Source organism: Prionailurus bengalensis, chromosome C1 (genome assembly GCF_016509475.1).
Source record: "Prionailurus bengalensis isolate Pbe53 chromosome C1, Fcat_Pben_1.1_paternal_pri, whole genome shotgun sequence".
In the NCBI taxonomy this organism is placed as follows: domain Eukaryota; kingdom Metazoa; phylum Chordata; class Mammalia; order Carnivora; family Felidae; genus Prionailurus; species Prionailurus bengalensis.
Genome location: NC_057345.1, coordinates 50,049,107 through 50,625,822, shown reverse-complemented (window position 1 = coordinate 50,625,822; position 576,716 = coordinate 50,049,107). Strand labels below are relative to the sequence as shown.

At 40.7% G+C, this 576,716-nt stretch overlaps 1 protein-coding gene, 1 long non-coding RNA gene and 1 pseudogene across 12 annotated transcripts; 2 read left to right on the top strand and 1 right to left on the bottom strand.

Annotated features, from left to right (window-relative positions):
• Positions 1-84,050: 84,050 nt before the first annotated feature.
• Positions 84,051-87,930, top strand: LOC122479403 (annotated as a pseudogene).
• Positions 87,931-164,917: 76,987 nt separating this feature from the next.
• On the bottom strand, positions 164,918-541,556 carry NFIA (nuclear factor I A). Of its 11 annotated transcripts, none has more exons than XM_043575126.1 (12): positions 541,433-541,556; positions 530,204-530,735; positions 347,850-347,915; positions 294,622-294,696; positions 277,223-277,340; positions 270,022-270,149; positions 245,463-245,591; positions 243,129-243,182; positions 224,278-224,456; positions 221,819-221,984; positions 203,386-203,477; positions 164,918-172,476 (listed from the first exon to the last, which is right to left on the bottom strand). In XM_043575126.1, exons 1-12 carry the CDS (start codon positions 541,433-541,435, stop codon positions 172,459-172,461), a joined length of 1,560 nt encoding a protein of 519 aa, XP_043431061.1. In that variant the 5' UTR covers positions 541,436-541,556; the 3' UTR covers positions 164,918-172,458. The 11 variants fall into 11 exon arrangements, with proteins under 11 accessions (XP_043431061.1, XP_043431058.1, XP_043431060.1 ...); XM_043575123.1 differs by lacking the exon at positions 541,433-541,556 and adding an exon at positions 536,185-536,619; XM_043575125.1 differs by lacking the exon at positions 541,433-541,556 and adding an exon at positions 536,185-536,566 and having other exon boundaries at positions 224,293-224,456.
• Positions 536,731-538,620, top strand: LOC122480576. The gene is made up of 3 exons (XR_006296599.1): positions 536,731-536,957; positions 537,119-537,169; positions 538,379-538,620. It is a non-coding gene; the product is annotated as an uncharacterized LOC122480576 (long non-coding RNA).
• Positions 541,557-576,716: the final 35,160 nt, after the last annotated feature.

Here is a 576,716-nt window from a genome sequence, read left to right as displayed (position 1 = left end):
CTTATGCTGGAAGATAGTGGAAGCTAAGGTTAGAAACAAAGATTGGAATCATTAATTAATGAATTAATTAACCTATTCAATCATTATTTGTTGAGCACATTTTATCTACCAGGCACTGTACGAAGTGCTAGGAGTATGGTGATAAATGAAGAGCCAGATTTTGAAACAATTTGTATGTTAGACTAAAATATTTGTTCAGTTTTTGATCCTTTGTTTGAGAAATAGTAGACTCTTCCAGTTAGGACAACTGATTAGTTGAATTTCTGCCCTTAATTCAACTCAACCAATACTTAACTCATTTCAACCAACATTTAAACCTCTTCTCTGTTCAAGTTCCTCGCAGACACTGTCACTGTCCTCTCAAACTGTGAGACATGGCTGCACCTGATAATATTGGTCAGAGTAGAAATACTGAGTCACTTCTTTCCCTGGCAATTTTCTAGAATGTTTTGTGCTCACATTTTATTTTATGCCACGATGTTTTTCTTCAAAGCAAAGGTACTTATTTATCAGGCACTTAAGACAAACCACATACAGGTTGAATTACCTTAAATCCCCAGATTTTTGTTGAAACCGATGTCATTTCAGAGCTCTGTGCTAGTCAAGTGTAGCACAGCCTAACATCGTGCTCTTGCTTGGCATACATGATCTCATTGAATTCTCCCAAAGCCTTAAGAAGGTAGATACTATTAATTGGACCCATTTTGTGGAAGTAGAAAGCAAGACTTAATGAGATTAAGTAACTTTGCCAGGATTATGTAACTAGTAAGAGACTCAGCTAGGAATCCAGTCTTCCTAACCACTCCATAGTCAACAAATGAGCAGTTAACTACTTTATCATTTGGCGACTGGTGACTTTAAGAATCCTGCAGATGGGGGCGCCTGGGTGGCGCAGTCGGTTAAGCCTCCGACTTCAGCCAGGTCATGATCTCGCGGTCCGGGAGTTCGAGCCCCGCGTCGGGCTCTGGGCTGATGGCTCAGAGCCTGGAGCCTGTTTCCGATTCTGTGTCTCCCTCTCTCTCTGCCCCTCCCCCATTCATGCTCTGTCTCTCTCTGTCCCCAAAATAAATAAACATTGAAAAAAAAAATTAAAAAAAAAAAAAAAAGAATCCTGCAGATGACCAGGGGGAATATTTTATAGGCAGGATAGATGTCTAAGAAGAATTGCTTATAGTCTTAATAGATACAGGTTAAAAATAAAGTATCTGCGGATGCGAATCTGTAAAGAGCAAAGAGTGATCTTTGAGGACTTTCACTCCAATGGTTCACTCCATTGGTTCACTCCAATGGTTCAAGTTGGCCTATGAGCCTTTCCTCCAGATTCCAAGATGCAGGCATCTGCAAGTTAAACCCTTGTGATATAGGGACAGTTTTGAGGATTGTGTGGTGGGTGTGTTTTATTTTCACAACTCACCCCTGAACTTATTATTGGATAATGTGGATATGCTGCCATTTCTGCTAAATAAGCAATTATAATGAGGATCCCATTGCTCATTGTGTGTTGTGTGTGAGAAAGAGCACCGAATCTTTAGAGTCAGAACTGAATTAAAATAAAAAACAGGGGCGCCTGGGTGGCTCAGTTGGTTAAGTCTCTCTCTCTCTCTCTTTTTTTAATTCAAGTTTGTTTGTTTGTTTGTTTGTTTTGAAAGAGAGAGAGAGTACTAGCAGGGGAGGGGCAGAGAGAGAGGGAGAGAAAAGTCAGGGGGTTCAATCCCATGAACCGTGAGATCATGACCTAAGCCCAAATCAAGAGTTGGATGGTTAACCTACTGAACCACCCAGGAACCCCAAGCCCCCAACTCTTGATTTTGGCTCAGGTCATGATCTCACGGTTTGTGGGATTGAGCCCCACCCACATCAGGCTCTGTGCTGGCAGCATAGAGCCTATTTAGGATTCTCTCTCTCCCTCTCTTTCTGTCCCTTCCCTGCTCGTGTGTTCTTTCTCCCTCTTTCTCAAAATAAATAAACATTAACATAAAATAAAATAAAATAAAATAAAATAAAATAAAATAAAATAAACAATATTTGACCCTTGAAGGGTTTGCCACAAACTCAGAAGCATTTCCTTCCTTTCATTTCTATTTTACCACTTGCTGTTATCCCAGATCCTCACTGAAGTGTTTCTTTGTATCAGTTTGACACGCTGTACTCTTTGGTATGGAGCCCATTATCCTCACTTTGCTGTATCTAGTAATAGATTTCTTCATTACTTTGTGGTTTACCAAGCAGTGTTGCATTTAACTCTCATAACAGCTTAGTGAGGTAGAGAAGGCTGGTCCTACTCTCCATTGTACAGCTGAGCAAACTGAGGCCTGGAGAGAGGAAGAGACTTGCCCAGCTAGTTAATGGCAGAGCCAAAACTAGTCCTAGCCTTTTCTGCTCTGCCTTGTAAGTAATGTCAGTCCTGGGAAGGAGAGCACCATAGTTACAAGTCAGATTTTTAACTTGTTAATCATATTTTCACATGTTGACATTCTGTTTTCTTTTGGACCAATTCTAAATTAATTTTTGGATGTGGACTACATGAGGTGTTGTTGAGGGGGAGCGGGTGGACGGGAATCCAAAGAACACAGGTCTATGACCAATGAGCTGCTTTCTTTACAGCACAGGCGATCTAAACCAAATGTGACAAATGGGCAGAATCTCATAAGTATTCCAGCTCTTCACTTCCCTAGTTTGATTACATTGTACCGGATGGCATTTGGAACTCGGTTCAGGGTGCATGGAGCTGAATTATGCAATTCGCCAATATGCAATTAACTGGAGTAGCAACACATTCAATCTAATGGGGGCCAGACAGAGACTGCATAATTCTTGGGAGCACAAGTTGATTATGCAGTTAAGTGATATGCACTTAAGAGAAGTGCACCACATCTATCTGATCCCATTTCTTCCAATAGATTCTTCATGGCACTTTACTCCAGCCTTTCTGCTTTTATGGTCAAACATATTCTAACCTGTATCCACTTGAAATGAGAACCTTACAGTTCATATGTAGATTTGGGATTCATTTCTTTTAAGAACCAACCTTTAAAAATCTTAACTCTTGAATGCAAAAATGGATAGGCATGTGAGACGGGAAAGGGGCGAATCAGGGGGCTCAGTATGTCTGGGTCTTGAAGATAGGGAACAATACCTGAATTGTACAATTTAGGGTGCTTCGTTTTCAGTTTCTTTCTTTCCCCTTGGTTAGGAAGTTGTGTTTCAAATGCAAACGTGAGGTGCATGAAAAGATTTCTTTTTTAAAAGCAACGGGCTTTGCAGTATTTTTTTTTTTTTAACTTGAAAATGGATATTGTAGAAAGGGGGCCCTTTTACGAGAAACTCCAATTAAATGACAGTTCATTGAGTGTGGCTAGTTTTAAGTTACTCTGATGATGATGGATCGTTAATTTAATTTGGCAGGTTTTACTGGTTTACTGTATGCTTGCTGTATGCCCTGGATCGACCTAAATCCTTTGGGGGACCCCCAGAAGTATAAAATATGGCTGCCTGTCCTCAACCTTCTCAGTAGGTCATGAGTCATGCGTACAAAGTAATTGAGGAACAATAAAACACAGCATATGATTAGGTGTCCACTATGGTTGTTAAAGATGAAAAGAAATCAGAGAAGGGAGGAAAATAAACTGGGCTGGAGTTTTTCATCACTAGAGGGAGACAGAGGGAGAAGCAAGGGTCGGAGCTTCACATGTTAGGTCAATCAAAACTACTCTGCAAAGCTACTCCTGTCCCAAATTTACAGATGAAGAAACTGAGGCTCAGAGAGTTGAAGGAACTTGTTCATGATGCACAGGTAGTAGGAAATAAAGCTAGAATTTAGAATCAGGTCCACCTGTCTCCACGCTTCCTCCTTGGAGGTGTTCAAGTGGGAAGCCATGGCAGACAGGCTGTGGAGGATTCAGACACCTGTTGGGAGAATTAATTGTATGTTCATCACCATCTCTCCCAGCCCTGTGGTCCTATGGTCTGGAAAGATTTCAAGAAGCAGGTGGGAGCTGTGGTCTCAGTTTTAAAAGAACTCCTTCTTATCCCTTTAGCAGAAGAGATCCCAGTCTTATAGACACAAGTCTTCCTGAGTTAAATGCATTTCCACAAGTTTAGCAAAACCAAATGTGGTGACAGAGCAAAGAAGAGAGTGACTTAGTATTGGGACTGTTGTGGTAGGCGAGGAAGAGAGAATAACAAAGATTGTCATATTATCATCAAATCTCCTTTCCCTGGAGGAGAAGATGCTCCTGGCCCTGGAGTGGAGAGCCAGGTGTGGCTGGGCCCTGTTGGGACCAAATGGGTCCCTATGTTTTAGGTTTGTATCAAAAGCACTTCAGGGCTTTCTGCTACTCAGTAATTTACTCTTTACCCGTATTCATTATCTACTGCTGTGTAACAAACTTAGCCACTTGAAGCAACAACCTTTAGTTATGTCACAGTTTCTGTGGGTATGGAGTACATGCATGGGGTGGCTGGTTTCCTTGCTCAGAATCACCAAGACTCAATCAAGATGCCATCCAGGGGTACCTTCTCATCAGGAGGCTCAACAAGGGAAGAATCTACTTGGAAGCTCATTGAAGTTGTTAGTGGAATTCAGTTCCTTGCAGCTCTGGGACTTGTGGTTTCTGTCTTCAGTGGCACTTTGCTTTTGGAGAGCACTTTGTAGTTTGTAAATGCTTTTCCAGTCTAAAATTAACCACATGTATTTTCTGCCTATTCTCAGCTAAGGATTCTACCATTCAAACAGTTGTCTAAGCCAAAATCCTGAAAGTCACCCCTGATTTCTCAATTCATCAGCAAATCCTATGGGCTATACTTCCAAAATAACTCCTGCATCCAACAGCTAGTTTCCATTTCGTAGTCCCCACTGTTGTCTGAGCCAGTATCATCTCTCAGTCGACCTGCTATAACGAGTTTCTCACTGCTCTTCCTGTTTGCTTTTCCTTGAGTGCTCCTCAAACCCATTCTCCACTGAGCAGCCAGGGTGGTCTGTGAGAGATGGAAATAAGGTCATGTCACTTCCTTACTCAAAAATCTTCCCATGACTTGTCATTGCAGTTACAGTAAAATCCAAATTTCAATCCTCTGTGATCTGGTCCCTTCTTGCCTCTTTGATTTTACATCTTATCATTCTCCTTGGTCATCATGTTTTACCAACCATGGCTTCCTTCTATTCCTCAAATGTGCCATGACCTTGTCTGCCTTACAGTCTTTGCACTTGTTGTTCCCTTCACCTGGAGCTCACTGTCCTTGGACTTGCACATGGCTGGATCCTTTTCATTAATCAGGTCTCAGTTCAACATCTCACTTTACAGAGAACATCTCTCACCACCTTTTGCAAAGTAACAATTACTTCTCAATCTAAAATCCCGTATCCCATTACTTAATTTCCTTTTGCTCATGTCACTTATTGCTGTCCAAAATATCTTCCTTTTTCCTTCCTTCTTTCTTTCTTTCAATGGTTTATGTGTCAACTTTCCTGGGATACAAGGTGCCCAGATTAAACATTGTTTCTGGGTGTGTCTGTGATGGTACTTCCAGATAAGAGTAGCATTTGAATCAGTGGATTCAGTAAAGCACATTGCCCCACCTAGTGTGGGTGGGCCTCATCCAATCTGGTGAGAGCCTGAATGGAAGAAAAAGACAGAAAGAAGGAATTTGCTCTTTGCCTGACCGATTGAGCTGCAGACTTCGGTCTTCTACCCTCAACTGAGAGTTACACTGCTGGCTCTCTGATTCTCAGAATTACACCCTGGGTTTCCTGCATCTCTATCCTTGATAGCAGATCATGGGACTTGGCCTCCGTAATTATATGAACCAATTCCTTATTATCAATCTGATCTTTTTAATAATTAAATCCTTATGTATCTCCTATTGGTTCAGTTCTCTGGAGAACCCTGACTAGTACATTTTCTCCCTCCCTCCTTCCTTCTCCCTCTTTATCTCTTTCGCTCTCTTTACTTATATATCTATTTTATACATCATTATTGCCTTCTTTCTAGAATATAAACTCCATGAGGGAGTTTTAGCACTATGACTGGCACATACTAAATGTTTAATAAGAACGTATGCAATAAATAAGCGAACCTTTTGATGAGGGTAAGAGACAGGTTGTTAATTCCCATTTTTATCAGAAACATTAGGCCACTTGCCCAAAGTGAAAGTATCATCCAGTGTTTAGCCATGAGCTCTTCAAAGGGCTGGATTATGTTTTACGCATTTTTCTTGCCCAGCTGGTATACGGTTCCTGGGAACAGGATAGAGTAGTGGTTAGTTAGTTGGAGTCCCGACTCTGCCATTTACTGTGTGACCCTGGGCAGGGTATTTAACTTTTTTGAGGCACAATTTCGTCATGGAAATACATATTAAATAAATAAATATTCCTCAGTGCAAATAAAAATAGTACATACTTCGTAGGGTGATGAAGAGTAACACAATCAGGCCAAGCTCTTAGCTCACCACATGACACATATTGAAGGCAATACATTTTCATTTTCTTCTTTGTCTCTTTTTTCTCTTTGTAGGCTTTCAGTTAATTTTGAGCCAAATCATTCATTTTTCTGTAGCTTTCAAACTGTGTCAATGAATCAACTTATTTACTTTCAGTTTCTCTAACCCCAAGCAAGGATACTTTCTTGACTTCACACCAATGTGAGTGGCAACCACACCATGCAAACCAGCAACTCTGCCCAACTGGAAGATGCTCCCATTCCCCCTTCCAGCCTTCTGTGAGCTTCATGGCTGAGGGCCTGGTAAAGGGGGGGAGCTGCTATGGGTGGTTGAAGCTTTGCTTTGGGTGGAAATATTTCAGACCCTGAGCACTTGCAGGGAGTCCACCTCCATACTGGATTTTTAGAATCCCTCTTGTGGTGCTTTCTTTAGAGATGGAGAGAACGCTTCTCTCTCTCTTATCTTCTCCTATTTCCTTTCTCTTTTCTCCTTTGCCCAGTCACTGCCACCTTCCTATTTTGGCTTCCCCCATCTATGTGTCAACATATTAGCTCTACTCAAAACCTTCTGCCTTTGAATCTCTTTCTTTACCGAATCTGCCCGAAATGCAGCAATGACAGAGTTGTGGGATGTCAAACAGGAGTCAGATGGGCCTGTGTTGATGTTGAAGTGATTTGCTACTTGTTACCTTTGTGACCTTGTGCAAGTTCTTTAACTTCTTGGAGCCTCTATTTTCTCATTGGTAGAATAAGAATAATGTCTACCTCACAGTTTATCAATGAATATTTGATAAGTTACCTAGTAGATGTTTAAGCAGTATTAGTTTCATCTCCCATCTCCATGTCCCAACCAAATGGACAGATTTGAATCTCACTCCAAAAATCAGAGTCAAACTAATGTTCACCACTGCTCTATTTATAATAGTCATGGATTAGAAGCAACCAAAATGTCCTCTAATAGGTGAATGGATAAACTGTGGGTTTAGTGTAACCATACAGTGGAATACTACTCAGCAATAAAAAGGAATGACCTATGAATGCACACAGCAACATGATGAATCTCAAAAACATTATGCTAAGTGAAAGAAGACATACACAAAAGGGTGTATACTCTGTAATTCTGTTTATATGAAATGTTAGACGAGACAAATATAATCTACGGTAGAAGGCAGATCAGTGGTTGTCTGGGGAGAGGGGTGAGAGTGGGATCTGATTGGCACAAAGAAACGTTTTTGGATGATGGAATCCATGAAAGTGATTATGGTGGTGGTTGCATAAGTCTATGGCTTTGTCACAAGTCATGGGTATGTACAATTAAAATGAATGCCTTTTACTCTATGTAAATTCTACCTCCATAAAGTTGAGTTAGAGAAATAAGAATCAAGAGAAATCGACAACCTGGATAACTTGCTCTTCACGGTACCTGGCAATGTGATTTTTCCTTTAACACTCATCATCAGAAAAACAATTCCTTTGTTGTACAGATATTCCAGTAAGTGGTATTAGCCACTCCTTGGAGTGAGGAGGAGTTTGGGTGCAGAGTGTGGTGCTTTCATGGTTTGGGAAGGAGAACATCTGTTGTCTCCCACCAGCCTTGTTCCTTTGTTCCCCAAGGGTCTGGGGTGTGTTCTATTACTTTATTAAGCCTTCTCAAGTTCCGCCCATCTTCTTTCATCCCCCACTTTCCCCTTTCCTTTTCTTCCTTTCTTTGTATTTCTTTGCCTGCCAAGTTCTGTGAGGTTCTGAATCACAGAGAAACAGATCACTTCACATTAATCTGAAAAGCCAGGTTCAAACAGGAAAAGTAAGCAGGAAGTTTTCAGATGATTGTCTTGAGATAATCCAAGACAAAGTTCTGCTTTTTAGCCTTGTTCTCATAATAATCTGGGTTTCTTAGCCTGAATAATTAAGGCTAATTCTTCGTTACTCTCTTCATCTGTGCCAATGGAGCTCCCGGGTGTCTGGAATTTGTTGATGAGGAAAAATGTTATAGAAATACTTTGGAATCAATCGTAATGAGCAAATTTTTAAAAGAAATTATTAAAAAGTTATCATTGTAAAGTGCCCAGAAATTACCATGTTACTTCTTTGCTGAGTATCTTTCTCATTTATTTTTTATATTTTTATTTCTTACATTTTAACATCAATATGTACTGTTCTATAACTTGCTTTTTCTAATTACCAATACACTTATAAATTTTTCATGTCTATACATACATTAATTTGAACCATATAAAATTGCTGTTTCTATAGATCTATACAGGAAAGAATTGTTAACCTAATACATTTACTCCAGTATTTTAATGGATACATAGTATTGCATTATATGGTTATACCTTAATTTAAAAAAAACATTCCCCTATTGATGGACATTTAGTTTGTGTCTATTTCATTTTGCCAATACAAACAGAACCATAATGAATACACACACACACACACACACACACACACACTACACACAAATGTGTGTAGTGTGTGTGTGTGTGTGTGTGTGTGTATATATAATGTCTTTGCACATAAGTTTATATATGTCTTTGTGTTAATACAGTCATAAATATCTTTGTGTATGTGTATATCCTTGAATGTATATACATACACATGTACAAAATATTTGGGTATATTTATCAGTTTTTCTGTGGAATAGATTGGATTTCAATTTCATTTCAATTACTACCAGTGTATTTTATTTTAATTTTCTAATTTTTTAAATGTTTAAAATTTTTTTATTTTTTTAAATTTACTTATTTATTCTGAGAGAGAGTGGGAGGGGCAAAAAGAGAGGAAGAGAGAAAGAGTCCCAAGCTGGCTCTGTAGTGTCAGTGCAGAGCCCAATGTGGGGCTTGAACTTATGAGATCATGACCTGAGCTGAAACCAAGAGTCCGTCGCTTAACCGCCTGAGTCACCCAGGTGCCTCCCTACCAGTGTATTTTAGAAGGAAGATAAGAGGTAACACTGTAGATATTTTTAACCAGAATAGAATGGTGCAAAGTTAAGCCATGGAGATGTTTACTCATAATAGACAAATTTTCTGCAGTTATTATTAACGTTTCAGAAAATACTGTTTTCTTCCAGGTATGTAAATTTTGTGTTCACTGTGGTAGCATAAGCAGGTGGGTGGAAAAGTGCCCAGTCCGTTATGCATGACCATGAAAGTACCGTCGTCCCTAAACATACAGCTTCCTTCTCCAGTACATTTATTAAATCTGTTCCAATTAATTGCCTGTTCGATGCTCAGGTGGCTGCCGCAAAACTGATGCTCATTGGAAGCTGCAAGAAAAGATCAGAGAAATGTAAACGATTGACGATCCAACAAGAGGGCATTGTCCCCACTGGAAATTCATTAGGGGGAAGGACTTTGGTGCATATAAATAGAGTTTTGAAGGAGGCATCTCCATTAGTGGCTCAGGATACCCTGCCCATGTGGAGAGATCTGGATTGCTCAGTAGCAGTAAGGAGATGCTAAAATGCTGAGACCCTTCCAGGTCACTCAGACTTAAGGTTTTCTGTGTTGAGATCCATTGGCGTAATTATTAGTAATCAGTAAGTGGTTCATAGGCTACCTACAATAGGCTACCTGTTTCCTCTGAGGGTGCTAACCTAGTTAGGGTCATTGACTACCTGATGAAAGTGCTAGTCCCGCCTGATACTTAGAGGTTAAGTACTATATTATCCACCACATTGGATTCAAGCAAGCTCGTTTGAAGTGTAGGGTGTGTGTGAAGTGACCACGGACATTTTCAGTTGTGTGGAGACCTTCAAGCCCTGAGAGCTGTGCTTTTAATCTCAACCCTCATTTTCATGAGGAATATCCCATGTCGGGCAACAAAATGGAGAGGCCATAGTGATAAGAGCTTTCATTTCTGGTTTTCATTCTTAGGACACTGGTTTTCACTCTTAGGTTTGAAGAGGCCTAATTATGCCATGGACACAAGCAAAGACAGTGAAACAGATCCTTCTGAGTAGTGTGTTTTAGTATAATTGCCTCTTCCAGATTTTCTCAAGGAAAAAACATTTGCTTTTTGGCATTTGGTCTTAGTATTAGGACAACTTACAGACTGTGGGCAAAGGCTTTGTGAAAACAGGCATATTGATGCATAAGGTTAGGCTTTTTTTTTTTAAGGTGAAAATAAAATTTGGATTTAAAAATTACTTTAATGCATTTAGTGAATACTCTTTTTTAAAATTTTTAAAAATTTTTAAAATTTTTTAAAAAAATGTTTATTTATTTTTGAGAGAGAGAGAGACACAGAGAACAAGCTAGGAGGGGCAGAGAGAGACAGGGAGACACAGAATCCGAAGCAGGACCCAGGCTCTGAGCTGTCGGCACAGAGCCTGACATGGGGCTCGAACTCACAAACCGTGAGATCGTGACCCGAGCTGAAGTCAGACACTTAACCAACTGAGCCACCTAGGCGCCCCTACTCTTTTTTTATTTTTTATTTTTGAGAGAACAAGAAAGACAGACAGACAGAGCGTGTGAGCAGGCAAGGGGCAGAGAGAGAGGGAGACACAGAATCTGAAACAGGCTCCAGGCTCTGAGCTGTCAGCACAGAGCCCGATGCAGGGCTTGAACTCACAAACTGCGAGATCATGACCTGAGCCAAAGTTGGACGCTGAACCTACTGGGCCACCCAGGTGCCCCCATTTAGTGAATACTTTTAATGTTTTGGAAGAATGTTATACTGAGTTAGACGTCACAGGTACTTCTTGAGGACCTCCTGAGTTTAGTGCTACAGATGCAATCCCAGACCTTGAGGAGATCAAGTCCAGAAAAGAGGTTGTATCCTGATTTTTTTCAATCTTCATATTTATAATGTCAAAATAGGAGATTGTATTAAGAATTTATGTTTCTTTAAAGCTTTAAAGTGGAATGTTAGAAAGAAGAGTCGGAGCCCTGGAATCCTAGCATCTTTGACCTTTAAATTGTAGATCATGAACTTCCCAAAATAGTTTAAAGTTAACCTGCAATGGAGTCATACGAAGCACGGGGATGGCCATCGCACACCTTCAAAGTCTCTCTGACTCTTTCCCTGCCCTCTCGGTGAGAATTCCTACCATTTTCATTGCTTTCAGAAAGTCCTAGAAGTCTTCAAGGAGGTTCTCACGCATGCATACTCCACCTACCAGTCCTTGGTTACTTGTGGTGGCCTCCATTTTGTTCCTTACTTCTCTAGCTCCTTGTAATGAATCTCCTTTCATGCGCTCAGTCACCAGAGACCCTCTAGTTGCAGACCCACCCAAAGCCCCCAGTGGCCGCTGGTGCCGGCTGGCCTGTATGGCCATGCCTTTGTCGACACCTCCACCAATTCTAGTGCTGCCACCCACCCTCCTACAGATATGGTCAACACCTTTCCTCTCTTCCCCTGCCTGTGGCCAAAAGGCTCTAAAACAAAACCAGAGCAGACACCTGGATCCCGTTAGCGATCTGTTCAGGAGCCAAGTAAACAAGGAATTTCTGAGTCACAGCCTTTCAGTCCCCCACTTTATAGCTTTCTGCTTGCTACCTCATCAGGCAGGAGAGGCCTGACATAAGAAGCTCTATCTTTGAGTCAGATGCCCCAACCCGGGCCCCATTTCTGCTCTCATTTACCATCCCCCTGGGAAGAGCCGATTCCACTCCAGAGCGATTTGGAGAATCTATTGTGTAGGTGTGTTTGCAATAAGGCACATGCCTATGCTCCCCACACCCCTAAAATTAGCTCAGAGAAACATCCTTTTTTTTCCTACAGTCAGCTCTTACTGCCAAGGAGGAGCAGATTTCCTGAGGCTGTTTGTCCCAGACCTTCCCATTCCCAGTAGGGGGTCTGGGCTGCCTCATTTTATAGCCTGCCTTAGAAAAGAGAACAGTCTGCTTTGGTCAAGAGGCTAAGAATCCCAGCACACAGAGCAGTTAGGAGCAGAGGCTTTGGGGGCCAGACCCCGATTCTGCCACTTCCTAGCCAAGCTAACACCGTCCCTGTGTCTGTAAAGTGGGTAAATCCCTGCGATGGTACGTGAACCCTAAGGTAGGGTGTATAAACTGTGTTTAGCTTTGACTCACAATAATCACGCAGTTATTGGTTGCTACTAATAAGAACAAAAATAGCTAAGTGGTGTTTTTTTTTTAACAGTAGGATGTATGGCAGTAGTGTTCTATCTTCCTCTCTCCAGCTTCCTATTCTCTGCAGTCCATTTTTTTTTTACATTTATTTCTTTTTGAGAGACCGAGACGGAGCCCAAGTGGGGGGAGGGGCAGAGAGAGAAGGAGACACAGAATCTGAAGCAGGCTCTAGGCTCTGAGCTGTCAGCACACGGCCTGACGCGGGGCTCAAACTCACAAACCGTGAGATCATGACCTGAGCTGAAGTCGGACGGTCAACCGACTGAGCCACCCAGGTGCCCCTCTGCAATCCATTTTCATTCAGTTACCAGATTCATCTCCCCCAGAACATTTTATTTATTTATTTTGAGAGAGAGAGAGAGAGAGAATTAGCGTGTGTACGAATGGTGGAGGGGCAGAGAGAGAGAGAGACGGAGAGAGAGAGAATCCGGAAAGGCTCTGAGCTGTCAGCACAGAGCCCCAGGCAGGGCTCTATCTCATAAACCGAGAGATCATGACCTGAGTGGAAATCCAGAGTCAGACGCTTTACTGACTAAGACACCCAGGCGCCCCAGAACATTTTGATTATATTGGTCCTCTATGTGAAAACGTTAGATGTGCCTCCTAGTACTCACAAATAAAGTCTGAAGTCCTTCTCTCTGCTCAGAGCTTTGATCTGGCCCCAGCACAACATTACCTCCTTTTCTCCACTACTCCTCTTCACACATCCTCCGCTCCAATTAAAATCAGCCCACATTCTGGAAGTACACCCACACACCCTGCACACTGCTTGTTCTTTTATCTGGAATCCAGATCTCATCTCTTCTTTGCGCCTGGCTCAAGTATCACCTCCTCCGCCCAGCCCATAGTACACCCCATAGCTCATTATGGACTTTACAGACTTAGGTGCATTTACTCTGCCTCACCACACAGTTATCTCTGCAAACTTTGTGCTTCAAATTTACACATATATCTCATGCATCAGATGATTGATGATAGGATCTGTCTGATGATGCATCTTCATATTCCTAAACCCGGGTTTCTTGAACTCAGCACTATTGACATTTGGGGCAGAATAAAATTTTGTTGTGGGAGATGTCATGCGTATTGCAGACGATTCAGCAGCACCTGTGGTCTCTATTCACTAGATGCCAGCAGCATCCCCTCACCCGAGTTGTGACAACCAAAAAAGTTTTCAGACATTGTCAAATATCCCCCAGAAGGCAAAATCATCCCCGTTTGAGAACCAGTGTCCTAGACCGAGTTTGGAGGTCTGAACATGGATGGTTCATGGCAAATGCTTATGAGAAGAGGGAAGGAGGTTAGCTTAGGCCCTTTTAATTTTAAATAGCAGTGAAATATATAATTAATGATATTCTTTCAGTAATTGGAAATAAAGTATAGAGCTCCCATGAGAACTCAGAACTAGAGATAAAGATCTGAATGTCACTGGCATAGAAGCAGCCGATAGGTATTTATTGTACAGCGTAGTGCTTAGGAGTCTGGAGTGAGGTAGGATTTGGGTTCTGATACTGGTCTCACCACTGTGAGCTGTTACCATGGGTGAGTACTTAAACCTCTCTGAGCTTCAGATCTCCTTCTGTAAAATGGGGATAATTGTAACCTACATGGAGTTGTTATGAATTAGATCATGTACTTACAGGGCTTAGCAGAGAGCCTGGAATGTAGTAAGCACCAATAATAGTTTAAAGCTATTTTTTTAAAATGTTTATTTTTGAGAGAGAGAGAGAGAGAGCGAGCACGCGAATGTGAGCTGGGGAAGGTCAGAGAGAGTGGGAAACACAGAATCCAAAGCAGGCTCCGGGCTCTGAGCTATCAGCACAGAGCCCGACATGGGGCTCAAACTCACAAACTGCAAGATCATGACCTGAGCTGAAGTCGGACACTTAACTGACTGAGCCACCCAGGTGCCCCCAGTTCAAAGCTATTATTAATATTGTGATTATTGTAATAATGATTCATTTCTAATCCCTTCAGAGGTCATGACAGTATTACTTCCATTTTATAAATGGGTTGTGGTTAGAGTCTGGATCTTTTGATCTCCAACTTTCCCTGGATCATATTCATTTGACATAACGCAAATGAAGTCATTTACAAGAAGGATCTTCACTTTATTTGGAGACTGAGCGCTAACTGCCTACAGCAAAAATTCCTTTTCAATTGGTAAATACCAGCTTCATCTGTAACTATCACTGGGAAGCTCAAGAACTGCTTATTAAGCACTTTGGGTAAGTAGATGTGCTAGCTACTGGATAGAAGACACCTGTGTTGCTAAAACAAAGCACCTGCCTGTTTGTAGGTTACAAGCCCACAAGTGCAAAGATTCTATCCTTTAGGCTTGAAAAAATGAATTCATAAGTTTAGCAACGGGTTGGCATCAGCTCCAGGCAGCATTTGATATTTGGAGTAAAGCAACATGAGCAGCTGCCTTGGCCCAGAGCAGAAGCTGGGACAGAAGCTCAGGGACAGGACAACAGGTAGGCAGGGAAGCCAATTTCCTCCTGAGATAGCCAATCAGCTGAGCATATCCATGCTGGCCAATCTACAGTAAAGTAGAATAAGTCTCTTGCTTTAGAAACCAAACTCCAGAGAGGTTAGGAAAATTTAGCCCCAAACCATTTCTATCATCAACAAACTAGTTGACTGCGGAGGGGTGGGGGAAATCCTCTCCATGCCTCTGTTTACTCACCTGCAAAATAAGGGCGCCAGATGAAACAGGTGACCCTTACTTTGTGCTGCTCACCTTGGAGGTGGAACACAGTACTAACGTAGATAGTGGAGGATTTTTGTAGCAATTACTAGCCATTAACAAAATGCTTGACAACTCATAAATATACCTGAAAAAGGGGGGGGGGGTTGTTTTGATCACATTCGGTCTCTGTTGTTTGATAGAGTGGATTTGTTCATGTATTCAATAATTGAGCACATGCTATGCGTTCTGTCTGTAGTAGAACCGAATACTGCCTTGGGCCTTCAAATGGGGCTTACCTTTAACTAAGAACAGGTTGTCGGAGGGCATGATGTCTTTTCTCCCCCAAAAGCAAATCCCTGTACTGAATAGGGCTTGCCGCTCCTGATCGGTGTTGGAGATCCCTACTTCCCAACTCCCCCCACCCCCTCCTCTTACCCGGTGGGGAAGGGCTGGGACAGGCACCGGCGGAGGTCCGTCCCCGCCCCCACCCGGTTTCTGCGGAAGCGGGGCATCTAAGCGGTGTGCCTTCCGATTCCTGCAGGTGGAGCCAAAGCCCCTGGCTGCGCCGCGGAGGCCGGCTTGCCGGGCAGCCCCGGCCAAGGTTCTTTCGCTCCCTGCCTCGCTTCCTCCCTCTTCCCGTCTCTCTTGTGCGGTCTCCCTCGACATCCAAACCAACCGAGTGCGTCTGAGGTGAAGTCGTGCCAGACTTGGAGCCGGCTGCCAGCTCCCTCTCAAGTCTTGGCTTCACAAAGGAAAGCAAATTACAAAAATGGAAATTTTCAAACTAGCGTTCAGTGGTATTCAAATCGACGTTTGGGTAGCACGCAGGCACAGACCGCGTTCGTGCTATTTTGCGATTAAAATGATACCGAAAATACCTCCTTGTTGGTTTTCATCTGCTAAAACGACTTGTATCTTTCCCTCTTCGAATGTCCCCTCTGTTCGGGGAGCGGCAACCCCCTGACCACTCTCGAATTGCTAACATTGGGATCATCAGCGGCTGCTGAAATCTCGCCCCTGCTGACTTTCCTAGAGTTGAACTTTGAAAATGCCTGCGCTTTTCATCCTGGAGAAATAGAAATGAAGTTTCTAGGTACTTTGCCAGGAAGTTCTGTGTTTTGTGTCAGGAACCACGAGTTCTGCGATAGCGCATAAATCCTCTACGTGTCATCTGGATGCAAGGAGAAAACCTGAATGTGTGCCTTGCTGGAGATGCCTGTTACCTCGTTCTCCCCTCCGCTTGCATTGAGTGCTCTGTCTTCCCCTTTTCATAGATGGTTTTAAAGTGGCCGTTGAGCTGGGTCTTGAATGGCTTTACTTATTGTCAAGTTAAAAAAAAAAAAAAAAAAGGCCTTACCATGTCCTCCTTGCTAATTTTTTGCGGTTGCTAGACAGGCCCTGTCCCAAGTGGGTTTGTGAGAAAGGCGCTCCCATTGCCGGCTCCCCCCACCCCCTGGATTGTACCCTGTCTTTCCTTGGAAGCTTTGGCTGTCTCCTTACACAGCTGTGTTTGCAGTGCCTGGAGACAGGTGGGGGAGCAGCCTCCAGCTGAAGCTGCCAACTCCCTCTCTAAGGACTGTCTGAATAGCTATTAAAAACAAATGTAAAGATCACACACGTACACATGCACACACACATGCACACACATACTGTATTTATTTATTTTTTTGGTGGCGGTCATTCACTATGCCTGACTGCTGTACGAGGGCAGCTGCACCAGTTTGCCAGACTAAGTGTCAGGATCATCCTATTATCTGCACTCTCCAGGCCACATAAGCATTACCTTGGGCCACTACTGCCTCTTTCTAGGTATATTAAAAGCTGGGTCCTGTGGCCTTGGCCAAGCTGTTGGACTGATTTTGACTGTGGGAGGGAGGACCGCCCATTTCAATAGGTCAACCTCAAACTTGCATGAACACAGGCAATATTCAGGCAGTAGTCACATGAAGAGGTTTTTGCTGATTTGGGCCCACCCAAATTAGAATTCCCTGTCTGGCTCAAGTGACAGCAGGTAAGTCAGACTAGATTGGTAGTGTTTTTCAGACTTCAGAATGGAAGGGTGACTTTTCCAACTTGGACCAGACACCCTGAGGTCTCTAGTCCCGAGTACCCAGTGCTCTTTGGGACTCTCATATCTTGGCTTGTGCTGTTGTCTTCTCTTGGAATATCTCCCCCATCCTCTTCTTTGCTTAGCAAACTCTTGTCTATCCTTCAAGACTTATCTCAAATGCAACCTCTCTGAAGGCCTTCGTAGCCACGCCCATGTGCCTGTCCCCCACTCCCCCAGAAAATTAATAATCCTATCATCTGCTAAATATAACTCTATTACTTGATCTATATAACATGCTGCACTGTATTAGACATTTTTTTTTATGCCTCTTTCTCCCCTGATAGAATATACTCTTTGCAAAGGCAGGGAACACATCTTATTTACCTCATATGCTCCACACTAAAAACACTCAGGAAAATCTATTGAATGAATAAAGAAATAAACTTGGTTTTCAAATATTTTCAAAGGAGCAATTTTTTTCCCAGATTCTCCTAGTTCCACTGCCAGACATCTATGACCGTGTCTGTAGAGGTGAGAGTAAATATTTTAAGTTTATGTTAAAGTCTGATTTTCATATCTCAGAGACATTCTCCTGCTTATGGTAAGAAAAGTTTGGTGTGGGGGCGCCTGGGTGGCTCAACTGATTGAGTGTCCAACTTCCGCTCACGTCACGATCTCTCATCCCGTTTGTTCGAGCCCCGCGTAGCATTGGGCTTTGTGCTGACAGCTCAGAGCCTGGAGCCTGCTTCACTTTCTGTGCCTCCCTTTCTCTCTGCCCCTCCCCCCACCTCAAAAATAAATAAACATTAAAAAGTATTTTTTAAACAGTTTGATGTACATGTAGGTGGAAAATTTCTCTGTATCCCCACCATCTGATTAAGGCATCTGTTCCTTAAAATCTGATGAGAGCAGAGTATCACTACAGACATGGGAGCTTGTGAGAGTGATGTAGTTCTATCCCTGTGGGGTACTCTTATGAGTTATGCTAACAGGTTAGTATTTACTAGACTTTATTCATTAAGCTGCTGAAGCCACAAACCTGAAGATTTCCTTGGGCTTCCTCTCCTTCACTTCCCAGGTCCAGTTATCACTAAGTTATGTCACTTCTCCAAAATATAGCTCACAGGTGTCCACTGCTCTTCACCTCTGCCATTGCTCCATTCGAAGCCACTAGTATTTTTGATCTGGACAATAGTCAAGGTGTTCTAGTTAGCCTTTCTGCTTCTTGTCATGCTTGCCTCCCATTATGTCACTCCCTGACCTACCACCTTTGAATGGCTGAACAATCCTTCTATAATCTTAGCATAATCGTTTACATGGCAAAGTTTGATCTGTCTCTTGCCTATCTTTTTAGCTTCTTTTTCACTGAATATATTAGCCTTCAGATCCTTGAATTTGCCAAAGTCTTGTCTACTTCAAGGTTTATCTATATGCTTACTTCTCCTGGGAATATGTATCCACTCTCTTGGATTGCTTCTCATCTTTCAAGGATCAATTTCAATGGTCCTTTCTTGGAGATGTGTTCCCTGCTTCTCTTCCCCTCTCCATCTCTCCTGGATAAATCAGACCCCCATTTTTGTCCTTCCTGATGCTCTACTTTTTCTTTAAAAAAAATTTTTTTTAACATTTACTCATTCTTTGAGAGACAGAGAGAGAGAGAGAGAGAGAGACAGAGCATGAGTAGGGGAGGGGCAGAGAGAGAGGGAGACACAGAATCCGAAGCAGGCTCCAGGCTCTGAGCTGTCAGCACAGAGCCGGACACGGGGCTGGAACTCACGAACTGCAAGATCATGACCTTAGCCGAAGTTGGACGCTTAACCAACTGAGCCACCCAGGTGCCCCTCTACTTTTTCTTCATGTTAATTATCACAGGTTATAGTTATAAAACTATTGATGTTTTCATTATTTTATGCCTGTCTCTCCATCCACAGTTGATCACATGAAAGCAGGGATTATATCTCTTTATTTAAAAGAGTTAATCTATAGATCCAGTGTCTAACATATGGTAGGTAGTCAAAAAATACTCTTTAGATAATTCTGCAATGAGAAATGCTAGCAGGTCATGTGTAACAGTCCTGTGACATGAAAATAGTTTCATGCAAAAAAAAAAAAGGTAATCTGAAATATCTGAAATGAGACTCAAAGATGTTTATGTGCATGGAACAAGCAAGGGGAAGACTTGAGTTATGATATGATATCCCACGGCCTTTCTCCACTGCTATTTGAAAAATAAGAAGAGAACAAGAACAAAAATATTTGTTTTACAGCTCTACCAAGAGTCAGCCCTCCCCTTTCTCTCCCCCTTGCATCAAGTACATCCTGTACTTTTGGCAACATGTTGACTGGATATTTAAAAGCTGTGAACTGTTCTGAAAATTTCACATACTGGGTTATGGGCCATGTGTGTTTGATCAAAATTCAATTACTACACTGTACCATACTTGGAAACCTATCATCCCAAGTTATGAAGTATGACGAAATAGGCAAACCTAATTGGTTCAGTATGGGAACAGTATCAACCAACCTTGTTATGATAAATAGCTTCCTGTGTTAAAGGTTCTCTAGAGCTTATAAGTATCTTGGCTCACCTCCTTCAGTGGAATAAGAATATTGCTCCCAGGGACCCCCTCGATCACCGTCCCTCCGATGCAACAGCAGTTCAGAGTTTTCTTCAACTTGCTGCCCCTGAAAAAGAAAAATGCTGTGCAATTTCTCCTCTTCCTTTCCATTTCTTCAGTTAGAATTTGAGTACCTGGGAACTTCTTTAGCTTTATTTTTCTTGAGAAAAGCCATTAAAAAATTATGAAGCATTCCAAATACAGAAAACTAGACAAAACATCAGAAATACCTACCGCCTAGAAATAACAATAATTTTTTTCCTATTTCCATTGGCTTTTTTGTCTTTGTTTCTTATGTATTCTTTATTCTCTCTTTGGGAGCAATGATAGACTACCTCTCATTAAAGCACAGTTTTCATGAGCTTTATCAACTAAGTGCTGACATACTTTGATACACTTGAATCAGGAGGATGTACATATTGTTACAGAGAAGTACCTGTAAGTTGCAAGTCTTCTCATGTGTTGAGATGGACTCAATAAGGATTGCTCATCTATGTTGTAGATGAGATCACAAGGATTCATAGAGGAGTAAGGTTTCTGGAGGTGTGGGGAGAGAGATCAAGAAATTGTCTTAACAGTTTTGAAAGGATAGAAAAAAAGGAAAATATTTCTGTGCTTTGTGGTCATCATGGGCATACGAACACAATTTTTCTTTAGAAGTGACATTTTGGATTGGGTTGTAAGTATTTCCTTCTAATGTTCTTTTTTTTTTAATTTTTTTTTAATGTTTATTTATTTTTGAGAGACCGGCAGAGACAGAGTGTGAGCGGGAGAGGGGCAGAGAAAGAGGGAGACACAGAATCCGAAGCAGGCTCCAGGCTCTGAGCTATCAGCACAGAGCCCGAAGCAGGGCTCGAACTCATGAACTGTGAGATCATGACCTGAGCTAAAGCTGGACACTTAACCAACTGAGTCACCCAGGAGCCCCCTCCTTCTAATGTTCTAAGTAAAAGGCAAAACAATTGGGTGATAGCCATCTTAACTTCTGAAAAACAATCAGTAGCATTGGCTTTTTCCTCAGAAGACAGTTGTAAGTCCAGAAAGATGTTGCGATTGCTTTCTCAAGTTTGCTCTCATTCCCTGTTTCTATTAGACCATCCTCCTTAATCTCTTACCAAGAAAGCATGAAACCAAATCTACATTTCTCCCTCAGAAAAACATTTGTGTTCCGTAAAAAGTTCTTTTGGTAAAAAGCAAGGGCCTGAGTCTGTCTTTGACAACAATTCATCAATCATGAATGCTGCAATACATAACCAAGGCACAGAGAAAGATCCTTGGTGAGGGTTAATAGGCATCCCACACAAAGGAAAAGTGAATATACTGTGTGGCTTAGCAGTTTGAAATCACAATGCTGCCAAGATTAGATTAGAGACGTTCTTGCTCTCTGCAGTACCATTAGGTTTACTTTAGAAATTGCAATTAGCTTAAAAGTTGTGATTTCTAAAATGACCCACTTGCCTTTCTCGTTTTCCTCTATCAGGTAGATGCGAGTATCGTAATCCTTACGTAATTTCTAAATAGAACTTCCAGCAACACGCGCTCCCTGAGAGCTGTAAACCTCAAAAAATAGAATGTCACTGTAGGCACTTATGCTAATAAGTGCCTACATAATTTTTTTCACTTAACAAATGTCTGATTTTGGCAAATCAGCTTTTTTTTTTTTATTGAAACTTGCTTGATTGAATAGCACAGGATCTGCCAGAATACTACTACTGTCTTTGTACAGTAATTAAAGAAACAGTTCTTGTCATTCTAACAGGGACCAGGCTCTGCCTGCCTGTAATAAAGTTAAATGATAAAGAATACATAAAGCAAAAACTAAAGGGAAGTCAGTTACTAGCACATGGTTATTCCAGATGAATAGTAGACAAAATGCAGTGGTATGTTTTATAGAAAATGTTGAAAAAGTTAACAAAATTATATCAACATTTCCAATTTAATGAAATAATCATTTCAGGAAAAGAAATTCTTCCAGACTTCAAGCCGTATTACAAAGCTGTAATCATGAAGACAGTATGGTACTGGCACAAGAACAGACACTCAGATCAGTGGAACAGAATAGAGAACCCAGAAATGGATCCACAAACGTATGGCCAACTAATCTTTGACAAAGCAGGAAAGAATATCCAAAGGAATAAAGACAGTCTCTTCAGCAAGTGGTGCTGGGAAAACTGGACAGCAACATGCAGAAGAATAAATCTGGACCACTTTCTTACACCATACACAAAAATAAACTCAAAATGGATGAAAGACATCAATGTAAGACAGGAAGCCATCAAAATCCTTGAGGAAAAAGCAGACAAAAATCTCTTTGATCTTGGCCACAGCAACTTCTTACTCAACACGTCTCTGGAGGCAAGGGAAACAAAAGCAAAAATGAACTACTGGGACTTCATTAAAATAAAAAGCTTCTGTACAGCAAAGGAAACAATCAGCAAAACTAAAAGGCAACCGACAGAATGAGAGAAGATATTTGCAAACAACATATCAGATAAAGGTTAGTATCCAAAATCTATAAAGAACTTAGCAAACTCAACACCCAAAAAACAAATAATCCAGTGAAGAAATGGGCAAAACACATGAATAGACACTTCTACAAAGAAGACATCCAGATGGCAAACTGACACATGAAAAAATGCTCAACTTCACTCATCATCAGAAAATACAAATCCAAACCACAATGAGATACCACCTCACACCTGTCAGAATGGCTCACATTAACAACTCAGGCAACAACAGGTGTTGGCGAGGATGTGGAGAAAGAGGATCTCTTTTGCATTGTTGGTGGGAATGCAAGCTGGTACAGCCACTCTGGAAAACAGCATGGAGGTTCCTCAAAAAACTAAAAATAGAACTACCCTACGACCCAGAAATTGCACTACTAGGCATTTGTCCACGGGATACAGGTGTGCTGTTTCAAAGGAGCACATGCACCCCCATGTTTATAGCAGCACTATCAACAATAGCCAAAGTGTGGAAAGAACCCAAATGTCCATCGATGGATGAATGGATAAAGAAGATGTGATATATATATATATATATATATACACACACACACACACACACACACACACACACACAATGGAATATTACTCAGCAATCAAAAAGAATTAAATCTTGCCATTTGCAACTATGTGGATGGAACTAGAGGATATTATGCTAAGTGAAATTAGAGAAAGACAAATATCAAATGGCTTCACTCATATGAGGACTTTAAGAGACAAAACAGATGAACATAAGGGAAGGGAAACAAAAGTAATATAAAAACAGGGAGGGGGACAAAACAGAAGAGACTCTTACATATGGAGAACAAAGTGAGGGTTACTGGAGAGGTTATGGGAGGGGGGATGCGCTAAATGGGTAAGGGGCACTAAGGAATCTACTCCTGAAATCATTGTTGCACTATATGCTACCTAATTTGGATGTAAATTAAAAAATAAAATAAAATGAAATAAAATAAAATTCACAAAAAATTTTTAAATCTATTTCCTAGAAAGCCACAATAGTTTGAAAAAATTCTTGCATTTAAAGTTTAAAATTGGTTCTGCTCTAAAAATTGGAGTAATCTGTTCCAAATAGCATGTGAACTTTTTCAAATGATTGTGTCGTTGTTGTTTTTTTAAGCAAAAGCTTCAAAGCTGATGTCTTCATCAAATAAACAGTGCATGAATTGTGACTTTGAAGAAATTGATCATTTATTTTCTCTGTAATTACTGTATATGTAATATATTTTCACTCTGTAACTAACTTACCATTTCTGTATGCAAAATGTTAAAGGAAATTTAGAAAAATCTTATTTCTGAAGTTACTTTAACCTTGACTTTTTAGAAATAACACATGAGCACAACCTGTATCAAGTGCTAACAACCTATAATTATCCATTACAAATCTGAACTGGATACCATTGAAAAAGGTATAAAGGCTGAATTCCTAGAAAAATTAAAAAAATTTAAAATTAAAAAAATTAAAAAATAAAAAGAAATTCTTCAGTTTCTCTCCTTGGGAAAAGTTGATGTTTCCTTCATAAACTTCAGTGTCTTATTTTAAAACCTAGCTTCACCAAATACAGGTCAAACCCTATAGTAAACATCAGTTTTAAGACAACAATTTTCTCAATAATTACAATGAACACTTTACTGTAGTGAAAGTAGTTCCAAGCTTTGGGAAAGACCACATTACATTGTTTAAATGATGCTGACAGAAGTAAAATTTCCTTTATGGATTCAGTGTGCCAAAGTGTGGCCTCCCGCTTTTCCTCTGATGGTCTTTTTCTCCTACCTCTCTGTATCCATCTACCTTGGCTACTATATATCTTCTTGTTTCCAACATGGCAAAAAGGGCCTAAGGGTGTTGACAAGTCTCTCACTAAACCTCGCCCAGAAGCCATAATATAAAAAATACGGTTTGATATTTTTAGGTGGAGTTGAAGTGCAGGAGTAGTGCTCTGCAAAGGAAGGAGGCAGCACCATATTAACCATCTTAAAAATGGTTATGTTCTGTGCTTTGGAAGGTCTGGTGTAGGAGTTGGTGAGCTTTTCCTGTAAAGGGCTAGTGTTTTGTGCCAGTCACAGCCTATCAATAACCAATGTTGTGGCAGTACCAGCCCTTGTGGTTCTTGTTAAGAATGTAAGATACCCTTTGGCAACAACCATCAGGAAGCTTTGAAAAAATAACGGTTTATTACTTACAAGACCTAGAGATTGCATAGCAAACCAGGGCCACACAGAAAGGCCCTGGGTAGGGAGAGAAAGAGAGTGCATGGCTCTGAGGTTCTGTTTTAATTGAGATGGAGAGTGGGAGCCTACGGTTTCATGAGCTCACTCTCTTTATTGGCGAATGTATATATGTATGTATGTATGTATTTATTTAGGTAAAATTGGTATATGACATTATATTAGTTTTGGTTATGTGCACAACATAATTCAATATTTGTATACACTACAAAGTAATCACTACAATTAAGCCTAGCTCCATCTGTCACCATATAAATGACCCTCTTCAACCATTTCACCTATCCCACAAGCCCCTTTCACTCTGATAGCCACTAGCATATTCTCTGTGAGTTTTGCTTTGTTTTGCTTGTTTATTTTGTTTTTTAGATTCCACAAATAAAGAAAATCATACCATATTTGTCTTTATCTGACTTATTTCACTTAGTAAAATATTCTTAAGGTCCATCCATATTGTCATAAGCACAAAGATCGAATTCTTTTTAATGGCATATATATATGTCATATATAACATATATATATGCATAAAGATATCTATCTATAGATATAGATATAGATCTCACATCTTCTTTGCCCACTTGTCTACTGATGGACACTTAAGTTGTTTCCACAGTTTGGCCATTATAAACAATACTGCAATGAACACAGTGGTGCATATATCATTTAGAATTAGTGTTTTCATTTTCTTCAGCTAAGTACACACACACACACACAGAAGTCAAATAGCTGGATCATATGGTAATTCTATTTTTAAGTTTTTGAGGAAGGTCTATACTGTTTTTCATACTGGCTTCACCAGTTCACATCTCCACCAACTGTGTATGAAGATTCCCTTTTCCCACAACCTCTCCAACACTTGTTTCTTCTTTTTCTTTCTATACTAGCCATTCCGACAGGTATAAGGTGGTATCTCACTGTGGTTTTGAGTTGCATTTCCCTGATGATTGGTGATGGTGACGCATCTTTTCATGTGTCTGTTGGCCATCTGTATGTCTTTAGAAAAATGTCTGTTCAGATCCTCTGCCCATTTTTAATTGGATTGTGTCATGAAATATTATTATTCTTTTCATTTTTCATAACGCTTTAAAAATGTAAAAACTATTGTTAGTTCATAGGCCATAAAAATCTGTTGGCAGGCCAGATTTGGCCCACATGCTGTAGTTTCCTGAGTTCTGACCTAAAGGATCATATTTTGTTTTCCTTTAAATTTTTTTTTTTTCCAACGTTTATTTATTTTTGGGACAGAGAGAGACAGAGCATGAACGGGGGAGGGGCAGAGAGAGAGGGAGACACAGAATCGGAAACAGGCTCCAGGCTCCGAGCCATCAGCCCAGAGCCTGACGCGGGGCTGGAACTCGCAGACCGCGAGATCGTGACCTGGCTGAAGTCGGACGCTTAACCGACTGCACCACCCAGGCGCCCCTTGTTTTCCTTTAACAAATGTCTGTTAAGCACCTACTTTGACCAAAATATTTTCAAATCATTATGATAAGTATTAAAATGTAGAACACATTCAACAAACATTCAACATGTATCTGTTGAGCTCTGTTATGTCCCAGGCACAGTGCTAGGGTTGGAGATATGAGGGAGAGAGTGAAACAGATCCTGCCCTGCTCTCATGAGTTTTCATTATAAAGAAGCATGAGAAGTGCCACAGCGGGAGAATTATAGGGACTATGGTAGATCATGACAGATATAACCTAAACTCAAGTAGCTTTTGGGTTTTTTTAATGGTACATTTTACTTGGTCTTTCTATATCTAATCCCTCCCCTATATATCATTATCTGATTCTTCTTATTCTTTTTTTAAGTTTATTTATTTATTTTGAGAGAGACAGAGACAGTACTAGTGGGGGAAGGGCAGAGACAGTACAAGTGGGAGAGAGAGAATCCCAAGCAGGCTTGGAGCTGCCAGAGCAGATTCCAATTGGGGGGCTTGATCCCATGAACTGCAAGATCACCACCTGTGATGAAACCAGGAGTTGGATGCTCAACTGGCTGAGTCACCAGGTACCCCTGATTATTCTTCTTAAGAGAGAGTATAGTGATGATACTTCCCTGCAGACAAGAAAGGTAGAACTATATACATAGGACAGATTTCTGTTCCAGTGAGGACAAATCATTGCCCCTTCCATTGTGGGCATGGTCTAATTATTCTGCTGCCAGGTACCTATCTGGTCTCCCCAGGTATCAGATAGGGAGCTAAGCTGGGGTCCCTGCTGTTGGAAGAGTGAGCACTTAGCGGCGGTGCCATCCAGATCCAACATGGTGAGGAGAGAAATCTTACTCTGTTATTGAGTCTGTAAATAACAACCATTTCTGCCACTGTGGTCCCTTACTTTATTTGTGAACACACTGAGCCAGCTCTGGCATTATTAGGAAAGATGCGGACTGATATTCACAGATCATTTTCCTACTGTTATGGAGAGCCTACTCTGCAGCGGATGCCGTCCAATGAGCGTCCACACATGACACAAATATCCTCACGCTCTGGGGTCATTGTGTGAGATCCAACCTCACAACTCTCTTCCATTGATCCCTGTCCCCAACCCTTCAATCTAGTTCCTTCCAAGTCTATGGCCTTCTAGCTAAGCCATTTGGTACTACCCACATATCTCTGTAGATCTGTACCTTTTCTGTTTCCTTTCAGGAAGGGGACAGCATATGTACTGCTTGAGGCTCTGCCTACGGAAAGAATTACCTTTCTCTACGGTCCTTCAGGAGTCACCCTGAAGCAGGGCATACTGTTCCTGCCGTCTACTTTTAACCAGTGCCTATTTCTGCAGATATTTATTTATTTATTTATTTAGCTTCTTCAGGTCACTTTTGATAAGCAACTCCCTACAAAGCTATTAAAATGAGTGAAAGAAGAGGTGATGGTGCCATTGGAGTAGATGTACTGGGAACACAAATGACCTGCCTGTGTAGCCTTTGCCAGCTGTTTCAGTACAATCTCATATTTAACACTTCCGTTTGATTTTGGAGTGTTGCTACGCATACCCAATTTTATAGCTTGATGTGTTGGGTAACACACAGTGGATAATGGGCAGCTCAGGTCACATGATCCCTCGGTGTCCCGTGACTAAGCAATCAGTCTCTACCAGCCAGGAGATGTTTCTTAAAAAGAGACTATGTATTCATAGAAGAGTGCAGAGCTTTGCTCCACACCCCCAGGGCTTGTATCTTGATTCTTCTATTGGAGCTGTTTGTCCAGCATCCTCATCAGTCATACGCTGAGCACCATGATTCTGCTAGATCATATGTCCAAGTTGCTTGCTTTGCATCTTGGACCAGCTGGAGAATTGTTGCTGGCTCCAGGACCTAATCAAAGTTGACAGTCCTTAGGTGTTATTTGGTACATGTGTCCAGCAGTTTATCCCAATGTGGTATGAATTGCCTCCCAAACCCTAAGGGACCTTCTAAGCATCTCTGTACTGAGGTGGCAGAGCCTTGGGATTTTATGAGGTTTATCTCACACTCTTTTAGGCACATGTGTTTTATCAAGGAGTCTAAGACTACAGCTGCTTCTTATTTACTATGTCTTAAGAATACGATATCATCAATGTACTGAACTACCATGATATCCTGTGGAATGGTGAGGCAATCAGTGTCCTGTTGACTACATTTTTACAGTCAGAGCTGCCGCAGCCATGAGGTAAAAGAGTACAGGTGAATTGCTTTCCTGACAGATGAGAAAGCAAACTGTTCCAGTATTCTCTGCTTATTGGTGTGGAGAAACAAGTATTTATCAGATTGATAACTGCATACCAAGTGCCAGGGTCTGGGTTGATTTGCTGTAGTAAAGAGACCATATTTGAAAATGCAGTTGCAATTCAAGTGCTGTTTACATGACTAAATGTAAGAGAATCCACTGGCATTCTCCAAAGCCCATACATCTTCTGCCTTGGCCATAGTGGTGAATCGAATGGGACTATGTTAAAAATCACCGCCTTAGCATCTTTTTTTTTTTTTAAGTTTATTTTATTTTGAGAGAGGGAGTACAAGTGCAGGTGAGCACGAGTAGTGGAAGTGCAGAGAGAGAGGGAGAGAGAGAATCCTAAACAGGCTCCATACTGTCAGCACAAAGCCCAACTCAGGGCTCAAACTCACCAACCATGAGATCATGACCTGAGCCAAAACCAAGAGTCGAGTGCTTAACGGACAGAGCCACCCAGGTGCCTCAGCTCCTGAATCTTTTTGACATGACCCCAGTGGTCTTTGATAGCTTCCTTGATATCTGTTATGGGTTTTTTTTGTTTTTTGTTTTTTTTTAATTTTTTCAACGTTTTTTTAATTTATTTTTGGGACAGAGAGAGACAGAGCATGAATGGGGGAGGGGCAGAGAGAGAGGGAGACACAGAATCGGAAACAGGCTCCAGGCTCCAAGCCATCAGCATCAGCCCAGAGCCTGACGCGGGGCTCGAACTCACGGACCGCGAGATCGTGACCTGGCTGAAGTCGGACGCTTAACCGACTGCGCCACCCAGGCGCCCCGATATCTGTTATGTTAGGATGTTCCAGGAACGTCTTGTAAATCTTTACCTAGACCTAGATCCAGTCATTTCTCCAAAAATCCCTGTTTGTTTTTTTAAATGAGGAATATGGGCCCTAGGGGTACCTGTGATTACTGATCACGGGTTCTTGTTCATACTAACATTTCCAGTTTAAATTCAGCCTACAGGATTTTTTACTTGACCTCTTCTATATTACGTCTGTATCTTCTTTCTTCCACAGTGAGAATCTGGTTTGCAAGGACATGATAGAATTAGAATATCCCACAATTATTCGTTTGTTTTGTCCCTCATTACAATTACATTGGTCTCAGATTAACAGTGCAAATACCACCACCGATTATGATTATTCAAAGTATAATTTTAAAATATTTTTATTTTGCAAATCCATCTCCCCCATTTTTAATGGTTTTACTATATGTCAATTTTCAAATTATGCAGCTTTTGTATACTATCAGCCTTTTAATCCTCATTTAGTCTTTGCTATTCAATTAAGTATATATTAAAGACCATCAGTCTTTATGTTGGTGATTCTCCATTTGGTTCTCTGAAGCTCATTGGCTTAAGCCAGTACTATCCCATAGAATTTTCTGTGATGATGAAAATGTTCTATATCTGAACTATCCAGCATGATACCACTAGCTGCATTTGTTTTTGAGAACTTGAAATATAGCTAGTTTGATTAAAGAATTGAATTTTTAACTTTACTTAATTTAATTCATTAAAATTGAAATTTAAATGGCAACACGTAGCTAGTGACTACCATACTGGTCAGCTCAGCTCTAAGTAGATCTCTTGGGAAGGACTCATGGGAACAATACTCCTTGAATTCTTGTAGGTTGACAATAATTTGTCTGCAACTTTTATATTTGTAGGTCAGTTTTGCTGTGTATAAAATCTTTGGCTCACCTTTTCTTACTTCAAGCATTTTAAGTATGTTTCTTTATTTTCTCCTGGCATAAAATATGGCTGTTGAAAAATTGATGATAATATATATTTTTTTCCTTGTAAGTCACCTGTGCTTTTCAAGCCCCGAAGCCTGAAATATATTTTTCCTTAAAGCTCAGTAATTTTGCTAGAATATGTCTTGGTGCTTGTGTAGATACTTCATTATAATCAACCACAGATGATAATTTCATTAGCAGTGAATACCACTGCAGGCCATGGATTACCTAACATTTTCCATTGGCAAAGAGTTCTGCACTCTGTTCCAGAGTGAGGACATCACCAAATCAATCTTCGATTCAATCTTTGAGGGTCTATTTCCTGGGACCACTCCTGGTACCAATTTCTGGATCAGGGTCCGGTTAGGAGATAGAAAACATTCCAATAATTAGAATGGGGAGAATTTATTATAAAAGAGGGACAGTAACTTTATAAATAGCATGACCATTTTAGGTTTCTTTTCTCAAGCATACTGTGTATTCTTTCGATATGTAATTTCAAATATTTTTGGTTTTTATTTCAGGAAAGATTCTAGTATTTGGTCTGTTCCTCTGCTTTGGGTTTCTTCAGGGACTCCTATTATCCATATATTGGATTTTCTTTGCTTATGGTCAGTATTTATCCATTTCTCTTGACTTTTTTTTTCTCATTTCTTTTTGAATTTAAAAATTTTCCTTCTTTTTGCCCTCCATTTTTAAAGGTTTCACTTGTATTTATTTGCTCTTACTTTTCTCCAACAGTGATCTTTATTTAAAAAAAAATTTTTTTTGTTGCCCTTTATTGGTAATTCTTTCTTGAGTTCTGTCACATCACTTCTGGGTTTTCCTAATTCTGACTTTTGTTATTTTTCCTTATATTATGTTATTTTCTGAATATCTTTTACCTCATTTTGAAATGGTACATTAGAGTTTTGATTTGTCTTTGAGCATGGCTTTCAGGTGTTCTTTCATTGCCTGTAGGGATATCATTCTGCTCCTTTTCTTTTCTTTTTTTTTCATATAGTAACATTTTATGGTTCTTGATTTTGATACTTTTTCATTACTCATTTTAGTATAAATTGGTTTTTAATGCAGTTTTAGAAAGAGGCTTGTTTCAGAGAGGTCCTCTAACTTTACACAGCACCCTCTTCTGGTGTTTTCTTTTTTTTTAAGTTTATTTATTTTAAGAGAGAGAGAGAGAGAGAGAGAGAGAGAGAGAGAGAGAATCTGTCAGCAAAGAGCTCAACGTGGGGCTCGAACTCACAAACTGCGAGATCAGGACCTGAGCTGAAACCAACAGTTGGCCAGTTAACCCACTGAACTGCCCCTGTTGTTTTCACGTAATGTTTAAAAATGTGGTAGTCTGGTTTCTGAGAGTTTCTGGCTCTTTCGCCCTCCCACACTTTGACCTAGGCTTTCCTTTACCCTCATTTCTGTTGGTCCTAGCCTACTCAGATGTGACGCTATGGCAGCAATTTCTCCTGTGGAGGTCTGTCTTGAGTTCCAAGGGATTAGACAACTCCAGCCCCTTTTAGGACTTGTTCTTGGCCCTGTACACTCACCCACTATTGGAGTTTCTGCTCCTTTCTCAAACTGACCAGCTGTACTTTTTTGAGTTTCTGTGGCCTTCTTGACAGGTTTCTGTCAATCAGTTGCATTGTTTCATGTCTCTGATTTCTCAAACAGATGACATGAGTTCAAGTTACTGTTGTTTTTTCCTCCACCCATTTGTAGTTTGGGGTTTGTGGGGATAGCTTATCATCTAGTTTTATTATAAATATTGATCATATATAAATTGTTGTGTATATATATATTTTAATGTTTATTTATTTTTGAGAGAGAAAGCATGAGTTGTGGAGGTGCAGAGAGAGAGAGAAGAACAGAGGATCCGAAGCAGGCATGTGCTGACAGCAGAGAGCAGGATGTGGGGCTTGAACTCATGAACTGTGAGATCATGACCTGAGCTGAAGTCAGATGCTCAACCTACTGAGCCACTCAGGGCCCCCCTGTATATTTTTATGTGGGGATTCAACAAGATTCCAAACTATGCTGCCCCTGCCAGCACCATCTTCCTCTTTCAAGTTTTTTTTTTTTCTCCCTGAATTACCAGAATTGAGTTTTTTCAGGAATAGCAGAGGAGTTGCAGTTCAAGAAATCCAGAGTGTAGTGAGCTACAGGTGAGACCCTCAGGTCTTTGATGGTGATATTAGTGTGTAATTCCCCCACGGATATGATATTGTTTTTGATTCACTATTTGCCTCACTTCATTTGTCCCTTCCCTTCATGACAAGAGAATAAATGTGGATAATCTACTACTTGCTGAAATGTTATTACAACTTTGTCTTCTGGAATGGGAAAATAACCACAGAATGGGTTCATGGACATTCTTGGCCCATTGCAAAATGGATTCCAGCCAAAACTGCATGTATCACTTGACCCTCCTAAGTCCTTACTCTTACTAGTGGATCACAGCTGCCTTTTGTGTCCCTAAAGATTAATGCTAAGAACTGGTGTCCATTTATACCCCAAAGTCTGGGTATTTCCCTTTTCCCAGTTCACAGTTACTCTGGCAATTGGCTTTGGTTTATTTAAGGGGACAAAGGAGAAATTTGCAGTTGATGCTTCAGACAATGTCACAGGGTCCTTGCTCAGGGTTACCTTGCTTCTATATTCAATAAGCTCATCTGTGAACTGGATCCATCTCTGGGAATTGGGTAAGGTAATCTGACTTTTTGTTGAGGCAACTCAAATCAGGGCTAGAATTTCCCAAATTATTTTTCTTGACTTTTTCATTGTCCATTTGCTTCAATCCCAGGTATCCTGTCATAAATACTCTCATTCTTGAAGGTCAGACCATTCTGATTGCAGCCGTATCCCTGCTGCTTATATAGTAACCAGTTAGTACTACCACTTGACCTCTGCCACTCCAGAATCACATCATCACCACTGATCTCAGGAAACCTATTTCATGGATGTGAGATGCAAAAAACCTTCCATCCTCTTCCTCCACCTTGGCTCCTCCCTCAGGAAACCTATTTCAATAGCAGCATCTCCTACATAGGGCAGCCACTATAGTGTTTTAAAGGATATTGGTACTTTAACAAGATCTATTTCTCTGTGTTTTAGTTAAGGGAGCATTCTTTGGGCCCTCTTGGCAGACATAGTTAAATGGTGAATGAACAGGTCCTAAATAGTAATTTCATTTCAACACTGTTATCTCCCCTAAGTCTTTTATTTCCCCCTCCTCTACATTATGTCAAGGAATTGTGACATTTCAATCTCACTTGGGGTAGGTCTCTGTTGAAACCAGATTTAAATTGATCAGCTGAACAAACAGATGCATTCTCTTGAATTAGATTACTGAATTAAAAATCTCTAGTAAATGCATCCATGTTGATAATTACTTCTCATTGATCTAGTCCTTCCCCTGTCTGAATCCATTATCACACGTATTTCCCAGGTTTCTATAGATATAAGTAGGAAATCATAATATTAAATGGTAAACTCTCTACTTGTCTCCTTGAGGCATAATGGTATTTGACTTTTTTTAATAAGGCAAGAGACAATGAAAATGGTGGAACATGGCCCTGGCTATGGTGAAACATGGGATTTACTGGCATTTCCTTGAAGGTAGATACCTCTGTTAAGCACAGCACAGGCTGTCCAAAGAAGACAGAACTAGCGTTATCATGTGGGAAGGAAGGAATGCCTCTTCTACCAAGTAAGGCTCAGTGTATACTGAGGGCTCCAGAGACTCATATTCATCTGAATTAAAAAAAAGTTTTTAAACATTTATTCATTTTTGAGAGACAGAGTGCAAGTAGGGGAGGGGCAGAGAGAGAGGGAGACACAGAATCTGAAGCAGGCTCTAGACTCTGAGCTGTCAGCACAGAACCCAAAGCAGGGCTCAAACTCATGAACCGTGAGATCATGACCTGAGCCAAAGTCAGATGCCCAACCAGCTGAGCCACCCAGGTGCCCCCATATTCATCGGAGTTTATCCAAATGTTCTCATCTCAGTTCTCAGGGTTCCATTCTTTCCTAATCAAAATCTGTCTTGACCATAAAAGAGTGGGAGAGGCCACAAATTCAATTTCATTTGTGATTCAATAGTCACATGATCAGCTTACTTTTGGACATGTCCTTCATGTTGGCTTTAAGAGATTAGAGATTGTTGGGGTGCCTGGGTGGCTCAGTTGGTTAAGTGTCCAACTTTGGCTCAGGTCATGATCTTGCAGTCAGTGAGTTCGAGCCCTGCATTGGGCTCTGTGCTGACAGTCCAGAGCCTGGAGCCTGCTTCAGATTTTGTGTCTCTTTTTCCTTCTGCCCCTCCCCTCTCACACTGTCTCTCTCTCTCCTTCAAAAATAAATAAATATTAAAAAAATTAAATAGAAACTGTCCCTTTCCTCTGAATTCTTCTACTAATTACTATCGCATCTTTCTCCTCTTCATATACAAACTTTTTAAAAAGAGTATACTATTTTTCTTTTCATATAGCCTCATTTCCATGAACTCTTCACCTCACTGTAGTTTATCTCCCATTTTGTATGAAGCAACAGAAACTGACTTACATAAGCCAAAAAAAAAAAGTTTTGTTTTTCAATAAACTGGATAGCATCCATTCTTACCTTGAAGAGCCTAGAAAGTTAAAAATGGCATCTCCCAGACTCTTTTGCAGCTAGCATTCTATATGCAATTTAGGTTCTGCCAATTAAGACACTCACAAAAGCTTTGGATGGCAAATATGGAACAGACTATCTTCCTACTGCTAACAAGCAAGCTCATAAAAACAGAAGTGTCAAAAAGCAGTCAGGGGCAGTGATAAGCAGATCCAGTGCCTGGTTAACACCTCTATGGGTGTCAAGAGAGTTTCGATGGTGACAGAGGAAGTGGCTTCCTAACCCCAACAACCTGATCTCTGAGTGGCATCTATCATGAACATTGAACTTAATAGTACCAATGATCAATCAGGTGATCTCCTGATTGATGCTACTCTAACATTTCTAGCTGTTTCTTAAAGCATCCAATTTCTTATACAAAAGCCTTTAATGTTTAAAATACCTGGGATATTTTCCATCATCTACCTCCAGCCCTAATATATAGTTTGTGAAACCAGAAGTGTTTATAGACAACAGACTTTCAACAAGGATTTGGAAGTGGTTATCTGATTCGGTTGGATTTGAAGGCAGACATGACTGAGTTCCCACTGAAAAATGGGAACTGACAGTCCATGGCACAGTTGCAAATAGAGTTACTTAAATTATCACATTTTTTGGAGGACTTAAGTGCCTATTGAAGGCAAGTCTTTGATGGATTTGTATGGTAGGAACGAGGCAAAGACTACGGGGCAAGCTGAACACTTCTAAAGCCCTGGAGAGCTTATGAAAGGAGCCAACGTACATTTTTAAAAATGCTACACTCTAGGCAAATATAGAGGATTGGAAAGTTTCTGTAACTGCCATCAAACAATCTCTAATCTCTCTTTTTTTTAATGTTTATTTAGTTTTGAAAGAGAGAGAGAGAGAAAAAGCATGAGTGGAGGAGGGGCAGAGAGAGAGAGGGAGACACAGAATCTGAAGCAGGCTCCAGGCTCTGAGCCATCAGCACAGAGCCCAACATGGGGCTCGAACCCACCAGCGATGAGATCATGACCTGAGCCAAAGTCAAACTCCCAACTGACTGAGCCACTCAGGTGCCCCAACAGTTTCTATTTAGATATAAAAGATTTAAGCATTGTTATGGATTGAGGGGGAGCAAAGAGTAGAGAAGAGGTTGGTTGAGGACTTAGAATAGGGACCCGAGGGACAATTGATCATACAAGGTCTGTAGGAGGTGGGAAGATAGGAATCAAGGTTACAAGCATCAAGGTTGGCCTCAGACCAGAGATGCAAGGATCAGTTTTACTCTATGGAGCTTTACTCTGCCAGATGTGAGAAATCAGGGAGCATGATCACAGGCAAACTCATATCTACATCAGTCATACAAGAGTAGTTTGTGTATAAAGAGATGACTAGATGTGCATGCAGTTTTAGTTTTTTTTCAAATGAAGAACTTTTGGGGGACATTTCATCTTTCAAATACTTTAAATTGCTGGTTATTAGATATTTACATAGGACAGATTGAATCCAACCTGTATCAGGTTAAATGGAAACACTGTGAAGCAGCATTCTTCACTCTTGTGAATGTGTGAAACCAACCAACACTGGAGCAATGGATTGGTGGGGACTCTACCCCGCTCTGCTCAAGCCTGCACTCAAGCCTCCATTTCTGCCAGCCAGCCAGATCTCTAGAACTTAATTCTATCCATGGTTGATGTGGCTTTTTGCAAGGCCCTGAAACAAGCTTGCTTTGGTTCAGAAAAATAATGCAACAGTTAGGTTATATCCCCAGTAAAACTGTCTACCCTTAGAAATCAATGTGATAAGAACCTGGTTATGCAAAAAGAACAAAAGCAGGTGGTGAGGGCAGAATGAGACCTGCCTTCACATTTGCCTTTTGTTAGGGCTGTTAGTTTAAAACACCTGGGCAGGGGGGCTTTTGTGTGTAAGCACAGGTGGAAAACAGACGAGTCTGTTCTCTTGAGGTGCAGTGATTGGGTCTTTCCAGTGGCCAGTGGAGAGGTGAAAGTTGAGCGGATTGATTGAGAGGGGTGGTGATTTGGAGGGAAATTTCCAAAGGAGAGTGAGAGGATCCCCAATTTCCCTCTTCCTCTTCTTTGGTCAGCCTTGGGTCAAGAGGTCACTTGGCTCTAAACTGTCCCATATATTCTCCCCACCACCGCCCCATCCCACTTTCCCTACACATCCATCATCCTAAATAAACCTAGAATCCAATTAAGAGTGGTTTGTCCAAATGTTATGCAAATGTGCCCTGAAGACAGTTCCCACGCAACCTTTTTCCACCAGCAGTTACCCCAAGACCTTCCTGTATAGACAGTGTGGAGCTGCTACAGTCTTTCAACACACATGCATGTTCTAATGCTTTATTATGAAAACAAAGTTGAAAAAACACTTTCCTATATGTTAAAATTTTTGTCTGCAATTCTCCTTTCTCCCTGATACATCCACCACAGGCCTAATGCCTTGAACTACACTTCTATTTGCCAAGGGATCCTATTTCCTTACCCACCCAAATGTGGGGCCCTTCCTCCCATTTTTAAGATGAATCCTACCTGTGTGCCTTTTTCTCGGGGCTCTGCAAGGTGACTGGTTAGTAAATTTAATTAACTAATGCACAATAAAGCCCCATCAGTTTCATGCATCACTCTTTGAGGATAACATTTGCATTTTAAATGAAGCTTCTCAGACTGTCAATGTCAGCAAATAGCATATAGATCATCAGGACAAATGCTCTGATTTCACAGAGGAGGCCACCAAAGCTGCCAGGCCTCACAGGACTTGCTAGCGGTCTGAGGGCCAGTAGCAGGTAGAGCCAGAACTGAAACCGGTTTGCATTATTACCCATAAGCTCTCACATGATGATGAGTTAGAAAAGAACTGTCAGGTACTAAGGGAAAAGATATTTTGAATTGTGCATTTAATACTCAAGACACACAAAGTTATCACTCCTTACCTAGAATTCCTATTCTCATTTATCTTTGTGGCCACTTAGCACAGAAAACTACAATTGTTTCTTACTTGTATGTCTCTCCAACTGGACTCTGAGCTCCTAAGGACAGGGACTGGTCTTTGTTTGTCGCTGTGCCCCAGCATGCAGGCCAAGGTAGGGCGGAGTGGGGATTCAATATACACTGATGAAAGAATGATCAAACAAATGAATGATTGCCAGGCACAGGGGCTAAAGTCTCAGGTACCACACTTCCATGGTTCCAACTAAGTTATTCTATTGGTGAGGCATTTTTTGTAATATTTTTTAAATCATATCAGTTACTCACCTTCTTCCTCTGTTTCCTCGTAAGGCTGGTTGATGCCTTTAACTTTTACTTTTGTGTCATACATTGATGTTATTACCTCCCTAGCTTCTACTACTCCATAGGGTTTCTTTTCCTCGCCGAGTTATCATCTCTCTTTTGCAAGATTAAGAAATGACATACTTAAAGAATACCAGATTAATCTGTCCTGATTTTTTTTTTTCACAGCTAGGGCTAAAAAAAGAGCCTTTTGAAGAGCCTTCAAACCAACAGTAATTTCAAATTTTCACAACATAAAGAGGCAAAGTACAAAGTGAATTTGACACTTTGAAAAATGCTGTAAGCCTCCCAGTAGACGGATGAACATGCTTCCACTTCATGAACGCCTGTTTCATAAGTATTCCATAAATATCGATGTCAGGGTTGTTAAGTAATTAATATTAACCTATTGAGAAAGCATTTCTTTTCTAGGTGGTTGATTTCCAGTGGGGAGACTAATGAAATATTAAAAACCATGTGAGATGTATTCTATAATTACAGCTTCTAGCTGTATTTACAAATGATATGCCTACATGCAGTGAAATGATAACATGGTATTAATTTATTTTTATTGCCATACAGAATATATAGATTTTTTTTCAGTTTGAACCTTTTCTGCCCAAGCTTGTCTAGTTATTTATTAATTTTCACAGTTGCCCTGATAGATTCATTCTTGTTTCTATCATGATTTGAGAGGCTACCATTCCACATTTTTATGCTTCTCTGTTTTCTGGTTCTTCAAATCGTCTTGAGTTGTTTCCATCAATTCCTATTATGTTATTTATAGAATAAATTCATTTTGAGTCATCAATATGACCCATTCCCTAGTTAGTTGAGTGTTTAGACCTTGGGGTTTGGGGATAATCATATCATGTAAATGTTTGTATAATTTGAGTGTTATCTGGGGCACTCTTGCCTCTTAACATCTTCTTAGGATTCACCTGAACCATGTTCCACACCCTGTAGGGAGATCTAATGCCCTCTCTAGCATTTGCGTAGATTCTCAGGGAACTTAATTTCTTAATTTCTCATAGTCTTCTTTGAATCCAGTCTTGTATTTCTAGTCAATTCTTATTTTCCAGTCTGCCTTTTTGTGGTTGGCCATTTCTCTTCTTCACTTTGGCATTGACCCCAAAAGAACTCAAACACACTTCCTCCCCTTCACATGCACATATATATGCGTGTACATGTGTTTATACATAATACATATATGTGTGTGTATATAACACATATACCTGTGTGTCTTTTTTTTTTTTAATCAGACCAAAGGCCTCTGTATATTTGGCAAGCTGAGGTTTGGTTAGACAAATGGGAGATTCAGCAGTATGGTTAGATTAAAAGAAAACTTAGATACACCTGTTCTTGAAAGTTCTCCTAGTCTTCCAGCTGCTTGCCCATTATTTCCCTTCTCTATTCCCTTCTCTCCTCTGTGTCCTCTTCCTCTCAAGAACAAAAGGGCTTCCTCAAATTCTTCCCAATATCTATGCAAGGCAATCAAAGTCTCTCCACCCTATTCCAAATACCCACAACCCCTGGCTTTTCTTTGTAAATACAAGAATTCAGTCAAAGCTTAAGAATCACTGTGTGCAAGAACTCGTACCGCTTTGTTCTTTGATCATCCTCCTCATTCTCTGCTAGTTTTGCCTCTTCCATTACACTCAATTCTCAGGCAGAAACTATTAGATACCTTCAGATTTTCCTCGCACCTCAAGAGCCCATGAATAAGGCAGTTTTAATTTTTCCTTTTATTTTTCTTTATGCGTTTATCTTTTGCTGTAAAAATATATCACACTTACTGTGATTTTAGATTATTGACCTTAAGAAATAATTGAAAGGAAGAATTTCAGAAGCATCCTTGCTGACCTTGCTAAATATTTATATGACTTAAGTGGATTCAAGCAGGATTGTTTCTGATGCAAAGAACCTTGAATTGTTTTTAGTATATAAAATGCTATGACTTTCACGTGTATGTTGAAAGAGGATTAGATTTGCTGTGTTTGAAAAGGGAGAAATACATTTGAATAAGACATTTACCTTATACAGTATGGAGGAAATATTTCAAAAATCAAATAAAATGTGCTTATTAAAAGAAGAAAAAAACTTGCCTTTTATTCTCCAAAAACCAAGGAAGAGAATTAATCTACTAATGGTTTAGAAGCTCTACTTTCTTCCATTCAACACAGAGCCCTCGGTGGCTATGCACTTGAGGACTCACCCAATCAATACCTGTGAGAGGGAAAACCACTCCTCAGACTCGACCCCCACAGTCACAAGGCTCAAGCACACTTAAGTCAAGGCTCCTTTTACAAAGTTCAATGTCAGATGGAGAGTTCCTAAATCTCTTTGTTCAGTGAATTGGACCAGGCATGATGGCTTTTCTGATAAGAGCATTCTTAACTTTAGGTTCATTTAGTACTTTAAACTAGGAAACCAAGAGTACAAACTGGAATCTTTACAAGTGTTTACACATTAATGAACATTCTAGGCACTTGATAACTAGGCAAATATTGTTTAAGGAGAAACTGCATGTAGACACAGGTAGTGTAACCTCTGCATCAAGATGTGAGAAATGGGTACAGTGTTGATGAACAGCAGACACTAAACAGGTTTGGGGGTAGAGAGAATTCCCTTTATACAGAGATAACTACCAAACCTTTTGCCAAGTTACTTGTTCATCTATGTAACATTTTTTTTAATGTTTATTTTGAGAGAAAGAGAGAATGAGCACATGTGAGCAGGGGAGGAGCAAGAGAGAAAGAGAGAATCCCAAGTAGGCTCTGCACTGTCAGTGCACAGACCAATGAGGGGCTCAGTCCCATAAACCATGAGATCATGACCTGAACCAAGATCAAGAGCTGGACACTTAACCAACTGAGCCACTCAGGCGTCCCTGTAACATGTTTTGTTGGGTCCTATATTCCAGTTATTGTGATTCTGAGGGGACACAAAGTCCAAAGATATATATTAGTCAGAATTCTTGGTTGCAAGTAGCAGAATATAACTCAAATACCTTATGCACAAAAGGGAATTTATTGGCTTATACAACAGGGAAAGGCAGATGTACTTGTTTCTCATATACTGATCCAGGGGCTAAATTATTTAGGCTCCATTTCCATATTCTTTTTTTTTTTAATGTTTATTTATTTTTGAGAGAGAGAGAGAGACAGAGTGAGTGGAGGAGGGGCAGAGAGAGAAGGAGACACAGAATCCAAAGCAGGCTCCAGGCTTTGAGATACTAGCACAGAGCCCGATGTGAAGCTTGAACTCATGATCCGTGAGATCGTGATCTGAGCCACAGTTGGATGCCTAACTGACTGAGCCATCCAGGCGCCCCTTCATTTCCATATTCTAACTGTGCATCTTTCTCTAGGGCTAGCTTAACTTCATGGACATGCTCTGTCCATGAGATGGGAAAGGTGAGTGGTGGTGGTCTAAGACCTCTATCATGATAGCATTCAATCCAAAAGTGAAAGAGGGACCTTGTCTTTCCAAGATCTATATAGACATATCACGGAAAAGACTATTCAGTCATATGCCCATGCTTACATCAGCCATTGTTGTTGAGAGGATATGGTACCAGAATTTGCCAGGCCTGGCTTTATAGGCCCGAACCTACCGTAAGCAGGTAGACAGAGCACTATGATGGAATCACATGGAATGAAGGGATGGCACTTCCACAATGGAAGGAATGGTCCCCAGCAGATAAATAGAACAGATGCCCACAGCAAAAAACAGCTCCTTCCTCAAGAAACTCTGAGTATGGTGAGGGAGATGGATATATAATAGTCAGATGAAAGCTAATACAGTGCAGATAAGCACAGAGCACTATGTGAACATAGAGTTGGGACCTATAACTCAGATTTGGAACATCAGTGATGGTTCCTTGGTTGAATCTTTTTTTTTTTTTATGGACCATACCTTTTTTTTTTTTTTAGTTTACATCCAAATTAGGTAGCATATAGTGCAACAATGATTTCAGGAGTAGATTCCCTAATGTCCCCTACCCATTCAGCCCATCCCCCCTCCCACAATCCCTCCAGTAACCCTCTGTTTGTTCTCCATGTTTAAGAGTCTCTTATGTTTTGTCCCCCTCCCTATTTTTATATTATTTTTGCTTCCCTTCCCTTATGTTCATCTGTTTTGTATCTTAAATTCCACATATGAGTCAAGTCATATGATATTTGTCTTTCTCTGACTAATTTCACTTAGCATAATATCCTCTAGTTCCATCCACATAGTTGCAAATGGCAAGATTTAATTCTTTTTGATTGCTGAGTAATATTCCATTATATATGTATTACATATATATACACACACACACACACACGCACACACACCACATCTTCTTTATCCATTCATCCGTCGATGGATATTTGGGTTCTTTTCATACTTTGGCTATTGTTGATAGTGCTGCTATAAACATGGGGGTGCATGTGCCCCTTCAAAACAGCATACCTATATCCCTTGGATAAACACCTAGTAGTGCTATCCCTGGGTCGTAGGGTAATTCTATTTTTAATTTTTTGAGGAACCTCCATACTGTTTTCCAGAGTGGCTGCACCAGTTTGCATTCCTACCAACAATGCAAAAGAGATCCTCTTTCTCCACATCCTCACCAACACCTGTTGTTGCCTGAGTTGTTAATATGAGCCATTCTGACAGGTGTGAGGTGGTATCTCATTGTGGTTTGGATTTGTCTTTCCCTGATGATGAGTGATGTGGAGCATTTTTTAATGTGTTGGTTGGCCATCTGGATGTCTTCTTTGGAGAAGTGTCTATTCATGTGTTTTGCCCATTTCTTCACTGGATTATTTGTTTTTTGGGTGTTGAGTTTGCTAAGTTCTTTATAGATTTTGGATACTAACCTTTATCTGATATGTTGTTTGCAAATATCTTCTCCCATTCTGTTGATTGTCTTTTAGTTTTCTGATTGTTTCCTTTGCTGTACAGAAGCTTTTTATCTTGATGAGTCCTTGGTTGAATCTTGATGGACAAATAAATAGGGGATGTCAGTGAAGGGGGGTGCAGAATATATTTTTAGTATTAGAAATAGCACAAACAAAAACAGAGAGAGGAGAGAGCATAAAGCCCATTTGAGGATTTCTGTTTTGGGAAAGCTCCACTGCAGCTCGTTTTGGGGGATTTTCAGGAGAGAAGGCTAAGGAAGTATACAAGGCTAGACTATGAGGGAATCTATGTGACTCAAAAAGCATCTAAAGTCATTAAAATTGGACAGTTATTTGATCAAGCTTGTGCTTTATGGCAACAGATGAAGAATCGATTGGAAGGCACATGGACTAGAGGGAGAGAACTCATGTAGTAATCGGAGGGAGAAATAGTGAAGATGTAATTTAAGTAATGCAATTTAGGAGACATTATTTATTTTTTAAATGTTTATTTATTTTTGAAAGAGTGCAAGTGGGGGAGGGGCAGAGAGAGAGGGGGACAGAGGATCCCAAGTGGGCTCTGCACTGACAGCACTGAGCCCAATGTGGGGCTTGAATTCACAAACTGTGAGATCATGACCTGAGCTGAAGTTGGATGCCCAACTGACTGAGCCACCCAGGTGCCCCTTAGGAGACATTATTGACAGGACTTGACAACCGATTGCATGTTGTCAGTGAGAGAAAGCAAGAAGCCTGAGAAGACTATGTGTTTTCTAGCTTTGGTAACTTGGTAGGTGGTGTTGTAAATCACCAATATAAAGAATGAGGAGGTTTTTGGTAGATCCTGAATTTTGATTGGGAAATTCATCTTTATGATGCAAACCTGACGTGTCCCCAGAAGGTAAATGGACTCACCAGAGAGATTGCAGAGAACATGCTTGTCAGGAGGAGAAACAGGGACAAGGTGACTTCTCAGGATCCTTTATGCCCGCCCCAGTGAAGAGTCTGTCGCTAATTACTTTTAACCACATTTACCTTCCTACTGTCACAAGTTCCTGTGACCTTTGTTATATCTGACACAGCTCTGATACAGCTTGTTCTTATATGTATGGACCTTGTACAGGAGAGAATTTTAATACTATGCTTTATTGATTTAGTCTTCATAATTTAGGGATAGCAGCCTGGTGATAGAAAAAGTAGAGTGGTGCTTAATCATTCCATTCCACAGAATGGAATCAGAAGCTATCTTTAGTTTTCTCAAGCAAGCAGTTGCTACATTTATAGTTTCTCTTCATAATGATCACCTTTGACACTTCAGAGTATACAAGATAGATCTGAGCTCTCTTGTGTGACCTACAATGCCACGAACAACTTGATCAGACCCATCTTTCCAGCCCCATTTCATGTCACTCCCTCATGTAGATACGCAGCTCTGATCAAGGTGGTCTGACCTTCAAATGGCACTGTGACAAAGGGCCTGGCACATACTGGCACTTAAAGACTTACTGAATTTTTGAAAGGAAAATTAGAAAAAATCAAATGAATCTTTCCTTCTTTTTGAAATGATTTTTCTCTTCCTGATTAAATAAACTTTTCATGGTAAAAATTGAAACTCATAAATATAAAGAGTAAAATAAAAATTACTTATAATTTCATTGCTCACGATTAACTATTTTATAACTTTTAGGCGAATTTCTTTCCAATTTTCGCTATGTACGTAGAAGCATATGTGTGTGTATATATATACACACACACATATGTGCACACATACGCACACATGAATCTCATTATATAAAATGTTGAATTCTGTTCTTCTCACTTAGCATTTATCCTAAACTTTCTCCCAATCTTTGAGTACTTATGAAAAATATGCTTTTTAATTGCCTGTATAAATACCTATCAATTGAGTATGTAGTTTACTTACCATTCTCTTGTAGTAGATATTTAGGGTGTTTCTAGTTTTTGTAACTGATAAATATCTTATAAATATCCTCGTAGGCAAATTTTATCAGCATTTCTGGTTATTTCTTCAGATAAATTCTTAAAAGTAAAATTCTGGGTGTGCCTGGCTGGCTCAGTCGGTAGAGCATGTGGCTCTCAATCTTAGGGTTGTGAGTTCGAGCCCCATGTTGGGTGTGGAGATTACTTAAAAATAAAATCTTAAGGGGTACCTGGGTGGCTCAGTTGGTTGAACGTCTGACTCTTGCCTTTGCCTCAGGTCATGATCCTAGGGTTGTGGGATTGAACCCCATGTCAGGCTCCATGCTAAGGGTGGAGCCTGCTTAAGATTCTCTCTCTCCCTCTCTCTCTGCCCCTCCCCTGCTTGTGCTCTCTCTCTTTCAACTTAAAAAAATTTTCTTTAATTAAAAAATTAAAAAAATAAAATATTAAAAAATAAATAAATAAAAAATAAAAGTAAAATTCTGTATCAAAATATTGTGGACATTTATCTATTTTCTTTTACTCCTTAAAAATATTTTATTTTTTAAATATTCCAATTAAATTGTAGAGTTATTTTTTAATATGAAATTTATTTAAAACAATCTTTGAATTACCTAGCCAAATTGCTTCGAGAATAATTTTATCCACTTATTTCTCATTAAATTATATGAGAATGATTATCACCAAATTGCATGAGAATGATTAATTTTCAGGATATTTAAGCATATGTCGGGTTAAAAACTGTGCTGATAAAGCTTGTGTGTGTGTGTGTGTAACTTTATTAAACACTCAGATAAGTTGAAGAATAATTTATATTTTAACGATATTTAAGCTTCCAATAGACTATGTCTCTCCACTTATTCCAGTGCTATTTTTAGTACTTTAAATTTTTAAAGTTTTTGGAGCACTTGGGTGGCTCAGTTGGTTGAGTGTCTGACTTTGGCTCAGCCATGATCTCCCAGTTTGTGAGTTTGAGCCCCACACCGAGCCTCACATCAGTTTCACTGCTGTCAGCACAGAGCCTGTTTCAGATCCTCTGTCCCCACCCCCCCCATAGTAAATAAACATTTAAATTTTTAAAGTTTTCATCTATGGGTAAATGACACACATTTCCGTCAATGTTATTTCTAGGTATTTGTTTCTACTGATACTAACAATGGGATATTTTCCCATTGTATTTTTCAATTAGCTGCCTCTGCCACATAAGAAAGCAATTGATTTTAAAACATTTTTTTTAATCTCCTTCCCATCTTGTAAAGGAAAGGGGGAAAAAAAGGGAGGAGATGCTCTATCTTCCAAACATGCTTTGCAATTTATTCTCCTCTCAATTTCATTCATATGGTCTGACTGTCCTAGAAAGCCCTGCTAATGCTTTTCTGCCCAGGAAAATCTTAACAATGAAGAAGAGACTGTGGAGGTCTGCCTGAACTCCTCTGCATACAGAATGCAGGTTCTGGGACCCCAAGGGGCACCTGCCAGATGTGCTTGGCACCCTTGCCAGTGCTGTTTCTCACTCTTGTCAGGCTCTGTGGCATCTCTGTAACTGCCAATACCAGCCAACAAAGAGGAGAAGGAATGCTAGGTCATACCTCCCACCTGCTGGCTCCCTGTGTGGTACAAGAACTTATACTTCTTGGCCCTCCAGCCACTGTAAACCAGTCTTTTTGTGTAAGCCTGGAATAAGCCCCTCCAGCCATCCATTTCCTCTGATATGGCTGTGGTGTTTATTTACTTCTTGTCTGTCAGTTCCAAAACAACTCTTCTGTGTTGTGTTCTGTGACGCTGGGCTCAGGGTCTGCATACTGTAGTCTCAGAAACTCTTTCCAGTTGGCTCCCTATTAGCCTGCCTATTAGCCTCCCTATTAGACTGCCAACGAGAAGAACTGGAGGGGGACTGGGAGATGGAAGGAAGAAGAAGGGACTTTCTATTTCTAGTGTGAGTGTCGCTACAGCACAACAGCAACAAGGTGTGGCTGTGGCTCCCAGCCCCCAGCTTCATCTGGCACTCCCCAAACCAGCTGTGCTATTCCCTCTTACAAGTATCAGCACCAGCCAGCCTTACCCTTCCTAGAGGTCTGAGCATACTCTTCTCCCCTCCCCTTCCTTCCTTCCCTCCCCTTCCCTGCCCTCGCTCTCCTAGTTAACACTTAATCCTTCAGATTTCAGCTCTGAGCATTGACTTCTCAGATCATTATGCTTGTTCCAGGCACATCTGCTGAGGGCAAGCTTGCCCCTCTCGTGTAAAACCAACTAACAACTAATCAGGAGGTACTTTTTGGGCTTTATGAGTATGTGACTATAGGGCTTGGTATGGGCTTTTGGCTCTAATTGTACACATGTTTTTTATACTTCTTTTCTATTATCTCCAAATCTTAAGTAATATATACTAGCTGACTTCATTTCCTTTCCTATTATTTATTCCACACAACCTGGCTTTCTTTACTGTCCACGAGACTATGCATTTTCATGGGTGAAGAGATCATAACTATTTTATTCATCTATCAGCAGTAGATAACATACGCAATGAATATTTTTTAAAGGAATGAGTGAATTATTTGGCTAGAATTGCCATTTCTAAGGCCATTAGTTATACAGCACTTACCAAATGGATGATGGACACCTTCAGACCTCACTATTGTACTCTGCTAGTACTAATGCTTTAATCCCTTGCTTTCTGTGGTACTGCTCTTTCCTGGTTCTCTTCCTACCGCTCTATTACTCCTCAGTTGTCTCGGTAGTCTCTTCACAGAGGCCCCCCCATATCTTCACTTAATTCTCCAGTTGAGCCTCTGCAGAGACCAGATGTTTCCCAGGTGTTAACGATAGATTACTCAACTAATTTGTGCCATCCTTCCGGGATATGGTACTGTTTCTGATTTACTCTTCTGGTGGAGCTGGAGGTAGGGCATTTTCAGAGACCTCTACTTGACTTTACCCACTATGGTAGCTTTTGTCCTACAGGTAAAGGACTCAATATGGGAGTTGTACCAAGTATATCAAACCCAGTTAAACATTCAAGGATGGGGAAATGACCACTGGGTGGGTCCATGGATCCAGTGTAAACTAGACCTTGGCCAGGATTCCACCCATTACCTGGTCCCTGTAGTTCCCTACTCTAAGAGAGGGGCCATGATGATTGTTCCGAGCTCTTAGTATTCATGCCAACTGTGTCCAACAGTTCTTGAAATGTTTGAATATTTCCTTTTCCTAAGTGCATAGTTGCCCAAGTGTATGGCCATATGTCCCTTTGGAGAAGGAATAGGGAAATCATTACCATGTATATTTGCTTGGGCGTTGCAGGGTCCTTCCTCCTGGAGACCTGGCCTCCTGTTGAGTTAGTGAGTCTGAGTCTGAAAACAGATTGAAGTCTAGAAATTAGGGATTGTAACTTTTTATTAGGGTAACTGCCTTCAGTCTCTTATTGTCCATCCTTGATTACTTAGGAGATAAAAGGTGATTAAGACCCTTTTCAGCTGAGGAATGCCATGTTCTATTAGGTATCTTAATAAACCTTTGTGGGTCAAGCCCTTTTGGCTACCACACAACCATGGTCTCCTTAGGATAATTATGTTCTTTTGACTTCTGGTAATTAAGCACTGCACCCAACCTCTACTGTTTTGGTTTTTTTTTTGGGGGGGGGGAGGGAGGGTTATAATACCCATTGCTAGGTGAGTCTATTTCTGAAATGGCCTCTCCTACTAATAGCCGTGGCCTAGTGTGCAACTCTCTGGAACATTTTGGTGATGCCCAGAAGAATTGGGAGTCACTGAAGAGTTTTTAAACAGAGGGTAAGAAGGTCAGATGTGTGTTTTAGAGACATTAGTTTGGCAGCTTTATGACATTCTCACCACAACATTCTTTCTGGTCTTTGTAAATGGTGTATCTTGGCATTCTCATGGAGAACAATCATTTGGTGAGTCTTCTGGCCTTACTTATTATATCCATTCCAGCATGCCTACATCTGTGAACCTTTTAATCACTTTCTCAACCATCTGGCACAGCAATTCTGAAATTTTTAGTTTACTTAATGTGGTCCATTGCTTTTTCCAATACTTTTTGGAGCTATCCAAGAAGTGAGTTTGTATTTATCTCTTAGAGTCCTTGCTGAGGTGTTAAATCCTATATTTTGGCAGAGTGCTCCCAAATAAATAAGCCCATCCCTACCTAATTTCATGTTCTAGCCCCTGTGATCATGCACCTTCAGAATCCAGCCCACACCTACTCTCCAGCTCCTGCTGGTACATGTTGGTTATGTCTTATAACATTGGAGAATAGTGGGAATAGTCCCTTTCCTCCCTTATTAGTCCTAGTATATCTCCAGCTGGATTACATTGTGACCCACTTCTAGTTATAGCCTACTGGCAGGGGTGGGAAGGAGGGGGGCAAAGATACTGTGAAGGACACATGCTGTCTTTCAGGTCTGAGGTCTTTGCATTGTCTTCAAGAAAGGGGGATTCTCACTCTTACTGGAGAGGGTGGGACATTTCTGAAGGTTGAGAGAGTTCAGAGGAGTCTAAGAGTTCAAAACTTGAAGGGACATTTAACTAGGTAATTCTGTGTCAGGTCTCATTTTTTTCCCCCAAACATAACCTTGTCCCTATGTAACAGGTGTGGTTTGGTTGGTCATTTAACCTTTTCTAGAATTTAGCCACTTTGACTTCAGTCCTGGGTCTGGGCCTCAACTTTCTCTGCTCTCTCACTGAAGTAGATAGAATACTTGTTATATAAGCTACCAGAGAGTCCCTTCAGCTTTGCCACTTGGTTTTCAATTAGTTTTCTAATGTTTATTTACTTTTGAGAGAGACAGAAACAGAACACAAGGAGGGAAAGGGAGGGAGATACAGAATCTGCAGCAGGCTCCAGGCTTTGAGCTGTCAGCACAGAGCCTGATGTGGGGCTCGAATTCATGAACCATGAGATCATGACCTAAGCTGAAGTCAGATGCTTAACCAATGGAGCCACCCAGGTGTTCCTCCCACTTGGTTTTCAAATGCCTGTTGATCTCATATCACTCTTCATTATCTTTTTCTAAGTTACTAATGGCACTTATCAACAAGTACCCAGTCCTATTTTCCTTATAATTAGTAATTACCCTATACTTCTCAAATGCCTGATGTATTACACCAACTAGTACAATCTCCTCCTCTGATACACCTTTCCAATTCACCATACAGGAGTATGTTCACAACTAGATCACCACCTGCTGCCAAGGTCCATCTGTACTCCACCTGTCACTAGTGATGAAGTTCTTCTTGCCAGCTGGACAGTGAGTGATCCAGCTCCCAAATCCGAACCTATAGCCTGCTGTTTTGGTCCATTCCTGGTGCCAACTGTCACAGATTGGGTGCTTGGAAAGCAGATGTCGAGGCAGAATTGACATGCAGGATATTTATTAGTGGTCAACACCTGTGGAACGCAGGTGGGGTAGCAGGATCGGGCAGAGAGAGCAGTCCAACTGTGGTACAGGCCTGACTAAGACTCAGTCAACTCTACAGGGAGCTCCAGAGTGTATATGATCTGTTAGAATTATCCCATCATGGGCTGAGTAGCTAGGCCTTTAGACCCCTGTGGGATCACATATTGGACATGGTTTCTCTAGGTAGGGCATGACCTTGGGTAAGGTGGCTTTCGGCAGCTGAGGCAAACCCTGAAGGTACTGACATCTGGAGACTGTCTGCTGATAGTACTCCTGGCTGCTTGGGCAAAAAGTTCTACCTTGAAGCAGGATCTGGGTGGCATATTTTCATGTCTACCACAACATTCAGTAATGAACTCAACATCTGTATTAGAGTTCTCCAGAGAAAACAGAACATACATGTATATATTTATGTCTAGATAGATAGATAGATAGATATAGACATTTTATAAGGGATTGGCTCATGCAATTACAGAAGTTGAAAAGTCTCATGATCTGCTGTCTGCAAGCTGGAGAATCAGGAAAGCTGGTGGTGTAGCTTTAGACCAAATCCAAAGACCTGAGAACCAGGGGAGCTAATGAGACAAGTCCCAGTTTGAGTCCAAAAGCCCCAGAACAAGGAGCACTGATGTGTGAGGGCAGGAGAAGATGGATGTCCCAGCTCAAACAGAGAACATGGTCCCCTTTCCTGTACATTTTTGTCCCTCAGCAAACGTTGTTCATATACATTTTATTCAGGTCCTCAGCACATTGGATGGATGCCCACTCACACTGGTGAGGGCAATCTTTACTCTGTCTCTAGATTCAAATGCTAATCTCTTCTGAAATACCCAGAAGCAACGTTTTTACCAGCTATCTGGGAATCCCTTCAGTTGACACATAAAATTAAACATCACAACTTCTATTCTCTTTTTCCCTCCTTCACACCTCTTTCTTCCATGTTCTTCATCAATGTGGTGGAACTACTCCTCGCCCAAGCATCTGGAAGCAATTCTGTTTGTCATCCCTCACAATTATCACATCACCACATTTTAATAATTGGATATCTTGACTATTTCTCACATCTATCCCTTCATTTCCATACCTCCCACAAGAACTCAGAGCTTTGGCGTCTTTCCCCTGCACTGTCTCAGTAGGCTTCCAACTTGTCTCCTGGCCTTCAGTCCCCGTGCTCAATCCATCTTTCACGAAGCTGCCAGAGGGAGCTTTCTGAAATGTAAATCTGATCTTATCTGATCTTATTAAATCCTCATTCATTCATTCACTCAGTAATGAATTCATTCACCCAAAGAATTGCTCAGGTCAGAGACTTTGTAGTTGAAGAAGACTTTTTCTCTTACATGCATTAAGTCCTATGGGCACCAGCTTCAAAATATATTCTGAATTCAATCATTTCTCACCACTTCCACCTCTGTTGGTCTGGTCCAAGGCTTCCTTATACCTCATGGAGACCAGTTAAGTAGCCCTGCATTCGATCTTTCTGTTTTCTTTATTGCCTCTTTACTGTGATTTTTCCACAAGGTAGTCAGAATAATTTTTTTAAAATTTATTAATTAATTAATTTTTAAATTTACATCCAAGTTAGTTAGCACGTAGTGCAATAATGATTTCAAAAGTCGAATCCAGTGATTCATCCCCTACATATAACACCCAGTGCTCATCCCAGCAAGTGTCTTCCTTAATGCCTCTTGCCCTATTAGCCCATCCCTGTCTCCCCCAACAACCTCTCCAGTAATCCTCTGTTCTCTATATTTAAGAGTCTCTTATGTTTTGTTCCCTTCCCTGTTATTATATTATTTTTGCTTCTCTTCCCTTATGTTCATCTGTTTTGTATCTTAAATTCCACATATGAGTCAAGTCATATGATATTTGTCTTTCTCTGACTGACTAATTTCGCTTAGCATAATACCCTCTAGTTCCATCCACATAGTTGCAAATGGTAAGATTTCATTCTTTTTGATTGCCAAGAAATACACCATTGTGTGTGTGTGTGTGTGTGTGTGTGTGTGTGTTTATCACATCTTTATCCATTCATCTGTCAATGGACATTTGGGCTCTTTACATACTTTGGCTATTGTCAATAGTGCTGCTATAAACATTGGTGTGCATTTGCCTCTTCAAAACAGTGCACCTGTATCCTTTGGATAAATACCTAGTAGTGCAATTGCTGGGTCATAGGGTAGTTCTATTTTTAATTTTTTGAGGAACCTCCATACCATTTTTTTTTTTAATTTTTTTTTCCAACGTTTATTTATTTTTGGGACAGAGAGAGACAGAGCATGAACGGGGGAGGGGCAGAGAGAGAGGGAGACACAGAATCGGAAGCAGGCTCCAGGCTCCGAGCCATCAGCCCAGAGCCCGACGCGGGGCTCGAACTCATGGACCGCGAGATCGTGACCTGGCTGAAGTCGGACGCTTAACCGACTGCGCCACCCAGGCGCCCCTCCATACCATTTTCTAGAATGATTGCACTAGTTTCCATCCCCACCAGCAGTGCAAAAGGGTTCCTCTTTCTCTGCATCCTCACCAACATCTGTCGTTGCCTGAGTTAATTTTAGCCATTCTGACTGGTGTGAGGTGGTATCTCATTGTGGTTTTGATTTGTCTTTCCCTGATGATGAGTGATGTTGAGCATCTTTTCATGTGCATGTTAGCCATCTGGATGTCTTCTTTGGAGAAGTGTCTATTCATGTCTTTTGCCCAGTTCTTCACTGGATTGTTTGTTTTTTGGGTGTTGAGTTTGATACATTCTCTATAGATTTTGGATACTAACCCTTTATCTGATATGTCATTTGCAAATATCTTCCCCCATTCCGTTGGTTGCCTTCAGTTTTTCTGATTGTTTCCTTTGCTGTACAGAAGCTTTTTATATTGATGAGGTCCCAATAGTTTTTTTTTGTTTGTTTCCCTTGCCTCTGGAGACATATTGAGTAAGAACTTATGCAGCCGAGGTCAAAAAGGTTTTTCCCTGCTTTCTCCTCTAGGATTTTGATGGCTTCCTGTCTTACATTTAGGTCTTTCATCCATTTTGAGTTTATTTTTGTGTATGGTGTAAGAAAGCGGCCCAGATTCATTCTTCTGCATGTCACCGTCCAGTTTTCCCAACCATTTGCTGAAGAGACTGTCTTTATTCCATTGGATATTCTTTCCTGCTTTGCCAAAGATTTGTTGGCCGTATGTTTGTGGGTCCATTTCTGGGTTCTCTATTCTGTTCCATTGATCTGAGAGTCTGTTCTTGTGCCAGTACCATACTGTCTTGATGATTACAGCTTTGTAATACATCTTGAAGTCTGGAATTGTGATATCTCCAGCTTGGTTTTCTTTTTTAGGATTGCTTTGGCTATTTGGGGTCTTTTATGGTTCCGTACAAATTTTAGGATTGTTTGTTCTAGCTCTGTGAAAAAGATAGGAGTGTTATTTTGATAGGGATTGCATTGAATATGTAGATTGTTTTGGGTAGTATAGACATTTAGCAATATTTATTCTTCCAATCCATGAGCAGGGAGCATTTTTTTCCATTTTTTTATGTCTTCTTCAATTTCTTTCATAAGTTTTCTATAGGTTTCACTGTATAGATTTTTCACCTCTTTGGTTAGTTTTATTTCTAGGTATTTTATGGTTTTTAGTGCAATTGTAAACGGGATCGATTCCTTGATTTTTCTCTCTCTGCTGCTTCATTATTGGTGTATAGAAATGCAACCAATTTCTGGGCATTGATTTTATATCCTGTGACTTTGCTGAATTAATGGATCAGTTCTAGCAGTTTTTTGGTGGAATCTTCTGGGTTTTCCATATAGAGTATCATGTCATCTGCTAAGAGTGAAAGTTTGATTTCCTCCTGGACGATTTGCATGCCTTTAATTTCTTTGTGTTGTCTGATTCAGAATATTGTTTTAAATGTAAACAGATCATGTTTTTATAGAAAAGATAATCTGCCAACAATTTGATAATCTAGGGAAAGAATATTTCAGAAAGAAGGAACAGCAAGCACAAAGGCCATGGGGTGTGAGCAAATTTGGAGTGTTTGAGTTACAGAGGAAAGGTCAAAAGGGCTGTGTTACAGTGAGCAAGGGAGACTTTGGTGGGGATGGGGCTATGAAGCCTCACATATTTCTTCCTCCTGCCCTTCCCTTCTCCTACCCCTCAGCTTGCTCTCCAGTTCTGACTCCTACAGCGTGTGAGCAAGGGACAGCGGAGGACATAAAGGTCAGGAAAAACCTTATCTGAGTTGGTTCTATCTAGGCTGGCCTCATGTTCTTGGGCTGACAGATGTTTAAAGCTGTCTCTTTCTGCAGTGGAGTGCTTTCTAGGGCTCTTGTGGAGGTTCTGAGTCCAGCCCTCCAACTGCAACTTCAATGTGCATTTTCCTTTGACTTGACTGTTCTCCTTTCTGTAGACCCTAGCTTAAGAGAAGCCACACTCCATGGGCTCACACTTGGTGGAATGAATCCCCTTACCCAGAAGGTTCAGCTGGAAAAAATTTAACAGATCTGTGACTCGGCTCTCTCTATAGCATCGCCAGCTATGTTCCAGGGGAAATACTCACGCTTTGTCCTCCCAAACTAAGGGTGTACAGCACTTCGTCCAACTCAGCAGCCCTCTCCTGATTCTGCCTTCAAAGTAGCCAGTTATTCCATTGCTCAGCTTCTGGATATCCCAGTGGGAGTCAGACTATAGGCCACGGTTGTATCTGCCAACATGTGGCTTTCATCTTGTGGCCCAATGGAAGCCCTCTTCATCTGATTTGGAATGAAGGGGATGCATGTTTCCATCACCACCATCCCCTGTCTTTTACCCACTCACATGCATGCCCATTTACAGGAAGGTGTTGGAACTCAGAGCACTGTTCAAAAAATTCTAGATTATACATGCCAATTAGAAAAGGAGACAGCTTTTTAAGGTCACTGGGTATACTTTCTATTTAGTTGTTTCAAGGTTAGGAAGAGTCACTTATCCAATTAGAGGGACCATGAAACAGTGACTGCTCTTTCCCAAAATAAATGAAAAGGGTGATGCTGGTAAAATAATTCTGACCCTAAGTTAAGAAAGGGGCTATTAAAATAATGAGTCAGTATTTCAAATGACACATCTAATGAGATATACTAGCCAGTCATACAGCTTTTGTTCCTAAGAGTGGCCTCTTTTTTTTTTTAATTTTTTTTAACATTTATTCATTTTTGAGAGTGAGAGAGACAGAGCATGAGTGGGGCAGGGGTAGAGAGAAAGAGAGGGAGACATAGAATCCAAAGCAGGCTCCAGGCTCCAAACTGTCAGCACAGGGGGCTCAAACTCATGGACTGCGAGATCATGACCTGACCTAAAGTCGGGAGCTTAACCAACTGAGCCACCCAGGCACCCCTAGAGTGACCTCTTAAATTTTTTTTTTTTTTAACGTTTATTTATTTTTGGGACAGAGAGAGACAGAGCATGAACGGGGGAGGGGCAGAGAGAGAGGGAGACACAGAATCGGAAACAGGCTCCAGGCTCTGAGCCATCAGCCCAGAGCCTGACGCGGGGCTCGAACTCACAGACCGCGAGATCGTGACCTGGCTGAAGTCGGACGCTTAACCGACTGCGCCACCCAGGCGCCCCTAGAGTGACCTCTTTAAAACAGACCACCAGGAAGAGTAAAATGCAAGAATGGAGAGTTTCCCTTGCTCACAATCACTTCTATCTTAGAACTTCCTACTCACCAGGGAAACTTCTTTGTCAGAAAAGTGTTAGACAGAAGAATGGTGGAGGTTACTAAAGCAGTAGTACTTGTTTTTTCCCCTGTGTGAATAAAGAGCACTTACTTACTCAAAAAATATTTTTTGAGCAGCCCCATGTGTCAGGAGCTGAAAAGGGAATAGTAAAGAAGATTCTAAACAGGAGCTTATAATCCAGTAGTGGATAGAAAAGAATGCTGATTTTAATGTTACCTTGCCATTGGAATTAGCGAGGCCAGATGTTTAAAGAAATCTGTAGCATGATCTATATTATTTCTCAAGGAAATTTGCCTTGAGGAAGTGATTTTATATTTTACTACGTAATATACCAGACATTCTGAAGTCAAAAAAAAAATGGAAGGAGAAATAGAAAGAATAGTTAGGATTCATTAGAAACAAATATTAGATTTAGTAATAATGTCATAAGTTATAATCATCCTAATAATTTTTATAAGTGATGTTTTTTGGGCACTTACTATATGTCAGATCTTATGCCAAGCACTTTCATGGATTATATTATTTATTTTCATAACAACACTTTTAAATAAGTATATTATTATCCCCATTTTGTAGATGTGGAATTTGAGGCATAGCTTCGAGACAGAGCTCGATTTGAAAATGGTTGTCTTGGGGCACCTGGGTGGCTCAGTCAGTTAAGTGACTCTTGGTTTTGGCTCAGGTCATGTCTCATGGTTCATGGGATGAAGGCCTGTGACCAGCTCTGTGCTGAATCCCTTCTTGGGATTCTCTCTCTCCCTCTCTCTCTGCCCCTTCATTCCCCCCAGTAAATAAATAAATTTTTTAAAAAAGAAAGAAAATGGCTTCACTCCCTCCGATAAATAAATAAACTTAAAAAAAAAGAAAGAAAGAGGTCTTAACCACCGCGTCATGCAATCTAGGACGAAAACGCACAACACAAATTCCCTCCATTGTAAATTCTCCATTGGAGTCAGTTGTAAACGGATCCATGCTCAGGGGATTATTGCAGATAAACCCATAGTTTCTTAGTCCCAAGGGAAAGGCTTCTGGCATTCAACTCTATTTTGTGATTTGTCATGTGTGTAAATAATAAGAATCTGCTAGGTTTTCTCCTAAAACATATTTATTCCATTAATATTATCATCCTCGCCTTCTTTGTGTTTGAAAATCAGTAACTTCCTGTCATAAGCTTTCATCTTACTTGTCTTAAATGAAATCGTACCGAAGGAAGTAAGGCATTTGGAAGCAATGAGCTTCAAGGAATGACTAGGCATCTGAGAATATCAGAGCCTTCATGAAGTATTCTCATTACCTGTGGGATATGCGAGCCCAGAATGCTTGGCACTCTAAACAGTGATTCTCTCCCTTCCCCAGTAGAGCTGAGATCCTCTCTGAGAACACTTTGTCAACTCTGGCCGGCTGTCTCCTATCAGTGCTCTATGAGTGATACTGAAACCTTGTCTTTCAGAAGCAGAAAGAAGCCCACGTTCCAAGATGAGGTGCTGAGAACCCACTGCTGTGCTCTTGACCGCGTGGAGTTGGATTTTAAGACTAGCTGCTAGAAGAGAACAGGGCCTCGTGCTGAGAGAAAGTCTCCCAAGTTGAGTTGGCTTTCTGGGAAACAACTGGATTTGGTACTGGTCTTTATTATAGTTTCCACACACTAAAAAGAGAGAGAGAGAAAGAGAGAGAAAGTTGTTTATAAAACAAAAGCCGCATACAATTTGGTATGGTAACATTCTTTAGAATTTTGTTTTTGCACAGCGGAAACCAGGGCTGATGTGGTCATGGTGGACATGGAGCCAGTTCTGTTACCCCAAAGCACCTCTCCTAAAACACGAAACTGAGTAAGCCAGGCCTGGCCTTGCCAGGAACAGCCGGCATTGTTTGGCTTTTTGGAGAGACTTCCTGGACCCAGTGCTTCCAAAAGAACCGCAGCAGAGCCCCACACCACGCAGCAAAGTGCACGCGGCACACCCAGGCTCCCCGCGCTCACATGTGCAAGAGTGGAGCACATTTCCCCGGGTCCCTCCTTTCTTCCACGCCAGCGAGCGTGAACCACGGTGGCTGCTTCCTGGACAATATTGTGGGATGTGCGCTTCTCGCCTTTCCTCTCCACCGCTGAGACATCCGGGGCAAACGGAGACACCTCTCTTGTTTGCAGTTCTTCAGTTCTTGGTCAGCGAAAGATGCCAAACGAAACATCCAAGTTTCCTGATGCTTTGCGCCAGATCATGTGAAAACTAGAGAAAATCCATGTTTGCTGGCCTTGAGAACAGGGGTAACAAACTACTTTTTAAGCTCAAAGGAAGCGACTTGCAAAAGAGCCAGGCTCATGATGAGAAGGTAGAACGTGTAGGAATTCTATTAAAATTTGGGGAGTGAGAGATCCTCCTGCAGGGGCTGTGTCTTTACTTTCTGTACAACTAGAATAATTTATTTTCCCTCTTGCTGCCATTCTGTGGTTAAAAAAAAAAAATTAAACTTAGGGGCGCCTGGGTGGCTCAGTCGGTTGAGCGTCCGACTTCGGCTCAGGTCACGATCTCACAGTTCATGAGTTTGAGCCCCGAGTGGGGCTCTGTGGTGACAGCTCAGGGCCTGGAGCCTGCTTCAGATTCTGTGTCTCTCTCTCTCTGCTCCTTCCCTGCTCACACTCTGTCTCTCTCTCAAAAATAAATACAGATTTAAAAACTTTTAAAAAATATTTTTAAAAAATTAAATTTAGTGCTGCAAGCAAAGATTTGGGGAGGAAAGATTTCTTTCAGAAATTTTGGAAGCTACTGTACTACAGAAACTATTTGGATAGTTTTTATATGTATATTTTCCTAGGAAAATAAAAAACGGATACTTCATTTGTTTGATTCACTCAGTGTCATGGTGACTCAGGGCTGGACAGGAACAGACTAGGCTCCTGCCCTCAGGAGCTCACATGTGATAAGCAGGGGGAAATAGTAAATTTGTAAACTCAGAAATTTATCGTGTAATTTCTGACACTGATAATGCTTTGAGGAAAAATAAAGCAGGGTTAGGAGATAGAAAATGAAGAGGCAGGATGGTCAGAGAAGGCCCCTGTGAAGAGAATATATTTAAAGGACTGAAGGACTGGCAGGAGTGAGCCATGCACAGTTCTAGGGGAAGGGCATCGCAGGCAAGGCTGGAGGCTGAAGCTGAGTATAGGAGAGAAAGTGGTGGTGGCTGAGATTGGAAGGTAGGCAGAGCCCAGGGCACGTAGGCTCCTGTGTACCATGATAAGGCATACAGATTTCATTACAATAGTTACAAGAAGCCTTTGAGTGACTGTTTATTGTCAACTTTTTTCTCTACCCAGTTTCAAAAAGAGAAAGAATTTCATCCATTCATTTGATATTTATTAATTGAATACCAACCCTACATAAGGCTGGGTCCAATGCTTAAAAAGTTGTGATCTCCGGGGGTCAGGGGAGCCATGGTGACTCGTGACCTTTCCACCTGTGCGTGCTGGTGGCAGGCGGCCTTCGTGCCCCACCCAGGTCACACGCTGGCCATGGCCAAGCCACCCAGCACGACCCTGTGCCCTGGCCAGAGGAGACCAGGCCTCGCTGCCAGCCTCGGGGCTCACACAGGTTCTGGTAGAGTGACCCAATCATGCCTCCGTCACACTGATGCACCCCCTTTGATGTTAGCGGGGATCAATTACATGTTCTTTCCTCTTGAAACTGTGCAAGATCAACCCAAGAAGGCTTGGTAAATCCCCACCTTATGAAAGATGTGGGTTTAGACACTTGGATCAAGTGGAGATTATCATGGCCATGGAGGATGAATTTGGGTTTGAAATTCCTGATGGGGAAGTGGAGAAGCTAATATGTCCACAAGAAAATGTAGATTACATTGCAGATGAGAAGGATGCACATGAATAAACTATCAGTCCCCTTTCCTTCACTGAGAGAAGACTCAAGATCCTGGCGAGTGCCTGGGAGTGAGAACGTGCTTTTGGCATTATTGCTGACCTTGACGGTGTAATTCTGCGTAGACTTGGATTTGAATTGTCTGAGTGTTTTTGCCCTTAGAATATAAATCTATAAAACTGAAGGAAAAAAAATAAGGTTGGAGCCTCTGTCATCAAATGAGGGCATAAGAAAATGACGTGGACAACCTGAACAAAAGTAGAATGAAGAAAATTCCGGAAGAGAGACAAAAATACTACTACTACTACTAATGTAAAAAGAACACAAATTATAAATATTAATGCTGCTGAATATTAATGCTGTGCCCTGGGTGCTATTCATGTATTTTTTTTTTCACAAAGACACAATGTCTTATGCACTATTATTATTATTCTTTCCTGTAACTAAGGAAACTGAGGTCACAGAAGCAAAGCAATAGCGCAGGGCCGGAAATCAAAGAAACCTGAAGCTAGAATTCGAATTCATGTTTCTGTGATTCTAAAGCACAAGGTTTACTTACAGGAAGGAGCTACTGTGATAAGCCGTGTTTGGGTAACTCAGTATGTGTAGCTGTATATACTGGACTTGGGTCAGGTTGGTTTCAGATGTATATTCCAAATTTTACAAAGTATGGCACCATGAAGTTGGGTATGAAGATCTTTCAAACAATTCCAAGACTCTGCAAGGAAGACAGCCCACACATGACTTTTTCCTTCATAAGACATGTTACAATCCATCTGTAATAATAGTATTCTATTTGTTTGTTTCTCATTGTTTTCCTGTTTCCCCTGATGTGGGAAACAAAGGCAGAAGAAAAAATTAAATTGCCTTACAACTTAGAGCCCACTGACAAGTCCTTGATACAGGCAGTGACCTTCCTCTAGGAACGCAGTTGCCTCCGTGATGATGATGACACTTTGCTAAGGGCAAAAGGCAACCTTACTTTAACATTATCCTAACCCCCGGGATCCTGTAAATCTACTTTAACATATAAAAGTTCCTTTGGAAATTCCTTTATCTCTCCCCCCCAAGATATATGCTGGCAATCATACTCCAAGCTTATGGCCCCCTGAAATACATCTGAAGGGTCTCATTGGTGAGGGATCGTGGGGCAAGCTGAGGGCAAAGCACAGGCTAACTGCACCACCACCTCGGAGGTGGGGTTTGTGTGATAGTCCTCGGACACTCCTGGCTACCCAAGAACAAAGGAAAGGGGTTTAAGTGCTTGCCAGGGTGATGTGGGAAATAAAGGCAAATGAAAAATGAAATTCCCTTACTGCCTACAGCCCATTGGGAAGTTCTTGAAATAGGAAGAGTGACCTCTCTCTAGGAGCTCAGCTGCCTTGATGGTGACACTTTGCTAGGGGCAAAAGGGAATCTTGGCTTAACATTATCCTGACCCCCCATGATCCTGTAAGTCTACTTTAACATATAAAAATTCCTTTGGAAACTTCCTTATCTCAACTCCCCCAAGATATATCCTGGCAATCATACTCAAAGCTTATGGCCCCCTGATATACATCTGAAGGGTCTCATGACTGAGGTTTTACTAAACAGTGATAAATGGCTTGTTTTCCTAACAATACCTAGCCCCTCAAGGTCCTGAAATCTTGCTTCCAAAATACCTTAGAGACTTACTCTTTCCCTAACTCCCTCCCATCCTGAAGGTATATAATCAGTTACTGTCATAACCCCAGTGCAGCTCTTTCTGCCCCTGGGTCCTGTCCTCGTGCTTTAATAAAATCATCTTTTTGCACTAAAGACGTCTTCAAGAATTCTTTCTTGGCTGTTGGCCCCGGACCACCCCAAAACCCCACCATCATGACTGAGTTTTTACTAAACAGTAATAAATGACTTTTCCAACAGCAGCTAGCCCTTCAAGGTCCTGGAAACCTTGCTTCCAAAATGCCTTAGAGACTTGCTCTATCCTGAACCTGCTCCCAACCTGAAGGTAAATAATCTGTCACCCATAACAACCCCAGTGCAGCTCTTTCTCCCCACCGGTCCTGTCCCCATGCTTTAATGAAATCACCTTTCTGCACCAACGATGCCTCAGGAGTTCTTTCTTGGCCGCCGGCTCCGAACCCCAACATTTTCACATCATCCCCTGCTGCCTTGTAGCTGTCGTAAAGGCAAAAACCATGTCTGTTCACCATTTTATCTGCAGAGCCTAGCACAGCGCCTAGAACGCAGTAGGGGCTCAATTAATATTTGTTGAATGAATGAATTAATTAAACTTCATTTCATTTCTTTCCAGGGCCTGCCTTTACTGCCATGTACCACTCCAGACAGCATGCAGAGACAGCGGAGAGTATAATAAACATCAGAGGTATTTTGCAATTCATGGCTGACCCATGCTGACCCTTTATTTAATTAAATCTTTCACTTGTGAATGAATCATTTCTTCCATTAATTAAAATAGGATACACATATGTCTCTGTAAAGTATGTGTCAAAAGAAAGCATTCCACCTAAAATATACAGGAGTCGCTGACCACCGCGGCAAATCATCCATCATAATCTGCTAAAAAGATCGGCTCTGGAATTAGAACTAGCACAATCATCTCTTATGCCCTCAAAAATATTAGTTGCAGCTTTGCAACCAATCTGTCAGCTCCCGTGTTATAACATGTAAGGAGTAACGCATAGTATGAAGCTCGAAGAGAAGCGTTTATTTTGGAGGGCAGAGCATGTGGCCCCAGCCCTCTAGGAATGCCATCATCTCTAATAATTGTTTGGAGCCGTGCTCTCTGCAGACGTGGATCTTGATTGTTAGAGCTGGAAGGCAGCTGGGATTGCACTGTTACAAAACTCAACATTTGCTCCTTCGGTTCCTCCGGAAGCCAAAATGATAGCTGCGAGAAAACTGACGGTGCTTTTCAAGTGGCAAAAGCAAGTTTGTGTTTCCATTCACCCCGCGGTCTCCCGCTGGAAGAAATGGGATGCAAAAATCTTTTTGCAATCTTTAGCCCCAGGAAACAGGGAGCGTATCCGGCTATTGTTAAAGATATTTTGCCTCAGAGTAAACTCCTTGCTGCCCAAACCCCGAAGGAAGGCCTCGAAAGCCTCGATTAAGTACCTAAACATGTTTAAAAATCACCACTGGGGATTCTCCAGGCCAGATGAAAAGAAAGGAGGGATAAAGCAGGAACGCAGGTTAACAGTGCCTCTGGTCCTCTAAAACAAGTTTTCAATATTTTGTGAGATTTCAAATGCAACAGTTTTTGAAAGAGGAAGAAATAGTAAAGCCTATTCTCTTCGCGAAGTGTCAGTTTCTGCAGGAGCAGAAATGATAAACACTCTCCCTGCATAGTTAAGAGGTTGTTTCAGGGGCCAAGTGATTGCTAAACCAGTCGTAGTCATTGAATGTGTTTTATTACCATGCTTTTATGTTGAATATTAACCGTGCTTTTATGTTTCCTTCAAATGAATCCTGGAGACGGGCACAAAAATGTTGTAGGAATGGTAAGGACCTTTGTGATCACTGGGGCTATTTCTTATGGTGGGAAGTCCCCTTAAGGGGAAGTGACTTGTCCAAGGTCACAGGGCAGGTGAATGGCAGAGCCAGGACCCCAAAGTATGTCTCCCATCTCAGTCCTGGGCTCTCTCCCCTGCGTCTGTGCTAAGGGCCAAGTCACAGGTGATATATTCCCTAGCATGCTGCTGGGTACATTGGCAGTGCCTTGAAATGCATTGATTCCAATACAGTAAGAGGTTCAGGATTACCTGACAAATCTCTCAAGCACTCAGAAAGTATCAATAGCTTTTCTTAGACTTCAAGTCCAAGTTATTTGGATGATTTCAGAGGTTAGTCTTAGTCACAGTTATCTTTAAACTCTTTGGTACCTTCTCCTGTTTTCAACACTTCTCTGATACTCATTAGCTTATCTCCAGGATCAAGACACAGAAAACTGAAAAGAAGAGGGATGGAAGAGATTTAACATTGAGTAGAAATGGGGAATTAATTGTTTCTGTGGTGTAGAGTAGTGATTAAGAGCATAGACTCTGGACTCAAGTTGCCTAGGGTTCAAGTGCTACCTTTGACATTGTGAAGATGTATAGTCCAAGATCACTGATCTTGGGTTTTTTAAATTGCTGAGTCTCAGTTTTCTCCTCTGCAAAATGGGAATTACAGTACCTATTTTATAGGATTGTTGCAAGGATAAATTAAAAAATCTGAGGTTAGACAGCTCTTCCTGTCCAGGGGTCCTGTCCCCATGCTTTAATAAAATCACCTTTTTGCACCAACATAAATAAATAAATAATAAAAAAAACTAAAAATCTGAGGTTACTCTTGGAAGTCCCATTTATATGTGTAATTTAATGACATGTATACATATTCAAACAGTAATATTAGGACATGAGCAATGAAAAAATTAGACTATTGAATTTGCTTTATATGGATTGACACGATAATGATAGGTCATTTTTGAGAGAAGAGCATCCTTGTGCCGTGTGATGATGCTATTTCCTCTCCCTCTGCCCCATCCCATGCCACCTCAGTTCAGATGCCCTGTGTTTCTTGTCTACACGGCTGCAACAGGCTCTGTTGTCATGCCTCTTTCTCTTTTTTCCATTTCCAATCTAGTTCTTCTGGAGCAACTTCTTTCAAGCACATACGTGGCCATACCATGCTCTGGCTTCAAAGCCTTCAACAAGTCCCACGGCTTATAGGATAAAGCAATACAGTCTGGTCCCAACCCCTTGTGACAACTCATTTTTACCAGCACCAACCCCACACTCTGCGTTCTTCTTAAACAGGACTACTCACAATTCCTTTAACCCCCCACGTACTTACACATCTCTGTGCCTTTGCTCATGATGCATCCTTGGCCTGAAATCTTCCTTCCCCACTTCACCACCTACTAAATTCCTGGTTATCCATCCAAACCCCACTACAATTTCACCTCTTCAATTAAGCCTTTCCTTATTCCACTCCCCTTCTGGCAAAATTAATTACTCCTTGCTTTGTGTTTGATGCTACTTTGTTCTTATCTCCCAAATAGCGCTTACTGTATTAAATTATATTTTGTTGTGTTTTTTTTTCCTGTCCCCAGCTAAACCTGGACTTAGCAAGCATTCAAAACCATTCCTTCTTTCCATGCCTACAGCTCTTTTCCCTGCTAAGATCAATGCTGCTTACAATTGTGTTTAACCAGGGCTCCAGGCGGCCCCTCTACATCCGTGAGAGTTGACACCAATATGAAATATATTTGCCAGTCTGCAGCGAAACTATGACTGCCATGAGTGCAGCGCCATTGTCTTACTTATCTTCTACCTCTAGTCCTTGGTGCAATACCCAGTACTTAATACCTGTCTGTTAAGTACATGAAGGTGAAGTACGACAGCATTGAACTATTAGACGTGAACTCTAAGGAACAATTCTGGGCGCCCAGAGCGTAGAATGAGACCTAGTCTGTTAATACGTGACACCACACTTTCATATCCTGGACGCTGGGATATGGAAATGTAAATTCTTTATTGTGAAAGGAGCTCAGATGTGGGAGATTGTTGCAGAGTAATTCAAAACTGTTTTATATATGCATATACACACAGATCGTCTTGCTTCATAGAAAATACACCTCCCATACACAAGAAACTCTAATACCATATGGAACTTATTGGCCACGTGGTAAGATGTTTATCTCCTTCATCCTTCTTCACCAAATATTTCTAAATAAGTCTTTGTATCCAGTTTTATAGAAAAAATATATCAAGTTTTACAATATAAGTTACTAGAAAAGTGAGATTCATTTTATAGAAATTAAAATTATTATTATTGTTTTTTTTTTAATTTTTTTTTCAACGTTTATTTATTTTTGGGACAGAGAGAGACAGAGCATGAACAGGGGAGGGGCAGAGAGAGAGGGAGACACAGAATCGGAAACAGGCTCCAGGCTCTGAGCCATCAGCCCAGAGCCCGACGCGGGGCTCGAACTCACGGACCGCGAGATCGTGACCTGGCTGAAGCCGGACGCTTAACCGACTGTGCCACCCAGGCGCCCCAAAATTATTATTATTGTTAATAACACCAAGCATTTACTTGCTACATACCAGGCACAGTCTTAACTGCTTAATTCGTACTGTTTCATTTTGTCTAACAACATTGCTATGGGGTTGGTACCATGATTCTTTCTATTTTGCAGATAAGGAAACTGAGTCTCAGAGAGGCTAAGCAAATTGCATTAACATTTCACATAAAGTAAATAAGAGAAGTGAGATTCAAAACAAGATGTGCTAAATTTGAGAAACTGCACCCTTAACCATCATGTTATATCTCATGAGAGCACACATTTCACCCTGTATTGGCCAGCCTTTTCACAATAATGCTGTGTAACAACCACCTCAAAACTCAAGGGCTTAAGAATAGCAAGTATTTATCTCATGATCAAAGGTCTGTAGATCAACCATGATTCAGCTGAGTTAGACGGAGCTTAGCTGGAAGGCTCTGTGGGTCCAATTTACATTTGCTCCACATTTCTTATTTTGGAGTCAAGGCTAAAGGGACAGTCATGGGGCACCTGGGTGGTTCAGTCAGTTGAGCATCTGACTTCGGCTCAGGTCATGATCTTAAGGTTGTGAGTTCGAGCCCCACATTGAGCTCTATGCTGATAGCTCAGAGCCTGGAGCCTGCTTCGGATTCTGTGTCTCCTTTCTCTGCTCCTTCCCCACTCATGGTCTGTCTCTCTCTGTCTCTCAAAAATGAATAAACGTTAAAATTTTTTTTTTTAAAAAATGGGACAGTCGTTACTCAGGGCATCTGTGGCAGGTCACGAGGGCAAAAGACCAAAGCTAAACTGAGAAAGCACATCGAAGGTAAGTGTCATGTCCACAAACATTTCTTCTCCCAAAGCAAATTGCATGGCCAAACCCAGCACTAATGGAGGAGGAAGGTGAAGGCCCATGACAGGGTGAGGATTGGAGTAGATATTTACTGAATAATAATACAATGAATCACCCAGTTATTTTAGTTGTTTATTTTTATTTAAAAAAATTTTTTTTAACATTTTATTTATTTTTGAGACAGGGAGAGACAGAGCATGAACAGGGGAGGGTCAGAGAGAGGGAGACACAGAATCTGAAACAGGCTCCAGGCTCTGAGCTGTCAGCACAGAGCCCGATGAGGGGCTCGAACTCACGGACCACGAGATCATGACCTGAGCCGAAGTGAGACGCCTAACCGACGGAGCCACCCAGGCGCCCCTTATTTATTTTTAAAACCAAGTCTAGGGTACGTAATCCTTCGCATTTGGGCGGGTATGATTTCCTTCTTGTCCTCGTGCAAAGGTACAACATTGCAAAGCTGCCGCTGAACATTTTAGACCTTCTCGCCCTGATGCAATTCTGTGTTGAGCAGTAACATGCTGGCTACCGGCCTCCCTAGAAGGGCACCACTGCTGGCGGTGCACAAATCCACATGATTGTTCACCTGATTCTTTGCCATGTTCATAAAGGTGCTTCTATTTTTTTTTAAACTTGCAATAAAACTTTGCCTTTTCTCAAGAGCAGTGTATTTTCAGAAACCCAGAAATTCTCATGAACAGCATTTACAAAGGATCATAGAATAAGGTCAGAGAGTTTTAGAGCAGCCTTAGAGGGCACTTAGTTCAACCTCCTCATTTTACAGATGAGACAACAAATCGTTTTGGTTTCAAACGTCCAGTTATTGCATAGGGTGGGCTACATTTTTTTTTTTCTCATGTAAGAAAAGCAATGAGAGAAAAACTAGGGTACTTGTCTTACTACAACTGAGTTCTGTAGTGGGGACCTCCATTCAGCTTATCCTATGAGAACCCTCGTATGACCTACTAACTTTATCACTATAATCAACTTCCCTGATTGCCTGTGAAAAACAAAAATTAAGTCTTTCCTTTTCTGTTTATAATCTTTATAATCTCTGCTTTTAGAGCCAGCAGAACAAGCCAAGGGACACCTGGCCACCAGCTTCAGTGTCCTGAGGATATCTAGGCCTGTTTTCCACAAGGGAGAGAGGAAGAGAGGCACCAAGCCTAGTTTTCTAGAAAGGGAATTATGAGTATCTTTTCAGGCCAAACACATTTGATATTTAGCTAATATTCTCCCTGATTAAAACAGTAGATTTAGAATCGTGAGTATACTGGGGTGAGGGTGGGAGGAGACATTAGAAAAATCTAAAGTGAAAAGTGTAAGTGATTAAATAAACATCTTTTTTTTTTTTTTGAGAGAGAGAGAGTGAGAGACTGCAAGTGGGGGAGGGCAGAGAGAGAGAGAGAGAGACTCTCAAGCAGCCCCTATGCCCAGCACAGAACCCAGAGCTCAACGTGGGGCTGGATCCCATCACCATGAGATCATGACCTGAGAGAAAATCAAGAGTCAGAGGCTCAACCAACTGAGCCACACATGGGCCCCTAAATAAATATCTTTGAATACCTTCTAGGAGCCTAGCCTGCTGTTAGGTTCCTAGCCTGATGTGAACAAGACAGAAAAAGATCCTATGCTCCTAATGCTTCCATTCTAGCCTGGACATGTAACTAAAGTGTTAACAAAGCAAAAGAGCAGGATGTCAGGAGGGTACGTAAGGTAGAATTTAACCTAATGTCTATGGGGGAGGGGCTGAGAGGTGGTCAGAGAAGGTCTCTCTGGGAATAGGATGTTTTCCCCTTAGGGCTTTTGGGGTTCTGAGATAGAGAGCTTTCCAGGCAGAGGCAAGAACATGTGCAAAGACCTGAGGGAACTGACAAATAGTCAAGGAAGCCAAAGTTTAGCCAGAGAGAGGAAACTAATATGAGACGGGGCAGGTTGTCAGGGTCCAGACTGTGGGAGTCATATAAGACAAGAGTAGAGTGTGGGACTTTATTGCAAAAGTAAAGAGAAGGCATTGAAGCCTTTGAAGTAGGGGAATGACATAATAATAGGATTTTCATTTTTAAAAGGAACACTTTGGTGGTATTTTCAAGAATAAATTAGAGGGGACGGGGAGAGAGAACTAGGGAAATCTAAGAAAATTACACAAAGAACAAAATAAGAATCTAAAGCTAGTGAATCCAAATATCCAGCCCAGGTTGGCTGTAGACTGTGTGCAGCGTGGGTGGTTGGGATGACTGTGTACTTGAATGTGCACGTGCACGTGGTCACAGAGCCTCTCTTCTCCCTAAACTCACCCATAGCTTCCAGATAGCCCAGCCATAGGATCGCTCCTTAGGGATTTGAAACTATCTCCAGAACATGCTGGTTAGAGGACAAGAACAGCTTTAGAGTTAAAGCTGGCAAATGGGACACCTCTATTTAGCTTCCTTTCTCCTGGTAACCTAATGACACAAAAACAGAGAGAATAGAAAAGGGGCAAACAACAAAACCTGTGGACTGAAATGCTGTGAAGCTGGCAGCTGTCCTAGCAGACTGGTTCAGCAGAGCCACATGCTAAGCCTGCAATGGGGAGGCTCCAGAAGTGACTTGGTTGACAGTTTGGATCCTAGAACAAGTGCAGGAATTAGTGACACTTGGTATGTCTGGAAGTGAGCACGAAGGTGGAGGAGACACAAGAGGGTTAGTGGGGAGGGTTTGGGATCAGGTAGGTGTCCCCCGAAGCCCCCACCTCCTATGCCATGAAATCACTTGACTCCTTCTTCACTGCAATAAATGACAGGAAAGATTTATTTTCGAGAGACAGAAAGCAGGGGATTTCTGAGTGGAGATGCTAGGCCGAATTGAGGTATGAGAGGATGCTGTACTGAAAGCAGAGAGACTCAAGGAATATTGATGATCTGACTGAATTATTTGGGCTCCAGCCTTCTTCCCACATTCAGCTCCCGGAACATAGCAGCCAGGCATATACTCTCCAAGTAGGGACTGCAGAGTCTTCTCTGGAGCTCTGGTCCAAGAGGAAAGGCCTAAATTGAAGATTCCCTAGGCAACAGTCTGGTCATGTGACCTTCAGTGCCAGTTTGGAGAAGGTCAGAGGGCTCTGGAAGAGACTTCAAGAAGGTGAAATCAATAATTACTAATGTATTTGAATGTATTCAGAGGATTTTACACAACTGGGGCAGAATTGGGGTTTGATAAGTGATAATAAGTACATTAAAAAACAGCCAAGTGAAAACACAAGTCAATTATTCACTCCAGGTGGGAGAAGCTTTGTACAGGAAAGAAAAAGTACTCTTGGTATCCCCCACAACTTAGTTATCTATAGCATTTACATAGTCATGGTGATGGGAACATCGGCTAAATCTCACTGAGTCACAACACCACTATATTGGGCAGATAGAATACTAGAAGTGTGTGTGTGTGTGTGTGTGTGTGTGTGTGTGTTAGAGGTGGAGTGTACCTACAGAGAGCTGACTCCCCGTCTTCCATGTTAGGAAACTAGTAAATAATATCTATAATTGAAAAATCATGTAGCTACATAAATCTGTTGTTTGGAAATTTACAGTTAAATGTTAACAGAATCAGAAGAGCTGAAAGAGGTTGCCTTCAAGAGTATAAAACGGAGATGGAGAGCCTGGCTATGGCTTGTAGACTCCTATTTTTCATAATAAGCTTTATAAAACTACTTGACTCTTTCATATATGTGTATGTATAATGTTATGAAAATGTACAATAAATTTAAAAAGGAAAAGAAAAAAGTAGTCCCGTTAATATATCCCATCATTGGCTTTAAAAAAAACAAACCTCCCTCCTAGGTACTACTGCAATACCAAACATACACAGCTATTGCTTTACCTGGTATTATGGGCTGAATTGTGTTCCTCAAATGATGCTCAAGACCTAACCCACAGTACCTCAGAATGTGATCTTACTTGGAGACAGGGTCTTTATAGAGACGACCAAGTTAAAGTGAGGTCGTTAGAGTGGGACTTAATCTAGTATGACTGATGTCCCAAACTTCCCAAATTTGCCTTTTGGGAAATTTGGACACAGAGACAGACAGACAGACACACACACACACAGAGGGACAATGCCATACGAAGATGAAGGTGGAGATCAAGCGATGTGTCTACATGCCAGGGAACACCAAAAGCTGACAGCAAGCCATCGGAAGCTCGATGCCTTGATCTTGGACTTGCAGCTTCCGGAACCACGCGACAACACATTTCTGTTGTCTGAGCCATCCAGTGTGTGGTACATTGTTATGGCCGCCCTCAGAAACTCAGACACAGAGTATGCTATGGCTCACTTGCGTGCACTCCATAAAGAAAGACCTATGTCTCTGACTCTTCCCCTGAAGGAAGAAGAAAAGGAAGAGAGGAGAGAAAAGGAGGAAGGGAAGAAGAGAAGGGCCAAAATGTGCCTAGACTGATGTTGACTCCAGCTAGAAAAACTGCCTTTGAGCAAGAGGGGTTTCACTTCTGTCTTTAATTCTTTTATGACTGGAACATATGTATGTATCATGTTTACATTTGAAAAATAAGTAGATACAAACATATACAACCCCTCCCCCACCAAATGAAAAAACCTCTTCTTCCTCAATTCTTCAAAATCCCCACATGGGACAATAACGAATTGATGCTGATAAACGGTATTGGGGCTAATAAAGGATTTAAAATATTGTATTTTAATTTGTTTGTTCTTTTTCCCTAACAAAGTAGGATAACTGCATTTGGGCAGGCTGGGTTCTGTCCTACTTTTCCCTTGGAACTCACAGAGTCAGGGAGACACTGACCTGAGGCAGTCCTTCTTGGACTTTCTTGAGAACATTGAGAAAATTTTCCAAGATTGGCCCTTGATGGATATAGGAAGTAAGGTAAGAGCTACCCCGTCCACCCAGTTGTCCAGGTTTCAGTACGTGATACATAAACCACGCGCAGCCTCTCTGGTTCACAAGGTTAAAAGTTATTAACTGAAATCAATTAAAATAAAAAGAGTCACATCTGCCATGGTACACAATTCACTTCTCAGGACGGTTTTGGCCTGCACTACACACACACACACACACACACACACACTCACCCACTAACCCTGGGGGAGAGCAGAGGCAGCTGCAGAAGCCAAAAACCTCCCCAGTCCTAATTAAACTCTCCAAGTTTCCAGGCAACACAGCCAAGGAAAAAATCATTTCCAAGCCGAAGACCCCCAGCCCCAGCCCCCAGCCTCCACCCCAGCAAAGGAAACGGGTCATTTGGTTTAATCAGCCCACGTGCACATTCTCTCTCCCCAGGTTGCCAAGAAGGGGCCTGTACCTAGCAGAGGTATTTGTGTAATCAAAGCTTCTGGAACTTTCCCTGCCAAGGCTACCAATGTGAATAGGCTCCTGAGGTAAAAATGTTCCCCCTGCTGGGGACGGCGCCCTTGAAGTCTACATCAAAATCAAGCTAGGGTCACAGCTGTTGCGGCACCCCACAGTGGAAAACTTGCAAGAAATCCTAGCCTGTACTACTGTTTTGCCTCAGGTCTAGAGGAAACGGCCCGCAGTTGCAAGTGAGAAAGAGAGGGGGAATGAGAGAGGGAGGGAAGGGGAAAGAAAGGGAGAGTGAGGAGGAGGTGGGGGGGGGAAGACAGAAGAGAGAGAATCTGCTTTCGAAAAGTGAACACTTGTAACTAGTACTTTGGGGTGGAAAGACAAAGCCACTTGGGAACCTTGCCCCCTTCACCAAGGCAACCTCACCCCAGTCACCCTCGCTCATTCCTCTTCTGGGAGCTGGGGGTCGCAGGTTGGCTGAGAGCCACTAGGTGGCAGCAGATTAACTCTTCAAATGCCAGAATGGGCACCGAGGAGTCAGGAATTGGGTCTGAAAACTTTGCATCTGGTCATTTCCCTCAAAGGAAAGGAAAAACAAATGGCTTTTTCTGTACTTACAGATCCTTGGCTTGCAGTGTAGGCATCGGAGGAAATCCTATGAAGGGAAGATTGCTTCCTGGTCACCCATTCATGTGGTGGCTTGAGGCAGGGTGAAATGCAACTGTGTATGTGCCAGGTTTCATGACTTCAGTGACACTTGGTTCACACTTGGTTCAAAGGACTAAAAGAACCTTTGAGAAGTTTATGCTCACATTCAATTCACTTCAACGAATACTAAATACAATGAGAAATAAGGGCATTCTATTTTCCAGGGTTATTTTCCCAGCTAATGTCCAGGGCCCCTGCCCTTGGGGATTGTGGGGAAGAAGGGCACTAAGTGAATAGTATTCTCATAGTTAACCACCTTGGGTGGGTAAGGAATGGAGGCTCAAGTTTGTTACCAATAAAAGGGACATACGGGAAAATAGACTTATGAACATCATTTTACATCGACTTTCTCTGATAGGGGAAGCCTTATGTTTTTAGGGTGAGCAAGGCCTAAACTGTGGGCTCCATCAGAAAAAACTTAGGCAGCAGTGGCTAAAAACGCTTGCCGTTCAGATGATGAGGAAAACAAATCATTCTCTGGAGTATTCTAGCCTCTGCAAAGCATCCCCCAATTCTGCCTATTAAACTTTTGCCACAAATATAAAAATACTGTGGTGTTGATTGGAGAAAGGTGAAATTGATTTACTTCAGAAAAGGGAGAGAGCTACCAGCCACAGGAGAAATAAATCCAGAAAGGGGGAAGGGAGCTGGGGGTGAAGGATAAGTGCTCTTGCAGTTGGGTTTAAGAGAGCCTGGAGGAATACAGGGAGAAGGGGGAAAGAATGAGGAGGAGGGAACCATAAATGTATGATATATATGACTAGAGAGAGATGGGGAAAGGCAATTTTAAGATGTTTTGCTGTGCATTTGGGATTCTCTTTGATATGCTTCAAGAGAGCTCGGTGAAGATTAAAGTTGCCTTACGATTATTCTTATTTCTTGGACTGGAAGGCTGCCGAAGACACAAGGAAAGCACTGTCAGTGCTACCACCCTTTCCCTTTCTTTCCTGTCTAGGTGGTAGGACAGTACCCAGGTTGTAGTGCCTTTCGGGAAAAGTCATCCCAGGATCTCTAGTAGATTATATACAATGTAAGCATTTATTATGCTAATTCCAATATGCAATTCCTCATTCTCAAATGGGCAGCCTCAGCATTTTAAACTTCACTCTGCAATTTCACCAAAAGGACAGGAAGTAGCACAGTACGACAACACTCTGATCATCAGGTGATTTGGGGTGGTGATGTCTTGTCGTTGTCTTCAATCATCACCATACTTATGCTGGGTACACGGCAGGGCTAATGGGTGTTTGATGGAATTAGGGTTCACAGTGGTTTGCTAGCCTAGCTTCTCGTTTGGGACAAGAACTGCTACGTCTTTGAGAACTTTAAATTTTCGGTCCCAGAGCCCTAATCATGCTCCCATTTTTCCCTCCGCTGGATTCTCCTTACCTCTACCCATCCCTTTACCACCCAACTGTATCTGATCTGCTTAGCAAATTCCTTCTTTCAAGGGAAGACTGTTGAAATATCTTGGCCTTTATGAAAACTGCTCTGACCTTTCACCTATACCCTCTTGTACATAAGTCACTCCTCTGGTACTGCTACAATGTTTTCATATCTACCTTCCTCACTAGAGTGAAGGCATGAATTATCTTTATATCTTCAATGCCCAGAACAGTGCCTGGCACACAGCTGACACCGAGTAAGCCACCGGACAAAGAGTTGTCATATATCTTGTCATTCCATGCTGGAGAAAGCCCAGCTATTGAAAAGTTATCATTTTCAAGTACTTAACCTAGAACTCACACTGTGGTAGGTGCTAGGGGATTCAATTACTCATCCCTCTCGTAATAATGTGTATTTCCCATTCTTCGATTGGCAGTCTCGGAGCAAAGCTCACTCAGATTCACAGAAAGTAGAGGAAAACGTCTCAATAACACGACTTGCTGATCATCAGGGCTGTAGGAATATGGTTCTCAAAGCCATGAGTAGTGGCATGTTCTGTTCCTATACTTCTGTTTCTGACGTGAAACTCTTACTCTTTCAAAAAATGTTTACAATTTTGAATATAAAAGTAGTCCACGCTCACTGAAGGAAATTTGCAAAAGAGAGAAAAGCAGAAAAGAACAAAACAGTTTTCAATCAGTCTCACTATGTAAATAGTGAGTCTGTAACACTTTGGAGTATGAATTACTCTCTCACTTATGGAATTTAATAAAAACCAGATGATAGCTCATGCTGTCTGCTAAAATCAGAGCCGACCTCCACAGAAAACACATAGGTGGATTTCATAACTGGTTCCTGGAGCACCCAGGGAGGGAACGAGAGCTCACGGCATGCCCTGGTGAGTAGCACTATGTAGGGGGAGATGAGTTAATGGAAGGGGTGAATGAGCACATTTGGGTGCTTTGCTTGAGCCTATGGAGCTTTGTACATCGTCAACCACTTTTCTGCTCTCTTCAAAGAAAGCTGCAGTTCCTTCTAGCTTCCATTCGTGCAATTATTGGTCAATTCTTTCAGGTTGCAGTGATGGTCACGAGGGCACCCCCCAACAGCCCCATGACCTTCATTGCTGTTTCCTTGACCGAACTTGCCTTGAGCCGCCATGATACCTGAACTCTTGCATGCAGCATGACACTGTTCCTTGGACCCTTAGTGGTCAGCCCGGCACCACCCCTTGATAGTGTAATGGGACAACCAAGCAGCTCACCAGAATTGAAAGATCATGGTATAAAGATGACACCTTGTTGACGTAAATAAACTGATAGAGGCAGTTTTTAGACTGAGGACAGTAGACAATCTTGTCAGAGAACAGGCACTCCCTCATCTGTGTGGAATGACCAGCCCCTAGAAGAGCATATACTGATTCCTTGGGACAGGAATGGACTTTTGCATGTGCATGTATATTTGTTTTATTTAATGTAAAAAGCATCTCTGGGACCAGAGTAATGAATCAGTGCTGTCACTAAACAGAGTTAACCTGTTCACTTTGCCATGTCCTGAGTTAGTTGTTGGGGACACAAAGATATGCATGACAATCTAGCTAGGGAGAAAACCATGCAGCTGTATGGAAAGAAAGGAATTTAATATTTATTGAATATCTACTCTGTGCTTGGCATTGTGCTAGGTGTTTCTTTTTTTAAGTTTACTTATTTATTTTGAGAGAGAGAGAGGAGAGAGAGAGAGAGAGCAAGTGGAGAAGGGGCAGAGAGAGAGGAGAGAGAGAGTCCCAAGCAGGCTCTGTACTGTCAGTGCAGAGTGCAATGCGGGACTTGAACTCACAAACTGTGAGGTCATGACCTGAGCCGGAATCAAGAGTCAGAAGCTTAACCGACTGAACCATTCAGGCACCCCTGCTTTGTTTTGTTTCTAAATTAACACATATAATCTCAACAAAATGTGAATTGGATAGTATTTCTTCTCATTTTGTTTTAGAAGAAACTGAGGCTCAGGGAGCCATTTACTTCCCTAACTCAAGCCGCTGGAATTTTGAACAAAAACTCAGAACCCACGCCTAGGTGGGTTTGTTAGAGTGGCAAGAAGAAGAGGTCTAGAGAGGATGGTCAGAGCTTGGGGGTGTGACCGCCTCCCAGTCTGCTTACCTTGCTTTCTGAGTCAGCGGTGACTGGGGGTGAGACACTGTCCACAGAGAAGCTGTTCACGTCAGCCGCAGCAGGACTGCCTTGCAAGAAGAGGGTTGGGGACTATTGCTCTGCTTTGTAAACCTTAGTTTTAGGAGGAGGCATTAAATTCTCTCTGTCCTTCCAGCTAAGCTTCAGTCTTTCCCTTCTCCCCCCGTCCGCACCCCCCCCCCCCCGATAGTGCCAAGGAGGGACTGGCTGCCGAACTTGGATGTGTAGATAAGGATGGATTTGTGCTACTCCCAGTGGTGTGGCTTCAGGTCTGTGTCTTGACATTTCTGAGCTCTGGTTCCCCATCCATATGACGGCACAATATCTACCTTACCGGGTTATGATTATGTTTCTTCAGGTATAAGAAACGGTGGCCCATAGAGCACATGGAACATTTCAATGCTCAATAAGCATTAGCTTTTGTCCCTTTGCTGCTTTCCAAGCTTCACTAGCGTTGACCTCTGTGGTCAGCACTGTTTCATGTCCTAAAATACCTTCTATTTTTCCTCTATGTGTTGATCTTTGTCCCCCAACCCATTTCCCTCTTCTGCCAGTTGGCCTTAAGTTCTTTGAGGGAAAATACCATGTCACATATTAACACCTTTCTGGGTGGGTGACCCATAGCAAACATTTTTTAAAAAACTGATTGATTGATTGATTGATTGATTCTGTCTCGCTGACACTGTGTTCTAACTGCTAAGTGATACGTGAGCAGTGTCGTACTAGAGCCAGCTCATACCGGCCTGTGAGGGACATGTTACATTCTCAGGAAATTTGCCGGCCAGTTGTTAAACTGTGGCTACTTTATATTTTGCTATGGTAGGGATATTTACACCACAGAAATTGGCAAACGCTATGGCTCTGGACTTTGCTCCCTCCCCATCCCCTAAACACACACACAGAGAGGCAGCTACCATGTGTTAGATGTCTTCTTAGTTTAATTTCTGATGCACCATCATTTTTAGGAAGCTTCCAGATGGTATTTAGCTTGGTTTGACCAAAGCAGGAGCCTGTAGAGTATCTTAGAATGACTATACTGATAACAGGATTTCCAGCTTTAGAATTGGAAACTAAAAAAATGCCACTTACTTTAATCTCCCTTCCAATGTAGAAATATCTTCTTTAACATACCTGATGAATGCTCATTTGGCCTCTACAGAACAACACTCTTAGGAAAGGGAGCTACTTTATAATCTTCCAGGCAGCCTTTCCCATGGAGGGCTCCACAATTATTCAAAAATTCTCCTTTATAATGATCCGTTCCTACCTTTCCTGTAACATCCACCAATTGTTCTTTGGTCAGACTGTTTTCTGTAGCAAAGCAGAATGTCTACACTCTCCAAGTGATAACAATGATCACACTGTCAAGTGACATTCTCAGAGGTCTTCTTTGCCCGGCTGAATGGCTTTCCTGTTCTAGCTGTTAAGACACCCTCACCTGGGGCGTCTTGGTGGCTCATTCGGTTAAATGTCCGACCGACTTCGGCTCAGGTCACCATCTCGCGATCTGTGGGATGGAGCCTGGCAACAGGCTCTGTGCTGATAGCTTGGAGCCTGGAGTCTGCTTCAGATTCTGTATCTCCCCCTCGCTCTGCCCCTCCCCATGCACATTCTGTCTCCCTTTCTCTCAAAAATAAATAGACATTAAAAAAAATTTTTTTAATTAAAAAAAGGACACCCTTACCATGTGGTTATGTAGGAACTGAACAAAATATTCTAGATTTGGCCAGTTCAGCACAATAAAGTGAGACTTCTACACTCTATGATATTTTTCCACAGCATATTATACCTTTAGTTAGTGCTGTACTTAAAAAAGTTAATTCTTTGCATGTGTATTATCTTTAAGCTGGGCCACCTCAGTGATGTACCTAAACACAATTCATGTTATGAACTCAGCGCTTTACATTTATGGAAGTTATACATCACATTCCCATTATTGATGCATTATATTTTGAGTACTTATTTTGAGATTCATCATGTTCAATTAATTTTTTAGTTTTGTGGTCCCCCCAAGGCCTCTCTATAGATAGATTTTCAAGACTGAATACAAATATTCAACCAGTTGTAATTTTACTTAGTAGTTTCTTGTGATCATCTACTTGTGTCCTAATATACTTAAAAAAATTTTTTTAATGTTTATTTTCAACAGAGAGAGAGAGAAAGAGGGGCAGAAAGAGAGGAAAACACAGAATCCATAGCAGGCTTCAGGCCCTGAGCTGTCAGCGTAGAGCCCAACGTGGGGCTTGAACCCACGAACCACGAGGTCATGACCTGAGCTGAAGTCGCATGCTTAACTGGCTGAGCCACCCAGGCACCCCCTACTTATAACCTACTTATAAATGTTGTATTTAATAATTTATTCTAGAATTTTGTCCTGGGAAAAAGTTAACAATCAGTAGTTTCTATCTGATAGCCATCTTCTCCTACTAATTGAAATTCAGGGTATTTTCTTAACACTTCTTTCAATATCCATCCTATTCACTTTGATATCACATGGATGCCGTCACAGGAATCTTCCAATCCTAGTCATATCCTGTTAAATAATTTGTCTGGTTCTTTAGTGCACTGCTGTCCAATAGAAACATGATGAAAAACACAAAAGTGGGTGACTTATATGATTAAAAACTTTTCTAATAACGACATTGAAAAAGTGGGAAAAAAAGTGAAATTAATTTTAACCTTATATCTCCAAATTATCATTCCAACATCAAATCTGCATAAAATTCTTAGTGCTATATTTTCATTTTTTATACTGTCTCTTCCAAATCTAGTGTGTGGCTTCCTCACAGTAAATCTTAATATGTACTAGACATGTTTTCAGTGCTCACAGGCCCACAGGGCTAGCAGAGATCACACCGAATCACCCAGGTAGAGACGTATGCTCGTTTCAGGTGCCCGGACATTATTGTTGTTATCATTATCATGCATTATTTTATCTTGTATTTAATTCCCACTTTCATGATATTTATTCTACCCATTTCAGCATGAAGTTCTCATTCACAGTCAAGAAGGCAAGAGCTAAACAGGGATGGAGTGGCTGGTCTCACTTTCTCTTTGTCTGTGAATATTAACGAGGGTACCTTTTACAGTTAAAAAGCATAAAGAAAGCTCGTTAAGGGCAACAACATCCCCTAGCCCGCAACTCTCTCTAGAACCACAAAATGGGTATGTTACAGAGGCCTGGGAACTAATTCTCTCCAGATGTTTGCAAAGCGAGCAAGACCAAAAGGTGGAAACTGAAATTACTAAACACTTAATAAGGAGCTGATGGAACCGAGGCCCCAGGGTTGGCTCAGCAATAAGCGAAACACAGAGACCCTGTTTGTTCAGAGGAACTTCAAAGCGCCCTATAAACTCCTAGGAAAGGTGAGAGGCAAAAACGCTACAGAGAATCCAGCATTCCTGCAAAATCAAACTGGGGACTAACTTGAGATGCTTTTCCTGGTGCTTAAGAAGAAGACTGAGGGGCAGGTCTGGTAAGCAGATGTTTGACTTTTGTTTATGCCCATTCTTACATACAGTATGTGCATGTTGGGTATAGGCGTTTCTCTAGCTAGCCCAAAGGGGATAAACCAATTAAACATTAGTTTAAAAAAAAAATAGAAAGAGAAAATGCCTTTTCTGTACTAAGTATTCTCCACACTAAAACCATAAAATTGCTAATGAGACATAGTTGATCCAAATAAAGTTGGTTATATTTATCTTCATTTTTTTCTTTCTTCCCTCCCTTTAATAGTGGGAGAAACAACATGGAACTTTGGCTAAGATCATAATTAAAAGAGGAAGAAAAGAGACTAATTAATCAAAAGGGGTATCCGTTGCAAGTCTGACACATTATCTCTTTGGTCACTGGTTACCCAGCAAGAGAAAGGCTTCCAGGATCCCATCCTGTAGCTGGTTTTTTTGGTCTTGGTTTTGGGTGTTCATTGCCAAGCACTGTGACCTTCTAGGTATATGCTGTTCACCTTTTATATCTTTCTTTGGGGTTCAAAGAAAGAATGAAACAATGGTAGCTTAAAAGGAAGACAAGAAAAGTGATCAAAAGTGACCCATTGCCTTAGCAAAATAGCTGCCACGGAGGAGGGTGGAGAGTGGTGGAGAATGACTCTCATTGGAGAGTTACTAAGAGATAGAAAAACAGTTCTGGCAGTGTTAGAGACGGAGGCATCTTCTCCTTGAAGAATCAACAAAGTGGGTCCACCACCTTTTTGTTTTCTTTTTTTTTTAAGAACAGAATTATGTAACATTACATTCAGAATATAATAGTTAAATGCATAGTCTCTTTGGACTGAGGTAGACCTAGGTTGGATTCCCAGCTCAGCTGCTTACTAGGTAAGTAATCTTTGAAGTTTTTTTGTCTTCTTTTTTTTAAGATTTTTTTATTTTTTTATTTTTGAGGGAGGGAGAGAGAGAGAGAGAGCCAGAGAGTGAGAGCATGTGCATAAGCAGAGGGAGGGGCAAAGGGAGAAGGAGAGAAGGAGAGAGAGAATCTCACGCAGGCTCCATACCCCATGCAGAGCCCCACCCAGCACTCAATCTCATGACCGTGAGATCATGACCCGAGTCGAAATCAAGAGTCGGACACTCAACTGACTGAACTACCCAGGTGTCCCAGTAAACTTTTAGGTTTTTAACCTCTCTTGGGTCTCAATTTCTTTGTCTATAAACAGGGCATGAAAATAATACCTTTTTCTTAGGACTGTGGTGAGGACAAACTGAGATATGCATGCACCTTTGTAGCCCAGTTCCTGGTAGAAAGTGAAATAACTAATGACCTATCAGCCCAGCCTTTATTCAACTCTCTTCCTGCAGAAAGCTATTCTTTTGGTATTCATGATTTGGTAGATTCCACGATTTGCAGACCGATCATTTCCTTTCTTTTCTTTTTAAAACGTTTATTATTTTTTATTTGCTTTATTATTATTATTATTATTATTATTTTTTTTTTAGAAAGAGAGAGAGAGCATGAATGGGGAGAAAGGTAGAGGAGAGAGAGAGAGAGAATCCCACTCTGAGCATGGAGCCTGACGCTGGGCTCTATCCCATGACCCTGGGATCATGACCTGAGCTGAAATCAAGAGTTGGACACTCAACAAACTGAGCTACGCAGGAACCCCTCATTTACCTTCATAATCTCCAAAGGGTGGGTTCATCAAGTTTTGTTCCTTGTACTATATTTCTTCATACAGAAAAGGAACAGTCTCTGCTGAGTTTTGTACTTGCTGGATTTCTGAACTCCGAGCGTTTACTGGAAGTGTGGTTTTCCGAGATGGAGCACTGGCTAAGGATCCGCACGGCACCCTGCACCCATGTTTCCCTCAGCTCCCCCTTCTCAGTTCTTCTGTGCGAACGGTCAATCAGCGTAATAAAGCATTTCATAAAGTCATGATTTGACAAGAAAAAGATCAATGTAAATACTACACAGACAAATACTGTGAGGAGAAACATCTGGATGTCCACTGCTTGCTTCCTGTTGAGAGAGTTTGGGAATTTGGGGGTTTTAACAGTTGGACAGAGCTAATTTTGGAAACTACTTCACATTTCTACAAAAAAAAAAAGTGCACACATTTATTACACTTCACTCATCAGATGAGGGAAGCTGGCGGTCAACTTCCCAGGCCTCTCTGAGAACAAAAGAGATTTAATTGGACATGGAGCAGACGGTTTTCCTTCTCTTTCCACTCCTCACTGCTAGGGCATCCATTCTCCTTCGTCATGGCTCAGGTTTCCTTGATTTCTTCCTTTCCTGCTTATATTCAGTTCCTCCAAGTTTCCAGAAATCCCAACTTTAAATTCTGGATTTGCCACTGACTGGCTAGCTAATCTTAAGAAATCTCTTGCTCTGTCTATACCACAGTTTCCTCTTTTGAAAATAAAATTAATCTTTTAAATATGGAGAACAAACAGAGGGTTCCTGGAGGGGGGATGGGCTAAATGGGTAAGGGGCATTAAGGAATCTACCCCTGAAATCATTGTTGCACTATATGCTAACTAACTTGGATGTAACTTAAATAAATTTTAAAAAAAGAAAGAAAAGAAAATTAATAGTAATAATAGTTACACTTTACACTCAAATGTCACAGGGTTATATAGATCAAGACTCTTCCCTGTTCTTCCAGTTCCCAGACCATTCAATGTTCTTTCTTGCTTCTATTATCTTAATTTTTTTTTTCTTTTCTCAAGCAGGCACTGGGCTCAGCAAGGAGCCCGATGCAGGGCTCCATCCCATGACCCTGGGATCATGGCCTGAGCTGAAATCAAGAGTCAAATGCCTAACTGACCGAACCACCAAGGTGCCCCTCTATTATCTTTTCATGCAAGATATTCCTTTTCCCTAAAAAACTGTGATTCAGCCTTTTAGATGCAGCCCAGATATTACTGGTACTGTGAGAGATTCTTTCTCTCTCCTTCTCAGGTGATAGTGTTGTATGGGGACAGATGGTAGCTACACTTGTGGTGAGCATAGCGTAACGTGCAAACTTGTCGAATCACTATGTTATACACCTGAAACTGATGTCATATTGTGTGTTCACTGTACTCAGATTTAAAAAAAAAAACACTTCAAAGCACAATTAGTAGCATGGGAAATGCTACTACACATCTTTAGTAAGAAAAAGCAACTTATAAAATAATACAATCCAAATCTGGTAAAATATGATACGTATACATCATTTTTTTTTTTTTAATAGGATGATACCGGGGACTCTTCTTGTCTCGGACCCCAGGCTATCGCTGCAAAGCTGAAGGAACTCTCACATTCTAAAAAGGAGATGCTAGGTACATAACTGCAGGCGCTATTAAAAGGTAAACCAGATCGTCTTGTAACAACCCACCACCTCAATCAGCCTACAAAAGCAAAGACAAGAAACTCAAAGTCAGTTTGCTTCACTAGGAACTGCCAGTGAGCTATTAGTTGAATAAGAACTCTTCTGTGTTATCTTCATCTCCATTCCCCGTGAGTTACCCACCTTTCAGGCCAAATGAGAGTAGCCCTAAGAGAATAATTCGTAGAAATTAGGACTGCCTACAGGAGGGGAGCCTGGCTTCACACACCTTGCTGGATGCTGGCTGAATTATACACACTCCCAGGACCATGGCGGTGCTGCTTGCCATGTCAAGTAGACTGAGAAATTTCTTGGAGCTTGACACATACTCCCTTTCCTGGGGGGGGGGGGGTCACATGTGAACCCAGAGAGTTGTGCCTACTTCCTGTCTGAGCACCCTGAGGCCAGAGGAGCAGTTCACAACATCAGGGCAAGCAGAAGAAGCAGCAGAGGGGGTAGTGTGACACCACCATTCAGTGTGGAAGGGATGCCTCAGTTTTCCACAGCCCAAGAGAGTATTTTCGAAGGTAACCGGATTTAAAGCTCCTTAAAGGTCACCCCAGCAGAAAATGGTACAGGGTAACTGCAAAAGCTTGGTGTGGAAGATGGCAAGACATCAGCTGGAGTGTGCATCATTCCGACTAATGTCAGGGAGCTTCACATTGCATAGTCCTGGGGGTGCATCCCAATAACCCACACACCCAGTGCTCCAGAGACTGAGGGTGGGGAAGCCTCCAATTACAGACAGGCAGTCTTAGCCAGTGGAAACTTAAGACAGAAGCAGCAGCAGCTAGGAAAGGGTGTTTCTGTCTCTTCTCCTTCCCCTCCCATCCACCTCCCCTCCAGTGGCGGGAGGAGAACAGACCCAGACACACAACTCCCACTCCCTACTAAGGGTTCCCTGACCTTGACTCAGGTCTGTGTTGAGGATTACAAATTGGAGGATGTTGGGGAGAATAGAAGTTCTAATTGCAAGAGAGATTGAAACTTTGATTTAGACTCAATGAAACTTGCCATTATAATTGAAAATGACATTTTCCTTGGGGATCCATTTTGCTCTCAAGATCTCATTCTTGATGATGGAGGGAGAAAACTCAGATTTGCCAATGAAAAATAATGCAGGCTTTATTTTCATTCATTTCACTTCACATTGTCCAGACCCTTTGATGTCTTGCAAATGAAGAAGGAAGATATCCTTAAATTCCTTGCAGCAGGAACCTACTTAGGTGGCACCAACTCTGACTTCCAAATGGAACAGTACATCTACAAAAGTTAAAGTGATGGCATCTACATCATAAATCTGAAGGGGACCTGGAAGAAGCTTCCACTGATGGCTTGTGCCATTGTTACCATTGAAAACCCAGTTGGTGTCAGTGTCACGTCCTCCAGGAACACCGGCCAGTGGGCTGTCCTGAATTTTGCTGGTGCCACTGTAGCCACTCCTACTGCTGGGTACTTCACTCCCACAACTTCCAATAACCAGATCCAGGCAGACTTCCAAGAACCACATCTTCTGGTGGTTACTGAGCCCAGGGCTGACCACCAGCCTCCCGTGGAGGCATCTTATGTTAACCTGCCAACCACTGCTCTGTGTATCACAGACTCTCCCCCATGCTATGTGCACATCGCCATCCTGTGCAACAACAAGGGAGCTCAGTGGGGCTCGTGTGGTACATGATGGTGCGGGAAGTTCTGTGCACCTGTGCCACCATCCCTCATGCACACCCATGGGAGATCATGCCTGATCTATTTCTACAGAAATTCTAAAGAGATAGAAAAGAAAGAGCAGGCCACTGCTGAAAAGGCCATGACCAAGGAGGAATTTCAGGGTGAGTGGACATCTCTAGCCCAAGCAAACTGCTTGAGTTTACTGCTATCGAGCTCAGGTTGCAGACTGGCCTGAAGGCACGCAGGTGGCCTCTGTGCCCATCCGGCAGTTCCATACTGCAGACCAGAGCCCCTCGTCTGCCACTGAAGACTGGTCTGCAGCTCCCATTGCTCAGACCATTGAATGGGTAAGAATGACACTAAGTGGTGTTAAGTTGTTCTTCTACAGGTTCTTAAACTGAATGCGGAAAATAAGATTAATAGAAAATAAAGTTTCTTAAAAAAATAAAAGAAAGAAAGAAGAGAAGAGGAGAGGAGAGGAGAGGAGAGAAGAGAAGAGAAGAGAAGAGAAGAGAAGAGAAGAGAAGAGAAGAGAAGAGAAGAGAAAGGTGATATAGTCTCTAGGTTTAAAACTGTCCCAGGTAAATGTTCAGCAGATTCTGTTAGTAGGACTATCACGACTGTATCTCCTTCTCAAGTTGTTTCCTCTTCCCCTCCTTATTTCTGTAATGGTGTCTGAGCTTAGGCAGGACCTTACATATCCTCCTCAGAGTGGGAGGAGAAGCCTCTGATCCATGTACTGCGTCCTCATTTTACAGATGAGAAAATAGAGGTTGAGTAGCCTGTAAGGGTACATAGCAGCTAGTGAGGGGCAGAACTACCTCTGTGGTTGGGCGGAGGTTGATATACATACATGCAAGATCACCAGGTGAATGGATTAGGCAATTGACATGTCAGAAGAATGAGGAGCACACTGGCTGGGTTGGGTGGCTGAGGTGCCAGATCTTGATACGTTTGTCAGGACACTCTCAGACTCATACAAAACACACCAGCCTGACACAATTGAATCACGTCTATATTTCTGAAAGATGAACATGGTCCAATAAAGGACAAAGGATTTCACATGGTTCAAAGTATGCATTGCACTATTTGTTCCATTCACTTATTTCTCATTCATTTATTACATCTCTATTTTGTGGGTCTTACTAATAAGGTATCGTTCTAGGCACTAGGGATACAGAACATAAATAAGATAGCCTCTGCGCTTACAGAGCTTTTTTTCTAAAGAGGAAGGGAAAGAATAAAAACTAATTATACTATTCATGCCTTATTATAATTTTTGATAAGTGATATGATAAAGAAGTTTAGTGTCCCATGAGACCATAAAATAAGGACATGACCTATTTGGTGGATCAGAGAATCTTCTCTTGAGAGAATGGCATTTGAGCTAAGCTATAAAAGATAAATAGAAGCTAGCCAAGGGGAAGGGAAGTTATAAGAATGTTCCAGACCACATGTGTGCTATTCCTATTGAGACACAGCATGGCTCAGCCACAGACCTGAAAAAGAGCTGGGATGACTGGACAGTGATGAGGTCAGTTCTACAAGATTTTAGATTAAGTAGCTGTTGGATTCAGTCCATGGTCCAGGAAGCAGTGTATGGGGGAATACCCATGATCTTACTGGGAGTTTGCTGGGAGAATCTAGGAATTGGAAGAGGGATCATTTTGGCATGCCGTCCATATGATGAAACAGAAAATCCATCTAATAGTACTTAAAACTGAAGTTAGCAAACTTTTTCTGTAGATGGTCGGATAGTAAACATTTTAAGGCTTTGCAGGCCATGCTGTCTCTATTGCAATTATTCAGCTCTGCAGGGGTAGCACGAAAGTGGCCACAGACAATATATGAACAAAGGAGCACGGCTGTGTTCCAATAAAGCTTTATTTATTGGCCCACAGGTTGGAGTTTGTTGATCTTTGGGATATAATAGGATACTTACAGGTCACTTAGAAGAAGTCACTAGCAAGTGACCAACAGTGGTGGTTGCAGGGTTGATTCAGCAAACTTATAGGGTAAGGAAGCTGGAGAATCAGCCCCGGGATTCCTTTATGGTCATGTGAGCAAATAGAACAGAAACACCAGGTTACTCTTTTTAAAAACTTTTTTTTTTTACATTTGTTTATTTTTGAGAGACAGAGCACAAGTGGGGGAGGGGCAGAGAGACAATGAAACACAGAATCTGAAGCAGGCTCCAGGCTCTGAGCTGTCAGCACAGAGCTGGTTGCAGGGTTCGAACTCACAAACCATGAGATCACGACCTGAGCTGAAGTTGGTCGCTTAATCACCCAGGCACCCCCAATTTACTATTATCTAAAATACAGGTTTATTAAATTAAGAGTCAAGGAGACATGTATCAGTGAAGAAATTCACTGAGAACGTTTCTTGAGGGGGAAGAGTCAGGGGTTTTAAGTGCTAAATCTGAAGAAGTGATTTGTGGTAGTTAGGTTACCTAAGAACTGAAAACTAGTATTCTGGATAGAGCAGAGTAAATCTGTTAGTTTGTCCAGGATTTGTCAAAACCAGTCTCAATGTTCATCAGCCAGCAAAAGGTCTTCAGTTCGGTCCAGTGGGAATTTGATTCCTGGGGTCTTTCAAAGTTCATTGTCCTTCATCAAGTTCCACTGCTTAGAACTAGTGTGATGAAACACAACACAAAGCTTTGATCTCTCCAGGCAAGTGCTGATGTGAGTGATAATTTTACCTCATACATATCCAAGATGGCTACTGAAATTCCAGTCACCACTTGTTTAAAGGACAGTGTCCCATCAGAAGGCATAGCCAGAATAGCTTTTGCTCACAGCACTCCCCCTTGTATCAGGGAAGAACTCTTTCCCAGAAGTTTCCCATCCACTACTGCAGTCATACCCTTATTTCCCATTGGCTAAAACTAAGTCACGTGTCTACTAATACACCTTTCACTGGCAAAGAGTACTGGGACAATCACAGCCTTTCCCTGGGGCTGCCTGATACCTGAGCGGCACTGAACATCTATTAGCAAGGGGAAGGGCTTGCTGGTTATTGGGAAGGCCACCAACTGTGCCCTCAGCCGCCATCACTGGCCTTCCTTCCTGTTAACAGAAAATGAAGCGACAGTGGGAGCCGAGCACTGCTGAAGAAGCTGTCGATAGAGTAATCTACAACAGTTCTGTTAAAATTAGCTGGATCTTCGGAGCGTAGTCCCTGATAATAGGTTGAGTGCTCTGACTGGAGCTTCAGCGGTGCTGGCTGCTTATGAGAATAATCATATCTTATCTGTTTGGAGATCGGATTTTGTTTTTCATGAGAATGCTCAAAGGGAACACCCCTTCATGCAATCCCACTTCCTAGGGACACATAGAACCAATCTAAGGAAAAAGCTTGAGGACAGGAAACTCCGTTTATCTATAAAACAAACATACTTACAGTTTAAATAATCAGCCATAGGTTATTGGATTTCTTCTGTCTCTATATACACTACGTTTATGAGAAACTGGCAGAGCATACTTACACGCACCAACATTAGGGATTTAGTAAGAAAAGCCGTTTCCAGGGTGTGTTATAATTAAAGTCATACTAATTCAGCCTGATCCTTAAACACCTATTCCACCTCAGTCTGCACTGTGGGGTAATGATATAATTATAACCCTGAGGCTTTGTAGGACATGGGAGAAAGAATGAAGTCTTCTTTTCAAGTTTCTATGTTAATTGCACGTTACTGTTGTCTAATTATTTGTCAGGGAAAGGCAATGAATAATGCTGAGAAAAGCATGGGTTTTGCAACTGGCAGGCTGGGGATCAAATCCTGGCTCAGCCACTTACGAATGCCTCAGTTTCCTCATATTTGTTGATAAGAGTTTTGAGGTGTCTTTAGGACCAGTTTTAGTGCACAGAAAGATTAATCAGAAGCTTAGTTTGGTTTTATAAATTCTGCTTTTTACTGAAGTTACAAACTGAAAACTCGACTACTTCCTTAAGCTTTTAAGTCTGGTTTCAAATCATTAATCCATGTGTAAGTTTAACAATCACTTTTGACGGGGGCTATGACTAATGTTTGCTTTCATTTACAGACTTTGGTTAATTGAACATCTTCAAATATTTCAAAGTGCACTTACATGGTTCATGTATTTGCTTTCTTTCTCAAGGATTTCAATTCCCTGACAACAAATAAAACTTTCTTGGTATATATATATAAAAAAAAAAAACTTGTACGTCTCATAATTTAAACTTACAAATATGGGAAACTGTAGTTCTCTTAAGTAAACTTAGTGAGACTTCAAATTCAAAATCACAAATTAGGGGCACCTGGGTGGCTCAGTCAGTTAAGCATCTGAGTTCAGCTCAGGTCATGATCTCACAGTTCATGGGTTCAAGCCCCGTGTCGGGCTCTGTGCTGACAGCTCGGAGCCTAAAGCCTGCTTCAGATTCTGTGTTTCCCTCTCTGCCCCTCCCCACCTCATCTCTTTCTCTCTCTGTCAAAAATAAATAAACATTAAAAAATTATTTAAAAATTAAAATAAAATCACAAATTTAATTTGTGTATTCAATTACATAATTTTTTTTTTTTTTCAATTACATAATTTAAGTTGGAGTTACAAGACTGTGTCTCTACTGGTCAAATTCACATAAGCATCAGAAATATAAAACACTTGTATGAGAAAAAAACACTTGTATGGATTCCTTAGCCTGAAATATTTATATTAAACCTTTCTGTATTTGTCTATACAAATATCATTGAAAGTCCCCAAGATCGTTTAAACCAAGACGCCTGGAGCTTCAGCCACCTGCCGTGGTTCCTCTCACACCTCACTTAGAAAAACTATTGTGTCTCCCCGTGTAATACACGCATTGTCTTTCTGAGGTTGCTTCCTATGTTACCAGAGATTTCAGCCAGGACGCTGATTGGACTCTTGCTGTTGACACTGCTTGGATGTGCTGAACTTTATAGCTGCAGCTCAACTTCAAGTTGTAGCTGTTTATGTTGCTCTTGTCCCTGGAGTCCATTTGTACACATTTCTCTGAAGCCTGTAACTCCTGCCCCAGTTAGTCTCTTGGCTGAGTTTTGCGTTTGCTTGGCAAAGCCTTAAGATCAGTAAGTGCCTCCCTGCTTCTTCCATGTTCCTAGAGTCACATAACACTTGTTATCGGTACTGACTATATGCACTGTATGGTGGATACTGAAATGATAACTGATTGAATTTCAAATATCTCTCATGGCTTCACCCGTGGTCACAGTCTGTCAGGTCAGTCTGTTAGCAATCCATATATTTGGATTCTTAATACCTACCTTGTAGAGTTGTTGTGAATTAGTATTAATTGTGATTTAGCATTAATTAATGTGAAGCAGCTTCCCTAGCTGTGGTCCATTATAAGTACTCAGTCAGCCATAGTCACTGCTGGTTTTTTTTTTTTTTTTTTAATGTTTATTTATTTTGAAAGAGAGAGAGAGAGAGAGAGAGAGAATCCCAAGCAGGCTCCTTACTGTCAGCTCAATCTCACGAACCACGAGATCATGACCTGAGCCAGAATCCAGAGATCAATGCTTAACCGACTGAGCCCCCCAGGCGCCCCTCGCTGCTTACTGTTTTTAAAAGTCCTTGGATCCTCACGCAGTTCCTTACCTCAGCCTGCTCATTCCCCCACTTCCTTCATTGGCCAGCTCCAATTCTATCACTATGATAATTACCATATCATCGCACTTTTGCATAAACCCTTCACTGTCTTGCCCCTTTCCTTCCCATCCTACTACCTGGGCCCACCATCCGCGTAAACCATCTCTCCACCTGCTCCACGCCTGCTCCCACACAGCTGAATGTGGCCCGAGAAAACCACACTACCATGCTAATTGATCTTTTAAATTCTTGTTCACTCACTTTAATGCTGCCTGGATATCATGGTATATTTTCCTAATCCATTCACTTTCCCTCTCCCCAGTGACTGTTTCATACCTTCTCGTCTCTCCTCAAATTTCCACACTTACTCTGAGCCCATGAGCTTGGTTCCAGTGTCGCTTAAGAAAAAATAGGCACTCAGATGATAGCTTCCACACTCTCTTATCTCCATATACCACCAACTCCTACATCAATGCCTGTTTCTCTTGGATGAACCCCCAGCAAAGGCCAACTCCCCTATTTATGCACCAGGTTTTATCTCTTCTTGTCTATTTGAGGACACTGATCCAGCAATTTCCCCCTTCTCTCCAGCATTATCAAATTTTTCCTTTTTTTTTAAGTTTATCCATTTATTTTGAGGGGAAGGGGGTGGGGAGTTGCAGAGAGAGAGGGAGAGAGAGAATCCCAAGCAGACTCCGTGCTGCCAGTGCAGAGCCTAACGCAGGACCCAATCTCATGAACCTCGAGATCACCATCTGAGCCGAAACACAGTTGGATGCCTGACCGACTCAGTCATCCAGGCTCCCCTCAATTTTTTTCTTTCTAATGGATCTTTTCCATTTGCCTACAAACTAGCTATTAGTTGTCCCCTCTGTTTTCCTTTCTTCTCTTGGCTCCATTTTTTGCCCAGTTAAGCTCCATTTCTTTACTTCCTTTTACAACAAAACTTCTTAAATGAGTTTTCTCCATTTCTTTTCTCTCATTATCTCTTGAGCAAAGCTCCCTCATGCTGTTGGGACACGAAACTGTTCTTACCAAGGTTACAAGTGACCGTCATTTCCTAAATCTCATGCTCCATTCCAGGCCTCATTTTTCTTGACATATCTGCAGAACTTAACACTCTTCCTTCAACACATTTTCCTGTTTTTGTTTTGTTTTGTTTTCTGCTACCCCATTGGAAGCTTCTTCTCAGTCCACTTTGCTGTTTCTTTTTTTCTCTCTGATCTCTTAGCATTCAGCTAAGAAGCTCATTTCTTAGACCTGCATGCCTTTCTTTTTACACCTTTCCCCTTGGGGCATAGAGTCTCATGATTTCAAATACTATGGATATACCAATGGCTCCCAAATGTATGTTTGCATCATGGACCTGTCTGTCCACTTGGAAGTTGAATGGGCATCCCAAACTTAATATTGCTCAAAATTGAGGTCCTGTGCTTTCCCCAAGTTTTCCACAGTTTTCTCCATTTCAGGAAATAGCAGCTCCACCCTTCCATTTACCTAAGGCAAAAACCTTGTAGTTATCCTTGATTCCATTCTTTTTCTTCCAACCCATATCTGATCCACTAGGAAATCCTATCAGCTTCGTATAAAAATAACATATGGAAAATTCAAACACTTCTCACATCTCTGCTGTTACTGCCATGACTCAAGCAACTCTCCTCTCCCACCCGGATTTAGAACAAGAGCCTCCTTACAGTTCTCCCCGCTCCTCTCGTCCCCACCTCAGTTTATTCCCAGCAGCCAAGTGGAATGTTAAAAAGATTTAAGTCAGATAATGTGACTACTCTTCTAACGAATGGTATCTCGTCTAGACAAAAAGTCAAAGTCCTTACAAGGCGCACACAAGCTTACATGATCTGGAAGTCCATCACGGCTCAGATTGCACCTGTCATTACTGTTTTCCTCATCCATTTGACTCTAAAATGCCAAGCACACTCCCACTTCAAGGCCTTTGTACTATTACCCTTGCTGGGGGGGTGCTCCTCTCCCAATGTCCACACCTCTTACTCCCCGACTTCCTTCATATCTTCAATCAATTTTCACCGAATCAGATGGGATGGGCTAGGCTACCCTGCAGTAACAAGCAACCTCACCACCTCGGTAGCTTAAAACAAGTCACACTGCATCTCCCTTTTGGGTGGCTGGGCTCTCTCCAGGTTTCAAGCTGACAGAATAGTCACTACTGGAACATGGCTGGAGAAGGCAAAGAAAGAGCATGAAGAATCATAGACACCAAAGCAGCATACATAACTTTCACTCCCATTTCATCAGCAAAAGCAAGCCACTGGGCTTCTCTAATTCCAGTATAGCAAGGGAATTCAATCTTATCATGTGTCCAGAAGAAAAGCCAGAAATACTGATAAATAGTACTATCATCTAACTGAGACCTCCCCTGGCCATGCCTGGGGTGCCTGGGTGGCTCAGTCGGTTAAGTGTCCAACTTTGGTCATGATTTCATGGTTTGTGAGTGTGAGCCCCGCATCAGGATCATGTGGACAGTGCAGAGCCTGCTTGGGATTCTCTCACCCCCTCTCTCTGCCCCTCCCCAACTTGCACGTGCAAGCTCTCTCTCAAAATAAATTAATAAACTAAAAAAAAAAAATTACATGCCTTCCTAACCACTTTCTACTTCTCCTATTCCCCTTACCTACGTTATTGATCTCTTCAGTATCTTTCACTATCTGCACATACTCTATACATTACTCGTTCATCTGGTTTGTTTTATATCAGTCCCCATTAGAATGTCAACCCCAAGGAAAAAGAGATTTCTGTCTGTTTCATTCAATGTTGTGTTCCCAATGTCTAGAATAGTAACTGCTACATAGAGGCATTAGATAAAAATTTGTTGAATAAATGAACAAATGACAAGAAAGATACAAGTAGTGATCCATGTAAAATATACAATGATTTTCAGGTGCCCAGGCTTGGGATTTGGCTGAAACCAGGATTGAGTGTATAACAACTTCTGCAAGGCTCTATGCATGAAGAGAACATCCCCGTCCTCAAAAATGCCAGATACATGGAACTTATTACCTTTCTTATTTTATACTATTTGTGTCAGTGGAGGAGCAGGAGCAGCTTGCCTTTCATGGAAATGAAAGTAATAATCTCCCTTTTTCAAATAATATCTGGTTGAAATCAAGGTTCTTTTTGTTCAAAAACACGAGAAAGTCCCATAGGTGACAAGCACACCTCCTCATTTCTCCTTCCTGATGCGCTTGCGGTTCATCACGTGTGCAGCCCTTCCCCCACCCCGCCTGCCATAAACAAAGCTTATGCCAATAATGACACTCCCAGGATCTTAATTGGAAAAGTTTCATCAGCTTGAGGTCAGCCTCTTTGCATCATGATCTTCTTTAATGAATCAAATAATGCACTTCTTATTTGTAATTAAATAATACCTTAAATGGCTCTGCCTTCCTCAAAAGATTCATGTGGAATTCATTTTCACGTAGGGATAATTACACTCAGCACTGAGAGTAGACACTGTGGTGAGGGATATGGATATTCACCAGCTCCTTGAAGGCAAATTATAAAGGAACTTACTACAGAAGCTAGAAAAAGGTCTTAGTTGGTAGGAAGCAGTGTCGCAGGATGTAAATATTGAATCCAAGGCCAATTGGCTTCCCCACTTAGAGATATTATTGCTGAGTCAAATATTTCCACCAAGATTTTTTTTTTTTTTTTTTGCACAGACCACATCCAATTGTGTAAATATTTCAGGGAGCAGTAAGTACATTTGCATATGATATGTGTATCATTTGCATAAAGTGATACCATCTTCAGAAAAATTCTAGGTTAAAATGAAATTAGTGATATTTTCCTGAATTATGCTTTTGTGCCTCAGTCTTCATGGCTTCCCATTGCTTACAGGGAAAAATGCAATATCCTCTGCCTGGTGCATTACTGCCTTACTTATCCCGCCTGTCCTATTACTGCCATCTCTTTTCTGTTCCCTACAATGTACTTACTATGTAGTAGTCACACTGAACCACACTGTTTGCTAACATGCCATGAGAAGTCACTATCAGTTGACAGTCCATTAGGCACTTTCTCACTTTCTTCCTTCCTAACAGAATCATGATTTTCTTCCCTTCTGACATTTGTATACCATATGCTTCAGGGGACCTCACAAAACCCCAGGGTAGAAGTTTTGATTAATCTGGAGCGAATCTGGTGGATCCATTTCCTTGGTAAGTGATTGGTTCGGGCATTGGTATGTGATGTTATTCTGGCCAATGAGAAGTAAAGGGAAGGCTGCTAGGAGGTTTCTTGCAAAGTTCCCCGTGTCTTTTTGTTGTTGTTTTTCTAAACTGTTTATTTACTTATTTTGAGAGACAGAGAGATAGAGATCAAGTAGGGAAGGAGCAGAGAGAGGAGAACAGAGAATCCCAAGCAGGCTCCATGCTATCAGTGCAGAGCCTGATGAGGGGCTCCGACTCATTAACTGTGAGATCATGACCTGAGCTGAAACAAGACTCAGACGCTTAACCGACTCAGCTACCCAGGTGCCCCAAAGTTGCCTGTGTCTTAAAAGAGGACACACACAAAAAGGCAGAGACCCACCTCTCCTCTGCTTCTAGGCAGGGCTTTGAAGACAGTGATGCCTAGAACAGCTTCAGCATCATAGAACCATGAGACCAGGTGGCAACCCGGGATCTGGAAGGGGTCGTCGTACCGCTGGCTTAAGCCATCATCATAATAATTTTAATTGTGATTTCAGTGTTAGGCACTGTTATGAGCATTTTATATATGTTGACTCATTTAATCATTATACCTATCTTATAAAGTGGGAATTTTGTACATTTCCATTTTACAATGGAGTCAACTGAACCAGTGAGGGGTTCATGTGCCAAGGCCACTCTCCTTATTTATTTGTTTTTCCTGCTTTTTATTATAGAAAAATTTAAAGTATATACTAAAGTAGTGACTTGTGTAATGAACCCCCATGTAGCCGTCAGCCATCCAGTTTAAACAATTAGCAAATTACAGCCAGTCTTAACGCATTTGTGCCCCTGTCTACTTTTCCACTGCCCCACGTGATTTTGAAGGAAATCCCAGACTTCATGTTATTGTATTCTGGATTACATCATGCACGACAAAAACTAAAAGCTACTTTTATTTGGGTCTTCCGTTGTAACTAAAACTAGTGTCTAAATATTGATCTTTTCCTCATAAAAATTTGAAAATGTAGATAAGCTGAAGGCAAAATATAAAAATCACCAGCAATATGATCACCTAGCAACAACTAAGAATAATTTAGCTGTGTACTTCCTTTCAGTATTTTGTGTAAGTTTGTTTTGAAATATAAGATTGTATTTTTTCTGCTTTAAAATTTTTTTTAATTTAATATTTAATGTTTATTTATTTTTGAGAGAGAGTGTGTGTGCGCAAGCAGGGGAGGGGCAAAGAGAGAGGGAGACAGAGGATCTCAAGCAGACTCTGTGCCAACAACCGAGACCCCTACGCAGGCCTTGAACTCACAAACTGTGAGATAACCACCTGAGCCACCCAGATGCCCTGTATTTTTTCTGCTTTATCATGACCTGAACATTTTCCATCCTCCTTCCAGCTCCCGTGATGTTTGGGTGATGGGCTCCCTCTGTCCTTTCTTCTCCTAGAAACTTGTGGAAGTGCTCCCTTTGCACTTTATACCACACCTCCACCATGGTACTTTAATAACATGTGGCAATTGTCTGTTTACTTGTGTTCCTGACCAGATCAGGGCACACCAAGAGCAGGGACTGTTTCTGAGTTTGTTTGCTTTCTTTTAAATCTCTGGTGCCCATATTGTTATAAGAGACCATCTGACAAAACTCATTATAGGGATGATGTTGAACATGCATGATGTTGAACATACTGCATCGTATGTAGTGCCCTCTTTATGAGGATCCAGTGGGAGAAACTTTCCTCTCATCCCAGGGATAGATAACACCTTGTCACTCTTGAAAAACAGGTGTACTTTTATTTATTTATTTTGAGAGAGACAGAGAGTGTACAAGCAGGGGAGGGGCAGAGAGAGAAAGAGAGCAAATCCCAAGGAGGCTCTGCACTGTCAGCCCAGAGCCCGACGTGGGGCTCAAACTCACAAACCGTGAGATCATGACCTGAACTGAAATCAAGAGTCAGACGCTTAACTGACTGAGCCCCACCCCCACCCCTCCTACGCCTGCCAGGTGTCTCTTCTTTAGTGGAAACTAATATTAGTTCACGTGTCCATTTTTGCTTTAGTCACTAGATTGCTCAGTGCTTATGGTACTAACTTTGGAAAGGATTTAAAGTTTTCAAAACATGAACTCTCTCACTAGTTTTATTTTATTTTGTTTTCCCTTCACCATGACTTATTGATATTTGAAATAATCATATGGTATCATGACAGAACCATTTTTGACATGTTGAGCTGAGAGTTTTCTTCTCTTCCCTTTTCTGTGTAAGTGGCTTGCAGGTTCTGGGTCATCTGGCCTCATGGGTGGCAAAGTAATGGTTTGCTTCCCTTTTGGATTTGCTTAGAAAAGTCTAAAATCTTTAGGGAGAATGATCTAAGTGTCCTGCACGCAGAAAAAGGGCACCTGAGGGAAACACGGAAAGAAGAGGATTTCCCCAAGAATGACAAAGAGATTCCCAGAGTCTATTTGGATCTGGTTTAGAGAGAGCAGAGGGAAGCAGAGTCCACAGAGGTGGCAAGAACCCAAGTGGGAGGGGTGGCAGCCCACCTGCCCAGTAGAAGTGAACTTGAATTAGAAATGGAGTTTGAGATCTAGAAAACAAAGAAGTACAATATTTCTTGTATACCTAGATTTGCAGACCAGAATTCATATTCATGGCACCACTTAATGAATTTGTGAAGGTCATCCCAAATCTCTTTTGGAATGAGACAGTGTACAAACAAACCAACCAACAAACAGAAGAAAACCATCATTATCATGGAAAGAATGTGAGCTCTGGAGGCAGAGCTGTCATTATTCTACTTCAGGCCCTTAATTTTTTCCTCTTGGATCTGTCCAATTGATTCCCAACTGTTCCAGCAGCACCCAGTCTTGCCCACATCAATGCACCCTTCCCCCAGCTGTCAGACTTGTCTTCCACAAAGGCAGATTGGTTTGGGTCACTTCCCTGCTTTAAGTTCTCCATGAAATCCCATTTGCCCTCAGGATGAAGTTCAGGTCTACAACGGCATTCATCATTTGCTTCCTGTCTGCCTCTGTAAGGCTTGTCTTCCAAAAACATCTCCCATTTCAACGGACACTTGACCGTCAAGCAATCATGTGCGACTCGCTGTTGCGCAAATGCACTCTTCTGGCTTCTCCTGTGGTTCCTGCACATGCTTATCTTGTTGCTCACAGTGCGTTCCAGTGACTAACTTCTACTCCTCCAGAACTCTTCCCAGGTGTTTCTATCATCCAGGCAAACTTCTCCAACTCTTTCCTTGCCATGTAGGTTATGTGTGGTGTCTCCTCTGTGTTCTCAGAGCATCCTGAGGTTACTCCGATGTGACTCCAACTTCATGTGTCCTAGTAAGAAAGAACATGGAAACTTGTTTATAACTGGCATTCTAGTATCTACAGATATGTTTGATGCATGGGAAAATGGGAGCAGGGAGACATTGCAGGGAGGGTCACTGGGAGTCTGGAGGAAATCAGGAAGAAGTGGTGCTGTGGCCCATACTCGACAATAAGGCACAAAGGCAAAGTGGTTTGAAGTTCAATGTGAGGATGTACCCCAAAATGCCTGAGCGGGGATTGCTGAACTCTGCCCCCAAGTTTTCTGTTTATCTTTTAGTAATATCCATTGTCTGTTATCTTTTTTAAAAATATTTTTTAACGTTTTCATTCATTTTTGAGAGACAGAGAGAGACAGAACAATAGCGGAGGAAGGGCAGAGAGAGAGGGAGACACAGAATCTGAAGCAGGCTCCAGGCTCTGAGCTGTCAGCACCGAGCCCGACGTGGGGCTCAAACCCACAAACCACAAGATCGTGACCTGAGCCAAAGTCAGACACTTAGCCGACTGAGCCACCGAGGCGCCCCTTCGTTGTTTGCTTATCTTTTAGTAATAAAAACCCCTCCAGGATTTCAGGTAGTCATGTGGCCGTCTAGCCAAAGATTACATCTTCCCAGCCTCCTTTGCAACTAGGCATAGTCGTGTGACTAAGTTCAGGCCAACAGGATAGAAGTGGAATGACATCTGGAAACTTCCAAGTTATCATTTTAAAGAAAAAACTGCTCATGCTGACTTTCTCTTGCCCCTTCCCGCACGTGGGCTGAAATGCAGAAATAGATGAGGAAACCTGGATTCCTGAATGATCCTCTGGAGCAGAGCTTCCCATCCAGGTTGGAGAACTCACCTAGCTCAATTCTGTTCGTCACAATGAAACAACTTTTGCTATATTTGGTCAAGATGACATATAATGCTGAAGATATTTTCCACATATTCCATCCAGAAAAATGTTGTGGGGTTTACCAAAGGGAATGGGAATTCAGGGCGGGGTGGGGGGTTATGAGGAATCATGGCAGAGTGCATCTCCCACAACAGGCAGTGTGAGGATCTCAGTAGGGACTCACTGTGAGCTCATGAGAGATCCAGCATTTAGACTTCTGCTGTACATGGGCGTTGACTGCCAAGGAAGGAAGGACCAGACAACACTTAAATAGAAGAATTTTGCTTCCCCCTTCCCCACCCTTCCTTGAGGTCCCAAAACACTGGAGAAGAAAGAGGAGGAAGGAAGGAAAGTGAAAGAGAAAAGCACACTCCCTTCCACAGTAGACAATACCTCTCTTGAATTAGGCAGGAGATAATTAAGTTGGGCATGAGTTTGAGGCTTTGGGCTGGATCAGTGGTATTACATTGCATTTTTTAATATCCAAAACTGGTGAAAATTTTTACCCGAAATGTCATTTAGGGAAAGGAGAATGAGATTCAACAGAGCTTTTTTAGGAGCAATCACTGGAATAAATAATATTTTTCCTGTTTGATTCTACTGAATTTAGATCATTCAATAAACTGGTTACAAACTGAAAAAAAAATCAAAACAAAAATACTAGAAAAGCTCTAAATACTAGAAAAGCAGGCTTCTGCCCTAATTTGGCAGTGGCCCTCTTCCTTATGAAAAGAACAGGGGAAGGAGAGAGAGGTGAATGCCAGAGATCTAGCCTTAGGAACTTCAGTGGCATGAGAGGCCAAGGGCATTACCAGAATCACCCCATTACCAGTGGGGGCTCTCAGCCAACACCACAGGGCATTTGAAAGTAAATGCTTCTCTACCACTTCTGTGTTTCCTTCTTTGTGGAAGAGACCAATGAGAGTAACACTCCTGGCCTTTTTCTATTTCTTTATTCACTCCCTCTTAGGACAGTTGGAAAAAATTAACTGATTAGTAACTTGGGGAAGAATAAATGGCATAGTCAGCTGAATTCCCTTATTCTCTGAGAGTAAGCTTCCCCAAGGGCCAAGCATTCTATTCTGTTCTCTAGGCCAAAGTGACATAGGAAACCAACCCCACCTGGGGGAACCTCAGTGGTTCAGTGCTCCTTAGGAATGGGTAGCTGAGGAAGGGATTAGCATTCTCGGGCCCTCCCAATCCAACCCAGAGGACAACAATGTGGTTAAGGAGAAAAACAACACATGAGACAAGAGAAACAACAGTCAGAAGACTGGGAAGGGAGAGATGACTACAGAGTGGCTCCAATTATAGGTGAGACATTCCAACCTCACCTTGGAACTCCCAGAGAGATAAATTAAAAAAAAAAAAAATCTGAAGAAGCCATATGGCAGATGAGGACTGGTAATAGAGCAGATTTAGGGGCAAACTCTTCAAGTGACCTAACCCTGGTCCTATCGGGCTGCAATAATCAAAAGATACTTGATAGGTAAATAATACCAATAGGTAAATAATACTATTCCAGGTGTTTTATGGAACTTAGGGGAGAAGCAATCTAACATCTCTTAAGTTTATAGTCTAATACAATTTATTGAAATGTCAATGTTTATTTCTGCCATGGAAGGAAAAAAACCCACATTTTCCTCAGAGGTTTCCACTCAAATTCTTTCCAGTTCTGCCCCACCTTGTTTTATTGATTCTGCAGCTTGGTGGAGAAGGTACGAGATTAGATTAGTTTAAAGGAAGTAGCCAGTGAGATCCAACTGAACCACTCAAATCCCATTGAAGGCCTGAAGAGTTTCAGGATGCAGGGTTTTGAAGATGTTAATTTCATATCAAAACTTTTTTTTTTTTTTAATGTTTATTTGTTTTTGGTGGGGGCAGAGAGAGAGGGAGACAGAGGATCCCAAGCAGGCTCTGCACTGACAACAGTGAGCCTGACATGGGGCTCCAACTCATGAAATGTGAGATCATGACCTGAGCTGAAGTTGGGCGCTCAACAGACTGAGCCAACCAGGTGTCCCTCAAATCAATTTTTAAAAAGTAGGGAGGCAGTGGGGCACCTGGGTGGCTCAGTCGGTTAAGCATCCGACTTCAGCTCAGGTCATGATCTCACTGTTTGTGAGTTTGAGCCCCACGTCAGGTTCTGTGCTGACAGCTCAGAACCTGGAGCCTGCTTCAGATTCTGTCTCCCTCTGTCTCTGCCCCTCCCCCATTCACACTCTGTCTCTCTCTCTCAAAAATAAATAAACATTAAAAAAAAAAAAGTAGAGGGGTCGTTATGCTTCTCTATTCTGGACTGCTATTTTTTTTCCCCTTATAGGAGAACATTCCGAATTCAGCATAATTCTTGTCCTAAGCATTTCATAATGATATTCATACATGTTCTTGTTACAACGCAGCTAACAAGGGCCAGATTGGTTGTGGTTGAGTTATATTTGCCATTTTGTGGGCTACATCTTAGTAAATCAGCCAAATCATTGCCTTAATGAGGGTCATTTGGGGGTTTAGAGGGCCGTGCAACAAGGTCACTCCCTTTACTTCCACGGTCCTTCATTAGTCATTTTGTGTGCCAACGCACCTCACACGTGAAAGAGGCCAGATCTCACATTTGCTTTGGGAAAAGCAGCAGGCTTCCAAAGCAGGCAATGCTCTAGATGACGCAAGGTGTTGAAAACGATTTTCCTTAAACTCACTGTGGTTTTCTCTAAAAAATAGAGAGTATTCACTTCAGGATAGGTCTGTCTGGAAGAAAGAACACTGGTCTTGGAGTCAGGCAGTTCTACGCTCAGAGCACAGCTCAGCCACTTTACTTGCTCTAATGTTAGATAAATTCATTCACCTTTCTGAGCCTCAGATTTCTCCTCTGCAAAATGGGATTAGAATAATTTAACCACGGGGTTAATACTAGCATTAATGAGATTGCATATAGAAGGGCCTAAAGGGTATTAGGTGCTCAAAAATTGCTTTGATATCAGAGAGAAATAAAAGAAAATCTTAGAGTGATTTGCTAAATAGAGGCATGAGGAAATGAGCACTTCAGAAAAATACATAGTTTTGAAAATGTGACGTTAGTCGAGTAGGGATATTACTAGGAAGGAAGGAATTGAACAAAATCATTAACTATACATCCCATTTTGCACCAACTGATTAACAAACACCAAGTAGACATGGCTTCTTCCTGTGAGGCTCACTTGATCGTGTTGGAGAGTGGTTAATATACATAACCCCAAAACAGTAGGTTAACGACAGAGGTCAACCACCAGTGAAATCATTGCCTGCCATATAATTAATACTGTACAAATATTTGTCAGGTGAATGAATAGAGCTTATCTTTAACCAAGTGGTAGTGTGGATTCGAAACTTTCAGAATTGAGGAATAAGAAGTTGGGTAGACCCTCTCCCCAGAAAAAGAAGCTCACTGGTAAAAATTATAAGCAACCATCATCTAAAGTCTCCAAAAATTGTCCTAAGGGGATATAGGAAATGGAGAAAGATTCTAAATCTTAGTAAGAACAGAGAGAGTCTGGCATTTGAGCCAGTACTTTCTCCTTTACCCCTCCCTACAGCTTCCTGTTACAGAGCTATCCTCCAGGCATATGCAGCCAAGCAGACACCGGCTCTCTCTGCCCCCAGCCCCCAGATTGGGGTTAGTTTTGCCTGAGAAGGGACAGGCTGCCACCATTTATCTTTCCTAGCCCCATGTTGAGAAGCTCTATTCTAGGCAGGCATGGCCAAAGGGATTGAGTTTCCCTTCCTCACCCAGCTCTAAAACTCAGGCTGTCAGCTCTGTTTCAGGTGCAGAGGCTAAGAGCACTGGAGCTCTCTTGCCCCTCCTCCCAACTTGCTTGTAAGATGAGAGTTTCGTACCAGGAGAGACAAGCTAAGATCAGAGGCTGCCATCTCCTGCTGCCCCCACAGTGCTGACTCACCCAGTGGGGGTGGCACCCTCCTAAGAGCAGGTGTCTGCCCAAGCTCTGATGCAGTGGCACAGGGGTTCTGCCCAGGCCAAAGGCAGGCCCTAAGGACCGAAGGGCTCCGTAGCTCTGCCCAAGGGGTTCACTTCATTGGAAACAGTGTGGAAAACTCCAGACCTGAAGCCACTGTTGAAAACAATGGAGATCTTGGCGGAGGGCAATTAAGAGGAGACTTGCAGCCCTGTTATACAAGAAAAAAGGCAGAAGGGAAGTTTTGTAGGGAGAAACCGGAGGAAGAGATAGCTAAGAGGCCTCCAAGGATTACAGTCAATTCTGGACTTAGGAAGAATGTATGCATGTGCCAAGTTGCACCTACTCAGGAAAAATCAAGGTGTGATGGGGGGCTGACTTAAAAGTGTCACTCGTGCTGCACACAGAGCCCTTAACATAAGGCAGAGACTGCACTAGCACAAGGCAAACACCACCTCTGACCAAGCACTGACTGAGCAGTAAGTGCCTCTGAGCTAAGAGTGACTCCTAAGAAACCAGGTCTGAAAATAAAATCACACTCATCCCTGGCCATCTGGAAGGCTGCATGAACGCTCAAGGCTGCACCTTCTCAAGAATGACCAGAGAGGGAACCTCCACACTATAGTGTCTCATAGCATGTGGGACCAAAAAAATGTGATTCCCTGAATTGTGATAGAAAACTTCAAGTCACATACGTGTCCCTTGTTAGAGGAAAAACATCTAACTAGTGTCTTGGTTTTCTATTCCAGTGCTTTGTACCCCATTTTTACCTCTCTGGCCATGTTTGGGGATTGAGGTTTTATTGAGGGATTTTGTCCTTGGACACTCTCCTTGAGACCTTGCTGGGCTTCCCACTCTGTAAGTGCGGGCCAGTTTCATTCTCCCCATGGTGTCAGACAGTGAGGGTAAGCCCAGATGTTACTTCCTGCAATGGGACCTACATGAGGGGAATGCCTTCTACCCTCCAAGGAGCGTGCTTCCTTGTGAGAAGGGAGAGGAAGCTTGTCTTTGAGGTCCCTGGGGCTGTGATGGCATCAACCACTTCAGTTTGAAGTTTGCAATCAACCAGGAATGGGTGGTGGGAATGGGAACAAGCTAGGAGAGAGGCCAAAGCAAAACAGGACCACTGAAATGCCCAAGTCTTATTTGGAATGTCTCTAAGGGTGGCGAGCTGTCAGTGCCAAGCCACCAGGAGCAAAGCGTAGAGGAAGCTAGCATAACAGTGGTCTCTGAAGTTGCAAGATTCTGCCAATACAAACACGGTGATCAGCTCAGAAATAAACCCCTGGGTTCCCTCTGGGCCTAGGTGGTGCCCCCGGAGAGGATGGACACAGACAAGGATTGACAGGTGGGCATGGAGGGAGATGGGGGTGCATTACTTAGGCTAAAGAAACAATTCTAGTATGTATGGCTATTTTTGTTTTTTCAGTGAATAGCAGATTAGAAGTAAAAGAAGCAAAAAGAAAGAAAGAAAGAAAGAAAGAGAAAGAAGGAAAGAAAGAAAGAAAAAAAGAGATAGAGAGAGGAAGGAAGGAAAGAAGGAAGGAAGGAAGGAAGGAAGGAAGGAAGGAAGGAAGGAAGGAAAGAAAGAGAGGAAAGGGCAAGGGCAAGGGAAAGGAAGGGAAGGGAAGGAAGAAGGGAAGCTAGTTGAGGGTGGAGGGCTGTTAGAGGCAGATACACTGAAATCAGCACAAATGACATCTTACATCTAGACAGCCAGGAAGTTAAGAAAAACAGAAGAGTTCATTTATTCAACAAATATTTTTGGAGCACCTGTTGTATGCCAGGCTCTATTCCAGGTAACTAGGATATATCAATGAACAAATCAGAGATTTGTCCACATAAAGCTTACATTCTAGCAAGCTCCTAGTTGCTATGGGAAATCCATGGGTACAATTAGAATATTGGCATATCCCTGATGGACTTGGGCTTCATAACCTCGCAGCTCATCCAGCACAGTAATAGTGATGATAATAATGAATGACTATTCTGTGTGTACTGTGTGACAGTCACTGTTCATCTGCTTCCTGTACATTAGCTTCTTAATCCCTCACCAAAATTCTAGTGTTAATTTTTGGCTTGAACCAGTCAGTCACCGTGGCCAAATTGCATGGTGTGCTCTGATTGGTCAGGCCTGCTCTGGGCTGTCTGCCCTCCCCCTCCATCTCCCTCAGCCCCCTCACCTCCTTTGGGCTGAGACAAATGTCATCGATCCCATCAGAATCACGTAGATTGAGCAGGGTAACTGGAACGGGGTGAAGGCTGGCCCACCAAAGGAAGTGACACTGGACAGAAGAGCATATATTTATCAAATCACATAATAGGCCATTCTAGACAGACAATGGCTTCAGCATTCAAAGTCCAAATGTAGGAATGATGCAAGGCAAAGCAGAGTAGGACTAAATGCCCCATTTTATAAATGAGAAAGCCAAGGCACAGAGAAGGGAGGTAACTTGCTCTGGTTTACAAACCTAGAAAACACTGAGGACGGGAATTTGGTCTGACTCCAGAACCCATGTTTTATTACTGCATTATTCTGATAAAATCATAAAGGCAATTTTAGTTATCATAGTTCATGGATTCTAAGCCCGTATTTCCCATTTTAACATCTCTGCAGTTGAGATATGTCATGTAATAGATATAAATGTGGAATTTAAGAAACAAAACAAATGAACAAAAAAGAGAAAGAGAAAGAGACCAAAAACCCCTGGCTCTTAAATACAGAGAACAAACTGGTGGTTGTTAATGGGAAATGGTGGGGGGGGGGGGGGGGAATGGGCGAAATAGGTGAAGGAGATCAAGAGTACACTTATTTTGATGTTTATTTTCACGGGAGAGTGAGAGAGTGTTATTTGGGAGGGGCAGAGAGACAGGGAGATACAACTCAAAGCAGGCTGCAGGCTCTGAGCTGTCAGCCCAGAGCCCTACCCAGGGCTTGAACCCATGAACCATGAGATCATGACCTGAGCCGAAGTTGAATGCTTAACTGACTGAGCCACCCTGGTGCCCCAATAGTACACTTATTTTGATGAGAATTGAGTAATGTATAGAATTGTTGAATCACCACATTGTACACCTAAAACTAATGCAACACTGTATGCTAATTATACTTCAATAAAAATAGAAATAAAGGAAAAAGCATAAATATGGTAAGAATATGCAGGATCAGTTTCATTGGCAGCGTTTTATTTTCCTCAATGGTATGTAAAATAGTGCATCTTGCAAAAAATAAAAGTCATGTTAGGGTTAGTGAAGCAGTATATTCTTTTTCAAAAAATATTTATTTACTTTTGAGAGAGAGACTGAGAGAGAAAGAGAGAGCATGCATGTGCATGGTAAAAAAACAAAGGTTCAGCACACAAAAAGTTAAGTTCCAGTTGTTTAGATATTCTGTTTTATCTCTTTACTTGGCAAAACACATTCTTATGGCAAGACTAAACATCAGCCTAAGCATCACCATCTTTTTAAAACTTTCTTTGCCCCGTGGCTTTTCTTCTAAAGTTAAGTTTACCTTTCTTTGGACTCCCCTAAGGTCCTTGGGACGCTGCTATTAAAATATTTACCTCCTTGCATTGAATCTTCTCTGTTTTTTCAACTTGAACTGTTCCTGAGGACAGAGCTTTTGTATTATACCTTTCCATATCCTCAGATAGCTAACATCATGCATGGCATAGGGATAGGTTTGCAAGGAATGTTTGCTAATTGAAGGGGGGAAAGATGGAAGGAAGGGAAGGGAAGGAAGGAAGGAAGGAAAGAAGGGAGGAAGAAAGGAAGGAAGGAAAAGAGGGAGGATGGAGGGAGGAGGGAGAGAGGGAGCAAGGAAGGAAGGAAGGAATTATTCCTTATTTTACTAACATTTGACAAGTAAGGTGTTACTGCAGACAACATACTTCCTGCTCTCACTGAGCTTCCAGTTGGCTGCAAGGACAATCACACAAGGTTCATCTTCCCACTGTGTGCAGACCTTCTATTAAGATGTGTTGGCCACAGATGATGCAGACTTAACACCCCCCCGTAGCAACAGCAGGGCCTGGTGTCCCAATGCTTCCCAATCACACTAGTTCCTGGGAAGAAATGTAGATGTGTGCAGGGGAGCATCCCACGCACTTCCATCAAAGCTGAGCACAACATGAATGCCAGGTTCGGGCTTCCTGTGCCCATACCAATACTGCAAATCCCCTGGGAATTCCTTTACTATTCAACATCTTAATTTCTTCTTTTTATGTAATGGGATCTAGGAATGTTCAGAACATCCCCTTCAATCCCTGTGTTTCTAGAGACCTAATTTATATTAGTTCTTGCTATGTATTTATTTAGGAATAAAATCAACATTTGGAACCATGGCAGCATATGGTTAGTGTTTTGCGTGAGGGGTGCGGTATCCATTTCCCCATCATGTGGCAGGAGTGCAGCAGCTGTAACATCTCATTACAGGGCTTCACTGTATTTAATAAAAAAAAATAGTATTGCTCTACTTAGCAAAATTATCCTCATCCCTCCACCCATCCCCAAAAACCTGATCTGTGGTTTCAATGCCTCTTGCCATAATAGCTTTAGATGGTTTGCATGTGATATGAGTTAGCTCCAGAATCTGCTTTCAATTCAGTTGTTTCAGATTGTATTTTCACTGTGAGCCATTAGTCACCAAATGTTGACAAGCATTTGTAAGGATGCCATCTCCCCCTTTGTTTATATGCAAGTGCAGCAACCAAAATGATTTATTTATGCTTTAATTAAAATTTGTGGATAGACCAGTGATTTTTAGCAGTGGCTTTTCTAATTTGTGGGCTCCAGTAAGAAAAAAAAAATCAATAACCTGATACCATTTATGTTTTTATAGTTACCCCAGGCATTTATAATGCAGACCTGCCACTCACCTGCAGTCTTACTCTGAGCAGAGTGATCCTCGCCACATAAATCTTCCCCCGAGGCCAGGAGGGTCTATATTTCAGAGTCACTTCCCTTCTGCGTCAGCTGTAAGTGAGATGTTACATGCTTTCCATTCTCATGATTTTCATGGCAAGGCACAAGGCTAAAATTAATATTGAAAGTAAATTGATGGACTGTAAGTTTTATAATACCTGACCCAATCCGTAACGACTGCTTAGAATTTTAATAATTTAAGCCCATTGATTTTTGGTTCTTGCATATCCCTCAGCACATTGAAAATGTACCCCATAGGGTCTGTGAAAAGAACACACCCCAAATGCGGAGCTTTTAGGGGAACCTAATATATTTGGCATCGCAGGTGCATAAATCTCCATGAAATTGCACCAAGTTAACATATTTACTGGTGCACACAATTTAGTAAGTACTTTGTAAAAGTCTAAATAAAGATAGATAAGACAGGTAGATATGGAGAAATAATGAGTAAATGTTCCCATGTATATTAACAGGGTGAATTCATTGCCTTCGCAAGGCTAGCAGCCTAACTGGAAAAGAATTAATTAGTTTTCAAGGTGTTGAGGATGTTTTTAATTGCTGTTTTTCAAACTCTGGGGAAAATGAACTGTTTTTGCATTTTCTGCCAAACTCAAATCATCCTCTGCCCAGTAGTCAGGGTTGGGGGATGTGGAGAGAGTGATGATGGAGAGAACGGGAAGGGAAACGCTTGGTCTCAGGCACCATTTTGGCACCCGAGATAAAGGCACGAGGAGCAAGGAGAAGCTCGTTCACTCGTCCAGAAATTCCTAAGAAGGATCCCTTGTAAGTTTCCACATCTACTATTCTTGTAGAATAGAGATTTTCCAAGATCCCTGCAAGTGCTCATGCTCATGTGTATGACTTTTCCCCTTGCTCCCATGCCTCCCCCTCCCCTTAGTGTTTGCAATTCAGCTCTGGAAGGGTTCAAGTCGTCACTGCAGCACGTTGGAAACATCTGGCTGTCCTTCCAAGAAGACCCCCACCCCTGCTCACCTTTGGAGGATAGAGTCTGTGTCCTTTCCTCGGGGCAGATATTTTAGTTCAGGGAGATAACATTTTGCAGGGGGTGAGGACTATCTTACTCAAATATATCTCTATATATAACTTGGTGAAACCTTTTACAGAAGTTCATTTTATCAATCAAGTAAGCGTGGAACTGCTACTCTGGTTGGAATGGTGGTTCTAAAAAATAGATGCTGAAGGAGCAGGGCTTGTTCTACCTCCCACCCTCTTGGCAGTGTCCATGGGTGTCTCTACTCTCCAGACGACTTGGAACAGAGGTGGAAAAGTCACTGACAGGACACTACTTCAGTATCAGTCATATGGTTGATGTAAGTGATCAAGAAATAAAAGAGACAAACAGACCAACCTCCATGTGGCCCCCCTCCTTCCTAAGCTGGTCTCCCTTCCTCCACTCTCAGGACCACCTCCCCTGCCTCCTATTTCAGATATACTGAATGTCTTTTCAACCTTGGGGTACAAATGGTTCTCTCCTACCTCTAGGCCTCTAACATATTCTTTACTCTGCTTGGAAAACACTATGTCCCCTGCCCATCTCATCATCAAACAGCTTACTCCACTAACTCTTTAACTTAGAGCTCACGACCCGTGTGAGGCCTCCTCTGACTCTCAGAACCAGGCTGGGCTCATTCTCCTCTAATCCCGAGTTCTTTCACTGTTGGCACATGACACTCTGGATTTATAATCTCATTTGTTTTTTCTCTTGGCAATGAGCCTAAATGCAAAATTCTCAAATGAAATGTAAGCAAAACCAAAGTTGGATTTATTGCACTAAAAGTGGCGGTAAAATCCTATACCCATGTATGATAACAAACAACAAACAAAAACTCAGCAAATTAGAAATAAGAACATCCTCACACATATCAAAATTTTCTTTAAAACCCAAACATATTTATCCAAAGATACAAAAATGCTGATTTGAAGGGGAACAGGCACCCCAATGTTTATAGCAGTACTGTTAAAATAGCCCAAGTATGGAAAGAGCCCAAATGTCTATTGACTGATAAGTGGATAAAGAAGATGTGGTATATATACAATGGAATATTACTTGGTGATCAAAAAGAATGAAATCTTGCCATTTGCAACTACATGGATGGAACTAGAGTATATGATGCTAAGTGAAATAAGTTAGAGAAAGACAAATACATGATTTCACTCATATGTAGAATTTAAGAAACATAACAGATGAACATAGGGGAAGGGGAGGAAAAATTAGATAAAAACAGAGAGAGAGGCAAACCATAAGAGACTCTTAAATACAGAGAACAAATTGAGGGTTGCTAGAGGGGAGGTGGGTAGGAGATGGGCTAAATGGGTGATGGGCATTAAGGAGAGCACTTGTTGGGATGAGCACTGGGTCTAATATGTAAAGTGATGGATCACTAAATTCTACTCCTGAAACCATTATTATACTATATGTTAACTAACTTGGATTTAGATAAAATTAAAATAAAGTAAAATAAAATAAAATAGGTATACTTACAACTGAAATATTAAAAAAATTCTTCCTGAAACTGAGAATAAAAGACCTGCTATCAACAGCTTATTCAACATCACACTGGAGGTCCTAGTCAGTGCAATAAAACAAGAATAGAAGAGGATAAAGACTGTAAAGGAAAAAAACTGTCATTATTCACAGACAACCTGATTGTATCCACAGACAATATATCTTAGACAACAGCAAGTGTTGGCAAGAGTGTGGGGAAACTGGAAGCCTCATACACTGCTAGTGGGAATGCAAAATAAGCTAGCCCCTTCGGAAAATTGTTTAGCAATTCTTCAAGTTAAATAGTTATCATTGGACCCAGCAATTCTACTCTTAGGTATATACCAAGGTAATTGAAGGCATATGTTCACACAGAAATTTGTATATAAATAGTCCTAGGACTATTATTTATAAAGCCCCAAATTGGAAACAACCCAAATGTTCATCAACTGATGAATGACTAAAAGGTGGTATATCCTTAGAATGGAATATTACTTGACCATAAAAAGGAATGACATAATTCATGCTACAGCATGAATGAACATTGAAAACGTTATGTTAAGTAGAAGCCAGACACAAAAGGTCACATGTTGTATGATTCTTTTTATATGGAGACACATTTAGGATTGGCAAACCCGTACAGACAGGAGGCAAGTTAGTGGTTGCCAGAAATTGGGAAGAGAGGGAGTAGGGGAATGAATGGGAATATGTGTTTGTTTCTTTTTGAGGAGATAAAATGTTCTAAATTGAGGTAAGGGTGACGGGCGCTCAATTCGGTCAATGTACTAAAAGCCACTGAATTATACCCTTTAAAAGGGTGAATTTCATATGTGAATTATATCTCAATCAATCATACTTTCAACATCTCCCACTATGGTTATGTGTTTGTCTATTTCTCCTTTTTTGGTCAAGTTTTAAATGCAAGTATGTTATTAGGAACAAAAAAATTGAATTTTTATGTCTTCTTGGCAGAATGACACCTTTATTATTATGAGATCTCACTCTACATCTCTAGCAATACTTCTTGCCTTAAAATCTATTTTGTCTGATGGTGGAATAGCTACATCCTGTTTATTTTTATTAGGTTTGCATTGCATTTCTTCTACACTTTTATTTTCAACCCTCCTATATGCTTGTATTTATATTACATCTCTTGTAAGCAGCATACAGTATTTTCTTAATTTACCTAGTCTTTAATGTGAATTTAATTTGATTTATCCAGTCTTTGTATTTTGATGAGAATATTTAGTCCATTTAAATGTAATGGAATTACTAATTTATTTGGATTGAAATCTATTATGCTCTTTGTTTTTAATTTGTTCTAACTTTTTTCCTGTTTTTATTTTAGAAAGAGCAAGAGAGAGAGTGCAAGTGGGGGAGAGGGACAGAGGAAGAAAGAGAGAATCTCAAGCAGGCTCCATGCTCAGCGCAGAGCCCAATGTGAGGCTTGATCCCAGGACCCTGGGATCACGATCTCAGGCAAAATCAAGAGTCAGACACTCAACCGACTGAGCCACCCAGGTGCCCCTTTTCTATATTGCTTTTTCTCTCTTTTCTCTTCTTCTTTTGGGTTAAGATTTTTATTGTTTCATTTTATCCTCTATTATCTTATTTGTTATATATTCTCTTATTATTAATTTAATGTTTATCTTAGAGATTACAGTATGAATACTATATATTTGATATAATAAATATAAATCTATATTTTATAAATAATATAACATCTGACAACTACAATTATATGATATAAACATCTTATCATTATATATAAAAAATATAATGTAATATAATCCAAAAAATGCAAGAACATTAGAACATCTTTATACCATTTAATACCCTCACAACTTTTGTGCTTTGTTGTCATGTATTTGATTTATTTATTTATTTATTTATTTTTAATGTTTATTTATTTTTGAGAGAGAGAGAGAGGCGGGCTGCAAGCAGGGGGAGGAGCAGAGAGAGAGAGGAAGACACAGAATCGGAAGCAGGCTCCAGGCTCTGAGCTGTCAGCACAGAGCCCAATGCGGGGCTCGAAACCACGAATTGTGAGATCATGACCTGAGCCTAAGTCAGTCGCTTAACCGACTGAGCCACCCAGGCGTCCCTATTTTTTATTTTTTTTTAATTTTTAGTGTTTATTTTCAAGAGAGAGAGAGAGACAGAATGTGAGTGGGGGAGGGGTAGAGAGAGAGGGAGACACAGAGTCCAAATCAGGCTCCAGGCCCCAGGCTGTCAGCACAGAGCCTGATGTGGGGCTTGAACTCACAAAGTGTGAGATCATGACCTGAGCCAAAGTCAGACACTTAACTGAGCTGCCCAGGCACTCATGTTGTCATGTATTTTAATTTTCTATGTGTTTTATACCTCACAGGACAGTATTGTTATTATTTATACAGTCAACATTAATATAAGATATTCTAGAATTTATCTTTTCTGTTGCTCTTCTTGTCTTTCCTTATCTCCACACTTCGGTGTGGGATCATTTTCCCTTTGCCTGAAGAACATCTTTAGCATTGTCTTTAGTGCACATCTGTTGTCTCAAAATGTCCTTATTGTGCCTTTGTTATTGAAATGCATTTTTGATTCTAGGTTGCCAGTTATAGTTTCTATTATAATATATTTTATTTTAAAAGGCAGTATGTGACTCATTACATTGATTTCATGAACCATGACATTGAAGTGGCTTGAAGCCCACCACAAATGATTGCAAATCCACAGATTGAAAAATGCTGCTGTAGAATGTTCCCTCCGGTCATCCAGCTATTCCAAGCCACCCTGAGAAATAAGTGGTTCCCACAGTGAAGAATCTCCAACAAGTTTGCCAAAATACTAACCATTCATACAGGGGTTTGGAATAGTCATTCAGACCTCAGCTTCCCAGACTCCATAGCTGGAGCCAGCCTTGAAGAGTTACAGGACAGTTTCTATCCAGTAAAGGGACCAGACATCAGACAGCCAATGTTGCCAGTCCACGCCAAGATTGAAAGGGTGCATACTCAAGAAACAATAACTTGTAGAATCACTGGTCAACCTTAGCTCTCAGAACTTGAGTAGAACCTTCTGGAGGCAGGCTGGGGCAACTATAAAATTCTAGAATTCACTAATACTTTGGGTGTTTGTTGAGTGACTTCTCTATGCCAGGCACTCGAGATAAAAAGATAAGGTATTTATCTCCATAACTGACAAAACTCCCATCAAAGATGTGACTCTAACAGGCCTTGCTCTTCCCAAGCACTGTTGGGTAAACACCATTAACTTGGCCTCCATGCCTCTCCTGTTCTTCCATTGTCCACCAGTACCCCAAGCCACAGTCTGCATGACCTCATAAATTTTAGTTACTCTAATACTCTCAGTCAGCTTATAGTCAAGGTTTGGAGTATTGAGAGCCATTTTACCATTCATTCCATATTCTTCCATTCCATATTAATTGTGTGTTGGGTACTGTTCTAGGTTCTGGAGATCCTACCATTGTAGAACCCTGTGGAGTAAAGACGATAAATAACAAATATATAAACAAATAGATCTCTAATTTTATGTCATGTAGCAGTAAGGCTATGAATAAAGGTATCAGGAAAGAGAAACCGAATGATGGGAACATCTAAGAGAATGTGGTCAATGAAGTTCTCTCTTAGCAGGCAAGATCTGAACAAAGTCTCAATAAAGTGAGAAAACAAGTCATGAAAAAACTTGATGGACAAGCACTTCCAGACAAAGGAACAGCTAGTACAAAAACCTCACAATTGGACTCGCCTGAGAGAATAACAAAGAGGCCAGTGTGGCTGAAGCAAAGTGAGCAGGAGGGGGACTGCTAGGAAATTAGGTCAGACAGGTGGTCAGGAGTCTGAGCACGGTGCCAGGTGTCAATTCTATGTCTTTAAGGTGATTCAGATAAATGGATTATTCATTTCATGATTGTGAATAAATGTTTATCTTTCTTTTTATATAACCAACATAATTTTATTTCCAAGCATTTCTTAATCATCAGTTTACAAGTCTGAACATAAGCAAATTTAATTCAAACTGTAGCCCTGGGAGTAGCATGGGTGTGAAGGTCAAACTGGCTTAACTTTTTAGACCCATCTGTGAAATGAGGATACGTAGCTCTGTCCCACCTGGTTGCTGTGAGGATTAAAAGGCATAATATATGAAGCAAAAGCATTCAGCGCAGTGCCTAGCACACAGATGGCTCCCCAAGGTTAGTTTTGTGTCATTAGAACACCAGGTAGGGGAGAGGTGGGAGGTGAGGTCTCCAGGGATTAGCTCACACAGGGCACCAGCTATCAGGCTGAGTAGGTTAGATCTTACCCCTATGAGGAGGCCCGTTTGAGGGAGTATGGGATCACTCAGGACAGGATGGACTTGGGAGGTGACAGCAGTAGTGGGGAAGGTTATGGGAGGGTCAGGAGACAGCAGTACCAGCAAGAAGACCACTGCAGGATGCTAGCTAAGAAAGGGATAGAGATGAGGTGGAGTTGGGAGGGGAATGGATTCATGGATTGAAAAGATGCTTGAAGTTCCCAAAAGGTGTTCATGCATCGGTACCACTGAGAGAGCTTCTTCCTCCATCTAGATAGCTCTTCTCCTTTTGCCCTGCTCTCCCCTCCTCCTTCTCCTCCTCATCCTCTGCATCTTGAAATTCGTCAGCTCAGGGAAGCCCTTTCTTACCCTCAAGCTGGCTTTCGATGCCCTTCCCTATGCTCCCTTCATAGCTCCCTGACCCTCTGGAAAGAAGCTTTGCTTGTGTCTCTCTCCACTTCCCTTCCTGGGAGGATGGCACAGATTCTGACCCCCTTCTCTTTACCCTTCACACCTTTAAGGATTCTCAGTCAATGTTTGTTGTTCCCATTCACCCTGGCATTGTGATTTCAAAGCAGAAGTTAGTTAAGCCCTGGGAATGCATCTGTTTTCACTAAGAGCTATTCATTCCTTGTAATTACAAGGTCCCAGGTTTTAAGACCAACCTACATTCTTTTAATTTTAGAACAGTGTGTGCCCCATAACAAGGGTATGTCCTACTGCCCAGCCTTCTTGTTCAAGGATTAAGGTTTCTAAGGAGAAGCTGGCTTTGGTGCCCAGTAACCAGGGTACTGTTGTTTGCCCTTCATCCTTGAAAACTTGTAATTTATTGCTTCTGATATTTCCATTGTGTTCCATCATGAGATGCACAGATAACAGAGGCAGACCTGAGATAGTGAGTGGCCAGCAGAACCATGCTAATAATTAAATCATCTCCTTGCGTGGCACAGTGGGCCCATTTACACTGGGAGTCTATTGTGTATAAATATACTTTAACAAATTACCGAACAGGAGCACAATTCAGGTTGCTCCAAGAAGACAATCACTTGCAGCAAAGCCAGTGAGTGGGGGAGGAGACAGTACATCAAACCCGCAACAAAGGAAAATGTGAAGGCCAGCAAAGTGGGGCCCTGTCACCAGAGCTGGTGTGGCTATTCCCTTTCACTAGAGATACGCGGTCTCTGCTCAAGTTCTGGCGTCCTGAGAGCAAGATGAGCTGGAGAAATTTCGGAAAGAGGGTTCTCACATGGGGAAATTAGTAGACACAGAGCATGCACAAGCTTTGGAATCAAAAATACCAGTATTCATACCATTGCTACTAATAATACTAACATCAACTAGCAAACACTTCTGAAGGGCTCACTGTTTGTCAGTCACCGTTCTAAACATTTTATGTATAGTAAGTACCTCATTTCATTCTCACAGAAACTCCGTGAGAGGGGCATTATGATCGTCCTCATCTTACAGAGGAGGAAGCTGAAGCTTAGACAGATTCAGTAACATGCCCAAGGTAACGTACGTAGTAATGATGAAGGCAGGACTCATACCCAGGCAGCCTGACTCCAAAGTCAATTTTCTTGACGATTCTGCTTATCAGCTGTTCATCTTGGACAATTCATTTAAGATTTTTTGAGTTGAAGTTCCCTCCGTTGTAAAATGGGGATTTGAGAGGGTTATTCTGAGGAATCAAATAGCAGTTATGCAAGAAAATAATTAGAAAACTGTAGTGAAAAGAATCCTGAACTAAAATATATCATAACAGTTTTTTAAATTGAAGTAGGGTCGGCATATGATGTTATACTAGTTTCAAGTGTACAACATGGGATTTGGCAAATCTATACATTATGCAATGCTTACAATAATAAGTGTCGCCATCTGTCACCATACAAAATTATTACAGTGCTATTGACTATATTCCCTATGCCATAGCTTTCATCTTCACGACTATTTATTTTATCATTCGAAGTTTGTACTTCTTGATTCCCCTCACCTATTTCAGCCACCCCCCTAACTCCCTTCTCTCTGGCAACCACTAGTTTGTTCTTTATATTTATGAGTCTGTTTTGTTGTTGTTGTTTGTTTCTGTTCATTTGTCTCATAACAGTATTTGTTTTTAATTTTTTATTTAACTTATTCGTAACGGTATTTTTTAAAGTTTATTTATTTTGAGAGAGAGAAAGGGAGAGAGAGAGCAGGCGCAAGGGAGGGGCAGAGAGAAAGGGAGAGAGAGAATCCCAAGCAGGCTCCGTGCTGTCAGTACAGAGCCTGATGCGGGGCTTGATGCCACGAACTGTGAGATCATGACTAGAGCCGAAACCAAGAGTCAGATGCTTAACCGATTGAGCCACCCAGGTGCCCCAATAGTTTTTGATTGTAAGAAACAGAAACTTATGAACTCACTGAGGCAAAAATGGGATTTATTGAAGTGATATACAACATTTTGTGGAGCTCCCAGAAAACCATCTCTCAGATGGAGATGTTTCTGCAGGACATTCCCTGGAGAATGCTCTTGGCAACAAAGCCCACGAGGGAGTGAGCAAAGCAGGATTGGGCAGATGGAAAAGTTGAACTCAATCCCATAAGGATGGCCTTTCAGAACTATCCCAAGAGAGTCCACACCAGGGAGGGCGCATAACCTTGGGCGAGAACACCCATGAGCAATGGGCAATTCTTGGATGAGACTTATCTGTGGCTGCCAGTAAGCAACACTTCTGGGAGCTGAGGGAATGAGTGCTTCAGTCCTGAGGGGGTAGCTGGACATTGCACCAAAGTAGCCACTGTGGGAAGTAATGCACAGAATTGAAGTAAATCTAAACGCTCAGGCTTGAGAATGGAAGTGGCTCGGCTACACTGGGGAAGGAAGGTAGCAGGAATACAAGGACCGTCTTTCTGGAGTCATGATGCCACTCTGCTGGGTTCTTTCATGTGAATGTCACATTCCAGGCAGAGAGCACCTGGAGGGGTCTACTGCCTGGAGAGTTTACCTGCTGACCAGGATGGGTGGAGTCTTTGATGAAAAGTTCTAGCAAGACTGGATTCAGAGTAAATTGTAGTGGAATTAAAAGAAGAAGTGGAAATAGATGGTAGGGGGACAAATAGCAGGTATCTATAACACTGAAAATCAGGAGACTTGGGGAGAATTCTTGGTAGAGTTAGGGTTGGATAGTTGGCAAAAAAATCCCCATTATTTCCATCCTTGTAGTCTGACCCCTAGAAGTGTGACATTAAAGCTCCTCCCACTAGGAGACGGAGACATTCCCCGCTCCTTGAATCCATGCTAGCTTTGTCACTTGCTTTGACTAATAAATAGGATGCAGTGTTGTAGTACCAATTCTGATACTAGACCTAAGAGGTACTTCCGTTCTTCCATGGAATCCTACTCACCCTCCATGTAAATAAGCTCAGACTACTCTGCTGGAGGATGACAGATCACATGGAGCAGGGATGAACCATCTTAACTGAGGCCATCATGGGCCAGCCAATCCCTAGCACACCCTGCATCTAACTGCACATGCATGAATGAGCCCTGTCAAGACCACATGAGCCCAGCCCCCAAATCCTGATCCACAGAACAATGAGCTAAATATATGACCACTGCCACTAAGTTTTGGGGTGGTTGGTACTCGGCAAATGCTAACTGATGCATGTCACTAATATGTTGTGTGACATTAAATAAGGGGTTCCCTGCCTGAGGAATGAAGGGGTTGTACACACGAGGATCACATAGTTCATGAATCTGAGAAGGGTCACAAGTGGGGGTAGACTACCCAAAAGCAGAGCATGAAGCTAACATATACCTTGAGTTGCCACTTACCTAGTGGAGAGGGGCCTCTGAGCTGAGATCTCTTCAGGATCTTTGATGAGTCATGAAATATCATCATGTGAGGGTGGGAAAGTGACAGTGTGCTGATGTGGTTATTTTTGATGATCAGTGAAACATAGGCTAAAGACCACACCACAGTCCATAGAAGGCAAGGACACACAACCATCCCCCTCTTCCTGTGACCATGATAACCTTCTGCACCGCTCTGTTTGCTGGGGATGGGGATTATGAATGCTTTCTTCCAGCCCTGGTGTTGTCATTCAAATTGGTACCTCCTTTCCTGTACATCTGCTTTTCCTTAACTGAAGGCAAGGGTGCAGTTAATCTCAGATTCCTTGCCACATCCAAATCCAAACCAGCCGTTATTTTTCAGATGAAGCCTGTGGCCCAGCATGAGCTGGTATGTGTGCGTGCATGTGGCTTTTTAGTTAGTTAATTAGTTGACTTTTTCAGTTTTCCAAGTCTTAGTAATAATTTTTTAGTTCTTGCAACATTTATTGAAAGCATGTTATGCACCATGCATTATTATCAGTTGTTTTCATGCGTATTACCTTATGATGATCCCCATTTTCCAAATGAGGAGAAGGAGGCTCAGAGAAAGTATGTAACTTTTCCAAGGCCATAGAACTAGCCAGTGGCAGAGCTAGAACCAGCATGAAGGTTTTTGGTGTCTAATTTAAGTATTTTTTTGTCCTGTAATGGGCAATTGACGAAGCCAGGGGCTTCTGCCTGGGCTGTGGGACCACTCCTATTGAAAGATGTGGGTTTTGAGCCCACCAAGGAGAAACAAGGATCCCTAAAATGAGAGAGAGCTTATCTTTAAGCGAAATCTGAGATAATGACATTGTTATAGAATGGAAACATAACTTGTGTTTCACAATACATGTAGTTGATTTCATGTGACAAATAAAGCTTTGTATTTCATCAGGTCCCTAAACGTTACGTATACTGTTTTACTCATCTGATTCAGCCTCGAAGGGACATAGATTTCCTGAAGCCTGTTGCCAAATTCAAGTGAATTCAGGGCTAATGGTTAGGGGGCAGGTACCAGAATAGGTATATTGGTTGTCAAATGTGGCAATAATTCCATCCTTGGCAGAATGTTCCTGCTCTGAGCCTTCAGAATACTCTCACACCCCTCCCTGACTCAGCAATCCTGTTCCCTACCCTGGGACCCTTCACCCCACCTCCCCATGATCCAGCAACTAAAGGGTTAACAGCTGGCACAGTAGGGCCTCTGGTAGCTGACTCTCTTCCTGCTGTGGGGCACTCTCTGTTAGCCCTCCACCCTAAGTGCTTGTATTTCCCTGGTATCACTCTTCTCTGCTTGATAAAACTTGGCACTTTAGAAAGATCTCTGATGCGGCTAGAGTTGAGATCTCTGATGGGCTTGGGGTGGCAGAGATGGTGCAGCTGGAATTCTGTGTTCTGGAACTTCCCCCATCCTTTACCATGACCCTCAAAACCTATCTGTCTCATTCCTTATCCACTTAGGGCTCGTACTGTTCTTTCCATGGAGAAAGGACCCATCACCTTCAAAACATTAGTCTCCTGAAATGTCCTCTGAATAAGAAGGTTCTGCGGTCTTGGGAGTTGATGAATGCTTTGTACTATACCCTCATTTTAGAGCTTCACATATATACATAGTAAAGGCTCTGAAAATACCTTCAATAAAGAAATCTACCTTGTTTAATCCAGCATTTCCTAACCAGGGGCAGAGAAGCATCTGCCCCACCCCCATTAGCCCATTGAATTTCTACTTTACCGTAGGAGAGACCAGGGATGTATAATGGCCTTGAAGGAGGGCAAATGAGGGGTAAAGGGAGGGAAGGGAAGCTGGAAAAATGCTGCTGACATTGTACCTCATGAACCAGAAAGGGATAGGAGGGAAGGTAGGGAGGGTGGAGGTGGGAGAGAAAAGTGTGCAGGGGAGCATGTCACTGGCTCTCCTGCATCATAGGCATCACCCTGCTCTGAATCCTGGGCCAGCTCAGAGAAAGAAGAGGGCCAGCCAGCAGCTGGGAGTCTCCCCAGCAAATCTGGAAGAGCTCCAGGCAGATTCCAGTCTGCTGGTTGAGAGCTGGGTTCTTGTTCCAGCTCGGTAATTTTCCAGCTGTGTAACTTTGAGCATGTTATTTAAATTCCCTGGACCTCTCTTTCTCCAGTTCTAAAGATTAAATTAGACAAATACATGTAAAGGATCTCAAACTTGAACGTGCACGGGAATCAACTTGTTAATCAGACTTGTTAAAACACAGAATGCTGGCCTCCCCCCGCCCCACCCCACCCCAGGGTTTGATTAAGTAGGTCTGGAGTGGGCTGGTGAATTCACACTTCGGACTGGGACCACATTCTGCTGCTGGGACCAGCACTCTGTGCTGCTGGGACCACACTCTGAGAGGCATGGATAGAAGAAGTTGAAGTGCTTTGTAATTTGTAAGGTATACGTCTTAATTGATTTAAATTAATTCATCCATTCTGTGTTAACCTAATGATGTGTTCATGGGATAAGGTTTATCCCTTACTACCTCTGTGCTTTTGGGAGGAAACGCTTTTATTTCTCTGCCAGAGGAGCAGTTCCCATGATAGAAGTTTTAGGAAAGCATCTGGGCCCCCGGAAGCCTCTGTGACACTTCATGGGCAGGCATCTGCTCTGGCTATGTCAGTCCCCCAGACATTCCCCTGACAGGACAGAGGTCATCTGTCATCTCCAGAAAGCACATACTGATGGACACACCCCTTGGCGAGTGTATGTTGTGGAACTCTTGTCCCTTAAGATGTCCTATGGAAAAACTTTTCTATGATTATACCCCCTTGGATATGTTCTATTTCCTCTTTGTGCTTCACAATGCTTACTAATGCATAAAGGCTCTGTCAAGTCCTGCAGGAAAGAAAGCTAGTCAACTTTCCTACAGCGGGGTAGTGGTTAGAAGTACAGAGCCTGGATCTGGACAGTCCAAGACAGTTGCCACTAGCTACGTGTGGATATTTCAATTTAAGTAATTAAGTGTACATAAAATAAAAAATTCTGTTCCAGGGCACCTGGGTGGCTCAGTTGGTTAAGTATCCAACTTCAGCTCATGACCTCACGGCTTTCTGCTGTCAGCATGGAGCTGGGAGCCTGCTTTCAATTCTGTCTCCCTCTCTCCCTGCTCCTTCTCCGTTCATGCTGTCTCTCTCTTTCTCTCAAAAATAAACATTTAAAAAAATTTTATTTAAAAAAATTCAGTTCCATAGGCCTAGTAGCCACATTTCAAGTATCCAAAGGCCCCATGTGGTTAGTGTCTACCATTTGTATAGCACAGATACAGCATATTTTCTTCATTGCAGAAAGTTATATTGGGCCTAGAGGCAAGACTTTAAAACCCAGCTCCACTGCTTACCACCTGCATGAATTTGGACAAGTTCCTTAAATTTTTGGTCCCTTAGTTTTCTCATCTGTAAAATGGGCCTAGTAGATGGTATATACTTCAAAGTGTCATTGCCAGAATTAAACAACTTGGGGCTCTTGAGTGGCTCAGTCGGTTAGGCATCCAACTTCAGCTCAGGTCATGACCTCATGGTTCCCGGATTCAAGCTCTGCATCAGGCTCTCTCTGTTAGCACGGAGCTGGCTTCAGATCCTCTGTCTCTCTTGCCCCGCTAGTGCACTCTCTCTCAAAAATAAAAAAAAATAGAGGGGAAATTGGGTGTTGGGCATGGAGGAGGGCACCTGTTGGGATGAGCACTAGGAGTTGTATGAAAACCAATTTGCCAATAAATTACATATAAAAAAATAAATAAAAAATAAAAATAAATAAATAAACTTTTTAAAAGAAAGAATTAAACAACTTACATATGTAAAGTATTTAGAATAGTGTTTGGCACATAGCAAGCCCTCCGTAAATCGTGCCTATTATTATAATTTGTTTAATTTACTGTTCTTAAACCAATTTTGGAATCCTTTATCTATATAATACTATTCGTTTCATGGGACTAGTGTTCTATGGGAACACAATTTGGAAAACATTGCCCTGAATTTAAAAGCAGGTTTCAAGAAGAAAGGGAGGTTCTTTACACTGTAGTTCTAAACACAGTCACAAAAAATCCCAAGGAAGAAGAACATGGCTCCCTAAAAGCTAGTTGAGACTCTTAAGATGGCAAGAAAGAGAGCCCACTGAAACAGACTTCAAATAAAAAAGGAATTTTTTTGGAAGGACTCATTGGGATCTCATGGAGCCCAAGGAAAAGCTGAACACCTACAACTCATGCAGGGAAAGAATGGTAACTCTAGGATTATAACAGCAGGAATTGGAGGCCTTTTGTTCTAGAGTTCTTCCAATGACAATTCTCAGCCCAACTCCAGGTTCTGTCCTTCAGGTATATTTTCTATAGAAAGAATCTCCAACTCTAGTCCAGTCAACCATGGCTGAGGCTTAGTCTCATGACAGAAATAGGACTCCATCTATGTGATGGGGAGCAGGGATGTTTCCAGAGAAAGGGTGTCATCAAGCAACTCAGAGAAGTGACTTGCTCAAGACTTCCCAGCTCTCTCTGACACTAAAAGCCCTCACTCTTAATTCCTGGGAATACTCCCTGGACTAGAAGATTCACATCTGGGATTCATCCTGGCTTTCAAGCAGCATAATCCACAAACAATGAGCCTCTTTTATTGCTTTACAGGGTGCTCATCCATCTTTGGAATATCAAGCAAGGCCACAGAAATCAAAAGAGTATAAGCAGATTGGAGGGACCACAATAACCCTGCACAATGTTCCACGATTTATAGACCTTTAAAGTGAGACGTGTGCATTGCTTCATCAGAGCCTCGCACCAACTCTTAAGGTAAGTAAGATGGTAGTTGTGATTTCCATTCCACCCATGGACAAATTGAGGCACAGAAAGGATGGGTTCATTGGTAGAGAAACTCAAGTTTTTTAACATGCTTCAGCTCTCACAGACCTTCACCTCTCAAGGAATGATCATTGTTAACTTTTTCCATGAATATCTCAATAGTCTTGCATTGTAGGCATGATGGAGATTATTATCTCACTTTTCCTGATGTGATGGCATTTTGGAGCAGGAAGAGACCAAGTAGCCCAACCTTTTTATTTCACGGATAAGAAAATCAAAGTTCAGAAAGAAGGAGATTTCTCAAAATCACAGTCACCGTACATACGTTCATTCACTGGGAGAGAAAGTTTGCTTGAAATGTATGTCTAAAGCTGTAATTGTTATGAGGGTAAGTTCACTTGACAAATATTTATTGAAGAATAGCTATGTGCCAGGCACAGCAGATATAATACCACCCTACCTCTCATATTCCACTAGTCCCCACCCCTTGCTCTCTCTGTTAGCCTCTGCTATGCCTCAAACATCCCGTTGAGATCACACAGTGGGGCTTTACTCAGGTCCTCCTTTCTGTCTGGAAGACTTTTCCCAGATATTTGCTTGGTGCGCTCTCTCACCTTCTACACCTCTGCTCGGATTGGACCTTTTCAGTGAAACCAACCTTGACTGCCTTATTTATTATTGCAACGTAGACCACCTCCCCTTCTCTCTCCTGAGTTCTTCATCCCAACTTACTGTCCAGCTGAGCCCCTCTTAGCATATGTCCTGTGCTTTCTTAATATTTACTTGAAATGCTACCTTCTGTTATCCTACCTTTGATAAGAGCCAAGCATGGAGAAAGGGGTGAGCGTGTGCTAGAAAGGAGATAGGGATAGAAAAGAAAATAGCACACCCTGCCACATATTCTGCTCCTTCAGGCTGTTATAAGCCTGGCATATTGGAAGAATTCCGTGTGACCAGGGCATGGAGTACAGAAGACAAAGGGAAAGGGATGGGCTTGGAGGGGGAGATCATCAAGAGCCTTACAAACCATACCAGGAAACTTAGACTCACCTTGAGGAGACTGGGTGTCACTGGAGGGTGCTAACTGCACAAGGGCGTGGTTAGATCTACATTTTAGAAGAACATTCTTTGGTTGTGCTATGGAGACTAGATTTGGAGCTACAGGGAAATCTGCAAACTCTGGATTCAGGGAGGCCCATTAGGAGGCTGGGTAAGAAATGATGGTGGGTGCCAGTGGAGTCAGAGAGAAATGGACACATTTAAGAGCTACAAAAGAGATAACACTGTCAGGACTTGGGGCGTATTGGATGTTGAGGGTGCAAGAGTGGAAGATTTGGCAGGGGGGAGAGGGTTGTTAATATATTTTTTTAATAAATAGAAACCATGTCACTTCATTTGTTATAGCAAATAATAAATGGAGGGAAGTAATTCAAGAAGGATCGGAAAATTTTTCCATCCACAGAAGAACAGAAAGGATAAGCACCTTTACCACCCAAGTTTTGGGTTCATTGTTTTCTATTCTCTGCCCCCCACAGCAGCAGGCTGTTTCCAGAATGGAACTCTGCCTTCAAATTTTATACTAGCTGGGAGGCTGATCCATCATATGAGTCAAGAGAGGATGATGAGCTCAGTTTTGGGGCTGAGGGTCAGTGGGACATTCAATGGAAATATCCAGGAAGCAACTGGATATACAGGGCTTGATGTCCCAACACTGACTTCTCCATATTTTGTCATGGATGGGGTGGGGAAGAGTCAGAGAGTTTACAGTGGTTCTCATATATGTCCTCCTCCCACCAGGGGACACTTGACAGTGTCTGGAGACATTGGAGAAGGTCCAGTGGCTCTAGTGGTCAGGAATGCTTCTAAACACTTCTACAGTGCACAGAACAGGTTTCCACAGTAAAGAATTATCTGACCCAAAATGTCAGTGATGCTGAGGTTGAGAACCCCTGGAGTAGAAGTAGCTGGAGCCCCAGGAGGCAGCTGTGTAGTTGTCACAAAGAGCACAAGCTGGAGTCTAAGAGTCAAGGTTTGAACTCTGGCCCATATGGCTCACTAGCCACATAACCATTGGAGTTATGGAGCCTCAGTTTCCTCAATTATATGGTGGGGTGGTAATATCACACAGGTAGAGTAACCCAGTTCCTGGCTCATAGAGAGCATTTAGTTCATAATAACTACACTGCTCAGGGTAGACCAAGAATCCATTTATTCAGTAAAGAATTGTTGAGGCTGTGCTCTGTGCTATACATTGTGTCAAGCCCAGGGACACAATGGTGAATAAAGTGTAGTCATGGTCTTCATGGTTTCCACACTAAAAATTGCACACACACACACACACACACATCATCATCATCATCATCATCATCCCATCCTCTATCAGAAAACATAATAGCCCTTGCTTGGCTCCTTCTCCTGGATCCAGTTGACAAACAACATCGTCTCTTCATCCCTCTCTGCCAGCTGAGTGTTTGTTTTCAGGAAAGAGAGAACGATGTTGGTATTTTGGCCACAGGCAGCCTAGGACTTCAAGGCACTTTCTTTCCTGTGCCTCCACCTTTGTCCCATTCTCAGAGTCCCCATGGGCATTACTAGCTGGCACCTATCTTCCCTCTCATGACCTCTACTGGTTTAAGGGAGCTTGCTCAATTTTGAGACTTAACTGTGAAACTCTAAGGGGAAAGGAGCCTCAGACTTCTCCTTCTTGTGGGGATGTAACTGAGGGCTTCCTTGAGACAGGGCTTTCTACATGTGATCATTTAGCCATGGGGCCCAGAAACCTTCAAAGAGATCTAAACACTCACTGTATCCTTTAGTGGGAGCATTGAGTATCTACCAGCTGGGAAAATTCTTCAACCTCAGTCTCTGTGGCCTTACCTGAAAAAAAAAAAAAAGATAATATATACCTTATAGTGTTGTCATGAGATTAAATGGCATAGGGCACAGTGTCTAGAACATGGGATGTGCTCATTTATTAATTCAAATATTTATCAAGTTTCTTCTCAGTATCAGGCACTGCTCTAGCAACTGGAGATCAACAGTCTATAAACTGAACTAAAATCTCTCCCCTCATGGGGTTTATGTTTTATTGCTTAAGATTTGTGGCAGTTTGGTACTATTTAATAGGCTTTATACTCCAATTGTATCTATCTAACCATCTATCTACACACACACATTATGTGTGTGGTATATGGATATACTTATATTTATATCCTGTTAATTGCTACTATTCCCTTTTAATTAGATCAAGAAATTGAGATTCAGGGGAATGAAGTAAATTATTCGGATTCACAGAATCAGGAAGCGGGGGAGCTAGAACTGAAGTCCAAGTCTGTCTGCCTCTAAGCAGGCGCTCTTTCAGCTACGCTACAGTCAGATACAATCAGGCCCACTAAAACCTCAGACAGTGGCAGCAATGATCTGGAGACGAATGGTATTTTCCTTTTTCATTTCAGCGGCCCTTGCTGCACAAACTTTCTTTAAAAGGAGTATTAGAGACACTGACTTGAATGCTGCAATGATCGCTACAGAGCCCTACCGTGTGGGCCATAATTAATAGAGATGCCAAGTGCCAACTAACCAGAAAAACTCCAGCATCGTAAATCTGTCCCCTGGCTTCTCAAGAGAACTGATGGATGAGGAATTTAGCTTAAATATTTAACAATCAATAATTCAAATACCTATCCAACCATTTGCAAGTTGGCATGTTTATAAATATGAGGGCCATACTTTCTTGAATTTTACATGAAACTTACCTGGAGTTGAATGGAGGGGGTAGAAACCACCCCCTATTTTATGGGAAAGAATCTGGGAGAGGAGATGGAAATATCCTCCAGTCTTGGCTCCACTCGAATCTGCGAAAAACATCCAGCTACAATCTTGTACCATTGTTCACGCTCTCATGTTGCTGGTGAGCAAATCAACCACAAATAATGTGTTGGAAGGCCCAATTTTGCAGCTGGAGTAAGATGCCAGAGCCTGATTTCCTTTCCATCAGCAGCTCCTGGGATGAAACCTAACACACAGCCGACAGGACAATGAATTATTCACTTTGAACTTCCATGATCTCTCTGTCACTAGAATGGGTCATCTCTCAGGTTGTAATTCAACCTCTTACCTCTTTCCCCACTTCCCAGCAGAGGGCCAGGAATGAAGCCCGACTCTGGGAAGATATTCTAGCCCAGTGGGTGGGGGCTGTGAGCCGCGTGTGTCTGGATGCTGAAGAGGAGTATTGCTGTTTGAATTTAACTCTTTTGAATGAATAAAGTCTAAGTCAGCATTGACAGCTGTGATTTATCTGCACTTCACAATTATTGAATTTAGATGCTCCATCCACTTGCTGATTTATTAAACTGCTCTCCCCTTGGAGGGAGAATCAAAGCACCTCCTTTGGCCCTAATGGATAGACACTTGGGAGGCACTTAGGGAAGCCATTGTTGACAAGACTTACTACCTCAAAGAGTACCCTGTCTCATGTTGTCTCTGCATGGCAACAGCCTCCATTATTCCAACATTATTTCTTCACAGGCAATAACTCACCATTTCCAAAGAAGGGTGGGGCAATTGGCAAAGGCCTCTGATACTGTAGGGGTTGGAGTATCAGGCCTGAGCAATGAGCTGCCTGCCACATTTCATCCACATTTCCCGGTTGTGTCTCCTCCCAGCTGTGTAGCCCAAGGTCCCCCGGGGTTGAAGGAAGGTTTTGGGCACCAGCTGCCTATACTCCCTGGTCACAGTTTCTACCTTCCCTTGGCTGCTTCTAGAAATAATCCCAGCCAGTATCTGGACCATTATGAGCCCCTTTTCAAAACAGTGCAGATTTTGAAACCCAGAGGTGGAGATAGAAGAGAGGGGGACATGAGATGAATTCAGGCCTGGTAGGCTCACTGCCTTCAGAACTGGGAAGGACTGTGGCTTCTCTGCACCACCAGTAATTGATGATTCCTAGCGGTGGATGGCCTGTTAATGATATGAATCCCAAGCAGCAGCATATCTGGTGTGGAATTTTGGCTCTACCGTGGGAAAACAAAACTAGCTGGTAGGGGGAAAAGGACAGAGCAAAAAAAGCCAAATTCTCCTTGCAAAGACACCAGTTATAAGTCTGTCTTGATGTCGGTTTCAAGGGCTCTAGAGGAATAGATGAGGTGTAGGTCAGCTATGTTTGAAAGGAGGCGAAGGAAAAGCAAGGCTGGTCTAGGCCAATGATGAATGCATGTGAGAAAGTATGATATGTAGAATTTCTGGAAACTTGTATAAAGGACACAATAATAGTAACTAACTTGTGAACAGCATGTGAGAAATTCAGAGCATATTCACAATTGTTTTCATTGAGTCGGGGCAGGGCTGATCAGAAGGAGAATCTGGAGGACTCTGTTATGGGAGGAGGAGAAGACATAAAATGTACTTATTAGAGGCAAAGTACATTATTAATACATTTAGGAGAAAGTGGACTAGTCACTAAGCCCTTATGGAGAACATCTGGGGACTGTGGACCTGTGGTTTCTCTCACTGACAGGAAGAAGTCAGCCTGGATCATAAATCTTATGGCTGCACATCCAAGTTTTTGGTCTGTTTTTTCACCCATTGGTGTTGCTGCCTAGAAGGAGCCTCAGGCAGAAATTCCTTCTCACCTGTGTACCTTGGCTTGGGTTGAGAGCAGTTGTAATGGCTGCTCTTTTATTCTTGCCCAGGAAAATGAGCCTGCTTGGAGCAGAGTAATTGAAATACAACGAGGAGCCAGGCTTTTCCTGTGAGGCTCATAATCATTCCAGGAAGTAAATATTATTGGTTCTATCTTTAAAACAAGCAAACAGAGGCAAAGAGGGGTTGAGCACTCTTCTCGATGTCACACATTCATATCATTTCTTGCAGAGCAGAGTTTAGTCTATGTGTTTCAATCTCTCCCCCCCCCCCCATACCCTTCTCTTTTCTTCTACAAAGAAGAGAATCAGGAGCTGGGGTGGGGTGGGGGGAAGAAGGCCAGATAGGTGGGACCCAGGGCTCCTGCCTCTAAATTAACCAGAACATTCTTCTCTCTTTCACACATGACAGTCCACATGCAATCTTAGAGAAAAGACCTTGGGCCACTAAAAGACATTGAAGACCATTATAAAAGACAAGTTAATTTTCCTTTCACTGGCAACTGGATATAAAGATGACATGAAAAATCTGAATGCTAGCTGAAGACCTGGTTCTTTTATATTAGCCATTTTCCACGTAAATAATGCTTTTCACTAACCTAATACTACCATAAACCGGAACATCTGGCTGAAGCTGACTACTGAATTTCGTGCATGGTAGAGTTTCAAAAGTATTGAGTAAATTGAATTGAAAGTCTCAAATACATTGGCAAGTGTAGTTCACGAGTGAAGGCCTGCTTGCCTCTCTCAGGGTCAACAAAGGCCAGGCACTTACCTGGAATTCAAGATGAGACAACAAAGGGTCAGGTATAGACTGTTACTTCTCGAAGGACAAAAACCTTTCAGCATTTTGGCAATTATTGAGAAACCACCCAGGGAGAAGGTAGTTTTAAACACAATTAGGATTCTATTTTAAGGAGAAATTCAGAAACTGCCCACTTAACGCTAATGTTTGATCTTCTGTGAAAGGGAGAAGAGAGAAGCTATTACAAATTTGCTAATACCATCAAAACTTATAAAGTGATAAAATGAAGCTGCATGAAGAAAAGGCAGTCATCCCAAGCATGCATGAGGCATGCTAATAGCTGTGAATATATACGAGAGCAGAGAATTATTCTGAAAATCAGTGAATAGATCAGGCTGTTTTATGGGCACGCAGCATGGTGACCAGAGGAGACTCCTGGTTCTTGACCTGTTAGAATGATCTACAAAGTGGAGACATGTACAAGGATTAGAACTTCTATTTGCATTTATTTTTATTTCTTCTATTAAAAATGACTGTTTTTGTGTGATTTTTTTATAATGTCCATAATACCTTAGTACAGAAGTACATGAATATAATTTAAAATAAATAGATCTTTACTGTCTTTACTACCCAAACTCTTGCTATCTGAACACAAGAGTCGAATCAATTCAGCTAAATTTTAGGATGAATTTTCTGCTGTCCAAACTCAGACTACTTGCTGTTGGAAACTCAGGGACCCAAATAGATTTGGATAAGCTTGTATTCCTCACTATCCAAATATGGTATCCCAAGCCAGGAACCAAGATTTGGATAATGAAGGATAGTCGTGTGTAATCACAGAGCTGCCAGATTTTGATTTTAGACTAAGATTCACTATGAAAAGAGTTTAGGAGACCACCAGAGCAGAGGACCATGTCGATACGTTTGACTTTAAGTCACAGGGCTCACAAAATCCTGAGGTCATCTCTGCTAACCTCAGATGAGGCAAAATGCTCCTGTATAGAATGAAGCTGTATGTTTCTTGAAGACTAGGTTTGTTTTATTTTTAATTTTTTAATGTTTATTTGTATATTTTTGAGAAGAGAGAGTGGGTGTGTAAGCCTGTGAGAGTGCGGGGGAGGGGTAGAGAGAGGGAGACAGAACATCTGAAGGAGACTGCACTATCAATGCAGAGTCCAATGCAGGGCTGGAACTCACGAACCATGAGATCATGACCTAAGCCAAAATTTGAGGCTTAGTCAATTGAGCCACCCAGGCACCCCTCAAGGACTAGGTTCTGATATCAGTGTATAGTGTAAAAACTTCATATAATCCAAATATGTTTTGGAAGTTGATGTACCTTCTGTTAGTAAGTCTGATGTGGTCAGGTTTTGCTTCAGTTTGGGGGTGGGGAATCACTATTTCTTAACTGAATCCCAGTGAAGATGCTGAGTTACACTTTGTGACCATGTGGTACCAGAAAGTCCTATCTTTAAATACTAGAATCAAACTCAGTGCAGCTACACACTCTGTGAGAGGCTGTGGAGAAGAGAGGTCCTTGAGAATGAGCCAACTCCAGGCCCCCTTCCTACACTCCCCCCAGGGCTAGCTGTGTTGAGCACAATGACTAGAATCCCCTCTACTACTGCAATGGAAGTCAACTGAGTGTAGTGATGGTTGCCTAACTCTGTGACTACACTAAAAACCATTAAATTGTATACTTTCAATGAGTGAATTGCACATATGTAAATTATATCTCAATAAAGCTGTTAGTTCAAAAAAGGCATACATCCCTCATTTCTGAATGAGTGCCACACTTTAGAGGTCTCTTTCTTTGGCCTTCCTAGGGATGCATCCTCCCCACCAACTGAGTGTTCATAGGGCTAAAGGAACCTGCTCACCAGTCCCTCACTACCCCTTATAACTCATGTTATTGGTTCTAGGCTCTCTGGAATTCCTGCTCAACAGGCCCCAATATGCTTTCCTGGCTTGTATAGTCTATTCACCTGTCCATTTCCCAAAGGCACTGGCAGATTTTGTCACAGGTATGTATACTCTTAATTTTGAGGGGGTAGACTGGAGCTTCTCTTTGCATTTGGGTGAGAGTATAGACAGAGCTTAGCTATTCAGGTTGGGATGTTCAAGCGTGTGCACAGGGCTCCTCAGAGTGCAGGGCTGAGTTGAGGGTAGTAAAAAGAAAGGGGCTATCCTTGAGCCAGCAGCCCATCTATGTATGCTTGCTCCAGAACCCTCAAATATTGGAACATACCAGCCATGATGGAACAAGGCCTAAAATCAGAATAAGCATCAACCTACCCTGGTACTTTCTAATATAAACACATCTCTTCTTTATCAGAAATTCAAAAACAGTGATGGCTAACAGTATTAAATCTCCTAGGCTCTCTTTTATGAATTTAAATCTAACATTGAAGTGGATGCTGTTATCACCTCAACTTCTCCAATGAGAACACCAAAGCTTGCAGTGGTTAAGGAAATTGTTGAGTCAGAATTTGGTAACAGGACAATCTGACAAAATCCCACTGAGCCATACTGCCTCCCTGGGAATGCCTGGCTCAAAGATAAGATTGTGTTCGCAAGAAACAGGCTTCTTTTTAGCTTCTAACAATTCTGAGAGCGATTCGAAAGAAAAAAGAGAAAAAAAATGTGTGTCTTCCAACAGAATAATTGACTAAGTTCCTTTCATTTAGACAAGACCGGATAGCACAGAATGCGCATAAGCAGTGTAATATGAATCACCTTTGTAGAGGACACATTCATTTTCTCTGCAGCCTGAAGCAAAGGGTTGTCAGTTATTCCTTCTAAGATTAATCTTTCTGCATCAGAGATATAGAGATTAAGGGATCAGGGTGTGATGACTTATGCACACATGAATATGATTTTCTATATGTTACTAAAAATTTGGTTCACAAAGCATTCCCTCCCTCTGAAATCTCAGTTCCATGGTTGCTTGAAACTTATTGGTGTGCCTAGACGTGGTTTTCTCAAGGTTGCAAGCAGGACCTCCAAATGTACCATCCTAAACTGGTTTTATAACAGCTGACTCAATTCTAGCATGGATTCCTTTCAAACCAATTTATAATAAATGAATATTTGTGAGCATGTCCCATTATCAGGTGGCACTTCTATTCTACAAATGGGAAAATCAAGTCTCAAAGAAGTTGTGGAAATTGTCCAAAGTGGTAAGTAGGGTCAAATAATCAAATCAGTCTCAGGAGGCCACATGGCTTGTTGGAATGGGGCGTTTTTACAGGTATAAGGCACTGCCATTTTCATAATCTCATATGACTTTTAAATTAACCTAGACAGTTGTGTAGGAATAGGGGCCATTTGGTGTGTGCTTCCCCAGCCACCATTTTTCCACCTTTTTCTCCCAGAAAATGCACCTATGTCTTCATCTGGAGGGAAGTCCCTTCCTAGGCTTAGCTCCCTAATGTGGAGGGGATGCCATCTACTTCATCTCAGATGGGGGTTTGGTTGGCTTAGGTTGTTCAGCTCAGCCCACTCTGGGCCACAAGGGTTTCTCAGGATGGGTATGGGACCCAGTTTGGCTGCTGAGGTGTGACGAAATAGCTCTTGGGACTTCTAGGAAAGACATTTCCTCTTTCATCCACGGTAACTACTGGAGGAGGCAAGTCTTCTTCCTTTGGAACATAGACTGTATGGAAGAGGGGTCTGACTGTCATTTTTTGCTACCGTAAGTGGAAGCACACCTGAACATGTCATTTTGCTTAATTTTGATTGAGTTGATACAGTAGGGAATATCTTTCTCAATTTGGCACATAAGAAACTGAGGGTCAGTAGGTTAAAGAACTTCTCAGTCTCCCACAGCTAGAGAGCCACATCTAGGATGGAAATACATGTTCCTTCACTTCAAGCTTGGGGCTTCCTCAGTGTTTTCAAAGATGCCTTCCCCACACTTGGGTCAGAGCAATACTTTTTCTCTTTACCCAGGAAAAATAAGCAAACACCCACTCCATAGAAGATTTATGGAGACAAGGCCAGAGGAATTGAAAAGAACAATAAAGCCATTGTAACAGAAAAAGTTGTACCAAAGCCAATAGAACCAAGAGAATTGGAAATAGCCAATCTTGGGCATTCAGAACAAGCTCTATTAAAAATGTTGACTGATTTATGAGAAACCAGGGAGGCCATTAAAAATTTTTATAATTAGTAAGAACCTCAAAATAGTCCTATTAAGATGCCAAAATTTGTGGAGCAAATAAGAAATGTAATAAAAAATAAATTAAAGCATAAAATATTAACTTTAGAATAGACCTTATACATCATTTCATCCTACCTCCCACTAGTGGAGAATTGCTTTCTACTATATCTCTAACAGATAGTCATCCTACCTCTGTTTGATTACCTCCATTGATGGAGATCTCACTATCTCATAAGGCAGACAATTTTGTTTTTAAATTTTGTTTTTAATTTTTTTTTTCAACGTTTATTTATTTTTGGGACAGAGAGAGACAGAGCATGAATGGGGGAGGGGCAGAGAGAGAGGGAGACACAGAATCGGAAACAGGCTCCAGGCTCTGAGCCATCAGCCCAGAGCCCTACGCGGGGCTTGAACTCACGGACCGCAAGATCGTGACCTGGCTGAAGTTGGACGCTTAACCGACTGCGCCACCCAGGTGCCCCTTGTTTTTAAATTATACTGTAATCTGATCTAATTAATGAAAAAATAAAAAAGATAAGCACAGACAGTAATGTTGTAGAATATTTTATATTATTATCTTAACTTATTATTTATTGTTTTATTTTTATTTTTTTGCTTTTCAGTATTTCCTGTTATTCTAAAAACCTTCCCCTGATTTGGCAAACAGCTTGTATGTTCTGTATTTTCTGCCTTGGAAGAGGGAAGGTCAGACAGAATGCAGAGAAGAAAGGAAAGTCAGGGCATAAGTAATAGATTCAGGAATATAGATGTAAAGCCAGACCATCCAGTCTTTAGAACAAAACAACAACAACAACAACAACAACAACAAGAGATTCTCAGGTGAAGAGGTCAGAAAGTCACAGGAGAAGCATGGAGGGGTTGGACACAGTGGGGTGTTGAGAAATGTATCCTATGTCACACTCCACCTTCAGTCAAGTCCTGGGAGAAAGGAGACAGCAGATATTCCAGACAGGTTTGAGGAAGTCAAGAGTCCTCTTTCCTTTCCTAAGGGGAGTCTGTGAAAGGAGGAAATACACCAGAGTAGAAATAGCCACTTGTATTGTCTAGGAAAACAGATCCATCATGTCCCCTCAGACTTTCCCATAGCACCGCGTGATGGTGGGTGGAGGGATGTTTCCCAAACACAGAGAGAGAGGATGGGGCACAGAGCTCTTCTTGGTGGGAGGAGGTGGATTCCGTGGAACCTGCATGGACTCATGACATAACGTCACATACAAGTAGCAGCGTCTCTGTGAGTTGATGGAGGTGACTAATGACCAAGGATCAGGGTGTCCCTATCCCCCTGCCTCGCCCTGCCAATGTTATGCCATGTAACATCCCTGAAGAGAAGCCCCACCCCACAGCACTGATACTTTTTCATTTTTTGGCTTCTTAAAGCCAAACCCTTTCTGAGATTTTGGTAGAAGTCTTAAGTGAAGTATTCCCTCTTTCCATCACCTTCTTCCCCACTAGAGGGAGGGCATGTGACCTATGGTCACTAAGTGCTTCTACCCAGATGTTTGACTCTTGAGTGAGTGAAGCAAAGGCAGAGGAAAGAGGAGACCAACCACAGGGTGGCTGATGTAACTGGTTGTGACCACATCCTCGCCGATTTTTCTTGCTGCCTAGCCTTGCTTGGTTCCTGACAATTTTCCAGACCTGTGAGGGACCCAATACCTTCCAATGAATTCTTCTTTTGTGAAATGTAGTTAGAATCTGTTTCTGTTCCCTGAAATTTTCGGATACAGGAATGTGTATGTGCCACAGTCTCTTCAAGTCAGAAGAGCTGTAGGGTAGAAATCTGGGATTGATTATGTTGCCTCAATGGGGAGTTGATGACGATGATCACTTTTATCTTTTTTTTTTTAGGATTCAGAGATAGGAACCTGGAAGCCCATGGTTCACAGGAGCAAAGCATCTTAATCATTACCTGTGGTGATTTGTTTTTGAAGGGCTCATGAAAAGCAAGTTTCAAAATCCCCCTAACCATTGTCATGGGACATTATAAAAGACAGAAGGAGTTCGAAGACTGTGGGATGGGCTGGCTGCTTCTACTGGTCCTAGTTAGTCGATTAAAAGAGAATGATAGATTTAAATCCTGGAATTCTCAGTTTAAGGCATATATTAACATCCAGAAACTTACTATGACTGGGCCAAATGGATTTCCAACCTCTAAAAGCCACACAGCTGAGAGAATAGGGAAAAACTTTAAGTTGGATTCTGAGGTTTCTAGAATTATATCAGTTAAGTTCTCAGCCTTGTCATCCTCTTAGGAGAAAGTTAAAGCATGGATAGGATAAGACTTGAAATGAGGGTATATGGGACGGCCCAGAGAACTCACTAACCCTTCCATGCCAGCCAAAGCCTCCCTCCTCCCTTGACTGTTGACCCTTTTTATTTTTTGCCCAAAGGTACTATAACTTCCTTACCCTAAAGAGTTACACTGAAAGGAAGAGTCTCTTTTTAATGATCTGCAATGCAGCAACCTTCCTTTGTCTTCAGGATCAGACCAGAATACCCATGGGGGAGGTGGGTAGTAAAAAATCAAACCTGGGAGCAGAAGGCATATATAACAAGTAATTTGCAAAACTTTGCTAATTTACACCTTCAAAGATCTGGGGAATATGTGTGGGAATGAATCCTGTAGGCTCTTGACTAAAGATGAGAAGAATATCATTTAGACCAAGTTGAAGTCCTTGACATGGATTCACTTAGCATAGACCCCAGATTCTGATGCAAGTTCCAGCAGCTGGGAGTAGACACCGTTGTTTGTTCAGTTGGTTGACAGAAGTCTGGACTCAGTGGTGGCCAACACTAAACAGATTTGAGATGTCATAAATTCCTTGATATCAAGTAAAGGAAAGAATCCAAAGACTCTGAGAGATAGGAATGCTGGAGTGAATTTATCATGTGCAACTGACCCTATCACTCCCTGACTATGTCTCCCAGGAGAGTGCAGAGGACATCCTCCTTGCCAAAGTCTTGAGAAATACCTTGAGGAGGGGAACACCAATGTCTTCACCATGGCCACTGTTATCTGGAGGCTGGAGATTCTGATGGAAGCTGCAGTTGACATGGGGTTTCTGGGTTCAGTAGGGATGGGAGGAACCCGGGGCAGCCAAGGACACATCGTAGCTTTTCAAAGGCAGAGATGGGAACTGAAGGGGGATTCCTTCCTGTCCCCTCCCTGGGAACACGTGGCTTTAATTCAGCCACTGAGATTTTCCAACCCTCTGAATCTTTTATCAGGTGTTTCTTTTGCAAATATTTTCTCCCAGTCTATGGCTCACCTTCTCATTCTTTTGACATTGTCTTTTACAGAGCCGAAGTTTTTAATTTTAATGAAGCCCAGCTTATCAATTATTTCTTTCATGGATCATGACTTTGGTGGCTGTATTTAAAGAGTCATCATCAATACCAAGGTCACCTAGATTTTCTCCTATGTTATCTTCTGGGAGTTACATAGTTTTGCATTTTACACTGAAGTTTATGATTCACTTTGAGTTAATTTTTGTGAAGGGTGTGAGGTCTGTGTAGAGATTCATCTGTGTTTGCATGTAGATGTCCAGTTGTTCCCAAGCTATTTGTTGAAGAAACTATCTTTGCTCCATTGTTTTGCCTTTGAGCCTTTGTCAAAGGTCAGCTGACTATATTTATATGAGTCTATATCTGGGCTCTCTGTTCTGTTACATTTATATCTATTTGCCTACTCTTTTGCCAAGACCAGGCTGTCTTGGTTACTGTGACTTTATAGTTCTATCTTGAATTCAGGTGGTGCCAATCCTCCAACTTTGTTCTTCAAGAGTCAGCTTCTTGAGCAAGTAAAACAAAAATCCGGGTGGTGAGATTGTATTGGGGGACTTAAGGATATAGACCCAACCTAATCTGATACTCAACCCTACCTAATTTGACTTTTGATTTTTTACAAAGCTCACTATGAGCAAAGTCTTAACTTATCTTCCATTTTCACCTGCTCCATTCTCCCACTGGTCTCCAACCACATTGGCCTTCTTCCCGTTCCTTAAACTTGTCTGGACTTCCCTTTCCCTACATCTTTCACACATGCTGTTTCCTTTGCTCAAAATATTTTTCTTCCAACTCTGCCCTGGCTAACTTCACTCATCCTTGCAGCTACAGGTAAAATAGGTCTTTCTTAGTACACCTTTCCTCTTACATTCTCTTAGATATTTTCCTCTATTGCTCTTATCAGGATGTTAATTTTCTTTTAATTTGCATGCATTTTCTGTAATGTTTGTCTGTTCATGATCCTTTAGACCTGCTTTGTTCTTTGCTGTGTCTGTTGCTGCTAACTTCTAACAGTAGCCTAACAGAGATGGTGGTCAAAAATTATTTGCTAAATTGATGCTTTATCTATGCTGTCTTGATAATTTTTCCTCCATTGTGTAATGGGAACATCTCATGTCAATAAATATAGCCCATAAAGTCATTTTTAATGGAACCATAGTATTCTACAATAGGAATTATGATGATGATAATAGTAATAGCTATCTTTATTTATGATTACTGTCTGCCAGGCCCTTTTGTAAGGGCTGAACATATGTTAATAATTTAAGCTTCCCAAACTTATGGTGTAGACGCTTGTATTATTCCTATTTTATAAATGTGTACACTGAGGCATGGAAAAATTAAGTAACCTTTCTTAGCATCTCAGAAACAGTATTTTATGCAGCCAGGATTTGAACCTGGGCATTTTGACTGTGACTTCTGTGCTCTTAATCTTACTGTTGCGTTGCATATAAAATTCTATTTCATGGGGCACCTGGCTGGCTCAGTCAGTAGAGCATGCAGCTCTTCACCATGAATTTGAGCCCCATGTTGGGTGTAGAGCCTACTTAAAAACAATAAAATAATATAAAAAATTCCATTTCATTTAACCAATCCCCTTATTGGTATACATTTAAATTGTTTTTAACTTTGAGCCATTGCAAATATAAGAATTAATTCTCATTATCTTTGTACAGTTACCTAATTATGTTTGAAAATATTTGCTGAATTGTCCACCACATCGAACATATTTTCCATCAACAGCTTGAGCAGGCTCTTACTCCACATCCTTTGTGCTTTTTAGTACTGACAAATTTAACAGAAGACATAGGGCTACCTGATTTAGCAAATAAAAATACAGGATGCCAGTTAAATTTGGATTTCAGGTAAATAAAAAATAATTTTTTGTGTAAGTATGTCCCATAAAATATTTGAGACACATGCCATTTAGTGTAAGTGTGTCCCATGTAACATTTGGGATGTGTTTCCAAAATTTTTTTTGTTCTTAACTAAAATTCAAAATTAAATTCAAATTCCAATTTAGCTGGGTGTCCTGTGTCTATCTGATAATTGTAAGGAGGAAAGAAGTATTTAATTTAAAGTTGTCTACCTTTAGCAACCAATCACTACAAAATGTATTTATTACAATAGCCAAATTATAGAAGCAGCCCAAGTGAATGGATAAGAAGATATAGCATATATATAGATAAATGCATATGCAATGGAATATTATCCAGCCATAAAAAGAATGAAATCTTGCCATTTGCACTGACATGCACAGAGCTAGAAAGTATAATACTAAGTGAAATAAGTCAGAGACAGACAAATATCATATGATTTCACTCATGTGTGGAATTTAATAAACAAAACAAATGAGAAAGGGGGGGAAGGGAGAGGCAGACCAAGAAATAGACTTTTAACTATAAAGAAAAAAATTGATGGTCACTAGAGGGGAGGTGGGGGGGGATGGGTGAAATAGGTGATGGGAATTAAGGAGAGCACTTGTGATGAGCACTGGGTGATGTATGAAGTGTTGAATCACTATATTGTACACCTGCCACTAATAAAACACTGTATGTTACCTGTACTGGAATTACAATACAATACAATACATACAACAGTACAATACAATGAATGCATTTATAAAGCAGTAGCTAAGTGCTGGATGCTTTGACTATAAATAAGAATATTAGTGCACTGTCTAGTGAGGAAAAGACACATAGTTAAATCTAATACCAGGTCATAAGCATAGTGATAGAGATACAGACAGGGGTGTCCATGAGTGACACCTAAAACCAGATGGGGAGGCAGAAAAGAATTGCTAAAAGACTCTTGAAGGTTTAGCTACCCTAAGGGGTAGTGGAGTATTTTAGGCAGAGAGGAGTGTATAATCTAAAGCAAAAGCCAGCAAGCAGCAGGAGTGTGTAGGCGATACAGCAGTTGATGTTGCTGGAGCCAAAGGCGTGAGGCAGAGAGCGACAAGGAATGAGTGTGGGGATTGGAGTAGGAGGTGAATCGTGAATGTGGCTTATTGTATATACCATGTTACTGAATGGAACAAGATTTTAAGTAGGACAGTGGCAGGGACATCCTCTCTCTTTTCCTGACTAGCTGCTGCCTGCTTCTAAGGCTCATTTCTGGTACTAGCTTCTCCATGAACTTTTTCCACGAACCTTTTCTCCATGACCTTTTCCTTACAGCTTAGGGTCCTCTCCTCCAGGCTGTTCTGGGGATAGATACTAACCACATCGCGTCCCAAATGCCTATTCACTATCTTCCTTGTGGGACTTCCTGAGGGCAGGAATCATGGGGTTTTTTTTTGTTTGTTTGTTTAGTTTTTGGCACCTCTGTACCCTCATCCTCCAATTTCATGTTGGTTTTCCTGAATCCTAAATATTTGCCAGAGTGGGTGCCACATCAGTGACCTAGAGCTAAAGCACATTCTCTCTACTGCTAAATTGTATTCTGTCTGCCAATAGTCTCCAATGTCCTAACCCTGCTGTCAGTACTTTCCCAGTGCTGGGATCTCTCAGCCAATTCTACAGCTTGGAAATGAACTTCCTTTCCTACTTCTTTGTCATGGTCCCCACCAGTCTTCCTGCAACGCAATGACTTCTGCTTTAGAGAATGTCCAGTGAGAATGACTTCTGTTAGTGATGTCCCACGGCAGCTGCGGGTGGCCGACAGTGCCCTGCTCACCCCAAGGAAACTCTGGTTGGGATATCCCGTGACCACCAACTTTGATTTTCTATCACCCCTTATTGTCCTTCCAGAGGTTCGTCCTTTCTCAGAACATTAGGTCTCGGACATATATTTGTTAGACCTTTGAACTTGCTCCGATTTAAGTTGGGGCTGTTGCTGTGTTATAGTTTAACTCTCAAGGACCAGCCTTACTTGCCTCATTGTCAATTTGTGTGTGTGGGGGGGAGAGTACTTTTCTAACATTGCCATATGGCAGGGATATAGTAGTCCACCTTCAAGTATGCCTGACTGCTGATCTTGCTGTGACCTTTCTGTAGAAGGAATAAGTTCTCCAGCTTCGCTCCTGTCCCAGTCCAAGCCCTACCTTGCACCCTAATGGGGCCCACCCTCTGTTCCTTGCCTCCTAATCAGCTCTGGCTGCTTTGGCACACTGCCTTGACCTCTATGTCTCTCCAGGGTCTTGAGTTTCTATGGTTCAGTTATGAGAGCTCTGGAATCCGAGGAACCCAGCTTCGACTTTCATTTCATTATGCAATTTAACCTGCCCAAGAATACTACCATGACTGTATTATCATCTTCTGTTGACAGATAAAAAACAAAAACATATGGTATCTGTCTTTCTGTGTATGACTTATTTCACTTAGCATCACACTCTCCAGTTCCATCCACGTTGCTACAAAAGGCCGTATTTCATTCTTTCTCATTGCCACGTAATATTCCATTGTGTATATAAACCACAATTTCTTTATCCATTCATCAGTTGATGGACATTTAGGCTCTTTCCATAATTTGGCTATTGTTGACAGTGCTGCTATAAATATTGGGGTACAAGTGCCCCTGTGCCTCAGCACTCCTGTATCCCTTGGGTAAATTCCTAACGGTGCTATTGCTGGATCATAGGGTAGTTCTGTTTTTAATTTTTTGAGAAACCTCCACACTGTTTTCCAGAGCGGCTGCACCAGTTTGTATTCCCACCAACAGTGCAAAAGGGTTCCCATTTCTCCACATCCTCTCCAGCATCTATAGTCTCCTGATTTGTTCATTTTAGCCACTCTGACTGGCATGAGGTGGTATCTCAGTGTGGTTTGGATTTGTATTTCCCTGATGAGGAGCGACATTGAGCATCTTTTCATGTGTCTCTTCGCCATCTGGATGTCTTCTTTAGAGAAGTGTCTATTCCTGTTTTCTGCCCATTTCTTCACTGGATTATTTGTTTTTTGGGTGTGGAGTTTGGTGAGTGCTTTATAGATTTTGGATACTAGCTCTTTGTCTGATATGTCATTTGCAAATATCTTTTCCCATTCTGTTGTTGTCTTTTAGTTTTGTTGATTGTTTCCTTTGCAGTGCAGAAGCTTTTTATCTTCATGAGGTCTCAATAGTTCATTTTTGCTTTTAATTCCCTTGGTTTTGGAGATGTGTCAAGTAAGAAATTGCTGTGGCTCAGGTCAGAGAGGTTTTTTTCCCCTGCTTTCTCCTCGAGGGTTTGATGGTTTCCTGTCTCACATTCAGGTCCTTTATCCATTTTGAGTTTATTTTTGTGAATGGTGTAAGAAAGTGGTCTAGTTTCATTCTTCTGCATGTTGCTGTCCAGTTCTCCCAGCACCATTTGTTAAAGAGACTTTTTTCCATTGGATATTCTTTCCTCCCTTGTCAAAGATTAGTTGGCCAGACTTTTGTGGGTCCAATTCTGGAGTCTCTATTCTATTCCATTGGTCTATGTGTCTGTTTTTGTGTCAATACCATGCTGTCTTGATGATGATAGCTTTGTAGTAGAGGCTAAAATCTGGGATTGTGATGCCTCCCCCATTGGTCAGAGAAAGACAGATACTATATGTTTTCACTCTTATGTGGATCCTGAGAAACTTAACAGAAGACCATGGGGGAGGGGAAGAAAAAAAAGAGAGAGAGGGAGGGAACCAAACCATAAGAGACTCTTAAATACTGAGAACAAACTGAGGGTTGATGGGGGTTGGGGGAGAGGGGAAAGTGGGTGATGGGCATTGAGGAGGGCACCTGTTGGGATGAGCACTGTGTTGTATAGAAACCAATTTGCCAATAAATTTCATATTAAAAAAGATAAAGACAATTTATACAAAAATAAAAAAATAAAAAATAAATTAAGTAAAAATAATTACTGGCTCAAAGTAGTAGATTAATAGGTAGTTTAGTCTTTAAAATATATTTGAGAGGTACTGGGTAGCTTAGTTGGTTAAGCCTCTGACTTGAGCTCAGGTCATGGTCTCACAGTTCGTGGGTTCGAGCCCCGCATCAGGCTCTGTGCTGACAGCTCACAGCCTAGAGCTTGCCTCAGATTCTGTGTCTCCCTCTCTCTCTGCCTCTCCTGGACTCGTGCTCTGTCTCTCTCTATCTCTCTCAAAAATGAATAAACATTAAAAAATATACTCAAAATATATGTGATACTGTTTTATATTAGAAGAGAAGTTATAGTTTGAGAAAGAGCAAGGGACATAAAGAATTACATATTTAAAGCTGAATAAAAGAACCATAGCTTGGTTCTTCAGTTTCTTTGTGAGGGGAAAAAAAATGCTGATCTTGACGATAAATGTTAAAAGATTTTGGTCAGGGTGGCGCCTGGTGGCTCATTAAGTTAAGCGTCTGACTCTTGATTTCTGCTTGGGTCATTATCTCACAGTTTCTGGGATTGAGCCCACGTGCACTGTCAGTGCAGAGACTGCTTGGGATTCTCTCTCTCTCTTTCTCTCTGTCCCTCATTTGATCACACTCTATCTCAAAATAAATAAATATTAAAAAACAAACAAAAAACTGTGGGCGTAGAAAAGTTAAATTTTTTTTTTAAAGTTACCCAGATAGTGAGTGGCATACCTGGGGTTCAAATTCTCGCTCCACAACCCACATTCTCCCCGTCACATGGTCTCCATACAAGCAGAATGCACTGGCCCAGGGCAAGGCACTTCAGTTTATGAGTTTCGGCTTCCTCCTCTCCAAAACAGAGTTAATAATAGGTTAATGAGAACTACCTCTCAAGATTGGTGTAGAGATTAAAAGGAATTATGTAAATTAGGCACCCAGCCCAGAGCCTGACAACAACCGAGCGAGAAATATTTCCTTCCCTCCTTGCTGTGTCCATCTGGGTAGACTTTTCCATTGTCTTAGCAAGGGAGCAGCTCTGAGGAAATATCAACTTGTTAGCCAAGACGGCCCGGGAGGAGCTGCTTTCCAGAAACACAGGTGAATGAAGGCTCTGAAAACAAAACATGAGTAAGAGTCCCCATGGGCACCCAGAAAACACCCTGTCACTGATCAGGAGGCATTTGCATCCAGCGGGATGGCCTGGGACGTGCCCCCAGCATCTGGGAGGCCAAGTTTCCACCAACCTGTGGCATCCCAGAAAGAGGTGACTGATAATGGGCTCGGCAGTGTTTTGGGAGAAATGCTTTTTTGGATAAAGCTGCTTTTTGGTATTTCCTATCTCCCCACCCCATCTGAGCATGCCCACAGCCGTGCTCTGAGTTACGAGCACATAAATCTCCATCACAAATTTATTGCCATCATTTATCAGCTCCTATCGCTCAATGGCCAAGCAGTTAATTTTAAAATGAAGTGGGGCTGTTTTCATTAATACCCGTGCGCTAACTACCTATCAAAACACTCAAAGACAATTAATACCATGTTGCTGAAGTACTGAACCAATAAATATCTTCAGTCTTGGCGTGTCTCTGGCAGATAAAAGACATTAGACTCATCCCCTGTTTCAGTAATATTCTTCCATTCTCTTCCTCTCCATAGCATCAGAAACATTTACATTTAAGAATGGGATTAAATAGCCAGACCAGCCCATAACATGAATTTAAAAGGCTGTTGTTTCATGACATCTAAGTAATGCCTTCAGGGTATAATGGTAATGACAACGTGCCTGAAAAGAAGATGGAACATTTCTGAGGAAGATACATCATCAATACCAAAGCCTTCTGGCCTCAGAGGCTTTCTGGAAAGCAAATGCCTCGCCTCTGATGGGGGCTGGAATCCAGTTTGATCAGCAGTCTGAGCAGTGGGTGGGAGTTGGAATCCACACTCTCGCAGGCTCAAAACCTTTAGAGACAGAATATTCTAGATTTTGACAACTCTGGACTAACGGCATGTGGTCATTTGTTATTTACTAAGGCATGACTTTACACACCTCACATAGAGGCTGCTGTGCGAGTGATTTTCTCACTTGGGAGGCCTAGCAACCTTTTCTTCCACCAGCACCTTATTCGATAATTTTTCCTAACCGGTTATTTGTGGGTCCAATGTGTGCAAAATGCTGTCCTAGGGATGCTGCAGAGCATCTCAGTCTGCAGGGAGCACATTCCTATCTCCTTTATCATTTTCCATGAGTCAGCATCATTTACACAACAATGCTCAAGTAATAAAAATTGGTGTCTTTTTTAGAAAATAGTCCTGAAAAGAAATACAGGTGTTGCATTAAAATAAAACATTTTAGGGGTGCCTGAGTGGCTCAGTCGGTTAAGTGTCCGACTTCAGCTCAGGTCATGATCTCACAGTTCGTGGGTTCAAACCCCACATCGGGCTCTGTGCTGACAGCTCAGAGCCTGGAGCCCGCTTCAGATTCTGTGTCACCCTCTGTCTGCCCCTCCCCTGCTTGCACCCTGTCTCTCGCTCTGTCTCAAAAATAAGCATTTAAAAAATAAATAAATAAATAAATAAAATATTTTATTGCTCCCCCCTCTACCCCATATTACTTAACTAATGTGTTCCCCATGGCAAAAATTAGAAACTATAGGTGAGCAAAAAGAAAATAATTAGCTCCCTAAATCCTACCACCTGGAGATAACCATGGCTAACATTTGCCTCCCACACACAGGGGCTCTCTTTCCTCTTTTATATATCTACTGCCTTTTTAAAAGCATGATTATTCTTTGCATAATTGTCTGCCCCTCATCTCCTCATATAAGGCTATACTGTCCCCATTATTCTGTCTTAATAAGCACACTTGTATTAAGTAGGGGCTGCAGACACTCTGAGAGTCCTACTGTTGTGTGTGTTTCATTTTAAGAACGTACCCTAGGGGCGCCTGGGTGGCTCAGTCGGTTAAGCGACCGACTTCAGCTCAGGTCACAGTCTCACAGTCCGTGGGTTTGAGCCCTGCGTAGGGCTGTGGGCTGATGGCTCAGAGCCTGGAGCCTGCTTCTGATTCTGTGTCTCCCTCTCTCTCTGCCCCTCCCCCGTTCATGCTCTGTCTCTCTCTGTCTCAAAAATAAATAAACGTTAAAAAAATTAAAAAAAAAAAAAGAACGTACCCTAGTTTATCTATTCCTCCCTGTTTGGCTATTGAGGTCATTTTCTGCCCTTTTTGGGTTATAAACAACCCTGTGGTTCTGTTTGACTAGTCATTATTACTAGGTTGTGGTGCACACCCCGAATTATTTCCTTGGGATCAATTCATTAAATTGGAGTTTCTAGCTCAATTTATAGGCATATTTTTTTTTAATTTTTTTTTTTCAACGTTTATTTATTTTTGGGACAGAGACAGAGCATGAACGGGGGAGGGGCAGAGAGAGAGGGAGACACAGAATCGGAAGCAGGCTCCAGGCTCTGAGCCATCAGCCCAGAGCCCGAGGCGGGGCTCGAACTCACGGACCGCGAGATCGTGACCTGGCTGAAGTCGGACGCCTAACCGACTGCGCCACCCAGGCGCCCCTATAGGCATATTTTTAAGGCTTTTGACTTATGTGGCCAGACTGCCCTCAAAATGGTTCCAGTTTATGCTCCCAGACCTGCTTGTCCTCTGCCACGCCAGCACTCGCCAGTTTCTCCCAGTACAGTATGGGGGAGGCAGAGGTCTCCCTTTGCCCACAGCTCCTTTCACCCGGGCTCTGCTTCCTGTCCCTTTGTCGGCCTCAGGGCTTTTCCTCTATCAGTGGTAGTCTCTTTCTCTGAGCTCTTTCTACAGCACTTAAAAATACTGTCTCTTCTCTTAACGGCAGAGAACAAAGTGAGAGTTGCTGGAGGGGAGGTGGGCAGGGGTATGGGTTAAATGTGTGACACGCATTAAGGAGGGCACTTGTTGGGATGAGCACTGGGTGTCATATGTAAGAGATGAATCACTGGAAGCCATGACAACACTGTATGTTAACTAACTTGAACTTAAATTTTAAAAAAAAAAAGGAAAGAGTTTTATCACACACAAAATAATCCTGCTTCTTGTGTATTAGAAGAAAAAAAATGGGGCGCCTGGGTGGTGCAGTCGGTTAAGCGTCCGACTTCAGCCAGGTCACGATCTCGCAGTCCGGGAGTTCGAGCCCCGCGTCAGGCTCTGGGCTGATGGCTCAGAGCCTGGAGCCTGTTTCCGATTCTGTGTCTCCCTCTCTCTCTGCCCCTCCCCCGTTCATGCTCTGTCTCTCTCTGTCCCAAAAATAAATAAACGTTGAAAAAAAAAAAGAAGAAGAAAAAAAATGTCCCTGACCTCTGTCATGGGCTGAATTGTCCCCCCTCTCCTCCCCCCCAATTCATAGTTGAATCCATAACCCTCGGTACAGCAGAATGTGAGCACATTTGGAGACAGGGCCTTTAAAGAGGTGAGTCACTTAACATGAAGACTTTAAGGTAGACCACAATCCAGTCTGACTGGTGTCCTTATAAGAAGAGGAAATTCGGCTGTACGGTGCGTGAGGTATGTGGGCACACAGGAAAGACCATGTGGGGACGTAATGAGAAGGTCGTCATCAAGTCCAGGGGAGAGGCCACCAAAAACCCAAAACCTGCTGAGCCCTGATCTCAGACTTCTAGCCTATAGGACTGTGAGAAAACACATTTCCGTTACTTAAGCCCCCGGTCGGTGGTACTTTGTTACCCCCTAGCAAACCAATGCATCCTAGTTATAGAAAACCTTTCCTAGGGCTGCCCTTGTAAAACCAAATTCTTGAACAAATTTGCTCTTACCCTTTATTCTCTTGTCCCATCTCACCATCTGGTTTCTACCCCCAGTTTGAGAGACAGCTCCTACCAAAGTTATAGACCATCTCCACATTACCAACCCGATGAACACGATGCCTGGCATATATAGACAACTCACTCGTAGGAGTTGCTGTTCTAATTATTTGAGTAAGAGATGCCAGCTCAGCCTGCCAAATTAGAGTACAGGATAATAAATATGTCCATATTATTTCTTTACAAAATGTGCATTGGCCATTCCCCCTACCTAGCCCTAAAGGAGCCAGAAGCAGCAGGAAAAGGGTAGGGGAAAGGCCTTTTAATGCCTGAAAAGGAGTGGTAATTATGGAGAACATGTTCATAACAGGAAAGCTAAGGCATCTTTCCAAAATATCATAGAATATGTTTAAAGGGAGTTATCGGTCAAAAGTAAGCCATTTTCTTTTCGAACCCCATCAATTTCGGATTGTTCCATTAAAAAAGGAATCAATGGGGCGCCTGGGTGGCTCAGTCGGTTGAGCGTCCGGCTTCGGCTCAGGTCATGATCTCGCGGTCCGTGAGTTCGAGCCCCGCGTCGGGGTCTGGGCTGATGGCTCAGAGCCTGGAGCCTGCTTCCGATTCTGTGTCTCCCTCTCTCTCTGCCCCTCCCCTGTTCATGCTCTGTCTCTCTCTGTCTCAAAAATAAATAAATGTTAAAAAAAAATTAAAAAAAAAAAGGAATCAAAACACACACACACACACAAATGGACTTTTGTTTTCACTTAATACTATATCATGAATATTTCTCATGGCATTAAATATTCTTCTACATCAAAAGAAGTGTGCATTGGTAGTTTTCCAAATATGGGTAGCAGTATACCAGTTATAGACTTATTTGGAAAATAGAGTAGGCATACACATTCTAGACTATTTGGGACATACACTGTGCTATGTGGGTCAGTTTCCTCCAGATGTTTTTGTTGTTGTTGTTTGTTTGTTTGTTTGTTTTCTCTACACAGAGTTGTTTGCATGCTAGAGTCTGCCACATGTTATCCTGAGATTATTTTGATTGTTTTGTGTTCGCCTCTCTTCCTTTTTAGGTGACATTATAACTACACCTCCTCCAGCTATAGTCAGGTTATTAAAAAGGAGCATGTAGCTAGTTCAGGGATCCTCCTTGCCCTCCTCTCAGTTTCTAAGAGTCAGGATTGGGGAGGTTTCTGGTAGTGCTTTGGCCTCCACAAAAATTAAAAGCAAGTAGCTATCAAGAAGCAGCCTTAAGACTGTGAGCCTGGTGCATGCCTCTCTCCTCCCCGTCTGCTCCCAGATGTCTTGGTGTGTGACCGAGTGCTCCTCAGGATGGCCGAGTGCTCCTCAGGATCACTTGGCAATGATGCCAAATGCCTTTCAGAAAGAAGGGTGAGCCAGGCAAGGGCTCTTGTATCCGGCACCTGGCCTGGGCCAGGGCTTTGCTTGCCAGGGGGATGTTTCTTTCATCAGCCGGGCTGTTGTTCACCTCTGGAAGGAGAGACTTTAAGCGATCTTCCACAGACCCGGAGAGAGGTGGCTCAAAGCACTCGAAAGCACAGAATTTATGGCCTCATGGTACAGAGACTCCCTGGTTTGTGCCAGCAGAGTAGACCCAGTTCCGATGGGAAAAGAGGCAAGAATTTGGATCCTACCTTAGGGCACGGGTTGTTGACACCACATCCCCATGGGCACGCAGGGCCAGCGTGCAGGAGGCTGGGGTGGTAGGAGGTGGAGGGGTTTACCTAACCATCCGTCACTCAAACTGTGATGCAGAGAACCAGACCCCGGAAGTGAGAGGGCAGTCTTGGACCCCGTAACGCCAACCTCCTCTTCTCTGAATCCTCCCCTATGTTCCCAGTGTCACTCCTTCCTCATGCCTCTCTAGCTGGTTCCTTGGAGGGACATCTCTCCCTTAGCACATCCTGCCCACGTTCCCAGGCTCACCTGCTTTTCCATTGTGCCTTGAGCCCGAACAGATTCTTCCCTTGGCTTCCTGCCATTTGACACGGTCACCAATAGTTCAATAGCTTGTTTGCAGAATGTCTTTTCTAAGGATACAGAAATGTTCCCTGCCCTTAGAGGGGGAAAGACAGATATATACACTGAAAATGCCATTATTAATGGGGAGAGTGCTGCAGTGGAGGGAAGCACAGAGTTCTGTGGGGTTCAAGCCTCTGAAGACAGTCTTTAAACCCAACCAACATGCCAGAGTCCCCAGTTTCAGTCTCTAGCTTACTTGGTTTTCCCTCTGCTTCCAACGTTTAACAAGTAACTGCCTCCTAGACTTCAATGCCTCACATGCATCTGTGGCTTAAAATTGAGCTCCTAACACCCCCCCCCCGCCCCGACACACACCTTAAAGTAGCACGAGCAGTAATACCCAAGCCCCTGTTACTTGTACAGGCATGAAGATCTCCAACCTCTGCCTGCTGGGCTGCCTCAGATTATTAAATGCTTCCACTATCTTCTCAGTTTCTGCCGTGTTTCTAAAACTTGAGGATTTCTCTTTCTTCCTTGCAAGCTGGGCCATGCGATTCACTTTAAAAATTTTTGGATTGACCAGTATCTCTAGTTATAAAAGATGTGTCAATTTTTTACACAGGTAGGGTGCTCTGCCCTGAGGGCCTTCATTGTATTAATTTTTTAACTTATGAAATATACCACAAATACAGATAAGTGCACAAAATAAAGATCTATACTTCAGTGATTTATCCCAAGCAAACCTTCTCCTTTATTCTGTGGGTGTGGTAAAGGACGTTGAGTTTGGGATGCTAAGGTAACCTTGCATTACTGGAATAAAACCAAGCTGCGTGTACTGTATGGCCTTTAACCATCAGGCTGGATTCGGTGTTAACATTTTGTTCACAGTTTTTGCGCCTCTGTTCGTGAATAAGATTGGCCTGTAACTTTTTCCCCCTATAATATCCTTGTCAAGCGTCAGCATCAAGGTGAAGTAGATGGGTTTCTCTTCTTCTATTTTCTAAAAGAGTAACAAACTGTTAGCATCCTTCCTTCTTTATATGTTTGGTAGAAGTCCCTGTTGGAGATATTAGGGCCAGGAGTTTTCTTGGTGGGAAGGTTTGTAATTTCTTTCATTTTGATAAGACCGTTCAGATTTCGATTTTGTCTAGTGTTAGTATCTTTAAGGAATTTGTTCAACATCAATTTGGCCAATATCTTCTAGTTCATTGGGATAAAACTATTTTAAGAAACTTTTCTTATTATATTATTTTAACGACTACTTTAGCTACAGTTATATCCTTCTTCTCATTCCTGACATTGCTTAATGTGTATTTAAGCTGCACTTTTATGGGTCATTCTCCTCAAAGTATTCAATTTTACTGTTTGTTTCAAAGTGCCAATTTATGGCTTTGTTGACCTCTATTGTATGTTTGCTTTGTCTTTCATTATTTATCTTTCTGTTTATCTTTCTCTTCTTTCTACTTTCTTCAGGCATAATTTAGTGGTTAAAAAATATTCGTAAGTTGGATCCTTGGTCCACTGATTCATCCTTTTCTATTTGCTATAAAATGTTATGTGCATATGGTCTAGCTAAATCTCTTGAGTTTTTTTTAAATTTATTTTTAGTTTACTTATAGTAAAATTAACTGTTCTTTGCTGATGAAATGCCTGTTCAAATATTTTTCCTATTTTTAATTGGGTTGTTTGTTTTATTATTGTTGATTTTTGAAAGTTCTTTACATATTTTGGACATAAGTTCCTTGCCAGATATACTCTTTGAACATATTTTCCTCAGTCTGTGGTGTTTCTTTTCCTTCTCTTAACAGTGTCTTTTGACAAGCAAAATATTTTAATTTTAATAAAGGCAAATGTACTTTTTGAATGGATCGTGCTTTTTGCTGTTGTATCTAAGAACTCTTGGCCAAACTCAAGGTCACAAAGATTTTCTAGTATATTTTATTCTAGAAGTTTTATAAATTTAGGTTGCACATTTAGTTCTGTGTTTCATTTTGAGTTCAATTTTGTACAAAGTGTGAAGTATACGTTGAGGTTGTTCTCTCCCTCCTCCTTCTTTTTGGTGTGTGAATATTCAATTTTCTAGCATCATGTGTTGAAAAGACTATACTTTTTCATTGGGTTGCCTTTGCACCATTGCCAAAAATCAGGTTACTGTATTTGTATGAATCTATTTCTGGACTGTATTCTGTTCCATTGTATCTGTTCTTTTACCAGTAAGTCTTGAAATCAGATAGTGTGAAACCTCCCATTTGTTCCTCTCTTTCAAAATTGTTTTGCCTTTTCTACTCACTTTTCCTTTCCATAAAAAAATTTGAAATCAGATTGTTGATATCTATGACATTGTGCTGTGATTTTTGTTGAGATCAAATTGACTCTACAGATTAACATGAAGAGATTTAACACTTTACAACATTGAGGCTTTCGATCCAAGGGTGTGGTATACCTCTGCATTTATTAAGATGTTATCTAATCTATTCACCAGTGTTTTTTGGTTTTCAGTATAGACATTTTGAATGTATCTGATTAGATTTATACCTAAATATTTTGGGGGAGAAATAGTAAATGGTGTTTTTTTCATAAAAACTTTTTAAAAAATATTTATTTATTGTTGAGAGTGAGAAAGATAGACAGAACATGAGTGGGTTAGGGGCAGAGAGAGAGGGAGACACAGAATTCAAAGCAGGCTCCGGGCTCTGAGCTGTCAGCACAGTACAGCTCGAACCCACAGACTGTGAGATCATGACCTGAGCCGAAGTCAGCTGCTTAACCAACTGAGCCACCCAGGTGCCCCCGTAAATAGTGTTTTAAAAATCGAATTCCAATAGTCCATTACTATTACATAGAAATATAATTGATTTTTGTATATTGACCACGTATCCTGTGACTTTGTTGTTACGGACTGAATGTTTGTGTCCCCACCCTCCCCTGCCCAGTTCATATGTTGAAGCCTTAATACCCAATGTGATGGTATTTGGAGACGGGCCTTCATGGGCCTTCGGGTTAAATGAGGTCATGAGAGTGGGGCCCTCGTGATGATATTGGTGCCCTAATAGCAACAAGAGATACCAGACAGCTTCTTCTGTCTCAAGCCTGCAAAAGAGGAGGTCATGTGTGCACACAGAGAGAATGCAGCTGCCTTCAAGCCAAGAAGAGAGACCTCAGAATGAAACCCACTTTGCTGGAAACTTGGTCGTGGACTTCTTAGCCTCTAGAGTTGTGAGAACTAAACTTCTGCTATTTCAGCCCCCCAGTCTGTGGTATTTTGTTATAGCAGCCTGAGCGGATTAATATACTTGCTGATCTCATTTCTTAGAGAAAATTCTTAAATTTCTTTTTTTTTAAATTTTTTTAACGTTTTATTTATTTTTGAGACAGGGAGAGACAGAGCATGAACAGGGGAGGGTCAGAGAGGGAGACACAGAATCTGAAACAGGCTCCAGGCTCTGAGCTGTCAGCACAGAGCCCGACGCAGGGCTCGAACTCACGGACCACGAGATCATGACCTGAGCTGAAGTTGGCCACCTAACCGACTGAGCCACCCAGATGCCCCAAGAAAATTCTTAAATTTCTTAAAAAAATTTTTTTGTAGACTCTCTGGATTTACCTTATAGACAATAGTGCAGCCTGTGAATACAGATAATTTTCTTTCTCCTTTTTAAGATCAGTAACGGTGACATGCTAAGCCATACTGTAGCCTAGGACAAAAAGAAAAATCAGTAATATGGACTCTGTCTTTATTGAAAATTTTGATATTTTGTTCATCATGAATATCTTGCTTTCATTTATTTCTTTTTTCAAAATGAATTTTATTTATTTTGAGAGAAAGAAAGAGTGTGCCAGCAGGGGAGGGGCAGAGAGAAAGGGAGAGAGAGAGAATCCCAAGAAGGCTCTGTGCTGTCAGCAAAGAGCCCAACACAATCCTCTATCTCAGGAACTGCGAGATCATGACCTGAGCCGAAGTCGAGAATCGGATGCTTAACTGACTGAGCCATCCAGGCGCCCCTGCATTAATTTTTATTGAAAAAAATATTCACACCAAAATATTATCTTGATTACTGAGTTTTTTGGCATCCTCTTAAAGTTTGCACCTTAGCAAGTACCCAACTTGCCATGCCTGCGCCCTGACCCTTGGTCTACTCAGTCAATTAGGAGCCAGAGTGCAGGGGTCTGTTTGTCAGAAGGGCAGAGTGAGGAGATGGGGCCATCCTTACATTAGGAATCTCATACCCCCATGCCCCTGGTCTCCAGCCATGACCTTTGCTCTCTCTGTAGTTGATATGGACTCTGAGCTCTGGGCCCTTCCTAGGAAAGAACAATCGACTGGCACGATGTGTGCTCCCACCCACACCACACAGAACCACACCTCTGTTGTGATGCAGGCAGCCTTTGCACTGGTTCAATAAATAGCATTGGTAAATGACTGGCACACCGTTCTCCATTTTGGTAATCATACTTGTTATTATCTTTGTTGTTTTTACAGGACAGTTCACTCAGATATTATTCGTGGTTTGTCCTTGCTGTTACAGGAAAGTTGAGACCATGAGAAGTTTTTGTTTGTTTTTCTTTTCCCATCCCACGAAGTCAGTCCGCCTCTGAGTTCCGGCCCCGGCTCCCTGGACTCCTGCTCACCAGCAGCCCTGGACAGCCTGCGACTTCACAGTCCTCATTTAGGCATGGAAAACATGTAATTGTCTTTCCCTTCTGATTCTTAACTTCTAAGCTTTCAGCAGGCAACTCAATTTAGACACCTTGGGGTAAATTCAGGCACATCAGTGATTTCTGTCAACTTTAGAGTGATCAGAGCCACAACCAGTTTAAAATCATTTCTGGTTTCTTCTCTGCCATGCTCTGGTGTCTGTTCCAATGCCAGGGGCACTGGGGCAACCACAGCTGGGTAAAAGTGGAAAAAAGGGAGGGGCATCATGTTCCAGTCTCTCTTGTGTCTCGTTTGTATGTTGCCAGAGATGCTGCCGTCCCCACAGTCTCACCTCTCGTCACAGATACTGCCTCGGGGTTGCTGTGTCCAGGGCACCTTTGGTTCCCTGGTCCGAGTGATTCCCATGGAGGACACCTCTTCCTCCCTCACTCCCACGACCCATTGATGGGCATCTCTGTTGTGCATCCTTTCTGCCCCAGCAGGTAGTTTCCTGTAGATGGCACACAGGACCACTCTCCCAGGGTCCATGTCTCCAACAGGGCAGCCTGGGGTGGCCGCTCTCAAATTATGTCCCCTCTTCCATTAGGACTTTCTTGTATTCATTTCCCTTCTTCCCCTCCCTCTCCAACAGCCTCTCCCCCTACCTTGCAAGACGAAGGGGGACATGAGATGGGCAAATGCTCATCACTGCTTGTCTCTCTTCTAAAACTGTTTCTACCTCCCCTTTTCCAGAGCCCATTTACCATTTCTTCCCTGCACAAGGGAAGAAGATAGTTTGGGTCTCTTCAGAAGGGTGTATAAATTAGTTAAGTCAGACAATGGGGACGGTGCCCTTTGAGTTTTATGTATAAAAGACCAGGTCTTGGCTTTGGTCACGGGTTCTGTTCATAGCAATCAATTCACTTCCAGCAGAACAAATGGATGTTTCTTTGGGTGTTGGTGGGGAGTGGGGAGTGACAAGCAACGAGTGGCCCCAAGGGAGCCGATGGGAGCACGTATCATTAATATTTCTGTGGCATCTCTTAGGAGGCACGGGTTATTTTATTATCTTCAATTCAAATGAGATAATACTTGCAAAGGAAGCCCTTAGCACACCACTTGGCATTTGGTCTTCATGAATGGGGCTAATTTACAGAAATAGTAAGTTGAAGTTTACTCTCGTTACTATGTCAGGTCTGGAAATAAGGAAGATATTTTTGGTTCTCTCATTCCAAGAAGCTAGCAGACCCTCCATGATTTGAGCTCCTTTCCCTCAGAGAGTCATTACTCTCTTTTACACTTCAAGGCCAAGTAACACAGTTGCTAGGGATCTGGAAAAAGCCCTTCACTCGACTAATTATTGGGAATCTGGCCTTAATAAGATATGATAAGGCAGGAAGTTGAGGAGGTGGAAGGGGCAAGGTAACTTTTTGTTCTATTACACTTGGGTCTTTTGCACAGAGCTGGTAAGATGGGGAACTAAAGGGGGCTGGACCCCACATCACAGCTCTGAAGCTTAAGCGAAAAAGCCCCAGGCCCAGGCTGGCTTAGAAACAACAGAGCTAACAACTACTTTCTGGAGGGACTCTCGGGCTTGGCCAGTTCATATCTCAGTAGAAGTGAGCCAGATATACCAAAGGGCAGGGGACCCTTTCTTGGGTTTTCTGGACTGAGTGAGCCGTGTCATTAGATGGGAGTGGGGAGCGAGGACCCTAATGACATCTTTCCCCTTGGCAGAGCCTGATCCAGGGATGCCATCTTTTTGCTTCATTTCTCACAGCCCTTAAAATCCATTCGTCAACTTCTTATGGCCTTCCTTTGTTTACCAAAGACTTTTCACGCCTTCGAGAAGGCTTTATTTCACAAAGGAGGGGTGCTGCGATTCAGAGATGCGGTGGCCAAGATGAGTGAGCCTCTGAGAGCATCAGAGGAGACATTCACCCCCAGGCCTCCTGAGCCGGGTGGTAGCTGTTGACTACCCCTCAGCTCTGAACTGGAACTTAGGTTCAGATCCTGTGTGTTTTCGGTTCCAGGACATGAGGCTCAATCACTCAAAGGGCAGTGGGCCAGGGAGTGCAAATCTCTGACTTCCTGTTGCTGTGCATTGGTGAGCCCCCGGCTTTCTGTGCCATGACTGAGGACTCTCCCTGGGCTTACCTTCTAGAGCTTTTGAAGATTAGGACTCCACTCATCCTTGTAATGGTCATGCCGTGTGTCCTCAGGAGTCATGCTCCCCACTCAGCCCACTGCAGACCCATACTTCCTGTAAATGGTGCTCAGGGTAACCAGCGATTTCCTTGTCGGTTCACATACTAACCACCCACTCTCAAAAACACGAATTGTTCAACAAGAATTTAGCACACCTGAGTGGTGCTAAAATTATTCAGATCTCTCCTTAATTATTTCGCTTTGTTTTGTTTTTTAATGTCTTATTTATTTTTGAGCGAGGGCCAGGAGGGGAGGGACAGAGAGAGAGGGGCCGAGGATCTGAAGCAAGTCCTGCACTGACAGCAGCAAGGGCTTGAACTTGAGAACCGTGAGATCATGACCTGAGCAGATGCCACTTGACCGACTGAGCCACCCCCACTTGCCCCTCTCTTTGATGATCCTGAAAAAAGTTAAGGGCTGCAAGGTGCCTCCAAGTCCTAATTAGGAGCGCTTTGGGGGTATAAATATTCCATAGTATTAGTTGCTGGTACTTCTCTTTGTCGAAATAGATTTTACTCAGGTCTCAGGGCTCAGAGGTGAATCTCATGGTTCCTGCTCACTAGCTGGGTGATTTTTTTTTTTTAATGTTTATTTATTTTTGAGACAGAGAGAGACAAAGCATGAACAGGGGAGGGTCAGAGAGAGGGAGACACAGAACCTGAAACAGGCTCCAGGCTCTGAGCGGTCAGCACAGAGCCCGATGCGGGGCTCAAACTCACGGACCGCGAGATCATGACTTGAGCCGAAGTCGGCCGCTCAACCGACTGAGCCACCCAGGCGCCCCTAGCTGGGTGATTTTAATCTTGCTGTCCCTTATCATATTTTCACTTACCAAATGGGACGAATTGCATCTACCTTGCTGGGTTCCTGGGAGGATTCAATGTGAAATGGGACTGAGCCAATGACAAAAGCCGGGCACCTGCTCCAGTGTTGACTCTAGGGTTTCACAGCTGGGTGTCTAATTGGAGTAGGACTAAGGGCCGGTACAGCAGTCATTTATGCCTTCATGGGAACAAGGCAAAGGCCTCTTGTGAGTATGTTTACCAATCTAGGAACGAGGAAAACAAAGCATATCAGGTTGGAGAACACTTTAAAGATCTAGATACATGGTTTAAAATATGGAATTGGGATTGTGTGTGTGTGTGCATCGGAGTTTGGGGAGAAACTCTGAAATTCGGTAAAATTTATTTTTAAGCAATGGTCTGTGGGATCTGCGGTTTATCAGATCCTGGGGTGTATTTCCGGTCCTCGTTCCTGGCTGGCTCAGCTCAAGTCCAGTGAAAGCCCAGCCGGGTGGAGACTGATGAAGGGAAGCAGCAGAGGCCTGAAGGCTAATAGCAGGTTTCTGTTTACAAAGCAGCCACTTTGTCAGAGCCGGTAAGTACCAGCAGATCGGCACCCTCCAGAATTCAGGGTCAGGATAACAGGTGGGGATAAATGGCCAAGCGGATAAATATATCAAAGGAGACGAAGAATCCCCCATCACTCCTGTCAGGAACCCAGTCCGTGGTCTTTCAGCGGACGTTTGGAGTCCATCCCCTCCCCTGAGCAACCTCTTAGATCTCATTCTTGCAGAAGTTTGCTATGGCGTAGTGTTCTCCTAGAATGTCCAGGTTGATGACCTGAGACTAGCATGGGCAGATGATCTGCTTTCATTGATCTGCACTTTGGAGCCAGAGAAGGGAAAAGACAATTTAATGCACATTTTCAAAGAATGAAGGATCTTTTGTTCAGTTCTTGCCAGGGAGCAAGACAAAGGCAACGGGCTTCACCTGTAATGGGAGGGGTCCGTGTCAGACAGGAGGGAGATTTATCAGGCAGGGAGTATGAAGACACTAAAATGAGTTATGGTATCTCCTTACCTGGAGATCTTCAAAGTAAGATATACTTCCCTCTGACAGGAGCAGTTGGGGGTGGTGGTGGGGAGGTGGGATTCCTAGCTGGAGGCAGGGAAACGGACTTCAGCGACCTTTGAAGGTTGAGTCCAGCCATCTGAATCTAGGATAAACTAAGATGGGAAAATTTATGGTTTTGACATCCATCAGGTGAATAAATCTGAGCCTCTGCTGGAATTTGAGGAGAAAGAAGGTTCCAGAAGCCTGCTCTGGCTTGACCACTCTATCAGGGTTCCAGCAGGACACAGACAACACATTCAACTCAAGATCATTTGAGAGGGGTTTAATAAAGAGACTATTTATAAAGGTGTGGGTAAGATGTAGAGAAATTATAAAAGATGGTAACCCAAAGCTCTTACTATCTCCATGCCTAAAGGGGTGAGGAGTGGGGTGGGGGAGGGCTGTTATCAGAACACAGAAGGAGAAATTAAGGTATGGAGAGCCATGTTGAGAGGAGCTTTGACCTTCCTTTGAGGAGGAATGTCACCAGCCAGAGAGGACCCAGGGAGAGAGCCAGGGGAATAAATACCCTGACATCACTGTCCTCCCTCCCAACAATCTATTGCCAGGGTTTCTGACTGGCTCATCCCAGCTGGTAAGCCCAGGCCAAGAAAGCCCATTGACATGGTCCATATAGGTCAGCCTCCTGAGCACACGGCAGTTTGGAGGAGGGTGGAGAGTAGATCTGAAGCGGCAAATAAAAGCTGACTGACCCAACCATGGCTTGTCCTCTGACAGTACAAAGTGCCTTTTAGGTGCTGAGCATGATTCCAGGCACTTGGAAGAGGACGGTGAACCAGACTTACATTTGGACTAATTGTGATTTAGAAATGTTATCTATCCCTTAAGCCTGTGAACATTAAGGTGCCACACAGGTAGTTACTAACATAAGTAAGGCAAGTTACTGAAACTCTCTGTGCCTCACTATCTGCATCTGTAAAATGGGAATAACAATTATTTCTCTTTCATGGGGTTAGCTTATATGTGCTTGTGCATGTGAAGCCCTTGGAACCATGCGTGGTGTGAGGGGCTCACTCAGTACATGCTAGGTGTCATTACTATTAGCATATCTAATGCTATTTGTGTCTTCTAGCCAGTCTCTAGAACTCTTGCTCATCCTTGAAGACCTAGATTGTACGTCTCCTCCCCATGGCTCTCTTTCCCTTGGGAATAGTTGGTCCCCAGATTATGCGATGCCTTCCTGGCTTTTATAAGGCCATGATTTTATTTGCACGTCTGTTTTCTCTGCTAGACTCTGTACTCTTCTGGGCTGATCTCAGATTCATCACCGTTGCCAGCCCCAAGTTCTGGCACATGGGAGGTATTCAATAATGTTGGTCCCATTTGCTTTGGATGAGATTTTGTACTTGCATGGAGAAGAGTGTGGCTCAGGCCAGTGTTCAGAGGCCATGATGGTGGTAGTGGAAATAACAGATGAGCTAGATGAAGTGATCTGCGGGCTCCAAAGATTGTTCCATAGAGCCTGATTCTCCACGCCCAGGGACTGACTTCTGCCCCCGAAGCCACACAGTCACAAGGGAAGAGAATGCTTGTTGCACAAGGAGGCAAGAGCAGAAAGACTTTTATCTGGAAGGTAGACTTTACCAACCAGAATTATTCATCTTGTTCCCCTTTAAGGTGGAAGCTGGCTTTTTTTTTTTTTTTTTTTTTTAGGTCATTCAGGTAGACTCCCCCTTGCTTCTATGGTTCCTGGCAGAGAAAAAAGCTACCTAGGGATGGAGTTGGTGAACAGCTCCTGGAGCATTTTTCACTTTGGTTCAGTTATTTTGTCTACAGCTTCCAGAGTTGGGCCACAAACACAAGGTGAATTCTTTGGTCCATTCCATGACAGTGTGTGAGGCAGTCTTGGGATTGCATCCCATGGATCAACTCCCAAGGTCACGAACATGCTTCCAATTTAACGGTAGAATGTGTTTATGCCACAGGGATGCAATTCACAAAACTGAGATGGAAAAACTCTTCAGGATAAATAACCCAGTTTCTTCAGCAAATAACTGCAAGGGAAATAAAAGGAAGGGGATGCTATAGATTTAAAGATTTAAGATACATAAAAATCAGTTACTGTATGCACTATAATTATTTGAATTCTTATTTGGAAAACTATTAAAAACATTGTAAGACAGTTGGAAATATTTGAACACTAATTGGTTATTTGATGATTTTAAGGAATTATTGTTAATATTTTGGGGTATGAAACAGTATTTTGAATATGTTTTATGAAAGAGTCTTTGGCTTTTAGAGATGTAGTCTAGAAATTACAGATGAAATATATGATACCTGAGATTTGCTTCAAAACAATATGGGGTGGTCAAGAAGTGGATGGGGTATAGAGGGGGTAGGAGTTAATTGTAAGTGATGAGTAAGAGGTACATGGGAATTCATTAATCAATTCTAGTTTGTACATACATGGTATTTTTCCATAATAAAAAAAATTTAAATGTGATGGTAGAAATAAATTTACTTTTCATTTGTTTTACCAGGGCTCCCTGTAATGAACCTGAAATCCAAACTGAATGTGCCAGATGGAAACCAATGTAGCTTATGTGAGGGGCGCTTGAATGACTCAGTTGGTGAAGCGTCCAACTTCAGCTCAGGTCATGATCTCATGGTCTGTGAGTTTGAGCCCCGCATCAGGCTCTCTGCTGACAGCTCAGAGCCTGGAGCCTGCTTCCGATTCAGTGTCTTCCTCTCTCTCTGCCCCTCCCCCATTCTCTCTCTCTCTGTCAAAAATAAATACACATTGAAAAACACTAAAAAAAAGAATGGGCTTATGTGTATTCAGAGAATAGAAAGAAACTAGTTCATTCCTCATAGGTCAAGGAAAGCCTGGTTTCTCCCTGAATGTCAATAAGACCTCTATACTTTGGCCATGTTCTTTCACCAAAGAGCCAGGACTTGAAGGGTTAAAATGATGACTAGGTACCACTTCCCTTGGCCAATTTTCCCTGAGTGATGAGAATGGATTTCCCTGGCATTTAACACCATTGAGGGACATAGGAACCAGAGCCAGATGGGACCCTCCAGCTGGGTTCTAGTCAACACAGCCTAGTGCCTGGTGCTTGGAATTGTGCTTCCCTGCACATCCTCATCTGTATTCATTGAGCCATTTGGGCCTTTCTCTCAGTTGTGACTCAGGGAGAGGTATAATAACTTATTAATATCATACCAGTAAATAGTGGAAGGGCCACTCACACCTGAGTCCTCTGGTTTCAAGCCCAAGCCTCTTTCCACTATATAATATTACCCTCCCAGGTACCAGAATTCTTCTCCTCAGGGATGCACCAACCCAGGGTTGCAAATAATAATAGTTGTTAGGTGGTTGATACTGTGTCAGAGGGCCTACATACATTAACTCTTGTAACCCTCTTAATGGTCTCAGAAGGTAGGTACTATCCTTATTCCCATTTTGTAGGCAGAAAACCTGAGGTCCCAAATGTCAAGATTTAAACCCAACTGTGTCTGTCCTCAAACCTTTGACTACATTTTTTTTTTAAACTTTTTTCAACGTTTATTTATTTTTTGGGGGGGGACAGAGAGAGACAGAGCATGAATGGGGGAGGGGCAGAGAGAGAGGGAGACACAGAATGGGAAACAGGCTCCAGGCTCCGAGCCATCAGCCCAGAGCCTGACGCGGGGCTCGAACTCCCGGACCGCGAGATCGTGACCTGGCTGAAGTCAGACGCTTAACCGACTGCGCCACCCAGGCGCCCCTTTGACTACGTTTTTTAAGCTACATCTTGCTACTTAGTTGAGGCAGATGTTGAATGAAAGTTTTTTCAGGATTTGCTCAAATAGAGGCCTGGAAATGACGAGGAAGAGGGCTTTATGCCATCAGTGCACTGAAAGAACGCCTTATGGCCACAGTTGGGAACCACTTCTTTATCGTTGTAGTTACAGCATTCGATATAGCATTCACGATGTGCCAGGCCACACCACTCACCCCTTTATGAATGTTAACTCATCAAATACAGCAGCCTTGTGAGGTGGGTAGGGGCTGATTTTATTATTCCCATCTTACCAATGGGGAAACAGAGACACCTGCCAACATCACAGAGCTAGTAAGATGCAGGGCCAAGATTCAGCCCAGTCACTCCTGTGCCTGGGCCTGTGTCTTTGACCTCTACATTGCCTTCACCCCAAGCCCTGTACCTACTCTCGACCTGTCAACAAGAGTTGCTAAATGACTTTAATTCCAGTTTCGTAACTCTGAATAATAAAGACCAAAGTGTCTTCTATTGGCTGGAGTCGTCACTGAAAGGTAATGACTGATTCCATCCGACTTAAACTCCAAGCCATGCGTGTGTGAAATTGCTCTATTCACTTGAGTCCGAAATGTGTTTTGAGGACTGACTATACCTTTTTGAGAGCTGCAATAATAAGAGAGAAAATATGAAATTTAATGGGATAAATCACATTAAAGAGCTCAATACCCTGTAGCCATTAATATCCTTATTACCTTCTCTGATCTGTCCGCCCCACCGGAGGCACCACAGCCCGGGCGACCGTCCTGTCCTCTCTCTTGCTGGCCTTCTCTGCTCTGCACCTCCCCCTCCTCTCCTCAAGCTATAATCTATAAGAGTTCCCAGCTGCAAACTGATGGTTTCCAGCGGGGAGGTGGGGAGGGGGATGGGTGAAACAGGTGAAGGGGATTAAGAGTACACTTATCATGATGAGCACTGAGTAATGTATAGAATGGGTGAATCACAATATACACCTGAAACTGATATAACACTAAATGGTAACTGTACTAAAAAAAAAAAGGGGGGGTTCTCTAACCCTCCCTCAGGGAGGATTCTCTCCTTCCTGGTCCTGTTGAACTGAGGCATGGTCACATGACATGCTCTGGCCAATGAAATGAGAGGGGCAGTGGTGTGTGTCAATTCCAGACGGAATCTTTAAAAGCCAGGCGGTGCCTTGCCATGCTCCACTTTCCTCATGCTAACACATCCAGCAATGGTTGAGATGGTAGCTGCTTTTCACCCTGGGTCCTAGAGTGCATCAAGACCCCCACACAACCCTTGATGGACACGCAAAATAAGATGCAAATCTTTACTGTTGTAAGCCACTGAGGTTCTGGACTTGTTTGCATCGCAGCATAGATCCAGCCTAATCTGACTGACACGTGTTTTAGGATGCTTTCAGGGGATAGGACAAAAGTCCCTAATATGCCTGGAAGACCTTGCAATATCTTGACTTAAATGTCAGGCTTCATCTTCTAACATATTTCCTCTCCTTTTCTTCTCTTCATCCGGACGGGCCATCCTTCCCTCCCTCAAAGGTGCCAAACTCCATCCACCACAGGCTGTTTGCACATGCTGTTCCCTCTGCCCAGAGCATTCTTCTTCCTGCCTGCCCCCTTTGCCAGTTAACATCTGTCTGTCCTACATCTCGATGGGCTTTCACAGCACTGTATATCCTTTATAAACCTCGTCACAACTACAAGCTTACCTTTGTTGCTATGTTTATTTGGATAATGCTTATTTTGCCCACTAGACTGTATACTTTATAAGAACAGTTGCTCAGTTTTTATTTACTTACTGTCCCTAGCCCCTGGCATAGTCTCTGGCACATAATGGGTACTCGAATAATTTTTATTGAATAAATAGTTGAGTTGATATATTGTAGTGACTATGGGATGGAAGTTGGAAGCCGACTTCTTGGATTTGAATCCCACCTGCTACTTAGTTGTTGTATGACCTTGGGTGACTTATTGAATCTCTTTCTGCCTTAGTTTCCCCATCTGCAAATGGGGATGAAAACAGTGGTCTGTCTTTGAGGTGTCTGTGAGGATTAAATGGATTGAGATATACGTGCTGTTTGTGCACTTTCTGTGTCTGGTCTGCAAGCTCACCTCTCTATACTCTGTTCCGGGAGGCGGGGTGCTAGTAGTTTCCTTCCTACCTTTTCCGTTCTCTCTTCCCAGATGGCGAGGCTTAGATCAAGCCAGAGACATTGGCGAAGCCTTAGAATACGAGGGAAGGGAGAGAGGGGATTTCTTTCCGGTTTCAGCTCCAGCCCACATGTGACAGCAGCAGAGGAGGCACTCGCCAAGAGCCTCCACCTCCTTTCAGCTCTCCCAGCACCCACCGTGCCTCGCCTTCTCAGAAGTACTGATACTGTTGGTTGCTTCCCCCTCAGCGATCCTAGCACCAGCCACCCCACGTCCCCTCAGGAGTCTGTGACCATGCATGTGGTGCGTCCCACCTTCATGACGCCCCCTCTCAGTAAAGACCCAAGTACCGGCTGCGTGGATTTCCTCCTTGGAATGCCTAGGTTCCGCTAGCCCAATTTTTCCTTTTTGTGTCCCCAGGTCCAGGGTTGGTGGCGGTAAGCCTACAATTATTTCTCTGTAGGCTACCGCAGAGCCCCCTCTTGGAACACCTACCAGACCCTATTCCTGATTCCTGACTGGGCCCTCACTGATACAATATCTAAAGCACTTAGAAGAGTATCAGACACAGAGGGAGCACGGGGTAAATGTTGCATTTGTCTAAGCAGGTGAGAAAACCAACAGTGCCCATCAGACCTCTGTGGAGGGCGCGATGTGCTCGCCATTTATCCAGGATAATGCCAACTCCCCGGTGCAGAAAGACCCGTCCATTCTCTTCCCCACTCTTCCCCGTTACTCACACAAGCACCCAGGTGTGATTTAAAGCAAATGAGGACACAGCTTCCATAGCATTAGCAATTTTTTATTTTTCCTTTTTTGTTGCATAGGAAATGCAGTACTTGCTTCCAGTAATTGTATTGTAATGTGAGAAGGTGGTAGCACTAATGGTTGAATACAAGAGTTAAACTAATCCACACCAGCTCAAAAAACCTGTGGAGATTTAGTTGAATAAGAATGGACGCCCACAGTGATTCTCAACCAATTACAAATTTTCACAGAACACAGTAAAACTAAAAGGGTAGCTATGAGAGTCAATACAAGTATACTAGAGGCACAGGGGGCCCGGCTCATAAAAACAAATGTCAAACCAAGTTATTAACACGGGGGGGTGTTTAGTTTCACAACGGATCTCTTTTCATCTCTGGAAGTGTTCGGTCCCCTACCCCCCAACAATTTAAAATGAAAAAAAAAAAAAAGAAAAGAAAAAACCCAAAAAACCGAGGTATCTTGAGTGGACAGATTTCCAAGGGTGGTGGGAAAGGTCCCCAGAGAACTTTGTTCTGCATTAAGAGGTCAAGGGTGTAGGGAAGGAGAATCACGTGTTTGCCTTTGAAAGTCTTTACTAAGGCCCTCCTAGAACCTGACAAAGCACCAGCTCTAGGCTGAGTTAGTATCTTAGTGGTGACTCTACCAAACGCCTTCACAGTGCAGACAGGCTGGTCTGAGACCAGGGAGAAAAAAATGGGAGCCGACCGCTCTCTCAAACCTCCACCCCAACGTAGCCAGCGGCCTTGTGACCTTCGATTGAGATGTTAAAACAAAACAAAACAAAACAAAAAACATGCTGATGTATAGACTAGTCCTAAAAAAATAAAAATAAAATAAAAAATTAAAAAAATTGAAAATAAGAATAACACAAATAGAATAGAGGGGGGAAAAGCTTCTGTCATTTTGAGAAGTCGAGCAGAAAACAGCAGGAAAAATAGCCCAGTTCATTGGGCAGCTATTTGCCCTTAAAAGCACTGTGCAGATACAAAAGTTCACCGGGCATGACCTGGTGAGTGTTTCCTCTCCCCCCGCAGGTGCTCTGGTTGGATTAGAGGGGGCACTCCCACCATACAGTCCTGTGGTCCTGTGGACACACTTGGGAAATTGTGTTTTTTGAATTACAACGCATAAGGAGCCCACATGTGAAACTCACGATGCCTGGCACACAGGCGAGGTCCTGCCCCCGCATGCTGTGGCCTCCCCGTTCTGGAGCTCAACTGCAGGTGGTCCCCTATCTTCCTGAGCATTTCCGGCATCTACACCCCATCTCCCCATTCCCCTCATCTGGTCATGTGACCCTTTTGGGCAGAAAAGGCAGATGGGTGCTGGTTTAGGGCGGGGGAAAGGTGAGATGAAACATTTAATTTGGGAAGCAAGTAGTTTCAAATTTAGACCCAAAAAAAAGTATATTTAAAAAAAATCCCGTGTTAATAGCAAACTTCTTTTTCTTATGAATCGGGCCCAAAGTTTGTACAGAGTTTTATTTCTGAAGAAAATATTGCAACTGTGCATGAAACTAAATAGCCATGTGATTTCTTAAAGATTTTTTTCAATTTTTTTTTTTCTTTTCATATGAGGAAGTCTGGTGTGAAGACGGATCAAGCATGGGTACCTGGCTGAACATTGTCCATTAAGAAAATGCTCCAGGGTTGGCATAGCTTCAGTCGAGGGTCAAGGAAAATGTCCCTCGCTTGGAAATGTTCTCAGAGTGTCTTCGCAGCACAGTTCTTGAAATACAAATGGTCGTTTTGAGACAAAAGTCTTGCCAGGGACTGATTTCTGAAATCAGCCACCCATGCTTGTCCCCTAGGAAGAAGAAAACAAAAAACAAAAACGAAAACAAAAACACAAGTAATACTGAATTTAAGTAAATGTATACCTCCAAAATACTGAAAACAGCCGAAATCAAGAAAGACAGAATTTGCGTTCTCAGTGAAATACCTTAAACCTAGCTGACAAGAACCAAGTCAGAAAAAAAAAAAAAAGACTAACATAACTTTGAGTAATATTCATACAGTTCACTAAGCATTATGGAATAGCATGCATTAATATTGTACGGTTATTTTACATCACCTATACCAGAAGGTCCTGACTGACAGCAAAGGCTACCGGTGTAGAAAAATCTTACTTCAGAAGAGCAATATAATACAGATTTCACAGGCACTACATTTTAATATATCAGGTATTATGCTGGTTTTCTTATAATTCTTTCTGTCCTAAAGCTGGCATTATAACAATGACCAAAAAGGCAAGGATTGAAGTAAACGGAAAGTAGATACCAAAGTTGATATAGTTTTTTTTTTCTTCAGATAGATTAGTGCATAGTTCTCATGCAGATAAACACTGCTATGCATTTACACTGTTGGAAAGCAGAGTGAATTGAGCCCAAGTTGTCACATTGGTGTAAATCATTTTGTCAGCCTGTTATAGCACCATGTAATGGATTTGCATTAAACATTAAATTGATTTCAGAATTGGTGACACAGTATTCACTACAGTTAAGTGCTATGGAACAGCTTCAATGTTACCTGCTATCTATCAAAGCAATTTTCATCCCACTGCTTTTTTATTGGAAAAAAAATAAAAGGAAAACATACGCGACACTAATTAGGCAAATGCACAGCCTTGGACGTGGAGAAGGCAGAGCGGGTTTACCGTCAGACAGTAAATACATGCATTGACTTCAGGACGAAATTGGCCTCGGAAGCCGATTTGAATGAAAGCCCTGCCTGTGGGCAGTGCAGCTTTTTGAGACGAGACTGTCCTGGGACAGATCTCGGTGTTGTTGGGGGGGGGGGGTGGTGAGGCGCCACTGAAGCTCTCCTTACACTATCATGCCAGTGGTGTTTTGAATTTGTTCTATGGAGGCCTGCTACCGGGAAAAAAAAAAAAACCCTGACATAAAGATAGAAGGAAAGAAAGAAATATGGGAGAGAGACAGAGACAGAGAGAGAGAGACCACCACCATTATGGACAAAAAGATATTTCCAGAGACATGATGCAAAGTACATTAAACGACATTCTTAGAAATCCCTCCCCTCCCCTCCCACCCCACCCCCCCAAAAAAAATCACAAGGGAAAAAATGTTTTTCTTAATCCAGATTTTGTAAATACTTGATGATGCTGTAACTACAGAATTCAAGGTGTAGAGGGATAAGGGTTTGAAAAGTAAAAGACAAGCTTTTTGAGGGATGGATTTTGCATATTGCTGTGGGCTGAATGAACACCATGACTCTGGAAAGTCGGGGTTCCCTTACACTTGGGCTGTCAGAGAATGAAGGATGCAAGCTTGGGGAGGTGTACTTTCTTGTTGTCGTGGGCTTGCAGGGGTGGGGGCGGGGAGGAGCTGACACCAATAGAGGCCATGCCAGGATGTGAAGAAACAGAAAAGTTTGCCCGAACCTCAAAGCAAAGTGAAAGGCTCTGGGATGGATAGAGTGGCATTAGGGAGAGGGCCTCTGCCCGTGAATGATCAGAAAAGGAGCATTTTAGTGGCAGGGGATGGGCCAGGAGAAAAAAAAAAAGCATATAGAAAAATGATCAGATTTAGTGTTTGTGCCTCTGACTTCAGTTCCCAAAGAAAAAAACGTGGAGAGTGATTTGAGGGACTTCTCTTTGCCAATATTGTTAATGCCATTTGATGGGAGAGAAAAAATTCAAATGTGTCTCAGAATCAAGGGCGGGGCCTTTCCACTGGGCCAGCCCTCAGCCTGTCAGTCTACACACCCCAGGTAGCAAAGTCTTCCTCAAACATCTTCGCTTGGCTTTCATCTAAAAGGTAAACACTCAGCTTGTTGGTGTTTCTTTTTTCCTGCTTGATCACAACTGAACTAGTTTCCTGCTGCTTTCTGGACAATGAAACATGAACAAAAATGTAACTTAGTGTATTTAATACTTAACCCCTGTTCGTTATCACCCTAGACTGCCTCCTTAATGTTTTAAAGCCTTTAAAACATTTTTTTTTCCTGCAAATCTGTTCAGAGTTCCCTAATTTTAGCTTCATCAAACTGAATACAACAAAATACCTTCAAAAATACAGCATACCTGTAACGTCCATTTACAATGGTTTTTCAGTAGACCTATACTTCTCAAGCATAGGAATATGCTATACCATTGAGAGAAAAAAAAATAACTGTATTTAAATACTTACAAAAAAAAAAAGGAAACAGGAAAGTTTTAAACTTAAATCCAGTTCCCGAGGTGGGGGAGGAGGGCGGGGGGGGGGGGGCGGGAAAGAAAGAAAAGCAATTCTATGAACGCTGCCTTTATAATGGACAATCAGAAATTTCACTAGGCTAATTTGACAGAAATGTTTCCTCATTTAAACAACATTACAAAAGTCCTGCGTTATAAAATAGGGTAGAATAAATCAGTGTAATCAATAAAACTATACAACAATACAAATTACATATCTTCTGAGCGGGCAGTTTATCCTCTCTCTTTGCAGTCATGACTACAACATGCTCACTAGAAACAACTAAAACTGCCCAAACTATTGCTTAGTTTGTTTTGTTTTAAAAAAAGGGTGCAATTTTATTGTATATACAACCAATTTACTGGTAATACCTTGGCTTATAGCAAAGGTTCTGACAAAATGTTTGTCTAGGCTTTTTTTTCCCTTCACTGTGAAGCACTGAAAGCTGCTATTTTTTTTTCTTTTTTTTTTTTTTTTTTTCTTTTTTTTAGTGCACATATGTCATAAGAAAGTAATGCCCAGCTAAGTGCTATCGGGGAAGGCGAATTATGCTGGCTGGCTATAGGAAGTGACACCATATACTGACAACCACACCACACAAGAGCGTCAAACGACTATTCAACCACTTATCAGACACATATGAAAATCCAAAATGTTTTATTTTATTTTTTTTTCCTTAAATAGAGATAACCAGTAAACAATTTTCAGAACTTGGAAGTTTAAAAACGTGCATATAAAAATGGGCATTATATCCTTTTTATTGAATGTGGATTGACTGCGGTCTGCTAAGAAAAATGGGGTGTGGGAGCTGAAGAAAAAGGAAGTTGTCTTTTTTTTTTTTTTAAGGCTTGCTTGTGAAAGGAACAGTTGTAAAAACAAAATTGCTTGAAGCAGGGTCAGCTTAGTGCTTCACAGTTTGACTGCTTCTCTAAGAGGAGCCCTTCCTGCGCACGTGCATTCAAAAATCACAAAAAAAGTACAAAGACAAACACCTAAAACACACTGCGTCAAGTGCAGCACCGACTTTGGTCAAATAAAAAAAATAAAAGAAAAATTAATAATCGCTAAGCTTTTCTACACGATATAAGCAGGTATTGCATATTTTCATATATCTGGGGGGAAAATAAAGGAAGACTCCAAATAAATTGTAAAATGCAGCAACATCCAAAATACTGATATTCTAAGCCATCTACAGATCTCAGAATAGCACTGCCACTGACCACAGAGGACAATAAAGACTACTCCTATCTGCGGAACAACTAACTTTCTATTTAGTTCTAGATGTTGAAACTGACGATGGCTGACATAAAAGTCACATTTACAAAAAGTGTCTCCAAATGCTTGACTAGGGAAAAACCCCTTTCAATAGAGGAGCATATGTGCAACAATTCCACAAATAATCGCTATCCAGGGCAAGGCACATTGATATGGAATTTTTGTTTTCGTGCAAATTAAGGAAAAAAAAACAAAACAAAACAACATTGTTTCGGGGGAAAGATGAGGAGCAAAGTGTCTTCCCAAGAATTTCAGTTACTTGATTGTATAGGACAGTAGTAGAACCCTTCTGAAGGGCTGAAAAACATAGTTTAAAGGCAAGTGCCTAGAGTAGGGATTACAATATTGTGTCTTAATGCACTCTACTTTATCCTACATTAACTATATAAAAATTAGTTACTAACACTAGAACATGCAGAGACTTTCTCTGATCAGCAGGGCTTGCCAACCAGAACGTATATATATGTATAGTATAGGAAACCTTCTTGAAGTTGCATGGGAAGCAAAGGGGTGCTTCGCTGTCTGGTAGAAAAATCACTTGCACTTTTTTTTGTATGTTTTTTTGTTGTTTTTTTTGTGTGTGTGTGTTTGTGTGCGTGCGTGTGTGTGTGTGTGTGTGTGTGTGTGTGTGTGTTTACATAAGATACAGGACATTTGGGGGTGCAAACTTTTTTTTTTTTCCCTAACAGGTACCCTTGATCTGAATGGGCACCAGCATTTGTGTCAGTATTGGTTTTATCATCATCATCATTATTATTATTTTCCCATAGCCCAGTTCAGGGGCGCAAAGGTCTTTAAAAGTTCTGGACAATCTCTGGTACAATGAAGTGTCTGATAACTGATAAATCCTATGTTGCTGGATACATGTAAAAATTTTCAGAATTGGCATAATCCATTATAGTGACTTCTAGCTTATTATAAAATTAACAGATACCATGATTTCATTTTAGTTATGTGCTTTGATAACAGAAAATAATTAATTAGCATTTAATGTAGTTAACATATCGTGGTAAAAGCACCATTAGATTTGTTTTTTGTTTTTTTTTTTAATTTTCCTTCAGTTTTTAAAGGGATACAAGTTTAACAATAAAAAACATAAAAAGCAAAAATAGCTCCCCTTTTTCTTGCAAGGCTGTTTTTTTACCCCAATAATTTAGAGTCCTGGGGTGGAAGGACTTGAAAAACAAAAATAGAATTTTCAACAATCTCTATCTTACAAAGATATTTAGCTATCCAATGAAATTGCACTTTACTCATTTCAAAATTCGATTGTTTTGATTGATTCCTGTCAGTTTCTGTCAAAACAGACCATCTTCCCCATTTCCACGTGAATTTGTGTGTCATTGTTGAAATTGTTGAAAAAATGTTTTTTTTTTTAAATGTAAGTGCAGCATTTCACAACTTTTAAAAAACTGAATAGTAGTAGTAGTTTGTCATTTCGGAATTGTTCTGCAACGTGAGTGGATTCACTGTCCTTGTGGGCCATGTTATATATTTAACTGCTGACTGCTGAACCAAAACCAAACTAAAAGAAAAAATAAAAAAGGAACATAACTGCATTTTCTTTCTCCAATATGTTACAGAAAAAACATTGCCCTTTGACTGTCCCGTAAGTTATATATTGCAGATCTCAGCTACTACAAAAGATTTAGTTCTCCATGTGCCTCCCGATGACTCAAGGAGGCTCACACCTGTGTGGGTAAATTCATGAAATACTGTGAAACAGCCAGGCTCCGTAAGGAAAGTGTGTTACAACGGGAAGTCAGTGAGCAAGGGTAGACCTCCGCTAGCCACATCACCTAATGCTCACGCTACCACGGGAACACTCCACGTGTTACAAAGCCCAACCATTTCCAGCACCATATGAGAAAATTACAACAGTCCCTAAAGTATTTAAAAAAAAATCCCAAAAGGTTATGGCCTTTGCTGTTTGACCATAATGCTCGCTGTTTCCATGTACAAGTTGATTTGATTCTCCCCTTCCACTGACAGTGAAGTTGTAACCGCGCTGGGTTGAGGATGCGTCCATGTTACAGAGTTGAGAAGGGGTCAGGTGGTCTGTCTGGTGGATGGTGGGACGCTGCGACTTTTATCCCAGGTACCAGGACTGGAAGACAAAAGGAAGAAAGTGATTAGAGGTACAATTTGGAAAGTAACGTATTTTAGAAGTTGCCCTTCCAACCAAGAAATTGGGATCTGTATCAGGAATGAAGGGGAGGAAGGGGGGCGGAATTTTCTGGGGAGGTAGAGGATTGACAAACAGTAGTAAATATTGAGTCACTGAAGCTGATCTTATTCCTCTGAAGTTAAAACTCAATGTCTTCATTGAGGTTTGCCAACATTCTGAATGTGTCTTAAAAATAAAGTATTTGTGTGCCATATATATATGTATATACATATATATATGGCAGTCTACAGGAGGGCACGGAGCTCAATCACTTGGTCACTGAGTCTTCAGTGCCCAGCAGTGCCTGGAGTAGAAGGTTCTCAACAAAAAAGTGTTCAATGAATGGACAATGGGTGAGGGGAGAGGTTTCACGGGCTGATCAAGGTCTATTTTGATGATTTTCACATCTTTTTTTTTTTAATATTCCCTCTTTTTAGTTACTTACATTTTATTTTAATCACCTGGTACTCATCATGACAGGTGCACTCCTTAATCCCCATCACCTATTTCTTCCATTCCTACCCACCTCCCCTCTGGTAACTATCAGTTTATTCTCTAGTTCAGAATCTGTTTCTGGGTTTGTCTCTCTCTTTTCCCCCCCGCTTTGCTTGTTTGCTTTGCTTCTTAAATTCCACACACGAGTGAAATCATATAGTATTTGTCTCTCACTTATTTCACTTAGCATTATACTTTCTAGCTCCATCCATGTCATTGCAAATGGAAGATTTCATTCTTTTTTATGGCTGAATAGTATTTCAGTGTGTGTGTGTGTGTGTGTGTGTGTGTGTGTGTGCACGCATATACACACATTCTTCATCCATTCATCAAGCGATGGACAGTTGGGCTGCTCCTATATTTTGGCTATTGTAAATAATGCTCTATAAACATAGGGGCGCATGTATCCCTTTGACGCAGAGTTTTTGTACATTTTGGGTAAATACCCAGTGGTGCGATAGCTGGATCCCAGGGTAGTTCTAGCACATCTCCTTTTCAATGGGATGTAGGCACTAAAGATGGTATTGTGACATTCTTTTAACAGGTACAGACGGTCAATAGTGATACAAAAATAAGTGGAGGTGAATTAGAAAAAGTGGCATACCAAGAGTCTTGCGTATTTAGGCAAGTCACAGCACCTCTTTTATACCCCGTCTCCTTATATGTGCATGAGGTAGATTTTATGACACAAAATGCTTTCAGCTCACTATTTCTAAAATAATATTTTCAAAAATGACAGATAACAATCAAGTGATATCAAGACCGCACCCTATTAGCTGCCATGAGGTCCAAATGACAAAAATGAGGCCACTGCATAGCCTGTGTTCATGATTTTGCTCATTCAGCATTTATTTAGAGCCTTCCATATGCCTGCTGGGCCCTGTTACCAGTTACCTTTCCAAAAATCCTCAGGTGATGAGCTTTGGACAACAGTCCAGTGATACATCACTTTATATGTTAGAGTTTCTTTCTCTGTTGCCTACACAAAGTGACCAGTTATGGTCTAATATCAGAGTCAGTTTCTCAAGTGAAATAGAGAAGCACGTGGCTTTCGCCAACTTTTCTCTGGTGATACCCTGCCAAGTTCACCATATTCATCATCATTCACAGCAAAATCATCAACCTTCAGCAACAGTGAATGCCTGTGAAAATCACTGAGTTGGCACTCTCAGAAAGGGGGTACATTTGAGTTGATTCAGTCCAATGAAGGTTCATCGGTGCCCAGGAGATTCAATTAGGTGAATTAAGGACTCTGATACCTGGGATAAATGGCAAAGTGATAGCTACATGGAGGTGGGTATGAGATTTCCTGGTCACACTAGCTACCTTTGATTTCCAGAGGACTTGAAACACCTAAGCCTAAACCGTAAAACGACTCATCCTGGGTACTTTTCGATGTTCTTCTTTGACCACATGCTTTGAGGGAACACAATATAGCCTCTTGTGTCCCGAAAGGAAATCATCCTGGCAAATACACGGCCTAAATCCAACTGGACAAAAGGAAGAAGAGGGGGGAAGAGAAGAGAGGGCAGGCGAGCCCCCAAACCGTATTTTTAGTAGGCCTCTCCTACTCACGCTGATGGACTCACGCTGCAGCTGCATTCTCTCGTCAACAAAACAGTCTCAAAGTTTGGGTGCGTCAAATCACGCTTACAGATTTTCTGCTCTCACACTTTCTAAGTCAGTTGTGAAATCCCAGCCTTCTTCAATCTGACACTGCATAGTAGCTCTTGAAGCAAACAACGGGGACCCAGGGAGTCAGCAGGGGGAGCAGTTTTCCATACCACGGTTTCTGGACACAACCTCAGAGTGCTACAAAAATCTGCAATGCCTCTGCACTTCTCTTAAAAAGCAAAGCAAAAAAAAAAAAAAAAAAAAGTTTCTTCACACATCTTACTATTCAGTGTGTGCCTTGCCGACAAGGTTACCCCAGAGCAGCTCTGTAATCCTTCACTGAAATAGGCTTTATTGATTGCTCTGGTCTATTGTTCTCTTTTCAAGTCCCCCAAGTTCAAGTTCATCCTGGTGTTACATCATGTCTGGTTGCTAAGAGCAACCAGACAGACCCAGACGTGACTATCATTAGCAAGAAACCCTCCGTTCTCCTCCCACCAACCTTCCAGTGGCTCTGACGTAGCAGGCCCACTGCAAACACATTGAAGTATTTATTCTGCCTAATTTATGACCTACACAGTAAGCAAGACCCCCACTCCAAAAACCAACACTGTTGTATATTTAATTAATCTGTCTTTCTCTGGCACTTGGGAAAGTTAGACAAAGGACTAATTATTGTGTTTCACTCTCCATACTTTTCTTTGGTGGGGGTGTGTGTGTGTGTGAATATTTGCATGGGAAAGAAAACTACAAGGCCTAGCATTGCCCCCCCCCCCACTTTTTCTTTTTGCCCTATTGACATTTCATGAAATACTTTAGCTGCTTAAGGGAATTAGAAAAAAAAATGTGATGTGAATGTTACTCCTTCTGAGTTGGTATTCAGTAACACAAATCAACTCATGACATGTTTAAATTTAAATGCTAACCACACACTCTCAGAGTTACTTTAAAGGTTAGTTTTTAATCAATAGAAGTTGCTGACTCCGGGTTTTTGAGCTGCGCACTGCAGCTCTTGGGCTTTTGTCTAACGTTAGAGCTTTCAAACTTTTTTTTTTTCCTTGAGATGATTTTAGCAATGATTTTCAGACACAGAAGGCTATTGTGCTCTGACCAGCAACATGTCAATAGAGAAGCGAGTTGCCCTGTGGTGTGGTGTCAATATGACTCCTGAAGACATGGGTTGGGGGTCTTTAATAACCCGTGAAAAAAACTTAATTAACCCTTTCAGGCCCAAACCAAAACCTATTCTTAAACTTTTTCACTCCTGTAATTTGACCATTAGTACTTATTTCAACATCACACTAATCTTCATGACAATGAACCCAGCTACTTGACCAAGGCTTTCCCCAAATGGGAAGTCAATCCTTTAGGGGAGCCATACAGGGAATTTGTTTTTCGTTATTTTTTTTTTTTTTGGTTTTTGAAGTTCTTTTTGGGCGGGGGGGTGGGGGCGGAAATGAGGTCTCTTTGATTAAATCATTCCTTTGCAGAGATAGCAGATAAACAGTTATAATCATAATCAAAAAACGTATCCATTTCACTGAATTATTTTCTCATGATCTGTTTGTAACTGAGACATTCCTAATTCCTTTATGGGGAATGTTATAGCTGCACATGTATAAGCCGCTTGATTTTTAGAGACTTCCATGAACTACTACTAACATCAAATGGACAAGATAGTGTGTGGAAAAGCCTGCTTTTCTCTTCTTGTGATATTTTGTTAGCAAATCTATTATGCAAGCAGTGCCAGTTTCAAAATATCACTTGAAGAATGACTCTGCGCATTTTCTTCTTGGGTCGTACAAGCAAAATATAAAAAACAGTCTGAGGTTGTTAAATTGTTGGGGTTGGGTAGCAAAAAATCACCAGGAAAATGGTGCCACCCTAAACAAAGTTCATTGATGGAGAGTCAAAAAATGGTCTTCAGATATGTACTGATGCAAGCTTATATTTTATATGGTTTCTGCCTTCATACTTTATATGCCCTTAATCTAACCTACTGTATCCAGATGGACTACAAAGGAATCTGTCCCTTATCTGCAGCGAGTTCCAATATTACAATATAGGATGATGTTATCTTGATACATTTACATTAAGGAAGTAAACACAGAGCTTTGATCTATTTTTTCCTCAGGGACTTTCAGCTCCAGTTGTTTTGGAGGTCCGTAAATCCACAACTCCCACAGAGGCGCTAGTTAAGTAAAATTACCCTGCTACACTCACAATTTCTACAGTTTGGGATGTGCTGGGGGGGGGGGGGCGAAATGGCGGGGGAGGGTAATTGTCCTCTCTCAGTGTTCAAGGTGAAACATCAAAAGAAACCTGCAGTCCAGGACCGGAGCTCAGCTTTCCTTTTCTCCAGTCAAATGAAGAAGTAATCTCATCAGGTTGGAAAGTGCTGACTAAGGATTTAATAAAGTGCCTGCAGATGTGGCGTCTCTAAGGTATTCAACTCATGTAATGCAAAACAGCTCCACGCTGAATGTGCTTATAAAATTTCATTTAACCATTGCAGCGCGAAAAAAAAAATTTTTTTTTTCAGCGTTCTCTAAGGAGTTTTATCACACTTCCCGCCCCTTAATTTACAGCTCCATGAAAGTTGGAATCCCATTCTGCTGGGATTCTGGAATACTCACAGTAGTCAGGTTTTATGAGCCATAAACAATATCTATCCGGCTGCATCCTAAACAGGAAGGCTGAAATAGCAGTTGGCACCCTCTGGCAGTGCCAGGCTCTCTCCTTCCTTATGCCCCACAGGGAGCAATTAGGAAACTCCTCCAAACTTTGGTCATGAGGTGGCCCGAGACATGGTTGAAGAAGACTCAACTCCTTAGTGAACGACACACATTCTAATGTGAATAACAACTTTTTTTTAAAGGCCTTTTATAGACTCTTCTCACTAAGAAGGCAGGATGTATATCTTAACAACAAAAGGAAATACAAGTCTCTTTGAGATAGCTAATATTTTACTTTAACCAAAAAAAAAAAAAACCCAACAAAAAAAGGGAGGGTGCAGGGGGTGTGGATGGGGAGGGTGGAACAGACTGTGACGCAGCAGAATCTGTTTTTCAAATTAAAAAGTTAAACAAAAGGCCTCAAGGGCAAAGTTGAACACTGCGGAAGGAGGCTGTTAATGTGGAATCCAGAACTGGGTGTGACGCCTCGTTTTCTTCTCCACACAAGGTGGGTTATTTAAGGACATTCACACACATAAAAAGGAGACATGCAGATACAGGGGGGCCTCTGTCCCCACCCCGCGGGCAGGCCCGCCTGTTCATCAGCCCCAAAGAGGACACTACCAACCAGGACCACATGAGTTGTGGTCACCATTTTTACTCTTCTCTTGAGGAAGTGCTGTATCTCTGTGGGGTCACACTCATCCAGTTAGTCATTTTTGGCTTCCTGCTCTTGTTTGGAGGAGCAAAAAGCCCAAGGTTTAGCCCAAATGAGTTGCCCTTGGCAAATCAGCCAAAAGCCCCATAGCTCCCCCGCCCCCTTTCAAGACAACAGAAATGGACCACCTTCTGAGTTTCTCACATCAGTAGACACCATTTTGGAGCACTTCTTCCCTCAATCCACAAGCACTAGGGGCCTAATGTGTGCTCGGTGCTATGTATACTAGGCTCTGGGGGGAGACTCCTTGAGTCGTTGTACAAAGAAGGCACTGAATTGCAGCCTTCTATAGCTTTCATTGCTGTTCTCACAGTAGGATCTTTATCAACTTAATATCAACGGATGAGGCTGAGCATCCAATGTCCCAGGGACCCAGGATTGAGTCCTACTTTTTCCCTTAACTAGCTGTGGGATTTGAAGTAAGCTGGTCTCTGTCCTCGGGCCCCCAGAGGGTTGCTGTGAGGGCCATTCTGCATTACAGGAGAGGAAGGCAGATTTTCACACTGGTTTCTTCTGAAAAAGGTGCCATGCTGTACACAGGTGTCAGTTATTGGTATCGCCAGCCATGGGCTTTGATCCCTGCCGTCATTTTTCTTGTCTGATTTTGTTAATTAAAGAAAACCTGTTTTCAATAACGCTAAACCAAGACTTGTTTATTGTACAGGAAACTGTTAAAACATTAATGGGCCATGATTGGCCCCACTTACCTTTGTGGCCTTATCTTTTCGCTGCTTGTACTCAACACTTGTGCTGTGTTAAACTTCTTCCAGATCCCCCAAAGCCAAATGCTTTCTCCCTGCTGGGCCTTGGCACGGGCTGTCCCCCTCTCCTTGGCTTGGCTAACACTTGCTAGCTCTTGCGTTCTCAGATTAGCATCCCTTCTTCCAAGGGGTCTTTCTCGAGGCCTTTCGTCCCGGGGTTTACCTCTGTCATAGTCACTGAGCTTTAATTACCTGTTTTCTCCCCAAGAAAGTGGATACATTCTTGAGTGCGGCATCCCCAGTGTCTTGCCCAGTGGCTGGCACAGAGTAGGCACTTACTAAATACTGTCAAGGAAAGAAGGAAGGAAGGAAGGAAAGAAGGAAGGAAAGAAGGAAGGAAGGAAGGAAGGAAGGAAGGAAGGAAGGAAGGAAGGAAGGGGCGAGCTATCTTAGAGGTTCTGGAAGCCTGGTATCAGTTACCCCAACAGGGCATTTAGATGGATGACTTCTAGCATGGCTGTGCCATATCCGTGCTCACGTCACATGGCCATGCCTCCCCAAATGACAGGCGCTCTCCCGAGAGAGAGGAACAGGTCTCCACACGCCGCCCCAGGCAGTTCTGACTAAAGAGCTGCTGCAGTGGGACCAACTGTGGCCAACTGCGTCAGTAGCATGTGCAATAGTTTTGTAACATGGACTGCTGCCTACTTACTACAAGCACAGAGGAGTTGTCCAAACCACCGCTCCCTGGAGAGTGACCGTGCTGCTCCCGGCCAAGACCTCTGTTTGGTTCAAACCTCAAGATGGGAAAACACTAATCTTTTTACCCAATGAGCCATCCGGCACCTCCAAACCTTGAGAGTACGTACACAATCCAGTTATTCCGACCGTTGTTCCAAAGTCTAACTCTTTCGCTGTATTCCAACTTGCCCTAGTGTTTGCCTCACCATCAAGTAATGTTTTTTGTTTTTGTTTTTGCCCCCCCCCCCCCTTTACATTTTCATCTGAGGAATCTTTTACCTCACGAAACCAGAGACTTCTGAATTAACAGCGGCACTCGGGCCCACTCACATTTGCTCTGCGGACTTCCTGGAGGGCTGTCCGCATTGCGGTAGAGCTGGGGCCCTGGAGGCCGAGTTAGCAGAACCTCATCATTTAACTAGTATGCACCATTATGTACTAGTTAAATCATCTTAGGCGAGTTAGCATTCCCCAATCTTGGTTTTAGACTCCATGAAATGGAGATAACAACTTTATCAGTTTTTATGGGGATTAGATGAGCTAATGCCTGGACAGAGGCAAGCACAGAAAACCAGAACGCCAGGGTAACTGGATTCTCTAACTGTAGCATGTGGACAGGCCCTAAGGTCCACGTGAGACGCAAGGAGGACCGGTTCCCTTGGAAAGTCATGGCCCGACAAGGCGTTTTTCTCTCATTTAATGATATAATTTCTTAGTTAAAAGTAGCAGCTGCATCAGTTCCATTTCCCCAGTTGCAAGAGAAAGTTCTTGAGAAAATAAAAATCTGTCTTTAATTGCGGTATTAAAATCAGAACAGCGAAACCAACCACACAAAAGGAATTGGCTCAAGTTTATGAAAGGCATTTGGGCCCTTGCCTTGCAAGGCTCAACTGCACGCCTTGGAAGTTGGGGGTGAGCGGGGGAGAGGGGAGGCGGGGAGGGAGGGAGTAGTCAGGCAACCAAGAGGGACAGAAACAATCCTATTTTGGTTTTTGTTAGCGAACGGCATACTACATAGATCAGAGACTTCTTATAAAATACAAACCCCCACTGTACACAAAGCACAGGAAAATGTGAGGAAAAAAGGGAAAAACTAAAAGCAGCTTAGGGTGTGTTAACGCTGCTATTCTGTCAGCTTAAAGAGTATTTTATGCTTGATCAACAGCTCTTTTTTATTGTGCTTTTCTTTCATTCATTCAAGACATCAAAGCCGGGCACCACCAGTGTACCTGCCTTCTGGAGCCGCTTGTGAGGGGGTTCTAATGAAGCACGACTCTGGGAGCCGGAGACCCCCGTGGACACGGCAGTTCAAAGGGAATATTTCAACAATGATTACATTTTGTAAATCTTTTTATGAAAGAGACAGCTTATTTCCTGCTTTTTCATGAAAAATAGATTCTATCCATTAAAGTGAGCCCGCGCCACGGAAGCTGCTTGAGATCTGAGGTGCAGCGTGGAGATTAAGGGGACAACGACCCGATGAAATCGTCCAGAGTTCCTATCTGTTTGGCTGGGTTAGCACCGCCGGATTTTCTGGGTGGAGCCCAGACAGTGCCCGGATGGATGGCTCTGCCTCGGAAACGCAGTGACAAGGGCGCTTCACAGTTTATTTTCAGGAGGGCCTGGTGTTTACTGTTTGTTCTTTTCTCTTTTTTCTTTCCTTCCTTCCTTCCTTCCTTCCTTCCTTCCTTCCTTCCTTCCTTCCTCTTTCTTTCTTTCTTTCTTTCTTTCTTTCTTTCTTTCTTTCTTTCTTTCTTTCTCTTTTCTTCCTTCCTTCCTTCCTCTTTCTTTCTCTTTTTCTTTCTTTCTTTCTTTCTTTCTTTCTTTCTTTCTTTCTTTCTTTCTTTCTCTCCTTCCTTCCTTCCTTCCATTCTTTCATTCTTTCTTTCGTTTTTTGAGTCTACGAAGTCCAACCCAAATATCAGAAAGCATTAAGGCAAGCTCTTTTACCGCACAGAGGAAAGATGAAAGATTTTAGTTACAGATTCATTAAACGTTGTGTTTTAATGCCCTGAAATGGGACAAACCCTTTTGCATGTGGGAAGTTTGCCATTAAAAAACTGGCTCTGGTTTGAAGATACAATACAGGCTTTATGATTGGCTAATGTCTGCCCCAAAGGCAAAAATAGAGAAGGCAAGCTACCCTTTCGTGATTTTTGATTTTCAGTTTTAAGATCATCTTTCCTCTAGTCTTTTTTTCCCTTTTTTTCTTTTCTTTTCTTCTTCTTTTTTTTATTTTTTGTTTTTTGGTGGCAGAGAGAGTTGAGTACAGTAGGGATGGCAGAGAGAATATGATTTCCTAGGGAGCTATGAAATGAAAAAAATGTATGTTTTCTACACATCAGATTCCAACTTTAATTAAATGCCTGTTGTCTAACAAGCACAGACAGTCACACTTGGGGCTGGCCCAATGGTGGCCGGGGGAGGTAACCTTTCTTGTTTAAAAAGAGAGGCGTGGGAGTGGAGGTCAGAGCTCAGCAGAGCGTGGCCACATTGTAATAATCATTCCACCCAGTGCTTCTCTGCTCCTGCTCTTCCCCCAGAGCGGAAAAGACCTTCCCAAACACCGCTCAGGTTCACGGCGCATCTATCATGTAGATTTGGTGTTGGGATTGTGCAGGTAGAGAAAGTCTGGAAAGGGGAAAAATAACATTAAAGCGAAAAGTAGTCCAGTTATTACAAAAATTCTCGCAGAGCTATCCTGCAATAGGATGACAGAGGATCTGGTTCTTTGCCAGGAACGAATTCCCAAACTAACCTTTTCAGCCAAGAAGCCCCTTTTAGGCACTGGATGGCATCTGCCACCTTTGCACCTTTCCACCCCAGCTGGCACCAACTGCGAAGGCCCAGAGCACAGGTCTTTGCTTCCTACCCCTTTTAAGCGCCCTCCCTTCACGGTCCAGGCTCCTTCCTCCCGTCCTTTCCAGCCCCGTTTCCGGCCCCCTTCCCACCCCTCCAGCCAGTCTCTTTCTCTCCCTCTCCACCTGGGTTTGAGCCCCCCACAGGAATGAGGGCAGACCCCTCCTCTCCCAAAGTCCACACAAACCAACAGTCCTTCCTACTCCATTCACTGGATTAAGAAAGGCCTCGAAGAAGAGCTCAGTCAGCTGCAACCACGACCACCCCGCCTGGCAGCTGGAGTGGAGGGCTTCTGGAGTGAGCCAAAGAAACGAGGCTCAGAAGCAGATTTGGGACAGAAGGTGGAGGAGGCTGGGGCATCTTAGTTCTCTCATTCACGAGGAAAGAGGGGCTGGGGAGATACACCTCCTCACTCACGGGACTGTGAATCGGGAACCCCCCCACTCCAGTCGCTGGTTGCCCTGGGACTTAGGCACACAAGGAGGCCGCTCTGATCGTACTCACAAAAATCCCATTCCTAAACTTTCTTTACCTTCCAGGAACGCCTGCGTTTCGATTTCACTAGTTCCAGGACTTATCTTTTCCTCGTTCACAGTGTGGATGGGATGCTGGGGTAAAACTGCTCATGTCCCTCATTGAGGCTGGAGTGAGCTTGGCCATGGAAAATGCCAGAGACTTAACTTCTAGTTTTTGTGACTTAGGGGGTCCAACTTAACTTATCTGCAAAACAGGCCTGGGTATACCAGTTATCTCAGCATTTGGGGCAGGAAATAACAAACATAAAAAGACAAAACTTTGAAATACTGGCCTAAATGACTTTGAAATGCCGGCCCCAAGCTCAAGCAGCGTCATCACGGGAGGCGTTGCTGGGATCTGGATGGCATGGGGTGGGGTCAAGGCTTCCTCTGAGCCAACTACCCTCCATGGAAATGGAATGGTTTCCCCGAGCCCAGTCAAAGCTCCATGTGGTATCCCCGAAAGCACACACCAGAGATCAGTGAATAATGCTTTCCTCCTCCTTCTGAAAATGTGGTGGGATTTAGGGTTTTATGGCAACACAACTTGTCTTTGTTAAGACGTGACTTGCAAAACAAACCCACATGGGGAGTTGGCAGTTTCAAATGACAGTACTTTTTTTTTTTTAATGCTGAAACAGCAAATGCTTTTTATGTTCAGATTTATTTCCTTCTAAATTTGTAGATTAAATTTACAACTGAGCAATATTCATTACTACAAACAATTCGATTCTTCCTGACTATTTCTCAGGGAGGTGAGTGGGAAGCCTCTTGGTGGGGCTGGGGTGGGAGGGGGGGTTGTTGAACAAAGTCCCACAACGTTAACACTCTGTGTGAAGGGTCTTTTCAATGGCTTGGACATAGACATGATATATATGACTGGCAGTGCTACCTGGCTTCCCTGTCAGGAGTCTATGCTTCTTAGAGAGAGGTAATATTACACTAACATAGAAAAGTTGGATTCATTTTTATCTTTTTAGTCATGACTTTAGAGAGGGTGGAGATCTCCCAAGCAAAGTTTACTGAAGACAGATTTAAGCATGTGTTTATACAATCAAGCCATGGAAACAAAATCACCTACTTTGTGTTCAGATAAATTCTACCTGGTAGGGCTCGTCCAGTAACTGACACTCAGGAACAAACCCACAACTTATGCACACAGTGCTGATCAAGAACAGCTATACATTCCACTATCATTTTATTAAATTTTAATGAAACCAATTACACATTGGACTGTTCTATGTTCATTGGCTTTTTTTTTTTTTTAACATGTATTTATTATTGAGAGACAGAGAGACACAGAGCGTGAGCAGGGGAGGGGCAGAGAGAGGGGGAAACACAGAATCCGAAGCAGACTCCAGGCTCTGAGCTGTCAGCACAGAGCCCAATGCGGGGCTTGAACTCACAAACTGTGAGCCGAAGTCGGTCACCCAACCAACTGAGCCACCTAGGCGCTCCTGTGTTCATTGGCTCTCTAAATATCCTTTTTTTTTTCTTGCTAAATCACTATACAGATAGGAGATCCTATCGTTCATTTTGCATGAATGGTGGTAGTTTCAAGGGATACCTACTAACTTTTGCTGGATTCTGCAATCACAAAAATCTTGCAGCTAATACCACATTAGCTACCTTAAAGGCACTGAGTTAAAAAAATAGAAGATTTTTCTTTCTTTTAGAGAAGTGAATTGTCTGAGCTAAAATATGGCTTCCCGTTGTACTCCATCAGCCTCTCGGTGTTGTTCTTCAGGAACACGTTTATGAGTTCAAGTTCAGGTTTGAACTAAATAAAACACTCCTCAGGAGTTTATAAGTGAGCTTCATTTACATGTGCTCCCTCTGAGCTCTGCCAGCCTCAGTGCACCAGTTTCCAAGGCTTGGTGAAGGAATGTTTTACAGTTGGAATCTGTACTGCTTTCTCAGGCATTTCAGACTCTGAGACTGGGCAGCACAGCGTTAGTGAGTATTAAAAGTTTCCTCAGATCTGTTATAAAGTCAAAGAAAGAGAGAAAGAAAGACAACAAGACAGGGGCCGGGAGAACTAACTGTATCCTCTTAATTTCCTCTATAAGGCTTTCAAGTTAACGTTCCAGTTAAAAACTAAGTAACAGATTCTAGATGTATGTTCTAGAATTCCATAGCCATGGCTTCGAATTTCTTGGCGATCATTTTCAGCATTCTCAATGCATGTGTATTCCCTTCAAATATAAAAACTAGGGTTTGCTTAAACTGTTTTTCTGCCTTGAAAATGAAGATAAAGAGTGTTATGAAGATAAATGTGCCAGCCCAGAAGGGGCTTTTCAGGTCAAAAAGATCTCGGGGATTTTTCAGGCAATAAAGGTACACTAGAGAGGAAGAAATAGCTCTTTTGGGTTTGGAACCAGGAGGAGTTGAAGTGGGGATTCTAAATGCTATCATATGGAACCGACCTGGAGAGAGCTGACTTCGTGACTCAGTGGAGTCAAGGTTAGGTCCAGGAGTTCAGAGAAAGCAGCCATGGTCTTCATGGGCAGAAATGAAAAGAGAACCAGAGAAACAGCACCATGGACTCTGCCACTCAACTTCTCTCTGAATTTATCTAGCAAGAAAGTAGGTATAGGAGTAATACACCAATGATGCAGGGCCTCAGGGTTACTTTACAGCATCTCTTTACACTGGGATGCTTCTTTCTTGACCGGTGAGCACATCCAGTGTCACTGCAGGTCCTGGTGTCTCCAGCTTCAGCAGCTGCCTCCCTGCAGAGTGGTACGTGAGGAGTCAAATAGTTCAAGGGTGAGCACTGCCGGGGGGAGGTGGTGGTTAGAGAAGAATCTACCTGGCTGAGGGGGCATGGCCTAAGAGTCCACGATGAGTCTGTGTCTCAGTTTGTGCCTTGTGAAAAAAAGAATTAAGACCACCTTCCTGGCATGTGGTTGTGAGAATAAAATGAAATAATATATGAAAGTGCTGTGTGTCTTAACTAGACTATGCAGAACCGATGCTTTTTTTTTTTTTTTATGGCATTCTTTCCTGACATGGGGAAGACAGAAACCTCATCTTTATATGCCAGGCCTCTGCTCCGCTTGGCCTAGTACAATGATGGGTAGTTGTTTTTCTTGAATAAATATGGTAATAGCATGAGTGTGCTAGCCATATACTCTCTTCCCTTAATCTCCTGAACTTAGACTAGGTCGAATGCTGAGAAACATTAAGGATTTTCTAAAACCACATTAAATGTGAGTAAGCTTCTAAGTAAAACTCTTTGCTATGAAAATAAGAAGTTTCTTCTTTTGGATAAGCACATGAATGAAAGTGGAATCATGTAGATGATAGTCTGAAGAAATGGATGGTAAAAGTAGTGTCCTTTCGGGCGGCAGTTTACTTATGGTGACTGAGTGGAACCTGGGCTTACAACCTTGAGAGTTTTTTCAGACGTTGGCCAGGAAAGGACTGGCCAATTTGCAGAAAGATGATAATTTGCATCTGAGACAGTCTCCACTAATCTCATCGGTCAGTCAACCACAGATTACTGAGAATCATGCTCTTTCTTTTGCCTAGTTTTTTGTTTCTTTTTCCTTTTTTATAAGTGTCTAATTTTGACTCACTCTACACTGCCCTTTGCATTCTGCTGTTCAAGGTCTCTATAGGAAACAAATTAAGCACAATTGCTAACATCACTGTGTGCGTGTTTTTTGTTGTTGTTTTTTTTTAAGTTACTCTGGCAACATGGTGGATGGGAGGAATTTTAAACTCAAGATGGTGTGCAGATTTTCCTGAGGATTTAATTTACCAATGTGAACCTTAATTGTTTTGAAGATAAAATAATTTGATAGTTGACTTGATAGTTCAAAAGGCTGTACATTCATTAGTGTGTCTGTAGGTGGATGCAAAGGTAATGTTTTTGAATGGATGATGAATCCATGTTTTGATGCATATCCAATGCTTTGAATGGACGCTGGTAAAGGAGTAGCCTTATTCTTCTACAGTTTTCTTTAAGAAACAGAGAGCAAGCTGCAGTTCTTGGTCTACAAAGGTCATTGTGATGCAAGGCCCAGGGGAAGAGCCAGGCGGAACAGCCTTCCTGGAAGATGGTGGGGGTTGGGAAAGGGGAAGAGTGATGTGTTTAGGAGGGTGGGGTGAAGAGAACCTGGTACATCTTTAGACTTCAACAGGAAAAAATATTTGGGAAGAGGCCAACTGTGAGATACAGCATGGCCCTCGCTGGATGGTAATGATGTAACAAATAGCAACATTCAGAGCTATCCAGATACCAGAGAGAACAACTGGCAGATATTAAAATCATTATAAGATGTGAAATTATACCTCTCACTGCTTCATTATCTCTATATTTCATAATATTTGTCTAGAAAGGCACACAAAGCCTATCAGGTTAAATTAATCCTAATGATCAATTTTACTTTTATTCTAATTAAACAATTTCAATTTAATTAATGCGAGCACAGAAATTAGTCAAAATTACAAATGTAAATGTTGAACTTTAAATCAAAGGTCCTCCCTACTCTGCCTCCCGCGGAAGCACTTTAAAGTGTTTGCCTGTGAAGGTAGATGGGAATTTTAACCTTTGTCTATACTGTGAAGGACAAAAGTTAGAAAAATGTGCAAGCAAAAGCAATCCAGGAGCACAGACAGAAATGCAGGTTTAATGCCCACCCACCCGCACCCACGTACGCACAACACACACACACATGGCCGTCTATGAAGACACATTCCGTGAGGTAGACTTTTGAACCGCGTGCTTTTGTTCCTGAGGATTCCAACACACTTGGGTCAGTTTAATGGATATTGGGCTTTTATAAAACACCTTTGTAAAAGAGGAACCATGTACCCATTTCCTAAGGCACATGTTAAACTACCAGTCCCTTTTCTCCCTGGTGTCAGATACCCTGCATCTCAGTTCCACTTTGCCTCTGATTGGCCACGTGCCCTTGGAAGTATTTCCACCTCCCTGGGCTTTGGGTCTCTTATTTGGAGGTGCCGTTTGATCACAATGATACACACTTTATTCCAAAATGCACTTAAAGTTGTATCTGGAAAATGAGGGCATCTAGAGTAGATCATCTTTAAGAAAATTACCAGCTTCCATATGCTATATTTCTATGACTTCGAAAGATACTGGCATCTTAAAACGGATTTGAAAATGGTATGGGGTATAGGTGTCTGAGTCATTCTCTCAAGATATTCAAATAACTTTTCTTCTTGCTTAATAAAAACCCAAAGTGGATGGAGCCCAGACTTCTAAAAATGTGAGGTTTCAAGGAAATGATGTGACAAATGAATTTTTTTTTCCTGAGAAGAAAAAAAAAAGGCAGACAGGGTAGCAGCACATGCAAAAATGTGAAATAGAAAAGTTACACATGATAAAAGAAATGCATTTCATGTTTTGTATTTAAAACTTTCTGTTCTGGTGAAGCATACTTAATAACGGGTCTGCAATGTCACAGATTCTCGGTCTTAGAAGAGTGTTATATGCAGCATAAGATTCTATGTTGTCACTCTTATATCCATAAAATAGCCACAACTTCTTTTCCCACAGGGAAGCCTTCATACATGATCTTCCATCCTGACTTGTTCACAACTGCATATGCGAATTATTTGATAGCAATCAATCCACTATCACTGTTCAGGGACATTATAGGAGAACAGCAGAGTAATTTAACAATATAGTTGATTAGTGTAATAATTATCATTAAATGTAGTAATGATAGTGGGATTCCCCTTACCTTGGTTAATGACCATGGACAATTCATTTCTTGACTGCCAGTGGTAGAAATGGTTTTTGAAATATTAACTTCTGCCCCATGGGAATGACACTTAGCCCACCACATTTAATTTTTGACCTTCACTGAACAGCATGATCCTAATCCCTTGATTTTATAATCTTAACTAGGAAACATTAAAATATGGATTGACTCCAGTTGGCAGGAATCTTTATGTTCTTTTCACTAAAAAAGCTATAAATCCAATGGTTGACCTTTTATTTCCAGGTCACAAATGACACCCACTCACTTTTGTCCATTCACCTAGGATTTATGTTAGGGTCTACAGGTATAAGCCATGAAAGTTGAACTTTAATGAAATGTCTTTCAAAGATGTGCACTTAGCCAAAAATTTTCCCACAAAAAATCAGCAGATAGCCTTTAAAAAATAGCTATTATATCTTCAGGTTTATGGTTGGCCTCAACCAGCTCTATTTTTCACTTGCAGTAAGTTTCCTCTCGTACTATTATTTTTGTGAGGGTAAAAATTAGGCGTGTGTTTGGGATGATAATAGTACTTTAGTTCCCAATTTGGATTTCTAAACTGAAAGATTTCTGAAATGTTCTCTTTTGCCATCACAGTAATTCATCTATCTCCAGCTGAAAAATGTTCCCTGTCCTTTTTCAACAAAATCAATTGTATTGATGGGAGGCGTTCTGTGTTGTCAATCAGGGAAATGTGAGTTGATGGGACCCCAAAGCAGCGAGATAAGGGAAGGAATACCAAACCTGCTCAGGTCCACACCATCTGAATGAGATCAATGCTTTCCCATAATACTCTTCCTGTCATGTAGCACCCTAACTGTCACAATTAATAATGTAGAAGGGGCTGATTAATTTAAGTAAAGTGCTCTCTGCTGTGTAAACACATAAAGATCTATGAGGCAAAAAAGAAAAAAGAAAGAAAGAAAAGGAAAAAAAGAAAAAAAAGAAAAAAAGCAAAGGGGGGCAGGAAAGAACAAAATGTCATTTTATTTTTCATGTGGATGTGTTCTCACTTTCCATTCTTCTCTTGTAACAATTACTGTACCAGCCACTCTGACAGAGTCAATAAATTGATCTGGGTCTTATGCAGCAGCAAAGCAGACTGATCTGATACACCATTATCTGCAGGGGAGAGTGGAGGTAGGGGGTTGGGGTGTGCTTGGGTGGCAGAGGGCAAGGGGGAGAAGTCAGCAAAGGCAAGTCAGCGTTGTTCTGGATAGGTAATCAGTGCTCTATGTGGAGTTTCTGGAAGACATAAATGCATACACGGTGTGCCTGCGTGCATGTGCGTGTGCATGTGTGTGTGCGTGCATGTGCGTGTTGAGAAGGGACAGAAAAAGAAGCCTTCAACTTGGCTAAAGGATGCAGCCTAAGTAATACCGTATGCACGACTTATTTAGGTCCCTGCGGTATTTCAGTCACTCACACGGATCTGCAATTCAATGAGGATCACCACCCCATTAGAACTAATCATGTCAGCTGTGTATCTGACAAAATAAACATTCAGAAACTGTGCTCCTAGGTTCATAACTTGTTTTTGCACTGGGATTTTTTTTTTCTTCTCTCCCTCATCCAGCATAAAGTTTAATAGTTTTTTAATATGAAATTATAACATACAAAGAAACTCTCCGTATGCATTCCTCCGCGTAGTTTGCCTCCCAACCAGAAACTGCAGCTGTTAGCTGAGCTTTAACTTGCTCCTTGGGAGTATGCTAAGTATGTTCTTAATAAGTAAATATCATTCCACTAGCTAATGAGAGAATTAATGGCACAACTTATGGAAAACGGACGTAGAAGGATGGGGCAGGGGGAGAAGAAACTCAGCTTAGAGGGAAAATGACCAGATTACCTCTGGGAGTTTTGCCATATTAACATTTCTGGGTTTCTACTGGCAATCACAGGTCCCGGGTCCTAAAGATGAATGAGATGCATCCTGCCTGACCTCTGGTGCTGAGAGAGGTTCAGTTCTAAGGGGGGAATATGCAGCAACAGCACATATCAGCTTTCTGTGTGCCAGGGGGGTACTGGGGGGGTCTTACAATCTAACCATATTGAATCTTCATAAAACTCTAAGTGGAATGCAGGAAGCAATTTCTAATTTTATAAATGTGACATGTAAGGTTCAGAAAGGCTAAAAACTACCCCAAAATCACTATACTAGTCTCAGACTGCTATAACAAAATATCATAAACTGGGTGGCTTTATTTTCTCATGCTTCTGGAGGCTGAGAAGTCCAGCATCAAGGTTCCAGCTGATCTGTACCTGATTTGTACCTGAGGGTCCTCTTTCTGGCTTGCAGATGGCTGCCTTCTCACTGAGCTCTTGGGTGGCAGAAAGAGAGCAAACTCTCTTCTTACACCGGCATTAATCCCATCATGACACCCAACTCTCATCTAAACCTACCTCCCAAAGTCCCCACCTTCAAAAACCATTGCAGTGGGGCCCAGGGTTTCAACCTATGAACTTTGGCAGGGAAGGGGTAGGGGTGGGAGGAAAGGGGGAACGACACAATTCAGCTCAACAGCAGTCACGTCCTGAGATAAATCAATATCAAGTCTGTCTGGCTCCAAAGCTGATGTCTTCTCTACTGTATGATACTGCCCAGGAGAGGAGGGTACCTCCTGATCATGGGTCTTCAAACTACTATGATCTGTAAAATCCTATACCTAATGAGTGTTAAAGCGATCTAGGTTAACGTTTCTTCACATGCAGAGATCCCACTGTGTCCTTCACCTGCTTCCTACCCTCCACAGAATGAAGTCCAGTTGCCTTACCATTGTTTGAAGTTATGTATTTATTCATGACCAGATCCTAACTTCCCAGCCTCATGATTCAACATTCTCTGCCACTTACATGGACAGGTATGCCAAACAGAGTAAAGTTCTCCAAACACACACTACTACTCTTTTGCATGTGCCTGGAATGGAATGTTGTACCTACCAGGTACGTCTGTCTCCTTCAAAACCATGTGTCACCTCCTTTAGAATAGCTTCCACGACTCCCCTGCTTCTCTCCAGAGTTAATTACCTACTCTGTGTACTCCTTACGGATCATACATACTTCAACGTTTTCATTTATCATACTTTACTATAGTTTGTTTACTTCTCTCCCTAGACGTCTGTGAGCAAGGTGTGGAAGGGACTGGACACGCACACACACACACACACGCATCTCAATGGCCCTCTTCAAGCCTAGTGTGGTACCAAGAATATAGTAGGTGCTCAGTAAATTCTGAGGTTTTTTTTTTCCCCCTGTCCCCAAGATTAATCACATGCTCATGAGTGGGAGGAGATAAGCTAGGCATCCAAGTATTTTGACTCCTAGTCTACCAAGATGCACAGGTCCCTACTACAGTCAGTTCCCTTACTAGAATTTTCTATCATACGGTCCTTCCATCTCCCCAGTACCACTCCTTCCCCACCCCCCACCCCCGCCCCATAATGGCCAGGGATCCATGGAAGGGGGATTGTACGTGAGAGAGGCAGGAGCTGTGTGCCATGAGAGCTGGCCTTAAATTTCCCCCAACTACTCAAGGCAACAGGACAGACACATTCACTTGGCCTATCCTGCCTTGGAAGGGAGCACTGAGCACGTTCTACTTCATTAAGGCAGCACTGTGGGGGGCTGAGGTTGCTCTTCAAGTTCATGCCTGGGCTGCAGCTCCGTTATCCCAACACATTCAGACTCCGGGAAGGGAGGGTGTGAGGGCAAGGAACACAGGGCTAGGACAGCCTGTCCTAACCCAGTGTCCCAGCCTCAACACAGGGCTCCAGCTTATCACAGGCTCCTGTGATTCATTAGTTAATGTGTAAAGCATTTGGAAAGTGGAAAGCTAATTAGAAGTGCTAAGTTATTTCATCTCTGCTGTAAAGGAAGCAATGTGAAGCCTAAGGAAAAATTCTCATGCAAATATTTTGGGGAGGCGTGTGCGGTGGAATGTAGCTCAGTGAATAGGCTCCATTGAAAGGCTAGATCTCAAAAAGAGAGGCCACTGATAAAAGAATGTGCCTCCATCCTCAATAAACAAACAGGAAGGTAAACAAGTGGGTGTGAGAAAAGTGGACAGGAAGAATCACTGAGGACTCACTTGAGATCTTTGAAAATCTCACTTTAGACAATAGGCTACCGGCCTTAAGACTGTGTATGTCAGCGGGACCTTCAAGGTCTCAGGCTCATTAGAAAGCCTGGGAAAGCCTGTGTCCAAAAGGAACCCCTCCTAAATGTGAAAGCCTATTTTTTAGAGCTCAGAAACATTTGGTAAAGCAAATTCCTGGGGCATGGGAGTTTTCGCATGCGGCGGCTTTGGGGAAAGGGGGCAAAACCACCTGTATTGCCTTCTCGCCTCACAGTTCATGTAGCGGGGCCAATCAACTCATTTTCCTGTTCTCTGAACTCTGTTGACTCAAGCTCAGCAAAACCAGGCTCTTTTCTTTTGCAAAGGAAGCATCTGGTTCCAAGTCATAAAAGAGAAACCCAGAACCCATTGCTGACTGTTTGATAAGCACCTGGGAGGGCACATGGAGGGCACTGTTTCACAGAGTTCCCTTGCAATTACAAAGGCACATGTCCTCCAACTCAGTCTTTGCAGAATTCTAGTTTACCGGGAGAAAGTTGACCCAGCCCGTGGGAGTTGGTCTGCACAAAACTCCAGTATGTCTGCATGAATCCTGGACTCAGACAGAGGGCTAAAATGACATGATCACTACTCTCTCTCTCTCTCTCTCTCTCTCTCTCTCTCTCTCACACACACACACACACACACACACAGACACTTACACAGTATATATGTTTCTTACACACATGGGGAGCGAGTATAGAGGAAAGGCCCTGTAAAAAGACAAGCATCAAGATACGAAGGGAGTCAAGTGCAACAACAGGAGTTAAAAGCACATGAAACCCAGCAGAGAGTAGGAAAAAGGAATATGTCAAATACTGTTAACGGTTTACCTATTATTGATGGCCCCTTCCTTCTTGGGGCAGTTTTGTTTAGGGAGGACAATGTAACCGGCCCACGGCAACAGATCATGATTTGAGCCGATCAAGATAATTCTGTGCTAGCTTTCCCAGCATTCTGTGCTGCTAAAGATTAAAATGGAATCCAATTTTAGTCAGACCTGAACAGAAATTTGCTAACAGGAAACAGGGGAGGAGTATGGCAGGACCATTGTTTCCCTGATGTAAGAGGAATAGTGGAGAAGGATATGGGCATGATATCTGGAGCTGCAGCAGCCATTCTGCAACCAGAGGCACCAGGCATGAGGATGAATGGACAACATGCTGAGGAGGGTAGAGTAGAATCTCTGAAAGAGCATGGGCTCCCGCTGGCATCATATAGCAGATGAAATAAGGCCAACAACCACTCAGAATTTCACGTCAGGAAAATAACTCTAGTTGGCTTAAGCAACGCTCAAGTGGGTTTTTTTCTAGGAGGTAGAGGGTACTGCCTTCATTTCATAGATGAAGGCATTGAATTTTAAGGGATAATGTCCAAGATCACACCGATGAATGGCATAGCCAGGATGTGAAAATAGGTCTATCCTCCTCTTTAATTCATATTCTTTTCCCCTTTTCCCCCCACAAAGAAATCAGGCCATGAGTACCAAGTATGTTTCCCTTGGTGTCTTGGAACTTCTGCCGATCAGAAGCATCATCATCAAGAGCCATCTAAAGACTGGGAATTTTGACAGCAATTCTGCAACCAAAACTAGGGTTTCCTGGCTTCGTTGCAAGGCTATCATCAAATTCAGACCTCACTCTTCTCAATTCTCTGTACAAATTCTCACCTTCTGTTTTCTAGCTTTCCTCCCACCTCATTTTTTGGCCCCCCTTTTCCCACGATCCCAAGGCCAATTCAACGGATACCAGATTTTTTACCCCTCTTCTTCGGTAAAATCGAATTATTTCCTATGCAGGCTCCCTCTTATCTTACCCTTCTCCGTGGCCACTGATCTCGTTTTAATACTGAGAAGAGGCAAGCGAGGAAGGAGCCAGTATTTATTGAGCACCTATTGTGTGCCAAATCCCAAGTAGGCACCCAATTCTTTCAATAATCATCCATTTGCTGTAACTAAGAAGCTTCCCCACATCTTTCTGGAGCAAGGCAAAAAAGATTAACAAAACACCGCACTAACACACAGAGTTAAAGGTAATGGGATTACAGAAGCATAAGAATGGAGGGAGAAAAGGAGACCAGTACCTAGAACTGATGCCCTTACTCTGTCCAGAAGTGAAGTGTGTGGCTGAGGACATCTCAAAGGTGCTGCTAAATTAAAAACTGAAAGACTGTATAATGGGGTAACAACAATAATGGGTCTACTTAATGCCTACTTAAGTAATAATGCCTACTTAATGGGTTGCTCTTAAGATCAAATGAGAAAATAGTTTGTAACCCAGAAAATACCATTTAAATATGAGTTTAGTTAGGGGCGCCTGTGGCTCAGTCGATTGGGCAACTGACTTCAGCTCAGGTCATGATCTCACGGTTTGTGGATTCGAGCCCCGCGTTGGGCTCTGTGCTGACCGCTCAGAGTCTGGAGCCTGTTTCAGATTCTGTGTCTCCCTCTCTCTCTCTCTGCCTCTCCCCCACTCATGCTCTGTCTCCGTCTCTCTCTCAAAAATGAACGTTAAAAAAAATATATAAAAATGAATTTAGTTATCAACCAAACAATAAAAGCTATCATTTGTTGAACGGTTAGTTGGAATCAAGCATTTACTTTCTCTACACCAACAGAACTAAGACTTAAAACAACCATTAGAGATTATATAATCATCATTCTACAGTTAATAAACCAGACTAGAAAAAACTGAATTACCAAGAAAAAAGAAAAAAAAAAATAACCAAAAAATGAAAACATATACTGCTTCTAACTGAACGAATAAAGTTCTACCCAAGTTCTGAAAAGGAAGCCCACAATCTCAGCTGCTCTGCTATCTGGTCTCTGGGCAGAATCTAGCTGTTCTCATAGATGTGGACCAACATCATTAGTAAAGGTCTTTTTCCCAGACAGGAAGACAGAATGAGCCTAGTCTTATTTTACAGATGCATGAACTAATAGGAAACTGGTCTTCAGAAAGACCAAGTGATGCATCGGTCCTATCCCACAGGACACAATTCCTAGGCTTCTGATTCCTTGATGTAAGAGGATGAGTCAATCTTAGGCCATCTTAACGTTTATTTATTTTTGGGACAGAGAGAGACAGAGCATGAATGGGGGAGGGGCAGAGAGAGAGGGAGACACAGAATCGGAAACAGGCTCCAGGCTCCGAGCCATCAGCCCAGAGCCCGACGCGGGGCTCGAACTCACGGACCGCGAGATCGTGACCTGAGCTGAAGTTGGACGCTTAACCGACTGCGCCACCAATCTTAGGCCATCTTAAAGAGAAAATGGTCAATAACTTTTCACTAACAGTAATTAAGCATGCAGATGGCATTTGGGAAAGAGAAGTTTGAGAGACAAACCGGTTCAAATCCTGGCTACCTCAACGGCCTGGGACGAAGGTACTCTTCTGAAACGCCAGTTTCCTCATCTGTAAAATGGGGATAACAGCACCAATCTCAGACGACTCTGAGTCCGGTAGCAAGTTCAGGCACAGAACCTGGCACATGTGGGTACTTAAGACACAGTACTGATTTGACCAATAAGTCTTCTTAACTTCGTCCAAAGTCGGAAGGAAATGAAATTTTGTCTGCCATTGTATGGGCTTGTAACTGAAATGCTCAAATTCAATTCTAACTAGAAAGGGGAAGCTACTTTTTTTTTTTTTTTTTTGCCTCTAAGAAATCTTAGTTTCCTGCCTTTGCAGCTCTCTGACTGCTCCCTGAACTTCTGTGGGTACCCAACCTCCTACAGGCAGAAAGCACGGGGCAGGTTGGGGAGGCTTCAGCTAGCTTGGCCTTCAGCTTCAGCTAGCAAGGCTTCAGCTAACTTGAGTGTAATCTCAGGTGACCTTGGTGCCCTGGGCAAGGGCATTACACAAGGAGGGGGAGTTTCTTGGAAATGAAGGGTGAAGGAGCTACAGGACATGACTGCGTATCTGGTTGGTCCAGAGAAGACAGAACTCAATAAACATGTTGCTCTTCCTAGGAAGGGCGAAATAAAGCCTTATCTACCAGCTCATGCATAGCATAAATGGGCAAAAATTAAAGGTAGGGGGGGTAAAAAAAAAAGGGTGAATTACATGAAAACCAGAATCATATCATCACATCAAAATTAGATATGGATAGAAAAATGGTTTAGCCTTTCTGCCCCCTTCCACTCTTTGAAAAGTTCTTATACTATGGTCTCAAAGCCTCTTAGGCAAATTAGGCAAATCTTATTGTAACTGGCATCACGCTGCATTATTAATTTGTTGTTGTCACTACTATTATTATTATTTTAAATGTCTATTCATTTTTAAAAAAATTTTTTTTTTCAACGTTTATTTATTTTTGGGACAGAGAGAGACAGAGCATGAACGGGGGAGGGGCAGAGAGAGAGGGAGACACAGAATCGGAAACAGGCTCCAGGCTCTGAGCCATCAGCCCAGAGCCTGACGCAGGGCTCGAACTCACGGACCGCAAGATCGTGACCTGGCTGAAGTCGGACGCTTAACCGACTGCGCCACCCAGGTGCCCCTTAAATGTCTATTCATTTTTGAGGGGGGGACAGAGAGAGAGGGAGACAGAGGATCTGAAGCAGGCTGTGCACTGACAGCAATAAGCCCTATGTGGGGTTCGACCTCACAAACCGTGATATTATGACCTGAGCTGAAGTCAGACGCTCAACCGACTGAGTCACCCAGGCACCCCACTATTATTGTTTTTTTTAAACATCTGTGTCTTCTACTAGTCTCTGAACAACTTGAGGAGAATTGTTACATCCTACATTCTGTAGGTGTTGGGAATACTATAAGAAATGGTGAGTAAGCAAAGAAAGGAACTTAGGAAGAGTTTTGTGGATTGCCTATGCTTTTGTCTCTCAAGCAGAACTTCAGGAATATGACACAGAATGTCAACAGATGGAAATGCTCTCCATATTCGCTGCCTCCCCACGTTCCTTATGCATCCCCACCAGAGGCAGACAATGGGTGACATGCCCATAATTTAGCCATGCAGGGACCTCTCTAGATCAGGTGGTTTCCAGCACAGTGAAGTGTGTGGCTTGTGCCTACGTTTATAAATTTCATGAAGCAAAAGCAGTGAAGTCACACTGCTCGCAGGCCGAGCAGCTAAATGATTTATTAAGCAAAGGTTACAGCACCTGTGCCTTTTTGTCAACAAATCAGGCCCATGCCATGCCAAGCGATTCTTCTAATAACCCAAATGGTAATTTGGTTTTAAATAGCATTTCAGATACCACAATTCTGTTGATGCAGAACAGTGATAGATTTGGGTGGCAGGGAAGAAATGCCTGTTTTTAATATTGTTTGCACTCATTTTTCATCTTAAAGAATTAGTTCTCATTGGAGTTCTGCAGGTTAAGCATTTTATTTGAACATTCTGATTAAACTAGAACCTGAATCGAAATGAGTTCTTTGCTCAGTCCTTCTGTGTGGGAATTGGTATTTCTATTTATTACCTGATGATGAAATATTAACTTTTTCCTCTAAATAAATGCATCCTCTTAATGGCTCTCGTTTTCAGGGATCAGATTAAATTATGGGATGCAATTGAAATGGCCATTGGCTTTCTGCTATTTGAGATGAGAGCATGTTCTCTATTATATTATATCATTCAGTGGGCGTGCAGGGGACATTAATAGTGTCCAAAGTGAAGTAAAAACTCTATGCCCCAGAGACTTCTCTATACATTAATATCAACTGTTCCTAGGACAAAATTGAAAAATAAGAGATTTGGGGTGGGACCAAGCGGTCATGGTGTCTCAAAACAGACGGATGTTCTGAAAGCTGTAGGGAGGTGGCCACCCCCGATTTTAATGAGTTACGAAGTGGGGGATGCAGAGGGATACGAGTCAAATAATGATAGTAGCAGAGGTAGCAGGCCAAGTGAGGCAGAAGAATGGGACAGATAACTTGGCAGGAATGTTCGAACACAGCCACGAGCTGCGGTGAAATGTACAACGCAATTGCGAGATGGTTTGAAAGAAAACTAGCTCAAGGCAAGGCTAAAAAGAAGGCGATTCCATCTCAGTGAAGGGAGGAATTCACTGGAGGAAAAAAAAAAAAAACAGATTGGAAGGGAAGGAGGAGAAAAAAATGGCTTTCAATTATCCACGTTATCTTTCCCTACCAATCATTACAGATGATGAATTGGTGCAATAAAAGCCAATATTCAATTTTTCCAATTTACATGGAAAGAAGGCCATAATATATTGTTAAAGGGAAGAAACAGCAAGTTATCAAACGGGGTATGTAATATGATCTCATTTTTGCAATATACTTGTATGCATAGAAACAGTCTGGATGGATTTATATGGAAATGTTAACAGTAGGACTACAAGTGATATTTATTATTTTTCCCATCTGTATTTTCCACAATTAACATGCATCATGACTGTAATGAGAGAAAGTCATTATTTTTAAACTTTCTTATGAATCATTTAGATTCAAGCAATGTATGCTGACTACCCACTATGTGCTGGGCATGAGAATCGGTACTTTGAGAGAGGTCAGCACACAATTACTGTGGATTTTGTTGATAAACTGCCTACTTTTCCTATTTGCTTTACAGAATTTCATGCTCTTCAGAGGTGAAAGGGCCATCGGAGTTTATCGAACGATTACATTTTAAAAGTTGTGGTGAAACACACATAACATAAACTGGACTGTCTTAAACTAATTTTAAGTGGACAGTTTAGTGTTATTCAGTATGGTCACGCTGCTGTGCAGTCATCACCAACCATCTCCAGAACTCTTTTCATCTTGCAAAATGGAAACTCCATACCCTTTAAACAACGACTCTCCATCCCGCCATCCTCCCATCCCGCAGCCACACTTCTATTTTCTCTATGAGTCTGACTCCTTCAGGAACCTCACATACATAGGATCATACAGTATTTGTCCTTTCAGGACTGGCATCTTTCACTTAGCATGACATCATCAAGGTTCATCCGTGTAGCATACTGCAGAATTTCCTTCATTTTTAAGGCCAGATCATATGCACTATACCACATTAAAATGGTGTATGCACAACAAAATGTATATGCCATATTTTGTTTATCCTATGTGTCTGTGGATGGAGACCTGGGTTGCTTCCACCTTTTGTCTATTGTGAATAATGCCAAGTACGTGGGCGTACCAATACCTCTTCAAGACCTTGCTTTCCATCTCTTGGCTATATACTGGTGATTAGATTTTAATACGGTCTCAGGTTTAAAAGCAGGGAGCATGCTCATAGTATTCCAGAGCTGAGCATCAGTCAGAGTGGCTCACCAGCATGTGAGGCCTTCGTAAAGCACAATGGTTAGAGAACACAGGCCTGGCAGTCAGCAAGCTGGGTACAAATTCTTCCTTCACTTCTCACTGCTTATGGACATGGGAAAATGAATAATCTCTTTAGGTCTCAGTTTCCACATATAGAGTGGAGATAATTATAGCTACCCTATTGGGGTGGCTGCAAAGATTAGTTGGGAAATGTACCTAAGGTACTTAGTACACAGGAAATGCTCAACGAATAGAAGCTCTATATAGTTAAAGAATACTTTTTTAAAAGTTGTTGGTTTTTTAAGATTTATTTTGAGAGAGAGAGAGAGAAAGAGAGAGAGAGCTGGGGAGGGGCAGAGAAAGAGAGGGAGAGAGAATCGCAAGCAGGCTCTGCATGGTCAGCACAGAGTCTGATGTGGGGCTTAGACTCACGAACGGCAAGATCATGACCTGAGCCAAAACCAAGAGTTGGACGCTTAACCGACTGAGCCACCCAAGTGCCCCAAGAGTACTTTTTATAAATAAAGTTCTTACTTTCTTGATAAACTGAAAGCTGCCTATTTAAAAGGTCTACACAGTCGTTCAAGTTCTATCTGCTACAAAACAACAGAGACCATATCTAATCTGTCTCCTATAAGTCAATGCTTCAGTTATGTTGAAGAGATTTCCACTGGGAACTGGTCTTTTGGAGAAAGGGACACCATTTGACCTTGCGTTTGTTCATGCATTTGTGTACCTCTTCTGCATTTGTAAAGCTCAAGTACCTGCTTGGCTGACCCTTCAATTTTACTTCTCTAAAGGTAGAAAGCAAAATGTCATCTCTCCAGAAAACTTTTCTATACTTCAGTTAATACACATTTCATGCCTCATCAACAAAAGCATCAAAGGTAGAAAAAAATGCAAGCTTGTGTAGAAAATTACTAATCTGCAGGCCATGTTCAAATTAGGTCTTAAAAAATTCCTGTAAAAAAAGAAAAACCAGACTCACTTCTGAACTAATGTCTTCTCAAAAAGGAGATTATTTTTTAAGAATATGACCATTTTTATCTACATCTATACATGTCTAACACTTTAAATGGTTCCGGAAAGTAGTTCCTTTTTTTTTTTTTTCTTAAAGAGTTAACATATACTCCTTAAAATTAAAAGATTTTGAGCATAGGGGCACCTGGGTGGCTCAGTCAGTTAAACCAAGTGACCCTTGGTTTTGGCTCAGATCACGATCTCACAGTTTGTGAGTTTGAGCTCTGCATCGGGCTGGGTTCTCTGCACTGACAGCTAGGAAACTGTTTGGGATTCTTTCTCCCTCTCTCTCTGCCCCTCCTCTGCTTGCACTCTCTCTCTCTCTCTCTCTCTCTCTCTCTCTCTCTCTCAAAATAAATAAATAAATAAAAATTTAAAAAAGATTTTGAGCATATCATTTTTACCTTAGGATATATACACACATTTTTTTTTTTAAATGACAACTCCATTAGTACAGTTTCTCATAAGACAATTGGGATGGTTTTCTTCAAGATGAATGTGGCAGGTGTAAATGTGGTAAGAAACATTTAAGCTGTTGTCCCTATGATGCCAAATATTTAACAGACACCAAAAAAAATTCAGTTCCAGATGCCAAAATTGGGTCTAAATGACATCATTCATCCAGATGCGTGGAGAATCTGGATTTTTAAGAATTGAATTTTTGTGGTCAACATCATGAAGACTCAGTTTCTGGGTTAAATAAGGCATTTGTGAAACAAAGCCTTTTGGAATATAACACGTTTTGATTATAGAGAAACAAATTGAAAGGAACACAGGGTACCATTTCAGTGCTATGAATCACAGATTGTATAAAAAAATACTATGTAAAGTACAAACAGGACATTTCCAAACTGCATATTTGAGGTTCTTAATGAAGTAACCCAAGCACTCTGGGGCTTCAAGAAAAGCAACCATTCAATATAGAGCCACTGTCCCCGGTTCCCCCCTCCCACTGAACGTGAACACATGAGCCAAAAGTACAAAATCAAATTTTAATGCATCTGAGGTAATTGTTCAACTTCCAATTCACCAGTTAAGCATTTGAAGGGGTAGGAAACCTTTATAAGCAATAAACCGGAACAATTTTATGGCAGGTCCAGAGTAGATGTTAATCCCAGAAGCCAAGGATATGCCCGCTTCAGGAGGAACAGCAGAAGTGGGAAATTCAAGAGTTAACCTGCTGCCTCCCCTTTTTGCTCCCCTTCCCCTCCCAGCTGCCTCCTCTGAGGCTGTACTTTCTGTGACCCCGCTTTGGCGTAAGGAAGGCTTCAGACGCAATGTAGTTTCACCTGCACTGTCGACACAGCAATAAACTAAAATCCTTTACAGAGTGAGCAAATGGACCCAGGAAGGCAAATCTATCCCGTTGATAAGCATCTGGTCATATTCTTATAAACAAAGATGAGTAGTGACAAATTTGGCATCTGGAGATTACACACCCAGGCATATGCACAAAATATCCCAGGGAATTTTTTCAAACAACATGCTGAGAACCTCACAAAGAACATACTTTATGTCAATTATGATAGTATATAGTTCCATTCTAATTAGGAAATCAGAGAGTAGTTCCTTTCCAAACTTTAATCTAATTCTATTTCACAAACTTCAAATATCTCTACATCTACTACCTTTGAACTCCAAAAGTCTCTCACTGTTTCTTAATGAACAGCAGCCATTTCAAAACTTTTAAAAGGGATTTCTTCTCCTTGACCTGTACTAGGGCAAAACACAACTGTCTACTGAAAAACAAGCTCTAGATGTCGTCGTACACTCTTTTCTCAATCACCTACCTCAACATATGACATTATAGTCGCATATGTCCCCTCCCACCCCGCTGCACCTTGCTCTCTAGTGGCCAGCGTAACCAGTAACAAATATCACCTATTTCTGCACCAACACCAGCAACTTAATAGGACTCAGAAACCCTCTCTTTTCTTTTCTTTTTTCAGAAAGTTTGCCAGGTTCCTGGGGACCCTATAGTGAATACAGAAGAGTGGCTGGTTCCACCATTCCCTAGATGCACTCTGATTTTAACAGCAACTAGAGTGGACTTTTCCGGGTAGAGGTATACTTCCATCTGCTTGCATGCAGAGAGACCAGAATTCCTAGACAAGGAAACACACGCTAGCTAGCACTGGGAAACCTTTCTCGCCACCGCAAAAGGAGTTCTGGCACAGAAGCCTTCCTCTTCTACCCTCTCGATACGAGAAACGAAAAATCGCAGACAGCGTTTTCCACGATTTCTGAGAACACAGGGAAATGTGGCTGTAGGGCCAGGCAGGTTGGGGTCAGGAGGAAAGGGGACCAAACAGGGGCTGGGAAATGCAGCCTGTTGTGCCAAAAGACGAATTACAATGCACCTGATGAATAAAACAAGCTGCACCACATACAGAAAAGATGAGAGCGGCCCACCTGTGTCTGTTGAGGGATATTTACAAAGCTTGGATCCCGTGGTCCAACACTGACGAATCGGTTTGCGGGGGAGGTGCTGGGTGTCGAGTAGGCTGTGAAGGGAAGGGACACATGCGTTCAGGAAGCAGCACGAGATTGCACACACAAACAACACCAAAACACACAGTCTCTGAGCCTACGCAGCTGATTAACAAGGAAATGTGCAAACACTGTAGCTAGCAAAAGGGATCTGGCTAGCAAGGGCATTTGAGACAGTCATAAAAGGGAAGGGGTGTTGGCTTCTAAAGACTGTTGGAGTAAAACGATGTCAAATTGGTGCTCAGATGAGTTCTTTTCTCCTTCCGTCATACAAATTAGAACATGCAGGACATTTTTGCAAACTATACTTTCTGAGTTAAACATGAGCTCAGGAGTCAGAAAGAGATATCCTAGTCCTTACAGCACAGGGAGAGAGAAATTAGGTAGAAAGGGGGAGGAAAGCAGTTCATTTTACAACCTTGCTTTTCACACTACTGCATCCCCCAAAATCATGAGACATTCCTGTGCCTCTATAGCTAAATACTGAAGAGGAGTCTTTATAGAAGAAATTAATGGGTTCTCCAGAAAGGAGGTGGAAAACCATTTAGAACCAGCTGTCTTTATAGGTCCCAGGAGAGTGTCTAGAATCTCTATGATGCACGAAATGTGCTTAAAATATTAATATTTGGGGGTGCCTGAGTAGCTCAGTCGGTTAAGTGTCCGACTTCAGCTCAGGTCATGATCTCACAGCTCGTGGGTTTGAGCCCTGCGTTGGGCTCTATGTTGACAGCTCAGAGCCTAGAACCTGCTTTGGATTCTGTGTCTCCCTCTCTCTCCGCCCTCCCCACTCTCAAATATAAATAAATATTTAAAAAACATTAACATCTAGTCTTCCGAGCCTAGAACCTTTCTGTTAAAGGTACAAACTATCAAGATCCTGTGTAAACCAAGCTATCACCCTGGAACCACACTTCAGTTTCCTATCCTTTCACGGTAAAGTTTTGTTGTTGGTTTTTATATATACAGAACTGTATATATATTTTGGTTTTTACATTTATATTTGAGAGCTTCACTCTAGTTTAGTGAGAAAAAAACTCAGCGGCTTTGGTGTTTTGTTGGCTTATAAATCCAAATGTGCATTTGGTCCTTTGGTGTCCTGCAATACCCTTCTCTATCACAAACTCCCGATATTTATTCGCATTCTTTCTTTGTACTAGAACTTTTAGATAGACTCTTGCTTCATTTCAAATCTGTTAACAATGCTTGTAAAAGGGGCCAAATTTTTCGAACTAACTCTAGACACACACCATCTAAAAGATGAAAAGGGTCTTCAATTTTGAAAAAGCACAGATAACTGAGGGAATCATACCAAATCCCTTTGCTAGATTTCTTTTCCTTTTTGGCATCATCCGCTTTGTTTTTGATTTTCTGTTTTACAGAAAACCATTCGGACTTCTTGTTTCTTTTGTGAAGCACAAAAGATATCTAAAGATAAAATTTCCACCAGTTTGGCCCAAGTCCTGTTGGTCATCTTTGGTAAGAGCTAAGTCACCCCCACCGATCTGTGATGGTCGCATGGTGTGGCTGTGTTAAACCAGCATGGAACAGTGGATGGACATGAGGATCCTCTGATGTCTAGTAATAAGAAAGTTTTGTTGTAGTATTTGTTTTAGAAGGATTTGCCCGGTAATAGCTTTATATAAAACAATCTAGATGTATGATGTGTTATACTGTCTACTCATGTGAATCTACTGATTTCCTTCCCAGCCCATCTAACGTTAGACTAAATTGAACACAATGGAAAAATACCTGTCGATGTAGCCTTTCTGTATGTACCTCTCACTCACTGGTATGGCAGAAATTTAAGTTTTTAAAAGTTCAGTAAAAGAATTTTTGTTAATTGCTTTATTCAGCCTATTGCTTTGCTTTGAGATGGTTTAAGAAGTTTCCATAGAAAATTATTATTGAAAATGATGGACTAAAATTACCTGGTAGTGAATTTACCTGCTCCTAGGACGTAAAGAGGATGTGGGAGAGATAAGGAGGAAGCTAGTAGATGAAATAACCTGTCAAACTTCTCAGTGGTTGGTGGGGGGCGGGGGCGGGGGGAGTGTTCCTTCACATGTGAATAGAATGGGAGGGTGAGAAGGAACAATAAAGGTATGAGGAGTATGCAAACGGTACGAGACTAAGTGATTGATGACAGATGCAGAGATCTGAATCCTAGAGAACTGTGTGTGCGGGTCTGCACTGGTCACAACAGACACACCACAGGATTTCCTACGATGCTTTTGCCGCACTGGTGACTTCAGAAACAAGCACGCTGACTGATCCCAGGATTCATGTTTTGTTTGTTTGTTTGTTTGTTTGTTTGCTTTTACTAAACCCGGAAAGGCTTGCACTCCATTCCATTCTCTATTGTTTGCCAGACCTAAATGGTGCCATTTGGAAGGTTTAGCATACAAATAATTTAGCCACTCAAAACTGCTAACAACTGGCTATTTTTTCTTCTTCAGGCATAGAGACCAACTTTGAATTCTCAATTTCAAAATATCCCAGAAGGCCTTTAATGCTTTCATAGGCATCCTAAAACTGTTTCAAAGTTTAGTCTGGTCTTTAAAACAAGAGCAACAGTGAGAGAGGTGGTAGTGTGTTAGCATTAAAAAAAAAAAAAAAGAGAAGGAAAAGAAAAGAGAAGAAAAGAAAAGGAAAAAAAAAAAAAGGATATTACAACTACAAAAACCTGGGAATCTCTGAGTACCCAAGTCATCAAATGGAAGAAATGGTGCCCAGGGAAATTTATTCTATAGAAATGTAGCTTCTGGGAAAACTCAAGGACACAGGGAAAACAAGGGAAGGAAGAAAGAAAGTCTGACTCATCTTCCATTATGGTAGTTACAATAGCCAGCGTGTTCACCTACAACAGGATGTAGTTCCAGAAATGAGGTGACATTAGTTAAATTCGATTTTTCCAAAGAAAAAGTGGAATAAGGGAGTTATACTATTGAATAAAAACCTCAATTGCAACTTTTTATTAAAACAACCACATATACCATAGCAAATCAATTATACATGCATAGTTAAGAGCTTTCAACATGAATATAAAATCAAGTAAAGGGGGCAATGTGGTAATTAATTATATACAACTGTATTTATTATGCTATTATATCACATTCATATCTTTCTTAATTATAATTCTGGCATTATTTACAGCAGCAATAATCAAATGCTACAGAAAGAGCTTCAGGAAATCATGAAATCCAGAAAATAATTTTCTGGGAAGATTATTATAGGCATTTTTTTGAGGATTCTGGAGGGATGATTCAGGGGCATTTGACAATTTTCTGATAAAGTCAATCAGGAAAGGGAAATCAATTTGCTTATATAATCTCATTGTAAAAGTCCTCATGGCAAAGATGACTATTAGAAATCAAATTATTGATTATTTGCTTCTGAAGCAGAAGCTTTGTTTGTTTGTTGTTGTTGTTGTTGTTTTTGCCTTTTTTTTTTTTTAAGCAAGTCTTCTTACCCACATGAGCAGTATCATCATGGACTATTTTCCTAATGTTATGGATGAACATTCCTATTAGAAGCTTTCACCATTTTATTGGCACTAATAAGATCATATTTTTCCTCTTTCTACTGTATTTCTTCCCATTATCCAATAGTCTTACTTTGGCCTTAGCCATAGTGATAAGTATCAAAATCCTAGACCAGAATTTGATCCCATATCCAGAAAATCCCATTCTTCTGCGTTACCCACTTACCATACACGTTGCTAATTATATAATCCTTCACTTAGTGCAAATCCTGTCTCAGTATGGTCAGTTGGAAGGATGGCTCAAGAACTGTTCATGCTTTATAAGTAATACTTTTACAAGGCCTCTTGAGGATGCCAGAATCTATCTCTAGCGGGGACTATGAGGCGGGCATGAGGCAGTGGGCAGGACGTGGCAGAGATTGCCCTTTAAATCTGCTCTTTACACTGTGCAGGTAGGTGTTCCCTGGGAGAACTTAGCCTTTCTGTCTTCAGAAATGATGTAACTGACTGCCTGCAAGCCTAAAAGAATTCCTACGTTTATTGTTCCCAAGGTGTAAGGCTTTGGTTTTGTTTTGTTTCTTTTTCTCAATGAGAAGATGTAAGGGATGTGTCCGGATAAAGAAATCATGATATTTCCACATAAATCCATTTTGAGTCTGCAATGGCCTTCACTTATAAAATCAAATCTGACCACGGTGTTAACAAGGTGGTCAAACTGTCTTGAACAAAGATGCTTGGAGCCTTCCTTGTTTTTGGGGGAAAAAATATGACCGAAGAAAAAGATATTAAAATATTTGTACCATTGTCAGTTGACATTTCCTTAAGTTAAAAACTGTATCATTAAAATCACCCAAATCTGACAAACGAGAAAATTAAAAGGAGGCAGACAGAATCAAGGTCTAGTTCAAATTTAGCAACCACTAAAATATGTGTAATCACTGAAAAGGGCGAAAAGGGAGAACATTTAGACAGATGTCTTTGCGGGGAGTGAGTGTAAAGGGAGAGCTGCCTTTTGGTTGAAGCCCCATCAGGACTCCCACAGGGAGGGAGTGCCCACAGGGAGTGCCCACAGGGAGGCTGAGGGGCTGATTCCCCTCTAGCTGAACTGCCTGAGGGGAGCGATGGCCAGCCCCCCTGCCCTGACTAGGGGGAGGTGACACAGTGAGGCACGTTGGCAGAAAAGAAAATGTAAGAGACCTGGTGAGCTTTGAGGCTCTGTATTTGCTTCCACACACAGGAAGCAATGAAGTCCCCTAAACCTTGGTAGCCTGGCCTACAAACTGACACGGAGTTTGCAGAGAGATCTGGGTTCTGTTTCATCAGACTCCAACTCTACAGAAGGAGTGAACATCCCCTTTTTCATTCCCTTAAACTCTACCAAGTCTAACCTCTAGAGTGCCTCAAAGAGAGATATTTTAATACATTTAAATATTCATATTCATTCTCTCTCTCCATCTGTCTCTCTGTCTCTCTGTCTGTCTCTCATGAACACCTGCTCTGTGCCAGGCTCTGTGCTGAGCACTATGGGAAAGCCAAAGGTGAGCAAGACACAGTGCTGAGAATGCTAGCGTCTAGTGGTGAGAGAGGAGTGTAGAAAATGAAAATATGGTATTAAAGGTGATACAAATAAAACTCGGTGAGATGTTAAAGGACAGAAAAGGGACACACAGGAAAAGCCGTGCAGAGGAAATAGGGATGGCTTTTGCGACATGCTGTAAAAGATGGCGTTGGCTGACAGGTTCAGATGGATGGGGGAGAGGGTCCCACAGGAAGCAGCATGGGCAGAGGCGTGGAAGCAGGAACTGGAGGCAGGAATCCGAGGATCAATCACAGAGGGAAAGGAGAAAAGACAGGACGGTGCAAACCACGTTTTGCCATTTAGCTCAGGAAGGTAACATGTTAAGAATCAGAAACCTGAACTATTTGAAAACGGAGGGGAAAAAGTCCATTGAAATTGTTTTTCTCTTAAGAAGAATAAATAATTCATAAAATGAACAAAGTTATCAACTTCCCATTCTGAACACCACTAAGATCGCTTGACCTCCCCACACTCTAAACTTTTCCCTTCATATCTCAAATATTAATAGGCACGTCACATGTTCCCTCGTTCTCAGAAACTCAGACATACTCACATGTGGGGATTTCCCTCCAAAAAAATACCTAGTCAAAAATTCAATTTCATAGACTTTAATGTGACTCTACCACCTGCCTAGGAATGTGCTCGTTATTGGACGGAGGTAATCAAAGCAAGTTCAGGAATGCAGACTTAAACAGATCCCTGTGTATTCAAGTTGCAATTTTATTAAATGTTTATCAGTGACACCTGACAGTGAAGAAAAAGTGCATGAGACAGCGTTCAGTGGCAAACTTGAAACAGTGAGATGATTAAGCACCTAATTGAAATAGTTTCTAGAATCTTAACTGCACTATTACATTATTTAAAAAAAAAATGAGAAGCCCCGTGAGAAAACTTTCATTTCTTAAAAAAAAAAAAAATGCAGTAACTATCAGGAAATAGATTGGCTAATTTCTAAATGAAACCCATTACAGTTTAACTCATTTAGGAACTTGAACAGCACTATTTCTTGCAAGGTCACAAAGAAATGCTGGAGGATATTGGTGTGTTTTTCCTTTAAAGAAATCAATTGGTATCGACAACTTTACAGGGCCTGGGTTAGCATTATTCATATCATTATATAGCCCAGGAAACACATACAGCTTTTCCTATACATCCAGTATTCAGAGATTTAGAAATTCCCACATGATTGGCTGGATATTGTAGTTGTCATCCAGATGTTTGGAATCTAGAAGATAACCACACTGAATTTCCAGTATTTTGATCACATCTGTGCAGTTACCTCCTTCTATTATCTCTGTAAATCTTTTGTCTGCGCAAACAAGTTACCAACAACAACAACAAAAAAGACACAGCCCTCAGGGCATGAAATTAAAACCTACTTATTGCTAGTAAATTATTACAGAACAACACACCCATAATCTTTGTTCCTGAAAAGCTAATGAATTCGAACTTTAATATATTAGCATTACTTAACATGTATGGGAACAATTTGCATGACATGTCTAATGTGCCAGTAGTTCACAAAAATCTTGAGAAGAAGCAATTTAGCCAGATGGTTTTGCTCTGCTGGCATTTCTATTTGTATTAAGGATCCTCACAGGGAGGCAGGGGCTCTAGCTACATCATGATTTGGGGTAAAATATGCAGAAAGGATGGTATAAGACCATTCATGTGTTCACACAGACAGAAGGGGATCAGAACATGTAAACCGGAGACGCTTTGACCTTCCGCTACCCAAATCTGTGTCATAAGCAGGCGCTTTATACTATTTCTTATATGCAGTCTATTTAAACTGCCTAGAACACTGTTTTTCATAATAGCTGTAAAGGATAAGAATACAGACTTGTTTCAGTTAATTTAAATTTACTTCTGGTGGCTAATCTAAATTCGAAAACTGTCATTTATTTTTATGTATACGCTGTGTGCTGTCCAATTGATAGAACATATATATTGATCTGAAGCAACAATGTACATGAGGAGGCACAGGTGAAAGTTATATTAAATAGCCATAGGGAATAAACTGGATTCAACTGGGGTTTACTAAAAAAAGAAACTTAGATCAATATATTGGATTGCTCCCTTTTGAAAGGCTTCTGCAGCCTCTCCAAAGTCAGTGTAACTCTGGAAACCTACTTCTGGGAATTTATCCTCAAAAAATACTTAAAGGTACAGATAAAGATGTTCATTACAGTATTACTTATAAAGAGGAACAAATTGGAACCACCTTATATGTTAGCGCTTCACTCATATGTTGAAGTATTTTGCAGTCATTAAACACATTTTAAAATAATAATGGCATCATGACATGTTTCTAATAGGAGATAAAATGAATAAAACCGGTTTACCAAATGGTATATGTATACATATAGACACACATATGCACACACACATATATCATGATCAATTATGTTTAAAATATGCACAGAAAATGACTGGGAGATAAGCACAGAAAGCGGTTATCTCTGAAGAACGGCATTGTAAATGATTTTTAAATAATGTCCAGTAATTTTTAATCTTAAATAAACATAAACAGAACCTGAAAACCCAAGTAACACTTTTGTTTTTCCAGCAGTGCAAGGTAGGTAGAAAATGAATTTTAGAACCAGAAAATCCTGGATTGAATCCATTCAATCTCTTACTTGAAATGTGATCTTGGCAAGCCAATTAACCCCTCTCAGCTCCTACATATAAAGACTCCAGCATAATAAATACCATTTACTCACATAGGCATGGCCCTTTAAGGCGTCATCCCTCTGCGTATATCTAATGGGTTACATTTTCTACAGAAGCCATTCAGAAAGTAATCCCTAAGACAGGCTTAGCCAGCAAGATGGGAAATCTCCCAAATTCCATTATACTTAATATTAAAAGGATTGAAGAAAAATGCCAAAGGCATCCAATCGGGGACTATTGATTCCAATATCTGATTAAGGGTATTACACTCTGAGACATCTGCCTTCTAACACTTAAAATAAAGAATCCAATCAAGGGTTAATGTTATGATCAGACTCATAAGTAACTTATAAATCGGCACAACCCAGCTGATTGGTGATGTATACCAAAATGAATAGTCACACTGTTGGTACTAATAATTCCAATTCTAGCAATCTATCCTAATGAAATTATTAAAGTTGGGGACAAAAAGTATTTTCAAAAATATGCAGGAACCTATTTCATAGATTGGGACAAAAGTTAATGTTCTAGAGCAGAGGAATAAGTACAAATTGTTTAAAATCACATTTTCTAATTTTTTTATGAAATACGAAAAGGTGTAAAATACTAATTAAGAAAATAGCATACAGAATATTATATTCAGCATGGTAGCAATCATCTTATGTATGTGTGTGTACATCTACATACAAATACACACATCAACATGCATTAAGGAGAAAATGCACCAAAATGTTAATAGTAGTTGATTATAGGAGAATATAATTTTATTTTTATTTACATGCTACCATATATATTAATTTTCTGAAGAGTATCTTAAAACTCATTTGTCATTTCTGTCATCTGAAAAAGTAAAAAGCTGAGGCAAAAGCAAGACTTGAACGGATTATGAAAACCTAAATGAAGGGAACGACCTATTGCCTGTTCTCTCTGGTCACTCTTTCTTGACAACGTCCATCTCTTACTCCACTCTTGTTCTTCGACTTTTCACCAATTCAGTGTATGCAGGAGTCTGTTATTCTTGTAATAATATAAAAGTCCCTTATGGAGTGTCTTAGGGTTTTCAGAGGACAGATGTAGGTATAGTATTTTATCTCTAAACAAGGTATATATCCGCATAGGGTAAGTACAAAGCATCAGAGTCCAACAGACCTGAGTTTGAAGCCCAGCTTCATCTCAGTTTCCTCTTTTTAAAAAGAGGACTAACAATCCCAATTTTGCAGACTTATAATCATAATCAAATGAAACTAAGGTAATGCTTATGAAAATACCTATCAAAGCACCTGCTTTCCAACAGTTATTTAAACATATTTAAACATGGTAAAATTACACTGTACACAGAATAGGAATATTTTGCAAAAAGCATTTATGAAAAATTATGATTTAAGATAGTATGTGCCCATTTGTATTCAATGGGTTCCTAAACCAGAAATAGTGGCCAGCTAATGGCAATGGAGAATGCAAATGCTAACCTTACACTTAACTCCTTGCTATAGGTGAGGGAAAAAGAATCCCTTCACCAGAAAGATCACACATTTTTTGCTATCATACCCAAAGTGCCGGTTAATATAGCTAAAATCTAGATGTATAAAAATTGCCAAGATTTTTATGGGATACCCCTCCCCACCCTGAGTTTTGGTCACTGTAGTGATTAAGGTAGAAAGAAGAATTTCTGGATCATTAGACAAATATTTTTGAAAATAAAAAAAAAACCAATCATATTTGCTATAAAAGGGGGATTTAAAACTCAGTAATATCATTCTCTTTGGATAAGGTACCAAAGAGCTATCCTATGACAAACCAGTTTCTGTCTTTCAACACACAAGCAAATGTGTATATACATCTCCTCCCTCTATGGTAGTATTCTGTATACACTTCTTAGCATTCTCCTTTGCTGACTTAACACAACCCCAAGATTATTCCATGAATTCATATAGATTTGTCTCTTTGTTTTTAAAGGGTTCCTAATGTATATAATGTTTGTAGATATTTAGGTTATTACTAATCTTCTATTATAATCAATGTTGCAATGAATACTTATACATCTGTGTTCATGTCCAACTATGTTTGTCACTTACATTTAACATTTATGTATGTAAAGATATGTATGACTCATATATAGTTTCATATACATGAAAAATTTAATTGTATTCTGAAGTGGTTGAACCAATTTACAGTCCTCTAACAGTGCAAAAGACTGCCTATCTTCCACACACTTGCCAAGACTGTGGAAGATACTTTTTGGTCTTTGCTGATCTGACGGGTAGAAATACCACCCAAGTCTTAATTTGTATTGTTCTTATGCTACATGAATGAGCCATCTTTCAAATGTTTTCCATTTCTCTATGTTTATACCATTTCTTGGTCTTTCTATTGGACTATTGGTGTTTATATAATTTAACCCTGTCACATGTGTGGCAAATATTTTTCCCACTTTCATTTTTGTCTTTTTGTTTGTTATTTTTTTCCATGCATAAATTGTTGATACTCTTAAAGTAGAATTTATCAGTCTTTCCTTTCATGGATTATGGGTTTTATTTGTGTGTGTTATTTAGAAAGGCCTTCCCACCTCCAATATTATTTTAAAAATTGTTCTATATTTTCATGTGGCACTTAAGGCTTAACCTTTGTATGTTTGGTTTTTTCCTCCAGCTAGAATTTATTTTGGTGTAAGGAATTTATTTTTTTTTTTCTGGACAAGTTACCCAGTTGTCTGGGTAACTTTATTGAATAATACTCTCCTTCCTCTCATATGAAATGCCACTATTGTCAAATATTAAAATATTGCATATTATATAGGTCTCTTTCTAATTCAGAAGAATATAAAAAATTGACATGTAATGGAGATAGCAGCAGAACTGGTAGATAAATTAAAACCAATGTGGAAAAACAAAATAAAACGAAACAAAAAATGATACCGATGTGGAAATGGATTGCAATCAAGTTCCCTGGCACTAAATAACCTCAGACATTAAATTAAAAGTAGGTAAGAAAAAGAAGGAAGTTTTGGGATTGTTCTCTATCCTATCTGTAGAATTGGTTGCAAGAATCTATGATATTATGAAAACTTGTGGAAATTTACAGCAAAGAATGGATTTTATTGAATGTAATTTAAAAAATTTAAAGGAAAAGAATAATGGAATAGTTCCGGCATCACTAATGAAAAAGTATTTTGTGAAAGGAAGCCACTAACTTATTTTTTCCCCCATTTTCTCTTGCAATTATCCATTGGTTTTTCTCTGAAAGAGGAAACAGTCCTTATGTTACCTAAAAATTGTGAAAATATGACATATCATTCACTAGCTTGTTCTGAATCCAATTATTGATTACAACAGTGTGTTATACATTTTAAGGAAAAGTGTTGGTGAAAAGGAGAGGGGTCATTATTTGGGTGGTAACTCAGAAAATAATTCTTCAAAGCACTCATCAACAGTCCAAGTTCTCAGGAGTCGTGGAGAATAAAGGAAATCTGCCTTGATCAACATCCCTATTTTTCGTCTTTTTGCTGTTTTTGTTTGATCTCCTTCCAAATCTTCTGCTCTCTTCCTTTCCCTGATAACAAGAGTTACTCTCAGAAACAGAGACCAATTCATACTGCAGTATAAATGGCCAACTAACATCTTCTTCTATATTTTTCCCATAGGGTTTTCACTGCAAAAAAACACAGAAGCTTTGGGCTAACGCAAAGATACCCCATAGGATGCTATGGCCAAGCGTATGAACCACAGGGTCAAGGTGGCTGGGTGTGAATCATGACGCCGCTATACCTGGCTAAGAAACCCTTAATTAGGGTAACAGAAGTATTTACTTCATAGGATTATTGTGAAAATTAAAATAAGACAACACATACAAAAATACTTTTAAGGTGCGTGGCGCATGAGTAAAAAGCTCAATACTTTGTTGTGCTGTGATTAATTTCAGATAAGCAGGCAGTTGTGGCTTAATAGCAACCAGAAATCATGTCATACTGCTCTGTAATTTGTATGAGGTATGTATGAGATAGTAGAAAGAGCATAGGAAGGCCTGCATTTGAGTCCAGTCCGGGTGACTACGGGAGTATGAGCTTGGGAAAGTAATATGCACTTTTTCTTTTTTTTTAAGTTTATTTATTTATTTTGAGAGAGACCAAGGCAGCACAAGTGGGGGAGGGGCAGAAAGAGAGAGAAAGAGAGAGAAAGAGAGAGAGAGAGAGAGAGACAGAGAGAGAGAGAGAGATTGAGAATCCCAAGCACGCTCTATGGTGCTAGCACAGAGTCCAAGGCGGGGTGAAGGGGTGGGGCTCAAAATCATGAAATTGAGAGATTGTGACCTGAGCCTAAACCAAGAGTCAGATGCTTAGCTGACTGAGCCACCCGGGAGCCCCAGTAATCTGCACTTTTTAATCTTAGCTTCCTTGTCTATAAAATCCTGACCAACCAGGACTCTTAGGAAGACAGAACAAGATAACATATTTGTGTACAGAGTGTTGCTAACCAAAAAGCATTGAACATACGTTAATTATTATACTGCAAAATTTCCATCCCCATCATAGATTATTGTTATATTCTTGGTTAACAGGTTCATACTCATTCGCATAATGAATGTATGTAAGATTCACTGTAGATATAAAAATAAATAATAAAGGAAACGTTATTGCATGCTTCTTCTTTAATAGAATTCTAGTTTTAAATTTTTTTTTTTAACGTTTTATTTTATTTTTGAGACAGAGAGAGACAGAGCATGAACGGGGGAGGGGCAGAGAGAGAGGGAGACACAGAATCGGAAGCAGGCTCCAGGCTCTGAGCCATCAGCCCAGAGCCCGACGCGGGGCTCGAACTCACGGACCGTGAGATCGTGACCTGAGCTGAAGTCGGACGCTCAACCGACTGCGCCACCCAGGCGCCCCATAAGTCCATTTTTATAGTATGATCTTGGTACTAACCTATTATATAAAAATTGGATGTTACAGTACAATTAAGAAAAATACTGCATTTGGAATCATCATATCACAAATAGACCCAAATGTAATGAGATATTTCTCCTATTCTTCAACTGTTGTCCTCAAGACTCTGAGGACTATCCATTCAATGTATGGCATGTTTGAACAGGAATCCCTTCCCAATTAATGGATGATGCACATGGAAAAACTCAGTTAACTGCAAAGAGAGTTCATAGGTATCATGCTACTATAATTTGTACCAACTGGTAAGATACCTAATAGACATGTCAAATATAATTTGGTCAAACCAAACTCTGGTCCCTACTCCTCACCCAGAAAGACTCTTCCTGGAATGTTCCCCTCTCAGTTCATGGCAACTCCATCTTTCCAGTGGCCCAGGTAAAAAACCTAAGTCATTGTTGATTTCTCTCATTTCCCCCCGCCCCCAACCCAATATCTAAGGTGTCAGCAAATCCTATCAGCTCTCCCTTCAAATAATTCTCACCACACCTCCTGCCCCGTGTTAGTTCCTGGATTCTGCAACAGGGTGCCACCTCCCCTCCCAGTTTTAGTTTTCTCCATTAGACCTTATGGTCCCTAAGTTACTAATTTACTTATACTTTGATTATTGTTTGTCCACAGGGAAGGAGACTGTTTTGTTCACTTTTGCATCCCTTGTGCCTAAAATAGCAGCTGCAGGTTGAAGACACTCATTATATTGATTAAAAAAAAACAAACAAACAGCCTCTTAACTGGTCTCCCTGCTTTAATTCTTGCCCCCTACAATCTATTTTCAACAAAGCCTTCAAAGTGTTTCTGTTGAAAACTAGGTAGTTATCACTTCTCTACTTCCTGTCTCAGTCAGAGTAAATGCCCAAGTCTTTACAAGGGCCTACAAGAGCCTACATTATTTACCTCACTCCCAGCTCCCAGACTCATCCACCTTACCTTTGACCTTGCCTTCTCCTACTTTTGCTTCCTCATTCTGTTCTCACCACCCTGGCCAGGTGTACTGGCTGATCTTTCTGCTTGAAAAGCTCTTCCCCCTACAGCCTCGTGGCTCATCTTCTCACTTCCGTCAGCTCTTTGCTCAAATGTCCCCTTCTCAGACAGGCCTTTTCTGCCCACCCTGACAGTCGTCCCCTACCTCTACCACTCCTGACCCCTACGTATGCCGACAGACAACCGACTTACATCACCCTACCTTTTATACTCACTATTTTTATTGACTTTCTTCCCTTCTGTAATCTGAGCTCCACAAGATCAGGGAATTTTTTAAATCTCTTTCATTTCCTGCTCAATCCTAGCGCCTAAAACACTACTTGGCAAATAGGTGATGGTCAATTACTATTTATTGAATGAACGAAAGAAGCAATACTCTCTCAGTAGGTATCTAAACCCACCAAAGGTAGTTAGCGGGAACAGAACACATCCATTGTGAATGACTCTTACGGGTTATCCGTATTTGTTATGGTATCTGAAAAAGATCTGACATAGTAGTACATCAATCTTTCTCCAAATAACTGTTAACTCTACCCCCACGTCCCGTGTTTTGTTTGTTCTGTTTTGTTTTAGGGCACTAGTAAGGATTTCTCCCATTAAAATGTATTTATTTCATAGGCAAATTTTTTCCCAAATCTGCCTTACCCATGTTTTTCTGGCCACAGCTGCAAAGTTGAATATTTGATGCCAGAGGCAACTGATTAGGTTAAAATACATACTCTGCTTTAGGCTGGCATCCATTTGTATTTCATTATAAGATGATATTAAAAATTATGCCTTGGACTCTTAACTGTCTACAGCACAGCACATCTGTCACCCCAGTTTGTCCTGTCAATCTGCCTAAAAGAGTGGGTATAGCAGCCAGTGATACTCCCATTAGCAGATAAGGGAGTTTGAAGCCCAGAAAAGTTGGTAATATAGGAGACCCTTGGCATGATTTCCTACTTGTATTTTGAAATTTTTATCTTACTGGAAGTCATCTCAAACGCCAGGTAGAAAAGGCTGTCCTGGGTCACACAATTAGTGTTTTTGAAAAAAGCCTCAATTTCCAACATGCTATTGGGATCTCGAACATCTGTACTTAATACCTTGTCATGATATTTCTTCTTGCTAAAGTTGAGCTCTAATAAACTGGCAAAGATAAACAGGATCCAACCACCCTGTGATTTTAATTTCTAAGAAGGTACATAATTTATGAAACTATATTTTTTGCCCTAAATTTTTATATAGTGGTAATCTAATTTTAGACATCCCCTCCCCCCACCAGGCTGGTTTCTGAAGAAAAGTGCTACCTTCCTCCTCAGATTTAAAATACCAGACTATTATCCCTACTAAATAGAAGTCACCCTCTCTAAAATCATCTTTAGCTAAGACTCTGTGCCTAGACCAAACTCCCTCCCATGTGCTCCTGTAGAACCCAAGCCTTTGTCCCAGCGTTGTCTCCTGGGAACTACCCATTTGCCAGCTGTCTCCTTCCACAGGATCCTACATTTTGGTAGAGCAAGGATTAACTATCTCTGTATCCCAAGCAGCTAACACAGTCCTTGGCACATGATAAGTGCTCGCTATATGAAGGCTGAATGAGTGAATGAAGGAAGGTAGTCATGATCACTTTCTACTTTCTAGACTGTAGAGTTTAGAAGTAAAAACCAGACATGACTTGTCCTGCTCCTTTCTCTTAGGAAGACAGGGGCTGGTAGGCAACATGCAGCCATCTGGACCTCCGAGTTATCAGCTCTAAACGGGAGGGCAGACCCCACTTGGGAAGGCCTGTGGTGGTCAGACATTGCCAGCCACTAGAGATCAGTCTGTGTAACTTAGGGGTTCAGCATTAGGAAGCACATTTGCTTACAGTTATCAACTAAATTCTCTGATAGTAGAAGCGATAGTCTGGTCTTCTTTATGATTTTTTCTTGTATTTTATTTACCAATTGGTTCAGAGATCAGGGCATGGAAGAGGAGTTTGTGCATGTGCCTGTGGTGGCGGGGGGTGGGGGGGAGGGAGGTGTTCCTTAAATGTCTTCCCAGTGTGGACCAGCGGGCTTTGAGATTTTTAATTGGAAAGGCTCCCCTATGCTATAAATTACATGTCCTCCAGCCTATCAACTGTCTTATCAATAAAGGAGAAGATGGTAAGGCAAGCTATTGCTGTGAAACAACACATTCTTATGAATTCAGCAAACCCCAGAAAAGCCCAGAAGCAAGTCATGATGATAAAAGCCTTTCTATGCCACCAGTAGAACATTTTATTTTGCCTACATTCCTAGAATCATATGGTTCAAAAGTATTAAATTACCTATATCAAACTTTTGGGCTCTCTCTCCTGATATCCTTTCCCCCCAAATCTTTAAACCCTGTTCTAATGGGCATGCAACCATATGAATTAGATCTGCCAGGACCCCATCCACGCTTCTTCACATAATGTTGAAGGAATGCTTGAGGCTGGGCATGAGAAGATGACAGATACCTTCCTATACAAGCCATTTGATTTAATCCATGGCGTAGAATCCAGAAGTATGGACCCAAAGGCATCAGCCTGATTTCGGGTTGAGTAGCTATATGTGTCCTACAGACATACTTCATCCTTACCCAAGCCTGGAAACTGTACTAAGAGTTTTGGCAGATAATAAAAGACTTCAACAATTTATTTCGCAGTGGCGCTTATCATGGCAGGCTTCACACAACCCTGCCAGGCAGGTATCATCACCCACATTCTACAGATGAGGAAACAGATTTGAAGAGACACACAGCCAGTAATTTAAAAGGTGGGGGGATTTGAGACCTTATCTTCCAGACTTCAGTAACTGCACATGGTATTCTGATTCTTCCACAGGGCCACAGGGGTCCCCTCCCATTACTGGAAAATGTACTGTGAATGCATGGGACACTGATAGTGGAGAGGAATATGTGTTTAAATGAAAAGGAAGAGTATTACTGGTAGGCTTTTAAAGGACTGTGTCATTGTCCCGTGCAGAGAGGGAGAGGGTGAACAGAAAAGTGGTACACGGAGGGATGTACGGGGCACAGTAATTATGTGACTACCAGTCTGTAGGCCGTTATCCCCCCGTGACTAGATTTAAATAGAGTTCGGGGATGGTGATTTCTCTAACTTGTCTGAAGACATTACGTTAATATACAATAAACAGGACACACCTATGAGCCTCTGCTTCTCAGAAGCTTATTTTCGAAGCTGAGCTTCCAAGATCTGTGGAACAGGCCTCATTTGTTTCCTCTGTCACTAGACACTCTGGGTTTTCTCCTTTGTTGACAAGGGTTGAACCACCTCTTATCAAGAGAAGTCGGTCCCCACAAAATTGCCCCTGGGCCCCCAATCTTTTTGCTGTAATATCAGAATCCATATAAAATGCCACTCACTTCAACATGTGTTATCAGAATGAATAAATACTCAATAACCCAAAGTTCATCCTCAGACACATGTCCATGAGGAATTCCAGACATTTTGGAATCAGGGTCCCCAGAATTAAATCCAGTGACATAGTGTCAACATAGGCTTATTTTTCCTCTCTGGCCCTTTCCCTCCTGCACCCAATATCATTATGTCCCCCAAACTGAAAGTAAGGAACCTAGGAGGTCTAGAGTCATCCTTTGTTACACTCATTGCTGAGGTCTACAAAATATCCCTCCTCATGCTCCTGTCCATTCAACTTCTGCAACTGCTGCTCAAGTTCTCGATCTTAACATTTCTTTCCTGGTCTCCTCTCATGTTTTCCTCAATGGATTCCTTGCCTCCAGTCTCACCTTTGAAGACCTCCTTGGAGACCTGCTCTCCTTAGCATTAGTGTCACAATTCCTATCCTTTCTTATACTTTGATCCCTCAGTAAAGGTTTAAGGAGGTGCTCATCGCATCATCTGTCAAGGTTAGGTTGTCCATCCAACACCTCAGAACTCTGTCTCCGGCCATCACTCTTTTTTGACATCGTTCCAGGTACTAACAAAAGACAAATTCATGTGATCGAGCTATTCCTATCCCCTTGCCATCTTTAAAATATCAGGAACTATCCCTCTAATTCAGCAACTAATCATTCCTATCATCTAAAAAGGTTTTTATCATCTGATCACATGTTCCCATACTATTCAGAGAAGAGCCAAGAGTTTCTTTTCTTTTTCCATCCCATTATACTTTCTATCACCTCCCCCTGCCACACCTGACCATGCACCACAGTTATCAGCTCTGATCTTCTGCCAGGCTCTTGCTCTTGGTGAGTGGTCAACGTTTAAACCTTTTTTTCCTGTGTGATGTATGAGGTGCACAGCTCATCAAATGCATTTCTCTTGGACTGTAAGTTGCTGGAAGGCAGGCCTACACAAAAGCAAAAGGAGCTTTTTGCTAATAAGAATGTATGCAAGTAGATGCTGTTTGATGATCTCTGTGTTTGAGAGCACTCACAGCTACTGAAATAATATGCAAAATTTAAGAGTCATATCTTGCTCTCAGTCTTGGGCGTATAGTTGCACCATGTTATCCGCCCAAACACCCAGTCACTTCCACATCTGGTGTAGTTGACGGTACCCGAGAGCGGTGTTCGCTGTGATCTTGTCTCGGCCCTGCAAACCCACGCTACAACCGTCGCTGGGGATGAGTGCCTATCACTAGAGCCTGTGCAGTTGGGACGAAACTTTAAATGAGGATTCAAGTACACAGAGCTTTATCAGTGACCGGCGCCTCGTCTCAGCCGTACTTACTGGGTGAGGTCGGGGAGGCTGCACCTCCTTCTGTTGATGTGGTTGGAGGCTTTGTGTCTGGCACCGGCAGAGGCACAGGCCTGGCCATCGGTGGTGGCGGCGGCGGTGGCAACATTGGGGTGGGAAGGAATGGGTTGTGCACTTTGCCTTGGCTACTCCCGTTGGGCTGTGAGGGCGGGAACAAAACACACACGCAGAAGGAAAAGAAGAAACACATACCGACCATTAGCGGCTTCTGCAAATGAAACATGCATTAGTCCATCTTTTTAATGTAAAATTATGAAGTATTCTAGCTGCTTGAGTTCTTGCATAAGAGCATATGGATTAAAAAACTGTTGGGTTGTCCTTAAGGCATTCCGCAAAAGTGTAGTCTTAGGCACACATGCTCAACGTAGCCTCAACTTATCTCTCGAATTACTTTGGCCTTCTTTACATCCTGCTTCCGTAAAACGACCTGCCAACTTATGCTTGGAATGTTTCACTTCTGTATGAACTGCTACCTTCATCATCATTCCCACGAGTATTATTTATTTCATATGTAAGTGTTTTATAGGTTGTGGAATTATTCCGTCATGTCTATTTACACAGATACAATAAGGTTTCCCAAATATGCGTCGGAAATTAAAAATAATATTTTATTTTCACTCTTCAAAGTTGATATTATATAACATTTAATAAATATGTTAAGTGAACATGAAAAATTTCTTTCACATATTGTATAACATCAGGCACAGAAACTTTAGAATGGAGCTGTCAAAATTCTGCTAGGGAAAAATATCACTTCTAATTTTGATTTAAATTATATAAGCATATGCCATAAAAGTCATATTTATTTGGCTGCCTGATGTTAGAACAACCAAATAACAGCTCTTTAACAAAAGAAAGTTCCCCTCTGAAGAAAGCAATAAGATCCATTTTATTTTCAAGTTTTTCAAAATAGTCCCACGAACAGACCTGCCTTAAACCCTATAAAATATTGATCAAAACACAAAACCAGGAGTTTGATACTTATATACGATAATGTCATGACTATTTTTAAAAAGTTAGAAATTTAAAAGTGAGATTCTTGATGCTGCTGGTCACTTCAGACTTTTCATGGTCTCTCAGGTGGCCTTTCTGACTCCAGACTTCAGTGATACTGTGCAACCAATAATAACACCTGGTATTTAGGCTATAGTCCTGAATCAAAATTCAGATGAGGGAGATCCAGTTGTCCCAGGCTTTTGAGCGTAAGCTTAATAATTCTGCAGACGCAGCCTCAGTTAGACCCTCATCTACATTCTCTTATATATTTGGTATTGTTCCTCAAAGATATCTTGTCTGACAATCAGAATGCTGTGCTTTCTTGCTAGCAAACTTGTCCGTGTGTTATTTCTGAGCGGGCTGAAAGTCCGTAAGTGAATGCTTTGGAATAAGCCAAGCAAATGAATACACAAGCAAAAAGAAAAAAGGCCCCATATTGATTTGTTGTCTAGACAGAAATGTATCTGCTAACACATCACCAGACATTAGTCAAAGCTGCCTGTTCTGTCTCAGATATGCAGAATCAGGTATTTCTGCACGGGAGGAAAATCAGTGACAGGGCCGTGTGATATAATATTCTAAATTAGGCAATAATAATTACGGCTCATCTGCGGCTTCGTGTGCAGCTATTAGGAGAAATGGAAAATCACATGTAGCTTTCTGTTGGTCATTATTTACTATTCATTATTATTATTATTGTTATTGGCTTTGGGATGCAGCTATCCAATTGTAAACATTTAGTTCCATTTTGAAACAAAATTTGTGATTTTTTTAAAATCACTTTTACATTTGGAATATTATTTCAAATCGTGATTATTTGGTTGCTTAGAGAAAAAACGAAAATATTCATTTGAAGCTGCCGAATACTGTTTAGCTTTATACAAAGATAAGTGGGAAAGATAACCTACTTGCAGAAATAACAAACCATAATAAACTGTACTTCGAGCATCTTGAGTTCAAGTACTGGTCAACTTGATCTAAAGTGTTAGAAGACTGTATTTTTAAAAAATATCAACTTAGCTGATCTGAAACATCTGTGCCCCCTTCATCCCCCTACCCCTCCCTTCCCCTCCAAATCATTATTTAAAATTATTTGGTCTTTCTATTTTGTTAACTGTGTGAGCTCGAGGGTTAGTGTGCGTGAGGTGGAATTATCTGCCCACAGACCTTAGAAGGTTATACAGTTCACCCTTGAGATGATTTATATCCATAAACTTGACAGTTGCGAACTTAACACAAACACTTTTTAAACCCTGGCCAATCACTCTTAGAGCAAGTTAACTTTCCCACAATCTAGAATAAATATGACATTTGCCTGCAGTCCATCAGCACAACATTAGAGCACAATGTCACATGGTCATAAGGTCTCCCCTTGTTATTTTTACATTCGGTTAATATTTCTAAAGAAATTGGAAAAAAAAAGGAGGTCTCCTTACATTGAGGAACCCCACCTGTCCAGCCTGCTGACCAGCATCAGGGCAGACAAGTTGGACAAACTCTTTCAGCGTCTCCTGAGGGTGATAGCGGATGGCTGGGTGAGAGAAGTAAGGTCCAGGCTGCTGGATAATGGGCGACGTCGGAAAATGAAGAGTCGACGGTGTTGCATGCGGGCTTGCTGTAGGAAAAGAAAGCGTCAGAGTCACGAAGAGACAGACCCACTCTGCCACAGCTCCTAAGCCCGGTCCAGCTTCCTTTTTCTTTCTTTCCTGACCCAACTCATACCACTGCTCATGTGCCTGAATTTAACACTGGGTACGTCTGATAGATTTTCTTCCTCAAGGCTCTAAGACAAACATGGAGGTTAGATTAGGGTAGAGTTTCAGGCTGTCTTTCCATTTTCAGTGGACATGAGTTATAAAGGCATTAATAATCCTTGGTGAAGCTGAAGATTATTCATTACCTTAAGAGCCTTTTTAATGAAGCAAGCAATAAAAAATGTATTTGGTAGATTAGACCTGATTTAACTGACATTACATATGACAAATTCTAGTTTGCACATATGGATCCTCTTTCATGCTGAGCTAACCCATAGACAATAATTCATTGTTAAAGCTCTTATACCCCTTTCAAGGAAATTTCTAGGGACTAATACAGGATGAAATTTTTTTGAAGTATGTAGTAAATGATCACTTAATGAACCTGTGTAATTTGGATGCCTCACTTTACATGGAAGGTTCACGTAGCCTTTTTTTTTCTTTTTCTTTTCTCTCTCTCTCTCTCTCTCTCTTTTTTTTTTTTTGGCCAATTCAAAGCCAAAGTCAGAAATGCATAAATGTTAGACAGGGGAACCCACAGGCTGAGTGGGCAGTGACCCCTGATGAACTGTGGGCCCTCTGCCCATAAAAATTGATACAAGATCTCAGACAACTATTACTCCTTTTTATTTGAGCCCTGCTAAATTTTATTTGTACAAGAAGATTACATCAGATTAAAAAACTTATGTGAACCGCTTGATAATGTTCCTGAGAGAACTTCTGCCCTTGAATTCGAAGGGTGATTGATAAAATCTGCTGGAGAATAAGAGCAGCACACAGGGAGGGTCGGAGATACTCAAACCAAGTGACGCCAAAGCAGCAGCTTTCCTCAGGGAGGGCCAGAGAAACAGCCCCCAAATAAAAGCAGGGGAGAGTGTTTATCCTGCCTTACTCTTTGCAATTTAAGTCTTCAAACTCTGGGAGTCCCTGCAAAGGCCAAACAAAGGGATGCCCCAATGTCTGGGGAATAAGATTTTCCTAATACCGAGAGGGACTCATAAAAGTGTGGAACAAACGAAGCAAGACAGGCCACACTTTCTTCCACTACCCCATAAGCATGGCTGAAGACTGTAAAAATCATACATCGCCATTGACCACTGGCCATGGGTTCTTTGTTCTTTACTGGGATATCTTTAGTATTGGGGTGCTTTGTAATAATTGAAATGGCTAAGGACTTGGGGGTTCAGAATAGCATCTGTAGCTTGCAAAGAGTGCAAATGGGGGTTTGGAGTAGAAGCGATAGTCTTAATCCACGTCTTGCAGATGATCTGAGGGGACCCTTCATTCATGCAACCTTTAATCTATCCCATAAACACTGATGGGGCTGCTACTATGGGCATGGGATACAGCAGGGTGCCAGCACACGAAGTTTCATCTTCAGTCATGCAATTGAGGGCATCTTGAACATAGCCTATTGAAACTAGAATTCCTGTGATCTTCTACCCTTTATACGTGCTCTTCTTCCAGTCTTTCCCATCTGAGTAAATAGCTATTTCTAGTTACTTGTTCACTGTCAGATCCCCAGAACAGTGTCTGGCCCTCCACAAATACTAGTTGAACGTACAACCAGTGATTGCATACAAGAGTGGTACAGAAACCAAGAACCATACAGATAGACTTAAAACTTTGGTTTTTTCCCCACCTGGAAAAAAAGCCAGGGCGGTTATAGAAAAACTAGTAAAACTTAGGACTTCCCAAAATAAATGATAAATCTGGTGATGCATTATTGCCTCTGAGCTTAAACCCACAGGCTAAAACGTTAAATGGCTCTGGTCATCTCTTACTTTGCCAATTGTGCTTTAAAGAGCCAAAGGAGTTTTGTCTCACCTAACCATACCATCTGATATGGTATGGTTGTCTCTATTGGTAGCGAGAAGATGTGACCCAGCATCACATCCGACCAAATAGTTTCTAGTCAGGGGCAGAATGTAGTATTTTCCAAACAAGGTTGGGAACGTAGTAAGCACAAAAAAATGATAGGCTCGGTTTCTGCAGCACGTCAAACACAAACGTGGGAACTTCGTTGTCAAGAGTCCTGGGGAAGCAGACCTTAATGATAAAGCGGCAAGGCTTCAGGTGCTCGAAGGAAAGTGATAAATGATTGTTCAATTATGAAATTGTAGTGGCCAACAGAGAATGCTGCCCAAGGCAAAAAATCACTTGAGTAAATACCAGGTGGATGAAAGTTAAAGAAACTTGACAGAGGGAATCATTCAACTCATCTTGGGATCCCTCCGTTAATGTTAATAAACATCCCTGCCCTTTTTGTTGTTGTTAAATACGTAAAAGAACATCGTTAGCAACTTAAATTTAGATCTTAGTTTACTGTATTTTCTTAAAACAATTTCCCTTGTGGCCCCAAGTTTAACAGAAACCTAAGAACACATGGTACTACATGAAATTAATTCTACAATGACTGACTTATAAGGACCAATTAATTCTGAATTAGCACCAGGAAATCATTTAACCTGTAGTTTCAAATTAGGCAATTGCTGAGCCTGCATTTCAGAGGGTTATCCTTCATAACCCTTACTTTCTCATGCCTTGGACCTTCTGGTTCAGCCATTAGTTCACTGTGAAACAGGGTATAAATCATTCAAGATCCTGAGCTTTAATTTCTTCAAACAGAAAATAGTTGTGTTATAGACATCGCACAGTTCTGTTAAATATTATTAAATACATGCTATTTCTTTAGATAAACTGCTAGTATTACTCTTACTGGATGAGACCCTTGCTCTTCCGTTCTCTAAAGCTCAGCCTTCAGCAACATCTAAATTTGTATTTTCTTCTCTCCTATTTCTTGTCTTCTCTCCTTTCTCTTGGATTAGATGTTTTCAGTGTGCCTATATGTTTATGTCTAAGTAGTCTCAAATCATTTTAGCAAGTGTCATTGGGGTTAAACCAATCAATCGCCCAATCAGTGAAATTCATTAAAGGTACATTGAGATCTTCCGGTCAGGGATCCTACAGAGAGAAAGAAACTACCATTATGAATCTGGTGTGGTGCTAACGTAATGCACAAAGAATGATAAAAGTCCAGATTTTTGACAGAGGAAAACATCTCTTATGGACGTATGTGTGTGTGTGTGTGTGTGTGAGTAGTTGACACAATAAAAAATTATAGCACATTATGTAAATGCATATTTAGGTCCTTTAAAATGTGCATTATTTACTTGAGAGTCAATAAAGGCTTTTCTCAAGTGGTTACAGTTTATTGCAGTGCATCCGTCTGTATCCATGTTGATGTTAATACAATTTTGTGTATTAAAAGGCACTACAAAATTGGCTGCTTCTGGGGTCTAATACTCTTAGTACCCTAGGCCAGGAGCAGCAGAGAGTGTCAGAAACACTCTGCTCTGGGTGGATCTCACTACCGGTTTAAACTTTAACCAGAGGCCAGACTTATTTAAAACAACTGCTAGGCTTTTCACAAACAATATGAGTAAGAAGGAAGGAAATTTGATCAGGTTTTCTTTGGCCAGAACAGCACTGCCTACACATTCTGAACAAAGTAGCCACAATTCAAAAAAACAGGGAGCCAGAATTTTCCAAAGGGTGTAGAGCTCAGTTATTTATTACAAAATGATCATATTACTAGATACTTATAAAAGAGAAAGCAGGTCAGACAGGTTGGTTTACTTGTTTGTACTCCATTCCCCTCTCCTCACCCCGCTTCTTTAAAAGATTTTTTTGGTTTTAGTTTGAAAGAGAAAAAGCTAAACATTTGACACTATATATGTAAGTTAAAGATGCTTTCTCCTTTATTTTTTTTAATGTTTATTTATTTTTGAGAGAGAGACAGAACGTGAGCAGGGGACACGTTATTTTTGAGAGAGAGACAGAACGTGAGACACAGAATCCGAAGCAGACTCCAGGCACTGAGCTGTCAGCGTAGAGCCCGACGTGGGGCTTGAATCCACGAACTGCGAGATCATGACCTGAGCTGAAGTCGGATGCCTAACAGACTGAGCCACCCAGGTGCCCCAAGATATTTTCTTCTTTAAAGCAGATTTAGAACTGGAGACGGAGAAGGTCAAGGTCATTACTAGGTTATTATGTATGTTGAGAGACTTTTTTGATCCAAGTGACTCTTGGTCTAGGAGTCCTCCATAGCGGGAAGGCCTTACAGACACATATTCTAGCTCAAAACAAGATGACGTCAGGGAGGCATAGCCAGGTAAGTTTGGAAACTTGTATTTCATTCTTTTATAAATCTTGAGGAAACAAAAAAAAGAGAAGAAAGTAATCCCTCACCATTTTTAGTAGTTTTGCCCAAACTCATAGAACCTTCCCACATTTTTCTTCCAACCAAAATTTTATGGGTGAAATATGTTCTTGTATTTAACCTGACACAGGATTAATTGCTTTACTCCTCGTCCACAAACTGTCACAGATTCTCACAGATTGGACAGGGACTTGGATTCTTTTCACGTTAGCATTGGCTTTCGAGACTCCAAAGAAAAGCTATCAAGAGAGCAGCGCAAACAATAAAACCTAATCCCCCTTCAGGTGTGTGCTTTTAAGACCGTGTTACACGCGGCCTTCTTCCCTCACAGAAGGAATGATCACTCCCAAGCCTTGGCATTTGTAAAACTTCACAGTCTTACCATTAATCAACACTGAGTCAGTGGCAACAGGTGAGAGTCCAAACTGTTTCTGTGTTAGCACCATTACCAGAAAAAGCCACTCATCTCTCTTCAGTAGTAAGATGTTCTTTACACAAAAATAACCATTTCCATCAAGCAATGGGTGGCATTAAGAACTCCTGACTACTCATGTTTAAGAAGTAAAGGTTTTAATAAGGCAGAACTTTAAAAGAGGAAAGTGGAAGAAAAAAAAATACTGCATTAAAGAAAAGAAAAAAGCGCTTTCCACAAAGGCAAATGGAATTTGAATTATTTGGGTTGTCAACTACTATGTACTTGGCTTCCTCAGAAATTCAAAACCACAGTGTATAACACCACTGTAGCCTGCCCTAAAGCTGAGAAATCTATCTTAATGGTCCATAGCTGTAATTTATAAATCATGCATGATCAGACCTGCCACTTATGAAAGCCCAGGAGTTTGGAGTTATGGGATTTATTTTAACGGAGACGCAAGGAAAGGGGAATTAGCAATGGTTTTCAAACCATTAGGAGGTGGAGCCTTTTCTAAATCATAAACCTTTAAGTTGAGGCAAGCCAAGGTTTTCAAAACACACAGTACATACCTTCAACGTCGCCGAGATGCATGTGAAAGACCTGGGGGTCATATGAGAGAAACATGACCTTGCATGATGATGGGGAAAGCACCAGTATTTTTATATTGCTGCTACCAGAGTAAACTTGATTCTATGCTACATTTCTAAGATGATTGGTGTATTCTGTTCCATTTTAATTAAGGGGATCTTCAGGTTGGAGACCAAATTCTAACGTCTTCTGCAAAAGCAGACAGAAAGGGGGGCGGGGGGAACAGGCGAGGTTCTTTTAAAATTTTTATTTAGATCAATTTTAGCTACTTAAAGACTCTTCTTGCTCTGAGGCCCTGGCTGATAACCTCGGCCAGGAGTGGGCGCACGTTTTTTGTTAAGGCCAGAGAGTGAAGGGGTTAGTTCTCGTAGGCTGAATGGTCTCTGTTGCAATTACTCAATTCGGCAGCTATGCTTCCAGAGCGGCCACAGATATTACATAAACAGATGAGTGTGGCCGTGTGCCAATTACATTTTTATTTTCAAAAACAGGCCGAAGACTCGATTTAACTTGTGGGCCCCAGTTTGCTGGCCCCTGGTGTAGACCCACATAATTCCTGTTCACTCTCCAAACACTTGCCATGCTCTGCTCATGGGTTGAGCACCTGACAATCACTTTCATCTCTTCCCCATCAAACCCTGTTCTTGTCCTGATCAGCCTTTCGGCTGAAGCCTCACCTTTCGGAAGCTTTCAAAGTAATCAGCTTGCCTTCTGTATTTCTACTAACTACCCATCGCCACTCTTCTTTTCTATGCTGGGAGCTTGTACCTTTTGACCACCTATACCCACTCCTCCCATCCCCCACTGTAGCTCTTTGCTATCTCTCTTCACCATTATTTAAACTGCTTTGGTCTGTGCTAGTTTCCCACACCTGTGTGCGTATAATTTCAAGTTAAACATATGAGTAAAAAAAAAAAAAGGGAAAGGTATAATATGAGGACCATGGGCTTTAGAGCCAGATAGGTATAGATTCAAATTCTAGATCTTCCACTTAAACCAGTTATGCCTTAAGTTTCTGAGCTTCTCTATGACTCAGTATTGCCATCTGTATAATGGGGCTAATAATATCTCATAGATTTGTTGTTGGGATCAAATGAGACAAAGTATATAAGGCACAGGGTGTAGTTCTTGACCATGTGGGTAAGTGATCAATCAATAGCTTCTTTTATTGGTTATACTATCATAGGGATGGAGATGAGGATGGGAGATGTATAAATTGAAATTTGTTCCCATTTTCTAAGACCTGTTTGGATCACAGAATACACAAGGGGGAAAGAAAAGTAAGAATAAGAGCTACCTTCTGTTTACCTGTCTCTTGGACAAATAAATACATAAATATTGATGAAAGAGTATGTATACTATCAGGGTGGACATGACATAAGCATCTTGAAAAGAAATCTCTAGACGACAAAATGCAAAACAAAACAACAGTAGCAACAACTTTGGTCTAATAGTCATAGATACCATAGATACAATGACCTATGAAGACTCTTTTTGACTGAATATGCTTTGAACCTGTACCTTTGCTTAGATCTCAAATTTTCGACACTTACCCTAGAAACTTACAACTATGGGGCTATCTCCCTCTAGACTCTATTTGTCATTTACATCTACAATCCGTGAGTGTCCATACTGAACTCCCCTTTACCACGTAGACCCCTGCTATCCAAGCACACTTCAGAGCTAACCAGAGTCTACCCATGTCTTCCTCCTGGCCTCCCCAAACCCTAATACAATAGAAATTTCTATCATTCCCTTGAAAGGGCCACCATGTCGGTTTTGGGGAATTGCTTATTGGAGATCTAATACATGTTAAATCTAAAAAAAAAGTTTTTAAAGAAGATCTAGAGTACTTTTAAGAAAAATTTTTTATTATTTATTTTTTTTTTGAAAATTTTCTAACTAGATTAAGGGACTTTTACTTTTGTTTCTGCCACTACTTGGCTTATGAATATAGGCAACTTCTGGATGCCTGGGTGGCTCAGTCAGTTAAGCATCTGACGTCAGCTTAGGTCATGATCTCGCAGTTTGTGGGTTCAAGCCCCACATCAGGTTCTGTGCTAACAGCTCAGAGTCTGAAGCCTGCTTTGTACTCTGTGTCTCTTTCTCTCTCTGCCCCTTCCCTGCTCATGCTCTGTCTCTCTGTCTCTCTCTCTCAAAAATAAATAAACATTAAAATTAAAAAAAATTTTTAATAAATATAGGCAACTTCTTTCTCTTCCAGTTCTCTCCTCTGCAAAATGAAGAGTTTGAACCCAATTGCTGAGGCTCACCTAGCTTTACATTCCAGTGGAATCTCGTCTCTGGAATTACACACAAATACTGAGTACAACTGGTCCCTAGTGAGAACACTGAAATCTAAAACATCTGAAACAAGGGAGCACATGCCCTTTGAAAGAAATTATTTTTCAAATGTTTCTGGGATATCAAGGTATAGAGTATTTCTGGACTCAGTCTCTAAGACACCCTGACTTTGGGAAGGCTGTAATATTTAGAGCTTTAAGACCTCTGAGTGTGTTTGTTCAAGCTCTGTATGATAGCGCCCCAGCCTTTGGATCCTGACCACCTTCTCTCTAACACGTGATATTTGTGCACTATTTGCCTAGGCTGCCATGATGGCTAAGGTGAGATACGTTCAAACACCACACAACAGTGATGACTACTGGAAATATGAAGAGGGACTGTTGAGTGAGCAGAGTTGAAAAGAATCCTATTCCATGAAGGGAACATGAGCTTTTTTTAAAAAAAAAATTTTTTTTTAACGTTTATTCATCTTTGAGAGACAGAGAGAGACAGAGCAGGAGCGGGGAAGGGTCAGAGAAAGAGGGAGACACAGAATTCAAAGCAGGCTCCGGGCTCTGAGCCGTCAGCACAGAGCCTGACGCGGGGCTCGAACTCACAAACTGCGAGATCATGACCTGAGCTGAAGTCGGAGGCTCAACTGACTGAGCCACCCAGGTGCCCCAGGAATGTGAGCTTCTACATAATATGTAAGCAATCCTACAAAATGAGAGATGAGGAATAAGAAACATGGCAAAACACTGGAGAAAAAAGCAACCCCACAGAATGGACAAGCATGGAGGTTAATGGAAATAGGCAGGGAGTCCTCTAACAACCGGCTGGACATGCACCGGAATTACAAACTGCAGTCCTGCAAAGGAGAATTTCCCAAGTAAAATCTGCAGGGGTGCTCCAGCCTCTTGGAGGATTACCAAGGGATGGGGCCTGGGTGGTCTGCAAGTGGTCTGCTGACATGGGGGGAAAAAAAGGCAAAAAAACAAGCAAATAAACAACAACAAAAGCCACGATAAACACAAAAGTGTGGGCTGATTTGCGGCATCTCCCTCACCAAACTGTCGGGTTTACATCGGAGTTTAAGCCCCTATTTCTGGGAGATATGTTACTTTCAAAGTGTCCTCCTGAATGCCAAGTATCTTCCTGAATACACCCCGGAGGACTGAAGGGTTTATTCCTACTGCGGTAGACTGCACACACACAGGGAGGAAGTGTGAGAAGAGTCAGTCCAGTGTCTGAAGTCAGGGGTTCACGTTTTGATCCCTGGTTGGGTACCAACCAGCTCTGTGTCAGCCTCCTGGCTTCTTTTACTGCAAGATGGAAACTGTATGGCATGTGTGGATTTTACAGCTCAACCACCCCGGGCTTGAAATCACCACTCCCTTTCCTAATCTGGGGAAAATTACTGAACATTTCTGAGCCCACCTTTCTTTATCTATAAATTGGATAAAATAGCACAGAAGAAAAGATCTGAGACTAGAATTAATTCTAGTACATAGTGGGGCTCACTCACTTAAAAAGTATGTGTTGAGGGGCGCCTGGGTGGCTTGGTTGGTTAAGCATCCAACTTCGGCTCAGGTCATGATCTCACGGCCCGTGAGTTCGAGCTCTGTGCTGACAGCTCAGAGCCTGGAGCCTGTTTCAGATTCTGTGTCTCCCTCTCTCTCTCTGCCCCTCCCCTGTTCATTCTCTGTCTCTCTCTGTCTCAAAAATAAATAAATGTTAAAAAAAAATTAAAAAAAAAAGTATGTGTTGAGAATCAGCTCTGTGCTAGATAGTGTATTAGACTGTGGGTTATTCATTCTTCTTAGCATTGTTTGTTTTTTTTTTTAGAATAAATTAGGATACGTGAGAAATAATCAGGATCATACAATGCAATGTGGCAACATGAGATAACTGGGAATCAAGAGTTGAACTGTTTTCAACTGTTTTCATGGACCCGGAGTTTCATGGCATGGGCTAATAGTCACTTTCTAGGACCTGACCTTACCTGCGCTCTGCAAGTCCTAACTGCAGGAGTAAGTAACTTTGGCTGGTGAGAAAGTCTGGAAACAGAGCTCTTATGGTTTTTATTTGGGGGGAGGGGATACCTATCCTTCCCTCAGCCTCAGTCTATGTATTTAGAGTGGCCTTAACCCTACCCCCTGGCTCCACAGGTAAGCATGCAACTCAGGCTACGCCAATAAGAAACCCCTTTATCTTTTAAACATAAGGATTGTTCCAAAAGTGACCCAAGCGAATGACCCAAACCGGGACAATCAGAGCCATAAGCATCCAGGAGTAGAACCTTTCCTAGATCTATTGTGAAAAGGCTGTTCTCTTTTCCTTGGGATTGTTAAATTGGTGAGAATTAAGCCTGGAGCTGCTCACATCATTAATGCCACAGTCCGAAGAGATTCAGCCTAAGAATGAAGTTCACACAGAAGACAGCAGAGCTGAGGGGAGAGAACAACATACAGATTTCTGAAGGTATCACCTGAGCTTCTGGATCCAGCTCTACCTGAAGCCAAAAACCCCTAGACTTTTTGGTTACAGGCACCACCAGTCCGTGATTTTCTTTCAGAGCAGTAGAGGGATGGTTAAGGAAGTTGGATGTGTTTCTCTCACTGACAAGAATATTTCACGTGAAAGAGTCTATATTAACATATCTTCAAAGCCATTCATTACAGGGTATGCAGTAATTCTGCAACTTTTCATGGTGTTCAGGAACTTGGATTTGGGAAGATCTGGAGATATCCCTCAGGGATGCCAAGGTTTTCTAAATTCATATTGCATGCCAATAGAAGGGACCCCCACAAATACTTTACATACCTGTGCTATATTATCGCTTTCTTGAATTCCCCTCTCATTAATCTCATCACACTAATAGTAATCTGTTTCATATCTGTCTGTTTTATTAGACTGCAGGCACAGGACTTGTCTGGTTTGCTCATCAGGGCCTAGCACACTGCTTGGTGGATGGGAAGTGCTCAATAATTATATGCTGAGTTGATTCCTATCAACAACAGACTCTTGCGAACAAAAACGGTGCTTAACTTTAGCAAGAGCCATGCCTGAATGAAGACATGCCAAAGTGAAGTCTCTACCATGGCTGAAGGGCTACCCATGCCGGGAGGGAGCTATTTATTGCCCCACTGGGGAGATTCCCCTATTCTCCCAGTGTGACGGGGTAACCAGGCTGGTGCACTTCCCTGGGACCACATTTCCTGGTCTGGGCACATGAGGCTCCTCCTGGAGAGGACCCATGAGAGCAGGTAGAAGACAACTGGGGAGGAGGAGTGGGGAATGAAGGAAGTAAGGACCCTCTCAAGAGAACCACATTCAAAGTGAGGATAAAAGACATCCCAGAGGTGGTGAACATTTAGTGACATCTTTGTGACAGTACCCAGCACTTTCCATATGTCATTTCACTTCCTCCTCCTCCTCCTCCTCCTCCTCCTCCTCCTCCTCATGCTTTAAAGTTCTGTACGGGTGGGAAAACAAAAGGCAGGCAGAAGACAGGTGACTAGTTCAAGCACACGCGGATCCCAAGTAGCCAGCCAGGATCCGAATTCCATTCTGGCCAACTCTACGGCCCATGCACTTTTCACTGCACTCCGCTGCTCCCACTTGAATTATTTTTTGGAGGTCAACCGGTTTATTTCCTTTCAGCAGTGTTTGTTCTCGGGTCCCTTATTATTGTATTGCAACCTGGCAACTCTGATGTTGCTCACGGGTGTTTTGCACATAAGAAAAAGGAAGCGTTTGATGGGGGGGGGGGGGGAAGGCAACCGCCATTTAATATGAAGAAATGGCACATGTCAAATGTAAATTTACTGTGGAAATATACATTTTAAAAACCATTCTATACGCGTGATTAAGTACACTAATTTCAACACTACAAAGGGTGCAGCATGAAATAGGTGATCTCTGTGATACTGCAACCACATTAATAGGGCCGTACATTCCCATTTCAAATATCAGTGCTCACCCCCCTCTGCCTACATGGATGATAAGCTGATACTACATAAACATTGTTAAAGCCACAGTTCCATGCTACAGTAATTCACTTAACTTTAACATGATTTATGGTTCTGTCAATAGGGGAGGTTGAAAACCGTGCACGGAAGCTTCAATGTGAGCTTCATATTTAAAACAGCAATTGTGTGCGTGTGTGCGTGTGTGCGTGGGTGTGTGTGTGACAGAAGAAAACATTCCACATAAAGAGGAGATACGAGTCCAATATTGACTTTGTTACTCTACTCCGAAAAAAAGGAAAATAAAGGAGTCCAAAACATGGAATCAACGTTACATTAAGCTACACCAAGAAGAAAGAACTGATAGGGATTCAGCTGATTACGTGATTTATAGTTCAAGGGATACCAGGAAGTCTTATCAATGAGAGGATTTCAAAGCAACCTTGCTCAGAACCACTGCCTTCACCATGTGTGCACATGTGGGTCTATGGTGGGGGTGCGGGTGGGGGGGAGATAGAGAGGGAAGGAAAGACGGAGAGAGCGATGGAGACAGGTGGAGAGAAAGGGGCAAACAATCCCAAGGGAGGGCAGCTTCACGATGAGTTTAAATCTAGGCCCACGTGGTTAATCACCCTACTTTTCTCTCTGGCACTCCACCTGGGGGCCTTTTGCCTCTTTAAGAGATTAAGGAGTCAACTGGTCTTTCTCCTGTAACCTGTCCTCCTTGGGACCGCATATTAGCAGGATTCCCCTACAGAAGAGCTCTCTTTAGAAGTTTGCTGCCGGGATGACAAATTAACCCAGCAGGGTGTCCCACACATCTATCTCGGTACAAATTATTAGTGTAATAGAGCTTTTAGTTATGCATTTATCTAGTAATTATTGAATGGCGACACAGAACCAAGCTGAGCAGCCATGGCCTTTTATGAGGTTCGCTCGGTGGGTGGCCTTACAGTTAATTTAGGATAGTTTTCCACTAAGCAGTTCACTTGCAGACAAATTAGCTAAACAGCCTTCTCCTTTAAATATTTTCCATGTCATAGTGAAACTCTTTACAATACAATAAAGGTACAGTTTTAATTACACGCTTCCTGACTTTTGTTTAGTTGTAGTTTTAAAACATTTGCTGGCACTGTTTTTTCCTTCGGCTGGGCAGTAATAGCTGGTTGTAAGTATCTGGCTAATGAATTTAATAATTTCCTGAACTGGGACTTAAAGGGCCTTCGCTAAAAAGCTGCTTTTCCTCCTTACCTTCCAGATCCTTCAAATCCCACTGGCAGTGTTTCCCACTGGGCTGGACACCAGCACTTGAGCTTAACCTTGACCAGTGTTCACAAGCCCTCTTACTTGTCTTTCAGTGCACTTCAGAGGTAGTGTTCTTAGGCCCATGATGCCTCCATTTGAAAATCAATTCTGGCAATTCCTATCGTACAGTGACAATGTAATGTCTTCTCAAATGGCATACTCCACTAATAAATAAACACCTTGCATCTGTTGGCAGATTATTTCAGCACCTTGTTAGCAACAGGTACTTAATTGCTTCTCGTTTCCCTGAGATGATTCAATTGCACTAAACCAGGAGAGGCAAATTAGATTCAGGTCCTTTGAAAGGAGCACCGTTCTACAACTAAGTTAAAAGCTTTCCTAAGAGGCAAAGAAGTTTACAGACCACTTAGGTACTGGGGGGGGGGCGGGGGGGCGGGGAGGGGGCTATGCCGAGGGACAGGTCCCACGGTTATGGTGGTGATAAAGGGGGTATGTCTTCTTGTGGGTCCTTTACTTGAACAAAGAGAAACTGTAACCTTACAGCAGATAATCATTTTGAGCTCAGTATTCCTCTTAATGCTCATCAAGTAGAAGCTCTGCATGAAGACAAAGCAAATATATATTGAGCATTTATTCACTACGCAATGCATCTCCCTAAATGCTACCAAATACACGCTCTTGAATATTCTATTATTATTACACATGGGGGATGGAAAGGACTCCCTGTTATTCCCAAACTTTCTGTGTGCCTTCAATCAAATCCATGCAATCACTCATTTATTCAACAAATATTTGTTGAGTGTCTTCCTTACGCCAGGCACGAGGCTGAGGGACACAGATAGGAAGAATAAAGCCATAGTTCCTGCTCTAATGGGCCCTGCCATCTAGTGATAAGTGTTGCCTTCATATTTTACCTCTCCTTCCTTCCTCCTCTATTATTGTCTATGGATCTACACTCCTCCAACCTTTCCTGGTGACCTCAGCTTCCTGGAAGGTGATCTGAATTCTCATAATTCTCTGCAGTATGTTTTTCTTGGCCACACTGGGAGATATTGTGAACTGCAGACCCTCAGACATTTCATCACTGAGAGCAGGATCCCTGCTTGAATCATGAGGATCATGGACTTAGAGAGGTTTATAGAGCATATATGCTTCTCCCTACCTCTCCAAACCGAAACTGGCATGACTCTTTGAAAGCCGCACGATAAATCTTTGGTTTATATGGCTATTGTTTTAGCACGTCTTATGTATATTTTCGGTACTAGGGCAATTTTTTAAATGTTTATTTATTTTGAGAGGGAGAGAGAGAGCAAGAGAGTGCACAAGTAGGGGAGAAGCAGAGGGAGAGGGGGACAGAGGATACCAAGAGGCTCTGCGCCGACAGCAGAGAGCCCGATGTGGGGCTCGAACCCACAAACCGTGAGGTCATGATCTGCGCCGAAGTCAGGCATTTAACCAACTGAGACACTCAGGCACCCCAGGACAATTTTACTTCTAAACTGCCTTCATTGTATATGTTTTTTGACTCCTAAAGAAGTGGGCAGTTTAGTCTCATGCTCACATCGTGTATGTCTTTAATTCCTCAGTACTTAGTTGTATAAAAGCATGACTTGTTTGCTGTTGCTTTGTTTGGTGTGTTTGCAATTAGAAGGTACCCTGCTGGAGAACGGGCGCTAAGTCTTATGCCTGTTTGGACTCTCGCAGTGCCAAATGCCACAGAGGTCTCTGTCAGGATGCCCTTGTCCCCGACAACACCTGTGCTTCCCTTGTCACAGTAATACAACTGCTAGCTTTCTTGTCCCGTCATCCACCGAGAGGTCAGCACTCTCCAGCCAGAGTCCAAGCTGCTCGTGTTCACTCTATTCAGCAACTGGTAGAGCCCCTTGTACACACTGTTAAGTGCTTTATAAATATTTGTGGAAAAAAATTAATGGGTCCCCAGACAGTAATGGGAGTCTGCAAGTTGATTTTAATACTGAAAAAGTCACACTGTAGAGCTAGTCAGGGAATACGGTGGAGTGAAACAGGGCCAGACGCTTGAGAGGGCTACTTGTAAATGTTTCTCCAGATGAGGACAATGTCTGAAGTATCTCTTTTGCGTCTATGCTGCAAGATGGCACAGTTGAAGAGGATTTCGTGCAGTCCTCACGTTTTCATAGGAATTAGCACATCTTCAGGCATGAGCTGAAGAGGTATGCCTGAGTGACTCAGCTTACCTCAAGTGCTCAAGTTGAGATACCCTAAGACACCTCTAATGAAATCAGATATGGTCTCTAGATTTTGAACTTCTTCAACTTGACCACTCCTTTTTTTTTAAACAGTAAATGTATGCTTGGCAAAAAAAAAAAAAAAAAAAATCTAATAAAGTTGCTTGTTACTGTTAAAACAACAAAAAAAAGTCACACTGACCTCAAAAATTGTTTTTTGAAGTGATTTGCATCTAACAGAAATCCTACATTACCAGTAGCAAGGATTTGTGGGCTAATAAAAAAAGGTCACATGATATGTTTATGGCTGTTATTAAAAAACTCAGTGTGATAACATGGGTTATGTCATGCTTATCAAAAGATCTAAATGGCTATGTTATGTCTTACTAATAAAAAATGTGAAAACAAATTAATTGTTTAAATAAATGCAGTTTATTTCTCCCAGTGGGTAGAAAAAGGCAGCACCTACAGATACAGTGGTAAAGGCAACTGAGTTGGAGACTTGATTTCTATTCTTGGCTGAGATCTCTCTCATCTGCAAGAGTAATGTGGAATAGTTACTAACTGCTAACCAGCAGAGTTCTCGGCTACTTAGCTACTTATAAAGCCCCCTTTTATACAGAGTGGCAATATGTTCAGCTTAAAAATATACATATATATTTCCCAGCCTCCCTTGCAGCTAGAGGTGATCTTGTGGAATACATAGTTCCGGCCATGAGGTCACAGCATGAGGATGGACACAACTGACTACAGCAAGGCTAAAAGAAGAAATCTCAATCCTTGGTTGGACTCAAACGGTCCTGAGTCACATACTTGTTTTTATATGAGAAACAATATGACCTGTTTGGTGAGATTTTCTGTTACTTGCAGTCAAACGCATTCTTAGCTGATACAGGAAATGAATCAGACCAGATTTCCAGGGCACTCTTCTGAAAGTCTGTGGTTCTAGGGGAAGCTCCATAAGTGCTTACTCGCTAATTACTTTCAACCTCTGCCTTGAGATGTGGACAGTGCCTGCCCCTCCCCATTTCTAAATTCCCTAGAGCACAGGGCTGTTTTACTTAGTGTAAAGCATTCAATTAAATGAAATACTTAAATTAAGTATCGTTCATTAGCTTGTTTTTGAAAATAGCAAAGATTTTAGGCAGACACCTAAAGACAAACTTTCAAGGAACTCTAAAATATTACTGCTCCAAATTTAAAGGACAAATTTACAACTGTTTAAAAAGCAAAGGGAAGACTTGTTTAAAAAGCAAAGGTTTTTTTTTCGATTATCATAAATCAAACTGTCGTGATTAAATACTTTGTTATGGCTGAAATTTTGAGTGCTGGCAAAAGAAAGTTTTTGAAAGCCCAATCATTCAACTTAAAGTACACAATAATTGTAATAATATACAATGACATGTAGATGCTTTTATGGAAACTTAATGTCTTCTCCACTCCCCAGGGTATTCCAAAATGCTTTAACCCCTTTACCTAATTTTAACTACATAGGTGGCCAAGTATTCTTCCCATGATACAGATGGCTAAACTGAGACCACAAGGTTAAATGATTTATCAAAGCCACAAAGAAAGCCAATATTAGGGGATTTGTTTAAACAAACAAACAAACAAACACACACATATTTCTACCTTCATGATGTACACAGGGAAGTGATTAGACTAGCATAAAATACGAAAAACCATAGTTTCCATGTCAAAGTTTTACTCATATAATCTTATAAAGGTTTTCTTCCCCATCGTGGACATTCCTTATATACATATTTTTAATTTTTTTAAACATTTATTTATTATTGATAGAGAGACACAGAGCATGAGCAGGGGAGGGACTGAGAGATGGGCAGACACAGAATCTGAAGCAGGCTCCAGGCTCTGAGCTGTTAGCACAGAGCCCGACGCGGGGCTCGAACTAATAAACCTCGAGATCATGACCTGAGATGAAGTCGGATGCTTAACCGACGGAGCCACCCAGGCGCCCCCGTGGACGTTCCTTATAAAGAAGCCCTGCATAAACTATTAGCCATTTATCACCCTTAGTTCTTGTGAAGCAATGGGATCTTGTCAGTGTGGGGGAGGGGATGATGTCTTTTGTGTACATTTATGTGCAATCTGATACTTTTTATTTATTCAACCAATATTTGAGCATAATATCCATTGCATGAGACACAATGAAGGCAATAAAAAGTGTAAGTTATAGATCCTCCCTTTCAAAGGTTTCATTCTACGAGAACGACAAGGCATGTACATTAATAACAAAGCAAGGCACCAGTGGAGGAAATCTGTAGACATGAAAGGCTATGGGACTTCACAGAGCGTGAGGGGATGGCAGCCTGTGTGGAGCTAAGGGTTTTCATGTAAAAATTGTACTTGCACCGGTCTTGGGATGGGCAAAATGTTGATAGGTGAAAGCAAAAGGGACGACATGAAAATTTTCAAAGCCTGGGTGAAAATGGGTGATTGAACTGTTTGTATGACTTGAGTACACGCTCTATTTCCAGGTACTGGGCAAACAACTGCAAACACATGATTTCATCTGCTCCCGAGACAACATGATTCTCTTGAGGCACGGATTACGATCTCCAATTTATAGAGGAGGAACCTATGACTCAGAGAAGTAAAGCACTGTACCAGGTTGACACGGTTGGTAAAAGTGGTGGAGACAGGATTCAGACACTGGCCCGTTTGACCCCCACGCCTTTATGCTTACCCACTATACAATGCTGCCTCCCTCAAGGCCCTATTTTTCTGCACTTGCTTTGAACTTTCAAAGAGAGGTTTCCTTTGTAACAACTGGCCACCAAATTTCCAAAAGTGGCTTATATCTGTAGTCAAAAATAGGGCCACTGTTTTTTAAGCACGGTGACCTTGCTTTGCTGTTGCTCTGTTAAAAATATCACCTCTGGCCTGAGCACTGAGATATGTCACACAGTTATTGTTTATGAACTGGGGTTTGTCTAGTCAAGGTATTTTAAGACATTTTTAAAGAAGGCAGCAGAATCCTTGCAATCTGAGTCCTACCTAGAGGTGAATACACCATGTGATTCTGAGCAAGGGTGCAGTAAACAACCCCACCCCCTTCCCCCATCCCTGTGCTCTAGGACCCTTTCTCTTCTTCCAGGCCCTTTGAAGTTCTGCTGTCTGTCTGGATTCTCTATAATGATTTACTGATTTGGGTTATGGCAACTCTTTACAATAAAAGGAACATGTGAGGTTGAAGTCTCCTTTATGTACACGTCACATTTATTCCACGCTGGCTCATTCGGTCAGACTCTCTCTTTCAGTTTGGCCTCATCTTCCTAAAATATCAACTTTTAATCCTGTGATCTCATTCCAAGCATTAGCTTTCCAACTGGTTCAGAGAAGAATAAAGGACAATATGGCACCTGCAGCAAATATATCTCAGACAGCCAGACGCTCAATGCCAACCCTAAAAAATATCTTAGCCCCCAAATGTCTCGTGTTAGCCCATCTCCACTCAGATTCTTGCCACAACAACACCACTAAAGAGTTTCATCTACGTTATTCCAATTCCCTTTACCAGACCACTAAGGGGGGGGGCAGGGTGCAATAAGAATGGGTACCTGAGTAGATTTTCCAGAAAGGAGAACCGAGGATACTGGGAACCATCTTGAATTCTGGTGAAAACAAAGAATCTTTGGTATTTCATAATTCTTAAACTAGGTGTCTCTTTTCCTCATAAACACTGTTCAGGCTATGAATATAAGATCAAAGCTCATTGTTCTGAAGGCTAGGGAGGTCCACTCTGGTTCAACCCAGCATGGGCTGTTTCAGCAAATATGTTTAAGTATGTAGCATGAAGAAGGTCCCAATCTTGGCACTCACAGGTAAACAGTAGAATTGTTTTAATAATTGTAGAACTACAGCTTTAAGGCAAGACACATAGAAGGCACTCAATATTTACTGGATAAATGGTAATATATGCACATCGCTTTATGCTCCTCAAAGAGTCTCTACAAATACTGTCTTATCGTGTTTCTACATAAGCATAGGCGGCTGGGAGGAAAAGTTCTTTCAACAATAGTATTGGCCCATTTTACTGGTGAGGACATTAAAAAATCCACAAGATAAGTGGAAAGGCAAAGAGGCACCTTACCCAGCTATCCTGATTGCTGCCATATTATTCTTCCCAATCCTTATTACTTTGCTACACCATGAATCTTTCCTCTGCTTGGAATGCCTTCCATTCACACAAGCAAATTTTTAAGATTTGACTTCAATGCTGTCTATATTTTGAAATCTCTTTATTCGGTAAAAAGCGGTAATAGCACATTCCACATTATCTTCTGAATGCTTATTTCCTTGTATCTCTCTCTGCCCTAGACTGTATGCTTTATGAGGACAGGAACCACTGAACTCCCATGACAGGCACTCAGGGAACTCTTGTTGAATGAATGAATGAAACTCCATAGTCTCCTCCTCTGAGTTCCTGCAGAAATTTCTACTTTTAACGTTCATTTAGCATTTAGAATGACCATAAAAAAGATAAGAAACATCACATGCCTTATCTCCATGAGACCAAAAATCTTCTGACTAAAAGGACTTCATATCTTTTATTTTCCACCACAGTTGAGATGCTTAATGACTATGAGGATAATATCATAATACTACCCCCATTTAAACAGACTCATTTTGGGACTGTATAATCCAACTCAGATGCAAGGTTTTCAAGTCAGAAAAAAATACGTATGTTGCCTTTCTAATTATAACACACACACACACACACACATACACACACACACGCATGCACACCACACAATTGAAATCTTGAGAAAATTCTATCAAGATCACATGTTTAAAGATGGAGCATGTACATTTTCATAATTGTAAATATAGTAATTGCTTCACAAAATAGTCCAAATACTTGTTTTCTTCAATGTGATTTCTGCACGTGTGCGCTGGCCGGCCCTCTCAACTTCCATACTTCCCTGAGATGCACCCAGAGTATTCATAAAGGGATTCAGATTTGTGGGTCTCACTTTGAGATTAATGCAAGAAATATCTATCAGTTTCCCCAGGTGTATGTTAAGGTAGACAAGAGACCGTAACTTTCTAGGCTGTTTTATAACACCAGCTGGTAGATCACAGACCTACCTAAATGATGATCTGGTGGAAGAAAGTAAACATGGTTACAGTTATTCATACTCCTACTGTGGGGAGTTTCATAAACAAACTAATAAATATTTTCATCTTGCAATAAGATCGAGTTAAGTGATTTGCTGACATTCTCTTGAGGTTTAAAGCTTGTCTTTAATGCGAAATACAAATCATATTTCTTGTGGACACATTTTAATAATAAACTTAAAAGCACACGGGACAAAAATAATGAAAACATTGCAATGAAAACCAGACAAACTATCTACCACTTCAAAAGGAGTGAGTGAAGACTGCTCGTCAACACCGTGATGCAAACAATCTCAATGCAAAATGCCACATATTGAAATCAGGTTTCAAGGAAAGGGAATCAGCAGGGATGAGAGAATGAAAAACAGCTTATTACATGCAAACAGGTAACTAACTACAGGAAAATACACTCACCTAACCCACCCCCCCCCCACACACCCCCCACACACCCACACACACACACCCACACCCACACCCACACCCACACACACACTTCTTTTGTACAACCTGTAGGACAGATTTGATTTTGGTTCGGTTCCAATTACCTCCCACCTCTCTGCAATATCCCTCCGGTAATGAGAGGTTTTGGTCCCTTTTTGGCCTTAGGTACGGATCAAGGCTTTGGTGCCAAAGCTGTTCTCAAGGATGAGAAATTGGAACACTCACTGCCCTCAGGAGCATTCTGGGAGAGGCCTCCTTGTCTCTCACTTTGCTACCCTTGCTCCCGAGGCCATGATCTAAGCGCGACCAAGGGAGCCCGTGGAGCAGCTCACCTCTGGGTCCTGTAATGACAGGTCGGTGATGCTGTGTGAATGCCGTTCCCAGGGAGGAGGTCTGCGAAGGTGAGGGGCTGCTGAAACCAGACTTCTCCGACTTCTTCAGTGTGGTTGGAGATGGCATTCCTGGCAAGAAGGATGGAGTGATAAGCACACTTTAATTCATGGCACGACAGCTTGTACAACCTAAAAGATAAAACTGAAAGAATTAAAAAAAGAAATCCACCTGTGAGCGCAAAATTTGTTCTGAATTGCTTTGAATTTGTCATGGGAACAAAACAGGTGACAAAATGGTTCCCTGATAAATCCGACTATAACTGATTTCAACTTATTTTACTAAATCGCAGTCCATTTTGGCATTATTGATCTTTCTAATTACAGAGGGCCACTTTCCAGTGTTGCTTGAGAGTTTTTATATGCCTGTGGCTCCTGGGACCCTTGAGGAAGAAGGCTCTCGAAGGCACATGAAGACCTCATCTGCAGTCACTTCATCTTGCCAGGTACCTTCCTTAAGCACCAAGGCCCTTTCTCCACATTTTAAATAATTCAGCTATTTTAACACTAAAAAAAAAAAAAAAAAACCTCAACAATGGCAACTCAGTTGTTCATCTGATGAATCATTTATAGTAGAAAAAAGAAAGAAAAGATATAAGTAAAAACTCCTTAAATGCCTCCTAACGATTGAAACTGGTTAAATAAATATGATAGAACGCAAGGAAATAATACTGTAAAAGAATGACATGGAAAGATAATTAATGACATGGAATAAAGACATGGAAAGCAATAAAATAGGATGTTGTGCTATGATGCCATTTAAAAATATATTTCTATGTACAGAGAGCTGGAAGGAAATACACATAAACTCTAACAGTAGTTCTCTCTGTGTGTTGTATCTGGGTGATTTTCATTGCCTCTTTTTGCTTACTTGTTTTTTCTATGATGAACGTATATTACACTTTTATGTTAAGAAAATACAATAAAAACTTGTTTTTAAAAATAGTAGTTTTACTACAGTTTCTGAGGTTTTCATAACATTTCCAGCATAGAAAATGCTTCGGGAAGAAAATAATGGGAAAATAGTCTCTTGTAATTACTGAGTTTGTAATGTTCTCGGCAACCATGCTGACATACACAACTGGAGGCATCTATCAGTTTGGTAGGGTGCCAATTAAAACAATGAAAACTTGGATATAAAAATAAAGGAAATGACTTCTCGTCCCCACATCACAGGACAAATTTGGGCTCTCTTAAATTTGCAGCTCAAAACTGGTCTGTACTCGTGTCAAAAGAATCAGATCTCCTTTACTTACGTATGTCTATATGTGTTGTATTCTATGACCAGAGAATTATTGGGTGAGCTGGAAAAATAGGATATAAAAGTAATAATGATATTAGCATGTACCTGTTATTGAGTAGTCACTGACTACAATGCACTGTGCCAAGCACTTTGTAGGTATAGATCTGTTCCAAAACTTAGTTCGGCCTGTATATAAATGTGTCCTTTTTATTTCCCATCACAGATTTCCTCAATAAGGTTCTACCACACAAGCTCCGAGTGTGACTACAGATTCTATAAGGATGGAGACCATGTCTGTTTTGCCCCTTCCGTTTTCAGGATATTCAACAGAGGGTCTAGGACACAGCAAGTGGCCTGAAAAGATATTTACACTACTTGTAACGGTTGCAGCTTTATCTGTGGCTTTACTCATTGATGTGTGGGGGCCTAGTAAAACTAGGGAGTGTGACCCCAAGAAAGAAAGAAATTGCAAGTTGGTGAGCATATTTGTGTGGTGCAATGTAAAGACAGTATGAAGTGGTGTGTGATTTCACACCAACTTGTGTGTGAAACAAGTTCACCAATCTAGAACTTCACACCACCAATCTAGATCCCATCCATTCCAGATCAGTATCTATGTGATTTGAATGAAAAAGTGGGTCACGAAGCAACTTTAGCTATGTTTCTTTGCTCTTTGAATCAGTAACCAAAATCACACCATACCAATATCTTAACATCATTATGATGGGTTGAGGTTTTGGATCAACATTCATGCCAAGTAACCTAGCCTAAGGTATAATCACATAATTACATTAGAAAGGAGATTTCAAATTAAAAAATTAAAGGGAAGAAATACAAAGTTACCCAAATGTCAACAAACTTCTCAATTCATTTAAGCCTCTCCTGTGCAAAACACATTTTTAGGCTGTCAACCAGTCCACTGATTTAAAATCAGTCAAATGCCTGAATTATGTGTCACGAAACAGAAAGAGAACAGAAAATGAAAATGTCAAAACTTTTAAGAGGGCAGGATTTTCTTCAGACAATGGAATCACTGATGAAATGCAGTATCTGAACTAACCTTACATAAGAAAGCAAATGGTTGGACTCAAGGAAAAGTTATCATTTCTTTGAAAAGTTCATGTGTCCCATCCCATGCCATTCTAAATACTGCAGAAATATTGACTTAAATCCACCATGTACATTTAGTCTTTTAAAAAGGGGAATTAATATAGGTAAAATTTAGAGAATAACAAGCATAAAGAATGATTAAGTTGGTACGTGGACTCAAAAACAGCAAAATTGGAATCTTTTTTGAAAGAGTTAAAGAGAAAAGAAATACTGTCTGCACGCAAGAAGAAGCCAAACTATGTATAATCTTCTAAATTTATCGCAGGCAAGTAATATGATCCCTAAGGCTGTCATGAATCTCAAAATTACTTTGTGTTTTCAATTTTTAAAGACTTGTATCGAGCACATTTCCTTATTATATACTTTAATATTTTCTCCATATGCATAATGTATGTTTTGGTTAATTTGCTTTGTATACTCAATTGACAGGATAAAATTTCAAAATGGTAGTAAACTACTTTATGTTAAAAGTGAGAGAACATTAATCCTGACTTATATTTTCGAAATCAAGTTTAGTTTCTGCCCCATAGATTAAAAATAAGCTTCTTGTTAGAATTTCTTTTACCAATTAGCTATGCACAATTGTTATGCAATTACTGTAAGGATTAATGACTGACTGGCTTTTTCTTAATAAATCAAAACTTTAATTTCAATGTATTTTTTAGAAGTATCAGATTTTTTTCAGAATGCAAGCTGGTGCAGCCACTCTGGAAAAAAGTATGGAGGTTCCTCAAAAAACTAAAATTAGAACTACCCTATGACTTAGCAATTGCACTACTAGGCATTTTTCCAAGGGATACAGGTGTGCTGTTTTGAAGGGACATGTGCACCCCCATTTTTATAGCAGCACTGTCAACAATAGCCAAAGTACAGAAAGAGCCCAAATGTCCATCGACGGATGAATGGATAAAGAAGATGTGTTGTGTATATATATATATATATATATATATATATATATATATATATATAATGGAGTATTACACAGCAATCAAAAAGAATGAAATCTTGCCATTTGCAACTACGTGGATGGAACTGGAGGGTATGATGCTAAGTGAAATTAGTCAGAGAAAGACAAATATCGTATGACTTTACTCATATGAGGACTTTAAGAGACAAAACAGATGAACATAAGGGAAGGGAAACAAACATAATACAAAAACAGGGAGGGGGATAAAACAGAAAAGACTCATAAATATGGAGAACAAACTGAGGGTTACTGGAGGGGGAGTGGAAGGGGAGATGGGCTAAATGGGTAAGGGGCATTAAGGAATCTAATCCTGAAATCATTGTTGCACTATATACTAACTAATTTGGATGCAAATTTAAAAAAAATAATAAATTTTAAAAAATAATTTAAAAAAATCTAAAAAAAAGAAGTATCAGATTTGTTTTGTTTCATATTAAATATAATTTATTGTCAAATTGGTTTCCATACAACACCCAGTGCTCATCCCAACAAGTGCCCTCCTCAATGTCCATCATTCACTTTCCCCTGTCCCTCATCCCCCATCAACCCTCAGTTTGTTCTCAGTATTTAAGAGTCTCTTATGGTTTGCCTCCCTCACTCTCAGATTTTTTAAAAGGGATTATAAAATAATACTGCCCTTTTCCTGGAACAAACAAAATATTATTTCAAAGTTCTTTTCAATATGTAAAATAAAGAAGTTTATAGAACAAGAAGCAGAAATTGAGCAGAATGGTGTGTTTAAATGGAACATTTTCTCCTATTGATTGCCATAAAAATCCCAATGGTGGTAAAGAAAATAGAAGATGGATTTCAAGAAGCATTTTGGCTTGTCATTGGTTCACTATTCATCAGACTTTCCAGATTTCTCTCACTTTGCCATTTTCCTAAGCTACCTGAGTCATTTCAGTGTCCAGAGGACACAGGCAAACATGAAATTCTAGTCATTCAGTGACTCTGATCCTTGAAGGCAGTGAGAAGCCCAACAAGAAAACTTTGAAAGTACAGGCCAAAAACAGTACCTGCAAAGATTCCTTTACAGTCATCATTAATATTTGTGGTGGTCAGAATTCTAAGATGGCCCCATGGCTCTTGGCCCCTGGGGTACATACTAATGTAATCTCCAGTTGAATGTGGGCAGTACCTGTGAATATGATGGATGCTATTCTTGTGATCAGGTTGTTGTATTGCAAAGGTGAAGGGACTTTTGCAGATGTAATTACGGTCCCTAATCAGGTGACTTTGAATTAAGTAAAGGATTATTATTCTGGGTGGGCCTGACCTAATCAGGTAAACCCTGTAACAGAGGGACTAGAATAGAGGTCAGAGAGGTTCTCCTGCTGGCTTTGAAGAAGTAAGCTGCCACCAGGGGAAAGAGCCTGTGAGGGGGCCACATGGCAAGGAACTGCAGGGACCTCTAGATGCTAAGCAAGGCCCCTGGCTGATAGCCAGCTCTAAGCAAGGTGGAACCTTAGTCATAAAGCTTTAAGGAACTAAATTCTCCCAATAATCATGAGAGTTTGCAAGAGAACTCAGAGCTCCAGAAAGGAATGTAGTCTGCATGAAATGTTGATTGCAGCCATGTGAGACCCTGAGATGAGGGACAACCTAAGCTGTGTCCAGACTCTTGACCCATGGAAGCTGTCAGGTAATAAATGTGTTTTTTTTTAAAACTGTATTTGTGGTAATTTGTTATATAGCAATAACAAACTAAGATGATATTCAAATATGAGACTACAGTCCATGCTAGAAATGTGTGCATTAAAGATGCTGACTATGCACTAATTACTCTCTAGAATTCCAGAAGCTTCCATGATTTTTAGCAAATGCATCCTAGGTAGTGTGGTTTTCCACTAGTCTACACTCACCCAGAGAAAACAGTTAAGACATCTCTGCATGTAGCAAAGAGGCAAATAAGTGGTTATTTCCAAAGGCATAAACACTTTGGAAAATTTCTATTTCCCTCTGATTCTTAAAAAAACATACTAATAACAAAAGCAGATCAAATGACATGAAAATCAACTCAAAAATAATTCTTGGGGTCTCATAAAAAATCAAGGTTTTTTTTGGGGGGTAAGTTTTTCTATAACTTGATGTTACAAAAAGTAAAATTAAGACACAGGGAAAAAAACACATAATTAATTTCAACTCCCTCTCTCTCCCAAATTATGAGATTTACTAAACACTTTGACCAAGAACTTTATAGGGAAAATTATGAAGCAAGTCCTACAGGAATGAGAAGGAAGCATAATGCTGTTCTTTGCTTAAGGAAGCTTCTTAAAGGGGATTTTTAGGCATCAATGTAGGTACAATACTAATGGGAAGCAGGGGGAGAAGGGAGAGATCACACAATAGACTAGAACTATTCCAGAAACAATGGAACAACATTCTGGATTTGTTGGAGGACTTATCAAAAATTCATTGTCCTGTGAAAATTATCCCTGGTAATGCTGCTCAGGACAGCAGGACCTTATCTCATCTGTTGTAGGAGTTGGGGGTGCTGTAATTCAAGTTGTCAGAGAAGATTTAACTGGCATGTATTTCTTTCTTCAAACTATCAAAGTCAAGAACAGAAAATTTTCAGTAATGTTCATTTATAGTCGCAATCTGTTTGGGAAGAATGCTGGAAACAAGTAGACTCTGCACTTTTGTTTTAAAATCCAATATTTAAGCAGGTTAGAGAGGACTACAAAATGTTGCAAGTTTGGCTGTTCACGTTTGACTTTCTATATTCTCCAGATCATTGCCTTCATCTAATTCCCAATGACCTATCTTTACTACTGCTTTAGCAGAGCAATTACTATACCAGACCTAAAGACTACTAGAAGCCTCATCCATCTAGTGGCCTCAAGAGGGCTGGGAGGCAGCTAAGGAGATGGTCATCAAACCTCTTATATTTATCATTTCCCCAAAACAGATAAATAGCAAAATCTACAAATTATGGAGTACCTACTATGTACCATGTATTTACAAACATCTCAAATGCTTGTATTTTCATGTATTAATGTATCATGTAATCATGTACTTCATGCTTCCATTTTAGGTATTAATATCCTACCTACTTATAACTTAATAATGCAGAAACTAGATACCAAGAGATGTCAAGCAACTTGTTCAAGATCATACAGCTATTAAGTGGTATTTCAGAGTCAGGTCTCTCTTGTTCTGAAAGTTGTATGTTTTGTAACACATCACACTACCCTCATATAGTTTCCCTTATATATTATAAAAACAGTGTCCTATTTAAGTCAATAAAGTATATCTACAGTTGAAGTTTCTAATTTGGTTATGCAAAGAAAAAACTCAAAGGAAGGTTGTATCAGCTGCAAAAGAACATGCAAAAAATAAAAAAGAATCTGAAATATACTAAGAATCATTGTATCTTCTATACCAAAGGTTTTTCTTGGCATTAGTAGGGATTAGTTAGGATTTTATTAAACATACTGCATTTATTACCAGTAATTCTTTAAAAAAATTTTTTTAATTAAAAAAATTTTAATGTTTATATATTTTTGAAAGAGAGAGACAGAGTATGAGTAGGGAGGGACAGAGAGAGAGAGGGAAGCACAGAATCCGAAATATGCTCTAGGCTCTGAGCTATCAGCACAGAGCCTGACACAGGGCTCAAACTCATGAACTGGGAGATCATGACCTGAGCCAAAGTCAGAAGCTTAACCGAATGAGCCACACACATGCCCTTATTATCAGTAATTCTAAAATAGAATCTCCAAGAAATAAATATCACAGTCTTGGAAGAACATAATGATCCAAAGATGTTAAATTGTAAAAGAGTAAATACATACATTTAATATTTACAATAGGTCTCTTACCTATTCAACAAGTTGCTTCCTTTATAAAGCCTCCTACAAACATAAGAAAGACCAAAATTCTTTTTTTGAGACTGATACCTTCCAAACCTTCTCTATGTTATAATGCAGTAAATACTACCTAAACCAGAGGTAGAGTCTAACACACAAAATTGTCTAGAATTCAGTAAGTCTTGACAACAAGGGAGGCCCCTAAACTACTAAAGTCAGGATCAAAATAGGCAACTTAGCAGAGTCATTTAACTCCTAGGAAAGCAAAGTTTTATGGAAACCATTTCAAGGAGAGGGTTACGATGGAGTCAATCAAATGCTATTGAGAGATCACGTGTAATGAGAATAAATGAGCTCCAGGGGAGTAAGGCCCACGGAACACAGGTTAGAATGGTTTACAAAATCAGGAATGATGAAGCAAGGGAAATGGGCATAGTCAACTCTTTGTGAAATCAGTCTTTGGAGGGAAGCAGAAACTAGAGTATTAGCTCTAAGGAGATGCAGGGAAGCAAGGCAGAGCTTCTTGAAGATGGGAGGCAGTGAAGCATGCTTGCCTACTAGTAGGAACAGTCCAGAAGACAGACAGAAAGCAAAGACTCAGAAAGAGGACAGCTGAGGAAAGGAAGTCCCGAAGAAGGCGAGAAGCCACAGTCACTACTCCAAGCTGGGATCTGAACCCAGCAGGAGAGAGCTCTTTCCGCTTCCGGTGCCCTGCTCCACCAAGACGCCTCCTCCTGAAATAAGTTCTGATCATTTATCTATCTTCCTAATTCAGACTAATCACGAGCTCGTTTAAAACAGAGCTCATTAAGGATACTTACATATCGTTCTACAGCCTAAATGGCATGCTAACCGCTACTGTGGCTGTTTTCTTCACCACTGGCCATTCAGATTCCCCTGCACCTCCTGGTGGAAGTGTGGGCAATGGGTACCCCAGTCACGTCTGTCGGACTGAAGGCATCAGTGTCATTTCTCAGGCTCAGGATGAAAGTTGAATAGTACCCGTACCATATTTTACAAGTCATCTACCACCAGCAAATTTATGCTTGGCTTCACCTCTTCCAGCTGGAGAGAGCACAGCACTCCACAAGCAGCTGCTACACAGGCAAGAACAGGACCTTTCTAGGACCATCTCATCTGTACCTTGTGATGAGATGATCGTCAACCGTGATGCTAAATAAAGGCTGTAATTGCACAGATTAATCCCACAGTTAAAGGGCCATTCTGTTCCTCTGGGTAGAAACACATGCTGTGTGCTATGGGGAGTAGTTCAAGATCCTGCACTCGTCTTAGATTTGTGTCTTAATGATGAAATCCATTATGGTTCATTCCAATGTAATTTATTATGATTAACACACTCAACAATAAAAAAGGTAAAACATTCAGACTATTTTGACTTTTACCCTTTTTCAGTGAATAGAAACGTTTTAAAATCATTTTTATGATGGGGAGAATAAAATGGGAGTTAATACAGCTTCTGAGGTTCATCCTTCTTACTCTATACGCAACCATTTCAGATGAGCAGAAAGGACCCCCCAAAGAATTACCACATCATAAAGAAGTTCAGGTAATTTAAAAGGCTTGCATACAAGTGATTTCTTCAATTTTTTAAAATGGGAGAATGGAGTAAAAATTATATGGATTATTCAGGAGAAAAGAAATGATGAGTTCTCTAATGTATTCCAAATGTTCATTTGTGAGTGAAAATTTACAACCCGAGAGAGTAAAGAATAGACACAAGGAAAATGTCATGTAAAGATCTGGTTCCTGGGCCAACAATAAAGTTCCCTGATTTTTTAGGGGATTTCCTCTCCTTTCAGGATAAGTACAGACACCCCAGTGTCAGGACTGAAGTTTAAAAAATTGTACTTCATGCTCCTAATATTTACAAGTTGGAGATTCCCTACCCATTCTCTCTTGCCTCTATCCCATCCTCCATGTGTTTAGGGAAGGATTGATTTTGGCGCAACACAGCAATCACACATATTCACAGAGGACTGAGAATAAACAAGAAATTACTGAGAAAACCAAGTAATTTCCTTTGCATGAAAAATAAATATAGTATAGCATAGCATAATGTTTTATTCATCCTGCCTAGATACCCAGCTGAAAAGTAAAAAACTCAATCATACATATGTTTGGTTCATATCTGCCCTATCCAATATGGTAGCTACTAGCCACATGTGGCTACTTAAATTTAAATTAATTAAAGTGAAATGAATTTAAAAATTCAGTTGCTCAGCACAGCCACATTTCAAGTGCTCAAAAGCCATATTTGACTAGTTGTTACAGTACTGGACAGTGCAGATGTAGAACATTTGCATCACTGCAGAAAGTTCTAGTAGACAGCCCTGGTTTACATGCCACCAAATAATTTTTCACTTTTTTGGTCCTATTGTTGTATAACAGGTAAATCTTACTTTTATATTTTTTCAGCATGTTTAGCCCTTTTGTAAGTTACAAAAGTAAAACATAGGTACTATACAAATACAGAATTACATATTGTGGTGGGGGTGGGGGGACGAAGGATCAGTAGCCCTCTCCTCCCCATTGCCAACAGGCTGGGGATAAACCAGTGCTCAAGCTTGGTGAACATCGTTATAGGTAGTTTTCTCTATCTAGAATACCAGTTTCGGTGATGTGAAGTTAAGTGTTTATTAAAATATGCTCACTGATTTTGTCAGTCAGAACATGATCAAAAGCTTGGAGTTTAAGGGTCGTACTGGTAAAATTTAATTTTAGAGATGTCGTCTGTGATGTTCCATGTTTGGGATAAGCCTGCACCGGGGATCTATTCATCCCTGCGTTCCTTGGATGCGAGCAGAACACCCATCACTTTACTTAAGGTAAAATTTGAAACTGACTGGAACATTTCATAGAGGAAAAAAGAAATATAATTTTAGGCCTCTTCAAATTGCTTGAAGTGTGAAATCAAGTAATGAACACTAGAAAAGGTTCTGTCAGCTAGAATCTAAGCTTAGTGTAGTCAGCATTTTCCTGCTAAACCTTATTATGGCAAAGCATTTGATTTTTCATCTCTGTACTGTGTTCATCCCCGCAAATAAACTACTTTGACCTCCACCTGTTACTTAGTGAAATCTGCCCACCATCCTTCAATAACCCTATTCTTTGCCATTAAAGGCGTTTGAGTTGTTGAGAAACTGGGAAGACAGCGCTGTGTAAGGAGCTGAACTGATAGGACTTTATAACTATGCAGTAGTTCATAGTTCAAGCAGGACGCTACACAGCAAAAGGAAACTTTTTTTTTCCTTTTTTTTTAAAGGCAATGCCTGTGGATGCTGGAAGGGGGCAACACATTTCATCATTTTAACATGGAATTTTTCACAGAAAGAGATTCTCTTTTGAGCTCTTATTTAATGCAGAAAACTCCTGGCCCTTTCTTTATAAGGAAAACCTCTCTTTCCAAGAGTTATGCCTTCATTTTAGACAGATGAGCCACAAGGTCATTTCAAAGCTTAAAAACACTGCAAGTTATGCTCATTATGTAAAACAGAATGAACCACGAATCTCAAATGCAGCTTTGTGGATGCAAAAGGACCACGCTCTGATTAAACACCATTAAAACAAAAAAAAATTAAAATTAAAAAGGGAAATAACTATACACAACTACATAAATCATTTTCCAAAATATCTGACAAAATAGTCTTTTTTTTTTTAACAATGACATCTCAGGAAAAAAAAATTTTTCTGTGTAAAGTTGCACTTCTCCTGATTAATGCTACACTCAACACAAGAGACAGCGTCTGTCTAATTACACTGAATACTTATCTGAGAGGGATTAGCAGGATGTTTCTGCTCACTGTCATTCTTTGTGACAACGTAATGATAGATCCGTTTACTTAGGAGTGCAATTATTAAAAACCGTGCTGTTTTCTTAACTGTCTTCATATCTTGGAAATATTTTATTAAAAATTACTTAGCTGACACTAAGGGTAAATACTTGGCACAGTTTTTCATATATCAATTAAGTCAAGGAGTTCGTTCCATTCAGTCACAGCCTTTGTAGAGAACCTTATTTAAGTTTGGTGATCACCATAATGCTTTTATATGGAAGTTAATGATTCACGCTCTTTTCTCCTTGTCTTATTTGTCCAAATCCTAAAGTTTGGTTTTCACTGAAACTAAAAACTGCTCGTGGCCGACATTCTCTCTGGAGTCATGATTTAGCGCTTCTCCTTCATATTCACGCCTTTTTTTTTTTTTGGATCCCAACACAAGGATCCAATTTTATACAGACAACTCTCCACAGGCCAATCAGAAAGGGCTTCTAGCAACATACCATCTTTTGCAGCTTTTTCTACTCGTGTAATTAACTTTACCCAGCATCTATTAGGAAAAGGTCTTTACACAAGATAAAAACTGAAAAGCAAACCATGTTGGGCTCTACAAGTGGGCTGGCTATCGTCAAACCAAAGGACTATTTCCATATGTGTCTAAAGAGACAAAATGAGGGTCCTTTCTTTTTTTCCCTTCCACTTTCCAATCTCAAATGACAGTTGTCAGCAACTGTGTCCCTGCACGTAAAAAACAACCAAATTTGTGTACTGAATGTAAGTTGCTGAACTGCTCCCACAAGGCAGAGTTTGTTTCTATGGCTTTGTCAATTTAAGACAACTGTCAACTAGTCCAAGTGGCAGATAATGACATTTAAAACAAACTATATCTCTGGAAAAGTCTCCAAATGTGTGGCTAGGACATAAATTTATGTAACCCAATATAATGATTATGTATTATATATATATTTTTTTTACCTAAAGGCATGTTAAGGCTTCAATGTTGATGGACAAACTCATAAAAATATCAAGCACATCAAAAGGAGAAAAATTACCAGTTAAGTCTTTTGAGGATAAGATTTCTTTTCTGAAAAGAAAAAAAAATCACCCACTGAAAAAGAGAACTCTTAAAATTAGAAGCAGGTGTCACCACTATGAAGTGATAAATATCAAAGAATAACTGGCCCTGAAAAGCACTCTTATGCAACCCATACTACTTTTAATCCTTACTTATGTATTTTGACATAAGAACATGAAGAGCTGCGTATATCAGTCCCTAAAGAGTGTTAAAACACAGGAGACGTTGCACAGCCATTTTGATAAACCCTCTCTTCAGTTGGGTTCACGAAATGGCTGAAAGGCAGATGGCAAATCCCGACTGGCATTGAGTCGTAAGTAATCTTGGTATACTAGAATTCATTAATCTTGGAAGCTGATCACAGCGAAGTGATTCTGGGTTGGGATACCCAACAAGGCAGAGTAATCTGGTATTACAGAGGACACTTCAGATTAGAAATGGATATTGGGTTGTCATTCCTTGACTTCCTAATGGTCTGAGTGCATTTCCAGTGATGCAAATGAAAATTTTAACTACATCTCATTACATACAATCGCTAAAGATAGCAATGTTTCTTCAAAATGAAGGGCAATGAGATGTTCGGACCACATTAAAACCCGGAAGAGCTGCAGTAGTATCTGAATGACTACCACACATTCACAGCTGTCTGTAAAGCCCGCTCTCCACAGTGGGCTGAAGGAACCGGATCACAACAGAGTTCTCACTCTAAACAGACCAGAGAACCAAGAACCAGAGTAACCCAGTTTTTTAAATCCAGAAGTTTCAGAGGGGCTTTCAATTGTTAATAAAGGGAGGTCAGTAATACTTTTCTCTGAAGACACAAGCCAATTAACTGTATTTCAAAAGATTCAGTGTTTCTATGGCAGTTTAATTGTTCATCAAGGTTAAATGATGCTATGAAATAAAGTGACTTTGATTCCTGAAGTCTCCTATTTGAGAGACACACTTTGTGATTCAGCGCTGGAGAGAACCCTCTCCATTTTAGGACTTGTTGTGTTGTTCAGGAATCCATCAGGGGACAGCCCCTGATTTACTATGTCAATGTGAGCATTTCTCGTAATCTTGTGGGATGTAATTCACCCATCATCTCTCATCTTGAAATGGGTGTCATATCTTTGATTAATTGATGAGTTTATGATGTATTTGAAATCCTTGTTTGGATCGAGTTGGATAAATAGGCATTATTGTAGTCCTGTGCTGAGTAGGAAAGCAATTGGGATGTGGACAACCTCATCAGAAACTGCCATGTAGCACAGGCAGAAAAGCTATGGACTCTTGAGATGTGTGTGGGCAGGAGGGTTTCTTTCTTTCCTCTCTCCCCTAATCCCCACATAAAGCCCCTATTCTGGAGTATGGTGATACTATTCTGGAATATCAGTGTCTTTAATAAAGTAAAGACACTGATGCCAAAAAAAAAGATAACTTTATTCCTAGATAGACCGATGGTGTTGTATTTGATTATTTAACATTTAAATAGAATACTCAGTATGTGGGAAAGTATAAAAAACATATGAGAAATGGAAGTAAGTCTGAAAACAGACTTATTACTGACCTGTATCATTTTTTACAAATTAAAAATATATATGTCTTAGAACAATATCTGGCCCATAGTAAGCACTCAATAAACAGTGGCTATTACTTATAAAACACATATTTAAAATTCCAGCAGCATTCCAATGACAAAATACAGGTTAATTTACCTTTCATTGTTAATCAAATTGTGGTACTATTTGAGTCTATGAAATATCTACATTATGTTCAAAGAACGGACGAAGTAAGAACACTAAAGAATTTTTTCTCTTTATATCAGAGGTTAAAACCACCTTCTGTTTGAGTTCTACAAATATCTAATCATGTTTATTAGATAAATAAAATGTATTAGATACAGGAAAACCAGCACAGTGAACTCTTAGGTAAGTCTGATCTGCTATCTATCTAGTTACCTATAAATACCTATCTCTTTTGTTTCTTCTCTTCCAACTATACTTTCTGATTATTCTTCCCTTTGGTGAATTGAATGTTAATTCAGAATAATTGTGTTTCCTCTAAGTAAACATTTGCTTAGATTCTGCCCAATTTCATTACCCATAAATCAGAACACTCTTTTTTCAGGAAGGGGAGATTTGAGTCCATGGGTGCAGAAAGATCTGTGTATTTCCTGAGAGATTTCTAGCACACTGGTTTTCTGCATGCTTTTTAGAGATAAAGAAAGATAAGACTTCTATTATGAAGGGACTAGCATTTACTGATGCTCCTTTAATAATGGAATGGTTGACAGAGTGGAGGACTGTGGCCCAAGCCAATGAATAAACTCCTACCCTGCATGAATCAGCCTACTCTTGCCTTGTATTGTAGCCACTGGATACTTGTTTAAGCAGTTACCCCTCCTTCCTTCACTGGCTGTAAGCGGTTTGAGGGCAAGGTCTATCTTGGGTTGTTTGTTTATTTTTCCCTGTATCACCTTGCATAGTGCTTTGCATAAAAAAGACACAGATACGTGCAATACGTTTTCAACTTAATTTCACGTACAGGCATGCCTCAGAGAGGGGGTACAGCTCAGTGGTAGAGCATGTGACTACAGGCGTACCTTGGAGATAATACAGGTTCGGTTCCAGACTACCACAATAAAGCAAAGATTGCAATAAAGCAAATCAAATGATTTTTTTGGTTTCCCAGTGCATACAAGAGTTATATTTACACTATACGATACTCTACTAAGTGGGTAGTGGCATTATGTCTAAAAAAACAATGTACATAACTTAATTTAAAAATATTTTATTACTGGGGCACCGGAGTGGCTAAGTCAGCGACTGACTCTCAGTTTTGGCTCAGGTCATGATCTCATGGTTCGTGGGTTTCAGTCCTGTGTCATGCTCCATGCTGACAGCCCAGAGCCTGCTTGGGATTCTATCTCTCCCTCTCTCTCTGCCTGTTCCCTGTTCATGCTCTCCCTCTCTCAAAATAAGTAATAAACTTTAAAATAAAAATACCTTATTTCTATGCTAACCATCATCGGAGCTTCCTACAACATAACCACTGATCACAGATCACCATATCAAATATAATAGTGATGAAAAAGCTTGCAATATTGCAAGAATTACCAAAATATGACACAGAGACATGAAGTGAGCAATGCTACTGGAAAAATGATGCCAAGAGACTTGCTTGACACAGAATTGCAACAAACCTTCAATTTGTTAAAAACACAATATCTGAGAAGTACAATAAAGGGGAGCACAAACAACTGAGGAATGCTTGTATCTTAAACTCATACAGCACTTCAGAGTTTTCAAAGTATTTACCGGAACAAAAAGATATATAGGATTTGCATAAAGCTTTATGGTTTATTACGTCTACTTTATGTATGTTAAAAATACGTCTGGTGCCATGCACAGAACCTTGCACACAGCTGGTGCTTCATAAATGGCAGTCCCTACTTCTATTATCATCTCAGCTGATCATTTCAAACTTACAAATCATGCAGGCTAAGCTGTTCCCCTGCCCCCAGTTGTTTACATAGGAGGAAATGAAAATTCAGAGAAGTACTCGGCTAAAATTCCCAGGCGGGCTGGGTTCATGGCAGAATACAAGAATTGTAGAGTTTTGATTCTTAATTTGTACTCTTTCCTCTTTGCAACACATTCTATTTCACTCTTATTTTCTCCCTCCTCAGCGAGCCTGTGAAGATTGTTGTGGCTGGAATAAAATTTGCTTTACGGTTCCTCCTTACTACATGCTAAATAAGGCCACATGATGAGCCAGCACTTTGCTAACAGAGGCCACTGGGGCTGTGCTGAAGATGGAGACAGGAACAGGGCAGGGCAGAAGATTTCACACACACACACACACACACACACACACACACACACACACACACCCAAGGTATAAGCTACATCTCTTTCTTCCTTCTTTCTGGAATGTTTACACAGCCTCAATTTCAAACATGAAATTAAAAATTTGGAGATCTGGATAATTTATTTACTCAGACAAGCCCAGCTGAAATGCAGCATCTGTTTTCCTGGGAGCCTCTGTATTCACAAAATTGTGCATCTGGGTTCTCGGATACAAGTGAAGCTTCTTCACTCCTTCGTACAACAAACCTACGCGGCACTCTGCCTCCAGAGCACTTCACCCTGCGCAAAGGGCGAGATCAGACATGCGTGGCCTCCATCTTATCGTTTATTTATTCAACGGATATTGATTGAATGGGTACCCTGTGCCACGTACTATACTGGGCTTCAGGAAAACAACAGTAATTTTTTTTTTTTACTGTGCTTCCTCGTATATGATACATTTATGTATATGTGGGAAGAGTATTTCTTTTCTTTTTATAGGTAACCTTTTGGACTCCCAATTACAATAGGTTATTTTGGGCCCTTTATTTGGCCTTAAAAAATAAAAACAGCCTTGATAAAAAAAAAAAAGTAAGGACATTTTGGAAGGGTGGTTAGAGTGCTACTGTGTAATATAGCTTTCCTGTCATAACCCCTTGTTTGGATGAAATTTCTCTGATAAAGGAGGGTCACTAAAGAACAGCCCCCTTGCTACTCTACCAGTGTTCCCTGGTGTACCCATCTCTAATGAGCAGGTGCCAATACTCAAGGGATAATGGAAGAGAATGTTGCTGCAGAATGATGCTTCCCCACTGCTCCATAAATGCAGAAGAAAAGCCAAGACATTGATCCTATGGCAGTGTTCTGTAACAGTGACTATTCTTATTATGGCAGGAGACTGTGGGAGATTTAATCACTGTCCCTAATATATGCTAGTGCAGCGGAGTGTCTGTGATCAATGTACTACTGTTACCAGCCTGCTGCCTTTTTATTGGCACTGATAATAGGCCTCCTCCTTATGTGTCTCAGCTACAAGTTTAAGTTGGTAAACTTCCCCCACTCTTACAATTGATGGATGACGGCTGGCAGTCAAATTAGGACCAGCAGAGTTGGGAATCCAAGTGAACCTAACGTGTGGTATTTAAAGTTACAATGACTGTCCCCAAAATAAATAAAAAACGTTGAAAAAAAATTAAAAAAAAAAGGGGCGCCTGGGTGGCGCAGTCGGTTAAGCGTCCGACTTCAGCCAGGTCACGATCTCGCGGTCCGTGAGTTCGAGCCCCGCGTCGGGCTCTGGGCTGATGGCTCAGAGCCTGGAGCCTGTTTCCGATTCTGTGTCTCCCTCTCTCTCTGCCCCTCCCCCGTTCATGCTCTGTCTCTCTCTGTCCCAAAAATAAATAAAAAACGTTGAAAAAAAAAATTTAAAGTTACAATGAACGAGGGGCTCCTGGGTGGCGCAGTCGGTTAAGCGTCCGACTTCAGCCAGGTCACGATCTCGCGGTCCGTGAGTTCGAGCCCCGCGTCGGGCTCTGTGCTGACAACTCGGAGCCTGGAGCCTGTTTCCGATTCTGTGTCTCCCTCTCTCTCTGCCCCTCCCCCGTTCATGCTCTGTCTCTCTCTGTCCCAAAAATAAATAAACATTGAAAAAAAAAATTTAAAGTTACAATGAACGAACAGAAGTCTGAAAAATGCAACTGTGCTTGCAGTAGCGGTGACACTGAACTCTGGTTCTAAAGGTCCCAGGCTAGAGGTTGACCAGATGTTTACGAAGCCATTCTTCTACAAATGCCTTTAAAAAATGTATTTCTTTACTTAATAATTATGGTAAGAACAGACCACATATTACTGGAGTGCTTGATTTTGACCTTCAAAAATGAAGACTACTTAGTCTTTGGGAAGAAGTTTATCTCTGAAAGAAGTTTATCACTGAAAGATTTTATGAAAATAACTACAATTAAACTTACTATTTATCAAATTTGACTTACAAATGTTTCACTGAACTGTGTAGAACGTCCAACAACGTGGCTAATGCAATTGTGTCTGTTAGCAAGGTTTTGCAATCCCAATATAATTGAAGGCCATGCTATTTCTGAACATTTTCTACAGGAGAAAATTGAAGGAGCCTCTTACTCCTGTTTTCAGGCACAGTACTAGATTTCACTGAAAAGTCCCATAATTTCATGTTTTTTCGCAACAGAAATTGATCTTAACTTCTGCTGAAACTACACTGAAATGCATATGCTTGATGCAGGTGTGGTCCTAAGCACAGTAAGTGGTGGCCCTCAGGAATCTGTGAAGTGCACTGGACCCTTCAATGAGTCACTTTGGGTGACACAGAACCTGAGAAGGTTCATAGGACAACCACAAAGCTGCCTTGCAACTTAGGAAGAAAGAGGCAGAAAGAGCACTTACATTTATATATACTAATAGATGAAAGGCTGCGAAATACCAAGTCCCATGTTCAAGTATCTGAATGTTTCTCACCTGGGTTCCAAGTGAAACCTCGTTCCATGGCCGCCGTTTAAGGAAAGTGTCCTTAATTCTCCGGTCAGATTGAACAACTGCCTTCTTTTACTTCTACAGGATTTAACCCTGCCTGTTTTCAACTACCATCAGCTGAGTACAATCTCAATGATACTTCGCATGATTAGAGAACATTAACTTTAAAAAAGGACTTTGGCACTTGGAATGTTCAAGTTCAAATTCATTACCTCATTGACCGTGGTAACTCTGTGGTAGAGACGGGGCAGAAACAACAGCTCTCATCTCACAGACAGTGACTGACAAGTGAGGACATTTGATGTGCCCATAAAAACAGGGACTTGATGGAGTTGTCTTTGTATGTACTCCATAACTGCACCCGGTCGGCACTTAGTATTCAATGATTTGGTTTGACTTGAATTATACCAATCAGCCATTCTTCGTGCACTTAAAGTGGAAGAAGATGAGAGAGATGGAGAACGTTCTTTCATGCAGTGAGGTATCTAAACACTGCATGAATCATTGCGTGAGTGTACTACCTTCTCTGATATGTTTTAAAAGAGGTTAGATTTTTATCTATCTAGAAAAATGTTAAAGGCATTCCTATTTAAAATAGGGAGGAAGGTTGGGGAGTACAACATGGCAAGTTCAGGGTGCCTCTAGACAAAGACTGAGTGGTGAAAATAGTCACCACTGTTCACCGGGAACAGTCAAGGGAGGGGTCTGTGTGAGTGCTTTTCAATCCCTAACACATATAAACATCACCCAGATAAACATCATCAGCTGTTAAAATTCAGTTGCTCTGGGTAGGGCCTAAAATTCTTTATTTAAAGAAATTTTTTTTAATGTTTATTTATTTTTGAGAGAGATAGAGACAGAATGTAGGTGGGTTAGGGGCAGAGAGAGAGGGAGACACAGAAGCAGAAGCAGGCTCCAGGCTCTGAGCTGTCAGCACAGAGCCCGATGCGGGGCTCGAACTCACGAGCTGTGAGATTGTGACCTGAGCCGAAGTCGGACGCTCAACCGACTGAGCCACCCAGGTGCCCCATAAAATTCTTTATTTTTAATAAGTTCTCAGGTGATGTTGCCATGTTGCCAGTCCTCTGACCACACTTTGAGTAGCTAGGTTATACCTCATACGATATAGTGTCTCATATGGGTGTTCCTCATACTTGTGTAAGAGAAACTTTGATATGGAAATCTGAACAATATCAGACATAAATCAGGGTGGTTACATAAAATATTCTACAAAAATTCACTATTGTGGTTCTTGTTATAAAGCTTGTAACACTGAATTATCTTAAAAAGAATTATCTTAAAAAAAATAAAGTACTATCTTAAAAAAATAAAGGTTTGATTCACTTAAAGGAATACCCTTGAAGGCAAGGGTATCTGTAATAAAGTCTGATACACTATTACCTGTCCACGGGGCCCATGCTGGAGGCTCAGCGACTGTTCTGCTTACTTGTTAGTATCTGGATGTGACTAAATAACGGTCTACAGATTGAGAATATAGTAAATATCAATTCTAGGAGGATTACTGGTGGCAAATTCGGTTTTCAGGTTTATTGACAACACCCCAATGGAGCTTTATAGGCTCCGTTCATTCAATCAATCAATATTTACTGAGTACCTATTATGTGTCAGATGCTATACGGATGCTGGGATATAGCAGTGGGAAATACTCACTGAGTCCCACTGCTCATGGAGTGTACATTCTAGAGACAGAACACAGCAGCAATGGACAGTGGTATGGAGGGGAAAAAAAGTAGGGTTACAAATTATAAAATGATGGAAGAGAAACAGCAACTATTTAGATCACTGGGGGCCCCTCCAATGATCTTTATTTGAAGAAAGATCAGGATGCTGAATATGATTGGATTTTATGGGAAAAAATGATATTTTACTCTGTTAACAGTTAATACTATTTGCTCATCTATTGTGTCCTTTGAGTATTTCATAACCCACATTCCTTCTCTGGTTTCAGTTGTATGACAAGGGTTTGGGGTAAGGAAAGTGGGAGCCTTTTTAGGTCTTTCTGATGAGTTTTTTGTTTTTTATTATTATGGTTTTAATTTCAATACAAGCCCAGGACATGAGACCTTAAATTATAAGCATAAACATTATGGTAAAAGGGGTTACTGAGCACAGAAGACAAAACTTAAACTCTGAACTTAGATTTAGGTTGAAATTTGGATCCTGTATCCACAGGTTTGCTATCTGTATGGCCCTAGGCAAGTCACCTATTCATTCATTCATTCATTCATTCATTCATTATTTATTTATTTAGAGACAGAGAGAGAGAGTGCAAGTGCACGTGCACGAGCTGGGGAGGGGCAGAAAGAGAAGAAGAGAGAGAATCCCAAGCAGGCTCTATGCTATCAGTGAGGAGCTCAATGCGGGACTCGATTTCAGGAACTGTGAGAGCATGACCTTAGCCGAAATCAAGAGACGGATGCTGAACCGACTGAGCCACCCAGGTGCCCCACTTATCCTTTTATAATTCCGTTTTCATCTATACAGAGGCAAGATCATTCTATCTTGCATAATTTAGAGTAATTAAATAAAAAACCTGATAAACACTAGATACTCATACAATCGCTAACTATAATTTTTACCATATATCCAAAAGCACTGTGCACAGTGTCTGATTCAATGTAGGCGCCTGCCTGTTGGTTTCCTTCCTATTTATGTGCATTATCAGTTTCTCCGCAATTTTTCATTTGTACAGATAAACAAGAGTTGATGGTATGTGAGTTTTTGCTTGATAGAATTTCATAGGACTCATTTCATCAGTGCATGATTAGCTTCAAAGCTTCGAATCTAACCCAGTTTTTGAGATAACTGGGAAATGAAACTAAGTGGAGGGAACAAATGTAGCATTGTAAGAGAAGCAAAAGTCAGCTTGAGGTTGTCTGATGTTCTTAAACTAACATCATCTTTCATCTCCTATGCCCTTCTTCCCAGATAATAAGAGCTGTGCGCTAAAAGTGCTGAGATAAACTAATGGGGAACAGGATACTACAAAAGACATTTGAAAGAGCCCATGTAATTTACTGCATGTCTGGTTTGTTTTACTTTCCAAAGCCTTCCTGTTGCTCAAGGAAATTTGTCTCCTCTGGCAACCTTCGGCCCTCTTTTGGCCGGGAGTTCTAAAAAAGCATTTGAGGGCAGGTAAACAGATGCAAAGCTCTCTGAGTGAGGAGTAAGGACAGGCCTTGCTTCCTGTGTCACCTCTGAGGCAAAAAGAAAGTATCTTTTAGTATTTGTTTTAGAGAATTATCTCCAATGTAGGTAACCAAGATTCTGCCGGTGCATTCAGATATACATAACTCCCAACATGTTCTGAAGGTAATTTACATGAGTGAACCACTAAAAGCCTCCTACTCAATGAACTGTACCCCTGGGGAAAAGCTATGCAGGCCCGGATCAGTGTGGGAACAACATAAGGGTGTTCTCTGTGCCAAAAAGGGGATTGGGCTAGATGGAAAATCCCCAAAAAGGACCATCTGGCAGCATAAATTATCCATTTAAAATGGCTGGTGTGAGTTAATGACACCAAAGTCACCACGAACATGTACAACATCCTTTGGTTGAGTTTTAATGTCCCCTCAGGCCCTGTTTCAATTATGACTTTCTATGCTGAATATGGCCACATATAAACGTATCCACTGTCCTCCCCCCCCCCCCGCCCCTCTCCCAACACATATACCATGAAACTGCATTTTTCTGTAATGAAACAGGGATAGAGAATGGAGCACCAATCCAAGAATATAGTATAATTGTGGGGGATTTCTCTATTATGCTACATATATAGTATCATTACCCCAAAATAATCTGGCCATTAAACTTCCATTATTTAATAACTGTGAAGGATACAGGCATTCAGATGTTAAAATTTATGATCATTTAAATCATAAAGTGCAAACAGGAATAGAATTACTCTGAAAACAAGAGTCACTAGGTCAAAGTACCCTATATTTAACCTACCCTCTCTGCCCCCAATAGGCTCTCCAAAAATCTACTTAAGGACCCAGAGAACAGTTTCATGGTGGGGGAGCTTCATGTATATCAACACAGCAAAGCAGCTTCAATATGTATAAAACTGCATTAGTACAACACTCAAACACAATGTACCAAACCTATCTATTTTGATTCTGATTTTCACTGAAGCAGGTGAACTGGATAGGACTCTAATTAGCCTTTTAAAAAGGGTTCAAAGAAGTTGTACATCTTTTAATTTTTTAATAGCACATAAACTTTTCATTGGCACTATCCTGAGGTCTTGCTGATGATGCCATTAGTGGCAATGAGCAGTCAGCAGTCAGCATTTTCATTTAGGCCTGGGTTTTTTTTTTTTTTTTTTGAGAGACAGAGCATGTGTGAGCCAGGGAGAGGGGCAGAGGGAGGAAGAATCTTAAGCAGGCTCCGTGCTTGGGGCAGAGCCCAATGTGGGGCTCAATCCCACATCCCCAGGATCATGACCTAAGCCAAAATCAAGAGTCAGATGCTCAACAGACTGAGATACCCAGGTGCCCAGCCTGGGCTTATTTCTTAGCCACTTTCAGTGAACTGGCATGGGCTAAGTGTGGCATGAAGCTGCACCTTGACAGACGGTCCACCACACCCTGAGTGCTGTGTTGGTAATAATTAGAAACAATGAGAAAAAGGAGACTAATGTCTCCATCTCCCTACTTGCCATATCACCATGTAATGATCTCCTTAAGCAGGTTGCCGACCCCCAACCATGAATTCCTTGAAAGCAAAAGCCACAGCCTTCCCATTCACCCCGGAGTTCCCAGAACCAGGCCGTGTCTCATCCACAGAAAGCTCCCTATGAGGATGGCTGAATAAGTGAGTGAGCCTGCTAGGTAGAAGCAAGGCCAAGTGAAATTTCTGCCTTTTAGTAAGGGGAGTGAGATAAAGGACTGGTCCAATGGGGCCCGAGGTCTTGTTCGGTCTTGTTCTGTTTTCGATTATCATACAATAAAACTGCAGGGGTGGGGGATGGAAGGTGTACGTTTCTGTGAACATAAACACACGTATAGATGGATTCCTGAACCCACCACCACAATCAGGATACAGGGCAGTTCCATCAACCCCCAAATCTCCCTCATGCTATTGCCTCTGAGGACTGCTTTTTAACATGTCAGGGAGGAGAGACAGAAGTCAAGATCTGAAGACCAAAGGGTGGGCTCAGAAATCTCCTTGGTGCCTGTCTGCTCTTGCAAGGAATCACTCTGAGGCATAGGTGGGGGAGAACGATCAGAAAGCATTTTGTTTTAAACTTACTCTGTGCTATGTATAATTCTTAGATGGGTCATATATGTTACCTTATTTAATTCTCAAGAGCACTGAAACCGCTATTATTACTGACAAAATAAAGAAATGGGAACATTTATGCTCAGAGAGGTTAGGTCATTTGCCCATAATCCCACAGCCAGCAGAAACTAGAGCCAGGATTACATTCTGTCTATCTATTCCAAAGCCCACACTCTAACCTCTTGATCCATTTGACTTTGCAGATTGAGGAAGGCACTGGAGAAGATTCTCCCTTGTTCATGTGGAGGTTAGACATTGATTAAGGTTTCAAAAGGTTCCTGCTATCCAAACTATTCCTCTCAAGACTCCAGAGCCAAGACTAGACTATCCCGGGAGGTCAGAATAGCAGTCATCATTTGCTTATTTCACTAGAGATGGACATAAAGATAGTTGTTCCATTTAAATAGAAAAACAATCATGATGATAGCCAAAATTAGGAAAAAAATATTTAAACATCTCCTCCTTTTACACAAATCTAAGTATAAACTGTGGCACAGGGAGCCCAGTCTCCTAGTCCAGTTGAAAAAGTTGACAGGTTTCTATTTAAGATTGTTCCAAGACAATCCAAAAAGCCAATCCCCAAAGGCTCTTGGCATAAAGACAAAAGCAAAGGCAAATGCCTATGGGATTGTAGTGCAGGTAAAAATATGGAAGCGTCAAAAACCACATACTGTTCTTCCAGCCTTTCATTTCAGTTGAATTGCTGCTTTGCACGGCCGCCCTTTCAAGAAAGTAGCAGCCAGAGACAAACAAGTGTTCGCGTTCAGCACGTCGACTGCTTCGAGCCTGCTTCCTTCACTGTACACGGCATGGCCGCCGCCATGTGCATTGTAGGCCTGAGTGCGCCCGCCCCGCTTACCTGGCTCCACTTCATGCCATCCGCTCGACTGACTGCCGCTTCCCGGGGAGCGCCCTTGGCCTGTGTAAAATGGCTCTTCACCAGGACTGTCCATTTCATCCTCCACGGACTTGAGGCGCTTTGTGGAGCTGAAATAATAAACGGGTACATGTTTAAAAGCCTTCCAAACCACCTCTCTTGGACACTGCATCTCTGGCTGAAAGAAAGCCAAAGGAGGAAGCAATTGGGCAACTCGGTGGAGTTCTAGGACTCTCTCTAGGCTCAGGTTCAGGTTAGTGAGTCACTGGAGGTGGAACAAAGTCGTGGGTCTGTGTTGTTCCAAGTGTCTGGGTTTGATTTTTATTGTCCCTCAAGATGCTGCCACTGCCACATCCTGTTCCTTTCTCCTTTGAGGAACTGGTGGCTGGCTCCTGCTCTTGTCTCCACCGGGAAGTGTCCGTAGGAAGACCACATCTCGTGTCTCCTCAGGCAGCAGCTGGCCCCTAGCCATCAGCAATGTCCCTAGACCTCTGGCACCCCAGAAAGGGTAAAAATCAGGGTTGACAGCTCTTTGAAAAAAGCTTGGATTGCTTTTGGTTTTTTTTTTCCCCTGTGTTTTCTCATCTTCCACTTGGATCTGTTCATTCAAAAAATATTTGCTGTGCAGCTACAACAGTCCAGATTCTGATGTAGATGCTAGAGATAATACAGTGAACAAGACAGATTAAAAAAAAAAATAGGGGCAAGGAGTGCATTTCCCTCTGAGAATCGGGGACATGGAAAAAAGAGCAGCCCTACCCTTTTTATGCCCTTCCTCTTTTTGTGCCTCTACAGAGGTTCCCAAAATGAAGTTCTGGATTTGTTATTTTTGTAAAGGCATGGTTGGGAAATTTCCAGAATGTATCTCATTTCTTTCAGTTGAAGGACTGAATTTTTCTCCCAAGTTGAGGCTTCAGGAGTAAAAAGACAGTGAAATGCCATGTTGCTACTGTGTTCTAATTGTCTTAATTGATTATGTCACTAACATACTAGCAGAATGAATAGATTTCATACCTAGTGGGAGTGCCCACTGGGAAACCTCTTCCTCATGTGTCAGGGTACAGAATTTTTAATATGTTTTCGTTTATCAAACACATGCTGTGTCCCTTCTATGTACTAGGGGCTGTGCTAAATGCTGGGATATAGAGATGCATCAGACATGGCCCCTGTCTCATAGACGTAAATAAAATTGTGCAAAAGAGAAATACAGGTACTATCGTGCAAGTGCATGTATGACACAGTGGGTTCATCGATGAAAGAAGCAAACAATGATATGCCTGGAAGGTTGGGAAAAGCTTCCTGAAGGAGATAGTTCCTGAGCTGTAAGACTGAGTGTCAAGGAGACAGGGCTTAAGGAAGGAAAGGGCACAGAGAGGCTGCTTTTCAGCTCATGCACCACTCAGGCAGCCATTATTATTTCAAAATATTGAAATACTTCTATATCAATTGGCAAAGTGCCACTGTCTCAAGCCCTGTAAGTCTCCCCACCCTTGCCACCCCGGTATTTGCCCCAGGACACCCTCATGATCCAAAAACTAAAGGGCTAACGTCTCTGGTGCATCTGGGGCATTCCAGGACTTAGAGTGAGCACTGTGGCAGAGCGACCTCTGTTCTAATTGGTATGCTCACGTCACACAGGTTATCGGACATTCTGAACGTCACCCCCAGGAGGGAGGTGTGTATCAGGCAGAAGCCACATCATGAGGAAGGCGTGACACACACAGAGAACTGCCAGGTGTTTGGCCTGGCTGAAGTCGGGGGAGGGCCATCGTGAAAGAAGTGGGGTGGAGGTTACAGAAGAAATTACGTATCTGGATTTTGTCCTACAAGCAATGGAGACTCCCTGAAAGAGTCTCAACAGGGAGTGACATTAGAGTCGATTTCAGAAAGGTCACTCTGGTCATTTTGCAGATGATGGCTTTGGAAAAGCAAAGGAAAAAGGAGACGGAACCTACAGGCAGGGAGGTGTTTAAGAGGCTATTGCAGCAATCTGAATAAAAAAATGTGGAGGACCCAATTTAAGGCAAGAAATTCTAACGATTAAAGTTGTATTCCAGTATTCTTTGCCTTTAAGTTCTGTTCTCATTAAAGCCAAATCACAGGAAGGCAACACATCCCAGTACCATTGGGTACTGTAGCATGCTAGCTTAGTACCCAAAGGAAAAACCTTTCATAACTCATTTTATGTCCTTTGCTGGGCTTTCCTTGAAGTTCAATGAAAAATAGCCACTGGAACAACTTTTCTATATTTTATGTGAAACTACATCTAAGAGAAAAAAATTTTAAAAATATTTTTAATGTTTATTTTTTGACAGGGAGAGAGAGAGAGAGAGAGAGAGAGAGAGAGAGAGAAAATATGAGTGGGGGAGGGGCAGAAAGAGAGGGAGGCACAGAATCTGAAGCAGGCTCTAGGCTCTGAGCTGTCAGCACAGAGCCCGATGCGGGGCTTGAACTCATAAACCAGGAGATCATGACCTGAGCTGAAGTCAGATGCTTAACCAACTGAGCCGCTCAGGTGCCCCTAGACATTTTTGATAGAAGGAAGTGCACATAAAAAAAAATTATTCCAAACACATAAGCCAGAAAAAAAATATGGACACTTGGAATTAATTTCTATTGTTTCCTTTTATCAGAAATGCACATTATATAACATAGTGCTTTCCCTTCTTGCCTTGGCAACCAGGAATCTCAGCATTAAACTCTTGGTTGAGGTTTCTGATCTAACAATCTCTCCAATCTTTTCATATGGTCTCTGGCCTCTCTTTCTATATTTAACAGTACTTGTGCTGTATTTAAAACTTGAAAGCCACTTGAAACCATTCTGGAAGCCGGTAGAATAGAAGCTAAAAAACAAAATACATATTTCCCTGATGTTTCCTGGTTAATAAAAGGCAAGACCTTTATGTTCTGATGTGACTGTGAGATCTGCAGGGAAAGGGCCTTCTTTCTTTTCTTCTTTTTTTAAATGTCTACTGCCTGTGTTTGGCTAATAGCAGATGTTCAAAAAACTGCTGAATTGGGCCGTTGACTTAGAAACAGCCACATGAGTACTTGTGACAAGCATTTGCCAAGTGTCATGATTCAATGAGATCTAACGCAAAAGGCCAACTCCACTCACTGCCCATCATTCTTCCGTTATTAATATTTTTCTGAGTTTCTAAAGCTTTTGATTTCCTTGATGTCCTTTAATAAAAAGCAAATTCCCTGTGCAGGTATTAAATCCTAAAGGTGGAAGTCTGGACTTATTAGCTCTCACCTTAGCGTGAAAGCAAGGACTTTTCAGAGGTTTGATACAGGACAAATGTCTGCAGGGCAGAGGAACAGAGTGGAGGAGAGAAAAAGATCCAGGAGTGAAGAAAGTCAGCAGTGCCAAGATGGACAAGTGGAAGGCTTCGAAGACAAAGTTTACTGACTTCACAACCTTGACAGTTAGTTTATCTTGATGAAGTTCTTTGGGAGAAAAAAGTGTATTTTATCCCAATTTTTACACAACCCCTTCTATGATTTTGGAGATGTTTACCATGAAGAGGTACAGAGCTACAGTTAATGCCTATCAATCTCCTTTATTATTTGTTTTAATGTAGAAATGCATCAGTCATTGATTCTGCTTTCTTGCTCTTGACTTTTGAATACACTGATTCTATTCTCCCAGAAACATTTGAGGAAAATAAGAAAGTACCAGTAAGATCTCTACATAAGAGGGAAGAGAAATACTCTTTTGAGGAGTGATGCACCATCTCTTTCTGTGTGTGTAATTTGTTGTGTTCCTAGAAAATCCACCTAGAAATTAAGGTAAAACTATTACCTTCATTCCAAATGTTTCTTTAATTCCTACTATATGCAAAGCATAGAAGCCTTACCTTGTACCCACAAAACTGCAAAATGCCTCCTTCCTGCACGTTCATAGTACCCTGAACTGAAATTTTTCTTTTATTTGTCAGTCTCTACCATTAGATACAGAAGCTCCTATTACTTGACTTTATATCCACAGTGCCTAGGACAATACCCTTGTTACTTAATAAATGTTGCCGAATTGGGGTGCCTGGGTGGCTCAGTCGGTTGAGTGTCCGACTTTGGCTCAGGTCATGATCTCGCGGTTTGTGAGTTCCAGCCCCGCGTCGGGCTCTGTGCTGACAGCTCAGAGCCTGGAGCCTGCTTCAGATTCTGTGTCTCCCTCTCTCTGCCCCTCCCCCGCTCACACTCTATCTCTCTGTGGCTCAAAAATAATAAATAAATATTTTAAAAAAAGTGAAGACTAATTTAATCACCACCTTAACTCAATGAGATAGGTACTATTATTAACCTTAATTTACAAATAAACAGATTAATAGCCTCTGAATTATTGGATGAGTTTGAGCATTTAAATTGACCTTTGAGGGGCGCCTGGGTGGCTCAGTCGGTTGAGCGTCCGACTTCGGCTCAGGTCATGATCTCACGGTCCATGAGTTCGAGCCCCACGTCGGGCTCTGTGCTGACCGCTCAGAGCCTGGAGCCTGCTTCAGATTCTGTGTCTCCCTCTCTTTCTGCCCCTCCCCACTCATGCTCTGTCTCTCTCTCTGTCAAAAACAAATAAACACAATATTTTTTTAAATAAAAAAATAAATAAATGTTGCCGAATTACACACCGTCCTCTATGGGAGTTAACAGTCTGGATGGGGAGGCAGGACCTATACAGATCTCAAAAGATGGTAATAATAATTCAAGGTAGCAAACACTAAGTATCCAGGAAAAATAGGGATATTAGATATTCCTTTTTGGGGGGATTTATGTTCTATTGTTCCTTACTGAAAGAGTGAGCCCCATTCCTAAGGGGATCCAATGGGAAAATATCATGTTTTTAATTAATTAATTATTTTGAGAGAGAGAGAGAGGGACAGAGAGAGAGCACGCACAAGTGAGGGAGACGGGCAGACGGGAGAGAAAGAGAGAAACTTTAAGGTTCCAAGCTCACTGCAGAGGCCAATGTGGGGCTTGATCCCATGACCCTGGGATCATGACCTGAGCCAAAATCAACAGTTAGGTGCTCAACTGACTGAGCCACACAGGCGGCCCTAGAATACCATGTTTTTAAAGTTCCAGCACACCTGAATTTGAATATAGACTCTGCCATTTACTAGGTCTGTGACCTTGGGCAAGTTACTTAACTTCTCTGGGTTGAGGGTTGATCCAGTCAGTGTTAAATGGCAACACTGTCTATATTGTAAAAGTATTGTGAATATTAAATCATATCAGGTATGTAAAGCATCTAATATCATGTCTGCTACAGAGCAAGTGACCAATTAATATTGGCACAGCATGAACAAATATTGATTGGTGGATGAACTTTTCTATATGTAAATCTGGGGTATTCTTCTGGGCACATTTTCTAACCTGTACACAGATAATTCTGCTGAGTCTATATATTTAGAGAATAATTTTTTTTAAAAAAAATTATCCTAGGAGAGCCTAATGAGAGTAAAACAAACATATTACCAAGTTATTAACTACTGCTGCTGTTTATAATTAGCTCCTTATCAGGGTTAGTTATTTGCAGAATATGAGAATGACAGTAGCCTTTTAAATGACATTAAAAACCAGGTTTCCACTCAGAGAATCACAACAAAAGGCAATCAAACAGCTGGAGAAGTCCAAAGGATGGGGGTGAGAAGCACTGTTTGGGACGTCCATGGTACATGCGTAGCACACATATGAAAAACAAACAGCCCATCAACTTTTAAATTAATCACTGCCACAAGTATTTGCAAAGCTTTTTCGTGTTGACTGAGTGTCGTTACACACAATGTCCCTTCCATCAGCAAACATTCAAAATCCTCAAAATGTATTAACACCCGAATGCGTTCACAATCTCATTCTTTCATTATAAATGTACTTTGGATTTCAAACTTTTTTTCCCCCCTGAGGATCTGATACTACAGTGAACTAAGGGGAACATTTAAATGACATGAAAGATGAGGGGAGGATTTGGTGGTTGTATTTAGGGAATAACTGTTTCTTTAGCTGTCTTCAAGGTATTAGTAACGACTAAGCTGATTCTTTTTCTTTTTTCCCTTTCTTTCCTTCCTTCTTTCTTTCTTTCTTTCTTTCTTTCTTTCTTTCTTTCTTTCTTTCTTTCTTTCTTAAAGTAATGCTGGTTAAAATATATAAAGTCAAGGTAAGAAGGAATCTCTACCAAGGAAAATTTCTATAATTTGGCCATTGTTTTAAATTATAAAATTCTGGGGCTTGCTTTAAAGAAGAATATACCTTTGTGAAACATTTTTTTTTTTCTGCGAAGTACACAAACATTAAAGATCATTCTACACCATTCTTTTCTTTGTTGTCACAGTCCAGTGCTAAAGCCAATTTGTAAAAGAATACTGTGGGTTTAATGCCTAATCCCTTTCCTTCTGGTACCGGTTATCCAGAGACAACAGGGTCTTGCAAAATGCTTCGTTTTGATTTGGGCTTTGTGACCTCGAGGGGATCAAGAACCCTGGAATCATTATCTGGTTGTGCTCTTCCAGTTTTACTTTTTTAAAGGTCCCCTGGTGCAACAGAATTTATAATCCAGCACCCCCACCCCTCCCTGTGCCATAGGACTGCATTCATTTTTACAACCTCACACCTAGATATCAATGTCACAGGCAACTCCAGTAGCCTGAATTTTGAGGTCTTTGGGGGAAAAGGGAAGGGACTGAGATGTAATATCTGCTGTGGGCATGGGGACTGGAACTGGTGTCGCCAGTGTCAACATTTTGCCAAACAAGCCAAAACAGGTGCCCTTTCCCCTGGTCAAGAGCTGTCCTTAATCTCCTGAGAACATGCTGTGTTCATCATGCATCTTTCTCTATGCTTTGCTCATGTCTTTACCCCACCCAGACCCCATTCCTTTTCCTTCCCATCTTGCCAACCCTAACCAACATTTATCACTGAACTCAAGTCTGTCTTTTTGAATAAAGCCTTAACTATTTTTAGCCTATGCCACACTGTGTGTGTGTGTGTGTGTGTGTGTGTGTGTGTATAGATGTTTGTTTGTTTGTTTGTTTCTGCTGTATGTGCATTTGCTTTCTCTTCCCAACGAGACTGAAAGTCTGATGGGGCTGAACACACTTCTGTAGTATCTTCTACCAGCAAACACACATTGCAAGTGCCTCTAGGCTCAAAATCAAGGTGTGTAACTAGGGAGAGCCACCAATCAAATTACCTGGTAGAGGACGTGCTGGGTAAAGACCTCCTCATCGCTCCTGGACTCATGCTGTAGTATGAAGAACTTTCCAAATCTGAGAGAGAAAAATTTGGGCCAGTTCCTGCAGCTATTGGTGCTAGGAAAAAAAAAAAAAGTTATGTTCTGTGAATAAATGATCAATGAGGACACATATCATTGTTGCATTTAACACATTTTATTTCTGAATTTCTTTGATAAGCTTATCCAAAATCATTAGTAATGAACTCTGACCTCCAAATATTGTTGACAACAAAAATCACCTATAACAGAAGGACTCTGTTTTATATTTTACCTTTTATCTTTTCTCTTTTTGTAATAATGGCAAACTGTCACCAAGACTGCAACATTCCTGGATGCTTTTAACAAAAACACCTCCATGTTTTGCTTTGAAACTTTTCTTGGATGACCAGCAAGAACATTCTCTGGACTTTCCTAATTTTGGCTGATCTTGATAGCTTTCACTCATCAGCATTTTGGAATTAGTCCAGAACCACAAACTCAACTTTCTGGGTTTCCCATTGTCAATTTCCTGTGATGAAAAATGTGTGATTTCTCCTTACTCTGAATTGCCATGGCACCTACATATGCCATTACTTTAGTTGTCCCACCTTCTCCCTGGAGGCAGTGTCCTCTAACCATGGTTCCTGGGCTGCAGTTCTTAATAAAGTTTTACTGGAAGATGGTCACACCCATTTATTTACATATTGTCTCTGCTTCTGCACTATGATAGCAGAGACAAGCAGCCACAACAGACACCATATGGCTCACAAACCAGAAAATATTTATGTAGAAGTTGCTGAGGTCTGATTTAAGGGATTGGTAAGGATAATTTTGACTATATGTGATTTTCAGAGCTGATCCTTAGGTGAGATGTGATTCTCTGTATTTTTTATGGTCTGCAGCCTCCAGACCACCTTGTTTACAGTAGAAGCTTAAATAAATATTCTTGAATGAATAAATAACATCTATCAATCTTCTAAAACAACTCTGTGCACAGCTAGTGGTACAACAATATTAGTACAAATATTCTCTTCTTTTGAAAGATCATGCAAAAGTGGGAGACACAGATTCATGTATTACTGTACTAAGACATTGGTTTGAGAGTTAAGCCCAGGTAAGTGGATATATAAATAAATTAAACAGAGGCTAATATCCATAAGAAGAAGGGATAATTAGAAATATCATGAACCAAGGACTTTCATTGCCAAGAATGGTGCAGGGTAAGGAAGGAGCTTAGATGAAAGACATATCCCCATCCTGAAACAACTCTAGAGGGAAGGCTGGCGTGTTAATTTCAATACAGTGTGATAAGTCCTTTGCTCGAGTTATTCCTAAATTTATATGGCCACACAGAAGTGGATATCCAACCCAGCTGGGGAATAAGAAGTTCCAGGGGCAAAAAAGGCCTCAGAAAACATGATGCCTGGGAAGATGTTAAAAGGATAAGTGGGGCTCACCCAACTGAGAGGGATAGAGGCATGCTAGGTAGGGGGAACAGCATTTATAAAGGTAAGAGAACATAAAATGAATACCGGTTTTCTGATAACTTGGTGTGATAAAGTTTATAATACATGGGAAAAAAGAGGGGAAAGTTAAGGTCAGTTTACGAAGGCCCTGGTAGGGTTCTTTAAGGACAGTGGATGTGAGTCCAGCACATTCCCTAGTTTATAAGCTATCAAAGCGCTTTATCACACTCTACTAATTGGGGGCCATTGGGGTTATATTGCCAGCATCTAATATAATCCCTGACACCATGAGGCAGTCAGTAAGCACTGGTCAACTGGAACTGGTTGCTAGTTAAAGGAGAACCAGCAGAATGTGAGAATGCATCATCAGACTTGCCTTTATAACCTAGAAACATCATCCTGTGGTGAGGGTAGGCATGGGGGACAGGGCGGCAGTTGAAGAATATAATCAGTAAAACCATAGAGGCCAGCGGAGTCATTTAAAAACGACAAGGTGGGGATGGGTCTAAACTCAAGGGATGAGAAGGAGGAGCCTAGTATAAGTTATTTAGGAATTAGAATCAGGAAAATGTGTTAACTTCTTCAGTGTAGTAATAACGGAAAAGGGGGAATATGGGACGGTTCCCAGGATTACTACTTGGGCAACTGGGTGAAATGTAGTACCATAAGAGAACTATGTAATCAAGGAAAGGGGGGAAGGGATACAATAATATCTAAGAATAAACACTGAGTTGTTGGGTTAATAGCAATGGCTAGACCTTAATCACAACTATATTAAAACAGTCACTGCTAAGAAATAGAAAGCTCTAAAATTCACATATACTTTTCTGAAATTCAAACATATCTCTTAATGACAGGCTGTAATGGAGGAAAGGCCTTTAGTTCAAAGACGAATGGTTAGACTTGACAATAAGTGTAAACAGAGTTCCAATGAATAATTTTGCTAGCCATTCCCCAATTTGCCTTTATACTAAATTTATCTGCATAGTTTCCCCTTTTATTCCATAATATTTTATGTATGAAATAAGCTCTGGAGGTGGGGAGGAGACTACTCAAATACATCACCGCTCACCTCTCTTAGCAGCCTGACATATAACAGGTACTTATTAATGTTTGTGCCTCCGTGGAGCTTAAAGATCCACACGTCTCATTAACTAAAGAAGAGAGATGCAGCTGATCAGTGTCGAGGGTATGGATTTAGATTTTTCTTTCAAAGCCTTGGGATGGGGCTCAGGCATCCACCGAATGCAGCAGGTGCATCATGCCTGAGCACCGGCCACAGTGCGCAAGCCTCACTCCCAGTCTCGGAAGGAAAGATAAAGCAAGATGTGAGTGAGAGGCCTGGCTGGACTGAGAGAAGTCTGGGGCCCTCTGCCCAGTGGCGCTTACACTTAACATTCTATTTACCACATTCTACTCTGGAAAAAGGTCCTCTGCCTAGATTATCTTTTCAAAATGTCAAGGGAGCCAGAATAGGCGAAGAATGGAAGATACAGTGTAAATACAGTGCGCACACCTCTCAGAGAGACTAAAAAAAAAAATAACGAACCCACAGAAATGTTCCTTCGCTTGCCCATATATTGACTTCCTGTTAAAGCACTTAGCACAGTGTGTGTGATCTAGCAAACAGCATCAGGTGGACTGGCAGCGTTATGATGCTTCTCGAAGTGTCTACTGCAGTTATGGTGTGTAACTTCAGGGCCTGGCAAACTGGCTATGAGCGCCTGAAAAGTTTTATGACATCATTAGATTTCTGAAATGAGAATGGGTTTCACAACCTGGGTTACATCATCCTAATAAAGCACCAACCCAAACTCTGCATTCTTCAGAACAGTCAGGTGAGGAAACATCCCCCGGGAGTGTCTGGGTGCATATGTCTCACATAAAGGTCAGCCGATTGGAATGCGATCAGATTCAGTGGTACGGTGACAGTTAAAGAGAAAGCCTCAGACCTGTGGGTAGGGGTTACCATTAAGTGTCCCTGCAGTGAGTTGGGTATTCTCAGTGCCTCTCAACTGGAGAATAGGAAGAGCCTTAGAGAGGTAACTAGGAGAGGTGGGCTTTCAGCCGGCTTTCCTGAGTACCTAGGGACCATTTTTCTTATACCTCACTCAATCCACAAATCAACCTTTTTTAGAGGACAGTACCTTTTCTACGAGAGAAAAACTAAGCCCTGAAATGAGGTTAACTTGCTTGCCATGGATCACAGAGAGGCAAGAAAGAGGGAGGTCCAGGATTAAAATTCTAGAATGTCTCACTGCGACACCCATTTCGCTTCCTATCATACTACCCTGCCACTCATTTACAATATTTGCCTTAAACTTGAGATGATAAAAAGGTATACAGTGTCTCTGTCTCACAAGGTTTACAACAGAGCGGAATGATGAAATAATGCTTGAACATCAAATTCAAGGCTGAATGTGATAAATCTCATAGGAGAAATGCAAAGGATGTGTTAGGAAAATTCAAAGGCATGCTGGATCATATTGGCTCGCGGGATCAAAAAAAGATTCGATTTCAAGAAGGGTTGGACACTTACACTTAGGCTTCAAGGATGGCAGGATTTGAAGAGGCAGAGAAGAGAGTTTCTAGGCAAATGACAGAGTACGTGTGTAAGTTTGGAGGCAGGAAGTACAGTTAGTGACCTGGGGGATCCATGACTGTTTGTGAGTAGGGAAATGATCATTGTTGAATTGAGAAACATTATACAGAATGCACAAAAGGGGACTAAAGTGGGGAAATCCGTTGGAAAGTTGATGCAGGAGTTGTGGCAAGAGGGAATGGAGGCCTAAACCATGTTGCCAAGAAAGAAAATAGAATTTTCACAATGGATGTTTGTCACCTTGGTAAACAGGTACAAAAGATCAGTGTCCAGTTGTGCACTGTGAAAGGGCATACACAAGCATATGGATCATACCATTCTAACAAATATAAAATATCAATAAGATGTATGTAACACAATGCACTTCTTAGCTAATAATAGGAATAAGTCCTTTTTGCAAATTGGGGAACTAAAAGTTGTCAAGGGTTAAATGACTTGAACAATATCTGCCTAGGATGTCATGCTGGGCTTCTGAAGCCAAAGACTAACAGCCTGCTGATATGTCACAGAGATTATGTAGCCAATGCCAATCAAGGGTGGGGATGATAAGGAAGGACTGGACCAACCACAACACTTTCTGTCTGTTCCATATAGTGTGAAACCTGATTTTGTTCCACTTGTACTCGACCCTAGGCTCTATCATTCTTAAATTATCTCATACATGACATTTTTTTCCCCAGCCAGATTGAGTGCATTTTGAGGACCAGACATCCTAGGCCATAGAAAAAGTGCTGGTCTCGGCCTGGGTGAGACTGTCTAGAGTTTCAGCCTTGCCAACAACCACCCGTGTAGCTGAAGTCATTTAAACTTTTGGACCTCACAACTCTCACAATAATTACGTTAGAAATGCAAACTCACTAGCACTGCCATGGCCATAACCAGCACAATAACAAAGCCTAATGTTTATTAAGCATCGTTTACGGGCCAGATGCCGGTCTGAGCCCTTTAAGCACATCATCTCATTTAAACTCACAGCGCTCCTGGGAAAGAACTGAAGCACAAAGAGGTGAAGTAACATTCCCTGATCGTGAAGTCAGAGGGTCCTACCAGAGGACCTTTAATCCCACAGATCCAATAGCCTTTTCTGTGTTCGTAAACAGCTCTGCAGAGTCTTGTACGACAATCAATACAACACAACAGATGATGATCAATAAATATGTCCTGAATTAAGGGGAATCAGCAGTCACCCTCTCCATTTGCCCTCTGCGCCCCCCAACTTTACACAATGCAAAACGAAACTCAGAAATCCATAAATCTACACAGGAGCGTGAGGACTGGTTCCTCGACTTTCTTAAGTAGCACTGCAATGACTCACACCTGAAGTTTTTGTGGATTTTGTTTCATAGAGGAGTTTTTCTCAAAAGATTAACTTTTGGGAATCGTCTCATCGGATGTCATTTCTAAGCCCTTTGTCCCTCCTCCCCCCACCCCCTTCTTTCCTGTCACGAGTAGAATGCAGTCTTTGTGTCATTTTTTAATAAATGGTTTGCTATTAAGGAATCATTATAGTAATGTGGGCTATTGGAAGAAAGGGGTTACTTTAGTAGCCAACCCTCTTAATGACCTGCTCTTCTGTACACATTAGTAGTTGGATAAGGTTGTGGTTATTGAACTTCTGCCATCCACCAGAGACAATCTGCTTGGGCTTGCGTTGTTGGAAAAGAGAGGGTGATGGAAAAAAAAAATTCTATCCAAAATTTCAAGCTACTCTGCCTGGGGGATGACCGTACACTGAGTTTACAACTTGTTCAGCAGGAATCCGCGGGGAGCATTAACTGAGTGACTAGTGTGGCCAGCCTATTGGTAACGGCCCATAGTCTCTGAGATGCTGCCTCTTAGGGGATTCGACAAATTTCATGGAGCAGTTTTCATGTGTCAGGCGCTGTTCCAGATGCTTGAGATCCATCATTGGACAAGATATATAAGGCCCCCTGCCCTTGTGGGGTTTACATTTTAGAGACGAACGATCATAGCTGCCCCTTCCTCGAAACTCCATGGCAACTAAGGAATATGGACGCATGGCTGATAGGTAACCCTCAAAAAAGACTACCAGGATATAGTACTCCATTTTCAATGTATTAAATAAGTAGGAAAAAATAAAAGAGGTGCATTTCTCTCCAGATTGTGTAATCTTATGTACTCACTGGGACTTTGGGAACTTGTCTATTAAGGCTTGGGGGTAAAAAAAATTCCAACAACAAGCACACAGTTCTAGAGGCCCAGCACAATTTAGTGTTGTTTTGCATTCTAGTGGCAAAGATCTCATAAGACAGTCCATGTCACTGGCACAAAAGGAGTGAACATGGGAAAATGCTTGGTCTTCTTTCTATCAAAGGCACAGTTGTAAAATACACAATGCTATGCACACTCAAGCAAATCTGGAATCATCGTTAAAGGGAATTAACTTGGAAAGTAATTTATGGCAAGAAAATTCAACTCCTTTGTTATCTTCCTTTTACTGTAATATGCTTCCTGAACACTGCCTATGAGAGAGGGCTTTTAGAAAGAAAAAAAAAACACATAAGTATAGTAAAATTAACTCATTTTATCAATTTGTGCTGTTGGCCAGAGTTTCCTGACTGTGGCTATGAGGGGCTGTAAAACTGATGAATTTGCATGGAAAAAGAAACCAGTGTAAGTAATTTGTGTAAGAGGTAACACGGACATACACGGCTATAATTCAGACACCCTGCAGATAGCAGACCGCCGCAGTGTGAGCAGTTATGGGTTAGAAAAATGACCACACTGCAGTCAGTCTGACTTGAATGGAAATCAATCATAAAGGTACGTTCTCTGCAGCTTCTACGCCACAGTCTTCAGCAACTCCTCTGCCAAGCAGATTTCTGGTCTGTAAACCGCGTGCTGATCTCCTTTTCCTACCCTGCTTTTCTAAAAGGTCTGACCAAGGCAGGCTAGGAGTATGGTTTTCCAAAATGGAACATAAAAGAAAGGCACTGGACCAAAACAAGGATTTCCCTCTATGTGGAAATGAGCTTCCCTGCTATTATGAGATTTAAGCAAGGCTTTTTATGAAACGTAGTATTAGGTGCCAAAAGCGAGCAGAATGTTTTAACCCCGTCAACGGCATCTGCGGATGCAGACAGAGCACCGTTTTCACGCATCCACATTTGTGGACACAAGTTAAGAAATATGTGGGTTTGTGGTGCCAGAAGGGGGAGGAGAAGGTGAACAGAGAAAGTTTTATTTCGGAAAAAATGTTTCCTTCCCATTAAAACAAGAACAATTCTCTGATACCCTCTTCCTCCCCGCTCTGAATCCTGAAGATGGTTTATCTTCGATGATTGTGAATTCAGTTTGTGAAGTTAGTGTATTCAGTCACTTTGTTCCCATGAAGGAAGCTTAGTCTTGGATTTCAAGAAACTTAGGTTATCTACTTTATAAATGAGGGAACTATTTCTACTCATTTCTGTATTCTCCTCAGCACACAGCATGAGATGCTTCATATATCACACATGCAACAAATGTTTGCTGAATTGAATGAAAATGATATGAGCTTATTAATAAAAAACAGCTAAGAACTAATATTTATTGATCGTTTATCATGTGCCAGGCTGATGTTCTATGTGTTTTTACCTGAATTATTATCTCACTTCAGCCTTGCAGTATCCCCACAGAACATGTATTTGTTTATTCTCATTTACAAATGAGAAAATTAGCTGTAAGGTTAAGTAACGTGTTCAAGATCACACAGCTAGGTCAGTGAGCCTTAAATATCTCCAGATATCAGCCCAAAGAAACAGAAGTGAAACTTAACATTTCTACTCTGTCTTTCCTTCATCATCAGTAACTAGAGAGATAGATTCAACAAGATTTATATAGAAAAAAAAGATCACCTATCAATTAAGTGGGAAACTTCTATCTCATCATCTTCCTTCTTTGCGTTTCCAGGGCTTTCCAGCTGGGAGTATCGGCCAGGGCTTCCCGGGATGGAGGGCCTGACACTGGTCGGGCAGAGCAATCCACAGTGGGGTTGGCAATGCTGACTGAGCTCCTGCATTAGTGGCTTCTGCCTTTGGGACTGAAATCGATTTCCTGCATTTTAGAGTATCATCTCATCTTAGCTTTTGGTTGAGGTCAAATGTGGTACCCGTTTAGTATCTGATACAGCCTCAGCCATGGGATTAAGTCTTCCCTGACAGGGGACGGATGTGATGGCCTAAGACGCCTTTCCACCACCGTGATCTATAACCAGGGAAGGGCTTCTAAACATAAGCCCCTTTACCAAGAGTGCACGGGGACTGTCTGACCATTAGCTGTTAGGAAACCAAACTATATCAACGGTCTCATCCCAACAACCTACAAATCCAGCTGTCTATACTAATAATTCTCAATATTTTCACTAAGAACTATTTTGTCCCCCTCCTCCATCCACTGGAAGATCCTGGGTGTTAATAGGTACTCCTATCAATCACAGACTGCATTAACTCAGTTCCCGTGTCAGACTTAACACGTGGCTCTGCTGAGCGGGGGCTATAGTGATCTCATCCTGGACGTGCCAATGGTGTCACCAACAAGAGTCTTTCTAATCAGCAGGTGTTAGCTAGGGAAATATATGCCAGCCAAAATCTCAATAATATTTGTGGTCTTATTGTGCTGGTAATGTAGAATTTCTGTCAGGCTTTTGAAAATCTCAAAAATACCTTTTAGTTTTCCAATGTTACCTATTGGATAGGAATATCTGCTCTTAAAAAAAAATTGAGGCTTATGAGTTCATACGGAAAAGTTCATGAAAAAAATCACTTTGCTGGTAATGACCTCAGGGTGCCCCTGTTCCTCACAGGGAATTTTAATGTCCATAATATATAAGAAAGCAAAATTCAAATACTATAGAATTGAGTACTATTTAAAAAAAGAACTGATTACAAATAACCAAGGTGTGGCTAGTGACTTAAAAAGTTGTTAAGGTGTCAGTGTTAGATTGAGAATTTTCAAACATCTTGCTACCCATTAGGATACCCTGGAAAAGAAATTTCCAGAATAACGCAGAAGTATAGGTTGGGTTGAAAAGTTGAGGAATAAGAATTTTCTGGCTTCCTGAAGCAGACGAATTAGATCTCATATCGGCATGCCCTTATTCTATCAGAATTAGTAACTTGGAAGGGGTCACGAGACTGGTCCTTCTAATAAATGGACTTTTAGAACTTGAATCTACAGTCAGTCCTTTTTAATTTATACATGCACACAGAGCACATACAGACACACACACACACACACACACACACACACACATACACATACACGCGCGCGCGCGCGCGCTTTTGATAAATTTGCTGATAGTGTGATCCCCTAAAGGATCAGCTCTGAACACACACAGTAAAAGACCAGGGACAGAGGCTTCGTTCAATAATAACCATTGTAGTCACCACTGTTGAGCATCTAGGATATGCTAGACACCTGACATTCTTTCACTTAATCCTGAAAACACTCCTGAGAGGTGTTACTGCATTCAGATGCAGGCCTAGAACACAGCTGGTATAGAATGGATTTGCTGACTGAATAAATGATCACTGACTAGGAGGAGAACATAGCTGAGAGAGGGGGATCAGTAATGCCCAAAGTCATATAGTGGTAAATGGCAGGGTCAGATCCTCACTTCTATATCCTGGGCCATGATACCACGCTGCCATCTTAAATATGGATTTTATATAACGTATTACATCTAGAGAGCATAACCCACGAATTAGCTAGAAAAGATCAGAAATAGACGAACATATGATCAGAGATCACTATAACAAATTCATACATATGTCAAGGTGTTACGTGTTTTGGGGCACCTGGGTGGCTCAGTTGGTTAAGCTCCTGACTTCAGCTCAGGACATGATTTCCCAGTTTGTAAGTTCAGGACCCGCACTGGGCTCGCTGCTGACAGCTCAGAGCCTGGAGCCTACTTCAGATTCTGTGCCTCCTTCTCTCTCTGCCCCTCCCCAACTCACACTCTGTCTCTCTGTCTCTGTCTCTCTCTCTCTCTCAAAAATAAATAAACAATTAAAAAATTATTTTTAAACGTTAAAAAAAAAGTGTTAATGTATTTTGCTTCTCTCTGAGTCAAATGTTTAAAATGAGAATGCTCACAGTCTGGTCACTTTAGCAAGAGCTTCAGCTAAGAACCAAAAACATAGGGTCCCCAAGATCCTGCCATGAGAACTCTCTAACAGCTTTAACCAGGAAGGTTGTAGGGATAGGAGTGTCACAGAAAAAACTGGACTTTCAAGCATAGCATTATCTAATGGATATGCTGATGTCATAAGCCTCTTGTAACCATAGGTTTTTTTTATGTTTATTTATCTATTTTGAGAGAGAAAGAGAGAGCAGGGGAGGGGGAGAGAGAGGGAGAGAGAGAATCCCAAGCAGGCTCTGCACTGCCAACGCAGAGCCCGATGCAGGGCTCCAACTCACAAACCGTGAGATCATGACCTGAGCCGAAATCGAGTCAGACACTTAACCGACTGAGCCACCCACGCGCCCCTCTAACCAGTTTCAAAATCAGTGGAATGGTGGGAATAATGCCACTGACAGGGCCACATCGATCACAAAGTATCTTGTACATTTCAATTTGTGGTAAGGATGGGGACACCTCTCACTTTGTGTGGCTCTTGCTCTGCTCGATGAGAACAGAATGGGAAAAATCATGTGTGGTCCCCCCCTACTGTGAGCTGGGATTTGAAAGAAAGAGTTTGATGAAAATTTCTATTACTGCCAGTCTAGTCCATTGGCCGCTGGCTTTGCTGTCCAAATAGTCACCCCAAATATGTCAATAAGATTAAGAGAAAAAAATTATACAACAAAACTGAACTAATTCAATTTCGGTATTTATTTTGAAAATGTATTGAATTAGAGTAGAGGAAACCTGCTAAATGAAGCCAGCCAGACTGATATTTTCCTTCCTAACAGTATGGTAATATTTATTATTTCGTATCTCCATGAGGGGCTGATTAAAACTAGAAAACATTTGCAATGTCATAATATATTCAGAATAAGGTGGCTTAGGGAAGCAAAATGAAAACATATACAGGGCCAGTCAGTATTTTCTATTCCAGAACTTAACAGACTTTCCTTAAAAACTGCATTTTAGCGACAGGCATTATGATTTTTTAAGCGGTCGCCCACCCTTTTGTCTGCGGCACACAGTACCTTCAATGTGGAAGAGGTGCCATTGACTTCTACAGATAGAAAATGTGTGATGTTCATTTTAAAATTACTAGTAGAGCCTGCTATTGACCATCTAATTATGCCGAGTTCCATTTATAAACATAGCTAACCACTAAGTTTATGGAGACTTTTTGTGCCGCTTTAATAGGATATTGATCGAGAGCATAGTTTGAGTGGACTGCCATTGAATTGTGTAATGGCAAACAAAAGGCAAGGTCACAGCCACTGTTCATGCTAGGGCTGAAGTCTATTTTTTATTATAATCTTTTTGTTTCTTCCTTTAATGCTTACACCCAAATGGCTTCTTTGGAAAGAAGGGCTTGCTTAAGAATATGAATTTTAAAATTAATGCCCATGCAATGATCATAGCCAATAGGCCACTTGTTCAGAAAAGAAAGTTTCAACTCTCTTCTCTAACAAGGATCTAAAATCTTGCAACTACTTAAATGGCACCCCCAAGGCCTGGACGTCTGGAATCCCTCATCCTATACCGATTTCCTCACGTGTCCTTCTTTGCAAGAACATTTTGTAATTTCCAAGTTTGGGCTTGTTCGTATCAAAGAGCTGCATTTTCATACGGCACCTTGGAGCTGAGTTAATTCTGCTGTACGAGTTCCATCGTGTCAGGTTAGAATACTGCCAGTTGTTCTTACTGCATTGCTGGCCAGAAAATCCGCGCCTATGGATATGGGTTCTCAGAGACACACAAAGGACCTAGAGACTTCAAAAAGAAGTTGAAAAGGGAACTGCACCTCGGATCCGAGTGATGATTCTCGTGTGAGAATACAGAAAGAGTGCACATGCAGAAGGCAGCAAACAGCCACTAGGGTGCTACCTCATGCCAGGCTGAGGCATATGCCTGGCTCCGTTCACTCCCCCTCTCCATTGACAAACAAGTCGGGAGTCCTGTAGCCACCCAGCAGCCGGGCTTTGTGGTAGAGCCAGGACAATTCAGCTGCCGGATTTCGTAGATTATGCAGCAGCGTGATAGGAACCAAAAATTCGGTCTGGGTAACTGAGAGTGGTTTTTACACCCAAAGGCGATGCTAAGGCTGGCCACAGTGTACTGGGAACCCTGGCTCTTCCAAATTCCAGGGCCGTGAAGTCATTCCTAGCCACGAAGTTTACTTAACCCTTGCAGCCTGCTCGGGTGTACAAACCACGGCTGGAAAATGAGACCCCGCCAGGCCAGAGTCACAATGGCCTGTGTGTATTTGTGGTTTTCCTCTTTCCCCACGAAGTAGTTACGGATTCAGAGCCACCCCCACCAACTTCAAAGTAGAAGAGTCAGCACTTTAGAAGGAAATGGGCAGAAGCAGTGGATTTTTCGGGAGGATTTTCTGGGTTCACACCAGGAAGGGTATTTGACGGCCTCAAAGCACACCCTTGGAGGAGAACACCCGTGCAAAATAAACAAGAGCGGGTGCTGACCGAGTCGGCCATCAAAGTGGGGTCATTTAGCAGCTAGCCGAGTGCGCTCTCTTGGTGGCAGCTTCATGGGAAAGAGACCCATCTGAAAAACGCTTCTCGAGGGCTTTGTTTGAAAATGCAGCATCACGCAAGAACCATTTCAACAGATGGTTCCTGTCCTTTTCCTCACAGTGTTCTGCTGAAACAACTTTAGTGATTCTGAACTGCGTTGTTAGCACTTGGAAACCCCCCTCCCTCGGAGCAGAGAAGACCTCTCTCTGCCTCTGGCACAGTGTCTCGCGATCTGTATTCCCCCTTCCCGACCCTCTCCTGGAACAAAGTAATAAATTACTCGAACGACTTTCAGATGGCCCTGTCACAAGGAGGACCACATATATACATCTACTTTTATGCTGTGGTACTTCCTTTGCTGCTAAGAGAAACAGAATCTCCTTTCTTGCCTTTCGTGGACTCGACATAATGCAAAAACTGAAAGGGTAGGTGGGTAGGCGGGGAGGCGAGGGTGAGAGGGGAATTAGTGAGAGACCACAGCGGGAGCCCCTGATTCTAACAGCTCCATGCATCTGATCACTATAATCTAATGTCAAGCAACCTCGCTGCCTGACCCTCACCTCTGAATGTGTGAAGCTAAACCAGCAGCTTTTCTCTTGAGTTTCTCTGCCATTGCCACCCTGTAGTAACACGATTATAAACAACAAACTTAGCGCGCGGTTATTTCAGTGAATCCTCAGGAGGAAATGCTGAAATAGCACCTCCCTCCTCTGTTAAATTTAAAAGGAGGAAAACGAGAAACAGAAACTAGCTGGAAACCTGAGGAAAGTAAATATTTACATCAGCAGATTTTAACATTGAATACTAAAGATTCAGGAGGAGGGAAATTTTTCGAACTGAGGCCACCACCAGTTTGACATTTCCAGGCCACATATGTGGTCATAAGTGTGATGGGGGGAACTGGGTGGGGCTGAGATCAGTAAGAGGGGGTTAAGAAGAAATGTGCAGCAGAGTGGAAGAAATTCTAAGACTCTGAGGCCATTAAAAACATGCAGTTAAAGGCTGAACTATTCACAGAATGAGTAGTAATTTTGGAGACTTGGGGAGATGACCGGCTGGAGGGCAGGTGATTTTTCGGGAAGTGAGACTGTTCTGTATGACACTGCAATAATAGATACATTTGTCAACACGCGGAATCTAGAACACAAAGAACTGAACCCTTATGTCAACTATGGACTTCTGTTAACAATAACGGGTCAATATCAGTTCCTCCCTTGTAACAAATGTACCACATGAACAACAGATGTTAATATATACAGGAAACTATTTGGGGAGGTGTAAATATTAAAATTCTGTGCTTTTCACTAACCTAAAGCTGTGAACCTAAAATTGCTGTAAAAATAAAGCCTATTCATTAAAAAAAAATATATCAGAACTGAAAACCAATCCGGGGAAAAAAGTTTAATTAAGTGTTTGAGTTTACATGAAAGCAGCTTCAACCTTTTTTTAATGCACAGATTAACAAGCTAAAAGTTTATCAACTCTAACAAGAAATGGTTTTTTAATAAAAACACAGAATCCAAAGATTCCGTAGCTCTTTAATGCAGTTACAGGCGAGGTCATGACAAAAATGTCTGCAGTTAGCTGAGCACAGCAAAGTCAAAAGAGCAAGTTTCTTAACCTCTTTGAGCATCATCATCTTCTTCAACTATAAAAAGGACAATAATAGCAACCATGGGAGGACTGAACGAGATGATGTTTACAAAGTGCCTAGCACAATGCCTGGTACATAGCGTATGCTTGGTTAAATACTAGCTACCGTAATTTTTCATGTTAATGTTGCATCATGTTCCTAACAGGGCTAACATGATGCATTTAATCAACTTCTATGCCAGTTAGCTTATTTCTATTTCAAGGCTGTGGAACGCACCCCAGCCCTGCTCATTTGTAAAAAGTGCCCACTGCACCTCTAACATGGACCCTTAGCTCTTCCAGCTCAGGGAAGGGGGCAGTGCTGTAAGGAATGGTGAAGGGTTTTGACTCATCATGTGGCTCGAGTGTTAAGTCTTTCAGAAAGGTGTATGGGTGAGGCAACCTGAGCTGGGGGTGGGTCCGTAACCCCAGCAGCCAAGGCAATCTTGTGACATATACCCTGACAAACCTGGATTACAGATCTGCAAGAGGGAGGGGGGCTCTGGACAGCAGTTTGGCTTGAAGCCATGAGTTAGCTGACACAGCCCAGTCCCACTCTTGCCAAACAGTTTTAGTCAGCACGAGGCCATGTGTGAGTGAGTCCTACAGCGATTACACAGCAGTGTGCAGAATCGAAAAGCATTCAAGAGACGAAGGACGCTCATGATGCCGGGCATCAGCAACATAACCCCCTAAATGGGGACAGGAAACAAAACCAGGTCCCTCTGCAAATTCAATCTGTGGTCTGCCCATACCCTCTGGCAGTCTTGAAGGCAGGTTTAGAATTCACTTGGCAACCATGCTATGTAGACTGAATAGAGGGCTAATCTAGCTTGGAACTGATAGGCCTTGGGATAGAAGACCTTAAAGGGGCATACAGAAAATAGAAGGGGGACAAGATGCCGGGGACAGTCTTGAGCAGCGCGGGCCTTCTCATACAACATCCAGGCCTTGGGACACTGATGGTAATGAAGACCAAATGTAAGCATTACAGCAGCCAGGGTAGAATAAAAAGGTCGAGTGCTCCAATCCTAGAGTTAAGTAAGGGCTCAAGGAATGTATTTACCTGGAATGCCATTACGAGAATTACCCTCTGAAAGGCATATATTCTACATTACTATTATTATTAAAGTTATAAGAAAATGTGGGCTAGCGGTCCTTTTTAAGTCTTACAAAGTGAAAAACAATTTTATTCAAAAAAAACCTTTTTTTTAATGTTTACTTATTTTTGAGAGACAGAGAGTGAGCAGGGGAGGGGCAGAGAGAGGGAGGGAGACACAGAACCTGAAGCAGGCTCCAGGCTCTGGGCTGTCAGCACAGAGCCTGACACAGGGTCTGAACCCACGAACTGTGAGATCATGATGTGAGCCGAAGTCAGACGTCTAACTGACTGAGCCACCCAGTGCCCCAGTGAAAAACAGTTTAAAAAAATTGCATTATTTATCCATGGCAAATGACTGGCTAGTCAGCTGTGCTAGGCACATATCCTCCAATCTAATCTAGTCTCTTCCTCACCGGTTGATACTTGAAGCATACTTGATAACATGGAAGCAACGTCTCCATTTCAACTCATACCCTCACTGCTCCTAACACCTCATTCCCTATGGTTCCACCTCCCTAACACCAGAACACCCCCAGGATCAACCGAGGGTCCCAACTGCCAGAATTCTCATCCACAAAGTTACCTTTCCCCTAGTCTCCCTGTCTAGTCTCACATCGTACACTTTCTCAAGTTCCTTTGGGCCCATGCAAGAGTACACATCTGTAAGACACAGACTTAGCTTTAGCTATTTGCCCACTATTTGACTTTGGTGAATGACTTAAATAGACCCCCAATTTAACTCATTTGTGAAAATGAGTGTAAGTACTTACCTAACAAGTTTATGGCAAAGGTTAATTTATATAACACACATGAAAACACAGCGTCTGGCAGATAGTGACTACTCAACAATCATTGGATTTTTTTTTTTTATCTATCCCTCAAACTCCACATCCTCTGCCCCCACGTCTTATATACCACTTTCTGGATTCTTCACAGCCTTCCAGCGTTAAGAAATAAGAGGAGAGAGAATCTGAGCTTGTGCGATTGGGATGGCGTGGCTTGCGTGACCCGACATCTTGTCAGAGATTGACTGGTTTACTCGGTCAAATTTGCAAGACTGTAATGAAGTGAATGGGGGGTATGGACTTGAAATGAAAATATTTATTTTTACTCCACCTCATTCCACAAAGGATTTGATGCAGTTCGAAACCAATGTTGACATTGTAAATTTTATCTATAAGCAGTATTTTGAAGTAGGAGGGGAATAAAAAGTAAAATTGTAACATTTGATATTTAAATTTTCCTCTTGTTATTGCCACCTATGACACTATAGTCATTGTAGGTATGCATTTAAATAAAAACAAAGAGATGTTTTTTGAGGGAAGGCAACAGTGTGTGTGTGTGTGTGTGTGTGTGTGTGTATGACTGACAGAGACAGAGAGACTGAGGGAGAGAAACACAGAGACAGAATATCCTATATCTTCTCCTTGGACTGTCTGGATTATGTCATAGCAAAAATATAATCAATGACCCTTTTGATCAATGGAACAGGGTGGTGACAGGTACTCTTAATTCATTGTTGTTGGTGATTATTGACAACCGGGTAATGATCATGCTGTACTGTGTCACTCATGCTGAGGGCATTAGCATTCTTTAAAGGTCAAAAACAAATTCTTTTAAAATGCAGAATTTCTTAGAAATCAGGGAAGACTCAGAAAATTTTTTTAACCAGGTTCACACTATAAAGTAGGGAATATGTGAGACAGTCAGGATTTCAGTTCTTTCCCTATGTCTCACATTAAAATGATATTTAATTTTTCCTGATTTAAATTCTTGGCTGTCAAATAAACTGCGTGGCGAAATTCTTCCAATGGGTGAATGAAAAAGGGATTCTGAAAGCTATTTATGTCTCTAGGAGGCCCAGGCAGAAAGTAAGCACAAACCAAGGCAAATGTGTACCAAATCAAAGCAAAATTATACTTACTCTGTGACACTCTTACTAGCTCAGTCACACTAAAAACACCTGATGTGACAAAACTGTCCTGGAAGCCCAAATGTCCTGGGGAAACAAAAACAAAAGAAACAGTGTCATAAATAGAAGACATTTGACAAGAGAATTCTAAATATTAGTTTCATTGTGATTAAAAAAGGCAAGGTCTAATTTCATATTCTGCTCTACTTAGAGTTTACGTGGGAGGGTACAGTCACTTCGTTATATAGATGGTTTTTTGGTTTGAATCTGGGGGTCATGGAAAGCTATGACACAACTGGGTGATTTTTGAAACGGTCAAAAAAAAAAAAAAAAAACAACAGGAAATCTGAAACAAAAGAAGATTTAAAATAAATGGTTACCTTGGCTGATCTCTGAGACCTTCACAGCTGGGATGAAAACAGCCTACCTATGAATCAGCCAGGATACCTAAGTTCCACACCAGTTTTTAAACATTATTCTCTAAAGAAACATCTGATCAGCATTAGCTATCCATTCATTCAAATCAAATAAGATTTAAGGATGTTCTCTTCATTTTTAGAGGCACCACAGGGTGAATCTTTAAAAAGCCATTGTAGAAAAAGCAAACCCCAACCCTGGAGACGTGAAAACAAAGACTTCTGAGCACAAACAAAAGAGTTTTTTCATGAGTGGGTGGGTTGAGTCTTTTTTTTTTTTTTTTAGAAAAGATAATAAATCAATGGTTCGAAATGGCAATCTTTGAATTTGCATCTGTTTTATTTTTGCTGGATATAATTAATTCCTTTAACATATCTATTACATCTCTTATCAACTGCTTATTTATTTTTATAGTGCATTTAGGAATATAAAACTTATAAATAGCAAGGAATCCATAATTTATGATACGTTGTTTCTTTCTCTGCCTCTCAAGTTTTCTGATTTGGAGTCTCACATAGGTAAAATCTAGCTGAGATCTGTCTATAGGGTTAGCATAATCACCTGCTTTAAAATTAGGGCCAAACGAGAAGTTGGCCAAAGGGATTTTGAAAAACTTTCCTTTCATATTAGAAACATACCTTAAGAAATGCAACATAAGAAACACTGAATACATAACAGTCCATATATAAGATTTACTGATAAAAAATAGATTTTACCCACTACTAAGCAGAAGCAAATTTACCTGTGGTATGGTTTATACACAAATAATTTCATTAAATGTCACACACATAAACACATGCAACGAATCACTATGTTTGGAGAATTATAAAGGTATGTACAAATTATTCTTTTTCTTTTGGTTGCATTAGAATTAGAAAGATATTTTTGTTTTTGCTGAGTTTAAAATTTTTTTCAGTTAATTTTTGTATCAAACATAATCTATGATATTTCAGATAAAACAGCTCTAATTTTTAGAATGTGCAGTAGCTACATAGAAATTGTGTTTTAAAGTAAATGGGCAAACTTTCACTTGAAGATGTGCTTAAGAAATTTCAACTCTCAAAACAACTCCCACCCAGGTCTTTGATTGACTTTTATTTGGTAAGCACCTGAGGTGTTGTCTCTTAGATTAAGATAATTGAGAAGTAAAAATAAGCAAATAAGTCAAAATTCTCTAAACTGGTCTTGGCAAAACAGACTATAACATCTCTTTCTATTGTGACGACATTGACATTGCATTAACCCCACGGACTCTAACAAAGGGAATCCAACCATAATGTACATTAAGTTTGACTTAAAACACATCTAACAAGGACAAGGAAATGCATAGTTGAATGGGAAACTCTGGGTTGATTTCCAACTCTTGTTTATCTCTGCCTATGTCTCTTGCTTGCGGGCTGATTCTTGTCTCAGTTCCAACCTTTGGAATTCCTTAAGGACAACTCAACAAGAATTTCTGTACAGAGTGAATGCGAACACGTGTACTTCAATCCTGCCACCAAAAAAGCAAGCACTATATTTTGAAAACTAAGTTTACTTGGGTGCAAGGACTTGGGAGGGAGAAACACCTGCGCTCATTCAAACTATCATGATGGCCCCTTTTCTTTTGTAAGGTCACCTCTTAGATGTGGTGCTCCCCGGGGTTTGTGCTCAAAAGGTGTATTCCTAAGCTAGTTCCTCTATTTCCATGATACCAGTCACCAGTCTTGACTGGGATGTTTCTAAGAACTAGAATAATGTTTGTTTCATTCACCACTGTATTTAATGCCTGGGACAAAGCAGTTAGTAAGTGAGTATTTGTTCAATGAGTGGATGAACGACTCTGTCGGCCAATGACTCTCAAATCTTGGCCGTTTACCAAGATCTCTCTCAAAACGTTTATTGGATATTTAAACCCAGATAGCCTACAGGTATCCTCAAACCCAACATGTCCAAAGTCGAGCTCATTTTCTTCTCTCCCCCAAATCTGTTCTGACTCTATGGAATGTCCTCCTTTAGTGGACCATCTACCACCATCACGCTTTCTATGTTTTGGGGCCATCCCTAACTCTTGCTTCTTATAAAACCCACATCCAACTACTCCTCACTGATTCCACGCTTTACCATTTCTTGACTCCAAGTACATCTCTCATTTCCACTCCCTCCATGACTGGCCCAGACATTTCCCGATTCTCACCAGACAGATGGGGCAGCCTCCTAACTATGTTTTCTATTATCAGTCTTGGTTTCTCCTTAGCCCATTGTCCACTATGCAGCTAGAGCTGTCCCTCACAGGCAAATCTGAAGGCTCATTTATTTATTCCACAAATATTTTGGGGGCACCTACTGTGATCCAGGCATTGTGCTAGGGGTTCTAGATGCAGTCCCTACATTCAGGGAGTTTATAGTCTAAGATTAGAGACAGCTGAACACATAAAACAAATGAATAAATTTAAAAATTATAAATGGTACAAATGAAATGAAGAAAACAATTAGGAAACACTTTAGAAAGGGTGGTCAGACAAGGTGTCTCTTAAGAGCTGACATCTGAAAAATACTAAAGAGAAAGTCATGAAAAGATGGGGAAAGAGCTCTTCAGGCAGAAGGATTAGTAATTTGCAAAGGCCCTGGGGTAAGAAAGAATGAGATGCTGGGTAATCTGAGATAAATCCAATGCATTCAGAGCTCACTGCCCTGTCAGAAATCTTGCCAGAGCCCCACAGAGAACTCAGGGCACAGTATAAATTCCATCATATGGCATACCACTCTTGACATAGCATCTCTTTTCCTCTCTAGGTTCATTTTTTAAAAATCTCTTCTCTCTCTCTCTTCTAGCCCTACCCCCTTGGGCCTAAGGGAATGCCTTTTCTACCATGGCCCTGGTTCACTCGTCTCCCCACACTGTTCCCTCTCCCCAGACTGTCTGTCCTTCCTACTCTTTGCCTGGCCAACCTCCCACTTGTCCTTTAGGACTCAGCTTTATTGCCGTTCTATGAAAAGCCTTCTCTGCTCACCTGCACTGCTGGCAAAGACTCCTTTTCTCTTTTCTCAATATTGACCAGGTCTGCAGAGTATGGCTCTCATCTAGGAGCTAGCCCACTGAACTGTCATTTTGTCTTTTTCTCATATTAGGCTGTGAGCCCTGTGAGAAAGAGCATCTTCTGTGTCTCCAGGCCCCCCAGGTCCCTAACACAGTGCCTGGTTGGCAGTAGGCACTCCAGAGGTGCCTCTGAGGGAAAACAACTCAATTTGGGCTTGAGGATGTTTATTTTCCTTTTTATAGAAATGTTGACAGAACTTATTTCTGTCTCTTTCTCTCTCTCATCTCTAGCAATACAGTTTGAACTAAGTTGGAGCTACTGTACATCTGAAAACTGTTAAAATGAAAAATCCAAACCATCCCTCCAGACTAAGGAGGACAAGGACAGAGGAGACCATCCATGCAGGGTGGAGCTTCCAGTCAAGAAGGTGCCATCAGGTCCTCTGCTGAGAAATGCCTGGGGGTTGTCCTACTGTGATTGTGGTCCCTATTTTGGGGGGACTGAGTTAAACTAGAGTGTTAAAGGGCAGCATGATTTAATGGACATAAGCCCCGCCCCCAAAAGAGGCTAATCCCAAGCTTCAACTAGAATCTCGTGTGATCCTGATAAAGTCGCCACAAAAATCACAACGGGATCCTCCTTGTCCTCTCAGCAACCTGCTCCCTCAGGCTTATTTTAGTAGAATGTGTATAATTTAGAAGGCGAACTATATGTGGATGTATAATAATCAGAAAAAATAAAATAAAAAGTAGAATGATTGTACAAGCCCTGATGTGACCATCTTGTCTATAAAGGGTCCCTGGGGAAAGGTCTCTGTAAACATTCCATGGAACTTGGAGGGACTATGAAACTGCTTTTGTTCCTTCACCAATTATTTGGAAACCCGCTGGTGAACTCTAGAGGAAGACAGCAACGAGAAATGAAACCTAAGAAATGATGGAAAAAGTGACACGTCTAATGTAATTACTAAGCAAACCTGAGCAGATTAATATTTCGTTCTCACTAACACAAACCAAGTCGTAAAAATGACTTGCAGGGAAATAACACTAATCTGGGTGTTCTACTTTATTGCCAGATGAGAGAAAAATGGAAAAGAAAATAAAAAGGTCAATTCCAGTAATTCCAACCTTCAACATTCACATGAAAAGATCCTCAGTTGGAAAGCTGATTAAACATCCCTGAAAGGTCCCAAGATTTACATTTTGAATACAGCCTCTCAGAAATGAGCGCAAAACATACTTTTGTTAAATATGTCTTAGCTGAAAACCCGAATTTCGCAGTAATCTCCTCCAATCCTGAACTACTGCTCAGAAGCAACCATATTGTAGTTTCAGAGGAGGAGCAGAATCTTTTTCATCTTATAGGAAATGGCCAAAAAAGTTCATTCACTGAAGTCTTGTTCAGTGAATTCCCAATTAGAGTACAGATTTCAATACCTTGGAGTCAGCCATACTCACAGTGGGGAGATGAGGCTTTCTAAGAGAGGCAGAAATATAAAAAGCTAAATTCTTTTATGGGTGGTTAGGAAAAGCAGTTCTCTTTGCCTCGATGATATCAGCAGTTATTAGGGAAAATGCCATAGTATGGGGACCAAATCTCATCTCATGAAGGGACTGAACATCTATCTACCTTTTAACAGGCAGGGAAGGAAACAAGTTCGATTTGCAGAGACAGGTGACCTTGCAGAACTGTTCAGAGGTCGAGGGGAAGAAACAGCTGGGGACAAACCATCCAGAGGGTTGGCCTTGAAAGGAAATTTGAATGTCCATGAAGCAGAGGATATATCTGAGGAAGAAAGTTTACACACTAGATGGTATTTCTGTTTGTCTTGTTAAGCAAAGGGCTCTCAGCTCTGAATCATCAAATCTCATCTGGCTAATTAGGATGCAAACTGCAATACACAGGTCATTTCATCAAAAAGAATGCCTCTCTATTCTATTCTCCCCTTGGTAAATAAGGTTCCATCACTAGGAAAAGATAAGCCAAGGACCGGGCTTTTCCACATTTGTGCGTCTGGGCTCCTCAAAAGGAAAATGTTCCCCTTGTTCTCATGCATTTATATCGCCTAAGTATTAGAGATGACAGACCCTGACTACGTCCTGAGGACACTGCTCTCACAGAAGTTACATGCTCGTCCTCTAAAGAAAAGTCTACCTTCACGACTTAATTTCTCCTTGCATAACCTCCCCACTAGCCTATGAGTCACCTACGGAAAGGGAATGTGGCTCTTACACTTTCCCTATTCCCTACAGTCGGGGCACTTCACATGTGCTCATTCAACACTGTTGAGGAGAACTTCTACCTTACCTGTCTCACGTCATAGCCTCTTTCTACCTTACATGAGAGTTACTTGTTTATCTGCTTAGCTCCACACTGGTACAAAAAACCCAGCAAGGCAGGGTTGTCGGTTGTGATTGTACATTGTCCACAGAGCCCAGCACAGTCACTTGGTCTAGGTGTGCAAGAAATATTCATTTACTGATCCAGATGAGCGACTCGAGGTACCCTCACTTAGTTGCCTTTTAAAGCACAGTGCAAATTATTCTTGGCTCACCTCCAGGGACACCTTACTTCTGTCCTCTTGATTTGGAGTATCTGAATGTTTATTTATTTTTGAGAGAGAGAGAGTGTGTGAGCAGGGGAGGGGCAGAGAGAGAAGACACAGAATCCGAAGCAGGCTCCAGCCTCTGAGCTGTCGGCACAGAGCCCGACGCAGGGCTTGAACTGAACAATGGTGAGATCATGACCTGAACTGAAGTCGGACGCTCAACCGACTAAGCCACCCAGGCTCCCCAAGATTTGGAATATCTTAGAAAACAGGGTTTAAAAATTTTTTTTAATGTTTTTATTTATTTTTGAGAGAGACAGAGCTAGAGAGAGAGAGAGAGAGAGAGAGGCACAGAGAGAGAGAGGCACAGAAAGAGGGAGGCAGAGGATCCGAAGCGAGCTCTGTCCTTAGAGCAGAGAGCCTGATGTGGGGCTTGAACTCACCAACTGTAAGATCATGACCTGAGCCAAAGTCAGATGTTCAACCGACAGAGCCACCCAGGTGCCCCAGAAAACAGGTGTTTAAAAGATGGGGTGTCCAGTAAGCCCAAATTCTAAACTTTGGGTCTCATTTTTGACTATACATTGACGACTTAAATTATTCTGCCATTCGTGGATAACACTTGACATATTATTTATTTTTAGAATAATTCCTAATATTACAACAAATGCCAAAAATTCAGACATCTACTAAAAAGAATGCAGTAGTAATAAAAATATATAGATGTTCTGTTTGTGTGATTAATCTTTACAACGGTGGAGATTTCACTCAGTAGTCTGCTTACAGTAAACATGAAAAGAATGACATAGGTTGTTGGACCGGCAATGAGACCATGATACTTCTATGTCTAGAAAGTTGTGTCTGAGAATGTGTAAAACAAAGAAATAACATTTCTTTGTGTTTTGAGAATCTCAGATGAAAAGGGTTGTTATAAATGCATTTGGATATGTCATGATTGTCATTTTGGTTTATCACACCACAGCAAGGAACTGTCTCTAGTATGGGAATAACGTAGTCTTAGCTGAAAAGGAGAGTGAGACAAGATAAGGTTTTAGAAGTATGGGTCGTGGGACTTATGTACTGTTGATTCCTTTTTTTGTTGCCCCAAATTTCCCTGCCCTGCTCAGGTACTATTATCTAATTATTATTTGATAAAAACACAACATTAATCTGTGTTTTTAATTTGTTTGTTCTACCATATCCATAAAGTCAATATTTGGTTTACCGCTTTCATTCATCAAATATGTACCGGATGTCTATTATGTGTCAAGCACAGTCCTAGGCCCTGGGGATTCAAGAAGAAACACCACAAGGTCTTTACTATCGGGGGTTGATGGGCGGTGGGGGATATGCTCCTAGCTAAGAAACATGTTTACACCAAGATTTCACTAATGTATTTATCCAAAATTGGGTCTTTTTAGGGGTGCCCGGGTAACTCAGATGGTTGAATGTTGAACTCTTGATTTTCGGCTCAGGTCATGATCTCAGGGATAGAGCCCCACATTGGGCTCTGTGCTGAGCATGGAGCCTGCTTGAGATTCTCTCTCTCTCTATCTTCCTTTCCCTCTGCCCCTCTCCCTGGCTTGTGCTCTCTCTCTAAAAATAAAAAAAAAAATACCATATGATTTCACTCATATGCGGAATTTAAGAAACAAAAACAGATGAACATGGGGAAAGAAATGAAAAATAAAAACAGGGAGGGAGGCAGACCATAAGAGACTCTTAAATACAGAGAACAAATTGAGGGTTGCTGGAGGGGAAGCAGGTGGGGGGATAGGCTACATGGGTGCTGGGCATTAAGGAGGGCACTTTTTGGGATGAGCACTGGGTGCTATATGGAAGTGGTGAACCACTGGGTTCTACTCCTGAAACCGATACTACACTGTATATTAAATAACTTGAATTTAAATAAATAAATGTAAGTAAATAAATAAATAACCAAATAAATAAGCGTATAACCATATAAACAAACAAACAAACAAACAAAATGGGGTCTTTTTATAAGACCTTTCTAGGACACGCTATAGCAAAGACTCTTGCAATGTCCTGTGTCAAGCCTGCTGGTTGTCCATACATATCCTTGGCTGACAGTTACAGACCGTAGTTCTCAGCCTCTTTTACAGTCAGAAGCGGCCACTACTTGGAAAGTCAATGGAAGTGATACAATCAACTCCTACCCAACCTGTCTGAAAAGAAAATCCCTGCCCTAGACACTCTTTCTTCTTCTTTTCATGAGCTAGAGCAGTGTCAACCATGAAGACAAAGACAGTGCCCATGGGAGGGCAGAGCAGTAAGGCAGAGGGAGCGAAGGAGCATGGGACCCTGAATGACAGTGTGAAGTAGAACCACCCTGCCCACTCAGCCTGCTCACCTGGAAGAGTTGACAAAAAGAAAAAGAGGGGCGCCTGGGGGTGCTCAGTCAGTTGAGCGTCCGACTCTTGATTTTGGCCCAGGTCATGATCCCAGGGTTGTGGGATCAAGCCCCACATGGGGCTCTGTGCTGAGTATGGAACCAACCTGCTTAAGATTCTCTCTCTCTCCCTTTCATTCAGGGCATCAGGGTGGCTCAGTCAGTTTAAGCTCTTGATTTCAGCTCAGGTCATGATCTCGCGCTTCATGAGTTTGAGCCCCACATCGGGCTCTGCACTGACAGTGCAGTGCCTGCTTGGGGTCCTCTCTCTCCTTTTCTCTCTGCCCCTCCCCTGCTTGCTCTCTCTCTGTCTCAAAATAAATAAATAAACTTTAAACAAATAGATTCTCTCTCTCTCCCGCTGCCCCTCTCCCTGGCTCACGTGCTTTCTGTCTCTCAAAAAATTTAAAAAAAAATTTTAAGTAAATTTAAAAAAAAGAAAAAGATTTTAGTGTACTTAAACCACTGTATTTTTTTTCTCTTTGTTATAGCAGCCTACTACTTACCTTAACCAACAAATGCCAACCTTTCCCTTTAGAATCTAAAGTGTTGCAAATTAGCAGCCCACAGGCCAATTCTGGTCGGCCGACAGATTTTGCTTGGCTAGCACAGTACTAATTTTTTTTCTTTTTTCTTTCTTTCTTTCTTTTTTTTTTTACATACAGATGTTTTTAAACTGGGCATGAGCTTACAAATGTACCACACTCCCCAATACTCTTTATTGTATTTCATTTATTTAATGATCTGTAAGGCCCCTGTAGACACATAAATTTGTGATGCCTGTTAGGCATTTTCTCTCCACGTTAATCTGCTAGCACAGTAAGGAGAGAATGGATGGATGGTTGGTGTCTTTTGTCTGATGATTAAAAAAAAAAAAAAGCCCATCAGTTTTTCATGATTTCTTTGAGAATTAAGTTTAGACTCCTTTGCTAGGTATTTAAAGCCCTTCAAAATCTGTCCTGTGGTACACCTTTCCAGTGTTTAAGATATATTTCCAATACTACCCAAATATATGCTCTCTATGTGGCAAGCCAAGATATCCCACCTGCTGTTCTCCAAATTTTGATATGTTCTATCCTTCACGTTGGAATTCATCTCAGTGCTTCCCAAAATGTGTGATGTGCAACAGTCTCCCCAAATCCTCCACCACAAGCAAATAAGCACAAAGATACACATATACGTAAAATGAACATTTCCATAGTAAAATAAACTCAGGAAACACAATCATACCCACCCTTGGAGAATGACAACAAATATTCACATGTTAAAGCCTCTGAGAGTTCCTGCAATAAATAGAGTTTCTTAGTATTACTTAACTCCCTATTTCTCGACTAACTTGACAAGGATACCATTTATTTTTGGCAAATGTTGTTCTTCAGCTAGATTGTTCTCCTTTTCCCATTTTCCCCACTTGGTTTAGGTACTGATGTGCTGAGGGAAAAGTAGAATCTGAGCTCTTCAAGCAAATTCACACTTTAATTCAAGGCTGAAGGACATGCCACATCTTTACTCCCAATCATTTTAACATACCTACATTAGGAAAGTGGATCCAGCCAGTGACAGGTGTTATAAGGTAGGCTGCTTATCTGAAAATTCATTCCCAGAACGTCTCAAGATCATATTAATTTTCATCAAAAGTATAGCTTTCCTTTATCTGGTATTTATGTGTTTGGCCCCCTGCTAAGCAACTTAGACATATTAGCTCCAATTCCTGCTGCAACTCTGTGTAGTTGGCAGTAGTCTGATTTTATAAAAAAAGGAAGCTTATGCTCAGAGAGGTTAAGTGACTTGCTGAAGGTCACACAGCTAGTGGCAGAATTTAGGATTAGAACACAGGTTCCTTTAGTTCTCTTTATATAATAAATGTTATTGCTTTTTAATCCATCATAAATAATACCAGAGACTTGATTATCCAATCTAACCCAAAGGCCTTATCATATCTTTTCACCAATTCCTGCACTTAATAAGGGAAGTGTAGTATTTCATTAAATTAAATTTGACTGCTCAATGACTTCACATAAAGAGGTTTTATGAGTTTGAGTTACAGGATTAAGCACTTAATTAAAGGACGATGTCTAACAGCAAAACATCTAAATAAAAAGTGAAAAATGATTTTTACTTATTTGCATGCTTGGAAATACTGAATGCATGACAATGTGGAATGAACTAGAAGCAAAGATATTCTAAAGATCGTCTAGTAACAGAGCAATCATCATTGCATTGTAACAAAGATAAGTTTGCCTTTCCATAACTTCTCCTCTTTACCTCAATTTTATCCTCTGGAACAGGCCAGAATAAATCTAATTTCTCTTCTACTTTGCTACCCTTCAAGTATTTGAAGATAGTCTCTCAGCCTCTAATTTTCTCTCCTCAAGGCTAAATATCCTTTCTTTCATTTTCTTGTCAGGTCAACAGACTAATTTCCTCATTGTCCCTAAACATCTGGAATCATACATTTACAGGGCCTGTTATAAGCAGAAATAAATACTTTGCAAGTGGACCCAACAAATTAGTAGCATATAAGAACACAGAAAACACTTGCTTTACAGAATATTTTTTAAGCACCATAAAAAAATTTAAAGAAAAGAAAAAAAATGTTTGCTTCATGTAAGCAAAAGTAAATTCCTAAGTATAATAAGCATTATAAAATTAGTATTTTATAAATATTTTTAAATTATGTTGTTGTTTTTAATGTACTTAGAGGTACTTTTTAAAAGTATTTTTTAATTAACCTGGTGTTGAACTAACAGGGGTTTTTAAGCAACTTTATTGTTTTGATGTTCTGAATCAACGTTTTCTCTAAACTTGGACAGTAATACCTGGTAATCTACAAATGGATCAAACTATTTGTAATAGCTTCAGTTTCTGTTTATGAACTCATACATATACTGAAGGAAAAATAAGGAAATTTATTCCCTGAATACATGAGAAACTGATTACCTTAACTGAAACAGACATGAAACTCGATCACCCGAAGGCTACCCCGGTTTATGGATGTAAAACAGCGAAAAAACCTTAATGTGCATTGTCCTGTTCTTCGTTTTTAGGTTTAATTCACACGGCTGTGAAACATTACAGAGAGCCCTGCTTGCTAAACCACCTGAGGACACACGCAATGACAAGGAAAGAAGATGACCAGGGGCCATGTGCTAATTTTAAGACACTCAACACTGATTTTGGTTCACCAAGCGTGGAAAGAAAATCATTGATGAGTTGAAGCGATATATTTTAAAAGAATCCTTGCAATTGCTTGTCCAAGAGTACAAGAAGAAAAAGAAAATTACAAACAGGTAGACGTAGTTTTCCAAATATATAATAAAATTAGTTAATGTTTACGACCACAAAATACAAAGAGCTTTCATGTTTTTAAAAGTCACTCGTTTCATGCAATTCTTACCCGCTTACCCGGCAATTACTTAATTACTGATGCCATAATTCACAGCGTTTATTAAATTATAGACTCTATATTATACATTTCTGCAGGTACTACAGCATGCCACAAATCGTGTGGGCCACTATACTTTGAAGTTTGCTGGCTTAGCACAAACACAAAGTATTTTAGAAGTACCAGAAAATTCTTTGTGAATATAACAGAATGAATTACACTGTTCAGGCCATGTCGTGTTAGCACAATGGAGAAACACTTTTAAGACTTTAAAGTCATGTAATACAATTCTAGGCTGGATTTTTCTTGTTAAAAAAAGTAGAATGGGAGTGATTGGAAGAGAAAAGGGCCAATATTTGACAACAGAAATCAGCATAACCTTTTAACTGCAGCAGCCATGGGTGACTGCCCTTTGACCTTGAAAGATTATGTGGGATTTCAGTGACAACAGCTGGAAGTGAGCATGTGTGAATAGAGAACACGGATCTGAGGCCTCGTACAAAAGACTGCACAATCTCTGCCCAGATCGGAGTGCTGATTAGAAATTGTTTCCTGGTCCTGGCTTAATAGAGTGTGATAATGAAAGGTTTTTGTTGTTTTTTTTTTTTTAATTCTTCCAACAAGAAATCATCGGTAGATTTCTTCCATACCCACGTTCTCCTTCAGCCGCTCCAATCTTCTGAGCTTCCATATGTAACCGGCCCATCCTTCTTATGGATAGGGTTAAAACAACTTTGTTTTACAACCTACTTTTTCAAAGACAAAACTTCTCCAAGTGCTTGAGTTTCTCTCCTGAGTTTCAAAATAACCCTATCATGGCATTTCACATAGGGTATCATTTTTTTGTTTTTTTGTTTAAGGATGTGTCACACACACATGTACACACACACACACGACTTAAATGAGAGCTCAGTGAAAGTGGGAACTGTAGTTCTCTCATCTTTTTATTTTTTTTATTATTTTTTTAACGTTTATTTATTTTTGAGACAGAGAGAGACAGAGCATGAACGGGGGAGGATCAGAGAGAGGGAGACACAGAATCTGAAACAGGCTCCAGGCTCTGAGCTGTCAGCACAGAGCCCGACGCGGGGCTCAAACTCACGGACCGTGAGATCATGACCTGAGCCAAAGTCGGCCACTTAACCGACTGAGCCACCCAGCCGCCCCATTCTCTCACCTTTTTAATGCTACCATTTGTACAGTGTGCACCAAATGGTGGGTCTTTGCAATACTAGGACAAATGGGCAGAGAGATGAAACATTTATTCTTACCCACGTAGTCTTTTTATCCTTCGTGAGACGCATAGATAGACTCTTAAACACACAGTCAATAATTTCATCTTTTCCTTCAAGCAATTTCACATATTCATTAGCAAATTTGTAGTGACGTCTATACATGTGTTTACCCAACAAGAGCATATGAAGAGGTAAGTAATTATTTCCTCTCAAAGATAAGGTAACTTAACCTAGTAGATAGAGAGATTTGACTGCTTGTGAACATGGTCATTTCAATCCACAAGACTCTCAATGAGTGGCATTCATTGAGCAGAAATGCACCTAAACCGACCCAGATACAATCTCAAATTCCTCTGTAGGATCCTCATACTTGCTGACACGGTTCTGAAACCACCAGAATGATGCCACATGATTACTGAAAGGACATTGGGTTATGACTCATTTGTGTTGTTTTGGTTTTACCATACACTCTATCTTAACTTCTACTGCTCCAGATTTTGCTAACTCCTCTAGCTCTGGATTTTGCTAACTCCTCTAGTTTCTATACCAAATTAGCAACTCCTTAGCTTCAGTAGAAGGTGGCCTTTCTTTTATGCAAATAATACCTCGAGTCGGGCAAAAACCAACCTGGCAATGAGGTATGGGACAGACAGAGGCTGGTGAAACTGACTTCCAAATCAGACATGGGTTGTCTGCTTACATCCTTCTATAGCAACTCTAGATGTTATTCCAAACAAGCCATGGGACAGATTGTTTTTCAGAACAGACCGAATCCATTTGCTGTTTCAAAATTCTATAAACAGAGTATTAAGGAATTCAATTCCCACAGCAACTATATGAGCACTGGCTTTGGCTTTATGGGAGTTTCTGCCAAGCTCAGATATTTGTAGAACTATTGGTTTAGAGTGTCCTTTGCAACTGAGAGCAGAAGGGACCAATGCTTGTGATCTCAGTTCACTTTAAGGACTGGGTCTTGCTGGTGACAGGTATACATGATAAATGTTCCAGAAGGCTGACCTAATTTCCGTTGAAGTGAGTGTTTTGCTAAGAACATTCCCTTAAAGTGTCAGCTTGCAACCAAGGATTCAGCCTGCCAGTGTCCATTCTTCTCAGCAAGTTATGACTATTGCTTATGAAAGTTTGCTCAAAATGCAGCTGATGCTGCCTCACTGAGCAAGCTTCTCCAGACTTACTTTTGAAGTTAAATAAATTATATATCTAATTTAAATAAATTATCAAACACACTCAATTTCATTTAGTCATTTGTGATCAGAAAAACCAAACACTCTAGGCTAAGCACAAATCAAGACAAACCTGCAATGTATTTCTTTTCGCCCGTAACAGGAGTGATAGGGCAACATGTTCATTTATCTTGTGCTTCAAAAAATTATATTTGCAAGGCATTATTTACATATAATAGAGCAGGAGGGATACTATTATGGAAATTAGAATCCTAAATATCCTAAACCTCAGTTTCGTCATCTGTAAAATGACACTAATAGTCATTCCTACCTCGTAAGTTTGTTAGGAATAATGAGATAAAGCACTTAGAATGCTTAGCAAAGAGCCTAAAACACAGAATGTATGAAAAAAAAAGAGTAGCTATTCTTATAAATAATAGCTATGTTCTTTAGATCTTAGATCTTGAATCATATAAGAAACTTTAAAAAGAAACAACAGGTAGAAATAACTATGTTCTTCTGACATGGAGTAGTAAATAACATAGCTATTCACAGAGAAGTGTGCATCTAAATAACAATGTTGATAATATAATTTGGGGTGAATTTTTCAGCAAAATAAAAGTATTTTCTAAAGCAAGTAACACAAAACTTATCATTAAAAGCAAGTCCTCTGGCATTTCTTAGGTTTTTCTAAAGTGGGATATAAGAGTACATAGTATCCATTATTTTAATAACTAGAGTTAAATTTTAGAAATCAAGTTCTATATTTATTTACAAATATGTTTACAAAAATATAGTTATTTGTAATTCTTAAAATAATTTTAAATATAAATCTATTCTTTAAATGCACAGTGACCATCTACATGGGCTAAGAATTAGCCCACATATGGAGACACTAATTTTGGCTTTACATTTTTACAGTGATAACTATAGATACTCAACGTAGAAATGAACCCTAGGTCAATTTTTTCTCAGTCGATCAAGTTTTACCTAATTTTTCAAATCACAATATATAGGAGAATTTAGAGAAAGACAAATTTTTTAAATGGCTACTTTTTTTGTTGTTTTTGGTTTTTGCTTTGTGTGTGTGTGTGTGTGCCCAGTTATGCTTTATTTTTAAAGAATTTGGTGTGTCAAAAATTCTTATTGGTAACTAAATGCGTGCTGCCTGTCTGAGAAAACAGGTATTTAGAAATCTAATTTTGTTTTCCAGTATTTTTCACACAGAAAGTATTTAAATTTTTTAAAAATGTGAACATATTTTGGGTGGTATGAAAGTGCATATACAAAATAAACAATACTAACATTATATGTAGAAATACCATCTTGAAATGCACCGCTCTCTAGTCCAGGGCCTCCACGTTTTAGCTCCTCACTTCCATATAAATGGAGAGCCATCAGAAAGCATCATTAAAGAAAGGGTCTTGATTCCTTATTGCTTTAAATCAATGCTAAAAGAATTTGCCCTTTTAGGCAGAAGAATGATCGACATGTTTCACTTCACTGACTTTGATCACTGAAGCTCTTTATGATGCAGGCCATTTCCTTCATTTTAGGGAACAGGATCTTTGTTTGACCCACAGAATGGACCAAGCACATCTTCGACTCAGCTTTAGCTAAGTCAGAGCCCTGGAGTTCTCGGAATTTCTTCAGTGTTTCTCATCAGGGTTGTCAGCCTTTTGAGGGGGGACTCCTACCAATGCTCGGAACGACCTGTATAGTGTAGGACACTCAGCATCCTTGGCCTTCACCACTGACTGCCAGCAACATCCCCTCCTTGTGACAACCAAACGTGTCCTCACACATTCTGATCACCTCTCAAGAAGGGCCATATTGTCCTTTGATGAAAAGCACTGTTGTGTATAAACAGTGTCTTATGGATCTCACTAGGTATTTAATACTGCGCAATTTCGACCTCAACTGAACTGACTTATTGTCTCTATAACTAGAATGCAAACTCTTACCGGCCAGATTATTACAATTCTTTCTAAATTCCCCTGCAATGCTGGCCATGCCCTCTATCCTTCACCCTTAACGGAGTATCTAGTTCAGATATTAGAATTAGAAGTCCATTTTTAAAAATTAATTATATTTGAACTACTCTGTTCTGTTCTGTTGGCAGGGAGGGCTCATACATATGGTCCAGAGGTACAAAATACACACTTTGGACTTTCTGGAAGAGTCTTGATTTCAAACATTGGCTCATCAGTCTGTACATGTATGTGAACACGTTGGCCAAGGCTCCCTGATCTCCTTTTGTTGCTGAAGAGATGTGTTCACTGTGAACAAACTCTCGTGAATCACATAAATAGTATTTTGTCTGTTCACGACAACATCATAGCATCTAACATCCACAGGCCCTGCAGAAATAAAATAACATGTAAAGCTTGAAAATAAATATTCATTCTGCTCTCTGCTCTCAATGAAAGGACGTAGGTGAAATAAAAGACACAGAGTCAAAACGACCTAAGCCCTTGTTGCCAAAGCCAAACCAACAACACTCTGAAAATAAACAGGAAACAAAACTAAGCAACAACAGGCTCCACATTGTCAAGCAACCAGGAATTCAAATGAATGCCTTTGTCTCAACTGCTTATTCAGGAAGAGGGCATCTCCTCCAGCTCTAATTTTTTTTTTCCACTAATCATTCTGATACTTTATTGAATACCTGTCATTCTTCCAAAAGTAAGAGCCAAGGGCAGCTCCCCAATGCGAGGTTGCACGGAAGTCCTTCTGCTTTGTGATCACCAAGGGGCACCCCTTTTGCTCAATTCTTATCCTTAACACTAGGGAATCCATAAAATCTTCCTAGGTTGTAGAACAGTCACAGACCAGGTGAGAACCCTATGTGCATGGATGTGTATGTGTACATATACGTATGTGTGTTTAATTTAGTTTACTCAAAAATTGAGACAGAGAAAAGCACTTTCTTGTCAGATGTAAACTGTCAGGAGCACTTGAAATAAAATATTTTTTTTCCAGTAACATAGGCATTTCTGGCCTTCAGTGTTGCCATTAGCAACAATACCGTGAGGGACATGATTTGTGGCTAATTTGAACATGGAGCCCTTCTGGACACAGCTGGTGAAGCCAACAGCATTCTGCTCTATTATACAGTAAATCGTCTGAAAATGTCAGTAAGCTCAATGGCCAATTGTGAGGTTCCAACGACCACCAAGAGGGGTAGGGAGAAGCTAAATGTGTTTTTTAAGGTGCTTTCACTATAAACTTAAAGTTTTCTCTACAACCTGATTCTTTCATTTAACAAATATCTGTTGATGCCAACCTATGAGCTAAGTATACAGATGATGAACTGGGAACAAATGTCAACATATTCCCTGTCCTCAAGGGCTCACAGGCTAGCAAAAACACCCTTCAAAGAAGAACTAGGGAGAAGACCTGATTCGCTTCTGCAAGACTCAATTCAAATGTCACCACCTTTTGATTTCATTTCTGTACCCTGAGAGCATCACAGACCTCTACATTGTAGCCTCAATAAATATTGATGACTGCCTGAGAGGAGAAGATGAAAGTGTAAGTCACACTATGGGGCTCAACAAAGATAACCCTATAGCTAGGGAGCCACGTGCATATGTTGGGGGCAGGGGAGACAGCAAGTACTATTGCTAGATGATAGCAATCATGGACGACAAAACTGATTCAATCAATTTGATTCAATCAATTTGGATGATATCCTGTAAGTAATGGTTAGCCCTGAATCATAAGTTAATCTATTATTATTAGGGGAATATTTTCCATAGCTTATTATTTTATAAGCCAGACGTGGCTCCCATTCAGTTTTGTGATCTTCAGTAAGTTAACCAAACTCTCACTAATTAATCCAAAAATAAAAATAAAAACATCTATTGAATATCTATTCTGTTCCAGGCACTGTGGTAGGCAGCAGGGTGTACCTCTTTGACCTTCAGGGACTTGCAGGCTAGTTGGGGAAGAAGGTCAAGTATCGGGACACTTATCATTGAACATGATACAGCCGTGTTAGTGGAAGCAGTCTCTGGCACAGAGAGGGCACTAGACTAGTCTGGGAGGGTTAGGGAGGGCTTCCTGGAAGAGTAAGGATGGCCTATACAGTCCCCAGTGACCAGCAGGATTAGCGCCATGAAGTGGAAGAAAGTGACACATTTTCTTTGTGGGTGTAAGAATAACAATAAAATGAAGACAGCGAATATTTACGGAGTACTTACTGTCTGCCCGTTATTCTTCTCAGCCTTTTCATGTGCTATTTTCCTATAATCTTCTAGTGCTAGGAGGTAGGTACTATTATGTACTCATTTTACAGATGAGACCATTGATGCACAGACAGCCTAACGAGGTGAGTCAAGATCAAAAAGTAATTGGTAGAGTTGGGATTTCAAACCAAGCAATCTAACTGAAGAGCCCATGTTCTTAACCCTGGCACTATCCCTAATTGCATGGACAAGAATACCTACTCCAGAGGCCCAGGCACTGAGAAAGGGCTCAGGAGATGATGGCATGATTGTGAGGACCAGTATTGGCATCGATGTATATATACAAATCCCTGATCTGCAGCTCTAATCTACAGATTTTTTTTCACCACCAGATGAAGGACCCACTAGATGCTACTCAAACTGAAATTCAATTTTATACTCAAAGGGAAGAGTAAAGTAAAATTGTTGTTCTCACCCAACAACTCTGTGGGTAGGTTATTTCTTCCATATCAGCAGCACTAAAACTACGATCTCTCGAAACAATGTGTATCCTTTCGACACCACTTCTCTCCGACCTCTCTACCATACATATGGTTTTGATCCATCCTTGCCTACTACTTAATTAACTGGATTTTTGTTCCTTTGTGCAAATATAAAGCTGTACCAACTTAATAGTGGAAGCTGTGACTGAACACTTGGGGAACAGAATTATTAAACAGAATTATTGTATTTTTTATTCATCAAATGAAACTCTGTATATAATTAATCTTACTATAAAGAAATCCCAATTTGATTTTTGTTTTTGAGTCAAAATGTTGGGGAGTGGGTCAGCAGCGAATTATACAATGCCACTAAGAACCACAATTTGAAAACTCATCTGGCTTTGCCAATCAAGTCAGGTAATAAAGAACTGTAATGAAGAACAACTTTGGCAATGCTGATACCTCTGTTTTCATCTGAGGCCCCGTTCAGAGATATGGACACTGCACTTACTTAAAAAAATTCTGGTGTAGGGAAAAGATGACACCAGAATTGGAAAGGTATAAATCCACACTGTACCCACAAGTCCATATAGCTGGGCTAATCATGATCAGGTATTTATTAGCTTGCCAGAGATACAAAAAAGTAGAGGTACAGAACAGGTAACAAATGTCTCTCCACGTCTTGATGGTGGTCAACCTCTAGACAGACGTGGGCAACCTCTGTTCTGCACTGAGTTGAAACATTCATCTGAGAGGTAGGCAGCATGAAAGAGCCTAGGTCTTGCTGCCAAGCAGACGTGCACTCCAATCCCAATTCTTTTCTACTCAATGGCTGAGGACCTTGCGCAAGCTGTTGGACCACTGCGGTCCTCAAATTCTTATTCTACTGCTGGAGAGTTAAATGAGATAATGCACAAACCCCAGCACAGTACCTGGCAAAGGCTGTGGACATGCTTCCATGACCAGTGTAGCGGGTACCATTTCCTAATATTTCTGGTGCTATGTTTAGGCACCGGAGACATCCACGGTGATTCTAAAGGGCTCTTTACCGTGTCCAGAGGGGCTTCAAGTATCAGAGACATTGCTAGGTGATTTTACAATTCTGCCAGGAGGGGATGATTACACACTACTCAAGCATTAACAATTAAGACCACAAGCCCAATAATTTGGAGAGAGCTCTATATGCATTTACTAAATGAATTAATGAACTACTGATGCCACAAGATATGTACACTTGGCTTCTTAAATGGAATTTAATGCACGTTAGTTCTTCCTTTACCTTAATCCTATGGTTTCTCAATTGGGAGTGATTTTGCCTTCAGGCGATACTTGGCAATGCCTGGATATGTTTTTGGTTGTCACAACTGGGGAGGGGTGCTCCCGGCATCTAGTGGGCAGAGGCCTCGGTGCTTCTAAACATCCCACAAGGCACCAGGACAGGGGCCCAGATGAAGGAGGCATCTTGTGCAAAGGGTCAATAACGCTGTGGCTGAGAGGCGGTGACCACATTTTTACTCAACTCCAGCATAGTATACATATTTTCAGTTACTTTCAGAAAATGCAATGCGATACGGACTGAACTGCATCCATTCACTCCACTGAGCTTTACTGAGGGCCTACAATTTGCCAGGATCGTGTTAGTACTAGGGACACAGGGATGAAGACTAGGCACTTGCCCACCAGGAGCTTACACGGTCACAGAGCAGTAGAGACCTCATGCAGCGGATGAGGATGAAGTCGTGTATTACAAAGGGCAATGCAAGCACAGAGGAAGTGGCCCCTAAGAATATGTGTGGGGGTGTCTGAAAGGCCTCCCAGAGTGGGGGACACCTGTGTTTGTTCCTAAACGAGGTATAGGAGATTCAGGGGAAGGAAGAGAGAATAGGAGGGAGGCAGGGAGGTGGGCAGGCAGAAGAAGGGAGGAGAAAGAGGAAAGAAGGAGAAAAAAGAGGAAGGAAAGAAAGCAGATGGTCCGCATGCTGGTGGGGGCTGGAGCTAGGAGCTGGGAATGCTGATCTAACTGAAGAGTCTGGGGGGGCCTTATTTAATGGGGACACTCCTGGCATTTGGGGCAAGTTAATTCTTCACTAGGCGGGACTATCCAGATCGGTTCAAGATATTTAGCATCCCTAACTGCCCCCTACCTGACCCCCGCCCCAGGCACTAAAGAGCAGGAAGAGGCTTCCTCCCCAGGCATTTCAACAAGGAGGGAAGCCTCTTTAACTTCCAATACCCCAAAGCTTCAGAATCACTGCTCAGTCTGAGCTGGGCTGAAGCACTGCAGGGCACCCAAAGAGTGTCAGGCTTGCAGCCACGTGATCAGACAGAAGGTGAAAAGGACACTTCAAACTGGAAGGAGGTTGAGCCCCTCCACTTCCAGTGGTCTTTTCCTACCATTGTACCACGGGACAGACTTGTCAAAGTCTAATACCGCATCTGTGCTGCCAGAAAATGTGGCCACCAGCCCAGCGCACTAAAGAGACCTTCCACAACACAAAGACGCACTGAATGGATAAACATTTCACCCGAGACACATCTTGAATGAACAACTCCAACCTGGTGTTACTTTGTCAATGATCTCGGCCACAGTAAAACTTTCTAGGTATCCTTATGCATTTCCCAGTACACAGATTTTAAAACAGGCTTCCGCTTTACTAACAGGGAAAAGGGAAGCCATTGCTTCTACTTCGTGCAATCGTTCTACTAAATAGCAAAGAAGGAAACGTTCACCTAAATTTCTATACTCTTGAAGGTTTCTTTCCCTCCTTGAACGAGGGGAAATGTCTTAACCAAGTCTTTATATACGTAAACCCTCATGTGAATTTTCCGGCTTTTCTCTCTCACAGTTGAAAGAAAGAGAAAAAAAATTGAAGAAGGGAAAGAGAATATGCCCAGAAACATGAGAAGACTGACATAAGGAAGAATCATATACAGATTTGTGGGTCAGGGAAAGTTTTTGGCGTGAGGTGGTGGGGAGGGGGTACTCACATTTTGCCAAAAATGAAAGATAATGGATATTGATATTGAAGGAGGAGATCGAGATTCTGGGATTCACAGGGGCAAACAAAGGGATCAGGGATCAGTGTCTCTTTGCATTCAACTCTGGCAAAGCCCCTCTATACTGTTTAGCACTGCCTCCACATAATTAACATGATGTACAGAGCATCTGAGCTCAGATGAAAAACACAAGAAAGGAGAGGAAGATGAGAAAAACTCTACAGAGTGCTTATAAACAGATAACACACACTTGGTCTCTGTCTCTTCTGATGATTGTGCAAAAGGAAAATGGTTTGAGAGTTTGGCCCCACAATATGGATTACTAAGCAACGGGATGGATTTCTTATGGCTCCTGTCCAGTGCTGGGTTTGAGGAGTTTTATATGAATATTGACTTCCAATCATTCAAAATAATTAGGTATGGGTCCTACTTGGAATCTAGCATAGAGTGTCACCGCCAGGGCTCCTGAATCAAGACAGTAAGACCAGCAATAACAATGGCAGAAACACCAACAATGATCATTTATTGAAGACTTACTAGGTACCTGACACAAAAGCATATAAAAAAAAAATTGAGTCATGTTTTGACTTCTTTGCTTCCTAACCGAGAAAGCTAAGATAGAAAGTTTAAGTGATTTGCTTGAGGTCACCCATAACTAAAGGACAAAGCCAGGATGTAAACCTAAATTATTTTAAGCCTATCTTTCAATTTTTTTTAATGTTTATTTATTTTTGAGAGAGAGAGAGCACGTGAGCATGAGCAGGGGAGGGGAAGAGAGGGAGACATTGAATCTGAAGCAGGTTCCAGGCTCTGAGCTGTCAGCACAGAGTCTGATGTGGGGCTCGAACTCATGAACCATGAGATCGTGACCTGAGCCAAAGTCGGACGCTTAACCGACTGAGCCACCCAGGTGCCCCTAAGCTTATCATTGTCCCATTGGGATACCTATCTCATTATATACCACGGTGTGGCTCTATGTGAAACTACAACTTACTAACCCCAATAGCTCACCAATATACAACAGGCTCTATTTTAGCGTGAACTTGAAAGTGTGAACTTGGATTATACACACCTGGGAGGGAAATCTCATTTCATTCATTTAAAAAAATAAATCTTTGCTCCTTCTTATGGTATGACACCCAATACGACCTCCAGTAATTTTTATTATCAATGATGATGATGATGTCCTATGTTTTCCCCCATTCATTGGATCCTTTGACTCAAACACAAAAATGGCAAAGCACAGGAGAAACGGCATTCATTGTTTTGCTAAAGATTGTCACTACCACCTGCTTTCTATCATTGCCAGTAAGAAAATGTGACTTCCTTCATCTCTGTCCCCCTCTGCAACATTCATACAGAGATAACCTGGCTGCTATTGCATTTTTCCAGCTTAAAAATTTAAAGCCAATAAATTCCAAGTACCACTAGGTTATTCTGCTAGACTTGTCCTTCATCCGGTTCAGCTACAGAAGGGGATAATGATCTGTCATAAAGGTAAATTCATTACCACAAGATAATATCATCCTACTTGTACTGCCCATTTCCCCAGCAAGGCGCGCTCTGTCTGTGATGCTGTATCTCAGTTCTCAAGGGAGCACTTCACTGCTGACATAATAATAATAATAACAACAACAACTTACATTTATAGGGAAGACAAGGCTGCCTATATTTTCTAGCTCTTGACAAAGAATAGCTCCCAGTTCTACTTCAGATGCATCAGCTATTACCACAGAAGGCTCGGGAAAATCTGGAGTCTTTAAAAGATGCCCGCAAATGGATCTGCTAAGGGTTCATAAAAGTTTAGCTATCACAAACAGGTGACTCAATTGCCAACTTCATTGTGCTGGGGAAACACTCCCAGTAGTATTACTCCAGAGCAACTTAATAAAAACACAAAAAGGAAACACAGTCATACCTAGATACTGGAAATGATTCTTTATGGATTAACGGCCGATTCACTTGTTCATTCAACACACTTATCCAGGTGACTGATTTTCATTATAGTTAAAAAAAAATCACATTTTCTGGTGTTAGAGTGCCATGTGGTTATTGTAGAATGCATGAATCCTTCCATGCTGATGCCATACCACCAGTTTTTTAAAAAAAAATTTAACGTTTATTATTTTTGAGACAGAGAGAGAGAGAGCAAGCAGGGGAGGGGCAGAGAGAGAGGGAAACACAAAACTCGAAGCAGGCTCTAGGCTCTGACCTGTCAGCACAGAGCCTGACATGGGGCTCAAACTCACGAACCGCGAGATCATGACCTGAGCCGAAGTCAGACCCTTAACCGACTGAGCCACCCAGGCGCCCCAACACCAGTTTTTTTTTCTAAAGACACTGCTTTAGTCTAAAATCTAATCTAGTCTCCACGAATCAACCTAATACTTCCTGGACTGTGAGCAAAGTAGTGTGCAAGATGTGGTAAATGAAGGTAAGATGAGTTAGAAAAGGATGATGCCCAGAAAGACATGCTAAGGGCAGACTGCTTCCTGAACTTTGGCACAGGATGAATTTTCTTATAGCCTAGGAGTTTAAAATATATTTTTGAGCTTTATTTATTTATTTTGAGAGAGAGAGAGAGAGAGACAGCATGTGCACAAGTGAGGGAGGGGCAGAGAGAGAGGAAGAGAGAGAGAATCCCAAGCAGGCTCCACTCTGTCAGCACAGAGCTCGACACAGGGCTTGATCCCATGAACTGTGAGATCACAACGTGAGCTGAAACCAAGAGTCGATCACTTAACTGACTGAGCCACCCAGGTGTCCCTAGCCTAGGGGCTCTGAATAGCCTGATGTGACACAATGGACTGTGCACGGACTTGCTGATCCCCTGGTACAAGTCTTCTAGGACTCCCAGGCCAAAATGTGGGCACTATGTGTTTGTGAGGTTGGGTGGGGCCAGTGAAGAATCTCCACAAACCAGTTGATTCACGCACCAAGGCCACTGTATAGGTAACCTCAGTAATCAATAATGGTAAGCGGTGAAGAAGAGGTGGATGATGGGGAGAAAGCACTCTCGAAACAACAGATGAGGAAAAAAAGAAATTCTACACCAGATCCTATAGTTCCCATTCAAGAACAATTCCAGGGTGTAAGGGTGAAAGAGCCAAAAGGCAGGCAGAGAAGTGAGAGAAGCAAAAAAGCTGAGTAATGTGTTCCTGAAAACAATCTAAAGAGAGTTTCTTGCTAACAGAAAGGCAGTCTTTAAAGCCAGAGTCAGTTTTGAATTTCCATACCCCTTTACAAACCAAGCCTCACAGTCTCCATCTGCTAAATGCAACCAACAGTGCCCTTCTGAGCATTAAATCAGAGGGTGGGCCCTGAAAGGATGGTGGTTGTTGTCCTTGTCATTTCCATCCACTGGAGGAGCAGGTCACACAGGGCTTGGCCCCAGGATGTGCAGAAGAAGGGATCCTGGTCCTCGTGTGTCTACGTGGGGACTTTAAAAACTGTCTGCGTTCTCAGATGATCTGCCCAAGAGGTCTGCATGGACCTCAGATTTCATGAGTCTACACGTCACAGACACCGCAGCTAACTAAGTATTCTCCAAAGTCTAAGCTGCAACCTATCTCATACCTGTCATGCTGTTTTCTGCTGCCCCTCAAAACTGTAGAGACTTGCACAACGCCAGCCAATGGCCCTCCTGTGTGTAATGGTGGCTCCTGAAGGGACACCTTCCCTGATGCCATTTGGGGCTTGGTAATGAGTTGCATCAGGGTCATCCCCTGCTCTGCTAAGCAGTTTCAAGACCTTGTGGTTCTTCTCACCTTACCATTCTTTCTTATCCCCCCCTTTTTTGTTGTTGTTGCCTCTGGTTACCTTAACACCTCTCCTGCCCATTCTCCACTGTATCTCCACTTTCTGTCTTCTTTTCCTCCTCTCTCCCCCATAGGGTTACAGCTGCTCACTCCCCCATGCCCACCATGCATTTTAACATCTACAGTTTTTCCACTCCTTTCCCCCTTGTCCCTCATTTTACGTTACACTATGCCATTTTTGTGTATAGTGTGAATTTTGGTAAGGGACCAGGAAATGTCAGATTTGAAAAGCCGATGGATGGAAATCTACTTAAATTTCATAGTGATAAGAACGATAGCTACAACTAACATGTGATGAGTATCCTCACGCGACCCCTACAGCGAGACAAGCACTACCATTAAGCCCATTTGCAGATGAGATTGAGACACCAGGCCCAAGTTGCACAGTTATTAATTGGAGACTGGGGACTCCAAGTTCAACTTTCTTTTCCCTCACTGCTTCCCTCATTTTGCACATCAGGAAGGAAGCAAAAGGCGGTGTCACATTTCAGTTCTCTCTTTCCTTATTTAACCCTTACAGATTTGGTGTCTCAGGGAGCCTGTGTAGGCACTACAAACAGCATTTCTTGAGATGCTGGGAATTTTCACCTCTCCAGCCCTACCAAGGATCAGCTCGTAGACAGGGTGGCAAGAAGCTGAAGGCCAACTCTGGGTTCCCTCCAATCCTCCATTCTCACTGCATCCTCACTGGTGTCCCCACTGTCTCCACAAGGATCTCTTCACAAAGTTCCGTGTTCCTAGGCAGAGCCTTGTCAGCTCTATTGAAAAAATGTCTCAACTCTCAGCTCCCCATCTTTTTGGTCCTTTTCACAAACTTGTAGATCAGCAGCTTTTTGAAGAGGAATTCACATAATATTCAAGCTAAAGATTTAACCAAAGGAATTTTAGGTTGAACGTAACTGATGCTTAGCATGTTTTGCTTTAGAGGACAACCTCAAATAGATTTAGAATGGAGATAACAAAAGCTTAATGATGTCACCATGACCTCTTACTTGAATTACTGTGGGAGAGCCCTAATTGGTTTCCCTTCTTCTGGCCTTGACACCTACAGTCTACTCTCAGCAGCGCAGAGACCTGTCTCTTCTATACTCCCAAGCTCCCAACAACATGCATGCTATTGACAATAAAAGCCAGACTCTTATGACAGCCCCAGTGGATCTCAGCATGTGATCCCCGGACTCGCAGCATTAGCATCACCTGAAACCTTGGGGAAAAGGCAAACTTCTTAATCAGAAACTCTAGGGGAAGGGACCAGCAACGCGCGTTTTAAAAAGACTTCCAAGCGAGTCTGGTGCTGTTAAGAGCTTTCAAGAACCACTGTCCTGCATGAACTGCACCTCCTCCCCAGCCCTTCTGTTCTCATCCTCACTCACTGCACCCCATCTACCCTGCTCCCCACCACCCCCCACCCCCACCCCCATCCCCGTATCTGCAAATCCCACTCACAGACCTCCTTCAGGGTTTTGCTCAAATGTCAACTTCTCAGTGATGTGTCTGTGGCCATCTTTTACGAAACACAATCTACCCCTGACTCCCTCTTTCTCTTCCTTTTGTTAATTTTTCTCCACGGGACTTCTCACCATCTGACACACTACATTGTGTTTTGATTCTCTGTCTCCATCAACTAGAATGCAAGCTCCTTGGGGAGCAGGGAGTTTAGGTGCTCTATTTACTGATGGACTCCGTGTAACTAGAAAGGTCTCTGGCACAAAGCAGGTGCTCAATAAATATCTGCTGAGTGTTGGAGGCAGGAATGATTATGTTCTGCTGCTTGGTAGTCATTGACTTGTATTTAACATCTCGGAGCCTCAGTTTCTTTATCAATAAAAAGAGGATTAAAAAAGATGAAAGCGTGCATAGTGCTCAGTTCATTCTACTCACTCAATTAACGGTAGCAATTGTGACCACAGGAATAGAAAAACTTATCTCAATATCCTTAGAACCAAAGGAAGGGTAATGGTTTGAACTTTTAAAAGTATTTAAAGTTTGCAGAACATTTGGGGGTGGGTAGTGGGGCTGCTAAAGATACATCCCCCTTTCTAGGAACAAGTTGGTGGGGACACAGTTTTCCAAAAGGCAGCATTGTGATGAATTAAGAAAAAAAAAATTACAAACATACAGCTTAATTAATCTTCAGAAACAAAGTATGTATTGAATAGGAAACACATTGAAAACTTAGGTTTGTTTTTAGACATTTGTGTTTGTTTTTTTTTTCCCCAAAATAGTGCAATAAAATGTTTGGGAACATCTAATAAAACTAATATGCAGCTAGATTTTCCTGCCCCAAAACTAATTTGTGCTGATTACAAGATAGGTCACAAGGTCTGCATACTTTATTTTTGATGCATCCATTTTAATTGTTACTATGGATGAAGACTAAACACAAAAAATAAAACATCCTGTTGGGGAATGATCTACCCAACGCACACCACATGTTTTCTTTTCTATCGTTAGTCTGAGGGGGATTTCCACCAAAACGAAATTCTTAGAAACTAAGCTTTCACTCGTCATTGCTGCACATTCCCACTTAGTCACTGTCCCGGGACCTCCCGGGTGCTCTCTGGCGAAATAAATCTGACGTTGTACACGAAAAAATAACCACAGCTAGGAATTAGATATTTGGAGAGCAAAACCCTCTTTTGGTACTATTACGCTTAACAGCACAATATCACGGTACACAGCTCAATAATTTCTCATTACTGTGTTCCACACGGTTTTTACTATGAACACAGACTTCTCTAGACTTTGCATCCCAAGTGCCCAGGACCAGATGAGGATACAGGTACCAGCCTCTCTCTGCAGTGAATGGACAAGGTCAAAAGAAATGGGGAAATGGCAGTTGTCAAAACTCATACTTTCGCACCTAACACGCTGTCCCGTGTGTAAATAACCCTTTTGGTCCTTAGCAACAGTAGCACATTCACGTAATACTGCAAATGGGAAAGTATTCTCTCAGAGGAATGTTACGGATGGAACTCAAAGAAAAGGTCACCAGGCCAGCAGAGACTGAGAGCTGCCAACAAGCCCCTTAGGAAGCAGTGTCGGTATTTGCTTTTAGAGGTAACCTGGCTCAGTTAGAACCGACCCTTTCACTCCCCCTTGAAGAACCCGAAGTTCTTTCCACTTGGAGAAAAGCGCTTTCAGACAACAATCTGATATCCATCATTTCTATTTGGAGAAGAATTAAATCAGCTTGTTCTCACTCTCTCTCAAAAAGCTCTGTATTCTAAATCTTGTTTCTCTTTAGCCAACAATACACTTTATTCACTGCTAAAGGAATCTTCAAGCAACTGGGGAGACACTTCAGAGGGGACTTTTAAAAATAACCATAAGGGCAAATACCTGTTCTCCTCAGCAAGACTCTTCCTAAAAAGCCACAGTTTCTACCTTGTGAAGCCAACTCTGCTTGCCTACTGTGTAAAGTATATGGATCCAGTCTATAAGCAAGTCTCAGTTGTTTAAAAAAAAAATCAATGGGAATTGTTTATGGCTCAGCTTTAATCGAAAGTCTAGCTGTGAGAAATATTTAAAATCACTTGAAGACCATGAGATCTACCACTTACATACAGTTTGTAAAGATCATGATGTAAATGCCTCTAGCTTTTATACATTTCGTGATGGATTAGGAGTACGTTACCTTCACGGATCACTCAAAATTGTTTTCACTGAGTTATACTTTTGCATTAGGTTATCAGCTCCTAGTTAGTGGCCCTACGAGAAGCTATCTTACCAAATCCTCTGCTGCATCAACTTCAGTAGCTTTGAATGCCCCTTAATCCCTCAGAGTCCCCCTGCTGAAGTTCTATATGAAAATATCAGACCTATGTGCCAGAAAACTCTCTCCCTGAGGAACTGCTATGCATCACCTTGTAAGTAGTAAGAATCACATAACTAATTATGTATATTTCTCTTTTTGCCTTTGGCTGCCAGGAAATTCAGAACCAAACATAATTCGATGTTATTAACTGTAGATCCATACGGTAGAGTCTTTGTTCAAGTTCTTCTTTGATTTTACCTTTCTATTTTAATTTTTATATTTCCCATTCATCATTTTTTAAAACCTATTTATGCTTTCCATTTTACTGTATACTTATTCTTTGTAAGCCATCTGAATCTGATCTTTACAAAATGGAGCTTTATGTATACATATTTTATTATATATGCCAAACAGGTTACATACATACAACCTATACACATACACACATACTCCCCTTTTATGTAAGCCCCGTAATTAGAAAGATTACAATTTGATAATATATTTATTTTCATGGGAAAGAACTGTTACATGAAATAGAAAGAAAATTGGTTGTACTGGATTATTCACTGTAGAGGATTATTTCAACAAGTTCAATAAATCTGTGGGCTACCTACCAATATGCAGAAACAGCTGTGTCACAATTTAACAGCATTTTCTGTAATATTATTTTACCTAATACAAATGAGCATTTAGACTTCATGGAATCTAATTCCTTTTTGTTTTTTTAGATTTTTTTACTGTTTGTTTATTTTTGAGAGAGACAGAGCATGAGCAGGGAGGGTCAGAGAGAGAGGGAGACACAGAATCTGAAGCAGGCTCCAGGCCCTGAACTATCAGCACAGAGCCTAATGCAGGGCTTGAACTCACGAACCATGAGATCATGACCTGAGCTGAAGTTGGATGCTTAATCAACTGAGCCACCCAGGTGCCCCTTAATTTTTTTTTAATGTTTGTTTATCTTTGAGAGAGAGACAGCATGAGCAGGGGAGGGGCAGAAAGAGAGGGAGACAGAGGATCTGAAGGAGGCTCCACGCTGATAGCACAGAGCTCAAGGTGGGGCTCGAACCCGTGAACCATGGGATCATGACCTGAACTGAAGTTGAATGTTCAACCAACTGAGCCACCCAGGCACCCCTGGAATCTAATTTCTAATGGCCTTGTTCTCAAAATTTTCAGACAGGTGTCAATTTTGAGAAATTCACTATGTTTATTATTCATACTCCAGTGAAGTGGGTAGAGATCTATTTGAATCCCATGTAATCACACGTAGAAGAAGCCAGTGAAGTGGGTAGAGATCTATTTGAATCCCATGTAATCACACGTAGAAGAAGATAGGCAAGAAGATGATGCATAGGAAGGTGTTTTGTAAAATTCCAAGATATAATACAAATGTTAGCTATTGTTGTCATTGCCCATAATCATGTAAAACATGATTATCAGAGATGCACTGGGTCTGCTCATGGATACAAGTTTTCCTGTAAGTTCCTTTATTGGGTCTCTACAAAATAAGGATATATTCAAGAACCCTCAGATATTTGAACATTCTTTGGTCTCCTGGGAGTGGGACTCAATGTCTAATTTTAAAATATTTTTCCTATAAGACAGAAGTAAAAACAGAGATATTTTTAGTGAAGTTATTTGCCTGTTTGTTCCTTTCTTTCTGGTTATTAAATACAATTGAGCTATTCCCTAATAATCCAGGAAGCACAGAACTAAGACATTAACCAGCTTGTGTTCCAAACTAAAAAGGAGGTTAAAAACACAGCATTGTAATACAAACACGGCTTATAAGTACAGCGTGTGTACCTACTGTTCTGCCATTTAAACTTTGAGTAGCTGTACAAACAAGTCTATCTTGAGGAAACAGACTGGGTAATTTTCCATTTGGACTGTTTGAAATTTCACCGAGAGCTTCAAACTTGCAGAAGTCTGTGCTGCCAGACATTCTCCTCAAATTTGTTATCTCTCCTTCTCCCCATTAAGATTTCCCTTTAACAAAAACGCTTTTCTTAAAGGTTGTGCTTTAAGTAAAACAAGAAAAAAAAAGACTTTAATTCGACAGACACAGAGATTAAATTGAAAAGTAGAAGAGGTAGCGTCCCAGTTTTGGAACATGCGTTAATACTCTTCCTTGTAGCCTCAGACAGATCCAGGTCAAGCTTTCATACCCTGGTGTCTTTTCAAAGTTCAGAAAAGAATTCAAAAGATCGAAAGGGAAGGTAAAACACGAATCAATGAAAAGATCAGGGTGCAAAATTGCTGCATAGTGGCAGTAAACGCTAGCAGCAATGTGAGGGATCTTTAGAACCTCTTGATACAAGATGGGAACATGCGAGAAGGAAAACTTCAGCACTTAGTACATAACTAGAGAAGGCCATCTTCTCCAGCTTCTGTAAACTCACTGGAACGCTCAGGAACAAGTGTCAGGCAATGAAAAAGAGCTGTATTATACGATTATCTTAGACATGCACGAAAGTCCAATTTCCTAAGCTTCAGATCTCGAAATCTGCAAAATGCCTGTTCTACAAATACAAGCGAGCCTACTTCTAGGGTGCTTTTTATAGGGAAGGAAAGAAATAGTATCTTATTTCTAAATTAATGCAACCACCCTGAACAGAGAGATTTTTTTCCCCAGTGTGATTTAAGTTATCAATAACTAAAATAAAGTCCAGTTCGTTTAAGATGGGAGGTGATTATTTAAATATTATCAAATTATTTAATGTGGTTGAAATTATTTAATACTATTAAAATATTACTTAAAGTTAGTAATATCCATTTTTTGAGCACTAGCTATATGCTGGGGGCACTATGCAAAATACCTTTTATGCATTATCTCATTTAAGCTCCTAAAAACCATGAGGTAGGCACTATCATGACTCTGATTTACAGAAAAGTAAATCAACGTTCAGAGAAGAATAGTTACACATCCGAGAACACTGCCACTTAAGAGCTGAGCCAGCAATGAAACCCAGTTTTCTGGGTTCCTAATCCAAGGCCGTTTCCAACACTCTGGTTGAATGACGGGGTGGGATTAAGACTTAAATTCTGATGACAGTAAATCCACCAATGTGTGTGAACTGATAGCATCTCTGATTTATGTTGCAAGGAGAACCTAAAAGGAAGGCTGAAACATGAAGGCCACACTTGTGGACACCACGCCTTCTCATCACCCCTCATCGTCACCTTGCACAAGTCATACCAGACTACCTGGCTATTTTCCACCTCACCATAAACCTTTGGGCCACACAGAGCCGTTGGGGGATATTTCTACTGATGTGGAATGTGCTTCCTCCTCTACCTTCCTCACTCTTCTCTGCTGGGGTGAAATCTAACTTTCCATTCCCTGTCCCTGAAGTCAAAATTCAAGCATTCTCTTTTCTACCTTCTCAGGGAACTTTGTTTCCTTCTGGGAGCACTTAGCATCTTTACCCTATGTTATTATTAGGAACATATATGCCCCTCCCCATAGAAAAGAGTGTATTTCTTAAAGGGCTGAACCCAAAACCATCTTTGTAGCATCCGTGTACCCTAAACAGCACCCTGAACACAGCAGGCACTCAATACATGTTTCATGCGTAGTTAAAATAGGAAACTCAGGGCCTACTACTGCAACATTTATATCAAAAAGAGGGCTACTCCCAAAGGAGGTAGCAAGTATTTTTGCCCACTCTTCTTTTTGAAAGGATTTTTCAGACAGGCTATCGCCATTCCAAGGAAGGTAATGGGGCTATTTTTCTGTTTAGGAACCAGTGGTTTAAGTAATGTAAGCTATGGATCAGTGGTTTGCAATGATGGGGCTGATCGAAAGACAATCACACTCAGCATTGCTAAGGTTAATGGCATTGCCTCTGATAGGGGAAATATAAAAGTGGAAGATAGGGAAGAAACCAATAAAAACATTTACACACACCTTTAATGGTATGCAGCGTAGTACCCACTTAAATGAATCCCAACTAATGAAAACATCTTGAAAAGAGAGTGATTTTTGTAGAGAAACCTTTTATCTACAGGTCTTATATTTATAGAGCAAACCTGTTAAATGAATACAGGGCAAAAAACGAATTAAACTGGTAATTGTTGTGATTCATTGTGGTTCACGTAACTTTCATCAGGCCAGTGAAATGAATGAACCATTTAACGAAGACAGCTCTTCTCCACCAATTTATGTCGTATGTGTCAGATTATAAATAGCCTATTCGGTAGGTACCACGAAGCACAAACAAGGTCTCGGGAATGCCTGAATCTTGCCTGTCTTGTTGCACCTCTACGTGGACATAGTCAAAGACTTTTCTGAGACGGGGAGGTGAAAGAACTTGGTTCAACCAGAAAAGTGCAGGAAAAGGCAAATGTACCATAGCCCTCCCAATATATACTGGACATTTTCTGTCTATGAAACTTACTATCTTTTTCTTTTTTAAAATGAGCTTTGATGTATTGACAACACAAGTGTTTGGTGAGTAGAAATGGAGGCTCAAAAGCAGAGATAAAAGTTGGAATCAAAAGGCGCTCAAAACTTCTTTCTAAGACCTTAGACATAATTTGCTAAAGATTTAAACTCTATGCTTGACAGATCTTTCAGACCAGTGGCTTAAGAAAGAAGACACTAATATTTCCTTTTAAGACGGCTAAAAACACATAAGAATTACCAACAACTGCTGTATTCCTATAGCCCTCACCATCTGGTGAAATGTATCTATTCGCCAAACCACATACATGCTGGGTTCAAGCCTATTTGGTCTCTGAGGTGACTGTCCCAGAAAAAGAAAAGCTTAAATAAAAGTCAACTAAAAGTGGATCTAAATGCCACTGGAGTGAATATATTTACTGCAAACGAGAAAAAAAGGTTGGGGACTCAAAGGAGTTTAAGAATAAAGTCAAACACTAATATACTAACATAGTCTAATGATTTTTTAATGTATTCTGGATTAAGTGAAATATTATTATTAGACACTATGGGTTTCATTTATTTATTTGGGCTACTTGAGATAATTCTGGATGCTTACGTTTTTAAAAATTACCTTTGAAAGTTTTAGAATTCCAGGTTAGTTCAGAATAAGGGTAAAAGCAGTGAATATGGAAAAGAATACCTTTAGGTACCCTTACCACTCTGTGGGCATAGGGGTGAAATTGTGGGCCAAATGGTAAAATGCTGCCCAGAAGAGGGGAGCATCCATTTCCCATGCAATAGCTTTGTCACCATACTCACTTGAAAATGAGTCCCGTGAGGTTGTCCGAGAAAAAGATGTGGAATGTATTCATTTTGTCTCCTAGCATGTGTCAGGAGACCAGGGCTGGAAATGAAGGAATTCCTGATGATTTGATATTATTGCAATAGCGCATTCTATATATGGCTTGATTTCTTAAAAAGTGCTTTCAGATATCTCGTTATGTCCTTACTGAATGCTTGGGAGTAAGAAGGGCAAGAATCAGTAGTCCCATTTCATAGATGAAGAAGTTAAGGCACAGAGGAGTTAAGTACCTTTCCCAAGGTCAGGTATATTTAGTAAATGGGGAAGTTCGGGTCTGAATGTTTTAAAAGCATTTCACAGCCCAGCAAGGGACAAAGTCAAGGCTCTGGCCTAGGTTTCTCAACCCTCTTCTACCCATGCACCTGTCAACGTTCAAATTAGAGGACCGTACTCTTCCTTTCAAAAAAACAGTTCTTCCAGTAAGCAAAGTTATCAAACTCATCACTACTTCAAATTTTACCCACTATCTGGACCCTACAAGATCATGAAAAAGGAGAATGCGCAAAAGAGACACCATGTCTTGCATTTATGCTTCTCCATAAGGTATGGGCTAAGTCACTCGATAAAATAATTTGAGCTGGCCTTTCTTTTCACACCTGTACTTGCTGAGATGCTAACACAGAGCCCACTTCTGTTTATTCTTGCGTCCCTTTCTTCTGCTCAACCACTTACAGCACGAAGTTCTTTTCATGTCAAAGTCAGCTTTGCCACATAACATGTATTTATCTCACACTTTGACCATTTACACCCAGTTGTGTCTCACACACCATTTTTTTGTTGGAGGGCTGTGCTCAGGGACGCGGATGGCCACGGGCAGAGGATGGCAGTGGTGGTGGCAAAAGGGAAAGACTGTCAAACGTGCAGCCTGGATTCCTGCCAGTCCCAGCCAAGACCCAGGGAAAACCTTTCCTTTCTGACTGGCAGCAAACGTTTCATGCCTTGCTGCAAAAACCACCTTGCTGTGTCTGCTCCAGACAGCACCACAGGCACCCACCACCATCCAGCAAGCAAAACGGCAAGCTGCTTGACTGGCCATCTAAGCACTGAACCTAGGCAAAGATGGGTCGGGAAGTTCATGCTCGAAGCAGAGGCCCACTGAATATGGATGACATCATTTATGATCTTACCTGCTTCAGGCTTTTATGGAGAGTTCACACTGCATACACACTACACCAGGCAACAGAGATACTGTAAGGCATGAGAGATTCATCTCATTCTGCATTTACAACAGATAACTGTCGACACATACTACATGGGAGGCACTGTGCTAAGGAAAAAAAAGACAGTAAGTAAAAAAGGATACACAGCCCTTCCCTTCATGGCGTTTATAATCTATAATAATATTGGCCTTTGCAGACACTACTCGGAGAATCACAAAAATGGTGATATTAAAGGGGCTCCTGGGTGGCTGCGTCGGGTAAGCATCTGACTTTGGCTCAGGTCATGATCTCACGGTTCGTCAGTTCGAGTCCCACTTCAGGTGAGCCCTGCTTCTCTCTCTCCATCTCTCTCTGTCTCCCTTCCTCTGCGCCTTGCTCACTTGTGTCCTCTCTCTCTCTCAAAACAAAATTGTGATATTAAAACAGCAATAATTCAATTCAAAATTCTAAATAAATGACCTCCAAATGAACTTCACAACTCATTGGCAAATTAAGGGAATGATTTCAGTAGCCTTTCAAGTAACTTTCCAATTTCAGGTTATTTTGGGGGGAGAGGCAGGAAGACGAAGAAAAGCAGCGTAATATAAGTAGAGTAGAAAGAAATCAGGACAAAGGGATGGGCACCAAGCGTCTCAGTTCTACCACGAATCCATGTGTTATTTCAGGCACATCACTTTATTTTATTTTTCTTAATTTTTTTTTAACGTTTATTTATTTTTGAGACAGAGAGAGGCAGAGCATGAACGGGGGAGGGTCAGAGAGAGGGAGACACGGAATCCGAAGCAGGCTCCAGGCTCCGAGCTGTTAGCACAGAGCCCGACGCGGGGCTCTAACTCACAGACTGTGAGATCACGACCTGAGCCGGAGTCAGGCGCCTAAACGACTGAGCCACCCAGGCGTCAGGCACATCACTTTAATTCTTCATCCAGAGAAGTCCTGTAACTGATGCCTGGCACAGTGTCTGGCAGACAGCAGATATTTACTAAATAAATGTTGGTTGAGTGAGTGAATATAATATGTGAAGATCTGGTGTGAATATTTCTGCAGTTCACAGTACACATGAAGAAATTAGAGATAAGAACAGTCAAGTAATATAAATTCATGTAATGTGCTTATGCCCCAAATGAGACTGCACTAGTAAATAGTGTCAAAGCGGCCAAGGGCCAACAGGAGAATGTGGGACTGTGTCTGCCCTTTATACCTTCGTACTGCATCCCTCAGGCTTGAATTTTATAACAATTTAAACTCAACAAATAGATTTTTTTCTCTGATTCCAACCCGGTAGGCTAGTACCTTGGCTAGCAAATTCACCGGTGCCACACTAAGCCTTCTTTTTCAATATTTACAGAATAAAAGGCAATTTCGGTTTTAGCCTTGAGCACATCAGATTTTGACAGCTTGGAAATGTCATCCTTAGAGCAAGGACTTTTCACATTCACAGGATTCTGGCTCTAACTATTCTCTAAATGCAAATGCAAATATCCTTGACCAGAAAACCTTGAGCATCATGTTCTAAGAATGTTAGTGAGATTACATGAAGTTCTTTTTAACTGTATTAGTTTCCATCCAACATCTACTAAATTGAATTAGAGTAAAGTGGGGAAGGCCTGGGTTCGAAAGGTGGATGCCAAAGAAGTCACATTTTAATTTCATCTCCATCTCTCCCTTACGGATGCTTTCTATCTGTCAGCCAGTCAGTCAGCAAGCTTTGTTCCAAGGGAGACCATTCAAGAATTAAACAGGATACAACTGGTGTATCAGAGACTGTTCGGAAACACGATGCCTTAGCCAAACTGAGCCTTACGTGGTGGGCTGAATGTTCTTTTTGCTTAACAAGGACCTTGTATTTTCCTTCTCACACAGGCAGAAACTGTGAATCCCATTTATTAATCAAGAGTGCTAGAAGTCATTGAGTAGGAAAATATAGCGGTGGTATTTTTTTTTACTGATAAAGCCGACTCCCAAGAACATATATCTGCAAAATTCAAGGAAATAAGAGACAGTGCAACTCCTCTGCATTTAGAACTTAGCAAGAAGAGGCTCAGACACAGCACAGTGGCCTAAGTGGTTTTTAAGAACAGAACTGTTTAAAATCAATGTCAAGTGGTCTGTGTGTTCTAAGACATGACCCAAGTACTCTCTCCCCAACCCTGCTCCCCTACAATTTCACCAAAGTTAACTACCTACATAATTTCTATGTGTACACAGCACAGAATTAAGTATGAGGAAGGGGCTGATATGTGGGGTGCAGGACAGGGAAGAAAACAGGGTGTGGCTGTGGAGAAGATCTGTCACTTAACCTAACCCAACAAATGCAGGAACCTAGAGCTGGAAGGGAACTTGGGCCTGAAAGCCCTCTTAGAAATATGCAAAAAATCCTGCAGTAGGCATTACATTTATCTCTTTAGAGTGTGGAATGGGGCTTTTGAGCTTATTCAAAGGGGCAAGGAGACCCTAGGTAACATCTGGGAATATACATACATTTGTGTTCTTTTATTATTTTTTAAATTATTTTTAAAGTTTATTATTTATTTTTGAGAGAGAGAGAGAGAGAGAGAGAGAGAGAGAGAGACAGAGAGAGAACGAGCACGAATGGGGGAGGAGCAGGGAGAGAGGAAGACACAGAATCCGAAGCAGGCTCCAGGCTCTGAGCTGTCAGCACAGAGCCCGGCGCGGGGCTTGAACTCACGAACTGTGAGATCATGACCTGAGCCGAAGTCGGACGCTTAACCGACTGAGCCACCCAGACGCCCCTACATACATTTCAATGTTTAGATTAAATACATAATAAATCTCTTCTATGAAAACCTAAAACCTAACTATTGCTGCCTCTTACACGGATTTTATCACTTGTACCTACTTTCATCACATGCCCCAAACGCTATCCAAATACCTTCAGGAGAGCACAGTCACATTTGATGGCAAACGTATGTTTAAATATCTGCCTTCCTTGCTAGATTATGTACCCAATGAGAACTACCTCTGCATTTCATTTATCTTTATAGCTCCATTGCCTAACACAAGGACTAGCACATATATTAATAAATACATGTATGATAAGGCAAGGATGAATTGAAAGGAGGGGGAATTACCTATAATTATGTATTATTTTTCCCTTAAAAGGCTTTAAAATCCTAAATTGGTGGTTGCCGGGGCGGGGGAACAGAAGAGATGCTGTTTAAGGGTGCACAGTTGTAATTAGCAGATAAATAAGTCCTAGAGACCTAACACACAGTACAGTTATTATAGAAAACAACTGCATTATAAACATTATTAGACACTAGATTTTAATCGCTCCCAACACTGGAAGAAATGGTAATTATGTAATGAAATAGACGTGTTAGCTAATGGTATGATGGCAATCGTACTGCAATGTGGAATGTATCAAATCAATATGTTGTATACAATTAAACTTACACAAGTTAATGTCAAATATACCTCAATTTTTTTGAAAAAGACTTTAGGGGCACCTGGGTGGCTCAGTCGGTTGAGCGTCTGACTTCAGCTCAGGTCATGATCTCACGGTCTGAGAGTTCGAGCCCCGTAACGGGCTCTGTGCTGACAGCTCAGAGCCTGGAGCCCTTCGGATTCTGTGTCTCCCTCTCTCTCTGCCCCTCCCCCGCTCATGCTCTCTTTCTCTCTCTCTCTCCCTGCCAAAAAATAAATAAACCTTAAAAAAAATAAAAAAATAAAAAGACTTTAAACTCCTGAGGACAAGATCTATTCGTTCACTCATTTACTCACTAATTCACTCACTCCAAATATATTTATTGAGTGCCAGACCCTGCACTTAGAAAACAACACAAACGTCAGTTTCTGCCCTCAAGGAGTACATACAGTTATAACAGTGGTTTCCTCAAAACACATGTTAGGGGTATCTAAAGAAAACAACAGAGATTCTATTAATATCTATTTTGCATAATAATTAGTTACTAGTAATGCCATCTCCCTCGCTTGGTACCTAGGTCAGATGGTCACGTGTTGCCCATAATACACAAGGTATCCCTGGAAAAATGCAGAATAATTCTGCACACCTTTTTTTTGTGAATATAATTTATTGTCAAATTGGCTTACATACAACACCCAGTGCTCATCCCAACAAGTGCCCTCCTCAATGTCCATCACCCATTTTCCCCTCTCCCCCACACCCCCCATCCACCCTCAGTTCGTTCTCTGTATTTAAGAGTCTCTTATGGTTTTCCTCCCTCCCTGTTTGTAACTATTTTCCCCCTTCCCCTCCCCCATGGCCTTCTGTTAGGTTTCTCAAGATCCACATGAGTGAAAGCATATGGTATCTGTCTTTCTCTGCCTGACTTATTTCACTCAGCATAATACCTTCCAGTTCCATCCACGCTGCCGCAAATGGTATGATTTCAATCTTCCTCATTGCCAAGTAATATTCCATTGTATATATAAACCACATCTTCTATATCCATTCATCAGTTGATGGACATGTAGGCTCTTTCCATAATTTGGCTATTGTTGCGAGTGCTGCCATAAACATTGGGCTCTAAGTGCCCCTCTGCCTCAGCACTCCTGTATCCCTTGGGTCAATTCCCAGTAGTGCTATTGCTGGGTCATAGGGTAGTTCTACTTTTAATTTTTTGAGGAGCCTCCACACTGTTTTACAGAGCGGCTGCACCAGTTTGCATCCCCACCAACAGTGCAAGACGGTTCCCGTTTCTCCACATCCTCGCCAGCATCTGTTGTTTCCTGAGTTGTTCATTTTAGCCACTCTGACCAGTGCACACCTACTCTTAATGTTTGCACTTTCAACACACTGTGACATATTCCTGTTTCCAGGTGCCAGGATTCAGTTAAAAGAACTGGCAGATAGTCTAGTTTTAACCAGTTAACCACCATTGCTACCGCCATCGTAAGTGTGTCATTACCATTGTCATTACCTAACCCCAGGTTTGTAATTTCCCTGGGGGCAGAGGGGACAGGACATACAGAAAATGCATCAGAAACCTAACAATACAAATTATTTGAGATTATTATAGTTGCTGGGTGTCAAGCCTTCCAAAACATTTCAGAGCTCCTCACTCTCCATTATCTCTGTTCGGTCTCAGACTCAGACCTGAGACTCAGACCTCAGACCCCGAGAAGATGAAGCATCACTTCCCCTGACACTCACTTGCTGTTGACCGTGTACTTGTGCCTCAACATCCCTGAACCTTATTTTTCTTGTCCTCTCTTAGATTTATTATGCCAAGATAAGAGAACATACTCAGATGGCTTAAAGTTTCTAGTACACAATATTATTCAACCACAGTTGATCTTCTTGTCTCTCCTATCGATCACAGAAAGAATCCATACAGAGAGAGATCTAAGCCCAGAACGCAAATATTCTACACAGTCATGTATGATTAGGCTACCCAAACTTTGTTTGGATCTTGTACTCCAAAAGTATGTTTTCCTGATCAATGTATGTAGAAAAGTGCTGTCTCAGGCTCCTCCTGTGAGCTGCCTTTAGCCCTGACCCTCACTATCCATTCTGCTCAGGGAGAACTGAATTCGACAATATCCACTGTAAAAATGAATGGAGGAATATAGTACAGAGACGATGGGCAGCCTGTGGGCACAACTAGTGTTCACTGACTCTTACTGGCACCTGCTTTTCCCTCTCCTTCTGTAAGAGAAACTTAAAGGCTACTATTCAACCACTGGTCTCTCACTGAGACTTCTGTATCTTTTCTTCACTAAGGACACCTTATAATATTTTCCTGTCATGGAGCCTGTTTCTCAAAGTGTTTAATTTGCCATCTTTATTAAATAATGGGTAATTCATCTGTCCCCCACCTTTTATCAAGTGAATCCAAATTACAAATCTCTGTAAGATAACCAGTGTGTTCACAGAGTCAAAAGCAAAAATCTTTAGCCCATGTAGCTTTTTCGGGGAGGGGGAGATGCATAATTTCTTTTAATATTTCTCTTTTGCCCCCTTCAGCAACCAGTTGGCAACCACTGGTCAAAAGAATGTGTTAGTGTGTGCTGAGTTTTACTTATATGTATTTCATGACATCAATTTGCAAATCCACTAGAACTCAAAGGACACGCATATTCTGAACACTGCCACTTTTAGAACTGGCTGATGCTCTGACAACAAGGTACCTCATTGTCTCCCTCTCTGTCGTTAAGGATCTTTCTTATAGTCCAAAGCTGCAAGAATGCATTTAATGGAAAAGCTTTCAGTTTGGGCAGCATTTGCAATTTTAAAAGAAGATAAACCTCTCTATGGAGTTAACATGATCTGTGAATGTGGGACATGCTAGGAATCAGATATCCTAATGAACTTGGTCTTCTTCACTTGAAATGGAGAATTAACCGATTCTTTTAAATAATTCAGAAATCTAAAATCAAAGGGATGAGGGTGCAAGTTTCGACTGTACTGCACAAAAAATGGGGAATGGCAATAAACATTTTATATTTTCAATAAATACATTCCAACACCTTGTATCATTGAAATACTTTCAAATTTATTGCAAATTATAATTGTTTTATGCTATTCAACAAACATAATGGCATCTGTTATAAATACCTTACAACTCATCCCATTCTATACTTTGCATCTCCAGCAGAAAAATCAAGTGAAAATTTAGTCCATTGTTTAAAACCATCCATTAAAGGGGTGCCTGGGTGGCTCAGTCAGTTAAGCTCAGCTCATGATCTCGCAGCCCGTGGGTTTGAGCCCTGCGTAGAGCTCTGTGCTGACAGCTCAGAGCCTGGAGCCTGCTTCGAATTCTGTGTCTCTGTCTCTCTCTGACCCTCCCCCACTCGTGCTTTGTTTCTCTGTCTCTCAAAAATAAATAAACATTAAAAAATTAAACCATCTATTAAAGAATCAAATACTCATAACACTTGAGATTGTAGGGGAAAAGAGTAAAGAATGTTAGTAAGAAAAATAAGAATGTAATTTTGCTCTCCAAATATCTAAAGCAAGAAAAAAAAATGTGTTCTGGATGGCCACCTGGCATATAGCTCACGTCCATGAGGCAATGAGGTGGATGAAAGAGAAGGCGGGCTACACTTTATTGAGTATCTACTATGGACCGTTACAAGTTCTGGGTACTTTACATGTGCATACATACATTCATACATATAATCTGCACAGAAACAGTCCTGTTAGTTCTGAGGACATAATTAAACCTGTGGGAGCCTCAGCAAGGCTGAGGCAGATACCTGGGAGGATGAGATAAGGAATAAAGGAAGAGATGACAATCCCAGATGAGAGAAAAACATGAGGAAGGAAAAGGAACTAACATTGTTTAAGCTCAAAACAAAACAGCGACCAAAACACACTTCCTGGGAAGGTGATGACATCCCACCTTACAAATGAGGAAACACAAGTCCAAGAGTTCAAAGTGCTCGCCCAAATTTACATAATCAATAAGTTATGGAACTGGAGGTTGTTACCATTCTTTCTATAATACAGCGTAATGGATACGCAAGTAGACTCTGGAGTTAGAATAAACCTAAATACACTTTCCACCTTCTTGACTGTGGGCAAACTATTTAAATTCTTTGTGTCTTAGTTTCCTCATATGTAAAATGGGCACACCAATGCTACCTCTCTCTGTAGGGTGGCTAATTACGATTAAATACGAGTAACAGAACTCCTAGCATAACATTTTGCCATGGTGGCCATAAAAATGAGCCATCAGATCACTTGCTGCAAGGAGTCTAATGGCCTGATAACTCCAGCTACCACCCCTCTGTTCAAAAGTCACCCTTCCTCCAGGCTCCCAGACAATGACTAAGGGGGAGAATACCCCATTTCTATGGGACACAGAACTCTTATAACAAGTAACTTTGGTTCAAAGACTCTCCATTGGCCTATATAAAACTTTCTTAGAAGCTTACTGCTATGTGAGATTCTTCCCATTCAATCCTCCTCCCTTCCCCATCTCCTTCCACAGTTATCAGGTCAGTAGAGTGGTCTAAAAGCTGTCCCAGCTGACTTTTGCTCTCTCTCCTTATATTTCATAGGCTTTACCCCCAATAAATCCCTGCACATATAATTCCATCAGGGCACAGTCTTCTTGGAAGACCACCAGGCAGAAAGTAACAAAACACCACACAGAAAAGTCCACAATGAATGTAAGCTATTATCATGATTATCACCCAAACCATTCTTTTTATCATTTTCTGGCTCTAAAGCCCAGCAGAGTTTAACCGTAACTTTCCAAACTGTTTTCCCTGAATCTGTGAACGTTATTCTTTTTTTTTTTTAATGGGAGGGTTCAAAGATCACACTGCGTTTTTGTAACATATTCTGATAAGTTTTGTCACACCTCCTCAATTACAAATGAAAACATATATATTTTGTTTCCCACACAGCACACAAAAAATATGGCACCTTCTATTTTCAAGTCTATTTGAAATGCCTTTTCTCTACTTCATCTTTGAATGTGGAATTTCCCAGTGCTTTACTATTTGACTGATTTTCTACTTTCATCATCTTTCAGGAAGCAAATCATCTGCTGGTAACTAAATCTTGTAACAGAGTATACTTCCTTCGTACTTGCTCTGAAGAAGTGACTCACATACTGTCCAATGGCTTACTCAATTGATATCCCACTAATTAAACTTACAAATTTACTTGCATAGATTCAATGGCTCTCAATTCTTATACTGTACCTATTGACTGTGCCTTACAAGAGGCTTATTGTTCCAAGATAACTACTGGACTAGGTACCAGCAGATGCAGGAGGAATGGAATTTAAGCAGTCAACTCATTAGAACTTTGTGGTACTCTTCCCAGGGTTCATTTTTCAGTGAGTTACATTCCCGTGGTTTGACCCTTTGTGATCAGTGAAGTCATCACAGACTAATCAAACCTTTTCATATGTTGCTGTCACTTCTGCCCAGGGGACCGTGGGGAGAATTAGGACTGGTTGCCAGATAAAATATAGGAGTTAATTTAGATAAACAGAGATTTTTTTTGGTATAAGTATATCCCATGTAATACTACAAAATTATTCACTGTTTATATGAAGTTCAAATTTAACTTGGTGTCTTCTATTTTTATTGCTAAATCTGGTAACTATTAGGGAGAAAAATGAAGCTTCAGGATAAATGTACTTGAGACCTGGGGGCTTATGATCTAAATGGTGTCAGGAGATAAGGGATAAGTTGGAAGCCACAGATTTAGATTTCCATTAAATGAAAAAGAAATCGTTTGCATGAGTGGGTAGTATGTGAAGTCAAGTATCCCATGTAAGTAACTCAGCTTTTAGTATTACATGCATAAAGAAAAAACCTTTGGGGATACTAAAGGATGTTGCCATGGTAGATGAGAGAGTGTCTCTCTTTGGCAATGTTACAAATCAGGCCTTTGTCTACAGCTCCATACTAGACTCTATGCTTGCTCTGCCCACCACTAAACATTAAGTATCTAACCTATCGTAGGGGCTCAAGATACAGTTCCTATATCAAGAAATAAATGGATTTGGTATGTGCATCCCTCTGTAGGGCATATCATAGCTTATCGAGGATTTGCCAAGTCCTCTCCTTGGCCTAGAAGGTCGGATACAATTTGGTTTCCTGCTACCCCCATCTCCAAATGCTCTCTCCTTCATTCATGTCCCTCAAGCCACACTGACCCCTTATTGTACCCCCAGCATCCCTCAAAGCCTCCACATTTACTGTTTTCTCTTCCTAGAATCAAAGTTCCTAATGTCTGCATAGCTCTCTTCTTTGCCTTCTTTAGGTCTGAGCTCAAATGTCAACAGATTAGAAAAGCCTTCCCTGACCACACTATGTAAAATAGCACCCATATTCTCCACTGTTTATCCCCTTATTGGGCCTTATTTCCCTTCATAATATTTAGTACCACTGGGCACATTACATATATACTGGTTTATCATCTGTCTCCTCCCATCAAAAGGTAAAACTTTGTCCGCTTTGCTCATGGCAGTGCCTGGTTCTTAAGATGCACTAGATAAAAGTTTGTTGAACGAATGGATGAATTAAGTCCTTCTCCCCTTACTAGACTATCAAGTCCTCGAGAACAGGATGTCTGATCCATTGTTGTATTCCCTCAATGCATCCAGTCCATAGTCCAAACAGACCCAGCAGAGTCTTAATAACTCTCTGTTGAATCATTTATGAGAAGACTGAGGCACAAAGTCTTTAAGTGACCTGGACAACTGATTTTCCTTTAGCAGATGCTCAGTGTCAGGCTTGTAATGGCCAACTCTCCTTTGCTAATCTGACCTATTCAGCAGCTGTGATTTGGCTTCTCCTTCCTCCTCTCTTGAGTTTACAAATGCTGCTTGCTGAGAAGCTCTCTGGTTGCAAAATACCTACAGAGATCTAAGAAAACACGGACTCTCCTTCATGGAGAGACTGTTGGAAGCCTATTCCTACTTTGCCACAACATCCTTTACACTTCTGTCTTGGGATATTCACCATACGATGCCTGCAGATAAGGCATATGAGACTTCCTTGTTCCCTCTAGGTTCAAATCAACCAAGTACAGAAGTTAACAACAGAGATGGGGCAGAGAAATCTGCAGTAAATATTACCCCTTCCCCCACCTCTGTTTGAGATATCCTAGTAGATTTCCTTAACGACAAGCTAATGCCAAGGGAACAGAGTTGCCTGGAGCTGAGTAAATCCTAAAGAAGAGAAAAAGAACGAGGAAGCTGTAGGGAGAAAAGGTGCCAAAAATCCTGTGGCCACATGAATTTTTGTAGCAGACAACTAATCAATCTGGATTAGTGACTCCAAATCCCCAAATAAATTATTTATATTACAGTCAGTTTTCTAATATTATCCACAAATGGATAATTCCTTCCAAAAAATAATATACAGGCTTTAAGTCAACAAATTCACACTCAAGTGTCAAATCAGACCCTATTATTTGTGGCAAGGAAAAGCTCATACGCTATTCCTGACCCACACCAGTCTCCCTGATATTTCCCTGTGCTGATTTTTAACTCACGGGGAGGTATGCGAAAGTGACCATTAAAAGTACACTGTAGGTCCTTCTAAGGCCCTTCTTTGTCAAAGGGTCCTACCAGAGTTGTTCAGGCTTACATCACAGGGAAAACAGAACAATAGCAGATGGGAGCTGCAGACACACTCCAGGTGTACCTTCTACCACACTGTGATTTGATGATGGCTCCTCATTTGGTCGCTTCTCTGAGCCCAATTCAAATACTACATGAATTGTATTGCTTCCTATTTCTGGAGTCAAGATCTATGGACAGATGGACACCATCCCATATAAATTATAAATCAACACTTAAAAATGCTTTTCTACTTAAAATGTTACATTCACTAGGCACTCAAATGACTGTCTCTCCCGGGACAAGAGTTACAGGCACAAATAAATTTGAGGACCAGAAAGAAACCCCTTTACTTCTTCTTTCCTCTGTTAACTATTTGTGCGTGAGGGACTGGGGGGGGGGGCGCATGGAGGAGGGAAGATGTCAGAACTAGACCACCCATCCAGTCCATTTTAGAATTTAGACGTCAGGGAACGTGGCTCTAAAACACTCCCTATTTTGGCTCCTAGCCAACCACTTAAAGTCTATTCAGCTAGCTATCCTCTGTATGTAGACAATAAAATAACCATAACGTGTGAGGTAAAACTACTTCTTTAGAACGACTACAAATCTCCTCTCTGTTTTTCCGTTGAAAGAGCTCCTTTACTGCACTGGGTCCTGTGGTCAACTCAGCATTCTCTCTACACTGCAGGATGTATGCGGGGGAAACCCTGCAGCCTCACCTGGTGCCTCATCTTTCAAGAGGCAAGATCCAAGAATTTCCTTTGTCTGGAGGCATTTCTAAAGAGCCTCTGCAAACAATGATGAGTCACATCTGCTAACAATATTTAAGAGAGCACAATTCACCTGGTCTCGGACTGATTTTTCAGATCAAACCAAGTTCTGGTTCTCTGGGCTCTTAAAGAAGAGAGACCAGCTCCAGCATATTGCCGAAAACCCATCAGTCAGAATTTAATTACACAGATCTGGAAGCCAGAAGGCATTTAGGTTTTAATGTCTCTCTAAGTTGGGACCTTTACATATTTTCAAATATTGATCATTACTGTTATCGCTGCTATTCTGGTGGTCACTCTACTGTGTCTGTCCCTGCAGCATTTTCTTTTCTGAATAACTGCTGCTAGGTAATTGTAAAGGAAACTCATGCAAATTATGAAATATTGATAAATTGTATTTACAAGTCAATGGTGCTAGAATGCTCCTGCTTTCCCAGTAAAGTGCAAATTATAAGGCTGCATTGCCTCCAAAACTCCTAAAATGACCCAACTAAAATGACACATGAATCAAAACAGTTCCTAAAACGAGCAGTCCATCCAGCAGTAAGCAAGAGACAATTCTTAGAGTTTGGAATTATGAATTTTATTGTGACTTTCCGTGATGCATTAATATTGTAATATGACATTGCAATATATCTACTACATATTTGAAGAGGTGTGAAAAAAGTTAAGTATTGGGCCTACAATTTTTTAAGAGAATGCCCTCAGATAAAAGGATGTTTGTCCACAAGAGAAACAGAAATTCACAGTTCTCTTATCTCACCCCCCAAATTACAAAGTGGATCCTATACATAAATCTTCAGTCAGGGAGTTGGTGGCTCTGGAAGCTCTTTCCGAACTATTGAAACCTTCAAAATTCTCACAAAAATGAGTTAATGGATAACTAGTGAGATATGGCTGGAGGATAGTCCTTGCTCATCGAGAAACATTCAGCAATAATATCTAGTGTAGCGATACAAGGCAGAAGTGACACAAATGAAGGTGGTGACCATGAAAGCCACACTCGACCAATTCTCCCGGGGTTATTTTCAAATTGGCAGGTAGAGCTGGAAATTTTCAAAATCTGGGGCAAGCATCGTGATTAATGGCTTTCCAGTGATTGCAAAGGCCCATCTGAGGGTTTATGCCACCAACATATGCGCGACTACCAGATAAATGAGGAAGAACAAACATGATTAAGCCTAAAGGAAATAATCCAAATACCAACTCCACTTGCCTGTTATAAATATCACATTTTAAAAACCACTAAAATGAGGTTATTAATAGTAGTCTGTGCAGGTGATGAGAGAGAGTAAAGAGGGGAAAAAACATGAGAACACAGCTTTTCTTTTTCTGGCAAGGGAACCCCACATTTTCTTTTTTTAGTTAAGGGTGTTTTCACAGAGAGTCTCAGCGGGGAGGGTGCTCTCAGAGTGCCAATGCTGAACTATGCTATTCCCTCAGACATGGACTCAGTGTGGCCCCACAGAAACGTGACTTGAATTAAGTAGGAGGGTTATTACGTGAGCTTTTTCCTCATTAAGGACCGACCTGATGCACCACAGAATGCAAGAGGACTGTTCACAGGTCCTGTAAATATCGAGCAGTCATCTCAAATATTCTGTCCCATAAATATTTTAAACAGTAGCCAAAGTACCTCATGGGAGTTCACGAACAAAGGTGGTTTGAGTAGATGCTCTAAGTCAAAGTCCAACAATTAAGGCTTATAACCTTCAGGTTCTCTTGAAAAGCCAGAAAGGGGGTTTAAGTAATATGTGAAAGAATTAAATGTGTAATTCCAGTCTGAGCTGAGAACTTCGTCAGAATTTCATTCCCTGTGGTAAGCAAGCATAAGTTAACATGATAGTGTTGCATATCTTTGCTCACACCTGTTCCTGTGAGTGGGGCAGAGGTGATCTGCTATGGACATTAGTATAGCTTCTGGGTTTGTTTGTTTGTTTTTGATATTTGTTTCCTTAAAAACCTCTTGGTAAAATCAACAGTGAGCAGACACTCACAAAATATTTGGGGATAATGAGACCATACTCACCTAATTTATTAATTCTATTCATGAAGCAAATAAATACCAGGTACCTGCTAAGTTCAATGTTGTGCAAGATTGTTTTAAAAGGAATTTGCCATGAACCCGACCCTTAATCAGCTTAGAGTTTTTAATAAGACAGAGTCTATTTGGTTTGTGCCAAGGAAAAAAACTCGGCTAAAATTAAACCCATCTAGGTGGGGTCCCTTCTTTCCAGAATCACCTTTTCTTGCAGTGCTCATTCGGAACATTCTAGCAACTCTGAATCACTTTTGTGGTAGGCGACTCCTCGGAGGTGAAGAAATGTGAGGATTAGTCCACATAATAAAACAGATGTGGCACTGTGGGAATTACGGACAGATTTAAGGAGATGTATGTCTGACGTTCCAGAACAGAGTAGGTACCTACAAAGGATGTCTCTAAAAGTCTTGGTTTATTTCTGACACTACCCCTCTTCCATTCCAAATCTCTGAGCTTCTGGTCTCTCCGATATGTATGCTCTATACAGATATGAGCTTTAACCAAAAGTAGTAATAGCTACTTTTCTTTGAGTCTTTACCGTGAACCCGGCATGATGCTGTTTCATGTACATATTCTTATTTTAATACAAAGTATGTTGTTTTAGTACTCTTACTTTACTGATAAGAAGACGGATATTGGGGCAATAGTTTATTCAAAGTCACCCAGCCATGATTTCATCTGAATTCGGGTGTGTCGGACTCCAGAGGGAGAGTTTTTAATCATTATATATTATACCAACTTTGAGTTTCGGAGATCCTGATATTTTATCTCTGGGCTTCAAATAATTCCTTCAAAATTCCCATCTAATACTCTAATTGGACAAAGATTTGTTTTCTTTTACAGTTGAGTCTTAAGGGAGTACAAGAAAAGAAAGCAAAAATTCCACAGGAAAAACCAGACTAGTTGGACAGGGAAGAAACAGCTGCATCCACTTTAGGTAAAGTTACATGGCCTAGTTTATGGTTTTGGATGAAACGGCATGTTACCATTTGTCTATTCATTCTCCATGGTTTACTAGGAAAATACCATTCGTTTCCCATTACCTTTCTCCTCAAGAGCTAGGATAAAAAGAATATTATTTCCCCTCGCATATATACATAAAGAAGGAGTAATGTGTTCCCGCTTTATTTGAAGACGAGAGTCTGTCCCTTGTTCACCCACCAAGATTCTCAAAGTGCTTAGAGTTTGGTTGATACATTTATGAGAGCTGCCTTTTTAAAAACAAAAATGAAACAAATGAAAACCTTTCAGGAACTTGTCATCCATAGCCTAGGTAATGAAAAAGAAATACCGCTCTTGGTCAAAGCAACACTAGAAAGTTCTCTAATGCATGTAAATACCTGGTCCTCAACTCTTCATTTATTTTCCTCTAGGGATTATGTGTCTTTAGAAAAGAGGTAAAATCACATTTCCTCCAATAACTTCATCTGAGATTGACAAAAGGCAGGTAGAGGATACTGAGTAGGCTGATTTTCCTCTAGGCTAAGCTTCAGTCGAGTTCTCTAAGACAAAGCAGCTTCGACTTTTTTTCTTTGCCATGAATAGAAATTTGAAACATAGGAACTTATTACTTTCTCTTCTAGATACCAATGCTTTCTTTGAACTTAGATACGATCCTCCCGAAATAGTATTGTGGATCCTTGAAGTAGCACCAAGCAATTTGGGGTTAAAAGTGAACTTGGCTAATAGCGCTGTGCCTTTGGCCGAAAAATCCAGGCTCAATCCTGGTTGCTTTTTGGAATGGGAAGCGCACAATATCAGTATTGCAGGCAGCTCCAGAAAGGCATTGCCAGCCTCTCGTGCTCTCAATTTATATTTGCATGTGAACAGCTTGTCGGCCATTTTATGAAGACAGATGAATCGCAGGCCTGCTAGTGGGGCGGCCAGACCTACATACACCAACCACAGACCCGTACGGCCCACAAATTTTTAAAAAGTGAAATGAGAATAAAGTGAATATCTCAGGCAGATTATATAGAAATATAATCTATGAGAAATGAAACGTTCAAGGTATCACCTACAGGTCCAGTGGGAATAAATGATGACACTAATGTCACCTTAAAATGTCAACAAAAAATAAGATAGAGATATTTATGATACTAAAAACAAGACTTCAGGGGTCCCTCTTTTTTTTTTTAATGCTTGCTATGAAAAGACAACTTTGATAAGAAAAATACCATTAAAACACCAGAATGAGAAGGGAATATAAATAGTCAGATAGTCCATATTTAAGGCTAGAATCCATCAATGATATAAGGAATTTACCACACGTGTGAAATGAAACAAATCCTATAAAATTAGTGAGAGGATATCTAATGTGGTAAAAATCCACCACTGCACAATACTGACAGAATTCAGTCTACCTGTCTGTTCCAAAATATCAGATGGAGATCAACAGGGAAAAATGTACAGAACAACAAAAGAGAGACCAGAGGAATGAGCTCACTCTAAGTAGATGAAAAATAAGTACGGTAAGGATGATAATGACAAGAAAAATAATGAGTAATATTGAAGAGCCAACAATTTTTAGTAAACTATATGAATATGTATGTCTCGTTTAGTTCTTCAACAGGTAGGCTATTATTATCTGTTTTTACCATACTATTTTCAAGATGAGGGAAAAGTATACACCCTGAGAGGTTACATAACCTGTTCAATATTACACAAGTAAGAAACAGAAGAGGCAGAATTTGAACACAGTTCTGATGCCACAGCCCGAGCTTTTAAGCCCAATGCCATAGCCCTTCACAGACCCCTCAAGGTCAAGCCTCCCCATTACAGCCTTTAGTATTATCACTGAGGAAGAGCACTCTGGAGTTGTAGGAGATGGTATCTGTAAAAGTACGTAGTACAGCGTTTCCTATATGATAGGCACTGCCGGTTCACTTCTCAGCTTTTATTGAAACCGATGGTTTTACTCAATCTTAAATTCCAACCTATGGCCATCTGTTTTGTACTTGGAGCACATACCACAAATTTAGTATTTTACCGGACATGATCACATTTGTATAGAATGTGTGTGCATTCTATGTTAATCAGGTTTCTGCAACAGAAAATTTATAGAATTCTGCAATTTAGGAATTTAATGCTGCCATGTACTGTTTTATTTCAGACAAGTTAAAGTGGAAAATCCTCCAAAGGCAGAGATCGTTTTCTGAAAGCACTTAGGAAAGGGCTGAGCTCTGAAAAGGCTACAAAAATATTTGTCGGTCAATGACTTGTATCACCAGGGAAGAAGATCGCGGGGCACCTGCCACCTCAGAAGGAACTAAAATGAAACCAACAGACTGTGGCTCCTCACTTGTGCTGTAGAAGATTCTGATTTGGTAAAGCAACCCCACCTCTCACAGTCCGGTTCTCACGAGAACCCTGACGGTGCTTGGGAGTGGGGTGGAGGAAGGCTTGGGGCTGCTAGAATGACCCAGAGAACTCCCTGACTCCTCAGAGTTGTTCCTACTGTGAGCTGCCCATCAGGCAGACCCCAAATCCTTGTACTCGGTTGGCTCTTGGCTACTGTTGGACTCTGAAAACAGCAGCAACTAGAGTCCCCAACTACACTTACCATTTTCTGGCTGGTCCTTAATGTCAGCGTCACTTGGCTGGCTGGGACTTTCAGATTGACTTGAATCTGAAAAACATAAAAAAATACAGCCAAAAATTACAGGGTCTGTGAGGGAAAAGTGGATCAGAAGTGCCAGACTTTCTCAAAAAGTTCAGCATGTAAAGTAGGAATGAGAACGTTATAGAAATGATAAGATGAATGAAAACAAAAGGTGGGGGGGGGGGGGGAGAAAGGGAAAAGAAGGCAGCAACAGCAGCAGCAGCCCGTGCCTTTAGAGAGGATGCTCCATTCTGGGTATGCCTCCAGCGGCGTTTGGCTTGCGCCAGATCATAACTTGAAACTCCTCAGAAACCATCCTCTTAACAGAGAAGCCATTTCCAAACTGCTCTTCTCCATTATTTATACACTAGAGTCTGATAAAGACTTCATCCTTCATTACACACATCTGAAGCTTGATTCAGAACATAATAAAGTGTCAAAACATATTTTGAAGCTGGTATATAAAAGCAACCCAAACAACAGTAACAAGTTCTGTTGATATTTAGCTCTGTATTCTAGCAACAGACTATGCAGACTAACACCATTAAATACAAGAGTCCTAATATTCTAGCGCATTTACTTGAAATCGCAGGATAACTCAAAGGCATCTTTCCTGAATGCTACACGTTTCCTCCTCCGCTTTATAAGTATCATTTTCCTCTCGTACCAACGCCTCCAGGAGCTCCTAAGAGGGCTTGTTAGCAAAAACAGGTCCTTGCACACCTTCACTGAATTCCATTTATTTTTTGCTTAAAAAATACAATTATTTTCCAAACTAAAAAATTAATTCAGTTAATTTCTAAATGGGATGATTTTTTAAAATAACATTTAATTTTTAAAAAAGATAAAATTCAGTTAGAGCAAAGGAATTTCATAGAATCAGAAGTAAACATACTTAGACATTTCTTGGAGAGAGGAGACAAAAATCAGGCAAAATATTTCCAGGGTAAACTTTTGTAATGTGAAACATATTCTGGGACTTGAAACGGTATATAACATGATCTAAAAACAAACAACCTGCCCCCTTTTTTAAAGAAAAGCCTCTCTATCTATGGAAAATTTGGCTAATAACTTTACCTGGGCCTCACAGGGTTAGAATTGGCTGTCTAAAGTTTGACCACATTTCAGCAAGAAGTTCAGTGCAAGATCAAAAGGTCATGACACTTAACTATGATTAAACTGAAAATACCACTTCTATTTCAACAGCGTTGTAAGCATTACTATTCTCTTTCTTGGAGATACTGCAAAAAAGAAGTAGCGTTCCTAGTTATCCTAGGCCAAGAAATGCTAATTTATTACTTTAGAAAGGCTCTCTGCTTTTAAGCAAATGAGGATTTTAATTACAGGGAAGTACTATAAGGAAAATGTCTACTTTTAAGTTTCCAAATGATCTTAACCTGGTGACTAGAGCAAAAATCCTATGTTGATCCAAAGGTGCAAATAAAAAAAGACGTGAAGATGTGAGTTTTTATTTAAGTCTGGCCAAGTGATTGCTTTCATCACTTTGTAACAATTGTCATGGTGAACACACACACACAAAAGCATGACAGGTCAAAAAGGCTTCAGATATCCCACAGAATGATCACCCAAGTTAAGTATGGAGCCTGCACTGAAAATTGGGAATGCAAATTTATGTTGGACCGTATTTGAAATTTTAACTCCATAAATTACCATTACTTTTACAGCAAACAATTAAAAAATATGGCATGACTACCTTCTCTTTTTCTAAAGAAAGATCCTACAATTTTGCCATTAAAAATTACAATTAAATATTCTGAGAAGTCTTTCAACATGTTTTAGGAGAAAGGCATACTTTGATTATTTTTGTCCTAGAAAATTTCAAATCATTAATATCCATAATTAAATTTAAAAAAACTTAAATTTTGTTTTAGGGAAAGCTGAAATTCTTCTTGATCATATCCCAGAAAGGATCCATAAAATTCTGCCAAACAGAACATTTATGTTGTAGTAATACTAGCAAATCTAACTTTCCATATGACAGCTTAGCCCAACGACATTCTTCTAGGTGTATCTTTACAATGAATCACCTCGTGAACAAACAGAGAAACATGTTTCATCTCAATTAATTTAAATATGCAAGAGCCAATTACTTCTCTGATACTTACCCACTATTATTAAGACAAGGAGGATAAAGAGATCAAAAAAATGTTTTTTAATAATAGAGAAGTGGACTTCTTTGTTCTCTTTTCTTTTACATTTGGTTCACCATCCTATCTTTATAGAAACATAACATGATTAGAGAAAACATGGACGGCAACAGAAGGTGGCTGTAGGTCTGTTCAAAGAAAGTTTAAAATTCCAGGCCCCAGAAATAGGAGCAAATAAACAGAAAATGACCGAGAGGCAAGAAAAGACTGAGAGTTGGTCGGAAAGGGGCTGAAGCGCTCTTGTGAAAGCTCAGATACATACACTGGAGGAGGCATCTAGCCAAACTGAAAACGGAATTTAATTTCTCCAGTTTTATTCGAAAGCTGGAGACACTGTTATCCACCGAGGACAGCACACTAAAGCACAGCATCCTGGTAAGGGATAGGCAGAGCCAAAGATCTACAAGGAAATGTAAATGATCCAAAAATTTCTGTAATTATTTCCTACTACAGGCTGTTTCATGCCGTTTCTTTTTTGAACCAACAAGGAACAAAACTACCCAGTCCCGGGGCTATTCTATGCGGAGGATGCATGGACACTTTCCCTGGTATTGCAAAAGGTCACCGATGCTGCTAGGTATGGAGCCAACCAGATGACCAAAATTACAAATTAATTTCTACCCGTGCATAATTGATATAAATGAAAGATTTCTTTTGTAAGCATTTACATTAAAACACTCTCATGAAGGTTAACAATTAATTTCTCTTTTATACTTGGTAAGGACCTGTCGGAAGCCTAGGTTAGCTTTATAGCTTATTTTTTTGGACAATTCTCACTTGGTCAGTTGATTCCCACCTCCAGAAATAATTGGAGGCCCCAGAAAACAGATACAACAGCATGGAATTGGATGCCATATCTCATAGCTTCTATCATATATCTGGCAGTGACTTCCTCTGGTTCTCTGGTTGAAAGCCAGAAGATCTGTATATTACAATGAAGAGAATATTATTTAAAGTATGTTTAAATGATGGAGTTGGAAATGCTATTGTAAGGAAGTACATTAGGGTCATCAATTTTTTTCCCATCTAGAGACTTGCTTTTTGTTTAAGGAATCTCAGACTTCAACCTAACCTTGAAAAGCAATGTTTCTTTTGGTTTTTAAAAAATTTATGAGCAGAAACTTAAACCTAAAATAGACAGGGTTTGCATATAGGAGGCTGGGTTGAGACCTCTTAATTGAACTGGTAGCCATCTATCTATGCATTTTTATGGCGCCTACAGCTATATTGCTGGAGTGCTCAGACAAAGATATTTCACTATCAATATAATCACTGGGGAAAGGAATAAAATAAATCCTAATGCCTACATATTAGTCTCTGCTTCCATAAGCTTGTGCAATGCAAGAACAGAAGCCATGTACTGGATTTGCTACTTATTCAGCTGCCCCAACCTCAGTTCTGCTCCCCCTCAGCATGGACTTCCAGAGAACATTCCTTTTGGAAAGGGGAAGAATGACAAAAACATGTCAGTATGGTAAAACTGGGCAGGAAAAAAGAAATACAGATCTCACTTCTGTGTCGTTTATGTTCTTTAGGCACGGAGCAGAGGTGGGATGTTGCTAAATCTTCCCTGTGCTCGACTTAGCATCCAACTTTCTCCTCTCCGCTCCTTTCACTGTACATACATCTCTTATGGTAAGCTTTATACTATGTTATACTAAGGTGATCTTACATGATCTCCTATGAGAATTTGGGTTCCCTAAGAAAAGAGTTCCTTTCTGGGGCACCTGGGTGGCTCAGTTGGTTGAATGTCTGACTTCAGCTCAGGTCATGACCTTGTGGTTCGTGAGTTCAAGCCCCACGTCGGGCTCACTGCTGTCAGCCTGTCAGTGCAGAGCCTGCTTGGGATCCCCTGTCCCCCTCTCTCTTCCCCTCCCCTGTTTGTGCTTTCCCAAAAATAAATATTAAAAAAAAAAGAAAGAAAGAAAAGAGTTCCTTTCTTATTCTTGTCTTATCCCCAGTACCTTCCAAGGGTGCCTGGCCTGCCCAAGGATTCACTAACTGCTGAAATAAAGAGATGAATTTTGAATAAGATAAACTTGTCGTTCAGCTTTCTAACACTGGGATGCTGCCAACAACTGAAAAACATACTAAATTCACACTTAAAAGGAGACTGGGACTCTCATAAAATGAGGAAGGAGGGCAGAAAAGGACTTTACTTCTGCTTGATGTTCCCCTTCATTGGACCTGGCAAGAGAGAGACAGGCACTTGCCTCTGGTTCGGGGGTGGGAAATATTGCCCAGTGTTTAGAAGTTGCAGACAATCACCTCCTATGATCCTCTGGCCAACACTGCACGAGAGGCTTCTCGGAATAACAAGAGGGGAGGACAGTGTCTGACACCTAGGAGGCCTCCCAGAAATGTGTACAATCTGAAACGATGGACGACACAGGACCTTTTCACACATGCAAAGAATATAAAGCTAAGAGAAATCTGCCGATTTCTAACACCCGAAGAGTATACCAACATCCCAGGGACTTCTGTGAACAGTTGATAAAGGAAGGGCAGACCTGCGGTGGTGAAGAACCCTTCCCACCCTGAAACAAACCAATGTAATTCCTATTCAGTTAACATGATATCAACAAAAGTCGATGGACCATGAGAGTAAAATTCTGTTTCCACTAGAAAAATAATTTAGCCTAAGTTTCAACCTCCTGACCTGCTTTGGCTAAAAATGAAGTTTGAAAAGCCTCTGTTAAACTTCTGTGTCCAGTTCTAAATCTCCTAAGTTTAAAGGTGAAATGAAGAAGCCAGAAGGCATCGAAGAACATAAATGAGTTAGCCAAATGAAAGAAATAAAGTGAAAATTCCACCTAACAGAGTTTGGAGTTGTGATGTGTAAAGAAAAGGCAAAGACAGGAATGAGTGCTTTGCGGCAAATAAATGAAGAGTTAGGAGCATTTCAAGAAGACAAGAAAATAAGGAAAGGGGGTGATTATACTCTGAATATAATTAACAGTTACATTCCACAACTGCAGCCCTTAAAGATATTTAAAAAATTAGGTTAAGTTTTATTTCTTATGGTTCAGGAAGACAGAGTTCTTTGCAAAAGAGTCCGGCCAAAGGACACCAAGATTCATTTTTCTACATCCATGATGTTATAATAGAAAAATAATTCTCCTTCTGATTGCTACTTTGTTTAGAATTGCTCTACTGTGACCATCCGGTATCATAACATGTTATGATAGTAAAGAAATCTGGAAAGTCAAATGGCTATGATAGTCACATTTGTTTATTAGTCATATTATAGTTACAGTTATAAAAGAAATACGACTTTATAATATTTAAGACGATTGTCTTTTCTTTTTTTCCAGTCTCACCTTAAAAGACTCAGGTGTAAGGAAATATTTGACCTTAAAGACTCAGGTATAAGGAAATATTTGAAAAACATTTATTTGAGAATGTAGAATGTCAGTGTATAGGTGCACATATGTAGATACAATTTGTAGCTTACATGTGAACACTGATGAATACAGTACCATCAGCTAAATCTAACATTATCCATCATGGTCTGGAGAAGAGCAAACAGAAATTTATAATACCATCATTCAGTCTGGGGCCTCTAAATATATTCAATTATTATTAGCTTTCCAGAGAATGGCAAAAATCCTTTAAGCTCTGTGAATAACCAAACCAAAATTTAATGTCCATTGTTGTCCACAATTGTGACCCACTTAATGAAACATTAACATACAATAACTTAGTTTTTAACACAGATAAATCATGAAGTGAGTCACAACGTGAAAGTTTTCTTAGCTTTAAAAATGGAAACATTCCCCGGTCCTTTAAGTGGGAAGTCTTATCTTTATTGTATTTAAAATACAAACTTGGATCTCCATAACTTTCCCAGGAAGCTAGAAAGGAGTGTTTGTATGGATATGTGCATGTGCCTGATAACCACAGCAATCGAAGTACGCAAAGTTCTTCAGCAGAAGGGAGATGGGGAGACGTAGCAGAGGAAAAACAACTCGTTCCAAAAGAACTAGGCTAGGGTGCTCACGTGGGTCTTCTCCTCTAATCCAGACTCAGGCGGAGGGGGCAGGCTGTGTTCAGGCGGCAGTGACTTGGAAGGGCTCCCCCAGACCACCCTGGGAGCTGCCAGCTGCTCAGGACATCCACCTCTTAGACATTCCCCTGGATAGCAGTTTTAGGGCATACTTATGAGTGTTACACAATCTAGGTTACTACCATTTCTTTTCCTTGAAACTTTTCTTTTTTAATGCCTTTCTGAAGGAGAATTTGTGAAATATTAAGTTTGCAGGAATTCGAGTTTTTGGCATTAGTACTGGTATTCAGAGCCCATCTGTTTGGTCGGGACTGTGTATGATGATGAGGCCGTTAGGATGAAGGGTTAGTCAACTGTCTTATCACCTACTCATAAATGTGTTATTTTTCTATGTGCACAAGGAGGTTGCGGAATGATACAGTTTTAACACGTTGAGAAAAAAATAAAATGGCGTAACTATTGTGTTATGACAGTGAGGGGGAATCATTTCTAAGCTTTAAAAATTACAAATTCAGTCACTCTGAAAGTAACGACAAAATGACTCAATCCTAAACCTTCAATCTTTGCATGAGGCTGATTTCAAGTAATGATCAGCGTTTTCAATGAAGTTATAAATGAAGTCGATGGCAAGAATAGGATTCTGAAAGATATGCAAGCACGACGCTAAATTTGTAATTTCTTACATTTTCTTCGATGAGGGTCTGTGACTAAAATAAGCTATAGTATTTAGATCATCATTTTGAGTTTTGTTTTTCCCATAACAGGAAATGTGATGGTAACCTGTTGATCAATTCAGAACTCCAAAGTTACTGTGTCAACCTGTTCACCAACCCACTCATGTGTAAACAAAGGCCTGCTTAAAAAGCCCTCGCATCCCTTTTTAGCCACTTTTGTCACAAACAAAATTGATTGTAACAGTAAGTTGTTGGAGTTCTTAAACAGAAGAATATATGCTTGAAGGTTACTCATATAGTCACCTACACCACTTAAAACAGAAAAGTTGCCTGTGTACTTTCATGTTATAAAAACAAACATGTCAAATGAAAATGAGGCATAATTGAGTTATAGTCTATATGCATTATTTTCCTGTATCTGACTATCTATAAAGAAATTTATTACAATGACAAAATGCCCTCTGTCAAGGAAAACCAGGCTATTTAAGTTTAGGATATACACTAAATATTAGCTTTTCTTGCATTCATATTTCATTACCAAAAGGAGTACGGAATGATTGACCAAAAAAAATGGCGTCTTACAAAATCTCAGCTACACAATTTAACTGCTCTTGATCTCAGTTTCTTCATCTGTAAAATGGGGACACTAACTACCATTTTGCCTTACTTAACAGGATTGCTGCAGAGATCAAATAAAAAAATACAACAAAACCTGGTTTTAAAACTATAAGGTCCTCTCCTCCCCCAAATGTACATTTACCACGACAGTATAAATCTTCCCATCGATATGAGTTTTTGTTTCTTTTTAAAAATCAGTCCAACCCATGCATGATGTGATTCTGGTATAAAACATCAGCACCACAGACCTGGTTTTAAAGAAAAGGTTCTTAATTCCCATATACTGGGAAAGAGATTATCTCTGCTAATGGAAATGTAAATCTCAGCTTGCCGTTGTTTATTCCAGACAGACATTTGTGTGTTAAGTCTGTTTATCAGGCAACACTTTGTCTAAGCCAGGAAGTAGTCAGTCTTTGTAACAAGATGTATGCAAATGAATTTCCCATGAGTCTCTGCAGCAAACTGTAGCAAGAAAAAAAAAAAATTCCTTGTTACTTTACCAGCAAGAAGCTACCTCAAAAGTAGACTAGAGACAGAACTATGAGCTAGACTATGCTGATTAGTTTAAATGAGTCCTAAACATGTGCTCACAGTCTGTTGCTCTTTATTCTAAGCAGACTTGGTGTATTACATCTGTTTATCAGACAACACTCTGTCTGGGTATTCGGGCTTTGTAACCTGTGTGAAAATGAACGGTGACTGTAATCCCATGAAATAACCTGTCTGAGGCAAAACTCCAAACCTCCCATCACTTTAAGAATCCCCACCAACAGAAGCTCCCATGAGACCTTTGAAACCTTACAAAAATTCCCTGAGCTCTAACTTTTTATCCACCTTCTATCTTAAATAACTTTTCTACATTCATTCGCTCTCCTGAGGGCATGACAGACTCAGGACAGAATGGTCAGTTTTTATCATGCAACATGGACTGATTAAAAAAACACATAAACTGCTAATATGCCCTACCTAATGATCAAAAAAATAGATTTTTAAAAAAGAAAATACTTTTCTAGCATAATAAAAATGAATTTATTCTTTAACCCTATTATTATTTACCCTGGGATCTTTTCTTTTTTTTTTTAATCCTAATATAACCAACTTTTAAAAAAATCTATACATGAAGCATTGAACAGTATATTTCTTTTCTTTTTGTTTTTCTTGTTGGTTTTCTTCAGGGTTTGAAAACCTTACCAAAGGAATCGAATTGGTCTAGCTTGTCTTCCTAGACAAAATAAACACTTTAGGACTCGACTTGTTTGTATTCTCCTCAGTGGTGCTGTATGCATCAGCAGCTAAAAACAAAGAAACTTTTTAGCTGTTCAGACAAAATGCAGAAGCTTCCCAAACAAGGAGGCAAGGGAGGGGGCATGGTTGGAGGGGAGGGTGGGGGTGAAGTGTGCAGAAAGTCTGACAGTCCATTCAGTACAGGGATGATGGCTATAATGCATCCAGGGGCCCCTTGCTAATTAAATATGCATTGGCACAGTTCTGATCAATGCAAGCCATGGATCAGGTGACACACCTGCAAAATCTGGAGTCCAGAGCTCCCAGGAAAAGGGAAAATAGTCTTGTCTCCTTATCTTTGTTTTCAAAGGCTCTCAATTTCTGTGCTTAGATATCTAATTTAATTCTCTCACCCCTCAGCAAACTGGATTAGGGAAGTCAATACTGCCTTTGTGCATCGACAGGAAAACACAGCTTTCCTTTTATTCAATTTAGCTATGACCTTTAGACAAAGATAATGACAACTGTCTAAAAGTAAGGTTAAGGCCTCACGAAGAAGACCCCCAGAGCTCAGGCCCCCACGGAATTTGGGATGACAAGGTGGTGGGTGTGTTGTGATCTTTTCCTGCTTGGAAAGGCAAAAGGGAGGAAAGGGGATTAAGAGTGGGTGTGGGGGGAGGCGAGGGATGAGGTACACATAGAAAAACTCAAGGGGAAGAGATTTAAATCCACTGACTGTACAACTGAACTCTCAATCAGATGACTGGACCCTGTCACATCCGTACCAGAAAGTACTTCTGTGAACAACAGGAGTCAGAATGGCATAGCAACAATTTGCCTAAAAAAAAAATGCAGACACCTTTATGAGAGGGTTAAAGTTTCTGTGGTTGGGTAAATCAGGAAGTTTGGGGGGGGTGGTCTTTTGTTTCTTTTTGGTCTTTCCCCTGAAGCATTTGAGAAAACAGGACTGTCTATCAGTGTGTGCGGAGTTCCACTACTGGTGAGAGATAGAACTAGAGATTTTGGACAAGCCTGGGATTCTGCAGTGTTAGCAATGTTCACACCACTACTCCTAATCAAAGGGGAAAATGATACTGGGACATTCTCCTGAAGAGTACTGCTTCCTTTTAGTTCCTTGTCATTGGGCCTACTATTCCATTCATTAATTCATTGCATTCATTAATCCATCTACTGCCTGCCTTTCACCTTGTCTACCAAGAGACACAAAATGAAAAATAAAATTATTGTTTATTTTTGAGAGAGAGAGAGAGAGAGAGAGAGAGAGAGAGAGAGAGAGAGAGAGCAGGGGCAAGTGGGGGAGGAGCAGAGAGAGAGGGAGACACAGAATCCAAAGCAGGCTCCAGGCTCTGAGCGCTCAGCACAGAGCCCGACGCGGGGCTCGAATTCACGAATGGTGAGATCATGATCTCAGCTGAAGTCTGATGCTTAACCGACTGAGCCACCCAGGTGCCCCAAGAGACACAAAATTTTCTCTGTTCTCAAGGAGCGCTCAGTCTATCTGGGTAATAATAATACAATCAAGATTCTCTGGCATCTCCTCTTGATTAAGTCCTGTCTCCTGATGAAATCAACGTACAGCAACATGTTATTGTGCACATTGTAATTGCTTTTATTCTCTTACTGTTAGCAGGAATCAGTACCACTAAAGGTAGCCTTGTAACAAAATTTACAGGATCCTGGTTACTAACTAACTATTGGTGGTAATGGCTGGAATTTGTTTTTCTAGTGAGATACAGGAAGTTTCGGCAGAGTCCTTTTAAAAGAAATAGGGAGCTATTATTATATAATTATCATTGTGGGGCATGGTGTAAAATACCAAAATAGTTTTTGAAAGTAAGATTTTCCCTGTAGAAACAATTTCATTGATAGTACCGAATGCTATTCCTAATCAGGCCTGGTGTCCTCCCTTTTAATAGAAACAACAGCTCTAACAGAGGCAACTGTGGTACAAGTGAAAGACAGAAAGGTTTTCGCAAGCCTGGGTCTGAGTCCTTTCTCGGCAATCGGGCAAGTCTCGTTGCTTCTCTTCATCTTTTGAGCGCCTGAGTTTCAAGACGAGAAGAACTAAATGGCATTATTTACAATGCCTTGTGAATTATAAGAGTGATAATTCTCTAACTGCACACTGCACAGAAGCAGGTTTTCTAAAGTGTATAAACTGGTGGAAAAATCACATTGACTACCCACTTTTATTTCCTGCCTCATTATTTTATTGCCAGATAGCACAGTATCTAGAGCATACAGGTACTAATAAATGTTTACTGAAATGGAACTGAAATCAGAAGGTGAAAAAAATAGCTCTTTTAGAGCCATGAAATAAACCAGGGCTTATCTTAGACGATGTCAACAGATGTTTTTAGATGGATTTTCTGGCTCTGGGGACCCTACAGGAGTCAGAAGGCCTGCTTTCTGGACCAGAATGAGGGGGTGTAAGGGATCCTGTAAAGAGTCTTTGCAGCCCTAGAATTCTAATTTGAAATAGATCATAAGCAATTCAGTTATTGGTCTTCTGGCTGCATATAAGCCTGGGACCCCTATTTTATCTAAAGGGTCTGGGTAATCTTTTTTTTTTTTATTTACTGCTGATCATATTAAGCGCAATTAGAAATAACATGAGTGTACTAATCATTGTCAAAGACTGTCTCTTCTTTATAAATGACGACAAATAGCTCACTAAGAGTCACAAATGTTTATCTTCAATGACTTGGCCAATTCTGATCACAGAATAAGCAATGTTTTCTCTTTATATCTTTTTTTTTCTTTATATCTTAACCCACTATGTCATCCAGACCACCAGAAAATGTTGTGTGTTAGGAGGTACTGAACAAGGTATCCTTAAAGCATTTCATCTAGGTCCTAGGTCCTAGGATTTAAAACCATACCTGTTAAAAAATATATACTTCCATACACACACACACACACACACACACACACACACACACATGCACTATACACAGTAATCTTTAAAATAATGTGCTTTCAATTCTCACATTGATAATAACTTTTCCCTAATAACTTGGTTTCTGGGCCTATAACAAACATGCATGAATATAGGGACTTATCATTTGTCCAACCAAAAAATGGTTCTCCAACCTCCCATAGTATCATAATAAAGCTCAAGTGATACCTGATTCTGTACAAATTCACCCAAATTCATTCTTGCCTTTTGCAAGCAGAAATAATCATACATGTTTTCTGTCTATGTCTTTATGATAGATAAAATGACTTAAATGTACTGAATCATTTCACTTTCAGGAGTTTCCATTTGGATCCTATCATGGCTTTCTCCTTGACATATGCAGTGCTAAGTTATTTAAAATTAATTGCAGTACAATATTTTAAAATTTCTTCACATGGTGCTAATCTCAAGTGCTTTGGATGTTTGAACCACACTTGGAAGCCATCAAGTTCTGTGTATCTTTCAGGGAGCAGTTGAACATGCTAAAAAGATTAGTCAGTGAACTTTAATCTATAACCAAAACTATACTGAATTATAAAATTTCAAAAATGTGTGACTTGATACAAATGATAAACTGCAAATATTCTACGTAACAAGAAAAAAAAAAAAACCTAGGTAATTAAAACATATGAATCCACTTGTGTGGCTCTGACATCCGGAAAAGCTTTCAGGAATCCAACACTGATGGTGGGGTCCTACCTACTTAAACACAGTTAGGTACCAGTTGAGCTCATGTGTTCTCACTTTCATGTAAAGTTCATTTATCTGCAGTTTTGTTTTCATTTTAGGACACAATCTACATTCTTTTCTGTAGTGATGCATAGTGATGCTGACATGAGGGATAAGAACTATCCATTTCAGTAACTCAGTATGGATGAATAATTTGCTTAGTAATAATCCTAAAATTAAGTTGTCTTCCATACAATGAGTACTAATAGTTTGGGTCAGATTTTCCAAATGAACTCTCTTCAGGATGTGCCATTAAAATAAGAGTTTCTTGTCACCTGGATTTATCTTGATTTTAAAAATCCTGTGTTCTGGGAAGTCTTATATAGGTGCTATTTCAAGAGCTACTCCTCATCAAAAATTCTAAGTGGGTGATTGGAACTTGGCTCTGATTTCTTGTTCAAATATCATCACCACTCTAAGCAATAGCTAATAATCATTCTTAGAGGGAAGATACTTATTTCAGTCCATCAAACATTTTTTGATCACCTACTGAGTGCAAAAGCACTGTGGGCTTTTATTCAGTCCCGAGGTAGCTCATAATGTTGACTAAGAATTCCGCTCATTCAACCCTATGCCATTTAGAAAAGTGTTCAGGGGCGCCTCGGTGGCTCAGTCCCGTAAGAGTTCGACTTCGGCTCAGGTCATGATCTCATGGTTCATGAGTTCGAGCTCCGCATCGGGCTCTGTGCTGACAGCTCAGAGCCTGGAACCTGCTTCAGATTCTGTCTCGCTCTCTCTCTGCCCCTCCCTTGCTCTTGCTCTGCCTCTGTCTCTCAAAAATAAATAAATGTTTAAAAAAAAGTGTATGCTACTTGTTTTTTTTTTTTTTTTTTAACGTTTTTATTTATTTTTGGGACAGAGAGAGACAGAGCATGAACGGGGGAGGGGCAGAGAGAGAGGGAGACACAGAATCGGAAGCAGGCTCCAGGCTCCGAGCCATCAGCCCAGAGCCTGACGCGGGGCTCGAACTCCCGGACCGTGAGATCGTGACCTGGCTGAAGTCGGACGCTTAACCGACTGCGCCACCCAGGCGCCCCTGCTACTTGTTTTTTTAAAAGTGGCTACTTCCCCCATCTCTACTGGTGATAGTAACAGTATTTCCAAGTTAGAGCCCTTTCCAAAGTTTATCAGGGGAAAATGGGGGAGGTAAGTATTTCTCTATGTAAGAAATGGCTTATCTGTTTGTTTTATAGTCAATGAAAATGAAAAATCTCTGGGATGTACGGTTCTTCCCATTTTTTAGCCATGATGGAAGCCCATGTATAAGCAAAAGCTTATAGGGAAGTGCAACAGCCAGTGTATACAACAAAAGTTAGCTACCTTCCCATCATGCCGCCATTTGCACACATTCTCACCTCTACACCCTCGCCCTGCTGGGCCTCGTGAGGCAACATTTAAACCCCTACAGCATTGACTTCAGTATCACCTCCATCTTTTCAGATTTACAATCTTTAAGATTAAAGATCGCAAAGAATAAAGAGTGGCTGGATCATCGTTTGGTTGGAGCCTATGAATGTCCTCTCTAAACTCTGTCTTGTTTTATTTTGGGGTCACTGCAAAAGAAGAGAAAAACAAATAGTGAGTGGGGAAAACAAAGAAAAAGAAGAAACAGTAAAAAGAAAAAAAAGGAAAGAAAAAAAGAAGCAGTAACAAAAGAGGTGGTATTGTTCGAACAGGGGTCGGAAATGCAATTCTTCCAACGGGATGGGAAGTTTTATTTGCAATAGATATGGGAGAAGCTATGAGTAAAAATCAGTTTATGCAGTAAGGAAGGGTTAACTAACACCCCGCACAGGGTCTCTGAACTGCCAGCTTAGTACTGGGCAACGGATGCAGTAGAATCAGCAGCCCCTTCACATGGGAAGGATAGAAGAGACGGGATGAGCACTTTCTTTGCTTTTCTTTGATTCTGGCCATCATCTCCAAAAACAGCACATAATTTCCTAAGACTTTTCCATTTAGTAACTTGAAGACAATTCTCTCTTGTTAACATTTCACCCAAAATGATTTCAAAAATATCACTGAGCTGATTTCCATTTCCCACTTTTAGTTTCTACTGTAACAACTAACCTAACGATTTAATGATTTCCTTTTTCCCTCTAAGTGGAAATCCTGTAGAAAGAGGAAAACGTCTGGAGTCTCAGTCACCGAAGCCATACGCGTCTTTACCATACAAAACTGCCTCACATCTACACCACTGCAGTCACATATTCTGCCAACTGGTCTTAAAATCAGAGAGCACTCTGTTTTAATACTGCCACCGTGGTATTGTGAGGCCATGCATAGACTTCACGGGGGAAGCCTTGAAACAAACGTATCTGGAAGGAATTTCATTTTAAAAAACAGACAAGAAGAAAATTCGAAATTAACAGAGAGTAACATCTCACCAGTAGTAGATAGGGAAATGAATTATTCAAAACGATACAAATACTGATGTCATAATGAACAGAGGCAGGCCCTCAGGAACCTTAGTGAGAAAAGCTGATATTTACCCAGTAATTGGGAGCAAAACCAAACAAGATAAAAAAGATTTCCCCATAAAGAAAATCTTACACACTGCTTTTGAGGACCCCATCAAAACTCATTTTGTGGCACCCTCAAGGCACAAACTTTTGATTTCCATAAGGAGAGAAAGTATGGACAACAAGACTCCCAGAGAAGAGACTCATGCAGAACATCAAATGTTACTCAACATTTTCAAGTAACCATGATATGTCAAACAGGCCACATGATGCAAGTACATTTAAATATAAGTTTCTATTTCTGCTTAAAAATAAAAAAGATCAGAAGTCTGAATCTGGAAAAGCAAAATCTCTTGCAGGTTTAGAAAAAGCATATACAAAACCTGGCAAAAGAAAACAGTGTTCACTGCCACCATCTGCTTTCTGGCACACGGAAGGAACTTTTACTCACAGCAACATTTTCTTACATTAGAAAATCCACTAATTAGTTTTGTTGTAATAAGAAAAATAACCTTTCCGTGGAAGGCGGATCTCCAGCCTGGGTTTTCTATTTTGGGTTTTTGTTTTTTGTTTTTTGTTTTGTTTTTTGTGAGTTTTTTGTTTTGTTTTGTTTTTTTGGTTATTTTGTTGTTGTTGTTGGCTTGGCCTGTACCATTTCCACGTGACATTCACCTCTGAGCTCTCTTGTACTGGAGTACTTTATTATTCCCTGTTTGGTCTAAAGAAAGTATTCACAAGTGAGAGATCAAATGTGAGAGCAACAGAGAGGAAAAGCTTTAAGGTATTTGGCTTACTATCCAAAAAAAATCAAAAACCAAAAAAAAAAAAACAAAACAAAACAACAAAACCCCAAAACAAATTAAAACAAATAAAGAAACAAACAAACAAAAAACCCCACCAGGTTCAGAATCTGGAAATCTGGGATCCAGAACCGATCGTTAAAAGCTTGTTAAACCTGGGTTCCCTTTACCTCATCTTTAAGGCCATGATAGTAAATGAGACATGGTTTTTTCCTAAAATTTCTAAATCCTGTAAGTCTAAATCATGTTTTCCCAAGAACCGTATGTCCCAAGAAACTACTGATTGCAGAAGAGTAAATGGGGCTTCAGATGACACTGATGAATCTGAAATAATTTATGGAACTTGGTCCTATACTGATTAAAATATTACAAATCTAGCAACCAACGAAACGCAAGCTCACCCAAAATTCCTTAATAATATACTCTAATCATTCAGTCAGCCTATCATTCCATAAGTAAAACCAAGTATGTGCTGAGTACCTACTGTGTGCCAAACACTCTTGGGAACACTGGACACAGGGCAGTGAGTGAAAGGCTCACAAAGGTCTGTACTCATCACACATACTTTATACTAACCCTGTCGTCTACGGAGTTAGGACATTTATCCTCTGCAGAATTCAACAGCAAATCAGCATGCTGCTCAGAACAGGAGAGTACAGACCACAAGAGAAACACAGTCCTTGGTGCTCACTTCACTGAAAGATCTGCTCAAAAGTTCCTTGAGAAAATATAATAAATGGGCACAAGCATTTGCTGAAAAAATATATGGAGAATAGGCATGATGTCTTTAAAACTAGCAACGCGAAGCATAACCATGAAAGCGTAGACACAGCCTTCCTGGGAAAGGTGTCTATGTTGTAAATTGTTCAAACCCGACCTCTGCCCTGATTGAACAAATTCATCGATTCAAAACTCAACTTTTTCCATTAAAAAAAAAATTTTTTTTCAGCAGACTCAAATTTAGCTGAATTTAAAAACAAAACTGGGGGCGCCTGGGCGGCTCAGTCAGTTAAGTGTCCGACTTTGGCTTGGGTTATGATCTCATGGTTCAGGAGTTCGAGCCCCGTGTGGGGCTCTGTGCTGACGGCTTGAGCCTGGATCCCACTTCGGATTCTGTGTCTCCCTCTCTCTCAGCCCCTCCCCCACTCGCACTCTGTCTCACTGTCCCTCTTTCAAAAATAAAGAATAAAAAAAAATAAAAATAAAGAAACAAACAAACAAAACTGCAACACAGGATGATCTATTGCAAACTTGAAAGTCCCTGTGCCTGAGGGATGTGTGACAGACTACTGCAAAGTTTAAATAACCCACTGGTATTACACAAACAAGCCCACACTGCTATTCCCAACTGTACAGCCATGATATGTTGATAACTAGGACAATGCCCACTGGGTTTATTAACCCTCACTTGCCATTAAAAGACATTAAAACTGTAACACTTAACCCAAGGCCTTCTATCAAATATTTGAAAAGATTTCAGTCAATTTGTACAGTTCTGACTTTGCTTTTACTCTGTTTTCACCAACACCCTATTTAGGCACAGTAACTGCATCCTTCCCCGATCCCTGTTGGTCATTTATACAGCGCCGATCCCTGTCCTGAATTTAGAAGGTAATTCGGTATAGAAGAGGATGAAGACAGAATCCTCTCCCTTCCTCTTGGCAGAATTAATCACTCCTTCCTCTGGCTCCCTACAGCCTGGTTACTAAGAACAGGGCTCAGCTCCTATATCATTTCTCCGTGTGTGTAATCCCCATCTGGCCCTCCCAACAAGCTGTAAACCCTTGAGGGCACAAGGCTCCTACTTGCCTAAAGAAAGTCTGCACATAATAAATGCTCAATAAGTGACCTTGAACAGAGGGACAGAAGAGAGGGGCCAGGCTGCGTAAGGCTTTTAAACAAGGGCTATCCCAAAGATGGCTTACAGACTTTTCTGTCTCCTAGCAGAACAAAATCCAGTTAGAAAACATGCTGGATGGGCGCCTGGGTGGCTCAGTCCATTAAGTGTCTGACTTGGGCTCAGTTACATGATCTCGCAGGTCGTGAGTTCGAGCCCCGCGTCGGGCTCTGTGCTGACAGCTCAGAATCTGAAGCCTGCTTCAGCTTCTGTGTCTCCCTTTCTCTCTGCCCCTAACCCACTCACACTCTGTCTCTGTCCCTCTCAAAAATAAGTAAACATTAAAAAAAATTTTTTTAATAAAAAGAGGGGTGCCTGGATGGCTCAGTCAGTTGGGGGTCTGACTTCAGCTCAGGTCATGATCTCGCTGTATGTGGGTTCAAGCCCTGCATCGGGTTCTGTGTTGATGCTCTGAGCCTGACGCCTGCCTCGGATTCTGTGTCTCCCTCTCTGCCTCTCCCCTGCTTGCTCTCTCTCTCTCTCTCTCTCTCTCTCAAAAATAAATAAACATTAAAAAAAAATTTTGTAATTTAAAAAAAAATTTAAAAAAATAAAAAGAAAACATGCTAGATTTTTTTTCAATTAAGGCTACAATTCATGAGATGGTTACATATGAGAGGGCGATTTCCCTCTCTCTATCAGCAATGGGCAAATGTCTCACCTCGTGCTCACAATAATCTTATTAATGTAATATCTGAAACATAAGCCAACAAAAATAAGACTCTAAAAGGGAAGCAGATTACTGAAATCATGAGACAATTCTGACAATTCTTGGGCAGATATTTTGGGACCAGTCTTTAAAAACATTTCCTGTTATCTGTAGCAGAAGAAATAAAGTTAAGTTTAACTTTTTATTTAATGTAAATTCTTTTATTTCAATACTATAGACAATTTCTGTAGGATGTGATGACAGGCTTCTGCATCTCTGGCTTCATAATGACGCAAGACTCCTTGCTATATATACCCGAAAGGAAGAACACTTTACTAACTACATGAAGGAGTGACGTAGTGTGTTTGGACTGGTGTATCAGTAAAGCTGCTGGCAGTGAGAATAACAACAACAACATCAAAGGACAACAGAGGTTACATTTAGATCATTAAAGATAAGATACGGTTTTCATTGTAGCGTGCATTTCAGGAGACAGCTATCAAAATGGCGTTGAAAAAGTTGTTAGGCTAGAGACCAATTCCAATATGTAGCATGTTTCACACTCTGTTTGACTCAACAGAATTGCTTTTACCTTTCGCTTGATATAGGCTCAACCTCAGATACTCTTAAATCCTCTTCTCAAAAACCTGGCCTAAAGTTGAGAATGCTATCTCTAAAATTAGCCAAAAGTTCTGAAAATGGCCTATGTTTAAGAATATTCACCTTTTATTAGGTGCTACTTACTAACAGACTACATTTAGAATATCCGTGAAGTGACGTGCTTTTGTACAGATGATGAAACAGTATATGGCACATTTTCAAGGCAGGTAAGGACAGATGATAAAGGGTGCTGTATTAAGAGTGTAGATTAAGATTTTAGATAGCATAATGAGAGGGAAAGAAAACGTCACATAAGAAGCTAAATAAAAAATGGAAAATTCATGACCTAGGACAATTTCCCAGCTCTGCATGTGTATCCTACTACAGAAATTGATGATTAGTTATCTAGCCTTAGGCAACACAGACAGACACATTTCTGTCACATCCCACCCCCCACCCCCACCTCTGCCCCCCGGACCTATTCTTCCCTTATCTTTCTGAGTAACGGAAGTAAAATTCTGCTAAGGGTATCGGGTTTCCCTCTGGCTGAATAAAGGACCTGACCTTGAAAAATATAAATAAAAAGAAGCTAATTATTAGCAAATTTGCTAAAATGGGTGCACTGTATAAACAACAACTGGTAGTCCCTTAATAACAACCCTTGAATGCAGCTCTAAAGTTGGAAAATTTTCATTTATTTACCAGATTTATAAAAATGGCACATCTTCTGTGCTCAAGCCTTACAAATTCTCTTCCCTGGCCAGCATGAGCACAGACAAGCACACAAATGGTGACTGCCAACACTCTTTTCTTGACCAAAACAATAAAGCACGCAGAAAATGAAGTCCGTGTCCAGAGAATTCTTATTTTCTGATCTAAATTTAACAACACTTAGGGACTAAAAGGTATGCTACATATAGGGAGGGCTAGGAATACTTCCTACTGGGCTTAAATTTGGGTCTTCCTGAGGGCAGACCAGCAGTAGCCACATCAAGGTCACATGGGAAGCTTAAGTCTCAAATTCAACATCAACTACTGAAGAGTCTGTATTACCAAAGTAAAGCACCAAAGTACCATGGCTTCCACATCTGTGATATGGAAAATCTGTGGCACCCAACATGAGGGCCACGAAAAAAGATGCACCTTTTCTACTCACCCCAGCAACTGCCAGTCAGGTTCCAAGGTGACTAAAGACCAGAACCTACCACCAAAGCTAAAACCTCAGCGGGGGGGGGGGGGGGGGGGGGGGGGGGGGGGGGGGGGGGGGGGGGGGGGTGTCGTGTCTGTCCTCACTGTGCAATACAACAAAACGCTTGTCTGAAAAGGTTCTGACCCTCCTAAAGTAAAATACTTTTAATGGGACCACATTTCAAACAGTGTACCCATCACAATAAGAACTGAAATAAATATGGCATGTCTCCTTGGTCCATTTCCTTCATTATTCATGCGGTTTCATCTTTCTAAATTTGGACCTCTACCCCGTTCTAGAAGGGGACAAGAATGTAATACATAATGCAAAAGTATTTAAAGCAAATCATAGGATATCTGTACTTGATACTTTTTCATGGTTTGATACCAAAAGAATCACTGCCTATGGAGGACTAGACATTTTTTAAATGCTAGAACACTGAGCCTTCCTTTCATACAATTCAAAGGAACGGGCATTTTGCTGACACAGCAACACTGTGGTCTCAGAGAGACTGTGGGAAATGTCAAATTTATGGTCCTGGGGGTGATTGGTGGATGGTTTTGTGGTGTGTATGGTGTTTTGTTTTGTTTTGTGTGTGCTTTTTCTTTTCTCTTTTGAGCCTCTGACAGAAACAGAGCTCTACAAACTTTCTGGCGACCTCCCAGGAAAACAGAAGGAAGCTGTATCCTGTACTTCCCCTGGGATCTAATGAAATATACAGCCTCTGGGCTTCTTTCAATTTGGACTTTCAGATTGCTAAGCCAGTGAAAAGGGGATCCTAGCTGTCACAAACGTCACATGCTCGGGGTCACCTGCTGCTTGGGAGTTCTCATGCCAGTTGTTGACATAATAAGAACCCCTTACACTTTAATTACAATTCACAGTGTGTAAACTATGCAATCTGCTTTAAGGCAGACTGTCTTTTAAATCAACACTAAAATTCTATTACTAATATGGCAATGAAATGTAGCAGGGGAAGGGTGTGTCCAGATGAGTAACCAAATGCAGATATCTGCCATTTGAAGAAGATACGGGGCAACATTCGCCAATAGATAGGATGGTGTTGCCGCTCTTAATCCTGGAAGGTGGGACTCTACCCTAACTCTGCCCCAAGACTTCCTGAGAGTGAACCACAAAAATGAAATGCAATATGCTTCATATGTAGCATTCTGACATTTGCATAACTAGCATGTGGGGGCTTAGCTATTCCATTTAGTATCTTGCCTACCCAACAGAACTGATCAACCGTTAAAGAACAAGGAATTTCTACTTTCCCCCTACCGTCCCCTCTAAACCGAGAGCAGTGCTAGAGATGTTCAACACATGCTTTCAGAGTTGTGTCGACGCTCTATCATTTACTAGATCCTTGTATTTTGTTAACTACAGACCCGGGTAAGCTATATTCTTGCAATCAAAACATGAAAGGTTATTTTAAAACAGAGCCCGTTTAAAATATATGACAATGCAGGGAGCTGTTTAAAAAGTGCTAGCACATAATTATAGTCTACTGTTTTCTCCAAAAACAACAGTGGAAATTAGTTACAATTATATTATAGAGAACTACTATAAACATAGGTGGGCTAGCCTTTGTATGAACTGTCCCAACCCTCTGGGAATTACAGTCTCACTTTTAGTGCCACAAATGATGTAAAATGAAAGACATGAAATAAACTCATGCAAGGTTCATTTATGTTTATAAAGCCTGACTCAAACACCTCAGTTGAGCTGCCGGTGTGCCCCACTGTAAAATACCAGCAGCAGCAGCAACAACAACAGAATAGTCAAAGAAAATAGAAACCCAAATTTACAAAAATAGTAAACATTTAAAAAAAATAATGCTTGCACTTGTTTTAAGGAAGGATTGTATATGAATTACAAACACCATCAAGAAAGGTCAAATTAGCCAATAATTACTGATTGCTATTTTTTGCTGCCAAGCAATAGTAGATGCCAAGACAAAAATCAACAACAGCAACAACAGAAGACAGAGTTTACCCTATTTAGATGTGGTTATTCTAACACAGTGCATCTTCCACTGTCCTTTCAAAAAGACTAGTTTCTTTGGGAAAGCTTTCACTCTTTGGCTGTTGGGTTTTGTCTTCATGAAGACATACATGGAGCAATGTTATTTTCTTTCCTATTGGAACACTTCTAGTCCTCCTCTGGCACTCCCCAGTTAAACCATTTGACATCCAGTGGCACAACAGTCCCCGTCTGTACACACACCCATCCTCAGGAGATAAGAGAGGCTGTGAGAAACTTAATTTCACCAGCATGAAGCCACCCCTAGCCTCCGACCTCAGGCACCAATTCTGGTACCGGTAATTTGTGCCACGGTCTCCAACCAGTTGGCTCCGCTTTAAGTGCAAACTCTTTCCTGTACCTGTGCTTGGTCGAGCACTGGAGACATTAATTTGGTTTTCATCCCTCCTTCTCAAGAACAAGATTCTGACACTAAAACCGAGACTGGCACCTGGACCCCCATCAATGGCTGACCGATTCTCTGATGCTAACTATCTGCCTGGATTAGTGTCACCTGCCCATGTAGTCTATTTATGGGATCTACCCAACTTCTGGGATACTCACTTTCTGCCAGTTAGACCTCCATGGTGTCCACTGTTCCACTAAGCTACCAGTCGATTTCTGTTAACAGACCATCTGGAATCTCTTTTGGCTGGGCTGAAGTTCTTTAGGGAACCCCCAAACTAGACCAACTTTAGACTATCAACTCCTACATAATAATTTCAAGTTGTGGCCATTTATGAATCTAATATCCCAAGGTATAAACTCCCTCTGTCAATTCCCTCTAGTTTTCCTTGGTAGGAAGGAAATAGAACATCTCTAAGACTCTTAAAAGAATACAGAGAAGTAGAAGCACTCTTACCCAGTACTGTTGGGACTAGTAGCTGACTGGTTCTTTTAAAAAACTGGATAAAGGGGTGCTTGGGTGGCTCAGTCGCTTGAGCATCTGACTCTTGATTTTAGCTCAAGTCATATTCCCAGGGTCATGGGATGGAGGTAAAAACAAAAGTTCTCGGATGTGCTAGTAGGTAACTACTGGCCATTAGCAATCAACATGCTACAGGCATCAGTAGGTTACAAAGAAAATAAAAAGACTTAGTGAATCTTGCAAGCTGATTAATATAAAGCTTCTATGGAGAGGGTCCACCCGAAGAAAATAAAATTCAAATGGTCATTGAGTGGATATTATGAGCAGGCAATGATGCTACATGAATGGTGCTTGATGATGGGACGCAATATTGAAAAAGACATCTTTCCCTGCATTCTCATATAGCCCTAATTTCCAATAACATAAGAAATAACCAGAAGACTGTTTCAAAGTTACTGTATTTAGAATGGTAACTGAATTGGTATTTCTATCCACTTGTTACAGAAGACAATATTTAAATTGATCCAAATGTATTTAAAAAGACAACATCAACAAACTTAACTGGACAGCTCAGCTCCTAATACAGTATTTTCAAATTATAAACTATATTTATATTTTGTTATTTTGTACAACTACCAGAATATCATTACTGCTGTTTTGATTTAAAATTGTGGTTGGTGAAACATTTTTTAAAATCAGAGACACTGTGATAATGGAAAACGTTAATTCCCATTTTAACATCAGTTGGCTTGACAACTGAAAATAGTCACAAAGATAATATTGTAATGATTTTTAAAATATTTTATTATTTTTAGATTAATGTAACTATTACTTTTCATGTGATTACACTTTAGATCAATTTTTAGGAACAAAAAGCTTAATCTCAACTTTCTGCTTATTATTCATTAGCTTATTATTATCAGTTTATTATCAGCTTTAAGATAAATGTATTACTTGCGTCCACATATGATGACGATAGTAACAGCAAGCATTTACTAACTGCTTAAAAATGATAAAAGTGGCCAGCACTGTAAGCTAAGTGATTGACATACATGTAACTTTCCCAGCAACTTTGCAAGTAAGTATTACTTGTCATAGTTCAGGTTGAGGAAACGGGCCACATGAAGAGAAAAACTGGGATCTCAAAAACAGATCAACTCTGGGGCGCCTGGGTGGCGCAGTCGGTTAAGCGTCCGACTTCAGCCAGGTCACGATCTCGCGGTCCGGGAGTTCGAGCCCCGCGTCAGGCTCTGGGCTGATGGCTCAGAGCCTGGAGCCTGTTTCCGATTCTGTGTCTCCCTCTCTCTCTGCCCCTCCCCCGTTCATGCTCTGTCTCTCTCTGTCCCAAAAATAAATAAATGTTGAAAAAAAAAATTTAAAAAAAAAAAACCAAAAAAACAGATCAACTCCAAGCTTGGGCTTCTCACTTCAACGAGGTGTGTGTGTGTGTGTGTGTGTGTGTGTGTGTGTGTGTGTGTGTAAAGTAAACCAGAGATCACAGACTTTCCTTTCCAGTGAAATTTTATTTGCACAGATGTGTGTGTGCATGATGGCATGTACACACACACACACACACACACACACACACACACACACACTTTAGTAAATTAATTTCATATGCAAAAGAAAAGTGAGCCAGGGCTAAGTTATTAAAAGAAGGCTTTGAAGCAAGGAGCGATGATGTGTGAAAGACATACCACAAAAGTTTATTTAAACAAAGAACAAGCACAGAGGGATGGAACAAAAGTGAAAATAAGGGAAATGAAAGCTCTCCATCTTTTCCATCTTTTTTCTGTTGTGTATGGATTTCTCATCCACGGAAAAGACAGGAAAAGACATCTGGAATTTATGGACTATCCAAAAGTAAAATAAGTTTTACCAACTTATAATTCAGATTATAAATCCACATATTTTCACTGATTTTTTTCTAGGTGAAACATAATGATATTATCCTCCAGTAAAATCCATAATTTTAAACATAATTCCTCACTTGTAAGAAAAAAATTTCAAGGTAAGATTTTATAAAATATTTTTATAGTATCTTTTTCAGTGGTAAGTTATGAAAGCAAACTTTTTGACTTGGCTTCAGAAAAGAGATAGAGAGCCTTTTCATTTTATACTCATAATGCTCTACATTTTAATATCCCAATGTACATTTCAATAGTACATTGAATCGTCTTCTTAAAATTGCAAATTTTGTCTGGTATGTATATATAACATCATAAAAGTTCAAGTTCAAATCCTGAAAAAAAAATCTATGGTGGGGTGCCTGGGTGGCTCAGTCAGTAAAGCTTCTGACTTTGGCTCAGGTCATGATCTTGCGGTTCGTGAGTTCGAGCCTCGCACTGGACTCTGTGCAGACAGCTCAGAGCCTGGAGCGTGCTTTGGATTCTGTGTCTCCCTCTCTCTCTCTCTGCCCCTCCCCTGCTCGTGCTCTGTCTGTCTGTCTGTCTTCTGTCTGTCTCTCTCTCTCAAAAATAAATAAACATTAAATAATTTTTTAAAATACATTATCTGGCATAGGCCATTTAATTTCTAAACCTGTTTCATGTATATGCCTATATAGAGATGGTAGAACTTTATAACTGAACAGTTAAACCTATATTATCAGAGGTACTGTTAAAAATAAGATAATAAATTCTAAGTTATTCCTCAATGCAAACATTTCCAAGTATTACGCTACAGCAGACACCTTAACTTGAAGGTGAAAAATTCTCCCAATCATACAGAAATTATATTTATGACACACACTTCCCAGTGCACATGAAACTGACAAGGTACTTGTAGAAATAACCATTCCCTTTTTGACAAAACAAAAAGTGACTTTTAAATTGTTCTTAGGAGCAGAAATCACAAAAGTGGAAAAAAAGTTGCAGAAGAGAAAGATGAGGTTAGTCCGCTAAAGTTGAAAATAAATTTTGTCTGCTTGCATTTAAATAAACAATATTATAAAAGTCTTGTAGAGACTATGCTTACGAAAGGTTCTACTGCCTTTACATATAAATGGAAGCACATTTCTAGCACTTATATTATTGCAAATATTGAAAATGGCTTCCAGAAGCTTTTAGCAATGTACTCTTTGTCTTGTTTCCAAAGAAGCAATCCAATTAAAATGCTCATTTTCAGCACAAAGGGCTAGGACAAGGACCCATACACTACACCCAGCATCTTACAAACGCTATGGAAAATAGACTGAAACTTCCATATGATTTCTGTGTGCTTGTACAAACCAAGCATAATTTACAAATATTTTCCTAGAAAAGGAATTATATGGTTTTTTTTCTGCCTCTTCTAGGAAGTATCCATCCATGATGATTCCAACCTACATTATGCTTGCTTCCTTGAATTTTCTATCACTAGCATATCTTGTGTATTCAAACATACCAACAGGAACATGGTAATGAATATTTTTCAGTTTTGATACATTTCCTCCACATCCTCCAGTCATACTTGCCAAATTAAGCATACAGAAGTCACTTAATAAATGTGTTGATTGAATTCGTTCCCTTACAGTGGGGTTACTTTATTGTTCACACTAACTGTAACATTCTGCTTCCTTCTGAAAAGAAATTATTCATTTATTTATCATGTTCTTATGTTCTTTTTTCCTCACTTAATTTCATAAATTTAATTCTTATGGCCATTTTTTTTTCAATCAAAAAATGGTTTTTGAGCATCTTATATAAGCTGTGGTTTTAAATGGGTTGCACTATAAACAACATTAATGAAATTATTAAATAAAAATGCGTTTTCTATCCTCCAGTATGTCTGTCATACAAAAGATGGATGCCTTCCTTTCAAGATATTTGAGTGGATCACCAAATGATTGCCTACTTCTCTCTCACAGCTCAGATAAATAATTAAAAGGAGATATACACAGATTGGTTGCATACTTAAGAGTTAGAATCAATTAAAACAAAATTGTATGAATGCTCTTACAATAATATATCACTTCAGGGACTATGAAATGCTACCTTTACATTTGTAAAATCACTATGGTTAGATTAGAGCCTTAATGTTATGTCTCCACGAGCATTTAGAATGGGTAATCAACAGAGAAACATGAAAATGAGGGGAGGGGGCTTTAATTGGCAATTTTTTAGTTACTAATATCTTTATAATTAAATGTTTTAAAAGTGTCGTCTAATACCCCAGAAAGGGTCATTGAATATTTATTGAGCACACCCAAAGTCAAGTTTCTTGTTTAAGTTGGTATTGAAGTTAGGATGGCAGGATGGGTATCTTCTGCAAAGACGAACTGGGTGACTGGTTTTAAATAAACGTGCAAATCCTCTTCGTTAATGGTCTCAGAGCTTTTCCAGTGAGATTTAGCAACAGGCTACAGTTCTGCTCTAACCAAAAGAACACAGAGCTCGAGGAAGATGGCATTTGTGGAGGAACAGAGGATCACAAGGGAAGGTACTCACTTTTAATTTAGCTCGGTGGGCAAACTCAAGTTTGGGGTTTCAGACAACCCGAAACCTTTCCTCTCAAGAGTGTTTTAATAGTAGGGAGCTGTCTTGTTTGTGCATCAAGAAGTTTGCATGAAGCTTTCGAGAAATCTGTCTCACCCAAACTTTTAGCTAGAAGCACTATCTTGCACTGTTGTGCACACGGATAATTGTACTCACACTGTTACACTTTTTATTTCATTTTTCATGGAATCACAGTCCGCCTGATGTTATGGTTTATCATGCATGGGTCTGCCTCTCCAGAAAGAGTGTGAGTTGGTTGAGGTCAGGCCTTTAATTTTCCCGCACCTAGTTCAGTGGCTGATACCGAAGGGCTTAGTGAACGCTGGCTGAGTAAGATTTTTCAGAACTTCCTCAGATCAATGTTTGCTTATCACCCTACTACATCCATACAAGAAACACTTGGAACTCTTGAAAAGGAAATCTCATCCTTTATGGGTTCAGAAGTCACAACGAAAGATAACAATCTCACCAAAAACCCAAAAGTTCACAACCAGGAAACACGTAATAGAGGAGGTCCCGAGGATACTGATTCTCTCAATAAACATAAAAAAGTTCTCAGGGTCATGTTGGCAGTACATTGTCTCTGGCCCTAAGAGAAACACCCCTTTTCCAAGCTAAAATCATTGCCCAGCTGTGAAATCATGATGGCTGCCAGCAATCCAATGGTGGCAGCAAACTCAACCCAAAGGTCCAATATTTGTAAGCACCAAACAGACACTGCAGTGAGACAGCAGTGCTGACCAGATGTCAGTAGTGGCCTAAGGGCATCCTTTCACCTCCCCCCCGCCATGATGCTGCCTTCCTCCCCCACCCATTAAGGGTGGCATCAAGAGCAATTACAGCTTACCCCCAATGGGCTGTGCCAGGCTGGCAGCTGTAACACCTGTCACAAGGTCTGCATGACATTAACAAAGACCCAGAAAGTAGCTTTAATGAGCTGCCCCTACAACAGACAGAGCCTAGTGCAGTACGGTGGATGTAGCGACTGGACAGAGGACTATTTCAGCAACTATTGACTTTCTTTAGCACCTAGTACTGGGCTAAATACATACAGTTCTTCACAGCACCATCTTTCATCTGGAAATGAAACATGAAAATCTACGAAGCGCACACTTCACTGTCAGTTTCAACATCTTGCTCCTCTGAAAATATTTCTCTGTGCCATTTAAGTGATGAATTTATGCATTTAGGTGATGAGCTTAAGGTGTGACACCTGTGACCTATAACGCTGGGAGTTGTAAGCTCTTAAAGTAGACAGCATTTCTCTCTCATTGAGCTCTCTCCAGTGAGCAAAAGGCTGTATCTTTCAAGTAGATGGATGGGCAGATGAATATATGAAAACTACTTAATCCTTACAAAACTTATCAGGCGACGAAACAGTCAAAAAAGAAAAAACGGTTATGCGATTGAAAGAGGGTCCTCATTTTGGTTAACTATCAACATTGACAGAAAGGGATGATTTCAGGATTCTTCAACACATAAGGACGCTGGACTATAAAAACAGTCATACAAAATGCCTAGTCAACTCAGTAAAATAATTGCTATACCAAGATCCTAAGGCTAATGAATAACTACAGAAGGACCAGTGAGCAAATTTTCGTGAAAAGAGTACACAATGTCTAAGGCAGAGTAACCACTAGGTATGTGATAACTATGGTTATACTTTTGATTATGGTGATTAATAAGTAAAGTTAGGCTAGTGATTTATAAGGTGTCCTCATGGATCAGTCACCTCCTCTTCAAAAGGGATATAATGAACAACGATACAAAGATGGTTGCTTCTGGGGATAGGCTTTTGTAACCAATAGCAATAGTATTTCCAGATCTTTTTTTATGAGTTGAAAGGAATCTAAGAAGTTCAATCTCCTCACTTTTCAGAAGAGGAAACCAAATTTCTATACCTGTATCTGAAGTCACACAACTAGGTGGAAGCCAAGTGACATAATGGATCAGTGATTCTCTTTTTGCATAAAGGGACCAATAATACCTACGCCTATCAACTCACACTTTCCCAACAAATGATGTAGCAAATGTCTTATTTGAAGTATCTGGCACAAAGGCTCAGTGTGAATTCAAAATAACATTACTTTTTCAAAATGCTGTTGATGAAGATCTTACTATCAATACCATTACGAAAATAACCATTACTACTACAATATTTATGTCTCGCCGACTTTGTAAGAGATCCCGAGAGTATTAATACACGTAAGGACGTTCTATTCCTTTTCTGAATTCTCAGACCTTCACAGCAACATAACTGCATCTAAATACTTCATAGCTTATGATTCATACCTTCCAAAATAAAATAGCTCACTTCCAAATTTAAATTTTGTCTTCAAATTTCAGACACACAGAGCAGCAACTAGAAAACAGTACATTTTAATTAGATGCACCAGAGTTAGTGATTTTCATTCTCTGGGGTTCACACAGCATTTACAGGACTTCATTCCATTTATGGGGTTCAGACAAGGCTCAAAGTGAACTTTGCCTGGAACTTTTCACATGGTTTGAGCATTAACCAGGGATTGAGTGGTTTATAGATCATCCAAAAGAATTTCTATCTTGGAGTCTTGCTATGAACTCTAAGTATTTAAATTCCAAGTGAGTTTACCTCAAAAAGTGACTGCATGTTTTTAGTATCTGTTTCTGTTTTCTTATTTTTGCTCTTTTAAAATGAAAACTATAAGGTAGATACATGGAGAGAAGAGTCTGAATATTTGAAGTTTAAGAAAACAAAAAAGAAATTTTAAAAATGTAATGTTTTAATATTTAGCACTATTTTACTGTTTTACAGTTTACAAAGGGCTTTCACATGTATTAACTTGCCTGAATGCTAACTACTGACCTTTGTAGGATGTGATTAGATCAGTTTCATCCTAATATTATCTCAGACTCTTCACCTATGTAATTATACATTCTCTAACTGAAATATTTATAAGGAATAATAATCAATTATTAATAGGATTTATTTTGTAAACAAAGTATTAAATAAAGTCAGTTTATAGCATATTTTGTTTTCCTGAGGAACAAAAGCTTGGACCATAATATATGGAAAATATTTTGGTGCCCCACAGTGAGGACTTTGAACTTTGAAAAATATACTTTATATTTATGGAAATGTTTTGAGGGGACGTTATAATGAAGTTGTGCGTCTACCACATTTAAAGATCCAACACAATGAACGGGTACTTAAGGAAACAAAAGCCACACCTCTCAATTTAATTCTGCACAGAGTTTATTAGATTTTAGCAGGGTGTCCTTACTCTAGTCAGGAAAAAGCCATCTGAATTTATGAAGCTGAAATCATCAAAGGTCCTATGAGGAGGTCCATTTCAATGTATGAAATGCCATTTTTGCTCACGTTTTGGAGATTCCAATTGATCACAGGCATTTTTGTTCTATCGATAATATATATCTGAGGTGGAAGAACCTGGCAAGAGGACGTTGAATCCAACTTATTTCAATCTATCCAAAGTATTTCATGACCAAAAAGTATTCAAACTTCTAATATATCTTAAATAATAGGCTAGCAATTCATATCTCTGAGTCCACTCACCAGTGACAATTTAAATCTAGACAGGTAGAATGAAAATCTTTTAGGACTATTCCTTGAAAACCATTAGGTGTATGTAGAAAATAGTTTATGTGAGGCAAAATATTATGGCATTTAAACGAGGGGACTGGTACTCTTTTGTTTGAGGAAAAATGCAAGATTTGGGCCTACAGCCAGAACTCATGAATAATCTACGGTTTTTAAACAATCAATTATGAACAGCACTACAACACTGTCACATTTTCTGAATGCTACTTAGAAGTAAGTAATAACTACTCTTCTGAGAATTTCTGATCCAAACCCAGGTGACTACAGTATACTAGATTCATCATTTTATCCAGGCCCATCATTTTATATATAATTCATGACTGTATAATTAAACTCACATTGATTCAAGGTGCACCACAGCTAACCCCCTAGCCCTTTAGTCTCACTGCATACTGGCGTTTAGTGAAGGGTAGCCAGCTTCTCTCACCTATCCTGGCAGACCCAGGCCTCTGGCTGTGAAGAAAACCACAATGTGGGGAGGAAAGCCTACAAAAGAATGAAAACAGAAAGTGTCTAAGGCCTTGGCAGAAGGACACTAAATAAAATAGAGAGTGGTGACTCATTTTGGCAGTGAATCCACCTCAACCCCTTCAAAGCCTTTGGCAAGAGTCCTCAGAGGAGACCCCAGCCTTTTGCCAAGCCACAAAACACCACAATTATTATCACAGCAGTCATCAACAAAACAGATTTTGTAAACTGACTTGTTGGCACATAGATTAAAGAAGCTATAAAAAGGAATAACAGCTGTTTGGGTTGCCCTATGCAGAAAGCTACTATATAGAAAGTAAAATTTATATCTCTATACATACTCGGGTAGACACAAGCACACAAGGACACCCCATGTACTAATTATACACATATACCATGTACAACAGGGTAAGATCCAAACACACCATTACATAAATTTAAAACACAAACAGCTCTTTTGAATTAAAATACTCACTTTGGAAGGACTAATAGATAAATTTCCCGAAAAAAAAAAAAAAAGATTTTATAATTCACCAGTTTAAAATATGGACTATGCCTAACAATGGCAAAATAAACAAATTTTTTCTTAAAATACTGAAAAAGTACGGTACTTTTTATACAAGCAAGAATGCTGATGAATTCTTTGAGAATTTTCAAAAATATCCCTTATTCCACCTCCTAGACATTGCCTGATTGGCGTTTTATACTACAAAATTTAGAATTATCTCAGGTTTCAGGTGATTTGAAACAATTCTACTTGCTTACATATTCACAGATATAATCCATCATGGACGAGGTAAAAAAATGTTTAATGATTTAATTTTTTCCTTTGCTACAATAATATGATTCACCTAAATACGTTGCCCATGAATAACATGGAATAGAAAAGAACAGGAAAAAATGACAGGTAATAATCAGTACTACTTATATGTTCCTAACTTGAAGATGAAAAATGTACTTTGATTTACTATAAAGAGGCATAGTCTCCTGATTTTTACTTTAAAAAGAAAGGTTTTACTCAGGTTCCTTGTCACCAATTCACAGCAAGATATATAAGAATTAGCAAGAAAAATTCTTAATGAAACTACCTTACATTTGTAATATCATACATTACGAATATAATCTGTAAATATGTATTGAAGGATCCGCCGTGCAACTTTCATGTCACACATTTGGCCCAGCTAACCTCTAAATGCCTATGTAGCTCAATGTTGAAATTTCCAGAGCTAAAGCATCTTAATGGCATTGATCTTTTCCATTGAAGGATGCAGAGTTCAGATTTCAGCACTATCAATAACATTTGTTTTCACCTATTGAATGATCAGGTCTTGGTTGGTAATTGTCTACCACATTAGAAAGGACTAGAAAGGAACTTACAAGAGTCCTAGCTACAAACACTGTTGACTAAACAGCAAGAGGAAATAAGTAAAAAAAAAAAAAAAAAGGACTGGAAAATGACATTTCTTGGCTACCTCTTTCAAAAAGTGTATACCAAGTATCCCTCTCATCACCCAAGGGCTCCATGGTTGAACACATCCTAAACTGTAGATTTCCAAAAGTTCAAACTGTATACAGTATTTACTATTTATAATAGTATAACTGGAGGATTCCACTACTACGGACATAAAACCACCACCTTCATGACAAACAGCTTTCCTGAAAGGCTACTTAAGAATTAAATAAAATACTCTTATCAATTATAAAATACCTTTGGAAATTCAAATATCGATCAGAAGACCAAGTCCACAGCTGATGTGAAACAGAAGACCTACTTCAGGAATTCACCGAGTAAACTGCCTGCCTGGAGAAGTTAATTCACCAGTATGTTTTTTAAAGCGTCACACGGAGAAAATTTTTCACAAGGTGCAGAAATACATTCGCTATTAGATCATTCTTCAAAATACCACAAACTCTACCGTTCTTCAACTGAGTTTGGTATTAGTTATTTACACCTAATAACCAAAACACACAGTAAAAATTGCATGGGGCTTAATTAAAATCCTTTTCTCCAGGCTTTGTTTTTTGAGTTCAAACTATTTTCCCTTATTATCATTTCCCCAGCGTCTCTATCTACCTTGGAACTGAAGCACATTATGCAGCCAGCACAATGAACTAACATGCCAGCAGAAGTAGTATGCTCCACCTATCCAAGAATTTTAAAAGCATCCAAGTACACACACACTGTCTCCTGTGTGTAGCCTGGAGATCCCTATTGAGCTCATGCCAAGTGTCTGAAAAGTTGGACCCTGCATCCGGTATTTACACTAAGCTAAAATTCTAATCAGCACTAACAGCAGTATGTTTTAATTCACCCTTATGATTTTATTTCAATCTGCTAAGTAGCACAACTGCCAGAAAGCAATTGCTATAAACTTAAGTAAACAAATGCAAAACTAAAATAAATCTTAAACCTGTTGTATATAAAGTTTGTGCCACTTTAGGCAAGCAGTACAAAAAGGCGCAGCCTGAAGTCTTGGTGAACGCTTTTCGATCTCATTTAGAAAGCTCTTTGAAAGTATTGCCTTTTCTAGTCTTCCCCCAGATCTCTTTCTAAAAAAGTATTTGGTGCCTATGAGATCAGGTAGAGAAAATGGCCATGTTATTGGACGGTGGTGTTTTCACCTCACGTATTCCCCTGAATAGTCTTCTGCCAAGCATGTGAAACAAGTAGTACACGGTGACTACTTGAATATCTGGATGACACTATAACCACTCGTGCCAAGGAGTTGGTGCCAAGTCTTGCATCTTCGGGGTTTCCCCCCCCCCTTCCTTTTTGGGTGGTATTTGGGTGGGGGAGAGAGTGGCGGTGGGGGAATGTGACCAACAAACCCTAAGAAGTTGGTCACCATTTTGAACCTGTTCAGTGTGCTCAGACCTTGGCAGCCATCTTACAGCTTGGCAACCATTTTGAGAATTTGCTTGGCAAGCTCTCAAAATTCGCTGACACTGTTTAAATAGAATGCTAGTTAAAAATAGTCCACGTTAAGCAATACAATGTGATATCAGGTAGAATAACCCTCAATAAATCTTGCCAACAAAACAATTTATAACATCTTCACTGAGGTAAATGACATCCAGATTTTCTTAACTACTTAGCGCTAAAGCAGCTTAAAAGCTGACTCTTTAACCCTTTAGCAGACAAGTTCTTAAAAATCAATATTGGAGGGGCACCAGTGAGTAGGAAAGTAGCAAGTATAAAGAATGAAAGAGATGGCCGAAAACATAGCCACAATTTACATCAAAACATTCACAAATCCATTCTAGTTCAAGATATAAAATAGATGTCATCTTACTTCGTGCAGTATAATTCTAGAAAATGATCCCACAACTTCAGAATATGTCCTACTTAATGTTTTATGAGTTCATGGAAACTATCTTAGGGAGCCATGTAGTACAGAACTCTTCCTTTGGTAAGGAAATTACCTTAAAAAAAACAGTAATCTTAATATCTTGTGTAAAAGAAAACAAAAGGAAAAACTTGTAGATAATGACATTTTTCCAAAATCAAGAGTTATAAATGTTTTCTGATAATGCTGTTATATTTAACCTCACCTCAGTTTCATTGGTTATAATTGATGAAAAATAAGTTCTGTACCTGAAAACCTTTTTTGACGGCTACAAATCTGAAATACAAATGATAATTATGCATTGGTATAACTTTGGCATCATTACCAGATTTATGTAGTTTTGTAGAAGGACAAATTACCTGAAATGATATCAGATGATAACTTTACCACCATATGGAAAATGAAAATAACAGTCTAATAATCTGAAATATCCTTTCCATACTGAAATAAATAACATTTTAATATAGAATTTAGTATCTTCCCTTCAATGTCATGAATATTTAATATCATATTAGTATGCAGTGTGTTTATGGTAAAAAGACCATATTGTTTATAGTTTGAAAAAATCTAAATGCACTAATCTTCCTATGAATCCACTATTATAGTTAAATCAGAAATATGAAGATAAAGCCTAAATAATTTTGAATCTTGTGATGATAAAAAAAAATTTTTTTTAGTAGTTTTTTTAATGTTTATTTATTTTTGAGACAGAGAGAGACAAAGCACAAATGGGGGGAGGGTCACAGAGAGGGAGACACAAAATCTGAAGCAGGCTCCAGGCTCCGAACTGTCAGCACAGAGCCCGAGGCGGGGCTTGAACTCACGGACTGTGAGATCATGACCTGAGCAGAAGTCAGATGCTCAACCGACTGAGCCACCCAGGCACCCCAAAAGAAAATAATTTGAAGTCATTAAATAATATCCTCAGCCAAATATTTGTCATTTAACCTTTAATGCATTATGGGGCAAGAGGGATAGCCAGCTTGTATTCTCTTCGCAACTAAGATATCGCTCATAATAGCACCTAAAAAGGCTAAATCCATGCACTACTCCCAATGTTTATAATGTTGCAGTGCTTTTTGAACTTGAAGACTGAAGTTTTAAATTTCTACTGAAATTAAATCAGGAAATAACTTTACTTCACATTATATCGTACAAGTGAAACAATTCATTAATCCATGATCAAAACTACAACATTACATGGGAAAACATTATGCTGAAATGGATCAGCCTTAAGTCTTGATACTATTAGATGTCTCTTTATTGAATGACAGTATCTGCAGCAGATGACGTAAACGGTGCTAGCATACTTTAGAATGCATTGATAAATTGCTCTATTGATTCCGTTCTGCTTCACTTACCATAATTATAGCACAGTAATGGAAGACATGAATGATATATTTTTACTAGAGAGGAAAGCCCAGAGTTTGCCTGTTTCTTTATGAGATTATACTAAATCCTTTCAATTAATACAGCATGATGGATATCTCACACTGTCTGAGAATGAGAAGCTTGATTCTAGTGCTCGTCCTTAAATATTATTGTCCAAATATTTGACAATTATTTCAAATAAATGAATTTAGTATTTTAAAGACCTAGCGTTTGTACTTCTGTAATGCAGCTTCCACACAATTTTACAGAAACATTTCCATTCCATTTAGAAATTGATCTCTCAAAACTTGAAGACATCTTACAAACACAACTTTATTATCTTGTACTCACTGAATATACTAGAGGTTTACCTTAAAGCTTTTCAAGAAAAATTTTGACAAGAGTTATTATGCTGAAGAAGAATAAATATCAGACTGAAAGGGAAAATAGGTGGGCAACTTAAAATATTATTTTTAGAAGAGAAAATTTAATGATTTGCTAATGCAGACAGCAAGAGATTTAACAGAAAGGACTGAAATGAAAATGAAAACTTTGTAGTAGACATCATTTATAATGAGTATTTGTCGTCTATAATTATTCGACATCTGTAAAAGCTACCATATTGTTTCCAAGAAACCAGAATCTGCATTAAGACCACATATAGTTGGTGACAGTGACACTGTGCCACCTTCTTCCTGATATCACCAGTCCAGAGTATCGCTAAGAAAGGACACCAGGTTTTCCCAAATGGATACATTTAAAATTAAAAGCATCTGTCATTCCAAGTCATGCAAAGAGAATTTGAGAAATTCTGAACAGGATACAACTGGGTCTTAACAATTCAAGAAAGACCTGAATTATTTTTATTTTAAAATATTCTTTAATGAAAAGGCCTCGTTTTAGTAGCTTCGACTGTTTCAAAGAAAAATACATAAACATGGTGAATTTGTAAAAGAACAGTCAAATTGTGGGAAGAAAATCTCCCCCAACAACTAAATGGTGTAAAAATTGATCTGCACTTCCCCTTTCACATTACAAAAGCTGTCACAGGGAATAAAATGTAACCCAGGAGGGCCGTGGCAGCTAGCAAACCTTCCCTGATACATTATAATGTCTGAAGCCCAGACACCAAAGGTTTACATCAGAAAAACTCCATCACGTAGCGAACAACTCAAAACCAACTATCGACCACGCTATTGATTTTTCGTGGGGAAACCAGGAGGGGAAAAGCACCAGGAAAGATAGAATTTCCCTTTTCTTCTCTCTTCTCCAACTTAGTGGGCTGCCAACCGTAGGTCTTCCTAGTCTTGAGCCCTCTGAGTTTTGCATTGCAGGATCCAGGATGTCTGCCTGAGATAATTCAAGCTAAAGGCCTTGGATCTGCAGTAGAAGCCGATTCTTCATTGGCTTGCAATGGAAACTAACTCAGACCCAAAAGTGTTTCTTGACAGAAGAGTACAGGAGGAGACAGGGAACAACCAGAGAAATAAGACATAGGATTATCTTGTCAGCTGGTATTTGAAGGTATCTGACTGCAAAAGTTCACAAATTAAACTGGACTCAACAACCGATAGAAAGCTAAACCAATCATATTTGAAACAACGTATATGTATGTTACAGAGAGCCGCCCACTCTCAAATTCCCAACTAATTACACAGAGAAGTCCAAGTTAATAATTTTAAAAAGCTAACTTTTCCCCTTCACATAAATTAACACAAAATGGGTTATTCGAGAAGCTGAAAGGTAACAAAGCAAAGTGCTTGCTTTAGCTCCTTGGGGTCTTAATCACATAATTTTGAATTGGTTGAGGATCATTTACTTGGATCATTATAATCATATCCTACAAGTATTCTGCCATTTAATTTGTGAAATGCACGACCACAGATCATGTACATGGAAAGAATTATTAGATGCATTCATTTTACTATTAAATTTAGAGATGGCTCTGAGCCATTTAAAAATAATAACAATAATAATAATGATTAATAACAATGCACTTCCATTCTGACTCACAGAGCTCTCAAGGGGTTTTCCAGCTGTTTGCTAATTAAGTCTCATACCCCCCTTGCTAGTAGATGAACATTGTTAGGCCAGTTTTACACCTGGGAAAGCTGGGGCACAGAGCTGGGGCACAGCAAAGTGATAATGGTAAACCAAGATCCCAGGGCATACACAAGAATGAAAATAAGAATGTGGGAAACTTACAGAATATTCCACTTTTTGAATTTATATTTGAAGACAGTGATAGGAAACATAAAACAACTTGTGTAACTCACAAAAAAGCAATCTGGTTTATCTCCTGTTGATTTTGTTGCTTAAAAAAAAAATCAAACAATGGGTCTTGTTTATTTGTTTGCTTTTACCTATTCTGCCCCTAAAAAGGTTGTAAATTTTTCTGAATTCCATTTCTAATTTACTTAAGCACAATATTTTGCCCACGATAGAGACTTAAGAATTTATTTATTCGTTGATCGTTAAAATAATTAAGGCTATCACTAATAGAACCCAACAAAGATAAGGTTCTCTTATTCTGTTTGGTTTAATAAAATGACTTAGAAATTATAAAAATAAGTATATATATATTTTATAGAATTATGTGAAGGCTCTTACTTGAAACAAGGCTATGTGAGTCTGAGGTTCTTGATACCAGGAATTAGAAATGACCACACGTGATTGACTGTTTTGAGGGCGAAGGAATGCTTTGAACCCATTCATTCATTCATTCATTCACCATCGGGGGCAGTGAGGAGAGGTGCGGCACATGTATCACACCATGTACCATACGGCATTCTAGGTGTTAGGAATGTAGTGGTGAACCAGAGACAAAACTCCTTGTCCTCCACAACCTTACATGACACTGCAGTGAAAAACAAAGATTCTAGGGGCGCCAGGGTGACTCAGTTGGTTAGGCATCCGACTCTTGATTTCGACTCAGGTCATGATCTTGTGGTTTCGTTGAGTTCAAGCCCTGCATCACACTCTGCACTGGCAGCAAGGAGCCTGCTTGGGATTCTCTCTCTCCCTCTCTCTCTGCCCCTCCCCTCCTCGCACCGTCTCTCTCAAAAATAAAAAATGAAAAAACAAAAACAAAGATTCATCCATGCAATAATCGGCAAACATCTTGGGCCTTGGAATGAAAACATGAAAAGGTCATTGGCAATAGCTTCATAAAGTTATAAAACTTCATAAAGTTTTTCTAAGGGTTAATTTTCTAAGGTTTCCTCACTGATGCAAAGCAAGAAAAAGAAGAGCTATTGACATAGCTCACTGAGCTGGACATAATTAGAGAAGTGGACAATATCTGCCTGTAGACTAAAAAGCACAGAGTCCTGAGATGTACCCTTTGCGCATTAATAGAGCAAATGAATCCACAGTCACTGGAAACTAATCAACAACAGGGAAAAGAAAGGAGTCATGAAAATAAAGGCATTGAATGATGAGAAACCAGAAATAGGTCATTTTTAGGAAAACTCCTCTTTCGTAACAGTTAAAAGGTATTCAAGTTAGAGCAGGGGGGCAAAGTATGGAGGGAAGGTATCTGTCAACCCGACAACTTCAGGCTTTTCTATTTCTTTGTCTAGCTAGCGTTTTTGTAGGTGAGCATCATGATTTGCGGTTTGGATATGATAAAGTACCTCGTGACAACTTGCATCAAAGAAAAGATATAAATATTATATACAACACCTGCCCTAAAAGAGGCCAGCACGCACTGTTATTTTTTTCCAGGATACCTTGTGCTACGTGTTCGGGGACCCTACCTGGCAGTACACTCAAGATACACCCTCCACTTCACACCTATTCAACTGAAGAACTCTCTCCCGTGACAACTGTGCTTGTCAGCTGTTCCCATGTTGACACCGATCTAGAAAAAAAATGACTTCTCTCTTCCCCCTTTGCCCACCTTCCTCTTAAAGATGGATCTTTTCTGAAATGATAAGTAGATCTTGCATTGGACACACAGATGATTCAGGAGGCTTTTAATGTGTTCCAAATCAGTATTAGAACACGAGAGCAGCCCCCATGTTCCGTCACGGAGCAGAGGCTACAGAGAGGGAAGGGAAGATGAGAAAACCATATGAATAAGAGAACAACCTTCCCCACTGATCTATAGCCTACACTGTCAGATACTAACTCTAAAAAAACAATGAGTCCACACGACAGCAAAACAATCCTTAATTCAGTAGGGGAACCCACCCAGTCCCTTTCCGTTCTTACAAATGAAATGACAAGGGGTCCCTGGGTGGCTCTGCTGGTTAAGTGTCCGACTTCGGCTCAGGTCATGATCTCACGGTTCGTGTGTTCGAGCCCTGCATTGGGCTCTGCTGACAGCTCAGATCCTGGAGCCTGCTTCGGATTCTGTGTCTCCCCCTCTCTCGGCCCCTCCCCTGCTCGTATTCTGCCTCTCTCTCAAAAATAAATAAAAAACATTTTAAAAAATGAAATTATAAGCTGATAAATCTACTTTTTTTTCACCCTTTTTAAATTGCTTGTGATGGAGTTGGTCCATTCCCTTATTCACTCGACAGACACTGGTCCTCCTGGCTACCATATCCTTCCCACAAGTTGTAACTTCCTTTAGTGGGAATAGCTGCTTCCTTGTGAGCGGAGTCTTATAAGCGGTATAAAGGCTTGACTCTGTTTAAGAGAGGACCCACCAGGGAGAGGGAGGGACTAAAACACGAAGCCAGGGAAACCAAAGACAGATGTCACAGCCTTCACACGCCTGGTATGGCTGTCACTATTACGGCTCTATTTCCAGGAAATAACCCAGTTGTGGTCATTTTTGAAGACAAAAAAAAAAAGTAAAAATACTGTAACACAAATGTGTTTCTTCTTGTCTTTTAATAAAAATCTCATTCTGGAAGTACGGGCAGTCAAAATACATATTCAGTCTTCTTGAATAATGTGTAAGTCATCAGATCTTTAACTATTTGAGCAGCACAGCTACAGAGGCAGGAATAGTGACAGTTGTATGGTAAGAGGAAACGCACAAACTTTTTATTTTTTATTATTATTTTTTTTAACCTAAAGCCGTTAGCTACTGTCTCTATTGCTGGGGCTGCAGCTAGCGACCAGGGGCCTCTCTGAGGGATGCATTTTGCTTCTATGCCAGTATTTTGAAGGGATTCCCGAGGGCCAAGTAGCAGGATAGGTGTGTAGAGATGAGAGACGAGAGCAGACGCTGTAGCTCAAAGCAGAGCTGGCACTCAGAGAACAGACATGGCACACAGGCACCCACATAAAGCAAGGATGAACCAGCATCAAGCACTCCAAACTGCAACTCTAGGGTCAGAATCTGAGGATCCACTCTTTATTTTAGGTCCCTGAGAACCAGGCCTTTCAAAGCACCAGGAGCCACGGCAGACTCTTCCTCCCCTTCTGTCCACATTGTTTAGATTGAGAAAAAGTTAAGAGTTCAAAGACTGCTTCACAGCTCTCTGTGCATCCACCTATGGATTCCAGAAGAAAATAATAAATTATGCCAAGCAACTATTGAGACCAATTTAACGGAAATAGCATTGGGGACGTGCCAACCTATGGTCACTCTACTCAGGCTCAGAAAAGTCAAGTCCCAAGATTTCAACCACCTCGGTCTAACTCTAAATTCAAAGGCGCATTCATTCATTTATAGAGCAAGTATTAAGCACCAACTATGGCATTACTCCTCTGACCTCTCCAGTTCCAGTAGATTTCCCTCCCCTGGACTCCTTAAACACCTGGAACATGTTGCTATCATAGGGCTTTTTAAATAGTATAGAACAACGAATCACTTTATGGAACTTTCTCCCCTCACCTATAAACTGGGGTTTCTCCAAGTTTGTATGTGAATTACCTATTGTTTAGAAGTATCGATCTTTGGGTCCCTGGCCAAAATCTCTGGGTATAAGGCTTGGGGATAGAACTGCTTAGCAATTCCTTCCAAGGGATTGTGACGCACACAAAAGTTTGAGAATCATTTCTATATGCTCTTTACTAGACAGCTTCCCATCTCCAGTAGCCAACATATAGCTTAGACATGAAAATGGCAGGCACTCAAATGATGCCTGTGGAAGGAAGGGAGGGGAACGAAAAAGGACAGTAAAAACAAGCAAAATATGTCCTTAGAGCTCAGGGACAACATAAGACCACTGAATATCCTCTCTTAGAATTGATTTGGCAAGACAGAGTGTATTCAACAGTGTAATAATGATAAATTGTAAATTAACAATTTAACAATAAACTACAACTAATAGTGGTTTAAAAGGAATAAAAAAAAATTGCCAAAGGAATTTATGAGCAATAAGTGAAAGGAAGCATGCAGAAAAATGAGATCAAACTTAGGGGTAACATTAGCTATGGAGAGCTCTTCGGAGATGGGGCTTCAGGTGCTTTCTGAAAAGAGAAAGGGAGGGGCCTGGGTGGCTGAGTCGGTTGGGCATCCGACTTCAGCTCAGGTCATGATCTCACAGCTGGTGAGTTCGAGCCCCACATGGGGTTCTGTGCTGACAGCTCAGAGGCTCTCTCTCTCAAAAATAAATAAATGTAAAAAAAAAAAAAAGACTGAAAAGAGGAAGGGATTTACAAAAAAAGGGAAAAGAGGAGAAAGCATTTATACTTAAAACCAGACAAACTGGACTAAAATCCATTTAAAAGAAAGACCCCTATCATGAGTATTTTTTCTAAATCTGTGTGTTAATTTTTACCACAATTAATGGAACTAATATTTACACGCCAGCAAGTTTGAAATATAGAGCCAATAAAAACTTTTACAACTCTGGAAATTTCTAAAATTGGTTCCCTTTAAATTTGTAGCATAGGCAGAATCCCGGATGACGTGGTACAGTAAAAACATTTTATTGGCATTTAGTTGAGATGGCCTGCATAACTCACTTGTGGCTTTACCACTTATCGTGTCACCCAACTCACAGCAATAAAATGCCGATGTAATATTGCTCGACTATGCTTTACATAAATATGTACATATATAATGTATATGGCTTAATTTCCCTTTTAGTGAGAATGGGTCTAGCCCAATCATTCATAGGAATATTTGTGAAGTTAGATTAATTAGTTTTTCTGGAATGCCTACAAAATACAAGAGACACCCAAATGCCATCCTGTAATCATTCAGATATAAATGACTCAAAATTTACTTCTATAAATGCCTAAATAAAATAGGGGAAAACAATTAGAAAAATCATGAATCAACTGTTCTGTTGCTTGATCTTTGTGGGCTTGTTTTACATTTTTCCAATTCGTTAAATTAGTTTTTAGCATATTAAACTCTCTTTTGAGCCCTTCAACAGGATACTGAAAACCTAGGTCCCAGCCTCAAACCCGTCATGAACAGCTGGTTGTAATGCTAGTGAAATCACTACACTTCTTTGAAACTCAGTTTCCTTATCTATAAAATGGGGATGATGATACTTGGTTTCTCAGGATGCAATCCCCTTTTGTTTTTTGTCTTGGTTTAGCTGTTATATAAGCAAGTCTTAACCTTCTTAAAGATGGATTTGTTTTATGCCTTTCTGAAGCGCAACAGCACCGAGTTCCTCCCTAAGCATACAAAAGAATCTGAATAAATATTTTAAATGGATCCAAATTTTACATATCTACGATTCAGTGTCATTTATTACTTTAAATAAAACACTGTTATGTGATTGCAAATGTCAGCAAGTAAGCTAATGACCTTAACCCAGGCATCTAATAAAGAAATGATTAGCACTGACAATATAAACACAAATTATAGCCTAATTCATAAAACTTTATTATTTATTCCCGAAAAAACATTAAGCATGTCATACGTTAGCTGTGACATAAAATATGTGTGTACTTATATTTTATGTCCAGTCATTGTTTAGTTCCGAAATGTCAAAAAACTAAGAAATTTTAAGGCAGTTGTCCCAGAAAATAATTATATAGCTACAAAATTATCTCAGAAACACAGACCTTCATGAATTTCAAAGTTAAGGGATTTTTTTAATATTTGTTTCAGCAAATAATAGAGTGTCCGGTTATGTTCCAGTCACCGTGCTAAATGTTAGAGATGCAATGAGTTTCATACTCTAATGGGGGCTACTGGCTACTTATGGCTATTGAATAGTGTGGTAATTGCAATGACAAAATTACCAAGACACTCACGGAACAGAGACAGTAGTCTCTAACTTTGCAAGAAGGTGTCTCCAGTGGTTTTCCGAATGAAACGGAGCTTTCACTGAGTGTTGCAGGAGGACCTGGAGTTTTGCAGGCTGTGGAACCATCTGGATGGAGAGCATTCACAGCAGAGGAACTACAATATGCAATGGCACCACACTGATATGCAGCATTGAGGCAGTGAAAAGCACAGAGCCTTGGTAAACCACAAGCATTTCAGCAGAGAGCTGGAGAATAATGTATCCAAATATGAAAGGTGGGGTGTGGCAGTAATGACACCAAAGAGGGGAAGGGGGACCAGACTATAAAGAACCTTGTATGGAATGCTGAGAAACACGAAATTTATACAGCAGGTGACGGGAGCCATTGAAGGGTTGTCAGTAAAGGAGTGATAATTCTTTTTTTGGAAAGATCATTCTGGTAGTAGCATAATGAATGGAAGGGATGGATAACAGAGAAAGAATGAGAGCAAAGAGAGGAGGCTACAGAGAGTGTGAGGTAGACACAATAAGGGTCTAAAACTAAAGGAATCATAGGGCAAGATGGGAATTGATTTGCATGCTAGTAAGAAGGCCAAGTTGGCAGAACTTGGTGGTTGATCAGACATGAAGCACTATGAAAGGAGAGTAAGAGGTAACTTCCAGCTTGCAATATGAGAGAAATGCGTAAGGGGTAAACTCATCAGATGCCATTCCCTTCCAATCCTATAACCTTTATGATTCAGAACACTAACTTCAAGGCAGGCTTTTTCATCAAATCACTGCCAAATTATTTTAAGATTATTCCTAGATATTTTGTGCGTTTTCTTCCTGAACAAGATCTTTTTTCCACCATAGCTTCCTAAATGGAGATGGCTGAATGAGGAAAACATATTGCTTTAGGGCTTTTATGTTTTAGCCGGATATTCTATTAAATTTTCTGATTGATTCCACATGTTTTTGGTTGAACCCTTTGCTTGTCCAAGTTGATAATTCTATCATTTGCAAATGGTGATAATTTTGTCTTCTCAACAGCCCTAACTCTTATTTCTGATTCATATATTATTACACTTGGCCAAAGCTTCTAGGAGAACATTAAATAATAATCTTGATAATGGTCATCTTTGTTTTGTTCCTGATTTTAGTGAGGATGACTCCAATGTTTCATAATTCAGTGTGATTCCTTCTGTTGATACGACATAATTTTATCTTGTTAAGGACACTCTTCTTTGTTACTGGTTGACAAGGAATTTTGAAAGTCTTGGAATCAGTGTTGCATTTTATCAAGTCCTTTTTGTCCACAATGATTTTTAATAAAATTTTTGCACTTGTATCCTAGATTTTAATAGAAAACTCAACCTTTAAGGATTTTTTGAGGAAATGAGATTAACGGCTAATAAATGAATGTTGGGGAGGAAGGAAAGACACATGGCTCCTGACTCAACCATACATTCATCTTCCACAGGGCAAGGATGGGATTTATTGCACCTACCATAGTAGGCACTCAATAAATAAATCCATAAAAGTTATCTTACTGAAACGAGGTCTGGCTTAAAATTCCATGTCTGTTGGATAAGCTCATCTACTTTAGTGAAATCAAATAAAGGGATTTGAAAACAAAAAACAAAAACACCACCCATGGATCTTGCCTAAGACATCAATGATGTGTTGGGGGCCTCTGAGTATGGGAGAATATTCAAGAAATGGGATATAAATCTCACTGCACTGTAAATACGTAACAAATTTTTAGGCATAAATACAAAAGATACTTCTTTTCCTTAAGAATATATGGTTGAGTAATTGGCTTGGGAAGTTGTATCGGGGAAACAGTACAGTTGACCCTTGAACAACATCAGAGTTAGAGGTGCTGACCCCCAACACAGTCAAAACTCCATGTATAACCTTTGATTCCCCCAAAACTTAACTCCTAGTAGCCTCCTGTTGGGAAGTCCTACTGATAACAGAGCCGATTTACACACATTTTGTATGTTATATGTTTCATATGCTGTATTTCTATAAGAAAGTAAGGTACAAGAAAAAAGTATTAGGAAAATCATAAGGAAAAGAAAAATTCATTTATAGTACTTTATTTATCAGAGAAAAAAAATCCGCATGCGAGTGGACATGCACAATTCACATCTGTGCTGTTCAAGGGTCAAATGTAATTTGTTTTTCCAAGAATACCTGTTAAGTGATAGGCTCTTTAATTCACTCTGATTTGTATGGAGGAATTATGAAATTTTTTACCCAATAAGGGAATGAATCTTGTCAGGTCTGCCTTTTATTTTGCTCTGACCTCATTAATGACTTATTTTAGACAATTCAGATGAAACCTATTCATTTGCCCACATTAAACATAGAGATAAATACAGTATGCTATATATCATTTGCCTATATCAAAAAGAGGGAGAGAAATTTTATAGTATTTGAGAGGAATATTTACATTCTTGGTTATTAGTGGGTTCCTATAAGGTTCTTTTAAAGTTCTGATAAAGAACCTTAAAAAATACAAATAATCAACGGCCTTTTCTTTGTCCAGAATCATTGAGTTCATTGTGTTGTACACAAATGCTTTCAAAAGAAAAACTGGTATTCCAAAATGAATGAGGAGACAATAAATGCTCAGGAGCAGAGATATGTAAGTAAGATGACTACCTATTATAGAAAGCTTAACTCATAAGCTAAAAACATGAATCAGGAAAGACACTACGAATATGGTCATTGGGATTCTTTTGCACTTAAACATTATGCTGAAAATCTTCATGTACATGTGAGAAAATAAACTGAAAGCCCACTATTTCTTTTTAGTATGATCCAGAAAAATAAGCAAAGGAATGATTATTGCAGAAATCTTAGAATTTCAGAAATGCCAAAGAGCCAAATCTTAGTTTGTGGAATATAACTGCTTTCGTCTTTAAACATCACCCCCGTCACATTTGGGTCATTATTATCTGAACCATACCATCCATTCCTTTTGAACATCTTTCTACAGGGTAAGTGTTCAATACTGAAGCCCAGCCTAAGCCAAGGATGCACAGATGGGTGGTTACAGCTGCAGTTCCTCTCACAGACTGCAAAAATCCGCTGGGACACTTCTCCCAGCTCCGTCTATCCATCTTGTGAGCTGGTGTAACTCCACCTTGCTCAGGGCTTTGTTGAGTGTGTCACAGGACTTTGGCCAAAATGTAACCATCCGAAAGGGTCTTATTAATGGAATGAAAAATGGGCTCCCAAAATACACACACACACACACACACACACACACACACACACACACACGCAACACGCACACACACACACACAGATCGCATGTTTCTCCTGAAATGACAGACAATTCTAATCAAAAAGAACATTATAATAGTTTTTTTTAAACCCTCAGAAATAGTGTATTCAGACTCTCTTCAGCAGGGTGAATGAGTCAAGTTACTCAATAGGATCCATTCAGACTGATTAAATTGGAGCCAAGCCAAAACAGATCTTCAAGATCTGAGAGATAGTGGTCATTGAGCCAGGAAGAGGAAAATGGCATCAACTGAGAATGTACAGACCACAATACTGTTGGGAAATAATAAATTGGCCAGTCCAAAGGCTACCACGGAAATTTATAATAATGGAGGTTGTAGGCCGAAATCATCACAACCTCCTTTATTTAAATCATGTGATAATTAATCTGAGTCTGCTTCTTATTACATCAGAAAAGTCCACTTAAAGATTTTAATTAGAAATAGACTAAAGTGTCTACACTGAGTTTATATTTCCCTCTCAGTTATCACACCTACCTTCCCAAAACGATTTGAGATGTTTCACCAACATATACTAAATGCACATATACATATACAAACACATGCAAATCTGAGGCTGTAAAAGAAAAAAAAAATCTGAACAAAAACAACAGGGGTTAAAGAAGAGAAGTCATGAAGGCAAAAACCTAGGCTGATGTATTTACTGAGATTAAGAATTAAATCTATTTCTGAGTTTCTTGCAAGCCAAGGCAAAAAGGGACAACATATTTATATACTTCCTATGATCTGCCAGAAGAAAGAATACCACCTTTTAGGAATAAAACTTTCTCTACTGTGACTTTCGAAAAGAACAGATCAGTCTTCAAGATTCCATCGACGATTTTAAGGCTGCCTGTTCCGCAGAATTCCTGACCTAGATTGCCAAAGATTATGAAATCAGACTTGATAAATAAATTATGAAAGAGCACAACCAATTTCTAAACTAAACAGAAAGGGAAAACCAAATGAACAAATGTTTCCAAACATTTAAAACTTAGAAGCGCCCAAAATAAAAATTGAAACCAGCGGCAAATGAAGTCAACCTGTATCTCCGCAAACCAGAATCACAAAACCCTGTCACTGCAAGCTTGGGAATAAATACTGCTTGTCAGTCAAAGTGTCTGTCTATGGCATATGGGTAAAGGTTTCAGTCTGCTATCTCCAGACTCATCTTATGGCACTGGTTCAACACCAGTGAATGGTGCTCTAAACAAAAGGGGAGCTCATTCAAAGTGGGCGTTTGTGAGTTGCTGGTCAGTGTAGCTGTGCAGTGTGTCTGAGCGGAGACTATTGGCACGAGAGAAATGAAGTGCAGCTCCAGGCCTTTGGAGTTTCCTAAGCGCTGAAAAGCAGCCGGGAGGTTAAAGCTGGCTGGTCGGAATGGCATACTTGGCTGAATGCACAGCCAGGTGGCTTGGGCATATTGGCAAACAACTGGCAATGTGCCCAATACATATGGCTTAGATTGCTTTGCTCTTCCCATGAAGCCTTCTTAGACTCTTGAGCAAGCATTCGTTTTAGAACAAAATGCATGTGAGTGTTAAATAAAATCTTTTAATAATATCTGTCTGATGTAAAATCCTTTTCCCAAAAATAAAAATAAAAAGATGGGAGGGGAGTGGTTGCCAAAGGCATAAATTAAGCCTTTCTTTTTTTGGGGGAAGATTCTGCAGATCCCTTCTCAACTGTCTTTGGACTCGATTATTTGGAGCGTCCTGTTTCACAAGGGTTAAAATGACCCCTGCAATCGCCAGGGAGCAGGGTTAACACACAGTGTACAAAAGGCTGCCAAGAGGTCAGGTGACCATGGATTCTTAACGAATACATAAAAATACAAAATAAGTAGGGTGACTCAATGGAAATGAACACCAGATACGTTTTATCAAGGAACATTATTAAATCTTGATTGACAGATAACACTACAAGGTGTGAGTATGGTCTATCATGTAAATCCATATCTGGAGACTTGTTAAAACAGTCTCCACGCGCTAACTGTTGAGGCACATGGTACTCTCCAGGCTTTACCAAGTGGCTGCCTTAATGTCAATAGCATGAGGCAAACTTGAGGTTTAATAACCCCAGCTGGTCACTAATCTTCTGTGTTACTGCTGTAGCACCACATTAGATATTCCACAAATACTAGTTTCCTGCTGGGGTTGGATTTCCTTCTGTCAGACATGTTTGCTGGTATCCAACATTTCATTCTAGTTTACTAGATATCCTGAAAGTATTAACAACTGATACATTAGCTAATTAGATTACATGAATTATTGTCAAGATCCTGTTTCACGTATAAAGTTTAAAATGTATGCTTATGGTCTTTTAAAATGGCAAGTCATTTATCTAATAAACTGTATTAAATCCTCTGGAATTATTATAGTCTACTTGGTGGGAAGATTATAGAGTTGGTGTGGTATATGTGGTCGGTTGTGTGTGTGTGTGTGTGTGTGTGTGTGTGTGTGTGTGTAAGATTTTTTAGCTTGGTAACAGCTCAAACACTGACATAAACTCTTCTCTCATACTAGTGAGGGCTTCAGACATTAATAATCTAAAATCTTTTATAGATGCAAACATATATATTATGATATAAAAAAAATCATCTGTGCTTATTCAGCAAATCCTGAAGATGAAAACAATCTAGATGAGGACAGCAAACTTCTTTTTGGTGATTAAAAAAAACAACAACCAGAATTCCCAGCTACAGTTGTTCCTTTTCTTTCCCATGTAAAAAGATACTAAGTACATAAAAATTCACATAATGGCTTTACATTGAATATTTACTGAGTTTTTGCTTAAAATCTTCAAATCAATTTCCTTTTCACAGACTTTTTTTTTTTTTTCAAAGAAATAGGAGGGATAAAAACATTTTTTAAGCAATGGGGCAAATTAAAGCACAAGTGTTCAATGGATTCCTAAGTCATGAATCTCAAAAATAATGTTTTTTAAAAGTCTGTTTCTTGGTAGGCATAACAAAAAGAGAGCTTCATTAACAAATCTTTCCAATACTCAAAATTACGGGGTGGAAGGAAAGGAGGCCTTTAAAAATGGACTTTAGGATCACATGAAATGACCTTTGTAGCATCACACTGTCACCACCCTTGCCCTCTCCTCTTGATCAGCAAGTAGTACCACTTAGAGCTTTATTGGAACATCCCTTTGCCAACTTGGAACGGCTCCAGGCAAATCTGTCTTCCAAGGACACAGTTTGAAGTACTTAAAGTAAATTGCAATGGACTGGATGGATGGGTAGCAGAGGTGGGACAACTGAATCAAGTGGCCTTGCTTCTGAGATAAAGTCCCCCTCCAGGGGGCACTTGGTACACAAATGGAGACTGGAACGTATTCATTTCTAAGGGCTCCTGCTGGGCAGCAGGGTCAGCCGGAACATAATTTTTACAGCGAAAGGGACTGAAATCCTAAGTTTCTTCACTTAAATGCAGAGAAAAGGTTAAAAGCATAATTTCGCAAAGTGTGTTTTGGGGGGTTAACAAGGGTTACAAGCAAAAAGTTCTGCTGACAGATAAATTTGGGAACTGCTAGGTTAAACTAAGTTCTCCAACCTTTTAATGTATTAATGTGCACTGTGGCTTTTCAAGAGGGACAACAGTATGCATTTATATTTTAGAGGTATTTCACGCACACACACGCACACACACACGCACACGCACACACAGCTCCCTTTTTCCATACAGCATACCACAAGATGCAAATATCGAAAAATGGATTTTGGTTGGTATAAATATGAGGGTTTTAATTAGGATAAATAAATTTTATTTTACTTCAATAATCTATTTAATTTTACTGAAATGTATTAAGTAAAACTTTAAAATTGAAAAGCCCAATTCAAGATAATAAACTAATTTAAAAATTTTTACAACTAATTGAAATTCTTTCATAATTTTTCCTAATTTGAGTACCTCATCTAACTAATCTTACCGTTTTATACCTCAACAAATAAAATGCCATTCTATCAGCAGTAAAAATCACTCCACCTCCCCACTAAAGCTCTAACTCAAGCCTTTCTTCTCATATTAGGCAAGAACCATCTGGTAATTTGCAAGTGGGAAGGCCAGTTTTCAAACAGGCTGGTTTCTGAATATGGGCTTTAAATTATTTATAGCAAAATTTAAGGTTAATGTTCTTGGAAGGTTCCTCCAATAAACGTTTAGTTGATATCCTCAGAAAACCTCAGAGTAAATAAATGTTAATACAGTTTAGCATCCCCGATTCCCTTGACTTTGACCATAGAGTTGTCTGATAAAAAACATAAATTTGAATAAACAGAAATACAGTGGAAGGGGTAGGGGATAATAACCAACATTCCAAATAAAACCACTGCTTGCCATCAAATAAGAAATCCACACTCTTGGACACATAATCAGACAACAAAAAATTAAAACAAACAATACTGCAGTTATGTGGAATCTTTAAAAAAGTCACAAAGTGATTTTAGAGACTTTTTTAAAATGCTATTTGAAATGTTGATCATACATTCCAAAACCAAGTTAAATTTTATGGAGCTTCCAAGCAAACAATCTCATTTTATAGTCTCAATTCCCAAAAGCTTAAGAAAGTATAAGTTTGTGCAGGTCAAAATTTAAACTGGGTTTTCTTGCAGAAGTACAGAGAAGACTGATTATAGCTGCATTGAGTGCCTTGAGAAAAGCTACTTTCAAAAAATGATACAAGAATCTGCCTGGATCACATCACACTTTCTTGGTAAACATTTGTTTCTGTTTTATTTTTGCTTCTGGACTCTGCCTATTTCCTGCCCAAAGTCTCACCTAATGGTAACAGAGGATTTATTTCTTGGTTCCAACTCCTGATGAAAATGTCCTTTAAATAGTATAATTTTATTTAATTTAATTTAAAAAGAACTGCTGTTAAAAATTCCAGCTAAAAAGAAAAATCAAACAGTTCTAAAAATAAACAATATTTGGTTAAACAAATACACAGATTTAAAGCATATGGGCAAAAATGAATGTTAGTGTAAACATACGGCAACATTTTTTTTTCCTTGAAAAAATCCCAGAGAAGAAACCCCTCTCCCCCAAAAAAGTTATTTTGGTTTAAATTATGAAGCCATTTTTAATAAGTAATCTTTTTTATTCAAGGAAAAACATTTCTATGTCCTCAGAAATCTGTTTCATTTCAGTCTTTGTGTAAAACTGCACATGAGAAGTATATTTATAAAAGAAATACCAGACTTCAAATTATTTATGTGATTGTAGCACGTATACAAAATACACGAGAGCCCACTGGAGATATATACATATCTCACATACGTAAAGGCTGAATTCTGTCCTAAAACTTATTCTAAAAGTTTTCTTTTGTACTTGAATCAGATTTTAACGTCTCAGAAAGCTTTATTTCAATATCACACTGTCTTACCTATACTTTGGCAAAGAGGATTCTAGCTTTTTTACCAGATGTGCTACTGACTCTAAAAATCTACCATTAAAGTTGGTAAGCTTTAAAATATACTGCTCTTGGACCGGGGTTGAGTTCTCTCTTCTTCCTAAGTTAACGGAAGGCTACCAGGACTCCAATCTTAGGCTTCTGGTAACATTCACCCCAAAATAGGAAACTATAGCTGTATAAACCTGCTATTCACAGATGTTTCAAGAACAAAAACAAACAGGTTGAAAATATACTAATGAGGAGAAAAGCCAAGGTACATAGAAACCCAGCTCCAAGACTCTTAAGGGTGTATTGGAAAGCTTAGGAACAAAGTGCAAATGACTTCACTTTCTCTGCAATCTGACACTCTTGGTTTTATATTTAATATTTTACATCACTGCTGTGTATGAGAGTGTTCTTTGAAGGTGTTGCTTCTGCCGACTACATCGGAAAGATGTGTCAAGAAGGAACACGTGAAACTTCTAAACTTCTCTGTAACGAAAAAGAGGCCATGCTACCAATTTCTAGTGAAAACTAAACAGGCAGATCATTTTAAAACTCCTCACAGTGACGGTGTGTGATATAACTTTCAAAAAAAGTATCTTGTTTTAGGAAAATTTTTGAATAAAAATGTTGTACTGAGTTCAGAGTGCTTTTGAAGCCCAAAGACCAACTGTTCAGTTTTCACAAACCAACAATGTCTGTTCATTTTGCCCAAATCTTTTCAGCTTAAATATTCACAATGTGCCATTATTACTGAATCATTATCTGCCTTTAGCTCTGACAACAGCATCATACGGGCTATGAAAGGCTCCTTTCTTCTCATGATTAGGCCCTAAAACATTTCCTCATCTTACAGTGCTTTTCGACTTCCCAGAATGCATTGCTCAATTACAGTGCTGAAATTAACTGTATGCCACTCTTATTTATTGAGAAAAGAATAATCAAGTACTCCAAACCATGTCATGGGTTGCCCACAATTTTATATCAAATTTCAAGTAATAAAAATATTAACCCTTTCTGGACACCAAGTTTTAAAATCTACTATTTGTTTCTTTTTCAGCTGTGTCTCACACACACACACAAGAAATTCAAGATTTTGGATTTCTGATGTTTTCTATAACATATAGCTTATACAATGAATTCTAAGTGTCCATGGAAGGGCTACTCTTAAAACAAAGACCTGTCTGAATTGTTCAAAGTAAGTTTTTATCAGAGCTCTCTTCAAACTGAAATTCCTCTCTTCTTTGCTTAGAAAAGTAGGATTTCCTTCCAACTTCTAGAAAGGCACAGTGTGAAACTACAGCAAATTATCTTTCTGAAAGCAGGAAAGAGAAAGATGTAAAAGCCCCGAGATTAAAACATAGAAATATTCCAATTCCAGAGTAATTTTGTTTATACCACTAGATAGCACTTTGTCCTCAATAATAATTGTAATCTTATTAAACAGAGAATGTGAGTAATCTTTTTACACATGCTCTTCAAATAAGTGTGATTCCAACAGGTATTATTTTAGAACACAACATTTTAAGTTAAATTGGCCAATCTTCAAATATTATTACATTGATTATTTTTATATTTTGGGGAAGCTATATTCAAAGTACTTAGTGAATTTAAAAACGCATTACATATCAAATACTACAGTTGCAATATAATTAAAGGATATGCACTGGGTAAATAAAAACAGCATAAAAAGCAAGGAAAAAGCTATGATTGTATTCACATTGCAAATACTTGTGTGAAAAGGGATGGGAATATTTAACACATGTGGATTTGTATTTATTTGTTTTATACCTTCAGCCAACAGAAGAATGTAAATAAAAACACTTTTTAAACCTCAAAGATACTTACTAACCCATGCATACATTAATCATTCATACTGCATGATTATTGTTCAGTATTTTCTGCAATAACAAATTGGAGGGTGTGGGGGTTATTGTGGGTTTCAGCAAACCACATTCTATTTAGGCAAAGCCAAGTATTAAAGAAAGGCCTAACTTGCCAAACCAAGATAAATACATGCCATTATTATGATTACATAAAAGCCACTGTTCTCCGCGTTACAATTTCTCTTATAATTGGCACTATTATAATTAAATGGATTCATATGTTTACAATTCTTCTTTGAATTGTTAAGTGATTTAGCAATGATAGTGTCTCTAATTTCTTTTAACTATACTGACAGACTTCACTTAATCAGTGGTCTAAATACCGCATTGCCACAATAAATTAGGTAAATACCCAGTAAGGCCTGAATTGCTATTGAGTTTAAGTATGTTATAATAAGGTAGCAAGTAACTTCTCCAAAGCCTGCTGCTGGACTAGGCCACAAACCCACAAATTGGAGGGGACAGGGTAAAGTATTCCAATGGCATTTAAGATATTCTATGAGGGATAGAAAGGCACATGGGCAAGGAAAAACACACACATGCAGTTAAAGCCCCATAGGTTTTGGAAACAAGCAGTGAGAGATTATTTTAAAAATATAAACACAATTACTGTGGATTGTGTGGTCCCTCTTCTTCCTTAAGACCCAAGAAATTCTTCACTTCTCACCAGACAGACAATGGCATAAACATGCTCCCATGTTACTGATGGAAAATGCCCTAGTCTACCTGCCCGACACTATCATAAACTTTGTTCTATTAGTGAAAATAATGTAAGATAATTGGTATTTTCCTTAAACATAAGATAGCCATAAGCTTAACAACTCTATTAGTCATACAACATATCATAACTACATGGCTAATAAATTTTTTTAAATAGCTTTAAAATAACTGAGGTTAGTAGTTTGAAAAATAATTTTTACAAAGTGTAGTTTGAAAAATAATTTTTACAAAGTGTATGAACAGAAAAAGTATACAAGGGATGAATTGACCAATGCCATCTCACTCAATTTTTTCTAAAAAAAACATCAATGGCAAGTTAATACCGCTTTTTAATAAAGCTGATCTATAAATATAAAACTGTGTGGGGCACCTGGGTGGCTCAGTTAGTTGGGCATCTGACTTCAGCTCAGGTCATGATCTCACAGTCCCCAAGTTCGAGCCCTGTGTCAGTGGGCTCTGTGCTCACAGCTCGGAGCCTGGAGCCTGCTTCAGATTCTGTGTCTCCCTCTCTCTCTGCCCCTCCCCTGTTCGTGCTCTGTCTCTCTCTCTCTCTCTCTCAAAAATAAATAAGACATTAAGAAAAAATAAATAAATAAATAAATAAAACTGTGACTGTACCATGTTGATACTGCCACATTAATACAATAGCAAAAATTTGCAAACAAACTCAATATCCAATTTAGCATGGATTTCACAAATAACAGCCAATCTATATTATGAAATATAATGCAGCTGTTAAACACGATGCTGTAGGAAAATAGACAATGAGAGGAAAAGGTCTTTGTGGCATAGCGTCACATTTTTAAGAAGGATTTTAAAACTACACACGTATGTTTGAAAGACTAAACCCTGAAATGGCAAAATTTTAACAATGGTTTTCCCTAGGTGATCTTTATTTTCTTTTCCCCTAGGTGGTTTTATTTTCTTCTTTTTACTGGGATGTACGATGCAGATTATGACGAAGGCGGGTAAGTCTGGTAGTAATAAACAGAGGTAAGTTTTCGTTGTTGTTTAAAAAGATACCATGACACAAGGCATTTGTGCTCCACACTTTGAAATCCCTCCTCTCAAATTCAACCCTAATAGTAGACGCATTTTAGACATTGTTAGTAGGTTTTCTGGTGTGTGTTAGTGCTGATCACAACTTACTAAACTGTGCTGAATTTCCAAATGCAACAAGGAAGACAGGTTCACAAACACAGGACATGCAGACTGTTATTAGATTACTACCATGAAATTCTCTTCTAGAAAAATTAAAGAATAACTCTTAAAAATTAAAAACTGTCAAGAAGTAGACTGAGAGCCATAAAGCTTATGTGACTTTGTTCAAGGATACATAATTCAGTTAACATTCTTAGTTGAAAAGTGTGTGATTATTAGGCTCAGTTCATAAGAAGCAAGTGAAGTCAGTCTTATTTGGTAAAAATCAAAAATAAACAAAATATAATGAATATGCAGAATTAAGACAAAATTGGCTTCTTCACTTTTACATTCTTTGACATTCTAAATGATGAATGAGAACCTAAAGCTGTCTGGTTTGGTTTCCAAGTTTCAATAGAGACACCAAATTTCCAGCCAAAACGAAGCAAAAGTCTTCTGTATTTCCCTAAAAATTCAAAATCCTTTGAGAAATCTTCTAAAGATGGCTCTAGAAAAACACCAATTCCACTACAAACACTTTACAATGCACATTAGATGTGAAACTGTAGGGGCTCGGGGGTGGTCAGGAAACAGAATATTCTATTTGATAGTTACCACTTTCGATGCTTGGACACTGACAAAATTACTGAATTACCTTGTTCTCTCTCATCTATTCCTCTGGACAAAACACAGTTAATAATTCTAAAATGATGTCCAGATGTGTACTCTTAACAACAATGAACTAATTCTTGGAATACAGAACAGTGTCTTGCACATAATAGCTGTTCAATGCTTTTACAATGGATAAGTGAATGCATGAAGGTTGAGGGCAAGTGTACAGAAACCATAAGAAATGCATAATAGATGAAAAGAATTCTACCTGGCATCTGAACTGTGCTCCCAACAAAAGTAACCAGGTAAGCAAGATGGCAAACACCACTAAAACTGACTCTGCAAAGGTGCTGTGACTATATTATTAACAATGTTTAAAATACAATAGACATAAAAAAAAATACCCACATACAAAAGAGCTATTTCAGGAGATGTCCAGTAAGGCTGACAATTCTAATCACAGCAAATACAACCTTATCTCCGACTCACAAGTCTTGATAATTTCAAGCTATGTACATATCATGATGGATCAGTTCCACAACAAACCAAGAATTTGCTAAATCCCTATATTAAAGATTTCCTCAAACTGGCCAGTGTCCAAATATTTGGCCCTACGTATCATTCCTAATTTTCCCAGCTATAAATGGGACACTTCACGACTGTGGGTTTTCTAACCCATCTGAATCTTCCACAGATTATCCCCCCACCCCACTCTCCGCTCCCATAGAGGGGATGAAGGACAAATGCTAATCTTTCTGGCAATGGTGGTCTTCGTGCCTGTTAAATTAAAGTAAAACCCTAAAAACTGAGGTTCAGGGCACACCATGATTCATGAAATGAATCACATCCTTTAAATGCTTTAAAAAAAAAAACTTGAGTGGGGCGCCTGGGTGGCTCAGTAGGTTAAGCAGCCGACTTTGGCTCAGATCATGATCTCATGGTTCATGAGTTCGAGCCCCACTCTATGCTGACAGTTCAGAGCCTGGAGCCTGCTTTGGATGCTGTGTCTCCCTCTCTCTCTCTCTGCCCCTTCCCCCCCCCCCCTCAAATCGATAAACATTAAAAAAAATTTTTTTTAACTCAAGTATCTTTTCTACATGGTATAAAAACACTATTATTAAATCATTATAGTCACATAGTTTAGAAATTATGTGTAAAGTGAACAGCAGAATTAGCTGCCCTGACTTGGGCCTTCTACAGTGCCACGGCAAACCGTGCCGGGGCTTCCCGTTCCTGAGCGTGCTAAAGAGTCTCTGTGAACTTGAGGTTCATAAAAGGCCCAGTTTCCATTAGCATAAGACATATAACAAGCTTAGCCCAGTATACAATAAATCTTCAACAGATATCAACAGCAATATTTATATTCTTGGACTGAAAAATGCAAGTAGGAGATTGTCATTAAAATCAGTATGAAACTTTTGGAGTCCCCTCTCTCTTCTGGAAAGGATGAAAGCCATGGCCTCTTTCCCTGAGAAAATCCATATACTCACAAACACAAACTACTCTGTGTGACAATTCAGGGAGTTCTCAGATACTGCGAAGTCAGTACACAAATGAAGGTGAAGAACCTCCTTTTCAATCAGAAGACTCCCAGATGAGGCTATCAACATATCTTAAAACTGTGAAACATTCAGCTGTGCAGAGGCAACGACTCCAAATGCATCACAAACAATGAGTGATGCCTTAATTATAAAATATGTATCTGCATATTTAGGTATGTGTATTTCTGTTTTAATAACTTAGAAACAATAAGGTAAATATGTTTGGCAAATGCTACTGAAGTAATGAAATTTATAAACATCCCCACCAGCTTTCTCCTTAAGCTTTTGCTGAACAAGAAGGAAACCAACATTTATTAATATCTTCTGTGTGCCAGTGACTGTGTTAAACACTTTCAGACATTACCTCATTTCTTCTTGGTAACAATGCCACAATATAGATATTATCATTACCCTTTGTAGAGTTGAAGAAATTGAGGTTAACAGATAATAAGAAGCATGCCTAAAGTCCCGAAGTTCCTAAGTGGCAGAGGTCCGACTGCATGCAATGTCTGATCTTAAGCCTTTATTCTGTTACAGTTATGAGTCTATAAACCACTGAAGTCAGGTTTGCTCTAATCTAATGCTATTTCAGTAAGTCTGAGAAACCTTTCCTCTCCAAAATAAAGGTTAGTCATGTACAGGGTTATGGGGCAAATATTTCATATCCTCCTTTGACCTGTGTGTCCAAAGTTCTATTTCCCAATCTTGAGCTTTTCCCAGCAAAATCTAGCTCGGGTCCTGTGGGACCCATCCCATCCTGACTTTAGCTCTGTCATGGATTATTAACCAAAACTTGTACTCTAGAACAGCTCTTAAAACACAGCTGAAAGAAGGCTAAAAAGGGAAAATGTATAGATCACCTGTTCTAACCATAATTCTTAGAATTACTTATAGTTCTCTTCCCAGGCATAATTGTGCACATTAATAGAGTTCATACAATAGATACAAGCTATTTCAAAGTTTAATCAACCTCCTTTCTAGAGAATATATACACAGACAATTAAACAAAATAGGACAGTAAAGATTATTGCTACACACTGATACCAGAGATAGTACATGAATAATTATACCAAACATTTGTCTCAGAAGCAACTTGCTTGAGCAATCAATCATGTCTTGTTGAATTGATCAGTTTTTTTTAAAACTAAACTGACAATTCAATGCCGCTGAAACAGTGAAACTTTTTCAAGTTGCAAGAACAACTTACATGTCCCACAGTGACATTTCATCTACTACTTGTCACCAGAATAAGAAATAGATGCCTTTCTTTGAAACTCCTATACTCACCTTAATTTTATTTTATTTTTTACTTGGAGGCTGTGGGGGTGGTAGAAAAAAAGCAGGAACCCACAGAACTGAGTTTGGTATCCCAACGTTAAAAGCTATTGAGGTTATATAGACGCACCTTCCCAGAAAAGATTATATGATGATAGCACTGGATTACGACCCAACCCTCCCAGCCCGTCTAGAAATGTGGGCTATGTACCACCAAGAATGGTATACAGTGATGCTCACTAAAGGCCTAAATGCTGATGGAGTGAATGGAAAATGAACCAAGAAGGCTGAATTGTGCCAAACAGTACTACTGGAGTGCAGCAGCACTGTGCCAAGTTCATAACCATCACTATTTTTTCCTTGCACTTGGTAACATCAGCAGTCTGGATTATCAGGTTCTTGGTAAATAAGCAATCAAATATATCAAGGGTCAGGGCATGTGGGTGGCTCAGTCGGGTAAGCATCCAGCTCTTGATTTCGGCTCGGGTCATGATCTCACACTTGTGAGATGGAGCCTCACGTCGGGTTCCATGCTGGACATGGAGCCTGCTTACGATTCTTTCTCTTCCTCTGTCTCTGCCCGTCCCCGCTTGCACATGTGCATGCGCTCTCTCTCTCTCTCTCTCTCTCAAAAACAAAACAAAACAAACAAAAAACAAAACACGTATATCAAGGGTCTATTCAACCAAAGCAAGGTACATCACATGTGCCTAAGTCCTCACATCCTCCTGTTTAGTTTACCTGTTTGGGGTGGGAGTGACCCTGGCAGAGCAGAAGGCAGAATCTGATTCTGAGTCACGTGGAAAAGGGATGAACAAGTCATGAAACACTTCAGACCATCATGTTACTGAAATAAGATAATAAACAGCTATTTTGTAGTGACCTGATGTGTACAGGCAATACAAAAAAATAAGTCATTTATAGGTCAGATATTATCATCCTTGTTCAATCACAGCTTGATAGATGGAGAGCTGGTGTATCTCACCTGCTTGAAGAAGTTACACTTCTACAATGTAAATGGTGAGGTGGACTTTACAAGCCTTTTTGTTCAGTGGTCATGACTGGAAAGGATTTTTCTATTCATCAGCTACAGAGGAACTGAATTTTTATCAGTGGGGCTGTCTTCTGATTTTTTTTTTTATCTAATTTTGATGTTTTCCCTAGTTCTAAATGTATCTAATGATGTCTCCTAAAGAAATTATGGTCTTTTGTCTTCAATAGGGGGTGATTTTAATGCTTTTCAGAACAAGAAAATTTGGAACAAGCTTATCAAAAATTTATAGCATTACATAATCAGTAGTTGAACAGACATGGCTCCGTTAGAATTTTCCAGCTGTGTTACAAATAAAGAAAATATCTGTATATGATATACAAGATTTTATACCTCAAATAATGGTATAATCATTTTTTAAAAGTTTGGCAATATTGAAGAATCTATCAAATGTACTTTTTAATTCTCTTCATTAAAAGCAAATTGTAAAGCAATGCTACAAATTGTTTTCTCAGCTTTCAAAGAAATTTACTCACTGGGAAACACTAACTTTTGATACATATTATCACTGCAAGTCATGTCTTCTGCTAAAGACTTCAGACATGTCACAGCACTACCTGGTGTTAGCAAAGGGGAAGAGTATGTCTCTTAATATTTGCAGTGCTTAGCAAACTTTATAATAATATAGCAGGGAAGCCTTAGGGAGCTAAGAAAGTTTACACGAGTTTAGTCCTATCTCACAAAGGTGCTGATTTTAGCAAGCAAAGAATGCAACTTTGGTGCCATTCCCTATATTGGCTATGGAAGTATTAAGTAAAATATACATTTATAAAACATCTTTAGTTCTGCTAGAATGCCAAATATGAGATAATAAAAGACAAGGAAGTCCTCAAGAAGCTAGATGACAACTTCGGGTCAGAGAGCATGTCATGTACCCAAATTCAGAAGTGTCAGTTTAGGAATTTGAGAAAAATCTCAAATTCTCAGAGCCTTAATTTTATCATCTGTAAAATGGAATGTGATACTGGGGATAATAGTAAAAATAATGATAACAGCTTCTTTTCCTCAGTGAGCAGTTATAATTGCTCAGATAAGGTACGTGAGCCAGTTTGCAAGCTGCTAACTGATATGCAAATGTAACTTATTATTAGCCCAACTTCTAACTTCCATCAGTCACACACCACTCCCTGGCTCCTAATCCCTATTTCCATCATTGAGATCCTATACAAGATATTAGCATAACCCTTCTTTTCCAGGATTTTCTTTTTTTACTTGCAAGGCTGAGGGTGGGGCTCCATTTAACTCAAGTGGGTTCAATCCAAACCAGAAAAGCAACATCCAGCAGGAAACATCCAGATCAACCCTAGTAGAACACGGGGGTGAGCCCCACTTCTGACCACAGAGTAGAATTCTCTCTCTCAGATGCCATCCATGAATTTATATCTTTTTTTTTAGTATTTATTTATTTTTGAGAGAGAGAAACAGAGCACAAGCAGGGGAGGGGCCGAGAGAGAGGGAGACACAGAATCTGAAGCAGGGTCCAGGCTCTGAGCCATCAGCGCAGAACCCGACTTGGGGCTTAAACCCATGAACCGTGAGATCATGACCTGAGCCAAAATCAGATGCTTAACCGACTGATTCATCCAGTGATCCCCCTCAAATTTATATGTTTTAATCATCTGTCCACTCAAGCTTAGGCAGTCATGAAACAATGTCCTCCATGCACTTATAAGAAGAAAGCCCAACCTGGCTGACGACCTGCATGTTTAGGGGATCACCTCCAAACTTCCATGGTTCCAATGAAATGCAGTGGTGCTATCTATCTTCTAAGTCAGGCAGGTCGGTAGTTTGATTCTCACTTTCCTGGCATACATCCTTCACTGCCAGAGTCATGAAACGTATAACCAAAACCCTACCCACCCCTGATGCGTCAGCAGGCATTACACTGTTTGACTGGCCGGGGGTGGGGGGCCCCATCCGCGTGCAGTGTGAAACAGCAAGAGCAGCCAGAGGTTGAGTAACGTGCACTCTGACCATATTTCAAGCCACCAGAATTGCAAAGTTGTTGGTAAATGCTAAAGGGAAAAGTGGATTTTACTGCCCCTTTACGAAAACCCTGACATCCTTTCCAAGAAACTATACTCGAGCAATAATAATAAGTATTCAGCATACAGTTATTTGGTATCAAGGGCATTTTATCCAAGGAAACCAGTAAAATAAGATCACCACAGAGCTGAGGTTCTTCTAACTCGGCTTCCACTTGGGTAGAAAACAACACCCATGTGACAGCGAAGATTTAAATGACATATCATCAACTTGTGATGAAAGTGGAAAAAGGAAAACAAAACAAAACCCAGGCCCGTCATGAACAAGGTTATGTACACTAGCTCGTCCTTGGAGATCTGGATTTGCAGCCTGTCCCACGTGAACACCTATCTTCACGACCTTCCTCTCGTGCTGACATTGAAACATTCACACATAGTCTGTCGCAGGCATGCTGTGCCTCTAACCAGAATGGTATCCGAGTCTGGAGCATCAGGACTGATACACCAGCCGGCTCAAATATCAACTGCCCACCAGAAATTTCTAAGGGTCTGAGTCAAAGTATGTGAAATGGCCGGAGGGGCCAGAAGCATTTTCACAGGCTCTAAATATCTGCATAGAGTCCGACTCAGGCCATGTTAAATTTAAAATTTCATTATCGTTATCCCTGATAAAAATAATTATGCTTATTATGTATGCTTCCCCGATTTTTGTCTTTCTTTAACTTCTTTTGCAAACACAGAAACTTATCTAACTCCCTAATACCAGAGAGCATGGCGAAGTCAGGGAAAATGCTGGACTGGGGGAAACCATCAGGGAAGAGCCATGGTGAGCCTCCTCAGAGGCCTCTGCCAGGTCACCGATGGTGAGAGGGCCACAGTGTGAAGACAGCCAGGGAAAACTACACACTTGAGGAAAAAGCTAATGCAGCTGCCAAATTGAAAATAAGTATGGTCGACTTTCAATTATCCCAAGTGGTTTAACCACATGGCTTCCTTCTTCCCACTGCCCAACCTCAGTCTGGGCTGCAACCCAGACACCAAGCAGGGTGGGGGTCTGCAAGTCTGAATGGAGTGTCTGTGTTTGAAGGTGTGGTCCCAACTCTTTTGAATTGTTAATTTTCTTTCATGAACCAAGATACAAAGTTCTCTTTTAACAATAGGGACAACTGCAATATATATGAATGAATACCTTCTTTTGAATGTTATATGAGATTAAAGTTCTATAAAGTTCTAGGCAGATGCTTAGTAGATGATAGGAGAAAACTATAAATTTTGCTCATTCATTCCTTCACTCATTTATTAACTCAAAAAGTTTTATTAGACCCATACCATGTTATCTGTTGGACACTGTCTCAGGCACTCTGGACATAAAGATAAAGATAATTCAGTTCCTACTCATGGGGCTCAGTCTACACTGGTTATGAAACACAAAGAATTCAAAAACAATGCTTTCTAAATCTAAAATATCCTTTTAGATTAATATTGCACTGTCCTTGAAATAAATGTAATTTATCTGGCAGCTCTATAGGACACGAAGGTTTAGTGTGCGTCTCAAAGGCAACATATAAAAAAATTTTCATTGGGGTCAAAGGTGAAGTTTTAGCAGTAGGTGGAATCTGTGTTTGATGTTCTGCCTCACCCTGTGCCCTTGAGCACAGAAACCCAGCTTGAGTGCTTGTCCCTCTTTTAAATGTATGTTTATTTATTTTGAGAGAGAGAGAATGAGAGCAGGGAAGGGGCAGAGAGAGAATTTTAAGCAGGCTCCCTGCTGTCAGCACAGAGCCTGATGCGGGGCTCAATCCCACACCCATGACCTGAGCCAAAAGGAAGAGACGAAGAGACAAGAGACGTTTAACCAACTGAGCCACCCAGGTGCCCCTGCTTATCCTCTTTTAAAAACAAATTACGTTAACCATCACCCCTCTCCTTTAAATCTCTCACAACCAACCCCATTCTCCTACAACACATCCAACAACCCAATTTGCTCATTCAAATTCACACCATGAGTGTATCTGATTAATGAAGACTAAAACCTCTACCGGGTTTTCTCTTTTTAAAAAAACAGGCCTCTTTTCCAGAAATCTCTAACTGATGGACTATGTGGGAGAAAACATGTTTAGTTGAGGGGAATATTTCCTGGTATCACTTACTCTAGATATTTATGACCTACATTCTAAAAGAAGTTACCGAAGCTATCAAAAACTGGAGTTTCTTCAGGGCGCCTGAGTAGCTCCATCGGTTAAGCGGCCTACTGCAGTTCATGATCTCACAGTTTGTGGGTTCGAACCCTGCATCAGGCTCTGTGCTGACAGCTCAGAGCCTGGAGCCTGATTCTGATTCAGTGTCTCCTTCTCTCTCGGCCCCCTCCCCACTCGCACCTGTCTCTCTCTTGCTTAAAAATAAGTAAGAAAAAAAATTTTTTTGAGTTTTTTCATTTGTAAAATGGGAATAATGATGATAACACTTAAAAGGTTGTTGAGCGAATTACATGAGGTAATTCATGAAAGCATTTAGCTTGGTATCTTTTAAAAAATAAGCTGTTACTGTTTATCATCATTTAAATATTACTGCTATTAAGTAAATAGTAACTTGACAATTCTTTTTTTTAAAGCTTCATTTTTTAAGTAATCTCTACATCCAACATGGGGCTCAAACTCACAAACGCAAGGATCAAGAGTCACACGGTCTCTACGGACTGAGCCAGCCAGGTGCCCTTTGGCAATTTATTCTAAACTGTAACCAACCACTGATTCAAAGAGCAAGACAATCATGGAACCAAAATTTTCTCAATATCGTTAAAGCTTCTCAATGACTGGGAAGCACAATTTGATTGCACCATTGTAATCGTCTCCTTAAAAAATGGGTACTGCTTGTTTTTTAAGTTAACATGCGATGCATTGCAAAGCCCTAGAAAATTATAACTATGGAGGCAGCATTTATTAGAGTGTATCTTCAGGCGAGACGCGGGGGGGGGGCGGGGGGGGAAGGGGTAGGTTGTGAATGTGTGTGTGTGTGTGTGTGTGTGTGTGTGTGTGTGAGATGGGGGTAAGTTCCTCAGAAGAAAGTCACAAATAACCACGCACCATAATTCTGTTCAGTGTAACTTTTACATAGTTTAGTGTAAAAAAGAAAAAAGAAAAAAAAAGCTTATCCCTTAACTGGCCAGACACATGAACAACCCAAAAAGTCTCTGAACTTATCCGTTTCAGTTCACTCAACCAGGGAAGTGGGAAGAAGGTTATACTAAGATACCAATAAGCCACAAGAGTGTACAAACTTCCTTCCTAATACAGCATACTCCTTGCAATCTATTTCCTTGCTTGAAATTTATTGCTATAAATACAGAGCATGAAAAATGTGAAATGATGCCAGTTCAGCCATCACTTTGGCCCCGATCCTTTGCTAAATTTATGCATCTCTCTAGCTTGTTTAAATGCCAAAGAGCTAGGCAAACTAGAAGAATATTATGCTCTTCCCTTCAGTAAAGAAGTCCACCTGAGCAACGCATTGCAGATGGAGATGAGAGCCAAGGGAAAATGAATAAAAACGTTCACTTTGCAGATGAGAATAACAGGTTTGAGGTGTCCAATCAGGAAGGACTGCACGAAAATTACCTCTCAATACGATCTCTGGAAACCCTGCACATTCCCCAAATGTCATATCCATTTTTCCAGTCTTTGTACGATAATGGATGGGTGTGTGTATGTGTGTGCGCGCACGTGTGTGTGTGTGTGTGTGTGTGTATGTATGTATAACAGAATTCAGTATGATTCAGCATGAGAAAAATCAGAGATGCATGGGCCATACAAGAAAGCATCTATAAATAAAGATATAACTCAATAAAAATAGTTTTTCATGATTCAGGACTGTGATAGATGCTGCAAAAATATGTATATGCTAACAATTCTCTCACGTTTGTGTCCACCTCCCATTTGAAGTTAACGATAATAATTTAAGCTCTACTGAGAAATGTTCGGAGAGAAAAAGTTACGTCCAAAACTTGGACTTGTGGAAACTAATGATTTATTCCTGAATAACAGGAACACCACAATACAGCAGAACTGGGTTGTTGTACTGCCCTGGTGACCTACCACAGAGGCAACTGGAAGATTTTTCTTGAGTTTGCCTACCTTCCCTTTACAATCTTATTCCACACGAGGAACCACATTTCCCGCTGCAGAGAGGAGGGAGCCTGGGCTGAGGAAGCCAAGGGTATTCTATCTTTCTTTGTGATTCTGTCATCCTTATTATTGTGTCTGGCTACCACCGGTTTCTGTCTAACACCACCTGGCCTCAGTATGAGAAGATCTTCGAGGATCTTACGTATGTATTTATAATCACGAATATGTACGACAGTGCTGTGTACAAACAGAAAAAGATCTGGAAGGAAACACACCAAGGTGTTAATGATCATTGTTTCTGGCTTGTAGAACTGTTATGATTTCTCTTCCATTTTTCTCTATTTTCCAAATGGCCTATAATAAGCTATTATTTTTTATAATAGAAGTACTTAAAAATTAAGATATTAATTTTCAGCCTAGGTACATACTGTGCTGTGTACTTTGAAGGCTACCTGATTCTTCAAAGAGATTATATGGAAAAATGAATTTAAAAAAATGAATAATGTACTAACACCTTTTAGGGGAGAGAAAAGTATTTAACGCTAAACGATTCATGACAGACTCTGGAAGAGCAAATCTGGACACAAATAACTGCTTTTACAGAATAAACAAGTTTCAGTTTCTCCAAAATCAAACAGGTAAATGTGACAGACAATGCAACCCTCTTGAGGGACAGCTATTTTCCTCTGGAAAAAAAAAAAATCAACTTCTTAATATCAGTAGAATGCAATATATCAGTTTCTGAAAATAAAAGAAATATTTGATTTTTTAGTTTCCAAGCTCCCTTAATTCACAGGTTCTTTGGGTCCTTCCTACTCCATCCAATGCAGCAGGAGATCCGTCGTCTTCCCAGGCAGCACTGGGAATGACCTCTCTATCTGGTCATCTAATCAAAGGATCTGTTACTATTATGAACCTCATTCACTACTTTCTCCTAAACATCTCATGAAATAAGTATCTTTCAACTGCCCACTACTAATCAGCAAGAAACCAAGGGCTCATATGTAAGCCCTTTATAAAGTTTTAAATCTTAGACGCTAGATATGTTTATTAAAAATGTTAAATCATATTCAATCATAAAACTTAATATGTATTTTATGAAAATTAACCATGGGAAGAAAAACCAGGACAACTTTGTTAATACAAGAATAATAGCAAGCCCCCTATTACACGCTATAGACATTATAGGCAATGTTCTTCTCCTACCAACCCTATTACATACTACTATTGTTCCTATTTTACAGACATCCAATTAGACCTTGCAAAGACTAAGTAGCTCGTCTAAGGTCACAAGGCACAGCTCCAAACTCAGATCTTCCAGACTCCAAAGACCATGCTTCTCATATGTCAAACTGCTTCCCTTTGAATAAAAAAGAGGGGGAGTTTGGATCTTTTCAAAACTAAAAAACAAAGCAACCAAGAAGACAGAAAAACCACCAGAATAGTCTTTTCCTCTTCATGCTTTTAAACCACTACCTATTTCTACTTCCTCTGCTGAGCTCATTCTTAGTCTGACATGAACCCAGCTGTATTCAGGCAGAGAACATGGCAGAAAGAATGTCAAATTGGTCAGAACCTTCTTGCAGCAGGATCTTCATATGCATAGATTTATTGGTGTATAAGAACAAGAGTTTGACCATAATGTTGTGAACAAAAAGAAAAAAGAAGAAAAGAAAAAGAAAAAGAAAAAGAAAAAGAAAAAGAAAAAAAAAGAAAAAGAAAAAGAAAAAGAAAGGAAAGGAAAGGAAAGGAAAGGAAAGGAAAGGAAAGGAAAGGAAAGAAAAGAAAAGAAAAGAAAAGAAAAGAAAAGAAAAGAAAAGAAAAGAAAAGGGGTGATCAGTTGTAAGGAAAGCTTCAGAGCAGCTAAGTGGTCTCTCTTGGCTAAATATTGAAGAAAGGAAGCACTTGACCCAATCCTGCTATACCATGGCTCTACTGGGAACTCTCACTTTTAAAGAAGTACTTCACATGTTGTAGATAGTGCCTTTCCTTATCCTTTTATGTGAAGCTGAGTAAAAAAAAGAAAGGGTTAGTACATTTACAAGGCATGCCTCCTATCCCACATGCTGAATGAAAGTTTGTTCGATTCTGTTTTCCCCAGCAAAACCCCACACTAACACCAAGGTGGGATGTGCACATTTGCCCCCAAAATGATAATTCATGGAATACTATTAACATGGAAGTACACCCTAATCTCTGAAAAATTCGTGTGGGAATAAATAAAAGGCCTATGCCTAACCAAAGCAAAGGGAGGCAGAAACAGTGAATGCAATGGTTAACACCAGAGAAGGCTTCTCATTCATGAATCACTTTGCTGTTGGTGCCACAAAAGTCCCACTTCATAGGAGAGAGAGTCACAAGAATTCCATCTGGACACATCTTAACAGTGTCTCTGTGGCCAAAGATGAGTGCTCACAGTTCCCTCTTTCCCTGGGCTCCTTCTGCACGTCCAGGCTGTCAACTGAACCCTAAATGTCCTAGGAGTACCCATGTTGCTTTTTAATGACAGTTACCAGGTTGGGAAGGGAGTCACATGTGAGTGGAATTAGTCAAATTTTCTAGGATAATATCATAAAGTCGAAAAGGGAAAGGACAGGACAGGAAAACCTGTACATCATAGCTATACAGTTTTAAATTGCCTCGTGCTCTTGTTTTTAAATTTAAAAATCATGGGGAAAGAACAAATAGGGATATATGTGAAATGAGTCTATTGCTCACTACTCAGGAATAATTAATTCCCCAGTGAGTGTCTACTTAAATCTGAGAAAAAATAAAATGGCCAAAGAAAAACACCGGTTGTTCCTCAAACCAATTCACTAAGTTTCACTTTGAAATCTTACAAATTGTACAAAATTTGGAAGGTCTTCTTATCCAGCTTCTCAAGCCATCTCAGCCTCAAAATCTCTGAACCACTTCACCAGAACCACTGCCTCCCAGACACGGAGTCCCCAGCTTCTCAACAAGCCACGTTAGACTCCTTCGTTTATTACAATGACCTTCTTCATACTGATCTGATTCCGGTCTGCCTCTAACTCCCCGGCATTAATCCTAGATACGTACCTGCAACTATCAGAAGTCACTTATTCTTTGATATGACAGCTCTTCAAAACAACAGGGATGTTGGTCTCAATGCAAAGGTTTGCAAACTACAATGCAATGGTGTGTGTGTGTGTGTGTGTGTGTGTGTGTGTGTGTTTCCATGGGGTGTGTTTGGGAGTATAAAGACAAGCAGAAAATAATAGTTCTGAAAGACAAATCAGAGAAGAAGAGCTCTGTGACTACCTTCGCTCTTTTCAAAAGTTAGTACCTAATGAATTCATATTTATCTAGAACACACCTTGCATCTTTAAAATGCTTTCTGGTAACATCCAAAGTAGGAGAGATTCCATCTGGTCAAAGGATGCACAGCAAAGGAGGAAATATGTATCTCTGAGGTCACACTAACAAATATGATCAAAACTGGGGAAAGACAATTTTCAGATTGACTTCTAATCATGATTATGACTGGAAGAGATAACATGCCAGTCACTGGGTTCATAAAGCTCGCAGAAGCCCAACCAGTCTTCTGTCCTGTCAACACAGTGAAATTGGGCTGATCAGAAGTCTTGCTAGCTGCCAAGGTAGTATCTATGCCTTTTCTTCCTAGTAATGGCTGATATGAAACCTTGAAAACTTCTCAGCAAGAAACTATGTGTCCAGTCAGACAAGATTTCCTATGTTGATAAAAAGACTGGTTTCAAATGAATATAAAATATTGAAAAATAAAACACTTTCACCCATGAAAACTTACATATAAATGGGGGCTCCTGGGTGGCTCAGTCGGTTAAGTATCTGACTTCGGCACAGGTCATGATCTTGTGGTTTGTGAGTTGGAGCCCTGCGTCAGGCTCTGTGCTGACAGATTGGAGCCTGGAGCCGGCTTTGGATTCTGTTATTCCCTCTCTCTCTGCCCCTTCCTGACTCATTCTCATTCTCTCATTCTCTCATTCTCTCATTCTCTCTCTCTCTCTCTCTCTCTCTCTCCCCCCCCCCAATAATAAACATTAAAAACAAATTTCAAGTTACAAATAAATGAATTTTGTGTCTACAAAATCCTGCAAAATAGAGTAAAACCTTACTGTAGGACATTTGTTGAATATTGTAAAACTAAGAATTGATGTAAAATATTGAGACCTGTGTCCACAGTGACATAAACACCACAGTGAACTGCGGTTCTCAGTTCTTTTGCAAACCTCTTGGTCCCATCTCTTCTGATAACCGAGGGTGTGAGCTGTGCCAGTCTCATAACCTCCCAACCTTCAACTTTCACATTTTAATATTTTTTATTGTTTTATTTATTTATCTTGAGGGGGGTTGGTAAGGGGGAGCAGAGAGAGGGCGAGAGAGAATTCCAAGCAGGCTCATGAACCGTGAGAGTGTGACCTGAACTGAAATCAAGAGTCACACGCTTAGCTGGCTAAGCCACCAGGTGCCTCCAACTTTCACATTTTTTAAAATGAAGAATCCAGGGGCTAGATCACTCCAGGGACTATAAGTTTGCATGATTCTAAAACTTTCTGTATTTTGATATCATCATTACAATACCTATGAGAAAGCCTCATTTCTGAGAGCTAGCATTTCAGAAAATCTGTTAAATGAACTTTTAGAAAAATTGCAATGCTATGTATCATTTAGGCTAAGGCTTTCTAAAAGTCTTAGGCAACTTAGCATAGTATCAAGAGTACCAAAAAATAAATAAATAAAAATAGAAGGGTACAGACTCAGAGTTGAAGACTAGCCAGGTTCAAATCCAGCTCTACAACTTACGTAACTAGCAGCAGACCCGGAGTAAATTGATTCACCTCTTGTGTTTCAGTTTCCTCATCTGTCGAAGGGGGAAAATAATGGCATGGCTTCATAAGGTAGCCACTGAGGGCACACCTGAGTCGACAGCAAAATAAACTTATAATTGGCAATGGCCTTTAAAGCAACCATGTGTCGTAGCACTAAGAAAATTATGTTTGAGCTAGGAGAATGCAACCTCAGTGCCTACAAGAGTGGGGATGGGGAGACTAGTTGCTGAGGGAATGAATGAGCACGCTCTGAGAGAAAACAGCTCTACCTAAGTGTTTGCAGGATCCTCCTGGGCAGGCCAGAGGAAAGCTCTCACAGCAACAGAACCGCAGGCTGCTGCTGTCCACAACTCACCGGCCCTGGGAGGTAAGAACAGCAGCTAAGTTTGTTCTACTACGTGAAGCCCAGTATCCAATGTCCATACAGCTTCATTATCTTTAGTAACTGCATCAACCCAAGGGGTCTGTACGGTGGGCCAAGGCAGATACGGTACCGACAAACATCCACAACTAGAAATTCAACCAAACATCCGTGCATGTCTGCTTCTTTGTCTTTATAAGAAATGAAGATAGAGACAAATAAAAGGAAACTCCCTTCACAAGCCATCTAGGATTACACGGTAAAGGCACTTTAAAAAAAAAAAAAAAAAAGGGTGGTCCTCCTGCTGTGCCTGATCTCAGGGTCTACCCTTTAGGGTGCCTTACATGCATGTTCTAAATCCAAATGGATGTACGAGTCAGACTGACCATAGAAGTTCTGTGGCCCAGGACAACCTCCGAAGATTGAGGTGTGAATCAGCTCAAGCCTGAATAACTTGGAGTCCATCAGCTAACCAGCTTCAGCTCACTCATCGCAACCTAAGTTTAACTTTGATCCTTTGAGCCTGTGCTCACATAGATAAAAATCTGAAGACAGTAAACAAATCAGAGGTTTCTTCTAGACTAGATCCACTTTGAGGGGGGCCGGAGGGAAAGTGGAGGTCACTTTGATGAGACCTGTCTGAAGAAAGGCCCTTGTTCATAAATTGCTAGGTAGCTGGTGGGGAAAACAAAATCCTTTAGAATTTATGGAAGGGGGGATTCATAGGAACATCTGCAAAGAAACAACTTCTTTGGTCAAAAATGAGTCTTCACAGGCACCAGCAAATGCACGCACCTTAAAATCTACCCTGAGACATGAGGTCAAACAGTCCCATTGGAGCCTGGCAACTGGCCATGATCCTGGAGATGTACAGATTTCCCTAAACGTATCCTCACCACTTTATGGTCTGGCTGCTACTGAAATAGATTACTCTCATTTTTCCCCTTTCAGTCCAAACAATAGTTATTGAGTATCCACCACTACAGAGCTGTCACATGCGCTAAGAAAACAGATCCAGTGTGGAAGACCAACTCTCATTCATTTAAATACAAATGCAAACCAGACTAAACTACCATATGGCAACCTAAGGCATGTGCAGTAGGTAAAAGGATAAGGAAGAAGGATAATCATGGGGCATCTGGGTGGCTCAGTCGGTTAAGTGCCTGACTTCGGCTCAGGTCACGATCTCACTGTGAGTTCGAGCCCCGCATCAGGTTCTGTACTGACAGCTCAGAGCCTGGAGCCTGCTTTGGATTCTGTGTCTCCCTTTCTCTCTGTCCTTTCCCTGCTCATACTGTCTCTCTCTGCCTCTCAAAAAATAAATGAATGCTAAAACTTTTTTTTTTTTTAAAGAAGGCTAATCATGGGAGGCTGGGCAGAAGAAGAAACATGTATTCCCTGCCTTATTCCACAAAAGGTTGGAGGCAGCTTGAAGGCTGAGCAGGATTTCTACAGGCAGAGGAAGAACTGAGCACTCCCGACACTGAACAGGCAGAGAAAAAAGGGGAGAGGGACAAGTCAGGTATAAATGATAGATCTGTTTTGTAAACAAAGGAGGGTGGTGAGCGGTCTCATGTAACTTCATGCTTTAATTTTGACATGTACACTTGAGCATTTGAAGTGTTAGCATTTACACTGTCTCCCTATTAATAATATTACTGATAAGTTCAAAGTATTTCTGAACTCATTCCAGTAGAAAATTCCCCTGCCTACAATGTCTTTTCTACCACTTGACTCCTTCATTTAGACAAGGCAGGCTTTAACATGTGGTTCATGGAGAAAAGTGAAACCATAGGCACCAATGGATCTCAGAATAAAAAACACATTTTGAAATAAAATAAAGGTTAAGCTCTCATACCAACAGACCTTGCTAGATCAGCAAAAATGTAGGTGTTACAGGAAATCGCTATATTGTGTAATCCCCATTTCAGTCTCCACAAAATTGCACTATAATTCAAAATAAGTGAAGCAACAATTGGATGGATGACCAGTTTTTGTTGTTTACATAGTTTAATGCACAAATGTGCAGTTTCCATGACTTTCAGAATGACGTGATTTACATGAGGCTTTAACAATAAATAAACTTGAAGTGCTGTATATAGTTAGCATATGGTGGAATTTTTAAGCAAAACTTTTTCTTCCATTCCCTGCAAGACATTTAAAATATTCTCCCCTATTGAGGGTTTCTTTTTCCCTTTGGCCTTTAATTTACACCCTGCTAATTTTCCTGTGCAAATATAAAAATTTTGTTTTATAAATAAAATTTAAGTGTGGAAAACAAACAAAACAAAACATATTCTTTACACATTAATGCCACAATAATCGGTAACAACTGCACATAGACTGTATAGATATTTATAACTTTGCCATTCTAAAAGTTAGTCATGGATACCACAAATACTTATATTACTATGTAATAATTTATGGCATTTCCATAGACCTGGTATATGTCATCCTTCTTTAACCACCTGGCATGCCAAAATACCTAGAAAAGATTAACAGAATTACTTGCAATAAATCCCAAAAACATACCTTCTGAGGAACAGACACAAATCCTTAAACAATGAAGCATTCTATTGTCGGTTTTTAAAAAAAACCCTTCCATAGAAATCTTATATGAACGTGACTTCCTGGAGTCTTACTGAACATATTTTGACCAAGGTTAAGGTGGTGTCTTTTTTTTTTTTTAATATTTATTTATTTTTGAGAGACAGAGATAGAGCATGAGCAGGGGAGGGGCAGAGAGAGAGAATGGGAGACACAGAATCTGAATCAGACTCTAGGCTCTGAGCTGTCAGCACAGAGCCTGACGCGGGGCTCGAATTCACAAACTGCGAGATCATGACCTGAGCCGAAGTCGGACACTTAACCAACTGAGCCACCCATGTGCTCCAAGGTTATATCTTTTATTGCATCCTCCTTTCCCCAATTTCACGTAGTGCTTTCCTTCCTTCTCACCTACTTGAATTTTTATTTAAAAGAACCTTGATAAAGTTAATGACCACAGTTACTATAGGGAGGTAACACTTTAATTCCCTCTCATCAGAACCAGAAAACATGCCTCAATGGCATGTTTTGAATCTCAATTTTGAGATTTCAAATCTCAATCTGAAGTCATCATTGGCATCTACCATTCTGGAGTATCAGGACAGATGATGAGTTTGCAACAGTAAAGTCGGGTGTGACGTATCACACGTCCAAGATGGGAGTCACATGCACAGCTTGATGTGCACTGACAGACTAAAGAATGCACTGGCATCTGATTTTTAAAGAAGAAAGGAAAGGATTACCTTGCTGTGATAGCTGTTCACCAAAATCATCATTAAGGAATACCAATGTTCAAGTATTTTATGAAATACTCTTAATTCAGAAATTGCCACTGGAGCCTCTTGACAGTTTTTGCTTTGCACTACATTTCTATTCCCACTTGCTACAAATATTTTACCTGAAATACTTTGTGTGGAAACTCATTAAAATTCTCTTGTGAAAGGAGAGTGCGACGCACAACACTACCGCCTTCCCTTTGTCTAATGGCACAGGATCTCTCTCATAAATTCATTCTAATTAAATTACACTTCTCAAGGTGCTCCCTCTCATGCAATCCTTATGTAATTGTACCTAATATTTTCTCCACAATTGATGTTACATTAAACAGGCTTTTACTACCTGCTATCCTCCTAATGGCCCTCACTCTTTTTCTTTTTTTTTTTTTCTTTTTAAAATTTTTTTAGCGCAAAGGAGGCAGGAATTTGACATGACAAATTCTATTTTAAGAGTTTGCCTTGAGCTTTCATCAAGTTCTTTGTAATTTTCTTAATGATACATAATATACACAAAGGCTCAAACAAATATATCTCTTTGAACACTGGAGAGAGCGCTGCGTTTTAAAGCTCAATGAAAGAAAGAAAACAGGTCAGTTAATGGGTCATTAGCCAGTTTTATCTCAAGGCAGTGATGTTCTAGGTGGGAGGATGTGTGGATTAAAATAAGTATTATGAACCCTACAAAAACTATCCACAATCACTGTATTCTCCACAGATGTAGTAAAGGATATTGATTCTCTCAGCTATCAGGACGTATTTCCTTCCATATGATACTTGGGGTTAAAAAAAAAGAAAGCCAAATCTGAGAACGTGTGTGAAATCATAATACATATCTTGGCCTGTGTTGCAGATTCTCATCAGAATTTTCTATTTTTAAAGAAAACGTAGAGGGAGTAGTTGTTTTCTCCTTCACACTCTGCTGTGTTTCAGCAACCCTGTGGAATACATGGGAGTTTTACAAGAAATGAATGGTTTGTGGTTGAAAAGATTATAGATGATAGAATTTCATAACTTTGCTAAGTATGTAAATAACTTGTCTGGAGCCATAAGAGAAGCTACTTAAATGTGTCCCGCCAGTTTCTACTACTGTTACTACCGTTGTTAGAAATATTACTACTAGCATTATATACGTTAGCAACATTTCTGGGCATTTTTTGTTTGTTTGATTTATGTGTTCAGCTTTTCTTCATCACTGTGCCGTTACTGGGCGATGCGTATAAGTTTAATTATGTGGTTGTGACAATTCACTGTACTGAACATGTAAATATTCTAGAGCACTTGTTGAAACCTAAGTGAGTAGATAAGTCTTGTCTACCCAACATGACTGATAGCTGTTTAAGGTTTGTGATGATATTTTTTATTTTGGGTATTCCATACACCATTTCACAGCAGAAGCTCCATGTACCCTTGTTGACTGGCAGATCAAATTAAGAGGGTAACTTGTTTTATTTAGTCAGACACTTTTAAAAAAGGTTTATGTTTTCATATGAGAATTTTCAATAGAATGGATTGACTAATCTTCCTGAAAAATAACTTATTTTTCTGTGTCAAGTGTTAAATGTGAAAAGTAATTGGAGCTAACATTTGTGGAGTACTGTAATGTTCCAGGAGCAACATTCTGAAGCGTCTTACACAAATAACTCCTACTAGTATCCCTCTCATACAGATGAAGAATTTGAGACACAGAGAAGTCACCTGGCTTGCACAAGATTATAATGCTAGTAAAACGGGAGGCTGGGCAGCGCGTGGGTGGCTCAGTCGGTTAAGCATCTAACTTCGGTTCAGGTCATGATCTCACGGTTCACGAGTTCGAGCCCCATGTTGGGCTCTGTGCTGACAGCTCAGGGTGTGGAGCCTGCTTCGGATTCGGTGTCTCTCTCTATATATACCCCTCCCCCACTTGTGCTCATGCTCTCTCTCTCTCTCTCTCAAAAATAAATTAAAAACGTTAAAAATAAAAAGAAAATTTCTTAACTGGGAGGCTGGGATCCGGACCAGCAATCAGGCTCCAGAGTCCATACTAATGACCATGCTGCCTCCTTAGGTAGTCAACAGCCTCCTAGATAATAGAAAGAAAACCACTTGCACACCTGTTTCTGTAGATGAGTGGCCTCACCATTAATCACAAGGCAGTAAGTAAATAAATAAATAAATTTTATGGGATGGATTGGATCAGCCATGTAAGCCTGAGCAGTGACATCTTTGGCATGAATGTCCTCCTAGAGATTAATGCTGGAGTTCATCAGAGATTTAAAATAAAGCACAGGCACATTTTACCATGAGACAGCATGATCCCAACCTGGTTGTGGTTGAAAATACCCCTGGCTCATCATCATTGCAAATGGTGGCTAGGAGTTGATAGGAAATAAATCATGTAATTCTAGCTCAACTTCTCAAGCATATCAGCAAAACTTACTAAGATGACACACAAATGCTTATACTTGGAGGTATATGCCTCCTACCTAGGAAACCTGGATTGGAATAAACCAGAAAAAAAACTTGCATTTTCTTTCCAGACAGGAAGCAGTATAATCTGTCTCCAAACAGATCTGGGTTCAAATCTCATTTCTGTTACATACTAAGTATGTTAACTTGGAAAAGCTTCATAAGCAAGCCATAGTACGTTCATTACGGACATGAGGACCCTAGCAGTCGCGATATAGCAGGGATGGTGTGATAATTAAATGAAGTGAGACATACGTAAGTTGATTTGCACTTCCCTTAGCATGTTGTAAATGACCAATAAATGGTAGCTATTAACAGCCGAGATCTCCAACCAGTAGTATGTTTTTCTGCTTTAAACACAGGGACCTATTTCCATAGAATGTTGCTGTTACTGTTTTCCAGTCGAACTGAATCTAATCCTTTCTTAAAATTTCAAATGTAAACACGCAAAGATAAATATACAATGTACATAAAATATATAGACACAGAGAATGGAGAGCGCAAAGGAAATACACGTACTTATTAACACCACACTGTCTAATCCAAAAAGATAAATATTTACCATAATAAACAAGCTTCATTTAAAAATTTTTACACTATGTTTAAGGGATAGTAATATTCACTTTTTTTTTCTTTTGAGAAAAGCGAGGTATAGACTGAAGGGTAACCTGTACAACCTACTGGTGACACAGGGACCACATTTCTGGTCTTTAGAATTGTAGTAGAGGCCACCAGCCACATTTGCTCACACTCCTCCTTGTCCCTTAAAATAGAGACTATTCTTACTTCAAAATGGGAGGTGAACGAATGAGAGAATGCTGTTTTTTTAGTGAGGAAAGGCCGTTCCCCAACCCATGCCTCAGGATGGCAAACATAATACCTCAGAGTGATGCAGGAGGGGGGACAGGCTGGGGTGGGGAGGTCTCTGCCTTTTAAGCAAGCCAGCCAGCAAACACAAATGCATGCAATTTGAAATTTTAATTAGGGTGCCATGTGCTGGTGACATATGGCGACACACTGACAGCTGGGCGTCCAGGTTCAGGAACAGACCTGGGTTCTGAAGTCACAGTTGGCAGCAGCAAAGTTCTCCGCTTGTGCGCTAGGTGCTAGCATGCCTGGAAAGTGCTCTGCCAACATCACCCCCCTAGGCAGCACTGCCTTCCACCGCTTGTAGACGCTGCCTGCCAGGGACCTCTGCTGCAATTCAGAGTGAAGAGCAAATAGAAAGAAATAAAAAGATTAACTCCCCCCGCCCCCCTCCCCCATGCCTCGCTCACAGTTTTAAGCCAGAAAATGTCCCCAACAGCAGAGCCATTGATTTTTGGTGTGTGTGACTTCTCAGTCTCAGAGACCCTGGGACGTTCACACTAAATCATCCTTGCAGGAAGCACTCTGTGTCTGGGATAGGACACATCAGGGCATGGCGATTAAGAAGTGCGTTACCTGCTCCAAAGTCCAAAGCATTAAGCCCTTACATAAAACTAAATATGATTTAAAAGTCACATTTACATAGATTAGAAGATGAATCATGTTAGCAAAGTATCAAGATGGAATAAAAACATTTTAAGACAACTTGTTAAGCATTAAAGGTCAAGTTGGCTAACTTTTTTCTTCTACCAGAATTTTTTTTTTCCATGATGAATTAAATGTTGGTCAGTTTGACCTTTGAAGCTGAACAAGTCGTCTGAAATTGTCTTAAAATGGGTTAATGAATTGCCTTGTGGCTGCTTCGTCCGCTTTTCCTTGCCCACTGTGCTTATGTAGTCCGTTTGAAGTGGGAACAGTCGAAGTCTGCTGTTTCTAGACAAGTCGAGGACTCATTGGAAGCAGAGTAACAAGACGGTTTCCTAGCTGAACCATGCAATGGTAAGGGGATCATTCTTTAGATCCTTCTCTACCTACAGACTCCTTCTGGGCTATAAATCTTTGTAAAGACCCAGAGTAAGTAAATGTACATGCCAAATTGTACCATCTACAACTCTGCGGGATCTGAGTTTCTAGCCAATAAGCAATGAAATTCTTCTGGGATATTATAAACATGAGGGCCAAATCCTTATCTCTTCCTTGCATTCCAAATACTGCTATCGAATCAGCCAAATGAATTTAAGGTAGAACTATCATTGAAGTGGAAATTCAAAATTCATCAATTTGATTAAAAGCCAGTAATTTACTGCTTCCTCCTATTCAATTACACACACACACACACACACACACACACACACACACACATAGACTCCTTTCAAGTTTTTAAACAGTGTGACATAGAGGAAATTTCACTTTATATTTTACTATTGGTATTGCGATTATTATGCAGAGCAATTGATTTACATCACATTTTATTCTTCTTCAACTTAATTTTTGGAAAGCAACAAAACAAGCTGAAGATTAACATCAGCCGTTTCAGGCTTCAGACAACACTGCTGCAAGCTGGAAAATACAGATACTAGAATTTACACCCTCTAGTTGTAAGCCCATTAACTAGTTTGGACAGCAAATATGCATTCTGCATACAGCTACCCTTAAAAAAATAAAGCCTGCTGATAAAACAAACAAAAAAATACTATAGCCTTCTACATATTAGCATGAGCTCTCTGAAATAAAACACCACTGTTCAGTCATATTGCCTGTAAGATTTGCTCTGAGGCAAATATATATTCTCAATTCTAGATCTTTACCGAATCTATCTCAAACTAGATTTAACTGGTTCGAATGAAGATTCCTGTAACTTGAGGAAGGGCTCCACAGCCATGACCAAGGAGTTTACTAAGTAGTTAGTGCTGGATACTGCCTTGGAGACACAATTTTTTGTCCTACTAAAATCTTCTATAAAATTGATCCAAATTTCTTGTCTAAATCAACAGTTAGGAACTGATTCCCAACCCTAGGTTTTCAATAGCACACTGTAGCTGTAATTTTCTCAAAAGATACCACTAAATTTCATTTAAAACCCACCTCAGCACCTACCTACACACAAAAAGAATAAACACACCCCCAAAGCAAACTCAGTTCTAGTTTTCTTTATAAAATTAAAAACTTAGAAAAGTGTGAACTGTAGAGTTTAAAATACACATTCCAATCAAAATTAGTAGACACAGAATCCACATGTGGATAGATAAAGCAAAATCAATCCAAAAAGATCAAGTTTGTGTTACAGAAAAAAATTCATTTACTCTATAAGAAAAACCAGGCTCATTAAAGTACTGTTAAATATAGTATTTTACTCTGCTTTATTTATACATTAATTTTTTTTCTGTGAATATAACTAGGTTAATAAAACCTAAAACTGAATTTCTAGTCTCTGAAATATGATAAAGTAACATCTGAAACAGGTATTTTCTGGGGTGCCTGGGTGACTCAGTAAGTTAAGCATCCAACTCTTGATTTCAGCCCAGGTCATGGTCTCACAGTTCCTGTGTTGGGGTCTGTGCTGAGGGCACAGAGCCTGCTTGGGATTCTCTCTCTCTCTCTCTCTCTCTCTGCCCCTTCCCAGTGCTCTCTCTCTCTCTCTCAAAATTAATAAAAATCAACTTAGAAAACATATTTCTTATGGTTTAAAAAAATCTACTGCTAATTAAGTGTAAATTTTCACTGCATCTCACAGAATGCCAAATTACAGAACATTTACAAAAGTATCACCTTTAAATAGGTTAAAACTGTCAGAGGATAAAATAATTCATAAATGTGATACAAAAGTAAAATGTTTAATGTTTAAAACAGTTCAAATACAGGTAATGTGGAGAAGGCCATAAATTGTATTTTTAAATTTCTTAACTTTTGGCGAGAAAATACAACGCAAAATAAGAAAAAGACAAATGTACAGAGGCAAGTATGCAAGAAAGGGGGTAAATGATGGATTAGACCTTGAAAATGCAAAGGATCCAAGGAAATGAAAGTTTAGGTGAAAGCCCTTTGGGCTCCCTTTCACATATGAATCGCGTATATTGGTAATTTTCTTATGTGGCTAAGATAATAGTAAGTAACAAGGGGAAGATATTCATGAGTGCATAAGACTCTGGGATCAGAGTGGTTTTGACAAAGGAATCCGAGTTGACCAAAATTAACTTTTGATAAAAAAGAAAAGGGAAATCTATAAATGCATACCTAGAAGCCCAGGGATGTCCCTACTGCAGACTAAATATGAACGAATGGCAAATCTTTCACTATAGGTTCCTAGCTACCATTATCTTCAATGTGACAGAGCAGCATATGTGACAAGCAGTGGTGATAGAAGGAAGCAGAGGTCTACAGAACTGATTTGTCAGAGAGCTACAGAGAAAGAGCCAAGATTTTGAAAAGAGGAAATCGGTAGGAACTTGTTATGGATCCTATGCTGCACTTGCTTTGGTATCTTTGAAACTGAAAGGAGCTCTATATGGTCAGAGTGTCTGGATTTCATCCAGATACACTCATTAGACAGTTTGGGGAACCCCTAGAAAGTAAGAGCTATAAGCAACTTGTCAATAAGAGGCCAGGGATAGGGCATTTTTAATTACACAGAGAAGTGATCAGCATGGGGTAGGAGAGAGGCCACTGAACTCAGACCTGCTTCACCAGCTCTGCTACTAACTACACAGAACCTGAGCACAGTTCTGCTTCACTTTACCAAATAATGGTGGAGCCAAGGCCACCATCACTATGACCTAAGCTCTGCCTTGACTACCTTATTGGGGTTTTGGGAAATTAAAATAAGCTTGCGTAGAAATTATCAAGTGTTCTTCTTTTAAAATACAGAAACTATTGTTAGGACCGAAAGTTGATGTGAATGAGGGAGGGAGGAGTGTTTCAGCTGCAAAATGGTGGAGACAGTTGAGAGACGAAGTGATGCTTGCACTACTAACGTCTTCAGAGACAGAAGGCACTTTCCGTTCACCCAGAAACAAATCTGACAGCCGTCTGAGACATGGTGTCTTTTGGAGGACACATATTTTAAAATCCTACAACATAACAAAAGGTACTGTCGTACACCGGTGACTTTGGGCCAAGTGTGCTAAGCACTTAACTGATTTCACTAAGCCTCCCAGCACTCTTACGGGGTACGTGCTGTTAACGCCATTTTAACAGATGGGGGGAAACGACACTGAAAATGTTTAAGGCAAAGTCATCTAGCTAATATGGATTTGAACCCAGGTCTCTGACTGACACTAAATTATCTTGTTAATCAAATTATCAAATGAATTAATTATCAAATCAAATCAATCTTGTTAATCTTAACTACCGCATTATACTAATGCTGTTCCTCTCTGCACAAGCACTTCCCCTGTTTTAATTAAATTCATCAGGCCAATCAGTTAATTGGGTCAAAAGTTAAGTTGATTTCGGATGTATACAGACAAAGTCCTGAATAAAAATGGAAGTATAAAGAGACCTACTCTTAAGAATCTGTACTAGAATCATCAGTCCTAGTGCAGTAGGATGCTTGCCTTTTGGTATTTCCATGAAAGACATTAAAGGGGAAATTTTTAAAGGGAAAGGTGGGCAGATGATGAAATAAGTACTTTAACCATCAGAACTTATTTCTGAGATATATGGTTTATAGCCTGTCCAGTAAAATGTATCACGTTTGTATATCCTCTTTGGTAGAAGCAAAATACAAATGACTTTGGAGGATAATCCTTCATCATCTCTTTTCTACCACATAAACAGAGAAACATTCACAGAATAACAATGAAAAGCTCCTACTGCACTTTTTTTTTCAATAGAGAAAGAATGACTAATTTTGATTTAAATTTTTTTTCTAATGTTTATTTATTTTTGAGAGAGACACAGAGTGTGAGCAGGGGAGGGGCAGAGACAGAGGGAGATACAGAATCCGAAGCAGGCTCCAGGCTCTGAGCTGTCAGCACAGAGCCTGATGCGGGGCCCGAACTCCTGAGCTGTGAGATTGTGACCTGAACTGAAGTCGGGCACTTAACCGACTGAGCCACCCAGGCGCCCCGACTAATTCTGACTTGATATTAGAAGCCGTTTATTTGCTATACCTAATTCAGAAACCACTCTATCCTTCTTTGGATGGGGGAAAGAGGGGGTCATGGAGAAGACAGAAGAACACCAGACATAGTAAGTTCAGTTACCACGCTATGCAACTCTAAGAGACTTAGCAAAAGTTGGAAATGAGAAAGACTCTTCTCATAGCACTCAGGGATCAAAGGAGAAATACTGGAAGTCACAGAAAAGCTTCTTTTCTTAAGCTTTTCTGCTCCATTTTATACTCAACTATTCTGAGTAGCAGAGATTAAAATTTTCATAAACACAGGAACATTTTACAAATTGGTCCAAACCAAACACATGGTCACCTGCCAACTTTGCTACGTTTTGCAAGCACACTCAATGATAATAGCCATGTTTTTTCCCCTCATATCAGAGGATTCTGACAGTGCCTGCCAGTTGTGAACTCTATATTAGGCTAATCTGGAGAATACTTAATAGAAGATTTCAAGAATCTCAGTATAAAAGTTCGCAAGAGTGCGAAACAAATGTTCAAATTCTGAAATCCAGGTTAGGGCCAGGTATGTGGTCAAAAGCCAGGATCCCTGATGAAAGTGGTCAACACCTCCTTGGAATACCAAATGAGACACATTACCATGGATGATTTATGGAATTTCCTCTTTAGATCAGAAATACTTCCAAAACCACCTCCCACTTGGTGCTTTAGCACTTCCAGTAAATGAAGTCAAAAGTGAAAATATACACAAATCCCTCCTTATTTTGACATTTCAAACCTCAATAAAGGCTCGGTTCCACATGGTGGCTTAAAATTAGACAAACTTTGGTAGAATAAAGAAAGAAAAGGAAGTTTTTTGTTGGGTTATTTTTAATACGCTTCAAAGCTTGTTCAGTCCTTTTTTGTAAATTTTAAGGCACAGTTTAGAAATAGGAGACAGGTCCCTGCAGGGGCAAACGAAATTCCAAACTCACAAGCTCAAAGTATTATTATTTAGCATCTAAAAGAAAATTAATGGCTTCCTAATGATTTACCGGTATTTGTAACCCAAGGCAGGTCTTGGGTTTGATCAGTGCAATCACCTCCACTTTTTGTCATGGAGGAGGGAGGGAGAGAGAGAGAAGAAGAGAGAGATGGGAGGAGGGAGGGAGGAGAGATGGGGAAAAGAGGGGAAAGGGAGAAAAGTTGATTGACTCATTGACTGATTGATTGATTTGAAAGTCATCAAGAAGGGATTAGAATCCAGAAAGATGCACATCACAACACCCTCACAAAGTTTTCTCAAACAGAGCTACTGTCTACATACCAGAAGCTGATGGAATCAAAAACCTTCAGCACTCTCTCTTGCTAATTGAATTGGTACATGTAATGGGAGGAAGCTGTTTCTCAGAACCGAAATGAGTGGTGCTGGGAAAAGGAGGCCAACAAGGCAGGCTGGGGACAAACAGAATTGGTAGAACAGGCACCCAGATTCTCCAGAAAGCAAATCCTGTTTAGCCCTTATCCATCCAGGTCACGGTGAAGCCTGTATCATAGCAACTTGTGCCTTTAAATACTACTATTCATTTGGTCATTAGTTTCTCTTGGTTCCTTTCATTTGGCCGTATTTTTGATAGCCAAATCCTTAAATGAAAGCAGAGGCTATGAGAATGTTGTCAAATTTCAATAATGCTCAAGTGGGGGGGGAAATCGCCAATCTCCTAATGGTTTGGTCTAACATTCTTTCTGGAGTTACCCAGTAACAGATTAATGTAGCTAAGCATTGTAACATTGAGTACTGAGAAAACATGCCTGAAATTTACAAGTAGGCCCCACTCGCTAGTTAAAAAAAAAAAAAAAAAAAACCCACTTCCCGCATTTTCACTGCCATGTTTCTTTATTTATTTATCTTTAATTTATTGTGGTGTCAAAACCCATGTCTGGTCTTAGAAGAATTTTGGCACAAAGTTGGCTTTTTATAGTACCAGACCATTAAAACTACAAAACCTCAATTAAAAAAGTGCCAGAAGAGTTTGGTGCTCAGTACCAAAAATGATATGAAGCCTGCAGATGGGGAAGGAAAGAAAAGGAGCTACTCTTGCAAGAAATCCAAGTCTAAGTCATGTAACTAAAATCCCTGGTGCTACAGCAACCAAATATAGTCTATGTTTTAAGTATATTATCCAATTCATATTCCTAGGTCCTGATTTTTTCACATATTCTAATCCCAAACTTTGTAACTCTCTGAAGGGCAGAAAACCTTTTTGTTTGTTTGTTTTGGTGAATGCCCCAAATCCAACCCAATCAGTTACTTCATAGGATGCATAAATGATAAAATTTGCAACAAATCCTGATAGAAGATTAGCTACCATTCTGCCCCTCTTGTTCCCAGCAACTTCGTGTTTGGAGCTGCTCTGCAAGCCTATTAGATCTGGTCCATGAAGCCAACAGAAATTTGAACAGGAATCACTGCGAAGATCCCATGCCCTGATAAAGCCCAACCCTTATTTAAAAACAAAAAAAAAATCAATGATTAAATGCAAATCATTCTTGTGATGTAAGCATAAAAATGAGGTAAGGTATATGTGTCTGTTTTACAAGCACAAGAACTTGGATCTTTAAATTGCAGTTCTGACTGGAGTCCTACTCAGGAAAACAATCTAGCCTCCAGGAATGATTCCACATTCCAGTCCGTGCCTAGCTCAATACCAGTAGCACAAGAATAATAAATAGCACGGGAGGAATAATAGTACCTTGCTCAGGGGGTATCGTGAGGATTAAATAAGATAACTGACATGGAGATTTAGAAGACTGCCTGCTTGCCACACAGCAGCATTGGATAAATGTTAGTAGTATTATTAAAATTCAATAGCATTATAATCAGAAACAGCAATATGGGACATTTTCCCTTACCCTACAACTAAATATGAATGAGACGTCCCCCAATTCCCAGATACGATCCAAACCCAATCAGTCCATCAGCAAGTGGTTAATGAGTCCTATGAGCCAACATCCCAGCACTCCTGTTAGCCAGCACTCCTCACAGGTAAGAAGACAAGAAGTTGTTTTTAATATAAGCAAATCACTCTATATAACAAAACACTGCTGGTGAACTTCCTGATTTAGACACACAGTCCTTATTTGAAAACTGGGGAAGCGACGTGTGGCATATCTTTGAACCACATTTCAGAACCTTCTCTCTGTACCTACACTCTAGTTCTGAAGTCATGTGCCACCTAAACAGAGGGCAGAAAGAAAAGCAGGAGCCCAGGAGCTGTTGCCCAAAGATCAGGCCCCACCCCGCTCCAATGTTCAGGACTCCTGGCCTCATCTGCCTTAGTTTCCAAATCTGCCTCTTCCCCATCTTGGGCACACTTTGCCTTGCTTTCTCCTGGCCACAGAAGACTGCTCACCTTTTCTACCATCTCATCCTCCTATACCAGCGGACTCTAGGACCTCAAACTGATCACAGATGATCCATCTGGCTCCTTACCAGCTCGATTGCCTGACCAGCCATGATGCCCCCAAGTCTGTGAAAGGCACCAAATTGGCTATTTTTGCCTGTGTTATGTGTCATCTTCATGATGAGCCTATTATGAGACTGTTATGGAGGTATTACTATCCTTGTCTTATAGACGAAGAAACATTTACTGTACCTACGTTAAACAACTTGCTCCTGGACAGAATCAGACACACACGACTTTGAATAGAAGGCTGTGACCTCACGTGATTTATTTAACTTGGAAAAAATACACACTAGGTATGTCCTGGCAGCAAAAATTAGAGTAAAAGGGTGACTAAAACTGGCCCAAGTGTTTAGATACAGTGAGTGACTTATTACTAACTTAGAAGAACAGATTTCTACCCATTGTAAATGCCCCTGAAGATTACAAAATGCACCTAAATAGCAATAACAACAATAACAACAGCACAGAGCTAAATAATTTGCCTAAAATCAAACAGTTGCCAAGTGATCGCCCAGGATTGGAACCTGCATTATTAAATCATCCTGTTTAAGACTCCAAAGTAAGTGCACTATACATGTGGGGAAAACAAATTTTTCAAGCTAAAATTAAAAAAGAAAGGGAAGAAAAGAAATCTCTAGTATCTTGTTCTTGGTTCCCCGTTTATATCTTGCTTTGCAGTACACCACACAATGGGCACTTTTGTTCAGCTCAGCAGGGCTATTTATATGTTGTAACTCTCAGTGCCTTTGGGGACTGTGTTCTTCCTTCTCTGAAATCTAAAGATGGGCGTTTAAGAAAACTTCCAGGATGAGCTAACTCTGTTTCAACTAGCCACGCCAGTGTTTAACTCTGTTAAACAACTAGCCACGCCAGGCCCACCACGTCTGGAAACACAGGCCCCACCTCCACCTCCACCGGGAAACCAAAGTAAGAGAGGTCGCTTAGCCTCCTCCTTGCAAGACTGCCCCGTCCCAGTCACAGAGAGAGGGGGCACGGAAACCCACTTCGACAAAAGGGAAATAGAAATTGGGCTGTGATGAGCCTTGCCCTGGTTTTTAGCAGGCACAGAACACTAGCTTTCTGAAACAGGGGCATCTATCCAGTTCGAAAGGTCTTGAAGGAAAAGAAACGTGAGATGCCTCTGTAAAAACGTGCACCAGAGAAACGAGAAACAGAGGCAAGTTGTGGGCAATCAATACTTCCCTACTCCTGCAGATAAGCAAAGTCATGGAGGATAGGCCAGTCTGCAGTACCAAGTGTGTGAGGGGAAGGAACAGATCTTTCTGAGACTGTTCTCTGACACTGCTGAGGGAGTGGGTGGCAATATTGAGTCTAAACCGAGCGCGTCTCCATACCACCACCACAGCTCCTTACACTTCCCCAGGAAAACAAACTGCCTCACAGATGCATCGATTTCTGAGTTGAAATATAAAACGGGAAGAGTAATTTTTAAATACTAAGGCAGCTATGGCAGTTGGAGAGGCAGCTGAGGGACGATGCTAGCAACCTGGGTAGCATGCCATTTCAACTGCCGGGATCTTGCTCTCTTTGGAGGCGGATATCCCAGTGTGGAGGTGAACATGAGGAGAGAGGCTCTGGACGGTCACAGGGGATCACGGATCTCATTTCAATGTGGCTAAATAATAATAATAACAATAATAATAACAATAATAATAATAATAATAATACTTACAGCAAACATTTGCTAAATGTGTACCATATGCCAAGCAATATGCTAAGCACTTCACCTGAATTATCTCATTGAAGCTCATAATCACTATACAAGGTAGGTGGACATTTTACCAAATAAGGCAACAGGGCTAACAGAGTGAGACCTGCTCTTGAAGGAATCCTTTGGGGGCTTCCATACATTAAGAAACCAAAAGTGGAGCGCCCCTAGAATGCCCCAGTGCCTACGTAGGGGTGGTACTTAAGTTCTAACAACAAAAATGCATGCGATCCCAGGACTGACATTTAATAGCTGTGTGACCTTGAGCAGGCCACTTGACCTCTCTTGGGCTCAGTTTCCTTCTTTGTAAAATGGGGAAGATGATCTGATAATAGCACTACTTCACAGGGGTGCTGAGAGAATTAAATGAGATAATATATGTACAATGCTAAGAGTTTTGTGTATCAGTAAAAGAATTACGTAGGTATAAGCTGCTAGTACTTTATTATTGTCTCTAAGAAACATATTTTACCTAAAGGGCTACTTAATCTGGCTCAAATGCTACTTCCCCTAAAGCACCTTTCCTGCCTACCGAAAGGTAGTTGCCTCCCATTCTGCGTTTAATACTCTGTTGAGATATTGTTAGAGCTATTGGCACAATGGATTATAAGGGTTTCACCTACAGTAGGTAATTCACATATACCTCTTCTCTGCAGACTGAACTATTTAATGGAGAGGACTGTTTCTTAGTACAGTTGCACTCCAGCTGCCAATACTGAGCCCACTGCACTGTTACTAATTAGCAGCAGCAACAATCGCAATAAACACTTTTGTCATAAGAGTTTTACATATGACATCACATTTAATCTTTACAATAATCCTATAATGTAGGAATTATTTGGAATCCTACTTGATAGCCAAGGAAACTGAAATGTAGGGGCTGACTCACCTTGCTTCAGCTCACATAGCTCATCAATGGCGGGGCCAAGATTCAAGTACAGGCCACCTGAAGATCCACAAGTTTTGAACTCTCTGAACAAATATGATCTACTGACTCTCAGCGGATAAGTGAAAGCATTAGTCTAACAAGGCATTTTATAATAAAAGTTCTGTGAATATAGGTAATAAAATATGGGATGCTTCAGTGAAATTAAGGCATATGAAATACAGATTTTGGAGTGCTCTAACTTGCCCAACATTTCATTCCCAATGTGCTTAGGTACAAAACAAAAAGTAGAAAACAGAGTGGTAACTATGATTCCTGTCATTGTAGGACTAAAAACAGGTATCAAATGAGTAATCAAATAAGTCAACAAGAATGTTTCAGATTACTAAAAGTTCTATAAAAAAATATAAATATGAAGGGCAATTTTAGATAGAATGCTCCTCCACAAATTTATCATTTGAACTGAGGGCTGAAGGGTGACAATAAGCTAGCCACAGAAAGATCTGGAGGAAGTGCATTCTAAGCAGTCAACAAGTAGCAAAGAGTTTGGCAGTTTCCAGAAATTAAATGGACATCAGTAAGGCATCCAAGGAGTCAGGAGAATACAGTGAAGTTGGAGAGGGAGACCATATAGCATCTTTAGGCCATGGAAACAAGTTGGATTTTATTCTACATCCATAGGAAACCATGAAAGGTTTTTAGGCAGAGGAATGATAAAAACTAATTCTTTAAAGACCAGTCTGGCTACTGTGTGAAGAAGCAAGAATAGAATAAGGGGGAATACTCAGGATCACTGACATAGTCTCAGCAAGGATGATGGCGACTTGGACTAGAGATACTGTCTTTTTTTTCTTTCGATTGACAAGTTTCCATACAAAAACAGGAGATGTGTTCTATACTTACTCTAGTTATTTACCCAAATTCAACTTCTAGTGTCTTCAGAGTGCAGAGAGATCTCACCTTTCTTCTCTATTGCCTTCATTGTACATACGTAGAAACTGAGGTACAGAGAGCTTACTGGACTCGCTAACTTCATGCAAGTAATTTATAGCAGACTTCACTCACTTAAAGTCAGACATCAGGGGGCAAAGGCATAATAAAACATGTAAGTTTACAAAATGTTCTGTTGTTCCTTAGAAGCCTGCCAAGATTCCATATTTGAAATCTGCAGCTCTCCTTCCTTTCCAGTCTTTTTACACTGTTTAAACCTCACATTAACTCTCATTATGAATATTACATAGTCCAGCATTCAGCTCAGACATTCAGCTCAGACACGTAGATGGAGCCCACAGGGTTAAAAGAATGTAAGTAGAGTCAAGTCAGAGAATTGTGGGTTATGCCTGGGAGAAGTTCATAAAAGTAATTTTAAACTCCTCTGTTTTCTTTCAGTTCCGTCCTTCGTGTTTATGTGTAAATTATACCTTACTCTCTAGGTTGCATTTTGCCATTTTTCTCTCGTTTCCCCAAGAAAGCTCCCCAAAGTGACAATGCTTTAAAAAAAGGGGGGGGGGGGAGGGGGGCCAGTATGAAGTTCCTCTGAGTTCCTGCTCTCTTCAAGCACGGCTCCTATCACACAATAATGTGTTATTTTGTTGAATTTTGGCATCCATCTAGCTTGTTTGGTCTGAAGCCAAAAAATTAGAGTGTGTCGGTCCACCAGTTTCTCAGCAGAGAAGCTCTCTTCTCACCCAGCGAGTGTGCTGTACCCTTGGCCTCTGGCCAAGAAGGGAAATCCATTTTACATAAAGAATGCACAAAGCTCAAGTGCTCAGAGACTTTTTACCTACTAAAATAACTTTATGGACAAATGCCAGTCTGCTAGACACATTCTGCAGGAACATTTGGCATGCAAAACAAGGTAAAGTGCTCTGTGGAGGTAGCAAGTTTTTTAGAAACAAGGAAATGGCTGTGCGTGCCCTCGTGGCACGTCACGTGGCTTGGCACGGCCGGCGTGATTGGCTGCGGCCGAGTAAATACAGCCGCCATGTAAGGAGCGGAACGTCGCCCTTCGCTGGCTTCTTAAAATGGCGGCCTGAGCCCGCACCAGGAGAAGCAAGCTGAGTCCCACTCTCAATTTCCCCCCTTAAGTTTTTTGTTTTTGTTTTTGTTTTTAAATAAACCTTACGGATTTGAGTAGAAACAGATTTCTCACAACTTGCTTCCCCGGCTCAATTTCACAGTTCGGCATACACTCAGGCTCTGTCAAAAGCTTGACAATGTTCCAGGGAAAATATTAACTGTAAACTTTCCAAGAGGAATTAAAGGAACAGGCAGAAATGTCAGGAAGCCCTCCTTTTTGAAAGCATGTCCCAAGTTTGCCGCCTGTATGCGTGTTGCAAAGAAGCACATGCAGCCCGAGCTCAAATGACCTCCAGGATGGTCCCACTTCACCATGTCACACAGTGGAAAGGGGAAGGGAAAAAAAAAAAAGAAACAAACAAACAAAAAAAAGGACACATCCTCTTTGGCGAAAAGGCACGGAGGTCTCTCCCTCTCCCTCTCAGGCCTGACCAGTTGAACACTGCACACTCTGATGTATAAATATTTGCCTCTGGCTAAAGTTCAAGCAGCCCAGTGTGGCTGCCAGACACAACAGAAAACCAACATCCAAGGGAAAGTGTTTACTGCAGTGGTGGCCAAAGGAGCAACTGCCAGCAAAAGATCGCATCTGATTGGCTGGGCCTGCCTGTGGTGTTATCATAAAGCACCTGGCCTCTGGCCACTGGCCACTGGAGTGTTCCCACCCTTTCAGTAATGGTTATGTCCTTTAATGCACAGCCTTGCCACAGTTAATACAAGACCAAGAGACATGCTGATGGTTTCACATGTGTTCCTCCACGGCAAGGGGCCTGAATGAGCCAAACCACCCATATATCTGCTACCACTACTGCAAAACAAGGGTTTGCTCCTTGCAACTACCCTGGTGGGGCCGGTGACCTTTTTACACACTCCCGCCTCACAAAACCACGGGCATTTCTCAGGTCCAGGGCCGCCTGCACACCTCCAGTTGTCATCCCTACGTATTCTACAATTAGATTCCTCCGTCAGCATCACTGGATGAATTTAAGCATCTTTGAAATTCCTGCAAGAAAATAAATTAGGAGCGACCTCTGATAGATAGCTACAATAGGTATTTTAAATAAAGCCACGTATCCTTCAAACGCTCTCTCCAAAACACAAAATATACACCGTGCTATTTTACTGGTTCTATAGTTCTGAAATAGGTAGAAATAAGAGAAGCTGCCCATCAAAAGATTAAGATCTTCAATAAGGATAAAGGAACTGAATGAGAAACAGATCTCGAAGAGGATCTTTTCAGAGAAGTTATGAATTCATAGTTTATGCTAAGCATGTAGCCAGCAGGGCAAAGTCTTTTCATGGTGTTCAGTATTCAGGGCAGTTCGAATACAATCAACATAAGTCACAAAATTTTTAAATCATTGTCATCCATATAACATTTCTATCTTCATAAACAATAATGAATGAATCAAACTTTTCCTTAATGTTGCAAATGAAATGTTTCTGTTTAGTTGAGCTGAAAAGTTATATGGAAAACGGGACAGAAAAATCAAGGAGTATGAAGGTAAGAACCTCTTTTAAGTAAAATTTTTGATGTAATGGAACAATAATTTAGGTAAAGCAAGCCAAGCTGTTATGATTTCATCTGTTTTGAATAAAATACACATTTGCTTAATTGAAACATTTGCTGTTTGTTGAAAATAAAGAAGATTTTACATCCGTACACAATTTAGAGTTCTAACTTTGAAAATTCAAGGTCCTGAATCTTGGTTGATCTTAGGCTTAAAGAAATTTCTGCATCTGAATTTGTTGCAAAACAAAAATAATATACCAAATAATTCCATATTCGATTGTCTGTAAAACTTTAACGATTATATTGGTCCTGTGTAATCTAACTCTTAACCAAATGTGTCACTAAGGTTGATCTGTGTTTGACCTCAGAAGCCCAGGACTTATAGTATCAAGTTTGGCTTCCAAGAGATCCCAACGAATCATGGGCAAGCGAATCACAGAGGAATGTTCTGTTCCCAGCTGTGAACAAGACAGAATTAACTCTGAGACGCTTCTTCCTGCTGCCCCGGGTGGACAGAAAGGTCAAGATGGTTAGCTCCTACAGTCTCAGTACCAACCGTCAAAACAACACGCATGTTAAAAATAGATTGTCTGTAGGCAACTAAAATATAAATGTAGAAAAAATTTTATATAAAGATAGTTTTAATATATTTAAATTTCGGCCTCAAGTACCTTAAAGACTGTAACATGAAACCAAGGAGAAAAAGGATAGAACAGTAATTTTCCCAAGTGTATTAACTTCACAAACTTTGAGTCTTAAAATTAAAAAAAAACAATCATTCTGACCCATGGATGACACTTTTCTTAGGAAATTCCTTGGATTCACAAGTAATTCATTGGGAATTAAAGCACAAGAGGCAAATTTACCACTTTTATCTGTTTGTATTTTGATAACTACATTTTTCTCAGCTCAATTTCTATGGAAATAAAAATTCTGTTTACTGTCAGAGGAATTTCTTTATCTATCAGTGGGGAATAGAGTTGAAATACTGAGTTGTTGTTGTTGTTTTTTTAATACGATGAAATGATCAAGGCATTCTAAGGTGCTATGATACATTGGTTCTATCATAACCACATAGAAAACCAGGGGCAACTGCTGTTTTATATATAAGTAGATACTTAAGACTTATCAACAAACGGCATGTTTAATAGTCTCTGGCATTTGCATGATAAAATGTTAAAACATTAATAAAACTAAACTGGTGATAAAAGTAATTCTATCTTACAGACTTCCACACTGAACAAAAATGTACTTTCTAAATAAAAACGTTACAAATGTAAATATTCCTTTTAAAGCTGCTGAATGCATCACTTTACTAGGAAAGGCTTAGTTATGTTATTTGCAATTCCCTCATTGCACAACAATGTACATTACTGTCTGTAAGCTCTAATTTGGCATGGCGCATCATTAATGACCTGAATGGTGGCTGTTTCACACATACATATTTAATTACAACAGCTGAACAAATTACATATTTATGCTTTATAAAGGGGATTGCCAGTCTAATTCATTTGCTATGCATGCAGGTACAGGACTCCATCTGCAACAGCATCTGCACAACAAGAGCTAACAATTATCCATTGTACAGCGAGTAAGCATATCTGGGGAAACCTGTAAGGGAGGCAGTCATATTAACCATTTCATTGCCTCAGGCCCTGTAATTTTTCTAGGGGTCAAAATCTTTTAAGACAAAAATTGTACCCCTTATATTGGCCACAGTCATTTAACAGAATCGGCCAACCCTCTGATCCATTCTGATTTCCGATGGGCTTCAGATGAGAGGGGTAAATAATCTAAATCCGACAGGGAGGCTGTGCTTCGAGTGGCTTCTTCTAGCAAGCAGACATTTTCTTAGGACACTTTCACCTCCAGAACTCAAGCACAGGTCCCTTAACGGCCCAACAACAGCCTTTGCCACCGCGTCAGTGGGGCTTATCTTCAACCAAGACAGAGGTTTTGTCTTTGCCACCACACCCTCCATCACACCATAGACCTGGGTGTTTATACAGGATGGGCCTGAAGAACTTTCTTAAGAGAAACCACACTCTGAGCCCCTTCTGAGAGCCCTAAGACCTCTGCTGGGCCATTCTTATCATCAATATACTTTCCAGCTAAGCCACAACTAAAAGCTACTATTCCCTCTTTTGGTAATAAAGTCCTATTCACCAGTGTTGCAACCTCATCTTAAATGGCTTCAGGACTTTCGTATGTTTAATTTAATATATCCAATGAGTAATATAAATATTCTGGACCATCACTTCTACTTCAAAACCCAAAGAGGAAGAATTAAGAGTCAGCCAATCAATAGTGAGGTTTCCCATTATCATTTAAGGCTCTTGCTAGGCAATAAAGAGGCTCCATGGTGATGGCCCCTAAAAGCTCCTTACGGCGTCTTTGCCTCTTTAGGCCACAAAATCAAAGCATGAGTCAGAGGTGTGGGTTTTTTAATGTTCCCTCTTGAGTGATGGAGTTCAAGCCAGGGTCTGACTGGGTGAGTGGGGTGAAGGAACGGCGGTGCTGGGCATGGCGCTGGATGTGAGGATGCACAGTCAGGGGCTTCTGCCCTCCTCCTTGGAGTCTGACTCCTGAGGAGCCAGGGGGTACTGAAGGGTGGACCCCAACATGTGCTCCCAGCTATCCATGCAGTTCTTGGCTATGTTAGGGCCAAATGCACACGTGGAGAGAGTCCTGATTCACTTGACATCAGCCACCTGTGGATGAGTCAGCCTTTGGTCAGAAACCAAAGTGAGAATGAGAGATGAAAGTCTCACTGACATCTTAAAGGCTGATGGACCTTTAGAAGAACCAGTGCTTTGGTTTGTGAATTCGAACCCCATAGCGGGCTCTGTGCTGACAGTGCAGTGTGCTTGGGGTTCTCTCTCCCGCTCTCTCCCTCCCCTGTGCTCACCCTCTCTCTCGCATCCGTGCTCTCTCTCTCTCTCTCAGAATAAATAAACACTAAAAAACAAAACAAAACAAAACACCTCAGTACTTTCTCAAATCCAAATCTTTCACCAGAAAAAAAAAAAAAAAAAAGACAAGTGCCTTCCATAGGAAACTACCGGAAATACAATCTCACTATGGTGCAGAAGTGGGGTTACCAATTCTCAGTTGGCCAGAAACCATACTGAGAAGGAGGGGCCTAGATAGGCTCTGAACTCACCCATGACTTGTAAAGTGTCAGAATATTAGAAGACAGTCTTCCTGAGGTGTTGAGAGGGCACTCTTCAAGGAGCTTCACATAAAGCAAACAGTTGCCCTCAAATTCTACTAGCACCCAGTACTCCATCAGACGCCTCAATCAGGAGCTCCAGTGGGAACAGTGCAAAGGCTGCATAATTTACAAAGGCTTTTATGAACCCTGTAAGGCAGCTGTGTCCACTTTATAGATGAGAAAAGTGAGGCTCAGAGAAATGAAGTAACTCACCCAACACACAGCTAACGAATGGCAGAACTGGGACCAAGCCCAAGACTACCCGACTACTCCAATTCCTCTTTTCTGCCCCTAAGTCTGATTTTAGCTTCACTGTGCCCCCCTCCACCCCCACCCCACCTTTGCTACCTAGCTTTACTTATATAAGGTTGTCAACCCCCTAGTCAGGGTCACCAGTCTGGATGCATCTTCATCAGCACTAGTATTGGCTTCAAAAACAAAGGTAACAGGAACTACTGGTGCCCTTCCCACACGCTGCCCCCCACCGTGGAGGTCACTCACAGCTGGATGGACATGCTTTCCAGCCTCAGACACAAACACCTGAGTCTCTCTCTCTCTGCCTTGGAGCTTTCTCTGTCCACAGGGCAGGCTGGAAGTGCAGAATAATTAATGTACCCAAGAGCGACCCTGAACCAGTGAAGGATACAAGTTGGCCCTTAGTGAAACAAGTGTGAGTTATGTTCTGTAGTCTCTAAGGGAGTGTGGGGGTGGGCAGAAGGATCGAACCCCAATTGCTAACGGCAATACTCTGCTCATTGAGACCTCTTTTATTGGACTTACCTCCTCCCCATACTTCCTGGGATCATCTCCCAAATAAACTATTTGCACCCAAACCTTTATCTCAGGGTCTGCTAGCAAGAAAACTCGAACTATAAAAACAAACATCAGCACTATTAGCCATGTAAGCTTGGCTCCCACGTCCACTATTAACTGTAACCGAATACTAGTATTCTGCCTTGATTAATTTGTTACCAGAATGTTACGTACAAACATCCTTCAAACAGTGAGTGATTCTAATAATGCTGTAGCCTTGCCAAAAGATGGTCACAGAGGCAAATGTTGCAAGCACTTGGTTTTTGACTCCTGATGCTGCCCTTTGTTTATATATTCTTCAGCACATTATTTAACCTTAGTGGTGATCAGCTCCTGTGTGAGCAATGAAGATAATGGTTTCTACACCATGGTCGGATTGTTAAGAAAAAAATAGGGCAGTTGTAAAAACACCCAGCATATAGCCTAGGTTCATAACAGTTCATCGTTACCATTGTTACAGAACTAACGATGAAGCCAATACGATGTGGACAAATGTTAAAGAGGAAAAAATTCTCTAACAGTAGGATACGAGGTAAGAAACTTTTTCCCCTACTGTTTTGTCTATCCTCTAAGCCACCTTTAATTAACCAAGAGTAATTCAAATGTTTTAGCAAGCTAACTCCTTTGCTGGTGTTGCGTGATATCACCCTAAAAGTTATGGGTGATACTCAGCACCGCTCTCTGTAAGTCAATGCCACAGGCACCTCGGCTGACCTTGGCAACTTTCAAAGCACAAAGCCATACTCTAATGCACTCCAGCCTTGATCTCGGGCTATCTAGGGGAAGTGGGCAGAGGGAATAACTAGGGACCCACGTAAGATAAATGAGCTCTTGTAAGGTGCTACATACCAATTCATGCGCTCGAAGGAAGAGATGAATGGTGCCTTGAAAGAGCTGATTTACTGTCTAAAGAGAAAGTCTCCTATAGATCTTCATTAAGAATGCTAACTTCCCAAGGTTGATTTGCAAGAGTGGCTACTGTGTGGGACAAAAGACAAAAAAAAAAAAATAATAAAGTTTGCAAATGTCAAGGTCTTACAGAACCAATAATAGAGATGGTTTATTAAAGCTCGTCTTTATTCAGGATACCTTAAATTTGAGGAGGAGGCTAATGGACAGGGGAGTCTGACTAGCTTAAAATCAAGGAGGATTTGTATAGAAAGCACAGTCTTCCAAAACATACCCTCAGGGGATAGAAAACATTTTTAATATAAACAGTATACTAAAATATAATAGAACTTTCTTTAATGATTCAGAACGTACCTGAGTATCGTGGTATAGGGCTAATTTCTCAATACTGCAGAGTTTTCCTGTCTTTAGAATCGTGATAACAATAATGAATTAAGAATTAAATGAAATAATGTACATGACATCACTAGGTAAATGGTACTGTATAAATGTGTTTTAAGTCAGGGTTATTACTATGACTGTCATCATGAATTTACTAAATACTGTTTAAATTCTACATAGAAGGTATGGGAAACTGGAATAACTTAACCCCATGACATACATTTGAACTTATTTTTCAACTAACTCCTAATAAGCATCTTCTGAATTTTCTCATAAATACAGAAAACTAAATGCAGGAAGGAGAGAGATGCAGATAATGCTGCTTTTCTCATTTTGGTATTCCCAATAATTGTCAGAGTTTCCTATAAAGGATTTAGAAGGTTTATTTTGCCATGGAAACATAATAATACAAATATCTCTTGAATAGGTGGATTTTTAAAATCAATTTATTATACTATGATCCCACTTTTATTTAAAAGTGCATAGAAAGGAAGAAAGGAAGAAAAAACGAAGAAAGGGGACAGGATTAGAGTTACTTTTAATATTTCTCTATGTGTTTTTCTAGATTTTCTATACTAGAGATAATATTACCTGCTTACAATAAGAAATACATTATTTTTGGGGTGCCTGGGTGGCGCAGTCGGTTAAGCGTCCGACTTCAGCCAGGTCACGATCTCGCGGTCCGTGAGTTCGAGCCCCGCGTCGGGCTCTTGGGCTGATGGCTCGGAGCCTGGAGCCTGTTTCCGATTCTGTGTCTCCCTCTCTCTCTGCCCCTCCCCCGTTCATGCTCTGTCTCTCTCTGTCGCAAAAATAAATAAACGTTGAAAAAAAAAAATTTTAAAAAAAAAAAAAAAAAAAAAAGAAATACATTATTTTTAATATCAACACATTTATATGAAAAACGTTATTGTTTTATTTTTATTTTTTAATTTTTTGAAGTTTATTTTGAGAGAGAAAGAGAGAGAGAGCATGACGGAGGTAGGGACAGAGAGGGAGGGAGAGAGAATTCTAAGCAGGCTCCTGGCTGACACAGTGCAGAGCCCGATGTGGGGCTCTAACTCAAGAACCGTGAGATTGTGACCTGAGCTGAAATCAACAGTCGGATGCCTGACTGAGCCACCCAGGTGCCCCTGGAAGAAAAACTTTAAATAGAAGTAAGCAATTAGGAAGGAATTCATTTCTATCCTATAAAATATCTACTGAGATGAAAGAAGGAACTTGGTAGAACTGCATTAATAAGGAGATTTAAAGGCATTTACCATTCACTAACTCATGCCTGCCCCCCTCATCCTGCAAAGTTTATGACCCAACTTAAAACAATAACTTTACAATAAAGACAATGGCAACATTTAAAGAGGGGGGAGGGGCGCTTCAGATTCTGTGTCTCCCTCTCTCTCTCTCTGCCCCTCCCCTACTCATGCTCTCTCTGTCTCAAAAATAAATTTAAAAACATTAAATATATACATACCTACATATATACATACATACATACATGGGGTGGGGGGGGGGGGGAATTAGTATCTGGGAAAGAAGAAGTATGGCCCATCCGGTGGCCCTTTACCAGCCTCCAGGTAGCTTTGGCTCTTGGTTGACACAGCCATTCACCAAAGGTGCAAGAAGGACATAAGGGCTTTCACAGATGGACTCTTGCCTCCCTCTCTGCTTTTCTTTACACACGTTATCCTTGCTACCTCCACCCCGTAACAGCCCTTTGTGCCTCTGGATTCCCACTCATCCTCTACAACTGAGCTAGAGGAAACCCCTTTCAGAGACAGCCCTGAGAACCGCACGTAAGTCTCTCACAAAGAAAGCTGTCTTATTCACTTTTCTGTCTCTTCGTTGGACAGTGAGCTCCTTGATGACAGGAGCACACGAGCACTGAGTGTGGCACACAGAAGGTGTGACAACGACCCAGTAAGAGGCTGTGATTACGTGACGTTACACAACAACACAGAAAGGCTTAGTTTAAAAGTCAAGAGTGAATAATGTTTTGGCGACTGGCCTGTTAACACCCAACACCAAGTCTTTGAGATGTATTTTTTGAAACCCTTGACACTGTCATCAGGGAGAAAGCCACATTTTCAAGAACACCAATATTTAAAACACATTCTAGCTACAGAGGGTGCTCTTCACTGCATGCCAGCGTGCCCCTCAAAAGAACAAATCATCAGTGCCCTAGCAAAGAAGTTCATCCCCAAATCCGAACTTTTACAGTTCAAGGTATAACTTCGGCCCCATCAGGTGTGGCTCGAACGAACCTTCTCAAAGACAAGATCTGTATCTTCCCTTCTTACTCCCTGGGCACTTATCACAGTGCCTGGGACATCAGAGGTTACCAGACAGAACCAACCCAATCTGCCCTCCCACTTCACCATGTGGGGGTCAAAGGCAGAAACATACCCTCTCCTTCTCAGTTTTCAATGCAAATGACAGGTGCCTGGCTACTAACTAGTCCTGGACCACATGGTAGTGCCCATCCACTCACTTCCTCTTCCTCATCTCCCTACCCCACAGCCAGATAAAACCGGAGATGACAAATTCTTCTAAAAGCTGTGGGGTACTACATCTCTATCCTGGTACTGGAATTCCCCAACCCATTCCATTAAAAGTCCATTTCATTTTTAGACCACATGGAAAATAAAAGAAACCATCTGCCTCATGAAGTATGTGTGGGCACACACGTCACTTTTGGAGAAGGTAACACTGCCTGGGGAAAGCCTCCCCAACAGCTTTGCAAACTCCCCTGGCCTGCTGAGAGTGCACGTGTTCCAAGACTGAGGAGGGTGGAGAACAGGCCCAGGGCACAGCTTCGATTAGTGCATTTAGCCCTGGACCCCTCCATTTGCGTGACGCCTTCACCCCCTAGGTTGCCTTTTCCTTTAAGACACCTCACATCTGGGAGGAAAAAAAGATGGGAGACAAAATGAAAGCTGAAAGATAATAAAACAAACAGTGCTTAAAGTGGAAAAAAACGGCCAGATCCCAAAGCCATCCCTCTCTCCATCTACTTCTCTCATCAGCTCTGCCCCTATCATCAATCTCTAGTCACTTTTCCCTAATACGGAGTAATATTTATTGAGAGCACATTGAGTGCCAGTCACCACGCATCCATTACCTCACTCAGTCCCCTCAGGTATCACCCTCATCCCTACTTGCCGGGGCAGTAACAGGATGAGGGAAGTAAAGTCACTTGTCCAAGGTCACACAGCTGCAACGTGGCTGAGCCGGGCTACCTGGCTCTAACTCTGATGTTCCTTCCATGATGCACCCTCACCTCTCACAGGAAACACTTAGGAACATCTTCACCAGTCCTGTCTGGAAAGGTGAGAGAAAGAAAACACAGGAGAATCACAAAGAGTAAAGGATTGACTGAAGGCAAATAAAGCAATCCCTTACTCTTCCCTTGAGGGTAGACCTGAGGGCTCTATATATGGGAAATGATTGCTTCTCCACCTCACACGTCAAGTGTAGCACAGTGATACCACCTTTCACATAGGAATGTGCATCTTCCCAAGGAACACTCATAGAAATTACTTCTCTTTCACCTTCACCACAGAAATGCAGGATGGCACGGCTGTGGCAGATGAGAGACTGTCACCTTTGGAGAAATCAAAAGAGAATTCTCCGGCATGGAGAAGGGAAGTGACTTGCCCGCAATCACACAGGGAGTGGCCCAGGGAGAGAAGCCAAGTCCCTTGACCCCCTTGGTCTTTTCTCATTTTACTTATTAGCCAGTACAACTCTCTCAGATCTGTCTCTCCCAGCAGACTTCCATGTTCCTCAGCAAGAGCTGCCAATTTTTCTTTCCTAGATGAGCAATGAACCTTCCAAGGGTATCAAAACAAACAGTGGAAAGAGCACTGGCCTCTGAGCCAGAAGAAAATCTAGGGGGCTCAAGTCCCAGGCATTTTACTGGTTGTGAAACCCTGGGCAGGATTCACAAGCACTTAGGTTTCAGACTCCTCCTCTGTAATTTGGAGGTAACAATACCTGCCCTCTCTACCCCATAGAGTTGTCAGAAAAATCAAATGAGGGAATGGATGTGAAGAGTCCCTTATAAAACTGCAAATACTGTACAAATATAAAGGATTATTATTTTTGGATTCAATAGACTTTCTCAATTGAAAGAAGCCCTGTGTAGCTGGATGGTCAAGTTATGTTATAAATAACCAAGAAAAATGTTCTGGTTCCTGAAACAATTTTACCAGCCTGCTCGCTCCCACGAAAGGACACTGGTTGTAAAATGAATTAAATCAGCACTCTTTGCTATCTTCGGGACATAAATTGTTACTAGCTGAGGATAGGTAGGGGAATGGCTATTTTCAAAGGCATACAGACCTCTGCCTATAAAAAGCTGACCTTCCCTAGTCTAGAACACAGAGCATGAGGGCAAGATGGAAAAACAAAGGGGCTGCCTGCTGGTTTTACAACAAGAATTATCCAACATGGACTGCCTTATCTCCAACAATGGTTAAAAGAGCTCCTATGCTAAACTCAGCTTCTTGTTAAATATTTCAAGGATGCTAATGGAACCAAAAGATCAACTCCGTTATGCATCAACAGGCTGGCTTTATCCTAAAACCAATTATAAATAAACTTCTAAATACAGCCTGCTTTAAATATGCATTTAAAAAAAAAAAAACATATCCAATCTTCATGCCATCCGTCACCAGCACATATCTGACTCATCTAAAACCCACTGTCTTCAGGGACCCAGTCCTGTACCTCTGTGACCATTTGCCTTCAGAATCATAGTTAGTGCAGCATTATTTCTAATAACTTCTAAAGGTTCCTTTCTCTTTAGGAAGCAGAAATTCACTGCCAAACACACTGCTTCCATTCACAAGATTATTTATGGCACTGATAATTGAATTCCGGTCACATGACTAAGGAAGACTGGGTTCAGAGGGAAAAGAACCTAACCATAATTTCTAGAGAGATCCATAAATTACTGCTTTTCTCCCCTGGAGGTTGAAGTCCTTGGAACTCTATGGATTCTTCCCCAGCATTTACGCTAAGTATGGAATCCTCATAGAAATTCTTCTCTCTGCACTCAGTGGCAAGGCTCCTAAGGTAAATCCTTTCAAATTACCCTTTGCATCAAACCCTGAGAAACCCTAAGGGGGTGGGGGGCGGGCAAAGGACATCCCCCCTTTTTTCAAGGATCACATGTTGCTGTCTCCAGTAGAGCACAGCCTTCCTAAGGGGGATGGCAGCTTAGAATTAAGGATATATTAACCTACTCCAGTAGTCTCTTTCCCCAACAAAAGCACACATCACATCCACACCCTAATAAGCACAAGACTGTGGGCATGGTGACCAGAGAGAGGTGGATTCTCTTATGCTTTCTCAGATTAGATCAGCAGGGCACTTCCTTCATTTCTTTAAGGAAGACCTACAAAAAATCTTTCCTAAATAAGCAACTCCTCCTCCCTCCCAAATCCGATATTTAATGTTTTAACAAAGATGGGGCTTTAATGATTCAATGCAGCCTGAATTACAGATAACATTTACCTCTTATTATCCTTTAGCTCAACCAGAGAAGACATGTCACTATAGTTACTTTCAAAATATTTGCAAATTATGCTTAAAATAAAAATACAATGAATAATGCCAGTCTAGAAAGAACATCAAACATTTTTTTTCCTCTAAGAAATGCCCTCTTAAATATATCACATTTCCATTTGCTTGGCTTCTTATTTCAAGTAGATGGGTTAAACAGCATCATCCTATTGTAATACTTTCAGCCTGGAATAAATTTAGCATTTTAGAATTTCTTCCACAGTCCCTTTTATTTAACATCTCAGAGAACATAATAAACAGTATTTGATAAAAGATTGGGAATAAAAGAAATTGAGAGAATAAATAAATCTTCCAAGGTTACAGAGCCAATCTGGTATCCATTCAAAGGCTTAGACTAAGTATGAACTCAGGCAGCCATGTGTGCGTGCACACACGCACGTGCATACCACACACACACACACACACACACACACACACACCATGGAGCAAAAGCAAATACTGTGTTAGTTGCTTAGGCATTATTTTCTATAAACTTTCTGTCCTTTTCTATTTAGGAAATAATTCTCTCTCTCTTTTTTTTTAAGTGAAACTGAAAGAGTCCAGTAGCTAATTTAAAACAAACAAACAAACAAAGTCTGCTTCTTCAGAAGCTTATCAAGACCAAACACCTTTGCGGGTGCACCATCACTGATGTTGGCACAGTGTGGTGATAAGTGTCCAGCCGTTGAAAAGGCAGTGACACTAATTTTTGCTCAGCTCAGAACATCTTACGAAGTTCCAAAGTAAAGAAACAATACTTCCCACTACACTCAGTGAAGAACACCACTTTGCAGGGAAGTTCCAATGTTACTGATAGTTATCTTATTGTCATTTAGATGGCAGAAGCAGGTTGGGGGATGGAGGGAGCATATTCCCAGGCAAGAGTTCCGGTTAGGTTACAGTCCTAAACATGCAGAAATCCTACACTGGCTGGAGTACAGGGAAAATGCCAAATGCTACAGTCAGGCTGTAAGCTACGGTCACAGACCATTTACTAGCAAGCTGGATTTCTGGGGCTAGCCTAATAATGTAGGTCTTAGTCATAATTTGCCCAAAATCCCTACAGCTCCAGGGAAGTCATCTTTAGTTTGACTATCTACCTACATTTACAGGTGTTACTCCTCCCCACCCCCCCACCCCCCCACCCCCCCCCCATGCAGGAAAAAGTAAATTCTGCCACATTGCTATGGATCGGAGCAACTGTGAACCTGTCCAAATGCTACCTACATGTTTGGTCCTTCAGGGAGACAAGTGTTAACTTACTCATTCACTTACCCTCTTCTGCATCATGGATGCCTTTGGGAACTTGACGAAAGCTACGGCTGATGATATCCAGAAGCTGTAGTTGGACAGTTGTCTCTGCATAAGGATTCCGGGGTAGCCCTGTGGGGCCAGATGAAGAGGCCAACACAGTGCCTACTGGTACTCAATAAAATTCTGACTGTCTGGCCTATGCTAGCTGTTGCCATGCCTTCCAAGATAAATAGCAAACATCTAAGAGTACATGGCAGGAGCAGTGGGAAAGTCTTCCTTTATATACCACAAAAAGATCACAGTATAATTGGAGATGGCATAAATAACATTCCTTTAATTCAAATCCCAAAGAGGAAAGCTAATCTCTCCTGTTAAAATTCAATCTGGAAAAAAAAACAAAAACAAAAAAAACTGGTTTACTCAATGATTTGACTAGATGAACATTTACTGAGTAGCTACTATGTGCAAGAAGCCAAGATTTGCAGGGGTTATGAAACAATCACAAAGCTTTTTCTACCCATTGGAAATTCAGAGCCAAGTTGGGAAGAGAAAAGACCAAGAGGTTATGATCTCACAGGACACGTTTTTTAAACCTTCTGTTTTCTCCCATAAGTAATATCTAATAACTACCTGTTGACCCCTGAACACTACTACATACACAAACACCTAAAACACAAGGCAGAAAAGGAGCCACAAAGTCGGTAAGGTGACCGCATTGCAAAGCACAGACCCCTTTCCAAAAGGGAGAGTTGGGGGATGAGTAGAGACTTCGGGAAGAGATGGCATTTGCTATGCAGACTAAGGTAGAAGAAGTGAGGGTGCAAAAAAGGGCATGGCTGGAGGGACTGAGAGACCACAGTGTGAAAAGTGTCCCAGAAACAAACAGCGAGTGATCAAGTTGACTAGAACACAGAATAGATTAAGGGACAGGGCCGGGGGAAATACATATTTAGAATCTCTATTCTGTGCTTGTTACACAGTTGGAAAAACCAGGCTTCAGACTGTCTATGTTGCTTTTTAAGCTTGCAGCAGCAGGGGGAAAAAACTTGTAATATTTATCTGGAAGCTTTCAAGATCCACGAAAATTACTTCCCCCCCCCCCTTTCAGGAGGAATCAACTGAATTTTGTAAATAAAAGATCCCCTTAAACAGAGTCAGGGCTAAGTTTAACAAGTTGCTATTTTAACCATTTAGGCTTGCCACGAACAGAGGGCCCGATATGAGGAGCAAAGGATTCACAGGTTTGTTCTTTGTTTTATGTAGCCACATCTTGTCTCCAACAAAATTACGATAAGACAGACTTTGTTTTCTAAACAAGCTTGGGGCCTTCCATAAGCAAAGGAAGCAAGTCTTGCCGCAAAAAAAGCAAAATGCTGATAATTGGAGAAAAGGAGAATATTTAACAGCCATTCATAATTAAGCTTTAAAAACCTTGGGATCAAAGCTATGAGTTTATAGGAAACACCAAGACTATGACAGCCAGGGCTTAATTTTTCAACCCCTAGGAAAGAGACACATACCCTCCACCCCAGAAGCTTGAAACCATCCTAGGATAACACAAATATAATGTCGTTTTAAATAAATCTAACAGGAGAAGTTTTCGCTGAATATCTTCAAGAATCATAGCCACAGAAAAATGCTAGTGTCCATTTATCTGCACATGTCTCCAGTTTGGGAAGCTAAAACTATTCCTTAAAGGGATCTCAAAAAAGATTTTTTTTTTAAGCCTCACCCAGCTGTATATTTAGCTTGAGTTTATGTTATAAATAATGCTCTTTTATTTTTATATAATCTCTCCTCAACATAAAAATAAAAGTGCAATTTACTTCGGTATTTTTTGTGCCAAAAACTATTATCTTTTTATCTCTATTTCTCGATATATACCTATAATACACATGCACACACAGAGATAGAGCACTTGTACAGAAGTAGATGTACCTGAAATCACTTGCTACAGAAAAATAATGTACATATAGCTCAATTCTTCAACTTCAACAAAGGCAGTAATTGTTACAGGTCTTGTAGGTGGTATTTGCACAATTGGTTAAGACCTTACATGTATCAGTAGGAGTTCATTCCACAAGCTTGTATGACTGCTGATGCCTCAATATTTAACATAAACGTATTTGTCAAACTTGGCTTACGTGTGTATGCATAAGGTAACACAGGAATCTTTTCGTAAAAAGCCCTGATAATGTTCCCCTCTCTAATCAAAACCCAGACCCATTAACACTTCCACAGTCCTTTGTCTGATCCATCATGTAAATGAAAGGTATCAATTGGCATGAAATCTTCATACCTTATTAACTTTACATCAAAATCTGTGTATGTGGAGAGCATTCAATTTTGGAATTTAAATAACCTTCAAGATTTGAGCTAGGGGGGTTTCCAGACACACCCAGAAATCTACTGGAAATAAGGATAAGCTGTGACATGCTTTTGAAAGATCGGAGGTAGAGGAAAGAAAATTAAAAGAGAACTAAAAGGACCATAACACCTAAAACCTGAAAATGTTTTAATGAGAAATAACACCATTTCTGGCTTATGGAAATGACAGGATTAATCACTGCAGATTTGTCCCTTCTACTGAGATCCTTCTTCAAATTATTTCAAATGAACACATGAAGGATTGATTTTTAAACCCATGTAAAATTCTTAGAGACAATGCAGACTGACTTAATTATAATCAATAGAATCTACAGACATTGATGCAACCCAGCAGAAACGCTGCCTACCAAAAAGCATGGTATAAAAATCACTCCATGGATCCCTTTGTACGCAACAGTGATATGACCTTAATAAATATTTCATTACTTACAGCGAATAACCAAGCATCAAGATGGCAAATTTTAATAGCTAGGAAACAATACCATAATGATTCTACTAAGAAAATGCCTCATTTAGATCAAAGTAAACTTATTCTAACTTCCAGCCGTCATTCCCAAAATACACTGCAAATCAGTTTGTAATCCTAAATAAGAGTACACTTACCCATCTCTTCCACATACAGATGGATGAATTGCTTAAAGAGGTTTTACAGGGGACTTTTCTCACTATAGCAACATTTGAAAAGTCATATGGGAAAAGATGTAAGTTCAAGTACATTTTCTTTCCATCTTCACACAAGGAAGTACTGAACAAATACTCTTCGATTAATTGACTTTAGGGGATAGCCAATGGTCAGGTCCCACGACAGCCTATACATTGGCTTTCAGGTTTCTTTTGTTGAGTTGTAATTAGTAGCTAAGAGCTCATATCCTACAAATAGTTTGGATGGTTTCTTTGTTAAGTACATTATCGAACATTTACCCACACTTAAGTCCATCTGCTATTTTGCGTCTCACTTGCCCAATGTGGGTGGATCTTCCGATGTAGGGGAAAGAGACTGCATATGGAACACAGACAGAGCTGGGTTCAAAGGTCAACTCCAAAATGAACAGTCATACTTCAGGTAAGTGACTCAAGTTCTCAGAGCTTTGATATCCTCCTCAGGATACCCTCAGGATACCCTCAGGATACCCTCCTCACAATACCCAATTTATAAAATTGCTTCGAGGATTAAGGGACAAATTTAATGCATCTGGTATAATCTCTCACATTACGGGTACATACTAAATAGACACACACTATATTTTCCCATACAAATAACTCCCCTGTTCTTTTCCTTGTCTCTGGAATAGTCCCTCTTTACAAGTCCACTCTAAAGTAGACTGTGATATAGCATCTGGACAATATTTTATGTTTAACACTAAATAGATTACTTAGGGCAGTGGGCTGGTTTACCTATCTATTTACCTCCTTAAATAATTCATAGATTGTCTTGGCATAGTTTCCCCAATAAAAAACACTTTTGCCTCTTACCTTCTAGCTTATGGTTACTGAAATATTTAATTATCCTAGCATTATGAGAGATTTCACTAACTTACTAGGCCTGACAAAGTGCTTATATGTTGGAATTATATGAATGTTGTAAAGGTCTCCATGCTTCTGGGTACTCAGTAGGTGGACCATTCACTCTACAATACCTTCCTAGATCAAGGAGGAACCCCTTCAGACAATCTAGAGTTGTTGTTTTGGTTTGGTTTGGGGTATTTTTTTTTTTCACTTAAAAAAAATTAACATCTAGATCATGAAAACCCAAATTTATAACCTTGATAAGAAATGATCAGGATCAAATTGGCAGAAATATTTTCTCTCAATTTATGTACTTATGGTGGCTTCCCGAATTTGTCAAGGGCATTAGACAGTAGCTAGCTCAGCAATAAGCTGCAAAAAGGCGTAAGCAAAAATATTACTGATGAGTCGATTGGCTGGAATCAAACAGATATGGTTTTCCTTTAGTGCATGCTTCCCTATGATTAAGAGTTCTTCGAAGTTCCATAATTCTTGAGTTTAATCAACTAAAAAAGACACCTGGTTTGGAGCAGTTCAACTATATGGGTACATATAAAACATGCTTTGAATCAGCCTGAAATGGCTGCTTTTTTGTAAAGCATTTTGGAAGAGTGTCCCAGTGTTTGAGTTAAATATACAGATAAATAAAAAGAAAATATTTCCTTCCAACAAAAGTTATTAAGATCTGGGGCGCCTGGGTGGCTCAGCCAGTTAAGCAGCTGACTTTGGCTCAGGTCATTATCTCACGGTTGGTGAGTTCAAGCCCCGAGTCAGGCTCTGTGCAGACAGGTCAGACCCTGCAGCCTGCTTCAGATTCTGTGTCTCCCTCTCTCTCTCTGCCCCTCCCCGCTCATGCTCTGTCTCTCTCAAAAAATGGATAAAACATTTTAAAAAGTTATTACAATCAGAGGTGAATGACTTATAAAGCAGATTTATTGTAGAATAAAAATAATTTTTTCAAAAATGTAGTTTATCCATAATTTTTTTTTAATTTTTTTTTCAACGTTTTTTTATTTATTTTTGGGACAGAGAGAGACAGAGCATGAATGGGGGAGGGGCAGAGAGAGAGGGAGACACAGAATCGGAAACAGGCTCCAGGCTCTGAGCCATCAGCCCAGAGCCCGACGCAGGGCTCGAACTCACGGACCGCGAGATCGTGACCTGGCTGAAGTCGGACACTTAACCGACTGCGCCACTCAGGCGCCCCCATAAATTTTTAAAAAAGAAAAATATGAGTTAACTTATTTTATTATAATGCAGTAATACAGAAATAACATTGAATGGTTTGTTCTTAACTTTTCTACCAAAATTCTACATATAAACTTCTCCGAGAATTATATAAGTTCATTTACTATTCCCAACAGTTTACTCATCATTAGCAATGACCTATCCCATATAATGCAGTAGCATTTTGTTAAAAAATAGGGGCACCTGGGTGGCTCAGGTGGTTAAGTGACCGACTTCGGCTCGGGTCATAATCTCGCACTTTTATGAGCTCCAGCCCCACGTCGGGCTCTGTGCTGACAGCTCAGAGCCTGGAGCCTACTTCAGATTCTGTGTTTCCCCCTCTCTCTACCCCTCCCCTGCTCACGCTCTGTGTCTCTCTGTCTCTCAATAATAAATAAACGTTAAAAAGATTTTAAAAATAAGAAAAATAAAAATAAACACCGGCCTTCCCCTAAATGATACTTTTCCTTTATAATGGTAAAATCTGGAGATTTTGATACATATTGGAGGTCGCGGGGTCTCCAGGCCCTGCATCTGGGTTTCCTGTTGAGTTAGTTTCTGTGTCAGGCCCTGTTCCCTGGCAAATACCGCAGCTATTTACAACCCCCCCCCACCCCTCACCACAATAGGGACTAGAAAGCTGCATAGTCATTTCCCTGAATTTCCTTACAGCAAGTGATCCAGTTTTAACCAGTGAATCATACAGAGATGCCACCTGTTAAGTTTCTAGAAAAGTTTTCCCTTCTCTGATAAATGGAACAAATTAGGCTAGCATGACCCAACACTCCCATCCTCCTGCCTTAAACATACATATGGCAACTGTAATATGACAAGAATTACAAAATATAAGTCAACAAATGAGCATGTCAGGACAAAAAAAATGGAAAGTGCCTGAATTCTTACTGGTTTGAGTGAGCAAATAAACCACTGCCAGCTACTACCTCTGGACTTACCTTACCACAATGTAAGAAAAATTTATCTTCATTTCAACCACTGGTTTTTGTTTCTTGCAACCAACAGCATTCTCTCAAGACTCAGCTGCCATTATTTAAAATATTCTTTAATTCATATCAAAATCTGGATTTCCAGATTCTTGAAGGCGGGGGCGGGGGGAGAAGGAGGAGGAGGAGGAGGAGGAGGGGGAGAAGGAGGAGGAGGAGGAGGAGGGGGAGGAGGAGGAGGAGGAGGAGGGGAAGAAGAAGGAGGAGGAGGAGGAAGAGGAGGAGGAGGAAGAAGAGGAGGAGGAGGAGGAGGAGGAGGAGGAGGAGGAGGAGAAGAAGGAGAAGAAGGAGAAGAAGGGGAAAAGGAACTGAGACACTGGGCCAAGGTTTTCACAAAACACCCAACAACAACTGGCTACAGCTAAGGGGCTTTTCAAGAGGACTTGCTGGCTTTCAATGGGACTTGGGCTCCTCTGTCCATAGACTACTTCTTTAGTCACCTCTGTAGCTGCTTCAAGCATGTGAATGTGAGACCCTACACACAGCGTACAAAAATATATCCTATGTACTATGAAAACAAAGTACTATTATAACCAACAAAAGATTTGCATCTTTGCTACCTACAATCCAGATATCTGGCATAGGCAGTCATAGTCAAACTCATGAAAATATATTTTCTTTTTCTGACTCCTAACTTTTTCAGTAGACGTACCGTTTTGGGTTCTCATAGCACACTTACACAGAGAGGAGAAAGATACCATGTCACCAGAGGGCTATATATTACCAGTTATGGCTAAAGACCATACAATAGTGATAACGATGGTAATAATATCTACTATTTACTGAGATTTTTATGAGAGTGTAGGCAGTGTGCTAAGTGCTTTACAAATACTATGCCACTTAATCCTGAAAGGAAATATATCAGTAAGTATCATTACCTTTATTTTAAAAATAAAGAAAGCGAGTTGTCAGAGAAAGTAACTGTTCCGAAATCACAGTTAACAAGTAATAGAAGGAAAATCTGAATCTCAGTCTTTCTGAGCCTAAGACACATACTATTTAACCACAGGTTATACTGCTTTACAACGAAGTCCAAGAATATAGGGCTTTTTTGAGAAATATTCAGTAAGATTCCTAAGACCCTACATCTCACCCCTATGAAACTACATTCTAACATGAACATTATGTCAATATTTGATTTTTAATACCCACTAGTAGAAGTCTTGATTCCGGTATAGGATTTTTTTTCAAGAGGCACTTCCTTCTTAAGTATAACTGACCTGGTACAGTAAATTCTCAAGATTCGAAAGTGACTCATTTCCAAAGCTCCACACATTAGCAGCTGGTATTATTCAATCTGAGATTTAAATTTATAATGTACTCTTGATAATGTACTCCCAATACATTTTTCACTTCTCTATCTCTTGAATGACACAAGATAAAAGATCTTTAAGGTATAAATATTTTATACAAACTTTCACTCTGTTTTTCCTCAGCCATTTTCCATTTGCAAACACTAGACATCATGCAAAAAAAAAAAAAAAAAAAAAAGAAGGTTGAAAGAGTTTTATGGATTATGCTAGGGGGGCTGAGAACTGCTTATCCATTCTGCTGTGGCAGCAGACATCACAGCTACCGGCCTAACGGCCCTTGCTGGCTAATCAGAACGTTCCACCCTAAATGGGGTCTGATTCAAAGTACTATTTTTTCATGGGGCAGAGAGTGGGCTGGAAGGGAACAAATTCCCAGCATCATCTATAGAGATAAACTAAGTTTGTGCAGGGCACTGGTGGTGCCAATGGAACCCTGGTACCGAGGCACCTCATTCCGCTGGAAAGGTCAGGACACGGCCATTCCTCCCAGGCATGATCAGAGGAACAGAATCTTACCAGAAATCAAAAGACTTGCACAAGGCATGTGGCTTCTGGCAATCGGTTATTAAGTCCAAGGCTCTCTTTTCACATTTGCAAAATGAAGAGGTTGACCCATTGAAGGTTTTCGAACTATCTACACAGATCCCCTAGGGCCTTGCTACTCACGCTGCGGTCACTGTCTGTGTAACACCTCAGGGGTTTATTAAAAATGCAGAGTCTCAGGCCCCATCCCAGACTTCCAGAATCATAATTTCCTTATAAGGGGTTTCCTAGGTGATTTCTTGCCCTAGGGATCAGTTCCAACTAGGGTTACTTTAGGAAGCCAGGCTAGATGGGCCAAGCTGACAGGGATCCAGGACTCCCACACTTTTTCACGGTATGTATGTATGTATGTATGTATGTATGTATGTATATACACATACGTGTGTGTGTGTATGGGTGTGTGTGTATATATACATACATATATATGTATATGTATATACATATGTATATATATATATATACAGTTTTCCCATGAATTTAGTTTTGAAGACCTCTATTTAAAGAAAATCTAAAACTACTGGATAAAAGGATCTATAAGGTCCTTTATAACTAGAACTGTCTATGATTTTACAAATTTGCAAAAGTACTCACATTTATCAGTATAAGGGCTATTTGTTTTCCATATTTTATATTTATATTTTAAATATTCTATAATTTGCAACTAATATCCTTATATTCAGAAAATAATTTGATCTTTTCCTAAAGATATCAAGAACATGAGTTACATGAGGGCCTTTGGGTGGCTCAGTTGGTTAAGCGTCTGACTTGGGCTCAGGTTGTGGTCTCACAGTTCATGAGTTTGAGCCCCACGGTTCATGAGTTTGAGCCCCACGTCAGGCTCTGTGCTGACAGCTCAGAGCCTGGAGCCTGCCTCAGATTCTGTCTCTTCCTCTCTCTCTGCCCCTTCCCAACTTGTGCTCTGTCTCTGTCTCAAAAATAAATAATTGTTAAAAAAAAAATAAAAAAAAAAAAGAACATGAGTTATACGGAAGTGTTCTATTACTGTTAATACCCCAAAAAGTTACTTAGGAATATTACTATATAGGATATTTATAGTGCACATATATAAAAATACATATGTGTAAATAAATACATGTATATTCGTATATATACATGTATACCTGTATATATTTATACATGCATACACGTATACACATATGTATACTATGCATTTAATTCTTTATATGCATACATATACACATATATATGTACTATCTATATTTATTTTTATATTGTACACACATACACATGTATACATATGTGTATATCTAGAGAGAGAGGATCTCAAGCTATTAACCCTCTCGACCTCGTATCTGTTCTACTTTTGACAGTGTCTCCCTCACTGTTCAAGCTGCCAGCTAACACCTCTTGTTTGTTTCCACTTTCGAGGCTCAAGCACCTGTCTGTTATGACTTTACTTGCTAGTCTGGAATAAAATGTCAGACTCGGACAGGAGTTAGGTTCACTAATGAACATAAGATCAAGAGCTTTAGTGCTTGAACCTGATAAAATCTACTTTGGACAACTGGAGGCTGGCTGTGCTTTTTTCCTGGTTATCAGATGTATTCCCAAATATCAAAACAGAAAAGCAAAACCACAGGAATGTGAGGTCTGTCTGTAAATGACTGTAAGAAAAAGATGTATTTTATTTCCTTGGTTCTCCTCATCTCCTGCCTATGCAAATGGACTGTGATAATCTTTGTGAAAGTGCCTGAAAAAAATGTCAGTTGGTGCTGCACTGTGCTGACCACCATCAGGAGAATCGGAGGATAAGGAGGAGAATGAGAGAGAACTCCTCAGCCTGCATATTCTTCTCTGGCTTAACCCGCTGTCATGGGCCACTAAAGCAGTCAGTCCCAAGGCTGGGCTAAGCTAGGAAGGTGTGGGTCAGTGCAGTTATGATCTGTTCTGACTTCCAGGCAGGCCAGGCTTAAAACCCAGATGTTCATTCCTCCTTTCCACACATGCAGCGGGCACCCTTGGAGAATACTCAAGTCTCAATTCGTCTCTGCCTATGAGACAGGACACTCTAGATCACACAGAAAGGCATTCCCACGACTGAACCTATCCAGAGAAATGCTTCAATATCACATTTCAAAGTTGTCGGACACTTCAGAGTGGTTCTCAAAATTTAGCATGTATCAGAATCACCAAAAGTACTTGTTAAACAACAGGTTGCTGGGCCCCATCCCCAGAATTTACAATTCGCTAGGTCTAGGAAGGGACTAGACATCTGCTCATCCACCAAGTTTCCAAGTGATGCCGAGGCCACTAGACTTGCAGCCACACTTCAAGACCCATTAATCCAGGTCAAGCCCTTATTTTAAAGAGGACCAGGAGGGTGGAGTGATCTGGGCAAAGCCATAAAGTGGATGACAGAAGTGAGGACTCCAGTCTCTCTCCCCTATTGCACAGTTCAGGACGCTTCCTAGCACAGGAGGAGGCTCACACTGATTCCATGAAAGGTATGCCAAGAATGTCTTTATCTATAAGCAAAGATCCTTGGTGTCTTATACTTAGGTAGCCTTTTAAAATTTCATCTACATTATCTCATCTGAGTCTCATAACAGCCTAATGAGACAGGCAAAGATTAACGTCCCTATTTGAGAGATTAGGAAACTGAGATGCAGAGCTGTTAAATAGTCTCTCCAAAGCACCAAGTTCAGTCGGTATGCGCTGTAACAGATTGCTGCTATGCAGGGTACGGTCTGGAGCCCTACAACTTGGACATCCACATGACGGGAAGCCTGTTAGCGATGCAGAATCTCGGGCTGCACCACGCACCTACTGAGTCAGACTCTGCCGTTCAAAAGTATCCTCAGTTGATTCATATGCATAGTGAAGTCTGAAAAGCATTGGTACAGAGAGGCCTGGAAACCAGGTCAACTAATTCGAAAATCGATGCTTTCTCTCCCCTCTTTCTGTTCTGAATGTACTGCTCAGTGTCATAGTTTGACTTGTTTTGGAACATAACCTAATTAAGACGTTAACTCCTATCAGGAGACTCTTACCAGATAAGAAGTTAACTCTCACCAGGTAAAGGACACTTAGTGTGTTGTACTTTAAGAAGAAAAAAAAAAAAAAAACTAAACCAGGTTAAATTACCTTGATTACCAGTCTTGGTAATTCCTCTGTAGTCATTTTCTTGACTGATGTATAGACCCCTATGAAATGAATCCCCTGAGAAGAAGATGGGGGCAGGGGAGATACAAGACAGTGATCAATGGATTCAATTAGTTACAGTAGAATTCTACTAAGATGAAAAAAGATCAAGACGCAATGCATCTACTCCGGGGTGGCTAAACTACTTTACCCAGAAAGTACACCATTTCTTTCTGACCTTCTTCAACTATTAAGTTCAGAAAAGCCCAAAACGGCTGCTCCTGGGGAAATAACCACAGTGAATGCAAGGTTCCTTACAACTGGAAGTATTTAAATACTGTTTTAGTGACCTAGGCAAGATGACAACTGCATTTCTTCACATACAGGAAGTGTTCTACAGACCAATTTCTCTAATGACAGCAAATAAACCCCTCTCGCGACATACAGTCAACCAAGAAGTAACTCAGTGGTTACCGTAAGACCACAGTTTTGAAACATGTATGCAGGTTTTTCCTTCAACTTTTCAAATCAATTCTTTCGATTGACATTCTTTGTTGAACAGAAACCAGAATGCTGATACAGTGCACCTGTGAAAAGCTGCTGACTTCAGCATGGCAAAATGTAAATTCAAATGATTTTTTAAAAATATATCAATCCTAGGCATTCAAAGAGTACATACAAATACAAACACACAAGGGTTTTGGGGTTTTTTTTGGGGGGGGGGGGGAGTTGTTTGTTGGTTGGTAATTTCAAAGTTGCTCTGTGCAAACACATAATTAGTTAATCAGGGTAGTAAGAATCCAATCATTAAAATTAATGGTCAGGGCACACCAATAACTATTTATAACAGCTGAGGAGGTCAGCATATGAAACAACACCTCTGCAATGCAAAACTATTATTTTAGAAAGATGCGAATCTATTAAAAGGAAGGTTTCTTCTCTAGTTTAAAAATAATGTGATGAATTAATAAAGTTGATCAAGTGATTAATAGAATCCACAATCTTAATCTTATTATTTGCAAAGATGAAAAGGCTTTTCTGCCAAGAGCCAACTGTCTCCATTTGCTTCAGAACAATAAAATCTGATTGACTGTGATCTGCCTACTCTCTCTGAGATAATTTGGCATGGGCATACCTTTAATTCTCCTTGTATTTCTTTATCAAGATACACAAAGCTGTTAGTGGTTTATCCCTCTGAAACCTGGGGATTCGTGTAAATAACTTCTAACGGTGGGATCGCACATAACAATTTACAGAGCACTGTGGCATAATGCAATTCAAAGTTGCTCTTGATTTAAAATGTTTAAAGTCCAACCACAGTGTCAGTCTGCCCAGAGAAATCTCTTATAAAAGTTTTCACACTCTGTTGGGTTAAGAGACAGTGGGTATTAATCCTATGGCTTCTACGCCAAACTTCCTTTTTGTGGTCAGCAGAGAAGCTGTGTGGTTGGTCTGAAGGAGTCCAAAGTCTTTTTTCTGTGTTAAAACAAGGGAAAGTGGGCCGGTTACAGAGTAAAAGAAAAACCACAGCCAGCTCACTCTGCTGTAGCGTTTCCCTTAAATGTGGCCTAGAGCTATTCTGCTTTCCAAAAAAAGGTTTAATTTAAACCATACACAGTGCTGCAGGCTGCCACGTTTCCAAACTCAACATTCCTTTCTAATCTGTGCACTTCAGAACCAACATTCTGTTTCCATTGGTACTCAGATGAGCTTTAATAAATAAAATATCACTGCCCATCCATTACTTAATTTGAAAATAATATGCCCTTCTCTCCCCCCACCCCCACTGACATTATTCTAAGTGCTTGTATTCAAGTGTGTTGAACTGTTGTAAACATCACCCCTGAAAAATCGGTGCCGCTCTCTTTCGGGGAGCGAGGGGAAGGAAAACGGGGAGTGCAGCGTGGGGGGACTGAGTGTTAGCAAGTGGTCCGGAGCTCAAGAAAACTGCTGCTGCTCTGTGAGAAGGTTGAGTCTGCCAAAAATAACTTACTATCTTTACGTTAAGAAAGAAAAACCTTGTTTATTCCTCAGATGGGACACCAGACTCTGTGCCGTTATTCAACATGTCACTAGGAAAGACCACAGTCGCAGCAGCTCACAGCTACAAAACAGCCACATGACCGATACGGGTCTCTCTCTGGTCATTGGCGTGGCTGGTGCCGATCACCACCCTGGCCAGAGCGAGCAGAGTGAATACTCCACAGCTGGGGCCCTTTCAGTTTTCGCCTCCGTGTATTCACTCGGATGTTCATTAAGAACTCCAACCCCAGCGGGAAGGCCGGCACACGGTTTTCTATGTGAGTCACCATGCTCTATTATACATGACACTTGTCAATTAAAGAGGAAACCCTTTTAAAGCAAACTGATGTTAAGCTGGTACTTTCTTCAACATCTGATTTACCGCTGCTGTTATCGTCCAAAGGGAAGTTTGTTTTAGAACAATGATAGCAGTAGTAATCCTCCTATTTCAGTAGTGAGGGATTTAAACACATTCAGGGCGCTGGGGACCAGTCAAAAGGTTTCTTTCAACAGAACTATGTATTTTCAGTAGGAAAAGGAAGGTCTTACTGATGGGATAACTGCCAAGATTGGACAATTTTTCAGCCTAACAGTTTAGAGAATATCATTTTAAACTACCTGGTATAATACAAATGTGGCACCATAGATCAATGCAATGAATTCTCTATAGTCAGTAAAATGCTCTCCCAAATAATGGCATCCATTAATAATGATTACTGCCCCCGTGCCTTTGCCACAAAAGTAATGCCCAATGCTACATCTCCATAGTCTCTAATAAATACCCACAAGTCCCACGATAAGAACATAATCACAACATGGCAAATAAGCGCAGATTCCGGTGAGGGGGCAAATTAAAAAGCCATTACGTTTAAAACTTATTTTACCTTGTAAAATACACTTTCCTTATCTGTAAAATGGGGCTTAGAGGACATGATCTCGTAAGTCCCTTCCAGCTCTAGGAGTCCATGAGGGTTTCAAGTTTTCTCCCGGGTTTTAATTCTTAATGCACCCACTTTAGGATTCCTACAGCACGCCAATAATAATTAATGCTAATAAGGAGCCGTGAAACTTTGGCCATGAAACTTTAATTTGGATTGATCTGGAGGGAAAAGAAAATGTAGGAAAGAAGATTTCAACCTTAGATTTTTAGACTCAAACATTACTTGTTTCCTGAAAAAACTGAAAGCAGCACATCTGGACTGTTCAAAAGGTACAATTTCCTGGAAAGGTAGGTGAGTGACCCAGCATGGATGGACACTCTCTTAAGAAAGCATATCTTAAGTATACCTTTAAACTCTTAAAAAGAAAACCCCAAAGCTCAGGAATCTATTTCAACTATGTCCCGGCTAATAATGATAATTAATATGCATTGTTTATTCTATGACCAACATGATGCAAATACTTTGTGTGAATTATTCCCCTTTACTCCTTACAACATGCTATAATTATCCTCAGATTATAAATGAGCAAACTGAAGTTTATGGAGAGTTAAGTAATTTCTTCAAGGTGAGAACTGGTAAGGAACCAAGACAGAACTAAACCCAAATTAGTAGAGCCCCAGAGCCTAAACTCTTAGCCACAAAGAAGGCGCTGCCTCTTGTTAAATTGTATCTGTGTGATACTCTGGGTCAATCAGTTTGCTATCTTCAAAAACCCTTTACTTCTGTGTGGTATTGACCACCTTAACTACCTAAGGTCAGGCCTCAGATTGGTTTACATGCAAGATTACATCTATGCTACAGATCTTTAATTTGCTCTATTTAATTAAAATGTGTGCTGTTAATTTCTCAATCCACAATAGTCACCAACAGCCTGAGTTGAGATGGAAAGGTTCTCTTTAGCTTGGGAGTCAAAGTATCAAATTGTCTTCCACTCTTTTTTTTTTTTTTTTTTTTTTTAATTTTTTTTTCAATGTTTTTATCTTTGGGACAGAGAGAGACAGAGCATGAACGGGGGAGGGGCAGAGAGAGAGGGAGACACAGAATCGGAAACAGGCTCCAGGCTCTGAGCCATCAGCCCAGAGCCTGACGCGGGGCTCGAACTCCCGGACCGCGAGATCGTGACCTGGCTGAAGTAGGACGCCCAACCGACTGCGCCACCCAGGCGCCCCTTCCACTCTTTTTTTAACAACCTTCCAAAATGCCCTTGACTGAAGGGAACAAATGTAACAAGGGCCTGCAGGTAACTCATATTAGGAAGCTCTTTTCCTTTCATCAGATGCAAAAGCCAGCTTGTATAGAGACTGCCCTCTCTAAGCTGACCAGGAAGGCCACATTTTGAAACACTGGCACTGCGTATTTGGACAAACAACTTACTTGAGGCTTTGAGGACAAGAGTAGCCCAGCAACTCATAAAAGAATAAACTAAGCGCTCACCTAGAGTCTTTGGAACTTCACATGTCTAAAAAGGCAGGAAGATCTAAGAGCTATTTTTAGTAGATCAAAAGCTCACACAGAAACTATAGGCTTACTCAAGAAACAACTGCACAACCTTGCTAAAGCATCAACCAACTCATTACACAAAAATTATTTCATGCCCTTACTGCTGATGGCTTGTTTGTATCTGTGAGCGCAGTTACAGATGTCTGTTTGCTTTAAAAATAGGAAAAGAAATTAATTATTAACCAATGCAGTTTGTCTACAAGACAAAACTTTTCAAAGCATGGAGTCAAAAATATTGGTTGAGGTTCTTGGTGAGAAAAAGAATTGGAAGTGAGAGAAGTCAGATTGCATTGAAAGGCATCCCAGGCCAACCTGAATCTCAGATTTAGATCCTTACAGTAGCGACAAAACACAAGGTCCCATTATAAAGGTATCACTACGAGGAATCATAAACACTTATAGACCATGCAGACAGATGACTGAAGCAGCTGCTAATACCCTATACCGGGGAATGGCAGGAATTATGGCCAACTAGAAGGCCCAGATTCCATCCCATAAGGTGTTCAGATTAAAATGTTTGAAAGCACTGTGCTGGCAGCATTCAACTCACAGAACACCAATTTACCAGGCCTGAACTTATTTCAACCATCAGGAAACTTGTTTTCCAAGAAGTAAAGTGACTGGACTAAATGCACCGCCTGGTTTACTCCCAGCTATGAACAACTCTAGGACTGGAAAGGATGTTTCCTGCTTCCCATTCTTGGGTGCATTTACTGAACAAACCCAGCGCTGACATGGGGCTATCCTCTCTGAAAAACACAGGGCTCGAGAGACAAATGATTTAAGTTGCCTACTCTCACTCTCCTTAGAGGAGGAGACACAGACCAGGAAACAAACATCACAATACAGCATGAACACTACAATGATTCTCTGTTCTCACAACTGCAATGAAAGGGCAGAGGAGGGTGACCAGAAGCCACTCTAGGCGATGCAGTCCTCAGATTTTAGCGTCCCACCTTTGCAGGTATGTACTACTGTGTGACAGGCTTTCTGGACTTAATAACTATATATATATTTTAAGAAATATATTCTACAAAAAGTAAAAAAAAAAAAAAAAAGGTCTAACATGACACTCTTGGAAAGTCTTAGCCCAAGAAAACTTTAATGGCCCAGTTATAAATCTTCCAAAATGAGAATCTGTAATAGAAATACTGACAGACCTTAATTATGGCAGCACTATGGGGCTTTGTATAATAAAGCCCACATATTTTCAGCTTAGATCATTATTTATAGGATGCCTTGCAAAGGATTTTATTTGCAAGTGCCTGCCTGAATCAATGAGGTGAAGTTTTACACAAGGAAAGGAAGTGCAAAGTACACTGTGTGAAAAAGCAGGGATTTACCTCCTGGGGTTCAGGAGGCCCAGGGACCAGGGGCTTCAGGCAGTGAATGATGATTTTGACTCCTCCAGTTTGTATAAAAGGTTGAAGTTCAGTCTGGCGCAGTGCAGCATTCCACGAGACCTGCTGCCTCTTTGAGCAGGCGATTAATCTCATGATCGATAGACCATATGATTAGGCACTAATAGCTGATAGGAGGAGAGAATAAACAACCATAAATTTGCTTTGTACCGAGTAATCCAAGTGTAAGCGGGGTCATTTAATGGCCACATTGGGTCATGTTACCTAAGGGGCCATATGGAATAAAAATGGACCATACATACATTTTTTAAGATCTTCAGTTATTAGCTCAGGGTTATGGGACCAGGGTGGGGCTATGGGAGCAACACCTACTAGTTTAGTATTCTTCGGTGACAAGATGCAAGGATTTCCATGTACTGAGCGTGGAGGGCTGACTGCAGAGAGAATAATGGAAAAGTCCCATTGTTGAAATAATTCCTCTATAAGCACCATCGTCAATCACCCTCAGTATAACATGAGTGGCCCTGGGTGGTCTGTCTCATCAGTGCGTGAAACACTGGATTCTGTGCCTACAGGATGAACTAAAGCGAAGCAGGGCTCAGAATCCAGGACAGGATCTTGTGTGTCTCTCAATCAAAGCAGTTGCTGGACTGTTTAATTCCTCCTTTGCATGCAGATCACTGCTCCGGGTTCCCGGGCTGGTTCTCAGGGTGTCATGAACTTCCAGTATTGGGAATGGTTACGCGACATAAAAGCTGGGATCCAGAAGGTCATAAATCTCATTCTTTCTTTTCTCCTTTTCCCTGGCTTCTTCCCTAAGACGCTGACCTCCTCCATCAGCCCCTTGAAAGAAAGAAATCAATCACCCCCAGACTAAAATGAAAACCTGAGCCTTCCGTAGGCATTGGATGGCTTTCCCTTGTTTGTGACAAAATTCAAGAAAATCTGAAAAATGTCAATTCCCTCTTACTTGCGTCCTTCTCTCCACCACACCCTTAGCCCTGGGAAGCAAAGATCCCTTAAGCTCTTGCTATCAATGACCATGAAAAAGAAAAGGAAGACACTTTGTTAGCCTAAAAGGAATGTGCCAGAGAAAAGTAATTGCTGGATAAAAAAGAACATCAACTGGTCCTGTGCTTCATTCTCAGCCCCTGGCAAACTACACAAATCTCTTCTCTTTGAAAACTATCTGGGAAACAAACCCCTCCAAATCACCCTCCCCACTTGTGAATTGTCCCTCCCAGCCCCCATTCTCTTCATATCCCCCCTCCCTCCCTGCTCCTACTAACATGGCCTTTGTTAATTTCCAAGCCTTTAGGGACAACTGTTCACCACCGTTCCTTCTAGTCTAATTGTTCAATACTGCTGATAGCTCTTGAGCTGACAGAAGAGTTTTCGATCGGCTCTTTGAGAAGAAAGCGGGAGCGTCAGACACCCTGGGGTTTGTTGGGGGAATGTTTGTTGTTGTTCCCAGGAAGCTGGGAAATTCATTCCCCATTCAAATACAAGTATTATCAATGCCCCCAAAGAAGTTTCATGTGAGAAGGAGTTGTTACAGCTGAACCACAGGAGAATTTTTAAATTTACCCTGAAAATCCCTTCTAGGTTTACATTTATTCAAAGAGTTTCCACTCACAGAATATCTGAGCTGGAAGACTTTTGGGCCAGGTACATTGAACATAAAAGGATGCCCCCAAATGTCAAATCACAAGGGATACTCCAAGATCTGGCCATTTCTCTGCTGACACTTTTTGGAACAATAAAACCAGCCCAGCTAGGGCCACCCGTCCTAACTCCCAGTCAGGAAGAAGGACTCGCCTTGGGAAGAAAACCAACCAGAGGGCCAGATAATCTTCTGCTCCAATGTGCTCCCAGCGGGGGGATGTACAGCACAGTGATGGAAGGGGACTTGGCAGAGAATGTGGAGCTGAGCAGAGCCTTGACCCCTGGGAACATGGGTCAGTGCTCTTACCTCTACACCACCCTGACTCCTAACGTGTATTTTTTTAAGTTCTTCCTTAGTAACTAGGATCAATTTCTAGTCAACTCTGAAACACCCAGAACAGAGGGAGGACACTCAGTTCCCTTCTTAAAACGATGTGAATTCTTCCCAGAGGGGGTAAAAGAAAAAAGAAAAAAACGAAGGGTCCTTTGCAGACGAATGGAGTCTGTTTAGATCTAATTCAGCTGTCCTTCCCTGATCTTGGTAGCTACCTGTAACCATGTCCTTGTTGAAACCCTCCAGGGCCTATATCTAATATGGTTTACAGTAGTAATATTCATCATCATAATACTTACCATTTACTGAGCATCAGATATAAACTAGGACACTTACAAAAGCGTTTCTAATTACCGAACAGTCCTGAGTTAATATTGCTCCCTCATTTTACAAACGGAAAAAAAAAACAGAGATGAAGGAACGCAGAGAGGGTGAATAACCTGCCCACAGTCACACAGCCTGGCAGCAGAGACAAGATTTAAGTCACACCTATCTTGTCACAAAGACTGATTTGTTTTCCAACAGATTATGCTGTTTTACACACTGTCTTAAGAATTTAAGGGTGAGATTACCCTATAGTTCTCAGGAGTTACTTGGTACTGGTACCAATAGCTGGCCTTTCTGGTTAATGTTTTTCCAAGCATGAAAGCAATACAGTCTTATACCATTCCCATGGATACCAGAGTCTCATATCACTAAAGCAATCAGAAACAAGATGAGTCAGTCTTAGCAAAAGCACTAAGTATAGACTGAAGCTAGGGCTATGTGGGCCTAGCTCCTAAAAGGAGTGTGGAGTGAAAGAGACTATCTAAAAAATTTTTAATCCTATTATAAAGCAAAAAATAAAAGCCTTTCATCCTCAGGAAATGTTGGCCAAGCACCTACTATGCACCAACCTTTCCTAAATTGAATTAGAAAGGAAATGGTTCAATTTCCCAACTTCTATTTGCCTTTGGACCCTTTGGTATCAGGCACACCAAAAGTAATACATCAGTGGTTCTCCTTCATCATCCCATTTTACCCTGAGGCTGATGCTCTGTAAACGCGAGAGAATTGGCTGCCTCACTGGACTACTTCTGCTCCTGGTACTATAGAGCCATGTTTTGCCCATTGCTAGACACAAAGTACTGGGTCGCCTGGGTGGCTCAGTAGGTTGAGCGTCTGACTCTTGATTTCAGTTCAGGCCATGATCTCACAGACATGGGATTGAGCACCGCACCGGGTTCCACGCTGAGCGTGGAGCCTGCTTGGGATTCCCTCTGTCTGCCCCTCCCCCACTCACGCTCACACTCTCTCTCAAAACAAGTAAACATTTAATGAATGGATAACCAGATGACTCAAGCATCTGACAATTATCCACATTCTCCTGAAAAGAAGGTTCAGATAGATACACAGATTTCAACATGTCCACTAGTCAGAAGCGTGCTGCTGTTATTCAAAGGTTCAGAGAGAGATGAAAAACCAACCAGGCCTTCAATCAGGTACTAGCAATGATGCCTCCTGAAAGTCTTCTGGAAGGCACCAAATCACAAAGAACCAACAGGAATCAGCCAGACAAAGGGATGGAGGTGTGGGGGGAGAAGGAGCTTGAAGGAGAGAAGACGGAAAGTAAACAGGTCCAAAGGGAAGAAGAATGTAGAACACTGAACAAGCTACAAGTAGTATATTATGGCTAGAAGGTGGAAGGCAAGATGGCTTGAGGGGTAGGCAGGGGCCAGTATTCTTAAGAGACCTTGTAATAGCAATCTTTCATTCATTCTTCTATTCATTTCACAAATGCTAATGAGCACCTACCATGTACCAGGCATGATGCTAGACCTCAGAGGTACTGAGATGGGTTAACCATGTCTCGGATACTTGTTGCCACCACTCAACGATGAGCTGTACGTTACATGGCTGGTTCATGTTCAACATACGAAACGTGAACTGGAACATAAGAAAATGCCCCTTGCTTTTCCTAATCCACCTACTAAATTAAACTATTCACACCTGCAGGGGAAGGACTCACTTGCATTGGTTTACAATGAACATTAGCGAACCCCCTAAGATAACATTGGACTTTTGCCCACTCATCAATATTAATTGCAACATATATAGATGCACCCTGTGTTCTCCCATTTCTCCAATTTCAGCCCTCACACCAAGGTAGGCTCTTAATCCAACTGAAGTTTCAGGGCACACACTTCGGTGCAGCTGGGACCATAAAAATTCACATGGTATCATTAAGCACCACTAGGTGAAAAAAAACAAATGAAAATTACATGCTTTCCAACAACATAAAGCCCAAAGTCTACTTACAAAGAAGAAAAAAATCAGCCTGAACATTATAAAAGAGGCAAAATGAATTTCTAACAGTAACCATGCAGGACTCACAGATTTCTCCATGTAATAAGATTCTACTTTTAAAAACTGAAATAAAGTAAAATATCTCAATGACCAGAGGTCTGATTCCATTAGAGTAACCCTAAAAGTTATCAGGCCACAGAATGTTCTTTGGTAATGAAAATTTATTTTAGTATTCAGTCATTCACCCTGATTTATATCATTATTTCCAAATATTAGGAATCTACCTAATTGTAGTAGATTTATGATGACACTGAGGGAAAAAGCGTGCACAGCTTCAGGATTATATTCACTTGAAAAGAATTGTCCATAAGAGTCACTAACTCACCACCCAGTCAGGTGTCCAAATCACGTGAAAAGCCACATAGTGCCAGTCCTTTCTGAACCCACCTGGCCACACTCCACTCCCAACTTCTAAAATACCTTACCAAGTGAAATTAAGTGAGACTCATCTCACACAGTTTCTCAAAAATGTGTGAGAGAAAAGAATCCTTCCATTGCTACAGAAACTTATACCAAATATCTTCTAGTGCCTAGCAGAAGCAGTCCCTTCCTGTAAAGAGCACACTATTCAGGGGAAGAGGAGGGGATGTGGGGGCCAGGGGGGGTGACGAGTAAATCCACAAAATCACAACAGCAAAGGTGCTGTCTTGTAGTCACTTGCGCAGAGAGGGCCAGAGAGTCTCACATGAAGAACACCTCACAAGCCCAAAATAACCCAGGAAGGCTTCCTGGGGGCAGGGCTTTTGAGCTCAGTCTTGTAGAAGAAACAGGAATCATTAAGGAGATTTTCTGGTAGTTATGCATGTGTAAGTGACTCTGCTAAGTTAGCAATATTTGCATTTTAGACTGTGCTCTGTTGGGGTGGGTTTTCTAGAATGGAAGAAACTACTTAAAAAAAAATCCTGCCTATCAGCCAATGAGCCTAAGGACACTGGAATCTCTGGCAGGGTAGACTTAGCTGAATAATGAGGCCCACCTACCCGAGATGTCTATGTCCTAATCCCAGATCTGTGAATATGGCAAAAGGGACTCTGCAGATGTTATCAAGTTAAGGACCGGAAAGTGGAGAGATTATCCTGCATTATCCAGGTAGGCCCAATGATGTGATCTCAAGGTTACTTATAAGAGAGAGGCAGGAGGATCAAAGACCTGGGAGAAGGACGCAGAGACTGGAGTGATACGGCTATGCACCAAGGAGTGCCAAACCAGCCTCTGGAAGCTGAATGAGCCATCAGGGTTCTTCCCTGGAGCTTCCAGAAGCAACCAGCCCTACTGACACCAGCCTGGTTTTTAGACTTCCTACCTTCCGAGCTGAAGAAAATAAATTTGAGTCACTTTGCAGCAAGTGAGTGAGGGGCAGAGAGAGAGAGGGAGAGAGAGAAGCAAGGCTCACCCTAAGTGGGGCTCGAGCTCACCCGAAATGCAATAGGAAACTAAAACAGAGTTTGCAGTAACATGAAGAAGAGCTAAGTTAAATCAGCACTAATGTCACCTCACAAATCCAGGGCACGAGGACGTGCCAGAGCAGAGAAACAGTGACAGTTGTCACTGCTGAAGGAGTTAAACTTTACACATAAAACCTAAAACAGGTGCTTGCTTCTACGACCGGAAGGGAGTGATCATGTAGCAGTGAGGGAGTTCATATCTGAGCACCTCTATCGCGTGCCCTCCACCCCAGACCCAGCTTCTGGGTAGGGCGCCCTATGCCACAGACATCTAAACACACTCCCACTGGTGAAAAAGAAAGTAACCAAGCACCTGGAGAGCAGGTATTTTTGTCCCATTCGTTCGCCAGCACCTGGAACGATGCTTGGCACACGATAGTTGCTAATAATATTTAGTGAACTAGTGAAAGTCTAAAAATAAAAAAAAAAAAATAATCTCTTTGTGAATAACAACCAAGTCTCTGGTGGATACTCTTTCTTCTGAAGGGTTATCTGACTGGCAGACCCCACAGATTTTGAGAGAACAGCCTCCTCATAATTGTACTTCTGGTGTTAGCCATACAACGTGACATGTAATAAAAATGGCAAAACAAAACTTCGGAAAGTCAGTGAAACCAGGTTATATGGCAATATGTTAGATTCGTGTTCTTACTGTACTTGAGGGAAGCATTAATTTCCTTGAGAGTTTTTCTCCTTGGCTTAGTGCTGAAATGGCATAAAAGAGGCAGAGGTTTGATTCTCTTAGATTTACTATTAATGCCACCAGCATTTCAAGAATAAAATATGTACAAGCAGATATGGAAGAGCCTTAATTAAATAAGATTTTATAGGCATTTGAAATATCCCAAAGTTAACAGCCAGAGGGAAGGCAACCTCACTTAGACAGATGAGGATTAAGTACCAGCAGTGGCCACACTGAGGCAGGTCAACACACATTTCCAAAGGGAACGTGTGCGTCAGGTATGTTCTAATGCTGGGTCTCGTTATTCTGGTAACTTCTGCTAAAGATGGACAAAGGGTAGGAATTAAACAGCTGCAGGTCTTAGGCTAATGGCTAACACAAAGGAAAATAAATATCCATCCATTTTCTAAAGAACATTCCCTGAGCACCTACCCTGTGCCAAGCCCAGGGCTACATCCGAGAGAGAGAGAAAAACAATTATACTGAGTTACTGAGCATTTTTTTTTTTTTGGTACCGAGCAGCTGCACCAAGCATGGGGTATGGTCCCTTTACTAATACCTGCATTTGCACAAGAAAACCAAAGTTCACAGAGTTCTCATAATTCTCCCGAGTTCGTGTGGCTAGTGCTTGGCAGAGTGAGAATCTGAATCCATGTATGTAGGAGTCTAGGGTCCATATTCTCGCGTATAAGTGCCCTAGTGCCTCTGTCCAGCAAGCGCCCATCATTGAATGCCATCATGAAGTCAGACCTTGACAGACAGACAGACACACACACACACACAGGATAAATTTGGCAACAAAATTTTCTACAGAGCTACCTGCTTCAAGAACACAAAAGTGTTGTTCTAAGCCCTCTAGAACAGTGATTTTCAAACTGTAGCATACATCAGCATCACCTAGAGGGCTTGTTTAAAAACAGATTGCTGAACTTCAGTCCCCAAATTTCTGGACTGGGGACCAAGGATTTGCATTTCTGACAAGTCTCCATGTGAGGCTGCTACTGCTGATCTGAGGACCACAGTTTGAGAGCCACTAATGTATAAATCTGTAATGCAATCTCTCTAAAGGGCAAGATTCTTTTTTGTTTGCCGTTTCTAGAAGAATACTTGGCACATAATAGGTTTTCAGAAAATATTTACTGAATGAATGGATCTGCGGTGTATTTGAAAAACAGATAACCAACTGTATTAAAGTTGTGTGCAAATTAAGTGTAAGGAGGTTCTGGCTGGGACCTGGGAGATTACCTACCTCATGATTAAGGGCCTGAGACTTTCATGAATGTTGTGACATATCCTTTGCCCGTTCAGAGGCAAAGTATCAATGTATGGGTACTGCTATCACAGCCTTTCTCCATCATGGTAATGTGGCATATTGGAAAGAATATGGAATCAGTGTTAATTCTATACTCACTAAGCACAGAATCTCCAAGGCTAATGCTATACAGCTGAATATCCCAGGGCAAGCTCCTAACCCTGGAAAGCCTAGTTTTCGCTTTTATAAAATGGGCTCTCGGGAAGATTAAAAACAACAAATATCAAGTGTTCAGATACGGGTGGAGCACACAGTAAGAATTCTTCAACAGTAGTTACGATTACCTTAATCGCAAATAAACCTCCGTCAGGGTCATCATAGGAATCTTGATCTTCAGTAAATGGTTGTTCACTCGACAATATTTCACAAATATTTACCGAGCATGCCAGTCACTCTGTGGGGCATGTTTGATTCTCAGATGCCACATGGAGTAATGGGTTAAGGAAAAAAAAAAAAGAAAGATCCCTTCCCTAGATTTCTTGCCACCCAAAGGGCTTGTTCTAAAAACCCTGGGAGGAAAGGCCCACAAGAGCTCTCTGCAAGAGCACGGAGGCAAGAATCAACAAGAGTTCTGTAAAGAGGTGAAGCCAGGTGTTTCTCCTCTCTGAGGAGGCATGAAGAGGGTTGAGTCAACAATCCTACTTGCTCTTGGGGCAAACAGTCACCACACAGGCGGTTCTGCTGGCAGGCGGGAACGGGTCAGAAGAGAAGCTACACTGTCCGGTGGCTACAGCTGGAAGGTTCTATCCCAGGCTTTCTCTTAAGCTCTTGGCCCAGGGGCAGACACTTTGTCTCGGCCAGGAGAGTCTCCGTCCGCACCTTCCCATCTCCTTAACCTGAAACACGAAGGGCGACACAAAATGCCCCTCCCTAGAGTGCAAGCCAGTGTGTATTGCCATATGTTTGCATCAAGTTCTACTGTTAAGAAAACCAAAATGACAAGTATGGGAACCGGATAGCAGAAAGCAACCTTTACAATTTTGTATTCCTGTGTTCATTCATAATGTAAAAGACTTAGAAAGGTACCCATTTGGACTCTTGAGAACAGGAAAATCCCAAAACCATAGTTTACTATTTTCAAAGGAGTTTCAATATGGGCAGAAATCAAGAATACTGTTCTTCAGGCTAAGTTTATATCCTGAAATATGCTTCTTGTAAGAAATAATTTAAAAATGTGGAATCTAAAATTAAGCAAAAATAACATACAGTATGTTCAGCTTTGAAATTTGCCGGGACTCAGCCAAGTTTACCATAAACAGAAGGCAGAACTGTCTATTTTTAACTTTACAGCCCTTGGGTGATTAAAATTTTGAGCCATAATAAACAACTTTTTTCATCTTTGCAACATAATTTCTCATTTGAAATTGCAGTCTTTTTAGTTGTTTAGGAGATATGGATTGAGCACTTCGTGTTTTTAAATTCTTTCTTAAACGGAAATTTCTTGCAGAGACTAAATGCATTCATTAGCATGCCAAAAGCACAGATTTAAAAAAAAAAAAAAAAAAAAAAAAAGGAAAGGAAAAGAACCTCACCAAGGCCCAGAACTAAATTGCCTTCTCTTCTTCTGTTTCAACTGTTGAGCAATTAGCACCTTTGGCCAGTTGCATTTTAGGAGAACACAGTAAAAGATCCCACCATTCTGCCTATGTAAGTGGAATCACCACAAACACCTCACCATCACCCAGCAGATTATTTGGCAATTTGGCATGTTTGCAGACCTATTATGTCAGCAGAAAGTGTATCTTCCCACCAGGAAAGACAGTTGCATATGCAATAAACCAATAGCCTTTGACACACCAGTTAATTACATCAGTTAACTACTATCTCCTGTGCATGATCATAGTGTTAATGAAACTATTTTGGTGTGGAAATGAAACAGGTCAAGACAAGCAGATCAGGAAACAGAAGGGATTTAGGGTCATAGAGGATGATAATGTGCTGAGTCACACAGAACTTAACCTCGGCCCCCAAGAAGGATATTAAATTATTCCCTCTGCTGTGAGTAACGCTAGTATTCTTTTTCTTTGGCATCACTTAGTGCTAAATAGCTCAAAACTCTTTAGAAATTACCAAGTTTAACAGTTTGCCTCCCTATCAAAAGCTATTAGCAACTGAGTTGTTAGAGAGCAACAGAAGCCCAGTCCAGAGGTGCTGACTTTAAATGCAACATCTTTATTTTCCCTGCGTGAAAGGGATGAGTGAAAGATAATGCCCGATTTCTGGTTTGGATGACAGGGTGAAGAATGGAGACAGCCACTCATTTTGAAACACAGGAAGATGAGCAGATTGTTGGGAAAAATGGGTCAGGCAGTGCAAGATGTTAACTCAGGTTTTTGTCTCAGGTGTTTTCATGTCAGGTGTGGGTTTGAGGCTCCAGAGGAAAACCTAACTCCTACAAGAGAACAAGAGAATGTCCCAGCAGACACTTAAATATTTAAGCTCATTCTTAGGGTCATTCTAAGGAATCTCTGCTCCAGACTTTAGAGCCATGTTTTTCTCAACTGCCCCTCCTATGATATGATTTCCTGATCCATTAGCACCCAGGTCTCCATTTTGCTGGCATTCCTTTCAGCATGTGTACCAAAACTGGGCAAAAACATTCCAGCTGTGGTCAGACCACAGCCCAACATGGCCTTCGCCTTTTAAAAGGCAATGTCACACTGCTGGCCTCGATTAATCTTGAGGTCAACTTACACTCTTCGGTTGTTTTCACATGAACTTCTGTCAAATTAGGTTTCCTCCACCATGCCTTTGTATAATGAAATTTCTATTCGAAAAGTAGGATGCCCCATTCCTAGCCTGTCTGTGTTTAAGAGTAAACGGATTTTCATCCCGTTTTCATTTCATTCTTACCGATTCATCCCCCAACTCTACCAGAACACCCAGAGGTACAGTCTTTGGGAATGAACTTTCCCATGCTACACTCCAAGAGTAAAGATGCCTGAAAATGTTCTATACCGAGTAAAGACGCCTGAAAATGTTCTATACCTCTTACCACTGGATCCTCCATACCCCAGGCTACTTTACAAATAACGTTTTCCCCTCCAGAACACATGTAAAGCCATTGAGGGGTGGGAGCCCTACACAGAGAACAAGATCATCTTCCCCTGGCCTTGGAACAATGCAGATGTACTGTAAATTATTTCTTTCTTATTCTAGGGTACAACATGTCTATGTTCACAATATAAATGTAGATACCGTGCACTGCCTCGTGCTTCCCACCACCCCCCCCCCTTTCCAAAAAGAACAGCCAGATATTTACCAACATCCTGGAGGCCAGTAAACAATTTAGGTCTTTTCTGTAGGCAGTAGTAAGGAATGTTGATTGCATTTCCTTAGCTATCAGTATGTAACAGGCTGTGTAGGCTTCAGGGCAGAGGTACAGAAAAAAGTGTAAAGGAGAGAGCTATGTCTTAAAAAAAAAAAAAAAAAAAAAAAAAAGGTACACTGGCCAATTTCCAGCACTTATCTCTGCTTTGCAGCCCCTCCGCCTGGCGGTCTCAGGGTCATGTAAGGATTCGGATAAGCGAGCAGTCTCAACGCTTCCAGCTCCCTGGATATTCCCATCATCATTTACTGGGCATCCCTCAAGTTTGGTGGAACCTCATGTCTGGATTTCCACCAGGTCATGGAGCTGTAGGGAAAGCTACTCTTTTACTGAGTTCTTTTAACATCCTGAAAATTTCAACCCATTCACCCATACCAAAATTTCTTTGTAAAAATCCCTAAGAGGTATAAAAAGCAATTTCATACCTCTGTGGAAGATGGTAACAGTAGGAAATATGCTTGACCTGATGCTTATCAACGTCAGAAATTAGCATGAACTTCTTAATAGTTAAACCGGTTACATACTCTTTTTAAAGAAGAATGGGAATACAACCGTTTGCCGTGATGTAGATGTAGCTGTGCCTGAAGGCAGGACCAAAGACAAGATCCCTTCCCAGTAACTGTCTGTGTTCATTTACGGTGCCACCAGGGCAGGCATCAGCGACTCAGAATTAAGCCCGAGAAACAGTGTTAGGAAATCTCAAGTTAGGGAATGCTGACTCGTATCAGCAACTAACTTCCCAGACCAGCTTTCAGGAAAGGCATCCTAACTTCTTTCCTTACTCTCTGGTCCATAAAAACAAGATACCCAGGAATCTCTTAGGGAAAAGAAAAAGGTCTCTGTGAATGGCAGCATCCAGGATTACAAGAGTCAACAGCAGGCCTCCTTGCTCTGCAAAACCAACCAGCCCCACAGAGCCCTCTCAGAAAATGTTCAACCTGACCAGTATCCAAAGATACTTGGTCTCAGTAACGTAACAAGAGGGGCTACACGGGTCAGGTTCCAGATTGTCCTCTGCAAATTGTTTTCTTTCATTTGATCCTCAGAGTAACTGAGTTAAGAATTATTTCGATTGCACAGATTAGGAAACCGAGACTCCATAAGTTTAAAATGACTAATTCTTTCATTAGAAAGTGAGAGCTCGGGATTCATCCACAAATCAGTCTGACCAGAAAGGTTTTCTCCCTTCTAAGGGAGCAGGTGTCAGGCTGTTATTTTGAAAATAATGTTTGTTTTAGTAAAAACAGATGAAAAAATGCTCTTGTCTTCAGCTCTCTGAGGGGCAAAATTGCCATAATCATGTTTCTTTCCTTTGTTTTTCTTGCCATAATCTTCACTCCATCTAATTTAGCCTCTTTCAACTGGAAAAAGAGAAAATAAGCTAACAGTAATAATAAAGAGATTAAAATAAAGAATTAATTTTTACATGCTAATTAATGCATGAGCAACATCTATCACAACTGGAGAAGATTTCAGGGCTTCCATATTTCTTCCTCTAAACAAACAGGAGGGTCATAATCAACTCTGACAAGTTACTAGTGACACATAGGCTACCAAAACACCTATGTCTGAGGTAGACGTCTCTGAATGCAGGCTCTTGGCCCTGACTGCACACCAGGAATCACCAGAAGAGCTTTCGAAAACACTAATACTTAATCCCATCCCAGGTGATGTTAAAAGGCCAGCAAATGCTGAGAACCACAGCCCAAAAGCAACGGAACTGAGGGTTAACCAGGACACAAAATAAGTTCATTTAGAATTCTTCCGGGGCGCCTGGGTGGCTCAGCCTGTTGAGCATCTGGCTTCAGCTCAGGTCATGATCTCACAGTTTTTGAGTTTGAGCCCCGTGTCAGACTCTGGGCTGACAGCTCAGAGCCTGGAGCCTGCTTAGGTCTCTGTGTCTCCTCTCTCTGCTTCCCCCCCCCACGCCCCCCCCCCCTCCCGCTCATGCTCTCTCTCTCTCTCTCTCCTTCAAAAATAAATAAAAACATTAAAAAAAAAAAAAAAGAATTCAGCCAAGGAAGAAAAGGGAGAGAGAACTGTGTATCCAGTAACTTATATGGCAAATCTGATTTTTGAAGCGATACAAACATCTGCTCTAGCCTGCCACCCAACTGCCCCAAAGAGCAAGCATTCGGAACCAAGCCAACCTTGAGTTCCAATTTTGGCTCTCCCATGGTAACATGCGGCCAGTGTTTCTGAAGCTCTTTATCCTTGTCTGTAAAACTAGGTAACACCTACCTTGCAGAGTTGTCTTCAAATAGGTATATAAGGTGCTTAGCACACAGTGCTTAATAAATGTTTCAACCTTCTGAAATGTCTCTCCACTTGGCAGCTGTAGGCACCAAACAATTCATTAGGTATGTTTGAGTCATCATTCTGTCCAAAAACTACAAGCTTCTGTCCTCTAGCATTTTCCCTTAAGATGATCTTGATCCATAAGATTATGTGTAGAATATTTACATTCATAACCTAATTCTCACATATTTATAGGATAGTTCACTTAAAACCACTCTTTACTAAGTGGAAATTTCTCTTAAATATAGAACACCTACTTTTGAGCACCTATTATGCACCAGGTATTGTGCCAAGCCTTCTGTACACACACAATCCAATTTAATTTCATTGAATTCTTATAAAGCCTGTTCAGGAAAAGAACTATCTCATTTTATAGATGATGAAATTGGGTTTCACAGAGTGAAGTAAACTTGTACATACACACACGTGTACACATACGCACACATACACACACACACAGAGCTAATAAGGGAACTTGTAAGAATTTGGACCCAGGTGTGTCAAAACTCCAAAGTCAGACCATAACTGCCTCTCCACTGTACAAAACAGTTCATATATAAAGTGCATATGAATAATTTATATACAAAGTATTCATAAAATACCTTGTGCATGTGCCTCTGTGCCAAACTTCAAAGTATTTTTGTTATATTTTTTCACATAGAACAGCATCATAAAATTAATTTTTAAATCAATGTGGAAATTCATCTAGCTTCTGTGTTTAGCAATTGGTGTTAATTTACCTCTCATAAGTGTTAGAAAGGCACTACAGCACCTCCCACCCCGGCTCTTTCATACTATTCAAGCTTTTTATTAGCCCTAATGTTGATTGCCTTCCCAGGGCATCTACTGGTTTTCGTATAATTTGTCTAATTAAATTTAAAGAAGAGATGTTTCAGGGAGCACCATTTCATCATTTCCTCTTATACTCCATTCTTTGGGCTTTAATGAGCACCTAAACCCCATCTTAACTCAGCCTTAGTTTCAGCACAGATGAACTGTGCTTGTTAAGACAGTCTTCAGTTGTCAGGAAAAATAGCTTTATTAAGGTCATGGAATGCGGAGAGTTTGATTAAAGCTAATCAAGGAAGAAAGCCAGGCTGCAGCACTGTGAATCAAGTCTCAGTACAACATGTTTAACATAACTTAACCTAGCCTATCTGGTAAAAGCAGACATAAATAAGATCAGGTTTCCAAAAAGAATGCATGAACAAATGCAGGCATATTACACGGTGTAATATATCTTCTGCATTGAACTTGAACAACTCTTTGAATAAGCAGTATATATTTCAAACCACATGGATACAAGTGACAGTGGAGGGTTGTCAATAGCCCCTTATCATTTAAAAGTGGGGGACAGGAGAATTACTTATGTTCTTTCAGATGTAAAATGTTGTGATCTGTGGATGTGTCTGTCCAGTGATGGCACATAGATACCTATGTCTCATTATTCTGTAAAGTTAGGCTTCCAGCTCAGTAAATCTGAGTGACACCTACTAGCAAAATGCAATGCTAAGGCATTCAACACTAACAATATTTTGGAAAGCTCTTCTAAGTGGGGTGATTAGTATTGTTTTAGTTTTAAGAAAATTAACAGTTGTGTATGGGGAAGGGATAGTTGGAATGTGGAAATCTAAAGACCTAGGGCTGTAGTATAGACTCTAAAGTAACTGGTTGCCATGACCTTCCAAAAGATTCCTGGCCTGGGCTATCTGGGCCTCAGTTCTCCTAAGATCCAAATGAATGTACTTACACTAAATGGTCTCCTAAAGTCTTAAAAAGTTCTATGATGCAATGGAAGTCTACCTCCAAATGTAACTTCTATGATACTATTAAAGCTTACTTCGAACTTCAAGCCATTTCTTCCTAATTTAAGACAATATGTTAATATGAAGGACCATCCAAATTTGTTACTTGATATTTAAATTTAAGAATAAGAATCCTGCGTGGCCTGGGTGGCTCAGTCGGTTGGGCATCCGACTTCAACTCAGGTCATGATCTCACATGTTCGTGAGTTCGAGTCCTGCATTGGGCTCTGTGCTGACAGCTCAGAGCCTGGAGCCTGCTTAAGATTCTGCGTCTCCCTCTCTCTCTGCCCCTCACCTGCTTGTGCTCTGTCTCTCTCTCTCTCTCTCTCAAAAGTAAATAAACAAAAATAAATAAACAAACATTAAAAATTAAAAAAGAAAAAGAATCCTAATTCAAAAAATAACTGTGGAGAATGAACGAGTATAAAGCCTTGAACAACTGTCCTAAAGATCATGATCTCTGACCATGATCTCTTTTCTCCTTGTTAATATCTTTATACTTGTTACTTTCTATCCTTTTCCCTTCCAGATATGCAGCTTCAGGACATATTATTATTAACGAACGCACACATTTTTTTAAAAAATCTTTACAGATAATCCCATGACACTGATTTTAGGTCGACTCTAGGTTAAATTCATGATTATTCATCTACAGTATTAATGACTAATAAATACTTTAATTTGCTCATCAAAGAATCTTGAAGTGGTCATATCTAGGAGACCCCAGGTCATACCTAACATCTTGTATGGCTGAAACAGGTAAGACAGTCCATGAGATACACGCACTGGAGAGTTTGGAGTTCCACACAGTGAAATGGTCATGAGAAACAGCAGACCTCGCCTTCTACAACAGCCTGACTCACCACCTTTTTCTGATTTACTAGAGGTAATGGAATACAGAGGCTTAGGAAGAGCAGAGGAGAGCTATGCATAATGGGATTTAAATAATCTGATTTTCCTAAGAAAAGAAATTGAGAAGCAAAGAGATAAAGGATTTTCTGTACATACACACACATATGCACACTCATTTAAAGCACCCTGCAGTTTCCAAAGAGCTTTTATACCCCTTAGGTATCATTTAATCATTATTTTAAAAACAAAACAAAACATGAAGGCAAGGGTTCCAGTTTTTCAGCCACAGAGGAGCAAAGAAATTAAATGACTTAGGCAGCTCCTCATACTTTGTGCTGTGCTGGAAGTACCCTCCAGGTCTTCCGAATTCCAATCTAATGCCATCCTGCTATATGGTGCTGCCTATTTATTTATTTTCACGTTTGTTTAACTCAACAAATATTTATTGAGTGGCGGTCACACGTCAGGCACTGTTCTAGGTACCAGGAAAACAACAGGGAGCAAGCTCAATAAGCTCTTTTCCCTCCTAAAACATTCTAGTGTGCACATGCGTGTATTTACAATACATATAGTTTAATATATATGGCTTCTCATACACTTTTCTGTACCAGCCACTTTATGAGACTCATTAAAAATTAAGATCACATATAAATATTTATTATTTTTTAAGAACTGCACTCATTAGGTCAACACAGAACAAATAAACCCCAGCTACTCCTGCCTCCCTTCCTTCTTCGTTCCTCCACACAACTAGCCTTTTAAAACAATCTAAGCAAATAGCAAAGTAACATCTATTCGAGTTACACATTTGTTCACATGCTGAGAAGGAAAAAAAATGACTATAAAAGTCTTTAGAAAAAGGAGAGGTTCAAAATTATGGAGAGAGCTTTTTTTAAGGATCATTTTAAGCACACATACAGGATCTTAAAGAATGCACATGGACATCTTGTTTGGAAAAAGTTTGTTCTTTTTTCTTTCTTCTTTTTAATCTACACAAAGCACAGTCTTAAAAAGCCTGGGGGGTGGGGGGGGGTGGGGGGGGTGTCTGCTCCCCATCTCTAGTTCTGTTGCTGAATGAAAGATCGACAGGAAATTAACACAGTGGTAGGGAGTTTCTGGCCAAGAGTGAACTCTGAAACAAAAGACCCACTATTGTGTAAGAAAATCTGACATCTATACCCTCAGCCATGTTTAAAACTTTAGTAATCCTTTAGTGTGATCTATGATTTGTTGTAAGTTTTTAACATATATATCTGGCGTGTTGTATTACTCCTCATCTTCCAACTCCTCCTGAAAAAACAGAAAGATTTTTACTTTCTTTGTTCCCTCCGTCCCTCCTTGTTTGTCTTTTTAGCCAGCAGCAGAGCAAATGAATTCAACTAGCTTCCTTCCTTTACCATCCATGTCAAAAGCACACTACCTTCAAGGTTTACAGGATTTCCATTGCTACCAAGTTACCTGAGATTATAACAGTAACGTTTTGTTTTGAGCTGATGTTACAGAAAATGCTCGTTTCTTGATAAATCTGTCAACCTGACACTGTGTGTTATTTCCCCATTTCTAATACCACAGAAAGAGTACTCAGGCATGATGGTGGGAATCAGTAATCTAAGAAATTAAAACCAAACCACGTGCTGCTCAGGTAGATCCACTGAGCATGATCCATTCATGTGACGAAGCTAAAAGGTGAGATTCTTTTAGTAATGGTAGTGGATTGTCCTTGTTTTACATTCAATGCCAATCTCTCAGAGAACTTTTTAGATGGATTTTCTTGATTCGTTTTGTCAAAAATGTATTAGCAAGGCTGGCCATATCTTCACTGTATTCCTTTTTTTTTTTTTTTAATGTTTATTTATTTTTGAGAGAGAAGAGTGCAAGCGCCAATGGGGGAGGGGAAGCAAGAGAGGGAGACACAGAATCCGAAGCAGGCTCCAGGCTCCGAGCTGTCAGCACAGCGCCCGACGCGGGGCTCGAACTCACGGACCGTGAGATCATGACCTGAACCAAAGTCAGACACTTAAGCAACTGAGCCACCCACGTGCCCCTTTACTGTATTCATTAAAAGCAAACTGGGCTTACATCATTTCTATCAATTACAATCAATGTTAGCTTACCCATATTTAATTGTAGAGAAATGTATAAAACTGTGACCTACCAACACAAAATCATGCTCCTCTGCTATTTAAATAGGTGCTGGTAAAGCTAGAAGTAGGAACAAGTCACCAAAGTATCAGCTGTAGAAGTTTTCTGGGCACATTCCAAAAGTCTACATCTGCTTGGCAACAACTCAGAAAAGAGATACGGTTACTCTTTTTACAGTAACATAGCTTTCCCAGGCTTCAATGTATAAAAAACAGCTTGCTCTGTATCAGAAGAAAATCCAACCAGATTTGCAAAAATCACATACTCACTATTCTACCCCATCAACTTAAACTTTACTGCCATACATAGAACCAAAATCATCAATGACATGGTTATCATATATTGTCCTGTCCGTGTGGTCTAAGAGTCCAAGTGGGATTTTTTTTTTCCTTTTCTTTTTGCAACATAAACACTTAAGCATTTAGTGATAAAATATTAAAAGCGTGAGGCTCCAGATCCAGTGAGTACAAGTTGCTGATATAGCACCAGGCACCAAAGAAAGGTGTCAAGTATGTTAAAATATGGCTCTAGCTTAGACATTATGGGCCCTATTCTTTCCCTAATATGCTTGCCTTGTTCCTACTGTCCACAGCTAAATGCGCACATCAGCACTAAAATGCATCCCCTTAAAATCTAGAGAGGAAATTCAACACATCTATGTCAATGAACAAAGTAATTGTCACATTTGTTCACCACAAACAACAGATCTAGACACTGTTTTTAATTATAACATTAATTGATCTTTTGTCACCACTAATTAGAGCAATAACATCACATTTAGTCACTTTACTAGCAGGAGTCAACTTTGAGTTGCTGGATAATGCATCAGTCGGGAAGAGGGTGAAGCAGGCAGAAAAAAAAAAGAATTTAGGGAAAAAAAGTCTTATTATTTTTAAAGAAGAAATGTTTATCACATTGGGTGCGTTTTTATATTTTAATCTTATGTCTTGTGAAAACTTCATTTGGTCTCTTTGCAAACAGAGTTCATACTATCATAGAAAATGTCCCCTCATCGTTGGGAAATTACAGACAAGGAAGAATAGGTTGACGATCAGAAAAACTACCTTTGTGCCTTGAAAAAGACAAGTCACATGAACCTGTCATAGCCCTAGTCTGTGAGAAATGTAAGGGACTTTAATGGGTGTTTTAGTAGAACCACTTAAAATTAAGTGATGAATTGGAATGGGAAAAGTTATTCCAATAAAAGCAAACAAATTAACTAACCTGACCTTGGTCCACATAAAAGATTCATTTTCTTAATGGAAACAAACTCTTTGAGTCTAGCTCAGGTTTAACCACTGAAGTGTATGTGGAACCTAAATTAAGCTATAGAAATGTATGCCTCCAGAAACTCAGGTGTACATGCACAAGTAGGTAAGAGTTCTTATAGCTGTGGGATATGCCGCTGGCATGGTCTAGTATGACCCACTTCTACAATGATTACCACATGAGTCAGAAACCTGTTAAGACCCAATTAACAAAAATGTTATGCATCACTGATGCATGTTTTGTCCAGAGCTTAATTCCACTGTTTTCCTAAGTAAATTCTGTCTTTTCTATTCATTAACTTTCTCTTCCCTTGGGTACAAGTAGCAGCTTCTCCCATTTTGTTTAAAAAGGTTACAGAAGATCTGAAAGTTACAGGGCAACGGGCACATCTTTGTGTCCATTACTCAAAAAGAGTAAGACAACACTGTCTTCATCACACACTTGGCATCTCTGATGTCGTAGAAACCAGGAATTTTTATTTCACCAGCAGTCTGAAAGACAGCATCAACGTAGCCCAAGCAAACTGGAACGGGATTGGTCTTTCCTCTTCTTCCTACCTCAACGACCAAAACTGTTTTAATAAAAAGTAGAAGTCATTACCAAAGAAGTCATTCTGGGAGCATAAGAAAAGCTTAAAGTCTAAGCTAGTGAGACAAGACAATCGTGTTTGAAGCAATCGAAGACACTGACTTTGACTTTTTGAGGAGAAGAGTCAAGGAAAGTTCATCATAACGATGCGAGAACCATTGCACTGGGTCAATTCCCTTGTCCATTAAGCCAGGATTCTAACTTGAACGGGGGCTCCTCTAAGAGATAGTTTGAAGGAAGTTATGGCTGCACTCTGAATTTTTCTCAAAATTCCTAGCTTTATTAGAAATCTTTAACATATTCAATATTTTGAAACTCCCCTTGGAAAATAGCCCTAATGGAAATACAGCAAAGAACTAGTCACTTCAGATAAGAAAATATGACTGCTTTTCTTTCCATAGATATATTTCACTTGCAAAGAAACTGTCCTTCAAAATCAAGTTGTGTGATGGGGCACCTGGGTGGTTCAGTCAGTTAAGCATTTGACTCTTGATATCAGCTCAGGTCATGGTCCCAGGCTTGTGGGATTGAGCCCCACAGTGAGCTCCACATCAGACTCTATGCTGAGCATGGAACCTGTTTAAGATTCTCTCTGCCTCTGGCCTTCTCTGCCTTTTGCACGTTCTCCCTCTAAAAAAAAAAAAAAAATTAACTAAATTTAAATTTAAAAAATAGAAATCAAATTGTGTGGATTTATGCTTGATCTGTAAAACAATGGCAGATATGCATACAATAAACTAATCCTGGGGCAACTGGGCTACTTCATATCGTCTAAAAATGACCTTTACTTAATCTTATACTTTTAACATTTGGAAGATTTAAAAAAAAAAAAAAAGCATGAGGTAGGCACCACCATTTGTTGGAAAACGTACTATTATACTGAATGTGTGACCTTTGGAAGGTCACTTCACTATCAGAACCTGAGTTTCCTTATCTATAAGGTATAGGACACTGTATCAACTAACCTCCCTCAGGTTTCAATTCCTAAAATGCTCTTTTTATGTATGTAAAATCATCAGTTTCCATTTCATGCAGGCCAGTGCCCCTCTTCAATAACAACACACGAAGGAGTATGTTAATAAACACTTTTCCTCAGGCTACATGTTTTTTATTTCATACATAATAAAACTCATCATTATTAACTGGGCTCTTCACATCTCATTATGGTCCATTATTCTTCCTCTTCATTATTTATTAAATTAGTTAGGTGTTCAGTACAATTGTATTATTACACCATTCACCCAAAATAACGGCACATGAAATAAGGCTAACTAAAATAAACAGCCCAATCCTAGAACATGGGCAGTTTCATCTGAACCATTCCATTCAATTCATAAACTTCAAGGGTCTGGTATTTGCCAGTGGCTTAGAGCGAGAGGGCCAAGGACTTGCAAAGGCCCCTGCTCTTGAGGAGCTCCCAGTCCACTGAGAAAGCCAACTCCTATTCTACTATCGGTAAGTGCTGGGTGTATACAGGAGATGCATCAGTATTCCACACATTTTCAAAGGTCCCTGAAGAGTAAAAGGTAAGGTTTTGGTGAATAACACTTGGGCTTATAATTTTAAACAGAGAATAATGGAGGAAGTTTTCTACTTTGAATAGTTACTAATTTTTCACGGTAAGAAGTTCCCTTAAAAATGTGGCAATCTCCATCAACTCTCTTCCCAGAAAAATTCGCAGGTAGTCTAAATTCTGCATTCAATTTCAGGAACTAATACACAGACCATGAGTTAACCTAGCCTTTTTGTCCCATTCACTATTAATTAATGGCTTATGCATGGCTTGAATGATGGCATAGTAACAATTGTTGATGAATCAGACAGGGTGAGATGAAACTAAGATATCTTCTAATGCTCATGATCTTTGAGTCTAGACCTCTAAAGATTCAAAAAGAGTTCCATATGTTGGAAGGTGAACTAGAATCAACAAAAGGACATTTGTGTGTGTGTGTGTGTGTGTGTGTGTGTGTGTGTGTGTGTGTGTCTGTTGTCAAAAAAACCAACTAAGTACGAGATGGCAGAAACCATATGGGCAGCAGTCGTTGTTAACATACCTTCATGACAAAAGAGAACTCCATCAACTCTGTGTCGTTCCTGAGGTGGAATCGGGACCAAGGAGAGATGTTAATGAGAGACAGATTTCAGCAAAATAAAAGAAAGCATTTCAAACAACGTATATTACTGGGACAGAAGAGAGTGCCTCATGAGGAAGGAGCTCTCCTCCAACCTGAGTGTAGTACAAGAAGATGGAACGAGGCTCTAATTTCAGTTTTGCCTTAATCTAGACACAGGAGCTGAGGCAAGCTTCCCTACTCGTAAATAACTTAGTTCCCTCACCTGTAATCTGGAGGTTATAAACCCACACGTAAGTCAAATGAGACGGTGAGAAAGTGTGCACCCCAGTATCTTGCAGATATTAGGTATTCAACAGCAGTTCCTGCCAACCTTCGTCCCTACTCCCCCAGTCCCTCAGTTTTTCTCTGCAAGTATTTAAGTAAAGGCTGTTGGGGATAACACCTAGGAGGTTCCTACAGAGGAAGGCGGTTAGACATGATGGCCTTTAATATCCTTTTAAGTCTAGGGTTTGGTTAGCAAAACTATTCTTAGGTGATAGCTCTTCTACGTTATGCATACAAAGTCGGAATGATTTACTTCCATCCACCTCCCTTCCTTAAGCAGCCACCTAAAAATCAGAATGAATGCTCCTATTTTTCTTCTTAGGTATTATATGCTTGCTAGTTCATTCCACTTTATTTCAAAGAATTTTCCATAAGCTCTTAAATGTTTCCATATGACACCATATTCGGCAGGTAACCTGAGTTCATACCATTCCCTAAACACGAGTCCCTATAAAACATTCCAGAATCTCTTTGTGTGCTCTGAATAGAATTTGTTAGGCTGCCAAATCATTCGGTCTTCTCTAGATAGCCTTGTCGTTCCTAACTTGGTTATCGAATTCTTTTATCAGCATATTTTAATCAAAGCCTTTCAAAACAGTCTAAGGGTTAGGAAATACCATAAGGTCTAAATGAAAAAGGCAAGAGGGCAAAATATAACTACCGACGGGGACAAAAGCAAAGGGCTACTCTGAGTTTGCTTTAGGATACAACAGCGGAAGCTACTGTCATCTTAGGAGGAAAAAAATGCCAGCTCAAATGTCACATGTGAATAAATTATTGGCCGTTCGTAAACAACGACAAAAAGAAGGTATTCTGGTCTTATTCCCAGCCCATGAGTTTACACAAGAGCCTGAGTTAAAATAATTTTAAAAGGGGGGAAATCTCTCTTTTGTCAAGAAATCATCATCCACCACTCAAGCGTTTTAAAAATAAAATGAAAAATTAAAAAAGGAATTAAAGTCCCAGGCTCCATGCCTCCTAAGGCAGCAGAGATTCACTCCTCTTGTGGTGAGAAGCAGGGATGGTGGGCGCAATCCAGAGTCACAGCTGCTTTGGAAGCCGCCGGGCTCTCCTGTCATTTCAGAAGCCTTGCTGCACGCAGACACATTTGAACATGGCCACCTGGATTCCCTCCTCTCATGGCGGGAGGCCAGGTTACAGTGGTTCCATCCACTGCTGCTCCCGAGAAGGAAGAAGGAAGGCCTCTACACAGTGTTTGCCACCCTAGATGCGGGCTGATTTTTCAAACAGGGCAATAATTATAAAGAGAAATACTGGCGGCCTCCTCCCATCCAGCCCCAGTTTTATAACTAAAGGAAATCATTGTTTCTTTCATTATTATTTTCTTTCGAGCATGACAATAAACACTCTTCAGCGAATAACTCATCAGTGGAAAGCTATTCAAAGAATTTTACATTGATAACACTGCAAATGTGGAACTGGAAAGAACTTTGTTGATAATTTGTTCTGAACCTCTCACTATTCGCATACCTGGAATGTCTGCTCCTCTGCTGGTCAAAATAGAAAATCCTTATAAGAGATTTGTAATACAAATCTTCCTGTCTATTCCAGACAGAATGTTTCCTTCCTTTGTGAGCCAGTGTCTCCTATATAACACTCACTACATTATTCAGTTGTAATGTCTGTCTCCATTGCAAGACCTTAAGCCTCTTGAGAGTAGGGCTCAGTCTTATTCAGCCATGGATCCATAATGCCTAGCAGAATGGTTGGGTCCGAGAAAATTCTCACAGCGCCTCAAGAAGTGGTTGCTGAATTAACTTGGACCAAAGGACACTGAAGGTCAAGAAGCTAAAATGACTGGCCAAAGATCACATGGCTAGAACAAGAATCCAATCCCCAGCAGTGTTCTCAATTCTTCCACATGGACTCGCCCATGCTAAACGAGAAGATATTAATGGCTATAATTTTATTGTCCCTCAAAACCCAATTATTCTTCCTTCAGCAACTTTTCCTCCAATAAGGTTCTCAGATTCAAGAAAAAGGATTCTGTTTTGCCTTGTATTAAACAATTTGATAAAAAGCTAGTAAACAGAGAGGTTTTACACATGCAAATCTGCCCTTGCACCCAATTTCAATTCTCTTATTCTCCTGATCTATATTCCTGCTCTCCAGATGGACCATCAGCTTTATACCAATGCCAGCAACAGCTTGTGTATTGTTTGTTTAAAACAAAGATGATGGATTAAATATCATATGCAATGTGAGGAAAGAGGTTAAGGCTAATATTCCTGTTCTGAAATATATCATAAACCCAGTCCATGTAGCTTTTTTCCCCCAGTGGATTGGTATAAATAAAGATTTAATTTTATTTTTCAGACTCATAGGAGGAAGCATGCATTCATCTAGAATATGGAGCCTTTCCATCGCTCCAGATTTATTCTCGTTCTAAGGCATCATTACCCTCCAAATTATACAGACTTATGTCATTTCATTGAAACACTCATTCACCCATCACATGCCCAGATCCAACAGTAACACTTTTGTTTTAAAATTATGCCAAAATGAGCAAACTTGAAATTCTTTCACCTATATTTGAGTACTCTGCAAAATGTCTTTAATCATCTCAAATAAATTCCAACCAAAAAAACCTACAATTTCAATGTGAAATACATAAACCAAAGAAATCACAGCAGAGGTCTCTTTTTGTACCCTATGCGTTATTATATGAAGCTGCCTAAAAAGTACTTGCCAGTAGGGTGGACTATGTATCAAAACCAGCCCTACTGTGTAGGTTTCCTGCCATGATTATGGATTCTGCTTGGCATATTTATATGTCATCTCCATTAGGAAAATTATGGGGGGGGGGAGGACACTTCTAGCTTTTAGAAAGCAAGATGGAAGAACAGTGCAAAATGCAAAGATAATTCCATTAAGGGATTCTGATGATAGGATATCATTTAAGTAGATTATCATCAACAAAAGAATACTGATTAGGGTCTAGAAGTCCCATGTGGAGTATCTCTAGAAGAAGAAACTAAAGGTAGAACTCTCTCTCCGTTTCCTTATGGCTACAAGGATGTGCGTATAGAGTAGAAACATGGAGCCCATCTGGAAGGGTTGCAAACATACAGTCTAATCCTTGACACAATCCAGGTATCAGCTTCTTTACCACAAGTTCTATTACTCTGCCATTTCTATCAACTAGTCAGGTTGAAACTTTATTTAAGGCTGGAATTTGGCCCTCCCCAGTTGCACCATGAAGAGAAAATATTTAAAGAAAGGTGTTTTGCAACTCCTATGTTTGGAATGAGTGATAAAATCTGTAGTGCTACCAATGCTTTCTAGATGCCAGTTCAATGATATCCATTTTATACGTCAGGACAAAACAGCAGCAAGACTGTATGTCTAAAGAGATACTCCACAGCCCTGTATAAACTCTGGGATACATGTGAGTTGGTCTAAAACTTTAAAAAATGACCCTGATGGCAACCTGACTGTGAAAAGCATGACTAATCCAGTCTTATTGCAGTATAACTTTTTCCCCATTGTTTAATACTGGATTGCCATTTTCTCTTGTATGTTTGCACGTGTGAGAGCATTAATAGACAAACAGGAATATACAAGCATCCAGACAAATAAAAAGATACTATAATACAGAATATGTTCCCACTGGTAATATAAAAAAAAGAGCCACAAATATATCATGGGTAAATAAGCAGACACATTAGTAAATTTAACTTTAAAATATGGAAAAATGCCATTCACAATCACAGAATATTTTTTTTTCTAGGATCTTGAAGCTAAAATTTCGGTTAAATGAAACCTAAGGTCCCTTACAGCTATAACATTCTATGATTCTTTGAGTGTATTTTTATTTATTTGTTCCCTTGAATTTTTTCTTGTCAGGGAAGGTGGCTCTAGCCTCCCTTTAGAATATCTTTCCACCTACACATCTTCCTACTGCAATAACACAAGTTAAGCTGAACGCACAGTTATGTAACTTTAAGATCAAAAGAAAATGGAAAAGAGAGTTCTACCCCATACCCCCATGATATCACCACCAAGGCCCAGCTAATGAACACTTAGTTTTACCAATATACTAAAGGCTGCATCGAAATACTTCCCAATAGGTTGGGAGAAAAGTTCTCCTGGATTCTTTGGATTTATTGTGGGGGGAGGGATGGCAGCGGGAATCACACTAGTGGAAGTTAGCTGAATGATGGCATCTGCTGTTAAAATTTCCTTCACAATCCTCTTTAAGGACAGCAGAAAGGGTCTTTCATTTGTACACATCTACTTACCGAGTGCAAATTCTTTGCCTCATAAAGTGAACTTTATTTGTGCTTAATGTATATTCACCATTTCCTGCTAATGAGGTAAAAACTGATTCCAGATGAGAAGAAAAATGTCTTAGTTTTCACTGAAAATTAATTCCAGGACAAAAACTTTTAAGAAAGTTAAAAAAAAAAAAAAAACAGCTATAACTCTGTAAATCAATTTCTGGTATCTTGCACATGTATTTTACTCCCTAGAATTTTTTTTTTTTTTTGGAAGAGAGTCAGTTTATGATAACACAGTATACTTTTACATTCTGAGCATAAGGTTGCTAATTTCCATCCAGAATCTGAAGAGAGCCTATGTTTTCTTACCCAAAAGAGAACACTTTTTTTTAAAGAGCAATACAATAGGGGCATAGACTATCACCTGAAAACACGAGCGTTCAAAAACCCCTGGAGAAAACAGAGTTAAAGATGATCATCTAATCAACCTTAACTCACACTACAATATTAGCTTATTGCATCATCGGCAGAACACAAGTCACACGCTGTACTCAGTCCACTCCATTGAGTAACAGACAATGCAATGCTTTAAATTTGATTTCCTAATGTCCAGGAGGTCAACCTAAGACCTCACAATTTGTTAATATATTTACTGTAAATGTATTTGAGATTTAAAAAAAAAAAAAAAACAGGAGCTGGCATTATGGCTAATAGATGGCACGAATTAGCCATCATAAAATGCAAAGCATTGCCATGTTCAAGTTAAATCCGATTTGGGCAGTTAACAAACCGTAAAAGCATCTTCTGTCCTGAACTTCTTTTGACTATTTTGACTATTTTGAACTTCTTTTGAACTATTTTGACTATTATTTCCCAATATTTTCATTTGTCCTTAAATTCAGAACCAGCTACAGTATTTAAAGTTTTTTTTTTCAACGTTTTTTATTTATTTTTGGGACAGAGAGAGACAGAGCATGAACGGGGGAGGGGCAGAGAGAGAGGGAGACTCAGAATCGGAAACAGGCTCCGGGCTCCGGGCCATCAGCCCAGAGCCTGACGCGGGGCTCGAACTCACGGACCGCGAGATCGTGACCTGGCTGAAGTCGGACGCTTAACCGACTGCGCCACCCAGGCGCCCCGCAGCTACAGTATTTAAAGAGTAGTCTGTGTGAGCATTTTGTAACGAACATAATTGTCAAATCACTATGTCAAATCACTACATCAGAAGGTACTATAGTATTATATGTCAACTATACTTCAATTTAAAAATAAATAAGTAAATAAAATAAAAATGTCTGTGGTTCAAAAAAGGGGGAGGAGGAATTGCGGGAGAGCCACTTTTCCGCTTGAAATGGGCTTGAACTGCAGGTTGTTAACTTCAAACAGCAGAACTGGAGAGGGCCTAGTATGTGTTACCCTGATCACTTTTAAAGACATTTTCAATAATATCCTTTGAGATGGGACCAGAAATGACTTTATCACTTTCCCAGATACTTCACTTAAAAGTGTATCACTCTTTTGATAGCAGCTCTGCGTTACTGAAAACATCAGTGTCGTGGCAGACGTAAAATGAGTGGACGTAAGAATAAGACCATTGAAGACGACCAGAGTTTGCCTGGAATGCCCAACCCTGTGTAGCAACAAACGTTGATTTTGATTCTAACAATATTTCCAAACAATCCTTAAATCTGGCAGACAGAAAGAATACTAATCACCTAGATAAATGTGTTTCTTCTACATTCTGGAGAAGCGCCATAAGAATATATCAAGTTTAGTAAGCTTATGTGAGTAGAGCACTGTCCCACTTGGCATTACTCATTGAATTTCATATTATTTTATTAGGATTTGGTACAAACACTGTGTAAAACTCTACAATTAAGTTAATTCAATCTTGTCATCTCACATAATTACAAATATTCCAGAGCCCAGACCAAACCTACAGCCATGTGTACACCACATAAATTTAGGTCCAAGAAATCTAGTTTGACCTATATAAACCAAAAAATATAAATGGGTAAAGGAAATTCCTTTTCCTTGCCCTTGATCCAAATAGGCTATCTATACAGATCAGGTTCCCCCTGAGATGTGCATTTACCCACAAAGGGAATCAACTACCAAACTTCTAAATATGCAAACTTTCTCCTTCCACTATTTGTTTGTAAAACAATATCAAAGTTAAAAAAAAAAAACAATAATATCAAAGTTGATAAGGTCACAGATAAGATGGGCTGAGGCAAAGCTGTTAAAATTGAAGAGCATTAAGCATAAGTATCTATTCACCAGATATAAATCTGCTATTTGATTAATAATTTTTCATTAACAATTTACCTACTCTCACACATTTCTTCCCCCAAAATGAAGCAAGCAAACATTTTGAGGCATATATATTTCCACAATAAAGATTTTCACTTATAATAAATGAGTCAAACTTTCAAACCTAAGGACTGAATTTTTTTTTTTTAACTTTCCTGAGTTTTAGTCTGAACAGATGCAAAAATTTAGCAAGAAATATCACTAGAGTTATTTCAGCCATACAAATTATTTAATGAGTACCCATGCAATCTATGCCAAATAAAAATGAATAACACAGTGTAATGCCAACTTCTCTGATTAATGCATCCTTAGCTTACATTTCCATACAGTTTCTCTTAATTAAGAACAAACAGAAATTTCCTCTCAACTGAACACTTTAGGTTCAAATTTACTTTCTAGAGCTATTTCTAAAAGTGTACATCATTTTGTTTTGCTGAGTAACTGAATCACCTCATGTGATAAAGCATTAATTATGTGGACCTGGTAACGAGGAGCACTTACTGGGCACAAGAACAGAGGCTGAGGAGCTTACTAGTGAGATGGACTTTGGGAGTTGGGTAAGCAAGATTTTGTGTTACTAGGGAGGAAAATACCTAAATAGCAAAAATCATCACCAAATTACATGCATAAATATTTGAAATTTCATGGGAAAAGATCATCCAGTAAAAAGGGTTTAGGTACATTATGTCTTTCAACTCAAGATCACAATTTATCTGAAAATGAGCCTGAATAATTTTTTGCTTATATTATAGGAAGAAAATACCTATAGTATCTTTCATATGCTATACACTTTCTCAGAGAGTCCTGAAATTTCCTCTAGATCAAAGTGTTTGGATGCCTATAGAAATTATTTCTTCCACTAGTCTTTGGCGTTCACGCTCTGGTGCCTGAATCACGTGATAGTCTACCAGCATAGTCTGGAGTCAAACGCTACCTTCACCCCCACTGACTTGCTATGTGATCTTGTGGTAAGATCTTGTGTTTCCTCCCTGGAGGAACTCAGTTATCTCTCTTTAGACCAGTCTCTCCAACACACCACCAACCACAACGGCCTTCCTTTCTTCAGTCCCTGCGAGACAGACAGACAGAAAGACACACACACACACACACACACACACACACACACACACACACATCTCCCACCAAATTCTTCGCACTTGATCTTGGCCCACGAGAAAAAGCCTAAAGACTGGATTCTACTTATATCACAAGATGAAAGGCAATTTGAGATAGGGACTGTGTCAGACGCATTAAACTTAGAACCTTATACACAGTAGGTATTTAATAAATATATTTGAGAGATTTAATACCTAACTGATAAACTGCAGTCTGTCAGGACAATGAATTATTAAAGCAACTATTATTAGTGAAGAATATGATGATCTCTTAAAACATTAAAGTTATGTCCACCAAATAATATTAAGTAAAAGGAAAACACAAAACTATGTAGTGCTGAATCATTACATAACCCCAAACCATGCCTACACATGAATCCATATTGCTCTTCTATGTTCTTAACATTATTACAGACTTGACCACAAAGAATTAGGGTAGAGAAAGACTAGTTACTAAATATAAGACCTTAAACTTTCAGGAGGAAAAAAAAATAGTATTAGGGAGACCAAGTGAATCCTGTATCATAACCCAGTGATTCATTACAAACATTCTTTTCTCTAGGGCTCGTTCTGCCATCACTATGGAGGGAATTATATCCATAACCTCCATTAACATTAATGGAAGGTAGCCACATTATTTCAGCAGAACTCCACTAGTGAATCGGGCCTGTAAGAAAAAAGCTTTCATTTATTAAGTTTATAAAGAATTCCTGATATAACACAAATAGCAGTGCCTCTGTTAATTTCCATGATGAGTGCACTCATGCTGGAGAGAGTGAAACAGAACAATTAAACTAATTCTGCTATATCCACAGAAAATATGGTTCATAAAGCTATATGCTTCTAACGCCTTCTAAACCCCTCCACTCTCAACTATAGACTATCCTCTGATACTCGACTGTAATTCCAAAAGGAAATGGTAGTTTTCAAGTATTTCTCATCATTAAAAAAAAAAAAAAAGCATGCTTTAAAATGGAATGTTCTAACAAAATACACTCACACATGCAGGGAATAAGAAATTTACAAGCCAACACAAGGTCATTATTTAATTTTTAATTAGGTTTCACCTAACAATGGAAAACTAAGTCTTCCTCCATCCATTTAACAAAATGCTCATTTAGAATACTCCATGGCTTAGAAAGCTTCTGAACAGATGTCTAAAATGAGAATTCAAGACTCAGGAAAATATGAAACTCACTTTACTCTGTTCTCAAGTGATCTGATAAACAAACAGCCTCACCCACTGCAGTCATGGTTGATAATTTATTTCTAGAGTCTGATGACTATATGGCAATTCACTTTGCTGATGAAACATTCTTTATTTGGGTGGGATGCGCACAGATACCAACTTAACGAATGTCATTCCCACAAGATAATAGACCATAGAGAAGACGCATGCCAGGCAGCACTGCATTGAAAAACCACTTTTCACCTATCAGAAGATGCCTTAACAACTGACAGTGTTTATCATATTCAAAAAACTTCATTCCTGCTAGGCAAAGATCCAGAGCCAACTTTGTTTCTTCATTAGGGTCATCGAAACTTTCTAATATCCATGTTTTCTGCATATTTGCAGTTACTAAGAATCCTTACCTTTGCAATTATTTATAGCAGCACTGGGAGGGACAGATATGTACTGTGAAGTTATTTTAATTAACTCAGGGTCTCATTTTCACCATATACAAGACTTTGCTCAAATCCATAAGACAATTCTACCGATAACTGAAGAATTCTTCTCTGACTTTATTCTGGGATCTCTAATTTGGGCCTCACATTTATACCACTGAACTCTGTTATAACTGGGCAGTCCCAGAATGAGAAAAAAATCAGCATCAGACCCAAACTCTCTTGGGGGAAAAAGAAGGGGATTCCTCACACTAAAGGAAGGACTAAAGATACAGCAGATACTCCACAGATCACCCTTGGAGGGAAGGAGGAACAATCCAGCTGCAAGTGAAGAAAGGAAAGGAGCAAGGAGAACAATGATCTTCACCATCTTTTTATAGGTTTGAAAGTTTCATGCTTTAGTGAAGGGAATGTGAACATTTATTTATTTTTTAACGTTTATTTATTTTTGAGAGAGAGAGAGAGAAACAGAGTGTGAGCAGGGGAGGGGCAGAGAGAGAGGGAGACCCAGAATCCAAAGCAGGCTCCAGGCTCTGAGCTGTCAGCACAGAGCCCGACACAGGGTTCAAACTCACAGAGCGTGAGACCATGACCTGAGCCGAAGTCGGATGCTTATCCACCTGAGCCACCCAGGTGCCCCAGGAATGTGAAATTTTCAATATGCTCTTGAACCAAACTTTAAATATGCCAAGGGATAATATGCCAAAGGTACCAAATGTGGACCTTCTCTCTCTCAGGGGCAAAGGCAACTGGACAAACCCTTTCAACTCTGTCCATGAAGAAGCTGGTGCGTTCCTTACAGGTAGCCTAGCTCAATGGTTGGCACAAGGTAAGCGACGGGTGTTTGCTGAACAAATAAGGGCACACGTGAAGACATCATATACACTGCATGCTCTGTGCTTCATCTGAGCCATGTGCCATTTCCAGAACACATGCCATAAACCCCCATCTGCGTGCTCGGTCCCTTCATTTTCCTGCCAACCTCCAAGACCCTGCTTTGTTGTCATCTCCTTCACAGAAGTATTTCTCTTTCTCCACAACTCAGAATCAATACTGACCTCTCTTGAGTCATGTGGGTCCCTTGAATTCTACTATAAAACATACCAGCGGCACCTGGGTGGCTCAGTCAGTTAAGCGTCCGACTTCGGCTCAGGTCATGATCTCGCAGTTTGTGGTTCGAGCCCCGCGTCGGGCTCTGTGCTGACGGCTCAGAGCCTGGAGCCTCTTCAGATTCTGAGTCTTTCTCTCTCTCTCTGTCCCTCCCCCACTCACACTCTGTCTCTCTCTGTCTCTCAAAAATAAAGAAACATTTAAAAAGTTAAAAAAAAAGAAAAAAGCATACCACTTCACATGTTTTGCCTCTTCTCCTACCAACCGATGAGCATCTGGAAGGGAAGGACAGCTTCTTGATTTTATGTTTCTCCATCAACATGTCATGTTACCATATTTCCAGTAGAGGATCAGTATGTATTCCTTGAATATTGAAAATAAGCACATCTATGCCAATCTACCTTCCTGTCTGAATACAACGCCCAATTTTCTCCTGAATATGTTAAAATACCCAAAATGTGGTGTCTGTGGCCAGATCTTTCCTAGTCTCCTGAAGGCACTCTCAGATTACATACTATGAATAAAGTAAATATAGAAAAGTGACAAGAAGAATGATAAAAGTCACCATGTACACACCATGTCCAACCTTATCAAATATAAGCCTTTAAAAGATAAGAAGAAAGGTCCAGAACGTTCTCCTGAGTAACTCTGACATGCCCTCACCTTCCAATAAAGATCAAATATTGGCAATGAAGTAATCTGGCCATACTCAAAAGAAACACGAATGTGTTCTTTTAAAAGTCAACTTTTAAAAAAATACATGGGAAAATAATCTGGAAATCAATTTCCTCTGAAAGGTGAAAGGAAATAATGTTCTCTTTTTTTGTACACACACCTTTCTAAATCACAGAATTAATCACTATTAAAAATTAAAAGAAATAAAATTTATTTTATGGAAATATATCTTTTAAAAGGTTTTAAACACCACTTAGAATCAGAAATCACTAACTATTTTTCAAAAGCACACTTTCATTTCATGTATTTGGCTTATTACATTGCTCAGGGCATAGGAAATGAAAATCACTATTATTTTTAATCTTGTGCCAACACACCTACAAGATCTACCACTCACTGCCCCTAACTCTACTCTGTCGTCTTTTACGAGGCTCCCTGCATTTCAGCCTCATGATTACTCTTGCCAAAACACTTCCTCAAACACGTTATGCTCCTGTTCAAAAACCCTACCTGACTTTCTATTGTCTAAATCTTTCAACTGGCACTCAATGTCCTGCCCTACAGGAACCCGTCTCCTAACCGAATGTCTCAGCTGACCCCACCTGGGGCAAAACTGCATATTCCTGCTTCCACAGCTTCCCTCATGCCTCAGCCCTGCTCTCCAGGTCTTCTACTAGTCTCTAGCAGCACCCCTCCTCACCCACTAAAAATCCAAACAATCCTTCAATCCAGAACTCAAATTTCATTTTATCCAAAAGCTTTCTAGACTGTCCCAATACTTCACAAATTCTCTCCTGAATTTCCACAAAACGTGTTCTCACCCGTACTTATTTTTATATGCCCAAGAAAAATGTATGCTTCACACAAGCAAGGCGACACTGTATAAGATTACATCCTTCACCAAACCTAGCATAATGGCTCACGTGCAGTTGACAATACGTATTTGTAAATTAACTATTTCTAAGACAGTAACTTGTAAACTTTACATTGTAAGATAAAATTAAAGAACAGATTTGAAGACTATCACAATTAAATTAAGATACGCTCTATATCACGAACAAATAAAATGCTTTCCAGACTGACAATCTTCAAGTAAAACTTTCATTCTAATCATATTCCTAACCTTGTCACAATTTCAGGGCTAATACGACATTGGAAATACTAACCAAGCAGGAAAATTTAAATTCCTCAACCCCAAATGACTACAAAAATTAACAACAAAAAATCCTAAACTCTGCTGGTGACATTTTATTTCCATAGATGCACAATGTCGTTAAAGCAAACTCACTAGTAACAATAACTGCATATGAAATGAGTAAATGTCAGACCTACAAAGGAGAGCAGAGTCTTGTGGGGCAGTATGAAAACTTCATTAGTCCACTGTATGCAAACATGTCCCTAATTTTAAATGGGTCTTAGAGAAGAAGAAGACGGTGTACTGTAGTAAGTCACCCTCGAGGCGGCTAACTGCATTTGGGTGGCCACTAAAAAGAAAGTTTTCTGACCTGAGATGTGAGCTATCACACATGTAGAAGACATGGGTAAAAACTACCTTTAACGTGTCCTCACTCACAACAACAAAAAGGAAATAAATACAAGACGTTGAAAACAGCTGGACGCTCTGAACGAGACCAGCCTACACTAAAAAATTTTAACTGAACATGGATTCAGACAGGAACACTTTACCAATTCCTACACACGGCGCGCACACACACACACACACACACACACACACACACACACGCGTTCGCACACATATGCTTCACCACGCATCTAATGAGTCACGTTACTCTCTACCACAGGTAAATGGTACTGTACCTTGATTTTAATCTCTACTTATTAGTGATTTAGAAAGCAAAGTGTAGCTTTTTCATTTTAAAAGTGTATTAAATATGGAAGATTCTAAAAAGGACAGAGAAATATATTCTTAAGCAAATAGAAAGCATTTATTTTTTTAAATGGCACGGCTCAACATACTAAAGACATACTCAAGCTGCCAATTTTTAGAGCATGGGTTTTGTTTTTTTTTTTTTAAATCTTTCTATTTTGGACAAATAGGATTAGGCTTCTTAGACAATTCTTTGTTGTTTTGACTTCAACAATTTATGCAAATGAGATGTTAATTAGTGTGATTGTAACTTAAATTATGCTTGTGTAAACCTCTCCATTGGTAGAAAAGTGTGGGAATCTACACAACTGGTATTTAAAGGAGCTGTACTAACCCCCTTCTGAAAGCCCAGTATAGCAAGATCACTTTCATGTCTTTACAATTTGTTTTTATGAGGTGATAACATTTTTACAAATACCATCATTTTTGGTTTTTTATATTGTAAGTGACAGTCTGACATTTTACAACTGGCTTATTGAAAACAAGAATTGAGCACTCTAGCAGTAACGGACATTAACTGCTGAATAGAGATTCAGATGCTAATGAGGTGAGAGGGGCTCCAGAAAGTTTTGATAAATGCTACACACACTCTAACTAGCTGTGAATGTGGGTTGACAAAGAACATCTACACCAGGGTTCAATAAAATGTAACCCTTTAAATTAATCATACTGGCAGTATTTAATAGAATGCACAACAATCTCCTTTTCTGTTGGCTCTAAAGCTGGAGAAATGCAAAGTCTTCACAAATGAATGCCCCCACATTTCCCACTCCACATTGCTACTTTCATTTGAACGTCTACAGCTGTTTCAAAAGTACTTACTGTAAATAGCAAAGTAGAAGCATAATTCAGAGCCTGACTCTTTCACAACATTTTTCTGTCTAGATTTTTCCTCATTTTTCTGTCTAGATTTAAACAAAAACTAAATAAGAAAAAAAAAAAAAGTCTGAGGTTTGAGTGCCCGGGTACAGAACCCAGAACATAGTAGTTTCTCAATAAACGACAGTTATTGTTATAGGAAAGTTCTGGCAACGTATAAAAAGAAAAACCATCTGCTCACACAGGAAAAAATAAGAAAATTCAGGAAGTAAGGCCTTCTGTCTTCCGATTCATAAACTTAAAGTAGGCCTTTGTTCTTTGGGAGCTGTTGGGCAACCTATTTTATAGCTTGGGTGAGGAATTCTCTTTATACAGAAATAATAATGTCCTATTAAGTAGAACTATAATGAGCCTTATTATCACAAATGTCAGGGAACCTCGATTTACTTTATTTAATTTTTGATGTGCACATGAATAAAACTCTTCTATTGATTGCAAACTTGTAGATTTCAACAGACTACAGCTCAAGAGATCAACCTTGTTATTTCTTGAGCAAATGCAGAGCATTAACATGTTATTTCTTCTTAAAGTGACAATCCCTAATATCCTTTTTGGTTTTTGCCAATTTTAATCTTGGCAGGAAGTGGAAATCTGTGCACTCAGCAACACTGCAATCTTGCTGGCTGTCAAAATTATGTGTCAGCCAATGCCTGAGTGGTATTCCTGTCATTTCACCATGGTAAGAAACTTATCAGTCTGACATATAAAGCCTCTAAAAGCAGCGATTTATGCCAAAATGTAGATGTACATACCCACCACCTAAATTTCATTTTTATAATTCCCACAATTATTATAACTTCCCCCAAATATATATTCAGATTGTAGCTCGACTTCAAGGATGCTTTTAAAAATTCAAGGAATAATTATGACTTTTAAAAAGCTTTCGATTAAAAGACAACTAAATTTTAAAACACACGTGTCTCCATGACACGTGCGTGTACAGTTTGAAAATATGCTTGCCTACAGGTATGGCATACTTTTTTAAAGAATCATTTTCTCCCAAACTCTCCATGTGAACTACACATCTCCAAGACAAAAAGCTAATGGTTTCTCAATAAACTGCATAAAAATGATACCTTTACCCTTCAGCAGGCACTGGTTACTCTCTGACTTTTCAAGAGTAAAACCTCTCACTTAAAAAAAAAAAAAAAGTGAGCAAGTAGAGAAATGTGCGCTATGGTTTAGAAATGGCCATTTAGCCAAATTGCATACTTGTGCTGTGTCAGCGTCCTGGCAGAGTCAACTCATTCCACCGGTCTAATGGATGGCAATTGAATTTAATTAACAAAACTCCTTTGACTTAGTTTCATACTGTGCGGAATGTAATGGAATCTCCTCTCTCTCTCTCTCTCTCTCTCTTTCTCTCTCTCTCTCTCTGGCATTCAACTAAAAATGTCCTTAACTGCTGTCCACTTTAAGAATATTAAAGGCTATACATTATACTTAGAAGATATAATACAGTCATCTCCTTCCCCATGACTTAAATTTAGTTACTGAATTATGCAACATAAAATAATTAAAAAGATACTTTGATAGTGATACACAGTATAGATTCAATTACCACAATGTATCCATTAAAGGTACTTTTATAGTATGAATAAAATGCAAATCCTCTTTATGGATCAATACCAGAACATAATTCTATTCTTCCTCCTAAAAAAAGGAAGTTAACCATTATAAATCATCTTCACATGAAAATGGTAAAAAGGTGTTCCTTTAAAAGTGTTCTGTTAATCTCAATATAGTAAGAATGTTACTTTCTCTGTTACACCCATTTTAAAACTGTATGCCTAAATTCCAGCAATATTTGATAATCAATAAACAGAAAACTTATTTACCAATCTTCTTCATACTCATCTAAATGCCTGACACTAAATTCACAGAGGCATTTCTATTAATTAAATAATCTTTTCTAAATAAAATCAAGAACACACGAAAAGAAAAAAAAAAAGGTGCTCCTAAGGGATTCCAAGTAAATACTACTCTCCCTAACTTTTGCCTGGCTGGGCACTCTGAGACAAGTTCCTATGATTGATTATTGTGGTATCGCGGAATCTTTGACTTTGAACCATAACCTTTTTTTTCGAACAATGACAGTTGGGACCTACCATTTGCCATCTGTAGAGATGGAGGGGGGAAAGGACTTCACGTACATTAATCAACCAATTAAGAACAGACTTAAACAAAACACTAAAGCATAATAAACCCCTGACTGCTTAATAGCTTTCTACTTTTAATAGTTGTCTTCCTGCAGGCTGCTCACAGGATTAGGAGGAATCTGTTCAAGTCTTAACAAAAATTGCATGAGCAAAGGGGAAAAAAAGTGAGCCATTCAAACCAGGCATTTTAAATTGTGAAAAATGCTACTGAAGGATTGATTCCACAGTTCAAATCAAAATTTAAGAGGCTGATGTACACACCACCTTATCAAGGAATCTCAAGTCAATACAAACTATGGTACTTGTCTCCACTGAAGTATCCAAAATGCTTAGTACATACAAATGATCCTCTTAGTTTGAAATTTTAGGTGACTACATTTTTAAAAGCACCACTCACTCAATAATTTATAGTATATCACTTGACATAAGGTAATTTTCCAGGAGAGTTTGAGGCTTTGGTTATTGGTAACACGGAGAAAACATAGTCATAAAAATTGGAGAAAAGTTAACAAAACAAGGTAAGGTCTTACGTTTTCTCTGATGAAAATGTGATCAGCAAATGTAGTGTTAAACAGTAAGGCATTAATTCAGTCTTGTTCACAAATAAAAAATAAATAGGAAACCAAGGGGAAAAAGTCAAGGATGCCTACCTTCACAGGTTAATTCAATACTGAATTGAAGGTACTAGCCAATGAAGTGAGAAGTGCAAGGAAATAAAAGCGTAAGATTGGAAGAGCAGAAATGAAAATGCTACTGCTTGCATTTGATATGATTAGCTGCACAGTAATCAAAAAAAAAAAATTTACAAACCACTGGCTGAAAATATGTAACAATAGCTGGATATAATAAGATCATTATACAAGAATTGACTGTATTTCTATATCAGAAACACACAGTTAAAAATATACTTTTAAAAACGCGACTTATAAAAGTGGTTTCCAAAAAGATGTTGAAGACCTGGGTGAAAAATAATTCAACTTTTCGAAAGATAAAATCTAAATAAATGGAGAGGCATACCATGTTCATAGACGTAGTAAGATTTGATAATAATAAGATGTCAATTTCCTTTCAATTCAAGGGTAGATTCAATACATTTCTAAGCAAAATCCACGCAGGATTTTTCATGAAACTTGACAAAATGATTCTATTACCTCACATGTATTAGAATTGCTATTATTAAAAAGGGAAGAAATAACAAGTGCTGGTGAGAATGTAGATAAAAAGGGAACTCTTGTACATTGCTGTGGGGACGTAAACTGGTGCAGCCACCATAAAAACAATATGGAGGCTTCTCAAAAACCTAAAAATAGGGGCGCCTGGGTGGCTCAGTCGGTTAAGCAGCCAACTTCGGCTCAGGTCATGATCTCGCGGTCCGTGAGTTCGAGCCCCGCGTCGGGCTCTGTGCTGACAGCTCAGAGCCTGGAGCCTGTTTCAGATTCTGTGTCTCCCTCTTTCTCTGACCCACCCCTGTTCATGCTCTCTCTCTGTCTCAAAAATAAATAAACGTTAAAAAAGTAAAAAAATAAAAAAAAAAAACACCTAAAAATAGAGCTACCATATGATCCAGTGATTACACTTCGGGGTATTTATCCCAAGAAAATGAAAACACTAATTCAAAAAGATATATGCACTTCCATGTTCACTGCAGCATTACATACCCTTGGCAAGATACAGAAACAACCTAAATGCCCATCCACAGGTGAAGAAACAAATGTAGTATTATTTAGTCATAAAAAGAAATCTTGTCATTTATGACAATATGAAGGGACCTTGAGGGCATTATTCTATATAAGGTAAGTCAGACAGAGAAAGACAAATACCATGTGACATTTTATATATGCAATCTAAAAGAAATAAAATAAACCAAGCTCACAGGTATAGAGAACAGACTGATGGCTGCCAGAGATGGGGGCTGGGAGATGGGGGAAATGGTTGAAGGTGGCCAAAAGATAAAAAGAAAGTTAAAAAAAAAAAAAAAAAGAGGGGCACCCGGGTGGCTCAGTTGGTTCAGTGTCCGACTTCTTTGGCTCAGGTCATGATCTCAAGGTTCATGGGTTCAAGCCCCACATTGGGCTGGGCTCTGTGCTGACAGCTTAGAGCCTGGAGCCTGCTTCGGATTCTGTGTCTCCCTCTCTCTCTGCTCCTCCCCTGCTTGTGCTCTAATCTCTCAAAAATGAATAAAGGTTAAAAAAATTTTATATCAAAGCTAATTATAAGGGCTTAGCAACTGAACTAGCATGTTGTTGGTACAGGATAGACAAATTAATCACTAGAACAGAGAACCCAAAAACAGACCCACGGAAATATGAAAACTTAACAAATGACAGAGGTGCCATTGAAGATCATTTGGGGAATAGAGAAACTATTCAATAAGTGATAAAGTGGAAACTGTTATTCACATAGAAAAACAAATGAAACTGGATCCCTACCTCACATGACACACAAAAATAAATTCCAAACGGAATACAGATGTAAATGTCAGATGAACATTTAAGGATGTATAAAAAATACCATCTATTTCCAAACTCAGAGTAAAGAACGGTATTTTAAACAGGACACAAAGCACCAACTGTAAAACAGAAGATTAATAAACTTTTACTATATTAAAATCAAGAATTTGTGTACATCGAAGATATCTTAAAGAAAATGAAATAATAAGCCACAAGTTATGAAAAGATATTTGCAAACACATAACACAAAAAAAGTAGAATCCAGGCTATATATAGAATTCCTAACAAACCAACAAGAAAAAGACAAGCAACAAAATAGGGAAAAAAATGAGTAAAAGACATGAGCATTGATTTCACAGAAAAAATAGTGGCTTACAGATATACAAAAAGATGTTTCATCTCATTATTAATAAAATTAAAAATGCAAATTAAGGCTGCAATAGAATATCATTTTATAGTTACCAGACTGGCAAAAAGTAAAAAATCTGGCATTGGTGAGTGTTGGAGAAAACAGAATCTTTTGTACAGTGCTACCGCCAGTGAGAGTGTAAACAGATACAAATAGTTAATAAAATAGCAGTATCTTCTTTTGAAATGTAACACTTACACACTCTGTGATTCAACAATTCCACTATTAGGTACATACCCTAAAGAAAACCTTATACATATGCTCCGCTAAACATGTTACCTACCATACATAACACTTGTTAGTTGCAAGAAACTAGAAATATCCCATCAATCCACCACTAAATGGCATATTACACAAGAAAGAAGAATAAATTACAGTACACTGTAACATTAGAAACATTAGAAACATAATGTTGCATGAAAATGCAATTTCCAGGATCATGTACATATGTATGTGTATATATATGCATACATGTATGTATACATAATTTTTATAAAACTTAATAAGACTTAACAAGATATTTGATACACATATATGTGGTGAAAACATTTTTTTTTCATAGGAGGGGAACAGTAAACACAATACTCAGGATAATGGATGATATTTTCAGGGAACATAGAAGTAAATGCAAGGTATTGGTAATATTCTCCTTCTTGAGTGCAGTTGTAGATTCACAGGTCTTCGTTATAATATCTTACATATATTCTTACATTGAAAAACAAAGTGAAAATAATGAAATCAAACCAGTAATGTTTATTAAAATAAATGATTTTTCACAATATCTTAGTCTTTCAGCAACAGTCCTAAAAAGTTTTAAAAGAAATACAACTGAATACCTATGTTGACTTATTTTAATAACACTGTCCCTTTTTTCTCTAAGAAAATGTATGAATAATCAAATTGAGGGGTGGGAATCTTCATTCTTTTTTACTTGAATGATATAAATAATTTGTATTTTGAATCCAATCTCAGCTCCCCATGCCAACAGGGAGGATGCTGTGATAAAGGAAGAAACTCCAGTATGGACAAATTCAAACAGCAGATAATCCACATTTCTGCTTGACTTAAAATGCATCAGTCAGCCTTTTAACATTGCATTTTATGTCCTGATTATACTTGGTTTCAAAGAACTTCTATTCTTGGGAAGGGACTAAGAAAGGACGATCCACGTTTATTGTAGATGGTTGGGCAGTAATACATACACACACACACACACACACACACACACACACACATCATATACTGTATGTCATATATCACACACACACACACACATCTTTCTGTGTGTGTGAAGAAATCAACAAGGTGGTATTGTTGTGGTTTGGCAGAGAGGGGATGATAGAGGAATACAAAGCTGCCTTCCAATGAAAATGTCTTATTATAAATAACTCAGTTAAAGAACTGAGTTTCTATGAATTGTCTCCAAGAGAAAATTTTTGAAAATCTGACTGAACAGGAGTGGCATGCAGTCCACAAGGATGAATTTAACTGAAAGGGGGCCGTCCCTGTTTCACTAGGAGCCTGGTCAGAATTCCAGCACATGTGTTTTACAGGTACACAGATTACGCTGTTCTTTAAAAAGACATTCTACTTCAAAATGCCTTCCCAGGTATGCTGAAATAAGAAAATGAAATAGCAATGTCTTTCCATCCATACTTTGCCAGAATAAAGGTGATCACCAGATGCAAAAATATTATCAGAGAATTAAGTAATAATTAAATAAGTTAGAATTTCACTGATAAGCATTATAGCCGCTGATATAAAGTTACTGTCTACTAGTCAAGATCCCTCCACTATATGCCATCTAAGTACACACTCCTCACCCTGAGAGGTGCTCAGCTAGCAACACCAAACAAGAGAAGATGAATACAAGAAAGGCCACGAATTCATCGTGATAGCTTCAACTACAGAATAAAACTGGAAAATAACCAATTTTTTTCCAGATGCTATAATTTCACTAATTAAACATCTCCTTTAGAAATCAATAATCCTCTAACAGAGAGAGAAATTAGAATGCTTTCTAATTCAAGTTCTTAAACATAATTTTTCCTACAATTTTAAGAAAGGAAAAATAGATATTTACTTCAATACAGTCTGGGGCTAGTGTTTTTGTCATTCAAAGATAATTTCTGAATTATTGTATGACAGTCTACAGTATCACAACAGATATTTTTCCTTCTCAAGATTCTTATTACATAGCTATGCATTGACCTTGACCTGAATCTTATAATTCAGAAACAAGAATGGAATTGCAAGGAGACACATATTAAAATGCAAGTTTTTTCATTAGCCTAACAGTTATAAAATGTTCCAATCTTACGAAGTACACTGGTCAAATCCCACACTTTCTACCACTTTGCAAAGTACAGGCGGGCACACTATCCTCTCTGCAGCTCTGAGATCCAATTAGGATGTAACTGAAAAAAAAAATTACATTCTAGTTTTCATTCCCCACTAGAATATTTTTAGTGACTGTTCACCTAAAGAAGATGTCCAGATTTTGGTCCCCTTTAATAGTCTATGAAAGCACAAAAGAATGTGCTTCATTTTCAGTTTTCAAGAAAATTGATTTTCATATGATTTTAAAAGTTCTTGTTTCTCATTATTTTTAAGGTTTCAGAGAAAAAAAAATGGAAGACAGTAATGTATATTCTGTCAAAATGCTTCCATTATTCTTTGCTGAAACCAGTAGGAGGTTTTAGATATGAAGACGGGGCCAGACGGAAACACTTTACGGGAAAATCTGCAGTGGAACGGTGTTGATAATGAACATGCCTAGAGAAATAAAATCATGAATGCTGTATGTGTTGGGGGGGAAGAAACTCTTATCTTCAGTTGGGTTCTGTTTCCCTTAGAGAGGCTTATGTTACCCTACAATCAATAGGTCTCCAATTAAACAAAGAAGATTTACATATGCTGGTGCATTTTGGAGCTAATGAAATTGGTCTAACAGTTTTAATGAGGGCACAGCACTGGCTAGCAGGGGGAACTTAGAGGAGTCACCACATACAATGGGGCCCAACGCCTTCATTCTGATCTTTAACTCTTCTACTACTACTGCCTCTGGCCTCTCGAACCATGCCAAAAGGTACCCTGCTTCGTTAAGGACAGACAAGCCTGGAAATTCTCACTTGAGGTAAGGGTATGATCCACAAACACTTTCCCTGCAGAGCAAGACAGTGCGGGGTTCAAAAACAAACAAAAATGGGTGCCATCTTGAGCAGAGTGCTCCATTTTTAATCAAGATCATGCTTTTTAAAAATTCAAGCATGAAGCTGATATCCTTTACTCTCCCTCCCAGCAGGGCACTGAGCACACAGTAGGTACTTGATAAATGCCTGCTGGTGGATAAAGGGGACTCCCTCACAAAGAAGTTGGAGCGGTGGCTTTATAACTTGATCACTTTCCTGGGTACACAGTTCAGATAAAAGTCAAGACCAGGATCTTAGATGGGAAAACAAACAGCCTGAATGTTTTTTTTATAAATAGTCTAGCATCACAAAACCTTTATTTTCAGAATTAATGACTATTCACATGTCAGTACCTCCTTTGGGTTAACATGAAACTTTGGATTTTGGTGAAGAAACAAAAATCAGTTAACATGATAAAGTGAGAAGGGAAAATCATTCTGACCAAACAACAACAACAAAATTAAGCATAAATTCAGTATTCCTGAGGGAACAAAAGCTATATTATATGTCACCTAGTTTTTCAATCCATATTATAAACATCTCACAACTTTTTGCTTTGTTCAAGCCTGATTTTCCACTTTGGTCACTAGCTCAACAAACGTACTGAACACACACCAGGTGGTGAGCCCTACATACCCGTATGGGGGAGGGCACACAAAAATAAATACAACTCAGTCTCTGCTCATAAAGAAATCACAGCCCAATTTGGAAGACAGATCATTTTATTACGATGCATGAAGTTCTAACGGTGAGCACTACCACAGTGCTAACAGGACACTGTGGAAATGTCGGGAAGGGGCCCTCAGCCAGTGCTGGGGTCAGAAGAAGGCCTAAGCAATGTTAACCAATTAAAGGTGAGTGAGGATGTGCTCAGTAGAAGGAATGGTACACACACACACACACACACACACACACACACATATCTATCTATCTATCTATCTATATAGATAGATAGATAGATAGATAGATAGTATATAGTATATATAACATATGGGTGCCTGAGTGGCTCAGTCGGTTGAGGGTCTGAGTCTTGATTTTGGCTCAGGTCATGATCCCAACGTTGTAGGATTGAGTCCTGCATCAGGCTCTGTAGAAAGTATGCAGCCTGCCTGGGATTCACACTCTCTCTCTCCCTCTGCCCCTCTCCCCTGCTTGTGCTCTAAAATAAAATTTAAAAAAACAGAAAATATATTTAAAAAAAAATATATATATATATATGCACATTTACAATGATATAAAGTGTGACCACAGCCTTCAGCAAGAAGGCAGCCTGTCCCTGTATACTCCATGAACCAAAATTCTCATTTATCACCTCGCATGTGCACTCTCCAATTTCAAGGTTAGTTGTATTCACTGTTAACTCAATCTAGAAAGGGAATATACTCACTTTAATTATCCCACATTTGTCTAAATACACCTTACCCTCATTTAAATATGGCAGCTACTCTCTTGATTACAAATAGGAACGTTCGATAACGCACAGCATCGTGAAAGTGGCCTTGTCAGAAGCATGAGTCATTCCACACACTAAGTTCCTTACATCCTGAAACCCCCTCTCAGAGGTCAGCTCCTACCTCTAAAAGTTCAAGGATCCAAAGCTGACACATTAGAGTTTATTGAAACATCACCCTGGTGGGAATCTGCAATTGGGTATTCAGTCCAAATTTAAAGACAAACAATTCCTTTTCCAGATGTTGGACCCAGACAATGAGAATACTCTGAAACAACTTCCTCCTAAATAACAGATTTAAAAACAGAAAAGGGTATTATATTGCAGAGTCACAATTCTAATCTGAATATATAGGATTTAAAATATACTACATTAATGAAGTCTGCTTAGGGTTAATGTGTTCAGCTTTACTCATATCACGTGAAAGAAACCAGAATAAGGCCAGAACTATAAAAATGCTATTCAAGATTACAAGGAAAGAAGGTATAGGGGAAGTGAAGGGGGGAGATTCTGAAGATGAGTTAGCAAAAACAGAGATTTTCAAACTTGTTAAACTTCCATTATCTGGAGATAAAACACTCTTAGAATAAAGGGAACATCAGCTGTTGCTAAAAGCATCAGGTAAATTTTAAAGTCTGTATCCAGGTGGCTTATTTAATCTGAAGACAACATGGTTCTCCCTGGAGGAAATGAACTGCTAACATCCCATGAACTCTATCAAGTTTGCCTCACTTCTCTTACTGCCTGTAAAACAAAGAAATCTGTCTTCAGTTTCATGATGTCCCACATGGTACTGTGACTAATCCCCAACCATTTTTATTTACAGTGTTCGGAGTGAGTTTCTATGACAATCCCATGCCATTCTCAATGTTACACACAGATTTTCTGCCTTTTGAAAATAATTACAGAACAAATCATTTGTTCTGCACTCTATATAAAGAAAAGCACACTTATTATTGGCTGGGCAAACAGATTTCACTCTCAGATTAAACAATAAGCAGATAGAACAGAGAACCAAAAAAAAAAAAAAAAAAAGGAAAAAAAAACCACAAAAAACTCCAATATCCACTGTTTGGGACCACCAGATTTTTGGGTCGTTATTTGTGTTTCATTTATCAGACATGCGATAGTTCTCCTTCCTATCACCATCTGTACACACTTTCCCAGAAGACCCTCACAGCTGTCCCATTAACACACTAACACACACTCGCACATATAGGACCTCTTCTGTGCTTTCTGTCTGAATGCAATCCATATCTGTTTTCTTTTCACAGGAGAAAGAAAGGCAAAGCAGCTTGAGACCTCGGACAACTTAAAATCCACTTCAGTGTAAAAGTCTCAAGATTGCTAACTTTCTTCAGAGATAGAGGAAAACAGAGAATTTAAGTGGCTATAATACTGAGACTTGGCTGTGTTTTAGGAACTACCACCAACTGCCAAATGAATTCACCATGGCTTGCTCTCCAAGGCCTTCCCTTCCTTTCTGTTTGTCACTCCCTCATTCTCCTGCTGTTTAGTTTTCCTATAACTCTGTTTTATCCTCCGGCATTACAAGAAGGATGGCCTCTAAAGAAGAAATAGAACTTTTTTGTGCACCAACATGCCACAGTGAACTATTAAGTAATAAAAAACACCTGTGCCCGGTCCTGTCTCTGCTTGGGTTTTCTTTCCACTTCCACGGATAGTTTTGACATAAGAAAACTGAAAATTTAACAACGTAGTAGAAGTATCATCAAATGAGAGAATTCCTCAACATGTACCAATGGTACAGTAAGGAGGCAACAGCAACAGCTGGTTCTGCAAATGTTCAAAACTTCCATGGGGCGCCTGGGTGGCTCAGTCGGTTAAGTGTCCGACTTCAGCTCAGGTCGTGATCTCACAGTTTGTGAGTTCGAGCCCCGCGCTGGGCTCGGAGCCTGGAGCCTGCTTTGGATTCTGTGCCTCGCTCTCTCTGCCCATCCTCCCACTCATGCTCTGTGTCTCTCTGTCTTGAAAATAAACATTAAAAATTTTAAACAAGGGGCACCTGGGTGGCTCAGTCGGTTAAGCGTCCGACTTCGGCTCAGGTCATGATCTCACGGTTCGTGGGTTCGAGCCCTGTGTCAAGGCTCTGTGCTGACAGCTCAGAGCCTGGAGCCTGTTTCAGATTCTGTGTCTCCCTCTCTCTCTCTGCCCCTCCCCAACTCGTGCTCTCTCTCCCTGTGTCTCAAAAATAAATAAACATTAAAAAAAATTGTTTTTAATTTAAAAAAAAAAAGCTTCCTATGGGCTATTAGTTTGTAAGGATCCTACTTCAAAAACATCAAAAGCTTTGAAATCTTAGTTTCTGGATCAATTTCACCCGAGATGGCATCAGCTCGTCTCATAGTATTTTCTTCAGTTTTGTATCCTTGGCATCTAGCACGGTGCCTAACAGGTAGCAAGCGCTCAAAATATGTTTCCTGAATCAAGTTGCCAGTGACGTGGTAGAATCTGTCAACGAAGGCAACCGAGGTAGATTTTCTATGCCAACACCAACCAAAGAGCCTGTGGTAACAACAGGCTACAGTGGTCCTCCAATTCACACGAGAATGTTCTATCTTCGGAGCTCCTGGGATGCATGCACTTGGTGTCTTCACCTTGTAAAATGAAGACCGCCTCCTTCAAGGTTTGAAACGCTGAAATCTATTAACAAACCAGAAAAAGCTCTAGTCGCTCACTATTTTTTCAGCTTCAGAGAAAACCATGGCTTTCAGCACTGTTACATACTTCCAGTGAAAACTTTTACCCCATCCATAAATTCAGGGGTGGCGCTCAGAGAGCCTGATATCTTGGGGAACACCCTGGAGATAAAAAGCCCTAACCACTAACTAACCATCATACCATGGAGATGTTACTCAGCCTCTCTGCGTCTTCATCTGCAGAAAGGTAATTATAACAAAAAGCTCCCCTACCTAAATTTAAGGTTTATGTGAAAAGCTAATAAAATAATATATATGAAAAGCCAATTTAAATATTATAGAGGTTAACCACACAAGTCTGGGTTCTGATGGATCTGGCTTTAATCCTGGTTTCGCCACTTACTCTTGGCAAAACCCTGAGTGAGTTACTAACACTCTCTGAGCCTCTGTTTCCCCGAATAATGGGAGTAACCCACAACAGAAGTCAACTACCATCTCTGCTCACCCCTGCCACCCAACATGAACAATTCTCCCAAACTTGGAGAGGTCCAAAAGGAAAACAAAATAGAAACAAAGAAACCCACATAAAACCAGAGAAGCCCGTATCCACAGTTTAGAAAAACCAACAAAGCCAACCCTAAGAAAAGGCACCCAGATATGTAAATTCCTGGAGATGCCCAAAATATTTAGAGTCTATCACAGAACGCTCTACGTACAGAGCAAAAGGCACTGTCCTGTCTTCACTTTTAAACAAGGCGATTGGTAATAAAGGGCCAGAAATGTGCATCTCTAAGTGGGAATCTGTGCTCCTCCCCAATCTATCTGTTTCCATCCACTTCTGCTGTCTCATGACACGTCTTCACGGATTCAGCATTGCCCCCACCCCAGAACCTCTGAGGCTCAACTGTAAATAAAGTAAAAAAGCTGTGCATAATCAGTCTTTATACAGCAAAATTGAAAATGTCTCTCTTTGAAGAATTACAAAGCTTTCTGTCTGAAACCTCTGACCTTTCTAGAGGAATCAGAGTCACTGTAGTTTAAAAATGTAGGTGGTAAAAGTACAAAGGATTACATTTATCCATTTTGCATGTTTGCCGTCTTTTCTGAGATGAGGAGCAAATATCTTTAGAACAATTAGTGCTTCAACCCTAACATTTCAGGCTGTCATATCCTCATTCTCCAAAGAACTGTGTACATCCTGGCCCCGATGAGATGGCACTTTTCTGTTAATTACTTCTCCCACTTTATTTTACGGAAAATCTAAAAGCACACGAATTCCAGAACCTTCCTTGAAAGTAAGACTTTTGTCCATACGGTGGATACACCAAGAAAATAATTTTAAAAATCATTTGACTGTTATTTAAAACCTCTGTAATTCTTGACTGGGTAGGGAGGAGGAGGGACTTCCAAAAGTACATCTAACAGAAAAAAAGAAAGAATTCTTAATAAAAGTCCTTGTCACATACTAAGAGCCCATACAATAAAAGTACTGCAATGACTATCCTTCCCTGACAGGAACATACAACAATAGTTATGCTGTTGAACAGCATCAAGTTACAAAGACTTCATTCTCAGAAGTTACTTGAAACTCCTCTCCAAAAAGAGAACCTCCACCATTTAAAAGAAGGGGAGGAAAAGCCAACTAAATGAATCAGAGACGTTAGTAACCTACTAATTTTTCATGCAATATGCGTCCGTGCGAAAATCTTGCTATGGTCACACAAAGATACCGAGCGGCTTTTGCCAAATTCTTATCCAGAACCCTTGCTTGACCTTAAACGTTTGTAACCCACTCATCTTTAACTCCCAATTACTTAATGCTAAAATTATGTTCTCAGCTCTACGTTGGTTTCCATCAACATCTTTAATACCTAATACTATTTACAAATTGTGTTCAGCATAAAAGATATTTATGATTTTCACTGCTAATCTGCCATGGTGTCTGAGCCCATACAGCTCTGCTGAATAGGATGCTTACGAAGGTTTACATGCAGATACATAGTATCTTAATTACTCATTCTATAGTGAGCTCTTTAAGCATCTCCATTCCTCACTCATTTGGAATGTTTAAAAATGCCACGGAGAAGGGCTTGATGTCATCTAAACACTGAAATCCATCTGTCTATGGCCCTCTTTTGACTTTACTCCTTCTGCAGCCAAATTTTTCACAAAAGTTGATGAGAATTTGTCAACCTAAGGACTTGTAATGTCAGCTCCTTTGAAAGGCAATGGAATATTTGAAAGTGACAATGATGGGATCCTGCATGTAGAATATTCACTGCATGTAGGAGTTTAAAATTAAATAATCCCTTTAAGATTAAAATACGCAGAATTCGAGATGCTTCCAATAGGGGAAGAGGCAGGCACATAACAGCAGAGACAGTTCTGAGTTCCCCATAGTAAATAATATGTCCCTAATTTTGAAAATTAAATAATTGATATAGTAGCACAAGTTCCTATTATCCACTGACAAATAAATAGCTTTCCATACCAAGAATTACCACTCAGATCAAGCTATAAAACTCACCACAGATACATCTTCCCCAACAGCATGAACATGTTGCACTATCCAATCATGGGCTGGCAAAATTACAAAAGGAAATAAAATCACCCAAACCATAGCAACAAAGACAACAGCCTGACAATGGCAGATGCTAAACAGACATACATACAAATTTTGAAATTGTATTCGTTTTTAAAGATACGTCTTATTGTTACTTTTGTTTCACCTCACATTTTTAACCTACGAAAATAGCCATTAAAATATTTATCTGAATATATATGCTCTGAAAACTATTTGGTCTGGAAACTCAGAGGTTATTGGGACCACCATAAACACTCATCAGAGACATCAAAAGGGATGCAGTATGGGACAATGGGGTGTGAATCCTATTTTTTTATTCCAATCCTCTTGTTTCCAATTTATACTTTTACTCATACACTTCAGTTTTCTCTTTCTGGCATAACTGACAGTGACTCCGAACAACCCTAACTTTTAATTTATTAGCATTTCTAAAAAAGCAACTTCAAAAGCAAGCTACATTTCTATTTTATTCAATATAAATTCAGCTCAGCAGCTTATTTTTTAAATAAACCCTAGAAGAATTAATAGACATATAATGAATGTAGTATAAATTATAATTACTGGTCTTTTTTTCTATTTACAATTAGAAAATTCATGTTGAATGGGGCTTTGAATTTTTACACTGAGGTCATTAAGAATTAATCTTGCTTAAGTTTAAAGATATGAAAATAAGGGTATTAAATATATCCATCAATTAATCAGTCATTTAAGGGCATTAAGATGAACCTTGTTCCTCTTTTCATTTTTTCTTTCTCTTTAATATTAAAAAACAATTTTAACAAATAAAACTCAATTTTTGCTTTTTTTTAAATAAAGATACACGAGGCCGTAATCAAAGGATCTGTTTAGAGTAATGTAAATTTAAATTTTTTTTATCTAATCATGAAGAGAAGTTAGAAATATACCTTTTGTGCACATAAGAAAATATGTACAAATTTTACCTCGTAAAACATTACGTGCAATTCTGATTTTTAAACTAATGTTTGCTTTAATTCTCAGTGGCTTCCCAAAACACCTAGAACCAATTCATCTATCTTAGAAAAAGGGGGGGAGGGGATCTTAAACCTGTTATAGTGCTTGTATTCACTGAGCTTCAACATTCTAAAAACAAGAAAGAACAAGTCACTCCAGACTTTGGACCCCAACACTGACAAAAGCATAAGAACGTTTTCTCCCTCTCTTAGCCAAGTATGGACTCATTCTGTGCCTCAGAACTGGACTCCACAGTCAGAACGTCTCCATGGGAAGGGTCTGGATTTTGACTTTTTTCTTTCCCTCTGATTCAAGGTAGGTGTGGGATACCATTTAAATGACACCCGACCCCCACACGACAGGATAAGAGAGAGGGATACAGAGCGGATCTTAACTGTAAGTGGAAGAGAAGTGGTTTGGAATCAGAAGGCCTCGGTTTTAATCTTACTATACACATGTCACTTGCACACTCTGAGACTTTATTTTCGCCTGCACAAATGAAGAACACATATTTATTTACAATATTGCCATGATTTTTTTAAGAAAAGAATAAGAAAGGAAGAGAGAGAGAGAGAGAGAAAAAAAAAACTACCATGTATGGCAAAACTCAGATAATGCTTGCCGCAAAACAGACAACTCAATAAAAGTTCACCTTCCTGCCTTCCTTTCTTCCCCCATGTCCTTTTCTTTACTTTCAATTGATCTAGGTCCAAAATATTTACCACTAGGAAAGCGTGTGAAAGACATGAAGAGAAGTAAGTTTAAAGGTCTCAAAGAACACTAAAGCTATTCTACTTCAATCTCTAGCTATTATCATTGCCCTGATCATTTCTAGGTTTGGGATTAGCAATATATTATGCTTCAAGGAAGACCAACACAGGCCAAGATACGTATCAAGAAAGAGAGAACTTTTTTCTCTTAATTTTGTCTTATTTAGTTGCTTTTGCAAAGAGAACGGCAAAAATATCCTCTCCACGTGGTTGTCACAATTTGTCAACTGCGGACTTCTTTCTCTGCCTCACAAGCCATGTTTATTTAACTAGAATATTCATAGGAGGGCTAGTGCTGTTATCAGAGAAAATATACTTTTACACTGAGAAATGATCGTAAGGACACATGAAGCGTTGTTTGCTAATATTCTGGGAAAGACCTAGGGTAAAAGTTGTTTCTGTCTTGGCAGCAGCTAGACAATTCTGCTAAGTTCAGAGGGACTCTAAAGTTTAGATCAATAATCTGTATCTTACAGTTGCCGAAACAACAGCCAAAATTTTGATAACACTGTAAGTTATCGCTTTAAAAAGCAAGATGGTAATAATCATAAACATCTCAACAGTCCCTTTCCCAAGTTTATGCATGTCACAGTGTCCCTTACGGGACCCTTCAAAAGATAAAAAGAATTTTCGCAAAAGTTTTCTTTTCTAAAATTTTGAATAGGAACTCCAAAAGCCCCAAACACTCTCTGAGTCTGAAACAAATGGTGCCAAAACACGCACGCAGGGGGACGGATTATAAAATTCTCCACTTGATACCTAGGTGCTTGGGATCCTTTTACAGTCACTACTTAAACCAAAACACTTTGAGAGCATCTCCATTTGCGATTAAATTCACAGTTTTGTGTTTCTTAACAAAGCATGCCAGTTCATTCATTCTCTTCCTCCTCCACCTGACTTCTTCCTTCCCCTTACCCCACACCTCCCACCTCGCAAGGATGTAGAGTTTATAATATATTTTAAAACAAGATTTAACCTCTAAATAAAGATGGGGAAATTATTGCTGAGATGGTAATAAACTGGTGTTTAACATTCTCAGTGAATTCAATCTGTATTTCATGCTTTTGCTTCTATTCTAACCTCAGAATTGCTTTCAATAATCTATATTAACATTTGCAAGCAATTAGAATTGTTGCTGCTTCTGTGCAAGTTTTTAAAAACTGACAGGCCATTCTGCATCCTGTGGAAGCAGCTTGAGGCCTTAACCAAGTGAAACACCCAGTCCTACTGTGTACAGCAGTGACCACAACAAAGGCTGTGGTTTCTCCCACACTAGCCCTAAATAGGTTTAAATTAATGCTATTCATCACTGGGTGGAAAAGAAGACAAGGCAAATCTAAGCCAGCAGCATTGGGAAATTTCTTACCAACATTCAAACCTCTTAGCCATAAATGAGCTGACCTCCGTTCATAAGTTTACTCCGAACAACCTTTCCTCCCTATTCCTATACCCTCTCTGCCTTTGAATTTCCATCTTTTTCACTACATTCTAGACAAAGGATATTGTTACTACCCTCAAGTTACACAAACATTGAAGGACATAAAAGCCATATTTATCTCAAGTCTGTTGACTGTTGGTGCTATTTCCTTTAAAGAATTAAAAGACAAAAAAATAAATGAAATTTTCTAAAATGGTGCATATACCAATAATTTGGAATGGATCAGTCAGCCACAAAATCTACCTTGAGTTTAGCTTAAGATTACGGTTAGAGTTTGAGACAGGGTGGTACTTACTCTTTTAATTTGAAACGTCACTGTGTATTAGTCTTACTCCCTCTTTTTCTGAATACAGCTTATTATTCTAAATCCCAGAAACTAGCTGCACACCCTTCTACTAAGGAGTTTACTGAGGTACTGAAAAAGCGTAATTACATAATGCTCGTCCTAAACTTGAACATAAATACACACATACGCATGTATGCCTGCTAACAAAATATACTGAACATATTTTAGATATGCAATACTGATGCAAACTAATGCACTAAGTCACTTAAAAATTAAGAAATTACCGTAACTAATTCAGCATAAAATTATAAACTATAACAATCTAACATTAGTCACTTAAAAATGTTTACAATCCTTATTCTATATGCTCTGCTAACCTTACACATATAGTTACAGTGTATTTAAAGTAACAGCTTTTTAAAAAAAGAAATCATTTGCAGTGCTCTAAAGAGCACTCTGTGTGCAGCCTGAATGTGCACACACATGCACACGAAGCACACACACGCTCATACACAGACACTCCCAATCTTACACCTGCTCTGAAGCAGTAGGAAGTGAATTCTCAATCTGTCAACATGACCATCTGGTCTATCTGCATATCACGGCTTTCTCTATTACTATATGAAGGAATGGCAATCATGAAGCCAAAATAAAACTAAAATGCACCTGAATGGGACTATCTCTCCCTTTGTTGAAATGGAATAATACGTGGCACATCAGAATAAAACTGGCCGAATGTAAATAATTTAAAGGGAGCATTCACAACAGCATGATTAAATGAACAATATGGTGCAAGTAATGTGGTCATCAGTAATACTGGCCGTACAGGTTTACAGAACAGGTACCAGACTTCCCACACACCGCAAATAGCTCTTTCAGTGAGTGACAGGACCGTTACTATTCCTGGTCCAAGCAAAACTAAGCAAAGGGAGCAGCAGGGCCAGCATGGAAGCAACCAGTAGCTGCTGTAGTAAAACAGTACTGTGTAAAATTGGTCACCTTCTACCTTAAAACTAACACTACTCGTGTTAGGACACTGGGACAAATTCAATTCACTCTGTCACTGGCTAATCAACAATTACAGTAACTACCTGACAAATTCCGGTCATTTATTAGTCTTTCAAAGCAAATTTTAAGGCCACTAAAAATACTTCCAGTCTTAGGAAATTCCTCATCTGCAAAAAGTGAAGATGCTTATTGCAATTTAGCTTTGGGCCTTATGCCGCTCGAAAATTAGCAAAGGCCTTACTCAGTTGATTTAAATATAATTCTATTTATTTAATTTTACTTTTTAAATGTCTCCACACGGCTGCCTCAGAGCTTTCATTCCACCTCACAGCAGGTAATAGCTATCAAAAATAAATTGTGACACTATCATTCTATAGTTTAGATACAGCAACTTACCTCTATCTAAGAGAGGAGTCCTTAAAAAGTCGAACCTCCCAACAAAATTTACCGAACTCAACTGAGAATCTTTCTAGAATCTGATTACATTACCAGAAGTTATACAGACGCGGTTAAAAAAAAAAAAAAAAAAAAAAAAAAAAAACTCTCCAGAAAGTTCTCGGTTGAGTGCCTACTAATGAACAAAGGTTAACTTTATCTAAAAGGTCAAATGCCTGGTGGCTAAGGTTATGACCTTAACAACTTAAATTGTGACCTTGCCACGTGCCGGGTATATTGTAGATTCTGATTCAGATCATCTGGTAAAGACTGGTCATAAATTAGCTTTACTGTTACACGCCCACAAAGAAAGCCATTTGCCACAATTCCATAATATCTCCAAGTTGTCATACGATACATACGGAAGGACAACTCAAATAAAGACCAAATTAAGGGCATAAAATGGTTTTACTCTTTTATACTTTTAACGAGATGAAATTCTCAGGCTTATGGAATCACTCCAATTTCATTACCCTTGTTACTGTTTATCAGCCACAAAATTCAGACAGTTCTAACACCACTGGATTTAGAGGGGAAAAAAATTGGAAGGTGGTTTATGTATTGTATTTTAGCATCTCAATCAGTCTTAGGAGAAATCACCTCCACTTTTAAAGAATGATTGATTCTGCACTAGCTTCCAGTATTCATACGTGTGTTCTAAGATTTCAACTTCCTACCAATGAAAAAGCTGAGGCTTGAAGCAATAATTATTGTACAAGTTTTTAAAAGGGAAAAAAAATCTTATTTTGGGAGCTATGTAGTGGAGGAAATGGCATTTTGGAAGAAAAAAAAAAATCCAACATTTTCAGAGAGAGTGGGAAAAAAAATTTACTAAAGGTGAAAAGGCCACAATGGTTTTGGCATGTTTCTTGAAGCACGTTTCAGAGTCTCTGCCTCCTGCCAATACTGGCAAGTTCTCAAAACTTTTAAGGAGGTAAAAACATTGTTTAGTGTTTACAAATCTTCAGTATTATAACAGATGCTTGTCAAATCAGTTGTATGTAAGTTGACCGATCTACCTCGTATTTGTATTGGCAACTAGCTTCCCGTCCACAAATAACAGGTCTCTAAATCTCTTAAATCAAATTTGAACTATTGTCAGACAAAAGGCCCTTAATATTTTCTTCTGCAGCCGTCCTGTTGCGTGCACAGAGAAGCAGCCATTACTGCGCTCCGTGAAAGCCAATGGCCTAACACTTGGCTGCCATTCAGGCCTAACAGGGGATTCTGGGATACGTCAGGAAAACCAAACCGAGAGGTAGTCTGATCCACGTTGCTGTCAATAAATCTTTCATAAGCAATAGGGATGCTAACTCTCCTAAGCAACCTTCTACCTGTCACGTTACCCACATAATCCTTCAGGTATTGAGACAACCAGCCACCGTGTGAGCTCAAGGATTTGCAGCAACGGCACAGGAACAAACGGTCAACAACGAAGGAGAACACATGTAATGGCAATCACTGGAGAGCCTGCGGCTCTTTCAATCTAAGGGAAACGTTTGTATCTCACACTGAGAACGATTCTTCTCGCCCCGACAGAGGTCACCGGTACTTCACCTCGACGTACCTGGTAAGGAAGCGCAAGCCACGGTGTGTGTCACCTGTTGGTACCCTCGTTTCTCTATGCTGGCCAATTAAAGCACTGGCGACAATTTATAAATGATTGACTTTTCTAAATATCAAAAAGATTAACCCCAAGATCTTAAAGGGTGCTCCCTGAAAGCACCTGTAGCACCCATCCTTTTTTTTTTTTTCCGCACCTTGCCTTTCCCTGTCAGAATCTCCACTTATGTACGCAAATACATTTCTTAAAAATTTAACTCTGCTTTTTCAATAGAGAGAACAAAGTAACAATGGGGTGAAAGGGGGATTAAGAAAAGGATACTTGTTCCTGTCTAGAGGTCATTGGAGAGGTGCTGCCTTTTCATTTTCACTACCCAGAACTGGCTAAAGCAACAGGCGCTTCTTACAATTAAGTACACATTCTCCAAAACCCAAATATTTGAAACACTTACAGATCACATCCTCTAAAATACTCATCTATCCCCTGCCAACAGAATGCAAATGATAATGTGACATGCTTGCAAAGTTAATTTCTCCAGTTTCTTATGTAAGGACAGATGGGTAACAAAAGTTCTTTCTAAAACATATATTGAGGAAAATAATAGAGAATAGGCTATCAGCTGACTTTAAAAAATAGCTCGCATTTTTAGAATTAAAAACATTCTGCAAAACAGTACAGTGTTGATCTTACAGGTAACACCTCTCTTCTTTGTGGGGAGAAAAACATGAATATATGAACCCCAAAAGAGCCTACTGGTAGGATTCCACAACCTTCTTTCTTTCATCTGGCTCAAGTAACTGCCATGAAGGTAAAATCCAGCAAGACCGATATGTACATATAAAAAGTCAACAAGTTACACAAGACCTGAGCTTTCACATAACACAATGAACCTTTTGTCTAAAATGAGGCAAAAGAAACAAAGTAAAAATGCATTCTTTTAGTCAGCCCTCAGTAGTTTTATCCTGAATGCTACTCTAGAATGGTATAACATACACAGGTAAAACATGCCTCGAAAACAGCCTTGAAACAATAAAGAATTTTATCACCAATCAAAGCAACTCACTCCATCAATGATCAATATCAATTTCTCAGCGCATTCATGCACTACCCAGGTTGGTTACTTTTAAGATTAACCTTACCATCAATTGCGTAAAGAGTTGGTTTGTTTTTCCTTCAGCTATCTTAGACAACAATGCGAATTCCTAAGTACAAAGCTACTAAAGTTTGCATATTAATGTGATTCTTTTTCCTTCATAAATGATCAGCAATTTGACAGTAATCTTACCACATCTTCTTAATACGCATGGGGTCCAAGAGGCCCCAGTAGGTTAAAAACACTCCCAGAAGATAAGCAACTAAAAATACTGCCTCACCACCAAACTCAGTGCTTTTCAACTAGATCACCTGCCATTCAAAATACCCCCTTTATGAGAAAGGTGTTATGAGGCTTCTCTCCCCCATCATCAAAAAACATGGTTTAAACATATCACAGAACTACCAACACCTCTGATAACACTACTCGCCAAGAGAACTGAACTTGGGGAGAATCCTCTCAAAGCTACGTTTTTCCACCTGAGTGAAGATGTCCCCTCAGACACCAGGGCTTCTGGCTATTCTGACTTTGGTTCACCTTTGCAACCACACCTGTCTCTACGTATGTGGCCTGCCACTTGGAGGGGGCCGGAATGGCCCGGCATATACAGAGGTCAGCAGAAAAGAAACACACGAGAAAGCAGAACAACGTCTCACCATTGCACTTACCTGCTGCATGCACAAAGTATGCCAAATATAAATCGAGTTCCTTAACAGAAACCCCTATGTGATGGGGCTGCACACAGAGCCCTGGATTCGAGCACTGTGGGGACTTTACAAGGCGCTCACCATCAGTACTTTCGAGCGGAATACCTTTAAATAAAATCACCATAACGAGGTCCAACCTCCAGACTTTATCTGCCTGGCGAAGGCAGTCAATTCTTCGCATCTTGCCTTTCTGGTCTGGGTTGGAAAGAACACAACATGGAGGCTTTTTCCCTGTAACTGTAAGAACAAAATCCTCTCGGTACTCGGGGCGGATATCTTTCCGTAACTTGGCCAGAAGTCGAGATGCCCACTTCTGCTTGACCTCTGGTTTTTCACTTAGCAACTCATCCTTCACGGCTCTCTCTTCTTCTTTTGACATACGCTTTTCATGTTTTTTGAAGTATTTTCGTTTTCGGGCCTGCAGGTTGAACCATGTGTAGGCGAAGGCTCGGACGTGGGGCAGAAGTGCTTCAATGAAAGGATGAAACTCATCCTAGAGAGATGAACAAAAACAAAAATATAACTACAATGGAGACAAAAGGAAACAACTTTTCTTCAGATAGTCATTTAAAAAAAAAAAAAAAAAAACAACAACAACAAAAAACATGCTTATTTCACTTGAAAGTCGACTCAAGCATTACCTTACCAAAATTATACAGAGGATGCCTATAGGGAGTCTGAGGGGGAAAAAAGAAAACTATCAGTATCATTTCTCACAATCTCGGCAAAAAAAATTGCTAAAAATCTTAAAATGTTTTGATATGTTCACCAAAGTGCACCAGGTTCTACTGCCAGGCTTAGGTCCCAAATCCTTTAGATAGTAAGTGAAGTTTATTGAAATGCTTATAACGATATATAATCTTAACCCTATTTCAAGAAAGGCATATCTAATTTTGCTCCAGCCTTGACCTCACTACTTGTAGTACAGCCAGGGCTCGGCCGCCAGATTGGCAAATCCTAAACATTTAGATGCCAGTCAATGTTTATGGAAGTCTAGGAGCAAAAAATCATCTCCACGATCAATGAAAACAAAGACTTTCCCTCTAAAAATATTGCCTGTAGACTCTAATCTGTTTCTCAGTCATTTTGGTAACATCTTAATTCCTTCTTAAGTATCACAGTTGCGTATGATTTTTTTAGTCAAAAACTTAGAAAAATTTGGCGTCTACAAAAGAAGAGATGAATTTGATATTCTTCAGGCTGAAATAAAAGATCTATTTCCAAGACATACTTGCTGATACTGTGGGAATGAAACAAAAAGGAAGAAAAGGGGGGAGAAAAACAAAGAAAAGCGTACATGCCAAATAGTAAATAGAATGCGTCATTGTGACAACAGGGTTGCAACTAAATACAGTTAATTTCGTGAAATGCCTTCAGGAATAATCGTCCCTAAAAAAAGAGAACCGTTATTTAATTTTTGAAAATAATATTTCAGGCTTTTTCTCACAAGGAAATAGAGAAGCTGGTACATTTAATGTTTACGAGACTCCAGGAAAACCCTCCACGGTTGCCTCTTAAAATGCAAGTAATTTGAAAATAAAATTCAATTTAAGATGTTCACATTTTTCTTACTGTCCTATGAAAATGTTTGATTCTTTTACTTGATGTTTTCTTAGGAAATATAAATACAAAATTAAAGAAAAATTAAACAGTAACCTCCACAAAGCTTTCTGAGTACATCTAACTTTTGATTAACCAACCCACACTGATCTTACATAACTTCTCTCCACCGCACAAACCCCCAAAAGATAAATTATTTACTTTCAAATGAATGAGGATAAGAAAACCAAAGAGATATCTGATGACTTTTTAAAGAAGGGTGTAGAACAGACAAATATTATAAAATGCATTCTTTTTCAGTTTGTAATATCCATCTAAATATATACTTTGGAGGTACAAGTAACTGTAATGTCCAAAATATTATTACTATAAATTATTAATTTTTTAAATGTTCAAATGTAAATGGAGAGGTTAAAATTGGAAAAATATTTTTCCAATTTTCCAAGACTGTTAAAACATTCTAAATTATAATCAATCATGTAAACACTAGACGACTATTTTTAAAGCAAGTACATAATAATGTAATACATAATAAATCATTTCACTAATTGACATTTATCTTTTTCTTCTATGAACCAATTCTAGGCTCTGCATTTCAAGTTTAGCTTTGAAAACTGCTTTTATTCAATAAAAATCCAAAAGAGAAGTCAGCTTTTATAACATATGTGCATTCTTTAAGTGGAGAGGAAACAGAGAAAAATACAAGAATTATATTATCCTTTATCCATAAACATTTTTAAATTTCTGATGTCTGAGAATCTTTCTCACTGCCATACTTTAAAAGGCAGAAATGGGGTGGGGGAGCATTTTTCAGGTCACGGTTTATAAGGTATACACCAAACCGCAAAGCATTTAAACATTACTAAATTCTGAGCTCATCCTTGAAATGCTCTAAAATACATAAAACTGGGGTTTGGAACAGTCCTTCACATTGGCTGATTTCCTTACATACACAGGACATGCTAGGGACCAAGGCTCTGTGGTATCATGCAAAGAACTCCTGGAGTCTGCCCTAACTACAAAGTGAGCTTTCACCAAAGGGAGGATTTCATTTTAAAATCTCAGCCCCATTTTATAAAGCAAAGCATAACTACACTCCAAACAATCCACATTTATGTTAAAATGTTATCTCACTTAAAAGGTTTATTAATGACAATAAACATTTTTAAAAAAAGCATTCTGATATGGCATTTAAATGTTGGAAGAGACTCCTACTAGTAAAGCTTCTCACAGAACTGTGAGCTGTGTTCATTCGTGTTCAAAAGGATTCTGCTTACCTGCCAACCAAATGCCTATCTATCTCATCATAAAAACCCTTAAACGAGGCCAACTATGTCAACTAATCATTAAGAATAATCTAAGTCCCCAATTTTGCATCAAAAGTATTTACGACTTATTACTCCCCAAAGGTTTCAAGAATGTGCCAATAAAAGTCCACAATATTTTGTATAACTTTACTCCCACGTACCATTAAAGTGCTAGTTATCTTTCTCACCTCACGATCAGAAATATTCTAGATCATCGAAAGTAAAGAATATCGTTAACTTGTAGGTAATGTCGAGGCACAGCATAAATTAATTTTGAAAAAAAAGTATGCCCTTATAAATCATGTTGCTGCACATACTGCCATACGCTATGTAATATTCCAAAATAGTCAAGAGAAAATAAAGAATGTTGTACATAGGTACTCAGTGAGAAAGTTAGAGGCCACCAATGAAAACAAACCTGAAAACCTGTTTCAAAAGCGGTATGACTTTGAATCAGCATCTTAAACGTTGATCTGTTTGTAAGTAAGCCAAGTTTAAGAACCACTGAGCGCTGATATTTCTGGAACTACTTTTTAAAGGTTCACCTATAAATTTCTACTGGGTTATATCATTCTATGGTCAGGTAAAGGATGGTTTTGATATGCTTGTATGGTTTAAAACAAGATGTCTGACATTTTCTTGATAAAGTTTTAAAAACTGCACACACATACATGGAGTTCATTCTTTCATTTAGAGTACTTTTATCACTGTGCTGACTGGACTTTCTTTAATGACCAATAAACTACCTAAGTTTGTCTTTCTAAAACTGGCTCTAGAGCTTTGTAGGTGTTCCAGCAAGTTGAATAAAACTGTAAATCAATTTTTTAAAGAAGACCTCAAAATCTATGGCTCTCATTCACTATTTAGTGTACCTTTGCTTCACAAACGGTTACACTAAGTGTTTCCTTCAGTGGTGTTTCCAGAAGAAGGCCTAGTGAATGTATCAATCACACTGCCAAATATGTTTAAAAAACAAAGCAAAACAAAACAAAACTTTCTTAATGTGATAATAGCTCATGAGCCAAGAGAATCCAGCTTTGTCAAATACCTGACTCTGCCCTGGGCCTGCACAGAGACACAGGTATTCTCACATATGCACCAACCCCAAATATAAATGTATCCTTCGAGAGCTCACTTGAGAAGAGGCTCATGGGTCTGCTCAGGTCATTCCCCACTCTTGCAGCACCCTGGTATTGTCTACACATTCTCTGGGTGGCAAACTTTGGCCAGCAAGAACTTGAGGCTTCGTACTCAGCGTTTTCACTGAAGTCATAACTCACTCAAATTCTCTGACACTTTGCATCTTATCCATATGCAATTGTGAACCTTGCCAGAAGTGGTTGGAAAAGTTTCCTTCCTAATTCCACCAGTTCCCAAAATAGGAACTTTGGAAGTTTGCTAGCGAAAAATAAAAAACTTTTACAATAACTACAAGCAACTGCTACCCATTACTAAGGCTAGGCCTAAATCCCAAACAGACCATTTCAACATAAAAGATGCATTTTTAAGAGTCTTCCGAGATCAAATAGCCGGTATGATTACTGTTCGATATTGGAATAAGAAAGGATGTCATACGAAAAATAAATCCAGAATCTAGAAAGGAAAAGAAAAAAATTATTGGCACTTTTTTAGCCTTTCATCAAGTATTCCGGTTAAACCGTTATCTCCTGCTAAATGAAAGCAGTAAGTGGTAGCAGGTTTTTTAAGGGAGTGGTAAATAAACATTTTATATGAAGCATACAACTTCACGTAGGTGATTAATGGTCAGATTGCAATGTACCAAAACAGTATGAAAGCTCACACTTTTTTTCCAAAAAAAAAAAAAAAAAATGTTTTTAGCGCAAAATCACTTTGACTTCATGCCTTTTACTCAAAGAAAATAAATAATATATTCAAAAGGGTCCAGATTTGGAGCCGTGAAGTAGCAATATTTTGCCTAGGGGTGGTGCAGACAAGAGAGGGATGAAAAGGGAGGGCATGGGAAGGAGGGGCGGGGGGCGAGAGAGACCCACGCTCCGAGTAGAGTCAGCAGAGTCGGAGGGGAAAAGTTGCCCCCGTCCTGCGCGCAGAGCTGCCCGAGTCGCGCGGTGGCGGGAGGCGGCGGGAGGGGGGTGAGGGGGTTGGGGGAGCCGCGTCCGGCCCGGGTTGCTGCTCGGGCTCGCGGCCCAGAGCCCAACTCCGCCCGGCGCTCCCCGGCCCGCGCGGCCCCGCGGCCTCCGCGGCTCGCCGCCCTGCGCAGCGTGGGCTCGTCCCGGCACCGAAACTTTCACTCGGGAAAGCGAGCGGGCGCCGAGCTGCGAGGACGCAGGCTCCACCCGGCCGGCGCTGGGGGACGCGCGTCCACGCAGCCCTGCTCCGCCGAGCTCAGGGGCCGGCTCGCCGCCGCCCGCCCGCCCGCGTCCGAGGGGCGCTGTCCCGGCCGGGGCCCCGGACGCCGGCCCGCGTCCCTCCCGCGGCCGGACCCCAAAGGCTGACAAACAATAAACAAAAGTAAGAGTTTGGAGAGGCTGCCGCGGCGCGGGCTCCGCGCGCGGGCCGTGGGCGCAGAGGCGCGAGTTCTCCCGCACCCGGGGGTTTCGGTTGCCCCGAGCGTGCGGGGCGTGCGGTGGGCTCCGTCGGCGGCCCCCTCCCCGGGCGCCGCGGAACTACAGAAACCGGCCTGCCGGCTGCAGAAACGCTGAGTCCAGATTTCAGCGTGTCATGGGCTGCAACCCCGCCGAAACACGTGCGGGGCGTCCGAAAACACCGCCGTTCCGCAGTCAATCGCCCCGATATTAATTAACGCATTAATAAGAGGGCGCCATTAGCCATGTGCCCACACAAATGGCCGTGCAAGAGGAATGCACCCGCATGGAAACAAAGTTACTTTCTTAAAGCTGTATTTCTCCCCCCCCCCCCCCACGAGCACACGCGCACATACACACAGAAACACGCGCAGACACGGGCACACACCAACACACATTCCCCGGGCCCGGCCGGCGCGACGGTCCCCGGCACCCCGTGCCCAGCCCCAGGTCTGCCCCCGCAACCCCGGCCCCCCGCCCCCCATCCCGCCGCATCCAAACAGCTGCTTACCTGGGTGAGACAGAGCGGAGAATACATAACTGCCGGGCGGTGGGGTGTGCGTGTGCGTCTGGGTGTGCGGTTTGGAGGTGTGCGTGAGTGCGGGTGAGAAAGGAGAAAGAGGGAGAGAGGAAGAGAGAGAGAGAGAAGGGGGGAGAAAAAAAATCAAGCCTGCTTCTTGCGTTCACATTTCCAACTCGGCTCAACTGCAGCCAGCCAGCCAGCGCGATTGCCGCTCCATGAGCTGAACTTTAACCCCGCCTAGAGTTTCCCTACACTCCACTATACATGTCTACTGTACGCGGGCGTTAAAGGCATAGCGCACCCTTTCCCGCTCCCGCGCCCGCCCGGCCGGGTGCCCGCGAGCTGCCCGCGCGCCCGCCTCCGCCTCCGCTCTGCACCGCACCGCACAGCCGCCGCCCGCTCGCGCCGCCGCCGGTGGGGGGGGGGGGGGGGGAGGGCGTGGGGGAGGGGGCGGCTGCGGCGCCGCGCGGCCAGCCGGGTCCCGAGCCTCCGCGGCCGCTCGCGCTCGCTCGCTCGCTCCCTCTCTCGCTCCCTCGCTCGCAGGCTCTCTCGCTCCCTCTGCCCCCCCCCGCCCCCGCTTCCCCGCTCAGCGCATTACTGGGTAACGCAGTGAGGAGCAGTTACAGTCTGTACTCCCGGGCAGCTATAGGCTGCCACAGGATGTGCTTAAGCAAACAAAACTACTTTTCCTCATCCCCATCCCCCAAGCCCCGCCGCAGACCTTCGCGGACCTCGGTGGAGGACTTGGACAACTTTGCCAGGTTGCCCTGCGCTCCCGGTTCACTGTGTGGGCACGTAGAGAACCGAGGAGAAGGCCGGGGGGGGGGGGGGCAAATTTGCATGTATGCAAATTTTTTAAAAAATCAGACCTCCTAGGTAACTTTTTTTTTTTTTCCCCTCTGAAATGCGGTACGGCTCAAAGCATTGTAATCTCTCCAACGAAGCTTTCTGTGGGAATAGATCGTCGGCAGAGGTAATTATGCACAAAATCCTGCAAACTTTGTGCAGCTTCAGTCCTGTGGCATTCAGAAGCGGGGGTGGTGGGGAATAATTTCACACAGAAGAGTCACCGGATTTGGGGGGTGGGGGGGAGCTGTCTGGAGAAAAAGAGGCGGAGATTAATGAGCGTTCTCCCTCCCAGGACTGTGAAACTGGTGGGTCTGAACACAGACGCCATAGAAAAAGTTCTATCACGTTCAGAAACAACAGTGGTTTAGCTGTGACATCTTTTTCTCTTTAGGAGAAAAAAAAAAAAAGGAAAGGGATGTCCCCTAAGGGAAGGGAGATATTCTGGTCCACAAACGCGTGCCCAGAACTGGACACAGGCTATCATTACCGTTCCTGTTCCTGGGACACCTCTGGAAGGGTGCCTTTTAAGAATCCCCTCTTTTTCCCTCCCCCAGGTAATCGTTCTTAAAATGGAAAAGAGCTTCCTGCAATTATTCTAGGTTTGCTAAAGTATTGTTTTGGCAGAAAAGGGGGGTGGTTTTTAGGGTTTGGCAAGTTGCCAATAAGCCTGCTTTTCCAGTTTTTTTAACCTCATATTTTCTCTCCAGGCTTTCCTCCCTCATGGAAAAAAAAAAGAAAAAAGAAAAAAAAATACCTCTTCCTCCTGCCCCCCATCCCATCTCTTCCTCCTCCTCTTCCTAACTCTACTTTGCAGCCTGCTGCATTTGCGAATCCTTCTCAAAATTCCAAAAGGAAAGATCAAGTTGAAAGACACTGGCACACAGACAGAGGAATCTGCACCTTGGTAGAGGTTAAATAGCGAGAGAGCCTCGGAAAAGAGGACAGTCCTGTAGGAACCCCCACTCTGCAGGTGGGGATGAAGTGATGTGCTAAGGCCACGCTCATTCAGACTACACCACCCACCTCCACGCCCCCCCCCCTTTTTTAAAGTTAGGTGCAAGAAACATGCTACTGGAGAAAACAAAATATAATCCTCTAAAATATTCTGCATCTGTCTAAAATTATTTTATGCTTGTTCTCCGATTACTTTATTGCTAAAATAATTTCTGAATGCTTCAGATCATTTTCACACACCCTGCTCCTAAATATCCTTGAAAATCTGTCAAATTATTTATTAAGGGGTGAGGGAAAATAATGACTTAAATCTTTAGTGAGAGAGTCCCATTTTCCCCAATTAAACAACTGCTTTTCCTTGGTTCCTCTTGGATTTCAGGAGAAGAGAAATGTCCTAAAAGCTAAGCCGAGTTACAGAGACAACCTTCCTGGCCACGGAAACCTTTGCTGGGATCTATAACTTCAACTCGCTCCAAGTTTCCTCGATAGAAGTTTCTGGCTGACGGTCCCAACATGTAACTGAGGCACAGTGAGAAGTTATTGTTCCGTGTGTACTCTTGGGAAGCTCTCTTCCAGAGCAGATTAAAATCTTTCTTTTGGTGTATTAAAAGATATACTTCACATCTGCCTCTTTCCAAAACCAGAAAGATTCTTAGTTTTAACTGAATCTCAAGAAAAAGAAAAGGATTTTTTTTAAAAAAAGGACTGGCACATCGCCCTGGTTTTTTAAAAATAGGGAAAAGTAATTTAATGCTGATATTTCTAGTTTAAAAACTTCTTTTGTTGCAGCAGTGAATGTGCCCGCGATTTCCAGCTTTCTGCGGTTAGCAATATTATCTTAAGTAACTTTTGGCGCCCTTCGTAAGACTTTTGGATATGGGACGATTGTTTGCGCCCTCTAGGCAAGGGCTGGATCCAAGTTCAGCACCAAAGCCCTTCACATCCGCTCCTGCTTTCTCTCCTATCTCCGCCAGCTCCCGCTCCCTCCCCCGCGGGATGGGGGGGGGGGGGGAGGCGGGGAAACACTACAAAGCACAGTTCCAACTACAGCCTTTGGAAACAAGACTGAGAAAAATACAGTAGAAGAGTTACAGTTACAGAAAGGCTTCTGGTAACTTTCTCTCCAACAGGCATAAATTTAAACACACACACAAAGAAACAGATGTTCCTCAAAGGGCAGTCTGGGGGTAAAAAACATTTCCAACTCTCTCCCCTCTTCCCAAGTTGCAAAAGTAAATCCTTGTCCAGAGTTCACAAAGATACTACGACACTTGAGAGAGAGCAGGGATGGAGGGGGGAGAGAAGAAAGAAAGGATAGTAGAGAAAACAGTGTAGGAAACAGGTGAAGTACAAAAACTAGTTTACTGCAATCATATAAATGACCCATTGTTAGGAAGGATAAACCCCTTATTGGAAATAACCGCTCCAATCATTTATTTTGCAAGTGCTAGGAGGCTGCCTTGAAATGGGATTGTCTTTGCGCAAAGGAGGCTCCTGTCATGCTCTCTGCTATCCATATTCTTCCTGGCACAGAGCCCAGCCTTGCATTTACTGTGTTTTATTTGCAGAAATGTTACCTTGCCAGCTTTAGTGAAATCCTCTTAGATATATAAATTACGTCAATAAGGTTTCACTTATATGTACATCTCAAATACCTCTCATTTCGGAGGTTACTTGATAGGAAGATCTTATTAATATGATTTAGATTTTAATGCCCAAAGCAGTGAAGATAAAATTGGGGTACATAAGTGACACTGCCATTAACTCTGTAGTTCTTATCAAGACCAACTTTATCACTAGCATTTTCCAATATTTTTCTTCTCTAGTTTTTCGACCCACTGGTCACTTGCGTGCAGATTTTTCTTAGATGCGTATAATACTAAATTGGATAATGTCAGTGAACTGAGCATCCAAGTGGATTTTAACGTCAGGTTTCCAAACCAGATTTGATTAGAAGGCCTAAAGCCTTGGGAAATAGCTCGATGGGAATTTAATCCAAAGATGGGAAAGAGCCCATACTATTTTCCATTCATTTCCCAACAGAATTAGGTGTCTACAATGCTCAGTGGGAAGGAAGAGATGGATGTATTTTAGTCAGAGGCTGCCAGTTACTGCCTCCAAGACAAGCTGCAAGTTACTGCAGTTGGTTTCCACTGGATTGGTATCAAAGACTTGTCCAAGAGGCCAGACTCCAATGAAGAGTTAGCAAGTCAGCAATCTTCCACACACACCCTCCACAGGGGTTGTTGTGGTAACAAGAACAAATGTGAACTTGGCTAGTTCTAATAGCCTATTTGCCACTGACCATATATTTAAATAGCAGAATTCAAGAAAAGTGGAGAAAGAAACAGTCCTTCTCCCCCTCTTCCTTTCAAATGTATAAAACAGCTGTCAGTCCACCTGTGACACATCCTCTCCCCCCCTTAAAACTGTTGTTTCCAGTTCAAGAAGAGAGGCTTGCCTCTTCCTTCAAAGTATTTGAAAAGCCAAAGCTTCTCAGATAACCAGACGGAGAAGTGTTGTAATGCTGAGTATTCAGTACACTACTTCCCAAAGCTCAATACAGTCCTGTAGTTCAAGTTTCTAAGCTACACATATTTTAAAAGCTGAACCTCCCCCTTCACAACAGTTAACAACTTCCCTGAATTTAAAAATAATTATTAATGCAAAGTTAGTATTTCTCTGGCAGAATTTTTCTAACTTTTTTCCAAAAGGCAATTAAGAAAGCATTACAATTCATGCAAAAATCCCCCAATCCGTTTTTTTTCCCCCCTTTAAACTCAAAAACTCTTTCCTATTGTGCTTGCTAAATCCGGAAGACCTTGTAGCTTTGACAGCTTGAACCACACCATCCCCTTCAGAGCCGCAGAGAACTTCAGATCTTTTCTGCCCCGCCCCCTCTGGCTACTGAGAACCATTCATTGTACACCCAAGCTTCCTTATGATTGGCTGAAGCTTTTGTCAATCTCCCGTGTTGTCCCATTGATTAGAGGATCGAATCGTCAATTATTCGCCGGGTCCAGACATTTCTTTTCGAGTTAGGTTGACTGCTGAGGCCAGACGTCTTTTTACAGAACAGAGCACGTAACAGGATTTTTTTCCCCCTTTCTGGAACCGAGCAAGCGCTAGGAGGAAAAAAATCTGTCAAGCTCAGCATTTTTTTCAAATCTCGGAGAAAAAAAAAAAAAAAAAAAGAAGGAACCCCGATCTGTGATGTACATAGCACAAAAAAAAAAAAAAGCCATCCACAAAGCTACATCTTTAAAACAAAACCATCACAATAGACATTCACCCAGCAATCACTTAAAAGCATACGCAAGCTAGAGAAATTTTAAAGTCTTAGCCATTAAACAAAATCATTCTACCATTATTGTTGTTTATAAAACACACATCGTATAAACGCAAAATAGAAAGTTTAAGATGTGCCACGTACCATTGCAATGTAAAAAGAGTACGTGAGAAACTTTAAAATGTTCAGACGAATTGCTTCATTTGTTGTCCCCCTTTTTTTTGCATTAAAAAAAATCTAAATAAACTTGGAACCGTTGAAAACCCGGAAGAGATTTTTTTTAAAGCTGTGGGCCAATTGCAGGCTTCTTGGAGATTTTTTTTTTTTTTTTAACTCCAAATCAGAAGGCTTTTGCAATTGCAATGCGCGCTCTCTGCCTCTCTCACTGTCTCTCTCTCCTCTTTTGATAGCGATCCAACCCGGGCTGGCTGGTTCTCAGATTCTCTCTGGTTTTGCCTTGTGTGCTTTGGATTGTACGAGACTTTGCAGAAGTTGCAATCGATTCGCAGTCCCTCTCTCCTCTCCCTACCCCCTTGTTTATTTCCGCAATCGCTGCAATTTGCATAGTAACCACGCACGAGGCGCCGGCAGCCGCCAGCGGAGGGGGCCGGGAGGGGGCAGGGAAAAGGCCTTGCCCCCTTCTCCCCTCCTCCCGTCTCTCTCCCCGCCAGTCTCCTCCTCCCCCACGGTGCGTGGCCAATAGGAGCCCCGGCATTCAGCGCAAGCTCCGGTCGGGACACCGTTCGGAAGAAAAGCTCCTGTGTTACTAGGCCCTGCTCGCAGGATCGTGTTTTTGGCGCTGTGGAAGTTCCCCTGATTGCGGACCTCGCAGCCGGTACTAGGGATCTACGAGGATACAATACAATTGCCTGCGGTTGTGCGGGTTTTGCACGTTTTAATCAAGCCTGCACACCTGCTTTCTCGGTTTCTTTTTCCGAAGCCTCTCGTGAGTTATTAGGCTAGTTCATGATGGTTAGTGAGAGATTTAACCTTTATTTGCACTGGTGTAGACCAAGAGTTAAAGATCCTCTTTGGTGCATTAAATCACGAGAGTGCAAAATGTCACAGAGAACTTGCAGTGAAATAAAGCTTCTACTCTAGGTTCCTAAAGGAAAAGACTGGCTCTGTTCTCTGCAGATGACTGAACATAAAATTGCTAGGGGGGCTCCCTTAAGAATAAATTTGTTCATTTAAAGGAGGAGATGCAGTGAAATTCTAGTTGAATTGCCAAGCATCCACTTCGTCAATATCCTTACAAAACCTGGATTCCACAAAGTTGGACGCCCCCCTCCGCCTCCTATCGCACTGAGAGAAGGGCTCTGTTTAGACATTTGAAATGGGGGGAAGGGGAAGGAGACTGTTAAAGTAGTTATGGAACATTCAGTCCTTCATCTCACTGATTCATCTTATTTCATTAACCCAGACTCTTTAAGACCATTTCAATGTCAATCTTTCATGCGTTTGTTTCAAACAACAGACTAGCCACTGGTGCAGTGCTGGTGCCCGGAAGACAACTCTAAAGGAAGGGAGTGTCCCTTTAAATGGAAAGCATCACCACCAGGCTACTGCGTTTGTTTGCTTTGCGTCAGTTAAGTAGCTTTGGACGTTTTGCTGAATAACTGAGTTACAGGAAAATGTGTGCTTAGCTCACTTGATAAAAATGATCCAATGAGAAGTCCAGAGGAATAGGAAGCCACCTGGCACTTGTCTGATTTTCTTAACTGTCCTTGGTGAAGGTACCTATTAATTAATAACAGGACCTTGCACAGCTAAATTAGAGGTTAGAGAAACCGCCTATTTCGTTTTGAGCCACATGTTTGGCTTCAGGCTTGCACTGTACTACTAGCTAACTGATGCAGCATTACTGAGAGGTATGGTTGTGTGGCCACTCCTGGTGTGAGACAAGCTTTGCTGTGCTGGCCTGCCCCTTATAGTTTCTGATACTCTCTTGCTCCAGAAAGTCTGTGGCATTTAATCCTGGCCCCTTCTGCTCAGCGTCGTTTTCAACTTGGCATACTACTTTCACTCTAGAAATACATTTGATGGGATGCAGTGGCTTCAAAAAACAATTAACCAAAAACCTTCTAGGCCTAGTACAGCTGGGGCTAGGCTGTGTAACCTTGAGATAGTTATATAACACCTATAAAATGGAACATCAATCCATCGTGAGAGTGGGGGATTGTTTTTTCAGGAGCTGAGAGCCTTTCGAATGCACAAGAGGGATCAGTTTGTACTGCATTGCTCTGGAGATGCCATGGTCTGCATAACTTTCAAGGCTAAGCAGCCAGGCCTTGTCAGTAGGTGGTAACTGAGTTTTGTGTGCATGTCTGTAGTTCATTAACTCCGCTTAATGTGGTAGGTTAGTACTGTTTCCAAAGTGACCTTTTATATCTCCATCTAGTCAACAACAACATAGTATAGCTTTAGAGTTGAACTTAGGTATTAATGTGAGTCTTATGTGACTCCAGACAAATTATTTAACCTCTTTAAGCTTTTTATTCCTCATCTGGAAAACAGGAGCTATTCAGATAACATATATAAATTACCTAGTACATTATGTGTGCTGAAAATATTGTATCTATAGTGATACCACTATTACTGTTTAATATGTACCATATTCTAGGCACATTGAATGTGCTAAGAGCTGGAGATACAGAGAATAAGACATTGTCCCTGCCCTCAAGAAGCTTTCAGTCCAAAGGGAAAGACAAAATAATAAATAATAATATAATGCGGTAAGTGCTGTGTCCAACTTAGATATACATAAAGGGCAATAGAAATACAGATGATAGAATGGTTTTGGTCGGATAAGTAGATAGGAAGAGTCACAGGAGGCTAAAAAAGAGGAAATGATGTTTGTGTTGGGCATTTGTCAAGTAGACAAGGGAGAAGCAGGACATTCTTGTCCAAGAAAGCACAGTGTATACACAGGGCCAGAGAATGAGGATGTATTTAACTGTGGCTTGTTGGTCTAGCTTATATCACAGTAACTAGAGACGAAATTGGAAAATCAGGCTGAGGCAAGATGGTGGAGGACCTTGTAAGCTGTTTAAACTTTCACTTGAAGGACTTGGGAAACATCAAAGGTATTTAACCAAATGATATACAAAGTAAATTTTGCATATTAGAAAGATCATTCCAGCAATAGAGGCAAAGAGACCAATTAGAAAGACGTGAGAGAAGGTGAAGTTCTGAACTATGCATAGCAGGAATGAATGAGCAAGAAAGAGAAAGGGAGGGAAGAGAAGAGAGTGGGAAAGAGGAGAGAAAGCAAAGAAGACCCACAACTCACATTAGTTTTTAGGGACTTTGATCAATAGGGACAACTTGGGAGTGCATTTTTTCCAGGCTCTCCCAAGTCCAAATACCCATAAGATATATAATAAGAGCTATTAGTGAAAGAGGCTCTCCTTACTCCACACGATGCCACTTCTGTATCCTTAAACCTACCAATGTCAAACCATTTTGAAATAATACAGGCAACAGTAACAATCGCTCACATGGATTCAGTGTTTATATTGGCTCTTCTCACCTTGTGAATTTACATTCCAGTAACATCAGCCCCACCATGCCACTGAAAATCAGCTGCACATTGAATAGTGTGACTTTGGATTGCCAACCCTATTGAGAGCCTCATGCTTCCATGTAGACTGGCTTTATGCCTTGAAAATAGTGGGCTCTTCCAGGAATTCTGCTTTTTTGACCCAAATAAAAACTTAATCCTCTTTCAGTGCATTGATAGGAAGACTACAACATCAGAGTCTTACAGATTTAGCAACATGATTCAAAATTGCAGTTTTTTTCTAATAATGTATTTTTTAACGTGTGAACTAAGTTCAATGTTGGACCATACGGATATATTTCACATTTTCTTTTTTTAAAAATTTTTTAATGTTTATTTCTTTTGAGAGAGAGAGAGAGAGAGAGAGAGAGAGAGAGACTGGGGCGGGGGGGGGGGGTGGGCAGAGAGAGAGGGAGACCCAGAATCCGAAGCAGGTTCCAGGCTCCGAGCTGTCAGCCAGAGCCTGACTCAGGTCTCAAACCCACGAACCATGAGATGGTGACCTGAGCCAAAATAGGACGCTTATCTGACGGAGCCACCCAGGCACCCCTATTTCACATTTTCTTGATTGGGTAAATCTTAGATCATCCAAAGCACTTTTTAGGCTAGGTAATCAACATGGGCATTTAGAGGACCAACATGGCAATATAAATGATAGATACTAGAAGAAAATACAAATCTAGGAATTGATGAGACTCCCTAATAAGCAGATTTTGGCAGACTGTTTCCCCCCACATCTGTCCCTCTCTATTTTTGGATACATAAATGAGCAGTTTGGAGCCTATATTTCCTAGCCTTCCTTGCAGATAGGCATGATACATGATTAAGATTTGAATAGAATGGAGAAGAATTATTGAGTCAACCTTTCATGTCACTTGCTTAAAAGAAATTTATCCTAAACGTGTGGCCTTTCCAAAGGCTGCAGTGAGGTCATGTTAGGGACTCAGCTTCAATTAAAAAGACCAGGGACAACACCCTGGGAGACAAGAAAGCAGTAAGATGGAGGGAACATGGGTCCCTAAGTGACCTTAATGAGCAGAACTTCTTCTCTAGTCTAGATCATATTTAAGCCACTGTGTTTTGAGATCCCTGATTTGGCAGCCCAGCCTCTACTGTCATCATCATCGTCATCATCATCATCAAGGTTGTAAATCAGTTACATGGTACCTTTGGATTGTTTTCTGTATAAAAGCATATGGCTTTCCCCAGCTTAATACAAAATACATTTGTTTTTTGTTTCTTTTTTAATTTTTAAAACATCAATTCATTTAAACTAAAAAAAAAAAGTTCATCCATTTCTCCTATTGATTTTATTATCAGTCCCCAATTCCAGACTTTCCCCCTGCCTAGTCTCCCTCTACTACCCTTTCATCCAGACTGAATGAGTCACTTTTCTATTTTCACCACTTTCTGAATACGCCATGCACGTTCATCCCTCTCTTCCCTTGTTTGTGTGATATTTTCTGCCCAGAAGTCCCTAATGTCTTCTCCCTGTTCCATTATTTTTTTTCAATAACCAGTTTAATGCTACTTCCCAACCGCCGCCCCCCAGCAGAATTGGCCACTCCCTCCTGTGTTCTCTAACATCTTATGCTCATCTCTAGGACAGTTATGTTCACAGTGTACATCAGTTATTTATTTGTGTGTTTGTCTGCTAGACTATGAGCTCCTTGAAGGGGCACTACCTTTATTCATCTTTGTGTCCCTACAAGCCAAGTGCTATAATCCTCAATGGATGTGTGGTAAATTAATGTGTGAATGAAAAGATGAACAAATGGTTACCCTTTCCAGTCTTGCACTCTGATATAATACAGGCTCAGGAGTGTGACTGATGCAAGGCAGGGCATTATCACTAGGGGGAAATTTTAAGTATAAATAGCAGGACACTGAGTTTGCTTTTTATAGACCTTCCACACATGTTACCACTGTTAACCTTCCTTCTGGATAGGTAGGTTGGGCACTGTCTTTCTCACCACGCAAATGAGGAAACTAAGGCACAGGAAACTGTAGGGAGCCACTCAACATCATTCACTTAGGTTGAATAGAATTCAACTCATTTAGCATTCTTCCCCAGAGGTCTAGCTATGATGTTTGGCTTAGGGAAGATTTCAGGCTTCAATTTTTTTTTTTTTTTGGAGTAACATTTTAATGTTTAGCTGGCTGTAATCATAATTAAAGGTAAACAAATGAACCCATCCTTTGTTTTTTAAACGGCTTTATTGAGGTACAATTGATACACAAAGAACCACACATATTTAATATATACAATTTGATGAACTTGGACAGAGACAAACACCCATGGTATCATACGCACAATCAAGATAATAGACATATCCAACACCTCCAAGAGATTCCTTGTGTCCCCCCAACCCCGGACCATTTTGGGGGGTAAGAAAGAACACTTAACATAGAGTATACCTTCTCAACACTGCATTGTTAACTACAGGCACTATGCTTGCACAGCAGATCTCTAGAACTTACTCATTTGGCACAGCCGAAACTTTATACCCATTGAATAATAGCTCCCTGTTTCCCCTACCCCACAGATCTGTCCTATCTTGGACACACAACACAATATGCTGCAGAGGTTCTTGAAGACCACAGGTGATGTCACGCAAGTGAGCTGGTAGGATAGTCAGAGAGAGGAAGCCTGTATCTCGACCAAAGCCAAGGCTGCAAAGTATGAATTTACAATTCACAGAAGGAGAGCTGAAAGGGAGCTCAGAAGGCTCCAACCACCACATTTTACAGCTGATAAAACCGAAACTAGCAGAGTGAAGTAGCTAGCTCATGGCCACACAGCTGGTAAAGAATTAATCCCCGGTCCAGGGCCAGTGTCATTACATCATGCACAGGATATTTTGCAGGAATGGAAAAGGAGCGAACAACTATCTGTGGTATCAGAGTGGAAAAGAGGCTTGGGCAAGTGAAGAAACAGTGAATCTGATAGGAGACAGAAAACGGTTAATCATCTAAACCAAAGGGATGGCTATAAAATCGAGGCTGGTACCTGAAAGATTTACCCAAACATGTTCAGACAAAATTCAAGGATAATTTTCAGGGAAAATAAGGGAGGGTGGAGATGAGAGCAACAATCTAGAACTGTAACTTGGTGTTAAAAGTTGTGAGCTGAACTGGTTCACTATTCTGTGCTGTTTGTGACCTTGGGCAGTTCAATCTCTCCCTCTGGCTTCCTTCTCAGTAAAATGTAAATATCAGGGTTTTGATAGGATTCAATGAAATCATGAGTGTGAAACTGTTATAAATTTAGGTTTCTATTCCATGAAGGCCTACACCACCAACAATTGTTTATAATACAGCACAGAATACAGAATATAGATAGTCGCATTTATCCAAAAGGTTTTGGAATAGAGATTGTGTGTGTGTGTGTGTGTGTGTGTTTATCTATATCTATCTGTATCTATGCACACATACATATATAAACATGCACACAAAGTCTCCATTCCAAACCTTTGAATAGAGGTAGGATAAATCTGATTACCTACCTACCTATATATATGAGAGAGACAGAGACACCATTAAAATGGAAATAAGGTGACATCAAGGCCAAGATTAGCAATCAAAATACATTCAATAAGATTCTATGTACTTTTTTAGGGTTGACTTGCAATTTTCCTTTGAGTTTCTTGGTAATCAACTTAAAAAAGAAAAGGTAAAAACTTATGAAATATATGATATTCATAGGATAATAAAATTCAAATCCAAGAAGGGTTGTTCAAAAGCAACACAGACATTCTGAGGTCTGAGAAAATGGGCCCCGTGACCTCCTGCCACCCGCATCACCATCACTGCATACAGACAGACAGACTAGGGTTGTCCTGAAGAGGACTGTCTTCAATATGACGCATTGAACCAGGTACTCAATCCCTGGATGAAATTCCAGCCAGCCTAAGGACAGAGGGAGTAGGAGGATGCCGGCTTCTAAAATTACAATTTTAGGAACTCCTTGGCTATAGCTTAGTGCCCTGGGCTAGTGGTGCTAGTGCTCAGTATCTGGTAAATTAGAATGTGCCATCAGTGTCTATTGTCCCAGAAAATCAGCAACAAAGAAAGGAAAGAGCCAGTCGAGGTCGACTCCTCTGACCCTGGGGTTTTTCACACTCACTCTAATATTCCTAAGATCACATCCCACCCCCCGCCCACCCCCCGAAAATAGTATGGAAAGGAATAGCATGGGAACTGACAAATCCAGCTGGCATGGACGCTGAGTCCAGACTCTCTTTTCCAGCCCATGTCTTTAGCTCTTCAGCCTCTCTTGACCTCTCTCTTTCATAAGGTGACTCAAAATGGGATCAGGAAAGGGAACTCCAGTAAAGGAAGTTATAGAATTGGGGTTATTGTTGTTTCGGACATACAAGCAAAAACAAGTAGGTAGCTTGTCTCAAAGCCCAATCAGTAGGCTAAGAATTAGGCTTACAGGTCAGCCAACAACATCACAAAAGAAAAAATAATGTCAAAAGCCTGTGTGGGTCAGGATAGGGAGATAAGCTACTATACTGGTAGATCCGTTTTGGGAAATGACAATCTTTTTTTTTTTAAGCTTTTTCCCCCCATTTTTTAAAGTTTATTTTTGAGACATACAGAGAGAGAGAGAGAGAGAGAGAGAGAGAGAGAATCCGAAGCAGGCTCCAGGCTGTGAGCTGTCAGCACAGAACCTAATGCAGGGCTTAAACTCACCAACCCTGAGATCATGACCTGAGCTGAAGTCAGAGGCTTAACCGATTGACTCACCCAGGAGGCTCCCCCCTTAATTGTGATTAAAAAGTACATAGCGTTTACATTATAAGCATTTTTAAGTGTACAGTTCAGTGCCTTTAAGTATATTCATATTGTTGTGCAGCCGTCATCACTATCCGTCTCTAGAACATTTTCATCATCCCAAACTGAAACTCTGCATCTATTAAACAGTAACTTCCCATTCCTTTCTCTCCCCAGGCCCCTAGAAACCATCATTTTACTTTCTGTCTCTATGAATTTGACTACTCTAGGTACTTTATACAAGTGAAATCATTCCGTGTTTGTCCTTTTGTAAGTAGCTTGTTTCATTTAGTATAATGTCTCTAAGGTTCATGCCTGTTGTAGCATGTGCAAGAATTTGCTTCTATTTTAGGTGGAGAAGCATTCCCTGGTATGTAGATGCCACATTTTGTTTATCCATTCATCCACTGATGGACACTTAGGCTGCTTCCACCTTTTGACTATTGTGAATAATGCTTCTATGAACATGGTATATAAATATCTATTTGGATCCCTGCTTTCAATGTTTTTGGGTATATCCATCAGAAGTGGAATTGCTTAATCATAGAGTAACTCTATTTTTAACTTTGGTGGTGGTGGGGGGGGAACAGCAACCTTAGTTTATCTTTGGGAAAAAAATGAACAAATTCTTTAATGACTTGCTTCATTTATGGAGTTGATTTCGTGAGCATCAGGAATCTTGGATTCTTATTAACTGTGTGCTCTTTGAAAGTCACTTGAGTTATCAGAAACACTCTCAATTTCCTTGTCTGAAAAAAATGATATCTTTGAAATGGTTGATATCCAAGGTCTTTGAAATTCTAAAGATCTACAATTCTGCATATTTCCTTGGTGTATGTATGGGTTCATCCATTTATGTCTTCATTCATTCACTTTGGAAATGCTGTTTGAATGCCAGAGCAGGTTCTTCCCCCCTCAAAGATAAACATGAGTGATGGGGAGAGGAGTAGGAATGGGAGGAAGAAGGCTGGCCTGATGGTTGAAAGAAGAAATAGAATGTACTGCAAGCCAGTAGGAGAACAGTACTAAGGTGAAGGGATAAACATGGGTTGGGGACATTCTGGGCTAGTGACCAACTTTCAGATTTTACACTTTATCCTAACATTCATGGGGAGCCATTGTAGGGCTTAACGAAGGTGGTAACAAGGTCAGTTTTGTTTTAAAAAATTACTCTGACAACAGTGTGGAGAATGGACTGTATAGGTCCAAAACAAGTTATTTATCTTTACTCCATTATCTCATCTTTTCCCTTTTATTTTGAAAGCGGGGAAATTAGTCAAGGTGTCCCAGGACCCATTGTTTCATCTTGGAGAATAATACTGTATTATCCTTCTCTCTACAATAAAAAAATATTTGGTCGCCATTTTCCCTGAACTGTGAAAACTACTCGCCATGGTTGTAATATATTAGTATCTCCAGGTCATTAGTTTGCCAATTAATATTTTAGGACCATGACATTACAGCAATTTTAAAAAGTTTTGATCAGAGATTATTATCCCTTTATGTAAACATTAGAAGACTCAATATCACATATTAATATATTTTATGAAAAAACTTAAAATTCGTATTGGATTAAGTAAATTTTTCCTTAATTGGGATGCCAATATAAAGCAAATGCTTTATATAGAATTCTTTATGTAAGTAATGTAGTATTATATAAAATCTTAAAAGTCCTCAGTGATACTGTTTTCCTTTTGTATATATCTCTTATTTTCTGTGCTATGAAAGTTATCAGGTATACTACACCAGCAGATTGTATACCTATGAAAACAATGTATGATCCCTGAAGGACATTATTTTTAATGGATGAAGAAAATAATTTGGTTTCTATCTTAGATCACATGAGTGCAGAAATGAGTTGTTTGGGAAAATACTCCAAGTTTTAATATGCAAGGGTAATTAATGCCTTGATTTACTGCAGGTATTAAGATTGATTCAACTACTAATGCCCTCTTCAGTAAAATAATGTTAGAAAGACTGGCATTTATCTTAAATAATTTTTGGCAGTTTGGCATAGTTTTTACTTTGTGTTTACCAAAGAAAGAAAACCAAAATGAGAGCGAGGAGAACCAATGATAAAGAGTGGTTTAGTTTGTCGAGGATGCTTGAAACAGCCAGTTTGTTACAAGCAGGGCCAGGCTGAGAACTGCAAGATTAAAGTTTGAAAGGTACCTGGTATATTTTTGGTATATTAAAAAAATAAGTGCTTTTTCAAGAAAGAAGCCAAAGAATGGTACATGTTTCTGGTTTTAACATTATTCCTATGAGTTTGCTAGTCCTCCCAAGAGCTATAAAGTTGACAATAAATCAAACTTATTTTAATTTGTCATGAGATAGCAGAGAGAAACAAAATTTTTCCAACTGGTCCTCTGCCAAAGTGTTTCTACCAGTCCAATTCACTTCCGAAATTTATACTTACTATTTAAAATTAAGAAAAAATTGAACTATCAAATAAATTCAAGTCTGGAAAACATTTACTGCGTACCACTGTAGCCAGGCACTATATCAGGTTCTGGAGGTGCAGGAAAAGTAAGTGGTGATCTGGCCTTCAAAGAGGCAAGTGACTCTTTAGGCAAGGCCGGGTTACCTTATATGCCAGAGGTCAGAGCAGAATAGACTTCCCCAGGTGAGTAAACGCATATGACGTGTTATACCAAATATCGAGGCACATCCTACCTCGCTGCTCACCTTCCAGTACCTTATAATTAGCAGGACTATCTTTTGAAGAGTATTTGAACATCAGATTGCAATAAATCCTATATCCTTATGTGACAATATAATATTTGAGTAAATTCTGAAAATATAAAATGCATGATACTTGCTTCAAAGTGTGTTTAAAAAACACAGCCATTAGTGTTTGATTTAGTTTCTCGAAGTCAAAATTTGAAAAGACAATTGAATTTTATGTGACAGAAAATTGAAAGACTCATTGCAGTATCACTATCAGGTGCTATTTAAAATGCTTTAAATTTTTTTTAAAAAATTGAAAAAAAATTGACAAGGCAAGAGTTTTTCTCAGTAGATAGCAATGATACAGACATCCCTATTTCCCAGCTAAATGTCCCTAATTGGAAAGGCATGAAGAGCTTATAAAACTTGTCCCTTTTCTTTTTCTTTTGCAAACGTGAATGTAACTAATGCCTCAAATCCAGTTTTACAAGTGTCTATATTGTTTTGACATTGTTACTTGATCACTCCAGTTGTTTCAGTCAGCTCAAGTCTTGTGCTTTAATTTTTTTTTTTTAATGTATAATGTTACTATTTGTCTTAAAGAGTATGCTAGGTGCAGTAATGACAGACTTCTATGGACTGTAGATAAAATAATTGGATTAACTTTGTAGTACCCTCCCCCCAAAAAACCCTCTCCATTTTTCACAGGTTATGGTATGAAAGTTTAACGTAATAATCCTCAATTGAAATTTAAAAAAACACTTCACTGATAGAGCAATTCCAATATGAGGAAATCTGAAGTTTTTTACTACCATATTTTATGTTACTTTAAAATAAAAGCACGATCCACTAAGAAATCACCATAATTAATGTTTATAATATTCAGATATGTATGAGTATCATCAAGGGAAATGCCTGCTCACTTTAGTTCTGAAGCACCAGCACAGGAACAATTTTTACTAAAATTTCCTATAATAAGAAAGCTTAGTTTGCAATTTTTCCCCTGGAGTTGGGGGGGGGTGTGGGGAGGAGAACTTTGATACCACAAAAGTTTTAAAAGCAGACTCTCTTGCCTGAATAGGGTCTCTCTAAGGGACAAACCATAGTTATGTAGAAAATACTACAAAAAAATATTCATTCACATTCAGACAAAGATTGGGGGAGAGTATTTCCAAGTTTAGAGCCCTGCCTAATAGCCAACAGAGTCTTTTTTGTTAGTTTTACTAGGTTCACATGGGAATTCATACATTTTGGTGTATCACTTTTATAGTTATAAATCAGATTTATGCCCAACTGCGAGACCCTGAAATCTGGGTCTTTAAGGAAAACAGACAGTGGAGGTGTTGCTGCCATCGAAAGTGTGGCTTTCCTCCGAGTTGGTAGGCCGCTGCTCTGTGGGGCTTAGACGTTAACATGCTTTCGTTTGTCTAATGACTGAATTAAACTACTCATCTATCTCCAAGTCATTATAATGTGGAAATTGTGCACTGTGTACACATCGTGGGCTGTGAAACACCAGCCCAAACACACGATCAAGTTGGTGTGTTTTAAATGTCAGAGCACATGGGGTGGTTGGTTTTGAATTCATTTGCGCCTCATTTTTACTACTCGAGACACGCTCATTAAAAAGCTGTGTTTCAACTATGTTATATGTTCACATTTAACTGAGCTGGATTTTTCACGGCCCTGCTGCATCTGGCTTTTTAATTTGCCTTGAACAGGAGTATTCCCTCGTATCATAGACAATCCAGGCAGCCTTTACCAGGTAAAGTCAAGTCATTGGCTCGGCCTCTCCTTTCTCAATCTCTCCAAGGAAAATGGGCCTCTTTTCCAGCACACCCCTGGTACCCACAGGTTGGGATTGCAGACAGAGATAGGAATTGCAGAACCCCCACCCGGAGGGCTGAATCACCCTCACTTTCTGCAGGGGCAAGCTACTCATTTGCAATCCTCTCTGCACTTAAACCCCTTAAAGTTACAAACAAACTTTGGGAAAGTTACATCACCATAAACAAAGACACAGTTCCTTAAATTATTATTATGCAACACTGTGTCATTACTCACGCATCGACATTGCAATTATCTTCCCACTTTGGCAAATACCACTACAGCGTTGTAGGCTGCTTCAGAAGTAGAAATCTAGGCTAAATATCTCAGTGCCACCTTTACACACGGAAAAGGTTTCCCACCCTCTCGAAAAACACTCAGGTTTTATCCTGCAAACAAAGTGAGACGCCAAAGCTGTCTCCTAAGTCTTCGGAATCCCCTATTTTAAATGCAAATTATCAGTCTGGTCTGACCCACAAGCCCGGCCGTAGAGAACTACACAAAAATGAATTCGTGGAAGTGAAGTTCTGGATGTGCTTTTGTAAAACGCGCAGGCATCAATACACATCTGGTAATCAATTTGTTAATTACTGTATCCCTCAAAAAAAAAAAAAAAACCAACAAGTTGTCTGTGATCGCTGGGTTGTGTCTCCCCCAGGTGATCTACAGATCTGGTAAGGAGACTGTCCCCACTGCCAACCCGCGCTGCTGTTCAACCGCTGCATCGCTTGGTGTTTAAACAGAAGACAAATCAAACATATTCTGGACACATTTTTATTAACAACTTGAATCCAGATAAAAAGGATCAGGTTGTAAAAAGGAAAAAAAAAATTGGTAACTAGTTGTCCAAGAAAAAAGCGAGACTGAGGACAAATGACCCGCACAAGAGCCTAGGACCATTTTTTTCCCTTGCTGTCGCAGAGCTGACAGGAGGCGGATGGGGTTGAGGAAGGGAGGGGGGAGGAACAGAGGGGGGAAAAAGAGGATTTAAAGCATCATCTCCCAATCTGCAAAGGTCTGGTCTCCCCAGTGCTCAGGAAGCGGTGGTAGCCATTTTCATTTTCTTTCTTTTTTTTTAAAAGAGCGTAAAAGGAAAATAAAACAGAAAAGGTATATATCCCCCCTTCCTGCACCAACAGCTCGGCTCCTCCCTCCAGAGAAAAAAGTATTTAAAAAAATCTCAGGTACAAAACCCAATCCACAGGCATCCAGTGAGGCTTCTGCAGTCAACTCGATTCGATTTGGCGAGTTGCACTGAAGGAGACGTGATCTTGAAAAATCAATCCGTGCTCGCGCCCCCGCGCCGCCGCCGCAGCCGCCGCAGTGGCCACAAAATTAGCGGCTCCGAGGACATTTTTGCCGCAGTGCACGTCCGCCGTAACCACCGAGCGCTCGGGTGAATAATGGAAGTACAGTGTGGAGACAATCAAGTTGATTTATCACGCAAAATAATTCACTGCTCCAGTCCAGCTCGTGGTCTGTCACTTTAAATCACAAACGCGCGGATACACAGATCCGTAGGCCCCACACATGCATGGCACACGTGTGTGTGCGCGCGTGTGTGTGCGCGCGCGCGCAGAGCCGAGGGGAAGGATTCCGGGCTGCTTCGAGCGAGCGTACGCGGGGAGGGAAAGAGCAAAAGGGCCTGTCACCCCGACCCCCTACCCCCACCTTTTGCAGCGTGGACAAGTGGCTTGTAATGCAGCTTGGAGCAAAATAAAGTCTGAACAAAACTAGACTGTGAGACTAGCACGTCCCAGAGTGAAAGTGAGTGACGTTAACGCAGACTCTGTAAAGAGTCGGATCACTTGCAGGCAAAACTAAAATCCTCTTTTTTTTTTTAATATATAAAAGAAAGCAAAGAAAATCATTAACTAGGTTCAGATCTAAAATACTGCTTTTAAAATGCACGCACATGTCGAAGACTCAGCGACTGTAATTTCTTGGGTAAACATCTGGTGAAGACATTCCAGGAACACATCTGAAAGGAAGAAAGGCGTAAGACAGCCCCTTCTTTATATATCTCGGGTCAAAAAAGGGTTGTTAAAACTTTTTTTTCTTTTTTAGAGTGTGCTCTCGATCTAAATACCTTTATGAGCTCTAAGGGTCAGTTTGGTTTGGGAGAATGGGACCGAGCTGGGAGTGACGAGTCCTGGGTTCCAAGACACAATGGTGTGTGATGTTCGGGCAGGTCTCTTTTCCTATGGCCCCATTTTTTGCCCCCTTTTCTTGCTGATAAAATCTCAGGCGGTAAATGATATGCTTTCTCTGTGTGTGTGTGTGTGTGTGTGTGTGTGTATGTGTGTTTCACAGACGCTCCATGATTCTATCTACGATGCAGTGATGATGGGGTGGAAGAGGTTTTGATGTAGAGACAAAAAGAGGTCACATTCTTCAGGTGGCATCTGTGGACACTGGAGGTAATGAAAGTGATGAGTCCAGTTTGCCTGAGTCCTTAACAATAAAGATTGTGTCTATATTAAGAGCTACTATTGTCCCAGCTCTGAAGTATATATAGCATATAATGAGTGCTCTTTGAGAATGACAATGTAATCTTGTAATTATATTGGGGAGGGAGGGTCAGCCAAAAGGATTTTGAGACTGGAACAATATTCAATATTCTTGTTTATTTGTAGCTTGTATATGAAATGCATTAAATCCCTTGGGTAATTCAGAGAATATTAACTTTTTAGTGGGTAAGAGTTCTTCTGTGCCAGATCGGCTGTCTAGATTGACCGGATTAATAGGATTAATTACTCCCTATCTACTTTTTCAGAAAACAGCTCCAAGCAGGGTCACAGGCAGGGGCCACTGTTTGACACCCCCCTCCCCCTTATCTCTGAGGTGAGCGGTCAAGAGTGTGAGTGCTAGAGCCATACCACTAGCTAGTTTCGACATGCACTAGCTGAGTAATCATAGACAAATTATTTGCTTTAGTTGTGCCTCAGTTTCCCACATTTATATAAGGGGGATTATAATGGCAACTAATTCGTAGGGCTGTCGTCAGGATTAAATGAGTTATCATATTAAAGTGCTTGGAACAGAGCATGGCACATGTAACAAACAGCTCAATAAATGTTACAGGTTATTATTACTCCAATGTAAACACAAGGAAAGCAAGGTCAGATATAATAGAGGAATCTTTGAGCTGCTCCTGGATTTCAACTAAGGCCTCTAAGCACTTTATTTTATCTGGCTTTTATGTCAGCTTAAAGCAAGGAGCTCAGCAGTCTTTATTATTATTAAGAATAGGCCAGAACATTCCCTACGAAAACTCCATTCCCATGCATACAGTAGTTATGAAACTGAAGAATTCTCCACTTGACCAGCTCAATGTAAATATGTAATATTGGCTCTATATGTTGAGTGTGTACTTATTGATGTGTGTTTTGACTATCCAGGTGGGAAGAAGCCAAGTGTTGTTTTTTTTTTTTTTTCTTTTCCTTCCCCCTTTGGAGAGAAGTTTCCAAGGCATCAGTTCCTGACTGTTTCTGTTGTGGTATTCTTTGGTACACAACTTGTTACCTTAGGCCTAGCTGCTGTCATTGAATTATGAAGTCAAAACAACCCCAAATCTCTGGCGTGCTCCCTTTGTGTCATTATTAGTTTAAAGGGGAAAAGCGGCATCCTGAATTTCTCTCCTCTCTTAATGACTCCCAGAGTCCAGACTTGAACAAGGCTTTAGGAAGGGTCACAGGCAAGGAATGCTTAAGGGAGCAATTCCACTAGTGTTTGCAATTTGGGATTGGAGGCGAGCTGCAGTTAAGCTTTATAGAGGAAGTGGAGATTAGGTGTTTTTCCAGAACAAGATAGGCGCTGGCAGGCCTAGTTAGTTCCCTGCTTGTTGGAAAGTCGTGTCCCCCTTCTTTCCTCCAGTGGCACCTAAAGCCCAGGTGCACTAACTGTTCTACCAGGGGCCGGCGAAGAGACCAGGCTGGCAGGCCTGGGACGTCCGGAGTGGCATCCGACACCAAGTTTAGAGGGCGGCAGGCGCATGGGTTTTACGTTCAACTTTGGACAGAAAGCGTCAGCGACTGTTGCTGAGAGCGGCGAGAGAAAAGTTGATTCGTTCCAAGCGCTAGCGTGAGCGCTCCAGATACACTTGGTCAGTTAGATGAACACAATATCCTAAATAAATAAATCAACAAAAGACGGTGCGCTGCCTTCTACTCCACCTGCTTGCCCTCTTCCTTCCCTTTGTGGACGCGGCAGGAGACTTTAGCTGGTGAAGACTCCCCCCTCCCCATTATTATCACAGGCGCACACCCTTCTAAAGAGACTCTGTAAGGTGCCAGAGAGGAAGCCCAAGGTACCTATATTTCCAAAAATTTCGGGAGCCAAAGATGAGAAATCTGGCGAGTTTCTTTCCTCCCTGCCCGCAGCAACTTAGCATCCAGAAGCTGTGGGCGTCTGGCCGCGCAGAGCTTTCCAAGACGTCCGGCGTCCGGGGGACGACTTCACTGATCACAGTCCCTAGTGGACCGCGGACTTTGCCAGTTTCAGAGGTACTGGGGAAACTGAGAGCAAATAAATTAAATCTACCCTCCATCACCACCAACCAGGACGACGGGGATCCCCCACTCCAGGCCTGGAGGGGGGCTGGGGCGACGGCAGGTGGACCGAATAAGCAGGAGGTGGGGAGCAGCCCGGCAAGGTCATGACCGCGAGGCTGCCAGAGGAGGCCGCGGTGCGCAGCGGCCGGGCGCCGCCCTCTGGCCCCGGAGCTGACCCCTCGGCGCGCCCCCTTCTCTGCAGCCCGCCTGGCGCATCCCTAGGGGAAGGAGGGAGCGACGCGGTGGTGGAACCGACCCTTACTTTCGCGGTGGAAGCTGAAATCCGCGGGGCTCCCGGATGGCTGTCCCGTAAGGATGTTCGGATGCTCAGCACAACTGAACTTTAGAAGGGGCTCTTTGCACTGGTCCCCCTTTTTAATGGCAACCTGTGAGAAACTTTTGTGCCCTCCCCTCCGTGTCTTCTTGCCCCGGGAACTTGGCCCAGACGACCTAGTTCTCCACATTAATTCGTGGTCCCACCTACTCAGCAGCCCCTTCTCTCAGACAGACTTCTAGGGTGTCTTGTAATGAAGGGAACAAGTTCAATGCTTTTTTCCTTTGGGGGGAGCATTGTGTGATTTAAAAATCTCCTAGGTGTTACAAAACGAGCCAGACCAAACAACAAAACCAAAAACAAAATGCGCTGCTTTCACGTGAGCGTAGAGTGGAGTCAATCCAAACCTTCCTTAGGCCAGTCTGAGTCTTTGGTCAGATAGTCGAGTTCCTGAATCTTTCAGAAAAACAGAGAGCCCTTTTCACACACTTCTGGAGGGGACTTAATAAGACTGCAATATATTACCACGTTTAAAAGGTTTTTGCAGAGGCAAGATTTCCTAAAAGCGACTTGCCAGCGATGCATGGAAAAGCAAATCCGCTTATAGAGAGGAGCCGCTGAAGAGGAAGGGGGGAGAAGGAGCCCCAATTAAAAACCGCAGTTTCCAACTTTTGAACCACAGCACTGATAATTGTGGGGCTGTGGGGGCTGCTGGAATGTACTGACTGCCTCTGGAGCAGACAGGTTGTAGACCTCCAAGGCTGTTTTCAGTGTTGGCTGGAAGTCCCCAGACTTCTTTTCCGGTAGCCTTTCCCCTCAATGGCCGAAGTTAAGTCCCCCCTTTTGTGTTTTGTGGGTGTGTGATCGGACCCTGTTGTGTGTGTGTGTGTGTGTGTGTGTGTGTGTGTGTGTGTGTATGAAAAGCCTTGCTCCTCACACACTTGAAGTGCATACGTTTTTGTTCTTTAGCTGGCAGAGTGTGGACCCAGGATGGGGATGTGGGTGCCAATGCGGGTGAAATCCTGTGTTTGTGCCCGTTTGTTGTCTGACCCCTCACCCTACTGCTGAGGAATGGGGCCTAACACAGCCTTCATCTCCAGAAACTTTTGCTGGAGTTTCTAAGACAAATCATTTAATTATTTTGATCTGAAGGTTTTGGTATTTTGTATAATGAACTCAAGAGAAAAATCGCGGAGTGTGTAAGTTTTGTGATTTCTCTGAGCTTATAAAGGTTCTGGATCCCATAACTCTGAAGGGAAAATTACTAAGAGTCTTTTGCCCAGAAAGTATAACCTTCTGGGTTCATGAGGGTACGGATAAGGAAGGACTGCTTTCCATAAACTTTAACACATCCCAAACCAGTGCACCAAGTCTCAACTACCCCGCCTTTGGGAACACACATGCATCCCCCAGGTATTTCTGGTCGTCTGGTGGTTACCAGGCTATTTTGCAGCATGTTCTCAAACTATCTCTTTGAGTGGCCATTCTAACTTTTACAAAGTTTCTTACTGTTTACCATGATAAGTTGCACTTGCCCTGTGTGCAGCACAAGCTTGCCTTTGAGCCCTTGACATGCTTCCAACCCTGTACTGGGAGTGTTTTAAAGGTTACATTTTAGTCTTAAGGGATAAAAATGTTGCTTTCATCCTGTATACCCAGAGTGCTGGGGGTAGAGTGGCCAAGTTTGTAGGAAACCCGATCTCTTAGCTTTGCTAACATCAGGAGGATAGTTTCAACACACCAGTCCTTGCCTGCTAAAATGTCAGAGCAGAGTACTCGGGGGCGCACTGCATACGGGTCACCTGTTCCTGTCCACCGGCGGGTCCCGCCTCCAGCGCCGGGGATGCTGGGCGTGAGGGATGTTACACACACCTGCAGATTTTAAAGCAGCCCAGGAGAGCGGGAGTACCCCTTTTTCCGTCAGGGCTGCTTAATGTAGCAAGTGCTAGACCTTCACAAAAGGGAAAACATTTTAAGTCTGTCCTTTCTTAGGAAGCGCTTAGAGACCAGGCCCACCAATATTCCGGATAAAGTTAACGCTACAGAAATGTGTGGTGCATTAGGAGGCCGACTGGGGACTCAATGAAGACCAGACTCTTACAGTTAATCTCGCCTCCCTCTTTTTGTTTCCATGGCTCTATTTTTTCCTTCGGTCTTTTTTCCTTCCCTAAAGGGTTTCCTACCCCCCCCCCCTTTTTAAATGAAGTAGACACTAAATTTGAGAGTTAATGTTGCAACCGAACTCTTCGGAATCCACCGCTCAGTTCGCTACATCTTTGCTGCCTGTAATGACAGCCACTATTGTTCTTAAAATTCACCAAACTAACTCTTTCAAGTTCTTTGAGAAAGTGTAATAACTCTTAATTGGAAAACACCACCACCGCCCAGTTCTCACGTATTTTATTTCCTCAGATCAAGGAAGAGGACCCCAAGCGAAAGAATAAACTTCATGCAGATTATTTTTTAGCGATTCTTCTTACTGAATCGTGCAGCTCCACGCGATCCCCCCTGTACCTCTTCCCCCGGTGTCCTCACTAACCCACTCAGCAATTGTCCCCAGACGACTCTGCGGGTAGTGAAACCCTCCGAGAGGAGCCTCCACGTACTTGCTCCCTCGCTAAAGCGCCCAGTTTCAAAAGTTCTGAGAATATCTTCTTCAGAAACTACAAATGGAGCAAATCATTTACCTAAGTCATTCAAGAGCCTCTATAGGAAGGACTTTGCAGGATGATGATCCTTATAATGCTCTACTAATGAAAATCCCCTTAGTCCCTCTCTCTTGGCCTCACGAGGGACGGCGTCCGCTCCCTGTCTGCGATAGAGAGGCCCCGGCCAGCGGCGGTCCGGCGGCCCCTCCTCAAGTGCCCCCAGATGGCACAACCAGCGCGCAGAGCGACAGCAGCGGCTCCAGACGCCGCCGGGGCCACTATCCCATCCGCCGTCCCTGGCCACCCCCTTCCCGCCTCCCCCCACCCAGCGCGGGCCACTCCTAGGCTTTCCTTCTCGCCCTCCCCAGTGATTTTATGGGGGGGGGGGGGAAGTAAAATGGGAACGTTCCCTCCATCGTGATGCCCAATTGCTCAGCTGTCTCCCACCGGAGTGGATTGTAATTAAAATCCGGGAATTCAATTTTGCTGCGAAATCTTAGTTTCCTAGGGAGGGGCTGGAGGGAAGGAAGACCCTGCGGAGATCGCGGGCCAGAGCAGCCCCCCACCCCGCCGCCCTGCCTTCCCGTAGGGAAGATGAAAGTGAAGGGTCCCTGGAGGGACTAACAGGCTCCCCCGCCCGCCCCCCCCCCCCCCCCCATGGGGCCAGGGCTTTAGGGAAGAGGAGGCCGAGGCCAGGCGGCGAGTGCAGGGCGGGGGCTTCAGGTCCCGCGGGCCACCGAACCCCCCTTCCCAGGCTGGGGAGCTCTTGGCCCTGCAGGTGCACCCCCGCCCCCTTTTAGGCCCCTCCTTGGAAACCGCCTTCCGGCCCAAGTTCTGTTCTCGGAGGCTTTGAACGAGGCCTTTCAGAAGTTTTTTAAAGCTGCCCCGCCCCGCCCAGCACTCACGGGGTCACACTCTCCCCCATCCCTCCACCCCCGCTCCAGCTGCCGGCAAAAGGGGGTGCGGGGAGGGAGCGGAGGGGGCAGGCTCAAGGCCCGGGGATCCAAGCACAAAAACCAGGGGCGGCTGGCTCGGCCTAGAGCGCTTGGAGATCGGCGCCTGAACCCTACCTCGGAGGAAGCTCAGGCTAACTGCTCGCCCGGCGCGCCAGCCCCGAGTGGGGGAGGGCGGAGAGGTGGAAGACAGACCGGGCAGGGGGGCACGGCCACATTGCCAAGGTTCCTTTGCAGAGCTCGCCAAGAGACTATTTTAATTGGCCTTTAGGGGAGGCAGCTGGTGACCCGTGTCCACGTTCTCCAAGTTCCCCTGAGCGAATCAGGGCGCCACCTACAGGCGAGCTCCAGGTAGCAGGAGGGAGAAGGGAGCGCCGGCCAAGTGCTGCGGCCCCTCCAAGCAGGGCCTGGTTGGTGCAGAGCCGCCTCTGAGCTCCAGCTTCCGAGTTCTGCCCTCTAGTTACGGGTCTGTGGGCAGCAGCAAGCGTCCCGAGGGCCCTGGGGAGCGGGGAATTGGGGGGGGGGGGGTAGATACAGGAATTGGGTTATTATACCAAAGAAGTTTCTCCTCCAGGCTAGTCTCAGGGAGTGAGTGCAGCGTGTTTCTTTGAGAAGAGTAGCTGTGTGGCCTTGGACAAGCTGCCTAATCTTTCTGAGTCTCGGTTTCCTCATCCTTTAAAAGGGGAGCAGTGGTACAGTTTATCCCTCGCTTTTGGAAGTGTGAGCCAGCCACTTCACTTTCACCAAAGACCCACCTTGGTACCTGTTTTCGAAAGCAGAAAGAAATGGAAGAGGACTCTTGCAAAACTAGCCATCAGCGTTTGTGTTATCGCCAGCCCTCAGCCACGCAGCGAGTCCCCTGAGCAGTTAGAGTGGCGCCCCCAAGCTCCTGCCCCGGGAACTACAGTCAGCATCTCAGCATCCAACCCGTAAACCTTTGAATTCTCTGTGAGCCTCTGTGCTTATTTTGTGAGTCCTTTTAACAAGATGTGTGGTAAGGTATCAGAACAGTCTAGGAGAGCTTATTTTTTTGGGTTTGGGAGCACTAAAATTTTTTTCACATAGAATATAATAATTGTCTCTGTTTTACACCATTTCGGTCTACAAAAGTTTTCATAGAAACGCTCTACCTTCAGGAGGGGGGTGGAGGACCTATGTCTGGTGGGGTCCTTGTGAAAATGAAATGAGATAACGTAGGTGACTTGTAGGGAGTTTTCAACTATTTCTAATATGAAAAACGGTTTTTTATCCTAAGAAATCGAACATACAAGACTTTGGCTAGCTGCGTGCTGTTTCTCGAAGATTAGGGCCTTAGAAGAAGATAAAGGGAACCGAAGAGGCTTGAGTGTCTGATTAGGATAGAAGGATGGGTTAGTGGAGGTTTTAACAACTACTCTCTAGTTAATCCCCTTCCCACAGAAAAATAATAAACTATTTGTGGATCACTTACTATTACCACATACTAGTACCTCATTTAATTAAAAATTTTGCTACCACCTTCTAAGGTATGCCTTACCCCATTTTAAAGATGAAGAAATAAAGACATCAGGTTGCAAGGTATAATTGGTTCACCTTTTTTTTTTTTTTCTCTACTTAAAAAAATTCCCATTCCAAGGTCCTCTGGCTGGCTCAGTCAATAGAGTATGTGACTCTTGATCTCAGGGTCATGAGATCAAGACCCACGTTGGGAATAGAGAGTGCTTAAAAAAAATTCCTGTCCCAGATATTTCAGAATCTACCCTTAACATCAGTTCGTTAAGCACATCCCATGTGCTTGGTTACTATATTAAATAATTGTACGTGTGAGGTCTCCTGTAATTCTCATAATACCTCTGAGAAGTAAGAGTTCAAGTTCTCTCATCACAGAAGAGGAAATATTGGTTCAGAGGCTTCAGGGGAATCCGTTAACATCCCACAGCCAAGAGGTGCATCCAGGTCATGGAGAGCCCAGATCTTCTGACTACACATCTAGATGCCTTCTGATGCACCATGACTTAGGATGGTCCCAACTAGTGTTAGCACACTTTAAAAAGTTATCTAGAAAGGTCTGGCAGGAGAAGGGGACACCTTGGTGTTTTTCCTGTGTTGGAGGTATAGTAAATAGTAAACGATGGTGCTAATAGCCTTAGTAATGGTGGAGTGTGACAATGTTTCCCAAGGAAATACTGATGGTGGAAGAAGGGGGCAGGGGTGCGAAGGGAGAAGCCAAAGAATGAGCTGACTTACACTTTTATAAATATGAATAACATTAAAGAAAGAAATATGACCAAATCAATCAAATATCACTATAACAAATACCATTACACGGAGAAGGTTGGTACAGCGTGGCTATTGCCAAATCCTGGTATTTGACCTTGGCAGATAGTGCTGTGGTGATTCGGTTATAAAAATTATTTAGTAAGTATCTTTGTACATTAAATATTTCTGCTGGTTCGTGTCCATGTAATAGCAACATTTTATGATGAAAGGACTGGACTGTTCAGGGAGGAGAGTTACACTTCTTTCATTGCTTTTGTTTTTCCATTGTGTAGCAATTACTCATTGGTTCCGTTTCTTCTTACCTACCTAAGTACCAAATCAAACCACCATTCCTCCCCAGGACAACTGCCTTTCACATCTCAGAATAACTAAACATACACAAGGCCTGAGAGTTAAATGATAAAATGCTTTGGCTTGGGGCATTGTGTGTAAGTTAGTGCATTCCACTTTCTTCTTTGTCCTACTGGGCCCTGCCATGATGCTTCTGCTTGCCAATGCATTACCAAGACCTCAGACTTCAACTGCGTTTCACCTTCAGCTTCTATACATTGTTTCTAATGATATAACAGATTTTCATTTTGAAACAAATGCCACAGGAGATTCTTTAGCAGGAAAACCCAACTGGGTAACTAACGCCATAAAGGTATCAAATTTAAGGTCAGATGGCTTTGGATTGTGGGTTTTGGGGAACCAGTTGGTAATTAGTTAAGAAGGAAAACATGTTGAAACCAATACATATTTGTGGAATGTATTTGACATGTTCCAAATGTTCTAGATGCTAACAGAGACATAACAGAGTTTATATTCTAAGCTTTAGAGTAGAAGCTTCTCCTCTCTTCCATTCCCTGGAGCCATGCCTTAGTGCTGTTGTAATAGTGATGTATATCCTAGCTCAAATGTCAAGCTGAAATATTTCCTTCTGAAATTACTATCTTCAGACTAGAATTTTAATGTTACTCATTTTGTCATCTTTAGGTATGGTTATATAAATGAATGAATGGAGAAAGGACTTCAGGAAAAGTGGGAGCTATAACTATGGCCTCACCTCACATAGTCACCCATATATACATTTATAAGAGACAGCTTTGCACTTGAGACACTATTTTATTCTCTAATGTGGAACTGTGCTTCTATGTCATGGAAACACCTATCAGTCATTGTAAGTGTGTGTATGGGTGTATATCTATATCTTGGAGATATTAGCTACTTCTTTTTGGTATCCTTCTCCAACAGTGAGCAATCCAGGGCTCTTTTTAGTAATGAAAGGGCGGATTCAATCTATAAGCGAGTTTGAAATTCATTAGTGTTGACCTCCCCCAGTGCCAGTCTTAGAACTTTTGACTGTGGGTATCTCCCCAAGTCAATTGCAGGTCAGCTCTGAGAACGAATATACTTAATAAAAATGGAATGGCTTTTTACAACAGACAGGTGTAGGGGTTTGTTTGAGATGCTGAACTGCTGTTCCTGATCATGGGGAATTGAATTTTCTGCCAAAGCCATTGGTGAGAGTCTAATAAACTGATGTTACATATTATTGGCATTAGATGGCCCAATCTGATGAGATAGTTGCTCAGAAAGTCAATTACTAGAATCCTGTAGTAAAAAGCAGTATTTCCAAAGAATTTCGATGCTACAAAAGATAGTAGTATAGCGTGGACTCCTGAGTGCCTGGAGACAACAGAGCTGACTGAATTTAAACAAAAGGGGGCACAGCCACATGTTTATTTGAAGAACCCTTAAAGATGCCCTGAAGGAGCTTAAAGATCATGGGAGCAATTCTGAAATATTTGAAAGAGAAGAAGGGGTTATATTAACACGGAATGTTTTCAGGCTGAAGACATTGTCGTATTTGACCCATATAATCTTCACTAACATTGCAGCACAATGCTCCCATTTCACAGATGGGAACAGAGACCCATAATTATGTATGGTAAGAGGTATAGATGAGACTTAGACCTAGTCCAGTCTGGCCCCAAAACACATGTTTTCCTGCTTTATTCACTCAATGTCCAGCCCCTCAGCCTTCTCAATCTGGCCTCAGTTCACTTGTCCAACTTTATCTTCCAATAGGAATGATTGGCTCTTTTCCTGTATGTTTGAGTTTGAGTCTTAATTATTGAGTCTGAGCCTACACAGAACAACCTCTAATCTCCAAGTCACTTGCAGGGACACCCAGGTACAGAAATTCTGAGACTCCAAGAGCCAAGTCTAGTTGTACTCACCCTTTGTTGGTACATCCAGCCTGGCGGCACCATTTGAATATTTAATCAAACCAATTTATTCCTTTTCTGAAGTTTGCCCTCTCTAACCAGCTTGCAAATCCCTATTTTCATTCTCAACAGCTGCCAGTGCCTGGGTCAGTGCTTTACACGTTGTTGTCTATCTAGAAATATTGGCTGGTTGCTTGTAAGGCATCCAACCTGCCCTTACTTCTTGCTCTCTCCTGTCCCCCACCACAAAGGCTGGTGCAGAAATATGACAAAAGGGGTAGGTTCAGCCAGCTACTCCTCCCTCCGTCCCCAGGCTGTCCCCCTCAGGCCCCAAATAAAAGGTTTAAGGAGGCTAGCTTCTTGCCTCAGCTCTAACAAACCCACACTTCCCTGTGGTCAGAAGGTTCTTTCCCTCCACAACCGCTGGGGCTGAACCTAGGCTCTCTTACTGGTACACCGACTGGGAAAGAGGAAACACGTGCGTGCTGTGGGTGTGTGTTGCCGGGGTGGGGGGGGGCAGGAGACGGTAGCAATGGGGGGTGGGCACAACGTGGGGTGGTGGCGGCGGGGAGAGAACGTTTTTCAGGGAACCCGAGAGCCACACTACTTGCGACTGCGACCCCCAACTGTCCCAAGGGAAACAGCGGGCCTAGCTCTGTTGTCAGTGAGGCATTTCAATGGCAGCGCGGCCGGCTCCGCTCAGGTGGCCTCGCGGGGTTCTCAAGCCTTCTCCGGGGGACGGGGGGGGGGGGGGGGGGCTCGGCCCTGGACGATTCCAACAAAGTCTCGACGGCAGGCACCAGGCAAGGAGAGGCTGAGAACCGCCTCCACTCCTCTCCTGCCATCGCAGCCCCCCTACTCGCGGGAGCTCCCCAGCGGCCCGCGGAGGGGCAGGTGCGGGGTTGAGCCGGGCCGCCCGCATCCGCTGCGGTCCAGATGCGGGGTTTGTCTCTTTCCCGCCTCCGGAGACCAGGGTCCCCTCTCGCCCTCCGCGCTGGCCCCGCGGAAGGCACGGCCGGGGGAGCCCAGCACCCCGGCCTGGGCAGCGCGCTCGCCCGGGGACGCTGCCGGGGTGCCCGGGGAGGGGACCGATTCCTATCTCCACCCCAGCCTCCTTCAGCTGCGCGGTGCGCGCACAGAACGTCGGCGGAGTTGCAAGACACTTTCTCGAGTTGGGCTTTCCGTTTGTGAACGGGGTGAAAAGTTTATCCGGCCCCTAAGCGCGCCTCCTGTTACCCGGCGACTGCTAGCGGACACCAGAGGGCGCCCTTTTAATGCGCTTCGGTCGGGGACCCGCGCTCTGGGAGAGCGGCCGCAGAAGGCTGCGCCGGGACGCCGTTTCCCCGGGGGGAGCTGCCATCTCGGGGACACAACGCAGCGCCCTCTTCCCTGTCGCGTTCCCTCCGTGGTGGATAGGGTGTGTGTGTGTGTGTGTGTGTGTGTGTGTGTTTGGGGAAGTGCTGACCCCGCATGGCTCAGAAGGCCCTGCGGCGAGGCCCCCTTTCCCTCTTCGCGAGAGGCGGGCTACTGCAGGGGTTCACTCCCTGGCTCCTGTCACCGAATGTGAATGAAGGGTGCCTGCGACCTTCCGTGTGAGGAGCAGGAGGGGTTCCCCAACTGAAGCCGTGCCCCCCTCTAACTGCTAAGGAACAAGTCTGCAGGCGTTGTTCAATTGCAAACGACTAATTAATTTTCCAGCACTTGTGCAGAATACTTTAAAATGGAAAAATGAAGGTCTTCAATGAAAATGAAGCTTGATAGTGTGCACCTGCCACTAATGTACGGTGCACGGTAACTTCCCCTCATTAGAGAGATGACTTGGGTTGAGAACAAGTCATATAGTGAAAATCACTTCAACACGTGCCTGTTCATATGCATAAACTCCTGTGTACCAGATGGCAAAATATAATGACATCTTAAACAGCTAATTGCATAAACCTTGTAATGCAGATAATTGCCGTACCAAAGTAGGAGTTAATAATTTCCCACTGTATTGCCTGGCTTCAGAGTAATCCTTAAGGAAAGTTGTGACAATTCTAACACACTAAAGTTCACCAAGCGGTAATTAAAACTAGCACTTAAATCATTTGACTTTCAAACCCTTAATTATGATGCGAAAGAACTGCTTTGTGGAAATCCAGAATTTATGGATAGTTACATGATAACATTTAATACCTATATTTCATCAAGTTTTCTTTCATGGGCCTCATGTGGCTTAATATTATAGGGAGTCCATGAGGGTATAGTCTATTTCCCAAAATTATTTCAATAGTGGGAGCTTTGCATTTGGGGGCGTATTAACCTCTGCCCCCAGTTGGGTCTGTTGATTACTTTCAATTTACGTTTATTTATAGAGCCCCTACTATAATAACTAATTCTAAGCCTCACCCTGTGCCTTGCATTGTTCTAAGCACTTATAAGTATTATCTCATTTAATCCTCGAAACAGCCAACTGAAACATGTATTGACATCCCCACTGTCCAGATGAAAAAACCCAGGCACAGAGATGCTCCGCAATTTGCTCAAAGTTAGCTGGAAGCCACGGAGCCAAAGTCAAGGCAGTCTGGCCCCAGAGCCCACACTATTTACCATACTGCTCTCCTGTCCCCTGGGCTAAGCCAGGACCTTAGTAGTACAATATTTCTTACTCATTTATTTTCTGATCATATTTAGTAATAATGCTAAAATAACATTGTTAGAGTTATAAAAGACAGTTGGCAGGCAGGTATATCGTTGTTGATTTTAACTTACTACGTTACATCATGACATATTTCAGAAATAGATATCTGCTGTTTTCCATAGGACAGTTCTTCAACAGTACATAAGCCAAGAAAAGTAACTCACTTTTGAAACTCAGTTTTGATTATACCAACATTTATTGTAAAAAGCAGGCGTAGCTTAGTGTTTCTACTTCTCTGTCTTCACAAAGACTAAGATTAGGTTTCAACACCTTAATGAGGATATACAAGAATGAACATAGCAAAAATCTTCTTTACAGAATAGTGACATATAGTATTTTTTCTCCTTGTTAATATTGCAGTTTCCCTTTCCTCAGTGTGAGCAGGCATATGTAGCATAGGATGAGAGATACCAGTTATTGCCCTAGTATGGGGGCCATAGCATTTGAACTCCCACCAGTAGATTCCTTTCTGTGACTTAAGCACTCTCTCCTCTGGGCTGCTGCTAAGATCCTTAATTCAGTGGGAAGCATATTGGTCTAGAGGCCAGAAGGCTGTAGTCTCATTCTAGTTTGGTTGTGAGGCTGCAGTATGACCTTGGGCGAGTCACTTCAGCTTCCTGAAATTGTCTCTTTGCCGTATAAATAAAGGGCTTGGCTTGGGATTACCTCACATCCCTCCCAAGTGGATCATTCTAGAATGTTATGCAACTACAGCCCACCATTACTTGAGTGGGAACAAGATTTTTAGGTTGATTTTCCTTACAAAAGAAAATGAAAGTCCTGGATTTGGGGGGAATGAATGGACAAGTGTCTCTGGGGGGAAGAAGAGTTTAATGAGCATTTTCCCAGGGGCAGTGCTCAGGCTATTATCAGGTGAAATAAGACATAGTCCTGGACATCATGAGTTCTTTTTTTAAAAAAAATTTTTATGTTTATTTATTGATTTTGAAAGAGAGAGAGGGAGAGCAAGTACATGCTAACGTGAGTGGGGGAAAGGCAGAGAGAGCGAGAGAGACAGAGGGAGAGACAGAATCCCAAGCAGGCTTCACGTTGAGCATGGAGCCCAGTGCGGGGCTTGACATGGGGCTCAATCTCATGACTGTGAGATCATGACCTGAACTGAACTCAAGAGTCGGTCGCTTAACTGACGGAGCCACCCAAGCGCCCCTCATGAGTTCTTAATGCAGCGGGTGATACTGACAAGTAAGCAGAGGAGTACCATGAAGAGTGATGGAGATTAACTATAGAGACAGGAGTGACTCCTATGCCAGGCTGCAGGACTCATGGGAAATTTCCTGGTGGAGGTGATTGACTCCTGAGCTGAATTTTGAAGGATAAGTTGAGTTGACAGTGAATAGAAGGGCATTCCATGCAAAGGACACTATATCCATGGTATAGGGAAGAAGAGAGAAAGCATGGGTCTATCTGGGAACTGAAAGGAGGTCATTATTTCTGTCTGTTAAAGTGTGAGTTTGGGGAGGAGAAGGTCTAGGCAGTAGAGGTAGGTCAGATCTCAAAAGGCTCTCTTAAGGAGTTTGGACTTTGTTAGTACAGGGTAGTCCAAACCGAAGTTTGTCTATTTTAGGATGTTGCTTAGGTATTATACTAATTTCCAAGTTACCAAAAAGAAGTTTTTTACTCATTTATTTTGTCTGCTTTTTAAAAAAAAAAATTTGTTTAATGTTTTTATTTATTTTTGAGACAGAGAGAGACAGAGCATGAGCTGGGGAGGGGCAGAGAGAGAGAGGGAGGCACAGAATCTGAAGCAGGCTCCAGGCTCTGAGCTGTCAGCACAGAGCCTGACGCGGGGCTCAAACTCATGAACTGTGAGATCATGACCTGAGCTGAAGTCGAACACTTAACTGAGCCACCCAGGCGCCCCCACATACCCTTTATTAAAAAGCAGACAGGGGCTCCTGGGTGGCTCAGTCGGTTAAGCAACTGACTTCAGCTCAGGTCATGATCTCACAGTTTGTGAGTTTGAGCCCCATGATGGGCTCTGTGCTGACAGCTCAGAGCCTGGAGCCTGCTTCGGATTCTGTGTCTCCCTCTCTCTCTGTCTCTCTCCCCCTCCCCCGCTCATACTCTATCTCTGTCTCTCTCTCTCAAAAATTAATAAATATTAAGAAAAAAATAAAAATAGAGAGTATGTGAATATACACCAGAAGGAGGAGCCCTACTTTGGCCACTGGAGGGCTGGAAGTCAGTTTTTCCTCCTTGGTGATCCTCAGTAAACCAGCTTTCATACAGTCCTACCCCCGTGGAAAGGGTTGGCCTCCAATGCTAAGCCTCTAAATCCCTCCAATCCCCAAGCTGGTGGTTTATTTTACATACCAACAAAGAAATCAAAGTCACAATGATAGCAAAAGACAGGACAGGGAACAGTTAGAATCCTTTTTAAATTGCTTTAAAATGGCAAATCTCACCTATGTTTATAAGGAAATCATTTCTCAGAAGCTCTGACCTGATTTTAGGAGTTGAACATTATTGCTCTCAAGCACTGTTGTTGGAAGTATACACTGATAATGCTTTTCTGGAGGTCAACTTGACAGTATATATAATGCTTTGTATCTTTTGAACCTGTAGGAATTTGTCCTAAGGAAATAATCATGAACTGTTCAAATATTTGACAGGATAAGGTCTGTGATAGTGGTTTTATAGTGATGAATATTAGAAAAATTTTGATATACACTTTTAGAGAATTATTCAGATGAATTATGGTATATACATACTAGAATACCATAAAGCTATCAAGATGTTGTGATATAGTAAATGAATAAATTCTATTATAAAATAAGTATAGTGTGAACTTATTTTTGTTAAAAATGTATATATGCATAGGAAGAAGAAGGAAATATATTTCACAATGGTAAACTTGTAAGTGGCTTTTATTTTCTCCCTTTTTATGTTTCTATTTTCTAAATTTTTGACAGTGGGAATGTAAACTTTTGTAATAAGAAAGCAATCATAATAAGAAAGCATAACAAGAAAATATGTAATTTATGATGTATGTAAATGTTATGTATATATTTATGTAATATAAATTATGATTACTTATATCCTTCCAGTTTTTATCAAAACAAATGGGACAGACTTGTACATCTATCAAGTAATGATGGACAAGGTAATTTGGACTGATCATCTTGCTGAAGACAATGAGAAGAGCTGATGAAAATACAAAAATATCTGCTTTAAGCCATTACAGAAGTGACAAGGTAGTGAAGAATGACCTGGGTAGGGTCTAGAGGTGAGGGAAGCCCAAGAAGTAAGCTCAGCATTTGGGCTTACTCTTCCACAAGGGGACTTTGCCAATTCAAGAGAGGGTAGCTGAGCGGTGGGATCAGGCAGGGAGAGATTGGCAATTGGGAGTATGAGTGAACCAGAAACAGAGAGGTCCAGCAGGGATGGAGACTAGTTCTGAATCATCCTTAAGTTGGATCGAAGTGATTATGGCTTGAAGGCAGAGACAAATGTAAATCTTCTGTGGGTGAGCTAATGTCATCCTAGGCCACAAATTAATTCTATAAACAAATGCTCAATTACAGTAAGTATTATGCAATAAAAGAAAATAAGTAGGCATGTGAGGAGACAAGATGGCAAGAATGGAAACTCACAAAACCACTCGGCAACAGAAACAGGCCCACGGAGATTCCAGATAGAGGAATTACGAGACACAAACTTTAAAATTGTTATGGCCAATGTATTTGTAAGAGACATACCTAAGCATAAAATATGGAAAAGTCAGGACACCTGACTTTTAAGCACCCGATTTCGGCTCGAGTCATGATCTCGCAGTCTGTGAGTTTGAGCCCTGCATCGGGCTCTGTGCTGACAGTGCAGAGCCTGAAGCCTGCTTTGGATTCTATGTCTCACCCTCTCTCTGTCTCCCCCGTTCATGCTCTGTCTCTCTCTCTCTCTCTCTCTCTCAAAAATAAACATTAAAAAATTAAAAAAAAAAGAAAGCAATTTAAGCTAAATATTAATGAGAAATATGTGTCTAGACTTGTGGGATACAGCGAAAGCCATGCTGAGAGGAAAATCTGTAGCTTTAAAAGCATATATTAGAAAAGAAGAGAGGCTGAAAATCAATAAGCTGAGTAGCTATTGAAATAGCGTAGAGATAAAGCTGAAACTTAAACTCAAATAAAATAAAAAGTAGGAAATAATAAAGACAAGAGCAGACAAATGATATAGAAAACAAACATAGAGTAGAAAGGATCCACAAATCTGAAAGTTATTTGAAGGGCTAATAAAGTTGATAAATCCCTCATGAAGTGAATTGAGGAAAAAACGGAATGCAGAAAACAATGTCACAAATGAAAAAGAGGATATGATTACAGATACTACACACACTAAAAAATTTCATGAAAGGATAGTGTGAATAACTATGCTAATGCATTTGAGAGTCTGGATGAAATAGACCAATTCCCTAAAAAACACAACTTACCAAAATGAATTAAAGTAGAAAGTGTGAATTGTTTGATAATTATTAGAGAAATTGAATCCATGCTTAAAAAACCTTTTTGCAAAGAAAATTCTAGAATGAGATGGCTTTCCTAGCAAATTTCACCTATCATTTGAAGAAGAAATATTGCCAATCTCCCAAAAAACCCTCCAGAGAATAGAAAAAGGGAAGTATTACTCTATTTGATTTATAGAGTCAGCATTACCTTAATACCAAAACTTGATGAGGACAGTTTAATAAAATAAAATTATATGCCAATCTCTGTTATAAACATACATGTGAAAACTCAAACCAAAATATTAGCAAAGAAATTTCAGCAATATATAAAAGGATAATAAATCATTACCACTTTGGGTTTATTCCAGGAATTCAAGGTTGGTTTGCTACTTCAAACTCAACAAATACACTGCATTTGCTGAATAAAAGAGAAAAATTATGTGATCATCTAAATACATGCAGAAAAAGTATCTGATAAAATTCAACATCCATTTATGATAAAAAAAAAAAACCCTAGCAAGCTAGAAATACAAAGAAATTTCGTTAATCAAGAAAAGAGTAGCTACCAAAACCTAACAGCAAACAATATACTTAATGATAAAATATTAAAAGATTTGAGACTGGACACAACATAAGGATGTCTACTATCATTAATAGTCTAGTCCATTCACTATTGCACTGATCCCAGTTAGTATAGCAAGGCAACAAAAGAAATGAAACATATGAGGATTAGAAAGGGAGAACTCAACTATTACTTGCATATGATACCATTAGGTATGTAAAACCCAAAATATGTATGCATTATTGGAATACGTGAGCTTAGCAGATCACTGGATACAAGATCAATATACAAAAAAAATGGCATTTCTATATACCAGCTTCAATTATAGAATTAAATTTAAAAATGTGTCCTTTTTAATAATATTAAAAGTTTCAAATACTCAGTAATAAACCTCAAGAAAACAATAATATTGTATAAAAAATGCTTTGATAAAAGGAGGGACAGACCATGGATGTAACTGGATAATCCCATTTTATAAATATGTTATTTCTCACCAAAAAATGCTGATGCATAGGGGCACATGTACCGCAATGTTTATAGCAGTGTTTTCAACAATAGCCAAGTTATGGAAAGAGCCTCAATGTCTACCAACTGATGAATGGATAAAGAAGATGTGGTTTATATACACAATGGAATGGAATACTACTTGGCAATGAGAAAGAATGAAATCCTGCCATCTGCAGCAACGTGGATGGAACTGGAGAGTGTTATGCTAAGTGAAATAAGTCAGGCAGAGAAAGACAGATACTTTCACTGTTTGCTTTCATTCTTTCATGGATCCTGAGAAACTTAACAGAAGACCATGGGGGAGGGGAAGGGAAAAAAAAAAAAAAGAGAGGGAGAGAGCCAAAGCATAAGAGACTCTTAAAAACTGAGAACAAACTGAGGGTTGATGGGGGGTGGGGGAGAGGGGAAAGTGGGTGATGGGCATTGAGGAGGGCACCTGTTGGGATGAGCACTGGGTGTTGTATGGAAGCCAATTTGACAATAAATTATATTAAAAAAAATAAAATCCCAAGCGAATTTTTTAAAATGGAACTTTTGAAAAGATTATTCTAAATGCATATTTTAATGCAAATGGCCGACAACAACCAAGACATTTGATGAAGAGGAATAATGGGAGGATTTGCTCCACTGGATGGGAGGACTACAGAAATCACTATGGCATTGCCACCTGGATACAAAGATAAACTAGGAATCCCAGGAACCCATACATATATGGCTGCTGGATTCGAAACAAAGACACTGCTTCAGAGGAGTCTTTTTCAATGCTGGATCAGTGGCTATGCTTTCGGAAAGAATGAAATGACTCCCTGCTTCACAGTAGATCCCCAAACAACAAACAAATGAGTAAATTCCAGGTAGCCCTAAAAGTGAAAGATAAAACAATGAAGCCTCTAGAAAATAATATAGCATATCTTTACAACCTTAGGACGAGGAAATGTCTCTTAGAGTGGACAAAATAAAGCACAAGCTTTAAAAAGAAATATCGATATAAAGGATCACATAAAATTAAGAATTTCTTTTCCTCTGAGTACACCACTAGGGGAGTGGAAAGGAAGCCACCAACAGGAGGTGCTTGTAACAGATATAACTCATAAAGGCTCATGTCTAGAATAGATAAAATTAACTCCTGTAATTTAAAAAGGAAGATGACGAATCTGGCATATGGGCCTGAACTGGCATTGCACAAAAGAAGATATTCAAACGGTCAAAAATTATATAAAAGAAGCCTATTAGTCATTAGGAGATAAAAATTCAGACCATAATAAAATCTCACACACATAGGAGAGGGGCTAAAATGACTAGACCACAAAACGAGCCGTTGGTCAGAATGTGAAGCACCTGACATTGTCATACATTGCTGGTGGAAGTGACATTAACTAACCACTATGGAAATCAGTTTGGCGTTGAACATGAGAGTACCTTATGACCTTATGAACAATTACTCCCTAGGCATGGATCCAACAGAAAAGCGTACTCCTAGAA

What these genes read in the sequence shown, in the direction of transcription:
- NFIA (XM_043575123.1), bottom strand. Translation starts at nt 536,211, where the DNA reads ATGTATTCTCCGCTCTGTCTCACCCAG. An exon ending in TGTCATTACAGGACCCAGAG is followed by an intron (nt 243,183 to 245,462) that starts GTGAGCTGCTCC and finishes TGTTTTCACCAG; the next exon opens with AATTCAAGATGGTTCCCAGT. An exon ending in GACAGGTGGGGTTCCTCAAT is followed by an intron (nt 221,985 to 224,277) that starts GTAAGGAGACCT and finishes CCGCCCTCACAG; the next exon opens with CCCAACGGGAGTAGCCAAGG.